Source organism: Nyctibius grandis, chromosome 5 (assembly GCF_013368605.1).
Source record: "Nyctibius grandis isolate bNycGra1 chromosome 5, bNycGra1.pri, whole genome shotgun sequence".
Lineage (NCBI taxonomy): Eukaryota > Metazoa > Chordata > Aves > Nyctibiiformes > Nyctibiidae > Nyctibius > Nyctibius grandis.
Window position 1 is genome coordinate 72823599 of NC_090662.1, and position 571961 is coordinate 73395559.

The window sequence follows — 571961 nt, forward strand, 5'->3', positions numbered from 1 at the left end:
GAAAACTTACTTAAAGGCTATCAATTTCATCTACTTACTTCTCTGTCTAATGACAGTTTATTCTAATTACTAGCCACTTTCCTACCCAGTTGTCAATTATTTCATTTTTTCATTTTCTTCCCTTAGATCTCTCTTTTTTTTTTCCCCCTAGTTCTCTATTGTTTACCAATACTAGGCCTTAATATGCTTTAGTAGACCATGCAAATATCCGGACAAATCTTGTAATTTTCCTTCTAACTTTTTTGTAGTTGCTTGTTGACATTTGAATGTAAATGTAAAAGCTAATGGCTGAAACTTCAAAGCCAAGTAAACACTCATATTAATTTCAATGTGAAAAATACGGCTAAGGTTTCCAAGCTGACTTTGAAAATCAGTCTTTCTGACTGTATAACGTTTCAAAAGTTCCTGTACATATGGCACTGTTCCAGATTTTAAGAAATGAAATCACCTAGAAATCCTTATCATCAACATTCTTTTTCTCTTGATCCCAGATTTCTTTTTTCTTGAGAGTCTTCTGTGTTCTAGCTAGTTGATAGTTTTGGAAGGTCTGCAGTTTTCTGATCGCACTTTGAATGGCTTTAGATAGGGCAATCAATTGCTTTCATTCCAATTAAATTTAAGAAACCATTAAAAAAAATTCAAATAAAGAACATTTTTAGAAATCCATACTCATAGATTTGCTATCATCATCAAAATTTGATTTAAAAAAAATGTCATAGCAATGCAACACCAGCAAATACCCAACATTTCTATTATACTGTGTAGGGACCAACAATGCAGTATTGTCAGAAATGACAGAAGTTGCTAAGAATATTATGTTATTCATGCATGATGATTCTTTTAATGTACTCAGGACTAATCAGGCTATTGCTTTAGATTTGAATGCTCTGAAGGAAACAGACACTAGACAGAAACCAGAATTTTCGACACGTTAGCCTTTGAAAAAAGGAAGGTCAAAGTCTTCATACAGAGATTGCACTGTGTTTAGATCTCATTTATTTAAATCAGTGACAAAAAAACCCCATAGTTTTCAGTGCAAGAAAGTGCTGATTCTTATGGGAAGCCTTCTCTGTTGGCGGAGGTGCAAAACCTTAAATCTGCGGGGAAAAAACACCTTTCAGCAAAGTAATAAAGAGCTCTGGCACTGTTCCTCTGAGCTGGCCCTGGAAAGAATCACATTTCTATTGTGAGCCTTAATACTATTTCTGGGGATAAATACATTTCTTTTCCACTTTTGAATAATTTACCTTCTTATTTTATAGTAAAAGGCATTACTGACAAAATAGTGTGAACATAATCTACTGCAATTAGATAGCTAGATAACTTATGCAGTAGGCCCAATGAAAACCCTAGATCATTTAAAAATTACTGAGACTGCTTAAAAGAGCCTTTCAAATAATTTTGTAAGTTATAAAAATAGTTCAATGCAGAACTATTGTATTCGCTCATCTGTTTTCACCCCATTGCTTTCTAGCCCCATCTTTAAATATAGCATGACAGTAACTCTTCCTTTTTGAATTAAGGAGACGTTCTCCTGCGCAACCTATTCAGGCGATTTCCATTCTGAAGATGGATACGGGTTCTGATACTGGATTTTGAAGAAGCTGTTATGCCCAGTGTACTCTATATATGGCTGGGTAAGAGGAAAGGAGTACTACATTGTACACAGAACAAAAAAAAATCTTGACGTGCAGAATGGACTGTTGCATGTTCACATTATGCACCCTACAAATCATCTTTGACACTTCGTAACTTTAAATAGCTGTTTCTCAGAAATCTCTGTCTTGGTGCTTTATATGGCCCTCATTACTATTGTTCTCAGATCAATTGCAGAACAATTTCTCTCCTCGTAGCATTCCTGTGGGGTAGAAAACTAGTATTTCCACTTCAGAGCTGGCCTAAGGCTGAACATACATTGGATCATTTGTCCAATCTGTAGTCATCTGCTTAGAGGAAGTCTACAAGCATGGATTCAGCTTCGTGAGAGATACCCTTGTGTCTGGTCATTACGCTGTCCATCCTACCTCTAAATCTGCTGGCTGCCATATCAGGCAGGGACTAAGAACTTTCTAATTGTTTTTGTATTGAAAGAATAATTCTTTTAAGATCTTTCTCTCACTTGTATACTCATCTTTGGGCTGCGTATGTGGGGATTTAACTCTGAAGGTGGCTGAGCGTGCTCCCCCTTCAGAAGGCCTTAAAGCTTTTCAGAGCATCTGGCATTCAAAATTAATAGAAAGCCTTCTAATTTGCTTAGGCTGTATGCTTTACCTTTAAAGTCCTGGTCCAGAACATACCCGAATGTAGAGCTCAGGGTTCAGAGGCCGTGAAGGGAAGGGCTGTTGTCCTTCCTGAAGTCTCCAAGCTGCTGCTCTGGAATCCCTAATAAAATCCCTTCTGCATTACTTCTATGAAAAATGGAAAGAAAGTGTAAAGAATGGAAAGAAATAAATTTTAGGCCAATTGAATTTTCCTGGTTTCTGTGGAAGGGAACACCTTGGGTTCTTTCCTGCAAGAATTATTATTAAATGTGAATTTCTGTAATTGCATTATTAAGAAAAAAACCTTACAAGCACCTTTACTTCAAATGCCACCTCTTTATCAAACCTGTTTTCATGAACTACATCTTCTTAGCGTACTTTGACAAAACAAATGCTTTAGGGGAAGGCGTGATGTTCACTCTTATGTCACCTGATTCTCCTTCATTAGCAGGATCTTTCTGTCTTAATCCTACAATCAGTTTCTTTCCCCTTCTCTGTATAGGAAATTATTTGCATCACAATTGCTGAGTAAGGAAACCTCAAGTTATAGTAGAATTTTATTTCTGCTGAAGAAATTAATGCCAGCTAATATTCTTGTTTCTTATTCTATTTTTCTTATGTATTTGATTTTTGGTAATTGGCCCAACTTGTGTCCCACTGTGAGAGCTTGGCACAGAGAGAGGGATAAAAAACGGAGAAAAAGATTTGTAGGTGGCAGGGACAGCTTGTGTATGTGGCTGAACACGTATGTGAGCTGGCATAAGGCAAGGCTATGTGGATGTTAACTGTTTAACCAGTACCGTATATAAATCCTTAGCTAGCTGGCAATGTGACCCAAGAAGGGCAAAAGCAATATTTACAGGTGCACCACTGGTGTTTGATTTCTGTACAAGAGTGATCAGCATGCACTGAATTTCTTCCCCAGAGATTACGTCCATGGAAGGGTGAATCATGCAACTCTTGGCTGACTCATGGCTGGAAAAAATGGAGTTAGCACAATCCAAGATGGCAAGGATTTGTGGTCACCAGGAGAAAAATAAAATGTATATTTACACAACAAATGTAGGTAGTGAAGGATTTGCTGTTCAGTCATTCTTATGATGGTGAAGGGAGGACTTTTTTTTTAAGAAAAAGTCAACTCAAATTGAAAATGGAAGCTAATATATTGCCATTCCACCTCCAGCTGTGATCTTGCTTGATCTGGTAAGTTAAATGGGGTAAGCGCATGTGACATTATTAGAGAAAAACTAGGCAATAGAGGACAGAGGATTTTAATTGCTCAGAGGAACTCTTCTTCCTGAGTCAGAAATAAAGCTGCGTCTCTACATGCTGTCAATATGTTGTTGGTGAATTACCCTTTGAATAGCATCTAACGCAGAAGTTGTGGTGATCAGTGGTTATTAGAAACCAAAATGACCTTTTTTTAGGAAGTGCTTTGGCTGCATCCAGTTTTCGGTAAGTGCTTTATATCTGTTCCAGCTTTTCTTGTAGTTCCGAGGGGATGTGTTGCTTTCTTGTTTCTTTGCCTAAATCTGTTAGGTGGTGGTGTTTTCTATTATATTTTGAGTTCCATCTGAGAGACAGCTCATTTAAAGTGGTGGGGGGAAAGCCTCAAAAAGAGACATATACTTGATACATCCCACTGAAATCCATTTGTAGGGATGGCACTAAGTTCGTTCGAAGGTAATTCCTTTATAGGGTTATTATCAACTTTTAAAATACTCTTTTTCTGGTTGAAATGGAAAAGCATTTAAAAAAGAAAGAATCACTGTGTTTTAAGCTCCACAAATAGTATTGCATGCATGTGATGTTAAATGGATACTCTGTTATCATGAGAATTTACAGCCACGGGTCTGCACGTAGGGCATGGTGTTCTGGACATTCACCCCCGTGTAAGCCAGAGCGGTTGTTTCTCAGGTTGTGGCAGTTTCTGCAGTGGTTCCTGAGGGGTATTTTTGAACTCTGCATCTCTTGTTCAACATGGCAGCTCGGAGAGTCCAGATACATTAAACACATACTGCATTCAGTTCACATTTCGTTTTAAAGAAGTCATTTTTGCTCTCTGTGGAGGCTTCGAATTGTTAGAGGGCCAAGTGACAGGCATAATTAAGGCAAGCAGTGGGATACCAGCGGAGCACGTTGGTGTTTCCACCAAGGATTTTGCAAATCCTAGCTTGATTAATCTGTTTAAACATCTGTGCATCCTCTCGTCTGTGCAACTTATCCCTGGGTATCTCTTTCCCTTCCGCTGCCTGCCGTTCCCGTATTCGCCTGCTCGGCGCGGAGCGAACACAACCGCAGCCCGTTCTGCCCTTTCGTTAAGCGCTCGCACACGATGCCGCCTGTCACGCTTCAGCAAACGATATTGTCCTCCTTGAAATGCAGTTCACACTCGCATTCCGTAGCGGAACCGCAGGGCAGAGCCCACAATATTGAGAAACCGGATCGAAGCGGGGCCGGAGGGACGGCGGCGCCGGCTGCCGCGGGGTGCTGGGAGCGGGGGGCCGGCGAGCGCGGCGCCGTAGCGCTGTGCCATCGTCCTGCCGCCCCGCCGTCCTGCTGCCCCCCGGCCCGGCCCCGCCGCCGCTCCCCTCGCCTGTCCCCCCACTTCTCCAGGCAGCCGGCTCCAGCTCGCCTCCTTGACGTCATGTCTGTAGAAAGACTTCAGCAGGCGCAGTGAAGGCAGGCAGCGCGTTCAACTTTCAGATCAAGTCCGGCGGCTCCTAACGCCGTGCGCGGGGGGCTGCGTGCAGCCGCCGCAGCTGGAACATCTGGAAGCGTTCAGTGTGTCTGTCTGTCGGAGAGAGGGAGAGAGCGGGGAGCGAGCGCGCTGAGGGAGGGGAGGGAGTAAGGGGCTGGGACTGTGCTCTCTTCCTCTGCAGAAACAGCTCCCTGCCAACACAACGCGCTCAGAATGGCTTTGAAGAGGAGGAGCAGCAGCGTTTGAACATCTCTCTCTTTTTTTTTTCCTTCCTCCTTTTCTTACTCTTGTAGTTGGTGGATTTTAAAAAGACATTTAACCCTCAGAGGTTTGTCCTGGATGCTTTTGCTTTTTCCTTTTTTTTTTTCCCACCCCCCTCCTCTCTCCCGTTTCCCCCCTTCCTGTTCTTTTTTATGGTTTAACAGCCAGAGGTGCTGTGCTAAATTCTTGGAAGGGGCCCGGATGTACTGAGGATGCATTGCAATTTCACTAAAGGAGGCAGTAGTGGAAAGGATCAGTTTTTGGTGTTTGATGCAATAATGGGAATCAGGTAATAATAAAAGGGGAAATTCTGCAGCTCCATTCTTCTTTGAATTTTACCAAGCCGATTTTCGGAGGGATTAATCTGGACTCGTTTTAAATGGTCAATGAAAACAAGAGGATGTACATTCCAGAAGAAAACCATCAAGGTAAGCCTGAGATTTACCTCCGAGGATCTAGCAACCGTTGTCTCCCCTAGCCTTTGTCCGTGATCTCTCGGTTCAGTTCAGCCGCTGCCGCCGCTGCCACAGCCGGCGGCAGGCGGAGCGGCCGGGGCAGAGGACAGCCTTTGACACCCGTTTCCATTCGGATCACACAGCTCCTCTCAGCCGGGTGTGCTGCAGGGAGACCCCCGCAGCCCCTCGGGCTAACGGGTGTTTCATAGGAAACCCCAGGCAGAGAAAAGTTGGTATAAAGTCGCCGTCATCGCTTTCTCAAGCGAGGGGCGAGGAGGGGTGCCCGGCGAAGGGGCTGCGCGGTGTGGCCGGGGGCTAAGTGAAGCCGCGGAGCAGCACGCTCGTCTGTGTCAGAGGAAGATTAACTCGCAGTGCGGCCGGGATTTGGGGATCTTTCGCAATTATAACGTCGTCCCAGTCCTCCTAACCCCCATCTGGGTACGGCTTCCTAAGGCACCGGGAGAGGAGCCGTTCCCTTCTCTTACGCGGTTTCTAATCTCTCACATGAAAGGGGAGGGGAAGGGGGAATTATCTATTTACACACATACACACCATACACACGCACATACTGCGAGAATGAGGGACACTGGGGAGTGCCTGTATTAAAGTTGGGTTTTACTTGAGGCAGTGATTTCTCGCCGAGCTCCTCTCAGGATCGCCCGCATCATGGATACCAACCCGTGCCACTGCTCCTCGGCGTTAGCAAACGTCCCCAGCTATTCCCTGTAGTAAAACTTTGTCCAAACTCCAGAAGCCTTTCCCCCCACCTCCCCCGCCCAACCCCGATCTCCCGTTCCTGAAGTTATTTTTATACTGTTACCTGCATGTTGTCACCCCCTCCCCTCCCTTCCCGGCCAGCCCTGGCTGCACACACGCGTCGGTATTGCAGAGCAGAAAGAACCATTTCCTCCCCTCGGCGAGAGAAGAGCAGGGCTCTAGCGGGAGCGGGGCGCCGGGCTGCCCCTCTCTCCCCAGCAGAAACCCCCAGGCGCGGCCAACTGCCTTCCTCATCTGCCCCCTCGCCCCGCAGGGCAGCCTCTCCCTCTGGTACCCCTCAACCGGGGCCAACTTGCCTGCCCGCAAACATGCCCTTGCCTGCTGTGATTGAACACCTGGTCTGGGTGTGAGGGTTCCTGGGAGGGGTGGGGGCAGCGGCCTACTGAGGGCCTCCAGCCCTGGTGAGCTCCTCAGGTGCCCCCTACTCCTAAGCCCCCCACAAGGGCATCTGAGAGTGTAGCTAGGGAGATGTATTAGTGCTATGGTAGCCCTTGGTGGTGGAGGGGTGGTGGGTTTCAGAAATAACACCGCTCTCCTGATTAAATACAGATGAAACAGTAAAAATTGCCCCAGCACCCACGCCCCTAGCAGCTCTATCAAAATGAGGTGGGAGGGGAAAGGAGGCAGCCCCTGATCCAGGGTGCTCCTTCCAAGTAGGAGCGAGTCCGTAGCACAGGCATTCAGCAGGCGTAATTGGGCTACTCTTCCTGGACCAGAGCTGATAAAGTGGTCGAAGAGCTCAGCCTCCATAGCAATATGCCAACACTATGGCAACCCAAATCCAGCTCCCTCCTTATCAGCTGCAGTGATTATATAATTGGAGGAACAGTTTTGCATCTGTCTCTTGACGTGAATTGTCATTACTCCCAGGTGAAAGAGCAACTTCTAAAGCAAACAGAAAATCAGCCAGGTGGAAGAAAGTTCTGTTCCTTGATAGTGCTTGGGCTGCCTTTTATTTACAATCTATTTTTATTTTGTGCAAACAGCACCTGAAAGGTTAAATTGATCAGTAGTCAAGAAAACCTGGTGGCCAGGAGATGGGAGCAAACCAATCACAATGTAGAATGGAGTAATTAAAGCAACCACAGATTCCCAGTTGCAAGGTAGAGATAAAAAAAGACAAGTAGGAGGCAAAGCTAGGCCTGTGATCCTGGTCTGCTTATTGCTTATAAGAGGGAAGACTGGGTTGGATAAGTCTTTACTCTTGTATCCTTCTCAGTTACTGGCAGCAAGGTGAATGTTCCAGGTACTACTGATGCAAGACAAATTTTTATGTCTGTTCTTGAAATGTGAGTGACACGACTAGGCCTTTGCTGGCAGTTGCTTTCTGCACATGTCTGTTCTCAGCCCCTTATCAGCCTACCCAAGCAGCCTTAAGCTCGGGAGCCTGGGCAGCAGGGGAGCTGGCATAATAGTGGTTTATGTAAAATAAAATCAAGCACGTTAGAGGCCATTAGTTAGATTGTGAGGACTGCGGGGAAGAGAAATTGTATTTGAAAGTGCTTTGTTGACTTCTTAACTGCTAAATTGGGTAGGTTTTGTAGTATACTTGTTTTACGCTTTTGAATGTGTCTTTATATGCTGAAAATCTTTCACCATAAAGTAAGAATTTCCTCTTTTTTTTTTTGGATGTTAAAATATGTCTACTGTTTTCTTTGCAGTCTCCTATTGCACAAAGAGGAGCTGATAGTATTATTTGTTGATGCTGAGACACTTTTCAATGTTTATTTTTGCTACACAGTGGAATGTATTTTTATAACAATTAATTATTCATTATTACCATAGAGCATGTGTTTATCTAGAAAATTTTAAAAACCCACCCAACAAGCACCAGAAAAAGCTTTCAAAACTAACTACATCACATTTAATGCACACGTGGGACCGGGTGGAATCCTAGATGGGCATCTTTAATGCATTCCCTCATAATATTTTGAAAACTTGCTCTCATAATATAAAATGGAAAATCAGTTTGCAAACCCAGGTTTTACAGCCCCCTCAAGGGAGGGACCAGGATGAGTCAACCTGGACTCTGGTGTTGCAAGTTTCAATCTCAAGCATAGATTAACCATCCAGCTAAATTTTGCTGCTTGTGAATCTGGTGTTCGGTGGGATCTTTCCTGGTGAGATTTGGTGACCAGCCAGAAAATGAGACAAACCCAGTAGTTTTGCTGTGTTTTTCAGTTCCAGTGACTAGATGGGGAGGGGGGGTCCCGGGGGCTGCCTCTCCCAGAAGGTGGCACTACAGGGCTGCGGAGCCAGGAGTCGTGGCGGAGCTCCAGAGGGGCTTGGCAGAAGACACTTCTAGGCCTGCTTCATCCATCCCCTGCTTTTCAGGAGGAAAGGCCAGATGTAGCACTAATAGATACATATCTATCCCGGAATAAAATTCATTAGGATTGCAGAGCCCCTGGTAGGTCATTTATTCCATCTAGTAATGATCCTCTGAGTGAAAAGCCATTTCTGATACCATGTCTGAACTACCCTTCCTTCAATTTCAAATAATGCCTTTGGGCTTTGTCCTTATTGCGTATTTTGCACAGATTTCTACCTGCTGCTTGTAAAAAAGAACCCTCTCAGGTATTTGTCAAACCATAATTAGGTCTTGTTGCAACCTCCTTTCCTAACCTGCACATATTCTGTTCTTGAAATCTTTCCCTGTAAGACACTCTTTTCATAGTCCTTGTATCTTTTGTATCTATTACATTAGGAACTAATTAGTATTCCCTTTATTTCTCAGAAGCCTATTGTTAGTGAGAGGGTCAAGTCACAAGCATAGTCCCTAATGCATTTTCTGACCTGAAGTGAGGGTCAAACCCACAAATATTCCCTTTAACTTTGCAGGTATAAATACACAGATGATTGTGTAAACTTCACAGCTGATTTCAGTTGAAGGGTTGAAATCTGTCTCATGCTGTGCTACAAGACAAAACCATTGGAGATATGGACTAGAATTTATTGCATGTTTGCTTTAATTTTCTGCTCTATTTTCAGAATGACAATTTTATTTCCTGTGATTTTTGGGGCAATACTTTTATGTGTAGGAGAAACTTCTTTTTCTGTGGTGACAAAGTGATCAGATTAGCAAACTGAGTCTTCATTTTTGAGTATTTGGTTTTGTGCTCTTGTTTTGCTGTAAAGGTTTGTCAGAATAGGCATTAGTTGTGGGGCATAAAGAATACTGCTAAGTTGTTTGAAAAGGCTTATCTTCAGGATTTTGGGGGGAAAATCTGAATCACTTTTAAAATGCAGAACTAAAATTCCAACCCCCACTGATTTAACAATAAATGCTTATATTTATAAAGTATGATCTTCTACCTCAAAGTACTTGGAACATTCAGTAAGTGTTGTTTTTAATTCAACATAATATGAAATAGCAGTGTAATGTAAACATATCTACAGTAATGTTAAATAACAGGACTTAAACATTGTCCATAATACAGGGCACTGCATTTACTTGTGAAAGTTGCCAGTAGGGTCTTCAGAAAAGCATTTAAGTGCTTTCAACCATTTTCTGTCCTTAAAAGGAGTATTTAAGTAACCTGCTAAAGGCGTGGAATTTTAAGTATATACTTTTGAAAGATTTTCTTTGAAATCATCTTCAGTCATAGAGACCAATTTAGATTAGGTCACCATCAGTGTTCTGCTGACAGGTTCTTCATGAATTTTGTGAGTTTCTGCCATCACAAACACTTTTGAAGATCTAGCTGGCATGCTCTCTGCAACCAAGACACCCTTACGAACCCACTCTTAGTTGCACCTCTGCTCTGCAATCAAATATGTTTTGGGGTTACATCTGTGTAATTCAGTGCAGAAGGTGTGACGCACCCTTGCCATGTGGAATTAATTTATCTTACTGAGATATTTACTTTGAATTACTTGTCTTCATCTTTTTGTTTTGTTTCCTCAAAACATTTTAGTTTAGAGAACATGTCATATGACTGCAATATTACCATGTATGCTTAGGTTTGGCTTGCTTTCTTTCAATTTTGTGGAAAATGGGTCTGCATCCGTGCTTAAAATAGGATTGGATGGCAATCACTCTTAAGTTTACTTTTTGTGGGTGTGTGTGCGTGCAAATTGTCATCATGGCCCTTTGACTTGTTAGGAACTGTCTTGTTTAACCCTTTCTGGGGATTAATTCAAGGAACAGGCTCACTGAAGTTCAGGAACAGCAGTGTATGATCTCTTCTGAGCAAATGTGTTCTCTAAATTTATTGTCTGTCAACCAACATAACAGATGTGACTGTGCAGTAAAAGTCTCTCTTAAATTACTGAAAACAACAAATCAGATCAACACTAAAGAAAGCTTTTACCAATGGCAGATATATGTTTTACAAAACATAATGTTATTAAATGGTTCAATTGCCTATCTTTTTTTTTTAAAAAAAAACTGTAGACAAACCCAGTGTATTTTTTCAGTCAATCATTTATCTGAAACACTGTGTTTTTTATTCAGATAGTGGGGATGAGATGAATTTGAGAAAAAGTTTATTAATTAAAATATTTATTACTGGATTTCAGCATCATTAATTTTAAGAAAATAAGACAATATTAAGCATTCAGACTTATTGGTTACCACTGAATAATTTTCCTTTTGACATAATTTATTACCTAACATAAAACTGGCTTTTTTGCATTTGTTTTTTTTTTTTCCTGGTAACTTTCACTGATAGAAGTTTTTTTTAAAAAAATAATATTTACCATTTTTAGATAATTTTTACTTTCTTGGAATAAAAGAATAATTGTGCATTTAAGTTACCCGTGGATTTTTTTTTTTCCTCATCCTTCCCTTTTTTTCTTACGGGAGAGAAAGTCACAGTCAGTCTTCTGTGCAGAGAACAGAGGGCTTGGTGATGGGCTTACAGTGCTTCTGCCAGAGAGCAGGTGTAGTTTTAGGTGGTAGAGTGGTCCTGCTGGGAGCTCTGAAATACAGTGATGAAGTTGTATGATCTCAAGGGCATCTGTTGCTATTGCAAGGTTGTAGTGGAATAAATCAGGGCCTAGTCAATAGCGTATGTATAAATCTTTGTCCAAAACAGATTTTTAAATGTTTTTCATCAGTTTCCGTGGATGGGGCATAACAATGAGAGTAATATAAGCTTCATTAAGAACTTGAGAGGGATTCATGGTAGCTCTCTTTCAACTAGAAGAATCGCAAGTGTCTCTGTATTGTGTATAGAGATCTCAGGAATGGAAGGCCTTGCTGAATTTCTCCCAGTAACCTAAATATAACATTAATAGATTGTATGGTTTGGATAGTTGAATTTGACAGTCCATGGGGGGTGGGGGAAAAAAAAAAGGAGAAAAGATTAATATATGTATCATAGAAGATGACAGAAAATTTGATGGAATCACATTTTGTCTTTATTTTGTCATATTGGCAGTTGTCCAGATACCAAGGTGAATTATTGTGATCTACAGCTGAGATATTATTAGCATGGTTTGTCCTCAAGAGGAACTTGGATTAAGGGGAACCCACTGATAATGGCTTTGAAGCTGGTCTGCTCTGTATGTCTCCTTCCCAGGCATCTTTGCCAGAAAGGATAGGTTTGAGACATGGGTACACGTTTCACTGCAAATAATTGCATTTCTAAGGAGTAAAGATTAAATAAAATCATAATGTCGGATGGAAGGGACCTGCAGAGGCCAGGTAGTTCAACATCCTGCTCAAAGCAGGTCTAATTAGATGAGGTTGCTCAGGGCCACATCCAGTCAAATCTTGAATGTCTCTGAGGATAGAGCTTCCACAAACTCACTGCGCAGCCTGATGCAGTATTTAACTATCCTCATGGTAAAAACCAACAAAACAAAAAAACCAACACATTTTTCCTAGTATGTACTCTGTATGTTTAAATCTATATATTTTAAGATGGAGAGGTAATTTCCATATGTCAGCCAATAGCTAAACTGCAACCACATTTCCTTGTTTAATCAGACATAGTGGCCATTTGTTGAAACTTTGAGATGGAGGAACTGTTGCCTCAATGCCTTGCACCAGTTTCAGAGTATTTTGGTTGGTTTCTTGGAAATCTTATCACAGTTTATCGGTGAGGGGAGGCAACCCTGGCGTCTCAATTGCTCTGATAGACGCACCGAGTTTGTGAGTGGGTTGTTTTCCTGCACTGTGCTAAAATAGCTTCTGTGCAGAATTGTGACTGGAGATACAGGCCTGCATGTATAGTGATGAGGTAGCAGAAATTTATGAGTAGTTCACTTTAGTGTTCCAATACATGTTAACATATCAGGTCAATAGATGAATCCTGCTATAATTTACAAACATTTAGCTGAATCTAATTATTTACTGTTGGGATATATATATCACATAAAATCACCATCAAAGTGATGACTATGGGGCTTGAATCCAAACAGGACTGGGGTACTAACTTTGATTTAGATTCCTTTTTCCCTACTGACTAAAGAAAATTGAGATAATTGTTAGTGGATGTTCTATGGGATGTTAAAAGCTTATATACAAACACTAAGACTATGTATTTGTAGAGGACTTCTGCAATTTTCCTTTTTTCTCTGTGTGTGTGTGTTTTTTTTAGTCCCAGATATTAAATTCTAAATCTCAGTGGCTGTCTCAGCAGGCAAAACATTCTGAGTCCATGAAAAGAGACTAGCAAGTTGAATCTCCTTGAACAGCTGGGAGGAGTTATCAGAGTACCAGTTACTCTTGCCTGGGGTGGGGGCAGGAAGTTATTTAATCTGGCATCTGTAAGGAGCTAAAAGAAATCCATGAGGTTCATCAGCCTCCTGAGCTGGACACCAACAAACTTAGCAGAGATAAGAAGGAAGGAATATTTTCTTTCTTTATTTTAATCTTTTGTCTTTGATAAAAGAATTCCTAAGGGTGACTGGAGACTTAATGGTTTTCAAACCAGACCCAGAAATGAGACCAAAAAATCTGGCTAATCCCATGGGAACTCTCTTTGCATCTTGTATATAAATCTTAAGAGTTAATTGTTTTGAGGAAAATATTGTCTGACAGCCATCTAACCTTTGTCATATGTTTAAAATATGCTTCTCTGGATGGTATTGTTATTTATCTTAAATTTTTCAGGTTTGCAGCCCATGATGTGGATGGTTGCCTTTGGGTATTTTGGAAAAAACAATTAAATATGACTGAACATGACATTATAATTACAAAGTAAATAGGCTCTAATTGAGTAATTAACTCAACATTTCTTCCTAAAGGCATTGTAAGAACAAATTCATGTTACTGATCAGATTTCAGATTCTTTATTCCAAAGGAGAATAAAAGACTACCATTCCTCAATATGGCTAGCTAGATGTAAGACTTCTTAAGATTCCTCAATTTTTAAAATTTAGTATGTATTTTTGATATATCAGATGTTCCTCTAACACTTTTTGACAGATGAAATAATCTTTTAAATATACAAAAAAGTGTACATGCGTCTCTTTGCTTGCAAGTCAGTCCAACTCTGTTAGGTAGCATCTATAGTCTGCTTCATGCATTATTGACAAAAATAATCCTGAAATTGAAACTTGTATGATATAGCTGTTAGTAGTACAGTTCATAAATTTTAGATACAGAAACACTACAATGAACTGTGTGAGAAGCAATGGAATCCAGGTGAATTCAGGAATTAAAATTGATGTTTGTTGGAGATAGTGGAAAAAATGAATTATTGCACTTAAACACACTGCATAGTGTATTTATGTTGAATTTATGTTTAAGTCTGATACAGATTGACAAACATCAGGAAGCTGAAAGTTGACTGCTATGCAATGCCAAACTTTGTTGTGTTTTCTATCTTGTAGCTTTCATATGGCTCACAAAAGAATGTTTTCCATGCAGACCCTATACGTAAATATTAGAAATTTGGATTTAGTTAAGTATCAAGGGGTGTGATTTCCTTGGGATGAATTTAACATATTGACAGCAAAGTTATCAAAGTCAGATAAGCCCAAGTGCCATTAAGAAAACAGAGGAAATACAACTCAATAAATTAATGAATACTATGTAAATAGACTTATGCGTAGGGAGGAAAGCTTCACCTGTGTGCTGAAATTTCCATATGATACTTAAATTGCTTATTATTGCTGATTTATAAATTGTATAGATGCACAGAGTGTTTTCAGTTGTAATTTAAATTTGAATTGGTGTCTTTAGAGAGAAGTAAAGTGCATTTACAGAGTGAAAATTGAAAGTGATCAGGTTTAATTGTGGTTTGAATGGAACTTTTGTATGACTGTATTCAGGAGCAACAGGTAGGAATGGGTGATATGAAATTTTTACATCACTTTCACCTAAATGAAAATTTTAAGTGAAAAACCTGAGGTTTGCAGACATCAGTTAGATTTGGTGCAGGCAGGGTCAAAATTGAATTCTTAAATCAGTGAATATCTTGAGTGATGTAACTCTAATATTTTTTGTCTGTCAGATTCTCACTGGCTTTGACTCAAGTGCACAAATCCTGGGAGTGTGAAATGTTTGTTAGCAGGTATTTGGGATGTGGTAGTCCTGTACACAGCAGCACACTCTCTGCTGAGCTCTGAAACACATTTCTCTACGGTTTTCTTTGAAGAGAGTTATTTGTTATTTGTTAAATATAATGAAGTTTATTGCTTAAATCAGAAATGGAGGAATCTCAAATTCCTGGGAAGTTCATGAGGGACTATGTTGAAGCTTAATTCTTAATTTGTTTTTTGGATTTACATCATGACCATAAGAGTTTTTGTTCCATTTTAATTTTGGATTTGAAAGCAAATGCAATGGCGTAGTGGTGATTGGAATAAAGAGAATATCTCTTGTCAATTTGGCCATTATAGGAAAAGTCGGAAATAAAAGCAGAGAGTGAAAGAATAAGATGAACATGTCTTGAAGGCTTTTATCTCCTTTAAGGCAAAGGGTGTTAAGAAATATCATAAGAGATGAAAACTTGTGTCCTAGTTCTCATGCAGTTATAAAAGCTGTTATGCATGCCAGGAAGTCAGTTAAAAAATAACTAGAGGTATTTGCTACTGGCAGTTCCTAAAAACAACTGCTTAAGAGTTTTAAAATAAAATAAAAAAAGTCAGATATCAAGCTTCAGAAAATTTGAGCATGAAGCTTTACAGGTGCTTGGCAGAATCTCCAGGAAAGTGTCTTAGCACATGGTCAAACCTGAAGCCTTTAAAAAGGATCACTTCCTAAAACATAAATAATTCAACAAAACGTTGCAAAAAGTTTTTAACCCTGATAATGCAACTTCCGTTACTTCCTATGGAATGTTATGCTTAGACATCTTCTTAAGTGCTTTTAATTTGCAGCGTGAGTTACACAACTTAGAGTATTTCTGCCAATAGATAGGTATTTGAATAGAGCATACATCCTGCTGTCTTCACGCAAAGCTTGTATTGAAATAAATTTTTGTTTGTATTTTATGGTACATACAGGTCAGCAGTTTTCTTTCTATTTTTCTAGTACTTAGCATTCTTGTTGAGAACTTTGCTGTTATTTTGCTTTGGCTTGATTTTGCTCTTATTTCACCAGAACACCTTTTTACTTGTATTTCGGGGTAAGCATTTTTGAGATTTTGTCAGCTGTGTTTTAAGGTAGCTTCTCATGGAGAATACGAGTGCCTAGAATACAGAACTAGGTTTGACTGAATGTTGCTAAGCACGCTGGATTTTGGCAAGCACGCTGGATTTTGGCATGCATGCTGTAGGGCCAGAGGATGCATTACTTACGAGAAATATGAATGAGGAAACGCTATTAGGAGTCAATTCTACATATATCAGAGGGCAGGAAATTTATTGTTATAGCACATATCAGTGGTGTTTTGATACTTCAAAAGGATAGTGATATAAGCTCATCCAGATGACTTAATATTTTGGTGAATTTTATTACTCGTCTCCCTATGTCAGTGTTGAAATACTATTTAAAGATAGAATTACTATAGAAGATGGAAAGCCCTACTTGTCATTTTGGATTTAAACCTCTACTTCACATAGCTAGTTGTTTTAATAACAGCAATAGAAAGTATCTAAACCTGATTCTGCAGCTACAAAACACCGAACAGAGAGATTTGACACATTGTCAGGTGCTATTTGAGAGATTAATGTGAAGTCTAGAGTATGGATATTTAGAGGATCAGAGTGTATTTTAATTTATTTCTATGTTAGGTTGTAGAATTCCAGGAAGTCTGTCATACCTACACAAAGGCTGTATTTCTTTCCTTTTGGAAGGTTGGCAAAGAAATCACAGAATCACAGAATCACAGAACGTTAGGGATTGGAAGGGACCTCGAAAGATCATCTAGTCCAATCGCCCTGCTGGAGCAGGATTGCCTAGACCATATCACACAGGAACGTGTCCAGGTGGGTTTTGAATGTCTCCAGACAAGGAGACTCCACAACCTCTCTGGGCAGCCTGTTCCAGTGTTCGGTCACCCTCACCGTAAAGAAGTTTTTCCTCATATTTATGTGGAACCTCCTGTGTTCCAGCTTGCACCCATTGCCCCTTGTCCTGTCAAGGGATGTCACTGAGAAGAGCCTGGCTCCATCCTCATGACACTTGCCCTTTACATATTTATAAACATTAATGAGGTCACCCCTCAGTCTCCTCTTCTCCAAGCTAAAGAGACCCACTTCCCTCAGCCTCTCCTCATAAGGGAGATGTTCCACTCCCTTAATCATCTTCGTGGCTCTGCGCTGGACTCTCTCTAGCAGTTCCCTGTCCTTCTTGAACTGAGGGGCCCAGAACTGGACACAATATTCCAGATGCGGCCTCACCAGGGCAGAGTAGAGGGGGAGGAGAACCTCTCTTGACCTGCTAACCACACCCCTTCTAATCCACCCCAGGATGCCATTGGCCTTCTTGGCCACAAGGGCACACTGCTGGCTCATGGTCATCCTGCTGTCCACTAGGACCCCCAGGTCCCTTTCCCCTACGCTGCTCTCCAACAGGTCTGCCCCCAACTTGTACTCATACATGGGGTTGTTCTTGCCCAGATGCAGGACTCTACACTTGCCCTTGTTATATTTCATTAAATTTCTCCCTGCCCAACTCTCCAGCCTGTCCAGGTCTCTCTGAATGGCTGCGCAGAATGTTTTCTCTGAAGTTATCTACCTACGTTCTTGTATATTTACATGGTCATGATCCCTGTAGTACGAACATCTCCCAGTGTTAAACACTCCATTGCTCTTTCTAACTTGCCAGGTCAATAGGCTTGGAAAATTCATTTTCTTTTTATTCATTAACTCGTTGTGTGTACTTATGTGAAGATATTACTCTCTGGGAGGTGCAGGCAAAGAAATTAATATGGCATTTAATTTTAATGAGATGAGTGTTATGAAATGGTGTGTAGTTACTGATGTCATCAAGCCTGTAACAGACACCGACATAGCAATACTGGGATGCTTGATACATCTGTCTGGGTGCAAGCCAGGGAGAGCAACCCCTGCCCTGGTCCTCCTGACTGCACAAGCAGGTTTGAATCTTGTGGTATGGCCAGAACAACAGGTTGATTTGTTGTACTTGTCCATCTGTGGTGGTCAAGTGCAGGACTCCTGATGGGTATCCCCATACAACTGTTGTCCCATGATTTGCATTATCCCTTTTCAGGTCTGCTGACTCTCCTTTTGTCTGCCTTTGTGCCTCCCTTCTCTCTCTAGTGTTCTCCAGAATAAGCAATCCACCCCTAGTTACTCTTTTTCCCTGCTGGTCCCAGCTTTTCTACACTCATACCCACATTTGGTGTTACTGATACTGGTGCTCAGTAATCCTGACTTTATTTGGCATTACTGACACAGTTACCTGGGCAATGTTGGCCTTGCAACACTCCCCAACAGGACTCCAGTACTTCCCTTCAACTAACTGTGAAGTTTGGTCATCTCTGACTCAAATCCCTCTTAACCATGTGTGAAATTTGGCAATTCCTCACAATTCTACCTGTAACTCTTGTCAGCTTCTCATTCTGTTGTCATGTCTGGTAATTTCTCATGTCATATCCAGTAGTTTTCCATGTCCTGTTCAGTTACCCAGGCCAGGACTGAGTCATCTGCCTGCAGCCCTAATACCAAGTATTCTGAGTAGTCTTAACTTTGGCAAGTGAGTGCTGTATATTGATAAGTAAAGAGGATTCTCTTCTTGTACTTACAATCTTTCTCTGGTGATCAGCAGTTTTATAGTTAGGAGATATAATGGTCATGGAAAGAGACCAATATCTTAGGTACAAATTATCAGGCAGGTTTGGTCAGAGGTCTACAGGTTTATGAGGAGTCAGTGCGGAGATCTTGGTATGAATTTTGAACCAGTTACTTTATCAGCAGGGTGTGTGTGGTTTCACTCTTAGATGTAAGTTGCAGAGATAAAGTGTGCTTCTCCTGAATGTAGATGTTACCATGATCAAGTGTGAATCTGATAGAAAAGGGGACTGTTTGGTTTCTCCCTGGAGACTGCACGTGGTAGTATGTGGTGCGCACACAGTGTACTTCGTGCTAATGAATAAGAGGAATTATGCCTCTCTTCCTCCCAACTGTACACATACTAATCAGTAGGCACCACCAGGACTTGAACAGCAACCTAGATATACAGGTATTTCTGGTTTTATCTGCCATCTTTCAGTGTGTGTATCATGGGGCATTTTAATTTTTGTTTTCAAATAGTTGGAAAAAAAATTATCTACGCTCTGGAACCATTAGAATGTCTCAGAGACGTCTGCAGTTGCACTGTGCCTACACAGTTGTGTATATATATAGGCAGAAGTATAATTTGCTTAGTGGACCAGAATGAATAAGTGACTGTGATAGGAAGGATCTAGCTGTGTTATGAAAGAGCTGGAAAGAAACAGAATAGTATGAAATAAGAGAGAAATGGTCTGTGTTTTCAGATATCACTCTTCATATAGTAAAACTAATCATTTGGCATAGATTTCATTTTACCTCAGTGTAGTTTAAATTGTCTAGTTGGAGCTAATCATCTAGAGTCCATGTGTACTCAGTGGCGAGGAAGGCAGCCATAGCCACAGAACATTATAGATAGCTAAAACAGGTGGGGTGGACTGCTTTTTTGGAGGTACTTAACTGTGCCTTGTCCATATAGATAAAACTTTGATGACTAAGTTAGACTAAATGTCAGATTTTAGATTGCTAGAACAACTGAAATATATTCTACCTTCTGCATGTGTGTTGACTTCTAATTTTGGTTGTCAACAACAAAAGTGTAGTGTGAAGAAAGGAGTTATGTGCTTACAATAGGTTTTAGTAAGTCACCTGTCTTTCAGGTGACCTGTATGAACGAAAATAGATTAAATGTATACTTCCTACCCGAATATAGGCCATTAAATAAAAGAGATTGTTAAAGAAATGCATGACAAGAAAAACAACAACTCGGGAAAAATCCCTGTTGGAAATTCAGGGAAGCTGCTTCTTGAGGGACATCCCTGCCTCCATCTCGGGTGAGAAACAATTCATTTTTCCCAAGACTATGTTTAGGACTGGAGAATATTCTGAATGCAAAATAGGTAGCTTCAGGAAGGAGATGGGGCTTTCCAGGCAGTGTCAGTGAGGGATGGCAAGCATGCCAGAAGATGCAGCATCAGAGAAACCACACAGTAATCAGTTTAATCTGCTTCTCCTAGCTAGTGAGTGTGGTTAGCCAGGCTGTCTGGAATGTACAAAATTTACAAGGAAAGATTAATAGTTAGGTGATAGCAATGTAGAGAGAGTTCTCTGCAGTAACTCTTTGGTTTGCATGTTTTGTGCTTTTGGGTGAACAAATACAGCATGCCTAATTTTGAAAGAGCCATTTTTGAATAACTGCAAACTTACACAGTAACAAGGTCCCAAAGAGAAGATAAATTGAGGTGCAAAGTTTACTCTTGTTAACTTGGCAACTTTGTCCAACTTTGGATGTGTTGGCAAACAGGCTTCTGCCTGCCAGAGTCTGGAGTACCAGGCAAAGTGTGCTGGGTCTGTGACTTCAACAAGAGGGAGAGCCCTTGTCCCTCCAGGATGCAGCCAGAGGAGGAATAGAAAGGTATTTCATTCTGGTGACATCAGGAGAAAAGGTTAACCCATCTCAGCAGGGCAAGTTTTTATTGTTGTAACTAAAGGGTGGCCCACACACTTTCTTTATATCTTTATAATACTATATTATCTCAAAGAACATGTATCTTTTCGAAATTTCTTCTACTCTGCCACAAGCAGGGATATGAAGTCTTTGTGTATCATCCTGTTATCTCTTCAGAGCCTCTTTTCCCAGAATTTATAGCCTTGACTCTATCATGCTGCCCTTTGCCTAAGCTATATAGTGACCGAACACCTGCCGTGCCCTGGAAGAAAGGCTGTACTGTGACAGCTACAATACATGAAGTGACTATTATGGCTTCCTGAAGAGCATCAACAAGAAATTCTGCTCACAGAAATTGTAATCTGTGGTGGGGTAGACCAGTTCAAAGTGATACTTGCCCTTCTTGAAATAAACTCTTTCTTGTGAGGTGCTTATAAAATAATTGAACTTTTTGAATTCAAATTTGAAAATTGAATTTTGGAAATAGGAAGGAAGGGGAGTTTTTGATGAATAATAACAATTTAAAAAAAATGTAGTATTTCCCATCAGCGGCTTCCACTTTAAACTTTCTGTACAAATCACAAACATATGCTGTGCCTCTATGGGAAGCTATTCTATAATTTTGCATAGGGTTGTCTATGATGCTTTCTGTCATCATTTCACCATTTGCTTTTGAATGCTCTTTTACTGCCTGTGACTCGTAATGATACAATGACTCAAAACTTGAGACAAGAGAATGTTTCAGGAAATATATAGCTTTAAGTGGGAGTAATTTACTCAAAATAACATAACTGGTTTTGTAACACTACTTTTCTGATTAAGCCATTGTGCTGCAAATAACTTGAAATACGGACAACAATAGGGATCCCCAGTCTATGTGTGAAAATGTTGCATTTATCCCACTACAGGCCTCAATATGTTGTAAAAGATACCATTTTACAGGGAAATTTCCAATTGATGTATTTTTAAATATCATCATAATAGTGTTGTGTTTCCTACTGTCCTCGGGCTGTCTGTGGATAACATTTTTGAGGACATCTGCCAAGCTGAAGAATCTCACCCAGCAGTCTCTGAATCCTTTCTGTTTGAGCATCAGCAGAGACATTAGAAAAGTACCCAGGTATGACCTGGGGGAGACAAAGTGAAAGTGACCCCTGGCGTTTCAGAGTTAAGTTTTCCACTGCTTAAGCTTCCTCGTTGTTAGCAATGTATGCATTATTAGACATCTGAGTTTGCTTAGTTACAGCTACCATATATTTAATTTCATGAAGGTTTTTCAAGTTAGTTGAAAGGATCATGTAGTGTCAAAAGTCTTTTGCATGCTCATGCTGACAAATTCTGAGAAATTTTTTTTTTACAGTTCCTTATATAACACTAAATGATTCAGATGTCTTTAGTCTCTCATTGTAAGATATTATTGCACTCTGCGTTTTCTTGTACCTCTTTTTTCTCAGTACTTTAAACTATTTTATTATTCTTTTCGAGGTGTGGATTCTAGAATCGGGGCCTGCGATGTTGTGTTCCGTAGTAATGCTCTGTACAGCCACATTACCTGCGCTTTTAGTCTCACACGTAGTTTGAAACATATTGAGGTCCATGTTGTCTGTGTGTTGGTTCACTCTGACCATTACTTAGACCCAGCCAGCTGGCTCTCAGGACAAAGCAGCTCAATCATGAAAGAGGAGCTAGCTTGCATGCACGCTCTGCCTCCAAACAGGGAAGGCACAATACTGATGCCAAGCTCCAGAGGTAATGAGATGCCTACTCCTTGTAAATAGGCTGGATGTTATGGGTTTTGTGTAGGTTTTTTTTTTTTTATTTTATTTTCCTGATGAGCAGTACGAATGTAGAATCTCTTGACCAGTGTTCGGATGCTATTAGAGAAAATGGCCTGTGGGATTTTTTTTGCCTCTTTTGTGATGCTGATCCTATGAAGTACAGGGTGCCCCAAGAAAGGAACACAAAAGCCTCAGCTTTCACCGCCTTCAGTGTGATCTGAAAACTATCAGAAAGATGAAACTGGAGCAGTGGCTGGAGCACTAATTCAATGGCAGTGCATAAATATTGCCCACTGACTTCTAAGCAAGTGCTCTACAAACCTGGTGTACATCTGCTCTTGCCACCTTTGCTCTGGTACGTGTAAATTCAGTAACAATCAATGAACCTGTTTTTATATAAGCACGGTTTTTTATTTTTAGAAAGAATCTGTAAAGACTGTTTCAAACATTTGTCTGCATGTACTGCAGAAAAGGTCACAGAGAAGCTGGTTAACAATGTTTGTATAGACAACCAGTGACATAAGAACTATTTCAGGACTATGTGTTACAGTGTTCAACCTAAGATGTAAGCCAGATTCTGTTTTTTCTCTCATATAGGTGCTTACAAAGATTCTCTTGCTAATTTTTCCCACCTTTTATTATCTTTCCCCCCACTCCCTCTCTCTTTTTACTACAGTTGCAATCTTGTGATTTAGTGCCTTAGTTAGTTTGGAAATGCTCTTAAGTAGCAGAGCAAGTGAAGAGTGCTTGTTTTTGCATCTGGATGTTACATTTGCTTAATGTTCAGACTTGGAACATTCTCCAGGAGGATACCGGTAAATAAAAAATAATGTTAGAGAAAAGTCTGCACGTTAGAGATAGAATGTACTACTTTAGATACCAAACAACTCAATAAAATTATTTTCTTCTATGCAAACATACTATAAACATATGACTGTAAATCTGTTAGTGCTGCAATGCCTCTAGATCACAAAGGTCTAGTTTGAAAAAAAAAGATTTTTTTTTTTTTTTTCAAATTGTATTTTAATATCACCCTGAAATGGAAACAAGCCACTGTTTTCCTTTGTTGTATAGCATGGTTTATATTCATGTGGTTAGTGATTTTATGTGGGTTTGTTTTAATGGAGATTCACAAGGTCAAGGGCTTCCTTTTCTTTGCAGAGCATGTTGGATATGGAGCATCCTCTTGAGATTCTGTGGATGAAAGGAAATAGAAGGATAGGACTGAGGCAGCATATTTTTTTTTCTTCCCTCAGTTCAAATTTTGCCATTTTTTGCATGATCTCTTTCTAGCACCTTAATGGTGCCAAGTTAAAAAGAGCTCTCATGTTTGAGTACTTTCATTTTGTCTAAAATTATTCAAAAATAAGATAACATTCATTAGATGACTGAAATTAGAAGAAAACCCAAACTTATCTATTTTTACTTGCTTAATTCTTAAGATGTGGTAGAACTTTTTGTGTACTCTGTCTCAAAACTTTCCTTTACAGTTGCTTTTTCTGATATTTTGCTGATCTTACTCCAAGCAGCAGGGGGAAAAAATGACATTTTAATAATAGAAAAATGTGGGTTTTAGAACACTAAGATTAATGTCTGAAATCAAAGTCAGTTTTGACACTTGAAACATTTTTTAATACCTTTTTCTTTGAAACTGCCTGCATTTCAAGAAGACAGTGCATCTTTAATTTATTAGGATATTGCATGCATAATCTAAAATTAGGTAAATGCAGTTAAAAGAATCCAAGTTTTGCCTTTGTGAAAAGCAACAAATAGTTTTTAGGTGATTCTGTTTCGTGTGGGTGCTAACGATATAATTTACAGATGTCTAGTTTTCACAAAGGATAATGTAGTAGGTACCTCTTAAAATTAGGTATATACTATTCTCTTAAGTTGTATGCCCAATACCTGAATGAACCTTTTACTTGGGTGCCTGTTGTGATTAGTCCTTGCAACCATACCCACAGACTCAGAGACAGCAGTAGTGGTGTGAACTCTGTCGCTGCATAGCCAAAGGGGTAGATGAAATTTAACCACTTTGAATGAGGAGGCTAAAAAGGAGGAGGGGTGTGGAGCAGGTGGCCTTCAGAGGTCCCTTTTAACCTAAGTTATTGCATGATAATGTGGATTAATGGCTTCCTGATGTAGGTATCACCACTGGGAGGGAGGGCTGACAGGGAGTACTCCTGGCTTGTATAGGAAGGTTAGATAGACACTCTCCTATTATACACTTGCTAAGCTCTTTCCAACAAACTCTGCCTGCTGTCTGGATTTGTGTAGCTGAACGCTGACCCCATAAACAGCAAGAGGAAGCAAAAAAATTCAGCCTGTGAGAATTTGCACTGTGTATTGTTTGTCAGGGCTGATCTCCATTTAGATCTGGATGTTAAAGGGGGTTGTTTTGTTTTGTTGGTTTCTCTGTGTGTCTGTCTTTACTGAAATTCATATCATCTGAAACTCAGATACAGACCTATGTAGAGATCTCTTTGTGCTTTTTAGTCATCATCTACCTGATGTAACTGGGAACAGACTGCTATTTCTGGACTGAGAATACTATGAGTTGCTGAAGAATTGTGATTGATTTTTCTAGGTTGAAGAATCATTGACATTGCAGGCTTTGAATTATTTAGATATCATATATTTGTACATATTTTCCAAATTTTGTCACATGTTTTGGGCCAAAAGCAGCTACAGAGTTGCTCTGTACCTTGTGCACAAACATATGTGCATGCATGTGTTCCCCACACATAAGTGGGAGTCATTTAATCTCATTTAATCCACTTAAATTTGATGTGCAATTAAATTTATGTTTTAGATTTCTTGTGTATAATCTGAAGAGAAATTGCCACTTCCAGCAGCTGATTTCACTTTCATCTGTCTTAAGAATGGAAGAAATTGTCCTCTGCACTGACTATAGAGGGAGCTTAGACAAGATCCCTTTTTTAGAATGTTTTGGGTATGGTGAGGCAAATCACATTAACAGGTTTGTGTATTGATTTCTATCCCACTCTGCATTCTCAGGAAAAGAATCTGGAGACCATCTAATACAGTAAAGATTATTTTAAACGTGTAAGAGCTGCTTTTCTGTAAAGAAGTTATATTTAGATTACTCACTAAGTGAAGAGTAATCATTCACCAACAAGAAAATGATAAGCAGTTGACAAGTTTGTCAGAAGAATCCAATCTATTGAGTTACAGTTAATCTCCAGGGGAATTTTACTGAAGTTAAGGAAATTTTACCAAAGGTGTGCTTGATCCCAGTATCCTTAATGGTGGTAACATTAATTTAGATGAATGGTGCAAAAATATACATTTAAGCAAGAAAGCTCTCTCTTGGTGTCTCCATTTGAGGATCTGCACCTGGAATTTGTCCAAGAAGTACGTTGTTCTTCCAAGAAACTCACCATGACGTGCATGCACATTACTGCAAAGGTTTTGTACTGATAGGTACCCTAAAATACTTTAAAAAGATGTATTAATACACTATACCGTGAGATGTGCATCTATAACTGCCTCAAGTGAGGAACCTTGTTTTTTAATTTATATGCCATTTGATGTTAGAAATGCCTTTGTGCTTTCCGTTCTGTGGGAGATTGCATTATCACAGCAGAACTATGATTCTACATAGAAGCTCTTGCTAGCCATTCCTTCAAATACATGGCTAATTAGGTTCTCTCAGGCTTGTTTGAGATGAATACAAATACTGTTATTAGTAAAAAGGATCTTTATGTCACTAGTCCTCTTTTGCTATTTTTGAGTGTTACGAATGTTTCAGTGAGCTATGGTTGAAGGAAAGTGTTCACTGGCTTGACTTCTGAGAGCTTAATCTAGGTGCCACCAGAAACACATCTCAAGAAACCCAAAAGAATTCTTTGTGTTTTCTTGTAGCTTGAAAGCCACAAAAAAATGCAAATGCTTCAAAGGAAATTGGCCTCTCAACACCATGCCCACACTCCAGCCTAATAAATTTATCTCCTAACAGAATTTGTAGTCCAGCTGAGTTGTATTATAGGCTTCTCTGTCTCTCCTGGTATGTACATCGATTATCAAACTTTTCATATTAGTCGCTTGCCTTGGGGCTTAACATTCAGTAGGCACCATGCTTTTTTTCCCTCTTCCTCCTCTCTAAAAAAGAGACCTTACCTCCCAGTCTAGTTCTCTTGAATCTGTAGTTACAGAAGAGAAAATCAGAAGCTAGATGGATTTTTCTGACTGCTGAGGATTTTCAGACTTGTGGCTTTCTAGATTCTTCTGAGCAAGACTTGACAAGATGCCTCCTTGGTGAAGGAGGCAGAACAGACTGTTGGTTTACTTAGTTTTGTTTCAGAATGGAAAGATGAAACTAAAGAAGTAAAAGAAGGAACACTCAAGTGATGGAATCTTAGATGATAGCTTGTTATCACCTGCTAATTAAAAGGGAGGAGAGGGGAGGAGTTCTATCGTTTGTGTTATTGTAGACCAAGCTGTAAAAAACCAAATTTGTCAGTAAATAAGAATATAATTTGCTTTTACTACAAGTACAGGATCGTGTCTTTTATTAAAAAAAAATCCAACACAACCCAAACACCTCCCCCTGCAAAAAAAAAGAAGCCCCCAAACCAAAAAAAGCCCACCCCAGATACCTGAATTGTGTTCATTTTCAAACAGAAAGAAAGGGAAATGTTAGAAATTTGTATCTCGGTGCCTAGATCTTTTGCATGTCTAAGTGCATATGGAGGAAAGATCTCAGGAAGCAATGGGTTTCCAACATACTCTGAAACAAGGTATTTTTACATGGAGAGAACTATATATGTGGTGATTTTAAGGGAAGAGTTGTCCCATGATTTATTCCAGTGTTGATAGGAAATTATTATTGCTTGTAGTCTTGTTGTGCCTTATTCATGAGCCAGGAATCTGTTGTGCTGGATGTTCTATCAATATAGAATAGAAGTCTGCCCCTTTCTCAGAAAATTCAAAATCTAAATGGTGTTGGCAAAGTTACGATAACTTACCATGCAGTGTCCGTAGTTAATTTTCAAGCATAAATATTTAACTTGGAGGCATTCAATACTTGCAGTGAGGGGAGCTTGTGCACTTACTCTCTTCATTGAAATGGACTTGTTTTTTCAGATTGCTAATAGCTCATTACATCTTCATATGTTCATGGCATGCAGCAAAAACCCCTCTGTTTGGAGGGGGGAGATAAAGGAAAACAAAGATGTAGTTGCAAATGAAGCATGGTTCTTGAATAAGATTTTTTTGTTTAGATTTTAAAAAGTGTTTAGTCTCAACTATGGCAAATGAACTGTCTTAAATCATATATCTTTTATGTGTGTGTTCTGAAGCCCCAAAACAATTTACAGGAAAAATTCTTTAACTCTCTTATCTGGGCTAACAACTACACCCTTAGTTTTAGTCTGACATGACGTTTAAAAGTATGTGTGTGTATTATAAATTTTGTTATAGAAAAAGCCATAGTTCAGGTTGTAATCCAGCTTTCATTATAACTCCTGTCTCTACTTACAAAGTACCTCCAGAATAATCTTTTTGGAAAAAGCTAGCATCGCTTTAGCAGTTAGCTGTCAGAATTAACATCTTGTCAACTTTTTTTTAAAACAAAAACAAATAAAAATATCCAAATCATGCTTTAAAGAAAGTGAGTTTTAGGTGTGTGCAGCCCTGCATTCACTAGGGGAGATTTCCAGGGATGTCAACTGAACATTTAATAAAGATTTCCAGAAAAGGTTGTTTTCTCATACAAATAAGTGGTTTTATTTCATTTCAAGTTTTTAAACTTTGTATATGGCTAGTTATTATTGTCCTGAGATACTGAAAGATGTTTAGACGTTTAGACAAATATATTTGTAGAGTGAGGTTTTAAAACCAAAGAAATAGAGTTCCAGGTCAACTGAACCACAGGCCCTCACCTTTCCACTGGTGGATTGATGAGCACGCATGTGCAAGTCTTATAATGTGCTGATGTAGCTGTGATGATCTAAAGGTTTGAGTGAAGCAGGGTTTACTCAGAGGGATCACTTTTGATTGATTAACTGATGGAAGAAATACATAAGCTTTCTGTGCAAAGGCCTGCCTTCAGGTCAAACTTGCTTTAGATTAACAAAAGAAACTTTTTCGCTATAAGTCTTGCCTCATGTATGTGATTCCATGGAAATGTTTTTCTGGCCTGGTCTAAAAGACCTAGAGTGTGGGAGGTACTGCCACCAATCCAGGAAGTCAACAGGTGTGCTTCACTGTCACTATGGTTAAAAAGTGTTTTCCTAAGGTAAATTGTGAATTTTTCATACTGCAAAAGCCATTGCTTCTGCATTGCTTCACTGTGAGCAGGGTGATAGATATTCCCTTTACGTTCTTTGAAATAATATACACACACACATATATCTATAAATATATAGTAAAAACATATATGTGTATATATGTTAAAAAAATATGTAAATACACTTAAAGACTGTTGTCATACCCTCCTCCCCCTCATATCCTCAGGAGCAGCATTCCAAGTTCTGACATTTCCCATTTCTGTCACTTTGCCTCATAGCTCATGTTTTCTAGGCCCTTGGTTGGTCTCCTTGTTCTCTTCTGGGCAGCCTGAACTGAGCCACATCTTTCCTGAAGTGTGGAACCTGAAACTGCCCACTGTATTTCAGCTGAATCCCTGCCAATATTGAGCTGAACTGTAGTGTGGCATAGATTTTTATCCCCGTTTGTATACTACATTGCAATGATTGCATTTTGTGGGAAGAAGGCAGTATGACAATATCAACTTCTGTTCTGTTGGGGATCCAATGTAACCCTCAAGGCTTTTCTGAAAATAATTTGGGCAGATGATTCATTTTGCTTAGCTACTTTGCATTTGTCCCTGCTGAACTCCATTCTATTTTTAAGACTTTTCTCCAATTCATGAAGTTCATTTTGAATTCAAATCCTGTCCTTCAGTGTATTTGCTTTGCCTCCCAGCTTCATAGTTACCTGCTCGCTTAATAACACCATTCACCATTTCATCATCCAGATCATTAATGAAAACATTGAACAGACTCTGATCCAGGGTAGACACTTGGGTACCTCCATGGGACACGTCCTCCAATTTAGACTGTGTACTAATGATATCTGCTCTCAGGCATCCACTGGTTTCATACTTATGTTATAGCAGTTTTTTTCTTGCTCGTATGTCCCTAGCTTCCTTGTGAAATTGTCATACAAGACCTCATAAAACTACTAATAAAAATCAGGAGACATGGCATCTACTGCTTCCATCTTGCCTGTGAATTCTGCTACCCAGTTCTGGAAGGAATTAGCTTTCTTTGACACAGTGTATTCGTGACAGATCCATGTCTGCTGCTGTTTTCCTCCTTGTCTTCCAAGTGCTTGTGACACTTGTTTATTTTACTTATTCTGGATTTTTTTTTCTGGAGACTGAAGTTCAACTGGATTTAAACTTCCCCTCCTTCCCACTTTTTTAACTGAGGACTCCATTCACCCTTTCTCAGTCCTCCGAGATCTTTCCTGTCTTCCAAGAGTTTAAACCATCAGCTAACAGCTTTGAGATTACTTCAGAAATCTCTTTAAATATTCTAGGGTGCAGTATCTAAGTAGCTGAAAACAGGGACATTATCTAAGTACTTCCTAAATTGTTGTTTCCCTTTTACAGTTGGAAAGGATACCTGTTTTGGTTTGGGGATTAATTGTGCTAGTCACCTGCTCTTGACAGATTTTTCTTTAGGAAAAATTGATGCAAAAATGTCATGTAACGCTTAAGCCTTCTTACAATCGTCTATCAAATGCTGCTCTTTTTCCAATGGTTAATGAATCAATGTTTTCCACATTGTTCCTCTTATTAACAGATGATCTCATACCCTGACTTTTTTTTTGTATGTTTTTCTTCATGTTTCTTGTTAGGCACCTCTCACTTCAGTCTCTTGTAACGTTTTTCCTGTGTGCTTGAATTGGTCTTACACATGATCTTAGTAGTGTGAACAGTTTCTTTCTTTGCTTTCTTTCAGTGTTGAGTTAAGACATTATGATTTAACCAGTTTCGTCTTTTACTGTACCCATCTCTCCTCTGCTTTGGCGAAGAATACAGTTGTTCAACACTGTTTCAAGGTTTGCATTTTTAGGATTTTGATGTTTTTAAAGTGATGGAAAAAAAGAATGGTGACACTCCACATCAGCATAGCTCTATTTTCATTTAAAGAATTAATCTAAGCACAAATTCCTCTAAAATAAATGTGTGGCTAACTAGATGAATTCAAGAAACTCAAAAGTTACAATTCCACTGTGTCATTAACTTGCCCCTTCCCATATAGAATGGTCATGGTTTAGGCTTTTTTTTTTTAAATGATGCTTTTGAGATAGTTAATACGTGGCATGACAGATGTTATTAGAATGCAAATAGCAATTTCAAAGCTATTAATGGTTATCACTGTATATTTTAATAGTGATTTTGGTGTTGACCATTTTGGTGATTTAGTTGTAAGCTTACCATGTCAGGTATTTTGTGCAACATGGTTCATTTCCTGTTGTATAGCAACCTTATCTGTTAGTTTTCTGAGCTAACTCTGATTTTTGAGACCCGTATTTCTGTTATGTCTGCATTTGAAGTTCTGCAACTTTGCATTTTTGCAGAAATGAAAGTCTGTCTCAGAGACTTTGCAATCAAATTTGTTCACTTATATGGACTTTTATGTTTAATTACTATTCAAATGCTTAAACTCATGACCTGTAGCACAGAAGTACTTGAGAGAGGAGAGTTTTGCACACTAGCTGGACATAGTCAACAGTGCAATTCTTGCTGAAGGGTGGTAGGGATTAGCAGGGTGATGATGCTGTGGATCACAGTGCTCAGTGAGTTATTGCATTTGGGTAGGGGCTCAATCTCCATTTCCCACTTCTGGTCAACTTCCATCTTAATAACAGTATAAACAAATATGATTAAAGTGATTTCGGTATCGTGAAACTTTATTTGTAGTGGGGGAATAGAGTGAAGTATTAATTGCTACATTGCAAAATGAAAATAGCAAATCCAGCAATCACGGCGCTCAGGTTACAGCAAAGTTTTGTGCTGAGGGAGAAATGAGTGCTATAGGTAAAATTTAGCATGGTGCTTCACAAGTTCAATGTGAATTGAGTTCTGCTTACTTCCTAGGAATTAACACTAAGCACTTAGATTAGAGGGTAGAATTTCATTCTCCCTGAAAGTTTGGCTATGCTGTCTTTGAAAATATTTTGCTCAGTTCTTGAATGTACTTTCTGTGAAGCTGCGTGAGCTTCACTCTTTAATTTAAGCTATTTCTTTAAAATGAAGTATAAAGTAATTTGTCACTGCCATTAGTTATTTAGTACAGATAGTCTGCAGTCTCTGAGCTTCATAAAACACAGATCCTTATCAGTAATCAATATTTGTAATATTTGTTAATATAAATCTGTCATTACTGACTCATCTTTTGAAATTAATTTGAGACAAAGCACTTTATTATGGGACTGGTGATCATGGTAGAAGAAAAAGCAATGAAACCACCAGAAGTGGTACCCTTAACTTTGCCGGCGCATCAAAGTCAAAATGCGTGACCTTGAATCCTCATGTGACACCTAACAAATAAGCAGTAATAATGGAGAAGCTCGACACATTCCCAAATTGCAGAAAAGTCTTCATTAAGATGCAGCAGCTGTTTATTTTCAGGTCCACATGGTCTAGTCAGCATGATAAGAACACTGTGGCGATGGATCAGCAAGTTTGCTTTTACTGGAAAACACACACATCTTTTTATCCACTCTAATGGGTCAGTGTTAAAGAAGAGCTGGAGTTGGAGAATAATTAGAGTAATTTTCCATTTATTTTTCTTTCCAGCATGCCTCAGGCTAGGGAGGTCAAATAGATGCTAAAGAGAAAAACTGCATCTGGAACGAGTCTGCAAATAAATATGTATTCCATGAGTAGTGCTGTGTACAATTTGCTTAGTCTTAGAAAACTAACTGAGTTTGTCTGCCAGTTGATTGCCTGCTTCATCGAGGAAATCTGCTTAGCCTGTGAGATTCTGAAAGCTCTTTTTTTGTCAGTTTCAAAATCTGAGGGATATGAATTAACTATTTCCCATTTCTTGTTTTTTTCTGCTTTCCCTTTCACATATCAGAGTCATATTACTCACCAGCTTCCTTTGGCTGATTTGCAACTAAGAGATTTTTTGGTGAGCAGAGACAAGCTCTAGATTTTCCTGCTAGACAATGAAACTATAACAGCCTGGAAATCTTATGGCAATGCCTGGCATAAAATAACATCTGACTCTATCATGTCCTTCCTTGCGATTCAGTGAGATGAATTTAAAAACCTTGCATGCTTTCTAGGTAGAGGCATATCCTGTTGCACTCTGTGTGTCAATGTGATTGTATTTATTTTGCCTGCTTTAATTCATTTGTAATGCAGTCATTGCTGTGATATCTTGGCATAGCACACCCAGCTATGAAATATATGCATCTTGGGTAATTATTTTTGTTCAAGAACAGTTTGCCAGTTCCCCAGTTTTGAATGTCTTTCATCCGATTTTTAAGGAAAACAATGTCATGTGGTCTTCTGTTTGCTTTGTCCAGTAGCCTATAGCAGCCCATCTGATCTATTTAGTAACACCATATTTCTATTATTCAAAAGTGGAACACAGTCAATAGTAGATGTCGAGCTTGCTTTGAAATACAAGATGATCTAACCCTTTACTGCATTTTTACTATCTGCCTCTTGCACATATGCTTTTTCTGAAGCATAGTCTCTGCTGATCACATGTAAGGGGAAACACAGTCTCTTGAGTGTGCAGTGTTTTGAAACTGAACTCTGGTTTCAGAGCCTGTGAAGGAATAAAATCTGTAGACCATTTGGGCTTCCTTTTACCTGTCTCAACATGTGGGCCACAGGCAAACTTGCCAGTCCACAAAAAAGATAAGTAATCTCTTAAATATTATATAGGACATATCTAAACAAGACGTTCTGCCTAATTAAAGTGTGCTGTTGTGACTTTGTGTAGATTTTATGTTGTACTTTTCTAACATGGTTTATATTTTCTTCTATGAAGTGTCTGTGGCAAAATTAAGTTAATCTTTCAGAAGTTCTCACATATCTCAATTGAAGCGTATTCCAAAGAGTAAGGGAATCTGTTTTGAAGTTTCAAAATTCACTCATTTTGAAGTGATTGAAGTTTTAATTTGGATCACTGAAAAAGTCTCATTGAAGAGCCATAGGTGACTTTAACTGTCTTTACTGAAACAATGGAACAATTACACTGGCTTGAAAGGGTCACTTTCATTTTTTGTATTAGTAAGACCTTCTACATATCAGCCACATGTCACCTGACGTATATATTCTTCTTAATGCACGCTTTTAAGGTTGTGTTACTCCATTGATTTCAATAGTTCATTTATCTTAAAATCACCTGATGAGGATAAGGAATCAACTCCAGTTTCTAGATGTATGTTGGTTGGCCTAAACTATCTGCACAGCATCCTATAGAGCACGAAAGCCATGAACCCTGCCTTTGCATTCCAGTTTCTGCTTCAGTGTACCTTCAAGTCAGGCTGTTCTTAGGCTTATACATGTGTACTGTTTGCAGAGAGAATTAAGCCCATTGTTAAAATTTCACTTTACCTTGAGGTAATCTTGAAAACATAAGGATTTTTATGATAGGACTTGAGAATCTCGTTTGGGTGTTTTGCCACGTCCTAAACAGCATAGTGCTGCATGTCTGTGTGATAAAGTGATGAGAACTAGCCTCACTTTTTGAGCTTTCAAACAATCCAACTTGCAAAATATGTGAGGAAAAAATGAAAAGGACAGTTTCTTTTCTGTGGATCCCTGAAGCTTGTATTGATTTGAGGCACTTCCAACAGCTCAGTGTCTGTTGGGTCTTGTTGCAGGATGAATGATTGTCTAGTAGTCTTACTTTAAAATGAAGAGTTTGAATTAGAGGAACAAGCTGGTAGTAAGTGGATACCCTACACTTAACCTTAGCTCTTGATTTTACTGATACTTGAGGTTTTTAAAAACACTATTTTCTGCTGTTTGAAAAATGTCTTCACAAATTTCTGTTTTTTTCTTTCATAGGTTCCAACTATGGGAGTCCCCGTCCAGCTCATGCCAACATGAATGCCAATGCAGCTGCAGGGCTTGCCCCAGAGCATATCCCTACTCCAGGGGCAGCTCTGTCCTGGCAAGCTGCGATTGATGCTGCCAGGCAAGCCAAACTGATGGGTAGTGCTGGCAATGCAACAATATCCACAGCTAGCTCCACGCAGAGAAAACGGCAGCAGTATGGGAAACAGAAAAAACAGGGTACCACCACAGCTACACGTCCTCCCCGGGCACTGCTATGTTTAACACTAAAAAATCCCATCCGGAGGGCATGCATCAGCATCGTCGAATGGAAATATCCTTTTTGGTGTTCTCACTTAGAAAATAGCAAATTGTTTGTGCACATCAGGCACTATTTATAAGCGTGAAGAAATCAATACATTAAGTTGAAAGGCACCACTAGGAACATAAAGTACACGAATAGTTTTTGATGTCTTAACTGACATCATTTATGCTGGGGGAAAAAAATGTTTAGGGCTGAAGCCTTAGCTATAGCCTTGTGTAAGAATCCACTAGAAGTTTAAATGATAAATGTTAGGGGTTGAATTCTGCTCTTTTAAAAACACGTGGCCCAGGCTGAAATCGATGGGAGATATGCAAGATATCTAAGGCCAGAATTGAACTGACTCTATGGGATTGATAGCAGCTGCTGGCTTTCCCTTATTTTTTTTGCAGGCACTTAAAGAGATGCCACCAGTTAAACCGCTCTGGTATTTTGAATCATATGCTTTTTTTTAAACATGTGGCATCACACTTCCTACAGTACGGAGGAAAGGATGGGACAAAAGGAGGAGAAAAAAACCCAAGCGTATGTGCTAATACCCTGAGTCAGGGCTAAGGTCTGTTAATTATATTGGAATTCCACTTTAACTAATAAGGCTCACTAATGTATGGTAAGAGATACTGGTTATCTGGAAGCAGGGAAAAAGACAGTTAAGGTAATCCTGCAACATGTACAAATGCAGTACAGGGCCAGGTCTAGTAGTCTGAACAAGAGACAGACTGTGCCACAGATGATAGATGATAACCACTGACACAGAACTGCAGAATGTAAGGGTCAGTACTGCTTCCCTGGAAAGTCAGTGGGAGTTTGGCCATTGGCTTCATGATGTGGAAGGAGCAAAGCCTTTTTAGTCACCCAAGTCTGATCATCACAAGCTGGAATTTGAGAATTTGGTGTGAAACACAAAATGAAACAAAATACACCTCTCTCACTTCCCCAAAGAGAAAACAAGACTAACCCTGAACAGTAATTGCCAGTAAATCACAAACTAATGGGGTTCTTCAGTAAATACAAAAGAAAAAGCATATTGTTAGGGGTAGATAAGAATGTCAAGGGAAGGCAGTACAGAACTTAGCAGTAGCTAATATGATAAAAAATGAATGATGGCATTTAAGACAATGTGATAATATTGTTCATTTGGGGGTCTGGTGTGGGATGTTAGAAAGATGAAAACAGAATATGAATATATTAGGTCTTGCTGACATGGACATATTTTTCAGATTAAGAACTTGTTGAAAATGCTCCTGTCAATTCTTAGATGTCCTTAAACTACCTGCCTGCCTATTCCTTTCTTCAGATGCTAATTTTTAATCCCCCTGATTAAGTTTGCTACTTTTTATCCCTTTTTGGCACAGCTCTGATATGCATAAGATGATGGATGATGGCTAACAAGATGAAGTTGAATATCGGTTTACTTCCCAGCACCCCAGTAATCACATGTCTGGAGGGAAAGAGCACAGAGTGACATTTGATAAATGAGTAAGATCAGCAATGAATGATGGGAATGACGTGTTGTAAAAGAGGGTACAACACTGCTGAGATCAAGAGAGGACCAAACAATGCGATGAAAGCAATCCAAAGATGCTGATGCTTGCATTTTTTGGTTTTGTTTGGGTTTAGGTGAGTAGATGGAAGTAATTTTTTTTTTTCCATCAGAACCTCTCATTGGACACTAGTGTTTATAAATGTGAAACACTTCAATTACAAGAAACAATGTCAAAGAGTTGTGTTAAGGTTTAATTTTATTCTGTACTCTGACTTTTCCTGATTGCTAAAAACTACTGAGAAAAGCTGAGCTTAATTTGCTGAACTACTAAAGTCTAAGCATAGCAGATATTAAACAAATATCAAATGGTACTTCTGTGGTATTTCTTACCCAAACATTATAGTGTTAAGAGCCTGAAGGTGCAATTGCATATAAGAAAAACTGAAATGAAGTAATAACCTTATTTTGCAAAGATTTAGCTGTGTATTTAGTTTTCCGCTGTGTATGTGGTGTTTTTGTAGATTTTATAGCATTTTATTTTTATAGTGCAAAAAAGAGAATAGAAGTAAAAAAAAATGCATAAACAGTGATAAGTTAATAGATAATAATCCTGTCTGGGAAAAAAGCAATTAAGAAAAGCAAAGCCTATGGAAATTCAGGTCTTTATGCAATAAACATATATACAGCCTGAGATATCCAAGAAGTCCCATTGATTTCACCTGTAATCTACCTACCCTGATCTGCTTTTCTTCCTCAACATTATTAGAAATCTGTTATTCATAGGTTTAAGCACAGTAGTCTAGTGAGTTTGGAACCCTTTGACTCTCCCATATGTGAAATGTAGAATGTATCTGAGCATACACAGTGATCAGGTGCCTGGGATTTGTGTAGATCTTGCAGTTCATGCTGCTGCACATCCCGATCTCCAGTTCTTTCCTGCTAAAACCTGCTGAGAACAGTAGTCTGCTGACCAAAATCATACATGCTGTGTTGACATTTGGCAACACTGCAAAGCCAGCCCCATGGTAGATAGATACATTCATGCTCAAATGCACTCTATGGCACAGGTTATACTTGGCATTCTCCCTGTCCTATCCTGCTCTTCATTCCCCTCCAGAGTACTGGTGAGTTATCCCAGAGCTAGCCTCCAGGATATTCTTGCAGGCAGGTAAATGTAGACAGACTGTACATCTGGTCTGTAGTCTGAGTTTGGAGACACCTCGTAGCAATTAAGGTTAAGAAGTCCACCAAAGCAGGTGAAGTGCAGTGCCGGCAAATTGGTCAGTAGAAAAATGCCCTTTGATTCCAATGGAGAGTCAGTGGGGCATCAAGGTTGTGCAGGATTTGTTTGTTGAACATCCCAAATGTTTGGAGTTTTTTTCCCCTAACAAAGTTGATGCCAGGCTGAAATGCCCCTGAATTGGTACTAGTTTCTCTGTCATAAGGAATTCTTAGCTTCCTGGTGTCCCTAATATACTGTGTAGGCACGTTTCTTTTCCCTGTGATGCCAAATCAAATGTAAATAAAAGAAAAAGAAATGCTTCCTCAAACAATTTTTAAGCAAAACAAGTCTACATGACAATATGCAGTATAAGCACATTTTGGACACAGCCTTTTTTTTGCCTTAACAAACTGTATCATCATTTAAATATCTTCTGACTGAATGTATGCTTGTATTTCTTGGGCCCTTGCATTTAACTTTGAGATATGAGAGAGACTGAGAAAGGGGAAAAAAAAAATACAACAACAAAAAAAAACCCAAAAACTTTTGTTAATATTATTTCAGGATTTGTAAACGCAGATGGAAAAGACTGAGAGAAACTAATCGTAAGAGGAAAGATGACAGTCCTTCCAGAACAGGCTTCTGTTATTAAAAGTAGTACGGCCACACTTGAAGGAAAATAGGGAAAATGCAATTTAAATAAATAAAAGAAGAAAAAACTTTTAAGAAATCTGTGTTTACTCTGGCACGCGACTGGCCTACACTGCTTTTGACATATTAGGAAGATTCTTGGCTGGAAGCTCCTAAAAGCACTTAGAAAGGCATATGTTTCTTTTCAGAATATAAGGGGCTTGGAATGTTTTCTTTAAACAGAATTCTTATAAATCTTTTTTTTTTTTTGTATTTGTGTGTGCACATTTTGGAACAATTTCCTTAACTCCATTCCTCAGACCATTTGAAATAATTATTTTACTGACTATTTTTGCCAATTGTGTGGCCTTAGCTATCTATATCCCCTTTCCAGAAGATGATTCCAATGCCACCAATTCCAATCTGGTAAGTCCTTGATGGTGTTTATTCTTACTATTTTGAAAGTCCTTTTTTAAAGCGACCAGAGGGACTGTTGAAGCTGGGGACATAAATATAGCCACCAAAAAATGAGAATATAATAGAGTAAAAAATGATTTTTAGTGCTATGTCTCCTCTATCCATGTTAGCACCTTTTTCACTTCAGCTGGCTTTAGAAAAGAATGTTACAAAAATTACCCGTGAGCTGTATGTGAAGTTTTGGTTAACAAATTTCTGCATGCTGCAAAAGTGCTTGGTAAGTTTTAAACTGCAGGTATTTGTGGAAGAAATCTTTTTATCATGGATTATATGGTGGGTTTTGTCCTACAAAGTGCCTTTGTGAAATTGATACTGTCCTCTCAGGTGATACAAGAGAGCACAGCTTGATGACTGATTTCTGGGAAGGACATTAATGCTTGCATTTCAGACACATGTTTGGTTGAACAATGTTTGTGGGTTTGTTTTTGGTCTCTTTTAAATCTTCCCTCTTGTTGGGGGAATACTGCTTTTCCTCTGTCAACATTAGCATGTTGGTACTTTGGGATAGAACTGTACGTATAAAAAGGCAAGAATCTACTTTTGGCTTAGCATGAAGTCATAGCAAAGAATTCTGTTCAGTAAGGTCACAACACAAAACAGCTTTAGAATGCAATTCACTGAATTAGCAGAAAACATTTTTCTTTCTTTCAAATATGTGAACAAATCTCCTACTTGTCTGGTTGGATCAGGATGAAAACTTGCTCCCAGAGTTTGAGTTGGGATGCTATTTCCTGATTAAAATTTACTGAGACATAAGAAATTTTAGAGCAACAGAGGAGGAAAACAAAAGCCACACTTCCAAAGTAATGATAATTGGGATAGCTGACAGACATTGTAATTGAAATGATCCATACTGTTCTTGGAAGTCTTGAGGTTCTATAAAACAAATCACGAGCTTCAGGACTTTGCTGGAACAGTACGTCTGTGTTTTAAAAAAACCAAAACCAAAACAGCAAAAACCAAAAACCAACAACCCAACCAAACAAAAAAAAAAAAAAAACAAACAAGAAATTGTAGTGCAGTGCTTTTCCACTCTAACTCCTTAAAGAAGTTTAAAAATAGGAGCAGGAGGAGATAAGCAATTGTTAACTTTTAACTATTCTCTATATTTACAGAATATGTGAGTTGGTATTGTTTCTCTTTTACTGCTCTTTCTTTGTTAGCTTGACTTAGTGTTCAACAATGATGAATTGTGGTGTGTACGTTTAAAACGCTTGGGTATGGCACCTTTCAAAAATTAATATCTTTTATTAAAAAAAAAGCAGATTCAGTTGATCCTCTGGCTATAAAAGACTTGTTTATTGCATGTTCTGACTTTCAAGGTTGAAAGAGGAAAACGAAGCAGAGCTGAAAGTTAGATGACTCTTAATTTGTCTTGAGTTTAATTGGGTGTGGATATTTGCCTTATTTCAGTGAGAAGACTACTGGCTAATACTAGGTTGGGAGTATATTCATAATTGAATGAGGTATATTGAAACTGTTCTACTATTGGAATATATATGTACCTTGTGAGCTTGAGTTGCTATTCTGCATCTGTTTTCCAAGACATCTTTTGCATAATTTGGTCAATCTATCAAAACACTTATGTTATTTGTGAGTTGGATTTAAAAAACTCCAGCCAAGCAAGAATGATCATCTCAGGAAAGTTTAGAAATGTTATAGCCTTGAGGTTGAGGAGGCATTGTTAATTTATCTAAATAGCTGTTTCACAGAAGTAAGGGGAGAAGAAAGTAAAATGGGGAGTCTGCTTGACTACACTTTGTTCTTTGGGTCTTAATGGAAAAAATAATTAAAAATGGAAAATGGGATACTTAGTATCCCATGAAGGGCTTGCACTAGTGGAATTAAGACTCTATGCTATAGATCAAACCCTGGAGCTCTGTTTGCTCAGTAGGCTTTGGTCCTGTGATCTCCCATTAGTCCCTGTTTGTGGTTGTTGGGTTTTGTGTGTTTTGTTTGTTTGTTTTTTTTCTTAGGGTGATAAACATATATCTTGGCACATATATACTGCTGCTGGTAAACAAACTTTTTGAGTATATTTACCGCATTATATACCGCGCATATGCCGCATTCCAAAACTTTTCATAGAATTGTGAAAAGTTGTATGTTGTGATTACTGAGTAAAGTACTGAGCAATAGGGAGGGGAAGTGGAGGCAAATGGGTGAGATAAGGGTGAAAAAATGTGTTAGTTGTGTTTGGGAATGGGATGAAAGAATAGATGAAACTTGGAGTTAAAGGAAAGCTATTCTAGATGGCAGGAACTGTAGAAGAGTGGGACCTTACTCTCAAAGAACCAAACTGTACATGGAAGTGACTAGAAAGAAGCTGGGGTTAATAATGTGTTCCTATAAAAGCTCATGTACTCACTTAGGTTTTTTTTATTTTTTTTGTCTACCTGTGAACATGTATTTTGCAATCAGATTTATTTTCTAGTCATGAAGTCTAGAGCTCCAAAGGCTATAATCTGAAACAGGAAAGGAGTGTATGTCTGCAATGTGTGCATGTAGGTTAATAGCAGGCACAGATGTGTGTACTGTGCAGAAGTGTGAGTCTGACCAAATGTATAAAGAATCTTCCTAGCTGCCCAGAAGAAATTTTCACTTGTGTAAGAACTTTTGATTCATTTCCATTTTGCAATTTAGTTTTTTTTAGAGGTAAAGCTACTACAGAAACTCCCACATCTCTGGTTTCCTGAGCCATCCCTAACTTCCTGAGACATGAAGAAACTATCTATCTACAGAAAACGTATGATGGATAGTAACTGTTTTACGAAGTCTGAAACTAACAACAGTTTTCCAATAAACTGCCACTTTTCCCTTAGGGTCTGAGTATTCCTTCTCTAAGGTTTCATCATAACTTTTCAAACAATGTTTTCATTGTGGGCTGAGGTAAAAATTCAATCAGTTGTTTTTAACAAGCTAATGGGGTAGAGGGTGGTGAGAGAAAAGAATTCCGTATTGTGAGAGTGGCTTCTTTCCTGCTCTCTGTAAAAGCAGAAAAATGCTAGCTAAATAATGTTTTGATAAATAATTGCTCTATATGAATTTCACAGATGTGATCAGCCATTGGTCAAATAGGGCATACTTATTGCTGTATGCCTTCTACAGAAGTCTTGAACAGACACACGAGTCATTTGCCTGTGCGAAGAAAGTAACCTATAGTCATACCTCCATTTTAATAAGCCTTGTCTTTAGGTGCAAGACCTATTTGATGTGATGCCACAGTAATTAGTATGAGCATTGGAACTAAATACAGAAGAGTCCAATAAATAATTCCTACCCTTTTGTGTTAGTGAGGAATTGTGATTAGCTGCTACGTATTACAAATTTAGGCCAAATACAACACGGATGTTCTGACTGGTTCTCTGCAATCTGGCTTCCTACAATAAATAATTGTATGGATTCCTATAAATCCTCAAGCCATTTTTATCAAGGCTAGGGATGGTAACTTGGACTGTGAAGCACTTTTGTTTTTCAGATGCACATTTATACTAAAACCCAGAATGTGTATTTTTATGCTCACTGCAGTGTCTTTGTCACTTGCTTTAAGAAAAATGCCAGAACAATATAATGTAGTAATAACAAATGCTTGAAATTGGCTTCATCAGTTTTTATGTTTTACATCATCAGTGTGTTCAATGGAAAACTATTGAACTCGCACAAATGGAGGGAAATTGTATTGAGTGCACAATTTTTTTTTTTATTAATGAACTTTGCTGATACTTTGCTTAAATTTACAAATAAAGAAAGCTCATGCATGACCCTGTGCAAATAACATTCTCTTGATGCAGTCAGGAAAATTGGAGCTGGTTTGAGGAGAGTTAAAGTTAGCCTGCATGAGAGGCTGTAACTGATATGAAGGCTTTCTGCTTGTTATCCCTGCAATTATGCATTAGAAGAGAGATAACGTACATTTAGGAATAAAACTATAGACTGCCTAAGATAGAAAGCTGAGAGGAAAATGCTTCTGTCACTTTACTGGCAATTGCAAATGGCACAAGCCTGGTCAATGTCACAGCTTGGCGATAACATAATGAGGTTATGACCAAGGTTTACAACACGTTCTGTGGAAGGCGACTCAGTCGGTTGTTTATGCTTTGGATAAATAGCAGGAGAAGATTCCTTGTGTTGTTTTGATAGCTCTGCTTTCCCTCCCTTGTCCTTATTACAGGACGGAAATCCTGTTGTACACTAGTTAAATTTAAAAAAAGATCTCTTGTGTTTATATGTGAGCTTATAACGGTATGTCACCTTCAGACTAATTTGTTAAAGCTGAAATAGGACCCTGTAAAAGGAAAGATGGTATTTCTTCTTGCTTGTCAGTGCTTGTGCCAGCCAGTGTTTGTGGGAATGTCTGCCTATGGAAAGGGGGCTTGCCTTTCAGGAAGGTATGGCTGCTTTATTAACTGGTAATTATGGCAGTATCCAGTTGAGTAGGTGATTCCTGTACAAAAAAGAAGAAAGTGTTTTTAATCTTTTTGCGTTTGCAGCAGATAGGTGTGGATGTGGCTATATACATTACATTTATAGATACTGGCATAACAAACTTCAGCATTTTTTAGATCAGAGAATTCTGGAGGCAGCATGTTGATCAGTCTCTCAATTTTTCTTGTGCAAAGTCAGAAAGTGTTAGAGAGCAAAGTGTGGGTGAGGGGGTGAGGAAAAGAGAGGATGACTTTTCTGGATAAGGCAGAATACTGCACAAAAGCTTTTGGTTCTCTTGTGTCATTGCTATCGTCCTCCTGTGTGACACTTCCCAACTAGTAAGTGAACACAATATTGAGATATGCTAACATTAGGGGTGAGGTGCAGGGTGGGATAGGGTGGATACCAAGCTAATAAGCTCCAATAGGTTTATTATCTTGGGCCTCATGCCAGCACTGCTATAGCTGGGGGAAGTTATAGAATTTGAAAAGTGAGAAATAAGCGACAGAAGCTAGAAGAGAGGAGCTGAGGAGGCTGGAAAGAGACTGGAATCAGGATGAGGAGAAGAAAAAATATTGTTCCAAAAAGTCCTTGAGGACTTCCTCCAGAAAGATTGTGAATCACTGACCTGTGTGTTTCTAAGGAAGTTGAATATGGTGAAACTTAGGTTCAACATTTCCCAAAGTCCTTAGAAGTTCTGCATCTGGCAGAGAGATGCTGATACTCTGTATGCCTAGCAGCAGTGAAGCACAGGGTGGAAGAATAAGCATTGGGTTTGAGAGGAAGACATTCAAGCTTGTCTGCTGGTTTTGGTGTTGGCAAACTGTGTGGCCTTGGGTAAACTGCTGTCTCAATTTTCCCATCTATGGTCGGTTACTGCTTTCACGGTGAAGGTAATTAGTCAGTGGCTTACATCGTGCAGACCATTACAAGGGATGTTGTAGAAAAGACTGTCAAGAAAAGAATAAAAACTGTGGCAATCAATTCCAAGCCAGTGGTCACTAACTGAACAAGAAGGTAAAAAGTAGGACGGAGTCCTCATTTCTTTGCACTGGTGGAGGCAGAACTTAATTTCCGCAGAGAAATGCATAGGACTGCATCATCACAACGTGCTCATGTGTGTTGAAGTAATCTGAGGGGGATTCTTAACTTTTGATGCTTTGATTTGCAGCCTTTGTTTCTTTCTTTTAACATAGTGGTGTCGTTTCCTTGGCTTTGTGAAGACGAAACTGGTAAAGCAGGGATTAACACGTATATGTGTTACTAGCAGGACCAAAACTGTTGGGTTCCCTGGGCAGGCCTCTGCCACTTGAGTTGTCTGGACAATCAGCAGTGGTAAGAGATGGTTCTTTGTGTGGAACAAGTGAAGATAGGATTGGGAAAGTTTGGCAGAGGGATTCAGAGGTGTTTGCCCTCAACAAAGGAATACTGGCTTCTATTCCAGGCTCTGGAAAAGAATATACTCAAAGGGCTCTTTTGTATCTTTGGAAAAAGGGCTCTTTCTGACTTTCTTCCAATAATGCCTCTTTCTGAACTTCCCCACATCTCAGCTATAGTTGTCTGAGCTATAACTCTTCCTCAGTTCTACCATTTCTGTTTTTTTTTTTTATTTACTGGACTTAGAGTCCATACTTCAGGTTTCTTATCTTTCTACCATTTCATTAGCATTTTTTCTGTCCTGCACAGGGCTTGCTGTTGAGTGTCAATCAAATCACAGCCTTCTGCTTCTCTTTATATTACTGGTTCCAGTGTCCTCACCTAGTCTGTGCTTGTTGTTGTTTACCATCTCTTGATTTGCTCTGACATCTCTCGTGTCTGTGTGTCCCCATTTTTTGTTGCTTTTTAAATTCATTGTCTTTGTTTTGCCAAGTAATTTTTCTCCTTCCAGTGCAGCTTTCATCAGACCTGTCCCTTTTGTTTTCCCTCTTTCCTCCTAACTGCAGCCTCCCCTCCATAGTGGTTTCATATGTTACTCACCTTTTTTCTCATTTGATCTCAGTGCTATCCTCACTCAGCTTCAGTTCCCTGACCACTTCTCTCGTTAATTCTAGTCTTAAATTCCTTTCTGCTCCTAAACATGGTCTCTGTAACCAAGCAATTCCAGTGCTGCTTCCAGCTGCTTCTTTCTTATTTTCCAACTCCATTCTCAACATATTGGTTTCCCAGTCTGAGCCTGTTCCTGGTTTGGCCTCAGCCTTTCTGCTTTTGAAATCAGTAGTGTCCTTCTCAATGACATCTGGATGCCAGCAGCACAAATACTGAGAGAGCAGCCCCAAGTAAAAGTTCAGTTGCTTTATTTGAGCTTGTTTCAGACCAGTTGAGGACAGTTATTACATGGGTCCTTGAAAGCCTTTGTAGCCCTTGCTCAACTCTGTGGATGTGACACATCACACATTGTGGTCTGCAGAAGTTGTAAGATGCCTGATTAGTATTTGTAATGACTGTTCAGGTGTTAGGTCTTAGCAAGTGTCTGTGGAGCCTGTGCAGATGGAGGTTTTAAAAGCCTATCTGGCCAAACTTAAGTGGGTAGGCAAGGTAAAAGATGCAGCCCTCGCACAAAGGCCATTAATTTGGCAATTCATATGACCTTGTCGCAAAGATTATGGTCACTAAAGAAAATAGTTTTTGAGATTTTTTTTTTTTAAACTGGGATATTGTTAAACTGTTTTGTCTGAAATAGTGCACAAATATTCCGCCCGAGACAGAAACCAACCTGGAAAACTGTAGTATTAACTGGTAAAATCACAATTAAAAGCAGCTGAAAACAGTATCTTAATAACAGAAAGTGTTGGGTAGCCTTAACAGAACTAGCACTGGAGATTCACCTCCATTAATATCTTCTATATTAAAATGTAACACGGTGCTTCACTGAATCAATGAGATATTGAAAAGTGGCATAATAAACTTTCAGAACTAAATAATGAATTATATATAATGCTGTAACGATATCAAGTACATTTACATTATGCAGTATATAATGTAGTAAAGAGAAGAGGATTAAGAGATACAGACCAAGGGAAAAAGTTAGGTTTCAGATAGGATTTGAAAGTGAAATATGTGCCTTTGAGGCAAAATTTGACTAATCAAGAAGGGCTGTCCTGGTTTGGAGGAGCTGCAGAGGAAGGACCTTTGTACAAACAGCTACAAGATTGGTAGAAGAAATGGATGCTCCCATGCACTTACAGTAGGATTGTAAGTGTAACTTGTGGAAAAAAAAAATTCTGTTACACAAACTAGTCCAAGTCCATGGAAATAGTAACTTGAAATTTGCAGGTTATATATTTCAGTGTAAGTGATTTTGAAATTTTAACTGTATATTTTGGTTCTGATTGATGGCAAGTTTATTGGTTCAGTCCAAACATTAAACCATTTATGTCACTTCTTTAGAAAGCTCTGATTTACCATTTTCTATTTCTTTGTGTAAACTTTCTAAATCTCTGGCTTATCAAGTGTGTGTTAGGTTTTCTTTTCAGGAGGTAATTATTCTTGTTTATCAAACCTCAAGTTCGTTGTAGGATGCCTCCCCCCTTCCCACCCCCTTCCCAGTTCAGGAAAGATAGGAAAAATAAGAGACTTTAAGTACTGTTGTTTTCACTAAAGTCTAATTCCTTCCCCCGCAAAAGTAACACAGTCTTTTAAAGCAGTGGATATTACCAAAATGGCAGGTACTTTTTGTATTGTCTTTTTGGTACAAGTATCCTCTGTAAGTCTGTGGGATGTTAGACTTCCATTCATGAGTTCATCAGAATCCTTTTAATGATGTTAGGAAATAACCATCTCTATCTAGAAATTCAATAGACGGTTTTACATATGATCTTTAGACTCCTTTATGTATAGTTTGTATTATACCACGTTCTTGGGTTTTTAGGCAAACTTCCCGGTGACTTCACTGAAGTTTACTTGACTAAGTCACCCAAATCCATCCACTAATTTAGTGCATGCTATTGACAAACAGTTGTTGGAACATTGGGCTTTGCTAACATCTACAAAATCATTGACTCTAAAAGCAATACTCCTTGTACTTGTGCAAACTAGAAAAAAAAACCACAACTTCTCATAATTCCCTTAGAAATAAAAGAATGGATGTGCTGCTTGCCAAGGGGCAGAATTGCCAGAAGGGAAGAATATGTTTTGTATGTTTGTCAAAGTTTTGACTGGCTCTTCCTCTCGGGGACAATTCCTATTTTTTCCCATGTTTTATAACTCCTAAACCATGAGGGTCTGTATGTCATAGCAGCTCTTCAGTCCTGACTGAATGACAGACAGCCTGTACTTCAAAGCAAGCTAAGGCCGTTCTTGAATTTCACTTTTGAGAAATGCTGGACAATTCATAAATGTGTGTCTACAACCTCATGGAACAAAATCTCTTTTCTTCTAGTACAATAATCATGAAGAACCTATACTTATCAATGATATTTCTCTATTAAGAATATGATGTTGGAAGTTCACCAGTTAGGGGAAGACTTCCAGTAAACAGCAGGAAATATTCATTAACATCTCTTCAGTACGTTACATTTCTGGCAGATGCTGCGAAGTTGGCACAGCAGGTTATCTCCTTAAGACATCCTTAGCAAGTTCTGTTTCACCTAAGCCTAGGCAATGGAGCTGGACCATCTTTGGACTGCAGTGTTTTTCTAACCTTTTGCTATAACATTAATAACCTGTGATGGTCTGTGGGACACTAAAGAATGCATATTTTGCTCATCTGAGACACTTCAATGATGTATACCTGTGAAGTTTTTTACATGCATGATGTAAATCGGTGTCTTGGTGCTTATCCATGAAGACCTTAGGCTCTAATGCAGAACACTTGGCCAAAGGAGCACGCCCACTCTTTGAAAACTGTTACCCTCCTGTGGTTGCTAGTGGTACAGTTTCTTGACAGTCTCTCCAACAGTGGTGTCAACACCTTTAGCCCTATGCGCTAAATTTGGCAATGGCAGGAGTAAGAAGCCCAGCTCCCACAGTATAAGCTTTCCAGAAGTGGCATGTATGTGGTTCCCCAGCTAGCTGTGTTGGCAAGTGTGCAACTGTTTTTCAGGATGTCCTGATAAACTTGCACTGATGGAGAGTTTGGGGTTTTGAAATCCTTCCTCTTCTGCTGGCTTACTATTGTCTTCTGCTTGTAAAATTTGTATTTAGGTAGATTATATTAGAAACTGAAGCAACCATCTTTTGCATATGATTTTCTTCATCTGGTATGTTGAAATGTTTTTCTAGTTAGCACTAAATGTGCTTGATCTCTTAATCTTTGATCTGAAGCATGGGGAATGCTTTTTATGTGGACATGTTAAAATATTTTAGTTTTATTACATACCCTCAAATATAAAACCTCACACAAAAGCGGAACTTGCATGTTATTTTATTATTATTTTTTTAATTCATTGAAAACCTCTTACAGCGCTGTTATCCTTGGGTGGCCTTATTGTTTGTTAGAGTCACTTTAAAACAAGAATCCCTGTTTAAATGAGATTATGCAGCCAAACATGTGGTCACAAAAGATATTTAAAGATCTAGTTGCATAATTGTTTCACAATCTAAACTTGTATTTAAAAACAAACAAACAGAAAGATTCTCCTCATTATGGTCACCAAGATAATGCCTGAATCTGAACAAAAGGGACATCAATGCCCTTCAGGAGTATTGGCTGAGATGAAAGACTGCAAGATGAAATAACATCGAAGAGAATGAACAGCTCCTATTCATCTCCTTTGTCTGTTAGTGCTAAATCATAATAATCACAGGATGGTTGGGGTTGGAAGGGACCTCTGGAGATCATCTAGTCCAACCCCCTGCCAAAGCAGGTTCCCCTAGAGCATGTTGCACAGGGTTGCATCCAGGCGGTTTTGAATATTTCCAGAGAAGGAGACTCCACACCCTCCCTGGACAGCCTGTTCCAGTGCTCTGTCACCCTCACAGTAAAGAAGTTTTTTCTCATATTTAGATGGAACTTCCCATGTTTCAGTTTGTGCCCATTGCCCCTTGTCCTGTCACTAGGCACCACTGAGAAGAGTCTGGCCCCCTCCTCTTGACACCTGCCCCTAAGGTATTTGTAAATATTGATAAGATCCCCCCCAGTCTTCTCTTCTCCAGGCTAAACAGACCCAGCTCCCTCAGCCTCTCCTCATAAGAGAGATGCTCCAGTTCTCTGACCATCTTTGTAGCCCTCTGCTGGACTCTCTCCAGTCTTCCTTATCTTTCTTGAACTGGGGGGCCCAGAACTGGGCACAATGACAAACTCTCAAACACATGTAAGATATGTACCACTGTAGTGACAGATACTGGGGCTTTTAGCTGTTAAAGATTGTTTTTCTGTAGAACAAGGAAATCTGCTGCCTTTGCTCTTTAAAGTCGCTGCTGTCCTTGCAACAAAGGGAAGGAAATAGAGGATTTCCAGCTTCCCACTTCTATTAAATGCCTCAGGTTCCTCCTGAGTCCAAGAAGGTAACTAAGCATTTGCTTGTGAAAATACTGAGTAATCATGCCCAACTATAGTAATGGAGCAGTACTATATTTTCATCTGGAGTTTTCTATAAAGTCCAGTGATGTTTGTCAAAGTAGGGAGAACAGTAGTTAATAGTTGGCATCTGCATGTAGATATCCGGGCTGGATGTGCAGCTGTGGTGTACACCTGATGTTGCATTGATTCCTACCAGCAAGAAACTGATAAATCTCCTTTAAACCAAACAACTTGTATCCTAATTTTTATATGTCATTAGCCATGACTTATTCTTCCCTTACTCAACCTGAACCAAGTTTTAGCTGTGAATCAAGTCAGTGACTTTTTTTATAGCTCTTATATTATTTAACACTTTCACTCTATCCTACTTCTCATTTGACAATTATATAATTTTTATCCATCTCAGGGGTGTGTGGTGTTTAGGGATATGGTTTAATGGTGGACTTGGCAGTGCTATGTTAATCGTTGAACTCAATGATCTTAAAGGTCCTTTTCAACCAAAACAATTCTATGATTTTATGCTTTCATCCTGACATAAAGTTCTTGTTTATAGCAGTTCGAACTCCAGCATTACCTTTTACATACTCAAATTAAATGTTTAACACATTTTACAACACATTTAAAAATTACATTCCAGTTTCAGCCTCTTTTTAAATATTGGATAGAAATATTAATGTGCAAATCTGTTGTTGTCTTCAATTTTCATTGTCCCTATGATAAAACCAGCACTGCTGCGGCTTTGTTTTCCCTTTGAAGCATCAGGCTGTTGCGTGCAAGTATTTGACAGTCCGTAGGGGAAAAAGGAAGAAGTAAATGAAGAAAACCTGAGTATTTTAGAGGCCATGAAATATGAGAATGTGTTTGAGTCTTTTGGATGATATTTCTGTACTGAAATCTTATGGAGTGAAAGAAAAAGAGGAGGAAAAAAAAATATATGCTGAAATGTATTTGTAACTCTCAGAAGGTCTAATTCTAAGTTTTGAGCATGTATATAGCAGTCACCTTACAGAGGATATGGCTATATGAGGGACATAGCATTTTAAAGATTTAAGGAGCAGGAGCTAATCTAGGGAAAATGCAATGCAGTATTTGAGAGAAGTAAGCACTGATACAACTATGGAAATATTTCTGATAAATATCTCTTGAAATAAATTCAGTCCTGGCTGAGAGCTCCTTTTGGAAATGTTTACCTTTGCTTTCACATTTCAATACTGTATTGAAAAAGGATACCACAGAGATATTGATCCTCCTTTCAGAGGAAGAGAGATCACATCTTGTATTCAAGCTGCTGCTCATGTGCTTCTCTGCTCTATTCATCTTGGTTACACAAGTCATTTTCCATGGTAGGCAGGTAACATTGTTGGGCTCTGGTATGAATCTAAAGGAGTGTGTTTAAAAGAGTCAGTGTTTTTTGTGGTTCGTTGCACCCCTCCACCATACAGACTGAACTAACATGGCTCCCAGACTGTGTGCTTGCTGCTGCTCTTCAATAAAATACAAAGAAAGGTTTAATTGGATCATAACTTGTTATAACTTATACATTTTTCCTTTTCTTAAGAGAGTAGTAATTTCCAAAGAAGGATTTTTTGAATCACTGGTTCTTCGGTATGTCTTGGCTTTTTTTTTAAAAGCCTCTGTTGAACTAATACATTGAAGCAGAACTTATGAAGAGCATGGTTCCACCTTTGCTAGGATCCACTTCTGAGATCTTCTTGGGGGCCAGTGTTATGGATGTTTCTGGGTGGTGCTCATAGCAACTCACAGCATCGAGAGGCTGTGTAATTGTCAGATGTAGGCCTTGTCCCTGTCATTCCCCGTCTTTAACAAAAGTACACACTCCTACTGACACAGACCTTCAGGGTAACAGGCACCAGTCTGGAGGCTTCTCCCTTGTCTCTGCAAGCAGACACAGCAGCAGCTGCGTGTGTAGGAGGAGTGCCTCTTCCTCTTCCTTGCACCTTCCCTCCTGTCTCACTGGGATGGGTAGCAGGTCCGTTTGACAGTCTGTGCAGGAAAGGAGGCTGTTCTGCTTTTGAAATAGTGGCCTTTTGCTGTTCTCCCATGGGTGCCTGTTTTAAGCTTTGATCAAGAGTGTGTTGAAAATTGCATCTAATCGATGCATCTGCATATATGGACAGAGAGCTGAACACAGCTAAATACAGTGATAACCACGTTGCTCTGTGTGCCTCTGGCTATAGAAACTGATGTGCCTTTACTGTTCCAGCCCAGAAGGCATACTGGGCTCAGCAGAGCCTTTGACCTTTTGAAATCATGAAAATCCATAGGGAGCTGAAAATGATTCCTTTTTCATTGAACTGCTTAAAATAAAGTGGCCTATGACCTCTTGAAATTATGTCTGACCCTGTGGGACTAGGGAGACACCAAAGAACTAGACCATAGCAGGACCAAGAGGTGAGCACAAACTCAAATTTGGAGGCAAACTCCATAGATTAGAGTGTACTGTAAAATGGGAGGTGGTGATTTCAAGCATCTAGGCTTGCTTTCCACTGGTCATATAAATTCATGCAGTAATTCCTCTATCAAGAAAAGGGAAGATGTGTATAACATATTTGTAAGGACAACCTCAATTCTAATTTAAAGCTGCTTAAGAATAATGCAACCTGAAAAAACAGAGAGGGTTTTTTTCATTCCTCCATATGTTCTTCTACTACTATACAAATTTACACCAAGAATGAAAATGGCTTTCCTAACTCCATGTAAATTCTGACAAATTATGCTTGAGTCATGGCTTAATTGTCTCTATTATAAGGACCATAACTTTTTCTATGTTTTCACCATTTCCTAATGATAATTCATATGTTTTTTTTCTCCTGAAAATACTGATCAGCATCATCTTTAAAGGCTGAACATTGGATGTAGACAAAGTTTTCAATAATGCTCTCACTAGCACAGCATAGAAAGTTAACAACTCTTATCTGGTTTGTTTTTTCTCCTTGGGCATCCTAGAATCTTATTAGCCATCTTATCCAAAAGCTTTGCCCTGATGCTTGTGTTTGGTTGACTGTGGATGTGATCTGGTAGCCACCCTGAGGAACTGTTGCTCTCCAATATGTAATGACAGTTTGATAAGTTTGGCTTACATTCCTTGATCCCAGACATATGCCTTTGTTTTTCGCTATGCTGAAACATATTGTTCAATAGTTCCCAATTCATTGATAAATACTCTTAAGCTTGCACAGCTTTAGCAAAATTGGAAGCATTCAGACTGGTAAGTGAGTCTTACTCAAACAGCTTGCAAACAACATGTTGCTGCTATTTGGCTACTCCTGTCATGTCTCTACATCTTCTCTCCATCTTACCTGCTGTAGCCCCACATTGTATACAAGTAATTATGTAGCTATTCTGTTCTGCTATCAGTAAATACATTTTAATTGGACTAGAGAGCAAGAGAGACTGATTGTGGGCTTTGAGTCTGTTGTATTTACTTGCCATGGTAAGTCCCCCTAGTCTGAATCAGAAAAGCAAGAGCTGAAAGCTTGAAAACAAATCCAGATCTTGCTTCCTAAGGCACAGATGAGAATATATTCTCCCTCTTCATACAGTGAGAAAAGCAGTGATCATTGTAAAGCAAACACTGATGGGAAAATGGCTGATAGAATAGTGTACAGAAAAAAAACACCAAGCGGATTTTAAAAAGCCCTCATGTTATAACTGGCCAACAAAGATTGTACAACAATTTGTTCAGATATTTAATGTCAGAAAAAGAAATCGTTCCTGCTTCAGGATATTTGCCATTTTCTTTACAATAGTGAAATACTGTATATAGCCCTAAATGTTTTGGAATCTAATCTCATCATGTCCATCAAATGACCATGCTCGAGGTATTTATTGATGAGACTGGATAAATCCTAGCTGAAGAGAACACCACTTGTCATGGAGTGAATAAAATCCTGGGCATGATGCCAGATTCTCAGGGCCAATTTTGACTTGATGGCAAATAGTGATTTATACTTGTCTTTGCTTCCATCTCTGAGTGTTAGAACAGGGAGAAGGGAGGAAGGAGGAAAGCAAAAGCACTGTGTTCTCACAGGGATGTTACTTTTTAAAAATTAAAATATTCTCATTGCCTCACCAGTTTCTGGAAAAAAAAAGTAGACTCCTAACTTCATTTGAAATGGTACAGTCTGTGCTAACCATGGATCGGATATGGTAGTTGTGATAACTCTTTCTCACCCTAAGTTTTTTCATGCTGAAATACTCATAATCCTGTGACAACAGAAGCTGGTTTATGTTAAATAATCTTAGACTTTGGACTGCTGATAAATAGACTGAGTTCTTGGTAGATTTTTTTTCTTGCTACTCCGTGATGTTTTGTTTTGAGCAAAAGTCCATTTTGGAGTCTGCTTTCAGTGAATCATAGAGAAGTCTATACACTTTAAAGATGGAAAATGCCAACACATAGAAGCCTTTTATGACTGTCAATAAAGCTTTTTGTTTTGCTAGCTTATGAAAATGAATTTTTGCACTTGGGAGCTGACTGACTTATGCAAAGAGCAGTAGTTTCCACCTATTCCCTATAGCCTCACAGAAAAATAGCATTCCTGGACAAAAGCTGAGTCAGGAGAGAGAAATGACTCATTCTTTGTACCTTTCCCTCTGACATTACATCATGAACAATCAAGAGGTTTAGTCTGATGTATGACTGTTGTATAAGCATGCAGAAAGTTTACATTAACTCTAGGGGAGAATGGAACACGAATTTGGAAGAGAGGTACATATAGGGTTAATAAATAGACAAACTGCATCAGGCTGAGGAAATCCCCTGAGCTGAAAATAATTGAAGTCTGGGAGAGGTGCATGCCTGTCCTGTCATTGATCGTCCTTTGGCTTTTGATTATGGTCGCTCTTAGAGGCATGGTACTGAGTTAGATGAACTCTTTTTTGGGGGAGTGAGGAAGACAGAAAATCAGAACTTTGGGATTCAAAATCTAGAAAGAGTCCAAGACGTTTTGTTTTATGGTATTGTGACCAAACTTCTGCTGGCATGAAGGGGAAGGAAAGAAAAGGAACCAATGTATTTTGAATATTTAAGACTCATAATGCTGAAACTGTCTTTTAACATCAGTAGTCTTTTCGTTTTAGTGAATTTGGTTTAACAGAACATAACTGTAAGTGAAGCTGAAGATTTGTGGCTTGTTATTGTAATTAAATCTGAGGAAAGAGGAAGGTTCAAGGTTGTCAGCTGAGAAGCTCATCCTGAGACAGTACTGTAGGAGCTGCCAAACTCGTACACATCTGAAAATGCACTTTTACTTCAAATTGCTAATTTTGTTGGTAATAAGATTTGGCTTCATACATGTGGACTTAGATCCGAATGAATTTGGGAAATGAAATCTGAATGTGATTGGTAAAACTATTCACAGGGAATTTTCTTCTTTCACATCCCTTCACACAGGAGAACTATTCCCAAGAACACCACTTCAGTTCCCTCTTAGTAGTTTCTTAATTAGGCTGGTCATCAAAGCTATGGCTTGTAAAGCCAAAGCACCAGTGATTCCTGCCATAAGATAACACTGTCCAGATATATTTAAGGTGGCATTGCTAACAGCAAAACTAAATTCTGTGCTTTCCTGAATCTTTCAGGATGCTGTCATGGATTGTCCAAAGCACTGAAGGTGAAAATGGTCTTCCTGTTACATAAAAAAGTCTTCATTTTGAGATTTCAGTAATTGTGAAAGAGTATTCAGCGAAAATTCTTCATCTCAGGATGGTACAAGAGAGTTGGAAGAGTGGTATTAAGCAGAGATGGTAATCTCAGCTAGAAATTGAGGGGGAGGGAGGCAGATAATATCACAATGCTGGTTTGTAGGTTTGTGATAAAGCTCTCTATTCAAAACCTATCTTTTTAAATCTGATTTTGTTTTCACACTGCAGTTAAGCTAGAGAAATTGGAAATCTGTGAAGTGACACCACGAATCCTGCATTAGAGTCTTGGCAATGTAGTGTCACAAAGAAGCTGACAACTCACCATCAGACGTGTGACACTTTTTTTTCTATTCATGATGTCCTTCAGTAGCTTTATTTCAAGGAGTTTTCAGTGGAGAGTCACATGCAAGGACTACAAAGGAGATGGCAGGACCCAAGACATTTCAGCCTCTCTCCAAGGAAAACAGACCTAGCATCACGGTCTAGATACTGTCCCTATTTTCATCAATTCCCTAGCAAGTTTGAGTCCAGATATAAGTGTCCCAGATATCAGAAAAATGGATCTATGAGGCCTCAGAAACCTTGCCTGAACAGAATCCTCTCAGTCTTTCTCAGTTTCTGACTGGGGAACTTTCTTAGAAGACAGCTTACAGGAATAGGCTGTGCTTACTACTTGTGCACAGTATCAACAAGTGCCAGCTCTAATCACATAGGGGTATTCTACCCATTTTTAACAAGGTATCTGCTTCTCTTTTAGTCTTTTCACTTTCTACGTAGAGGAAGCACAGCACCAGTTTGACGTTTTTCCAAGGTGGCGTAGCCAGTTTACCAACTGTGCAGAGGTCATACTGTAACACATTCAAAACCGGGTATGTAAGAACTTTGAGGCAACCGCATTCACTCTATATTAGTAATGAAAGGGAATTTCTCTGTGTTCAGGAACTAGCCTGAGATGAGCTCTGTGACATCTACATCAGTCTCTAGAGTTGTCTGAATTGAAGGTCTGGATGCTGACTCTTTATGTTGGAAAATATCCTGCTGATTTTGCATTTGGTTTTGGCATTTCTCAGAATCTCTAGGAAGACAGCTCAGCAAAGTTATTCTGAAAGCCAATAAAAAGAAGCTGAAAATATTTTTTTAGCACATTAATATATCACCAGGATGCCGTTAGAATCCAGACATTGATGCGTTTCCAAATCAAGATCTTTTTCTCTATACACACACTTCTGTTAAATTTTGCTGTTAAATTTATTTTTTGTTGATAAGGTTTCTCTTATGGACCACGTGTGGTTGCTACTGATCTACTGAGGATGTTAAAGTAATCTAGTGAATCTTGGAATTGCAGTTCTGAATTTCTAAAGATGGGCAAAGCAAAGCTGCTGTTACATAATCTATAGTTGGATCTTGACTTTTAATTAGCCATTGTTCTCTCTATATCAGCAGATGTGGAGGGTGATTAGCATGAACCATTTTCTGCTTCAGTGAACTTTTGGGAAGCTCGGATTCCAAACATGACAGAAACATAGGAACGCATCACATAGGATCAAGAGGGTCCTATAATGACTCTTCAGGTCACCAGATCCTCTTCCTGAACTTACCCTAGGTTCAATCCCTGTGTGAAAATATTGATGAAGCTGCTTTTTTTTTTTTTATGGCCTAGAAGTCTGACCAGAACCTTTCTTTTTATTTCATTCCCATTTTCACAACTTTTCTAAGTATAGAACTGTCATGAAAACATAATCATTCAGTCACAACTAATAGGGAAATGAGTGATATGCTAATTGTTTTACCACATTTACTTTCACTTCCAGCATTTGAGTTAGGTACCTGGATTTAGGACAGGCATCAGCTCCTGTTTGACACTTAATTGTTCAAGAGAACAATTTTAACAATGTCAAGAGAAGGTCACAGAGCCCATAGAAGTATCATCTGTGAGGTATTACAGTATTTTCCACAAGTAGATTATAAGTGTATGTATCATGACAATATCTTTGTCATTTTAATAATAGTTAACATAGTGATTTGAAGAAAATCAGTTCAGTTCTATTAGGAACACTAATTATACACTTTTGAAAAGACTCTGATAGTACATAGGACATAAGAGCTACAAAATAGTTATAAAAATGCTTGAGCTGAAACTTTCTGGTGAGTGATTCAAACAGATAGTCCTAATTCAACCAGCACAAATAAATCCAGTAAAAATAAATATGACTTAAAGTATGTGAATAACACTTACTATAGGCTCTGAGAAGGCTCTGAGTATAAACAGCAATAACCACTTTTTAAAAGACTAATATAAAACTGCAGAAGAAAATATTTTTACTTTTCTCTCCAAATTAGATTATGTCATTAGCAGAAATATATTCACTAGCAACATAAATTGTGTTGGTTTCTTGAAAGAACTTTATTGGAAAAAATAAAGCAGCTACTTTTACTAATATTTATCTGAATTTTTTTAAGCAACGTGGAACTATATCAAATAACACAAACAAGATAATGTGTAAATACTGATTTTTGACTTGCTACCAATTGTGAGTTGGTTTGTTGTTTTCAGGTGATTTTGATGCTCTCAGAGGTGCTATGTCCCTTCCATTACTGATATGAATGTTTGTGGTATGGTTGGCAGGATATTATTTCAGAACATATATTAATGCTTGCTGTTTAGGACAGCATGTCTATGTGTGTGTTTGGGAGGGTGGAGGAGAGTCTATGGTCATCACTGTTCAGGTGAAAGCAGTATAGTAGCAGTCTGCTTCTGATGAGGGTTTTAGAATTGGAGGAGTAGGTTGAATTTCAATAGGCTGGAGCAGCTTCTAGAAGCGTTTTGTGTATCCTTATGAAAATATCTTGAGTACAGATTTAGGTGAAGCTGTCGTCTTGTTTTGCTATCTTGAGTGAGTGCAGCCACATAGTGAAATAACACTTGAGTAGCACATAGCATTTGCATTAGCAGCACAGAATAGTGCACAGATTGATCTGTGCCATCTATGCCATTAGACTGCAGTAAAATTATTTAAAGAATCAAAGCTGCTAGGAGCCTTAGTGGTACGCCAGACCCCATTGTGCTAGGCATTATAGAGAATAAAAGATGATCCCTGCCCCAAATCTTTCATCATAGTGCTCGGAAGAAGCAATCCTGTGCAACTCAGTTTTCTCAAAGCGGTAGGTTCTTTTTCCTGAATGTCAACAGAGAATGTATATATCAATACAAGCTGATATCTGAGTGAGTTTATCTGAGTATCAAGAGCTGTCTCAAAGCAAGAGACGTATCATAGCAAGTGGCATATATGATAGCGAATTACCAATTTGCATGCCTATAAATGTGTGAGTTTACAGAGCATTTTCAGTTTCTTAGGATGTGCAAATTTACTGAAACAGGAGGAGGGGGTTTAGGATTACTCTGTCATAGCACTATATCTGTCAGTGTAATGTGGATTATTTTTTTTTTTTAAGTTATGTTTTCTTAAATGGTACAATTGGAAGAAGAGACGTCTGTTGGCTCTTGCCTGTCTAGAAGTACAATAAAGTACCATTGCCTTGAAACAAAATATATGAGAATATAAGAATGTCACTGGAATTTCTTTGTGCTTTGTAAAATTAGTTCTGAATTATGATGGCTATGATTTCAACTGCATCTAATGAATGTGAGACAAAACATATGGGGAAGAAATTTTTAATAGAAAATATGCAACATTATTCCAATGTTCTTATAGTATTCTCAATAGCATACCTTGTAGGCCATGTCAGGTTCTCTTTGTTTTGTGAAAAGAAGAAAAAATGGTGCTAGTGTTATCTTCAGGCCATGTTTACAATTACTTTGCTTTTTTTTTTTTTTCACTGGGACGATGAAACCTTAATAGTTGAAATATCTGATACCTCGCACTAGAAGTTTTGTGCCGCCTTTGCTACACGTCACATTTAAATTTAAGGCAGCAGGCTGAGATTTGACAGATGGTATTGCTTCCATGCACTGTTAGGCTTGTTGCTCCCGAGGTTCCAGCCAGTGGTGTGCGCAGGTGTTCCTTCCTGTCTTATTGTGAATAAAGCTAGTAAGGGCTTTAAAATTGCTGATACATACTTGTGGGCCCCTCCTCTCCTGTGTGCTTTCTGCCATGTTTAATGTTCCAGTTATCCACCATTCTGAAAGGCTAGTAGGATACACATGACCGCTGGCTTGAAGTGAGTTTTGGCAGAGATGGACATGCTTTCAGTTTAGAATTTCCTTGAAGTACTCTATATACTTACTCAGCTTGTGTATGGGTAGGACAACATGATAGGACTATGGAAGAAAAAAATGTAATTTACGTTTCAGAGGAGGACAAAGTAAATTTAAACAAAACAAAAAAAAACCCACAAAGTGGGATTTTGCCCAGACTTTGCTGACCCTTTCACTTTACCTGGAATAAATGTCATGAGACTCTACTATGTTACATTGCTGGCAAGTGTTCAGAACCTGTGTATCTAGCCCCATACTGGCTCACTGAGGATTAGAAAGAAAGAACGTTCCCACTATAATTACCCAGTCCACTTCCTACAGAACTTCTGCTTTGATTTTGTATTCAGATTCTCCTTGTGCCCAAACCTCCTTAATTTTTGTGATCTAATCTTTGAGAACGGTCACAACTTGAACTGATTAAGCACCAAGAATCATGGGTATAGCCACAGTATTTTGAAATAAATTTGTGAGTGGTTGGTTTGAGACTGTGGCCAAAGGGTTATGTTTTTTAATTTACCAAAAGTTTCCAGTCTTGTGGGACTGGAATTAAAAATAAATCAGGAAAGTGGTCTAGGTGGAGATGAGGAATGATAGGCATGAGAACAGTTGTCTCTCATTGCGTTCAGAGAATTTACAGGTGGATAACAATTCCAGATTGGATGAAGTATAATTTCTTTTGAACTATGGGTTATGAAAACTTCTTTGTTAAAAAATAGTAAGAGTGCCTGTTAAGAAAAAAAAATGGTTTGTAACTAGCAATTTGGAATAAAGTCATCAAGATAAGCTGCATCCTTATTTTGTGGCCCTTGCAGTTCTGCTTTCTCCTCCCTTCCTTAACCTCTTACAGCAAATGGGATATATACACTTTAAATTCTGCATCCCATTCCTGAAGTCTAAAACTTAGAGGGAGATTTGTTATTACACATTTATATGCTATAAGATGTTGATGTCTGACTAGGACAGAGAATGAGAGCTTTCTGCTAGATATAGTGTGATTCAAATCAAATCAAAAATGTAATAATTCAACTTCAGTCATTGTAGTGAGTCACTGTCCTGAAGACTTTATGTTCTGACACAGTAGTGGATTAAGGCAGACTCTTCCATTTTTTCTTCATGCACGACAAGTCATTTGGAAGAACTGTGCCGCTGACAGAGAAGAGGTGTGAGCATATCTATCTCCTTGACAGGCCTGACACTCTTCCAGCTACATTAGGTAAACTGAACTGATTGACTAGGGGCAACTTCTAGTTTGTTCCAGGATAAGGAGTAACACCTTGAGCATGATTTACCTTCATTTTGTTTTCCATAGACTTTTATAGTACGTAGTTGTATTAAGCGTAAACATATCTGCTAGTAGCACAAGTATTTTTGTTTTCTTCATATGTGTGCAGAAATTTGTGGAATGCTTATAAAGATGTTAAACTGTAGGATTTACTGATAAAACAGTGTGGTAACTGGACTTCAATGAAATAATGTAATGACTACAACAGATCCATTATGCCACATACTTTGACATGAGAGGTTTACCTGTGGGAATCCGTGAAGTTCCTTGCATCTCTATAATTCCCACGTGTTCACAAATTTCTAATCTCATCCAAGGGGATGAAGGAGATTTTGCGTTTTCCTATGAAATTTCAGAAATTGGCCACTAGCCAGTATAGGTTATCAGACTGGATTCATGATTTGACTGCATTGGATATTACATGGGTTCTTAGGATAAGTTTATTATTCTCTTCTCTGACTTCCTATGTATCAGGGTGATGGAGCTTTCATCCTGTGGTTGTGCTTGAAATTCAGCAGTCTGAATATTGTTGTCTTTGATCTGGAATGTCAAAATTTGTATTCTTGGTTAAGTCTTGGCTGTATATTGGTATTAAGACCAAAAAGGAAGAATATAGCTATTTTTGTGTCCACACATGGTACAATCTAAGAGGGATTTTTGAACTTCAGAATGGGAACACATGATTTTAAAAATGAGTACAGAGTAGTGCTGTAGTGAGCTTTAGGGTGCTTCATGAGAACATTGCGGCTGCCACATTACAAAAGATATCGGCTTTCTTGTTCACTGTCCTCCCTTTGGTAGAGGACTGGTAATGGTGTCTGAATAGAAGAGTGGAAGAGGAAAAGCCACTACAATGTGCAAGCTTATCAGAGAAGGAAAATATTTTTCCTCATACCAGTTGGCTTAGGCTCTAAAAGACGTTTTATTCATATGCATTCCTTTTAAAACCTCACTGAAGTTCTGAACGCCCTCATTTCTTGCAGCAAGGAATCCCAGTATTGATATAAAAGCTTTTATTTATTTAGTCAGATTTCTGCTTCACCTGTCAAATTTTCTAGCTGTAACATGAAAAACAAAAGCAAAACATGTTAAATAAACTTTGAAAAACACACTTTCTTAAAAAGAAAAAAATCCAAATTTCAGTGGCCTTTGTTCTTCATTGTGGAACTTAAAGTAAGAGCTGTATACTCAGCACTTTTGAAAATTAAACCACTGCTTTAGGTGCCTAAGTATAGATGTAGAATGCTAACTTCAAGCAGTTGCTTTAGAAATTCTTAGCTTTGGTTACAAACATCAGTGAATAGAGGTAATAGCAGAAGAATACCAAATCATGCCAGAATCTAAATAATGAAAAGACCTGTATGAAAACAGTACAGAAAAGATCTGTTATGAAAGTATGAAGGAATTATTATAATTAACCCAATATTAAATGACTGAATAACACATGAGGATATATTTTAAATAAATACTTTTTTAAAGCATAATAAATATTTGGCTTTGGAGCACATATAGGAAAAGGGACGACTTAAAACTTTCTTATTGGGACTGATGGAGGCAAATAGGGCATCACAGAAGTTACCAAATGGTGGCAATAATGTGCCATTCCCTTGGCCGCCCATTTCAATTTGGAAGGTAAACTCGCCTGCCTTGGGAACCATGCTGGTATACTAGATGGTGAAATGTGGCTGCTGAATCACTGGCACGTGCTATGTGTGCTGCTGCCCAAGCTCCAGGGACAGTTACCCGCACTGGGGTGAAATGGCAGAGCAGATCACTTGATGCAGCGATGGCTTTTACACTGAATGAATCCAAGTTATTGCCATATTCAACTCTCTCCAGGTTTGCTTATGAAATCAAACTCTTCTTTCTCCATGCCTGGGGCAGCAGAGAGCACAATGCACCTCCCCTCCAGTTGTTCCAGTCCATGCAGGTGCCAAGGGATGCCTGCCCCTCTGCTACTCTCAACTGCCCCATTACCTCTTTCTTTTCCCTGTGTTAATACTGCTGCTGTCAGGATCACAACTTAATCAAAGAACTGGTTTAAGAGCTGGAGATAGCAGGGTGATAACTATTTCTTGTAATGACGGTAATTTTTACCAGTTTATAATGGCAGAAATTCATAGACCCAGCCCCCTCTATAGAGGGCTAGGAGTAATTCAGCTGTTGAGCGAGGGAACTCTCATTTATTGGCAGAGGTGTTTTGATGGTAATTTACATGGTTTCGTTATTGTGAGTCTTAAAGGAAAATAGTTAAAATGTGGTTGAAAGTTAGATGGAAAAAAGAAGAGAAATCTTAAACTATAAAATCATCCTGGAGAAGGCCATTTAAATGCATTTTGCTACAAGAGTAAATTGAGTAACAAAATAAAGGTACTAAGTTTGACACAATAAATCACAGAAGAGAACTAATTCATTAGAGCCTAAAAAAACTTTTAAAAAATGGAAGTTCTGTCCAAACACCATTAGTAGATTGGAGCACAAGTTATGACACAACCTGAAATAATATTTATTAAAAGATAGGAAGATAAATACAAACAAGAAAGTGCTCTGAAGATATGATGTAAGGTAACTGAATATATAAACAGAGGCTTCTGCCCTGGTAGCGGATGACCTAGAGAATTCTCTGTACTGCAGAAAAATATTGAGGAAATTGCTCATTTAAAAGCATTTTTTAATAGAGAAATTTAGTATGGCCTCAACTGAAGATAAAACTTTTGGAATAGAGTTCATGTCTCTTTATGTATTTGCAGTTTGATCTGCTCCTTGGTTGGCTCAGGACTGTTTGGAGTTTTTTGGATTGGTGTGATGGCTGATTTTTTAATTATCTTTTATTTAAGTACCTATACTAATAATCAGAATATCGGGGGGGAAAACGAAAGCACCAGAATAACTTATATTCACAGAAGTATTTTGAACAGATGGCAACAACTGAGAAGTTTGGATCGTCCCTGCCTGTGGCAGGGGGGTTGGAACTAGATGATCTTTAAGGTCCCTTCCAACCCTAACCATTCTATGGTTCTATGATTCTATATTCCAAAATGTGGCATGATTTAGGATATTATTTTATTTCCAGTCAGTCTCTAGATCTAAAGCATGAAAAGAAATGGCAGATATGGGTGAGGAGATGTCATGCATCCACAAAAACAACTGTGATCAAAGACTTGAACTTGCCAAAAAAAAAAAAAAAAAAAATCCCCAAACTATTCAGACTCTGAACCTGAATCTGTTTAAGGACAGAATTGTTTAAAGACTTGAAATCTGCTTTGAGCCCAGGGCCCATCTTTGAGTGGGAGATTGGATCAGATGACCTCCAGAGGTCCCTTCCAACCTAGATTATTTTATGATTCTTTGATTCCCTTTGGTCTGTTTTACAGTAGGCACAGAGTGGTACATTTTACCCTGGACTTGTGCCAGATGAACTCAAAGGCGTTGCAGCTCCCCTGGAAATGCCTCTTTGTATGATACAACTTGCCACATGTAAGTGTCCCTCTCAGGGAGCATGGTGACTGGCATGTATGTCGGCAGTGGGCCCAATCCCCATCAGTAAGGCAGCACAAGGTGGGTAGGGTCCCAAGATGATTGAATGTACAGATAAAAGCTGCAAAGATGCGAATGCTTCCAGGAGTGAAGTAAGGATGGGTGGGTTAGGATTTGGATTCCCATCCTGCAGCAGATGCTTTGCAAGTGAACCACTGATCTTGTGGTCAGTAGGAGTCTTGAATGTTGATTAAGGGAGTGGAACATCTCCCTTATGAGGAGAGGCTGAGGGAGCTGGGTCTCTTTAGCTTAGAGAAGAGGAGACTGAGGGGTGACCTCATTAATGTTTATAAATATGTAAAGGGCAAGTGTCATGAGGATGGAGCCAGGCTCTTCTCAGTGACATCCCTTGACAGGACAAGGGGCAATGGGTGCAAGCTGGAACACAGGAGGTTCCACATAAATATGAGGAAAAACTTCTTTACGGTGAGGGTGACCGAACACTGGAACAGGCTGCCCAGAGAGGTTGTGGAGTCTCCTTCTCTGGAGACATTCAAGGCCCGCCTGGACGCGTTCCTGTGTGATATGGTCTAGGCAAATCCTGCTCCGGCAGGGGGATTGGACTAGATGATCTTTTGAGGTCCCTTCCAATCCCTAACATTCTGTGATTCTGTGAATGCTGTTTAATCTTCCTTTATTTGGGAATTAAGTATGACGAGTTGTGTGTTTGTAACTGTCAGTGTGTATGACATGGGCAGTGTATCTGTTTTTGAATAGTAAGCCAAGATGAAATCATTTTCCTTTTTGAATAGTCTGGGCAAAATTGTTTAAACCAGCCCTTGGTTTTTAGTGACACTCTATGTTCATCAGGACAATATCTAAATCTGCTTGAAACTTGGCTTGTTGTAGTCCTCTCTGCATTGCTTGGTGCCTAGCAACCATCATCAGGGCCAGTATTTTCATCCACTTTCCCTTTGAAGTGTTTTTCAGTTTCTTCTAGCTAGGGTATGAAATAAAAACAGCCTGAGAGACACCTCTATATGTAATGGCAATAGCTGATTTCACGTACTTCAGGGCAAGCTTACCGTGGTAGGAAACCCTCCAAATCTTCCTTGATTATTCTAATATTATGATTTGGAATCCTTGAATTTAATCTCTTGGAAACCCTTCCCATGCATGTGGTAGGAATATGCAAGAATTTGTGTGCTCTATGTCACTTAGAAAAAACAAATCACAGGCCATCTGCAGGGAGGAAGAGAAATTTATAAAATAGTCCAAAACGTTCATTTTCCCAAAGTTGTTCTTCAAAGGTGTTATCAAGAGAAACAGTCTTGAATGCTTTCTAAATAAGCAGACAGCTTGCAGATACAAATAGTTTTTTCATCTCTGTGCTGCTCAGAAAATAATCCTATTTTCCCAGTATTAATAACTGCAGGGGCTTTAGGGAAAAATCTACTCTTGCAGCAGATGTTAAACCAAAACTGCATAGCCTAGACCTTATGTGCAAACTACTTGCTTTCTTTGCCAGGTTTCAGTTGGAAGTTGTTGTTAAAGTATCATCCTTTTTTTTTTTTTTTCCTCTATTAAGAAGGTATTGTGCCTGCATTACTTGAACAGTATCATGAGACTTGTATATGTATTTGCAAGTGCCATTTGTCTGTTGCATAAGGCTGCTTTCCTCAGTAGTGGCTTAGCATGATTATTTCTGTTGGCAGTAAAGTGAAAGAAGGAGATAACTATGTTGCTTCCTTTTAAATCAAGTAGCTTTAAAATTGACCATCTACATTGCTAGCTGTAGCATTTAATTTCTTTACAGTATAATAGCTGAGCTAGGGTATGCTGGAATTTGTAGTTCATGTAGGTTCTACAGAGGCAGTTGAGGCCATGCTGTGGAACTCTCAGTTCACTTGGACGGTAGCAATGCTCGCTTTAATGAAAACACAATTAAACCCAGGCAGAAGCCTCTGGACTCCTACTATAAGTTATTTAATTACAGCTCATGGAAAGCTAGTGAGATAAGATCATTTCTGCCCATATGAGACTCTTATGGTGATGAGCTATTTGTGAAGATGAAATGGTTTACAATAAAAAAAAAAAAAAAAGCACCAGTCTTGGAGCTAGATTCTCAGACTGTGTAAACTGGTGTAACCCCACAGATTTCAATGGGACTAGGTTATAACTGTTAGAAAACACGGCTGTTAAGTTAAAAGCAAACTTAACTGTGGCGAGGGTGGGGAACAACCTACCTATATGCTCCTCTTCCCTGGACCTTTCCTTATTTTACTACTGTCCTGCACTCTTCCCTACATAGTCTTTTTTCTTTAACAGTCATACAAAGGAACAAAATCTATTTGTGCAGTTACAATGCATTTCAGGAGACTGTCCTCAGAGACTGGCTGATGCAGCACAAACATAAACTACGGGTGTGTTACCTGAGTCACATGAGGTATGCTGTTTGAGTGAGAAAAGACCTTCTGCAAATATTCTTTCAGATGGTGACTGAACTTTGCCTAGTGGAGGTTTGGGTTTTCTTATCTCATTACCTCACTTTCCTGAAACATTGTACTCCAAACTGGGGTTCACTATTTTTTTAAGCAAATTTAATGCTTACAGCTGTGCAATTACATGTTACAGATTAAATTCTGGCTGTCTTATCCAACAAGAAATACATGTACATTATCTCTTACTGAGCCAATGGTTGTTCTGTCTCATATGCACAGATACCATACTGCCCATATGTATTTGTAATTCATTTGGTACTTACTGCTGCTCAGTCGCATCCCAGGCAAAATTTTAAAATATTAAGCATATGTATATGGCAGTAAAAGGTCATCTGGGACATTTGTTGTGCTTGTTTATTTCCTTTGAAGTACCAGTTCAGTTTCAGAAGCACCTTCAAACGTTAAAAACATTGATATATATTGCAAATTATATAACACAGATAATGATATTCCTTGATTTGCTTGCAAACTTTAGTTTTGGAATGACCTACTGTTCTGGTTGTGTCTGTAGGGGAGAAGAAAGAATTTAATGGTAGAGGGATAGGAGATTATTCCTTTCGGCAGTTTCATAGTCAGTGTGTTCCTCAGTGCATGAGGAGCAAGGGGATTAGAAACATGGTCATCAGAATGTGCTTGTTAAAATGATGAGTGGAAGGAAGGTGGTTGAATTTGCCCAAGATGGCGGCATCATATTTGTTATCATATATGTGTCAGCTTTTTACTTGGGACACATAGATTCTTGTGGTGGCACGTTTATATGGAGGTGGAAGAACCAAGGCAGCAGGTGAGAATTTTTTGGTAGAAGCCTCATTTTTAAGACCGAGAACAACCAGCAATTGTGTCCTCTAACTCAGATCCAGCATGGAGAAACATGAGTTTCCAATATATAGGTTGCATAAATGTCAGACAAGAATTTTCTGATTAGAGCATGTGTCACAATGGGCACTTTTTATAGCAATGTATGCTACCAGTTTCTGCAGTAAAAGCTTTTCAGGTTCAGAGTGAAATTTATAGTTAAGATGAGAAAACACAGAACCTGAAACAGCCACTGAGAGCTTGGTGTCTAGGGCACTCACTTGGTGGGAGTGATTCAGAGTCAAGTCTTCAAACAGCTCAGCAACCTAAGTGGTGGCTCCTCTACCTAGCAAACACCCCAGCTACCAGGTTACAGAATCATTCTTGGCTTTTTACCTGTCAGAGGTATTCTTGGTGAACATAATTAAATATAGTGTGGAAAAAGTGAGGGAGACTGAATCCATGTCCACAGTTAGGACAGCCACTAGAGATGTGCAAAATTGATTCCAGCCTGGTCTGCAATGAGTCAATCATTTATACTTAATGAGGTATCTCCAACAGAAAACCCTGGGAGAGAATAATTCTGTAATCTGGTTGCTAAGACATTATTTTAAAAAATTAAGATTCATATCCTTAAATAAGCAGAGTAAAGATCTGTATTGGGATTTCCCAAACCCAAGATGAATGCTGTAATCGGCTGCAGAGCTACTGGTTAGGCAGCGGGTAAGGGCGCTCTGTTTTTTTCTTGTAGACTCCAGAACACCCTCATCTGTAAGAAGGATTTGTTTCACTTAATTTCAAACTCTTGCATTAGGAAACTAGGGACCTATTTCATACTTAGATTCAGTTGTTTGGGTCTAGATGGAGCATTACATGGTGCCTCAGTGTTAAAGATAATAGGTGGCTCCACTCCATTTTATATGTATGTTCTTCTGTTGCTGCTATTATTATGACCCTCTGTGGACAAAGGATGTGCATCTATGTACCAGATTACTTGTAGCTGGCTTCTCTTTGCAGTTTCCCATATAAATGGTCAGAAAGAATGATGAAAGCCAGTAATAACAGCAATACCGTTTGCATTATTAAACTGCCTTCGTTGTTTTGAAATGCCTAAAGTGCAGAGCAACAGGAAAAATTTTAGAAAAAGGCCTGCATATGTTTCACTTACTTTAACCCTTATTTAATGAACTGCACTAAGTGCTTAAAAGCCTTATAAATAGTCACAAAGGTTGTAAGCAGCCTTTTTGAACCCAAAGCAGGCTAATGAGAAACATTAATTTAAAGGAACTGAATAACTTTGGCTCAAATTAGTAATGAGACAACAGAAAATTTTACTGCTTCAAGAGCTTGTGTGAAATAGGTGGCCCCAGTCTGGTTTCTAGTAAATGTTTTGCTGCTACAGTAATAGTCTCTCTATAAATCATCAGTAGTGCCCACATCAGAAAAGTCACCACTAACATTTGACCATAATTGGCTGAGTGAACATGTTCATGCAGGATTGTCCTCAATGCCTTTCAAAGGAGTTTCTCTTTGCTAATGCTAAAAACCATTGGCAAGGAATTTGGGGGGTTTTGGTAAGTGTTGCTGCAGATATTCTTTGGGTAAACCCCCTTGATTTCTAATCCTGTAAAAGTTTAATTTTTTGTCCAAACTAAAATTCAATGAAAATAAAGTGGAGGAATGTAAAGTAAGGCGTTGGATTATACAGTCTTGACTTTCTCCTGTTCTAATGGCTTATGTTTCAACTGTTCTTATGCTGCTGCCTTTTTGGTAGTATGGATGATAATGTCAGTAGTCACTGTATTTCTGGGTGTTCACAGAAAATGTATTCTGCAGTTCTTTACTTTGTTCTAACACTTGCTGGTGTTTTCTTTACCTTTAATACAGTACACCTGTTGTATACTCTAAGAGTTGTTCTGAGTCAGCTGCCATTTTAAGTTTTCCTTATGAGAGAGAGTCTTGCCTGCTGTCCTATTGCTTGCCCTAGGGAATCTCCCCAATATGCCCCCCCTAATGGGAGCTAGTAAGGTGTGCTTGGTCAAGCTGCCAGTTTGTCAGTGAAAAAACCTCTTCAGGCTCTTAAAAATTTGACATCTGTGTAACAGGTATAAGATCCACAGGACTGTGTTATTAGAGCACGTAGGACACACATTACAAATAGGTGAATCAGTCCGGATAAAATTAGAACTGACTATGTTCTTTACCAAGTCCTTGAACTAAACCTAGGTCAGATTACTTTTGAAGTAACTGTCAAATCTCTCACAGATTTTTAATTGGAATCACTCGTTCAGGACTCTGATCTTTCCATTATGTTAAGCTCTTAAAGTTAATCCACTTTTGCTCATTTCCATGCACTCTGTGCTTCATTGTTCTAGTGATGGCCCTTTGTGCAAAATCTGCCTCATGGAAGGGTAGCTGTTCCAGCCAGACCAGACTTGTGAGGGTCCAGAAACTTACCCATGGGAAAAAAAAATTAAACCAATCAAAAACAACAAAGCAAGAAACATAAATTCCCACATCCGCTCTTGAGAGACTTCTTTCTGTGTTAAAAGACAAAAGAGGTTTGGTAAAGGTCTGGGTAATCAACCGTTTGGTGTACTTAACAGAACCTTAAGCCTCCAGTGGTTTGACTGTCACTGTTCAGTTAAAAAGGCTTTCCTTGCTTGAGTGTACTATGCATATCTAGCAGCCAGACTCTTTTTTAGTGTGCTTCAGGCACAGTAGTGTGTTATTAGCATTAGCAGACAATTCTCTTAAAGGTCAGATGAAGTCAGAGAAGCATATTCCTCAGTGATAACAAAATAAAGCCAGAGCTGACACTTCAACAGTGCCAAGGAAAATGCAGTCTCTTTTTGTTTACATGCATGCACATGCATCTGAATCAGAAAGCCAGTCTCTGCATTCTTTTACAACACCATAATAACTTCATAAAGAGTAGGTTCCACAGGGAAATGTAATATTGACTCTTCAAATGAGAATTTTGTTGGGTTTTCTTGAAACACTAATTAATAAGCATCAGTGATCCACGTGCTGCAGCTAGGAAACTGGCAGCAAAGCCCACGACAGTTGCATTTGTATAATCTTTTTGCGTATGGCAGATTAAAAGAATAAAATAATTGGAGGTATCTGAAGACTAATTCATTAGGAAGGAGTTGGATAAAGTCATGGTACTTTTTTTGCCTCATGCTACTTTATTTCCATATGCTGTTCAAGATAATTAGTGAGTAAGACTTTGGAATGGCATGACAGATGATGCTAGGAATGGTACTTTGATTAGGTTATTTTAGTATTTACTCTACAAACGCATTTAGTCTAATTGGGGCAGTCAGGTAATGCCCTGGTTTTGACTGGGATAGGGCTAATTTTCTTCTTAGTAGCTAGAAGAGCATTGTGGTTTGGATTTAGTATGGGATTTTGGTATGAGAAGAATGTTGATAATATACTGATGTTTTTAGGTGCTGCTGAGAAATCAAGGACTTTTCAACTTCACATGCTTTGCTAGTGTGAAGGTGCACAAGAAGCTGTGAGGGAGCATAGCCAGAGCAATGGATCCAAACTGGCCAATGGGGTATTCCATGTCATGCAACGTCATGCTCAGTATATAGATGAGAGTTGACTGGGAAGTCGCACACTCTCTCTCTTCTGGGATTGCAGTTTTGGGGTTTCTCTCCTCTGGGATTGCTGCCAGGGACAGGCTGGGCATTGGTCAGCAGGTGGTGAGGAGTTGCACTGTGCATCACTTGTATATTCTATTATTATTATTATCATTATTACATTTTATTTCAATTATTAAATTGTTTTTATCTCAACCCATGAGTCCCTTTACCTTTCTGATTCTCTCCCCCATTCCATGTGTATATAATTCCTATCTCTTGACACAGATGTCTCTTATCTCACATACTTGCTTGTGGCTTCCTCAGCTAGTTTCAGACTCATGACCTTCTGACTTTTGCACCTACGTGTCACCCATTTGAACCACAACACGGAGATGTCTGTTCTGCTCCCATTTCTGGTGTAGGTGGAATTGGCTGAATGGGACAGAAGCACAGAAGCTTCCCTTTCAGGCGAAATCCAATCAAGGTCCTTCCTCCTTCAGTCAGGACTCCAAGGTGTGTGAGGTGATGGATGCTTATAGAAAAAGTTAAAGGGGCTGGAAATATGTGCGAGCCTGGATGATGACTGGCCTGAGGCAGGTGGTCATGCAATGTAAGGTGTGCTTACAAACAGGCCTTGCAAAAGAACAGCGTGTCAAGCTCAGTGAAGAATCATCGTAGTAGGATGATAACTGCAGCCTGTACTCATGAGAGTTGTAAGATGCTTCTGCCCTTAACCTGGAAATCTTGATCTTGAAAATAGACTCACAGAATATAATTAGGTTAGTAGGGACTTCTTAGGGTCATCTGGTCTAAGCCTCCACTCAAAGCAGAGCCAGCCTTGAGGTTAGATTGAACTTCAGAGTTAGATCAGATTTCTTAGTGCCATGTCTAGGTGAATTTTGGTCATCTTAAAGGATGGAGATTCCACAGCATGTCAGTTTGACCACGTTTGTGATGAAGTGGCTTTCCTAATAGCTTATTGGAAATACTGTGGTAAGATTTTCTACATGTGTAAAATCTGGTCTGAGTTACATCCTGCTATGACAGAAAGGATATATATGTAGTTTGAAACTGTGTGCAATTTATTCTAATAATTCATAACACTTCAATACTAATTTCTTTTTATTCAATTCTATTTTTTTCTCTCAAACTGTAGTTACAAAAGTAGAGGAAATACTTCCATTCTAAATAATTTTTAGGCACATAACAGTAGGAGACAAAGCAAATGAGGTGTCTGAACTCTTAGGAACTAGATAGCTTTTTCTTTCAATCTTAGTCTTCAACATCTGTATGTTTCTTTGGGGCACCAAAATGGAAGGTATTATTTCTTAGAGAAAAGTTCTGTTCCTTTTCATTAACATGAGTTTTTTATGAACATATAAGGCCATGTGATCCCAAAATTGCACTAAAAACATGAACAAAATCCAAAACACTTAGATTTAATATTTCTGTGCTAATATATACCTGCGAAAATCATACTGTTCTCTGAAGCAGCAAAGCCTATAAATAGAGGAAATGATTATCTAAATATCTTTTCAATGTGCCAGGAATTAAATATATGTATGTTTAACTTCCTTATGTAGGCATTGAAGGACTAGAAATCAAATTTCCAATTTTTATTTCAGATTATTCCTATTTAATAGTTTTTGTACCAAAGGTTTTAGAGGAATGTGTCCTTCTCAGTTGCAATCATCACATATATTTACATTATACATAGGTATTTCTTCTGTGTTCTTGCTTTCTTGAGTGCGACTCGTCTAGCCAAAGAGTTTTCTTTCCTATAGGCATCTTTTGCACCAACTCCTTGATTTGACCTTGGTTCACCTGTACAGCTGCTTAATCTGACTTAATTTTGCTAAGATTTGCCTGCTCGCTTTGCCATTCCTTTAACGAACTAAGCATTCACTTCTTGTTAGTTTTATTTCAGTTCATAGCCACCATTGTTCTTGGATGGTGTCCATGTCCAGAACACGCTAGACTCCTCCTTTCTGTAAACCTCCTGAGTAAAAATAGTTTTCTTTTTTTTTTCCTCTCTCTTTTTTTTTTTTTTTTTCCCCCCCTCCCTCAGAATGGAACGGGTGCGAGTTGCTTGTTTAAATGATCCTGGAGGGGAGAATATTATGATGCTAAGTGTCATTGCCTTAGGAATGAAGATGGAACAAATAGTGTGAAACAGAGTATCAGAGATGATGGCATTCTAGTTATGTGAGGAAATCCATTTCATACTTAGAAACTGTCTCATAATCTTCAGCATAAATACATTCACAGCTTGAATATTCCCGTATCTTCCAACATCTCTGTCAGTTCCTTAAATCTCATTCAAGGCTGTTTTAGATGTGGCCTGGAAATGCAGAGAGCATGTATGTCTCATCCAGATCTGGTGAAATAGCAGCATAAATAGAATGTTTTAACATGTTTGTCGTTGCCAGTACATCATTAATCAAAGATTTAGCAGCAGTCTGTGGCCAGTAGATTTGAATGTGTGTAAGAGACCCAACAAAGTCTTCTCGTGTTTTTGTCATTTGTGAATTCTTTTTTGGAGTAGGCAATGAAGAAAACATGCAGAGATCTCAAAAATCCTATCTGGGAATCTAAATCTTATCTTTCTTTGGGGTATGACATTTAGTTAGGGAGCAGTCCTATTTGCCTGGTAAAACATCCACAAAATAGGAAAGCACTTCCAAGATGGATGGATCAATTAATCCTTTCTTGCTGTCAAACTTGAACATAATTGATTGGTTTGTAGAGCTCTACTGGTCTTAAGAGATCTGTTTCACCCTGGAAATTGCTTGTTATATTCACAGCTCTTTTTATGTAATGTGTTTTTCGAATCAGGTGTTCTTTGCTGGAAATACCTCTTGTCTTTATGTGGAATTTGTAGGTCTGTTACAATTTTATACTTAAACATACTTTTTTTTTTTTAGAGACTAGCAGGGATACTGTTTCCTTTGCACTTGATAGTGCATAACATACTCTGGCTTGTATATAATGATTTGCATCAACCACATGTGAGGCAGGATTTAGTAACTGCTGCAGAACTGTGCCTAGGAGATATGTGGCAGGTTTAGCAAGCTCATGTCATGCAGATGGAAACTAAAGGCACTCTGTTGCTACACTAAAGGGTAATGCAACAAGCTTTTATTTTCAGGATGATTACGATAAGTAAATATTTCTCACTAGATGTATATACAGATATGGGTATCGATATAGGTACTCAGAGCTAGTCAGAACCCTAGGTTTCTACAAAAATTTTCGTTGAAATATGAAATGAATTATTTCACTTTGGATGCACGCTAATTTGGAGAACAGAGGAAAGCTTTCTGTTGAGGGGATTTTTTGTTTGTTTGTTACCCATGATGGAAATTGCCTGAAAACTAAAACATTTTGTTGAAGATTTTCTTTATCATTACTGACTTTGAATAAAAAATTAATAATATGCTGAGGAAAGTTGCTGGTCACTAAAGTTATGAGGCATTGTCACTACCAAAGAACATCTGATATCATGTGAGAACAACTTGATGATTAGACTAAAGTAGCAAAAGTTGGATGTAGTCTCATAGCACAAAACGCAAGGTCATGCCTTAAGGACTAACAAGAATAAATTTCTGGTATCATCTGGAAAAGTATTTTTTTGAAAAAGCTAAGATAGTTACAGTTTGACCAGAGGATGAGTATGAATTTCCAGTGTAACTTAGCTGTGAAGGAGGTAAATGTGTTACTTGTGTCAACAGAAGTCCAACAGATTGAAAGAGTTATTAACCCTGTCATACATAGTACTCCACAGATGATGATCTTTAATGTTAGATGTGAATGAAACAGAAGGTGGGGAAAGGCATAAACAGGAGGAGTAAGAGAATGGAAACCATTATCGATCAAGTTGATTGCAGTAGTTTCACTAGTCCTACATAACAAACAAAGCTGGAGAGGAGGTACAGTTACTGCCTACAAGTTCTCAGGAAATAAGTACCAAGGAGAAAAATACTTTATTTAAAGGATAACTAAATGATCTATAACATTTCTGCGGAAATACTTTATCACACTGTTAAGCCTCAATTTTAAATTTGTACATGATTTTATATACAAAAAATAGACATTTTTTTTTCATTCCTCACTAACACCCAAACAACCACCATTTATTTTGAAGCAGAGAAGGTAACAACCCAAACAGGCATGAATAGCAACATCTTCTATGTAGAATTGTGGAATTTGTAGTGACTGTAAATACTTGAGGACCTCAGCTGTAAAACAGTGCCTATGTTAGCAACAGCACAGCACCCTCTAAGAGTTTGTCAGATCAGTCATTCAGTTATTGATTTATCAATACTAGCTTCTGTAAGAGAAAGCCACGTGCTGATTCATGGATGAGGCTTTCTACAAAGATCCTGTGGAGATTCTGCTGTGTGCTTCCCCCCATCTCTCTTAAACAGCCGGTATAACCCCAGACAAGCTCAGGAACAGAGTTTTCCCCAGATGCATGTTTCAAGTTACACTATTGTGCTAGGTGCTTGCTACAAGCCTCAGTACTAGGAGAATGGTGGAGCCTGAGCTGGGCAGAGGGGTGAGCACCTTGGGGAAGTGAAAGAATCTCAGGTCTATGAGTACTGAGGAATGTTCTGCCGTTATGTACACGTGGTGACAAATTTACATCATTTTCACAGTCTATCCTAGTTAAATTGGTGCCCATGTTTCTCTTTAGAGCATTGGAAAGACTAATAGTATAACATCATACACTTGGAGTGTCCCATTCAAATATTGTGGACGGCACAACTCCTTTGGTGTTATAGCCTGACAGACTCCAAAATCCATTGCATCTACAACTGTGACATGAAGTAGGATTTGCTGGTTTCTCAGGGTTGGGAGTAAACGGAATATTGGTCACAGCTGAAGTGAGCTCATCTAAGAGATGCTGCAGATCTACAGGTTTCCACAAAAACAGGTTGAATATGTTATAAAATCATAGAATCATAGAATGGTTTGGGTTGGAAGGGACCTTAAAGATCATCTAGTTCCAACCCTCCTGCCACAGGCAGGGACACCTTTCCTCTAGACCAGGTTGCTGAAAGCCTCATCCAACTTGGCCTTGAACACTGCCAGGGAGGGGGCATCCACAGCTTCTCTGGGCAACCTGTTCCAGTGTCTCACCACCCTCACAGTAAAGAATTTCTTCCTAATATCTAATCTAAATCTACCGTCTTTCAGTTCTCCAGTATCCCCTTCCTTGTGAGCAATGATAGCATCCCTGAGGTAGTAATATCTCAAGGTCACTTTGAAATTTTATTAGGCTTTCCTCGTCCTCTCATTTTGTGAGCAAATATAGCATTAGAGGAGCACCAAAGGAAATCTAAACTCTGTTTTTTTCACAGGTATCTGCAAATCCCTTAAAAACGATTGCGTAACAACTGTGGACAGGGCTGGCCAGGACTTTTTTTTTTTCAGCTAAATGTTTCCATCTGAAAATACGAGTTCACTGAAAAGAAAGCTTTTGTAGGAACCTAGCCGTTTTGTTGAAACTTAAATCAGAAGGGGTTCTGAAATCTTGGATGGGATTCCTGGCTGAAAGTACTTCTAGCATAGTCAGTGTTCTGGTGGATGAGGCATTGATTTGGGACACAGGAAACATGGGTTCAAGTTCTTTGCTGTTTCATACTGGGAATCTGGGACTGGACTTCAGATGGAATGGTTCAACTGTTGGAAAAGTGTAGATCAGCTCGTTGCAGTGAGCAGGTAATACTTTGTTATCCTCATCCCACAAGAGACTCTTAAACACTGAGGGCTATAATTTCTGTCCCTGTTACTACTTATACAAAATAGGACTACTACAAGTATTTGTTGTACAGGAGTACAACAGGAGACACTAGAAAGGAACAGCTGTGGCTAAGTCCTCAGCTGAGTTTAGAGTATCTAAGATTAAAACCTTAATTGTCGTGCTGTGGGTAGGGGTTTTAGTTCTCACTTTCTACATGTCAGAGGCATTCTTTGCCCAGTATGTAGGTGAATCTTACAGTATAGCACTCTGATTCTTTTTAAATGAAAAAAAAAATCTGAAGTACTTTGCATTTTTAAAAGCAATTTTCCAAATCTTAAAAATCATATGTGGCAGGAAAGACATTTTATACAATTTCTGTCATTCTTTACAGATGAAGTGTTGCTTCTTGATGAAAGAATATTTCACTCTTGAGTCAGAAACTGCTCTGCGTACAGTCTGTTGGGACCATTAGTGGCCTATGGGTTATAGTTTGCAAGTCACTGGTTTCAGTACTGGTCATTGTAGACCTCTTATTGGTGCTACAGCTGGAGAATCAACAAAGATGGAGAGCAGAACTAGCCAGAAAACAGTTATGTACCTGAAATAAAAGAATTTAAAGCATGTAATACCACTACACGTGCTGTTAAAACAACACATTTTTTTTCAGAAACCGTATAGCTGTTTAAAATGAGGTATTTACCACACAGAATGAATCTCCCATATAATGAAATTGGAAGAGTATTCAAGATTAGCATCTGTTGCAGTTAATTTCTTTTGCATTTTGTGTATGTACAACAGAAATTTAAGAATGAGGTTGTGGACTGTTTTGCAAGGAAGGGCATGAAATATTATGACCTTCTTGTGTGGATTCATTCAAGACTCTGAGGTGCAATATATTCAGTCAAAAGGGACAGTGCTGCATGTTCAAACATGAAATAGGAGTCAGCTATTTGGAAGAGGGAGCATTGTATTTATTTTTCATAGAATCATAGAATGGTTTGGGTTGGAAGGGACCTTAAAGATCATCTAGCTCCAACCCCCCTGTCATGGGCAGGGACACCTTCCACTGGACCAGGTTGCTCAAAGCTCTGTCCAGCTTGGGCTTGAACACTGCCAGGGAGTGGGCATTCACAGCTTCTCTGGGCAACCTGTTCCAGTGTCTCACCACCCTCACAGTAAAGAATTTCTTTCTAATATCTAATCTAAATGTACCCTCTTTCAGTTTAAAACCATTCCCCCTTGTCCTATCACTACATGCCTTTGTAAAAAGTCCCTCTTCCGCTTTCCTGTAGGCCCCCTTCAGGTACTGAAAGGCTGCTATAAGGTCTCCTTGGAGCAGAGGTGAGTCTAACTGGTCTGTAGTTCCCCAGGTCTTCCTTTTTTCCCTTTTTAAAAATGGGGGTTACATTTCCCCTTTCCAGTTAGTGGGAACTTCACCAGACTACCATGACTTCTCAAAAATAATGGATAGCGGCTTAGCAACTTCATCCACCAGTTCCCTCAGGACCCGCGGATGCACCTCATCAGATCCCATAGACTTGTGCATCTTCAGGTTTCTTAGATGGTCTCAAACCTGATCTTCTCCTTCACATTTCCCACCAGCCCCTCCTTGTTGGTGAGAACAAGGTCCAGAACAGCACCTCTCCTCGTCGGCTCCTCTATCACTTGGAGAAGGAAGTTATCATCCATGCATTCCAGGAATCTCCTGAATTGCTTGTGCCCTGCTGTGTTGTCCCTCCAACAGATACTGGGGTGGTTGAAGTACTCCATGTGGACCAGGGCTTGTGAACGTGAGGCTACTCCTGTCTGTCTATAGAGGGCCTCATCCACTTGCCCTTCCTGGTTGGGTGGCCTGTAGCAGACCCCCTCTATAATGTTTCCAGTTTCTGTACTCCCTTTAATCCTGACTCATGAGCTCTCAGTCAGCTCCTCCTCCACCCCCAGGCAGAGCTCCATGCGCTCCAGCTGGTCATTGACATAGAGGGCAGCACCCCCTCCTCGTCTGCCTTGCCTGTCCTTCCTAAAGAGCTTGTATCCTTCCATTCCAACACTCCAGTCATAGAAGCTGTCCCACCACATCTCTATGATGCTGATAAGTTCATAGCCCTGCAGGTATGCGCATGTCTCTAACTCCTCTTGTTTGTTCCCCATCCTACGTGCTTTTGCATAGAGGCATTTAAGTTGGCATTTAAGTTAATTTTTAACACATTGCAGAAAGTTTTAGTAGAAAACTAACAACGTTCTTGATTGTATATTTGTTAATTTTATACTAAATTATTAATCAAAGTGTTTAAAGCTAACAATTAATAGCAACACAATGTTTAAACACGTTTAGGATGGAAAAATCCCATCAAAGAAGTTGCAGCAGCATTTCAGTCATTTTAAAAGCTTCCTCCCCGCCCCCCACCTTTATGAATTGACGTAATAACCAGAATGAGATATATTTTAGGCAAGTTGGTCCTGATTTTTCCTGCACGTTCTTAGTTACCTTTGTTCTATAAAGAAGGCGAAATTCACATCCTCTTAGAAGGATCAATGCAGGGCCACACTTTGTGTTTTCCAGTGTTGAAAAAAAGCAAATAGAAGAGTTTTGGTATAGGAGGGAAGGAGGAGAAAAGGGGGGGAGAGACTGAATAGGGAAATACAAAGTGTAATCCCGCTTGAGTGAGTGACATATTGTATGACCTTGTGCAAAACACCTTTCAATTTCTTGTAACTTCGTACAAAGCTCTAGCTGATATGGTCAACAAAAAAAGTGTAATATAACAAGAAAAGTTATACTGAATCTGAGATTATTTTTGTGGTGGAAGAAAGAATAACACAATGAACGACAGCTCTTTGAGCTGTGTTTTTTACATAGGTTCTTCAAGAAAAAAGCATAAGCGACAGCACTTTCTGTCACTCTTCTGCTAATAAGTTTTGAGTTTGTTGGCAAATTTTAATCAAAATTAGCATGTAGTCAGAGATCTCAAAGGTGTTAAGTTCCTAAAACAATTATCAAAAAGGGTGGCTGATTAAAGGAGAGAAATCCTGTTAATGGCCACACTGAGAGAATGGCAGAGAAAAGCCATTATCCATCAAGTTTGGCAACAGCCAGTTGGTCAGCACAAGCGTACAAGTCAAGCAACCAGCACGCGAATCAGCAAAGAGCATGTGTGGTGTGGCTTCAGACAAACTCATGCTATGCCTTGACCAAACAAGAAAGGTCAATGAGGTTTGGAGCAAATGAGGAATATTGCTGCTAGGAGACAGGGTGAAGGAACAAGTATGGAGTAATAGTATGGAGAAATAATGGGAATATGGGGAAGAACAGAAGGTATTTTGTGGGTAGCTGGTATTGCAGGTATCTGGGGAAACGTGGCAGATCTAATGGAAGTACAATAGGAAACATGGAGTGAGCTGAGTTTCTTGTCATGGAAATGGAGGAGGCAGAAGACATGCACTGTAAATCTGTTGGAACCCTGATTTTGTTAGTTCTTCTGCCTCAGGAGCCATTTGTTCCCCTTTATTTTGAGGGGGATTGTACACTGTTCCTTCTTTTAGGTAGAGCTGAATATGGTAGAAGTTTAGTTCTTGCATCTCTGCATAAGGGTCCTCATCCCAAAGACAGATTTGAATTGTACAAGTTTTATTTTAAATATTGTGCATATTTTCACACTCCCTTATTGAGAAAGAAGATAATTTTAGATTTAATTTGACTCTGTTTTGCTTGTCACATTCAAATTTTCTTTGAAGATTGTAAATTAGAGATTTGTGCTATGTCAGAGACCTTTCAAAAGAATCAGAAATATCCATATTCAAGAACCTCATGTTCTTTGGATGCTGATCAACATCTCTGTTTTTTCCTTTGTGCCTGTTATTAGTTGAAGTAAAAGGATGTGTCATGCTACCTTTATTTTCCTTTTTTTTTAATCTTTGAGGCTGTGCTTAGAAGTCGGTGTTTAATTTATCATTTCGTGTTGGTTTATTCCTCACTTAAAGTCATAACTGAAGCTGATTAAATCTTTCCTTTTTTCCCCAAGAAGTAAGATGTTTCAGTTTTGATGACAATTACATAAAATCTTGGATAGAATTTCAGCAAAACAGGTACAGATTAGTGTAAATTAGTGCATACCCAAGGTGTGGGAGATTTGTGATCAAGTCCTTCATCTACTGATCAAAAAAACCCAAAAGAAATCAAAACTTCAAACACTTTCAATATGTAAATTTGTTGTTTTCCTGCCAGCCTTACCCAATAGTCCTTATGGATAACACAGTTTGTTGTTTGAAGGTGAGGAGCCTGTTTCAATGAGATAGTCTAGAATAATTAAAAAATAATAATCAGTAGATAATATAGATCTCTATTAGCCTTTCAAAATGGTGTCTCTGGTTTTCAAAATGCATTCATCCCTATGTAGTAGCACCCTGCATAATTTTGAGGAAAAAAAAAAAAAAAAGTTCAACCACTGTAGCTGTTGTGAAGAAATTAGGTTGAAGCCATAGGGTGGAGAGACAGGAAGGAGACTGGCTGGAGACTAGTGGGTCTCCTAGCCTCTCCTGTGAAGTAATTCTCAGAAGGAAAATGGTGCAGAACTGCTGCAACAGATCAACAGGCTGATTTCTAGCCCGTTTTGAGACCTTCCCAGGAGATGGTGATCACTCCTAAAGGACAAAGTTCTGCTCAGTTCTCCTGTATAGCTTTGAGGGAAAGTCACCCTTCCAAGGGACATATAAAATGATTGGCTTGAATCGAAAGATACCTGCTGAAGCTTTGCATGATCATTATGCCGGCTTTCTGCTTTCATAACTGACTCAGACCTCAAAACTTGAAAGACTCCTTAAATTGCAGTTCTTCTCAGAAATGTGACTTTGTTTAAAAAGAAAAAAGATGTGACAGGTTGTCATGTTTCTCTCTATATAACTTCAGATCAAATATATTTAGATTACAGATATTTTTACTGTCAGCCTTGCAGACTTAGCAAAGAAAGACAAGCCTGATTCTTTCTTACTTGCACATCATCACCAGTAATATTCTGCAGCACAGATTTGACTCTCAATGAAACTTGTACAAGCCCATTGTTTCAATGTAGTTTTACAGGTGCCAAAAACTTCCACATCTGGTACTTCAATGGAAACTTATAAATTGATATACAAGCCAAAAATGAACCTGTCTGACTTTGATAGACATATTTCTTCCTCATTGATATAAAGAAGAAAAGAAATCTAAAGCAGCACCTAAGGCATTTAGTTGTAACAATGTTATATAGCTAGTGTTCATGTTGATAGAATTATTTTTATGGATTGCTTTGTAGAGGAGAAACCATAAAGAGGTTTGTCAATCATTCAACTATATTTGAGTCAATTACAAGTTTCTAGTGGAAATTATCTGCAATTCAATGATTCTAGGGAGGATATTACACTAAGTTTTAGGTTTAATTAGAGTTTAACTTTCATAAAATGTGTTCACACAGAAATGTATACATGTTCACGTAAAAACCATTTTAGATGTGTACTTTTGGGTCAGAAATTCTGCAATTCTTTTGCAGTCAAGGGATAAGAGTAGACTATCCTGTAACTTAGTGAATTAGTTACAACTGAACAAAACCACAGAAGAGTCTAGTGAAGGAAAAGGATAAATATCGGAAGGTATTTCAGAATACTTATTTTATTTTAAATTGACACTTTGCTGCTATACTACATATAACTCCTGTACGTAGATAAATCGTGACGTTTTAAATAGATACGGCCGTCTAATGACTAAGTGCTCCTTCCTCCCTAACTAAAGCTGTAAGAGATTGTCATGTTAATTATTTAAAACAGAGAAAGTGATGCAGAAGGCAATTCCAATACATTCAGAACAAAAAATACTTCCTCAGATGACATAACATACTTACAGTGCATTTAAGGTGAAGTTTTCTCAAACTGAACAACGCTCAGGTAGAATTTGAGAGATGAGATCGGTGCATCCTCATTCTAATGCTGCCCAAGAATGAGACCTAAGTTCTGCTTTGGCTACAGATTTCATCAGCAGCTCTTCATCCAGTGTGCAATCTCTGAATTTTGGATTAATAGAGAGATGTTTGTTGTGTTTTCCATGCTTCCTGGTGTAGTACTCCAACTAGATGCTTTCCCCCACTCCTCTCATTTGTTATGTGAACACAAAGCTTTTATTTCTATTTTGCAGTGAAATAGGTTAATGTTACGGCAGTTTTTTCTTGTATTTCCTGGGGTAGCTGTTGTTTTAACCATAAAATATAATGTAGCTACAAAACAAAATAATAAGAAAAAATAATAAGTATAAAATGCTTCCTGAGGCTAGAAGAAGGATACATACAGAATTGTTTGAATTTAAATATTTTAATGCCAATATTCTGGAGGCAAATTAATAATCACTTTTTCTTGAGTGTATTCAATTTAGCTAATGCTCCTGGGCTGCAACTGTATTCCCCAAAACATTCATGTGAATGTGTGATGGTTATTTGTGTATAAAATACCAGGTTTTCTCTTCCATGGGAAATTCCAAAATTCAAGTAGAAAGTAATTTCAAGTTGGAATATACATCCAACATTTTTTGAATAGGGATTCAAAATATAGCAATCATTTTAATGGTATCAAAACATTTTGATTAATTTAATTTCCACATTTATATTGTACTATTTTACTAAGTATAATATATATTATTTTTACATATACAATTACAATTAATAGTTTAATATGAGAAGGAGTAGATTAACTGCTATGTTCAGCATCTGAAGTGGAAAGCTTTGACAACTTTCTGTCAAAAATGTAGTTGATATCAACATGTCTGCAAAACATTTCAATTTTGATGATAAAATTATTTTTGTGCAAAAAAGAAGTTTTCTGCTGTTTTTTTAAGCTTTAAAAGATACCAGGAGAAAGACTTAGTATAGGTAACAGAAGTGCAGCAGAAATAAAATAAGACAGATATGATGAGACCATTTGATGATAGCTGTTCCCTTATTTGCCCTTAGTACTGTACATGTTAAAACTAGAAATAAGATCTCACCTCTCCCGTCTGCTCCCCTCCCAACCCTCCCAACTACCTCTGTGACACCAAGTGAGGAAACTGTGCTCCAGCGTAACTAGTAGCCATTGCTGGGTCTTGCTCTGTGTATTTAAGGCAGTGTTCAGGCCCCCCGTTTGGATGTTGCTGAGGGACTTGCAGATTTGCCATGGAAGACTCATTGGGGAAGCATTTTTCCCTAACTAGTTAAGCTCTGTGGAGGCAAATGGAGTCTCGTGTGTGGCACAGGGAACAGAATGTCTTTATAAAGTCATGCCATTTCATGCTCCTCTTCAGGGGAGCTGCTAACCGGCACCTCCCTATATGCAAGAACTTGGCTCAGGCTAAGGAATCCCTAATTATATTTTAGAAACAAACCCAAGAAACTCAGAGAGTTCAAAGTAACAAAAAACATTGTATCTCTGGAAACCATTCCTGGATGAGTATTTGTGTTTCCCAAGGAGATGCAATAAGAGGGAAAAATCAAGTCAGACTTTTTCAGTATTTGAGTTTGTGGCTTCCTTAAAGGTTATCACCATATTCACAATTGCTTTGTGTTTTTATGGGAGCGGAAGCCCATCTGGACAAAAATAAAATTCTAGGCTGAAATCAGCAGAGTTAAGATACAGTTACATTAAGTATTCTGTGTGTCTGGCTATGTTTGTATAAATTAATCTTATCTGATATTTAGCAATTCAAAATACATAAAATTCAGTGATGAATACCAGAATAAAGGGAAGAGGATAAGAATGATTCTTGTAACTAGAAGAGACATTTTAGTTTTAAGTCCTTTCTGAAAATAAACAGTTACTAGTAAGAAACCCGGCTCTCAATGTTTTGGCTTTCTTTATATTGTTCTTGTTCATTTTTGGAAGTAATTTTCCACTCAAATTTGGCCTTTTTTTATTTAGTGCCTTTGTAGGGTGTTTAAAAATATCTTTTTAGAATATTCTTAGTAAATCCACTGCTTCTTGATGTCCCTGTTTCAAAGGTCCTGCGCACAACGATGTTATTCCAATTTCTCAAATCCACCATGCCGCTATTAAGTGTTTATTGTGACATTTTCCGCTTGCCATTGATTCCTAATGTACACTGAAGAAAAGATATTATTTATTGAAACATAGAAAAAAAAAAAGGAAAAATGAGAGAATAATTTTCATTATAGTGCACTGGGTCACGTATAGCATAGAATTAAGGGGGAAAATATTGTCTGCGCTGGGTGTTTGAGGTAGAAGAGGACTGAATATTTTGATCAGATTTTACTGCTACTGCAACATACAGATTTTGCAACATCAAGATGTTTTAGAAATTCCTTTTTTGTTGCCAAGTTATTAATTTGAAGCAAGTGTTCAAAAACCACCAAATGTTTCATTTTAGCAACTTAAACATTGAAAGTTTACATTATTTTAATCTGAAATTACTTTCAATTTCATCATTCCTTTTTGGTTTATGTCATTACATTTGTTTTCAGTTTACAAAAAAGAAGAAAAAAATGTTTCCTACTTTCTTCAGATTTTCCTTATTTGAAATGAAAAAAAAAGGTAAAATTCCTTTTTTAGTTAACCCAAAGGAATTGTTTATTTTTTACATTGAAATGGACTCAGACTTGATATTTCATTCTGTGTCTAGCTTTTCCCGTGAAAGGAGTCAGCTGGACAAGCAGTTTGGCCCAACCCTGCTCTATTTCTGCCATGGGCTTATCCCTTGAAACCTCCAAGGAATGGTTCTGGGGAATCCAGTAGCACAACCTCATGCAGATCTTGGAGTCAATAACTGTAAAACACTACTGGTTAGGATTAGGCTCGATTTTGATATTTTAGTCTACAGCGACTGTTACAGCTTGCTCTCCTCTAAAATACTTGCTCCTGGGAAGAAAGGTGCTGCAGATCTGTCTTTCCATGGTGTCCTGGTTTGGACTAGGACAGAACCAGTTTTTCTTCCAGTGATTTTTCCCTTCAGTTAAGTTTCTTCTAAGTAACTGCACTTTGCGAAGTTAACTACATGTTTTTACAGATAGTGTCCGCTTCTAGGATTGATAACGCTTGAATTTTATAGTTATTACTAAGGTAATGGTAGGAATGGTATGCAGAAAGGCTCTTGCTTATACTTATTCCTATAGAAGCCAAGGTCACTGCTAAGTCTCTTATGTTCCACAATTAAAGGCTGAAAATGAGTCGCACTTGCGGGGAGGAGCAGACAGAACAGGTGACCCAAAATTGACCAACGAAGTATTCTATCCCATACACGCCATTCTTAGTTTAAAGCTGAAAGATCACGAGGGTCTTGCTCTCTTCTTCTATGGCCAGTGTCTGAAGAGGACTGTCCATTTTTCTCCTGCCTTTGATACCAATTTGTGCGTTCCTGAATCTAGTTCCTGTCTGTCACTGAGTCCAGTCCGGGACTTCCCGGAGCCTGCCCTGCAGCGCCAGTGGTGATGTGACCATCATGGGGGGAGCTCAGTCTTGGGTTTAGTATATATTTGTATATATTTAATTATTTCCATTATTATTATAATACTCTCTTTCATTGTTATCGTTAATTAAAACTGGTTTAACTTTCCAACCTGTAAGTCTTTCCCCCTTTTCTCTTTCCTTCCCCATTCTGGGGAGAAGAAAAGGGTTAATAGAGAGCATCTATCATCTGTTTAATAGCCAGCCCAACTTTAAACCTTGACACGCAAGACCTTGGGGCGGGTTGTGGTTGGGTTTTAGTTTTTTTGTCACGTGTCCACATAGCAACTAGGTAGAAGCAGTGAAGGCCACCTTTTGTTTTCTTAGTTGCAACTTTTATTAACTTCTGTTGAAAAATTTTTTGCTTCAACACCGTTTTGTTCCTTGGTCCTGAACCTTTGCAACATTTGCTTTCATAAACTCTGTTCCAGTTAGACGTGGCATATCTTGTATTCCCATCATGTCTTCAATCTGAGAAAGCTGAAGCCCTTGATGTGTTTGGTTGCCCAATATTCTAAGTTGCATCTTCTCTTATTTTATAAGGTCCATATGCATACAGAGCGTTTAGGGATGGAAATTAAATCCAGTTTTTTTCCTCATCCCTTAACTACAGGACAGTTCCTACACAGATGATGTAAACCAGGAGAGCTGCCATGCCTTCCGACTCTGCTGATGCAGAGATTTAGGTTTTTAGTCTTTTATCTGTCAGTTTCTTTGAATATTCAGAACAGTTTATCTCCTTTCCTGCTTTTTAGTATCATGTTTTCATTGATTTGGAAAATCTTCCTACTGTCATGTTTTGGTTGTTTTTGCTGCTTAGAAGAATGTGCTAATTTTAAGAGGTGATCAAAGCCTGCAGAATATAAACACACTGTAACTGCAGAGATCTTGAGGGAGTTTTATTATTATTTTGCCTGTTACACATGAACATCTAGGAAAAAAAATCCCTGCATCTTTATTTTTAGGCCTTGCTAATTCTCAGTCTTCTCTTAGTCTTGGGCTACCTGGCAACAGCTGATTGCCATGGCAACACTGCACTGATGAGTGAGGCTCAGCCTGTCTGTTCTGTCTGGGTCGTTCTGATAGATAGAAAGCTGCAGTAGCTTTATGGCCATCGAAGGGCATAAACCGACAGACTGCTTGCTCACTCGAGATGATGCAGTGTTGTCAGGGACCTCATGTGCACTGTAGAGGTGGAAGGAGAGGGAAGGAAGGAACTTGTTGCCTGGGGTTCAGATTTTTGTTGGAAAATACAGAGCTATTCCTGTCAAGTTAATATCCTCTTTTGAGTCATTATCCAGACTCTCGATGTGCTCGTTCTCTTTGTTCAGTTCACAACTGTGGTTGCACTGGTACCTGTTTGTGTTCCTCGCTCTGCTTACTGAAAATGCTTTTTCTTTTACTGTTTCTGAATTTTTATCCCAGATAAAGGCACTCAGCCTATGATGCTAGCACCTGTCCTGATTACATTCAGATAGTTCATGCCTGGCATTGTACTTCATCCTTTTGTAAATTAGTATAATACTTCATGCTAGTTCAGAGGTTAGATTTCTTATTGTTTGTGTTTATTCCACTGAACGCTCAAAACATAATTTTTTTTTTATTTCTGTTTTCTGGGACCTTGTCATGAAAATTTGCTAGAGAAAGTTGTTAGACAAAAACTATTCTCTCCCCTGGATGTTAGGACACATTGCTACCAGCTTTGGATTGCTCCAACTTCCGTATCTTGGTTTTAACTCAGTGGAATATGACTCAGGCCTGACTGCTCTTCTTTGCAAGGCTGATGCAAATTAGAAGTGATTGGCATCTTTGCATTAGAAAATGTTTTTATTGAAATTCTCCTCATTGCAGCCTGGGGAGGAGTGGGTGGATCCTGCAGGTTGCACAGCTGTTTTCAACAACTGAGATTCTGCTTTTATGACCATTGGATCCTCCTTGAGTATTGAGGACTGCTAGGGAGAGATGGGATTCACCCTACCAGGTGGGTCAAAAGCATCTTTGCCAACAGGCTGGTCAACTAGGTGAGAACTTTAAACTAGGAATGACAGGAGAAAGGAATCACAATCAAGTGAGGGAGGGATGGACTGAGTTCATAAGCAAAGGGTGCAGAGTTTTGCAGTCAGGAGAGAGCTCTTAACCCACAACACTGAAGGGGGCCCACATCAAGCCTATGCAAGCAATAGGAAGTGCCTACAGGACAGCTTTATGAGGAAAGCTTTCATACCTTTTCTGGGAAATCAACATGACGGAGTACCCATCTGAAAAGTCTGTCTGCTAATGCACACAGCATAGGGGACAGGAGGAATTAGGGGGTCTGTGTGCAGTTTCAAGGCTATGATCTCATCTGAATCACAGATGTGGTGGGATAGCTCACACAAAAGCAGCGCTGTAATGGATGCATACAAGCTCTTTAGGAAGGATGGGCCAGGACAGTAAGGAGGGAGTTGCTTTTTGCTTGAGGGAGCAGTGGGAGTGCATGGAGCTCTGCCTCTGATGAGCCAGCTGAGTGCTTATAGGTTAGGCTTATAGGGAAGCCCCATGTGGGTGACTTTTCTAATAGGGGTCTGTTGCAGACCCCCTGATCAAGACTTATCAAGATTGATGAGGTAGTCTTCAGAGAACTGAAAGAAGCCTTATATTTAAAGGCTCTGGGTCCATACAGGGCAATGTAGGAGGCCACAAGCAATTCAGGAATTTTCTGGAGTGCATTGGTGATAACTTATTGCCAGAGGTGACTGAGGACCCAACAAGGGGAGGACACTCTGATGCACCTTGTACTTACAAAGCAGGAAAAACTGATCAGGGATGTTAAAGTTGGGGGCCACCTTGGCTGCAACAGCCATGAGGTGGTGGAGTCCAGGATCCTTAGAGGGAGCAAGGCAAATAGCAGGATCACAACCCTGGATTTCAGGAGAGCAGACTTTGGTCTGGAGAACAGGTGATCCCAACATGCAGGAAAAGGAAGGTGGAAGGAGGCCTGCATGGATGAACATGGGGCTCCTGGCAAAATTCAGATTCTAAAAAGGAAACATACTATACATGAAAACAGGATCAAGTGACCCAGGAAGACTACAGAGAAACAGTCCAAGCATGAAGTGATTGGGTTAGGAAAACCAAAGTCCACCTGGAGTTGAATCCAGAGGAGGATATGAAAGGCAACAAGAAGTGCTTCTACAGGTCTATCAGCTGTAAAAGGAAGAAGAGGGTAAATCAGCCTGCTGCTGAATATGATGGGTGACCTGATTACAAAGGACAGGAAAATATGCCAAGACCATTTGGTGCCTTCCTTGCCTCAGTCTTTACTGGAAAGACCATCCTTCATGAATCCCAGGCCCCTGAGGCTGATGGGAAAGTCTGGAGTGGTGAAGACTTACCCTCGGTAGGAGAGGATCAGTTTAGGGAGCATGTAAACAAAATGGAAATACATAAGTCCATGAGACCTGATGGAATGCACTCATAAGAGCTGAGGGAGCTGCCTCTCATTGTGAGATGACTCTTGATTATTTTTGAAATATAATGGGGAGTTCCCAAGGACTGGAACATGTGGTTTTCTTCTCTGTAGTGTGAAAACAGAGGGGCATACTAATCATAACAGTAGAGAAAAAAGTAAATTCAAGAATGCCCTCAAACTGCTAATGAGAAGCTAATTTTCTTTTGATTTTCCAAAAATCTGAACCTACTAAACATTGTACGTCAAAACTAAATCAGTGTTACCTACAGAAAAGCAGACTTTTTTCCTGTAAAGTTTGCTGGTTTCAAAACTTGATTTTCCTCACAGAAATTTCTGTGGGAACCAAGTGGCTGCTCTAAACAGTCCTTATTTAAATATGATACCTGCTGGTTTGACCTTTCTTTTTGGCTGATGTCAATGCAACCAAATTGATCAATAAACGTGTCACGAAGTTCTTTGGTGATGTTGGCACTGCCTTTTTGAACGTGTAAGTGAGCTATAAAGCAAGTGTCCTTAGAGCAAAGGGAGCAGCCTATGGCAGGTGTGCTAATGGTCAGACACAGCAGGTACTAAATGGCACAGAGCAGAGCCAGCCCAAAGGCAGATCTAGGACACCAGGCACCCTTCAAAAACATCTGTGAGGGTGAATGCCTCCCAGGGTCTTCTTTCAGAACTAAGTGGGAGGCTTTGCTTTGTACTCATGAAGTGAGTGATAGCAACGTTTCTTGGGTCCTGCTGAGTTTCCACCAGTATATTAAAATATTCAACATCTTACCTGAGAAAGAAGCATGCCATTTGATGTACTATTCTTTGCAGGTAGATCACTGATGTTTGCCTTGAAATTTCTCGTCTTGAATCTGGATTGGTCAGTTTTGGTTTTGTTTTCTTTTTCTTTTTTAATTATTTGCATTTTCTTGTCTTAGATTTTCTAAATATTAGTATTTGTTAGGTTCAGTAATACCACTTTGAGGGTTTTGATAATGTAGAAGTGAAATGTTTTTCATTTTTACCCAACAATACCCAAATATACACTATTAAAACCCAGGTATGCTTCCTGTCATGCCACTTTGAGGGCCTGTAGTTGCCCATAAAAGCACTGATTGATATGCTTATTTCCCTTATCTGTCAGTGGAATAGAATACTCTGTGACTGGTCTGGTATTTTAGTAACTGTCATCTCATACCTCTCTTACCAGTAGTAAAATACCAAGTGCTAATGCTCAATTTTGTACTTGAACTTGACTGAAATTCCTGGGTTGGTGCAAACTAGAGAAGTGAATTTGTAGGATACATGTCTTGATTTAGAAGATTTTTGTGTTATCTCACTTTGACGTTTTTGGGGGAAATTGAATGTGCATGTATATACATTAGGAGAAATTCTGAGATCAAATATTTTTACCATTTACTTTGCTTTCTACACCATTCATAATTCATGGGTGAAATGCTGTATTATATTACATGTGAAATATGTTGATGATTATATGCATCTTAGAAGCAGCTGCACTTACTAATTTGGATTGCATTTAAAGAAAGGTTTGCTATAAAGCTACAGACAAAATTTTGATTGATGCTCACTGATAGAGAGTATTATGTTTAGCATCAGTGGGAGTAAAACCAGCTTCTTGGTCTTGGTGGGCTCTTCATTGTTGAACCTCATGAATTAAATAATTTCCTAAATCAAAATAGTGACCTACTTATGGCAGATTACTTTTTAAAACAAACCTGTGAAATTGCAGAATTATTAGCTGTGTGATATAGCAATTATTACAATCTCATTGTATCAGTAATTGATCTTTACTCTGAGTCTAGATTTCACTGGTAGATTGCTGAGGTTCTCAGGTAAGGATTTGTGGAAGTAATAATAAATAAGAATTTTAAAAGAAATTAATTAGTACAAAAGAATTAAAGAGGCTCAATCAAATATTTATGAAGAAATTCCTTTCCTTTTTGATCCAAAAATTACAGTACCATTTGGAAGTACTGGGTGGTCCTTGCAATCCTCAGTAATAATTTTATGGTTTGTTGATCCTATTCAAGCCACTGGAAATGTTGAAGATGATCTTATGCTGAAGACATATTCTACTCATTAGATCTCTCTAACAGTCTTACCATTTCAAGACTTAAAAGCTGAGGTTGTTATTTTTTTTGCCTCTACTTCAGTTTCAGGGCTCTAGAAAGCAGCTTAAGCCGCTAACACAAGGTTTGGGAATGTCAGGAGTCTTTTTGGTATCTGTAGAAGTTGTCACAGGAAGCCTTAGACAAAATTTGTAGCAGAAAAAATATGTCTCTCTTACTATTAAGAGTGAGGGAGCTATTGGAAAGAATACCTAAACAAGAGAAACAAAAGAGAAGCCTCTAAGCATTCAAATGCTCTTCCAGGAGAAGAAGTTGGCAGTGCTGGGCTGCATTGTGATCACAGTGATAAGATAAAAGATGACTGACACCTTCGGAAAATAGAGAGGAAAGGGCAGGTTGCTGGGAGCTTTGCAAGAGAATCTTCTTTTAAAGTTGAGATTATTCATACAGTCATCATTCTTTATTTTAGCACAAAACTCAGTTTTGTGGAGAGACTTCATGAATGTTCATGTGTTTTTTTTCCAGATGTACTTGCCCCACTGACATAGTAAACACTTTATTCTCTAAATAACATAATCTGTCCAACAAGCTGTCGGCAGGATGGAAGATGCTTTAGAATACGTCCAAGCTACAACTCTTTTTGCAATCAAAGAATTGTTGCAGGTGGCTGCTTGTAGTTCATCATTCCTTTGGGAATAAAAGCCTTAAAAATTTATAGAAAAAAAGATGTAATACAGCTATTAAAAATAGGGCTGTGTTGTTGAGGCGAAGCACCATTGTCCAGGTAGGCTTTTAGAAATATATTCAGAATTGTAATTGTGGCTGAGCCACAATTTGTTCTCTCTTGGCACCCCAGTTCTTGAAACTGGATGCTGGAAAAATAAGAAATGCTGCTTCTCTCTCATTTCTATAGGCTTGGCAGTACCTTTCTGTTAGGAGTTTCCCCTACCAGCCACATGCATCTTCCTACCAGTTCTTCCTGAACTCCATTTTGTCCTGCTCTGCCTCTCTTATCCTGAAGCTTGTCACCATAGCTGAGATATAAATACAGCTTGAAAATATACAGCAATTTGAAACTGTGGGGAGCACTTAGGAGAGGAGAAGGGTATGGGAAAGTTTTGGGCAGAAACAGAACCTGAGGTGCATTCCAACAGTACCTTTGAGGGTTGTACCTATAATTTTCTTTAACTTCCCATCAACTGCCTTTAAGCAACAACAGCAGAAAACGAGGATACATTGGGGTTGACCTTTTTTATTCCTAATCCATTAAAGTCACTTAGTGTGTAACTTGCCTAAAGAGAGTGCCAGTGGGCCTTTATGATTCACAGTGCTAAAAAGAAGAATAAATACTGAAATTCTTTAGGAGAATGCATCTATGCAACTCTTCATTGTAAATTACAGTTATGGAGGAGAGCCAGAATACTTTTATTTTTAACTGTGAAGGGTTGACAGTGTGTTATGTAACTTCGAAATATTGCTCTCGTGCTTTCCTTGAACATCTTACTTAAAATCCAGGAACAAAAGCATATGAAAAAAAGTGCTTTGCTGTGTTGTATCATCTGTACTGTGTGCTCTGTAAGCATCATCAGGCTGGACTCAATATGCAATGCTGAATACTGTTGCTATCACAGATGCATTTTTGCAATCAAAAATTTCCCCTTTCACAAGATGAAAAGATATTTTCTTAATGTTCATTACAGTGTATTAAGACATTAGTGCTCAGATCCTTTCAGTGCATTAGACAGAGCATTGTCATTCTTTTTTTCTCATCAGATGAAATAATCGGTTATCTGAAATTGCATTACCTTCAAATAAAACAGGGAAGAATATGGGCTCAAGCTTTGACAATCAAGGCTTACTTTAGATAATGTAGTTAACCACTTGAAATAGCAGAGTGAGACATCTGAGCCATTGCCACGTAGCAAACCAGCAGAAGACAGGGCAACGCTTTTTGAATAGTTCTATAACACTCCATTCCTATTTTAAGACAAAACCCAAGGCAAAGGCCAGTCTACCTGTGATAAACTTTCAAGTTGACTTCGCATTAATAGATGAGAGAGAGATGAGAAGCTGTTAAGAAAAAATAAAAACATTGTATTTTCATGAATTTTTGGATTTTATATGGAGCCACAGATATTTGTGGCACTCTACAGACAAATAAAACAACAGGCCCTGACACTGAGGAATTAAGACTACAGTAAAATGTTACACAGTAAGGGATGACAGTATTCATAGGGAGATTAGAAGAAAATGTTGTCACAGGAGTGAAGTATCTTGAAATGTGTTTATAACACACATTTTGATGTCTATCTAGTAAAACGTCAAAGCAAAGCTATGCTAAATACTGCAAGATTGTAACTGGTGTCCCAGAATGATGGTTGAGCTGAAAGTCATTGATGGAAAGATGCCTGAAAAATTTAGAGCCATCATGTGTCTGAAGATGGAAAGATGAAAGACAGGATCTGGGAGAAAACTACAAGCACTGGGGAAGGCATAGTAGAAAAAAAATTCTAGTCTGCTAATCACCAGCAAGTACGACTCAGACTAACTGTATGTCCCTGAAATTTTAATTCTGGTTGCCATCCTAAGCTAAGGAAATGGATCTGTGTCTTAGTGTATAGTCCAAGGCTATTGAAAGACCTCATTCACTTCCACTCTCCCATGAAGAAGTGTCTGTTTTCGCCCCCACTTTCTTGCGAGTGAAGGGATAGTCTATGGCAAGGTGGTGGAAGTGACCAAGCAGTCGGTGGAGGGAAGTAAAGAGCAGAAGACAGCAATGGTCTGGATTCAGGCAATGGGTTGAGGGAGCAGGGAACATTTGGACCATTTAGGCTCTATGGAAGTAAGCAAATTAAGCAAAGTGGGAGAATTTTCTAGTAACAGCCTACTAGGCTGATCAAATCACACAAACTTCAGAAAGCACTGGTTTGGGGAAAATGCCTGTTTTCTTTCAGGCAACTTGTAACAGGGCTTTTGTCTATGTACTATGGAGATAAACTTGCAGAATTTGGTTGGAGATGTTCTCTTGAGCCTTCTGTGAGTTTTATGACTAAAATGAACTTGCTATCTTTCCTTGTGAAACAGAAGGACAGAGAATATTTTCCAAGAAAGTTTGAATTTTACCTATTATCCAGGAACTGAAATAAACTCTGTTCATAGAAAAGAAAATCTTCTGCAGAAATCTGCTGTTTCTTAAATACTGCTTCCTCTTTGATGATTGCAGTGTTGAATGTCTTAAAAGAGACTTTGTGGTGATGTGTAGTTTTGTAGTTTGCTTAATTTTTAATACAAATTCATGAAGATCAAAGATTGAATCCAAGGCATTTCTGCATGATTTGTAGAGTATTTGAACTTGGACAAGAAAGAGAGTTGGCTTATCAATTGGCAGAATTTTATGTACCACGAAATTGTTAGTGTTTGTCATCTGCTTAGCAGTACCTCTATATTGAAGTGAGAGATAGGGAATGGAGTAACGATAGTATATTGCAAATAAGAGTCTGAATTTAAGTGGACTTTGAAAGGCATCGAGGACTGGCTATCAGATGTAGTTTAGTCAAAATAGAGACATTCATCAGCTTTAGGGGGTTGTGGTTAAGATATTTGATTTTTCAGATAGGAGTGCTGAACTGGAACAAAATAAAAACATTGTCATGGATGTGCTTTTTCCAAATGCATTTTGAACTCAGGAATCTTTTAATCTTGATTTCATTTTTTTTTTTTTCAATCAATGTGTCTAGAGATGCTCATGAAGATCTTAGGAATAAAACCATGTGTTTTGTTTCTTTGATAAGCTTAATTTTCTGAGTTAATCATTTTAGCTATTTAAAAACCTATCTAAATACATTTGGCATGTAAAATGACAGCTTGAATGCATATTGTGTGCTGCAGAAAGGTGTATTTTTTAACTAAGAATAATCAAAAACTACCAAATCCATTTTATTGCACAATAACAAAGATAATCTCTCTGGAAGGTCAGTCCCTTCCTCCTCCATGTGCACATGAAAATGCTACTTTCCTGTCTCAATCCTGATTTTCTTAATCAGTTTTGACTTGGTCATTTTTTAAACAGACACCTTACTAACTTCACATTGACTGAAGAAGAAATGAATAAAAATGTGTGAACTTGCCCCTAGAGGCTTCTTCATGATAAGTTAATAGAATGAAAGTATGTTTTGGGATTACGAGAAAATCCCATTGGAAGAGGTGATGTGTTTTTGAAGTGAAGAAAGTACCATTAGCTGTCACAGAGTCATTCCCAACAGTTTGTGTAATAATAGTTTGCACTTCTATAGGTCCTTTCAGTCAAGAATCATGAAGTGCTTTATGAAAAAGACCACATATTATTATCTACACTTTAAAGATAAGAAATTGAATTAAATAGTATTTGAAGTGCAGGTTGAAGGTCTCAAATGGAGCAGGCATATCCAAGTTCACGAACAAACTTCCTTTTTAAACCGTGAGACCATCCTGCCAATCCTTATGACACTTCAGCACACAAACTTTAGAAGATTGCAGTGAGATTTTTATAAACTGACAACCATTTGGGCTTTATGGTGGCAGTTCTTAATTATGCAAATTTGCAATCATTGCACAAACTGAGATTTAGGACTAGTTGGCAATTATATCTTTTCGAAGTGCTGCTGGGCACTCATCAATGCTTTCGGATGACTGAACAGATTCACACTTGGGTGATTGCTTGACCCCTCTATATGTGGGCTGCTTTTTTTTTTTTTCCTCTTTTTTTTTTTGCTCCTTTACAGTCCTGGTAGCTCTTAGGTTTACTCAGGAGTTTTTCAAAGCATCTTTTATGAGTTTGGTATCTTCACATACAATTTGATTTCGTCAAATATTTCAGTCACTAATTTCCACACAAGAAAAATTGCATAAATTATACTGTACCTAAGAATGGCTGAAGCTGAATCTGTCAAGAAAAGTTAAATTCTTGCTGCACACTTCCACTGTCCTTCTAAGCAATTGCACAGCACTGCATTTGAATGGACATTTTCAGATTCAAGTTCATGGTTCAATATTAAAAGAGAAATCTAACTTCCCAAACCAGCAAAAATTCGGAGCCAAAATTTAAGGTCTAAACTCCCCAATATACCTTATTTGAAGTCAATGGGAATGCATGAGAGCAGATGAGCCTTCCCTTCCCACCATTAGCATCCTTCAGCTCCGCTCTCTGCTTTCAGATGAAAGCATATTATATGTCTTTGGTTTACATTTTCCCAGTTCTCTTTCTGTTGGTGGTTACTTACTGTTTTATTGCCCTCAGTTCTCTTGCATTTGTCTTCCTTGTCCATTTAACATGGACTGTCTCAGCTGATGTAGAAATATGATCTCTGAAGTGATGGGAATTGAACTTCCATGAGTACTCTCAGTAGTAAAAAGATAAAGCTTCAGGAAAAATAATAACTCCTGAATCTTAGCTGATACGGAAGAATATTATGCAGACTAAAACTTCTGCAAAACCTACTCAAGAAAGTATTTAAGCATTTGCTTCAGTCTCTTCGTAGGACTGCTGCACAGGCCTAAAGTTAATCATATTCTTAAGCACTCTTCTGTATCCAGAGCCTGAATTATATTCTGTTGCTGTGTGATTATTTTTTCAAATGAAAACCTGCATTAAAATGGAAGTTTTCGTTACTATTATCCTTTGTTATTTGGCAAATTGCATAGAGAAGTCACTGGAGAAATAAAAGCCAAAAGGACAGGTAAAGTGGCATAATTGACAAACACCAAGAGAGCCCCACTGAGACTAAACCTCATTAACATTGTTGTAGAACTGAACGGGGTAATCTCTTTCCTGATTTCCATTTTGCATAGAGAGATAGTTGTCATGTACATTAGTAGCAGAGAATCCTAGCCAAGCAATTTAAGTATTTTCTTTATTAACCTCTGAGAAGGTCTATTTATGCCCTGTATTATTCACTGGTACACAGCAAAGTAACAATGAGGAAATAACTTCTTAAAAACAAACTTCAAGCAAGAATCCCTCCACATCGCTGTGAAGGTTTTTGAAGCTGGGGAAAATCTTTGTTCTGAAGCCAAACTGTGTTTGACCTATGCATCAGTAATGGCTCTTTGATATTACCTTTTCTATTAGTCTGTTAGTTTTATGGACTTCAAAAATGAATTTTATTTGCTATAGGCAGGCTGCAGGAGCCAACATCTTGATGTGACCATGGTTAGCTAATCTGGGTTAGCTAATCTGATGGATGACATAATTTGCAATGACATGATAGTGATTTGTTAGATGTTCTGCCATCCAGCTGAATTGTGTCATGTAAAGAAGGCCCCAGTGGTTTGAAATGTTAAAACAAAATAGATCAGTATGTGAAAGATCGGTGACACATCTGAATATCATCTGGATATACAATTTATCACATAGATTTCAATTCTGTATATGCATGAATGTAAAATATAAAATATGTGTAGGTATCCTCCCAGACTTGTAAGCACAAGTCACTTTGTCATTAGATAAGCATTAGCAGTCTGCATTCAATTCAGAGCGCAACCTGATCTCACATAAGTTTAGGTTATTCTTACTGAGTTGATAGCATCTGGGATTAGGCATTCTTTTTCATTCGTGGAAAACTGAAAAAGCACTCATTCATCATCAGAAAGGATGGCTTCTGTGGAACTGTATTATTATATAAACCTACCAGAAATTAATTCACAAAGGATGCCTGCAGAATCCTGCCACAGGAAACGAGGACCAAGGAGACCTTCTGCACGGTTCTGTCGAGTTAGGGGTGCCAGGAATCAAAACAACACACGTATCTGCTTGTTTTCATGGGTACAAATAGAGAATCTGCTGAACCAGACCTTTAGGTTTTAATATGATCTTTCCCAGCTTTTATTTGTCTGTTGCCCTTCAGTCTACAGGCAGTGTGTTGAATTCGCTGCTATGGTAACTTAGGATCTAAAACCAGCAGAAATTTTTCTATTTTAAAGATTTCCTTTTGCCATTACCGTTCTCTCCATACTTTTACCAGAGTCATGTTCTGGAATTATATTAGCAAATAAGTAAAAATAAACTTAAATTGTGTTTTTTCAAGTGAGAATTAACTAGGCCAATAAGCAGCTCGATAACTTAGTCCAGACTGAGGAAGCTGAGGTACAGAAATGCTTGCTATGTCTCCAGTGATATGTTGTTGTGACATGATCGGAAAACAATTCAAGCAGGGTCCTTTCAAAGGCCTGCAGGGAAAGGGCGACACTAAGACTCATATTTGCAGATCACAAGGATGTCAGTAGGAACTGTAAGACACATGTACCAAATGGCAGTGCTTACAGGATTGATTCGGACTGACCTTTATTAACACAATAAACTTAAAAGCAACTATGTTAGCATCTCCTCGTTTGGTTCTCTTTCCTAGGAAAACAAGTAAGCATAGTTCAGAGATTCCTTTGCAAAATATTTTCAATTTAAATTAAAAAAGAAAGAAAGAACTTGTATAGGAGATGGAAGAAGGTCCTACTTTTTATTCTAACCTAATTCATCCACAAATAAAATCAGTTTTAAATATGTGTGTGTGTGTGTGTGTATATGTGTGTGTATATATATGTGTGTGTATATATATATATATATATATATAAAAATGATTCCCTGGAAGTTGGCAAAAATGAGGGATGAAATAAAACAGAAGCATAAACATATAAAATTGTACTAAAACACATTCCCTAAACAATGATATTTTAGGGGAGAACTGATCAAGAAGAATAAATTATCAAGTAATAAATACATTGTTAAAATTAAAAATAGAGGCCGATAAATTTAAACCTGCAATTTCCAGTACTGTATGCTTACATTAGCATGAAATTGAATCAGTTTTTTTCCTGCCTCTATTCTGTCTGTGTTCTCTAGAACTAAATTCTCTTAGTCAGAAATAATCCCTGTCTCATAATGCTTTCCTTGCTGTTGTACAAATCCTACCCCACTTCACAGTGAGGCAGAATTTCCTCTATGTCTGGTCAGGTGCTGGAACACTTGCTGGAGGAAATAAGCCAATTTTATTTTGCCTTTCTTTTTTTTCATAAGCTTCCTAGGATATAGATATAAGTTTCATATCAAGACAACTGCTCCCCAATCATGACAGCTTCATTTATCTTTCTGCAAATCTTTATGGATTTATTTGATCTGATCTTCAGAAGCAATTAGTAGAAATCGGCAGAAAAGACTGTCTCCTGTCCTGTGAGATGTTGCAGCATTTCAAATATTGACTCATTCTGCAGATTGACAAGTCTTTCAAAGTAAAGAAAGATGCTCCTTCTAGAGCAGTAGGCAAGCCACTCACTTTCCATGATAAGGTCTATGCTTGCTTGGAGCAAAGTTTTAAGCCTCCCTCTCCCATTAGAATATAACAAGTTATTTTCTACTTATCTAGATTTCTCTTACTGCCAAATTGAGCTTGGTTGAGCCATTCTCCTTTTTTGGGCCTGAGAATCCATCTTTGTTGATATGGGCGTAGATGTTCATTTGAAGTTTTGACTTCTCTGGAAAAAAATAACAAATACTTAATTTGAAAATCTTTAGCCAGCTTTCAGAGATACAATGGTTGAAATGCCTTCTCTGTGACGACTGGAGTCAGGCTTTGGACAGGACTCTCTGTCTCTCAGAAGATGTTTTCCCTGTGTAATGGAGATCATAATACCTGCCTGCCTCATACAGAAATTGTGGGGGTGAACGAATTTATGTTGATGTCTTGCTAGGTGTTCTTCCTAAAGCTAAATGCTGCCTGAGAATGAGAGTCCTGACCTTGAAATTGGATGTAGGACTGTTATAGGCAAAACTTACTATGGAGTGAATGTGCCAACCCTTTATTTATCACTTACCCAGCTGTTTTGCTAAATTGCAGCTCCTTTAAAATTACACTCTAATTCATCAATAATTCAGTAGTGAAGTCTTATGAAGAAAACGCTAGATGCCACTTTGAATAGCTCCACTATCAAATGATAAGCTATTCAGAGAAAAGAGTGGGAATACTGCTGAGATACTGTGTCTCTGTTACCAAGGGAAATTCAGTTAACGTTAGAGAAAGCTAAAACACAACAGGGCTCAGGAGATTGTTTCACAACAGACCTTTGGTAGACACATAACAGAATGACGGGAAGCGAGAGGGAAGCCTGTGGGGTAAATATATCGATGTGATCTCCTTGCAGCTTTGCAGGCTTATCTGGGTATTTAAAGCCCACACAAGAAAAGCAGATCAATGCATAAACCAGCGTATTGCGCATGAGCGCAGGGGCTGGCATCCAGCCATGCTCTGCCAATGCTGCAATTAGTCAGTGTGTGCTAAACAGATGTGTGTGGTATCCCTTTAGATCAATGCTAGGCTTAACTCTTTCGGGATGGCTGGCACAGAACAGGGCCTGAAGCACAGGGTGATGGTTCTCTGCACTTGTATGTGGGTCTGTCCTGTCTACTGAGTGCATCGTAAAAAAATGCTGTAGAGGGGTGGTTGCAGCAATGAGTTTCCTTTTTCGGTTTTGCTATGGCACAGTCATTTCAGTACGACTTACTGGTATCTTGGAAGTCTGTCCTCTCTCCTACTCGCTTTTTCTATGCATTTTTTACTGTGTGACAAAACATTTGTAATTATGCATCTGGATACAGGCACAGATATGCTATGTGTATGCATTAATGCTGTAGTAACACTTAATGGGTGAGACAGTGCATGTTAAATCATGTCTAGATCAAATGGATTAAATTATTGTAAATTATTTAACTTGTACAGTAATTCACCTGCCTTCATTTTTGGTTTGCACTAAAGTTGTGATGGGCTTTTAAGCATAAGTATACTTTTGAAAAACATCCCAGTGCATTGTAAATTTTCTTCTAATGAAAACGTATTTCTGAGATTATGATAGAACTTCAGTCAAAAATACTGTATGTTTGTAGTTTCAGCCTTTTGTGTGACAGACTATGAAGAAACCTTCCCGCAAAACAGTTTCAGGCAAAATATCTTAACCCTGGAATCCACTCACAATTTCCTGCAACACTGCAAAATCAGCCCCATGGTGGAAGCTCTGCTGCCTGGGGCATGTATAGGCCTGGGCACTCCCATACAAAATTTGAGGTCTTATAGAAGACAAAGTCATCGTTTTCAGTTCTGGTTGTGCTTGTTTGTCCACTTGATCCTGATGATGCTGGGTTTTTGACAGACATATTTCTCTCCATGCCCTCCCCTTAAATGCCTGAATTTTAAAATTTGTCTACCTCTTTTTCCCTTAGGCTTCCCAGGGGATTTGCTTCTTGTTCCATACCTTAAAGAGAACAGCTCTTAGAGTCCCTGCATTGGGTAACAGCTGCATTTATTTTTCAGGGACCACCCTGTAGCTCTGAAATGAGCCACTCTGTGCAGGTGCTATTTAGCTCTTGAAGGGAAAAACTCACCTTTGCCTCAGAGTCTTGGGGTCACTACCAATGTTAACTATGGTTATTTATATACGGTAATGCCTAAAACAGCAGCCTCATCCTGCCTAGACTATAATTTTGATGCCAGCAGAATTAGAATAGTGCTCTTATTTATAAAGCACTCTCAGTTTCTTGTTTTATTCTGTTTGTTTAAAGAAGGAATTGTTCATTTAAACATAAAAATTCAGTAGTACTAAATAAATAACATAGTATTAAAATGCAAACAGATTAAAACCAAAGGCAGCATCCTACTATCCCTCTCTCTCCTACACATTCACAGTCTCAGAAGGGAGGCTGGGAAAGACATAGCATTAATAAACATAAGGCCAGCAGCAATCATTAAATAAATATCATTAAAAAAAATCCCCTTGATATTTAAAAAATGCTGAAGGCTTTTGTTTAATAAAAAATGGGTAGGAATATAAGATGAAATGGATGCTGTAGAGTAGTGAATTCCCCTGTCAGGAAATCAGGCATGATAAAGTACAAAGACCCACCACTTCAACAGGCAGCAGTGGGATCCCTGGAACAAGGATGACGTCAAGTCAGTACAGAGGTTTCCGTGTTACATGGGGTCTTTCCACTTGGAGTTTTAAAACTAAATCTGATGCTCTTTGCTGAACAGAAGAGCAGACGGGCTAATCCATTCTGAACAAGCTTCAAGCTTCGGAGCTGCTCTGCAAAGACAGAATTACAGCACCTTCAGCCACGTGGTGACCAATGCACGTGTTGCTGGTATGAGTTTGCCATGGGATAAGTAAGGGCATAGCATATGCAAACTATACAACAGGAAAAACATTTTCAATTCTGTATTTACATCTCTTGCCAAAGAGAGTCAAAACTGATGTCAGGATTTCAGCTAACTTGCTTTCAGCTTCTGCAAAATGTTGGAGGACCACAAAAGAGGGAGCCAGGAAGGGAAGTGGTAAATTGCCTAGTTCCAAATTGGAGTGCTGGCCTGATGTGTTCACATCACTGTCAGCTTTAAAGAAAAGAATACCTGAGGATTGTATAGTGGGAAGTATTTTCCAAATACACACAATGTGAAGACTCGTGGGAGTTATGAGACTCAGAAGCAGCTTCTTATTTAATCTAAATAGATGACAGGTCTCTGAACAATGATGTATATAACAGCAGCTTGTGCAAAAGTAGTGGACCTAGCTTTAAAACTGAATAACTTGGCTAGCAATAGCTCTTTAATCACACCAGCACAGAGTTCAACTCAAGCTAACTGCCCAAGTATTTTTTGAGCTTCTCAGGAAAGCTTTTAATCTTGTTTGGCATTCTGGGATTCCACAGCCATGCTGGTAGCAGAACATCTGTAACCGATGTTCAGGCATAACTGTGTGAACATGGCTGTGTGTATATCTGCATACACAGAAACTACTGCGGAGATACGTATTTTATCTACTTCTGAAAATGTAGTTCATAGGTTTAGCGCCACTTAGGAGTGTGATCTCTATATATGCATTCATTCTCTACAATAAAACCAAAGTAGTTTATATTGTTCGTTTCTCCTCCTGTGAAAGATAAGTCAGAATATTTTGCAGTTACTGTGAGCTCATCTGTAGCAGAAACTCAGAGTTCTTCCAAGTGAATGTGTTGGTGGTGTTCCTGGCATCACATAGGCAATACTTGAGAATGAAGAGCATTTTTGCTCATAAATGGTGTGAATCCAGACCATTAATTTATTATAGACCTTTTACATCTAATTGACTTTTATTGTACCTACAAAATGGAAATGTAATAAAGAGCATCTCCATTTCACTTATAAGACCAATAGCCAATTATCTATTCTGTGTCTTTTGAGAATTCTTAATTGTCTTCCCTAATTAGATATTGGGAGTGTAAACAACTGTATGAGATTATAAGAGGGAGATTTTTAATACAAGGTACGGTGTAAACATCTAGGAGTTAGGTTGCTAAAGCAGTGTTTCCTATTTTTCCTTTTTCATTGAATTTTACTTTTGTAATTCTTATTTCTTGTTCAGTTCTGCATCACTTCTTAAGAAGTAAAATATTAAAATTCTAACACTTGCAAATTATGTGTTTTTTAATGAGTCAGTAGGATATCAAGACACTCCAAAGGGGGATCACAGTTTTTAGTGTAGAATAGTTAGTGTTCTGTAGCATCTGGAGACACCACAACCCATAGTTTTCCTGGTTTTTGTCTTTTTGGCTTCCCCCACAAAAATTCCACTAGCAAGATTGCACTGCTATGCTTCGCAAAATACCTCACTTACCTGAACTCTTCTGCAAGTTGAGGAACATTTATTTTACCCTCTACAGCAAAACCAGGTAAAAGCAGAACTATCCCAAGGTACTTTTGCTGAAATACAGATTTCATACTGTTCGGTCTATTTGGATGTATGCAACATTTGAACTCCATAGCGGTTTGCATTGGGTATTTCGTTTGGAAGGACAGTGGCTCTCATTTCTACCTGAGACTCATTACACCACTGGTAGGAATCATTATATTATATCCAACCTCACACATAATCCTTAGGTGAACTATCTACTGGAAGGCTTGGATACAAGTCTTATATTCACACTCATTCATCTCTGCTGATTTTGGGGGACTAGTAATCCATCAGTCCATCCCATCTCTCCCAGTGAATAGATCATACAAGCTTTGGAGCTGTAGAAAAGTTACTGAAGTAGAAGATCAGATAATATTTGGACAGCCACAGGATATCACTTTGCTCTGAAGGATATACTCATCTGTAGGAAAGAACAAATTAGTTCAAATAAGCCTTAAATTGGACTTGATGGGCCATAGAGACAGATCTTTGTCCCATGGTACTTCACGTTGTTGCTGTTGCTTTATGACGTATGCTGAAGCATGATTTTTTGTTGAACTTCTCCTTCTTCCATTCTTCTCTTCCCCCCTGTGCATAGCAGCTGATTTTCATAGTAATTATTAGGGCATGAACAGGGAAGACTTTGTGTCCCATGATGGATGGGCCAGTGCAATGTGCAAAGCACATGCTATATATCACATCCTCGCTTTCACTTTTCCCCCTAAGTTCCTTGCTCCTGTAACAGTTTGGCCATATTTCACTACAGTTAATAACATGCTTTAAATACAGCAGGCCCTGCTTGCATCAGTAATAAGACCACCTTTTCTTTTTTTTTTTGAAAGGGCGGTTTTAATGTTAGCAAGTGGCTGCTCCTGTGATGTTTTCAATACGTTGCTAATCTGTAAGTACCTGCTCCTGTCAGTGACTGAGGGCCTCCTCTGTCACCGGTAGCGTGCTCGGCTTCCATTGATTTCAGCGGAAGCTGAGGATAATCAGTACCCTGCAGGACAGGCCATAAGTGAATGCTCCAGGCAATGGGAGCACAGAAGGGTAATCACAGTGCTAATGAAAGCAATAGGTGGCTGTCTGTGAAATAGTTTTTCATATTGAGTTTGTCTTGAGAGATTAAGAAAAGTTTTGCTTGAATTAAGTATGTGTAAAAAAAAAAAAACAAACACAAAACTCCAAAACTACCCTCCCCCACACCCCCCCGCCAAAAAAAAAAGAAAAGCAGGAGAGATGATTATTCAGATTTCAAGTTTCTGTTCTCAAGCAGCCATGTTAGGGCTGCTCAAAGGAAAAGCCACTGGAGTTCTTAGACACAGAGAGAAGAATATTTTCGCGTTGGCCAACAGCACAATTATTTCGACTGAAATAAGAAAATCCCCCCAAAATCAGCTTGAGTCAGGATGAAAAATTTCTAGCAAGACAGTTACATGTCAGTAATAAGCAGTGGAAAAGAGTATCCTTTAATATAAGGCATTTAACAGCCCTAAACTAGATGCTGCTGACAAGGGTATTGCCACCTCTGGTATCTTGTTTATCAAATAGTCAAGTAAGTGGGGACACAGAGTGATGAAAATCTAACACTGAAGAGAACATTTTTAAGATGGAACTAGAGGGTTAAATAAAGATAATGACAGGAAATTATAACAGGGTAATTTTAGACCTGAGGGGAGTAGATTGTGGAACACAGAAATGGTGGGAAACCTATTGTTGACACATTTAAATATAGACTGGGCGAAATGTTAATAAATGTACAATAGGGAACAATTTGACATTGTGCTCAAGGAGATGGAAAGGATGCAGTAACGAGTCTTTTAAAAAGGACTGTCAGGTTCTCTAATATACTTTATTGTGAACTTTATTTTGTTTAAAACATGTTTATATTTAATATAAATACAACAGAATTTGTCCTATTTATCAGAGGAAATTTTGCTCTCTTCTTTTTTCCATTCAAACATTACACTTTTGATTTCAACCCACTGTCCTTGTTTGTCTTGTAGGGCATAGGGCACTCTGGTGACTTGCACCTAGTGAGTGCATAGACAGTGGTAATTTATCTTTTTGTACCTTAAAGGCACTAACCTATTCAGTTTTAGTAAAACACTCAACAAGTAGCTCCAGTGAAGGGAATGGCATTCAGATATGACCCTCTGAATATGAAAACCCACTGGAACTATGGAAGGGAGGAGTATTTATATGGAAGCAGTAAGCAAGATCTGTTAGATATTGGTCTTGATATTTTCTGAACCTCCTGTCAGTATCCCACAGTCGTGAATCACCAGTACTAAACTGTTGAAAACAATCAGCGCTATCAAAGAGGTAATTTTTAATTTGCAGGCAAGACAGTGTGAGTGGTAGAGCTGCCATCTAAGGAACAGATATGTTCAAATGAAAACATTTTTTATACGATTGGGTTGCACTAATTTAGTTTATCCTTTTAAACTCAAGCGAATCTTCAGAAAATTTTGTTTGCTTTAGTATAGCATGTTGAAAGATAATTAATGGTCCTTGACATTGAAGTTGTAGGTCAAGTATAACAGCATAAATCTAGGGAAAAGTACCTTTCCAATGACATATAAAAATAATTTATATTTGGTACTGTTTTTCATCCTGGAGGAGGTCTAGATATTTTGCAACTACCAGACATGTGATAAGGTCTTCATTTCTCACTAATAGGAATTTATTGTTTACAAACGGTTGGTATACAAAATGTCCTCAATATTCAATAGATACAGGAGAAGGCAGTTGTTGTTCAGAGAGTTTATATGCTAATAACAAACATGGTGCAGCAAGGGAAACATGCTAAAATGAGGTCAACCAGTCTTAAGGTTATAACATAGCTGAGTAAAAGTAAGAGTCTAATGTGAAAGTCTAGTAAGAAAATATTTCTCTATTTGCCTCAGCTTACTAAAATGATTTTAACTTGAGGATTTCCTTCTTACTAATTCTCACTACTCACTCTGATATTTCACTTCTCAGCACAGTCCTCCTGCTACACCCCTCCCTTCTGCTAGCCACCGAGCTGGCTGCTTCCTTCAGGGCACTACCACTGGCCTTGTTGAGTGAGGAACATTGCAGATCATAGGTGAAGTCCAAAAGTGAGGAGTTCAAAACAGATTATAAGGTATCCTCATTATTTTACTGTACACCGGAATTCTGCTGCCTTTCTGAAAATATACAGTTTGGCTTTACAGTCAGATGAGTTCATGAGAGATCTAGTAAATTACAGATGATATTTGAGAACATGATAGCAAATCAAAGGGAATTACCTTTCTGTGATATTGTATGTTTTGAGATTCATAGGGACAGTGCTTAGAAGGAAAATGTATTCTCCTGTTCATATATGTATAATTTAAAGATAATGAACATTATTTGGCAAAAATGTATTTTATGCATTTCCTTTCTTAAAAGATTCGACTAGTTTACGTGGTAGGAAACCTCCTTGAAATTCTGATACTTATCAACAAGAGAAGACAATGTAATTCTTATCAGAGGTGTGATAGCATGATTTTAACCCAAAAAGTAAAATAAAGAAATCTAGTATGCCACCGAGTTTATTTTTGAAGAAGCCAAGCACTGACATAGTTCGGTGTTATAGTTCCACTAATAGACAATCCCCTGGAAGCAGACTTGTGGAATCCTAATACTCTGTCTCTTATTTAAAATGTTCTTCGCAGCACTCCTTGCTTTTCTTATGGTTATAGCTTTTCACGAGAGAATATTAGATGAGATCCTGTGATTAAAAATAATGGTATTGAAGAGTTTTTCCTTCTTTTAAGCTGAGTTGAGCATTAAGACATGAGTTGTTCAACTTAAATGGAAAGTATTGAATATTCAGCTTTTTTCGCTTCTCAGGAAGCGAGCATCCTATGCCCTAGTTCTGAAGTGGAGGGAACATTTTTTGTGTTGGAAGGGCTTTGGCTTGATAAACATTTAATTCATGGTCTCTTAAACGATCACGGGCCCAGTTGATGTCTGAGAGAATGACTCTTCTGGGTATGTTTTCACCTGGGACATTTCAGTATTGAGAGCTGAAGGAGGATCTGCCTCACCAATGTCATGCCTACATGGTATGATCAATGCACTGAAGTGCATGTTACCACTGCAGCTATAAAGGGTTTTTTTTTGTGGGCTTTATGGGGATTTATGCCTTGGCAAGCATGGAGGGAGAGGGTGTAGGGCAGGCAGTTTAACCTGCTCTTCAGCAAGTCCAGTGGAGCTGAAAGGGAATCTGTGAGCATGTACTCCAATGCTTTTGATTCTTTTCAAGATTCATGTAAAGAGAAAGAGAAAGGTTTGACGATGCCTCTAAACTTAGGAGCAGTGACTGTCAAGTATGAAAGATATGCACGAGGGAAAAACCTGAGTGGTGAAGAGCAGTTCTACTCTGTGGAGGCATTACGTAGGAAGATATGTTTGGGATGGATGAGTGTTGGTAGCTGTAGTTAAGGAAGGGCAGGAATTCAGGGACATCCTGAGTTCACAGGTCACTGTATCAAACAAGGCAAGACTGAATAAAAGGCTGTCCACTGCTAAATAATGATTTCTGTAGCAGGGACAGAAGCAGGTTGAGGAAAGAATAGACAAGATTCAACATTTATTTTATTCTGTACTTTACATTAATTCGAAAAATGTGTGAAAACAACTGTGTAGCAACCAATTCTTTGTGTCACCTCCTGTTCATGTGCCCTAGAAATGTTTTTATTAAATGATCTAGATATATTAATAACGTCAATTAAATGTAAAGGAGGGGGTACATAACTGTACGTGTGAATTCTTTAGCTGACAGGAGGAAAGGGACAAACAAACCTACAATAGATACGCAGTTTTCTTTTCCTTTTTGATAGCATAATTGCCATTTGTACAGTCTTGTTTGAAAGAACTACTGCTGCTCTTGAGAACCTTGTGTTAACAGGCTTTTTGTAGCACAGTGGTTAGACACAGCTTTGTTGCGTTCATGTTTGCATGCTGGTCGACAGTTGAAGCAGACAACTTCAGTCTGTCAGAGCAAAACCACCATATCTCACTCTCATTTGCATTCTACATGCCATGTTTTAATTTTCCATCATTAAATAATAATTTTTAGCTGTGTAGAATCTTTTATTAGGGATCTTAGAAAGCTTTATGAATATTGTATGAATGAATGGAGCCTCACAACATGCCTGTGAAGTAAAACTAGGTAAGAGTCATTATCTCTGTTTAATGCAGGAGTAAGATAGGACATTAAAGCACAGGCAGATTAAGGCTCTGAATTTCACTCCCAAATTGTGAAGCACTATCTCATAGCAAAGCAGTCAACTGTTGAACATGTATATTTGCAAAAGGCTGATATATGTATATGCAGGTAACTTCAGTGCAGTTTCAAACTAAAATCTTTTTTCTTCAAGGCCATGTAACGAGTTTGATCAGAGAGAGGAAGAGTCTCCCTGTACTGTTTTTTAAACATAGAGCTATTAATCCTCCTTGAAAGACTGAAATTAACAGGGAAGCTGATATATCCCAGTGAGGATTAATCCTACTCAGATCTTCATGTAGGCTTCTCTGATTTGTTTTGTGTTTGCTAAATGTTTTTTTCTCACACTGTCTTTTTGGTTGGATTGTTCCCCATTGAGTTAAAAATAAATGTCAAACAATATGACTTAAAGAAAAATCTCTGTGTTTCAGAACTGTCTGCTTTCCCTAGGATATACTAGCTGATTAATAAAGCAGAATGAAGGATTTTGCCTAGGGAGCCATCGTGAAGTAAGAAGTGTGTATAAATACATGCACAAAGAGACATACAAACCCATTAAAAGAGCATTTCATTTGGACAGGATCTACTTATCAGTGTGGAAATTTATGAGGCACTGTAGAGCATAGATGCTATTTTGAAAGGCTGATAAAGTTTCCTTGTATGTTTTTTTACTACTGCATCAGGAAGCATCATGAAGACCATGAAGCTGTTACTGGTTAAGTCTGTGTCGCAGAAGTTCTGAAGCAGTTGTTTTTCCCCAAAACACTTAGAAGGATGTTATAATTCATTCATGTACTACCATTTCCGTACTAGAAGAAATTTCCCCGTGTCATACAGCTTGAGTATCTCTCTCTGACCACCTTCAGTAACAGTTTTAACTTTCTATGTGGAGATCTGCTCTAATATCTGGTTACACTTAATATTAAGATATTTCCTTACAGCTAATGAGATTTCTGGCTGAGATTCAAAAGCAGAATTCATGTGTTGACTTTGCACAAGTTGCCCATGTTGTTTCTTCAACATTTCTATGTGATCTATGCACGTTATGTACAATGCATATTCATCTTCAGATTACCTATCCTTGTCTTCATCTTCTCTACCTAAATGCTGGGAAGTATTCTAAGATGGAGTTACCACAGCCATGCCAGGTGGGAAAAAAGGCTTCTTAAAAGAAAGACTCACCATTACAAATGCCAAACTGTTAAAAGAAATATCTCACCTTCTGAAATCTTAGGGATTACTAGTGGCAGCGGCAATAACAATCTTCTTTAAAGCGATTTGTGAATTATTAAATAAATTTCTTTCAAACTGCTTTATTACTCATAGGAATTGTATCAATCAACAGTGAGAGCTAAATTACTAGATCAGTCAGAAAATATTGTTGCAGCTGAAGAATCAATGCTAATTGAATCATTAAGCCATTATTACATGAAACACAAATAGCTACGGATGATAACTCTTCGCTCTGCTTGATCTATAGTCTACAAAGAAGATATAATACCAACAATTGCAATGCTTGATTGTTCTCCTCCTAAGCATTATATTTTCTCAATACAGTATTTTTCTCTGTCGGTGTTACTTTGCTTGTAAATCTCCTACTAGTGAATTTAAAAAAAACCCACCCTGTATTTAGATGAATGCAATACACATTTTCTCTGTAGTTCAAAGGTCAAACTTCCTTCAGCCAGACTCCCAGTGATTGCAATGAGGTTCAGAGCTGGGGGCATTTTTTGCTTGAACTATTTTTGCACTTTTGAAGAGCCTTGTCAGTGCTGCTTATACTACTTTAATTGAAGCAAGGTTGGATCTGATGGAAACTTTTGACAATCTGTAGTAAGACTGACATTGATTAAGGGAACTCAGTGCCTTGGGTCTCTGTGTGTGTTTTGCCCTGGTTCACTCTTCACTGGCAGCCAGGAATGTTTGCTATTAATGCAGGAGGTGATGGATGTGGGTGCTTGTCAGTATCCTTGAATTTATCAGGCTATGGTCACATAGGATGAACAAGGATGGTGCGGTATCTTCTGATTGCTGCCCAAGTCCTCTAACACATGACAAACTACAGTCAATTTGTTAGACTTTACTCTGTCACTGTGAGAGTCAATGAATGTTTCTCTGTCGTCTAGCTGTTGTAATATCATTGTATCGTGGCTAAAGCATAGTGACAGTTAGACCAACAGCCCATGGATTACGTATGTGCATGTGGGTGAGAGAGAAAGTGAGTATATGGGAGTGTTGGTGCATATATGCAAGTAGGGGTGATGAGGATAGTATTTAGGTGGGTAGATGGAGGCTTCCTGGGATAGATGGGAATAAGAGCATCTATGTGAGAAAGAAAGTGTGTGAACATGTAGGTTAGAGTAGGTTTGAGATGGTGTTTTTGTTTTGATCTTCCGACTCTCTCTTTTTTTTCCATGAACAAAACAAGTTCGGGTTTAACATATGTGCTTGCAATCAGTCATAGCAGGATTTTGATATATGGGGTATGCTTTTTTCCCATCTTGTCCCAACAGTAAAACCTGCATCTTGTGTGCCAAAGAAACCTAGAGTATTTCCAGCCTCTTGATTTTTCATTCTTCTGGATCAGGAACATCATTTTATTGTATAAGATAATTACTTTTGCAAATTGACATCTTCTTCACTCATCAAAGGTCTGGAGTAGTGTAAGTGCATATGTATGTGTGTATGTATATATAGTGATCAGCTAAAGAGCTGTATGGAGCTGGAAAAAATAAGTCAAGGAATCACAGAACCCACAACATATTCTTTAACTCTAAAGTTCGTTGGCTGTATTAAGAAGGTTGATGACTAAAAGAGCTTGGTGCCAGCAAAGCCCTGGAGTGCACCTTTTGAATCTATGTTAATGTAATTTAATGGGTAGAACACACAGCTGCGTCAATTCTCTTTTCTGTTTTTTTTCTTTCTTCTAAAGTAAACATTCTGTTTTGTATTTATGCTGATGGCTCTACCACAACCTTTCCAGGCAGTTTGCCTGCTAGTCCAATGTATCAGTTGGGAAATTTAAAAGTGCTTTTTTCTTTCTCCACCTTTTCCACATTTCTGCTCCTCACCAGTGCCCTAAGTGAGTGGTCGCCAAGTTCTGTAATCACAGGACTGCAGATGCTCATCATCCCAGGCTAGTGTAATATGGGACAAGATGCAGTGGGGAGGCAGCAAACCATCATGCAATCATTTTCATTCAAGCCAAAAAATATCAGAAGATTTTTTCATTCTTTCTTTTTTTTCCCCCTTTCCTCCACTCCAGTTCCCAGGCCTGGGACAATGCAGCACGGTGGGCATATGTTCACATTTCACCCAACAAAGTTCTTATCTTAACCACTGTTTGCAAAAGCTACGTTTGTCTCTTTGGCAAACAAACAAATCCATGTGAAGTCACCTCCATAGTAAAATAAAGCAATTGTTTTAAAGTACCCACAGGTACAGAATAATTTTAGAGGGGACGTTTCTGGGCATATGATATAGTTAAGAAATAATTCCCTAGGATGGAATTTAGCCGGGGTACCAGGCCGACAAATACGCTCTGTCATTATGTGGGGCTTGTTAGGAGAGACAGAGAGCTGATACAAAGCCTCCTACTGTTGTTGAAGAGTACTCCCTACCTACAACCACAAAATGCTTCAAATGTAGCCAAGTTCTAGTACTAATTCACTAACAATTCTCACAGCACTTAATTTTTTTCTTTGGATAGTCTCTATTTATTAGTGACCTATTCCGACCTCGTTCAGATAGAGGTACTACTAGCTAATACAGGAAAAATAATATGACTGAATTGAAAGATTCACAGCCATTTGGGGTATTTAACAGTGATTTACTAGCTCATCGGTCATGTGCATTTCTTTTTTGGCTTTCCAATAAGGACCTGTCAGCAGTTTCTTCAGACCTCTGAAGTTTATTTAATGGGGTCTGTGGCTAATCCTACTGACATTATCCATGTGATAGCTCAGACCCCTGGCTGACTGGATGCTGGCCAGAGTAATTCTCTGCCTGCTGGTGGCTTCCTTGTTTAAATACTGTTCTCAGCAGAAGAGCAGTTTGGTGGCAGAGAATCTGTCCCAAAGCATTTACTGTGAGCTTTCCAAATCAGTTCTTTGAATACTCACTGTGAATTGATTAGCTTCTGCTTTTTTACAGGATGGTATGACAGTGCATCATACTGTTGTTGGGGCATTGAGATGCTTCATTATCCAGAGCTGCATTTGCTGTCTTTGTTGCCAAGTGAATATGTGGTTGCATATCAGTCTTAATCCTCAAACTCTCCAATAGTTTTTGCTTTGCTTGAAAATGGATCCTGAGACATCATTAATTCAAACTTACAGGTTTCAATAATTTAGGTACAGATTCTGCCTTCATCTATCTGTGTACTTTTCACAAACAAGTAAGAGTTCTGTGTTTATTTTAGATCCATCTGTCCTCATCTTCCTTTGATTTTTCAGAAAGGCAACTGCTATTGAAATTCAGTGCAAAAATAAGGAAGAGAAAAATATAGAAACCTTCTTTAAAATTCAGCTCTGGATAAGGCCCTGAGTTTTCCCCTTCTCAGATTTCACCGGGGCATTCCTTACTCACAGAGGCTTAGCTCCTACCATCCTGTCTCAGGAAAGATTCAGATTTAGACATTAACAATCCTGAGCTGTTTTGAAATCTAAAAGCACCTAAGATGGCTCAGGCAGAGTCTCCATTTCAGGATAATCATCCACACATTTTGCATTCCTCCTCAGATTGTTTATGCTGAACATTCTCTTAATCTCACTCACTGTAGTGACATCTTCTTTGTAAGAAATAATAAATCAAGCTCATGGTGTTCTCTCCTCTGCCTCCCACCTTTAGTCCAAGGCCTGTGTAAGAGTGAGCAGATCCAGCCACGGTGATGGTGCAGGAATGCCTGGAATCTCTCTAATCTGTTTCCAAGGAACATTTCCCCATGGCATGGCCAATGAGCAAGAAAACTTTCCTTTCCTTTGTAACAAAGCTGAAGCCCTTCCTGCACTCACGCTCCTCAACATGTTTAGCTTCTAGCTGCAAGCGAAGAGTTGGGTCCTTGGCACCATAGAAAATGACAGGTGATATATGTTGCTAGTTGGCATCCTACATAGGAAATACATCATAACGGAAAGGTGGTGGCACTACCTGATGAATGAGAGTTGTTTTCTTTTGCTGGCAGAAATTCTGTTTTCTGCATGCAGGCTTTACTCTGTCCGATGAGAGTTACCAGTGATGCTCAGGCTGTGCCTTTGATCTCTGAATTTTCACGAAAGGGGAGTGTGAGGTGAGGAGTAATGGCAGATGATACTTCTCATCCACTGCATTAAAGTTGGAAAGTAATGCTGTATTATGCCCGTGGAGGGGCAAAAGACTAACTGATTTTTGAACGTTCATCTGTACTTCTATGAGAAGTGAAATATTTGAGATACTCGGATGATGGAAAATTCAACTGATATAATTAGGAGTAAATCTAGGTCCAGGCCTTAAGTGAAGATTAAAGGTGTGATGAAAATTAGGCTTCTACATCTTTCATCGTCCCAGATGGGGAGCTACTGAGATCAGTGCTTTTTAAAACCACGCTGTCTTTCTAAATATTTAAATATGAGTTAGAAGCTTATTTTCAGAAACCTGGTTACTGAAACACGTAGCACAGTGATACAAACATTTTTCTTAGTCCTCCTTTTAATAAAGATGGCACTGCTTTGCAGTTCTTCAAATTATCTGTAATGTCCAGCAGTTTGACTTCAAAACAAACTTCCTCAATTACTTCACTGTCTTTAATACAAGCCATATCACATCCTTGCTAGGCAAGTTAATATTATTACTTCTGTTTTAAGCATAAAAGGAACAGAATGATTAAGATGATTGGCTAAAGCTGCTGAGAAAGTCTGTGGAAATGCTTCAAACAAGAAGAAATCTTGGCTATATCAGTTTTGGTTTTTTTTAAAATCTTTGTTTGTCTCTGGCTTTAGAGTATTCTAAATGGTAGATTTTTTAAAAAAAAACTATTATTTCTTTTATTTGAAAGAACTACCAGTGAAATTATTTTATTCCTTTGTTTCAAATTGAAATTTTAGTTGCATTTACAGGTATTAAAAACAGGACTATTTCCGGGTTTTCTCCTTTTCATTGTTAGCTACTGAACGCTCTTTGACTAAGAAACAGAGAAAATGAAAGGAAGTAGAAAACTAAGGTTAGGAATTTGGCAGCAGGGATGGGTAGCTCCACATACCTGGGCAATGGAAAAAAATCTAGGGGAAGATTTTAAAGCTTAGAAAATGAATTGCTTTCTCTTATTCAGTTTGTATTCTTCTGACGATGAAAGAAAGTTTGGAAGTTTCTTCTGTTTTTTTCTTATATTAAACTTTATTTTCCTTACAGGGAAGGTAATTGATAAAAAATAGTGAAAAGGTATTTAAATTCCCTCTTTCCAAAAGTGAAAAAATATAATTATGAATATAATTATAAAGAAAATGTTTTCTAAAAACTATCACACTGAATAAAATTAGATTTTCAACCAAAATAATGTATTCTTTTTTTAATCAAACTTTTTTATTTTAGTTGAAGTCTGAGGCCTTTGTCTAAATCAAGTCAGGAAATTTAATTTTGAAGTTATAACTTTTGTTTCAGAGAATTAAAATATTCACTAAGCATTGCCTTTCTATCAATATTTTAAACAATATTAAGTAGATATATTGTTGGGTCTTAGATTTGGTGGATAAATGTTCACGCAATGAAAGAATGGTATACAAAAAAGTTTCATTTAAAAGCTTTAATTTAGCTGTATTGAAGGTGGTGTCATATCCATGGATTTATTTTTGTAATGTATCTTTGAAATCAAGCAGTTTTCAGGGGAGTGAGGGACCAGAGATTTCTATATAGGGAACTGGTCGAGAGTCTTTACACAAACATGTACCTGCTACATGTGTGAGCCATAATAGTGGGTTTTCCATATCTAAGCTCACCAAAGGAAACACTAAATGAAATAAATTATTGAAATTTGGGGCAATATTAGCCCAAAACAATCTAGATTCAAACTACTGAAAAATACACTTGTATTTGTGACGAATTCGGTAAATCTTTTCAATTTTAAGAAATGCAAAAAAAATAAAGTCAAAATATTTCATTCTTTTCAAAACAGATTGTATTTATTTTGATATATAAAATGATAGGAAACATTTCACCCAACTTAAAATAAATTTTCAGCTTTTAATTTTGCTGAGGAAAAAAAAAGTTGTTTCTCATCAACATGAAAAAAAAATGTTTTCAGCTAATGCCTAAGCCAAAAAAAACAGTAAACATTCGTTTAGCTCTCAGGAGAAGTCTACTTTCCATATATTAGAAAAAAATCTGAATTAGGATACAAGATCCACAGTGAACTTCACTGTCTCCCGATACCTCTCTTCTCCAATCTTGTGATTTTCTTCCTTGTATACCTATCCATGCTTCCTGCTTTCCTGTGTAACTCTACATAGTTATATATATAACCAGCAGGGCAGCTGCTGGCAAAGGACCTGAAGGCATTAAAACAAGTTTTTCACCACATCAGATCCTCACCATCTTCATCTGGCCTGTTGTGGCCAGTCAGAACGTCATGGTAATGGCTGAGAAACATCTTGCAGTAAAACCGACTGCTGTTCCAACAGCACAAACCACATAAGTCAAATGAGACTCTGTCTCATATCAATGGAAGTGAAAGGGCTGTTGAACACCCATAAAAAATTTGTGTTCTATTCAACAGAAAGCAATGGTGTAACATGCACATTAAGAACCAATTAAGGACAGTGTCATTATAAGCAGTCTTCTTGTTGGATAGCTAACACAGCTCTGTGACTGTGTCTTATCCTCTTGTGTTAGTTTGAAAGACTGATTATTCTGCTGCCAAAGGATAAAATGCTCTGGAATTTAGTCCATTTTATCTTATGTCTCAAGCGCCAGTGCCTGGCTGCCACCTCTTTTGTGATTTTTGGAGTTCTGTGTATACGGACTGTTTCAGAATCAACTGCATGCCCCTCTCAATAAATGATAAAATAGTTCCTTGGGCTAGGTAATCTATGTGCTCTTCCAGCTTTAAGGGTTTCATTTTGCACACATGTAAATGTAACGTTAAATAAGAATTTATTAAAATGAGCTCACAATCATTGCCAAGAATCTGTGTGCTCACGCCACTGAAGTAGGGACATGAACAGCTTTGTACCTAGTCACGCTTTTATATAGTTAGCTGAGCAGGAACTCATCTTCTCTCAGTTGGCTTCGGTGTAAAAATGAAACTTGAGGTGGGCAACGTAGGAGCCACATGTTCCCTCATCACAAATTTTGTTTTAATTTTGTCCATCTTAATTTACAACTTTATTGAAAGAGGTTTGTGGGGGCTTTCATGGAGCTTCCAGATGGAAGAAGAGGGAAACCACAGATTCAGGTTCCATCTCTGTCTGCTGAAGACTATGTACTCAAACCTGGATCTCTCATATGCATGTGACTGCTATAATAACAAGAATTACTGCAGGAAGGGGCTGAGTTTTGATCTAATCTGGGACAAAACAAAAGAAGAAATACAAGAAGTTTCCATGAAATGGCATTTATTCTTTCCAGCTTTCATGGCTAGAAGATGAAAGAGGATATCTTATGATATTAGAAAAGTTCACTTATATTTAAACATGACATAGAAATAATGTGGAGGGAGCATGAACATCGTGCAAACATGAGGGACTCTATAGCTAGTTTTGGTGCTCTGAACTGTGAAAGTTTCTAAGAAATTTTGAATACATTTTTAGTTCAGTAAGAAGGTTGCACTGTTTCTCTTAGGAGAAAGGAAAATATTTGGTCAGGAAACAGAAAAATAGGGATAGATATGGAATAACAGTCCAAAAATAAACATTTCTGTTCACTCTGCTCTCAAAAGGCATGTGCTCACACAAACTAACAAACACTCCTTTGGGAGAGTTAGCAAATGAGGACATTTTTGTGGCAAGCTTATATTTTTTTGGCCCAGCTTCTGCTTTGGCACCTGTTTGACCTGGCAATTTAAGCTCCTTTCTGCAGAAGAGGGTTTGTCTGTTAACTATGTTGGAAATTGGAATCTCAGTGGGAATTTGTGATTCCAGCCACTTGTAAACAGCCTTTGTCCTTCCACGTATATCCTCCTAACCCTTGTCTAATTTAAGACTTACAGAAGCCTCCTAGCAATGACTTGTGCCATTTCACTGACTTTTCTTCTATCACCACAAGTAACAATAAAAGCAGGGAAATGAAAGCTGTAACAAGCTGCTGCTTTGGCCTAACAGCTTGGAAGTACTTTACCCATAGTTAGTATGCACCTGGTGCACTCTCAGATAAACACCCCAAGCAGGGACCAGAATAAAAAATATGCCCAAACATGTATCTGAAAACACCACAAATTATCTTTGACATTTATAGGATACTGTCTACACTGTTATATTTGTTCCCCATGTCTGAAATGTGTTGGCTGTTGGTCATATTGCTTTGAATCTCATCTTTCCTAGAGATTTCAAGAAAAGTCTTCCTGCAGCTCTGGCAAAGGTAAAGAAGAGGAGGGATAATTGTTTCTAGATGAACAGATAATGACTGAATTCAGTGCAGGTATCTGGATCTCATATCTCCTTTATGTTTTCATTTTCAGTTACTTTGTAAGAATTAGGAGCAATTTCTGCAGAACATAGGAGCGTATGGTTGGATTTGTCACCCTGAATCGACTTGTTAGTTCCTCAAGTCTAGTGCCTTTACCTGGCAGTGGCCATCATTTGAGGCATCAGAGGAACATAAATAACCCCTGCAACATTCAAGGGATGTGGTGATCTTTCTGGGGTGAGGAATGAGACTCTCATTCCCGCAGAAGTGCATTTTGGACACTGATAATAGCTTGCATTGTTCCAGATGTTATTGATAAAGTTATCCAACCGTACTGCATAGCTTTTGGCTGCCTCTTGTGATGAACTAATTTCTCAAGTTTAGTGCAGAAAGAGTAAGAGAAAATACTTCTAAGTTTCTTTTAAATTTACTGAATTTTAATTTTAAAATGGTGTTAGGAGTTGTATAGTTCCTTCTAATTTTTCTCATGTCAGCTGTAAGTAATACCTGTCTTTGCATCCTCTACTTCAAAACACTGTAAGTTGAACTATAGATCTGGATCAGTTTGGATCAGAACTATGGATTTGTATTAGCAGGCTTTCTTCCTTGTAGACTTGCATACTTTGTTCCATGGTTCTGTTTTCAGTGCGCTTCCTGACTGCACTTTTGAACTGGTTTGGCTGTCGTAAATTATTATTAAATCTCCGTATTTCAGTTTATATTTCTAATTTAGGTACCAAATAGATTATTTAATGTCTAGAGACCTTTAAGGTCTTGTAGATGTTTATTCACATTTGGTGTAGACCAGACAACTTAGAATAAGAAAACCTCAGCTGGAACCAAAGTGTAGTATAGTCTTTTACAGTTTGGTACTCTGTGATTTCACCTCTCTGTCCTTCTTCTCGGAAGGTCATGTTACAGCAATTAGTGCAAATTTCAATGTAGTGTTTCTGTAGGAATGGTTTCCAAGCCGTTATATTTTCCATGTTGTCCTTTGCTTTGTGATTTGGCTGTGCCCTATAAACAGAATGACTCAGATGTGTTGTATTGAGTATAGACTTGATTATGGGAAAAGTGTCAATCTGAGAAGAAGTTCAGCCCTTTTTGGAAACATATTTCAGACTTCTGCAGGCTATTTGATGAGCCAGACAGAAGTGGTTACCTGACTTACAGAATCTCCTCAGCCATTGTTCACAGCCAACCTAAGGCCTACGTATCACTCCCACCCCACTTAAAATGCTGACAGTAGAGCTAAAGTGCAAGGGCTCAAGCTTTATGCTAAGCTTCCACACAGGGAATTCATCTGATCGTCCCACTCAAAAGGGAACTTGCATTAGCACTTCCAGTAGCTTCTTTAATGACATTACTACATATGAGTTAATTTTAAAAGATTTTAAAACTGTCTAATTTTCTGTAGAAGTGTTTGGTAGTCTATGTAAGGATGTGTTAAGCACTGCATCATTTGAATTACATTTTCCCCATCCTGCAGAATCACTGCCAGTCTTTTGAGTATAAGAATGCCATTTACATAAGCTTTTGTCCATTCATAAAATCTGATAACAGGAATCTTGACTAACATTTTAATATACAAATAAAGGGTCAACTTGACCTCAGCTTAAAAAAAATGCCATGTTCACTTTGTTGCTGTAATTATTTCTAAAAAGAAATAATTTTATATCTCTAAAGGTAAAAAGTCTTTTTCAAACAATAATATTTTTGATAGATGCTCTTTTTTTGTACAGACATCTCTTTAAAAATATTTTGTCAGTTAGTAATTCCCAGGACCACAATTCACTTCCAAAACTCAGCCAAATAATTTAGCTCTTACATACCACAATGTCTTAGCCCATCAGGGTTGAATGCCCTTAGCAAATATTATGGCTTTGTTGGACTGAAAACAATGAGTAAGTTGGAAAACCAACAGGGCTGAAAACTGCTGGATCCCAGGCTGGGAAAATAGTATTGCCATTAGCAAATTCAGGCGACTACAACACTTGGGTAGACTTTCAGGTCATAGAAGTATCTCTTTTTTGATGATAAAATGATGCAGGACATACATTTGTGAAATTTTGTATGCGTCTCCTTAGATAGTACTTTTTCAGCTGAAAAAAATGGGACAAAAAATTCTGAGTTCACTGTCTACACTGTGACAGACAAAATAAATGACCTATACCTTACAATTAAGTGATGGGCCCCAGGTTTCCCATGTGATATGAATAAATGCATGCAATCATCACAATGCTCAGGCATAAGTCCCTCTTTTCACAGGTCTATGCCTTTCTATGTTCCATATCCAATCCAGACATTCCCATTATTCAACTAGGTTTTTTTTCAGTGCTATTTGTTTATTTTTAATTATCTCATTACAGCCAAAATTAAAGGTGGCTCTATGTTAACGTTTTAATAGAGAGAAGCAGTGCAGTTTTGAAACAAGTCCTCTGATTGTCCCCACTTACTACCTCTTGGTACATTTCTCTTATGTAATTTTGGTTCACGTTAAATAGATTCTTCTCAGAACTGCAACCAAAAACTCTGATCTGGGTACGTATCCAGAGGACTTAGAATTCTAAAGGGAGCATGGGGGTCTGAACCAAGGATCAACCTGCTAAAGAGCTTTACACCACATACATAGTGGCAATGTTCTGATCCAGGAAAGAGAGATTAATCTGAAGTAACAGTGGAACTTCGTATGGTCGAGATGTAGGGGCCTGAGTACCAGCTGCTCTGACCTACTGATCCTCTTCTGTTCTGTTAGAAAACTTTCTCATGTAGACATAGTCAAAGAAAGCAGTTTTTGAACCTGTGGGTTTTCAGTTTTGTTGTAAAACTATAACGAGCCATTCTCTTTCTAATTCTTTCTATCTCAACTGGATGAGTTATTGTACTGAGTTCTAGAGCTGCACTTGATGGTTGAAAATAAGGTACACCATAGAAGATCAAAATGGGAAATATTGTCATAGGACAATAGTCTTTCATGCTTCCAGCTCTGCAGGCAAAGACAAGATATTAGCTGCCACTATGAAACAAGATTAAATGACATATAAAATTCTAACCTGTCTTCCTAGTGGGGAGTGTTCATAGTGGTAACAGGTAATTGTGAGTACCCCTGCTCTGGAAGGTCATTCAGGATTGAAACACAGATGCTGCCATCTTGTCCTTGGTGTGAGTACAGTTACAGCATGAAGAAAAGGCTGCCTGGTTTAATGGGAGCCTGCTGCTACTGAACACCTACTAAAGGAAATTCAGGATAATATGTTTCTGAGTGTTCTGCTACTATGAAAAGAAGATTAAAGGATAAGTGGCTTATACTGTTACATTGACTTGAGCCTGCTAAACAAAGTGGCAGAATTTTTTTCCGTGGCAGTTTGGATATGCTGTTTATCAGTAATATGTGGCTTCCATTTGAGAATTATAATATTAAAGAAATAGATGGCAAAATGTATTTTGCCCTGCAGGGAAGAATGTATTCCAGTGAAGGAAGTGTGAGAAATGTAGAAATCAGTATTCTAACTAACTTCCTCTATGACTTCAGGTAAGTCATACTTTCCAGATTTTTCAAATAAAAGTGCCTGAAATTAGGTAATTGCAATATTGAAGCCTGGCTAACTAAATGAAAGAAAGGAAGAAGGGTCAGAGCCCTGAACACAGACAGAACATTTTTCTGGTTGACAACTTCAGTTGTGGGGAATCCACACCATTGGGGAGAATTTGCTGCTTTCAGAAAAATCAGTGAATTTATGCTGTTGTCTGCTAAGGGAGGTCTTTTGAATCAGCTGTTTGAAAATCCTATTATAAAAATGCAGCAAGTTTCCTGTGTTAGACAGATGTGAAGAAATACCAACTTCCTAAATCATGTAGGGAACACTTCTAATCCAGTTCTGTCATCTAAAATTAATAGGGCTCTAATCAGCCAGAGTGGAGGCACACCTAATTGCCCAAAATCACTGATGATTTACTACATAGGTAATGGGCAGCATGCACAAACGACGTGTAAATGCTGTTGCTAAAAAGCACTTTTTTTGATGTGCAACATCAGCTTCCTCTTGCTAGGATATAGGCATGTGATTTCTGTTTCTGTCTGCCTAGTTCTGCTCTGCTGGAATCCATCTATAAATCTCTTGCTGTTTTCCTTGCAGGGCCAAGGTAGAATCTTTCTGCTAAAAACATAAAGTCCATACATGGCCTTTCAAGGTCTCATTCTTTGAGATCCAAGCATGCTTTTATTCTCCTCCCAAAGATCTGAGTATACTTTTCCTGTCTTCCTTTCTCTCACCAGGAGTGTAAACATTGATTTAATTCTTGAAAGGCACACAAACTCTCTTATTTTCCCCTTTGTTACTGATAAACTCAATGCTAAGTACTGTTTGGTGAGACTAGACCTAATGCTTCAAGCAAAATTCTTATGGAAGTTACAGTTTTGTGTCTCTGTGGACAGCAATGCTCTGATGAAGTGGAAAGCAGCCCTTCCAGACTCTGTTCATGTAATAAAGTGAACTGGAACGTTCTTTCTACCTAAACTTTTTGACCCATTTTTCCTTGCTGTCCTGATGAGCCCTTGGCCAATGTGCTGCAGGCTAGTGAGAAGTTTAATCTCTAGGGGAAGGACAGCATATAATTAAATACTCACGCACTGTCAAAATACTGACAGTTACTAAATGCTCCATCCAGTAACTTGTTGGAGAGCAAGCAATGAGCAAAATGACTTCAATATGCAGAAGAAATTTAGATGCCCTGAGGGAATGCTAATTCAGAGAGATAATAATAGGGATTACTACTTGATTTTATAATGTGGATTGAAAGGAATCAACCAGACCAGACCTGCTGCCTGCATGTGCACTTAGCCATACAGTCACAATTCAGAAAGGAAGACATTAACTGTCCATCTTGCCTTAATGCTGCTTTCTCCTCCTCTGACCTTTTCTGCTCAAAGTCCAGGCAGATTCTTTTCTGTCTCTAATTAAACAACTTCTCTGTGACTTCATTTGTCCCTCCTGTTTCCACCTTGTACCTTTTTTTGCTTCACCTGAAAACTGAGTTAATAATTTGCAGCTGTTGCCCCAGGTGCCACCTCCTCCTGTCTGATAACACATGTAACCCACTTCAGTCTGTCTTCTTCCTTCTCTCTTTTGCAGTAACTGCACTCACTAAGCTCTAGAAAAGTTTCTTGGTAGACAAATCTCCTGTCCTCTTTGCCACCCTGAACTTTCTTGCTTGGATGTATCATTCATAAATAAGTTTTTCTCTGTTCTCCTTTCCATTCCCTCCTTTGCACCTTCCAGTTACTGTGGAGTTTCTTCTGACCCGCTTAACCTCCAATTTGGAAAAGGATATTGCACTTTGGCATGTCAGCCTGGAAATACTGTTGACCCCTCATTTAATTTCAGCTGTCTGACATGCTTCATACTCAGCCCTCTGCTCTTTTGCTTTGCAATGTTTCTTCTGCCACATTTTATGGAAAAGAGTCAGAAGATGGGAGGATAATCTGTGAGTCAGTTGTGCAATGATGACTTACAGATTTCCTTCTTTCCTTCCTCGTTTTTTCCATCCTGCCAATCTTTTATTTCAGGTTTGCTTTTAAAAGGGGGAGAATTCATTTGTAAAGTACATTGAATGCCTCAGCTCTTATTGCAAAGCATTTTTAAAATATTATCAATACTTAGAGCAGAATTTCTCAACTTTCATCTGCAGGGCGTATCGAAAGGATTTTTTTCTTTTTGTCAGAAAACATAATCTTATCACAGAGATTTTAGAGCCCTATTCGTGACAGCTCAGACAGGGAGATTATATACACTTTGAACTCCGATTCTCTTATTAGAATCGAGCTGGAACTTTTTGCTTTTGTCTTTTTTTTGTTTTTTCCGTTGTTGTTTAAACTGTGCTAGACCATGGAGACTCTGTAATCTGATGATTTAGGATACTGAAAAATATTAGATTTGTTATTTGAGACCTGGGATGTCTTAATGCATAAGTGGGTGGTTGAGTGGGCAGGTATGATTTAGTATTGCTCTGGACATTTTTGCACTGAAATGACTAAGTATTCTGGAAGTCATCTTAAGTTTCTCACTGGGGTGTACAATTGCCTCACTGTGTGTATTTATCAGTGACTGTCTAGGTGGAGAAGAGAAACACAGAAGAGAAATGAGAGAGAATATGATATAGTTTTATTTTAATGTATTTGCTGATAGCTTTGTTTTGAATATATCTTTTGTTTTGATTTATTTTGATCTGCCCATGAATTAGTTATTGCCATATGTTCTATAAGTAGAATTTGTGTCACACTTCAACAGTCATGATTTGACTATGAGACTTAACAACATTTTCAGTTTTTCCTCTTTGACATTTTTAGGGTAAGTATGTTTTTGCAACGGCTTGGGTTATTACATAGTCAAAATTGCTGTCAGATAGAGCTGCCCAGGCATCTCATCCATGGCCTGCGATATCTCATTACTGCAGGCCTGTGACCTTCACCCAGCTCTGTGACCGTTTCTCATGTTCTGATTTCAACCTTCCTCATTTCTGCTGTTCCAGATATGTGCACTGCCTCTACCATATGTGATCTGCAAAAGCCTTTTCTGTTCCTTTTAGAGATTCTCACGTAGTTTGCGTAATGCATTTCACTTCTGACCCGTGTAATAGCTCTGCTATTTGAATCGCAGGTCTTGCCTGAAGAGACGTTGTCACATCTGTCGAGTCCTACCAAACCTGATAATAGTCCAAAGTCATAAAGAGTGCATCCCAAACCATACTTTGCTAGCACAGCAATTCCTGTTACGAACCTTGATTTGAGGCCATCTCTAAAACACTGAGTTTACAAAATGAATAAATGAAGACTAAGACGATACCATCCCTGTCTCTTTCCCTTTCAGATTTGCTGCATGCGAGATCTCAGTAGGGAAACTAAGTCTTTTGGTCTTGTGGTGTTTAAGCAGAACAACAAATGCAAATCCTTTTTATCCTGATAAATGTTTTAAAACATTGAGAAGAAGCTATAATCTTATTCTAGTTTCCTGGGATGGTATAATAGTTTCATACTACACAGATTCTGACTTTTCTTAAGGAATGCAGGAGCAAATCTATGAACCCACAAATAATTGAAAACTAATTTAAAAAAGGAAAAGGTCAAGAAAGTAATGTAGTTATTAAAATAAAGGGGATTATTTGCAGATAATATCAGAATTTAACACATAAAGGATCCTGGTTTTAATAAGGTTAAAAAAATGGGAAAGATCTTAGAAATATGGATTGGGAGTTAGATGACTGATTTACTGACATTTTATAATTCTTCAAGAGAATACTGGAGCTTTCACAGCTCCTAGAGCATAAATCTGAAAGGCTGCATAAGTCTTTAATATTTCTTTAAGAAAGCAAGCAATAATAAAGGACACATTCAACCCCCTTTTGTGATTTATTTCTGAAATGTAATGTATTTTATGAAATTCCATAATACATATTGCAGTTGGAGTGAGTTATTCCTTTTTTTTTTTTTTTTTAACAGGCTGGCAATATTAGTCACTATCATAAAAGTGAAATGTGTAACCTCTAACTAAAGAAGCTTAGCATGTTTATGTTGCTAGCAACATGTGTTTGCATGGAAAAAGTTGCTGAAAACTGACCCCATACTGTGAAAATTGCTCATCTCCAAACAGAATCCTAAACAACTTAAACCAAACATTTTACTGCATGCATTTTAAGGTCATCTCACAAGTTCTGAGACAGTATTTCATTGCACATTGGCAATGTGAATGAGCTTGTTCCTCCAAAACATTGTTGTTGGATTGTCCCCAAAGAACCTTCTTGTCCCTACGCCATGCCACATTTGCCCCATTTAATATTTTCTCAAATGGAACACGTCAACTCCAGCCTTTCTTTTTGGGTTTATTTGGTGATTCTTCATTGATTATTCAACAAAGACATCTTGTCAGCTGTCATTTTCTTGATGAAATTTAGTTTTATTACAGCATCAAAAGGATTCCCTAATTTAGAATTTCTTACTATAATCAAGTTATATCATTATAATATACACTTAAATATGTTATGTGGATATACATGCACGTACACTTTCAGAAGTAGTGAACTACACCTTATATCTCTCTCTTGTGTCAGAACAACTAGTATGTAGCCCCACAAGATGGTTAGAAAAGATGTCCATCTGAAATATTCCATGGTAAAACCCAGCAATAGCAGAATTGGGAATCTCTCTCCGCTTCAGTTACTTGGGTGCAGTGAAATAAATGGAGCAAGCTGAGGGCCAGATTTGATACATGTGGGTGCCCCTCAAGCAGGAACCAAATTCCACTGAGAGATTTTCTACAGAGAGAAGAGAATCAAAATCCAAATGTCAGCAAGCCAGTGGCAGTGAAAAGCCTCTAGCTTAGAAACAAAACAAAGCACTGTTTGTTGTCTTCAGTAATATGATTATTCCAAAGTTGTGCTGATTTGCAACTCATCATTATGTCTTTGGGAAAAATGTGCTTCGGTTCATCCACAAGGACAGATTTGATTATTGTAAAAGTCTCTTCTAGCCTCACAGTACTGAGTGAAATCCTAGTTTTAATTGAAATTAGTGACAGAACTACCAAGTTGAACACAGCCATGACTTAATCTGAATCCATCGTCTTCATATACATTAACTATTCTAAAATCAGTAATGATTCCTTATGTCTCAAAGGTGGGATGGCTTAATTGATCGTCTTTAAATATTTGAACAGTTTCAGATGAAGGGTACTTTGTAGATGTGAAGTATTATTCTTAATACTTAAGTGAACATCTTAAAAATGTTTCAATTCTTTTTTTATTTACCTAAATGAGTGTGATGATAAAGTCTCCTTACAGCTGTGGTGAGCCTTCACTTACCACATCTTCCCCTTCCTTTCTGTATCCACTTGTTTTTGTGAACTCTTTTTTTTTTTGTAAAGAAGCTGTATTCTGTGGTGTGTTGTGAAGACCTGAATCCAGGGGAGACCTCTGGATGTTACTGTACTATTAATAATAATTAGCAATACCACATTTCACCAAATGTTTATTTAGTCCTGTACTAACAACATTTACACTCACGTTACATCGTTGACACAATATTTCTCTGAAGTAAGCTAGAAAATATTTTTATTTCTACAGCATAAATAGAGAAATTGAGTAGTCAGAGAAATAAAAAGATGTGGCTGGTGAGGGGATGGGTCCTGGTGATAGAGCTGCATTCTCAAATCCTGTTCCTGCTTCCAGGCCCACACTGATTTCCCTGGGCAGGCTGCAGCAGGAGCTGTACCACTAGGGTTTTCATTTTAAATGGGAAGCACTCACTTTATAAAATAATACCCTACTGGCCTGATAGTCTGCATCTGGATGTTAAGCTAATTAGGTTTGCCCGTCCGGCATTCAGATTACAGTGGGTCTGGAGTTTGCTCTATGGCTTATCGCCTCTCTTGTTAGCACATTAAGACTGACTTTAGATTTCTCACACTTCAATTGTATTCAAAGAGAGCTGTTTATATGAAGCCCCAAAATGGATTTGTTTTCCAGTGCTTGTCCTTTGTTGCATATTAATGTTTAATTAGCAAAAATATCCTATTACCTCAGCACTAAAAGTGAGAATAGCTAAGGGACCTGCTAAATATAAAATTAGATGCACAGTCAACCTTTAATCTGGTCATAATGCTGTTACCTAAATATTATTATAACTCTTATCATAAACTATGATTTGATTGATTTTGAAATGTTTATACCCAGAGCATCTGGCACAACTTGTTTTTGTGAGTACACTAAAGTCAAATGTCTGAACTAAAGAGACAGCTACTCCTAACAAGCTTTATTTGGGGTTTTCTTTGGTTCAAGTGGTTGGTCTGTAATGTCCTTCCTTCAGAATGGGAACTGAGCTGGAATCCAAGTTGAACTTAAACCAAGAAAAACAATTCTCTAAGCATACTTTAATCACCCATAAATGTTCTCATGGCTCTGAGGACCATCTTTCAGTGGAATCTGTTTTTGAAGGAGTAGCAGGCTTTCCCTCTCCTATACTGGGAATTGTGGGTGCATAACTAAAAGGCAGATGTAACACAGAAATATATAGGAAAATATATTCTTTTGTTCAGTTTTTGTTTTGGATTGTGAGGTGTGAAGCCAAAGATTAGATGGAACTTTTCACAATGGGATACATAAGGAATGGCAAACGAAAGGGCTCCTGGTATGCCTGTCTTTCTGCAGCTTTAAGGAGAGCTTTGCTATTTATTACAACTATTACCACAGCAGTTAAAAAGGTTTTTGGTAACATGCCCTCTGCAAAATCTCTTGACTATTTTTCCACTTAGTTTTTGTTGCTAAGTTCTGTTTCTATATGTGACATCTTTGTGGTTTGTTTTGTATTATGATGTCTCAGCAGCAATCTTTCATCATGGACAGTTGTTTTGATACTCATGTATTAATATAGCAATAAGCATCTCGCATATCCCTCCAGTTTAAATTTGGGCCTTCTGTTAAGAATCATGGTTTGAGAACATGTAGTAAGGTTGCTGGGATTTTATGTGATAAGACATGCATCTGAAATTTTCTGACAGCATATAAAATATGTTTGATCCAGCTTAGAAAAGAGTAAAAATTGAGATACTGTTTAACTGAAATTGTGATTATGCTTGCCCTTATAGCTTCCAATTCAGAAACTTTCTTTGTTGTTCTGGTTTGAACTTGGAAGCTAAAATTGTTTAAAAATCACGCAAGTGATTCATTTTTGTAGTTTAGGAAAAGGATATCTCTTGAGAGGATTAGGTTTTGTGACAGTTTCAAGCAGTTTGTAAATGAAAGAGGATGTCTTTGGTTCGTATTACTATTTATTGCAACATTTTCTGTAAACATCATTTTAACAAAAAACTGTTGTTTGAAAAACTTCGTTTCCTTCAGAAAATTCTTACCAGTGTTTTCTTTTTCTTGGAAAAAAAAGAAAACAAAGCATTTAATTTTGAGTCTGATTAATCTGAAACAAAGTTTTTCATTGTGTTGAACTGAATAGGAACATTTTCCCTTTGGGCCTATTTGCTGTTAATTTCCTGAGCTGGTTTAATGCCTCACAAGAGAGTTAGTTGAGGTACCTGCTGCCTCCCTCCTCCTCTAGGGACCAGCCTTGGTCTATAGTACTCTCACAGCCTGTTCTCTGGTTGTATACTGAGCGTCCATCATGGGAGATGTAATCCCTAGAGCATGGCCTATCGTGTGACTGACATGAAACACATCTAAAGAAGCAATATGACAGGTTTCAAGAGTTCACACTAATATTAAATCAAACAACTTGAAGAAGGAGTTTTCTTTTCAATGGATGGTGTAAAACAGAAATAGTTCAACAACTCCAAATATTTTTTAACATCTTCAAGTAATTTGAAACAATTGCTGGAAGTATTTAATCATTAAATCCTTATCCTTCAGCATGTTTTGCATACTAAAGTGCCTGAGAGGTGGTTCTTGGTTGTCATTCTGAGTGAACAAGTATGAAACAAGAAATGCAAGAGGAACCACGTTTACTGGTATGAAATCTTGCAACACAGACTAGAACAGCTATTAGAAGATTATAAATATAATTCAAATTCCTTTGACCACCATGCCTTGGCAGGTAGGCTGCAATTTCTGAAGCACACTATTGCTGTTAGTATATTGCTGTTAGTGTATTGATTTTTGTGGTTAGTTCAATGACTGGCTACTCTTGGGACTTTTCTCTTTCCTCAGATATTTGCCAACATTATTTTTATTGTGTATTAATTAAGTTCTCCCATTTATTCAACTCTGTTGCTGGGACAGATGTAAAGCTTTTCCACTAGGCAATAAAAAGAAAGCCGAATGAAACTGCCACTTCCCTGAAAATACATTTTCCTTTGCATTTTAAGAGTTGCTTTGAGTTCTGGCCCAAAGTTAAAACTGCTGACCAAACACCAGAAATGCATTCAAGATTTGCTTAGGAGTGAACCCACTTGATATGCAAGGGGGAAAACACTGAGCATGGCTTGCCATACATTTGCTTGCCGTGTGCATTAACAACTATGAAAAGCTCACTGTTCATGACCCAAGTAACTCCATGTTTTCCATCTGTCATTGTCATGCCATAGCACCACTGGTGTTAGTCATAGAAGATGTCCTGTGGTCCTCTGTAAAAAGGCCAAACTCACTTGCTGCAAGGACAGATGGGATTAGTAGGTAGCCTTATTTGGACACAGGCAGACAGATTTAAGGAGGACACTTGGCAGCTTCCAGCTGATCCGAACACCAGCTAGCTCAGGCACAGATATGCATAGCCTTCATGTTAAAACACCAATGGATGCAAATAGGATGGTTCCACTTCTAAAGCATGTGAACAAGCTTAAATGACTTTTGCATACTACAGTATTCCTGAGTTGGTTATATATTTGTTAAATTTCCCTATCTTCCTTTGGTCTTGTATGCCTTTCACTACTCTTCTTAAATTTGTTATTTCTGGGTTAGCTGTCCTGATTTCTGCTAGTACAAAGTATATCCTGTACATTTGCTTTTTTTCTGTTTTAGTGCAATGTGGACAGTGATTCTATGCATATAATTTTAATTTTTCAGTTCTCTTGCATGAGTTGTTATTGAACAGTTTTCACCATCATGGTGACCTGATTCCACCCTCAGTGAACTAGACTTGTTTGCAAAACTAGAATTTCGGGACCAGGACTGTGAAACTCTTCAATCCAGAGACAAGAAATTCTTTTTATCCTTTATATATGTTATGTAAAGATCAGATTTAATTCAGGTATTTGGAATGAGAACATCATCCTTCAGGATAGTTTAGAAACAATGTCCTCTTTGATATTACAGCTCTCCAAATGTTCAAGCTGAGCAGAAACACCTGAGAGTGGACCCCAGATTTTCAGTCACTTCAACTGAGCAAAACAAGTTGAGTTATTAGCCCTTCTTCTGAGGGAGACAGTTGAAATGCCTGCTAAAGTAAACAAAGCAGATAGCAAGGTGGAGATTTTCAAAGTTGTCAAAAGGATTTGGAGTCCCAGATCAGGTGGCTTTGAAAAGCCTATCTTAAAAGTTGTCAAAAAAAAAAAAAAAAAAAAAAAAGAGGAGGGAAAGGAAAAATAATTGTGTGAGAATCTGAGTAGACCTAGTCCTTCAGGCTTCACCTTTGTATTTCTGGCTCCCTTAACAGATCTTTTTTCCATTCAGATCAGCGCTGCAGCAGGACAGTTGGTATTGGAGGTGAAGCAGGCTTCAGCGAGTCTCCGTCTGTCCCCTCCCCCTGTGGGGCCTCTTCTGGCTCATCCTCTCTCCACTCGCTGTGTTTCCTAGCTGAGACCTGAGCTGCTGCATTGCAGGAGCTCCCTCACTGTTCTATTACTAATTTGTGTGCGGAGCCCTAATTACAATTTACCAAAATGTTTTTCCATTTTCTATCTATCATGTTCTAAGTCTATAAAAGAGTGGGTGAGAAGGCTTGTCAGTAAGTCACACCTCTTCCATTTTTTAAGCTATATTTTTAGTTGACTGACTCAGATGGAGTTTTGCTGTCAGAACATCAAAAAAGTCTTACCCAACTTGTGTATCTCTTTCCACGATCAGTCATTTTGAATTCAGGATTTGAGTTCATGAGGGGATGTGTATGTATCCTCAACTTACTGATTAATTTCAACTTAGATATTGTTTCAGTCTCCTGAAGATTGAGGGTAGATTTCATGAAGCTGTGAATATGACATATTGCAACCTTGCCAGTTGCTTCTTCCAGTAAATAGTTTCAGTAGTAAACATTTGCACTAGGTGGCCTGATTGCTGTTGATGTGTAACCTGAAATTTAGCTCTAATTATAATTATCATGCTCTGCAATGACAGCAAACTTTTTCATTGATCAGATGATTTATCTAGGGGGGTAAAAGAACTTGGATACACAACAGGATATGGAAGAGAGGTCAGTCACTGCTCTTGTTTAATTGCTCTCATCATTCCTCCATGTCTAGCACTTTTTACAGTGCTGCTGGGTTTTCATTTACAGAATCACACAGAATGGTTAGGGTTGGAAGGGACCTCTGGAGATCATCTAGTCCAACCCCCTGCCAAAGCAGGTTCCCCTAGAGCACGTTGCACAGGGTCATGTCCAGGCAGGTTTTGAATATCTCCAGAGAAAGAGACTCCACAACCTCCCTGGGCAGCCTATTCCAGTGCTCCGTCACCCTCAAAGTAAAGAAGTTCCTCCTCATATTCAGATGGAACTTCCCATGTTTCGGCTTGTGCCCATTGCCCCTTGTCCTGTCACTGGGCACCACTGAGAAGAGTCTGGCCCCCTCCTCTTGACACCCACCCCTAAGGTATTTGTAAGTGTTGATAAGATCCCCTCTCAGTCTTCTCTTCTCCAAGCTGAACAGACCCAGCTCTCTCAGCCTCTGTTCATAAGAGAGGTGCTCCAGTCCTCTGATGATCTTTGTAGCCCTTTGCTGGACTCTCTCCAGTAATACCTTATCTTTCTTGAACTGAGGGGCCCAGAACTGGACACAGTACTCCAGGTGTGGCCTCACCAGGGCCGTGTAGAGGGGCAGGATAACCTCCCTTGACCTGTTGGCCACACTCTTCCTAATGCATCCCAGGATACCATTGGCCTTCCTGGCCACAAGGGCACATTGCTGGCTCATGGTGAACTACTTGTCCACCAGAACACCCAGGTCCTTCTCTGCAGAGCTGCTTTCCAGTAGCTCAGCCCCCAACCTGTACCGGTGCATGGGGTTATTCCTCCCAAGGTGCAGGACTCTGCACTTGCCTTTGTTGAACTTCATGAGGTTCCTCTCCGCCCAGCTCTCCAGCCTGTCCAGGTCTCGCTGAATGGCAGCACAGCCTTCTGGTGTATTGGCCACCCCTCCCAGTTTTGTGTCATCAGCAAATTTGCTGAGTGTACACTCTGTTCCTTCATCCAGGTCATTGATGAATAAGTTGAACAGGACCGGGCCCAGTACTGACCCCTGGGGAACACCACTAGCCACAGGCCCTCCAACTAGACTGAGCACCGCTGACCAGAACCCTCTGGGCTCTGTCATTCAGCCAGTTCTCAATCCACCTCATTGTGCACTCATCTAAGCCACACTTCTTGAGCTTTCCTATGAGGATGTTATGGGAGTAGTATTCGTAGTATTATGTGGCATTCCTTAATAATGCTCTGTGTTATTGACAAACATCTGTAAATTGTTTTCTCTAGTAATAATAGTTTTTTCTTATCTTTTACTTGCCTGCTTGCATATACCCACAGTCACCCATGCATTCTTATGCCCACCTGCATACAGCAAATGCACCTGCATGAGCACACATGATTCTTTTTGTGGAAGATGAAACTGCTAGAAAGCCTTATTTTCACATGCCAATCATTCCGCATAATGGTGTACCATCTTTTTCCAAGGTGCATTCTAAAGAGCTGCTCCAAGTTGAAAGCCCAGCTCTGAACACCCTGAAGCTAGAAAAACTCAGTTTCTGATCTGAAACTTTGCAGCTAATGTGGTCTTCAAAACAGAAGCTTGGGTGAGGCTCTGGTGTGAGGAATTGCTGCTTCCCAAAGTGTATGTCAGTCTTAATTTAAATCACTTCCATTATGGTCAGATTGCCTTAAATATTTCATGCTGTAAACATCCCTAACAGGAAACAATTCATTCCTCATTGATCTTTTCTGGCAGCTTGCTTCCTCCCTCCAGTGGAGTGAAGAAGTGCACCTTTGGGTTCGCCTGTCATATAGCTGGCTATTTGAAAACCAGTATTGACATTACTGAAGCTTTATGGAGCCTATCTACCAAGGGGAGTTAAGGCCTGAGTGTTTCATGTCTCCTTAGCAGTTGTCACAAGAAGAACGAAACGCTGACTGAGTGATTTCAGGGACAGACCTGACCCCAGCTGTCTCAGACAAGGTAATAGGAACTATGTAATATCATCATACTGCCATTGTTTCTTTGATCTAATCTTTTCACAGCCTCTTACAGAAGCCAGTGAAATTCTGCTTTTTCTCTTGTTCTGTCTTTGCTACCAAAGTTGTAGTAAATTTCTGCCCAACTCTATATTCTCCCTCCTATGTATACTTTTTCTTCTGTTCATATGTGTTAAGAAATGACTGTTACTAGTGTCTTTGTCGTCATCTTCATTTGACAAGGTTTCTACAAACACATCACTAGCTTTGATGTCCAGTAAAATATGAAAGTGCAAGTCCACTTGCTACCCTCTGTGGCACAGTATGGAAAGCAGCAAAAGGACTGAAAACCATGGTGAAGAAACTTCTGTCTTAATTTCTCTGGTTCTAGAAATCACTGACCTTCAGAGGGGTGTGTTCCCTGGAAAACCTGACTCATTTCTAAGTTGAAATGAACACAGGAGTTTGTGCTGATTTGGCCAACACAGGTTGCTCTCATTAGAGCAAACTGCTTCTGAGAGGGGGCTCCCCCTGCAGGTTCCCCCCAGCCTGGGGCATGGGTAACTCAGGCTCTTGTGCTGAGTATCAGGGGGCTGCCCAGGTGTCCACCATTTCCATTAGAGATGCGAAAGAGCCAGTCCCCCCTGGGGTGGTGTGGGACATAAGGGTGGGCTCCCTTTCCTTTCTACGAAAAGCTTTTTTTTAACCCCAAGACAGATATCTGCTGAGTGACAGCTCCCAGCCCTCCCTGGCCCCTGTGCAGTTGCACCAATGTGAGTATAGCATCTAACTGGTGATATCCGAGCTAGAATGTTTTCTGCAGCTTGTATTCCTCCCGTTCAGATTGCTGATACTTGGCCTGTTAGCAGCCTTTGGTTGTTATCTGATATATGTATTTCTGGTGTATATTTAGTTTATGGAAAGCCTGTATTTTTCCTGTGTTATGTTCCATTTACAAGTATTCCTTTGTACAGGCTGCATAGTGAATGTTAACAGCACAGCTGCTTGTGTATGCAACAAACGGGTGGGGAAGAAGATACCGTACATACTAATGATCACGCTGCTTGATTTGCTGCTATCTAGTGGCTCTCACAGCCTTTGTTGAGTAATATTTAGTATACTTGGTTGGGAGAACTGTGACTGTCAGAAGGTAGTGCTAATAGGTACATCTGACCTGAAAATTATAGTATAAACTGCAGGGCAGTGTATGTAGTACAGACAATTTTAATTAAACTCTGTTCAAAAGCTATGTAGCTCATTAAAATGCTGGGATCCCAAGTTGTCAACTTGCCAGTCAAACTAAAAGGATTTCCATCTAACAAAGTGGACCCATTTGAAAAATATGGTTTATTGAAATTCATCACCTTTGAATAATTATGCACTAAATGCATCTGCCCTATGAAGCAACACCACAATGGATGGAGTTGTGCCTGGCAGATAGAAGCTTCCTGAGTAATAAAGAGAATGTGAGACAAACACAGTTTGTGCATTAGGAGTGCTTGAGGGCAAAGAGCAAGTGCGATGGTACACGGTTGGGCTGGAGGTGCAAGACCACCATTATGTGGATCTCTGCTGATTTAAAGTCTTTTCAGACTGTAAACTCTGTGATTTCCCATAGATTTCAGGGACTTTGTGCAGACATGATTGAGCCATTGGAGATCATAGCTACATAACGTTGTAGGTGTATTCTTGCTAAGTCACTTACATGAGTACGACTGTGCTATAGACTTAAGGTAATGCAATGGGTGTGTCTGTGGTAGATGCATTTTAATTGTGGTATGAAAGTGCAGGTTTCAGCCGTTACCTATTATTTTCAGTTTGCTAATTGGTCTCTGTGCAAAATAATAATAAAGCTGATTTATGAAGAAGTCTAAGGAATTCAACAGCATCATTTCTGAATTTAATTAACCCATTAGTAACTGAAAACACACTCTTTGTTCTGCCTTGCTCTTCCAAGGTCGAGGTTGTTCATAGGTCCCATGTTAACAGTGGTATCCAGAATTCTGACCATTTTGATATATTTTATCTTTACCACACAATTCTGAGGAAGAGTAATATGGTCTGTTCTGATAAGCTCAAGAGGAAGGGGCTCTGGAAAACTGTTGTTACCAATAACTTGGAAGAAAAAGAAAAGAGTTTAGTATTTTACAAAGTAGAAGTAGGGCAATAAGTAGGATTAGAACCCTGGACTTCCGCAGGGCCAACTTTGTACTCTTCAAAGATCTACTTGCAGGAATCCCATGGGCTAAGACTCTAGAGGGCAAAGGAGCCCAAGAAAGTTGGTCAATTTTTAAATACCACTTCCTTCAAGCCCAAGATAGGTGTGTTCCCTTGAGTAAAAAATCAGGTAGACGTGCTAAGAGACCTGCATGGATGAGCAAGGAACTTCTGAAGGAAATCTCGCAGAAGAAAGAAATTTACAGTTCGTGGAAGAAGGGTCTTGTCACTTGGGAGAATTATAGGGAAGTTGTCAGGTCGTGTAGGAAGGCAACAAGAAAGGTCAAAGCCCTCTTCGAACTAGAACTGGCAAAGAAAGTAAAAGAGAACAAAAAGGACTTCTTCAAATATATCAGTAGCAAAAGGAAGAACAGGGAAAGTGTGGGCCCTCTGCTGAATGAGGCGGCAGCCATGATAACCAAGGATGCAGAGAAGGCAGAGTTGCTGAATACTTTCTTTGCTTCGGTCTTTAATCCTAAGACCAGCCCTTGTGATCTCCAGACCGTGGATGTAGGAGAGGAAGCCTGGAGGAGGGAAGACTCTCCACTAGTCAGTGAAGACTGGGTTAGTGATCAGTTACGGAAACTGAATACAAGTCCATGGGCCCTAATGAGATGCACCCAAGAGTGTTGAGAGAACTGGCTGATGTTGTTGCTCTACCACTCTCCATCATTTTTGCAAGATCGTGGCAAACAGGAGAGGTGCCTGAGGACTGGAGGCAAGCTGAAGTCACTCCAGTCTTCAAAACAGGCAAGAAGGAAGATCCAGCAAACTACAGACCAGTCAGCCTCACCTCCATCCCTAGAAAAATGATGGAGCAGCTCATTCTGGAGGTCGCCTCTAAGCACATGGAAGAGAAGAAGGTTATCAGGAGTAGTCAGCATGGATTTACCAAGGGGAAATGATGCTTGCCTAACCTGATAGCATTCTATGATGTCGTGACTGAATGGGTAGATGCAGGGAGACCAGTGGATGTGGTCTACCTTGACCTTAGCAAGGCGTTTGACAGAGTTTCCCATGACATCCTCATGAGCAAGCTCAGGAAGTGTGAGGTAGAAGAACAGTGAGATGGATTAAGAACTGGCTACACAATAGAGCCCAAAGAGTGGTAATCAATGGTGCCAAGTCCAGCTGGAGACCTGTAACTAGTAGAGTCCCACAAGGATCAGTGCTGGGTCCAGTCCTGTTCAACATCTTCATCAACGACCTTGATGAAGGGACAGAGTGTCTTCTCAGACAGTTTGCTGATGATACGAAGCTGGGAGGTTTGGCTGATACACCTGAAGGCTGTGTGGCCATTCAGCATGATTTGGACAGACTGGAAAGCTGGGCAAAGAGGAACCTAATGAGGTTCAACAAGAATAAATGCAGAGCCCTGTACCTGGGAAGGAGTAATAAAATGTACCAGTACAGGTTAGGAGGCAATCTACTAGAGAGCAACTCAGTGGAGAGACAACTTTTGCTGTCAGTGTTTCATGTGAAGGATATTCTCAGGTTTGCATGATCCTACTGTTCATTTTACAGACAGAAGGGTAAGTGGATGAGCAGAGTTGCACAGAACGGCTCTGGTGTAGTAGACAAATGTGTCTTTGGTGTCCTTGATTTCTGACTAGCGCTTTAACTGCTGGACCTTCCTTCTTCTCCAGCAATACAAATACTAGCCCATTTTCAAGGTTTTGGTCTGAAAATGCTGCTAGGAAAGTTTCAGGCTATCAAGAATACCTGAAAGATGTCAGTCTGCTCAGCATAAGCTAGTTAGAGCCATTACAGCTGTGCAAAGAATGAAGTATGGAACAAACAGGGAGCAGTATGTGTTGAACTTATTTTGGCAGGTCTTGATTTGTTGTCCTCCTACCTGTGTCAGTTAAGGGTGGGTTATTTTTTTCTATTTAAAAAAAAAACCTACTGCCTGTATCTTTCAAATTGCAAAGGAAATTATTGGGAACACTGAAGGAAGCTGTTTCAGTTTGGTAACTTTACAGCATTTCCACCAGCATGCAACTTCATCACATAATATTGTTGTCATACTTCCTGTATTTACAAGCAAAGTCAGATCCTTGTATGAACCATAATTCATGGCTACAAGGAAGGCAGTTTTTCTGCTTCCCATGGTGTTGGAGAATTGTTACCATCTCCCAGAAGGGCCCAGAAGTGTCCATGTAGGTGCACAGCAGCTGGGGAGTGTAGCAGAGATCAAGACATGTTCTTCTAGAACAGTAGTGTTAAGGTCACAGTATGTTGCAAACTTGAAGAAACACTGAACAAAAAAAATGTTCAGGATGTTGGAGGTAAGGAGAGGTTGAATGTTGCAGGGCTTTGTTTTGTTTGAGGATAACAGACAAATAAAAGCAAAACCGTGGTTCAATGATCATTTGTGGCCCTCACCAAAGAGGTATGCCTGCCCTTTTCTTGCCTCTGATTATATATTCCTGTCACATCTCTTGTGCCAACACTTACTGCTTTTGCAGATCTGTGGTGAGTCGGATCAGGGTGAAAGCTAAACTTGTAGGAGAGCCATGACTGGTTTTCAGCAGAGCTGATCCCTGCTCAGGTGAATGGGAAGGGGCTGGGGATGAGGAGCTAAGTGGGCAGGACTGCCCCTTTGGATACCAGCATGTGCTTAGCTATTGGCATTAACCTACATGAACAGTAGCTTGAAAGCTACAGCATTCAACTTGTTTATGGTCATAAATTGCACCACTTTGTAAGATTTGGGATGTTAACCACTCTAACTTTAGGAAATGCAATCCTCTTTTCTAAATTGCTCTTTTGGCTGGATACAATAAGCTTCATGTGTTATCCTGTAGTGTTGTTACAAATACTCTCTTGTCTCTGAATTCAGGTGGGGAGGGCTTCAGCAATGGGTGAAATAATGTTGTTTTGTTTTGTTTTTTTTTAATCTCTTCCCTTCTTCTTGAAAGGTGTTGTGATGCTAATAATTCAAGGATACTTGGAAACTATTGACTCTAAAGCAGTGTAGGAAGCCAGAGTGCTCTTAGAAGATGCAAGGAACCTTACTAATACACCTTTTGCTAATTTGCCCACAGAAAAATGATGGTTTCCCTGCCACTTTTAGCAAAACTGTAATAGCAGAATGCTGCACAGAGGTTTTTTTTATTACTTAGGACTTCACTGCTTTTAAAAATATACCAAAGGACATTTACATTATGAAATATTATCATAAATAACTAACACTATAAATGACATTTGGAAAATAAATGATCAAAGTACTTTGCGTGATGCATTGTGCTTGCTTTTGTGTTAGTGTTGTTCATTTACTTAGTACCTAAGAAAATTCAGGAATGTTCTATGTGTTTCAAATAAAAGATCTGAGAAATGATGATTTAGTGTATGAATTTAGAGTGAAGGCTATAGTTTAGTCACACAGACAAATAAGTCCACTGACTTCTTTGAAGCTGTACTTAAGTGTCAAACTGATGTTGAAAAAATTATGAAAACAAACAAAAATATGAAGAATGTAGTTTTGTGTATGGTTAATAATTACTAGATGAAAAAGAAAAAAAAATACACTTCTTTGCACTTCCTCCAAAATGAAAACTTTTTTGTCATAGAATGGTTTTGGTTGGAAGGGACCTTAAAGATCATCTAGTTCCAACCCCCCTGCCACAGGCAGGGACACCTTCCACTAGATCAGGTTGCTCAAAGCCTCATCCAATCTGGCCTTTATTCTAAACTACTGCATTGTATGTATTGTAGGCTTCATTTTTTTTTTTTTCAGATTAAATGCTTTTTTTAGATTCAATGACAAGCTGAAATACTCTATTCTGAACAGAAGTATTATGACGTAATTTTTTTTTTTATTCTTTCAACCATCAAGGTGTAGTGGTTTGGGGTTTTTATTTGTTTTAATCCAATCATTCACAGAATCATAGAATCATAGAATCGTAGAATGTTAGGGGTTGGAAGGAACCTCTGGAGATCATCGAGTCCAATCCCCCTGCCTGAGCAGGACCAGTCTAGGGCAGGTTACACAGGAACGCGTCCAGACGGGTCTTGAAAGTCTCCAGAGAAGGAGACTCCACAACCTCTCTGGGAAGCTTGTTCCAGTGCTCTGTAACCCTTACGGTAAAGAAGTTCTTCCTCATGTTGAGGTTGAACTTCCTGTGCTCTAGCTTGCATCGATTGCCCCTTGTCCTATCGCAGGGCACAAGTGAAAAGAGGTTGCACCTTTCCTCTTGACACCCAGCCCTCATATATTTATACACATTAATCAGATCCCCTCTCAGTCTTCTCTTCTCCAGACTAAAAAGCCCCAGGTCTCTCAACCTTTCCTCATAAGACACGTGTTCCAGTCCCTTAATCATCCTCTTAGCGCTCCGTTGGACTCTCTCCACTAGATCTCTGTCCCTCTTGAACTGGGGAGCCCAGAACTGAACCCAATACTCCAGGTGAGGTCTCACGAGGGTAGACTAGAGGGGGAGGAGGACCTCCCTCGATCTGCTGGACGTACTCTTCTTAATGCACCCCAGGATACCATTGGCCTTCTTGGCCACAAGGGCACATTGCTGTCCCATGGATAACTTGTTGTCCACTAGGACTCCAAGGTCCTTCTCCACAGAGTTGCTCTCTAGCAGATCGACTCCTAACCTGTACTGGTACATTTTATTACTCCTTCCCAGGTACAGGGCTCTGCATTTATTCTTGTTGAACCTCATTAGGTTCCTCTTTGCCCAGCTTTCCAGTCTGTCCAAATCACGCTGAATGGCCACACAGCCTTCAGGTGTATCAGCCAAACCTCCCAGCTTCGTATCATCAGCAAACTGTCTGAGAAGACACTCTGTCCCTTCATCAAGGTCGTTGATGAAGATGTTGAACAGGACTGGACCCAGCACTGATCCTTGTGGGACTCTACTAGTTACAGGTCTCCAGCTGGACTTGGCACCATTGATTACCACTCTTTGGGCTCTATTGTGTAGCCAGTTCTTAATCCATCTCACTGTTCTTCTACCTCACACTTCCTGAGCTTGCTCATGAGGATGTCATGGGAAACTCTGTCAAACGCCTTGCTAAGGTCAAGGTAGACCACATCCACTGGTCTCCCTGCATCTACCCATTCAGTCACGACATCATAGAATGCTATCAGGTTAGGCAAGCATCATTTCCCCTTGGTAAATCCATGCTGACTACTCCTGATAACCTTCTTCTCTTCCATGTGCTTAGAGGCAACCTCCAGAATGAGCTGCTCCATCATTTTTCTAGGGATGGAGGTGAGGCTGACTGGTCTGTAGTTTGCTGGATCTTCCTTCTTGCCTGTTTTGAAGACTGGAGTGACTTCAGCTTACCTCCAGTCCTCAGGCACCTCTCCTGTTTGCCACGATCTTGCGAAAATGATGGAGAGTGGTAGAGCAACAACATCATTATTTTGCCACAAACTGGTTCTACCTCTAACTTCTCTTATCTCTGATTGCTTTACCCCTCTTTCTCATTTCATGCAAACCAGAATTAGTTTTTTCACTTGTGGTACACAGCTCACATGAAGATGTACATTAGTCTTGGCCTTATACCTAAATAAATATGTACCTTTCGTTTCCTGGAGGAAAGATGAACAAAATAAGAAGACATCTAAAAATAAGTGAATTGGATACTAGTTTTCCCTGTTTCATACATTCCTCAAGAACCCAGTTCCCATTTCAGTAATATATTGCAATTGGAAGATTAGAAAAAATCTGGTGACTTGAAAGAGGGAATATATCGTTTTAGCAGGCTAGAGATCAAATTTTGTAGCAGTATCAAATTCCCTTTCACTTTAAGGAATGATGGGTATTTGGAATAGCAGCAGAAATGTGAAAGTAAAATAGCTGTTCACTGGTATACATGCATGCAGCCACACACAAGCTGATGTTATCAGATGCTTTTTTGCTGAAAGTGTTGAGAAATTTTTAAGTGAAAGAAACTTGATCATTTCAAAGGAAATCAACAGTTCTAAGATATTAAATGTAAGTGTAGTTTAGAAACCTGGTATTGACAGAGTATTGGGTTTGATTCTGCTCCATGTTTTTTTTTAGTGTTTTTTTTTTTTTTAGAAATATGTATGTCAGCTATTTAGATAACTGGAGAACTTGCTAACACCAGCTATTGCATGAGAAATCCTTCTTAAATTAAATCGTTCCTTTTAACTTCTGTACAAAAAAGGTGTGTATTCATTTGAAGCTGAAATATCTCTAAACAGACAGCTTTCTACAGGCCATTTCATTTAGTCTGTCTTTCAATAAATATAGTAATTTAATAATTAGTTGTCAGAACTGAGAAAGATTAGCATTTCATTGCTGCAGCATGAGGGCTTTCTTATGATGGGAGTATACCTAAAGCTGCTGATTGTTTAGAAAATCCTCAGGCTGAGCGCACTAATACTACAGCTGTCACTTTGTAGGGACATGAGGAAGACTCAGAGCTTGGTGCATCCATTTTTTTTTTTGCCAAAAATTGCTTGTTGTTAAAACGTTTGCACTCATTTTCTCATAAATAAAAGATATTCAGGAAAAAAAAAAAACCACCAACCCTCCTGCCTGAGCTGATTTCTTTGAAAAACCCTTACACAACTAAAGCTTTAGCTCTTCAGTAACTATATTTAAAATAGAGCTATGCTTTTCACTTCATTTTTTGAATAGATTATTTATCCTTACATATACACGAACACAATCGACATGAAAGGCATAAAGAATAGTTATTTATTTCCACTCCTACTCTCTTGTTTCTTCCCTAATTAACATTATCTCCTTGGTAACGCATCCCATGAATTGTGTCTATGATATGCCAGTTACTGCAGTTTGTTTAGTGTCTTGCTACTTAAATGCATTTGAATTTTGTCTGTGAGGTCACATGCTAACTTCTTAAAATTTGGTTTTGGGTTTTTTTTTTTCCTCCCTCCCATCTTTCCTGAGTGTGTGGTTTTTTTTATATTTTTTTTGTCTCATTGATCCCAGGTGTAACATGACCCCTCCCTCTGAAATGAAAGACACTGAACTTAATAGAGCCAGAATTTCTGAAAAGATTTTTCTATTTTAATTTATTTTAATATCTAAATATATTCAGATGCATCTTTTTAGTATATGAAGTAAAATCTCATCCAAATGTATGTTTATGCATAAACTTAACAAAAAAAGACTGTGACATCTTTTTTTCTCTGCAGTACTCTTGTGAAAGAGCGTACTGACTTTTGTTTTAAATATTTGATAATGTGTAATCAGAATCCATCTGAGCCTAAAGCGTTACCATTTTTAATACTAGTTATAGCTGATAAGGTTTTCTCTTTTGCAGGGAGCTGGTCAGACATGTTTGTATGTAATTCTTGGAAAACTATGGAGGTCTGCTATATTTCTGTAACATGCACATTCTGTACAGGAGTCATCACAACTGATGAAAAACTAGTTAGTTATTTGGGATGGGATAATATTAATCTCTGTGAATTTCTAAATTGACCTTGATACAGGCTACTTGAATTTATTAGGTTCAGCACCAAAGAGAGACCCCTTTAACTTCCTCGTCAGAATAAAATTAAATTGCATCCTGGAGATCTTTCTCTTTCATCTATTAAAAAAAAAATAAATACACAGAAATTACATCCAGGCCCTAAAAAAACATCCATTTGCAACCAGCCCCCTCCTATCAAAAATTTTGGCTTCATTGATTCAGAATTTTCTACTAATAAGAAACACTAAATTGGCTAGTTAAAAATTGGCTTAGCTCTTCTAAATATCTCAGTGGTTCCCTTCATTTTATAGTAATGAACACAGGCAGAGAAGTGAAGATGCTTTATTCCTGGTTCTGTGAAGCAGCAGTTCTGGCTCCTGTGGCAGATGCCTCCTTCGGTGTGCCCTGTCCAGCCATGCAAAGCAGAGATCTCAGTAATGGCTTTGGATACGTCTGCAATACAGTCCAAATGAGCTCACACAATTATTGGCCACTAGCAGCAGTGCTGTCTTTAATATATGTTTAATGATAGAATATTGAGATAATAATGGAAGTAATCTTTGTAAAATACATAAACATTAACATTCACAAAGTGAAACTCTAGCCAGTGCAGACTTCAGAAATGCGAAGTGTCAAATATGCAGTAGTGAGCTGGAGATGTTGCAGAGGACGACTTCCGTAATTTAACGTGGAGATAATCCTGGTGAGATAACTGAGCATTGGCTGTGTTAGGGGAAAGCAAGCTTGGCATGAATAACCTGCTAATAGGACTTGTATGTCTCAGGTGCTAAAAGCAGCTTAACAACCTGTGACTGCATGTGTGGCTGTGCCTCTGTGTGGGTACATATACAAATGTTTGTGTCCTGGTGACAGCTAAGACATCACAAATACAAATGAATAGGCAAACTCCTTTTTTATTATCAGGAAGATTAGATTATGTTGAACTGCTCCATTTGTCCCCCCTGATTTATTCATTGGTGATGAGACTGGCACTTATTTGTATGTGAAGCATCCAAAAAATAGGAATGGTTTCTTGGCAAATAGATGAAGAAATTGCTCCAACTCCAGTGTTAAAAGGTTGGGAGTAGTGTTGTCAGTCTTGGCTGTCTGAGTGGTTAGGTACTTGTCCATGTAGAAGTAAAGATGTTATACTTAAAGGTAAAGTTTTGACAAATTAAAGGCTTATGTATTTATTTGCTTTGTCACTGTCAATACTTTCTATGCCAGGTGGTGGTAAGATCCTTTATTCCAGTAACTTGTATGATGAACCCTGTGGACACTTTTCACTAAGTAATCCTTATTTCCCTAGTGAAATAGGGTTTAGTAAAATAGGGGTTTGCTTCTGAGTTAGTAGAAATGTTTGCCCCAAATATATGGGTGCTTCAGTATGCAAATATAACATTCAATTAACTTTATCCTTTGTGACTAGCATGGTGGTCTATGAGCATGGGAAGCAGAGAAAGTGGAAAGAGCAGGACTGACAAAGACAAGAAACAATTTTTCGGCCTTTTAATCAGTGTTCTGCCACGTAGCTTAGAGAAGATTAATAAACCAGTCTGAGGACAGGTATTTAAGTAAGCTGGCAACCCATGAATCTGCACTTCTAAATAGCTGTGAAGCCCAAGATTTTTTTGCCACAGCAAAGCTGAGGTGTGTCATTTGTTCCAGAAGATTTTTGAGACATTATAAACTAGGCTTCTGCAGCTTGGCTGCTCTGAACTTAGAGAAAAGAGCCTGAGTCTTTAATGTTTTGAGTAGGGTGCCCAAAATCTGTGCCAGTACTTCTCAGGAATGACTTGTGAATGGCATGGTGATCTCACATATAAGTTTTTATAATATATATAAAAAAGCAAACTCTTTACCAATACTTCTCAAAAGTAGGAAAGGAATGGGAGTGGAAAGAGACATGTTAGTTGCTGGGAGAAAAAATGTTGATAATGTAATGTAGGCAAGTTGAATTTTGATTGAATTGGCAAATTTTCTGAACTCACTTGTTTCCTCTTGGTTGACATGTCTAAATTCTTAATGTCAATTACCCACAATGATGAGGAAGGCGAGAAGGGGAAATTACCCTAGCTGTCAGCACAGAGAGCTGCGCTATTGACAAGGAGCATTTACCAGACGTGTTTAAAGGTTGTTTGCTTTATCAGCCACATTGGCTGTGTTATAAAAGAGATACAGTAATCTTTCACACAAGCTAAAGCTGACAAATATAAAGCCTTTGACGGAAACAGACACTGTTATTAGGTTACACATTCGTGGCAGGATTTTCTTATTATGATATCACCTATTTCAAGAGCATAAAGACTGGCCAGACGGCAGGCTTAGATTACAGGCTTTACTCCCTTTCCCCTGCCAGGGCAGGAAGGTGGTGTGCAGAACAAACCCCAAGGAGCTGGGGTTTGGCTAAGGAGAAGCACTGATGTAATGTGCTACTTCAGTACACACCTTCTGGGTATGAGAGAAATCTGACCTCACATCTCTGCAGGAGCCCTTATCATGGCTTCTCTTTTTTTTTCCCCCTTCCTCCTTTTTTTTTTTTTTAATGTTGCTTTTTCCTCCTAAGAATAAATTGCCCTCAAATTTCAGGAGACCCTTTTGCTACAAGATACAATTTTGTTTTTTATGATTAATTACAGGGGAAGTTATGAATCTGGTCTTCTGACTTCATGCATGCAAAAGACTTGCAGTGTGGTGAGCTGCGATACTTTGAAAAGTCTCACCAGACTTCGTCTGTTTTATGCTGGTCTTAATTTGAAACCTCAGCATAACCATTCAAGTTGAGCTGTTGGGTGTTATCGTTGAGACCTTAAGTCTGAGCTGTCATAATATTGTCGAAGTCCAATAGGAAATGTCCTATGGACTTCACTGTCATGACTCGGGCAAACAGCGTTAGATCTATACCTGAAGGATTTAGCCTGCAAGCACATATAAATTTGGCAAAGTCTGTGTGTGTGTGCAAGCATGTGTTATCCATGTGGATTTTACATATGTTTTTATATTACTCTGGAGGTGTTCAGATGAGTGAAAAAGATTTACCAAGAAGCCTGAGAGGACGAGCTTCCAGGGATACCACAAGATTATAGTTTGCGTGAGTGGCAAGTGAAAAGGCTCATCCAGGTGTCAGGGAGGATTTAAAGAGCATTAATGGGAGTGAAGAAATTGGGTCAGACAATCTGCAGCCCAGGCAACAAGGACAGGACATTTTACTGCCTTCCAGCTTCAGGAACAATTCTGAAGGTAGTGCTTTTAGAACCAGGGATTTTATACAGGCAATATAGTAATTGGTTTTCATCAAGAGTCCCGTCAATGTGCATGAACAAACATATTTCCCTGGCAGAAATTGCACTGATGCTATGCAAGAAAATACTTAACAAAGGGTGACAATGGAGGCTTCACAGGAGCCTGCTTACAAGACTACTTAAGGGAAAATTTGGGTCAAGTTCAAAGTTGAGTTTAAAAAAAGTATATAAAAGAAATACTAGTATAAGCTAGTGCAAACCAAAATATTTGTTTTTCTTTTTTAGTTTTGAGATATTTCTAGCCATGTACAGTAAAGCAGTCCTAATTCCTGTTCCCTTGAATCCTCTGTTTAGAGGAATTCCCCAGTTACATTACTATGGCTGAATAGGACAAATTGTCCAGGTTCACATCCTTAGTGGACTAAAATAATTGTTTTTTGTAAATATTTTAAATACAAGCAGAAAGTGCCCTTTGGTTTACAAATCATCCTCACATTAACATCAGGATGTGTCAAATAAACGTTCAAAATGTTCAGAAACTGTTATGAATACTAAAGGTACGTCATGAAGGTAGACAGAGCAGAGCCATGTTGGCCTGGGTATTGCAGGGAATGCAGGCAGGCAATCAGTCCTCTTAAACAGAATAAGAAACAACATAACGACTTGATTTCCAAATTTTTCACTAGGGACAGCAAAATAAAATATTACACTGTTCACCTCTCAGTTCATTGACTACAGCTGTGTCAGTGACAGCTTTCTTGTTAGCTTCAAGTTATTACTAAATTAGTGTGTCTTTTCCATATGGACACCCTCTATTGCTGGAGACCTAATAGTAGGTAGAGATGAGTTTCTGGCCATCAGTGATACCTCCGAACTGTTCACAAGGATAGGGTCTTTGTACATATGTGCATATATATATATATATATATGCCGATCACATTCTAATTCAGGAAAGTAAATTCCCCTGCTTGATTTTTTTGTGAAGTTAGAGCTGCACACTGTATTCACTTCTAGTCCTAAAATGCTGTGCAGCATTCGTTCCCGGTGGGGGCTTTTGGGGTCAGGACCTCTCTTCTGAGCACATGCCCTTCCCGGGAAGGTCCCCATGCCTTTGGACCTCTTTTAGCAGAGGACCCTTGTGGTTCCCCTCTGCCCAGACTCAGCACAGCACAGCTTTTGCTGCTCCATGGCCTGAATTTACCACCCTTATGTTACCACTGTTCATAATATGTTTCTGAAATGAAGACTTTTACAAAGAATAATGAAGTATAATGTAAGAGGAGGATATTTTTAATAAATTCAAGTATTCGTACACGTTGAACTTTCCTAAGCTTCTTAACCCTTAGGAAGGGCATGTTTCTCAGGAATCATTGTGAAATGTCTGGGACATCAGCCTGTTCCTTGTGAATGTGTCCTGGAAATTGCTGTCTGCCAAGATCAAGTGTTTTGCATTAAAACCTTACTATAGCTGTTGTTGCCTCTTCCCATGACTTATACTACTCAGCTGTTAAATGGGTTAGCTCCATACAGGGTTAAACCACGACCACGGCCTTTGCATTATCTCGGGTATTTTTGGAGATGATGTTAATGAGGTTATTGACCTCCTTCCTGCCGATGTGCAGATCAGTCTGTCTTGAACCAACTCCTCAGGTACGTACAGTTAATCCCATTTACTAGAGTCACTTTGCACTCCGGAGGTGATATATTTCAAGGAAGAAGGCAGTGATTTCTGGAAGTATGTTTTGTAAGGCAATGTAAAATCTTTTGAAGTAAAAGCTGCTGTTTACTCTGCAGCAAGTGTTACTACTAACATAAGGTATTAGAAAACATTCTTTCTCCTGTTTCAAAAACTGTTGGTAGCTCTTCTGTCTAGGCATTACATCACACCAATTTTTATCCAACACAATTACTGTTTTCTAGAGGGAACATGAGTCCCTCATATTATGGTTTTTTTTTTTACTTTTGACTATGCTGCAAATCAATTCTGTATGAACAATACTATCTGAAAGTTTGCAAGATCTTCTGAGAATATCTATAAATCCTCCTCTTCCCAGCATTGCTAGTGGGGCTAGAAATAGAAACTGAGAAGACGAGGAGTGTGGTCAATTAATGTCTTTGTCACTTTGAGAGTAGTCTGCTTTGATGAACTCTAGGTGAGGCTACATCTTAAAGCTGTTTGGGGATTGCAGTGACTTGCAGGCAGGAAGGGCTTTTGTTATTTCTTTAATGAACATATTAGCCCTGTCCTCTTAAGTCCAAATTCTCTTGTTGGTTTTCAGATATATTTGTATATGTTTTTTTGTGAAACTTTCTCTAGTTTGGGTCTACTGTCTAAGAAACTTACTCTCTTATTGTAATGTTTTGTTATTAATAGGTAGCAATGGTATAAAGGGGGAGGGAACAAGTAGGTAAAGGAGCTTGGCTGGCTGGAGCTTGGCTCCTGGAATAAGACTTCTTAGGCTTCTTATTCTTCAGTACGTGGAGTAAAACCCCCTTTTTTTCCCCTCATTGGTGAGGTAAAACATGCAGGTCTATCACAGATGTTCAGAACTCTGGGAGTTGTATGAGGGGATGTTAGTCCATTATATTTATATGCAGAGATGAAAGATTAAGATCCATTGAGAATATTTACTGTGACCTCTAGAATTACACGGGCTGCTGAACTTAGTTAAGTGATTTCTTCTATCAAGTCAGGCTTAAACTAGAACACACTTTCTAGGAAAGGAGCCCATGCTTGATGTATGACATCAAGGCACAGAGAATCCACTGTGCCTCAGTAGTTTGCTTCATTTTTCTTTTTTTTTTTTTTTTCCTTTTCCTTGGTTGAGTTGTGGCACAGTGATTTGTGAAAAGACCAGAAAGGGTATCCAGTGCAGTGGTTAAATCCTCTGTTGAAATTTGTACCAATCTAAAGCAATGATGATTTCTTCTAGTTTCAGGTCACTGTTCATTTTTTCATCTAAATGAGATGCATTAATGCCTGTAACAATATCTGTAATATGTTTCCTTTTCTTGACTAATAACAACTTAACTAGAAACAGTAGCTCCAAACTACCTTCAAAATTTTACATTAAATTCTGTGTGTCATCTGTGTGGATTGTGACAGCTTTTTTACTTCTGACCTCGCTTCTATTTTGATTTTTGATGCGGTGACACCTGTTTCCTTGTGCAGGAAACATCATGTTATATCCAATGGCATCCTGTTAATCTAGCTTGCTACATCTGTATAGCCCATTAATTTGCTCAAGCAATACAATGATGAGCGAATAAGTAGATCACGTATACCTCTTCTTTCTCCAAGTGCAAAATGCCTCATTAAGGGACTTACTTAACTACTTTGTGGTATGTGTTTTGTGTGGTTCCTTTTTATTTTTAAGTAAATGGAAATAATCGCATATTTACATATCAGGCACTGAGGTGTAGAGCTCTACTTAGGATGCTGCTTAAATCCTTAGAAATATTGGTGTTTTCCAGACTGTTAGAAGGAGGCAAATAAAAGCTGCAGAAAGTGGGCAAAACATAGTCTTTAATGGGTTAAAGAATAAAAGTCCAAAGAAATATAGTGAATTTGCTCACCAAGTTTTTTCAGACCTATTTTTAGTTGTTTGAACATGTTGAATCTTACATAAGATTCATTCAGAATATATAAAGTATTTGGTAAATATTCCCAAATGTGAAAGAATCATATTTTCACCTATTTTGTTTCTGTCTTTCACATTCTAGAACAGGCCACAGAAGCGTTTCAGATATATTTCTGTAACAGTTGCATGAAGCTCTAGCACTGGTTCATAAGCATACACCATACATTAATAATCTTGCAGGGAAGCCAGGACTTGGGCAAAGAGAGCGAATATACTATTTGGTATGTGTGTGTGTATATTTAAATAAGCTCTGTATCTTGATAAATGAGTGTGGTGCTCTTTTTTTGGTCATTTCTGCTACACTGCAAAGCTATGACTATGCTGACGAGCTTTGTAATACAGCTACTTGATCACCGAGTTACTCCGTGATGTATTTAACCACCGATATATCTATATTGCTTTTGGTAGCTGTGCTGGAGGTCAGGCTGGGCTACACAGAGCGAAGTTGACTTTTATCCAACTGTCCAGAGAAGCAGAGGCTGCGCTTGAACCCAGCCTTATGTTCCTGAGATTCTCTGCCAGTAGAGGAAAACCCAGAATCTGATTAAAACCTATTGGGGAACTCTGGTCTCAAGTGCAAGACTGAGCTTTCTGGTAACATAAGATAACCATCTTACCTCTCAGTTGTTACAAGATGTTGAGGGTGCAGTAATAGTACTTGACTTTGCACAAGTGTAGCTCAGTCTCCTTATGTGGACAAAGTTACAGAGAAAAGAGAGATGTCAGATCCTGTACTACTTGTCTCATATGGTGCTTTCTCCAGGCAGAATTAAGAGCCAGTCTGACATAAGTGTTTTCAAGCATACATAGAATAAATAATAGGGAAGAGGAAGTGTTGAAGAGATTTAAAACAAAACCAAAAAAAGCTTTCCAGCCTTGCCAAAGCTACATAATTTTAAATAGTTTTCCTTTCAAGAAACAGTTAAAGACCAGCATTGCAAATGAGCAAATGCCTCCTGAATATTAATCCCTGTTCCTATTCCTATCTACCTAGGACAGGGAAAGGGAAATTACTTCTGCTGCCGCTCCCCCTGCCCACCCACTTTGGAAGTGGTTGCAACTCAATGCATAAATCCTGTTCTTTGATGTTTGCACACTTCTTCAGCCTGGTTCTGCAGGGTATTGGAGAATATGGCAGAAACCAAAACTTAGTTCCTCTTTCCTAAAGGAAGTTGCTTTGCCTAACAGCAAATGTCCTTGGCTAGTTTCACAATGTCTCCCAGATGTTGCCAGTGGTGGTCAGTGGAACTGTATTCCCATACCATAACTGTACTTGGGGCTGCACATGCTCGACTTGAAGGTGATTTGCAATGTGGTTGCTACAGGGCATGGACAGGATTTAATTAGTGCCACCGTCACCAGGCCTGTAAGCCTGCAATTAAGTGTTGATATTAATACCAAGCAAGGTAAATCAACTGTTACGAGAACAAACACAATTGAGTGACTTTATTCCTTTATCTGCAAGGAGGAGGGAAAACACTGCTGATCTGCTATCATGGGTCTTAACAAAAATCATCTTATTCTTACGTTTTCACCACAATATTTTTGACTGTTGAACACTGGGGATGGAGTGCTGCATGAGGAAAGCTGAAGTGCCAAGATGTTTCATTTCTGCTACGAAATGAAGACATGTGCAGTCTGTGGGCTGATATGATCTGAAATTACTTAAAGGGGTCACAACTGGGCAAAACCCACTAAAGCTATTTCTACTTTAACATCAGAGAGAGAGAGAGGGCTCACAACCTCCTGTTATGTATCCTAGAGATGAAAGAACCTAGCTAGGGGCCCACACAATCCCAACAAGTAGTGTGTTGCACAGAGGAAGCAAAATACAGGGTTTCCGCAGAAAAGAAACGGAGCAAATCTTCCGGGAAAAAAAAAAGTTTAAAAATCTTAAGATGCAGGATAAAATAGCACCTAGTGAAAACAATGGAAAACAAATGTTGACAAAACCTGGGGCTTAGCACTAATTAACAAACATCAGCCTGCTTCTGAAAGTCTACACGAGGAAACATAAGCTGCTGTGTGACTCACGATATGCATCAGATGAAGCAAATTCCAAACCCATTTTGCCGGTGCCTGGAGATAAACGATTTCAAAGATGACAGTTTTGGCAACAGGAATTTTAGAGTCACACCCTGCGTAAAGGAGGTGCTCCAGAGAGCAGCCACCTTTTGGGGAAGGTGCTGTGCCTGGAGCCAGCAGCAGCCGTGGGTTGGGTTAAGGCTGCATGGTGATGCTGCCTCTTGGCTGTGAGGTGAGCTCTTGGGTGCCTGCACAGGCAGTGTAGTAGGGAAGGAGGAAGCAACAGCCCCCTAAATATCACTGCTGGCCCTGCTTGACCCTTCTCTGCCACCTGTTTCCATTGCAATCGATAAACTGTTCTGCTCTGTAGATTTTGGGAAAACGATACATGATAGATTATGTAGGGAGATTATATTATAAAATGCATATTATATATGTAAATGTATGTATACACACACACATGTAATTTCCTGAGGCATTAGCAATTTTCTACTAACATGTTTTCTCATGGAGGAAACTACAATTTTGCCCATACCCCTTGATTTTTCATTTTGGAATTCAACATGACATTTCACTTTGGTTCAGTAGCTTGAATCTATAATGTGTTTCAGGTCAATTTGATGTTATCTTTGTTCACCTGAATTTCTGTGATTCCTTGTGAGTGTTCATACTCAGGTGGTGTGTCCCTATTCTTTTCCTAGGTCAGGCCTTTCCTTGGGGCTTTCTCTGTTGTGATACCCTTTGTTTGATCACTGCAGAATATTATGAGACTCATACATTCCATGCAAAACAAAATGCTTTTTTCAAAATATAGGTTTGAGTTTCAATTTGACATTAATGCCTAAATGAAAAATATTGGCATTTCTAGTTGAAATTTTCTGGTACTGCATGGTCTACAAAATATGTATGATGCTTTGGCTTTTTGACTGAATTTTGGCACACTTCAATAAAAAACAGTGCTGAAATATCAAATGACAGTACTGAACTTCCAATATTTTACTAGTTCTAGCCTTTGTTTACGCTATTGCAGCCTTAGTGTGCTCAGTCTGCTCTGCGGCGTTACAGGAACCCATATTTCATACCAATCAACTCCATCAAGACTTCAGTATGTCAATAATAATTTATATATACTCCTACCAATCCTACTGAAACAGAAGGAAACATGCATTGCCCAACTAGTAGTAAGCAGATAGTAGCAGACAGCACGTGCGGATAGTAATGGCATGACAGCATCCTCACTGCAACGTTATATCAGCAGCATGCCCATGTGCGTGACTTATACCACATAAGATCTCTTCAGTCAGAAAAGAGCATTTCATAAATGTATCTGTTCAAATAGTTCTGTCCACAGCATCTCTCATAACTTTTAAACCAAACTGCTGTTGCTTTACCTTTTTTTTTTTTTTTTTTGATTCCCCCAACCTTTGGTAGGAATTGCATCATATTTTCTCTTAACCTCTGTGTCTGTCACTGTATGTGACACTCTGTATGTGTATTTATGAACCAAAGCCCCAACGATAAGCCTTGCATGCTGGAGTCATACATTTTCCTGAATATTTGCATGTTGTCAAATATTTCAGCCAAGGTCACCAATCTCTGCTTTAATTGCCACCACTCTTTTCGAGAAATAAGACTTCTGCTCAGATGGTGCTATTTTCTGTGACTATTACAGTTTCTGCCTTCCTAATTGGACTTCTAGTAGCAAAATAACGTTTAGCTTCTAGGTCTCATGCAAAATATCCACAAGATACAGCTGCGCATGCAGTGAAATGAGAAATACATGTTGCATTCTCAGTTTCTGTTGCATCTCTTTATATACTGTCAGTTTGATTGCAGCACAGCTGTAAAATTGAGATCCGCTCCTGTGGTCTTCATGCCATTCTATGAGATTTAATTAAAATGTAACTTTTCCCAAAAATTGAAACTGTCTTTTGATGCTAGTTCACAATTCAGTTGACCTAGCTGTACTATAAGAGACCAGTTTAAAATAAACAAACAAAAAGACCCCACAAAAACCCAAGGCAGTATCTTTAAAAGTTTTTATTCCTGATTTTCTGGAAAATTAGCCTTACATAGAACAGTTGTCCAAGAAGCTAAGATGCAAAAAATTCAACTGTTCCACTGATGCACTTAGGGCTTTTTCTGAATGATTACTGAAATCCCAATCTTTTGTCAGCCTCATCTAAACAGCAGAACTAAGCAGAGATGCCTACATAACCCAAAGTACCCATTTGTACTTCCTTGGTCAGCTCAGGTAGGGTAAGTTTCAGCAGTCCATGTCTAAAATGAAATTCATCTGCTTGACGGTAGATGTCTCAAATAATTGGTTGAATCTTAGCCTAGAAATATTTCTTACTTACCACTAACTTTAGTTGATTTGTCGTTTTTTTTTTTTTTTTTTTAATGAAAAAGAAAACAAAAAAACCCCAACACCCAAAAAAACCCCTAGCTGACTGGCTTGGTTACAGACCTGCAATAAAGATGAAACCTCTGTCTTCTCTACCAAAAAGCTGGGAATTTCGTGATGCATTTCATGTAATCCCGTGTGAGCAAATAGAGAAATACTTTCTCCTGGAATAAAATAGCTATGATCACATATGCCAGTGGGCCTGACTGGTCATTGAAAACATGTCCCTTCAACTTACCGAATTTTACTCAAAGGAGATGGGGAACAGCCATTTGAGTGGAATACATTATCCGAGCACTTCAACACTTCTCTGTCTGCCTGAGTGTTCTGTCTGCTACTGCTGTTGCCATTTCTGCTGCAGCTCAGAGAGAGACTTAAAAAAGAGAGGGCAGATGCCACTGGGGGAAGTGGCAGCTCATAGCATCAGCAAGCATTCCCAATGTCCTCAGCACTGGCAGAAGTGGCAGAGCTCTGCAATGTTGTGGGAAGGAATATGGCAGCTGATTGTGCTTGACACAGATAGGAATAGGTTTTTGAAGGATGGATTAGGTGTCATGGGGAAGGATTGTGGATGGAGCAGGGGTGAGTAGGGGGAAAGGCAGAGTCCTTAGATCTGCCCCGATGTGGCTGGAGGACGTGCTGTACACTGCAAATGACAGTCATGTGGTTGTCATTGCCTGGCCTTCTTCTCCATGCAAAAGAAATGCTGTACTTTTGGTGAAAAGAGGTAGCTGGATGATTTCAAATACAGTAAGTATGAGCTCAGGTCTCCATTAAGTGAAATACAGAAAATATTGACAGCTTCCTACAGATTGCTTCTGCCCATTTGTGTGCTGTGGCAGACTTGTGTTTTGGAAGAGCAGGGCTGCTTCCATTCAAATGACCTTTGACTAGTGACTCAGTTTGCAGCCGTATGGATTGCTACAACAATCAGACCGCTTGATGAAATTTTCCTCTTCAGCTGCTCTTAAAAGGAATGGACCAAAGCTTTCGTCCCCATTTAAGCATTGTTTCCCTTAAGCTGGTCATGGATTTCCGACTTGTTTAGCAGTTTGTACTGTAGTTTCTTAAAACACACTCATTGTTTTTTTTAGTTCCTAGGGGTTTTTAGAAATAGTTAAGGGGTATTGTTCAGCTACAGAGGATATGAAGCCACAAAAGGTTTTTGTGGGTGATGAAACAACAAAAAACCGAAATTATGAGTGAGTAGCCATGAACAGTGTTTTGACTATGAGCCAAGACTAAAAAACACAGCAAAGAATAAAAGAATTCTCAAGAAAATAAAATCTTTTTCTTATACCATATATTTTGTGCGACTACTTTTATAGATTTTTCTCTTGTTTCAGGATAGAGATTATAGTTCTGACTAAAATAATGTTTATTTTACCTACAACAGCTTTTTATTTCTTTATAAGGACTCTATTCTACAACAGAACAGAGAACTTCCTTAAGTACAGGCAGAATCACAAAACAAGACCATATGGGCCCAGTCTTGAATGATAATTGTCTCTTGAAAGAAAATTATTACTCTGAGAGCTTGAATGTTAGCAGCCTAATTCCACTTAGGCTGAAATCCGTTGACGTTTTTTTCCACTGAGGGCTGTGCAAAAGGAACCAGGCTCCAGGTGAATGAAGTCTGAGGATGACGATAGAAGAGGGAGTGTTTCTTTGGTGTGACTTCCTGGGGGTTTTCTTTGCTTATCATGCAGTGTTGTAGGGGGTTTGGTAAAACTAAACTGTCTGCTGCCTAACATAGTGTTACGCATTTTTTAAAAAGTACATCATAGAAATAAATTGTCTTATGTCATTTAATGTCAATGTGACAGCATAAGCCTTTAATATATGTTGGTTTTGGTGGGTTTTTTCCAAGTGCAGGATAGTTTTTCTAAAGGGCTTAAGTAGTGGACATGATAATAGACGTTCTAACAGCATAGCTTTGAAATTCATTTTTTGACTAAAAGTGATGGTTATTTCTGGAGACTGGGTAAAGCTTAAGGTTTTAATGTAGGAAATGGTATTTTTTTTTCTAAGTGGTTAGAAGATTAAGTATTTAAAGTTGAATTACTGTTTAGTTTTTAAGTAGCTTTGTTATCCATATAATTAGCATATACTGTACCATTTATAGGTAATATCTACAATATCACTGTCATGCTAATTACAAGCAGTAAAACTACTAATTCTTTCAGTACCTTCTCTTTGCCTTCTGCAAGTGAGAAATTCAGGTTGTGCATAGGTATAATCAAACAGTTTGGGAATCAAAAAGTGTTTTGGATTAGTGAGCTGGAAATGCATTCTTTCAGTTTAAAAACAATGTCGTTGTAAACTACCCTTATAACACATTTGCCCTTGTTCTTTGAAGTCAGAAAATACTGAAACTTGTAACCCTACCTTCTTATGTTAGTAATAGGATATAAGGAAGCTGCTTGCGTACTATTTAAATGTAGCCAGCTGTCTGGGGTGCAAAGGAAGATGAATAAGAAAGCTTCCACAACTGCACAAAGCAATGTTACCAAAGAGTTTGGGGTGAGAGGTAAGGCTGAGTATCATTTACAACTGAAACTGCAGTGAGGATTTCAAAAGGCACCCTCTAATCAACAGAAAATATTGTCGTCTCCTAAATCGCCAATGCTGAATATGTTCTTTGGAGGACTTCCATTAAGCAGCTGACCTACTATGACTTTCTTCAGCAGTGTCAGGTGGGATGGCTGTAGGCTGTCAGTGGTACGCTTAGGTACTGGAGTCCCTGTAGCAAGGGAGGTGCATATCAGCTTTGTAATAAAAATCCTTTGCAGTAGGATGTTGTAGGAGAGGTAACAGTTGCCAGGGCCCATGCAAACATAAGAGGGGGGCAAGAGATAAGGAGCACTTGGTCAGTAAACAGTGCACACATTCCCACTGAGTCTGTTCTGCTTGTAGCCTTCAAAATTTGGTATTGTTGTTTTTGCAGTTTGTACCCACACAATCAAAAGCAGTTTCTTTAATGCTGTAGAACATAATTATAGGCCTGACAGGCTCTGACAAGTTGGTAGAGATGTTTATTCTCGCAGCCGGCAGATGCTTAGATGATTTTTGTATTGGAAAATGCTGCCAGTGATATGTTCTGTCTTAGTCTCTGCTACTAAACCCAGATTCATAATGAAGTCTAGCATCAAATATTTATGTAAAATTACTTATCTGTAAATAGTTTTATCTATGAAAGATAAAAACAACTGAGAAAATTAGTCAGGGGGGTTTCAGAAGTTTGTGTTACAAAACAGTGATATGTTTCTTTTCTGGTCTCTTAAAATTGTTACCCAACTGGCACTTTACAGAGAGAGAAGTCCACAATATCCAGTGCTACATGAAAGATGTTCATGTTCTGATGTATTAATAGCATTGTAACCTATCCCTCTTGGGGTCACTATCTATTATTAAAATCCTCTCACAGGATCCATTTGGAAAAGCAGAAGGCTTTGTATAATAACCATGAATCAGTCATAAATAAAACACTTTCCCACAGAGTTGTCCCAAAACCAGATTGGTTTTCATCAGGAAAAGCCAAAATTGTATACACTGACTTGTACCTGTATAGTCCTCTCTGCCTCCTAGTTTAAGCTGTGTTATCTTTGAAAACAAAGCCAAGCAAGCAAACCCTCATTTGCCATGAACTGATTTCAAGTACTTGGAAAGCCACAAGGAAGACAGGGGTGTCTTCAGCTATTTGAGCTCTTAGTCAGAGGTTTTGACAGTGACTGAGTTTCTTTTAGTGAGTTGAGTCGTTATTTGGAAGCTTTGGTAGCTGGCAGTTCATCCACAGCATGATTGAGTCTGAAAGTGACTGCAGCCTGATCCTATGGAACTGCACATTCCCTAAATATTTTAATAACAGCCAATCTCCTCGGTTCCACTTTTTCTAGCTTACACACTCTGATGAAGGGTGCTATGGAGGCTCTGCTTATCCCTTTGTCACAGTTTAAAACTGGGCCGGCTATTAAACCGGTGGCAGATGCTCTATATTAACCCTCCTCCCACCTCCAGAAGGGAAAGGGAAAAGGGAGAGAGACTTACGGGTTGGAAAGTTAAAACAGTTTTAATAAACTATAATAATGAAAAAGAGTATAATAATAAGAATGGAAATAATAAAATATATACAAATATATACAAAACCAAGATCGAGCTCCCCCGATGTCAGTCACATCACCACCGGCACTGCAGGGCAGGCTCCAGGAAGGCCCAGGCTGGGCCTAGCGACAGATGGGAACTGGATTCAAGGATGCACGGATTGGGATTGGGGGCAGCAGGAAAATGGACAGAGTCATCTTCGGACACTGGCCATACCAGAAGGAAGAAGAAGCGGAGAAGAAGAAGGGCTGAGAAGAAGGGGGAGAAGACCCGAGACCCTTGTGATCCCCCCACTTTATACTGAGAATGACATGTATGGGATGGAATACCTTTGCTGGTCAATTTTGGGTCACCTGTCCTGTCCGCTCCTCACTGCAGGTGCGACCCCCCTTCGGCTCTTCACTCGTAAGCAGTGAGGAATTTAGCAGTGACCTTGGTTTCTCTAAGACTAAGTACAGCAAGAGCCTTTCTGCATAACATCCCTACCGGTGCCTAAGTGATAACTACAAACATTGAGTGTTATCAGTCCTGGAAGCAGATACTGTCTGCAAAACATGCAGCTAGTTTCAGAAAGTGCAGTTACTTAGAAGAGACTTAGCTGAAAGGAAAAATCACTGAAAGGAAAATTGGTCTGTTTTAGGCCAAACCAGGACACCCTTCCATGAAGGATGCATAAGTCTCAACCACTGACTCTGCTTACAACTTTTTTTTTTCATAAGGTTTCTAAAAGTAATCCCTTCCTAGCCACTAATCTGACCCAGTTACTATAAACTGATTTCTCTGGATGAAAGGCCAGTCTTTCCTCTGGGACTACTGCAGTGAGACTTGCATAGATTACTTAATGGGTTTTATACTCTCATCTATGACTCTATAATTTGGAGACTATCCACTGAAGTGTTTGTATAGCCTATGTAGCTGTGATATCTGGATATCTCAAAAATATTCAAAAATTAATGGTCTCTGCAAATTCCTTTCCAGTTTGGAGAAAGGAACTGCTTGTGTCAGTCACAGGATTTTGTTGTTATTTGCTCATTTGTATGTACTTGTGGGTGGGTAGAAATTTGTCAAGGGAAAGCTCAACAGAAAAAAAAAATTGAATTTTGTTCTGAAACTAATGTGTGTGATCATTTTTCTCTCTTGTAAGTGTAACCTTACAAGATAGGCTTAGCTGCTCTGAAAGTTGTGACATCATTAGCTGGTGTTTAACTATATCAGTGAAAAGTAGGTGTTGTAGGAAGGCTTGGACAAGGGAAAAGGGTAGTTCTACGATGGCCAAGAATAACCCCAAGAAGATTTGTTTTTCTGAATGGGGACCTTCAACTCTGTATCCAGCAGACTATTGGAATAGGAAGCAGAGTATTACAGGGAAGTGCCTCTGTGATTTGTGCTTCCAACTGCATAAAGCTCAAAGATAAGCATGACAGTGTCTACAGATATTTAGGTGATATTCTCCTCTCTGGTCTTGTTTCTTTCTAGACATGCACACAAGTGGGCTTTCTTGCTACAATGGCTATTTGGGCAATGTCGTAAGGAATCCAGATGAGACCAAATAAACACCGGTTTGAAAATCTGAGGACAAATATCTTTGAGAGGAGAGAAAAAAAGCTGCTGCTTACTGATGTTGCTCAGTTTTGTGTAGGTTGTTCAGCTGTAGGTAGATACCATGCCTCCACATGCTGTTTTCATAGAGGCACTGAGGAAAGCTGAGGGATGCTGCTGTTTACATATGATAAAAAGGAGACTTAGAGCTGTGGGCTGGCTCACAGACTGACAGCATGATAGTGTTTATTATCTTACCAGCTCTCCCAGCAGCTTCGTACAGACAGTGGTTAACGTGGAGGGAAGATCTGATTCTTGAGGACTCCTCTGGTGAGGACTCTGGAAGTGAAAGAGCAATTTCCCAGACCTCTTCTGCTCAATTGAAGCAAAACAATACTGCTGTGGACTGTTATTCTTTCTCTCTGGCAAAGGTCACGGAGCAGGCATGTGATGTACTGCTTTGATTTCTTTATTGAAGTCTTGGAAGGATTAAAGCTATCAGGCTCATACTGATGAATGCATTAGAAGGAAGTCCAAACCTTTCCTCCAGAACAGTAACTGTTTTGATTTTTTTGGGTCCTCCATATAGTGCTTATTGTTCATACAGATCTCATAAAGCTTTTGATAGAAAATAAATTTTGCCCCAGACTCAGTTAAAGGAATCAATGCTAGCATTTTCCTGCATGCTGGCAGTTACCAGTAAAGAGGAAATAGTCCCTTGGATTGTATAGGAGAAGGCGGCAGCGGCTTTCTTTTTTTCAGAAATGAAAAAATAACAGAGACTTCAAAGGAGATTTATGGAATATCACTTCTTGCAGACAGGAATAAAGTGTGTAACTGCCAGATTTACTCTAGATTACATGCACATTATAGAAAGGTGTTTTTTATGCTTCATTGCTGTATCTATTGGATACCTTGGAGTTCTTATATCTCTGTAGGCGCCTGTGAATTAGCTCGTAAAGAACAATTTTTTTTTCAGGCATCTGCCTTTAGTGTATGAAATTCACTGACAAAACCAGGACTAGACAACTTAAGAAGGAATTGCAGAATTATTGTCACGTTTGCTTATAAAACACACAGTTCACATTCCCACCATTCCTTGCAATACGCAGACACTCTTGATCCTCATGCATTATACACTAATGTCACATGAGAATGTTTACTTACCAGGCAATTGCATATTTCCTTTCAGAAACTAAAAAATAATAATGTGGTCATTTCACTGAATGCATGCTGTATGAAAATCATTCTCGAGTCTGACAGCAATCATCCCAAAGGCTTTCTCAAGGCTATTGAAATGTTTCCATTTCTGATGGGAGCTGCAGCTAAACTTCTTAATGTGATAAGAGGTATTAAAAATATTAAAAGGCTCCAGCAGGTATTTAAAGCATTGAAAGGTCTGATTTTGTAGCCTGTAATCACATATTTACAGTGCTTCATTACTCTAAATTAAAGGTGTGGTAAGCAAAGCAACAGCCACTTTCCATAGAAGTCAAGAGAGGGCTGCCTGCCCTCTCTATATAGCAAGTAGCTGTATTGTTCAGAACAACAAGCCAGAAAAGACCTATTTGTTCCTCTTTCTGGAAAAAAAATAAAGGGAAAGAAATGAGGAAGAGAGGAAAGGAGGGCAGGGAGCAAGGAAAGGAAAAGGAGGAGGAGAATACTTATATCTTGGCAAAGCTCGTTAAGATTCTGTAATTGAATACAGCAGCTGAAGAAATGTAGAAGTTGAGTTTGCTGTGCAGGGAGCTTGATATTATAGTAGAAGAGACTATATACTAACTTGCATCTCTCACTTTGTTACCAGTTATCCAAAACAAGACATGTAGTTAAGGTCAAATTACCTTAATATGTCTGTATTTCTTAGCCATTTTATTTGCCTTGCAGCTAGAGAAATGCATTAGGGATTAATGTACCTAGAAACCTGTTCATACTTTTTGCTATTGATGGTGGCTGCCCATTCAGGATTAGGTCCTCCACTGCATTCTAGGCTGTGTTTGTTCGGTGCTGTTGGAGGACATAGCTACATTGTGGTGCAGGCTGGGAACTGCTCTAGTTCTCAGTGTAAGGAGCCCACAGCAGGAGTAAATTATACCCCTGATGGCTGAGGACTGAAATGGCTGTTCTGGTACCCAGAAATTGTTGAGGCAACAGCAAGATGTGTCTTTGACAGGAAAAGCAAGGAAGCTGATATTGAAAAACCTTCACAGAGCTATATAGCCCAATATGCTGTCGTAAAGAGAGTAGATGCAATCTTGGGATGTGTGAGCAGGAGCTGCAGAAGAAATGACAGAACCCTTCAGTCTTACTGAGCATTGGACTTTAGATGAAACATTGAGGCTAGTCCTAGGTAGTACATGTTAAGAAAGGTGTGCACCAACTGCAGAGGGGGCAGAGGAAGAATGATCAAAGCATGGCTTGCCGCTTAGGAATGTTTAGTCTAGAGATAGGAAGTGCAGACTAGATATTAGGAAAGAAATTTTAACAATAAGGATGGTGAAGCTTTGAAATACATTGCCAAAGAAGGCTGTGGAGTCTCTTTCATTGGAAGTTTTCCAAAAGACTAAGCAAACATCTGTTAAAAATGATGTAAGTATATTTGATTCTCCCTTGGAACATGGAGAAGGAGTAAATTATGCTTAAAGGGATGAAATAAACTAGCGATTTTCAAACTCTGGGTCATGCTACTCTTGAATTCAAAGGAGTCTTAAAGTGTTAGCAGTGGCTATGTCTAATAGCATTTGACCTTGAAGTTTCTGGCCCCTATTCACATAATTGTTGCGAAAGGGAGTTTTGCTTTTCAGAAGATGAAAATCATTGTAATAAATGGCTTTTGAAGGTTCCTCCTGGCCTTCTGACTTTGTGATCCCACTAGATTGCCACTAGAGCAATGCAGAGTGCAGTGGGCAGAGCAGATCTGAAATTCAGATTTCAATTTAGGTTAATCTCTAGCACTCATTTTTAATGGATAAAAATATATAATGGTTGTTGCTGTCAAAATTTAAGCTAAATGGCCATTGATGTTTAAAGTTGTACTAATTTTTTTATAGCCACTCAAAATCTTCCTGCAGAAAGACACGCAAAAATATTGTATTTTTCTCCTCATGTAATTTATAAAATGGCCAGAAACATTAGTTCACTCCTGTGGACAAAGAATAATTATAAACTGTTCTACCCTACAGACATTTCTCTAAAAAGGCATTTGTGTAAGACAAAGCATGGCAAAACACAGGGAGTTCTGAAAGTCTGCCATGAACAAATCTCCCTTTTAGTCTCAGTAACAGAGAAAGGCTGCTAATTCTGAAACTCGTGCACAAATGAAAATGTCTGTAGAGTGCACGAGCGAACCATCAACTAGTCAGTTCATTTAGTGGAACAAAGCCTGAGCGAGAACCACTGCCCATACCTCAGGAAATGACCATGTATTTACTGAAAGGAGGTTGTAGTGAGGAGGATGTTAGTCTCTTCTCCTTGGTAACAAGCGATAGAACGAGAGGAAACAGCCTCAAGTTGCACCAGGGGAGGTTTAGATTGGATATTAGGAAAAAATTATTCACGGAAAGGGTTATCAAGCAGTGGAACAGGCTGCCCAGGGAAGTGGTGGAGTCACCATCCTTGGAGGTATTTAAAAGACAGGTACATGTAGTGTTTAGGGATATTCTTTAGTGGTTGGCTTGGTAGCATTAGGTTAATGGTTGGACTCAATGATCTTAAAGGTAATGGCTCATCTCTGTTACGGGATTCTAATGGATGCACAACAGAAGAAATATGCTTTTCTGAGTAAAAAAAGCATAAAAAAGAAAAAGGAAAACTAAGAAATTATACAGTATAACAAAAGCATAGAATAATTAGATTGGAAGGTTCTTCTGTAGGTCATCTTACCCAACCATGTGCTCAAAGCAGTGCTGATTTCAAGGTTAGACCAGCCTGTTCAGAGGCTTCTTTCATTTGAAAAAAATCTCTATTTCTTGCTATAACTTGTGTGTATTGCCTCTTGTCCTTTTGTTGTGTAGGTTTGAGTAGAGTCTTCTTACACTCTCTAGCCACCCTCCCATTAGGTATTTGCAGTTCAAGGCAGTAGCTAGATCTCCCCTGCACCTTCCTCCCCCAACTTCCACTTTCTCCAGGCTGAGCAAACCCCATTCTCTCTGCCTCACCTCATAAATCACCTGCTCCAGCCCCCTAATCACCTTGGTATGTCAGTTATCTTGCTTCTGTCTTTGGTGGGGAGCCTGAGGTAGCCCCACATGTGCTGAATAGGGAAAAATGACCACTTTGCTCTAATTTTTAGCATCATTCCTCCAAATGTGACATCTAGATCACTTTGACATTAGCAAGGTGATTCGTACTGCTAGTTAAACACCTGCCATGCCTGGTTGTGTGTCCAGGTGATGAATAGCAGAAGGTTTCTAATTCTCTAATGTTTTCAAGGTAATTGAGCAGTGGTCAGGGCTCCTTGTAAAGAGTTGCCTGTTTTTAGCACCAGACATCAATGTCTAGTTATCTCATTTTACCACAGCAAAAAAAAATTGATGTTAAGAATCTACTTACACTCTGATCTCATGCTTAACCATGTGCAGCTCATGTTTTACATAAGGTGCATGGTTGCAGCTTTTGGTGTAGTCCGAGATTTGGAGTTTAAGAGGATGTACTGACAAGTTTCTTTAAAAAACAACAACAAAAAAACCACAACAATGTAGGAGTTGTTCTATCAATTTAAGTTCATAGAGGTATTTCTGAATATAGGGCTTACTATCCCTCGGTTCCTCTCATGTGGCTACTAAGATCAAAAAACTTTGCACAGGTCTAAGCACAAAGATCAGATTTGTGGGTTTTTTTCAGCACTTGAGGTGTTTCGATCCACCACTATTATTTAGGCCTGTATATTATATTTTCAAATGAGATTTAAAATAATATTTTGCCTTTCCCCCATCCTTTCTTTTCTCTGTTTAAGAAGTTTCTTGATTTTATTTCTTGTTTTTTTTTTTTTCTTCTCCTAAGTTTATCCCTTCTTTCCACACAAAATAGTTGCTGTGGCCTGGTATCTTAGATGCATTGGTTGAACATTGCTGTAGTCATTAAAAAGAATCACGGTTTGCTTTATATGTATCGGTACACAAAATATGACTGAGAAACCAGGAGAGATTTTGTATAGAGCTGCTGATGAAACTTTCCTCTCTAGAGAAAAAATAGTCTAAAGAAAGCTGACATGGATAAAATTGATTAATGAGGTTTTTTTTTTTTTTTTTGCTTTTTTCTGCATACCTACCGTAAGGTATTTTTGCTTAGCATCTGTGTGAGATATTTATATACACTCAGACTCTAGTAATGCCTGTTTCAGACTTATCCTAGGCAGAGAAAGAAAAACTATTTAGTTCTAGCTGAATCAAAATTTTTAAAAAAAACCTCTCTGTTTTATTGCAGAATACTTTTATATCCATTCAGAAGGCAGGACAATGCGCTTTTTTAAAAAAATAAGTATATACATATACTTGTATTAAGTTTCTGTCACTGTTCTATTGCATCAATAAGGGGGAAATAGAGCAAGCAAGGCATTACTGCACTGCACTGCTAGGCTTGCTCTCTTCATGTGCTCACATGCGCACATGTGGACAGGCAAATCCAGTAATTAATTGCAGCTGGGACTTTGCCAAAGATAATTATGGGTCAAGGGTTCTAATAGATGTGCTGAAAAGGAGCTGGAGCAGGTGTAGAAGCTACACAGGGCTTGTCCCAGGTGGAAGTGCTTGTTGAAGTGTGACACATTACTGATGACCAGATCAGTGCTGCCTTAAATGCAAGATTCACAGGGTTTTTTTCTCTGAAACAGAAAAAAGCTAATGAAGTCAGATGGCAAAAAAAAATTATTATCACTTCAATGCTATAAAACTATGGTCCCAATGAAGATAGTAGAAGCTGTTTTAAATGTCTTGGGATGCAGGAAAGCCTTAACCATTGAATGTGGAAGTTCTGGCATGTGGACTATAAACTGATTGCATTTTAGATAGACCCTAGTTATAGCTATCAAAACATGAACCCCTTTAGCTGTATTTGATTCTTGTCAAGAAGAGGTTCTTAATTTCATAGATACGTATTTGAATCTTCATTACTAAGAGTGTGCTTGGCATAATCATGTCTGGTTTGATTCTTTTGCAAAGAGGTTCTCTGGAAAATCTTATCTGCACAATGGTCTGATTCTGTCATCATTTGGATTTGTACTTGATAAGTACAGTGAAGACTTCATTCTAAAGTGATTTTTTTTTTAAGTAAGATTCCTTAAAGATTAAAATACATTTGAAAAATATATTCTGAAGTATGCTTAGTACTAGTGCTCAGCATGAGTTTTTCCCACTGAATATATGCTTTTGATAGGATGATGGACCCAGGGCGCAAGTATGCAATAGTACAGACTGCTTCAGCATAAATCACAAAGTATCATTACTGGCCTAATAAGTCTGTCTCTTGCTAAGATTGCCAGGAGAAAGGCCATTTGGCAATAATGGTGACTGGTATATGGATAACAGCGTGGTAGGAACTGAAATGAGACCGAGAATTCAACTTATTTCTTTATAGTAATACCTTTTTTAGACAAACCCTTTGTAAGATATTAGGTCTCTTCAATATATGATCCAGACATAGATGGTGATAGGAACTAGCTCAAGTTTCTTCTTCCAAATACAGTATAAGTCACATGGGCAGAATGACGATGCTTCTTACAGTTTCCAGCCATCAGTTTGTTCTCTGTGAATGACCAAGTAAGGATTTTCCGTGGATGTCTGCATCTGTTTCTTTCATATCATCCTATCACTTCATTTGACCAATGTCAAATTGATCAAATGTCAAATTACCTAGTAATTTCTACAAGTGTCTCCTCTTGTTTTCTTGGTTGTAATTGTAAAGTCTTACCAGGAAACAAAAGCTGGAGGGAGAGGAGAGGAAGAGAATAAAAAAAGAAATATTTCAGTCATTTGGATACCAGGCCACCTGGAAGTTTCAAAACCTGAGAGCATGCTCTCAAGTGTTAACAAGGACTGTGCCAGAATGAGCAAGCTTTAATTCCTGTATTTAATTCCTTGAGTCTCTGATAAAATTGTGAGTTAATTCAGAAGAATTTTAGTTTCAACCTAAATTCCATCTAAAGATGATGGAAAGCTGATGTTCTCATCAACTATGAATGCTCTTTACAAATACGATATTCCTTTCTAGGGTAGACCAACACTTTAAGAAAGAGCACCTCATTTTTGTTACTTGTGACGTAAATACAATAACTTCTGCTGTTGCGAGAGGTTCTATGTTCAAATAGCTGTCTACTTACATCTCTCAAGAGCCAGTTCAATGGTGCGTTGAATAGAAGCAATTTCAGTCTGTTAGTCAATCTTTGATAATTTTTGGCAGCCGCATGGAGTTTTCGGCACTCTTTTACAAAGCATTGTTGCCTAGACTTGACAGGAGTTAAGAAAGCAGTCAAAGACTGGACTGTTCGGGTTGCAGAACTCTTTTCTGGCATTGAATCACCTTAATCCCTGCCAATCTTATTTCATTTTTCAGAATTCTATGGATTTTTTTCCACCTTCTCTTCAATATCTATTTTCCAGCTTGACGGCTGTGCACGATCACATTCTTTCTCTTTTTCTCTAACCTAGCCTCCTTTAAAATGCTGCTTCAGGGACCAGCAAAAATGGGTTGCCAGATAGACCATTATGTCTGATTAGAGCCAAAACGTACTCCTCAAAACAACATGGAATAACTATTTTAAAAAGAAGGCTCCCCAATTGAGGCAGTCATGAGCACAAGTGCAAGTACTTAGATTGGATAAGAAAAAGTTTAAATATGTTTGAAGAATGTTTTTCTGCTCTACAGGATTTTTGGTTGTGTTGTTTTGGTTGGGTTGGTTTTTGGTGCGTGGTGTAGTGTTTGGTTTTTTTTTTTTTAAGATTCCATCTTAAAATATAGAACCTGATTAAAGCACTGCTGCCTGTTGAATTCTGACAGTTTTTTTAAATGTCTTTTTCAAGCTTAAAACTGGTTCCTAAAACTGTCAGTTCGATAGGATTCTTTGGAAGTTACTTAAATTCTTATACTTGATTTTTCTTTGAAGACAGTAATTCTCTAACCTTCCCAGCCGTAAGTTGATCACTCAGATACTGTTTGGCAATGATAACAGTAGTTTCTAAGTAACCCATGTGGGCCATTTCACAAGATAGGAGCATGCAGCTAGCATCAAGGATATTGAAGTTGCTATGCAAGAAAATGTGCTGATGCAGGAGATCAAAATTTTAAGCTTAGGAGTTCCTACTGATAACGTGCCGCAGTTCTGTATTTGAACAGAATTCTTTCATCATATCAGTTCAGAAGACAGTTACAATTTCAGTTCTGTGAAAATCTGTCATACAAGTAGGCCACTTTTTTCGTTGATTGAAATGAATGTAATTGAAATACTAATACAAATGCATCATGCTGACAGACAAGTTAACTATTGGTCTCGGCATCAACACCAGATTCGGGATAAAAGGCAATATGAATAGTCTTTGTGACTTTCATGATTAATTTTCCCGGAAATTTTGTAGGATTGCGTTCCAGGTTACGATGTTTAATTTTCTTTTACACCTTATATCACAATGATCACACCACTTAAAAAAGTTAGCAGCAAGATAAGTAAATTTTATAGACAGATCATCTTTTTCAGTTTATCTTTCTGAAATCTGTCCTTCTGATGAATTCAAGAATAGCTAACTTACCAGCACAAAACAAAGCCAAAAAAAAAAAAGAGAACCAAAAAGATGTAAGCAAAGGTAGTTGTAATATGATTGAACATCTGAATTTGTATTCTGAGACACCTGTAAAAAGCACTGAAGTTTAGGTGCCGGAATAAGGTATGACTCCATTATCAGTTCAGGCATTCTTGCTTAAACATAATCAGGTTACTTCCAGGTATACAGGTCAGAAAGATATGTGGTCATTAATGAAATACAACTGAAGAAGCATAATGTGAACACTTTTGTTCATGTCTCACTGATTGCTCATATTCAGAGGAAATGTGTTTATTTTTGCCTGTGTTCAGTTCCAGGGTCTACAGTTCCTATTTTTAGCAGCCACGCACTATTGTTAATCTGAGATTTTTTGACTATCCAATGAGTCAGAAGGTCTGACTGCCCAGAGATACATGAGTCAGACAGGCAGGAATAGTCTGTTCTTCTTCAAGGCACCAGGAGACACAGATTTAAAAAAGAGGTTTCATACTTAAGTGAACAATACAAATGGAAACACAATGTATAAATAGAAATCCTTTTACCCTTCACACTGGATTCTTTTCCCAGGAAAATCTTGTCCCAGAATTGTTACTTACTACACTATCTATTTGTATATGAAAAGGGATAGCTTGTCACCCTTCTTATTCTTTTCATATCCCCTGTCTATTGGTTAGTTAATGTATTTCTAGGACACACAATCCTCTCACTGTGACATAGCTATTCCCACAGTAAAAGATGGAATACGTAAGAAGCCTAGAGAGGGGGTGTGGGTCAGGGAGGAGAATTTCATAATCATTTAAATTTATCTTCTGAAATTGTCTCTATGGGAAAGGCAAATATGATTAAAATAGCAAAGACACAGTGGTGTATGTGGACTTGAAGTTTCCTTCTGCAAGGTATTTTGGTTTTTATTTTCAAATACTAATACGTGAACCATTCTGACTCTATTCATGACAGTGGAAAACTGTTAATAGCCATAGGGATAAATATAACATGTAATCTAGGTATGTAACAGTAGCCTGTAACAGGATGAATGTTACAAATTGTTGTTCAGTCCAACCTCCGCAGAGTTTCCCTGAGGAAGGCAGAAACGTCTAACCAGCTATAAAACTTGGTGGATTCTGAGCTGGGGATCAAGTTTGATAAGTAAATGCAAGATACAAATCCACACTGGAATGCTTAGTAATGGATAACAGTTCGTCAGCAGCTCAACAGTTCAGGAATGAAACAAGGATACTATTACTCAGAGGTCATCAGATTAAAAGCTATCTAAATCACAAGAGGCTAAAAGGCATGTCAGTATTCAGAGGAACAGACATTCGTGATCTTAGGTCTAATTAGACAAGCTGGGAACACAAACATCATCAGCTGGCTGCCTTTTGGCCAATTTTAGCAGAAAGCCATAGGATAAAGATTAAAGTTACCCACTTTTTGGCTGAGGAAAGCACAGGAATCTCTAAGGATCCAGAAATTCTTTTTCAGAATGAGTTACTAAGTGACGCAAAGAAAATGCATTTTCTAATATCTGTTTATTTAGAGAGAAGTTCTGAAGACCTCCATAGGCTTCGAAGTTGAGTGAGAGCTTAGCATGCTCAGAGTCCCCTTCAGCTTTGGTTCAAGACAAAGAAGTCTCATGAAGTGATTTGGACAGCTAATTCATGGAGCTATTTAGAGAAATAGCGGACTGTAATTGAAGCAGAACTGAATTAAATGTGTGGTAAAATAGTTCCAATTATTTTAAAAAAATAAAAGCAATTGGCCTTTTATTTAGCCTTTAGTTTGATGTCTGTAATATTCATATCATTTATTAAGCTCTCCTAGGACTTGAAGTGGTGCATAGTTTCTTTTGAGCCAAATATCTTCCATGTGGCTAGGACATTAGAGTAGAATGGAATAGTTCAGTTGGAAGGGACCTACAATGATCATCTAGTCCAACTGCCTGACCACGTCAGGGCTGACCAAAAGTTAAAGCTTATCACTAACAAGAAAACATGTTTGAACTACCTGCATTCCTGGAGCTGTCTGTTCTTAATGTGTCTCGAAGAGCCACTTTTTTTTTCTGCCCCATAGTCACTTTGGTGATATTTCCAACAGCATAGTTAGCTCTGCAATTGACAATGCAGAAATGTCCAGACTGAAAGGCTGCCTGAATAAGGACATTGTCTTGTGAACAGTAGTGAGTACATCAGTTTTTCATTGCTGGAGGCATCAAGATGTATGACAGAATTCATCCAAGTTTAGTATTTTCCCACATAACAATAGGGAACACACATCCAGACTTCACTGCATATGGCTCATCTGAATTTCAATTGTCTCTTTCCCCTCAACAAAAGTTCTAGAAAGCATTGCCTTTGTCAAGAAGACTAATCAGAGCCAGCATTTTCACAAAGATGTTGCTGAGTGTGCTAAGTCAAACAGAAGAGTCTGTACAACAGTTACTGATGGATATCTGTATTGTTCCCAAAATTGGAACTTTTGTGCATTGTAACACATACATGTTTTAGGACATACTTGTTTCATGAAAAGTGCCTTTAAAGGTAGTAGTCATTTCAATTCTTTGAGCCAAGGGATGCCAATTTTTGATGATTGATCAACATGTGATATGCAGAGATTAATAAAAGGAAATTAACTTTGCATAATTGAATGGTCATTTCTTCAAGTGAGTGGTCAACCAATCTATCATCTCACCACAAATGTGTCATCTGACTTCACATTCCATTGAAAGGAAATTGATAAAAGGAATATTAAAAGTTCCCAATGGCTTTTACACTGAGGCCAGTGACATCCTTGTTTTGCCTGACATTTAATTATCTGGACTATTTCAAAATTATTGTGTTTATGTGACTTCCCTATTGATATTCTGTTGATCTGTCATTCAATCTCAAGCCAAAAGATACTTAAATCACAACAATGCCCATGTCAAAGCCAGGCTTAAGAAAAAATAATCATTAAAGCTAGGAAAATTATAAGAAATATTCTTTAAAAGTTCTTTTGTGGAGTCTGTATTTAATTTTGATTAGCTCCTATTCACCCCTAAACTGTACCCCTTCATAAATTCATTAAATAAAACTAATAACTCTTTTTAATAGTGAAATTTTATTCATGAGAACATTTGGAAAAAGTAATTTTGGATCCAGAGCTGAAATTAATTTCAAATGTGATAATTTCAGGTGGAAGCAGAAGTAATAGATTAATCTACCATTGAGTATATGGTTATAATATTAATCTAGGTGATTAATTATAATCTGGGAATAGAAACAACACAAGTTAGCTGATATTAGATGTCAGGATAATTTTGAATTGACTTATCATGCAGATCAGCAAAGATAGTTAACCAGCAATCCATAGATTTGAAATATATTAAATGGTTAAGGAAAGTGTAAATATTGTGATCTGTGTAGGGCAGAATTCATAACAACTGTTCAATTTGTTGAATAAATTGTCTGTAATAATTCTGTGCACGACTGGTATCGCTGTGTTTTTCACTAAATGGGTGATTCCAAGCTCTGTTGCTTTACATATAGGGGTAATATTGATTCTGTCAATGGTTAAATAGAGAAACTTTTTGCACCTCCTCAAAAGAGCTGTATACTTCTGTCAGCAGAGCAGTACTGAACAAGGGCTGGGGAAGTAGCAATAGTGAGTTCAGGACTGTGGTATGTTGGAAGAACTGTATGAGAGCAGAGGGCTGGAGGTGCAAGGGTGCTGGTTTATATCCCTGGACAAACTTTAGTGCTAGCATGGTATGGCATGGCAAAAAATGTTAGAGGAACATCATCAAGAAGGCTGGAAGATCTTGCACGTTGTGATTAGACTGTTCAGAGAGAAAAGTTTATGGAAATGGGCCATCACTAGCCTGCATGACACCCAGGCCAAAGCAACAACGTGGCCCCTTTGTTTTCACGGAGGGGGGGGAAAAATCCCCCAAAACAAAAAAAAAAAAAGCCCAAACAAACCAAAACCAGGGAAGGAGGACATACAAGAGAGGCAAAAATTAGAATGACTGTGATCAGACCAGGTCTGGAAAAACAAAAAACAAGGGCATGGACTCCAACTCAAGAAATGGAGGGAGGACCCCTGGTTAGGGCTCTCTCCTCTTCCTTTGGGACACCATCAGTTGGGTCCTTTGGTCTGTCTGGTTTAGTGGACGTGTACTGCCTGCTCCTTCAGTAGCAAGCAGCCTGAATCCAAAACTATTTTCCATCTAAAGGGAAGAAATTTGGATAGTGATAATAATAGGAACCAATATATCTGCTAAAGAAAAGATGACCTAATGGATTATTTTCAAATATTAGACAAGTAGAGGGTTCCTTGCTATTAAATATTATCACATATCTCTTCTGTCCATTGTGACAGTCTGTAGCTCAGAGATAATTGTTAAGTTTTATTCAAATTACATTCCTAACCCTGTAACTCATACTGTGCGTAATCTTAGCTATCTAAAATGATTCTGTGGGAGGGATGGTTTTCAATTTAAGCCAACATTTTTAGCCTTTTTTCCCCTCCATTGTGCAACATTTAGCATCAAGTCCTAACAGACATATCAATGATTTGGGATAATAAAAATTATTGCTAAAAAATTTCATACTTTTCCTCTTGAATATGCTGTGCTAGTGTTCTTTAGAAATTGTTAACTAATCTGATTTGGCAAAAGCATCTTCTGGAAGTTTCATTATCACTTAACTGATGTCAATTTAGTCTTTAACTACAAAAGCATCTACTTTGCATGGTTTTAACATGATGTGTAATTTGTTTTCCATGCTAAAAGAGATGAAAGATTTTAGAATTTACAGTTATGACCATTAATACTATTTTCTTTTCCTGGAGCTGCAGTCTGTTACATGAGCAAAAGAAATTGTTGCTAAATTTCTCTCACTATCTGCTTGCCAAAAAGTTATAGTCTCCAGCTGGAGTTACGCAGATTTTCACTAATATAGATGGAATTAGAGTGAATTGCAAATGTTTCAAGATGTAAAAAGATCTTCAAACTTTAAGCCTGAAATATAAGGTTCTGATTTTTATCTACAATGATGAAGATTAGAAACATCCCTAATAAAACTGGCAGAACTGACACGAGTGAAAAGTCAATGCAAATGAGATTAGAATCAGGTGGAATGGAAATGATCCTTTCCTGTCAGATCCAAAATCTGGCTTAGGCTTTATTTATGCCTGGTCTAGGAGCCAAGATGATCTTTCTTAGGAATATACAGACATTGGTTATGGATTAAGGAAAGTAGAGGATTTCTTGTTGACTGTTTGGCAGCAGCTACCTTGACCATGAATTGTTGTCAGTTTGTTTCGTAAATTTGTCTAAATAGAGCAATTTATACTGTGAAGGATAATGTATATCAATCAATACCATTGTTATTCAGTTTCTAACCTGGACAGAATAAGATGGAAGCTGCAGGCAATATGGAGATATATGAAAGAAATACTTTCATATTCAACCCCTACAGAGAGGGAGTAAACAGAATCAACAAATATGAGAAGTACGTCTGATGAAAGGAGCAGGATGAAAGCTTTCAGTTCTCAAAACTGGATTGACTCTTGTAACTGAGGTTGGCTCTACCACTGATGTTGTAAAAATCAGAGTGGGATTTTATCCTCTGTTTTCTTCCATTCCCACTGTACCAAGGTAAATCATAGCATTGTTTTAAAAGTGAAATTCTATTGTAAGCCTTCATAAATCTCAGCATGAAACCATGTCTAGAGCATTAAAATAATTTTATAGCAAAGTCATTTAGGATAATTTGATAAGGTGCTCTGACTCCAGAAGAGTAAAAGTCCTCTCTGCATTGATTCTTAGCAAGGCTTGAATAAAAATTTCAGAAAACAAGGAAGCCTGGGGAAGAATTCATATGGGATCTACGTATGTACCATGCTTTATTTCAGAATCCACTTCAGTGGTCTGACAGCTTGCACACATTGTTCATAAATCCTGATAGCCACATGGTCTGTATTTGTAGAAGGATTGGTATCATGTGGAGAAGATTTAAAAGTGTGTGCTAAATGTATAAGCTCATATGATATTTCATAACAAAAAATGTAAAGCTTTTCAAGGTAGGAAAGGAAAAGCATTACCCAAAGGTCTCTTAGAATATCACTGCTTTTACTCCCATAAGCAACTGGGTGCAGCTTTGATAGAAGTCCTTTAGTTGGACATTTTCAGACAAACTCTTTCTGAAGGCAAAAATCGGTAAGAACTCTAAGATTCCACTTAGTTTTCCTTCTCCTTTTCCTTACTAATGAGAATAATTTTATCAAATGTCTAATTTTAATTCATATATTTTGGCTTCTGCTTTCATGTCTGAAATTTGTAAGATACTTATTGCATGCTTTTGAAATGAATGTGGTGTCCCAGAAGTTTCTGGTTGTAGTGAGGATAAACGTAATTAAAAGAGTTCCTACAGAGGTAAAAGGTATTTTTTTCAACAAATAAGCTAGGTACATCTCTTGAAGTCAAGCACTTTTTAGTTGTTGAAAAATTTGATTTAAAGATGTAAATTTAAAATTGTATTACAACCAGGAAAGCCTAGTTGCCAGTTATATAATTAATCTACTAGATCATGCTGCCTCTTAGCTCTGCTGTTAAGAAATGTGTGTCTATGTAACCTCTCTGAAATGGGGCCTTCTGATGAGGTAATGTATTAGGGAACAATGATGAGTTGTTCTATAATGAAACCAAGCTCCCTATAATCTATGGCTGTGCTGGTTAAACGGAAAAAAAATGCTGTTCCATCTACTCTTTTGAGAGGTATTATTCAGTGCTTAGTCCCTCCTTTAAAAAGCACTGTAAAATAGCTTTCCAGGATCCCTTTTCCAAGGTCAAAAGCCTACTGCATCTTGTTGTGAAAGCCTAGATGTAAGCAAGAATAGGCAACAAGTAGATAAAAGGTTGAATTGGCAGAGAAAAGAGACCAGAGTTTCAAAACATACAGGTATCTTAAGATGCAGATATGTGCCTAGTGAGATTTTTCTGAAGTGCCTAAGCAGGTTAGGGCCTGGGAGATGTATGCCTTACTTGGTTAGTTGTGTCTTAAAATCTCACTTGGCTCTATTAGCCCTTTCAGTCTTCTCAATAGCTTTAAAAACTTGGCTAAGGGAGCTCAAAATCTCTTTTCTCTTATAGAAAACTGGCAAGTCTTGTATGCCCTGGGTGTTGGGGAAGTTCCAGTGATTTCCAACGGGCAGATTGTTCTCTGTCCTCTTGGTTTATAGGCATGTGTTCCAGACAGTTCAGGCCATTACAAAAGCCAAGAATTCTCTTGTCTTTTGTGTTTTTATAGTATCTGTTCAATGTGGTAAACTGTTTTGTGAGGTACGTATGCTGCCATATGAACCAATATGCAGGCACAAGAAAATAAGATATGCTATTGGTTCAGAAACACTCAGTTAGCAAGTGTGATACATGTATGTGTGTGCTTTCACTTGATCTGCACCTCAGCAATTCACAGGGAGTCTGAAACCTGGACCTTCCCAAGCTGTTCTTGCCTTGGCTCCCACTCAAGCTAGGGAGCAAAGGCAATCATTTTGTTTGGCTTCTCCAGTTCTGCAGTTGCTACTTGGTATAAATTAGTTCTTATCCTTATTTTTCTAAATCATGAATTCAGTTCTGTCTTCCATTCTTAGCACAGACTTCTGGTTGTCACTATCTCCTTCTAACCGAAGGAGATCATCGGAATTTTTTTTTCTTTATTCTACTCATTAATAAGGCTGGAAACTGCATGTTCCTGGTCCATGAGAACTGGTCAGGGATATCCCTTTATAAAGGGGAATGACATGGATGACCTGAGGGGTTAATCATTAAAAATAAAAGCCACTAAATAGCGAATGAAAAATGGAAGATAAAACAAAGTTACTTTTTCTTGGCCTTTCTATGAGTTTGGAAGTCAGCAAAATTAATGTTGTAACTGTAGAAGGAGTGATAAGACAGGCCTTCAAACCTCCCTTGCTGTTTCATTGTGCTACATTTCTCTAATGCTGAGTGTCTACTTTTTCAATAAAATGTAACTGATCAAAGGAGACAGAGGGAAAGAGAAAGTAATCCAAAGCCAACCCTGCTTTATATAGGATTGTTTTCTAGCTGATTTGATTCGTAGTAAAGAGGACAAGAGAGAGAAAAAGAAACCATTTAGTAGCAATTATTTTTAAAACATTATTTTGTGGTGGGATGGACAATATTGAGGCAATAACTCTATAAAATTCAAATGGAAAAAACACCCACCAAACACAGAAAAAGGCACTTGATTTGTGACAGTTGAATGTAATTATAAAAATTCTGATCAATTTTAGTCCTGAGATGGTAATCGTATTACCATAGATAGAGAGGCCTGAAGCAAGAAAGTAACAAGAAGAATATATCTGTTCTTTTACCCTGTTTTTTAAAATCAAAACATGTGGCTTAAATGGGTCTTTGGGTTGTTTATAATTAAATTTTCCTGAACAATACAGGAGTTGGCCATTTCTCAACCATCTGGGGCATCTGTTTTCACATATTTCAAATATAATCAAGATTTTTTTTGTGTGGTTTTGTTTGGTTTTTTTTGACTTCCTGTACAGCAAAAGTAGGAATGGATGTGAATTTATAATTGGATACACATTTTGGGTACAGCTGGAATAAAAACTGCATGAACCAAATTTTGCCCTTAGTTATTCTTAGATAATCTCATGGAGCTTGAATTCTACAAGTGCAGAGAAGAGACAAAACTAGTCTTTATCATTCTATGCAGAGCAGCTGGGTCATCTAAGGAAACTCTGGTTTAGCAATCCTTAGTCAAAATAACCTGAACTTGGTATTTTCTTTCAATCTGTCTTGCAGTCAAGCTCTGTCTCTGCCATTTGTCACAGAGTTGGTGTCAAAATATTTGATTTGCATGTTTTTTCATCCCTCTTCTGGAACTTGAATTTTTTGAACTTTTCAATAAACTGCACGTTACCAAACTGCTTTGGTAACATGAAAAACACCCATGAAGTTGGGACACTAGACTGTTAACTATTCAAGAAGCTAAAAGCTCTTAAACTTTTGTTACACATAAACTCATACTGGCGTGGTGTCACAGACTCTTTGGGGTTTTTTCCTACTGTTTTTCATAAACTACTTCTGCTGCTTGGAAACAAAGGCTTGGTCATTCTTTTCTCAGTAAAGGCATTTAGTATCAAGATGTTTATCTTCATTTTGCCAGTCAAATAGAGCTAGAGTTGTTGTCCATTTTGCAATAAATTTATTTGAGCTTCTCATGTTAAATCAATGTAAGGAAAAACTGTACCATTATATTTACAGTATTTCAGCAGCATTGCAGCCTGCGTTTTCTCTTTCTCCTTCTGTAAAAGGCTGTAGTGAGTATAATCTTTTTATTTATCATGTGATTCAGAAAAGATATGTTCTGAACAAAGCAACTTTGTGACCGTTTGAGAAAAATGCCCAATAGCAGCACAATGCTACCACACAGTTTGTTTTTTGTTTGGTTCTCTACATATCAGGAACGGGAATATTTATTACGGTAAAGGCAAGTCATGTCTTCAAAGGTACTTTTAAAGTACTTTCCTTTGCAGTTTTCTGGAATTTCTCTCTTTTTGAACTTGTGCCATTATCTGGACTATTGCTTCAAAAAGTAAATGTTAGACTCTAAAGAGACAACTTTTTTACTTTGTTTCATAATAGTGATAAACTGCAAGGATTTGGGATGTACCTGCGACACTTCACGCAGCCTGACTTACCAGCAAAACTACACAGCAGATTGCATTGTTGGTGTTTCAGATATTTTTCTTCTTCACTCTTCTGACTTTCCCATGTAAAATTCTGTCATTTTAGGCAGTTTCTAGATAAAAAATAGTTTTAAACCTTTTGGATTTTTGAGTTGTGTTTTGTTGTTTTTTTTTCCAAAGAAGCAAGAGGCCACTTTTCCAAAGACAGATTATTTTCAGATAAGCTCAGCAGTTCTTTTACAAGAAATAAATGGAGTGTGCAAACTAGATGAGCAAGTATATTTCTGTATACTAATATATATACCAAACTAGATGAGCAAGTATATTTAGTATTGGGCTAGTGCAAGGAGTTAAATATTGCTTACGTAAACTTTTTCTGGCTCTGCATACAATTAGTTCCTCTTTCACTATGAATTCATAGAGGGATTGTCTTTAGAAAAACAGTAATGGAATGAGGGGTGACCTCATTAATGTTTATAAATATGTAAAGGGCAAGTGTCATGAGGATGGAGCCAGGCTCTTCTCAGTGACATCCATTGACAGGACAAGGGGCAACGGGTGCAAGCTGGAACACAGGAAGTTCCATGTAAATATGAGGAAAAACTTCTTTACAGTGAAGGTAACTGAACACTGGCACAGGCTGCCCAGAGAGGTTGTGGAGTCTCCTTCTCTGGAGACATTTAAAACCCGCCTGGACACGGTCCTGTGTGACATGTTCTAGGTTCCTGCTCCGGCAGGGGGATTGGACTAAATGATCCTTTGAGGTCCCTTCCAATCCCTAGCATTCTGTGATTCTGTGTGATTCTGTAATTTCTTGTTTTCAGCAGAACTGTTCTTTTCTTTCCATGGTGTGGAACAAAAAATAGATCATAGGAAGTTTTTATATGAGCAACTTCCTTAGGAGAAGGTGATTGGGCCCAGTATGATAGCTCTTTTCTCTCTTCTTTGCTTCAATTCCCTATTCCTTTTATTCCCTGTTAATATACATCATTACACCAGCTCTGGTTTGAAATTCTTCTTCATAATATGGAATTCCCCACAGAACATACACATCAATATCTATGTCTAGGAGACTGATCTATCAGGGTTAGAGACTTTTTTTCATCACTTAAGTATTTTTCTGAACTGATGGTTATCCCCTCATATTTTGCATAATGTTTTAGTTCATTTCTCAGATCCATGAGCACTGCTACAGTTTTGATAAGCCATGGAAAAATATGCCCATGTTGTATGTTTCTATGAAGCCTATTTTTCTTGAGTAATGTTTTGAGTATAGTCCAGTGGGTGAAATTTAGTATGTGAATGGTGTAATAAGAATGGCTACTATTATATTCACTTTCGTGTCTCTGCACACTGAGCTGTAGGCTGTAGAAGTATTTCTGGCTTTTTCACAATTTTCTTATAATCAGATGTTGTAGTGAATTGCACACAGCACTGATTGTTTCTCTTGATTCACTGCTATAAGACTTATTATTTCACTATACTTTTATTCCCAAGTTAAAAGGCAAAAAAAGCTAATGATAGTTTGTGACCATTTTTCCTATCTTTTCCCCAAGTCAGTGAAATTTCTTTGCTAGCACACACAAAAATATGCACTATTTTGTTTGTTTTTCTGTATTAAAAAATGGTACTTCAGAGTTTTGAGAGATCAGGTTAGAATCTGATTAAGGTACTGTACGTAGTTTAAATGATTATGAGAGTTCCAAATAGTCCCACCATGATATATGGTTTAGGATATATAATCCAGTTTAGATAAAATAAGAGCTAACTGCAATCTTACCACAAAACTCAGATAGAGCTCCTTCTGTAATTCAAAAATGTTTGGCCACTTTTTTGCCTTAATTTTTCATATTTTTCATATCTCTCTGCTTTGTGCAGAAGCATCAAGAAACTGCAATAATGAGTATTCTACAGATTCAAGTGATTATGATAAGTATCGGACATTCTGAATGCCCGTCTGAACCTTCAAGGTATTTGTGGTTTGCCCATAAGTAATTTTTGGCTGGCTCTGGAGGGAGCAGCTCAAGACGACATTTTTTCCATAGTAATGTACCTGGAGGTACTAATTTTTTTTCACCAAACAGGCCTTTAAGAAAGCTTGCTTCACCCTTCCAGGACTTCAGTTTGCGAAGCATTCCTTTGATTTTTCTACCACAAGATGACAGGAGGGGAAAATCCCCTCCACAACCTCTGTCACTTCTTTTCTTTTAGCTAATGCTGCTTGTTTGCTTACTTAAAGTGATAGTAGGGATTGCTAATGCATAATACAGGTTTTGCCAGTTGCCCTTTTGCTGTTGATACAGCTCTTAACATGCATTTAGTGTAAACAGGTAAAATGTCAAGGTAGCCAAAAAGAACAGAGCAGTAAAGTCAGTTAATTTGATGAAACGCTACAAGGGAAATTCTGCCCTTAGTTATACCTGACTGAGCTCCTGGGTGTCAGTGGGATTTCAGGTATAAATGGTGGCAGACCATGCCTGGATGTATTTTGCTGAAAAGCCAAATGGTAATAGCATCCTCTCAGAGGAGACTATAGCTACAGGCTCCTGCCGTTGGCACTGTGCTTGAAATCTCAAGGGAACAAACTTCTCTGTAATAACTTGGGAGATCACCTCTTTCTAAGGAGGCTAGAGTGTTTTGACAGTAGCATTTTTCATGGCATTTTGAGCATTACTACAGAAGTGTAGAAACTTGCAAGGAGCATAAACATAGGACTTCTGACTGATCAAAGAATAACTGGGGAAATTTTGAGATTTGGTTTAGAAGAGAACAAAAGTGCAGGTAATTTATTTTTGGTTATGACAGCATTTGCCTATGCCGAAATGACAGCTCTTTAAAATGAAATTTCTGTGTCTACAAAGTGAGTAATATTTTCATCTAGCTGTTCCTGACCATCAATTAGCATTGTATTTAGTCAGGACAAGAGGAAATGGAGATGTGGATTTTTTTTTTTATTGTTACTAATCTCCTTGTTGGTCATTTCTATTACATCTGGAAAGCTTCCACTTCTAGAACATTCATAGTACACAAAGAATTTGCGGGCAATTCCCTACATAGCTACGGCAATTCAGGACGCAGGATATTTTCAGAAGAGTATGTTTGACTTTATAATATGATAAAGAAGAATGGGTAGCTATTTTCAGGGACAGGCATACTTCATCTGTCTCCATCTGTTATTTAATTCTGAGTCTCAAGAAATATAATCTATAGTACAAAATAAGACTTGGTTTCTGTAGGTTCATTAGTGAAGCACAGATCCGTCCTCCCAGCCAATATTTCAATCAGTACTTCAGCCTGACGTGCTTAAATCACTTATTAATCATTTGCTTTAAGACAAACTTAACTAGCAACCTAGACAGATAAAAGGAAAGCCACCCAGAATGCAAATTTACTTTTTTTTTTCCTAGAATTGAGGATGTAGTTATGCATAACAGAGAATAACTGCTAAAAGTTGTCCCTGGAGTGACAGTGTACAAATCATGGAGACAAGACTACATTTAAGTGTATTTAGGCCTTGTGGCTAAACTCTATGTTTAAACCACGTGTCTCTGCAATGTGGAACCTCTTTGAAGAATCTGTTCTAACACCAAATGCCTATTCCACAATTTCACTTTCAGTGAAGTGCTTAGAAAGCCTTTTCTAAATAAATTGTGCCGCAAATATAAGGCAGAAGAGAATATCAGCTGGCAATGGGAGTGCATTCTCACTTAGTTTGCTTTTTCTGCTGGCTTCTCCTTTGTGAGCCTCCTCTGTAACGTGTTGGGAATTTTCCTCTTTTGTTCTTGCTTCTCCTCGACTAGCTAGCTGGTTTGGCATCTTATACTCGTGAGTATTTTTAGCATCTCTTGAAAAACTCTGAGATGGATTCCTGCTGCTGATCAGCCAATGCTGCGTTCTCCAGTAGTTGCCATCAAAATATCTTCTATTTGCTTCCTTGGCACTCTTCACTCACCTGTTTTTTCTATTCAATGTCTGTAATACTTATCTCCCAGCAAGTGTTCCCTCTTTTTTTTGGGAAGCAGACCTATGAATTCTAGGTTGTACTCTGGATGTCTTTTGCCCAGACTCTTGACTTGCTGTTTAAATACCTGTCAAAAACTTCAGGGGTGTATTTCCATAGTGATTGCAACATGTTTACTGTAGTATCTGCCTTGTATTTTTCTTGTGTGAGAGGTCCCTTTCTCTCTTTGCATGGCTTTTTGTGATACTGCAGGAATGTGCCTTATGTTAATTCTGACAAAATAACCTTTCTGTGTATTTAATGCAATGGGATTTTTTTTTTTTAATTGCAGAATAACTAAAGCTAAGAGAGGAATTGTCTTCTGAACAAAGACAGACTGTAGGGGTGGGTTTTTTTTAGACCTACCCAGTACATCTTCTCCTGATGCAATGGCTGCCTTATATAGAAACCTGAGTTTGCTCACTTTAAACTCAGAGAAAATGTTCTTAGTTATTACAGACTGTTTATTAGCAATGGCAGTTTTCATATCAAAACTTCCAGAATCGGTATCCTTCTGCCTGGCCTCTCTCATGACACTTGCTGGGAGCCTAGAGTGTCTGTGCAGTATTTATTGCCGTGTAAAAATGAGTTTGAAGCGCAGGCAAACAAGTAAAAGGCAAACCTCAAAGTGAGGCAAGATTGGGTTCACCTCTCTCATTACCAGGAGTGCTGTGTGACTGCTACTGCAGCTGCCTGGGATTCAGTCCACAGCACAAATGACCAGGTATCCGTTTACAACTGGGTCAAATGAGGACAGTCTTTTACACAATTTCAGTAGAGAGAACTCTGCCACCTACATCCCTGAAATGAACAACATGTTCTTTATTTCTTTATAACACTTCTCACTTTTGAGGACCAGATTTCTGGCCCCCAAAATATATGAATTGGATTCCAACCAAGTTTCTGAATTAGCAGACTTTTCTGGGAAGCACTCAAGGAAGCATGGGAACATGGCTGTTTGTATGAGCTCTCTGTGTATTATTGTATTCATTACTTCTCCTGTGCCTGTCCACTTTCACTGTTTCCTAGTCATGTGGGAAGGATTAAGCCATGTTATACTCCTTGCTCACTAACCTGAAACAACAGCATCTACACACGGCACATTTGTCATCAGAAGATGGAGCAGCATCTTGGAAACTCCTGGTTTATCAGTAGTAGTGTCATGTGCAGAAAGGACTGGATATCAAGTTTTACAGCAAGGAGCATATTTCTGATGCGTGTGCTCAAAACAGAACAAAAAAAAGAAAGAATTGAAATGCCTGCTGATGATATCTGGGAGTTTTCAGTCCACCGATATCGCAGGATACTGTAAAGAGAGGGAACAATCACTGCTCACTAAAGTGGGAAAACAGAGGCACAGAGAGGTCAAAGGACTGACTGAGAATGTCCGTTCTCACTGACCTGGGTATGCATGCAGCTCATGCTTGGTCTATCATATCCAGTTGCCATCACAGCTTTATGATGTTTATCTTAAATGTTTTACTGAAACCTTTTTTATTCTTCTCTAGAAAATTATTTCTTGTCCATTCAAAACTTCCAGTGATGTCAGAGACTTGGACGTGCAAGGAGTACAGCGTTGTGCCCTAAAGGAAGCTGATTTAGAGCTGTTCAACCCTTTCGTTCTTCTAATTCAGTATAAATAGATAAAAATTGAATTTCTTATGTGAAAAGATAAGGCTTGTGATTTTCAAAAACAATCAAATGCACCTCAGTAATATCCCCAAGGTTTTGTTTTCTTCTGTTTTGCTAGGAAAAAAGATACCAACTAATATATATCTTATATTTTGACAGTGCCTTTCTTTATCAGAAACTAATTTAACTGAACTCCCAGTTAATTAGTTTAAAAATATGAAAAAGCTCAGCCTAGGGTGTGCAGTCAGCTTTTCATAGCACATCCCGGAGTCAGTTACCATGGCACTGCGAAAGATTTTGGTCTCCATGGCAACCTCAGGTCGGCTTGTCGCACCTTTTATCTTATGCAGACTGAAAGCAGCAGCCTGTGGTATCTGGAGTTAATATGTCGAGGAGGAGGCAGATATGTTACCAGAGAGGTGTTGGTTTGTTGGATTGGGTTTTTTTCTCCTTGCTTTAAACTCAATCAGTCTCTTAATTATTGCTAATCAGGCTCATGGCAGTAAGGGGTGAGTGGAAGCAGCACTGCCTGGTGGGTGCGTGGGGAGGCAGGGTGTTCCCGGGGACCCTGCAGCAGAGGGGAACCTCCTGCTTTCCCTCCTGGTGAGCAGCTAGCACAGCTGGAAAGCCACGGCTCCACATACTTTTTGAGACCCCTTTGCAGCCAGTTGCTCCTGGTGGCTCTTTGGTCAGCACAATGAGACGGGCTGTGCCTTTGGTCCCCTGTATGCAGCGTGTTTAGTCAGGCTGCTTTGGCTAAATGCTGGCTCTGGCCATGGTTAGAGCACGCCCCGGACCCTACCGGTAGCCTGCCCAGTGTGCAGCTGTGTCTCCTGGCCATCAGCCCCTTCTCTTGTGGGCAGATTCAGCTTTTGCTGCATCCGCGATATGGCACCAGCAAGGTGTTTTCCTGCTGCCTGGGTGCAGTGAAAAAGGCAGGATTGGGGGTGGCCTTCATGCAAGAAGCAGGGCAGGACAGAGAGTAGGCACCACCTGGGGCACTGGGAAATTATACTTCAAGTATACACTTTTTTTCTCAAATCACTCATTGTGTAAGTGCTGGATGACTTACTCGGGGAGGTGGGGCAGGTGGTGTCCTTTCACTTTCTGGTCTAGCTGTGCAGGCTGTGGTGTATCCTTGTATGGGTTTTTTTTTTGCTCATGTTTGCTTATCCCTATTGGAGCTAAGCGGGATACACCTTTAGGTGCAGTTATTACTGTTACAATTGGCCTTCTGTAGCTGTGAAATCTGGGGCTGGAGGGAGAAGCTGCCTCCTCGCTCTTCTGGCCCAAGGACTTCCTGGCAAAGCAGAGTGCAGGAATGTGCAGCTTCAGCTCTCGTAACCTCCATCTGTGAAGGCGCTCCCTGCCTTCTCACACGCTTCACCAGCATGGCTGAGTTGCTCTGATAGATTACCACGTTCAGGGGGCTGATGTTACAGAAGATAGGGTGACGTAGGGAGCCCCTGTAAAGACCACCTCTATTCATTCATTGGGCTTGTCTCGCAAAATCATGCTGGTGGTGTTCAGGCCGTGTTGCTGAAAAGCATGGAAGAGTTCCTGGAGCTGCAAAAAAGGAAGCATAACTGGCAACCCAGTGCTCAGAGCTTCTTTAAAAGGGCTTTCAAATACTCACTACTTGTTTACCTTGAAATTGTAATGGCTGAGCGAGCAGGCTGGTGAGGAAGACTGGCAATGGAGGCAGGAATTAAGGCAATATTTTCTAATTCCGGAACAGATTGAAAACTCTTTATGTTGATGTTTTCAGGGATTTTGTGTGCTCTGAGGTCAGTGGCACATGCAATCAAAAGATAGTTGTTTAGTAGAGGGTGTATGTGGTGTGAGGTGACACCTCTCTAGTTACACTGTTGACTAAAAATAGCCAATGTTTAACCCATATTAACAGTGATTTCTGAATGTTTTGTCTACCAGGAACTTCCTTCTTAATAATCTAACATGGAGCTTTATGACTGCCTACAAACAGCAGAAATAAATAAGTTTTGCTTTCAATGATGAGTAGACTGTCTTCATATGAAACTGGCAGCCCTGGAAATCTTAGGTAACTGGTAGGTAAATGAGCATTACAATAGATTTAAAATATTCCTACATTTTTCATACTTACTGTCTTGGATTCGTGCAGGCATCCGTATTGGGTTTGTGTGGCAAGGTTTTGATACCTGGGGGGCTACAGAAGTGGCTTGTGTGAGAAGCTTCTAGAAGCTTCCCCTATGTCCAATAGAGCCAGTGCCATCCAGCTCCAAGATGGACCTGCTGCTGGCCATGGCCGAGCCCATCAGCAACGGTGGTAGCACCTCTGTGATAACAGATTCAAGAAGGGGGGAAAAAAAAGTTGCTGGGCAAGAGCAACAGCAGCTGGAAGAGAGAGGAGTGAGAATATGTGAAAGAAACAACTCTGCAGACACCAAGATCAGTGAAGAAGGAGGGGGAGGACGTGCTCCAGGTGCTGGAGCAGAGATTCCCCTGCAGCCCGTGAGTGAAGACCATGGTGAGGCAGGCTGTTCCCCTGCAACCCGTGGAGGTCCATGGTGGAGCAGATATCCACCTGCAGCCCATGGAGGATCTCACGACAGAGCAGGTTGGGTGCCTGACAAAGGCTGTGACCCCATGGAAAGCCCGCACTGGAGCAGGCTCCTGGCGGGACCTGTAATCTCATGGAGAGAGGTGCCCAGGCTGGAGCAGGTTTGCTGACAGGACTTGTGACCCCATGGGGGACCCAGGCTGAAGCAGTCTGTTCCTGAAGGACTGCACACCGTGAAAGGGACCCACACTGCAGCAGTTTGTGAAGAACTGCAGCCTGTGGGAAGGGCTCACATTGGAGAAGTTTGTGGAAGACTCTCCTGTGGGAGGAACCCCATGCTGGAGCAGGTGAGGAGTGTGAGGAGACCTCTCACTGAAGGTGAGGGAGCAGCAGAGACAATGTGTGTTGAACTGACCACAACCCCCACTCGGGGGGGGAGGAGGCAGAGAAAATCGGAACTAAAGTAAAGCCTGGGAAGAAAGGAGGGGTGGGGGGAAGGTGTTTTAAAGATTTGGGTTTATTTCTCATTATCCTACTCTGATTTGATTGGTAATAAATTATACTAATTTCCCCAAGTCAAGTCTGGTTTTGCCCATGAAAGCGATTGGTGAATGGTCTCTCCCTGTCCTTATCTCCACACGTGAGCCTTTTGTTATTGTTCTCTTCCCTGACCCGTTGAGGAGTGGGAGTGACAGAGTGGCACGGTGGGCCCCTGGCATTCAGCCAGGGTCAACCCACCACACCTTCTCTGAGATGCATTTATTCTTCCCCTCCCTCTGTCTGAGCAGGTGATGAAAAAACCTGAGGAGGCCCATAGATTTATTCAGGAGGCTTTTGTTAAACCTCATTTGGGCTATAGAGTTTTCTGCTCCCTTAATGTGGAAAGGAAAAACTTCCCCCCTCCCCCCAATCAAATCTTTTCTCAATTTTGTTTATGGTTCAAGACCAATGGAATGAAAATCAGGGCATATGGAATATCTTTGGGCCTCAAAATAGATTTATATTTCATATGGACACAGGCTTGGGTCAAATCTTATTTTATCATCTGTTCTTAACCTAATGATGCGTCCAAGGAGCAAAGTTTGGATCCAGTTTTGGAGGAGGAAAGTATGTGTTGCAATGAAAACTGTGTTTGTGATGGTGCTAAGTTTTCTGGCTAAATTTAGAAAGTCTGCTTTAAGATTCAGAAATGACATTTTTGTATAAAGCATTGATACATAAATCCCTATGCTTTTAAATATATGGATTTCATTTAGAAATTTGACAGCGAGAATTGAAAACACTTAGCTATGACAGAATATTACCCTGTTAAATATCAGGGAGAAAAGAGAGAAGAATTAGTGAAGATGGGAACCAGATGTAAAAGTATGGTTTAGATTGATCCCAGCATTAGAGGAGAGTGCTTCCTTTCTCGCCAGTGCACTGGCCCTTCTGCACTGGAGTCGAGCAGCTTTCCTGCAGCTTTCCCAGCAGGCAGCTGCCCTGACAGCATCACGGTCCTGCTGCCTTGAGAAGGCAGAGCTGTAAGGACGAAGTTCTTATTTACGTTTCAAACGTTGCTCTGCCCAATACATTGAAAGACAGAAATATATACGCTTGTAAAAATCCAACAGCTTTTCAAGTTGGTCCTAATATTGGAAGCTTCCTTGTTTGTTTTCCAATAGCACTTGTGTTTGAGAGAAACCTGTGACTGCTGCAAGGGGCAATTACTTGTTCTGACTGCGGTGGTTTTCGGTGCTTAAAACAATGCTTAACACGCGCATAACATCCCTGTACAGTGTTTTCAGGAATCGCTCTGTAGCGACAGAGGGAAGGAACAAGCAAAGGCAGAGCACACTCTGCCTTCTGCCTGACTTGAGATAAATGACAGTAATCACATAGACAGTAATCTGGCCTTTTCTGCTTTGCCCACCTGCTGCTGCTGTTGTCATGCTCTGCACTCTGCTGCCATCCTCCGTGACAGCGGCGCCTCCAGCTTGGCACTGCTGGGAATAATTAGGGGTGGCACAACTCTGCAGCTGGTGCCGTGGTAAAGGGGGGGTGCAGGCAGAGAGGGGGTAAAGAGCTGGGCTGGAGCCAACATAGCAGGAAATTAGCTGAGCTGTCATTCCTGCTAACAGCGAGCGTTTTAGCTCTGGTATTAGCTGAGGTCATGAAAGGGAAGCTTTCCTCTCTGGAAGTCTGACTGTGTTACAGGGGAGAGGAAGGGGCATCATGAGAAGTCCAGCCATAGCTGAAAGTGTAGATTGCCATAACATAGCTGAGGGCAGGCCTTGGTATCTTTAAATACAGTCGTGATCCTTTAAATTTTCTCCAGCCCTTCACAAGGGGAGCCCTTCACAGGGCAGCTTTGGGCTTCAATGGAATTGTCCCTCCTGTGGACCACAGGCTGTTTGAAAGGGCGGGCGCTGTCCAGCTTTTAGCTCAGAAAGGGCACGTCTTAAAACGCTTCAACACATCTCAGCTGTAGTTAATGAGGAAATAAAAGTCTTTAAGTGTGTATTATTTTTTAAAAATAACTGTTAATGGTGAATTGAAGAATACAAACCCTACTGGATGTAGCTAATTGAAAAGACTACGGGGATATGGAGATTAGGTAAAGCGAGCTGGTGAAGAGAGAAGGGTAAAGAGTAGCAAGTTGCAGGACATGGAGGTCTCCTCTAGCTCTGAGTTCACAGACTGAATGTTGATGTGATGTTTGGTCTAAGCAGTGTCTTTTAACCATGCAGAGGTCAGGGGACGAGGCAGAACCTGTTTCTAGAGATTTGAAGTATTCCTATTAATGGGAAGTGTTAGCACTCATACCATACTGGGCTGCAGCATGTGGGGTTATCATTTTATCTGATCTAGCTATTTTAGGCTGACCCTCTATAGTTCAGCATAAATAAGGACAGTTCTAATATAAAAGAATTAGGCTTGTTCTGAGGACGTACTAACCTACATTGTTTTGTGTATATATATGCATATATTTATATGTGTTTATATATATACACACACACATACATATATAGTGTGAAATTGTACACTGCCATGACAGTGTCTAATAATTTTGGGCTGATTGATTGAAACACATGTAATACAAAAGATTAATTTTCCACTGTAGATAAGCTAGAACTGATCTTAAAATGCAAAAAAAATTAGAGATAGTTACAGCTTTTCTGTATCTTTATTGAAAGGATGAACTTGTTACTATTTGCAGACTTCTGACATGGAAGATGCTTAGAATCCATTACCAGTGCCAGTGCCTTTGTTAGGCCTCTCTGGATGGTGTTTTTGAGTCCTCCCATAGTTTCCATTGCTCTCTTTGGACTTCCTGCAATCAGTCCATATAGGTGGTATCCAGAAATGGGCACCCAGACCTGAAGCCTTCCAGTTGTTCCGTAGAACGGAAGGATAATTTTTCATGTTAACTTTTCTTATACATATCAGTATTTCACTGTCAGTGACAAATATTGCGTGTATATTGTGAAGTAATCTCGAAAATGGTGTTCCTATCAGTTTGCACCTATTTTCAGTTAAGTCTAGTTTTCTACATTTATGGCACATAAGAGCACATTACGTACGTTACTGAAGTCAAGTTGTATGACATACAATATTTTTCCTCTCTCTCCACAAGGCCTGTTACCAGGTCCTAAAAAGAAATCTGATTGGTGTGACATGATTTTTTTCACAACCAGTCCCTGCTGGATGCTAGTAATTACCTTCTATATAATTACAAATGTTTCATAATTTGTTCCAGAAATTGAAGTTAAACTGACTGTTTCTAATTCCCTTTCTTCTCCTTTTATGTCTTTTAAAAAATAAAAGACTAGAGAAAGGTAAATGTGATGTCTAATACCTTACCCAGTCTCGGTGAGTTCTCAAAAGAACTGCTAAAAGCTCTAGATTTCATCAGCCAAACCTTTGGGTTTAGGCTGGGATGAAGCTCATTAGGTCTGGGCAATTTTAAAACAATTGAATATAACTATTACTTGTTAATCTGTGGAGGTTTTTTTTGCTGTTCAAAGACTTAGATCTTGCTCTTTTGTGACTGGAATTAGATATGATAGCCAGCTGATGAAAGCTTATCTTTTGTGATGATTAACACACAAAAAAGCATTAAACAACTTGACCTTCTTGACATCATACATCAATAACTTTCACTCTCAGTTTCATGGCAGACTACTCTTGAGCCTATCTTTATTTTTAATGTCTTTATTGAATGATTTCTTGATGTTTCTTCATGGTTACATCCAACTTTGTACCCTGGACACTCTTAGTGAATAACACTGTAATTGCATGTAATCTTTTTGGGCTTTTGTACTTTTGCTTGGTAATCTGACTTGGTTTTCACTGCTGGTTTGCTTCCTTTTCATGCTTCAGGTCAATGAAGAGCTTACAGTCTAGTCGAGGTTACTATGTGACTTGTCTTTTCTCCACAGTGAAACAGCTGGCACTTAATGAAATAATTCTTATGGCCTTAAAGAGCTTCCATCTCTCCTTAATGTCTTTTTCCTTAGACCATGCCCTGGAGGTCTTTCCTGACAATCCTCTGGGATTACTGAATTGTGCTCCCTTGAGATCCATTCCTTTGACTTGCCTGTTGTGCTGCCTTCCCATTCTAAGTTGTTGAGAGTGGAAAAATGAAGAACTCTGAAAACTTTTAGATTTTCCCTTTAAGTAACGCCAACAGATTTTTTCCTATTCGTGTTTTTGTTTGTACAAGTCCCCTCCAATTGTCCCAGATCTGACACACAGAAGAGGGTATTCATTCACATCACCTACCTTACTCAGGTGCCCAAGTTCAGAGGTTAGTCTCCGTAGGCTCTTGGAGTAGTTGATGGAAAGAGCTGGGGTGTACATGCATGTGCACGTGTTAGCAGAGTGTGATTCACAGGCCACTTCAACTCTTACTTTGAGTTACTGTCTAGCAGGACCCCTCTCTTTTCTAGGGGATGTAAAGGGGGACTGAATACCTAATTTAGACTTTTAAGTTTGGTGCTCAAAATTAGGTACTTTTCCATGTGATGACTTGCTTCACTATCCCTCCTAAACTCTGTTTTAGCCTTATGGTGCATCGCGATGTCTCTTTAAGACAGAAATGGAGGACCTGCGGGGAAGAAATGTGATCTGGAAAGTCACCATGCACTGTACAATTTTCTGCATTCTGACTGATAAATTATTGTGTTTTCAGTGTGCTCTGGCATGCAGTGCAATTTGTCCATGTAACAGTGATGATAGGTTGTCCTGAGCTAATAATCAAGACCCCTTTGTTTAGATTCCTCAGCCTTTTAGGGAAGTCTTAAAAAAAAGAGTTCTTATCTCTTTGTCAGTTTTTATTCACATTTTATCATAAAGGGAGCAAGCTTTTAGCCTTGAGAGTTTTACTGTGATCATGTTAAGAAGCAATCTAAGAAAAGAATCAGCACCGTTTGCAGTGACAGATTGTCTTTGTGCATCGCAAGTGAATACGGTTAATTGAATGTTGCAAAATGCTTAGAAAAGGAAAGCTGCCTTTCCTGTCGTACGTCTGAGGTCTTTGTGCAAATAGAAAGCAAGTCTAGCTTTGCCCTGGAGTTCTCTCAGCCTTTCAGCAATGGCATATGATTTAACACTCTCTGTTTGTACCCTGTACCTAGTCATCTTGCTTCCACCTTGCAATCAGAGTGCCACCCAGAAGAGTATTCCAGCATGTGCTCCACAGCCTGATACCCTGTCTCCCACTCGCCATCTTCTATAACACTTCCTCACTGTACAAGCTGAAATGTTTCTTTCAAATTAAAAATTGTCTGACAGGGTCACAGGGGCAGTGCAATTAACTTGCAGAAAAATGTTGAAGAGAATTAACTTAGCTCTTCAGCCTCAAGCCTCCATTATTAGCTACTTAAATTTGATTATTTGCTCCAGAAATATTAATGGCTAGTCTCTCATTCTTGAGGGACCAGGACTGTTTCCTTATGTCAGAGGGACTATTGATAGAGCAGCAATTGTTCAATGGCTATCCGATGGCAAAATTAAAGGAGTTTGAGGGTGGGTTGTCTCGAGTGCTTGTGATAATAGAATGCTTTCCTTTTCTCAGTATGATGTGTAGCTCAGCTGTGTCATCTTTCATTGCCAAATGCAAGGCACCCTTACTGATGTTTCAGCTCAATTTAAGATTGCTCATATTTTGTTTTCTTGACTTTGTTTAATGGTAGAGATGTTTGGGCTTCAAGATTCCCTTGTTCTTCTTTGGGGATTTGCTTGGTCATGTTAGTCCAACTTCATGACTATGTTTTGAGATTACTGTTAAGTAACCAAATTAATATAGAGGCAATCCAACTTCTCACCTACCTAGTACTTTTAAAGAGGTTTTGCAACTGATTTCAATAAAAGTAGCCTTTTGGTTTATTGGGTGAGGCCAATTTAGCCAAGAAAACCTTTTTTTTTTTCCAGTATCTTAATCCTTTTTTTTTCTATGTCAACAAAGCATAGCCCACCAAGACTGATGACTTGAACTCTGTGAGACTTTACAGCATGTACTGTACTACTAGCAACACCACAGAGCTAGTCATTAATATTTCCATGAAAACGGTATTTTCAGAGCAAGTGGATTCATCAAAACTGAACCAGTTCACAGTCATGAGTTAGTTTGGATTCATTTTTCAAGACAAATGTTTTTGGGGGATCAGAAATTTTTGAAATACGCAATATATCCATTTTGACCTTTTTAGTTTAAAAAATAGTACTTTTTCATTTCAAAATGACCTTTCCTTTAGAAAGCTAAGCTAGTTATCATTAAAAACTTTTCAAAACAAAAAAGTTTAGCATTAAATCTTTTAAACAACCTGAACTGATTTTTTTTTAAATCCTCCTACTTCTTCTGGGACAGAAAATTACATTTCTGCACAGCCACAGATATTGCCTGCCACTGACCAGCATGGAAGCTAGAAGCCTACATTGAAGCAGAATACATGTTTTGGTGGGGGTTTCATAGAGAGAAGCCTTCAGTCTTTGTCTATTCACCTACGTAATCTAGAAAAAAAGAACAGGTCACTACACAACAAGATAACTACCATGGCCTTTTTATAGTTGTAGATCAGCCACCTGTTTAAGACAGCTGGCAACTTCTTCAGAAACAATCCTGACACTTAAATCAGGAATTATGCTTGCCATGCAGCACACACATTCAAGAAACTTTTAATTCCTCTCTCCCCCTTTCTTGTGAGATTTCATGTGTGCTTTGTGAGTGCTTACTAGGCTGTGGACTGAGGTGGTGTACTGTTATATTAATGCCTTGAAAAATTCCTATGGGAGATCCAAAAGAAGAGCTCATAGTCTGTGGAGTAAATAAGTACCAGAAAGATGTGCTATTGTTCATTGCGGAAAGAGTTTGTCTAAATGAACTCAGCTATCTTACAGCAAACACCACAGCTATTTTTGTTGTGCTCTCCAAAATCATGTACTTCTCAAGTAACATCTGCCAGAGTGAAGACTGACTTGAGTTTTCCAAAGCACTATGTCTAGAAGACTTAAAACGTCTTTAGCCCATCAAACCATGATTATTCAGTCTTGCATTTTTTTACCAGGGTATGATATACCCACATTTTGTTTAAGGCCTCAGATAGTCCTTGTTATAGCTTCTTCATCTGGATCCTTACCAGACTGCTGTGTTTTGATCCTACCACCTAGAGCTTACTTGTTCATGTGCTTTTACTTTTCCTGATATAGAGCTAATTGCAGTTGAGAGTTCTGTAATACTTACTAGGTAGAATTTCGCTGTCTACTGGTACTCCTTGTAATGTGCTACTCATTTGCCTTCTCTCTTCAGGATCAGTGCTGAGCACTTATCCCCTACCTTCAACCCAGGTATTTTATGCCTCATGCTTATTTATGCCCTTTTCTGTAGATCCACTTTTGATATGTCTGCAAGTTCATAAGGGACTTTTTGAGTGGTATATATAATAACTGAAGCATAGAGACTCTCATAATATGTACGTATTCTTCATTGTATTTATCTGGTCTCTTTCTGTCCTAACTAGCCAGACTCCTCCTTTCTCAGTGGTTTCTTAGCTCCATGAGACCTCTGAGTGATGAAGTTGGGTCCAGACTTGCTCAGGAGTCTTTGTGAGTCTTTTTGTTTCTTGCATATCTCTCGGGCTCCATAACATTTAAGATAAAGGCCCAGTTTCTGACCTCTTTGTCTGCTTGCGTAGATGTTCACCACTGTTTATGTCCCAGCATTCTGCACACAGTTTGAAGGAAGCTTCTTTCAGCCATCCCACCAAGAGCGGAATCAAGGTTTAACAAGTGCCCATTTTCCTTGGCCTGGGAGGTACACAAGAGTATAGATGATTCTGTGTGCCAAAGCATCCTATGGATCACAAATTACAGAATTAATAAACTGTACATGGATAGAGTCCTTAAATGTCCACGAGATCTTAAGCCTGAAGGAGCCAAGATTGCTAATTATATAGATGAAGGTCTAAATCTGTGTTCTGGAGTCATCACCAGGATCCTGGAAGTAGGATGAAGAGATGAGGGTGCCGAGGAGTGACAATACAAGTCAGAACGGGGAAAAAAAAAAAAAGTGAGAGGAGGAAGAGGAGAAAGCGACTGCTGTGAAGTCCCCTTTCAACAGCATAGTTGGAAATAATGGCTATAGACTCTAGCTTCTTGCTCCCTCACACATGCAAGACAAGTTTAGTTTATGGAGTTTAGTCTGCATTTTCTTATCAGCTGTAGTACGTTTGCACTAATCTTAAGACATTAAGACAAAATTGCAGAATCAATGGCAGAAAACAACAGGACACACTGAGCTCCTAAATCAGTGTTTTCTGTATTGCTTTTTTTGCATGTGGTATGATATTGAGGTTCATACTGCTACTCCAACCAGCTACTCTTCATTTCCACAGCATAGTGCCTTCAATGCTAACCTTGACATACTCTGTCTCTTATATAAGAAAACTGAAATCACATACACTGTCTTTTTTTCCTGTCTAATCCTTGCCAGTTGTTCCATTTAGTTCTCCATGCAACTTTGTATGAGATGCTATGTGCAGTGAGAATCTTGGTGATAGGGGTAGGGACAAGAGCAGATAAGGCTTTAAGCCTTCATAAAGTTAAGGGAGCTATGGGAGTGATTGGGGTGGTGAACAGATGAAGTCAGAGTAAGAGGAAGCCCAAGGGGGGAATATGTTTAAAGCAGGGACATGGAATAATTCTGTAGAAGTAAATTTTATCTTATTGGGGAAGATACTCATTCTGAAGTCACGTGGCAGAAGACTTAAAGTAGGTAAAGGAGGACCTGCTGCACTTATACACCTTAATACACAATAGCATGTCTGTCAACAGTCCTACATGTCACAGATTCCTGCATTACTGAGGGGATCGCACAACTTAGCATGTCCAAAAATTATTCAGTCACAGCACTCTTATTTCCAAGAGACATAACATTAATTTAGTGGCAAGAGTTTGGCACTGAAAAATCAAGTCCCAGGTTTGCAGTTGGTTGTCTTTGTCGTCTAGGATAAAACATCTAACTTCCCTAAACCTATGTTTAACCATCCATAAATGAGAATAATTCTTACTCATCTTCCAGGCTGCTGAAATGTTTAATTAATTAGTGTTTCAAAACTGTTCTGGATGATGCAGATATGAGGCACAGTAAAGTGCTGCTATTATTTCTTAACACTATATATATACCTTCATTCTACTGAACTGTAAAAAAGCCCTTTGCTGCAAGCTACTGAAGCTGCGTGGTGCTTTAGTGTATCATCCTATAGTAACCTTCCAGCCAGAAAAAAGAACTAAGCCAGACATCGAAACGTTTATAGACACTTTTCGGTAATCGCTGCAGTTAATAGAAACTCCAAGTTGCTTTAAGAGAAGTCTCAGTTTATGGTGGCGTTTGAATTTAACGTGCCATGAAACCATTCTGACATGCACAGAGCCTGAAGCTTTTGCTGCTCAAACCTTTCTTCGTGAAGCTGAGAATCCTAATAAGAAATGAAGGCCTCAAGCTAAGGATCTCACAACAGGCTGTTGCTGTAAACAGAGCAGAAAATGCACCCCAAGGTGAGAAATTCTCTTTAAAAGATTACTGCTGTGGAGGTGGAGGAATACCAAAGCTTCCTTTAATGACCAAATTGTTTGGAGCCAGGGTGATGTTCTGGCAGCCACTATTTGATGAAGAAGGAAAACCCCACAGCACCTTGGAATACTTCTGCAGCAGTGCTCTGTGGCTGCTATGGGAGCTCCAAAGAAAAGCCTCTCCGCTATCAGAGCTTCTCTTTCATGACAGTTTATTTAATCCTCCCACCCACCAACATATTTTTCCCTGCTAAGTACACATCAACTCAAAGGTTGTTGGATGTACTAGTTAACAACATTTTGCAGAAGTGAGCCAGGTTAGTATTAACCATGGCATACTTCTGATATCAGGGAACAATTGAGGTTAAAATCTGGACTCTATTTCACCAGGCATGTTGTGAGAGCCAACTCAGACGGCAGCATGGGCAGCAGCATAGCACTGTCCTTCCTCCGTCTTCTAAGCCGGCAGATGAATCCTGCCACCCACATCAAATTCAGAGCAATCAAGTTGCACCCAGTCAAAGTCTATTTCTGGTATTTGGGTTATTTACAAGGAGAGATTCAGTGCAATGCAGCAAATCTAGCCTAAATTATTGGTTTGTTAAGTTCCTTTACAAAACTGCCTCTGGTCTACGGTAGGCCACTTTTAGAGAAATGGCTGCCGCCAGCCAGGTATGATGGTGTGGTCATGAGCTACCTATCTCAGCAGCACGTGCTCCATGTTTTCCAGAGGGATTCGTGTGAGGTTTTCAGACAGATTAAGCGTGAGAGGGTTAGATGCAAAAGTCTAGTTTATTGTAACCTCTGTTACTCTGCACAATATAATCCTGTCCCCCTGTTCTCGGCACTGGTGAGGCCACACCTCAAGTGCTGTGTCCAGTTCTGGGCCCATTACTTCAAGAAAGACATTGAGGTGCAGGAGCGAATCCAGAGGAGGGCAACAAAGCTGGTGAAGGGTGGAAGTGAAAATTCACATATAGTTAGAACGTGTTGTTTCTCAAGGCGATAGCAAAAACCATGGAGTGTGTGCAATCTGGTTAGTGCCAATTCAGTGAGGGTGCAGAACTGCTAACTTACCCCAGGTGCTTGCTGTTTTACAGCAGAAACACTGGGGATGATTCTGTCTTTGCTAAATGAAAAGGTTTCACAAACTGGAATGTGTACAAAAATATACATAATTATGTACACAAATATATAAATTAATGTGTACTAAATACATATAAAAGATCAGGAGATAGAGAATTATTTCATATTTGTGTTGATGTTGTTGCCAAAACTGTATGAACACAGTCAATTCAACAATGCTCTCTGATAATTGTTGTAATCAAATTGAGTGTAAATATTTTGGCAGAGACTTTGATTTCTGTCAACAATTATTAGTCAAAAATATATTTGCTCTTTGAAAAACAATTTTCATTGTATGTCACCAAATTTAGCTACTTCAGGGCATAGGTGTGTTTGTGCATTATGCCTGCTGCAGAACTCCCAGTTCTCTTTAATAAATAAATGTGAATTATTTAACAGTTGCTTGAATCTTTGTACCTATCCTATCTGGTTGCTCAATGTGGAAATGCCTTCTTGTTCTATAATCTTTTCTGTTTCTTGCCATGTAGCAGTAGATTTGGGAGAAGAGAGAGCCATAGGCAATTGTGTCTGTCTGGAAGGGGATTTGTAATCTATTCTGATCACTTACTTTGGGGTTTATTTGTCCTTTATAATCATATTTTCTTTACTTTGAATGCAGATGGCGCAAGTAACAGAAAGACTGCTCACTGACATTTTGGCCGATAGAAATTAAAATTATTAACGGTTACCTGGAGCCACAGAGTGTTCCTATACCATGGGCCTTGATCTCCCATTTTACCACGCTGCCTGTTCCAGAGCTGCTTCTCTGCACTGAGATTTTTCTCAGTCTGGCCTTGACTGTTTTCAGTATTTAGATGATTTAATTCAGCTGACCCAAAACATATAATCTCCTCTTACATCCTCCTTCCCTGGGTCTCTGGGATGCTTGGCAGAGCAAAAGAGCTCATCAAAGACATTTGAATTCTTGTTGTCTGGTATAGCTGGCTTATTGCAAACAGAAGAAAAACGTTCTCTCAAAATAAAAAAGTTTGCAGATATTTTTGACAAATGTGTTCTTCACATTGCAAAGATAAACTCAAATCCCTTTACTCTTGTAGGTTCTTTCTAGTCCATAAGGAAAGTTTACAGTTACACAGTTGGTATTACCAGAGGCTGTGGGGTCATTAGTAACATCTTTGTCTTTCTGAGGAGATAGGAATGAATTCAGTAAATCAGATTATCCATTAGTTGGGTGGAAGATCAGTTTTAAAAATCGTTTTTTTCAGCCTTTCTGTCATGAAGGGAGAATGGGGTTTGGGAAGTAGCTTTGAATACCTATGAAGAGCCATGAATCACCTTGTCATTGCTCCTGATCAGGGTGGTTTGGGTGGTTCAGGCATGTAGCTCAGCTATCAGAAATTATCTTCTCTTGGCAGGACTATTCTAGTAGCAGGGCTTTCTTCTGGATTTAGTGACACTGTGTGACAATTTGCCACAGATTCCCTGTAATCTGGAGGATCCTTTTAGCTTGGTTACAAGATATGATAGAAGTTGTAGGAATTTCCTTAGGAAGATCTTTGAGTTCATATGCAACACAGCTTCAGAGACTTGGCGGGGGGATGGTCTGTTGAGAAACCTTAAAGCGAATTACATGGCAACCAAAACAGAATAAGAATTCCCTTTTTCTGTTCAGCCATATAAGTTTCTTAACAGACACAGCAGAGCAGTACCATAATTGACACTTGAAAGTTGCAGCAGCTTTTACAGGTAGAGGTGTTTTTCCCAGTTTTTGTCGTGTGAACAAGCACTAGCCTGTAGATGTGGCATGGACGTTGTAAATGATATTACTGAATCACTTGGAAGGACATCTTCAAGAGAAAATAAACCAAACAACTTGATTATCCATCACTTATCAACAGAAATTGAAGACTTGCTAATTTGGAATACTGTATGGAGAAATTGCTGAGCTCTAGTAGCCCATCGGCTTTGTTAGCAACAAACACATAGCAGATGCCATGTTGTTTGTTATTGGTGACACCTTTAGAAAGCAGAGAATAGCGAACAGATTTTCTCTGTACTAGTGGGATTCAAAATCAGTCTCTTGCAAGGTTTATGATAGCAAAGTGTGTGCTTGGCACACATGAGAAGAAAAAGGAGTGTTCTTTAAGTGCTATCGCTGCTACCTCATTGAGAAATGCTGACAGGCGTAGGGTGGAGTCTGCAGTGTAAGTAGAAATGGAGGAGAGCATGTGAGCCTGGGGTGAAGGAGGTAGTTGAGTAACTTTAAGCCAACTGCAGGAAAAGGGGCTTCTATTTTAAAGCTGTAACAGAATGAAGCAGAAGAGGCTGAACAGCTAGGGGATATAAGGTGCTGGACTGAAAAATGTCCAGGGGGAAATAGGTTGATGCATCCTTAATTATTTGTATGACAGACTGTAGGCTTCTTTAGTAGTTTTACTTATTATTATATTTCTTGGAGGGAGGTTAAGATATGTCATTGTTTAAAACAATGAAGTGCTGGATTAATCATGCAATCACCAGTGTCCTGTGCAGATACACGTTATACAGAGCTGGCCCACCTCTGCGAGCATTCTGTTTCTTTTTCAGAAATTGTGGTATTGTCTGTGTGAGACTTATTTTCCAGAGTTATCCTGAAAGGGGTGAGCAGTGAAAGTTTGGCTTGGATTCTTTTCTGTTTTGATTAAGCTTAGCCCATTCTCTGGGCCCTGAAACACAGGCTGGCTCTCCATGGTATGTGGCATCACACGGCAGCATCATCACTGCCAACTTGAATTAAAAAATACTTAGTTTGATGTCAGGGAGGCTTGAGCATGGATGTCCTGGCTTAGATGGAAGGAAGGAAATTTAACACACCAAAGCAAGATACTTTTCTGTGCAACATGCAGTTTGACCTGTGTTACAAATGGGCAAATAGGTTACTAAGAGAAGACTGGACTTGTATAAAAATAGTGGTTAATCTGGTTTGGATAAGATTACAAGCATGTCATCTCCTTGTGTTTTAAGGAACTTTCAACTGGCATCAGAAAGAAATTGTGCATGTATGCAGCTGCTTTACAGTACCAAGATATTCAAAGCTTTGTGGAGGCCAAGTACTTAGATTTGGATTTTCAATAGCTCTTTTATTGCATTTGCATATGGAGTAGCTGACCTTGTTGGAGAGTTTCTGTCCGTATCGATTTAATTGTTATTCTTGGGAAAGAAAGACTGAAAGCCAAATTTGGGAATGTCACAGACCTCCCTGATTACTGAAGTCAAGTTTCCTAGTGCTGCAGGCAAACCATGGAATAATCCCTTTTATAAACTGATCAAACCCCATTTTACAGTAGGTTTCTCTTGACGACTCATATTTGAGAGGCTGTCCTAGAACCTCACTTCATTTCTGGTTAGAAATCTTTTTCTAATTCCTGCTTGAAACATAGGCAGGCGCTCTTTCTTGAGCCACTGTGTCCTTTTGATTAAATAGGTCTTCTCCCTCCCTAGTATTTGCCATGATTTGTGTATGGACAGCAATTACACCCCCCCAGTATAATGTTATTACTGCCTAGCCTCAGGTGAAGAGATTACATACCAAACTCACCCCAGCATTAGTGGAAATGCATTACTTTACAAGAGAAAATAATGTTAGCCCTATAATTTGGAACTGCATGCTGAAGAATTTGAAGTGGTAAAACTTTCAGTGTTGATAAAGCCCATGTTTATTTCATTCCCCTAATCAGAAGTGATGAGTCATTCTTCTGTGTAAACCCAGTCCTGTGGCCTGTCAGCAGCTTCTAGGAGAGAATAATTTCTGAAGAAATATTGTCACTTCTGTGGTGCTGCTCATCTTGGCGAATCCGAAAGCAGTTTGCAAAATTATGTTTAAACTAGATAGGAAGATTATTTGTCCACTCATGAAGTGTGAAACCTTGTCTCTGTGGTGGGATGCAGCGGTTTCTTAGCAGAGCGTTTTATTACCACCACGAGAACAAATGAGGTGAAGATCAAATTTACTTGAAACTGCAGGGCAGACTTAGGTGCTTTGGAGGAGATGCTGAGACAGCCAGTGTTCCTGCTTCTGTGTTGAGGCCTGTGAAGTTTCCTCTTCCTTTTGTCGTCATTTTTGTCTGTTAACTTTGCAGCTCCCTCAGTCATGTCCGTCATCCCCAGTGGAGCAGAAAAAAAGCCTTAATGGTAGTGCTGGGTCTGCTTTCCTTTCCTTTTGATTAATTTAGGCTTTTTGATTAAGTGACAGCTTTCATCACTTTGAGCAGTCACTCTCTGACAAACCAATTTATAGATGCATTGGTATTGTATGATTAGGACAAGCACAGTAAATAACAAATGAGAGTTATTTATTTTGAAATTTAAACAGATCCTCCTCCAAAATTCAATGTTCGTGCTGTTTTCATATAAAGAAGTATATTTTCATTATTTGCTGAGCAATCTAATGCTCAGTGCACCTTTCAAGGATAACTGCTGACATGCAACAATGAACACAAAAGACATGATATTTAATACCACTGAAATTTGGTCTACATTTCTGCAAAATCTGAGCTAACTAGATATAGAGAAGGAAAAGTCAGAGTTCAAACAGCTTTTTCAATGTTTCCATCTTGCACCAAATCCGCTGATAATAACATGTCATGCTCTGGTTTATCAATAGCAGTTAATCTCCAGCTACCAATGTAACTATCTATCTCAAGCTCATGGTTTACAGTCTCTCACTGGGTCTCTTAACCCAACTGTGCAGAGCCAGACAAGTACTAGTGATTGACACAGCTGCTAGAAGTGGTTAGTTATTTTCTGGAAGTATTTCACTTCAAAAAAGTATTTCAGCAAACTTGAAATGCTTGAAAGATGTGTGTTAACTTAGACATAATAAATAAAGCACAGAAAGAACAGAGGCAGAACATTCTAACATTTTATTTCCAGATTTTTGTAGCAGAATATTTTGATTTTTCATTTTGAAATGTTTGTTTTCAACAGTTATACTGATGTTATACAATATAAGACATAAAGACGAAATTGGAATGAAAAGTTTTGATTGCTCTGAAATTTATTTGTTTCCATCTTGTGTGGGAAGATTCAAGAGTTTTGGGGTTCCTTGCTTCTGCTGAGGATATGGTTAAGTGTCACAGACTAGGATGTCTATGGGAGCAGCAGGTAGCACCAGCACTAGCTACCATGTAGTGTACAGTCCCATGGGGACAAGCTGAAAGATGCCCAAGATGAACAAGGAAGTTTCTGGGGTTATGTGATGTTACAGTCACTTACAAAAGCATATTTGGATGTGATACCTCCTCTGGAGAGACAGTAATGTGAACTGCACAGGTCCCAGAGTGGTACATTTTGAGAGGTATTTAAACCAAATGTTGAGGAGAAGGAACGACAGAAGAGTCACTTCAGTAGTAGATGCTGTGTAGATGTATGTAACAAAGTGTGATCAGTGAATCGTGGTGTGCTGGTGCCTGATAATGGACTAGTTGCAGCTCTTGATGCTTTCTAGCAGCTGCTACTCCGTTCTCAAACTACCAGCCTCGGATAAATAATAAGATTTAGAAACTCATTAAGTTTTCAAGACTTGAAGCCAAAACAGACTCACCTAGCTTATTACCTTCCCTGGTAATATTCTGAGCAGGTCCTGTCCCTGTTCTTACTGAAGCGATTCCCTCAAATGTGTGATTTCTTTGCACTCTGACATTCTTTTTTCTCTTCCAGAGGTGAATGTTAGCACAGTGTGTAGTTTTCTTTTGGTAGTCAGTTATAAGAACAAATCTTGGGTCCTCTTACGCCTCATGAGAGACTCCTGGAGGCATTTCATTTCTGTTCTCGCTTTTGTTTTACGTATGTCATAGTGATTGCCTTCATTTTGGAAAAGGTTGTTTGGTCTATTAGTCTTCTATTGGTTTGTTTGTCTGAGATAAATAAGGAAACCTGCTTGTTTAATTTGATAAATGGGTCTGAATTTGAATAGCGGCTTGAACAGAAATAAAAGATTAATGGAAGGCTACTACTAATCCAAAAATATGAGGATGTTTATGGGTTTTTTTAAAGATATGGTAATAAAACACTGAAATATCATGAAAGGACTGTCTAAGACATCACACTCACATGGCTGTAAATGTTCATCTGCAGACATCTACAAAGGTCACCAAAGCTGCCATTCACAGATCCAGGGTTCTGATATTCCAATGTATTCACACTGATCCATAAATTAGATTAAATTCTCTGTGAAATTCCTTGATATGCCTGCTAATGCATTTTCTTCCTCCTAGATAGCTCCAGCTGATACGAAACTATCTCTCAGGCTGAGTAACATGTTTTAGACCTTGTTTAGAATATCTTTAAACCTTTCCTGTTCAATCTCGTTAATAATCTGCCCTCGATTTGCAGCCACAGAACTGGGCAGCAGAATTCATCTTCTTGTTATAGGGAAGTGCACGGTGCAGCCAGGAATTACTTAAGTGGATATGTGTAATTTCTATTGATTGAGAAATAGAACTTTCTATGCACCAGGGTGGTAAGTCATGCTACGGAAGATTACAGTTCACTGTGGGGTTTAACTCTGATTCACTGAAGCTGAAGGGAGGGACAAAACTTTGCCAAGTTAAAAAGCCCCCTGTTAGAAAAGAGGTGGGATTGATGGATAAATAGCCTAAACCACCAATGTCAGGATTCAATAATGCTGTTAAAGATGAAATACCGTTAATGTTAGTAGCTGGCTTTCCCAGAGTTTAAATGCAAAGGATAGTGTTGAAACTTGTCCCTTTTTTATGACTTGATATTTTATATGCAGACCTTTTAATCATAAAACATAAATTCCTGTCCAAAGCTCCCTGCCAGACTCGGTGATTTCTAGGGAACATCTGTGTAGAGGCTTTTCTATGGTACGCAGGGAAGAGATGAGCCCATGGGCTGCCAGGAGTCAGCAGTGCCCTGTAGTGTTCTTGCAGCTTCTGACTCAATAGCTCAGCCAGATAATCCTTCCTCCCTGCTCATGTGAGGCAGTACCTAGGCTCAGAGCTCAGGCTCTGGCTGGAGTTCAGCTCGGCTGCATGTCTCCAGGAATGCTTTTTGCTCTAGCCCACACTTTACTGAACAACTCTGTGCTCAGTAAGACTCTTTGTGGACCTAATATGATGACCCTCAGGTTAGCCACGATGGCCAAAAGCCAAGTGACCCTCCAGTTTTTCCTGGTGGGCTGCAGCCCGTTCTAAGAGCTGGCATAGCCCTCCTGCTTGGAAATGTAAACCCCCCTAGGTTAAGCATATGTTTATTCAAATTCTCAGGAAGCTATGAGTTGAAGGATGCATTTTTGTTCTGGATTCTGTCTGCCTGTCTTCAGGTTTTTGCTTCTATGCTGCTGCTGTTGCTGTATGTGTTGGTTAGAGGCATTCAGACACTGGGACATCCGTGCTTGAGAGGAGAGTGTGGGTGTATTGACAGAAATACTAGGAGGTACTATACATGCTAAATCCCAAGAGTCTGGAATTAAAACAAAATTGCCACATGAGAGCAAATGAGTTGAAATGGGTGTGCTTTCCAGAAGGGTGTGCTACTTACAGAGCAGGCGTAAGGATTTCTTTTTAACTCTTTTCATATTTCTCATTCCAATGTGCCTTTTTCCTTTGTGAAGAGAGGAATTAGTTACATTTGTAAACATTACGTTTATCGTGGACAATAAAATTGCAATCAAATTCATGGGTTTAAAAATCTGTGTACTTGTGGAGTTCTGGATACATCGTTAGCAGTTAATTCTTTTCCCTTTAATATATAACCACTCCCCAAATTTAGGCAAGCCAGGACATAAAATAAGGACATATGTAAATCTGGACCTTTCGATCCAAGTTCATTTTTGGTTTTGGCATTGACTTTTTAAAGTCAGATTTGTAGGTAGTTGCCAAAACTGTGTAAAATGTCAGTGGATGAACACACTTTCAGAGCAATGCATGAATGCATTCAGGTGCACATTTGCACATGAAGAGGCTCTAACTGTCTCTCCAGATATTAGGTAGGTGTAAACAAGTGACAATTTCTGCACACGTGAACTGAGAGTGTTTATAGATAGCGGAAAAAGTGGATTTTCTGGAGGCTATTAGGAAATGTGATCTCGGATATCTCGTTAAGACAGCATCATCTCTAAGTTGAGTTTATATCTTCTGCCTCTATGAAAGGTTAGCAAGGATTGACTTACTCCAGATTTCTGAATCTTTTTGCTTCTGCTTAGGAGGTTGTATAGAAAATCTTTTTCACTGTTATCCTCTGTATTAAGTATCCTTGAGTATTGCAGTGACAGCCACAGGAAGTGAGCTCTACGCCTCCCCAGCTCCGGAGGAGAAGCAAGTCCCAGAGCAGGAGCGTGCAAGTGAAAACAGAGCAGAGGCGAAATTCACCTTGGCTGCTCAATGAGAGGGCTGATCCAAGAGCCAAAACCAGTTCTTACTCTGGGTTTCAGCCCCTCTAACACTAATTAATAATCCCATGCACCTCATTTTCCCTGCCACTGACTAGTTTTAAAATACGCTGTCATTTAAGAAAAGAGCCTGGTTTCTTGGGGAACTGCTTGCCAACTCTAGCTCTGCTGCAAGCTTCCTAGGGCAGGTTGCAATTGAAATCCTAATGGGGAAACTGAAGAGATTCTAGTTATGTTGTGAGTTTACCATTGCTGCCGCCTTCTGGCACGGTTTTTGTACACATTGTGTTTCTTAGATTTGAGAACTGACTTGGGCCTGGTACATGCCAGTAGCAATTTCTCCAAAGTCATTAGGAATTATTGGTTCCCAGTAGCTAATATTCAGTTCTGCTGATGCTTTGTACTGTAATTTGAAGAGGAACAGCATTGGGTAGTATTTGCATATAAAATGAAAAGGATTAAAGTTGTATTGTGTGGCTTCTATACTGTCCCTACTCAAGATCAGATCTTCTGATTTATAAGTGGTGAAATGTGTGTGTTTCTGACATGACAGCCAGTTCTGAAAATGGGATCTGAGAGCCAAGCTTTGGCTCTTGCTTCAAGTAGAATGTATTGTTCTGAGACACATAGACCTTCATTAACAGTTTTATTGCTAGTGCTTAAGATACAGAGGAATGCAGTTTCTTTTCAGGATGCAAACAAATGTCCTTCTCCGTTGTATTTTAACAAAATTATTTAATTCAGACTCATCTGATTTTTTTTAATTATTAATATTTTTACTGCATTTCACTTTGTTTTTCAAAGTACTTTTCTAGTCCAACTAGTCTGAGGCATGGAGTGAGCCTCTCTACAAACAACTGCTGTTACTGAAGACCTGATCACCTACAGCTTTGTTAATGTCAAATGAGATTTGTAAGTGCTTAGGGACCTTGTAATCAGGTCAGGGATATTTCTTTTTCTATTTTCTACCTGAGGTGGTAGGTAGACTTGAACAAGCTTTCTCTGTTGTGGTCCTTAATTAGGCAGATTTCCTACTGTGCCTAGAAGTGGTCTAACCACCACAGCCTCAGGGCCTGGGGCTCAAATTTAGGACCTAGCTGCAGGTTGCAGCCTCCTTCCCTATCTAAGGAGCTGCTTGCCTCCTCCCCTCACATAGCAACAGCATATTCCCACAAGAGAAAATGCTTCTCAGTTGCTGGACCTGCTCATGTCTACAGCTATCACCTGGCTTTTTATATTGGTGCAAAAGGAGGTAATCTGTAATTTGGGTAGCCAGCTGCATTCAATCACAGCTGAACTGTGTTTTTGACAGTTATGCTGCATAGACTGCTGTGAGATTTCATAGATTCCACAGGCAACTGAGTGGAAAATGTTTTTTTTTTTTTTTTATACTTGTAGGTAAGTTTGGCTCTGGGTGTTGGCACTCTTAAACACAGCACATAGAAGTTTATCGCCCATCAGGAAATGAACAGGTGCCACTTAGGTTGATACACATATCCAGGGAGAGCTCTGACATGGTTTACTACCAAAATAATGTTCAAAGCTGCTGTAAGTTGGGCTGGTGTGATACATGGGAATAAACATTGCCCAAGAGAGCTGTGTAGGAAGACTGCCTTAGAATGAGGAGACTCCTTTTCATTCTTACTCTTCTTGGTGTGAAACACCAACCTATAGTCACATGTTATGTGTTGTAGATTCATTTTTTCTTCTTGTCACAGCTATTTCAAATGAGGAATACTTTGAGCAAGCAGACATAAGTGCAGATGGGACATACGGCGGGTCTAACGATAATGTCTGTGGAACTGAATGTGCTATTTTAGCCCCAAGAAAACAGGTTCAAATGTGAGTAGTTGTAGGTCAAGGATTTCAATGGTAAAACTATACCTTCATGTACTTTTCTTCATCACTTACATCTTCAACAAATATGTTGGGCATTTCAGGTTGTTTTACACCTTTATAAAGGTCAGCAGCTTTACAGAAAGCTAGTAAGCCACATCTTGCCACAACCATGTTTCTTGACTTCTGTGCAGTCAAACTTTACGCCCACATGGATTTTTAAATTGTTGCATGCGTATGTAATGATCTTAAAAGGTCTCCCACAGAGTGTTTGATGTTTGTTTTTTGTTGGTATTACTAGTAGTAGCTGACTAAACATATATCAGTGTCTTCTGGGAAGGCTTGTCCTTTATGCACATATGTATTTGTGCATGCATAACAATATACTTTTGTATTATTTTACAACTCTTAGGCTATTTGTGTTGCTGCATGTTCACACCCAGCTTTGGTCTAAAAGCATTAAAAATTATCTCCTACTATACTTCTTAAAACTTTGAATATAGGCATTGAACAATACTCTTGATGGATGTTTTTAAAGTGATTTAAACATTGTGAATTTCTCTTCGTAGTACTGCAAAAAACCCCAATCAACTTGTCTAATGCCAAAAAAGTCTAGATTCAGTTACCAAATCAGTGGCTGCAACCACTGCTACGTAAGCAGTATGCTGCATACAGTTTGTCTCAGTAAGAGATGGTTTTGCAGATGGAAATGATTAGCAATAAAATGTATTGTAATAAGAGCATGCTAAGGTTACATAAGTTCAAAAATACAGAGTAAAAACAGACTGTCATTTGCCTTCTCATACAGCTGGCCCAATTAAAAATGCTCGCTGTGCTGCATCACATGAGCAGCCATCCTCTCTGTTCTTTCTTCTTCTCTCCTTTTCTTCAGTCTCTTTCCATTTCTGCTCTTTTTCCTCTCCTCCCTTGACCTATCAGTTCTTCACAATTAAAGTTTGCATGTCACGTCTTAGCCTCTGCTCTTCTGTTTCCACAGGAAATACTATATTCCTTCTCTGAGGTTCTCTGAGAAAGGGTGTACAGAAAAGACAGATGCCTGGTATGATTCACCTCAAAGAGCAATCCATGCAGACTAAGGGAGCAGTGCTGCTGTATTGAGCTGGGAATACATGTATGTTGATGTGGTAACAGGCATGAAGGTTACCCTTTGTATTTCCTCCAGGAATGTCCAGACAGCAAATGAGTGGGTGGAGAGGGCAGGCTCAGTTAATGATAAATCATACTTTTCCCTTCCCACCCAAGAAGTAGGAAAAGAACTTTTCTCCCATAGCAGGAAAGAGGCAGGTGTGGATGCTGGAGCTAAGGAAGATCTCCTTTGCCTTGCAATGCTAGTAGCAGCTGTTCCCTTGTCCTCTGTTCAGGATAGTTGCTGTGGACAAGAGTGTACTTGTGCCACTGACAGTGTATTGCATTACAGTAAATCTGAAAAAGCCATTTTGAATTGGGTTGCATTAGTGAAGGACATAAAAGTCTGTGTGAGGCTGCTCAATGAAGTTTGTAGTTAACAGAAAGGATCAGTCCACTAAGGAGGGGGAAGATGCAAGAAAATATATTTAGATTGCCAACTTGCTTCATCAAGTGTGATTTTCTGACTACACTCGGTCTTGTTAACAACGTACAATAACAACTGGACAGAAGAAAAAGATAAGCTAGTTTTCTCATTCAGGGAAGCACGAGTAGGATAAACACCAGAGCTTCTCCATGGAATCATTGTTGTTTGTTTGGTTTTTTTTTTAAATCACAACTGGCACCAGGTGGGGATATAGGGAAATAACTGTCCATCTTTTCCTGTGCATGAATTGCAGAAGATGAAGGATGATGTGAAACTAGCAAGTGATAGGGCAAGTTCAAAGCAATCAAAAGAACTTGGCTTTTAACATGTCCTGGGATTCATCTGTGGAGCTCCTTCAAGCAGGGTGTTGTAGATATCAAGAGTTCATGGAGGCTCAAGAAGAGACCTGGTTCATTCACAGAAGAGAAAGCCACCGAAGGCCATTAGGTGCAAAGATACTACTTGTGGCTCAGGAAGTCCCTCAGCTAAGACTGTAGTGCTACAAGAAGTGCTCTGCAGAGGTATCACTGGAGGCTTGCTTTCATCCTGGCCTCTTAGCTGAGCAGCTGCTGTCAGCCACTGTGAGAGCCAGGATAAGGGGCTAGGCAGATCTTTCATTGAACTGTAGCCTAATACGGTTGCTGTATTTTTATGCTGTGTTTTCTTTCCTAAGCTTTCGTTATTGCTCTCAAGTATTACTTCTATTATAAGCAATATGAACCTATATTTAAAATGTGATGGCTGCTCCTGATCCAAGCTGACATTTTTATAATACACCCAATCTCATGTGGCAGCTAATTGACCAGGTATGTATGTCTCTTTTCTTGTTTTCAGTGCCTGATCTTTTCCGACCTACCCTTTGATGGGTTGCCCACCGTCGTACAGTAGTGGTTACCAATTTCCACTCAGTTCAGGCTTTTTTATCTCACAAAATTGTTGGAGAATTAGAAGGTTTTACTCTGCCACTGTTCCACATTATCCTGGTTCTCTCCTTTTCTCTTTGTGTGTCTGGCTCTGCCTTGTGGTGTTCAACATTAAAGTGCAGTTCAGCTGCCTAAGCTTGGGCATGTTGTGCCATTTTAGGTACCCAGAGTATCCTGCCTGGCCCCCAGTAGAGCTTGGCTCTCCATTAGGTTCTGTGTCAGATCTGCCAGCTCAACACAAGTGCCTCAGAAAATTTAAGTTTTTCAAAATGTCTCTGTTCAGAAAACTGAAACCCATCTGTAAAACACGTGTTTTTCTTTAGCAGTTTTTACTACGTCTGTGTTGCCTATGTTTTGAATTCTGTATTTCTTTCCTTCCTTAATGTCTTTCTCTGTCCTTTTATTCTTCATACCTCTTCCTTTTATGCTTTGCCCTCCCTTCCTAGTTTTACCTTCATTCTCCTCTTTTTCTGAATTTCTCTTCTTTTCGCTTCCTATCAATGTCAACTTCTCTTTATGCCCTCCCCCTCCCCCAACTTTATTAATGTGGTTGTCCTCCCTTTTCCGTCCACGTTGTCATCTTTCCATCAGAAAGGCATTTTGGAGTACGGGAAGCACCTTCAGTTTGTGTGCTGAAATTAGCATGTGGATTTTATAGTGAGCTCTGTACGCACGTGTGTGACTAGCAACTGTTGGGAGACTGACACCTCCCAAGGAGCTAAATTACAGAACAAAAGAAAATCACTTCAGCTTTAACTGATGACTTTGGGCTTCTCACATGCCCACTAGTTAAGCTGCAATTGGGATAATTCATTAATGAAATCATCTTCCAATAATAGCTGTTTGTATTGAATCAACTGCATCTCTGTACCTCTTCCCTCCGTCTGCCTTTTGTTTAGAGTATGACTCAAATACTGTGGTGCTGGGGCTCTTCTGAGTACCTAGCCAAGCGTATAGGCTCTGTTACATGGTGAAGGGTGCATGAGGTGGCTGTGTCAAATGCGCCTTCCCTTCAGCCCTACCACAGGCGAGGACAGGGCAGCCTGGTCCTCGAGCAGGCAGGAGCCTGACACTTCCTATGAGGCATCCCCAGCAGCCACCTCTTCCTCACTCGCTGCCCTCCCCTGCCTCCTCGACTCTGGGAACCACAATAACAAAGCAGTTTCAAATCCACATCACTAAGGAATGGGTTAAAATGTTGAACTGCAAGAGTGAGCCTGTGTGTGTGTAATCCCTCTGCAGCCACCCACTGCCTGAGCCCCAAAGGGAAAGTCTTAGATCTCCTTATATGGGGATCTTTGTTTCAGAAGAAAGTGGTCAGAAATTGAACGGTGTCTGTGTTCAGTTTCCGTGCGTGCACAGTGCTGTCACCTACTGCGTTATGGCTCTGCGGAGCTCAGTATAGACTTTCTCCAAGGTGGGGGGGAAGCAAGGGGGTCAGGGCAGCTCAAATACTACTGCTCTTAGTAGTACAGCGCAGTTACAAAGAAACCTGAAGGGTATGATCTTTACTTTTGCAGATTTATTTCAAGACCAGTAGATGAATGTTTGAATTCATTCCCTGTTTGAATATAGTGGTGTTATATATTTGCTGCTCCAGCACTACTGCCCAAAATTATTCTTATATTCTTCTCTGATTTTTTTTCTCTTATTACTTTCCAGGAATGGGCACACGTGTGTGTATGAATACCCACACATACACTCAGCTCATTAGCTCAAGGGTATCTGAGCGTGCAGGGGGCTTGGGATGATTATTTAAATTTCCTTATATGGGGATCTTTGTAAGTGCAGTTTTATGGTGATTCATGTTTTGGCCCAGGCTTGGCCTTGAGCCTTTTTCAGCTTTTTCATTAAAAAGACTGTTGCATTCAGTTGGTACAACTATCAAATGAAAAGTGATACTTTGCATTTTTCCCCTCCTGCCTGCCTTGACCTGTGTGGTGCTGCATGTTGCACTGGTGAGGAGGAGAGAAGGAAAAGCGAGCCAGGGCATGGGGGTGGCTGGTGAGTGCAGTCAGGACTGTGGGCCAAAGACCTGCCCAGTCATTTCCAGTGTCCTTCCACAGAGTGACAAAGACAACAGCTTTCATCTTCCCCGCCTGTCAGTCAGAGCCCCCAGCTTCTTGTTTAATTTCAGTGCCGTACACAGGGGAAGAGGGGCTGTGCTCCACACACAGGCTCATCTCAGAGCCATGGCCACCCTCAGCTCTCTTTCCCATGAGCCTGCTCCTCCTCCTGCTGCCTGGTGGGGCCCTGGGGTGCATCCTGGCAGGCAGCCACAAGCTGAGCTGGAGTTTGGCTGTCCCCGTCAGGTCTGCACTGCAGGGAGGTTCGTGTGGTTGCGTGTTTTCAGCATGTTCCTCTGGCTGTGCATTTTCAGTATGTTCACCTTGGAGTAGCTGCATGGAATAAAAGCAGTGATGAGGTCTGTCCTACAGGCTCAGCGTGGCAGCTGCCAGGCCCTCTGGCATTGCAAAGAATATATATGAATGCGCGTGCTGTGAATGGGAAACTGAGGATGAGCGCAAGATAAGAAGGAATCAAAAAGGAGCTGGCAAGCTGTGTGGCACACCCATTGCCAGCACTGGGCTCTGGCGTGTTAATGACTCCAGCAGCTCAGATGCTTCTTTTTCTGTTTGTTTTATGCAACAGATGTAAACAATGCTGCTTCCTCCATCCTTTCAGCTTCCCTGTAAAAAGTGCTAAATTGAAGGAATAGGCAGGTTTTGCAGGGACCAGAAAACCTTTAAGCTCAAGGCCAGACCTTCTTTCCCCGGGAGACCTCACTTCTCAAAGCAGAGAGTACTGTGAGGATGGGCTCTGGGGAAACTGCAGCATGGTTCAGCCAACAGCTGGTGCGACCACACTTTCCCTTGTAATCTTAGTGTCATGACTGGACAGGAGTGTTGGGGAGCTATGTCTGCCTGTGAGATGGCAGTGTGTTCCCATCTCTCAGGTGTGAAGGAGAGGCACTGCCCCCCACGCTGGTGTTTTGACTGGAGAAGCCATCGCAGAAAGCTTCAACTTGTGGAAATGCACGTGCCGCACTGAGCCGGCAGTCATATGGTCACTGTGCCAGGTATCCACCAGCAATACCAGCACAGCACCACTTTGCCATTCTCTAATGGTACAGTCACTAAGTTTTATTTCCTAGGTGAGATTGCAATTGGATCCTATCTACCCTGGCCCCCTTTCCTTATGATTCTACATTAATTTTCCACTGCCTTAGGCTCCTGTAGCTTTAATCATGTCCAGCAGCGGTTCTTGCACAGTATCACGTTTACCCTTGTCACGGTTTAAAGCTGGGCCGGCTATTAAACCTGTGGCAGATGCTCTCTGTTATCCCCCCCCCCTCCCCCCAAAGGGAAAGGGAAAGGGAAAAGGGAGAGAGACTTCCGGGTTGGAAAGTTAAAACAGTTTTAATAAACTATAATAATGAAAAAGAGTATAATAACAATAATAGAAATAATCAAATATATACAAATATATATACAAAACCAAGATTGAGCTCCCCTGAAGTCAGCTACGTCACCACCGGCACTGCAGGGCAGGCTCCAGGAAGGCCCAGGCTGGGCCTAGCGACGGTCGAGAGCTGGATTCAGAGATGCACGGATCGGGATCGGGGGCAGCAGGAAAACAGACGGAGTCCTCCTTGGACACCGGCCATAGCAGAAAGAGAGTGAGACCCTCGTGATCCCCCGCTTTATACCGAGAATGACGTGTATGGGATGGAATACCCTCGTTGGTCAATTTTGGGTCACCTGCCCTGTCTGCTCCTCCCTGCAGCTGCGACCCCCCTTCGGCTCTTCACTCGTAAGCAGTGAGGAATTCAGCAGTGACCTTGGTTTCTCTAAGAACAAGTACAGCAAGAGCCTTTCTGCACAACATCCCTACCGGTGCCTCAGCGATAACTACAAACTTCGAGCGTTATCAGTCCTGGAAGCAGACACTGTCTGCAAAACATGCAGTTAGTTTCAGAAAGTGCAGTTACTTAGAGGAGACTTAGCTGAAAGTAAAAATCACTGAAAGGAAAATTGGCCTGGTTTAGGCCAAACCAGGACAACCCTGGAGACTTAAACACTGCACAAGAGCTGCAGGCAACTACAAAGTGATCTAGTGGGATCTAGCTGCTGCCCTTCATTTCCATCAGTAAGCAGTGACTTCTAGCTGATGCTTTCCGTTTCCGTTGGTGATGCAATTGTTGTGTCCTTTTAGAAGGACTTGAATTAATTTCTGAGGAATCAGACTCTTCTCATCAGCCCGCATGTGACCCGGACAGTACTAATACTACAAAACCAGACTTGATTAATCGTTAGACTTTTAAAGAAGATTGCCAAGTCTAGCTGCCTGGATTATCTGGCAGGAGAACCTTTAGCAGAATAGGAGATGGTTGATGTTCAGCCGCACATGCAAGCATGTTATCTCTTCTCTATAAGAGTAAGGTTTAGGAAGTGCTTTTTAGCTACGCTGAGTCTGTTTTCACTAGTACGAAGCAGAAATTACCTCATTTAAGGTCAGAAAGGTCTCTGTTCAATCTTCCAGCAGGTATAAAAATCACCCAAATATTTTCCATACCTGAATGAGAACATGCTTCATGGATTCAAGCTTGGTCATGCGTAACAGGTACAATCTTTTACTTTTGACCCTCCAGACTATAAATGTCCTGTTCATTTGAAAGATGCTGTTATTACTTTTAATATAAACATGTTTGTACTTCAGTTGTCACATTGCATTAATACAGCTAAATGTGTCCGTTCCACCACGTGACTGGTTTGGAGCTGAACATGTCTTTCATTTTCTGTGATTGCTAGCATGCCTCTTAGTACATCTTACCGCTTAGATTTACCTGAAGTACATTTCTTTTAGAGGGAATGAGCTTTTGGTCATGACATGAGCAGATACGTGTCCCATTGATTTAAGAAGGGAATCCAGAGTGCTCAGCTTCTTGAGGTACCCCTGGGATCAATTCTTGGCTTCACCATTGTCTAGTTCTGGGCTCTGAGGAAGTAATTTAAGCTGCCATTGCTTGAGTGTGTTTTTGTCTCTGATTCCTTGTGGTTTATACCCTTCAGATACAAAACAGGTATATCTGTTGAGTTCTTCTTCTCTTGCCATTGTCTCTTTGCCAAGGTTTGCATATTTAGCTTTTTCTTAGTTTTTCCTTTTAAGTCAGTTATACTGAGTTTAGATGCAGTGATGTCAAACAGCATCCAATAAGCAATGTATAATGCTTTTATAATTTGTGGGATCTCTTTAGCAAGACAAGACAAATTAACTTTCACCATCTTCGTGAGCTAGAAAATCTCATTCTAATGTTTTGTTTCAAAATAGATATTCAGAGAAGTCACAGTAAGAAAAAAACTTACTAAATCATGCAACTTCTCTGGCTCTCAGTATGGAATATTTTCGCTACAGAGCACTTTCAATTATTTGTCCAAAGTCCTCCTAAATACCCAAAGCAACGGATCTTCTGAACTTTCTCTTGGAAGACTGCTTGATATCATACTAGAACTACTTGTAAAGACAAATTGATGCTTCAATGCAAGTTTATCTTTTCTTGCTTTAATGTCGTTACTCATAGGTTTACTACTTCTTGCACAACCCCAAATTCCTCTCCTTTCTTGGTGTTTACAGCCTGCAAGTATTTGTCATTTCTTGTGATATTCTTTTTCTTCATTGTCTCCGAGCCAAGGTCTGTGTATCTTATTTTCTTAGCGTCTCCTTTTAAATCAGCCCCCGGATGTTCTTGTTTCTCCTCTGCTTCTGCTTTAGCTAGATTTTTGTTTTAGTTAATGAGATATCTCAAAGTCAATGAAATATCCCTGAGTGTTCTAGAAATAGGGACTGAGTCTCCCTGTTCTCTGATGTGCTGGCCCCAAATGCAAAACCATCTTAATGCATGGGGTTGTGAGAAGGTCAAAAGATCCCTCAACCTATGTGGGAATCCCCAGATATCCTATTTATTACAGGATTTCTCATATATACATAAAATGCCTTGTGTAAGAAGGGACTTGACATAATTTTTCCTCTGTTTCTGGGGAAGCCAGCACTCACAGCTTGCAAAGGCTTCTAATGTTCCTGTGCAAATAAATTGTGCATGCAGAGCAAATCTGGTGCGTTGAATTTAGTGTGGAAGCTTGTCTGAACTCTGTCACATGCTGTGTGAATGTAGTTAGACTTGCTGTCTGCACGTGCCTGTCTGGAGTTGTAGACATGTTTAATCATAGTTCTGTCATGGGCCACCAAAATCCTTAAGACAGCCCTACCTTATGCTCAGCTACGCTGAGGTTACTTTGCACATCTTGAGCCCTGAAGCTGTTTTTCAAGGTTTTTAGAGGGACAGTGACATTCTTGCAAGGTATGTGGAAGATAACCTGGCAGTGACATTTTTGCGCTGTTGCAATCCACAGCACCAGGTATGATCCTCGCAGTCAGTCTGTGACAGTGTCTAATGCCTCTGGATAGAGTTCATTTCAGTCTCATGTTTTCCAGTTGTGGTTCCAGACTTTAAAGCACCTTTCTTCTCTTCTGATTTCTGATCTGACTAATGTTTTAAACCATTTTTTAGTTTATAACCATGTCATTCTTTATTAATGGACACTTTATTTTTTCTGGAACAATGATGATGATGTTAGGCAAATAGTGGACTAAAATATTTCCCTATAATATTCCAGTAAACTAAGCGTGCAAACTTGATGTAGTGCCAAAAAAAGGGGTTTGTTTACTGCCATTCAGTCTGGTTCTGCTTTTGGTGATTTTGTTCCCATTGAGATTGAAGTGACTTAATTCTGTGACTAATATTTCCTGAGACTTGTCAAATACTGTCAAGTATTTGACAGACAAGCTCTGTCAAATGCTTGTAATTCAGATACATCATGTGTACTGTATTCCCTACAGCCATTAATTTTGCAGTTCTGTAAGAGACACTCAGATTTTTCTGGGGGTCTTTATTCTTTAGAAACTAGTGAAGCTGAAAAAAGTTGTTCTATTATTCTGTAGATTAGAGCTGACTGACTATGGTCTGCAAACCCTAGTTTTGTGTTTCGTGTGGTCTGCAAAGAGTTGTCTGGTCACAAAGTGCATTCTCTTTTGTTACACGGAGTTAGGGTACATTAAACACATTTCTTAATACTAGTCATGTATATAAGCTGTTCTATTTGTTACAGGACTGTGATCACCAATAAAAGGGAAAGTAATCTGTATAACAGCAAGGAGAAAAGGTGTTGTGTCTTAATTAGTTTGCATTAAGCTGTTGACCTCCCTGAAGAACAGAATATATACTCTGGTAAGAAAGCTCAGCATCTCTTTGGCCTTTGAAGATGTACACAGGGAGCTACAAAGGATTTTTCCACACCTTTTATACCCACTGCTTTTCCTGGGAGTCACTGAAGTTCCAGTCCTCTTATGCATAGAGGAACTTCTCCATCTGTGTGTTGCAAGGCTTACATATTCCTCTTGGGAGACTAGAGAGTAAACTGTAGCACAGACCACTGTACTGGCCTCCTGCTAGCTGGTCTGGAGATACCTCCCTCCTTGAGTTCTCCTTGCTGTGTGTTGCCTGTTGTTCCCTGGTGAGATGTAGTCCTTGTCCTTGTGATTGTTGTTTCCTCTTTTATTTTAGACTTCCTGTTTTGATCTGTTCCAATCTGTTGACATACAGAACAAAACAGAGGAATCGTCAGTACAGCTACACAGCTTGTGCTTTATAGGTGTGTAAGTGCATTGCACACTCAAAGGGTTTCTTGAATTCATGTGTTTTCCTACCCTGTTGAGCAACCTGTGTTACTAGCCCACTCCTCAGTTCTGCAACTTTGCTCCATTCTTGCCACAGGCTCTGTGCATCTTTCTGTATGCTTCGTTCCTATGTCTGTAGTTTTGCACTCCTGGTTTGCCTCAGAGGCCAGGTTGTTCCTTTAGTCTCTCTGTACCAGGGACTCCAGGCATTCCTCCCTTCTGCGCAGGGCCCACAGCTCATTTCTTCCTTTCTCGTGCCCTCCATTCTTCAGCATGGAGAGGATCTTTTATCTTCCCAAATGCTTGCTTGTCTCATACAGTCTTCCTCTTTCACCTTGATCCTTTTTTATCATAGAGACAAGAGAGAATCCTTGCAGAGAGTCAGTGTTATGATCCCTAGACGGGAGACAGGTAAAGGGAAGGAAATATTATCTCTAGTGGTTCTGTGTTTTTCTGAGCTGGAGACAATTACAGAGGCACTAAGGTGTGGGATCTCCTAAAGCTCTAGGTATTCTTCACTACCCATTTTTGGCTTTGACTCATTCTCCGTTTTTTTCCCCAGACCAATACATTTCTTCCAAAAATACTTCCTGAAACTATGGAATCACATTGCTCACTCAGTCAAAAGTTTCCTTATCAAAGCAGGGAAGTTTGAACATGAGATCTCTTAGTCCATTTTTCTACCTTTTCCAGAAATCAATACAAGAAACTTCACACATTGGAAGTGTTGCTTTCTCATACCTTTCTACATATTCTGTGATTTTTTGAATGTATTTTTTTTCCTTTGTCATTTTGACAAAAAAAAGTTGCTCTTTCAATTCTCGCATTGCAGAACATAAATATACTTTATTTTCTCCCCTTCCTCTAATATTCATACTTACAGTAGATATTTTATGCCATTTCACCCAAGTGTGACAGGGATTTTTTTGAAAGGTCTATCTCCTGCAAAAGAATAAAGTAAGATTTGTCTTACTTTGCAATCCCTCATTTTCTTCATTAAATATCCTCACAAGAACAGTCAGTGAAACTCACTGTTAACGTTAGTTCTTTAAATCTATGTTTAGGACAAATATCAGTAAAATATTGACTTGGGAAAACTGTTGTAAGTTTAAATTAGATAAGCAAAAGTCTTATACGATGATGATAAATTTTGGGACATGGAGAAAACAATTTCTTAGCATATCTTTGTCTTCCATTAGTACCAGTAAGGCACAAATTCTTTCACAAGTGAAGGCAGATAAGATAGCCACATAAAGAATATCTTTAGATGGCTCTGACCCAGTTAGCTGACCTCAGCTGGGAACCAGAATGCCTTTGTCTTATTTTTTGCTGGCCTGTGTTTTTCTGAGTAAATTTTTCACCTGCTGGTATCTCTAATTTTATACTATTGCTCCTGTTACTGCAATCCTGAGAGATTTATCCAGCGCACATTAGCGTCCTCTCCTGTTGAACTTTTAACCCCTGCCGAGTTCCCACTGATGGAAAGAGCCATACTTCCCCAGGTTGCCTTTGGCTAGCAGCTGCCCCGTTTGCTTAAGCTCCATGATAGAAAGAAATTGTCCTTGTCTGCTATTTCTGCACCAGCAAGCCAGTTTCTCTGGCTGTTCATTTATACACCATTTTCCCATTCTCCCTAACTTTTGCTGTTTCATGCACACATTTCACTGAGTTGTGATTTGCGAGGAGTCAATAAAGTAGGGAGATACTGGATAGCTCTTCCAGCTCGCTGAAGCTGCAGAGAAGGATATTGTAATGATAGGGGTGTGATATTATGGGAAGGACAGAAAGGGGGCCTTTTGTGAGACAAGAGGGAGCAAAAAAGCAGCAGACCAATAAATAAGATGATCTCAAAGCTATAGTTAAAAAAGGACCTTTATTTTGCTTCTGTGCTACCTCATAAGATACTTGTGCCCCTGTACCAGCTGATTTCCCATCATGCCAGTCAGGATTTGGGGAGAAGGGGATAACTGATGCTTTCCAAAGTGCACCTAACTCTGGTCAAGCAGCTGCCTGATCTCTACTATCTAAAGACTGATCCGAAACCTTCCAACATTGGACATGACTGAGTTGTCTCAGATTGATTGTGAAGGAGAAGGTCACACACTGGCTTCAGATCAGGCAAGCGGGAGTTAAACAACTTGGCTTGTGAAATGTCCTAGATCTGTTTGAACAGTCCTGAGAAAATTCCCTCTGTTACAAGATTGACTGCATTCACCCAGCCACCTTGGGACAGCAAAAGGAGAACAGCATGCCAGCATGATCTGCCAGTGCAGCTGCTGGGATCTGGTATCTCTTGTTGTGAGGCCTGGCGTGGAGCTTTCCCAGGATTAAATTGCTGGCACTCACTGCATTAGCAATGAGCCAGAGGAAAGTCCAGGTTGACTCTGCTTTGTGCTGCTTTGTTTAGATCACCTGAGCTCCCTCCCTCCCTCCAGGCTGTACCTTTTTGGTCTAAAGTTAGAGATTTTGCATATTGCATTTTGCCATCCTTGCGCTTGGTTATTTTGTCCTTCCTCCTGCTCATGTAGGTGATGGTCGCAGATGAACATGGTATCCTCCATGTGGGTCACTTTATGTCATCAGGAGCCATGATGATAAGCCAAGTTATTAGAAATAATCTTCCTGCCTGTTAGCTGCCTATTAAGAAAATGTTGGTGTGAGTGTGCACGTCTGTAATTGTAGAGAGTACAGACATGTACTTGTAGCAAGGCCACCTTGGGGAGTGAGATCATCAGCTGGGACAGCCCCAGAGAGTCAGTCCAGAGGCTCCAGATCCCCCAACGCACAATTTTTGCCAATGAGTGCCACCAAACCACCTACTGAAGTTGGTGAGACTGTTAATGTGGGTGCCTACTTGCACGGAAGGCATTTCAGAAAATGTGACCACAGAGCGTGAGACCAACAGGTTCCAGCCTCCCTGGCAGTCCTTAGGTTAAGTTCGACTTCACATGTGGGACTCCACAGAGTCTCTTCTTTTAACCTTGAAAAACCACGAGTAGTGTTTCAGCTGAAAACAAAGTAAACTTTAACCCCAAGGCAAAACCCATTTTCAGAGTTCTGTACAAGATGCCTCAGCTTGTCGTGGAAAACTGCACTTCTTTGACAAATGCACCAAATTTCATGTCCCTGCAAGTACTCCCCCTACAGTGTGCAAATGACACATAATGATCTTCTCTGATTCATTTTTACCCCCACCGGAAGCCATAACGACTTGAAATCCAGCTTCTTGCTTCCTTTGATGACTGAGTGTCCAGAACAGTCCAGTTTGGAGAGGCTAAAGACAAACCAAATAATGGAGCTCTGCCCCTTTTTAATCTCCTTCCAATCCAGGAGAAGCAGTCCCCAAATCACTGTGGTTAGTTGTATGACTTTCTCCAACATCATAATCTTCAGGTCCCAGATTAAATGTATTTAATATAAATTTATGATGGACAGCTGCATGGAAAAGACTTCTTTATGGGCTGAGTATCTTCTGTCCTTTTTGTACAAGCTGTGAGATGTGCGTACCTGAGACTGACTAAAATTTTGAAATGCTTGTATTGCCCCCCTCAGAGAATGCCATTTATCTCCTCTAGGCCCAGGCTTCTGCAGTCTTTGAAGAGGAGGGATTGACTTCAGAAGGAAAAGGTTGATGCACTTACCTATAAACTACTGTTTTCATCTGTACATAAACAAAACTTGTATATATCAGGCTTCATCTGCAGCTTCATGTATTTTCCATTTAGGAATAACCCCAAATAACAAGTTCTTAGCATGCAGAAATACAGAGAAATACTTTCTAGCATAACCATCATTCCAGACTGCACAAAAAGCCTTGATCCGAAGGACTCTTGTTCTTTTGGGAATGGGAGGGAGAGGGGAAGTGCACTGGGCAGAATCCCAGTCCTGAGGGCATTGCTTAAAGCACATCAGTCTTTGTGACTCCGGCTATAAACAGTCAGTGAGGTCCAAGTGTGCTTTGCACTGTTTGGGTCTAAATGTATTCCCTGACTGCTTCCAAACCCTATGCCTGGAGGCGTGCAGTCCCCGGGAAGGAAATCCAGGCTCAGGGACTGAGAGCATACTTGTGGCATGCTCTGATGTGGACAACGGAGGACCAGAAGACTGAAACGTGCTGTATAGTGCATCACAGTTTAGTTATAGCCCAGTGATGATCAAGCTGCCTGTGCTGGATCCAGGCTCCTCTTCCGTCCTGTCTTGATTGCAGCCCTGTGGTTGGAGGGTGCTTAGCTTCCTCCAGCTGCAGCAGCAAGACCACTTGTGTTTGGGTCTTACTTATCCTGTCACTGATTTCGTCCTTACACCAGCTGATGAACCTTGAGCCAAGATGCAATACTGCAGCCCCACTACTTGGGCAGAACTGAGGTCTTCATTGACAGAAATTACATTCTCCCTCCTCTCCAAGAGGCGGGCTGCCTCTCTGAGCAGACTGGGGTCAGATGCACTGTTTGCTGTAATTTATTAGGCTGATAGGACTTGAGCTGGCCTATGTAGTTGCTAGTGCTCTATGGGATGCAGTTTTCCTCTATGGACAATAATTTGGAGATGTTACTACATCCAGTATAATATCCATTTCTGGTTATAGGCTTATTTCGCAGGGAAGCATGCTATGTTAATAAGGGAATGGTAACTTCTAGTTAGACATCACAGGGCCACATCTCTAATGCTACTGCAGTGTGTGATTGTGTAATTTGAATCAAGGTGACTTTATTTGAGCCTAATTCACTTTTCAATCTCATTTCTATTTTACATACTCTGGGGACTCATCTGTCCTCCCTTTCCCACCCCGGTTTAAAAAATCCGATCCTATTTTGGTAGACTTCTTTTTGGTACTAAGCGTTGAATAAAAAAAGGGTTGATTTCTTAGTGCAGAAAAAATGCTACACTTCTGAAGCATTTGGTTAGTGCTTTTTTCCCAAAAGCCTAAAAAGAGAACTGCTTGAGTTTGGAAACTCTTTTAGAGGAAGGAAATGGAGTAAAAACCAGCAGCATTTGACAAATAAAATGATGACTCAAGTGTTAGGAAACATTCTAACTGTGAGGCTGCCTAGATTGTAGAAGAGGCTTGGAAGAGAAATAGTGGAAGATCCGTCTGTATAATGTAAGCATAATAAAAGCAGACTGGACATTGCAAGGGAGAATACGCTGTAGAGCTCAGTCCTATTTCTTCATCTGCAACTGTTAAAATTTTTCTGACTTTCCTTTCTATGCTCTTGGTAGCTTTGCTTCTGCCAGATAAGAAGTGCATGTCTGTATGTGGTGTTAACCATCAAATGAAAAAAAAAAAGGGTTCCTTCAAGAATAGAGGTGAAAAAATGGAAAATACCTCTTTCTTTTGTCTGTTCGTCTCTGAAGGCTTTCCACCTCCCCTTGCTCCCTCATTGTCCTCTACTCTTTGTCAACAATAGGAACAGAAATGGAAGGTTTATATATAGCATTTGTGGGGCCTCTGTGCTCAGCAGCGCATTCTCTTGTGGTTTTGATGCTGGAAAACAATGGTTAATGGGGCATTGTGGAAATTTCTCTGTCCTTGGCTTCCAGCGTTAATATTTGTAAGTCAAACTTGAGAGAAATCTACAAATCTCGGGTTGTAATAACTGTAACACCTGGGCTGAAAGATGAGGGACTACTCTGTGGCTGTATTGATTAGGCAGAATAAGAAACTTTTCTAATGAAGGTGAAGCTTTTAAAAGTTTGTATCATGAAACATAAGAGTCTTCCTGACTCTCGATCACATGCATATTTTGTTGAGAGAGAAGTTACAATGTCGCTTCTACTGCTCCAAATTGATTTTTTCAAACATACAGGTAGTGTTACTGATTTAAAATGCAATGAGCCTGCAGACATGGGGGGCTCAGCACAATGCAAGTATCATTATTTGATTCCAAGGAATCTTAAATTTTTGGAGGGTTTTGCCCCAGCTGTGAACAAAACTGCAACTGTACGCTTGCAGCAGTCTTTTGTGGCTCCTCAATCTCGCCGACCCTTCAGTGAACATACCTACAAATTACTGGATGTACGCGTGTGTAGTTTGCATACTTTAGCAGCTGTCATAGTGCTGTAGATCTTGATGATATATGGCCTCAAGATATTTGATCAAGTATTAACCTTTAATATTCATTAGTCAGTTTAGATGTTCATACGACTGAGGGAAGACCAATTATTGATAATTAGATTATGAAAATGTATATAAACTCGATTTTTGAAGTGTTTAAGCAATAAAATGTTGTCTATATAGCTAAGATATTAATTAACCATGAGATGCTGGAATGGGCTCTGCTCTCAATTTGTAACACCACTCCAAGTTAAAAAAATGAATCATACTTTTGCAAAAGTGGTGTAAGGACACAGAGGCTTCAGGTTCAAACATCTAAGTTCACTGCAAATATGTCATTAATAAACTGTGAAGCTGTGAATTGCAGTGATATGAATACCTGAGAGCAACTTTCTTCTCATGTGATACCAAGGCACTTGAAATTCACTGGAATACTTTGATAATAACCTCAAGGTTGAGGCAGGATGAAGCTGATGGCAGGTTAGCCCAGGTCCTTGACTCCAGGATTCACTCCCCTGCTGGTGCAGCTGGACCCATCTCTAATGACCTTCAGTTCACATTGCAAGATGGATTTAATTTTTGGGGATCTTTGGAAATGGGACTTGGGTATGGATGGGTTCTGGTGGGCTATGATAGATGTTGCTTGCATGCTTAGTCTAATCTGCATATCTTGTTAAATCTCACAGTTTTGCCTTGAGTTTCACAGTAGCTGATTATTTTGTTATAGCCCAGTCTTCTGCATTAAAGTTGCTCTCAGCTTTGGTCTGAAAAACGGTAACTTTCTAGCTTGCGTAGTTTTTGTAGTAAAGTTGGAAAATGTGCAATAAAGCCTCAGATACTATAAATCAAAGAAAAAGACCTATAAACACATACTGCTGTTTTTAACAGGTCCTTTTAAGGCAAATTCAGGATTTATTTATTTATTTGCTGTTATAGTATGTACTAGTTTGAAATAGATACAGAGTTCATAGAAAAAATGTATTTGAAAAGAGCAATGAGCAAGAAAGTGCAAAATGGAGTGTGGAAGAGCTGATTTATAATCTACCCTAAAACTTGCTTGAAAAGGAACAAAATAGGAGACATGTTACAGGACAGTTTTGTTTGTGTGGGGTTTTTTTTAAAAAAAAAGAAATGGTCCTTCTTCTTATCCATTAATGAAGCTGGAAGCAGTGCTACTGGAAACTATAGGAGCTGTGCTGGTTTTCTCACTGTTGGGAATAGAAGTCAGCCTTTGGGAGGGAAATGAACTGTAGATATCCTACAGGCAACTCTTCTTTCTAGGCACTCTCATAAAGTACACTGCCAGGAATGTGTCATTTCTCTCACCCTGACTTAATGCACTAAATGTTTTGCTCCTTCTTTTGCATTATCAAAGACTTAATACTTCTGTTGCTGTTTTCTAAGTGCTTTCATGGTGTGAGCTATGGGGAATGGATGATGGAAGGGGCTCCACCTGTGACAGAAGCCTTGCTCTGCTGTCCCTGCAACTGGCAAATGGAGTTCTTAAAATCATGCTCAATTAAGCTAGAGTGACTGAGTAATGTACATTTCTCAAATTGAGAGCTTGAGAAATGAAGTGAAAGTCTGAGGAGGCCAGAGTCTTCATACTGTATTGTTTCTGCATCATTCATCTCATTCCGTGCTGTCCCCCCTTGGAAAGGAAGGACGAGTGCCACAAGTAGGACCTGATCCTGGGAAATTAATAGCAGTATTCAGAGGTACAGCACGATTGGGGTCATGTTGTTTTCTTTAGTCCTGCTTCACAGTCTCTGCGTTCTAAAAAATGTCTTACTGAGATGGCTGAAATCTGATTGCATGCCATTCGTGGCAGAGCAGAATTGCAGTGGATGCGCTACTGCCTCCCTCTCTCAGGAGGGTGCTGAAAGGTTAGAGCTGAGTGTCTGTCTATGCCTCCACTGCTCTTGCCCGTTCCTTCCACTCAGGCCTGCTGCTGTTTTCTGGCAACCTGTCTTGTTTGTTAGCGTCAAGAGAACCAAGCAGAGCCTTCCTGCACGTAGAGCTTCTCTTGGGCTCACAAGATGAATGTTGACTTTCAAGTACAGCTGCTGCATACAGATCACAAGGGCCATAGAAGACCCATTTAGATGCTTGCTTTTGCCTTTACCCTTGAAGGGGGAGGAAGGAGTTGGAAGACGTTTGTGCTGGCGTTGACAGCAAAATTCTGCAAAGCCTTCAAAGTGCAATGAGGCTTTCTGTCTGTAACTAGTCTCCCTTTCTTGACTGCTCTTTCTACATCCTAATAAGTATATCTAGATCAGTTATATTAATGATAATCCACCAGAAGCCCAAAGCCCACAGCTGTGGAAATTTACTTCCTCATTCAGTGTACCAAGATATAACCAAATAATTATGTTTTTAATATTTGGTACTGTCACCCAGAAAAACAATACTCATAAATTTCCTGACATCGAAATCAAATGTGACCCACTTAATTACTAGCAAGTAAACAATGATTCTTCCTCCTTAAAGTACCCAAACACATTCATAATTAGCTAATTAAACTACAATATAAAAGATTATTCAATATAAAAGAGCAATTGAGAGGTGGGCAGAGGAGAAAAAGCAGCAAAATCAGTACCCACAGACACGCTTCTTTCTCCAAGGAAGATAGTGAATCGTTACAGGAGAGATGATAAGTGGAAAATAATAAGAACATCAGCAGTAATTAAGTTGACAGCAATAATTAACTTGACAATATCTGCAGTTTGAGGCCAACCAGTATGTTTGTTTTGCTGAGAGAAGACCACATGTGAGAAGATGTTTACCTCTTTCTCAGCACTTTTGCAGTGCATGTTGCAGACGGTGTTGGCAGAACTGACAGGAGAGTTCTGGCTTGTGCACTCCGATAGCCTCAGCTCACTGCGTACGGTTTAGGTAAATCACATAGGCCAGAGTTTTCATTGTTGAATGCCCAGTTTTAAGCAACAAATTCCATGTTTGTGCAGAGCTTTTGGGTGGGCTTGAAAAACTGCAGAAGAGCTACTCACAAAACTAGCCTTGCAGTGCTATTTTCTGCTGTAGACAGAGTAGCTGCCCTAATTCAGTGCTGCTGTGGGCTGAGTGGCCCATTTAAAACAACACTGTGCTTGATGAGCCTTTGCTCATCTGTAGCCTAGGACAGAAGAAATTCCCAGCTTCCCTCTCCCTCCTTTTTAATATAACTTGAGAAATCCTTGAGGTTATGAAAGATCTTAACGTTTTGCTTAAAGTGGCCAGTAGAGTGGAACTACAATTTGGTTTATCTTCTGCAAATTGGTAAGAACTGGTTAAAAATATGGTCATCTCTCCCTACTGACTGGGTGTCAATGCTGAGTTTTTAATGACACCACTTCTAATATCCAGGCAAACCAGCAAACTTCTGCTGGCATGTAATTTCATATAGTCAAATTTGTTCATTCAGGTATTCTTAAAATACATAAAGAACAAGTGTTTTGTTATAAGGAGCTCTATCAGCCTCAAAATGTTATGTAGGTTTAATTTATATTTCCATAGGCGTACCAAAGATAAGTGACATTCCTTAATTTCTGCATCTTTCTGTTTCCACAGCCCTTGGCACTCTTGTACCTGAACATTGCCTTTCAGCTTCAAGACCAGCAGTGTTTCTCTCCTCTTTCCCTGCAGGAATCATGCTGAGGGGATTTCAGTGTCTTCCCTCCATCATCTACCCCATGTAGCAAATATCCTACATAGATGTTCTGGTTATTTCATGTTTCTTTGTTTTAGTTGAATAACAGTTAAAAAGCAACAAGACTAAAAGGCCTATTTGTTAACAAGGCAAAGAAAGCAAAAGTTGAAAATACTGTTCAACAGGATTGAAAAATGCAGGTGCCTATTGGGTTATGCAGACAAATGTCCTTTAGTAATTGTATGAGTCAGATTAATTCTTTTCCAATGTTGTAAACCAGTCTGCTTTACTCTTTTTCCTTTAGCAGATTGGCAGAGAACATAGATCTATCGGTTGTCTTTTCTCCCTTAAATCTAATCAATTTTAATAAGGCTCTTCTGTATTATGGTATTGGAGATGCTGCTGGTTTTGTGATCACTGTGACATACTAAAGTGGTAACATTTCTGGACAAGCATTGCAGTGATGAGAAATGAGTTTTGTGCCCTTCAGATTCTTTTTTCTGAGAGAACTGTCTGGAGTTTTGTGGGCCTTGATAACTTGAATTGGGCAATAAATTGAAGTGATATCTTAACCGCTGTGTGTTTTAGCTTTTCTGACATGTCACTGAGATGTTTGTAATGTTGGAAGGGGAAATGCGCATTTTGTTTAGAGACTTCTTAACAAGAAAACTGCTTGGTGGCTAAGGGAATAGACAAAATGGAAATGAAGCCTAGAGATGGGAAGCAGACATGAGGGACACCTGCAGAATTGATCAGTCTTCACCAGAGCACCCAGCAAGCAGCTTTTTCTGGGCAGCCAGGAGAACAACTGGGTTGAAGACCAAGTGGATCGATATGGGACTGCTGCTGGAAATTAGGCATGAGGGAGAATTGAAAAGAATAAGATGCATATCTGCCACAAATACAATAATTGTAAAATTCAGTGTACAAAGTACAAAACTCTTTGCTTACTTGGAAAGCACAACCCTGTTCCTTTTCCCGCTGAAGGCAGTGAGAGCTACTGAATAGCTCAGGAAATGTTGGTAGGTGCTTTGGTACAGACAGAGAAGCCAGAATATGGATACGTGGCTTTTAAAATATTGGTTTTGATTCACTGTTGTGCCCAATGCAGGACTAGTGGTAGCAAGGGGAAATGTGGATGTGTGATTTTGGGTTCTTCTGTTTTCTGGGAATTGTCAGGGAATTGTTTTGTCCATAATACAGGTTAGAAGTTTAGCAGCTCCGGGTCTGCAGGTCCGGACCAGTAATTGGAAATACTTTGATGTCCATGTACCCTCTATTCAAACCCCTTGATAAACAGTAGCATGATACCATCACAGCATTTCTCTGCAAGTCAGAGACAGAGAACTAGAAATGAGCTGTGGGACCAGTACCAGTGGTCCCTGCATGCTGTTACAGAAGACCCAGAGCACCACTAATCCTCAGATCACTTGTTTTTCCCCAAGCTGAGTCTGGCTTTGTACCTTATGCTTTCTTGGTGCTGTCTTGTTTGGACTTTTCGTGCCTCCTTATTGGCTTCTGATGACTCCTGAGGAATATATTTTTCTTGTAGGTTTCCATTAAACAAAACTAGTCTAGGGTTTACAAATGTTGTTACCATATAGCTTGGGAACTCTGACAGAGTGTGACAGAAGTAAAAAAAAAAAAACAACCAAAAAGTATTTAAATAGGGGTGATTAAGTGGGACGAAAATGGGGGAAGTCACAGGAAGGAGGACAAGACACAAAAGCCATCAAGTGTGAGGAAGAAAAACAAAGACAAATTGAAGTAACAAGCAATTAATTTGTAAAACAGCTTCCAAGTTAAGCTTTGCTTCCATGACTGCTCTTGCTGCAGTCCTCCGCGTTGTCTTGTATCAAGGGTCTCTGTAGACAGCAAACAATCTCCTTAAAATAGGCATCTATCCCCTGTGTGTTGCAGAATGCCATCATCCTCTCTCATGCAAAGCTACCTTGACTCAGTCCTGCGGTAAACTGCCTTCAGGCCTTTCAAAACCACGTTCAGCTGTCAAGTCCTTCCAGGACAAGTTAGCCAAATAGCATTTTTTCACTTTCACATATTCCTTCCCTTTCTTAAGTATCCTGAGTTCAAATATCCTTTCTTATATTGAGTGCATCTTATTTCTGTTCTCGTCTTCCATCTTGTCTATGTAGCTTTGTCATTCCTGGATAAGCTTCACATCCAAGTAATCTTATTTAGATTTCTGTTGGTTTTACCCGTGAAAAAGGTAGTGATTCTTTAGAGTGGAACCCTTAGGCTAAATTGTGTTTTTATCGACATTCATGCCCCACCACTGAGTATAGTGCTACGATCATCTGCTTCACCTTGAGACAGCTTGGCTTCCTTCTGCGTGCTCTTTCAAAAGCTGTGTCTGCTGTGCTCACTGAGAGCCAACTGCTGTCATGAGAGAGAGAAAGGAGAAAAACTATATATTCATATAGGATGTCCCTTTCCTTATGCAATTGGAGGCAGGTGTCAACACTTTTCATAACAGGCAGCAAAAGTCATGATTTGGTGCACAGACAGCTGTCCTCATGTACTGAAAGAGTTTTAGGGGCATTTGGGAGCTAGGTATTTTTGAGGAAAATTTGAGGTGTAGAAAGGCTGGCTACTTCAGGATAAAATTAGACAAGCACCATGACAAGGAAGTTACTCTGATCTTAAATTGGTGTAACCGAGATGAGACCTACAAGAGCCTCAACAGAAAAATCTGAATGCGAGTTCTTCCTTCCCATGCCCTGGGAGTCTGTTTCTCATTGTGCTTTGGTTTAGCTTTTCTTTCTTCCTTCTTGTTTGCTTGTATCATTTTTGTTTATCATTCTCTGGCCATTCTAGCATTAACATCCCAAATTAATATAGCACAATGTAAATATAATGCACAACTCTATTACCTAATAAACAAGTGTACATGTTGAATATTAGAACATGATTAAGCAACTCTGAACACATCCTGTGTCCTAGATCCTGCATGACTCATATCTCATGGCAGTTAATAACCAATCAGCTATAATTGAGTAAAGCAGGAAAAAAAGATAACACCAAAAAAGAGGGGGCTTGGGTTTTTTTTAAAAATAGTACAGGGATTCTTTTCCATTAATAAAAGAAAATAGATTTTTGTGTCGCCTCCGTTTAAAGATCTGGGAATGCTTTGCATTCCTTGCAGGCAGATTGGAAGTATACAGAGGGATTAAGCAACTCTCCGCAGGAATGCAGGCATGCTGGGCAGAGATACAACTTTTAAACGAGGCAAAGTCACTTAAGAGCTCAGGGTACAAAGTAAAGAAAGCCTCACCAGTCAAAAAAAATGCAGAACATGGGAATTTCTCTAATCGAGGTAGGCTGTATTTGTCTAGCATAAATTAGTCAAAACAGAGAGAGTCACACTTCTAAGTCATGAGGGAAAAGCTGTTGGGATGCTAATATCACATCTTATTAAATTGTTCTGAAAGGAAAGTTTCCTAAGGAGACTTGGAGTTTCGGGTTATGAAGCAGTACTGATGATGTGGTACGTTTTTAGGACTTGCTCACAAGTGGAAAAACTCAGAGTCTAGATATAAGAGAAAAATGTATCCATTAAAATATATTGATTTCCATAGGCTTGTAAGTGTGACAGCGCATTCTTTTTTCTTTCCCAGCTGGGCTGAATTTCAAAGACAGTGAAAATCGGAAATTGCTAGTACCTGTTACTCGTGGGTTCTTTTTCCTAAACACCGGCATATTCTTAAACAGTTAAGAATAACTGCTAAAACCTGCAGTATTCCTGTCAGAAATTACTGCCTGGTAAAACACAGCCCCATAAAGATTGTTTTAGAAAGCTGTAAAGCTCCCCTTGGGAGAGTACAAAGTTGGAACCCTGGTGAGGGAAGGGCACTGCAGACACAGCTAAGGCTGGAACGATGCCACATCCCTCTTTCTGAGGATCCACTGATCTTTTTGGTGCACCTACTGCTGGTTATTAGAGACCCTGATTTCCCTACTTGTGAAGGTCTTCCTTGCTCATGCTGGAACGCCCCAGAGCACCAGCCTTACCAAAAGGGTAAATTTACCTTAGGGAAGAATGCTTACCATCAACAGAAAGACAATATTATCTCCTTTTATTTATGATGTGCTCAGAATTTGATCTCAGCTCTCCATTCTCATCAATTTACCCACAGCATGAGTTCTTCTGATTGCTTTTAAGGAGGAGTGCTGTAGCCTTACCAGCGAGCTATACTGTGCCTATTTTACAAGAGAGACCTAAAGACATACACCTTGTTGTGCGCTCAGTAGGTGCACTGTCTTTTCATATCATTGGGTTTTGTTCTGCGTTTTAAAGAGCAGAGGCCTACTGCATTACTTTGTCACAGCCCTGGAGAATGCATCTTGTCAGATACTGTTTTAGTTGAACTGGATCACAATTTTGCAAGGGATCTTTTGGTTTCGCAGAGAGAAAAAACAGCAACAGGTAGGAGGAGTGGCAGGTTGATACACAAGGTCTAACTCAACTTCATTAGGACCCTGGTAACCTGTCCAAGTCAGGGTTTATAAACAGAGCAGCAGAACTCTATCATGCAAGAAGTGTTACAGTTTCCTCTCTGCTTACTGTAAATGCAGCGTATCTCTACCATGCAAGGCGCACTGCAGCCTTCTGCATGCCAGTCAGCAGTCGATTGTGGGTTAAACAGCAGTGAGGTTTTAGCAAATGAAACTATATACCAGCTACTATACATCAAATTCATTACGCTATAATATATTATATCATATCCTCCCTGCTTTTAACCGACGTGGCAACAGAAGGCTGCTAGGCTGTTTCTGTCAGTTTTTTGTTCAGATATAATTTGCCGGTTGAGAGAGAATTTTGGCACTTCTGGTTGCCATCGGCACTGCGGTTGTATTTGTGATGTCTTGGTATCGTTTTGATGTTACAATGCAAATGTCACCAAATAATATGTGTGTTACTATAGCACTATATATCAGAATAGTTTACAGAATTGACCCAAAAAATACCCTTCTCAGATAATTAAGTTTCTGTGGCATCTCACGAACGTTTCCTGGTATGTACACCCTATGTACAGCATGGAATAGCGAAGTATCCTCCCAGGATTCCACCATCCTACTCCTGATTTTGTCATAAGTTGGTAATTGGGTAGGTCCAATTTCCAAACTTGTCCTTCAGTTTTCAACAGCTTGTGTTTTGGACATGGAGACCCAGACGCCTGCAGTTTCAGCTGAACCTCTGGAAATCCTTGTATACAAGGAGAAGAAAAGTGGAATGCAAAACAAAGCAACAAAAAAGAGACAAAAGCATAGAAAGATGGTGGAAACAGGAGGCAGGAGGTGGAGTGGAAGTAGCCAAGTGGGACAAAGAGGGGCAGAGACAGCAACATCTCAATTTTCATCCACCAGGAATTAATCAAAGATTTCTAAACATTTAGACAAGTTCTTTTCATGCTTGTCAGAGGTTCATCTTCTCTAAATTGCTATTAGCTCGTTAGCTGGTTAAGTCAGCCAAGTCAGTGTGCCAGGCTCCTATCCCTAGAGGCACCATTGCTCCAATTAGTCAACAAACCACTCTGTGTCTCTGAAAAAAAAAATAATCAGGTTGTCATTGTCCTAAAATGGGTACTTAGAAACTGCAAGACCTCAGATCAAATACCTTTATCCTATGTATTTCTCAATTTTCCCAGTTGTGAAATAGAGGCAGTTTCTCTTTTGCCCGTGTGGTATGATTTATATTTTAATTAATTTATTACTGTCTGTGAAGTCTGTTGCAACCCTTGGATGAAGGAGGCTGTATTTATTCAAGCTAGTAGTATTGCTGCTTTGAAGACTTCTCTGATCTATGGAAATCAGTAGATTCAGTGGCCTAAGCCAAATTCTCGACAAATGCCAGCTCTTTGCTTCTTGTAACAAGGAAACCCCAGCTTTGCTCCAGAGACATAAAGAGTTCAGCAATCCACTAATCCTCAAATTTCTCTAAATCAAGGATTAATTAAAAATATGCTCAGCAAAGCTCATAGATTTCTGCTACAGGGGCTCTGTGGACTCAAAGCAAAAGAGATCAAAAGAAGACTAAACAATTACAAGGTCATGTTCCCAAATGCCTTCCAGAGGCAGATCCACTCAAGAAAAGAAACTTCCATCATAAACATCACCAGCCCAGATGAGAATTGGTCAGAACGATAATGCTTGAGAGTCTTCTTGGAGAGGGGAAAATGCCTCCGCTTAACTCGGCCTCTACAATGTAATCTTAGAAAACCCTGAAACTACATATAAGAACAGAACAACTTGCTCCATTCCAGTGTGATCACAATGGCATTTCTAAACTGATCAGCCCTGGGGAGAAGCCTGAATTCTGTTTCCCCCAAGAGAGCTATTGAGCTCCTTTTTTGAATGATGACATATGGAGGCATTCCTTGAAATCCCAAACAAGTAACAGATTTCTTTCATAGATCTGCTTTAGCTGCATGGGTGTCAAAGACATTTTGAAAGGCTATTCACTCATGAATACAGATGGACTGTCCCCTGGTGTCTTTCTGTCCAAAACCAATAGACAGCTGCCTCCCTGATGAGAGAAATCTGGCTGGATCTTGTGGCCACGGACATTGATTAGAGCCCCAGGAATACAAAAGTTGGGGCTAGAAGATATCTTTGGGAGGCCATTTAGTCATTCTGCCCCACAGGAGGATTTAACCTCTAGTGATTTAAAGTCCGTAACTTCCCAGGCAGTGTACTCTGGCACAGCCCTATCACCAATAGGAGCATCCCAAGGAAAGGTTTCCTTATTGTCCATCCTAAACCTTCCTTGTGCTAGTGTAAAGCCATTGCTTCCTGCCATATCCAAAGTGCATGCAGGCAAACGGGTTATTCACTGCCTCTCTGCAGCAGTCTTTAGCCTTGTCTTGCCTTACCTTCTCTATGCTGAACAGCCTCACAACAGTCTTTCCTCTCAGGTCATTTTTCTGAGGTTCAGATCCTTGTTGCTCTCCCGTGGTCCTTCTCCAGTCCGTCTACATATTCCTTCATTCCCAGAATTGCAGCAGAAATTTCACCCCTGCTGTGTACAGCGTAAGGGCTTTTTCTTGCATCTTGTGGTTTGTATGTTTGTTTACATATGCCAGCATGTTGTTTGCTTTTTTTTGTTTTGCAATAGCATGACATTGAGTCATATTCAGTCTGTGATTGACTATAAACCCTGGAGCCTTTTCTGAAGATCTAAAGCACTAAGGTGATGAGACAAGCCTTATCCCTGGCAATCTCATCCTTTCAGTCAGCTCTAGAAGACTTGTGGGATAATTTAGCCCTACTAGTTTCATATCTGGCAAGTTATACAAGAGATTTCTCTGTCATTTCCTTTTTTCTGTTTAACAGCCCGACTAAACATAATATAGTGTAGTGAGTCTAATGGCATCAGTTCTTGGTAATTGAACTTTTCATGAAGGGAATGACTGCAGAATGGAAGCTAATTAAAATTAAAGAATTTCTCTTAATTATTTTATTTTATGGCCTTTGCCATAGGCCAGTGGATTCATAGTCCTCCTTGCTTATTTTTTTTCATCTCCTTGTGAAAACAATTTGAGTTTGAAATAAAGCAGAGTGAGACAGCATAGGAGAGTGAAACAGAGGACATGCAAGTGACGGACGTGGCTGGAAGATAAGTTCTGGAAAGCAGCTTGTGGAGTCACCCTGGAGTCCTTGTGTCGTGATATTTTACTGATGTTTTTGTACATCTTCATGAATCCTGATGGATCTTATAAGGAGGGAATAGTTATGAAAGAAAAAAACCTTTGGAAATTTTCAGTTTAGACTGATGAACTAAAATGTGAAGATTTCAGCAAAATGTAACGACGTTTGCAAAAATTTAATCACAAGTTCCTTTTCCATCCGTAAAATATTCTATGAAAAAAGCTTTAGGTTGCTGTGTTTGTTCTTGCAATCTTTTGAGGGATCAGAAGAAACTGGACTGAGCAATGCTTATGACCCGTGAAACTTGTTCTCTTTCCATCTATGTGTTACTAGTGGTACCAAGGATAGTCAAAACTGAATGAGAGAGTATATTGAAATTTCACCATTTCTGTTTGTTCCTTTTTACACCCTTTTTGCTGTTGTGTAAATAAGAGCGTTTATTCCATTTAATTATAGTTTTTTAGCATTTCAACCATTGAGCTCAAACATTAGCACAACACTGCCTTAGTACAGTTTGTAGAGAATTAAAAGAAAGCACTAAAATCCCCCAAGTCTGTGCAATTTGATTTAATGTTACTATAGGAGAATATTTCTGGTATTACTGGGCTAAAGCTTACTGTACTTAGTTTTTACTCAGTTCTTGCTCATGCAGACCTTCTAGAAGTTGATGGAAATTATGTCCAAATGAGGACTTCATTTAAAATTTGTTCTATAAGAGTTTTTTTTAAGTGTTTGCAAAATCTATATTTTACCCTCTTCTTTTTTTTTTTTAAGTGAGTTTAAGCTTATTATACAATGTATTTTAAAAGCTTTACCTGCAATACCATAGTGTTTGTTTAAGGTATTACTTTTTGCAATACTAAATATGTAGTTTGATTTCATGATTCTGAATTTAATATGGTAGTCTTCTTCTACAGTAGTCATTGCATGTTTGACTGGGAGATAACAATATGATGGGAGAATAATTGTCTTAAAATGGCATCCAGGAGTTCATCCAGCTCCTGCCACTTTTGCATTGGCAGCAATAAGCCCAAATTTACTGTGTGTGACCTAAAATGTACAGAAAGCAGAGTGGGGAATGGAGGGATAAAAAGCCAGAAAATGTTGTGGGATGATACTGTGCAGTCTGTGAGGCTGAGGAGTACGTACTGAGCACAAGAGAACACTTATGCCCCACCAGAGTTCAAGTACAGGCATGGGCTGTCTTATTTCTGCGGTGTGAGCTGGGACTTGGCCAGCAGCAAGGCAAAAATGATGGGTTTAGTGTATCACAGATCAGTTAGAACAACTAGTCAGGATGAAAATCTTGGAAGTCATCCAATAGATCAGCCTATAACATTAATAGCATTAGAAATAGTTTTCAGGCAGATCAATATGAATCCTGTTTGCTTAGAGCCTGAGGGCGATTGAAGAGAGAGGGAGCCTTGGGAACAGAGTAAGTGAAAACACAAAGTGTGTAACATCTTATTTTCATCAAGTGAACACAAAATCTTTGAAATCCAAGTCTATTTGGCAAAACGCTTGCCAACCCCGAGTAGTAGTTTGTATGACATAGAGGAAATCTGGCTGAGTTCTTAGAGATCATTTCACCAGGAATGACCTCCTGAGCAATGGGCGTCATAAGGATTTGACTGTAACTGATGAAAGGGAATTCTGGTTGCAGGTAGGATTTAGCTCTTTTTCAGACAGGCCAGCTGAAACCTAATTTCCCCTTTAGACAGAGCTCCCGCAGCCTGCAGTGCTTGCAGGAGATAAAGTACCCCTGAAGCCAGGGAATGTAGGAAGAGTATGCCTTTTTGCAAACTAGCCAGAAGCTGATGAAGCTGAGTTTAATTAAAGAGCATTATAGGATATTAATAACATTCCTGGCCTTTCACTGCCCAGAGCCCAATATTTTTCTTAGTTTTTATTTTAAGTTTATCTACGTGAGACTATATATTGTCTTAAGGGTTTTTCATAGTAAGAGAAAACACAGGTATATTAGCTGCCTCTCGTCTTCTCTGGCATGAAAATTAGTAGCTCACTATAGCTCTTTTCACTTGCAAAAAGTAGCATGGGTACAATGTTCATTCCTTATTAATGCCTGAACTTCATTAGAAATCCTTCTCCCTTGTTTTTAATGAAATAAATGCATTAGCATGCATTAACCCATTTCAGAGCTGTTTCTCTTCTTTCCATTTTCCCTCCTGCTGGTTTGCCAGTCAGGCTGATGGAACTCTGGGTGTTGTCTGGGAAATTCCAGTATTTCAAAACTTGGTTTTGTTGAATATTAGAATGAAAAGTTGAAGTATTCTATATGTGATATTCCCCCTCTCTACCGTCCCTAAAGGAAAGTTCTCAGAGCATTTCAGTGCAGAAATAACAGAGCATTATGTTTAAACATTTTTATTGAACAAAAATGTTTTAACATTCCCAGATCAGTGTGTTTGGCTTGCTTGAAGCAAATCCAAATATTTTGTTATGACATGACCTTGCATTACTCTGCACCCACCCAAGTGCTGCTGTGGGCTTTATGAGGGTGATCTAGCGTCCTGCACGCTGAGGTTACACCAACTTGACACCTAGCCCCAGCTGAACTGGATGGAAGGTGGTGGTGGTTGGCAAGATTGTTAGTTTGCCCCTTTACCCCTTCAATACGCACACATATGAGGATGAAACACATGCTTGTCTTACAAGAAATGAAAATACATGACCCAGTCTGACTCAGGGGGGTGGGCGGGTGGCAAGATTCCAAATTCCATTTTCCAGCTTCTTGTCCCTGGGTCTATTTCAACATCAGCAGCCACTACAGTGAGAGTCAGCAGAGTGGCTGGTGGGAGTCAATCAAGGGACGGAAGAACCGGTGAAGAATATCAATTGTTTGGGATTTTTTGGTTAGCCTAATTTAGCAAAACCTGCTAAAAACTAAAGCACTTCTTTCACTTCTCCCTGCCCAGAAGAAATCTTGCTACTCTGCAGAGCTGCAGCCTTGTGAGATTTATCTGTTTAAAATGAAGTCCATTTCTGTTCTCTGGGTACTGCTCAGGTCACAGTCATGTTTTTAGTTACCAATTAGACTTCCATTAAGGAAATAAAATGAGGTTTATGTGCTGGTTGTCAAAGGTCCTTCTAGCTGCCTCATTTCATGTGCCCTGTCCGTTCAAGCAGCAAGCAAACGAACAGAAACTTACTCGGGGTAGTATACAAAAACTGAAAACCTTTGCCCCACAAAAGGAATGATAGAGGCTGAGGTGGAGAAGCTGCAAGGACTTTTCATTTTTCATTCCCTTCAGTTGTGTTTTTCCTGTCTGCCATGAGCAGTGTGAACAGAATGTTAAATATGCCCTTAAGTTGCTCATGGAAAGAAAAGGTCACACACATGTACACACTCCATCTCTCTCTCTCTCTTTCTTTCTCTCATGCATGTGCATATATCGTGTGTTTGTATGAATGTGCACAGAGAGACACCAACCTTAGAACATTGAACTGTGGGACCAATTTATTTGCTTAGAAATTTCAAGAGGGAGAGGTTATAAATAGTCATAAATTCAATTTATTTATTAAGCAAGGCATCGCTGCACTGCACGAACAATTATAAAAGAATTGTAGTAGATTAAAAACATAAATTAGAGCATCATAAAATGCACAAGAGTGATTGGATTAAAATGCATTTGACAGCAATGTTTTAAAAGTGGGATTTGATGAGCTCTTCTGGGTGTTCGGTCAGATAAAAGTCTGTGCTCAGTGGCCTATTAAAACAAAGATTTGGGGCCATATTTCTGCAGGAGGTCTCTTGTGGCTCTCTAGTTCTTAGCTCAGTAGTTGAGAGCAATTCATAGAGGGTCTAAATTGTGCTGCATGTGGCTATGGTTTCTTGAGGAGCCCATGTTTGCTGACATCTGATCTCATGCTTAGCTGCGCAAATACTTCTTTCTTTGGATTTTCTCATCTTTCCCCTGCTAGCCCTGTCCTCTTCTAAAAACATGCCCTATGTCAAGGGCTTGCATGAGAGAGGCAATGCCAGTCGTTCTGTTGGCTCAGTTACATGGTGGTGCCCCCTTCAAATTGGGGTTGCCCCTGCAAGGCAGTTTAAGGAAAGTTGCTAATTCTTTAGTGTTACCTGAGAAGTTATAAAGAGGATGAAGAGAAAAGGGGAATTCAGCCTGTAGACAATTACTGACTTACTGAGTAAGAGGATAATACTTTTCACGTTAAAATTAGTAGTAAAATTCTCTCTGATTTAGACTATATTTTAGTCTAACCTGGCATGTACTAAAATTACTCAAAACCTTGTAGGATCATATCATTTTTTAAAAGGCAAAAACAAAGCTTTCTGAGAGAAAAGACGCTTCATTACGTTAAGGTTATGGAATGCAGCTCCTCCACACCTCTTATCAATGAGGGGATTGTAAAATGCTTGGCACACAGAAAGTCTCGTTATGGGCATATTTCCAATGGAATTCACTATCCACATGTTGAGCTCTGTTGGAAATTCCGTTCTTCATTTTGGGGCCTAGTTTTCGGTGATCTCTTAGAAAAGATGACTGAATGTGAACATGAATGTTCCTCAGCATGCCTGTCCATATATAACAGTCTCAGCTTACAAGGCAGACAAACTACAGTTGTGATAATGTTGATTCCAAGCAGTTAAAAAATTGTCAGCTCCTGAAATCATGTGATTGATTTGAAATTAATAAATCGCATGGGGAGAGGGTTACTTCTTTTCAGCAGTCAGATGCTTGGGATTCACCTTTGTTAAGCTTTTTTCCTACCACTGAGAAGTTTAGAGACTCATTGAAAAATAATGTTCTGAATGAGCTGATCGTGTAATGATGATCAGGTTAAAAAGATATAATGAGAACAACTCCGGACATGTGACTTCAGGAACCAGCCCATAGATGGCACAAAACAAATAATAAAATAATTAGAACAGTTATTGCTGAGGTCATGTAGCTTGTTTCCAAAAGCAAGCATGCTTGTGTATCTTACTTAGATGATGAGCTGTAAAGAAGACCTTTTAGAAACTGTCCTAATGAGCCAATATTTAATTAGATAGGTTTTTTAGAATTCCTTCTAAAGTGAGATATATATTTACTGTTCTGCCCGACAACAAAATGGTCAATATTTAACACTAACATGGTTTTGAGCACAGAAAGGTTAGGTTATGCTAGAGGAGACTATTTCTTAATATTAATAATAATAAAAAATATTAATAAAATGGAACACTGAAATGTTTTATGACTGATAGACTTGTATATCTCATTGAATACTTGATCAAGTTCAAACACCTGACCATGGTGAGTAGCTAATTTCTAACTTATTTGAGTCATTCTGTGAGCTGGATGAGACACGATATGCCTTGTGATGATCTATTAGATGTAGCTGTCATACTGGGGCTGCTCTGATTTAAATGGATGCTTCTAGTACCCTGTCTTTAATCAGTGGTTGGTAGATGGACAGTTGACTGTGGTGTTTTAAATGGCTCTGTAAACCTTGGGAGAAGACACTGGACTGCCTCACTGCCTCTGAAACTGCATAAAGGAAACTAGTAAAAGCTTTCTTCTAGGTGTGAATTTAATTCCTAGGCATGGTAACAACAGAACACCTAGACAGCTTTTAATTTCTATCCAGAGATCTTAAATGAGGCTCTCACAGTCATAAACTTTATGCTGCATTCCCTAATGTTGCTTCCTTCTAGAAGGGTAATCTCTTATTGCTCTGATCAGAATATAAAGTGACAGTTTGTTTCAATTTAATCAGAGTAGTGGACCAAAACAAAAGAAACTAGGATATGACATTCTTTGTCTCTTCAGAGCTGCTCAGGTTGGAAAGTTTGTACATGGCCTCTTTAGATGGCTTCAAGTCTTGGTCACACCAAAGAAAAACTGAGCCCATAAAGAACATACTCTCTGGATTTAATCAATATATAGGCAGGATCCTATTGTTCTATTTCAGTCCGAAAAAGAAGAAATCTTGAGCAGCTACTGCTAGCCACAGAACGTAAAGAAAAATCTTATATAGGTTAGACATTATCTAATTGGCACTAGAGTCACAATCTTCAGTCCAAACGGATGCATAATCCTTTATATGAATCCAGAAAGGCACATGCTTGACCGTCTATGTTGTGGAGAATGAGGTATCCCACTGGGAAGCATTGATGTGCAATGGAAAGGAAATAGCGAGTTTGTTAGATTATTCTGAGGACTAGAGGTGCATTTAGAATGACAAAGTATGCACATAGAGTCTCAGAAGAAATGTAGGTTGAAAGGGACTTCTGTGGGTTGTCTAGTCCAAATTCTAACTCTAAGCAGGGCTGTCTTCAAAATTAAATCAAGTTCCTCGGAATCTTCTCTAGTACAAATGTTTCAAAATAATACTCCTCTCATATTGTGGTCCAAATTATATTGGCATGTCAACCCCTTCTGAAATGTAGGATTCCCAATAATTACATTATTCTTATAGCTGGAGCCTGTTTCTCCAACTAATGTTAGTAAAAAATGTAAGTGAAATTATGGTAAATCAGAACAGTAATGGCATTCATCATCTGTATTTTGATTTGAGTGAATAAGGAACATATGGCTTGCTGAAACGGACAGTGTGTTTGTACAGGGTACGTAGCACAGGGGACTGACCACCTTGTACCTTGGCTTTGTAGTACAATTGGACTCTGACACCAAATGTAATCCCACTGAACCCATAAATAAATTCAACTTGATCCTTGCCAAAGTGCTGTATGAAAAATAAGGAGCTTAAACTAGATCCCGCAAGAGAGCTATGCATGAAGTATTCCTTGATTTGCTAAGGAACTGTTGAATATAAGGCATATGTATCAGGTCTGTAATCATTTAAAACTGTTAATGTCCTCTCTTCTATTCATTTCAGTGGAAGTTCTTTAAATGGACAGTGGGCATGTTATGAATTATCATAAATTACCAAAGAATGGCTTGCACTACATTCCTGGTTTATAATTGCTCATTTCAGATTAGTGAGAATTCTGCCTTTGGTTTATTGTTCTAGCATTGGACACCTTTAAAGTAGCTGCACATGAGAGTATCTCCCATTTACAGGTGTTAGTTAGAAGGTGGTATTTCTGCAGTGCTTGGTGTGAATTTAACTCTGCTCATTGTAAAGCCTGACCTTATATAGACTCTGCCTTTGGCTGGAGTGGAGAGAAGGCAATGCTGATCATATTTGGAAATCTAACCTTTCAGAAGCTGTTCTGACTTCTGTTTACCAACACGATGGCTTATGTTTAGTTGAATGCCAGTCACCCACTTCCTTCTTTGGGCTTATTTTATCCTTGTCAGTTCAAATCAGATAGTGTTCTTTTGCCTGATTTTGGGGAATGTTCTTTTTGGGGAACAGGTAGAACAAGGGACACTGTGTTTCAAAACCAACTGTACCAGCAAATGGAGTTATGTTCAGCAGTATGCTATCTATCTTATAATCTCTTTATCAAATAAATGGATGTGGCCACTTGTTTCTGTAATGGCAGTAATTTTAAGGAGAAAGAAACAAAAAAAAAAATCCAAACATATTCTCTCCTTTAAGTTTTATTCCTCACGTGCTTGCAAACTATTTTCACGCATACTTAGCTGAAAATGTCTCCTGAACAACTGAGTACATTCAGAAGTAACTCAGTGTCAACAAACCTGTTGTAACATCTGCTTTATTGAATTGATCCTTTAAGTGCACACATGTGGCTCTTCCTTACTGAAGGTCAAAATTATTAATGCTAACAGTAGCCTTCAGGTCAGCATATTCACACAGTGAGGATATCCATATCTTGGATGTGATGATAACTTGTAATCCAAAAACATGGAAACTTTTTCATAACGTCTCTGGGCTGTCTGTCCCAGCCCTGCAGTTTAGTCTCCTTACTGCCCATCAGAAAAGATTGTTTTCCCTACTGGGAAAAAGCCTGAGTGCTTCCACTCTGACTTGTATCTTTCATAGCCTATTTATGCAATTAAAGCCAAAATATCCTATATGACAGAAGCCCTTAAAATATTGCTGTTTTCCTTGGACTACTGAGTATTTGCATTACTGAAGAAATGTATTCTCTTACGTTTAAGGAAGCACTAGGGAATTAATAATGCAGACACTGACGTAACTTGGTCTGAGGTCAAACAGGCAGCTTCATAAAGGTTCTAGCTGTGCAGGGCTTGCTGCACATTACTTCAAATATGGAAGATCTAGTTTTTGAAACATGCTTTGTAACAAGCTGAGCAGAATGCAAGCAGAGAGAGACAGCAAAGTTTGCGAAAACCTCTAATGACTGAATTTTAGATTGTAAACTTCTTTAGACTGGGGTGTATGAGATGTGAGGACCCGATTGTGATTTGAGCCTTGAGTAACCCTTGCAAAGAAAATGCTATAGCCTAGTAGTGCTGCTGGGTGGATGGGGTTTGGAGAGCTAGGATCAAGACACAGTGAATCATTGAGGACCATTTCTCAGAAATAGCACTGGTCTATTCACTCCTCTTCTGACGGGAGAAAAGCCTTATGGCACCCTATGGTAATTTGCTTGGATTTCCTGTTTTCAGACTCCTTTTATGAACCCAGGATGTCATTAGGTACAGTTTAAAAATTATAAACAAAACCAAACCTATGATGTCTTTGGAAGGCACGTGGGATTAGAGGGGTTTCGTACTTAATACAGTAATCCTCTTTTTTTGGAAATATATCTTACAGCCTTAACAGTAAGTTAATGTTTGTTTCTTTGTTAAGAGTAAGATGATGTACAATTTGTTTCTTGGCAATGTTAGTGCTGGCTAATTCATCAGCTAGGATAGCTGATGCGCATGTCCTATATCTATAAAAACCAAAATGAGCTCAAAAAAAATCATTGGTAGAGCCAGCACCAGAACATCTGTGTATGCTCCAGATACTGGCCAGTTTTCTAAAACTTTTGTCCTTCCTCTTCTTCCAGTCATATATTGTTGTTTTTTTCTCTGGTTTTCAAAACATTTTCATCACTATTGCCCAAGCATGGAAGCTCCTGCTTTGTAACTCTGCAGCCTGCAATATGCTTCATGTGTCCCAGCCACATTAGCCTGGTTCCCATTTCTAAGACACAGATGAAAAACACTGTTCCCTCTTTCTTACAGTTCCAAAATAAGTTCCCTCTCTTTTGATGATGTGGTTTGGACTTGTGTTTCAAGGTGTAATGCAGTTGCCATCTCCTTTCTCTCTTGCAAAGGCAGTGGGCAGCTCCCTCCATCCCTGTCAGCAGGGAGCTCTCTCAAAGAGAAATACCAGTATTTGTCTAGCTTGGTTTCTTTTAAAATGGCACCAAATGGGCTTCTCAGAGGAGTGGGGGTCATGGATACTTTGCAGTGCTATGTCCCTTGGGAGCTTGAAACACGGGGGCCCAGTCTGCCTAACCTGCGAGAGCAAAGCTTCAAATGAGCAGCCAGAAGTGTCAAAGCCCATTTAGCAGAGGCAAATTAATCATTATGTGGCTGCCGAGGGCAATAGGTCCTCCTTTCGTTTCTAACCTGAGGCAGGGGGTGGCTGAGTCAGGTCTGTGAGTTCACCAGGCAAGGTGGCATCAGAACTGGGACTGCAACCCAGGTTCCTGGGAGCCCAGTTATGCTACGTTGTTGCTGAGTTATGCTGTGTTCATAAAGGCTCTTGTGTTTTACAGTATAACGAGAAAAGGGAACACAAATTAATTAGTAGGCTTTTCAAATTCTTCTTGAGTCTAAGGAGGAGTAGCTTCCTGAAATGGTCTCGGAGTAGCTGCACTGTTTAATCTCGGCAGTATTTTTCCTTCAGTTTTAGATCCTGAAATCATTAATTTAAGTGCAGAGGATCATAAAATCTCTCTCCCCTGCTCAGCATTCTGTATCTTATGTTCATTTCAGAGGCTTTTATAGAATTTTATTTTTTATGGATCTTTCCACCTTAAGCAGAGCATTGTGAGGAATTTATTCAAATAGCTCGTAGTTGTATATGTATATATGCATATATTTATGTATAGGTATATACGCATGTGTGTGTAATATTTTGGCCTATTATTACCTCAATAATGGGGTTTAACAAACAGCATTATTACAATAACAAAACAGGAGTCTGTAGTCTCATAGGCTTCTTTAGAGGCAAAAAGGTTATGAGGCTCCTAAACCCAATCAAATGGAACCTGTTAGTTGTTGAAATACTGGCTGCTCTGTGCGGTATTAAATATTTTTTAAAAAAAAATTGTTTCAGAATTTTCTGAAATATTTGCTGTCTTGGATTTTGATGGCGTTAGTACAGGTATTTCAATTAAATTCATGGAGTGGAAAGACTCTTCTGTCTGGGCAGGCCTGCACGGCACGGCACAGCACTGCGGCCACAGAAGCAGCACAAAGCCAGACACAGAGCTGGCAGCAGCATTTGTTCCAGAGCACCCGAAGGTCAAGGACAGTGTTTGCTGTCAAATCATTGGGCACAGGAGCAGCTTTAGGCCTTTCTCTTCAATTATTCTGCCAGTCAGCTTCAAATCGGACCTGGAGTTATTAAACACGAGGGTAGGCTCCTCAACATCCCCTTGGTATAAGTGTTGGCTGTGGCTGCCAAGAGAGGTTTTTGGGGAAGTCTGTTTTTTGGGGCTTACAGCATTTCTCCACGAGCCCATGTCTCTGTTTACAGAGTGGGTGCCAGATAAAATGAGTGCACAGGGCAACCTCAAAGGCAGTCTGAGTGAGAGAGTGGTCTCAGACCTACTGTGGCCCTTTTTGCAGGAGGAAAAGAGAGCTTGCCCACAACTGTGGAAAGCCCTTGGCTGAAACAAGGAGTGAGACCCATTAATGGACTGGGTTACAGTAAGAGAAATCTTTGTTTCCATCCTGGAAGGTGTTAATTCATCCCCACTGAGGCCATGTCCATCCCAGGCACAACACTCCCTACTCCCATCCTCAGTTCACAGCATGTTCTTCCCTCACAGAGCCCATTTCCATCTTTATCTAGCCTCCACACAGTCTTTAGCATGTCCTTTTAGAGGTAGGGCATCACCTCCCAGGCAGAGCTACGGTGGGCTCTCTGCCTGCTGCACGGGTTGGTGTCTGGCCTTGCGTCATGCTGATGGAGGCATGTGGCAGCAGAAAGGTGCAGGGCAATCAGAAAGACACTGTGTAAAGACTTCCCATCACACAATGGGTTTGTTGTGGTTTTTTAAAGAAGTTTCATGACAGCTTATCTTACTTTACAAATGTGTACATACAGCTTGATCATTTGGATCTGTTTTACTATGATTTGTACGTCAATTAGTACCCGTTCAGTTGTCAGCAGCAGTTGAGGGAGAAGGGCTGCCAGGTTAGTCCCTTCTAGGAGTATGCAAGCCATTAGGGAGCTCTTTTCTGTGGTCAAGCCCATGGCTGGACTCCTGGTTGCTAACACGTGCCAATTCCTGTGCTAAATAAAATAATGCACTTACGATTTGTAGAGCTGGGGACATATCAATCACTAACATTGTATGCTGTTTCCTTCTCTGAGTTCAAGGGGAGGGAAATCCTTAGTATGCTGATCTGTCTCCATGTGGGACAAGAAGGGCAAATTCTATGCTGTGGGCATGTTCAAAAGCTTTATGATTGGATCAGATAACTACAGAATAATACTTCTTATTTAGGTATTTCCCATACTAAGAACTGGGGAGTAATATTGCAGGCATTGTGAAAACATTGTCTGAGTGAAAAACTGCAATATTTTAAAGCACAAACATGTGCCTGCTACTGTCAGATGGAATTTCTCAGTTGTGTAAAATAACATGTTAATGTAAACATTCAGATGAACTGGAAATTGCTTTTTTTGATCAATGGGTTCCTAGGGAGTTGTTAATTACCTGGAGCTGAATAGAAGAGGTTCTAATGGGCAGCTGAGTTAAATGATGGAATGATTTTTTTGTAATCCTGCACACTTTGTATCATATGAAAGTGTCATACATTGCATTCAGCTGAACAGAGGAACAGGACAATTGCAGTTTGGAGCTGAAAAGAAAAATAAAGTAGTGACCTGCCTGATTGTTTTGCTGGGTACCCTATAAGATATGACTAGGAATGCCTAGGATGTTTTAATTTGTATTTATCTCAGATTTTTATTTCTTTAATGTTAACTTCTAATAACTTTGTAGTTTAACCTTGTAGGGACCTAGTCACCCTTTGCTGTCATTTAGTTTTAACATACTTATTTCCCACTCAGCTTGCAACACAGCACTTTTGTAGTGATTACTTATTGCTGCAGTTTCCCTCCTACCTAGATGGAGGTTCCTACCATTTTTGCAGCACTGCTATTCTTATTCCACACTGGAGCTAAAACCCCAGAGATGAGAGACAGTGAGCCTGTGTACTGACTCCAAAAGCCTGCTTGCTTGTCCTGAATCAGGCTGTACTGTCACTGGAAGTGACTTTGGATATGCTTAATTGCAGCCTGCATATCACAAGGACATGTACATTTCTGATGGAATGACTAAAAGCCTCTAGCATTAGTCAGCCTGATCTGTAAATAATTTTTCACCAATATTCAGCCTACCTTTTCTCCAGCAACAGAAAAGGAAATCCCAAAGAAGGCACAGTTTGACACACACATCAGTCTCAGTTGGGCCCCTCTCTGTATTTCTCCCTATCTCTCTCCACAGCATTGCATCCAGCAATGTTTCCTCTCCAAAGGCAGAAAAGGACTGGATGCAGTTCATTCTGATGGCTGACAATATTTGGCACTGTACCTTGTAGAGAGCTGAGTGCTAGAAAGTGCCTGTTGACCCTCTCCCCCTCTCCTTTTCACAGGACTGTGCAGTGGTCAGTCCCTGCCAAGGCAAGGGCAGCAAATTTCAGAGCCTAATCAAATTTTATTGCCATTGTGTTGTTAGACTGGCTGCAGATGATGCAAGCATGAGGAGAAAAGCCCTCCGGCAAGCCAGGCACATTAGATGTACCCAAGCGGCAAGTCAGTGAGTTGGAGTCTGGATGGGTGGACTGTGACAGAAGAAAATGTCCTTAACCGTGGTTTGTCACTCATGCTAACCATTGTCTCTCTTGTTCTCTTATCTTCCCCAGGAACGAGTGGAATATCTCTTTCTCATAATTTTTACAGTGGAAGCATTTTTAAAAGTAATAGCATATGGACTTCTCTTTCACCCCAACGCTTACCTCCGCAATGGCTGGAATTTACTAGATTTTATAATTGTGGTAGTAGGGTGAGTACCAGCATTTTGTCTTTGAACACACTGCAGACATGGGGGACACTGGAAAACTTTGGGAGCATGAGGGTGGGTGAATGCTTGGTACAGTACTCACGGGTGATGTTAGAGGTTGCTGTCCATCATGTTTCTCCTACCATCACCATTTGTCCCTCCTGTGTTAGCCCCCCTACAGACTCCATGTGTTTTAGCAAGTATTACTGTGTAATCTAAAGATACAGTTAACTCACTGGTCTTCTGCAGGTATAACTTGATTCATGTCTGATTCATTCAGTGTGTAGCAATAATTTACCTTGAGGTAAATATTAAGGACTGACAATCAGTTGATGCACATTTGCTGTCTGGTATCCCTTGCTACTTAGCCTTTTCCAGGGCTTTTAACGGTTTGCAAGACATGGAAATTAAACTGCTCTTTGGGAACAGCGATAAAAAAAGGAAGTGCAGTGCAAAGCTATTGGACAAAGTCAAAAGCCTAAATATGCTTACTGGAAGACAATCGCTTTGTTTGTAAATCTGTATGAATATTAAAAAAACCCATCTAGGTGGATTCCTCTAATTAAGATTAGAGTTGGATGACAAATAAATTCTGCCATCTTGTGAACTTTTACTGATTTTTCTCGTTCTCAAAGATGGATGAAAAATATAAATCCCAGGTTTTCATACTTACAAACAAAAATAAGTTCTTCAGTTCAATTGCACTCTTCTGGTGATTTCAACATTGTTTATTTTGACCCTTTTAATATTTTAACCTTTTTAAAGACTAATTTTTCTACTGTAGATCAAATTGCCACTTTGAGCTACAACCTTTCTAGTCCTGTTATTCCTCTCTGTATTTTTCAAGCTTGGCATTTAATTTATTTGAATAAAAGCAAATAAAACACCTTCTGCTTTTTCTGCCTGAGGGTAAGAGATACGCAAGGGATTTGAATTGTGATTGTTGAAGGGAAGAGGTGAAGGATAAACTACCCTGAAGACAAAAAGAATAAGTATTTCTTTGCCTGAGTAATTTGTCCCATCCTCCCACCACTCCATTGTTAGAGTTTCATCGCCCACAAAAACTTGCAGTCTTTTCACCTCTTTGCGAAGGAAACCCTGCATCAGTTCCTAGGGAAAACATCAAAAGGGACATGCTGAGTCATCAAGGCCCTCTCATAATTTCTGCCCCAAAACAAAGCTTCACCATCTCTGTGGTGGCTCCAAAAAATTACGTCAACATACTGCTGTGTGCTACCCAACCCCTCCCACTTTCCATCATCATGGGGAAAAGTGAAGGGAAGGAGAATTCCTGGTGAGTGGGAGGGAGGACAAGCTGGCACCTATTCTTAGTCCCAAGAGCTCTCTTGCCTTCACATGGGCATAATGCTTCTCCTTATGGCAGTGCCCAGTTGTCTTTCTCCTTCATTCCTACCTGCAGCCAGAGGATCCCACAACAAATTTTTAATTGGAAATTGGCAAATCCCCAACCCCTCCCCTGGCATTGATGTCCAATTCCATAGCTGGTTCTGCCTTTGAATGCCCTCAGGTATCTCACGTGCTTAGGAGTTGCTGCTTAAGCTGAAGAAAGATTGGAGAACAAAAGTCCTGTGAAAGTGGTTATTCCCTTTTCATTTCCATGAGAAAGTGACTTTTTAAAGAGAGGACACATTATTCCTTCCATTGGAATACGAAAGAGCAGGACTCCAGAAATCACAGGGCAGCCTTATATCTAGTTTAAGTACAGTCCTTTTCAATTTTCCTACTAGGGCAGTTAATCAGCAAGACGATATTCAGACTGAAATTAATTCCCTTGCCATTGACAGAAGCTGCAGCTCTCAGCTCTTCTATGTGCTCTTGCCTCCAGCAGCTCTCTGTTACTAGATGAGAAACAAAAAAGGTAACTGGGGAAGGATTACATGAGTATAATAAACATGGCCAAGACCCCAAGGTCTCTGTCAAATAGTAACAATCTCAAGTGACAGATTCCACTTCAAGGCCAGATGGGTTCCTTTGATGTTTATCTGTTTAAACTCACTTGTACAGTACTACAGCCCAGGCTGGTGCACTGCTTTTTCTCTTCACAACCCCTCTGAAAAACTATGTGGTGATACCATCTGTTCCTGTTCTGCCCTGTCTTCTTTTCCTAGGGGCTGTCTGAAACCCCTCAATGACATTGTGTTTAAATTTCAGTGTATTTGAATACTCTGTCAGGGAGGAAGTCCCATGGAAATGTTTAAAATAAAACTTTAAAGAGAGAGAGGAGGAAGAAAGCAAGTGCTAGTAACAACATTTCCTTGTCCTGCATTTTTCTGCCTATTGATGGAGATGTTGGAGAAAGCTGAGTAATCTGGACACAGCTGTAGCACTGGGAACAGGGATTTATTTCGTATGTGGGGCAAAGGATGGTGTGGGACTCATACTGGAAGCATCAAGTCCCAAAATGACTGTGGTAATTGCCATTTGTGCTTGTTCTGCCTTAGGAATCATCTTCATTTTCAATGACGATTGTCCTTGCTACAAAAAATAGGCTAGGTGGGAAGTATTTCTTCAAGTACTGTTGGAAGTTAAAGGAGGAAAACCCCCCAGGTTTTAGATCCTTTGTCTCTAAATCCACCTAGTGTACACTGCTTACCGCATATATCTTGAAGAGAGAATACAGCACAACTGTCTTCCTTTATGTTAAAACATACAAGTCAATGGAGCACCTCTTCTGTGAAAACAGGCTGAGAGAGTTGGGGTTGTTCAGCCTGGAGAAGAGAAGGCTCCGGGGAGACCTTCTAGCAGCCTTCCAGTACATGAAGGGAGCCTACAGGAAAGCGGGAGAGGGACTTTTTACAAGGGCATGTAGTGGTAGGACGAGGGGGAATGGTTTTAAACTGAAAGAGGGTAGATATAGATTAGCTATTAGGAAGAAATTCTTCACTGTGAGGGTCGTGAGACACTGGAACAGGTTGCCCAGAGAAGCTGTGGCTGCCCCCTCCCCGGCAGTGTTTGAGGCCAGGTTGGATGGGGCTTTGCGCAACCTGGTCTAGTGGAAGGTGTCCCTGCCTGTGGCAGGGAGGTTGGAACTAGATGATCTTTAAGGTCCCTTCCAACCCAAACCATTCCATGATTCTAATAGAGAAAGACGAAAATGAACATGTGTAGGAGCAAATACAAATTCTAGAGGGAAGTCTCAGTTTTTATAAAAACTTTTTCTAGAATGTGCCTGTATACTTTCCCCTGCCTTCTGAAGATAGGTCCCTTGGTATCCGAAATGATCTTATAGTCAGTGGTTCTAAGGCCACAGGAATATGCAGCAGCAGCAGAAGGGAGCACTGAACACAACTGCTACATTTTCTGGAGAAAGGACGCACTTTAGACCTGTAAGCTTGTAACAGTTTATCATTCTTGCACTGTGGGAGATCTGCTTATTCATCAGCTAAGTCTTTTAAAGCTTGATTCTAGCTTATCTTTAAATAGCCTGTGACCCTGCCATAGCAGCCACCATTAAATGCTGCTTTGAAGAAAAATGTCTGTGTGTGGGTATCAATCAGAGGCTCTGTGGATAAGAACATTATCAGTTAAGAGTAGAGATCACACCCCTAAGCTGCCTAATGAGGCACAACCCACAGACACTAACGATTAGTCAAGTTGTTTCCCGCTTCCTTCAGTTTTACTGTTCCTCTTTTGGAAAACATTAAAACTTTCAGATATAACAGTGATGTCCTTTAATATTAGGCTGTTGGAGGAAATTTCTCTTGAGAGAAGACTAGCTTGACAATGTTGTGCTAGAAGAATATCTGTCTTTCCTGGCAATGCTGTGGTTTGTCTGCCAAGCACAGTCGTTCTCCAAGGACCCATAGCTTCTGCCAGAAAAAAAAGGTTTTGTAATTTGAAAGACAGTGTTACTTGGGAAGGTAAGCAGTGAAGGTATTTTTAAAGGATCTGAAATTCAGAGCAGACTGGAAAATGTGGTCACAGTATATGTGTTTCTGAAGACCTGTGAGGAGTTTCCAAAGGGCAGACCGGAACACTTTCACACTCACAAATCACAGGTAAACTGTAGAACACTGTGAAAAAAATCATTGTGCTTTACTCTTTCTTTATACCTATAAGGATTCTTTCAGCTGTGTTTTTCTGCTGATTTTTTGCCTTAGAATAACAAAGCCCTCTGTTTCCTCTTTATGTTCTGGAGGCCTTTGACAAGTTCTTTTTTTATGCTATAAAAATCAGTGTGCCCTCCCCACAGAGGAAGAGATGAAGAGCTGTAGAGCACGTTACAGCCTTATCATGCTGCTGTTGGGGTCATCTAGTAAAGCAAAAACCTTTTTGATATTTCAGATGTCAAAAGGGAAACAGAAAAATATAAGAAAGAAAAACAGTGAGGCCAGCTTCATACCTCACAAGTAAATGTAAAAAAAAAAACTGAAGTGTGTCCATGCACGCATGTGTGCAATAGAAACTTATTTTTTGCTTTATAGTTCGTGTGTGTCAAATGAATTTAGTTTAGGTGTAGTCATGTCACAAGTGAAATTCAGAAATCAAGATGCTGTTAATTGTGCTTCATCAGTAGAAAGTACTATGTCCAAATGAAAATGGGGCATGAATTTAGGCTGGCGGAAAGTAGTTAGCTGGAAGGAAATAAGATTGATTTATGCATTCCTTTTTAAAAAAAATGGTGAGATTTTCAGTGGCCCTCTTGTGTTTTTATGCCATCCAAACTTTGGTTTCTCTGTCAGAACAGTGTTCTCTCACACCATGCTTGGAGCGTGCATTTCAGCTAACTCACCTACTGTGAAGAGAAGGAAAGAACCATACCTTGCCCCACCATACCTACTGTAAGCTTTCCCAGAGGTTTTCATCAAAGAGCAGATTTTCCCATGTAAATATAGGGTAGAAGGACTCTGGCCTCCTGTTTTATATTGGTAGCTTAACGTCTATCCATCTCTTTTAGGATTGGAAAACAATTAGTGGAAAAACTAGAGTCTAGAGCTCATAGAAACTACAAATTGTATATGGGTTGTGGGTTTTTTTCTTAATAGAGGATAATGGAAGGGGCCATCAGAAGCCTTACTTTTCTTCTGTGTCTTATCATTGGTGCTATTTCTGAACAGGACATTTTATTATTTTTTTTCCTCCCCTCTGGGTCATAATGGGTTGCAGCCAAAAATCACGTGGTAGTTTTAGCCTCCGAGTCATAGATGTCTGCCCATGCCCTGACGCACGAGGTAGTAGGGACAATGAAGTAGGATTGGCAAGATGTACTATAAATTTGAAGAATGGAGTAGAGATTCAGTAGGCCAGACTGGGCACAGTCTAGACCCCAATATAAAAGGAAAAGAAAGTGAAATAAATGAGAGAAATAAAAAGTTTTATTGCATTAGTAAAAAGCAGGATTAGTACATGGGAAGATATTAAGCATGGAGTAAATGCGTTAAAGCAGGATTAGCAGGAGTAATGCAATTCAAGTTTAAATGTAGGTTTTTAAATGAGGAGCAGCAGGAATTACTGCAAATTATTCCTGAAATACAGTAGGCAGGTGACTGTGGGTACCTCAAGACAGCTCGTTTAGCACGTCAATGCTGGAGCACACAAACGGGGCCAACTGGCCTGCAGCAGAGATGTATTAGCCTGGGAAGGCAGGTGCTAGCTCCGGTGGACTGAGATGTCCTACTGGTTGTGTTTCTGCTCCTCCTGAATTAATTTGGGATATGTATAGCTTTTATTAGGATGCAGAATTCTGGAGTAGCCCATGGTTTGCTCATTGCATGAGTGGCAGGAGAAATGCCCTTGGTACCAGCTGCCAAGAGCTTCTGTTTGGTAAAACATTGGGCCAGCACTGATGCAGACCAGGAGAATAGACCCTCAGTTTTGCCCAATTGCTGACTCAGAGTTCCTTGAGATTTCTTGTCTTCAGCATTGCAAGAGAGCTGAAAAACAGCATAAGAAACCTTTTGCAGTGAATTCTTTTTCTTCCAGAGGTTACCAGGAGACTGGGACTGTTGTATGGGTATGTCACTCATCATCTAGTATGGGAATTCTGTTGACTGGGAAGATAGAAATGTTTGAATAAGAAATAGAGCACATTTCTAGAGCTTAATCACTAGCTTGTTGGAAATACATTAGGCTAAATTTGACCTACAGTGTTTCTATTACGAAGACCAGCAGAAAATTGCAACTGTATAATTTGTGTACACAGCTCAAGAAATACATACATTCCAATAATTCATGTTCTTTGCATCAGCCCTTGTTTATTTCTCTCTGTGGTATCTGTAGTCAATGCAGTATTTCTCATAGGCTCTGTTTTTGTCTTCTCTGCATCCTGCCTCTCAGTCTGCAACACCTACAAACCCCACACACAGTTTTTCCTACACTTGTTACCTAGTTGTTAAATCTTACTGCAGTGCTTGAAGTTGAGGCTTTGAATAGATCCAGTTAGGAGTTCCTCAGTCACAGCTGACAAGTTTTATAAGACACTTCATATGGAATTAAATTTTAAAAAAACTGCTTAAGAAACTAATTTTGCATTTGCACTCCGCTAATCCACGTTTTTGTATGGATTTAGTGCTGGGGAAATGTGTTGGCTTAGATGCTTCAGTAAATGAATCCTCCTTTTTCTATCCAGGGCAAGCTCCCTATGTGTGTGGTCCTATCAGTAAGTTTTAACCGCAGACTTCAGGGCTTGGAGTTCCTTGTAAAGCAATCAGGCAGCTCAGTCTCTTCTTGATATGCAGTTTAGAGGCTCTCTGTGGAATATGCCAGTCAGGGTGTATAGATGAGATCCTGACAGAGGCACTGCAGACTGCAAAATCTGAGAGAGAAATCAGTCACTGCTGAATCCACTCCTACTAGGCTGTTTCTCTCATCCCAGGCAGCTCCTTTGAAGTTACCTCTGGTGCCTCCATGGCATGCCATGGGCCAGAGCACCAAACATCCATTTAGACTGGAACAGCTTTTAACCTCTACTGAATCTGGCTGGGTTCAAGCTGATGACTTTAAGGCTGAAAGCAATGTCATTAGCAAATTCATGAGGAATCCATCCTCCCCCAAAGGTACTAATGTTTTACCAGAAAAATGGAAGCTGCTTCCTGAAAGCTTATTTATTAAATCAAGTTCTTATTAATACATAAGGGTGAGCCTTCAGCTCTTTCACGGAAGATTCTTTCTGCCTTTCTCTCTGCCTTTTCAAATGCGTTCTGAGTAAGACATCTTCTCCTTAAAGCAGCTACTCCTACTAGCCAAGATAAAACATTGACTGGTATAATAAAACATTCTAATAATGACTCCTACAGTTTTGTGCTTTCCCTAGACAATTCATCAGGGGGTTTACAAATGGATACACAAGCACCTAATATGAGGATACTCCCTTACCTAAAAATTTGCACCTTGAAGGATCTCTGAGTTTTACACCAAGTTCTACCTGCAGTGACCTTGGTGAACCTTAATTCCTTGTAAAATGGGTGACAGATAATTAATGATTGAATTAATTATGGATGATGATTTTTTCCCCAAGGTGGATTATTTGTTAATAAAGATAGCAAAGTATTGGCAGCAGAAAGGGCAAAACCTAAAATTTGTGCTTTCTTGTCTTTCTGCTCAATTCCCACTGAGTGTGTCCAGACTGTCTAGTAAGGACAGCCTGAAGACTGCCTTCAAAATCTGACCCACGTGCTTTCCTGTTGCTGACCCTTTAAATTCAGCACGAGGCATTGCCAGAATGGCCATTTTGAAGCACCGGGCATGCCCCAGTGCACAGGGCAGGGAACACACCTCCATGTGCCACCAGGCAGGCTAATCATTGGGGTAATCTACAGCTGGCTGCAAGGAGCCATTAGGCTGAAGGAGGAGCATGTCATGTTTATGTCTGCTCCAGAAACAAGTGTTTTGCAAATGATATAGACATCACCATTAGGCTATTGTGCATGGGCAGAGTCTGTCTCTCCACCATATGCGAATCTCAGCAGAGATGTGTGACACTCTTCACAGGTCTGTGAGATAGTTTGGGTGATGTGATGATGATGATCTCTGTTCCTGTTTAGCCCAAGCCTTGCTGTCTGCCTACAGATTGTTTCCTCTTTCTTTTTGCAGGCTTTTTAGTGCGATTTTAGAACAAGCAACCAAAGCAGATGGGGGGAATTCAATAGGAGGAAAAGGTGCTGGATTTGATGTTAAAGCACTGCGAGCTTTCCGAGTATTACGTCCCTTACGGCTGGTGTCTGGAGTTCCTAGTAAGTAACATTGTTTTTCTTTTATGTATGTCTGTGCTGTGGCACGGGGCAGGAGTAATTACTGTAACAATTTTGAAGATGAAGCATGATGCAGATTATTTTTATTGCGTGTGGGAGGCCTTTTTTCAAATTAGTGTAGATTCATTATAAACGTGATATTAATCAAAGGATGACCAAACCAGAGCTGAGGGGAATGGAAGTTTTATGGTATGTCAATCTGATTGTGCAACCTTTGTGAACAATGAAAGTGGGAGATCCAAGATTTTCATTATTTCAAGAAAAAGGTCCTTTAAATAATTGTGAAGTCACAGTGCATTGTTGGTATTATAAATACTTGGCCTTGATGGAAATGCTGTATGGTCATTTGTGTTGACTTTGGAGGGAGAGGAGCTTTTTCATTAAAATTGCGTTGTCTTCTTTGCATGTGATGTTCTGATCAAGAGCACTGGGAACAACTTAGAACCAACAGGACATAGGGCAATGACACAGTCATGTTCTGTTAATCTTATTTGCTTAAATTATTTATAATGCCTCTGAGAAAGTCCTCAAGCAGCTTTTGATAATCTAACATCCATTTTCTTGTTTACAATGAAGATATACTCATATATACCAGACTGGAAGTCTGGTAATTCTATTGTGGAGGTGGAATATGGACATCATAGTGTGGGAGGATTGTATCATTTGGCCTGAGAGTTTTTTAGATGGGACCTATTGGCTTTTTGGAGAGAGGGTTAGTTGAAAGCTGTCATTGCTTTCCATGTTTACAGCAATGACAGATGTAGTTAGCAGGAAAGGAGTTAATCATCTCCAGAATAGCTGTGGAGTGAGCTTTGTTTATTTTTATTTGCGGAGTTTGCTAGTTTGCTATCTTAAAGTACTTCTAACCCTAGTCATTCAAAAAGCCTGAGTCAAGTTATCATAAACTCTGTGAGATCAGTTTAAAAGTCATGATTTATTTGTTAGGAAAAAAAAAAAGTGTGAGGTTCTTTTTCTTTTGTTAGTTTTCTGACCCAATAGGTTATATTTGAACCATGTTTGCAGGCTTTTCTCCACAACCATAAAGGGTAGAAACTTTTTAAATGAAAGGTGAGAATCTTTGTGGGAGGAGCTAAAGCACTGGTAAAAGCAAAAAATACTGAGACAATTGACAGCACTACTATTTGGTCTCACAAAAAGCCATGCTTGGTAACCTGTCTGCAAGGCCTCAGTTTGTGCCCAACTTGGGCTTACTTTGGGCATCAGTGGGTGAGTAGAAAATATTGAAAAGTAAATGCTGTCTATTAGGCAACTAAGGACCTTCCCCTCTGATACAGAACTAATATCCACAATTTATGCCACCTGTATGAGGGTTTACTGCAGTGGGTTGATTCATGCAGGCAATCATGTACCATGCAATACCTTCAGTCCATGCAGAACACAGCTCTGCTTTTGGCCAAATTTGTCTCATGAAGAGTATTCTGTCTGTGATCTTCAGTCTGCACTGGCACCCACTTAATTCCTGGCTGTAAATTAAGGCTTCGTTTTTCTTTCCTAGTCCTTCTCTGATATAAGTCCTGTCGTGCTTTCTAGTTGCATGGTCACTGTATGGTAAGGGAAAGGTACTCAAATATCTATGAACTGGAGTGTTCTTAGTGAGATGCTGCTTACGCTGAGACATGTTCCGCGAGTTGTTCTGACATAGGCTGAGCTTAACTGTGCTCATAGTTCTTGCTGTTTTGGAGAACAACATCTGTTCCCCAAGACAAAGGGGTTTTGTTACTACTGTTCAAGTCTCTTGACTAGTGCTCTTAGAGGACTAGAGGGAGCTGAGGGAGCCAAACCTGACACAGTTCATATCCATATGCATATATGATCTTGATCCCAGTGTAGACTCTCTGATAGTCTATTTGTGATTTTTCTCATCAAGAGAAGTATTTAATTTGCACCAGAACAGAGCAGGGAAGCTTGGTGCATGCTAACAAATACTTGGGCTAGACAATGAAATGCCAGTCCAGTGTGAAGCAGGCAAACCATTAACTTGACCTGACAGACATCCTCTGTTACTGACTAGGGACAGATTTGTTGAACCAGGCTTCTTTGGGGCTGGTGTGGCTACTAGTAGGCTTTCACTGTGCATTTTTGAATTGTACAAATGCCTGTTGATTAGCCTAGATAGATGTTATCACATCCATGTGTATTAGAGCATAACTTTTCTCATGAGGCCTTTTAGATAAGATTGCCTAAGCCAACCATAAATAGTACATTACAGGATTACATTATTACATAATAAATTAGTGCAGAGGTTTAAAAGTCAAATCTCTGGATCTCATTCAAGTTCTGTCCCTGAGACATTGTAAACACCAGTGGGTGAGTTACCAACATTGCACTTGGTGTGTTTTGCCATCCATAAAAAAATGACTTTTGATTCCTTCCCCTTCCAAAATGTAGTAGACTTTTCCACTGTGAGGAGATGACCCACACAGATTTGTCCTAAAATTACATGAACGTAACACACACTGCAGTTTCATCTCACATAACAGACTCTGTAAGTGTACGGAAGCAGCATCTCATTAGTAAGAGGGGATCCTCTGGGTCATTGACAGCTGCCTTCTGTGTGGAATGCTCAACATCTGCTGCTTGGCTTGAGGTCCAGATCTAACTGCCACTATTTGGAAAAAAAAAGTGTAAAGTGCAATGATTCTTTTAAACCAAATTTATGAAGCACGTGGTGAATTTTTGCATGCAAATCTTAAACTCCTGAAGATTGGGGTTGGGAAATAGGTCGTCTGATGTGGAGATATTGGCTTGCAGTGTGGAATAATTTTTTCTAAGTCAAAAGGAGTTTGCATGGATTTTTTTCTCTCTGGCTTAATCCATAGGAAATAATCCATTTTAAGAGGGACATCTTTTGTATTCAGGTTCGAGCATTTAAAGACCTGTTTCAGAATATAGAAAGTTTCCACATAAGTATGATTAGAAGTAGGGGGAAAACATATGACTTGCCCTCTAAAGTAAATTACTAGTGTCTGCATTTTGCAGATGGAGAGATTGAATCAAAAGTTTAAGGTTTAACACTTTCAGAAGTGGCTTCTAATTCTATATGTTTCATATTGGCTACCAGTGCTAGACACCCGGGTCAACACAGGTATCTGAAAGCTTTAGATAGATGGATAGAGAACATTAGCCTCAGAGCTGAGAATCCCTTTTCTCTAAGTCCCATTTATGATTAATTACTGGATCTTGGCTGTCTCTTGCCAGAAAACGTCTCAGCTGTGTAGCGAAGAATTCAGGGACTGTTCAGTGCAGGAAGTGATTCATCTGCAAGCAAAGTTGGTTCACCCACAGGCAGACAAGCAAAGGTACCTTTGAAAAATCTTTGTTAGGATCGAACTGTCCCAGCCCCCAAATTAGTTTAGTGCATCCTAAAACCAAAAGGGTTTGAGGTCATGAATTCAGCAAAGCCTGAAGACTACGTCTGGATGACTGTCGTGAGCACATAAATGTTTCATGATCTTTGAGAGAACAGATGATACTTTTACTCTTAGTGGTTATATGGACACTCACAAGACCACTTGTCATAAGGAAGGAGATAGACATTTTTGTTTAAAAGATGAGACAGACTTTTTTCACCCATGTCACAAAAACTATTGTAGCATCATGGGAAAAGCCTTCAAAAGCACTGAATTTAATGTCTTTGGGTTCCCATTACACCTTCAAAAATTGGTGTTAAGTATTCACACATTTCCAAGCAGCGCAATAGGGATTGATGTTTGTTTTTTTTTTAAAAAAAAGGTTGTTTAAGATCCTTTCTTGAAAACTTTTTCTGGAGTGAGAAGTAAAGTTTTTGTTGTGACTGTGTGGGGTGCATGGCAGAGCAGTAGGTTAGATACTTCCCACAGCTCTCATCCCAGCACTGACTGTTGCTTTGTGAACAAAATAAAATTTAAATGGGATAATTAAGCAAACTCTTTTTTTTTTTTTTGTTATTTCTAACTTTTTTTAAAGTCGTACTGCTTCTGGAAAAATTATCCACTCCCAGTCTGTTTAGCCTGGCATTAACTTGTAAATTAATGGTGAATATTTTCAAAAGCACATGGATGATTTAGGTTTCACAGTGGTAAGTCACTTTTGAAAAATAGCCATAAGCACTTTTTATAATTGATACACAGGCCAGACTTCACTGTTCAACTATTATGTTACTGTCATACTAACATAATTCTTGTAGTGCATATTTATTTCAGTTGATGAAATAACTGTACTGCTGGTGTACCAAAGCTCTCTCCTTGCAAAAAACAACTTCACACGTGCATTAGAGCACCCATCTTAATGTGGCATTAAGATCAATGTACTGGTTTGAGAGAGGAGAGAGAAGGAAAACAGTTCCCTTGACAGATGTAAGTAGACAAGTGCAAAATCAGCATGTATACCAAAACTTAATCACTTTAGTGTCTTGGAAACTGTTACCCAGTATCTCCTTTAGCAGGAGTAACGCATTGCAAAGCTTTCTAGGTACAGAATCAAGTTAGCCCTTTTGTGTCAGGAGTTTTCTGTTGATTAATCTTCAATCTCCATTTTACATTATTAAATACTTTAAAATTGTTTTAAACATTTTGTGCTTGAGGAGGGCAAAAAGAAACATCCAATTCGGCAATTAAAAAGCATGATGCAATTAAAAAAGAAAATCACTCCTGACTATTGGAAAGAGTAATCAGTTACTCCTACGCATACTAACTCGTGCCCATTTAACTTATTAAATTCCATTTCTATCACCTTTATTCCTGCTGCTCAATTATACCACCTCATACATTCTGTTCATCCTCTTCATGTTGTACTTTGTCTTCATGTACCTACATTGTTACCACTAGTTATGGCCTATCTGATATTTGCCAAACTTAATTTGTAAGCTCTTCTAGATAACTTGAAAGCCATATAATTTGAGTAGATGATGTGCTCCATACTTGTGTTTTCAATGAGATCCTCTACTGACCACCCCAATTTATGTGGACAGAAGACCATGATATCCTTACCAAAGCTAGAGAGGAAACTTGACTGTTCCACTAAAACAAGAACTTGCCGTATTTTTTCTTTTCTTTTTTAAAAAAGAACCACAAAATCTAAGCATGTGATGTGTTCAAGCTTCACTGGAATCTCCTAGCAGGAGAGAGTTACTCAAAGGCAGTGTAAGTAGGTCTCTACCACTAGTGCTTACATGGTCTACTGAAGATGCAACAATCGTTTAACTGGGAAATAGAGGGTATGAGCAAAAGAACCTACGCCAGACTCTCCTCATGACAGTGCAATGTCTTTCTGTCAGTGAAACAACAATGCGTAAATGGCTGAGTATATTTTTTTAGTTAAAATGAAATAAGCCAACATGCATGAATGCCTAGAGATGACTACTTTTACATACATTTAAATAACTAACTAGAGAAACTAATTTTTTTGAATGATGCTGCTGTTGACATCCATGATTGCTCTGAGTTCATGTGAAAATTGGGCACCCTCAGGCAAAGAGAATGAAAAATTTAGGTATTTTTAGCTTTTGGCCTATCTCATTACAATTAGTCCTCATTTGCCCTGAAATGCTCTTTTCTATTAAAATTTACAACGCTTTCTCAGTCCCAGCAATGTTCTCTACCCCATATTCATTACAGTGTTTTCTTATTACCGCAGTTGTCTTCCATCCTTATCCCAAGCTCTCTGGCATTAATCAGATTGTTTCTTTGAACTTTGTAGTATGTAGGAAAGTATCCTGTTTACTTGCAATGTTCTGATAGATCTGAGCCATTCAGGTGTGTATATGATGCCACATTCACCACATATACGTGGTGAAGATGAGAAGTAAAAAAGCCCCTGAGGGCTCTATGAGAAGGGTAATGCATGAGGAAAGTTTTGCCCATTTGAGAGATGCTGGATTGGCAAAGTCATCCAGCTGGGTTTGTTGTTAATTTGCCATATTGTTGCAGGTAGGTGAAGCAAGGAAATCCCAGGGGTGACTGAACTGGATCTTTTTCTGTCTAGATTTTGTCTATGTGGGACACTGCCTAAGTGCATTGTGCATACTAAATTACAGTCAGTTTTTTGAAAGAAGAGAAAAAGGCTTACAAATGCTTGCAAGATGTTTTGGCTACAATTTGGCTACGTTTTCCAATGAAGATTGTTCTTAACTCTAAGACTGACAATATTTCTTTTTTTTTCTCCCCTTTTTCACAGAATCACAGAATGTTAGGGATTGGAAGGGACCTCGAAAGATCATCTAGTCCAATCCCCCTGCCGGAGCAGGATTGCCTAGACCATATCACAACTTTTTAAGGAATATAATCTAATTTAATACTTTCAGATCACAGGGGAATTGTCTGTATGATCTCATAATTCAGAGATACACCCCCCCCCCCCCCCCCCCCCCCCCCCCCCGCCCGAAAGAAAAATATGAGGGGACTTCTATAGCAAAATATAGAGTAACTTACAGAGTTTAAGACAGTAGGGACATGTCAGACTCACCATGGTAATCCTCCTATCGTAAGACTAAGCAAATCCTCTGTCTCCTGTTTGATTCCAGGACTCTGAATTTGCTCTTGAATGATTTATAAAAAATGGGGGTTTGATGCTTGTTGCCTATCAGAAGGCCTTTTAGTGCTGTGAACTAGAAACTGGTACTATACTGAAGACTTAGTCTTCAGCTACACCTGATTTGGAGGTAGTGTACCTAAACGGGGGGGAACATACGTAACATTTTCTCTCTTGTGTAATCCTTGTAGAGCTGAATTTGTTTAGAGGCCAAACTGAACTCAGGTGTAATTGAAATATCCTTAAAGCCACTCTATGTATATGGAGAAGGCTAGGCCAGTAAATAAGGATCAAGCGCCACGCAGAGGACCCAGTTCCTGCTGCAGACACACTGCTCCTGAAACCTTACATTCTGCCTGTGCTGTACAAAGCAGGGAGAATGAAATGGTGATTAACTACACTCAAATGCTCTCTCCCAGGGGAAATTCACTATTCTCATTTGTAGCATCGTGTCAACTTGAGTGAGCCAAACCACTTTACTGGAGACTGTGGATAGGACCTAGAGCAACTCTACATGTTGTTAGTTCTTTCTGCATCTCAGTGTGCAGCAGTGACATTCGCCTTATTCAATCCCCAGCAGCTGACTGTCTGGCCCATGACTGCCCTCCTGTTTGGGCCTGGGATGCCCTTCCCAGCCACTGAGACAACACAGCTCAACCTGTTGCAATGATTCCATTTCGCAGCCATTGAAATAAACACACCCAATGCAGTAATTTGACTTGCATTTGGGATTTTTCTTTTTAGTGCACAATTGCAATTTTCAACTGTATTTTCTCATTGTTTTCTGCACAACCCAAGAAAATTAACAGCACTTTATATAGTTGAGAAAATAATGTAATTGAGGTAATAAACACAGATAATTCAAGAAATCCAAACTGACATCTCTTTTGAGAACCATGCATTTTTGTAATATGGCAAAGAAATGTGAGCTGTTGCCTGTTTCTGTATGTTGAATAGCACATATTAAGTCTTAAGTTTTAAGCAGGTGCTAACTGGCAGTCAGGAAGACAATTTTTTCTCAAAATGTGTATGCTTCTGGCAAAGTATAGTTGACAGTCATCCGTTTTGCACGTGTTTTATGTTTATACAGTCACTGGTGGAGTTAGGGTCTTAAATTTACCCTCCTGATGCATGTGACGTTGTAGTATAAACAGCATACCAGGGGAGAATTCTGGCTTGTCTTCGAGGAGAAGTGGCCTGATCAAAGCTTCCAAAGTGTGAAAGGTTTATGTGTAGGTACAAAAGAGTAGAGTAAGCTGGAGGAGATAATATACTTGGCAGTTTACTGCCACCAAAACTATGTGATAAGGGTCATTGACAACAGAGGGAATCACTGCAAATACTTTTGGGCATAATTTGGCTTCCAAATCTTCCTTCTGCCTTAAACTTTATTTTTTCATTTAGTAATGTCAGCTTTTGCCAAGTCAGGTTCCTTTCTTTTCTCTTGGGCTCTAAAAGCTGTAGGAAACGTGCTCTCAAGCAGATTTCTTACATTCTCCTTCATTCTTGAACAAGACTTCTCAACCATCTGTACCATCCCTCCAGCACATACACCACTGTGTGAGGACAAGTTGCACCACCTTTCCCATGTCATTGCCTAGCTGTTTTTAATCTCAAGTGGCGTTTTGTTTTGCTTTCATTACAAATGGGAAGGGAGTGGAGAAAAAAAAAGGAGAGAACAGCCTGAACCAAAAGTCCTCATTAAGCTTGTTTCTTCACAGTTAACGTAAAACTCTACACATGCTTACAAGTCCTTTATTTACTTAGGTCACCATTACTCAAGGGAGTAATTTGATTCCAGCGTGGCATCTCCCATAGGTAAAGAGCATTCCCGTGAGTAGGGCTTACACAATCAGAACCTAAAACATTTTTCCTTGAGTGATACAACCTGCAGAATGATGTAATTTATGGCAGAAGAGGTTAACTTGGTGTAGCAGAAAGAGGTTTGTCTTAGTAAAGAAGATTACTCACAGAGGCACAGACTTCTTGTTGTAATAAAGATTTCTCTCATATTTAAGGAACGCCAATGAAAACAGGGAAATATTTATTATTTGATCTTGGCTATGTAGCTCTTTTAAAAATAGCACTAACTACAAATGTACCCAATAACTGTGTCAGCCTTTATCCTACCAATTACTGTGCATGCTGGTATGATTATTCAACACATCTTCACAACAGAATAAAACAAAAAATCCCAATACTGTAATGTGGAGCCACATCAGGGTGTAGGCAGTCCCTTCCAAAGGAAGAAAATAAAACCCACACTGACATCAAAGAGCAGATGTGGAGATAGTAAAAAAATCCTAGCTTGCCTTAGTAAGAGGTTTTCCAGAAGTGCTCTGGATGGATCAGACTTTCTTTCTAGCACCTTTTTTTTTATTCTTCAAGTAATGCCCAGAGTTCTCATTCAGAATGTACATAGGGCACAGCTCTAAGAGAGCCCGTGCCATCAAGATGCTTGTCCTAAAGCATCTTAAAATCTAAGAATGCCATCTGCTGTCTCCTCAGAACAGTTTGCATTGTTGTTTACATATGCTTTTGTCTGGACTATAAAGGAGCAGAAGTATACATACAGATTGTAGCTAACTGGTATCAGCAGGAGTGTGCTAGGTTCCCAGTTGCTCACTTGTAATTGCTGGTTGTTGACGGATGCGGGAAGATATTGCTGTTCCAGATCAGAATAGTAAGGGCATGATCTACCCTGTTTTCTTCTTACATTCTCTCCCAGATGACATCTCTACTGCATCTGATGTCATCCCAAGCTTATATCAAATGTCATTTCATACTTTGATTCCAATTGGCTAAATTTTGCATTGCTTATTAATTTAAGATCTTGTAAGGAAGGATTTGAAGTTCTTTGCTAATTTTCTCTAAAGTGAATGTACATCTATTAATTTGTTACTGAATTGTTGGAACTTTTTAACATGCCTGAAGCTTTCTCATCCTCTCTCGAAGAGGTGACTAACACATTCTGGGTAGCATTTATCTCAGAAGTGGGACACAAGAGAGTTCATAGAAGAGTGTTTTGCTCAGGACACAAGGCGGTACATGGATGATCCATGACTCTGGCATTATTTGAATTAATTCTGTTTGTCCCAGTCTTCCAAAAGCATTGTTAGATGCCTGTGGTCATTGTTGTGATTTCCACAAAGCATTATCAAAATATCAGCAAAGCACAGGAGCAGCGGACCAGTCAGATAGTTCTCTCAACCAGTGAATACATTTTAAGTCTCCTGTTTAGTCTCCAAATAAATTATTTTTTTTAGTGATTATCTGAATTTATAATAATATTGCATCTTGTACAAGTACTTTAGGAGGAAAAAAAACCAAAACACACTGAACTGAGAGGAGGCAAATCTGAGGAAATATATTCAAAAATTTCAGTGGCTACATAAATCTATTGGAGGCCATCCTCTTCTCTTTAATCTAGCTTCTCCAAAATCAGCTACTGCCTTCTGAGTAACATCTGCTTGATATTACTGTGCTAGTTGAGAACACAGGAATATTGGCTGGTATGATCAACTAATAAACTTTTCTATGCTTAAGGTGTTCACTGATGGAACAAATAATTTGTTGTTCTGATCATTAGGGAAGTATTGACCAAAGGCAAACTACAGCCCACCTAGCCTGCCTAGTCTCTTAACGTTTTATCAAAGTTTTCTTTCTGCCAGGGAAAAGGGAAGGAGATCAGACATCTTTCTTAATCTCCCTTTTTCCCAGAAGCAAATCCATTTCCTGTTTAACACATGTAACAGTAACCTATCCCATATGTGTTTTGCCCTTTGTTGCAACTATTTTTTTTGAGTTGTGTGAATAGCTATGCCTCTTATTTTTTCAGTTTTAGATTATCTTCTCCTGGTTTGCCCTGCCACATCAATCATAATTCAGAAAACATCTGCTAGGCCTCTGCAAAGAATCTTTTTTTCCAACTTCAGTAATGCTAAAGCTGCTCAATGTTTTTACATCAGAAACATTTTTGACAGAAAGTAGCTTGTGGAATAATAAAAGTAGAAGAAATTATAAAAATTCTTTTTTTGTCATTTTTTCATAAGGCTTACTGAATTTTGTTTTCTTTAGGAGTGGGAAGACCTATAGAAATCCAATTTCATTATCAGATTACAAAACCTGCTCTCTAAATTCTCTTCAAGTGTCTCATCTTTCAATCAGATACCATTCTTGCAGAGGGCTCCCCTTTTTGAAGGCAGTAGTACACACCTGGTGTGAGAACTGGGACATAACAAATGCTATGTATCTTAGAAGTATAATCTATTGGTCTGTTTTCTTTTGTATTACTGTTAACACATTAAACTAGCAGCCTGGCTGACATTTCTGTCTTGTTTTGCATTGGCTGTTGGGTTTAGTGATTTTTTCTGCAATAACTGCTGTTCCTTGTTGTTCAGCACATTTCTGCAATTGACATTTTCTCATAGGTTGCTGCTGTACATTGATTTTTAATATGTATTGGAAGTTACCAAAAGATAAAGTTCCTTTTAATCAGGTTTGATGTTTTGGTCAGAAATCAAACCAATATGTCCATGTATCCATACAAGCTTTACGAAGGCCTTTTTAAGACCAGTTGTTCTCTGGGTACCCAGCCCCCTGAGCTGGAAGACAGGGATGGGGAGCAGAATGAAGCCCCATAATCCAAGGGGAAATGGTTAGCGACCTGCTACGCCACTTAGACACACACAAGTCTGTGGGGCCAGATGAGATCCACCCAAAGATACCGAGGGAGCTGGCAGAAGTGTGCACCAAGCCACTTTCCATCATTCGTCAGCAGTCCTGGCTATCTGCGGAGGTCCCAGGTGACTGGAAATTAGCAAATGTGACGCCCATCTACAAGAAGGGCCAGAGGATGATCCAGCGAACTACAGGCTTGTCAGTCTGACCTTGGTGCCAGGGAAGGTTATGGAGCAGATCATCTTGAGTGCCATCACATGGCACATACAGGACAGCCAGGCAATCAGGCCCAGTCAGCATGGGTTTATGAAAGGCAGGTCCTGCTTGACTAACCTGATCTCCTTCTATGACAAGGTGACCCACTTACTGGGTGAAGGAAAGGCTGTGGATGTTGTGTACCTAGACTTTAGTAAAGCATTTGACATTGTTTCCCACAACATTGTCATGGAGAAACTGACTGGTCACGGCTTGGATGGGCATACGCTTTGCTGGGTAAAAAACTGGCTGGATGGCCAAATCCAAAGAGTTGTGGTGAATGGAGTTAAATCCAGTTGACAGCCGGTCACAAGTGGTGTTCCCCAGGGCTCAGTATTTGTGCCAGTTCTCTTTAATATCATTATCAATGATCTGGACCAGGGGATTGAGTGCACCTTCAGTAAGTTCGCAGGTGACACCAAGTTGGAGTGTTGATCTGCTGGAGGGTAGGAAGGCTCTGCAGAGGGATCTGGACAGGCTGGATCAATGAGCTGAGGCCAATTGTATGAGGTTCAACAAGGCTAAGTGTCGAGTCCTTCACTTGGGTCACAACAACCCCATGCACCGCCACAGGCTTGGGGAAGAGTGGCTGAAAAGCTGCCTGGCTGAAAAGGACCTGGGGGTGTTAATCAATGGCCGGCTGAATATGAGCCAGCAGTGTGCCCAGGTGGCCAAGAAGGCCAACAGCATCCTTGTATCAGAAATATACATCTGCCTTGTATCAGAAATAATGTGGCCAGCAGGACTAGGGGAGTGATCGTCCCCCTGTACTCGGCAACAGTGAGGCCGCACCTCGAATACTGTGTTCAGTTTTGGGCCCCTCACTACAAGAAAGACATTGAGGTGCTGGAGCAAGTCTAAATCCCTGGAGGCATTTAAAAGACGTGTAGATGTGGCGCTTAGGGACGTGGTTTAGTGGTGGACTTGGCAGTGCTAGGTTAACAGTTGGACTTGATGATCTTAAAGGTCCTTTCCATCCAAAACGATTCTATGTTTTAAATCTAACAGTTCTGTTGTTTAGTATAAACAGCACCCAATGAAAGAATTTAAGGTTGAGTCTCATCCTTGCCCTCACAGTATAGGTGAAAATTAAATCTCGAGCTTTAGCCCATCTTTTGCTTTTCACATTACAGTGTTGAGATCGTTATTTCACTTAAAATCTTTACTTTGGAGGGGGTCAAATTCCACTCAGATTTATATTTGTAGATTTCTGTATCTGCAAAGAATTTAATTTAGCTGTTCAGTTTGCATCAGGAGAGCCTCATGATTCCCTCTTGACAGCTTATTGTATGTAAAATAAAAAGGAAATTCAAAATAAATGTTTTGTTCCAATGCATTCCAGCAATACACATACAGTCTGTGCAAAAATCTTTTGAATTGTGAAAGTTGTAAAGAAAGTTACAAAGAAAGTAAATACCAATAAAAACCCATTCTTTCATCTGACAGATACGTCTTTGCGAAAACTGGAACCATTAACTTCTGTCCAAATACAGTGGAGCTACCTAGCGAGCTAAAGGAGGTTTTGCTTGTTATATGGGCATTTTTTCCGCTAAAGCTATTTTGATGCCTGCAAGCAGATTTTTATAAATCCAATTAGACTTAAAACTCAAAAGCAACAGTTGTATTACTGGTGTGGAAAAGAAAAAAAAAAAAAAAAATCTAGAGTTTTGGGTATTCTGAGACAGGACTAATTAACCACTGAATAGATTAGTCCCTAAATCCAAACTCTCTTCTGAAACTAAGAGGCAAAGTTGTTCAGATTTTAGGGCCATGTCTTTTCAAGGATTTTGGCATTGTATCCTGCATTTTTATTAACAGCTGTTTTAGTAGTTTAAAAAGAGAAAACAAATCCCACTTGTGCATCAAGACAGTAACACAGCAGTGATCACACATCACATGGTTGGCATAAATTCTTTCATTACCTGATCAGGTAACTTTCTATTTTTACGTTCTCAAAATACTTCTTAAAACCAGATTATGACAGTGATTTTGAAAATGTTTTGCTATGTCTCTCCGGAACTTAGTCCCGGTTGTGCCCATTAAGCACTATACAAAGTTAAGAGGTGGAGTGGCTTTTCTTCTCCAGGGCTATATAGCCTGTGTTTGCTAGATACAATGCTGCACTTCCACATAGATAGTCATCTAAAGAGAAAGTTTTAGGGTTTATCCAGTATTATGTTGCACTTTTTCTATCATGAGAAGTTAAAACTTAGTGTAGCTCACGATATGCCAGTTATGATGGGCTTGGAGCGTTTAACCTGCGAGATCAATTTTTGTCATCAATATATTTTTCTCCAAATACTACAAGACTGTAATATTATCATCCCTGGATGCACTTTTACATTTGCAGGATCCCTGTTAACATTTGTTACCTTGCTAGCTTTTACCTTTTCTAAACCCGTTCACAAGTGATAAGTTAGAGCATCAGGAGAAGGATAACTAAAAGATTCTTCATTATGTACAAGACAGAAAGGATTATTTAGCACTGAACAAAAGGGCCTTAATGTCCACTTACCTGGGGAGCTATGAGAATAAACAGTTTAAAATAATGCTGTTCATGTTCCTGAGATTTTGGCAACTTTACAAAAGCAATTGTAACCCAACAGTCATTAGTCCTCCACTTAAATGCTGGTACACTCGCAGTTGAGACCCAGGGGCTTTGAGCCCATTTCTGTTACCATGATGCTTTAGCGGTTACAGGTGTCCATAGTTCCTTGTTTCAAAAACTACATCCTTAGGATACAGTAATCATGGAATCATAGAATGGTTTGGGTTGGAAGGGACCTTAAAGATCATCTATTTCCAACCCTCCTGCCACAGGCAGGGACACCTTCCACTAGACCAGGTTGCTCAAAGCCCCATCCAGCCTGGCCTTGAACACTGCCAGGGAGGGGGCATCCACAGCTTCTCTGGGCAACCTGTTCCAGTGTCTCACCACCCTCACAGTAAAGAATTTCTTCCTAATATCTAATCTAAATCTACCCTCTTTCAATTTAAAACCATTCCCCCTTGTCCTGTCGCTACTTGCCCTTGTAAAAAGCCCCTCTCCCACTTTCCTGTAGGCCCCCTTCAGGTACTGGAAGGCTGCTAGAAGGTCTCCCTGGAGACTTCTCTTCTCCAGGCTGAACAAGCCCAACTCTCTCAGCCTCTCTTCATAGGAGAGGTGCTCCAGCCCTCTGATCATCTTTGTGATCCTCCTCTGAACTCGTTAGTGTAATTTTATTTTTTTTTTCATATTGAAAGTCTGTAGATCTTACCTGGACCTCATCCTCAGCTGAACTGAGCTAGGATAAAATGGCTAGAGAATAAAGTTGAGCTTGTAGGAGCTACCTAATGTGTTGAGCCTGGAAAGATGAGCAAGATATGAGCAGCAAGCAACTTTGTAAGAAAGTGAACACTTACAGACTTTGAACAAAAAGCCATTTAAAAAAAAGGTTAAAGCCACCCAGGAGGGGAGAGGGGTGCTTCTATGAGTGGTAATAAAGGTTTCTTCCAACAGAGAGGCCAAGAGCCTAAGGCAGTGTGTACATTTATCCAATCATCCTCCTCAGGCAGCCAAAAGCTGGGGCTGTGTGGCCACCATGCTGAGGGCAAGCTGTATTGTTTGGCTAAGTCAGGTCACTCTGACAAGCAAAGGATACTGAAGATGAATTGCTTCCCAAGAGAAAAGGATCCAGAAGGAAGATCTGGGGTTTGTTGTGGCTTTTATTTTTGTTCTGCTGTTCCTTTCTCGCCTCAAATGATGAGGCAAGGGTGGTATTGCAAGACTTGACAAATATAAAACAATTGTGTTCGCGTACACATGCCCATTTGTATGAGTCATCTTTTGTGTGTGTGTGTGTATTTCAGTTTGAAGAGTCAATGAAAATATGATTTGAAAACAGAGGATGAGAACATTGGGAGCAGATTCCAAAACTTTCTTTTTCTATTCATTCCAGCGCATGGTTTTGAATTGTATGATCGTATATGTTTAAATGGCGTTACTCACTCCAAAATGGTCACCGTTCAGCCTGAAAAGTGTCTTTCGAAGTTTTTCCTTCTTTTCACTTCAGCTAGTTTTCTGTCCTGTTTCATGTCTTTCCTTTCTATTCTAAGACCTTCTCTATTATTCTTGAAATAGGTATGATATCTGCAGCCCCAGAATGCTGCACTACACCCACAGAATTTGCTTTATCTAGCAATCTACCACTAATATTTTGAGACTCAAGCAAGACAGTAAAGGACCTCCTCCATAAATTATTACTGTACAGCTGTCCTTAACTGAACTGTGCCATATGAGTTCCCTTTGCAACACTGGTGAAGAAAGTCCTCAATGTTTTCCCTCACAAATCATTGCAAATCTACTTATCTAAGATATATTGCCATGACTGTGGACCGTTTTGTGATAAAAATGTTTGTTGTTTTCCAGGCTTCCGTTAAAATTGGTATAAACCCTTTTACATTTATGAATATTTAATGTTTTTCAATTTTCTTAGCCAATGCCTATGTTTATTAAATGATAAACATCAACTTTGGGGAATATTACTGGTTATATTGCTTGTGCTTTGGAAATAGAGATAATTGTAGTGGCAGTTTCTTAGCGTATCATCAGAAATAACTGTGATTTGTGTGTAAGCCTAGCTCGTGGATGGGGATGGTGCATAAACTCTACCACTTGAGAGTGGTTCCCAGAAGTGATCTGAGTCAGGCACTGTGCTGAGTCACAAATCCTCCCCTGTTTCCTTCTTGCTTGCAGAAAGTAGCAGTTTTCTTCTGAACTGTATTAGCAGAAAAATAATTACTTCCCACACCCTTGGCACTGGCTTAAGTATGAAAATCTGTGTGTGTGTGTGTATCAGGAGGTGGGGGAGGTATGGATGGAGTTGAAAGTCCTCTCTTTCCCTTTTTATTCCTGCCAGTTCCAAGAAGGTCATTTGTATGAGATTGTGCCTGGTTCAGGCAATGCCATGGTGTAGGCAAAATATAGCCCTGCAAACCATTTGTCCTGGTTTGGACTAGAACAGAAACAATATTCCTTTCAGTGATTTTTCCTTTCAGTTAAGTTTCTTCTAAGTAACTGCACTTTGTGAAGTTAACTACATGTTTTTCAGACAGCATCTGCTTCTAGGACTGATAACACTTGAAGTTTATAGTTATTACTAAAGTAATGGTAGGAATGGTATGCAGAAAGGCTCTTGCTTATACTTATTCCTATAGAAACCAAGGTCACTGCTAAGTTTCTTATGGTCCGCAAGTGAAAGGCTGTAAAAGAGTCGCACTTGTGGGGAGGAGCAGACAGGGCAAGTGACCCAAAATTCACCAACAAGGTATTCCATCCCATACATGTCATTCTCAGTTTAAAGCTGAGGGATCACGAGGGTATTGCTCTCTTCTTCTATGGGCAGTGTCCGAAGAGGACTCTGTCCATTTTCTTCTGCCTTCGATCCCAATCCGTGTGTTCCTGAATCCAGTTCCCATATGCCGCTGAGTCCAGTCTGGGACTTCCCAGGGCCTGCCTTGCAGCGCCAGTGGTGATGTGATTGTCATTGGGGGAGCTCGATCTTGGTTTTGTATATATGTAATTATTCCCATTATTATTATTATTATTATTATTATTATACTCTTTTTCATTGTTATTGTTTATTAAAACTGTTTTAACTTTCCAACTCGTAAGTCTTTCCCTTTTCTCTTTTCCTTCCCCTTCTGAGGGAAGGAAAGGGTTAATAGAGAGCATCTGCCTTCTGTTTAATAGCAAGCCCAGCTTTAAACCTTGACACCAATGAAGGAGTAGACTCAGGATATGCTTTCTCTGAAGATCTGGACTACTAATATGATTAGAACAGGAAACTACCCTGTCCAGCAAACCAAGTTTGATCTAAAATTGAAGACGTGTGAAAATGTGAGATAGAGCTGTCCTTGGAAAGGTTCAAATGCTTTTTCTGAGACCAACCTACAGTTAGTTTCCTTGGATATGTTCCACAGCACAATGCCAAGTGCATTTTAGCAGCTAGGTCCAGTGCATGTTTTTGTTTTGTACCATCTTGCTGAGCTTCGGTCAAAATCCAAAAAAGCTTGTAAGTACGCAATGGAGTATGTAGGTAATCCCATTGCTTTAGGTGCAGACACTTTCATGCTTAGAGATAAGCACGTTCTTCAATGAGTGCCTGAATTGACAAGACAGCAACCAGCCCCTCTCATGATTGTCTTCCTGAGACAAAAATACAGTGTCATATAATAGCTCTAAAACACCTGCAGCATCCCTAACAGTGTATTTCCCATAGCTTTGAGAAAGATCAGTGTTGCTTGGAATAAGCTCTTTTCCTTCTCTTTTCCCCATTCCCTATACTCACCAGTTGTGCCCTAAACGTTTGGCTCGACACAGTCCTCTAGAGGCTGAAAAGGGCTTGAGCTGGTATAAAAAGCGATGTCGTTCACATGTAATAAATATTTTAAATGTTTTATCAGTGTAAATAAATGCTAAATTCTCTGAGCCCAGGGAATGGCATTAACATGTTTTGCTTACTGAAACATTTATGGAGTCCATGTCAGCCAACAGAATGCAGCCAAGAGGGTTTTTTTTTAAAGGTAAACTCAAGTGCTTTTAAAATAAATACTAAGAGCTGTTTAAGATCTTCAATTATTAACAGAAGAAAAGCGTGGCCTGAAAAACTGCAAACAATCCCTTTTGTGGCACTTTCCCTAACCTCTGTGCAGTTATCCCTTTGTCCAGCCTGGAGTGAGCTCCTCAAGGCAGATGCTGTGCCTTCACAGATGTCTGTAGAATGTCTAGCTCATGGAGAGAGCTTCCATGAATGAATAAGTACATTTAGAATACCAAATATTTGAAAACCATTTCTTTTTGTATTTACTTGCCAGGACATAAATTCAGGATTCTGCTTTTATGGTTGGCCAACGATGGAATTGCCAGCCTCTGTAAAACCGTGTAAAAACATAGCTTTTCACTCTGCTGTGGGAAGCCACTTATTGGCATCACCTACTCGAAATCCAGAGGCCAGCTTTTCAGTCTGATCAGGTCACCAGACATTCTGATTTAATCAGGATTATAAGCCACACAGCTCATTGCTAGAAGTGCAAGCCTTGCATCCCCAAGGCAGAAAATGCCAAAGTTGTACAATGGTATATTAGAGAGAACATCAGGCAAATGGGGCTGTATTGCCCCATATCGTGAGCACCCGTGTTGGGTGATATCTATGTGTCGCAGGGTGCAATGGTTAAGAGCATGCATAAGCTGGGACAGTGAAGTCATTTTTTAATAACTTCAACTCTCTTTTCTTCCTCTGCGCAGGGTAAGAGCATGTAAAGGTGTGTAGAAGTTCTCACTATTGGTTAGAAAAAGCTTTGTGTCTGTGTGTAAAGGGACGATTCACCTTGATTTACCCTGATCAGAAATGCATCTGATCATCCACACACACTGATCTGCACTTCCCAGATTTCAGAACACAGATTTGATGTGTTTTGAAGCATGTGGTTTTTTATTTAAAAAGTGTCTCTGTTCTACCTACCCATCGCTCTTCCCCAGTCCTTTAATCCTTCTTTATCTGCTCTCCCTGTTCTCCCCCCTTGCTACTCCATCGTCTTTTCTGATTGTCCAGGCCTGGTTCCTCATGCAATTCCTTGCAACAGCTATTCATGTTGCAAGTGGCTGCCTGAACTCAGAATAATAAAGGCAGCAGCTATGTTGCAGCAATAAGCTTGACAGCAACGTGGGGAGCATGGTGATGTGCATATATCCCTTGCTGTTCTACAAGTAGCATTCATTACATCTTCTAAGAGGACGTTTCTAAAGTTGCTCAATAGTTAGCAGTTTTAAACTTTTAGAAACTCTCTGAATATTTTAATGGTAATGTATGTAAGCTTACTAATTAGTGGAATCATCTGGATTTTAAAACAGACTGCCCTAACGGGGTACTGCACAGCACACACATCAATTCATGCTAACAGTATTCAGTAGCTCATCTCTTCTTCAGAGCTGCTTTATTATCCTCGAGAAGCTTTTCTCTAATTAAGCTAGCTGAAGCTCCTGTAAATCTTCTGGTGGTACATGTTCCCCTTGACTGTTTAAACACCTTGTCATCTCATGTTTATGGTGCAAGCTTTTGATTTCACAAGCACTGCTTTGTTAACACAAAGGGCACTGGTTTGTGCAGATATTGTCTTCTCTGGACATCTGTAGTACTGAAGTACTGAAGCATTTTAATGGCATGGGTGATAATAAAGCTACATTTAAAGTGAGAGAACTTTTTGTTCGCCATTGTGTCTGTTCTCACTAGCCTCTCAAGAGCACTGGGTATATCCTATGATGAATATTAAATCAATTAATAATAATCATTAAGGGTAATTTACATAAGACCTGGTATTAGAATTCTTGATTTTGTAATGTTGTCCACATTTTGGATTAATAAGGCTCCTAAAATCACTAAAAATGGTGGAGGCCTTTATTTGCTTTTGTGTAGATTTATTTGAAGCTACAAATATTTCAATCTGCAAAGTTTGTGGTTTTTTTTCAGGTTCATAACCCTCTGTAGTCTTTTAACTTTCTTGTATCATTATACATTGTTTGGGAGAAGGTGGGACATTTTTAATTTTCTGGTGAACGTTACATTCTTGACTGCTGTAAAGTATTGGAGTGATGTTGATATGGACTGCAATTCATTTTTATATATATTTAGAATTAGTGGACTGAATGAGGTGAGCATCTAGGGGAAAAGGTTGAATGCCTCATGTAATCACAGCAATATTTTTTTGCCAGTGACGTTGCTTATCCAGAGTAAGTACCGAGACGTAACTGAGTGAGCAGAACATCCCACTCTTGTATAGGAGGAGTTTTGATCGTGTCAGTATTGTACTTCATGTAAGGACCTCTTTGTGAAAGCCAGCATGTTTCATGCTGAGTATCACTCCTTTTGGATAGTAGCATGAACCATTAACAGATAACTGAACTGACTGCAGACACCTGAAAAAATGTTCTGACTAAAGGGATGCTAGTAGCCAGCTTTGCATTACTAGCAGGCAGTGAATGATCTTGCTGGCCTGGCAGCTGATGCCACCTTTGATTGCCTCTGCTATGTTCCATCCTGGCTGGGGAGAAAACACAAAGGCTCAGCCTTAGCTGTGAATTGACAAGTGGATTGCCTACGAGTGAAAGTGCTTGTCAAGAGATGTCAACCTTATTAGAAAGTATTTAAATTAGTAAAAAAAGTCATAAAAATGAAAATCTAAGGTCTTGGATTTTAAAAGTTACTAGTTATCACAAGCTCTCTTGGCAGATGTATAACAGACACAACTCATGAATCATATTTTTCAAAAATCGCAGCTAGTATCAACTTCTCTGAGGAGATGACAGCATTTGCAGGAGACATTAATAGCTTCTGGCTCTCAGTTATTTCAAAATCATGAGCTCATAATTGTTCTTATCTGGCTATTTGTAGACTATAGAGTTCTAGAGGTCTCTCAATACATCCAACATTAATAACTTGCCAGTGACAGTGGTTGCTATCACTGCCACCAGTAATAATAACTTCAAGACCTTTGTAAATGCAAATGCTTACTAAAGGCTTATGAGGCTGGTTTTGTTATTCTGGTTTTACAATTGAGAAGGAGACAGAGAGAGGCCCATGAATCTGCAGCTTGAGGTAAATGCATCTGAAGGTACAGCTGCTTAGCGCTTTAGCAAACTTGCTTACAAGTCACCTTCCCCGGGCCATTCTGGAAATGTGGCTCACTCGTTATTAGGACTTATACCAGTCTCATGCCTTAACAACAGCCATATAATAATATTTTGTTCATACCCCTTTCTGGGGACTTGGACAACCACTGTTATGGAGTTATCCCTAAATCTTGGGGCAAAACCAACACTGCTGGTTCTGACTCTCCCTCTGTTCAGACTGAAGTGAGGTGCATCTGAAGTGCAGGGAGATCCTAAGGGGGCCAGGAGCTCTCAGTCAGTATGGGTTTGGTGGTCCTTCAGCAGCTCAGGCTCTACCTGAGACTGACTTGACCTCTGGAAGAAACCAGAATCAGAGTAGGGACATGACTTCAATTTGCCCTCTCTCCCCATGCTCCTGGGGTGCAGCTCAGTGCTACCCTAGCATTCGCTTTCTTGCATGTCTCACTGTTCTTCTTGTCCTGCCTCAGTTCTTGTTGTTCTTTGTTTTTTTCCATGCTTTATCCATCTTCCATGCTTTCTATCCATCTTCCAGGATAGAGGAGGAATCTGTCTTGGTAGATGAGGGCTGGGTCAGGGACCAATTAAGCAATCTGGACGTCCATAAATCCATGGGCCCTGATGGGATGCATCCGCGGGTGCTGAGGGAGCTGGCGGAAGTCATTGCTAGGCCACTCTCCATCATCTTTACTAAGTCGTGGGCAACGGGAGAGGTGCCTGAGGACTGGAGGAAGGCGAATGTCACTCCAGTCTTCAAAAAGGGCAAGAAGGAGGACCCGGGTAACTATAGACCGGTCAGCCTCACCTCCATCCCCGGAAAGGTGATGGAACAACTTGTCCTTGGTGCTGTCTCTAGGCACATCAAGGATAGGGGGATCATTAGGGGCACTCAGCATGGCTTCACCAAGGGGAAGTCATGCTTAACCAACTTGATAGCCTTTTATGAGGACGTAACCCGGTGGATAGATGATGGTAAAGCTGTGGATGTGGTCTATCTCGATTTCAGTAAAGCGTTTGACACGGTCTCCCACAGCATCCTCGCAGCTAAACTGAGGAAGTGTGGTCTGGATGATCGAGTAGTGAGGTGGATTGTGAACTGGCTGAAGGAAAGAAGCCAGAGAGTGGTGGTCAATGGGACAGAGTCCAGTTGGAGGTCTGTATCTAGTGGAGTCCCTCAAGGGTCGGTACTGGGACCAGTTCTATTCAATATATTCATTAATGACTTGGATGAGGGAATAGAGTGCACTGTCAGCAAGTTCGCTGATGACACAAAACTGGGAGGAGTGGCTGACGCACCGGAAGGCTGCACAGCCATTCAGAGAGACCTGGACAGGCTGGAGAGTTGGGCGGGGAGAAATTCAATGAAATATAACAAGGGCAAGTGTAGAGTCCTGCATCTGGGCAAGAACAACCCCATGTATGAGTACAAGTTGGGGGCAGACCTGTTGGAGACCAGCGTAGGGGAAAGGGACCTGGGGGTCCTAGTGGACAACAGGATGACCATGAGCCAGCAGTGTGCCCTTGTGGCCAAGAAGGCCAATGGCATCCTGGGGTGTATTAGAAGGGGTGTGGTTAGCAGGTCAAGAGAGGTTCTCCTCCCCCTCTACTCTGCCCTGGTGAGGCCGCATCTGGAATATTGTGTCCAGTTCTGGGCCCCTCAGTTCAAGAAGGACAGGGAACTGCTAGAGAGAGTCCAGCGCAGAGCCACGAAGATGATTAAGGGAGTGGAACATCTCCCTTATGAGGAGAGGCTGAGGGAGCTGGGTCTCTTTAGCTTACAGAAGAGGAGACTGAGGGGTGACCTCATTAATGTTTATAAATATGTAAAGGGCAAGTGTCAAGAGGATGGAGCCAGGCTCTTCTCAGTGACATCCCTTGACAGGACAAGGGGCAATGGGTGCAAGCTGGAACACAGGAGGTTCCACATAAATATGAGGAAAAACTTCTTTATGGTGAGGGTGACCGAACACTGGAACAGGCTGCCCAGAGAGGTTGTGGAGTCTCCTTCTCTGGAGACATTCAAAACCCGCCTGGACGCGTTTCTGTGTGATATGGTCTAGGCAATCCTGCTCCAGCAGGGGGATTGGACTAGATGATCTTTCGAGGTCCCTTCCAATCCCTAACATTCTGTGATTCTGTGATTCTGTGATTTAACTCTCCTCAGTACTGTCTGGGGATCAGCTTAGGTCTGGTTTTCAAGAACAGGCCAAATAGCTAATGTGTTCCCTCCCCAGGGTGGTGGTATTTCAGTGACAGGTGAGGTAATACCTGTTTTACTTCAGTCTGTGATCCAGGCTGTGATGGTAAATTTGTGAAATGTTGGGGATCTTCTGGAGGGAGGTGATCTGTAAATGTACACCTTTACATCATCAAGATAATGAGTTCAGGTGAGGGGGAATGAAATAAAAATGACATGTTATTGTGCAATTTATAGTGTCTCTAAATTTTGTTCTCTTGATGATAAGTGCTTCCTTCTGTTCTCTCTGCAGGTCTCCAGGTGGTTTTAAATTCAATTATCAAGGCCATGGTCCCTTTGTTGCATATTGCCCTGCTGGTGCTGTTTGTCATTATTATCTATGCTATCATTGGACTGGAGTTATTCATGGGGAAGATGCATAAGACCTGCTACCATGTGCAAGGGGGACTTGTAGGTAAGGGGAACACTATATCATACAAAGATATTCTGAGGGAGGCTTTCCCCTTATATAATGAAGCATTTGTACAGGCACAGGAGATGGGTGGCTGTTGCTCCCTGCTGTGTATGTGGTTAGGGTTTCACAGTGGTGATTCCTTTGTTCTGCTTCTTGGATACATTTGAGGTACAGAGACTGTCTCTAACGATGAGAGGTTAGCTTGCTCATCTTGAGCACTCAGTTGTTGGCCTGTCTGTAAAGGCTGCAAGCAAAACTGTCAATTCCTGCTGAACACAGTAGTGGACCTTTTCGTGTGGACCTTTAGCACCAAAAGCCAGCCTGAGTTCTTTAACAAAACTCCTAGAGGCTCAAGCAACGCTAAAGTAGTGATGATTTCCCCACTGGCAGACTGAGCTGCAGATGAGATGGCATCATGAAAATGAACATCTCTTACATTTTATTGTTAAACTTGTACACAAATACCTCTTCATTTTAAACTGGTATCATTGTAAAGGAATATCTAATTGAGGCCCAGAAGCCTTTTTTCCTTTTTTTAATCACAGACTGTGACTGTGGTTAGAAGTGCAGCCATAAGAAAGCAAGAATATATTAATGGGAAGAAACTTTTTGCACCAAATCCATCAGGAAAGAACTTACAAATTATTTCAGAAAGAAATATTCACATTTCAAAATAATTCAGTTGTACTGTCACTCACTCACCTAACTGTCCCCTCTTTTTCATTTGTTTCATTCAACTTGAGCAGCAGTGATTCCCCATGTGGTGGTATGTGCCAATGTCTAGGACCCAGTTCAGCTCGTAACCAAGAAAATATTGTACAGCAGGAAATAGTTTTAGAAGTTCTATATTTTCTACTTTTATAACATTGGCAGATTTCATTTTCTGGAAATGATACTAGAACTATAATGAATTGTCAGTCTGGTTTACATCTTTAAAGTGTATTTATCTTTCCTCATACTGTCTGTAATTATTATACATTACAACTTCTAATTCTAATATTGCTATTTCTGGCATGCTTTAGTGATCAGAATGTGATCAGATTTTTTGGAAAATTACGTTTTTTGCCATATAAGATAAGAAATAAACATAATTACCTGCTGCCCCATACATGCAAACCTGCCCCTGTTATAAATGTAGCAATAGGTGCTGAAATCCATATATTAAAAAAATCGTATTGCAGGAATTTTTGTGCCTATAAAAATGTTTTCTGTAGCATTTTGCATATACCAAAGCACCTAGGCAGGCTTGTTGTATGTGTTCTCAGATCTCTGGAAACACCTGTACGGAATAAGGGGTGGATAATCAAGCAGTTGAGTCTTATAGATCTTCTGAGTGCCACTGGGCTATTGATAAAATGCCACACAGCTTCTAAACTGCAAAAGAGCAGAGCTCCAGAGACTCTCTGCTGTAATTTAGCAGTGGCCCAGCACCATATCAACCTATCTCCAGAGCACTGAAGCCTGTCTGCTGCAGGGGTTCAGCCTCCTTCAACAGAGTGTCAGTCAGTGCTGCAGTTCCCTTACAAGATTAACCCAGATGCCAGGTGACTGTGGTATGAAATCACTGGCCATAACATGCAGCCTAAAGAAATGTAATAGACTTGATCTAATGTTCCCTCTGATGTTGAAAGACATTTCAGTTTTGACTGTAAAATTTGACAGCTTGGCCATTATTTTTACAAAAAGAAAGTGAAGCACAACTGAACGTTACTCTGCCCATTAAAATTAATACAGTTTCTTGGGCATTCCTGGAGAAATCTGTCAAATTCACTGCAAAATCTATTTGGTAAAATCAGATATTCTTCACTCGCTTATCAGTGTGTCAAATAGCAATTAGTTGTCTCCTTCTCCGTTTTCTCCCTCCTCTCCTTTAAGATACACCTGCAGAAGATGATCCATCTCCCTGTGCCCCCCAGTCTGCGCATGGGCGGCAGTGTCAGAACGGCACGGAGTGCAAGGCAGGCTGGGAGGGTCCTAAGCACGGCATTACGAACTTTGACAATTTTGCTTTTGCCATGCTGACGGTGTTTCAGTGCATCACGATGGAGGGCTGGACAGATGTACTGTACTGGGTACGTATCCGAAAATGATAAGCTGAAAGGCCTGCTAATGTGCTCTGGCTATGTTGAAACTTTGGGGCTTTAGCTTTCTTGCTTGTTCTATATAGTGAAGGCATGGTTGCTATCATGGAGCTTTAATTAACTCAGAATATTAGTGGGTGAAATGGGAGGGTTTGTCTAATGCAGTTAAATCAAATGTAAATGTTGACTTTCCATTGATATTTTAATGTTGAAAGATGGCACGTGGCTTGTTGGTTTGAAGACTTGCAATTTACCTTTGTTGAGCAGAATGTCATGTAAAGACCCTCTCTGCAGGAGTGAAATATCTCGTACATCTCCAGATTACTGATACAAAAGTATTTGTGACAGATAACTGTGTGCTCTACCCATGGCATTAATGTTACAAAGACACTACACTGATCAGCTTGTAGGTTTTATAAGAAAGGCCTCACAAATCCCTTTTCATGCCAGCACTACTCCCGATTATGACTTTTATCATAATAGTATTAGAATAAATTCTCCTAGCTCTGATATTAGTATCAATCATGGTTACATGTTTAGCCAAAACATTATATTATCTTTAATCTAAATGCAGTCTCATCTTATCCTCTACCGTAATTCTGGAAGTTTCAGTAGCTTTAGTTTCTACCTTGTAATTTCTAATGTGTTGAGAAATTCAGTGGCAATACAATTATACAATATGAGCTAAAATCAGATTTAGCCTTCACCTGTAAACCAGATATAAACATGTTTCTGGGTTCAACTCTTGCCATCAACTTTTGCAGCAATATGTTATGTCCAGGAATTTAATTCACACACAGCTCAGTCCTATCTGTATAAGGCTAACCTGGACTCTGACTAACTTTGAAGACTGGCATATTATGACACCTGGTTCTCCAAGATGGTAGGATGTGCTACCATGATGGAATTTAACTCAGGAAGACCCAAAGCACACAAAAGGATAATCTGGACTGAGGCAGCTTGCACTGTTAATCAACATCAGCTTCTCTCTTAAACATGAACCTGAAGCTGCCTTCTACCCAACAGTGAGTTAAAGTTTACAAGATTTCCCTTTGAAGATTTAGCTTATCTGCAATAGATAGTCTCTATGTAGAACAGCTAGCAGTTGTCTCTTTATCCTCGTAAATTTAGATTAGAATTGTGACTCTAGCTTCCTTCTAATGCCTGAGATAAAGGGCAGAGATCAAACCACAAGGGGAGTCTGGGTCTCTGGGCACAAAAGTTGCCTTTACTTGAAAAGAGGGTATAGATTAATAAAATAACGAAGAAGAACAGAAGTTAAGTCAGAAAAGGAACTGGGCAAAACTACTCCATGGCTCAACTATGGCTATATATGATATGTCTGTCTTTTTACTACATTTAGCTCACATTCCTCCAGTCTTTGTGTGATTGAGAGGATTTATAGGTAGTTCAGGGAAACAGGAGAGAGTAAAAGATATCAGAAATAAACATGAAAATAGTTTTGGAGGTGTATACCATTTAGTATTGTGAAACCTTTTCACAAGTTATCATAGTTTTCTCCAAAGGCACGTGTTATGAAAGACCCTGCCAATCCCCACACTTTTGGGTCCATGCGCCATTTGCATGACTGGATGTGAATCATTCAGAACTCAGTTATCAGTTATCTAATAACAGGAGCCAAAAGCATATACTCACTGCTAAATGATTTTCTATCATGACTGCTGCAGATGGTCTGATTTTTTTATGGCGTCCCTGCAGCAGCCTGGATTTTAGCTGTTGTCTTTTGTTTGGTATTCAGCCAGCTTTTTTCATTGATTTCCTGGGCTGTTCTTTTTTTCTATAGAGACAGTATGGTGAACTGAGACCTGAACTTAATACAGATTGACGGTCGTTATTTTTAGGGGTATCCACATAGTTAGCCTTTTAGATTATGGCTTTGATAGAATGCTTGCTTTGGAAACAAAAGGAATATTTGTTCTCATCAGTACCCAGTTATTCCTAGACAAGACTACAAAAGATAAAAGTTAGCACTGCAGATAAAATTTCAGTAATTGAGGAGGAGGAAATTTAGTTTGTAAAGAAAAAAAAACCATATCACCTATGTTTAAAGGCTATGCAATACAAAGCTTGAGTATATACCTGAACACCTGAGCTGACAGACATTCTCAGTTAAGTTGCTGTAAACAATCTGAAGAGTACTATTGTCCCATATGACTTTTTGCCTCTTTGTGTTATATTGACAAAGTCAGCTCTGATCAGTGTTTGCCATACGGTAAAGAAGGTACCTGAGATGTGATATGTATTTCCTTCTGCAGAGAGGTCTGTGCTACTCTGGAGGCAGATGTTTATTGGGCAATTACTACAGGGCACATCTATGAGAAGAATTGTGGCTTTAATATTTGTATGTAGAAACAATCTCTCAACATTCACACTGTAATTTCATATGTGGGTGTTTCAAACCATATCTATTGCGGTTTGTACAGTAAGCTTTATAGTCCATGAAAAGGGCATTCTAGCTGAAGCTAGCCAGATCAGAAGGAAGAGTACTTCTGGATAGTAAAGAATAGAAAAGATGCAACATTTCAATTTCTGAGAGTAAAGAAGAATTTTAGTAAGTGGGGTAGGATATAAATATATTTTTTAAACTTAGTGTGAGCTGCTGTTTCTTTAGTGAAGTCTGACTCATATATAACTCTACTCCCTGCCCTTTGCCTTTTCAGCCAAGGAAGTAGTAGACAACCCATTGGAGTAGACAACCCATTGGAGGCTGCATCTCCACAAGAGTGCAGAGATAGGAGGCTAGTCTCAGGTAGATAACACTTTGAAAGATCTCCTGGATTCACAGTGAGGTCATGGAAATTAAAATTTGCTTTATTAGGAAATAAATCTGCACAGTTAATTAAATTAGAAATCTAGACTTAAAGATCCCCTCTGTCCAACTACATCCTGAGATAGGGAGTTGGTTGTGCATTTTACACTGAAAGGAAGGTACAGATTAAAGAATGGTATAAGAAAATGTTATCTGCAAATCAGACAATTTCGTGGCTGAAAATTTTAGGTGATGATTTTCAGAGGTCATTCCTTAAACTTAATGATGTAACCTAATGGGTTAATATTAAAAGTGCTGAGCATTCAAAGTTCAAGCAGACTGTTAGGTTCTTAGCTCCTCTGCAATTCAGGGTAGATACCAAGGTTTGACTCTGGAGTTCTGCCTGGGTCAATGGCAAAATTCCAATTAATTTCAAAAGATCAGGATCTCACCTTCTATTTTGTGAAATCTTGATCATGCTATTGAGATTTTCCACATGCAATCATGTGTACAACATGAGGACTAACAGATGTTTAATCAGGGCCTTGGTGTCTGTTATGATAGTCTTCCAAGGACATTCATGTGAATGTAGGGAGTTTTCTTTGCTCCCTCCTTAAATCTGAAAATAAGAGCCTGACCTAAAACTCAGCACAACAAGAGATAATTCAGCTCTGGTCTGAATTACTTGGCTGGAAATGTTTAGACAATGGAGCCATTCCCTTGGTTTGAACTTTTCTGTAAGTGCTTTTCAATTATATCTTCCTATTTTCTGAAAACTAGTTTTTGAAAGGTGCCTAGATCTCTGCATTCCTCTCAGTCGGAATGGATGGAGCTTAGCACATTTCAGCATGTTGCCCTGAAAAATATACTAGTAATTTCATAAACCGATGTCTGTCTTGTGCCACACTTTGCAAGGTTAAACCTGCATGTTGAAAAGTTAGAAAACTGTATGACCTTCCACAAACCCTGGACTCCTAATCCACTTAGTAGCTCTTCAGATTTTACCTTCAGTTTCCTGCTTCCTTCTTCATGCTTCCCCTCATGCCTCCTCCAGCTTTTCACCTCTGTAGTGAAGGCTGCCTCCTCTCTCATGGAGTACGACTTCCCAGCCTGTGATCCACATCCTCACAAAAAGATAATCAGAGACAGGAAAGCAATAAACTTTTATTCTCTAGAAGGACTTGACATCAATAAGATCAATACACTTTCCAATCTCCTCTCTCACTCAGCAGATAAGACCTGTGAGTAGATTGGCTTCTTTTGAAATGTGAAAGAAAAATGTTAGGGAGAACACTTTGACACTGCTATAGTGGCAGGTAAGATTATTACTTACAAGGAGCCAAATTTTTAATGTAAAACAACTATATTGGACAGAATGAAAATCCTTGCAAAACAACCTTGTTGACTCTTCGCTGAAGAATTGGTCTTTGTTGAAGGGAACGTTAAGTGTTTGGAGGAGCACATCTCCTATACTGCCTCAGTCTTACAAGGTTTGCTTTGTCCCAGTATAACTGCCAGGTGGCTTTGTCTCGTATGCAGTCAGTTCATAGAATCATTTGAGTAGACAAGCACCTTTTATGATATGTCACATCATAATTTTTTCTATGCATTGTAGAAAGATTGAGCTTCTTATTCTCAAAACTTTCCTTAATGTATGATCAGCCAGCATTAGCAGCTCACTCCCTTGTGCAGGCACCAAGGCCAATTTCTGAAGACCCCTCAGTCTTGGAAACTTCCAGCAGCAGATGCAAATCCAAATGTTACAAATTGAGTCATTTGGTATTTTGTAATCAGTCTCTGCTGCAGTCCGTTATTTCTTATTGTCTTGTTGACTAAGGAGGAACATTAATCCCTGTGCAGTTTGTAACATCCTGTTTAAGTATTTGTAGGCATTTGTTGTCTTCCCTCAATCTTTTTCTAATCTGAGCAGATTCTGTTGTTTCAACCTTCCCTAATGAGGCTTCTTTTAAATTATTTTTAATCAGTTTGTTAGTGTCCTTCAGGAGAAGCTTCACTTCTGAGTTAGATACAATTCAGACAGCGCCCTGTCTCTAGAAATGCTTTCATCTTTGTGTGAAATGTGCTTTCTGCATCTGGAGCCCTGTGACACTGCATGCAAAACTGCCCGCTGCAGCCTCAGTTTTACGTGCCTGGTCTCTCCACTCCCCTGCATCTAAGCAATCGTATGTATAAATGAAAACAGAGTGCAGAGGAAGTGTAAAACGGAGCCGTATGTTGTTACATTGGGCTGATGACACTGCTGGGTAGTGGAGAACCTCGTCCTGAGATGTTCTGCATACAGCTTGCCCATTACAGTTTGAATTCTAGGATCAAATAATTCTACTTGATCTACTTGATGTTTATTAATAATGAGCAGCCTTGAGCCTGCCATCATTTTTGGAGTATTGGCTTTGTCCCGTGTCATTTGGACAATGCTTCACAATACTTGGTTGAGTCTCTGAAAATAACATGCAGTGCATCCAGGGACAGTTTACCTCAAGGCTCTAACTGTAAACTAAAGAGTGTGGTATTATTCTAGATGGACTAAAGCCAGGTCTGGATGAGATCCAGGGCACTAACCTGTCCCTGGAAGAGATGCCTGAACTGGCACATAATAAGTTGAGTCCCTCAAATTTAACTGAATAATCCTTGGTAGCCTTGCCCAGCCTCTGGTCGAGAAAACATTTTAGTAGTCTAAAACAGTGCAGTAGAGCCACCACAATGTAGTGAGACTCAATCAGTGAAAACATTCAGAAGCATCACATCCCCAAGGACAGCATAGAGTAGCATATACAGATGCAGTGGGTTAAACAGGCTGTCCTGCAAGATCCTTCCACCTCTGAATCTGTGAGAGCCTACTTCCAAGAGCCACTAAATGAGCTTGAAACTGGAGCTTACAGTCACCCTTACAATTCCCATCATGAAATCAAAACAGAACAAACTGGACAACAGATATTATTTACTTTGCTGACAGCACTGACATATCTTGTGAGCTTTTCTCATACCCCCACAGCCTGTTGCTGCCAATGAGGAAGATGATGTGAGGAATACAGAGATATTGCCACAAAGTGGAAGACATTAAACACAGAGCTGCAACCCCCAATTTTTGCCAGCTGTGTTTTTCCTTCTAACCCTTTATTCTTGCAGCACTTAGGCTTGAATTAGTAAGGCTTTCCACACAAGAGAATGATCTGATTCTAAGAATATATCTATCTACATGTTTCCATGGTGTTTATTCCCCACCCACCCCCACTCCTCCAAGAAAATGCTGGGCTTTTATTGTTGTGTGGTTGAGGTTTTTTAATCATCTTTTTTGGCAGGGTTTTGCATGCACATGAAAAATTTACAAAGAATAAGCACACAAGTATGAGCAACCCATCTCTGTGATTACAGAGGTTATTTCATCTCCATCTGCTGTAACAGTGGTGGGTATGGGGAGAGGGACCATAGTTCAGAGCACTGAAGGGCCGCAGCATTAATGCACTGAAAAAGCAGTGTCCACACTTAATTTGCATAAATGCTGACCTAAATCTGTTTTCCTTTTTCTCATGAACAACTGCACGGGCAACTGTCATGGTTGCCTGTACTGCTGCCTTGAAAATGAGTAACAGCAGTGACTTGCTCGTTGCCACCTGCCACAAAAACCTGCTGCTGATCATTTGTTCCATGCAAAATAGGCACTTATTGTGTGAAATGAAGTTTTCATGAGCCCTTCAGACCTCAACTTTGGACCTCCCAGTCCTCCTCTTCTACATGGAAATAAACTATCCATTAAAAATAAGCTTCTTCAGGTTGGTTATGGGGAAGTGTTAACGGGGACCCTCTGCCCAGTGCTCCTGCGTGGGAAGGATCTCTTTAATAGCTCTGTCTTTCTGTTGCCCTTTCTCTATTTTTTCTTCTTTTGTTCTTCCTTAGCCTGTTTCCTAATTGCTACTGTCTAATCACCACAGAGACCTTTCACATCTTTAATCTTTTATCCCAGAACTGTAAAATTAAGAGCTAAGGACTAGGACACTTATATATGACTTAGGATTTTGAGTGCCTCTGTTTGTGGGTGCACTGCTTGGGCCCTACTATCAGTTTTTCAAGAACTGATGATCATTGCCTTCTGAAAATATCATCTTCAGAGTTGTTAAGTTTGAACCTATATCCACTAGAGAAATTCACAAATAAAAGACTTTGGTTCATTATCTAGACCATGGGAAAGAAAAAGACAGGGGAATATGCCCAAGGTCAGAACACAAGTGGTGGCTCTAGAACTGACTATTTCTAAAACTCATGTTTATTTTGAGTTTAATTTCTTTCAACATCTTGTCTTCAAGACAAAGGGCAATACAACTAAATCCGCACCAATCTTACTGTAAATGATAAGTCTTTGCTGCCTGCAAAGAGAATTGGTCCACTAATATCGGCTTTATTCATTGATTTCAGTGGGATTTCTGCTTGAGCAGGACTTGATGAGGCCTTAGTATGATGGGCGGTCATACCATCATAAGCATATAGTTTAGCTGTGCCCATAGCTTCTTCTAGAACTGTCTCCTTCTAATTCCTCTGAACTGCACCCAAATTGGAGGCCTAAAAACAAAATTTGGCACATCTCCCTAAAGATACAAAGTGACCAGAAGTAGAAAATTAAAGGTTTAGGACTCAGTTAGAGGAATATTTACTACAGAACATCCATACTGTGGATTTTTAAAGCATATCTAAAATAAATCAGTCTCACAAGAAAAGGGGCAGTCATGTCTGCTGATAATGCAGTTACACTTCATTTCAGACTCTTTGATAGTAGTTTCTCCAGTGAACCTCTAGTGCTTATACGATATCTTTGAGTGGCTAGTGTGCCTACGAGATGAAGATTTATTAGCTGTGTGCTATGAGTTCTAGATATTGTACATTTTATTTGAGAATTTTGTGTGTGATTTCTCAACTGAAAGCCGGATTCATCCTCTAAGATGTAGAATGGATTTCTAGGAATAATGTAGATTGGGAAATGGCTACAAAGGAAACTAGGATATACTGATCAAGTGCAAAAAAAGAATTGATAGTCATGCCTCCACTTATTAAAGAAGGCAGTGATTATCTACATCTTACAGTACTGTTTTTCATTATCTTTATTTTTAAGGACTTAATTGACTATGTAAATCAATGAACAGTATGTGCTTGTGTATTCCTGTGCACACAGCAATCAGTGCTGTTCTGATATACTTGTGGTAGAATTTGCTATCAGTCTGCACTGTGATAAATAGAAGCAGTTCTAAAACAGCAATACAGTAAAACAGGCAGAAAATCCTTTCTGGACAATCAGCCATGCAAATGTAAATACAAAATAAACAGACAGGAAGGGATAGCCCAGAATTCTAAGATGAAATGAAATCTTTAGATTCGGAAACCCACCATCCTAGGGGATATTTTCATGCTTGAAATCAGCACTTTATTCTTTTGGGGTGAATTTCCAAAGTCTTTAAAAGATGAAATGGTTTTTAAATAACTGAGCTGCAGTAAGAGATGGAACTGCTGCAGTAGCTATAATGAAGAACTATCAGCCCTGTGGCTAAATAGCCTTTGGGCTTTTGGAACACTTTTTCAAAGATCAACCTTTTCCATTTTAAGGGAAAAAAAGCTGTACACGCTTATGTGGGATCAAGGCAACTCACATAAAGCTCTGTGACTTTTGCCTCTGGAGGCCTGAATTCAAATCTTGATTAAGTCACACAAGTCCAAATAATTTTCAGGGGTCGCTACATGGCATTTCTGCAAATTGCAAATTCACCCAACAAGGTAACTCAGTCATGTGAGAGAATGGAGAGCCTCAATGGGTGCTGTTACATGTATAGGGACCTGACTGTGACAGAACATGGCAAGTGGATCAATGACACGAATCTTCTCTAAGTAGAACTACTGTTCAGGAACCAAGAAGAGTAATGTAATAACAAGGCAAAAATAATGTCACTATTCATGTTAGCTGTTGAGTAGGGAAGAGGTGGGGAAAATGGTCTGTCAGCCATGTATATGAACAAGCAGAATTGATCAAGAGGAAGGGCTTGGCATACTAGACTCCAGGCTATGTTTGAGGAAAGTCCTGAAGACCTGCTCAGTCTGGGCCTAATGTCTTTAAGAGCTCTGCTTGCGTCAGTGTGTGGCCTGTTCTTTCCCAGCTGATCTGTACGACACAGCCTCAATGCAGACAGAGAGTGACCTGAGTCACCATTGGGAAAAAACAAAAACAAACTTTTGAGGGAATAGTTTAGAGAGAATTATTTACATCCTCAAAGTGCAACAGTTCCAGCACGCTCTAGAATGTGAGTTGCTTTATCACTTGGCAATAAATGAATTTCAGTATTTCACTTTTGGGTAACATGTTCTATGCTAAACTGAATTGAAATACATTTAGTTATTTTTTTCTCTTTTACATATTAAACCTGGAGAGAGTGAGGTGGCAAAGCAGGAGGCTTATTTGAGCTCAGAATTTGTGTTTAATGTAAGGAATTCTCACTGTGTAATTAATGTTTTCAGTGAGAGTTCAGAATCCCTGTATTGCCAAACATGCTGCAGGGGTATGTAGCCCCCTCCAGTTTTCGCAGAAAGATAGAGGAGTCCCACAAGAAAGCACAAAGATTACAGGTGGGATGGGAGGAAGTGTAAATGGTAGTGAAGTCAAATGCCAGGGGTCTTTGCCATCAATTGAAGTTGTGTAGTAAACTTGTGTGAAGGCCATTTAAAATTACAGATTTGATGAAGACAGTAGTGAACACACACAAGTCAGTATTGCCCCCCTGCCTCTCCAGCAGGCACAAACTACTGTGCTATAGAAGTATGGGATCAGCAAGCATTTTCAACAGAAATAGTTTGCAGTGAAAAAGAGTTCAGCTCAATCATTGTGTGCCACAGACGTTCTGACCTGCTGGTATTTGAATGCAAGTTTTAATTCTCTTCTCACTCTCAGACAAAGACCTGATATTTCCCATAATAGCTCAGTTTGTTACAGAACAGCTGACTGCAAAAAACAATGTGCACCCAAACCGAAAACAGCTGGAATATGAATATAGAACTTTATTAAAGAATGAAATAATGTTGTGGAGTCCAGTGGTTGTATACTGGGAGCTAAAAAACAGTGGAAGGATTCAGTGTCAGCATACAGTATCAGTAATCCAGGGCTAGGTGGTTGAAAGTCGGGTTTTTTATATGTGTCTCAGACTTTGTACAGTCTTTCCCAGCTGAGAAAGTGTGCATGTCCTTGAAAAGGTGGCACCAGTATTTAATCAGTGATGAAATACGGCTCAGTGCTGTTATAAAGAAATAAGCTTGGCAAATTCTACTGGTAGCAATGCACTTCCTGCATACTGTATGAAACAAAAATCAAATACAGTTTGCTTCACATCTTTTATGTGTTCTTCATTGAAGGGAGTTCATATAACAGCAATATGGCATTCCACTGTGACTGTATAATTTCAGAGAAGCTCAAACAGCTATTTTACCTGTTTTCACTTTGCCATCAAGCAGTTGACATGGTTATAAGGCAGTGCTTCTGGGTCTCTGCTCTAGCCTTGTTCTTGCACAGGTTGTAGCAGCCTGGTAGGGCTCTTCTGCAGGACTCCTGCCTTTACACAGTCTCCTCAAGAAGTTCAAGCCAGTCAAGGTATATCTTTTGCAGGACTGTGCTCTCATGACTCTGAGGTGGAGCCCAGCATTGCTTTCACTCGTCTTCTCTATAGTGCTGCGTGGGAAACTTGGCCAGTTCTGGAGACTTCATCCTCTTGTCAGGGACATCAGGCAGCATAGCAATGAACTATTGCTGTACCAAAAGTTTTTCTAAAATAAACCAGAAATTGTGGTTCACCTGGATCAGAGCAGGTGTACTTGGGTGAGGACATCTACTGCAGATTCTACATTGTCTTTCTTAGCAGGGATGAAGAAGCAACCTCTGCAGACTCCATCTTCTCAGATCTATCTGCCCCCATCCCCTTCTCTTTTCTGGACTTATCTTCCATTGCTGCCGTTTCTTTGATTCTTTCTCAAGGGTTCTCTGTTGCAAATTAATCTCTTCCCTTGATGTTTCTGTCGTCCTCATCGAGGCAGTCCTTTCTCAGTTAATGGCTCCGTTTAGCTCCTGCAGAGAGTTCTGTACAAATTGCCAATATTTCTAGCCCAGAGTGGGATTTTAATTTGCTCTTTCCATCACTACAGAGCATGCAGAACAATTGGGGAACCAAGGTACACATAGGAATCTTATTATTCTTCCTACTGCCCACGTATGATGAATCTTGCCTACATTATTTGCTTTATCCTACAGTGACAGTACAGCAGAATAATGTCTGGAGCATTCTCTGCCCTGGTTCATGATTCCTGTGCACTTGTGTTCATCCAGCTCTGTCTTGCCTTTCTCCTGAAGACACTCTGAAAAAAGGTTATAGATGTCTATACATACATATAGAATGCACATACAGAATTTGTAAAATTCCATAATTGAGGTAACACAGTAAGAAGAGCCTTTAAAATAAGTGCTTGGAGAGAACAACTGAGCTTAGTATTTACCTTCTCCTTCAGTACTTCAAAATAAAAGAAATGTGACTGTCAGAACAAATAATTTTTAACAGGAGCAACTGATCAAGCGCTGCTCCTTCGAGTGTCATTAGTTCAGACTGAAGCTGGGTTAAACTTTCCAGTCTCTCCTTTGCATCCATCTGATAGTGCCAGCTACAAAATGTGGAGTAGTTCGGAACAGTCGTAAGGAAAAACTCTGAGAGTTGGAGTCCCTTTAAGACTATTAGGATGTTGATGCTTAGAAGGAAATTCTACCCAGAATAAGAACAAAGGCATCTGGAGTACTTTGCTTATATTTTAAGCCATTTAGAAGCAATTTTATTCCATTGTTCCTAAGTCCATAAAGTAAGTCTAGTTTATTTCGGTTTCTATATTTTTGCTTATTACAAGGTTTGGAGTTTTGTAATTTTTTTACCCTCATCTCTGTCCTTTTGCCTTGAGTCAGCTCTGAGACCTTAAATTCCCACTCCTTATCACCTGTCTTAAAGACTCAGGAAGGCTGAAAGAGTATTTCAGGTTGACAAGATAAATGATAATACTTCTCATGGTGCACTAGAATGTCTAGACTGAAATACTTAAGCCTTTTTGTAATTTTTTAGTCACTATGTACCTTAAACTTTGAATTTTTTCAAGGGAATTTCAGAAAATGAGCTCCTTATCATATATTTCTCCCAGTCCTGTGCCCCATCCTATTCAAGCAAGGCACTTATGCATGTCAGTTCATTTCTGCTGGTAACAATAATATTGACCATTGACTTCAATGGAATTATTCATACGTCTTAAATTATGCACATACATGAGTACTGAATTAAAAACCAACCAAGCAAAGACAACTGATTAGATTTTAAATATTGAAGGATCTGCAAGGTAGAATCTTCACCCTTAGGATAATAATGCACTAAGTCTAAATCCAGCTTGAAGGATATATGATGGGTAACAGGAAATATGATCCTTTTCTTTCCACTTCTGTGAATGGTGAAGTCAGATGGATACATGCTGTGTATAGACTTACTTGAGGTGTACGTGGAGACCAGCCAGGAATTTCTCAAGTAAAAGTGTGATTTTTTCATGTCTTTATTGACATGACATGCAGCAGCCTCACACCAATCAGGCTCCAAACAAATCAGCAGATTCAGTAAGTGTAGGATTTCACTGCTAAAGAAGCAATACCATAGTTTGCCCCACAGGTTGGAAAAGGTGCTTATGGAGCCTAACATACATAGAAATTCAATTTTAGTGCTATGTCCCTTTTACTGTACCTTTAGTTCTCTGTCACCTCATTGAAATCTTTCTGGGGCTTCTTTTAAGCATTTATAGTTTTGTGAAAAAACAGAAATTGTGAATAACAATTAGTAATTTCCTTGTTAAAAGCAATATTCAGAGCAGTGGGGCTTACAATAAGTTGCAAAATGCATGATTAATATATTTATCACAAGTATTACATAAAAAAACTGTATAACATAAGCAGTGTACTGTTTAGAGATCAAAGAAAAATACAACGTGCAAGATTTGTTGCTAACCAACAATACTAAATTATTGCGTATTTAGTGTTGGTTTATTTGTGTCACAGTCCAATTACCTACCTATGAGTTGTTAAAGAGCGTGACCACTAAAGAGGCAGTTGTCAGGTGTCTTAGATCTCTAAGGAGAAGAAGCTGAGAGAAAGAGTCAAACTTTCACATCACAAGTCCTCTGCCTGCTCTGATGTCTCGCAAGAGCTTTCAAGGCAACGACTGCAACTACTGCAGGGCCAAGGTGTTCTTAAGCCCAAAGCAGCTCTGCAGTTGAGCAGTTAACCAGAAGAGAATGATTCATTGAACAACTAGTTTCTTATTTGTTTGCAGAGCAGCCTCAAAAACCATGCTATTGCCAGTTACAGTTGTTAGTTGGATCTTCTTAGGAACTACCAGCAATATCCTTTTTCTTATTTGGGATGACTATTTTGTTCCTCAGCTATTTCTGCTGATGTAATATATCTAGCATGAGGAAAAGCAGAAAAATGAATCTTTCAAAGTTTTGCTTCTTCACTGAACAAATGTATCCAGACACTTCCTGGGAAATTCACCCCACCTTAGTTACTTCTGAAGGGTTACATGGGTTTTATGAGACCTTTTTTGTTCCCTGACTGTATTGTATGAATGCAAAGCATTTTAGTCCATCTAAATGTTTCAGAAACAAAGCAAAGCTTTAACTATCGTGAAAGCAGTGCAAAGATATAATAGAAGCCAAAGAAATAATAGAAGAGTAGGAGTACTTTCCTTTCTAGGCCACATAGCCCTTGCCTGAGATATTGAATTTACTGACTGTCTATAATGTAGCTTTATTTTTTTTTTCTTTATTATTGTCAATATAGCCGTAGCTGTGAAGGATGATGTTCCATCCTCTGTTTATTTTAATTGTTTTTGTACCTGAGTTCTGACTAAAAAATCTGGGGGGAAAACATTTTTCCCTCACAGTGAAAAACAGTGCATCATCCTATAAAAAAAGTTTACAGTGTTGTTTAAGCAGAGTTTAAAGCTGTAGTTCCATGACCATATGTGTGAATGAAATGCATTCACCCAAATATTCATGGGAAGAGAAGGAAAGAGGGAGTGGAAAAGGAAAATTTATGTTTTAATCCAAACCTCTTTACTTTGTAATTGATTAATGACAAATATCTATATCTCACCTTAGTATATGCATGGCCCTTTATGTATCACCTGAGCCATGCCTACCAGTAGGCTACCGTTTGATCTTTGATCTAAGCTGAGGAAATCACTTATACACATCCTTAAAGTTATGAAGGTGCTTAAGTACTTCTCCTGAAAAAAGATGTTTTTCAAAATGAAGGCTTCAAGCAGGAAGATACATTCAGCGACAATTAAGTGTTACCTCTTCTTTCTGCTCTCTCCAGCTTCCAATATTCTCCAATTTATATCATTGCAAGAAACACTTGGTTTCAACTAGAGATCTTGCTACCGGCCATTACATTTGGCTAGATAATTTCCCGAGGCAGTGAATTCCACAGATAGGCTGCATGAAATAGGATTTCCAAACAAAATTTCCAAATTTACTGCCCTTTAATTTTATTGAGTACTTTGCTCCTCTTGATTAATATTACTCTGTGAAAGGTTATACACTTCATTACAGAATACTTGAAGCACTTGACTCGTATTTTAAAAAAGCTATCATAACATTCTATAGTCATTAGAGATCAATTAGCAATTTATTCAAGAAATAGAAGCCTAGCCCTGGTGTCCTAGCTAACTTACTTTCCATTAAGATGCAACTCTCCAGTGTTGTGCACTGAACAAGACAGACTTCATTTTTTCCTTCAGCTTGCTGCTTTCCAGTGACAGCTGCCCTTCTATGATGGATTAAACTTTTCCTGTAACTTTCAGTTATTTTGGAAAGACGTTTGGCACAAAGTGTCAGGGTGCGGGTGTGTGAATTGTAAAGTCAGCAGAATTTAGTGAATTGTGTCTACCCCTCCCATTAAGTAACTGAAAGACCTCCACTATGTGCTTGGTGATGCTCAACCATTATGTTAATAGGTAATATGCCTCTGACATTATCTTTGAACTATGATGCCTGTGTAATGAAATTACAAACACTTGCAAAATGTGCCAGTCTGTTATCCCTGGGAAAAAAAAAAAATCTCTAAACAAGTAAAGCATGCATATCTCCTTTGGCTTTACCAATATGTCTTCTGAAGAACCTTAAGACATAGGCACAAAGGTCTATTTATAGACATAGATAGACTTTTATTCCTTGGCCTCTACTGAAACTACTGGTTATAATTGCGATCAGCAAACTACAGAATTAAAATCCTAGTGTTATTTCTAGGAGATTATCTGTATCATTGAGAGAAAAGTCTTCAACTGGACATTGAAATGCTATAGTCACGATAGCAATTAAAGATGCTTGGCAAAGGAAGAGCTCTTCCCCAGTACACAAGGTCCCTCAGACCTCAAATATACTGAAATACTCTCTTTTCATAATGACACTGAGTGGTTTCTTTGACAGTAACCAGTGAGGCAAGGTAGTATCCCACTTTGCAAATTGGAAAGCTGAAGCATAGTGAGCCAAAACGATGTCCGCATGGTGCCAGAGAGGGTATGTAGCATATAATCAAGAGAAGGAATCTAAGATCCTTATCTCTGAGAGATGATGAATTGATGTGCAGAAATGTACCAACTTTCTCACTGTTGAGAGTAGTGAGATGTGAGTGTTGAGATATGAGCTGTGAAAGGTCAGGCAGTTTGACTCAGAAAGCAGAATTATTTCTATAAATGGCAATCTGCAGACTCCCACCAATGCTGTGCTTCCAGCTGACCTAACAATTGCCCCATACATGCTTAAGTTGACATCAGGTTGCAATTACCTTGACTACTGTAGCTGGAATATTATTATTCAGACCCACACTGGCTGATAGTCTGTTCAGAACTGTAAATTTAGAAGATGATCCACCTTTTCTGTTAAGATTCATATGGTTAATAGTAAATACTTGGGGAGAAGTGGTGCACTCAGTGACCAGAGCTGAACTGTGTATCAGGAGCTGTACTGTCCATCCTAGAGAGGTAACCTATAACTGAACCACTTTCTGTTCGCTGTAGACAGCAGTACAAAGTATATTTTGCAGATCTCGTTTTCTGTACTCAGTAGTGTGCAAATGGTAACACTCCCCCTGATCTTGTCATGACCCTCTGCAGCTTCTCCACTTCAATAGCATGATTAGGGAAAATCAGTTCTACCGCCTAAGTTACGCTTGCAGTGAAAGCCTCCAGCTGCCGTCAACAGGACATGTGTATGCATACACACGTGATTAATAGCTACATGTTCGCAGAATGATGTTTCACTCAGGAAGTAGTTTCACTCAAACACAGATGCAAGGGTTTTAATGATAACTGTATGGGAGCATTGTTCAGTTGAGGACAGTCCATTCTGGACTTCTAGGATACTTCCATTTTGGAGGAAGCATTTCCAGATATTTGGGAGGATACAATCTTAGCCAAGAATATTAATATTTCTTAAATGTTGATACATTGCTGTTACTGTTTTGAATAAGTCTGTTTCCTTTTTTTCCCCCAACTTCTGCCAAGCAGCCTATAGCTCTGCATTTCTCCTGCAGATGTTTTTCAAGAGCAAACAGTGAGCTCACAGTGTACTGTCTCCTTATCAAAGGGGTTTTTTAACATAATTTACCAAATACCTAATGCTGTATCAACATATAAAAAACATTCCTGTCACCTGTGGCTCAGTCCCGCAATGTATGGCATAATATCGCCTTCTACTAAAGAAAATGAGATGTAAGAGCACCAAATATAGGGAGTCCAGCAAGAGAGAGAGAGACTCAGCTGCCTGCCAAATAGTGGTGGTTTCTTTACACTTGAGAGGCTATCACTGTCCCTGCCCCTCAGCTTCTTTGTTATGTATATGACTGGGCACTAAAAAGGAGATGAAAAGCTGACCTCCTAAATGTTCAGTCTGAGAAGTCCCAAATGCTCTGCTGTACCAGAATGCAGGTCTATTTTTCAGGACTACTTTGTGCTGATGCTAGCTGGTACAATCATTATGCAATTGCGCAGGCATTGGGAATGGCCAGAGTATGCTATACTCTAGTTGTATACTTTACCAGGCCACAGTGGAAGCTTCTTGCCATCTGGAAATTTCTTTGTGCCAGACTAGTACAAAAGGCACCCTAACATGCACCTGAATTCTGTGCCCAGCACCCTGGCATTTGCTATTTGGGATTCACTTGTACCACAGCTTTGAGAAGTTCTACTTTTCCAGCTGACTTTCCCAGCTGACAAAAAAACCCCTGTCAATAGATAAATACCATACAGCTGAGGCTTTTTTATCACCATCTATCATAATTAGAGGGGAGTTGAGTCATCATTGTGCCTGTGCTGGTAAATTCTTGTGGCAGTTTTTCAAAGTCATCCATACTCACTGTTTGTGTGGATTGCTGTACATAGATAGTGGCATTCTTTGTAGAAGAGAGAGAGGATTTTAAGTCTCATTTCTTTACTTAATTCCAGCTTGGGCAGTTACATTTTGCCTGCCTGATTTCTCCACTGTGATTTCAGGTGAATATTTGCTTCCATCTTTATATACCATGATGTTTTGTTCTCTTTAAAGCACTTCTGTGTTTCACACCAGAGGTGTCTACTTTTTGATCATGTGGGATGAAATGTGGCTTGCAAACACAAAGAATAATTACTATTGTTTATAAACTAACTGAACAATTCTACAAAAGTATTAAAAGGGAAGCTGGTTAATATGCTTAGGGAATTTAGATGTTCAGGTACTCTCTTCTGACCACCAAATGTATTAATCCTGTGAGGAAGGAGCTGATGAACTGTTTTCACAGAGGCAGATTTTAAGCTTATTTTTTAACGAGTCTACTTCAGTTCAGTCACAGCTGAAGGAGCTCTGAGATAGAGTTCTGGAACGGCCCGTTGACTGTGGACTATTGCCAGACAAGGACTTTAGTGATTATACTTTGAAAGAAAAATGGATAATGGACTTCCATCCACAAAGAACTGATTATATTAGTGTTACTCTCCTGCCTTGTCTTACTTAAGGTCTGAAATTCCTTTCCTTGAGTTAGATCGCCTCCCCTGAAGTGTGTCTCAGTGCCCATGTAAGGGAGAATATTTCTTCTGTGATCACAACAAACGCTTAGGTTGCAAGGGAGAGAGCGTTTTCCTGGAAGGAGAGGACAACATATGATAAAATTTTCAAAAGCATGGAAAACAAAGGAACCTAGGCTGCTTTATGCCTTTATGTACTTTCAAGTCTGCAATTTACGTTCATAAATCATTTTAGTGCTCCTGAAAATGTTAACCACCATCTGTTTCTTTAATGATGCTACGTTTGGCTCAGGAGATGAGTGTTTATGAAAAGTGAAGTAGAAGGGACTGATATTTTTGATACCATCATGAAAGTGAGATTCTATTAAGGTATCCAGCAACTTTCTAAAATTTTGGACTTTGAGACTTCAAGATAAAATAGTGCTTATGTACTAGATGCCTTTAGAACATACACAATATCTTATTATGTGGTAGAGTTGCCCTACACATAATACAGGTTCTGATGCTAAAACAATAGTCTGACTGCTTCATTTGCAGATGCTTGTAGTAGTGTGAAAGCCAGACCTATGCTCACGTCATTCAGTTTACAGTCGTGTAGGAATCACGTTTTGAAGGAGAGATTCATCCATCAGGAGAGAAAGGAAGTTTGTGAGAAAGCTTTAGAAAACTCTTCACCAGATCAGAACATGGTGAGCCTTGAAAGGACCTTCCTCAAAAGCGTACAGCTACTGCCCTCACTGTTGTAAACTGTGAAGACTACCAGAGCATTGCCAGGGAAAGAACAGTATTTGCCCCCAGTTACCACATGCTTCTCTCTGAGGTACATGTACCTGTTCTACACATGGGAAGTAAACGTGATCTGACAACACACTGTGGCAATGCTTAGCAAAACCTAGCAATATTTTCACTGGCAGCAGAGTCGTACGTATGTGCAGTGATTAGAAGTTTAGAAGTCATCAAATGGACCCTTGAGGTGCTGTAAGTGAACTCCAGAAAGTGACAGTCCACAACTTTGAGTATATACAAAGAAGTGCCAGTACGGCACCTGGTTATATGTCAGCCTATATTAGTGACTGTAAGGAAACAGCTAGAGGAAAAAAAACAATCAAAGGAACGGTCACGTCAGAAAGAACATACAGAAACACTTGCTGTGATTATGTGTAAACCAACCACAGGCTCTGTTTACAAACCTTTCCATCTGTTCCTTTGCCTAATCATTTCTGCTTTCCCTCTCTGTCTTCTAACTTTCCTTCATCTTTCCAGATGCAGGACGCTATGGGCTATGAGTTACCATGGGTGTATTTTGTCAGTCTGGTCATCTTTGGATCCTTTTTCGTTCTAAATCTGGTTCTTGGTGTGTTGAGCGGGTAAGCTGACAGTTTTGGTGTCCTTTTTCCAATGCTACAGGGCAAGACTCCATAATAAGGGTTCTTCCCTGTCACCAGGATTCTTTCAGAGAGGTTAAAAATCTGAATCCAAGGAAGCTTCACATCAGCTCTCAAATATTTTGAGAAAATATTCAAACATTGCAAATAACAATACAGGTAACAAAAGACATGTTATTCTCTGGCAAATAAATGCAACCTCAGGGCATTCAAAATCACTAATGTCAACCTGTCATGAATTTCCAGAAAACTGGCTATTGAAAATCTTACTGCTGGTGACTTGGGATCTCTTTGGCTGGAGCCTTGCAGTGCTCAGAATCTGAGCTTGTCTCACTAATTATCATTCCACTCTTCCAGGTCAATGATGCCATAGGAAGGGACTGGCCCTGGATCTATTTTGTTACACTAATCATCATAGGGTCATTTTTTGTACTTAACTTGGTTCTCGGTGTACTTAGCGGGTAAGCAGTACCAGGAAAATGTTTTATTATTGTTTATTTTTAAAAATTTGTATTTCTATTCCTACTCTCTGGTTACCAAAACAACAGGCAGTGGTGGGTTGATCTCAGGAACCTTAATAGAAGGCCTAGGCTATTGCTGTACCAATAGCAAAACATGGCATTTCTAATGGCATGGAAGGAGTCTTTCGACTAAATCAAAGGAATACAACTTTTTGACAGCAACTTGTTTCTCTATGTAATGGGCAAAGCATACCATTCACCATAGAAGAAGGGGATTATGGTAAAATTTCTGGAAGAGTCAGTGGGACTGAAGGAGAAATGAGAGCATGAGACAAATCCTTTCGCATTTGTGGGATGAGATTCCTGCCAAATTATGTCTTCTCACATAAGAAATTTTCACATTGCTTGGTATCTCTAAAACACAGCCTAATGGGAGACTGTTTTCCCTGGAGAATGTCTTGGGCACATTTCTTCTTCAATAAGCACATTATCTCTATTGTGCAGATTACAAGCCTAGCATGATGCAGGGAGAAAAGATCATTTTCTTCTGACCTTTTTTAAGGATGAACAGAGAAGCAGGAGAATTCCTTCCAGAGTTTAAGCATTCCTAAGACATCTAGGCATTTAGCTGTATTTTAGTTCTGCAGTATAACCCTCACTGCAAAGCATCATTTTAGTAGCTTTGATTAAAAACAATTGATATTGTCCCCAGTAGTTAAAAACTTTACTGCCCCTGGGGAGCCACATAATTAGAGGAATCAAGCCAGCAAACATTCCTCACAAGATTTTTAAAAAAGATCTCCTAGAATTAGGTTTCTAATTCCATATTTGGACATGACTGAGTGCCTACAGCCATTCAATGTACATGGATAAATATGGTATGAGGACTTTTATGCCTTCGCTTTTTCTTTGTTTCTAACATCCTGCCTCCTTTAATGAGCTCTAAATGGATTTGATCAGATCCTGTACCTGTTGCCTGAGTGGGCAGCCCTGAAGTTCCCTGTCTTTTGATCACAAGAGAGGGAAAATAATCTCTGAGCAGGAGAGAGGACTTGATACCTCACAGAAATTATGTCCTCAGTACTTGGGCCAACAACATAGGAAGGGAAGTAGTAGGACCAGAGAAGAAGATCCACCATTGGCCATCCCGCAAAGAGACAGGTAACAGCAGATCTTCAGGAGGTATTACTACTATCTTCATTACTCCATTGAAGGAGACATGCCGCTAAGACAGCAGTTGCAAAGGGAAGGGTTTCCAAGCAGTAATGGGAGTGGGGAAAAAAAAACCAGTGATGAAGTGTCAGGCAATAGTCTGTCTTTGGATATCTGGAGAGTGATACTCTGGGTACAATTTTAAAACATAAACTCCTCATTTCTCTAGGTGGGTACTCTGATCAGTAGGTAAGGATGTCAACAGTAGTGAAGGATGATGACCACCTGACAGAAGGAAAGTGATCTGTTGTATCAGAGGTGCACTCAAGGACTATATAGGACAGTGGTTAAAGATCATATAGTATCTCATTGGATAAACAGTGCCTGTGAACCCAGCCCTGAGGAGTGCATACTGTTGAAGAACTGCTGATTCAGTTTACCTACACTTGGATTTGAGTCTGTACATAATTAAAAATTGGATTTCCTCTCTCTTTCATTTTTCAACTCAAGAAAGTGTTTTGGGGCCTAGGTCTTCCACCTCCTGACATACTACAGCTAGACCACCACAGTTAGTGGTAAGAGATGGAAACAATCTGTAGAGAGAACAGAAATCAAAGATGAAGTTCACCTTGTTTAAGCTGTGAGTCACTCTTTCTGGCTGTGTTCACAGTGTCATAACAGCTGCATTGTTTCTGTAAAATTTTTCCCAACTGGAGAAAAGTGAAAAGAAACTTAAGAGTTTGCATCCGTGAAAAAACACAGAAATTATGGGAGAAATGTTCCAAATTTTGGGGGGGGCTCTTAAACAGTTCTTAAGCAGTTCTTAAACAATTAACTTTCTAAAGCAGTTCTAAATTCTGCTGAGTTGCAAAGTGTCTTCACTTTGCAGATTCAGCTGTTTTTTTTAGAGACTTGTTATTGCTATTAGTCTGATCTCTGCAGATGATCCACCTGTCTGTTCTGTGTAGATACAAAGCAGCATTCCTGGGCATCTTTGTATATTCATTCTGGGCATCTCTGATTTCTTCCCATTTATCTATTTCAGGAACTTCACCAAGCATGTCGTGTAGGTAGACTTCGTCAATGACAGATTAGCTTAGTTTTTTTTAATCACTTCTGAATATGTAAGTGTAATTAATTGTATTCACAAAGACACCTTGATTGCACCTGCAAAATCAAATGCTGAGTTCTGCTCTGCCCAAAGAACTCATTTGTAATTTGTTTTTCCTCAAGTACGTACGTCATCCATTCATGATCCTTCTGGTGAATTTACTAGTCACATGCTAAGCTAAATAGTATGACAGAGTATTCACGTGTAGAGCTATAATCCTTTTCCTGTCTTGACTGAGCACAGTATAAAATTCATGTATTCCAAAGGAAATATCCAGTCAGCAGATCACACAGTAGACCTCCTCGAGCCCAGGCAAAAGAGTTCCACATCATTACTGTAAGCAGTGAAGCCCCTCTTAGAGGTCTCCTGAGATCAGAGGTGTTCACATCTGCGTTATCTGTTTCAGTCAATTAGTGAGGAAAAAAAATGGCAGTGTGGGTTCAACTTTCAGACTTGCACACCTAAGCATATAGATTCACATTTCTTTTATATTTTGCCTAGCAGTGATCCAAATCCCAGGACACACCCAGCACAAACAAGCAGTTGCCTAGGGCAAATGGAGGGCAGGAGAACAGCCATTTCTTCTGCTTTGAGAGGATCTTGGAAAACCCAGTTGGCTGCTTTTGATGCTCTTTCTGCCAAGGAAGAGGTCAGAGTGAATGGGAGGCTGGCTGTGGTTGTAGCTCCTCCTGGACCAGTTTTTGTGACCTTTCAGGGCTTTTTCCTAGTCTTTTGTTCCCTCTTCCAAGCCTTTTCATTCCTTGGTGTACTTCTCAGGGTGGATGAGGTTTGAAGCCTTGTGCTGCACTTTTAATACTAAGCAAGAGTTTTGAACTGCTAGAATTCTGCTGGTTTGCTTACCTTCCATCACTCCTCTAAATGTGAGAAATAATATTGAGATTAGATATAGACAAGAATTACCTATATTCCACCATCAGGATGGGCAAGAGAAATTTTCTTCTGGAACAGCACAGGATACATAGCTGGGTGTTCAGATTTATGATCTTGAGCCACTCTAACCTCACACAGAGAAAACATCTCTTCAGAATACTCTGCTTTTTGGTATTCCCTTTGGCAGATGTATCGTATAATTTTCTGGGAGAAGTAAAGGAAAGTGGAGCAAACTGAATTCTGGTAAAATCAACCAGATTCACCGACTCTTAAACAGATGTTCCCTTGTTCACTTAAAAGAGGCAGATTGCTTGGTAGTTCTGCAAGCCTTTGTCGACCTTATCCTGACATGATAGTGTAATCTTTTTTGAGAAGGACACCTCCAGACCCAAGATGACACTTCCATCAGAAAGCTTATTTGGTTCTTGGCCTCCCTGCTGAAACTGCAAACAATGACCACTTATTGCCAACTGTGATGGTGGCAGAGGTAATGTGCACGCCTGCCTGCAATAGGGACTGGACTGAAGTCGCCAACTCATTTCATATGGGATGGTAAATGACCATTGATAGTAATTCTTTATCGCGAACTACATTTGCCTGAGTGCAGGCTGGCATTCCACATAGGAGGCGGTTTGAATTGCATTAGCAATTTCCTGACCCACCTGTTCTGAGTGGTTTAATGTTAGTAGAGCACAAAAATTCAGATAATTTATATAAGTTGTCTTCTTTGGAGAGTCATCTGAGATGTGGAGATCATACATTGTACAAAGGAAAGAGACATGCAATTGCAGATCATTTAGACTAGGCAATCACAGTATTTTCAGTTGTGCCATTAAAAAGCTAGGTAACAAATTCACTCCTATGCAGATGGTCAGTGTAACGACATCATGCTAAAACCTCACGTTGGTTTAGTTAGCTCTCCCCTAACCCGAGTCCCATTTGAGAGAGACAGTAAGTGGGGACTGAAAAGACCTAAGTAGGCATGCAGCTTAGGTGCATCTAACGTAAATGATCCACCTCAGTGCATAGTAGGAATTTCACTTTCTGTAAGCTGGGCTGTTACATGATGTTTTCCACTTTGGTTTCTAAAACAGCCCCTTGCAAGCTATGTCCATGCAAATATAAATAGTTTTCACTTAGAGTTGAGGGCTCAGTCCCTTTCAAAATTGGACCCATTTGTTCTAGGTTCTAAAATACCAGTTTAGGAGCCAACAATTGAAATATTGGGATTTGATTTATCAAACAGGCTTTATAATACATAGCTTCATTCAGTGATTTTTTTTTTTGAGAGTTAACTCATCAATTTGGATAAGGCACTATGTCAGACCGAGAGGAAAGATGTTATTGAAGCAGAAAATATAACTGCTGATGATTGAATTTTTCTAAAATTATTTGTACAGTTTTTATTATTATTGTTGAGGATTTGTTCGTTTGTTTTACATTTTAAATAACAAAATATCTCTCCTAGCATGAGAAAATTTGATTTTTTCATTCTTGCCATGTTTGCAATAGCTGTTTCTGCCTTGTGGCTAAGTTTAGGCCCAGGGTTGACTGTGATCTACCTTCAGGCCTGCGAAGCCAATGATTCTCTTCCTGATTTCCACCTTCATTATCCCAGTCCCATGGGATGGGCTGAACCGTCAGCAATGTGACGGGGGTGAAGATCACACAGGCATACTTTGTCACATACTTTGGCTTGAACTGAAGGCATCATCCTACATTTATTCTGCTGCAGTGCTGGTTTCGTGCACAGCTCATAATATTGAAAGCCTGACCCAAAGCCTGTGAAGTCAATAGAAATCTTTCGGTGGGTTTTGGACCAGACAGGAGGGAAGTACTTCACCTCACTGTTAGAAACTCACCTCCGTCTCAGTTGCTTGAGGTCACTTCACATGGCACGCGTTAACATTTTGGGTAGGGTTTTCATAACTGTAATGTTATCCCACCAAAGTTAGTGATAGGTTTCCTATTTGTTTTTTTGCAGCAACAAACCTAAGACAAATATTAGGTGGAGGTTTTTTTAAAAATGTACTCATTGCTGACAGTCATCAGCAAGGGTAATGGATAATGCACTGGAGAGAATGACTTTACCTCTCATTTCTAGAAACAGTGGGCTATTTTATCTGCTGTGTGTGCCTTCTGTAGTGATCTGCTTCAGCAGATGTAAGACTTAATGCTTAAGTACTCTTGATCCAGCACTTTTCACAATCATTAAGCTTACTTTTTAAAATAGAAGTGTTAAAACCTGGTTTAGAACAGCAAGAGAGTCTCTAAATAGAGGTAGGTCAGCATTTCTAGAAAAAAAATAATGCACTATAGGTGTCTCTGAAAGAGAGGAAGAAACAGCACCACAGCCAAAAAAAGAAGGCAAAGCCAGCACCTGGGTTAATAACTAAGCAACAGGAAATTCTTGTTCCTATGCCCTCTGTTTTAAGCCTATATTCCCAAGAGTGGTCTTTCATAAAAGTATTAAATGTCTACCCTAGTTCACTTTCTGACGGGATCTATCAGTTTTATCTACCCATAATTTATCATGTTTGTCTATCCAATTTGAGATTTGAAAAATGTGTTTTATGTCAGATAACAGCCCTGAATACTGAAAGTCTGCAGTAAAACATTGAGGTCTGAGTTTTTAAATATATTGCCCAGTACTGTGGGTGAAATTGCCCATAATTAAATGTGTACAGAATTGTGAGTACTGTTAATTACACTTACAATTAGCCCAACTTAGTTGTGATTACACATATAATCTTAAAGACAGATTGAAACCTGGCTAAAAATTAGAGCCACCATCTCACTCTCCGGATGTCAGATTATTGTCAAACAGTTCATCATTGAATTAACTTAACCATTATTCATATAGAAATTTATTGATAACTTGAAGAATATCAAGTGGTAAAGAATATTAGAAAGTATATGGTATCATACGTAAATGTTACATATGCATTTTATTTGAATTATCAATGAAATGTTGAGAATGAAAGGATTAAAAAAAGATATTAATCTTTTCTGAAGCATTGATAAAAATGTGGACACTCCAGCTGTTTTATATGTGTATCTGGAAAGAATAACTCCGTTCAGGTGTCTGTCTTGAAAGAGTAGAGAAAGCTGGGTGTGCTACACAGGATGTGGAGACTTTCTAGTGGAAATCAATCTAACCCATTGTTTTTCAATCTCTTCCTTCCCTCTGCCCGTGTCCCATCCCTCCCTCCCTCTTGCTAGGGAGTTTTCCAAAGAAAGAGAGAAGGCTAAGGCTCGGGGTGATTTCCAGAAGTTACGGGAAAAACAACAGCTAGAGGAGGATTTGAAGGGATACTTAGACTGGATAACTCAAGCAGAAGATATTGACCCAGAAAATGAAGATGAAGGCATGGATGAGGAGAAGCCTCGAAACAGTAAGCAATTTTCTTCTGTCTCTCTCTCTCTCTCTCTGTGCTTTTAGCAAGAGAGCCTGTGCCCACCTGCTGTACTGCTGAGATAGCTTATAAGGAAGAACAAGTTCTTTCTGAGACTCTCACTATGCTTGTACATGGTTCCCATTTAATACCTGTAGGAAACGGTGGGAGGGAGAAATACATGTACAATAATTGATATTGTTCTGCAGATCCTCAGTTTCTTGTCTGTGATACTGACATAAGATCCTGATATTAAACAGAAAAAAAGATCAATACTTGCTGTTAAAGTCCACTACTGGGATAAGTTTTAAAATATACATCCGTCTCCTGTTCAGTTATTTAATTGCAGTTCAGTGTTGTAGGCTGTTTACAAATGCTTAATTACTTTGAAAGCAAAGGTTTCTAGGCAAAGCAGTGCTACAGTATGGGAGAAGGGCCAAATCAACGCTGTTGTACATTAAGTGGACCATCTGTAACTCCATTGAAATCAGTGGAGTTGTGTTTGCTTTTGCCAGGCTGGAATTAAGCTCTCAGACATTTCTTGTATGGGAATGATCTCTTATTCTTCTGTTCTGGAGTTGAGAAGAAGTTTGTGCAAAGTGAGAATTCACCAACTATCTCTTCGTATTAGAAATTCTGAAGAAGGAAGGGCTTGAAGAAAGCAGCGGTTCCCTATATTTCATTACCTTTGTTGAGTCGTCTTCTACCTCCTTTTACCAATACAGGCTGTGTAACACTTCAGAAACACCTAGCAGTTATCACTGCAGGTTGTGCACCTGGGAAATGTCAGAGTTGGAACCTTTAGAGAGTTACACAGTTAATGGACACTGGCTCTACTCTTAGCTTTCATTATGGAAATATGCATTTTCCTAGTCTGGTTTTGGAAGAGAAGACATGAAACATTTCCCTAGAGATCACCCTTCCTACCAAACAAGCAAAATCCGTGGGATGATCCAATCAGAAACATAAATTCTAAGAACAGGAAGATTCGACATGAGAAAGTTGTGTCTACAGAGTAAAGCAGGATTTGTATCAGATGCTCATGATCTTTTGGGGACTAAGCACTACTCCCTGTCGCTGCCGGAATATTTAAGTTCTTTTAGAAAAAAAATGTGAGGTCATTAATATCAGGTTATACCCATGATACTTAGGTATCCGGACTTGAAGGAGTCACCAGGATGACTTGCTAAGACTTTCCCCAAATCAGGTTATTTCCATTTTTATGATGGTGTCTTCGTAGGGCGTATAGCTTACTTTCACAATTTAACCTCAGTAATCACTCAGAAATGAATTTGTTATTCATGGCCAAAATTTGCTGCTCTGTGGCATATAATACACAGAAGGTGATGTCTGGTGATCCAAATTAATTTATTTGTGGACAGGATTCCCTGTTTTAAAAGAAAAATCATCACTACCACAGTAGGCTCTGGTTGGTGTACTTGTATGACATCTGAGTGGGGAGGCCAAGGACTGGGTTGCATGCAACTCCACTGAAGTCACCAGGAGACCTTCCCTTGACTTCAATGGGAATTGGGTCGTGTTTATCACATTTCCTCTTAGAGACATACCTGTTAAAGAAGATTGTAGCCATAGTGGCAAGGTAGCATGATGAGAACTTGCCTTGGTTACTAGCAGATCTGAAGTTTTCCCTTTTGAATTAACACAAACACAATGCTGCTCTGGTGAAAGAGTTGTGGAATATGTCAGATGTAGATTCATTGCATGTGCTGTGGGGTCAATCCACATTTGAGCTAACAAGCTCCTTTTATGGGTGGGTACGTTAAGCACTGAAAGATAACATATCTTCAGCTTGCTTTCAGTTCTTCCTGTTCAGTTTAATAAGATGAGTTTTGTAAGACACGGTTATAAAATCAGTCCTCTTACATCTGACAAGTTGTCTAGAGTTTCTCACAGTTGACTGTTAATAACAGAATTGCATACTATTAACAAACTTGTTACCCATTTCTTTTCCAAACTATTAATGAATACACTGTCTTCAATGCCATTGGTTCCAAGTGTCAGGTCTAAGAGCAGTGGTTGCTGACTAGTCCCTAGTACACAGGATGTTATTCTCTGTGACTTTGTGGCTTTAGGTCACATTATCCATTTTTGTTACATGACAGACCAGGCTTGGGAACAGATGACTGCAGTGCCTAGTGCTAAACAGTAAAATTACGCTTCTGTTGAGAGGAGTTGCTCAGGATGTGAAGGAAGGCTGTGGACTGATTTTGGCCATGTACTAGGGACAGTGGTCACGCTAACAAAAGTCTCTGCACAAGAGAATAGGAGAGACCAAGTAAACAGGTCACTCTATGAAGTTTATTTGCCTATCCTTCTGACATATGTGCCCCATCTAGAGCAGGCTGTTGATAGCAGTTTTCTTCTTAGCACCTGTGGCCTGCATTTATGAATGCCAAATTAATCCTTCTTCTAGCTTTGGTGTACTATCCAGTGCTGTGCCTTGGTCTTCCCACCACAGGCTTTGCTGACTGTGGAAGGAAAGGGTCTCTGTGCTGCTGTCCTCGGGTGAGGAAGCAAATAGCCTCTGGGTACAGACAGTGAAGGGCAACAGCTCCCCAAAGCCAATAAAAATGTCTGGATGCATGCCCCCACCCAGATGAGTTGTGGAGTTTACACTCTGGCCTTTTGTATTTCATAAATCGCTTTCATTTTTCTTTTCCAATAGGCTGTTGTATTTACTTATGCAGAATCGCAGGTACCATATTTTTTAATTGTATTTCTTGATATTTCTGAATTTCAATCTTTATTCACATGACAAGTGAGAACATATTTTCAAAGCCAAATAGCTTGAAGATGTCTTCTACTAAGATGTCATACTCACTTCATTGGCTGACATGCTTATCTGTCATGTATGTCATGGGAAGAAACTCCTGGTATACGTACTCTGCCTACCTATGTGATCCCACATTTTGCTTATTCTACTGCCTACGAACGTACCTTCTGCAGAACCGTCTCACCGAATCACAGAATCAATCAGGTTGGAAGAGACCTCTGGGATCATCGAGTCCAACCATTGCCCTGACACCACCATGTCAACTAGACCATGGCACTAAGTGCCATGTCCAGTCTTTTCTTAAACACATCCAGAGATGGTGACTCCACCACCTCCCTGGGCAGCCCATTCCAATGTCTAATAACCCTTTCTGAGAAGAAATTCTTCCTAATGTCCAACCTGAACCTCCCCAGGCGAAGCTTGAGGCTATGTCCTCTTGTCCTATCACTAGTTTCCTGGGAGAAGAGGCCGACTCCCACTCCACTACAACCTCCCTTCAGGTAGTTGTAGACTGCAATAAGGTCACCTCTGAGCCTCCTCTTCTCCAGGCTAAACAACCCCAGCTCCCTCAGCCGTTCCTCATAGGTCATACCTTCCAGAGCCTTCACCAGCTTGGTCACCCTCCTCTGGACTCGCTCCAACACCTCAACACCTTTCTTGAAGTGCGGGGCCCAGAACTGGACGCAGTATTCAAGGTGCAGCCTCACCAGTGCCGAGTAGAGAGGGACGATCACTTCCGTAGACCGGCTGGCTACACTATTCCTAATGGAGGCCAGGATGCCATTGGCCTTCTTGGCCACCTGGGCACACTGCTGGCTCATGTTTAGCCAGCTGTCGATCAGCACCCCCAGGTCTCTTTCTCAACCCACTCAGGTGCTGGAGACTAGTTCACTATCCAGCTCTGACAAGGTCTGTCTGCTCTCCTGAAGCTGAGTCACATTGCAGCTGTACCACTCTTGGGGCTTGGTAGATCTGCTAGAAGATAGATTGAATGAACACTGTGTAACAAATCAAACCGAGAAGTAGAGACCCTTTCCTTAATGGCTTCAGCTTAAGATAATACCACAGAAAAGGTACCATGAGTAAGAGACAGGGTGTTTTGTTGGTTTGGGTTTGGTTTTTTTTGGCATGTTGTCTACTGTGTTGAATGTTTTGGCATTCATGACAGCAGACAATCACCAGTAGGATTAAACTGAGGGAGAAAGATGGTATTAATTATCTTTCAAAAACCATCTACAAAATAAGCCCCAGCTATAAGGGACAGATGGCACAGTTGTAAATGCCCTCAGGAATCCCTTTGGCTTGAGTGCGCTCCAGACATTTGAATCCCACCTACTAGCAGTGCTGAGCTTGCATCGCTGAGGCTCCAATGTCTTCTTCTGTTTAGCTCTTGCTGAAAGAGCTCAGTTGCTTCATACGTGGCTTCAGTGTGCTTTTCTCTCAAGTGCTCTTCAAAGCTCGTTGCTTTCTGTCTCTAGTAAAACATCCTGAACACCACAAAAGAGTGTTACTAACCCTTTCCAGAACACTTTGTTCAGCGATTAATTAATTAATAATGTTGACTTTTAAGGTATCAGCCCTGAGCCTTTCAGACAACTATTCACAGAAGTGCACAGGGCAGTTCAGACCTCCTTAAGCTGTTGTTTTATTTCAATAAACTTCAGGGGTTGCCTTTGCATCAGTTATATTGTACTGATGCTCAGGAGATGTGGGCTGCTGCCTGAACTCTGATAGTGACTCACACCGTTACTTTAGAGAAGTCACATCAGTTTTTGCTTCCTCAGTTTCCCCTTGGAGGTGGTTTGGAGGTTTTTTATAAAGAACATCGAAAAAGTTTAGAAGTTTAATTAAAATATACTTATTAAACTAGAGTCTCAGCTAATGTAAACTCTGAGGCTCAGCAGTTTACACCATCTGGGCTCTGACCCAGGTAGTCTACCTAAACTGAATCATCCCAACCACAGAGAACATATGTTTCCAGTCTCTTCTCTGTCCTTGGCTGCAGAGGCAAGTTTTGCTGTCTTACTTTGTAGAGGGGGCTGCCTGCCTGTCAGCATGGGAACTGCCTCCTGTAAAACAGAGAACACAAGGTGGAAGGGAAGAGAAATTCACTTGCACCCCCCATTTGGTTTGACTGCCTGTGCCAGTCCTTAGGGCATCATCAGTCATAGTTTGTATATGCCACTGCTTTCCTGAAGCTGTCAAACCTTGCCCTAAGTCTCATTAGGTGTTTACAGCCCTTAATGAAATGGTCAACAAGTACAAGGACTACAACAGTGAGGACCTTAGTGGAGGAAAGGGTAAGAAAGGAAGACAAATGCAGCCAGAGTCAGACAATCTGCGCAGCCTTTAGCTGATGCTCTCCATAGCAGAGGTCTTGGCATTTTTCTGAGACAGTTTATTACCAGTCATCTCTCACATGCATTGAGGGGCATTCACAGAGCAGGCTGAATTAATTCTCTGTGTTTTGGGAGGTACATGTTTAAGGCAGTTTTTCCTTGTTGTTTGCAAACATGATTTTGCCATTGTGGCAGATGTGAGGTGGGAAATGTGAAAAGGCTTCTTGGGGCTGTTTGTGTTGATGGTTTTCTTCTATGCTCTTTCTCTGATGGGCCTTCTGCACGGGAAGAAAACATTAATTTGACAGAGAGAAACACATGTCATGGCACAAAACAGCTACTGAATTTCAAAATTACATGATAGCAAAGAGAACTGTCCCGCCTGTTGCCACAGTAACTGGGAATTTGCCCTTTTTTTTTTTTTTTTTTTCTTCCTGAGAGTGGTCTGGAATGCATCTGTGTTGCTGTGGGCAGAAGCAGGAAACCTCAATCCAACCCAGATTCTCCTCCTATTGAAATTAATTGGCAAAACTCCCATTGACTGCACTGGGGTCAGGAAAAAGCTGTGAATGGGCAGGGAGAAGTAATTCGATGTTTCTGACTGCTCAGATTTTGCCCTCCCTCTGTTTCCTCCTATTTTAGTTCTATTTGGTGCTGCCATCTGCAATGTGAGTGTGACCACATTAACGTCAACAGAGCTCCTAAGAGTAACAGAGCCCACTGCTTGGCCTGGGATCTGATAACAAAGGCGTTCTGTGATTCAAGAAAACTCATTCTTCTAGTTAAGTCATATCCAAGGTAGTACTGTAAATTCAAGAGCTGATTTGCAAGTAGCTTACCCTACAAAAATTTAAAGTCTCATCATACTCCAAGGCTCTATTGTAACGGGACTGATGGCTGGAGATAATCAGGTTTTCATGTAACACAGCAGAAAAAACAGTACAAATCAACGCGTTGCCTATCAAAAGCATATAGCAATACTTCAGGTGGTACATTAAATAATGAAAGGTGTGGGAAGGGGGTTGACTGTACATGCAGACTTATGCCTCAGTTAAAGTGGGAATAGAAAGTGCCCAATTGAAGACAAAAAGTACAGAAATACAGGCAGGTTCTAAATGTGTTAAAAACTAAGCTGTTTAAAAAGAAACAGTCTTGAATCTTCACCTTCAGAGCAATTATTGTAGTGCATTATTGACCTTTGGAAATGTTTGTTAACATCTGAGTTCACCTTTGGAAATGTTTGTTAACATCTGAGTTCACTGCCTCTAAGGAATCAACTGCAGCCTAACTTTTTGGTGGACCACAGATACTGTCTCACTCCTGCAACCAGTGTTACTTGTGAACAGCAGTAGTCATGACTAGACAGTAGAGTGCATTTAATCACAGGCTTATGAGTCTTCCCTAGGAGAAAATTATTTTGAGACAGGGAGGAAGTTTTCAGCTGCAAAAGTAAAACTTTTAGAAGAAATGAGGACCTCTTGGACCATTAGAACTTTTGGAAAATCTGTGTCTTTCATGGAAACACTTTGTGCTTCTGAACATCGGGCCAGAAATGAGAACAGGAGAGCTGGTGGTTCAAACAGGACAAGAGAAGAATTTGAGAACTCTTGAAATAGAAGCCTCAGTAATTTCAGCCCAAACAGGGTTTTATTCCCCAGAGCTCCAATAGTAGTTTGACTCTATTACATAACAGGGATAAAAGCATGACCCCCTTTCTCTAAAAGTTCAGGCTTTTTAGGATTTATCTATCCGATTCCTGTTGACTTGACTTCCTTTTGCAGAGTCAACTTATATACCACAAGGAGACTCCGTTGGTTTCAGTGAGGCTATATACCAAATATTTTCCGTACTTTAAAGAAAGCTGTCACTAAATCCTGTGCAACCCTTTGGGAAATTTAGCGGTTTGAATCTGTTGGCTAGAGAGAGTTTTGTGTACGGATCTAATCAGGATATCAAGATAAAAGAACACCAACTTGTTCAATTTTTACAGTTAGTAATTTCATATGTCAGCTTGCTCTGTGGCCTCCGAATCATGTGCTTAGTGTACTGACAAGGAATTAGCTTATTACTTTCAGCCTGAAAAAATAGCATGGTGCTGTGGAATAAGGTCTAAAGTAGAAAGTACATAACAGGATTTTCAAAGACTTAGTTACAGGCTAAAATTTCAGGGTGGCCTAAAAAACTCTTGGTCCATTTTCTGTGATGAAATTTAATGGGGAAGTGCACAGCTAGGGAGTTAACATGGAAGACGCAGAGGGAAAAATGAGAGAGAGGGTATTTACAAGATGTGTATTTTAAATTCAGTCTTCACCATCACTACCTTAAAACTCATGTCATCTTACTCTATGAGCAAAAAGATGGTGTACTGAGTTAATTTTTATCTCCTGTTTAACAGATCACACTTGAAACACACTTGAACTTGTCTGTTGACAGCAAGTCAGTTCACCCTGATTTATTCTAGTTTCATCCACAGAATTTGTCCCAATGTATTTCACATACACATGGAAGGACATGGGCAACCACCCCTTGACAGGCATGCACAGCTTGATATTTTAGAGGATTTTTGCCTATTGTCAAAAAGCAACTAAAAAAACACAGGGTGCTTGCATGGGATTTAAGATCATCTAAGCAAAAGCTGTAAGAAGCACAGGCTGGAAAATTAAACCTTTATCAGTTTAGTTCCTCCAATACCAGTTGGTGATTTGAGAATAGTATCATACAACCTGGCTGCATTTTGCTCTCCATGCATAAATACAAGGAAATAAAAGCCAGTGTTGTGAAATGATTTATTATCTGTCAAAACCTCATCTAAAGAGGAAGAAGGCACAATGTCATCTACTTCTATCATTGTCCACTGATGTGAAAAATAATCATCTGGTAACTAGGAAAAGATTAGCCGCAGTGCCAACAATTGTAGGCATTTCAAAAGGGCACCTGATAGGTATTTCACAAGGAGTTTAGCAGCTGTGATAGATTTATTCTTTTTCACCTGGAGACAGAGGGACAAAAGTGCTTTTTGGTGTTCACTGCACCACCAGTTGGTTGCTTCTAGGGGAAAAAACCTCCATGTACTCAGCTGCAGATGTTCCAAAACATGGTTTGCTTGGACAGGAGTGACAGCAACTCCCAGCTGTGTGCACTGCCCAATGCATGCTCTGTAGAAAACAGTAACAGTGGCATTTTTCTACTTTGCCATCTCTTGAAGTAGCTCATACACTGCTCTTAATATTAATACTACAGTTTGAGGACACTTGCTAAAAGGCCTCTGTAAATTGCTTTGTAAAATTTGTAAAAAGCTTTGTTTTTGTTGTGTGGTTGTTCTCTTCTTCACAGAAAAGCTCAGGTTGCAAAATGCTGCATGGGTTTGTGCCACAGATGTCCAGCTTGAGTCTATAATTAGCATGCTGCCTAGAAAAAGCTTCTGGGACATTAGTTCTCACATTGGGCTGAATCACTCCTGCAGTCCTTAGGCAAAAATCCTCCTGTAGTTACAGGGGATTTTGCCTGGGCAAGGACTTGGGCCCCAATCTGTTTCATCTGAGGTCAGTAACAAAACATGCAAGTGTCAGCACTTGAAGATGTTGCCCAATGTGAGGTCTTGATGCAGCGGAGGCTTCTCTGTGCTCACACATGACTTCAGTATTGTGTAACTGTCGTCCACCAAAGGGAGAGCATGAGGTATTTGGGATCTGAAATCGTTTACAGGACTGAATAGTCCAGATAGTAATGTTTGCCTAGTGCATAATTCCACTGGCTAAAATGCAGTTGTATCTGGCATGAATTTGACCCGCTGTCATTACATTTATAGAAGCATTTTGCTTCTATAACTGTACTTAAGGACATGTGGGATTGGACCCAGATAAACTTTTATGTCCTAAAAAAGAAAAACAACATATATCAGAAAAGAATGGGAAAGCATTTGTGAGGCTTCATAGTGATCCTGTAGGTAGCTGCGGTAGCAGAGTACCTGGGGCAATGATATTCAGCGCTGTAGGTGAGAGAAAGTAAAGCTGCCATTTAAAAGTGTCATTTTCATTGTGTAACTTTCTGTGCAGCTGAAGTAATAAAAGAAAAATCACTTAGGGTGATTCTGCTTCCACTTTTGCCCCACGTTCCAGCAATGTCAACAAAACTATGATACCAACATTTAACTTCTTCCTGTTGGAATAAAACCAAAACTGAGAGTAGACTTCACTCCTGACTCTCTTCACAAGTTGCTTTCTTTTTTTATTGTGAGTGAAAAAGAAAGGAAGCAGTAGGGCCTTATCCTTGATTGTATTGTCTTTCTCCCCATTTCCAAGAGGGGAAAAAACCAGAAATATTTAGAGAGGAAAAAATTTGTTTTCTCAACAAAGTGAAATTTAAAACTTTGAGGTTAAGTTATGCTTAGAAATGCCCCATATACAATATTGATTCTTTAAAATATGTATGCAGGTTAGTATTTAGAGAAGGGAGAAATGTTGTTCTGGGCTCTTTTGTCTAATTTAGAGAGAAAGGCACGGGAAGGCTAAACGATGTTCTCAAGGTCACCCACCCTCTCAGTGCCAGTGCCAGAGTCTCTCACACCATTCTCTGCCCTCTAGACCAGAATTTTGACCTTGGATTGTATCACTTAAGGCATTTACAGGTTTGATCAGGGTGGTTTTGAACTATCTTCCTTCTCTATGAATGCCCCGTAATCATCTTAATTACTGTAATAGATAAAATTTTCTTGTTCCCCTGAATGTATGGATGGTTCACTCTGTGTAAGTTAATCAACAGGGTTGTTTTTTATTAGTAATGTAATGTAACAACCCAGCTTTTATCAAAAACAGCATTTAGGTTCATTGTTCTATAGATTTCACAACTTCGCAGTTTCTCTTTCTGGATGAAAGGAAGTTTTCATCATAAAACAAGAAGCAGCCAACCATTTGAAAACCTTTTTCCCCTTCCTTCTCTGCTGATAGTTACAACTGAGGGTAGCTAAATCCCGTGTAACCAAACTAGATGTAGAAGCAGTTTAGCTCTAGCCTGCATTTTATGTCAAAGCACAGTATGGAGAAAACAATTGGTTTCTTTGTTTGATTGGAGAGCAAAAGAAGAAAAAGCTGCTTGTATTCAGGAAGCCTCAGGACAAAGCTGTGGCCAATGTTACAATATATAATTTTGCAGTAATTTGTTCCAACATAGCACCAGAAGGCCTGATATGGTTTGGTGAAGTGGGAAAAGCATTTTTAGAAAGTACAGCAGAGTAACTCTTCAGTTTGGGAAAGATGGGGCAAATTCAGGCATGTGCATGACTCCAGCAGTGAGTGAGTGCTGGTGAATAGTGACAGCCCTGAGATAATTAACTGACCCTGAAAGGGTCACTGCAATGAGCATCTACCAGATCTCTGTGCCTCTGCTGCCACTTTTGCATGGAAGAAGGGAGTGCAGTGTGGAGAGCAAACTCCAACACTATGCCGTAGGCTCAATTTTTCTTCTTACTCCCTTGCAGGCATCAAAAGCTACGTAAATTAGATAAGCTCCTAGGCTGCTGTAGTTCATGTCTGGGAAAAAACTCTTCCAATAAGATCCTCTGTGACTGAAAAAGTTTTGTGGTGATCTACATGCACTCTTGCTCTCTTGCAACTGAGGATGCGGCTTGTGTTGTTCAACTTACAGCTTTTTGCAGCTTCTCCCTTCCCTGACTCTAGTAACCTGGAGCGCAAAGAACATTACGCTGAGAACTGCTAGAGCAGTGATGTGTGACCAGCTACAGCATATAGAGGCTGACATTAATGTTGATAGAGCATTAAGTTTATCTGCTATAAAAGCTATTTCCCTAATAAAGACTGTCTGGTGAGATAACACCTCTGTTTTGCCTGCTGGAAGAAAGACTTATGTTGATGTAGGAATCCTCTTACAGTACTAATATGTTATAGAGAAATATCTTTGCAGGTAAGCCTTTAGAGGGAATCCATTGTTTATATAGCTGAGGAAGACACCTTTGTGCAAATAAATTAATCTTCATCTGCCCTGTTGGGAAGTACTTCTTGAAGCTGCCAAGATTTATTCACTGACACTGTGTCACCACTTCTCAAGAAAGGACATTACTGTCTGTGAGAAAACTGCCATTGCCATACCTTCTGACAGATTGAATGTGCTTTATTTTCCATGGTTAGAGAGGCATAGAAGGCATTCAGTACCAGGATCTTCACAGAAAATTTTAGTAAGAAATGCCACAAACCCCCAAGATGGGTATTTATACAGCAAGGCCATTTTTTTTTTTAAGTAGATGCCTAAAGTGTGCTCTTAAATCTTTATAAGGGCACTTATAAAGTGGTTTTAAAAACTGTGGAGTATTCAGCAGCTCCTGCTGAAGTCAGTGAGAATGACCCATGATCAGTATTTGAAAATGAGTTATCATTGCAGATGTAGCCTTAAGAGTCTCGTCATTGAGAAGAAAGCATTGGTGAGCAGGACTGATGTCAGCTGAAACCCCGCGGATTTTTTAATGTGGTGTAAAGAACTATCAGGAGACAGGCTGTGGTATTCAGTAATGGTAGCTGAGGGACATGGAACATGTGTTTGGAGTTAGAAACAACTGTTGGGGGTGAGAATTGGTTGTATTACAGTAATGCCAGCTGAGATCAAAGCCACGGTGTGTCTGGCACTATATAAACACAAATTTAAAGTATGTACTTTCTTTTTACAGGAAACCAAAGCTAGTACATATGGGGTTCAGCCGCCTAAACATATTCATCCAACGCCAAGTTAGACACTTCATGGTACCCAAGACCTTCATTGTGGACTGACAGATCAAGTATAGCAGCTGGGGCTTGTACTCTTGAGGTGTGACAGTTGGAAGGGCATATCCCAGGTGGGATGTCAAAACTGCCATCCAGTGCCTCAGAAGAGGCAACTGAGTGTGGTTAGTCCAAAGTCAAGTAGGAAAAGTTTAGTACAACTAGAATCTTCAATATGGATCTTGTAATCTGGATGTCTTGAAAGTGTTCTTGGTAGATAGAAGAATGCGATAGGACCAACTGTAACAGAAGTTGTTCTGATATGAGCTTTTCCCTACCTTGGTCTGTGTGTGTTTTCATCATGACCTATCTACCTATCTCTTTTTCTTCCCTTATGTATTTTGTATTATAACTTGAAGATTCATGTGCAGGAAGATAAATACTGAGGCCCAGACCTCGTATTCCTTGGCCCAGACCAAGAGCTCTGTGTGGAAAGGGGTCAAACTGGGAAGCCTCTAAGAGACCAGGACAGGCTGAGGGAGGCAGGAGGTGCATCAGTAGAACTCTCCAGGGGAAACCGTCATATCCTCCACCTTCCCTGCGCCTGACTGCCAGGTAGCTCGAGTAGTCCATCGCTTTCTTAAATAGATTCACAAGCAAGCATACAAGAAGGCAAAGGTAATAGTATTTTGTTTTAAATGCAAGTGGGGTTAGAAAGCTGACTGGAGCAGCGCAATGAGCTGTAGCTGACAGGAGGTCTGCGGCACTGTGATGTTCCGGTGGCAGAGCTCGGAGACAAGGAGTCTGGGTGACATTACACAGCTGAACTAGTATATACGTTACTGAATTGATAGCCAGTGCTGGCACAGCTGAGAAGAACCAAAAGTTGTGAATGGCACCCAGTCTTTCTCATCGCTTTGGTGGGAAGCTTGCAGCAGGGCCCCAGTAGAGGCAGCAGCAGTCACACTCTCACTCTGTGCCTGCTCACTTCTGCTTATCGGGTGAGAAACTTCCCATCCACTCCAGTACAGTCTGCTAACAGGATAAAAATCTCCAGTTGTATTTGCTTCTGGGAAGAAAAGCAGGTCTCTCCATCCCGGTTATCTCATAAACAACATCAAGCCTGGAGAGGTGGCGGGGGAAGGATGATGTTTCCAACTGGGGAACCAAACTGAAAATAGCTATGGCACTGAGTCTGCCTGCTGATTACAGCAGCTCTTCAGTTAGCAGGATTGTAGAGATAAGTCAACAGATTAAAGAATTGGCCTTTCAGATCTTGAGGCCTAAATTCAAATTCAGCTTTAGGGCCCATGGGTGTTCATAGTTCTACTCGCATCCTCATTTCCATTTACAAAGTTCACACACCACAGCATGATGCATCTCACTTCTCCTTGCCCACTTGAGGAAGGACTGCAGTCAGACATGTCCCTATAAGTGCAAACTATAGAGGTCTTTGTAGCGGACTCAAGGATAGGTAACATGGAGGTCACTGGAGATCAGGTTGAGGATGTTACCTACTACATTGAAATCCATAGGCTGAATCACAGAATCACAGAATCAATCAGGTTGGAAGAGACCTCTGGGATCATCGAGTCCAACCATTGCCCTGACACCACCATGTCAACTAGACCATGGCACTAAGTGCCATGTCCAGTCTTTTCTTAAACACATCCAGAGATGGTGACTCCACCACCTTCCTGGGCAGCCCATTCCAATGTCTAATGACCCTTTCTGAGAAGAAATTCTTCCTAATGTCCAACCTGAACCTCCCCAGGCGAAGCTTGAGGCTATGTCTTGTCCTATCACTAGTTGCCTGGGAGAAGAGGCCGACTCCCACTTCACTACAACCTCCCTTCAGGTAGTTGTAGACTGCAATAAGGTCACCTCTGAGCCTCCTCTTCTCCAGGCTAAACAACCCCAGCTCCCTCAGCCGTTCCTCATAGGTCATACCTTCCAGAGCCTTCACCAGCTTGGTCACCCTCCTCTGGACTCGCTCCAACACCTCAACATCTTTCTTGAAGTGCGGGGCCCAGAACTGGATGCAGTATTCAAGGTGCGGCCTCACCAGTGCTGAGTAGAGAGGGACGATCACTTCCGTAGACCGACTGGCTACACTATTCCTAATGGAGGCCAGGGTGCCATTGGCCGCCTTGGCCACCTGGGCACACTGCTGGCTCATGTTTAGCCAGCTGTCGATCAGCACCCCCAGGTCTCTTTCCGCCGCGCCGCTTTCTAACCACTCTTCCCCCAGCCTGTAGTGCTGTGTGGGGTTGTTGTGGCCGAAGTATATGACCCGGCACTTGTTCTTGTTGAACCTCATGCCGTTGGTCTCGGCCCATCTATCTAACCTGTCCAGATCCCTCTGTAGGGCCTTCCTACCCTCCAGCAGATCGACACTCCCACCCAGCTTGGTGTCAGCTGCAAATTTACTGAGGGTGCATTCAATCCCTACGTCTAGATCATCTATAAAGATACTGAACAGCACTGGCCCCAAAACTGAGCCCTGGGGAACACTGCTAGTGACTGGCCACCAGCTGGACTTTGCCCCATTCACCACCACTCTCTGGGCTTGGCCATCCAGCCAGTTTTTAACCCATCGAAGAGTCCACCCATCCAAGCCCCGCACAACCCCTGAAGTAGCAGAAGGGTTAAGCATGAGAACAAGGATGCAGTGGCAGAGCTGTGTGGATCCTCACAGATGTGCAGATCAAAATGTAAGTGTATCATCTAGCTGTTTGAAGAACCATGAGCAGAATAACAGGGCTGTGCCAGGTCACGAATGACTTGCTTTAACACAGCTGTGTGAGGGAAGCTTGCATAACACCTGCCCACACTAAGCTTAGCTCAAGCTGTTGTTATCAGTCCCTCACTCTCCTGCATGCTAGAACTATTTGCAAACTAGGAATCTTTTATTTCAAGGCCACTATAATATGCCTGTTTCTTTGGCTTGGGGTAATTGATCTGTTCTCAATGCCCTACTCAAGAGGTGTAAAAGCTTTAATTACAGGTTTGACAAGCTGACTGTAAGGGCAAAACTCTTTAACATCAATTCTTTGCTTTTCTTCTGGCTGCACAGTAACACACAACCTGCCCAGCTAGCATGTCTCATGCTTCTGACTCATATGATATTGTGATAATAGTGTCTAGTATCAGACTAGTCATTATGTTAGCAAAAGTGTCTGAAAGAACACCACATGTGGGAGCAGCACACAAAATCACATTTTATTTACTAGGCACAGAAGAAATGTAACAGACTAGAGTTTCAAAACAGAATTTTATGCACATTTCAGAATAGGAAAGGTGAGTTCCATTTCAGATCATGAAGCTGAATAGAATCTGTTCAGTGTGATCTATAAATGCAACCACAGGGGTCCAGTGCTTTCACACAGCCCTGGCTCCAGAGTGACCTGGATCTGATGTGTGTTGCTGTACCTGTCCATTGGTGAACTGAATTGCTTGATCGTTTACCATCAGGAAGGCATCATGCAGAAGCCTTTTCACACATCCCACATGAATACTGCTATTAGAAAATGTCTGCATTTGCTGAGAATTAATCTCTGTCAGGCACTGCCTGTGCAACGGGACTGCTCAGGTGGACAGGGCCTTCCTGCTCTCTTTTTCTTGATAATATTAATGCTTAAATATTTTAAGCAAGTCACTCCTAAATTAAGTCTTTGCAGATGCAGGAAGCATACATTGCTCTTCCAGCTTGCAGAGTGGTATTTCAGATGAAAATATTCTGTCACTTGTTCTTTCCCACAGTCCCTTCACCTGTGACCCACCCTCTGCCCAGTTGTCCTGCCTGTCCTTTGAAATAATACAGCCCAGTTTCTCCCTCGCATTCACTTTTCATGTTTTTGTGATGTTCTGCCAACAAGGGCCAGCCTCCAGGGCAATAGTTTTCTTCTTCTATACCGGATATAGTCCTCAGAGAGACCTACCTTCTCATTGGCACAATTCCTGCCTAAGCTCCCTGGCTGCAGTGTTGCGCGAGCTCCCGCTGGGCAAGATGTCCATTGCGAGCTACCAGGGCATTGTCTCCCCACCCTGCACCATCCAAACAGCCCCTGCTGTCCTGACATATCCTCTTATGTGCTCTACCTCACAAACTGTAGGCCACTCACAGAGTTTTCAGGTGTCACCCACCTTGAAATGGCTTGTGACAGGCAGGAATGTCATAAAACAGCCGGAGCTGAATCTCAGTCACTTTGAAGCTTAGCAGTCTAGGTGGTGAGCAGCACTCCCCAGGGAGCTTCTGATGACCTAAGCAGATCGAGTCGGAACTAGCTTCTGTAATTTTTTTGCTTCTTCTGCACTCTGCAGGGATGTGAACTGAAAGAACAAAGATACTTCTGCTGAAGTAGAGATCCTCATCAAAGTTACTAGTTCCCCACCCAGATGTATATTTGTGTGGGTGGGCAGATGCAGAAGTTTCCCCATGCACAGGAATTTCAGGAAATACTGGCCTGCTTTAAAACCACATTCGTGCTTGAAACTTATGTGCTGCTTGTTTTCATTAATAACAGTGTTAGTGAGCAAAACATGAATAGCGTCATGTTTATTAGAGGGCCAAAAGCAAGCAAAGCATGAGGGATTTTTTCTTTTAGTTGTTGATTTTACTGTCTTGAGGGCACTTTCTTTGTGGTTAGTTATTTTGTTCATGATCAATGTTTGTATAGCTTTCCAACACATTATCTACAGTGCAGCTCTCATGCCCCCATTTCTAAGGCGCCTGCCAGACCAGCCTGCCATAATGGAATCTTTCTGTTTTTCAAGTGAGATGCTTCTGCTTGTTGCACCCATGTATCATTTTGTGGGGTAGATTTAGGTGCATTTGGTGGCACTGCTGCTTGTCCTACCTTCCTCCGCTAAAATCATAAAGAATGTGAGAGAAATCTTGCAGAACCATGCAGAATGTGCTGTTGTGATTTGTTCACCATCACAAAATATTGTTGAAAGAGTCATAGATCCTCAATTGTTTCACTTTTCCTTTTATCTTTTTTTTTTTTTTATTAATTGCTTCAGAATTCTGTGGAGAACCAGAGAGGTTGCTAAAAAGTATTAGACTGACACCAGAAACTTATGCTATACCCCATGTCCTGGCAAGTAAATGCCTTGCACGTTGGCCCATTACTTGTTGCTCCTAGCAAGACAAACAATACAAGTCATTTATCAGACAAGAAAAACAGTTTAGGATGTCATAGGAGGATCCAGATTCAGGAGAGAGACATCTTTCAAGATCTGTTCTGGTAGCAGCTCTGTCACTCTGTGACCCAGCCCATCTGTCCTCCTTCAGCCACAGGGATTAAGAGTTGCTTCCACGGCACTTGCAGGTGGATACTCTGCAGTGAATGGACTCCTATTGCAGACCTCGATGTTTGCCCAGCAGTATAACCAGTTATCCAGGGAGACTGTTCACCTTGCCCTTTTTAGCAGAGAGTTAGACTCCTTTCTGTAAAGTCTGGTTTTGTGTGAGTCCTACATCCTGTACTTACGAGACATTTGAGATACCACAGGTTATGCAAAGAATACCTTTGCTCTTCAGGCAGGGAAATGCGAAGAGGGTTTTAAGTTCTTCCTGTCAAATACAGAACAGAACATGTGTGAGGCTTGTGAAGGCTGTCTCTTGGCAGGGTCAGGAGTTTCTGCCCGTTATGTGATCCTCTGTGCAATGTGCATTCCACTCACTGGCTGAAATGACCAAATATTTGTGGAACGCGGCATATTGCTGTCAATAGCGCTATAAAAAGAAGAAAAATGGCAACCATTTAAAGCAGTTGAGGAGCTTGTTACACTAAGTCCCAGGAAGATTAATTAGTAGCAAGGTCATGCATTCATAGGTGTGCAGTAATCTGTATGTGGTAATGACAGATCTGTTAATCACATGCCTGCACAATTGATACATATCACACTCTCTCTCCTATTCCTCTTTGTGTATGGTATAAATTCACTTAGCCCATGGCTATATCCCCTCAGCATCATAGAATGTGTATGTGCATATGGTGACACTCTGAAAGGGGAGGACATGTAAAAGCAAGTCTTTTTATATAAAAGATATACGTTGCAATTTATATTGTAAAATATATAATCTATCTATGAATTAAACATTTGATGATCTGATACTCTATCTCAGTATTGGCGATGTTCCTACTTTCTACTGCTCCATTCAGTAAAACAGTGCTACACTGCATCAGTTTTCTCTGATGCAGTCCCATGCCCAGCCTGGTTTTACTGTAATGACAGGTCTTGTTACTACGTGCTAGCTGCAGCACTTTTGCTGCTGGTTCACTGGTGTAAAGATCTTTGTACAGAAAGCCTTTTTCTGTTTGACTGAAGTGGATACAACTGGCAGTCACTTTATGGCTCTTTATTACTATCGTAGATTCTGTGGCTGACCTTGAGTGAAAGTGTGAATCAAGCTCTTTCTCCTTGCAATTGCAGTCATTTGTACGTAACGCAAAATTAGGCTATACAAGATGTATATATTACATGTATTTAATGTAATGTTGTGTGTATAATACTGTCCATGTGAGCATTGGCCTCTGAGTCCTTGGTAAGCATTTTCCAAGCATTTTCACAATTTTTCTGGATTTTTTTTTGCTGTGCTAGATTCATTAATGTGTTCTATCTAACTTTGGGAGGTATGTAACCACCAAGATCCTGCATATAGTTCAAGTTCCCTTTCCTCTTCTCCTGTAGAGGCTTTTCTATTGCAGAACTCCTTTTCAAAACAGAAAACGCAAAAGAGTTCCCAGACATATCTACTATATTTTCCTGACAAAACCAGGAGGTCTAGAGAAAACTAATAATTTACCACTGCACAGTTTACTTTCTGCATGCTGCTTGCATTTAAAAACATACTGATTGTTCCCAAGACACTGTATGCATGTAGCAGAATGAAAGCTGTATCTTATTTAAATTAATGAATAAGATGAATGAGTGCAGCATTTTCAAAACAGGCAATGAGAAGAGGAAAGCTAGGCAATATTCATGTATTAATTAAAATAAGAGCTCTCCACTGAAAAAATGTGAGTCGATTGATATTCTGACAGCTGTCCATAGACTCTTTCATAAAATGATGGGCATGAGAGGCACCACGGGAAGCAGGTTTTTTCTGGAGATGAAGTCTTTCACTTGATGCACATTCTGTTAAAGGAAGCAGCCTGGATATTGCAATTTATTCTTGTTGTGCTTGTTGGAAAAAGAAATCTTAAATCCCAGCTGGAGAATTTACGGGACTTCTTTACTCTTTTGATTTGCTTTATAGTTCTGCAGAGTCCCACTTGGGAGACATTAGCATCAGTAATAGCTATAGTACTTAGCACTTATTGTAATGTGTTTCATCTGCAGGTCTCAGAGAGATTTGCAAGGTGAGTGCAGAATTATAATTGCCCTTTCAAAGATGTTGAACAGATATGTAGAAAGGCTTGGTCGTATGGCCAAGGTGACACAATAAGGTGAAATGGTGATGGAGCGATATCAGGTCCTTTTGACCTCAAATGCCAGTGTGGGCAAAAGAAGTGATTTAGACCCATATTTTGCAAAGTACTTCAATACCAGTAGAAACGGGAGTGTTGGAAAAATTGGAGTCTAAGTGAGCACATTAGAAAACACAATCAAATGTATTGTTGCTTTTCTTAATCTGAAAACCCACTACGGGTATTTTTCAATATGAATGAACATCCTGTTGGATAGTCACACTGCTTCAGGTACGTAATCCAAGAGCATAAGGTAAATGCCCAGCCTGTCCATACAGTTGAGGGAGACATCAGTATGGCATTCATAAAACTTGTGATAGGAATCTATCTGCTTCTGTAACCTAACTCAAACAGCTAAATCAAAGATATGACGTCAGGCAATGTGAATAGCCTCTGACATACCCAGTTCTAAAACTAATGCCCAGGTCTGCGAAGTCACGTAGTAACGTGTGCCATTAAAATCTGTGAAAAGTTTATGCTTTGTCTATGTTTGTGGAACTGGATGCCCTTTGCCCAGGCATGATCTTGTCTGGATCTTAAATTGTCACAATACTAAAGTGAGATTCAGCAACCAGTGTGGCAACATTATATAATCCATGGAGATAAATCTGAATATTAGAATTACTTCCGCTGCCGAGATGACAAGCATGTCACAAATGCAAGATGCAACAGTGGTAATGATATTTCTGAACTGGGAGCAAAATATTCTCCAAGTGTGTAAAGGAAAAATTCTCTCAGGGCTACACAGAAGGGTATTTGCTTGTGCCAGATTTCTGTTTCAGTGGTTGGCTGTCTTTTGGCAACCTGCCATCTAATAATTTATTGCATGTCCATGGGGCATTTCGTTGGAGAACATGTTAGTGCAAGAGTAGAGCTGGTATCAGTGCTTGATGCCGGTGACATGGAACAGAGGCTCTCAAAGGGTCTTGCACATATGTCTGTCTAGCCAGTCACAGATTGCAGACTCTTTGTCCTTATTATTGTCTGTTAGGTCTCAGAAATAGAGTTAACATAACATGAAGCATTTTTCAGATTTATTTTTAAGGAAGCTGCTACGTAGCTTTTGTTGCTTTAGCTGCTGCAGGAATGCTACATAAGTAATGTGAAATTGGAGTTAGCTAGTCCAGGAGAAAAAGTTTACATTCAGGGATGAGCCACGCTCTGGTAAGATGTAAATGCAAAGGCTTCAGAAGCAACTGTAGAGAGACTATAAAACCTACTCGTCCTTATGGTTTGCACTCTGTTGAAATTGGAGTGAATTATGGGTGTGATGATAAATCCAAAAAAATTAATTCCTGTGTAAGCAAAACCACCATGATTTGCCCCAAGAACAGGTACACTGGAACAGGTTGCTTAGAGTAGTTGTGGATGCATCATCATTGGAAGTGTTCAAGGTCAGGTTGGACGAGGTTTTGAACAACCTGATCTAATGAAAGATGTCCCTGCCCAAAGCAGGGAGGGAGTGGACTAGATAATCTTTAAAGATCCCTTCCAACCCAAACCATTCTATAATTCTGTGAAATATGTAATATCTTCTATGGGACCTGTCCCTGTGTTGTTGTTAGTGGTTCACTGTACTGGTTTGCTGCCCAGTCTACGTACCCATTGCCCTGTTAGCTAGACTGCTGGGCCTGTTGTAGTCAGGCAAAGGCAAACTGCCTGATGGAAATGCCGTCTCACCCCTTTAACAACCTGCTGTCACTTAGGATGGATAGGTATGGGGACACAGTTGTTCTCTACTGTCAAGAAGTCACCTATGTACATCGGTATTTAGTTGCTTGACCTAATTAGGTGGGTATTTGAATAGTATGCACAGAAATCGATCACTGCCTTGCCTGCGCTGCAGTTTGGACACTGAAGTGCTTTCAATGAAAAGTATGTGGTAGGTGGAAGATTTAATGGTCTGCTTGAAGGCCAGGAAGTAGGTAGGTGGGATCCCTCTACATCTAGCAGAACCAAGCCCCCTGGGGATCTCTGATTTGGTTACAAGCAGTGGATTTTTTTGAAGTTGACAGGGAACCACTCCAGTAAGAGTGTGTAAGTCACTGAACACACATGGCACAGGATGCAAGGCACCAGGATTTCCACTGCTAAGTTGCGTTGTGCCCAGGTGGGAGGAATCTGCCTTTTCCTCTTTCTTGCCTTTGTCTCAGCTCCCAAATTACATGGAGGAAGTGGCCATTGAGACGACATAGTCTGTATACCATGGTCCTAAACATAACTCTGGTCTGGACTAGAGCCCACCATTTAGAAAAAAACATCTCTTCCTGGTTAAAACATTTACCAGCAGCAATCTTGGTACATGGTTCCAGTCATTAATTACCCGGACTGCAAAAAATGCCTGCCTTGTTTCTAGACTGGAGCTGGGGTGGGGGCACAAGGTCTGTGTTTCTGAGAACTGAGTCAGATAAAAAAGCCATTTGGGCAGTATTTTGTCTACTTCCTCTCATATTCAGCCCCAGTTTATACACAACTCTTCTGCAGCATCTTCTATATTCAGGATTTATTAACTGGCCTGAATGAACCTCTCAGCATCTGCACACATGATTGTCTCCTGATATTGAAGGTGATGTGAGGTGCCAGGCAAAGTAAGTGATTGTCCCACTGAGAGCATACCACATTGAGGAATATAGTCCTAATCTCCTGTCTGTCCTGACCTTTAACTTCTGGGCCATCATTCCTCTAATACTTGATACCATCTTAATACTTTTTATTGTCCTTAACATTTTCCATCAGTGCAGCATAATAAATGCCTGTGAGCTACTGCCAGCAAGCTAGCCTGAATCACAGGAGTATCTTCAGCCTGTGTGCTACTGCACCTGCATACCTCACTTTACTTAAATTTGGCTTTCTGCAGGAGTAAGATTAGCAAAGTGCCAAGTATGCTCTAAGACGTCTCTGTGCATGCACCTCTGATCTGCGTGGGCTGAGGACATCAGAGGGCAAATGCCAAATGTAGACGCAAATGGCAATCATGAGACATAGTCTAGGGGTATCATAGTTTGGGTAAGGCAGTGTGCATCTGAGTTCTTGATGAAAGTTGTTAGTTTCTAGAGATGGGGAAAGACAGAGAAATGTGATTACCACAACGACTTCCCCTAGCAGCTGTGACAGTTTTGGAAGAGTTTCTAGATAATGGAGCAGTTTAGGAAGAAAGCCAAGGAACCTTATTCAAAAATAGCCTAGTCCCAATTCTGACCCTAAGGGTCAGGGGATAACCTGCGGACACATTGCGATTGCCTTAGTCTCATCAATTTCAATAGGTCAGACAGTCAAACAAGAAGAGTTTTGCCATTGACATCACTGGAAAAAGGATTTGACCCATAAACTTAAATTCAGCAATTTCATGTTCTCAGAAGCCAAATATTAAAAAGAGCAGAAAGCAAGGAAGTGTTATCCTCTGATGATCTGTTATGATATTTCATACTTCCGTATACCTTTGTTTTTCATTTTGTACTTTTAATTCACATGATGAAGTTTTCAGACAGAAGTGGATGTCATGTGTAAGCTGAGTTCCTTGTTTTTTTCTTTTGCCTGTCACTGGCTGCATGTTCTCTATTGATGTCTTGTTCCTGGTACTTGACACTGACCATCTTGTCTGTGAAAGGAAGCACTCCAGCTGGCTTGCCTGATAAGAAGAAAGGAAAGTTTGCTTGGTTTAGTCACTCCACAGAAACCCATGGTAATGTTCCACTGCACTCTGTGTCCACATTGCATATATCTGTGTGTGTATGTGTCGATATATCTCTATACAGACTGACATATAATATAGCTTTGTATACTTCTGCATGTGCATGCCTTGCTTTTTTTATTGCTGGTGCAGTGTCCTCTTCATGCACTCAAGACAATAAGCTGCTCTGCAAATCAGTCTCTTGCTAATGTCTTCAAAATTGTTTTCCATTTGCAAATAAGCTCAAATATGTCTTGAAAGTGCTTTACCTCATCTTCACAGATGACTTGCAAAATATCAACGTTTTGTTTTTTTCCTGAAGGGCTTAGTATGGACCAAAAATTTTAATTATGAATGTTGTTTTTTCTTACAGCTTACTTGATTGTTTCATGTACGTCAAAATATGAATTCAGTTGATTCCTTAATTTCTTTCAAATAGACAATATTATTAAAACATCTAGTCTTCATAAAGGAACAGTCACCATTAGAGTACAACATTTCATAGTTATGTCAAGAGTGCTTAGAGAGTCTATTATTTCATATGGTCCTAAGAACACAGTACAAGAACTTTAGACTTCGTAAGACATATATTGTAGGCTTGGGATGGGATGAAGGTAAGATAGTTCATTTTGAGGGACACTTCTACTATAATGCTTTCAAAGCAGGAACCCAGGACCTCTTTGGAAGAACCTTCTGATATCTTTCTAGCCTCTGAAAGAAGACCTGGTCCCATGGCCTGTTAAACATCTGCCCAATTGAAATGTGGAACCTATTTATTCTACATTGCCTCCTTTTGCACCAAGGACCCACAAATATATATGTTCTTAGTACTGAGTGACGTATTCTTACAGGCTATTAGAAGCCTCTTCCACAGCTAATAGTGCATGCTCACAAGTCTCATCTGAGATATATATCCAGCTGCTAATACAGGTCATATTCTGAAGTTCTACCAGGCATCTGAGACATCTGTTTAACTCCTCCATCATTCAGTTTTAAGTACAATTTCTTTCACTTGTTTTGTGTATTTGAAAAGGGAGGAAGAGGGAAGAGGACACATATTGGGTCCCACCCATTGTCCTAACTTATGTTGAATTGTTATATATTAAAGAGTTATTAGAGCTCATACAGGAGCTGGGAGCAACTAGTGGAATGGAAATTGTGGGGGTTTTTTTATGATCTGTAGAAGCAAATAAAATATTGAGATTTGATAACAGATAGAAAATGTGACAGGTCCTTGAATCCAGATGAGATAAGTTCACACCTAAGATTTCTTTCATTTGGTGTTTGTTCCATGATACTTCTGTAAAAGCCTAGCAGAGTCTGTCCAGTTCTTAGTTGGTGAGTGTCAATATAAAATGTCCACCACAGTCCATATTCATTAGCTCCTTTGTTGGCAGTATCTGAATGAGTCAGAAAGTCTGAATTCCCCTCTGTTCCCTATAGGGCCAGTTTATAAGTGTAAGACTGAAACACATTAATGGTTAGTAGGTGACAGATGAGCCATCAGTATTATTTACGTGGTACTTGCTGTCAGGCTAACGGAAGCCATTTGTCTGAATACATGTCCATCTGATACTTTTTATTTGTATTGTAATCATCACACAAAAGATTGGGGAGGCCAGTGAGGTGGCTGGGCTGATGCAAGTAAAGGAGCATTTTTTAAAAGTGTTCCATTGAATCAAACAGAGCTTCTTGTTGGCTTTGCCAGGTTCTCTAATTTTCAATGGTTCTCATTCATAAATTTCCAGGAACTGACTCTGAAAGAAAGAGAGCAGCTGCTTCTTCCCTTTTCTTTAGCATTTGAGTAACCTGTGTATGTTCCTGAAGTCTACTTGCCCAACCTGGCCTGTGCAGGGAGGCACTAGACTTGCTTAGCAAATCCTCAGGAGCTGCAGCTGAGGGTCTTTTCATTAAGCCAGTTCCTTCAGTCATGTGATTCATTAATAGATGTGCCAGGTTCTAATGGCCAACCCTCTCTTTTTCTTCCCTTTTACTCTTACAGTGAGCATGCCCACCAGTGAGACCGAGTCCGTGAACACAGACAACGTCCCTGGAGCAGATATTGAAGGCGAAAACTGCGGTGCTAGGCTAGCGTGAGTACATATACACAGATATATATATGTAGATACACAGATATAAGTATGTAGATACACAGATATATGTATGTAGGGGTTGGATTGAGCTTGCTGGGTTAAAGCCAGGGCAAATGTCAGGCTTTTTAAGGGGAAGAAAACCCCATAGTGGGTGAAAGGAGAGGATGCAGAAGATCCTGGTTCTTATCTTAATTGCACTGGACATTAGTGGAAAGCCTCTGGGTTTACATAGATGTAAATAAAGCACAGAATGCCCAGGATAAGCAGATCTGGTTTTGCATAATAGCTAAAAGAACTGATGGATAGCAGTGTTCTTATTTTAAAATTCCTCTTTGGTGATAGATAATCAAATCCAGTATATGTAGACCAAAGAGTGGAAATGACTGGTCTATTTTAATTTCTCTAATGATTCTTGTTCACATTACAGTGTCTTGTAATAGAAATACATGGACGATAACTCCCATCCTGCAGCCTGAATTACACCCTTCAAACGCTGAAGACAATACTGTAGTGACAAAGAAATACATCAGTTCGGAGGGAGTAATGCCTCCTTTAAATTGCACCATTGTAGTTAATGGAGGTGCTCAAGTATGTGTGAGATAGCACTTATGGAATACCATATTATATGGTATTTTTTTAGCATCACAGAGAGCAAGAATAGGCAGGAGGAGTCCTTTCTTCCCTTTTGCTTGACTTGAACAAAAATGGACATTATGCTGTGGGGGAATATATTAGTCCCTCCAACCTTCCTTGAAAAATGGGCTAAGCATATCAGTCCTATAGCTTGTACCATGCCGGAGCATTTTGAGGCTCTGTCCTGTACTTGGTCCTGCCTTGAGCCCTTCAGTGTTGGTCAAATGTTCATCATAAGTACATAAGAAATGCTCTGTTTTGTCAGACCTGTGGTCCAGCTGGCCCAGTGTTCAGGTCCTGACAGTGACAGGAGGGCAAGTGTGCAAGCCTGGCCATTTCCTACTTTCCAGTCCCCTTTTCCTGCTCCCAAATTCATGCTTATTTGATTAGAGATGATTATTTGATTAGAGAAGGCACACTTCTGCTTTTTACCTTTAGTGGCCATTTATGGACCTGTACTCCATGGATTTATCTGAACCTGCTAAGGCTCTCTGCCCTCGCAATATCCTGTGGCAACAAGTTTCAGAAGTTCACTACCTGCTGTGTAGACAAGTACTTTCTCATATCTGTTTTGAGCTGATCTACTACTACTTTCAGTCAACATCCTCTCCTTCTAATACTGTGAGATTTGGAGATCAACAGTTCCACATTCAGCTTATCTATCACTTTTATGACTTCATAAACCTTGATTGTATCTCCCACACACACCCTTGGCCCTCTCCTCTACAAACTGAAGAGGAGGAGATCTTATCTGCATTACAAGATGTGATATGTGGAATACACTGTAAATTCAATCTGCTTTCCCATTGTCAGCCAGCAACTTACAAACCCGAGGAGAAATTATTTGTGATAGCTTTCCTTCGCCTGCCTGCTGTTGCCTACCTGCTGAGTCTTTTAGTTTAGATTATGAACTCTTTTCTGAAGAAACCAGGCTAGATCTATTCATGGTGCTGAGGCAGTTGTAGCCCTTCCTTTAGCACCCCACCAAGTTGCTTGTGCTCTTGTCACATTACAGGAAGCAGCAGCTGGATATGTTACCACTTCTTCCAGCTGGATCCAATTTGGAGAACCATCTCTATTCTGCAGTTATGGTTCCCAACACCATGGGTCCCCTGGTGCTGCACACTGCTAACAAAAATGGCAACCGTTACTATAAAGTTGCATATATTTTTAATATTACAGCTTACATTCATTTCATGTCCTTAATCCCAAAGGATCCTAAAGCACTTTATGAACTGTAAATGCAGGGATTGTTTTCACAGTGTTAGAGTTCAGCCACCTTCAGGGTAAAATGTGACAGGTGTTTAAAAACAAAGGGTACAAGTGCATAAGATATATGAGGGATAGCTTGTTTTTCACAGAAACTGCATGGGGAATTTTGGCAAGCAGAACATAATTATCTTAGCTGGAATGTGGCCAGGAGAGCTGAAGTTAAACCGAACTCTAAACGTAATCATGACTTAGAATGGAGTTTACTTAAAATAGCCCAACGTGCCCGCAGGAAAATGGCAGTAATGTGGTCTGGCACCGCGTTCACTATGCTCCTGGCATTAGGAGAGGGGATGGCTATGTCCAACATATTTTAGGGAAGAAGACATAGGAAAATGACAGGAAAACAGAGCTTCATTTATTCTTCCCATTTGTAAATGTTAAAACAGGGCCCTAAGTTTCACCAGAGCAGGACATGTAAGATTCAGGGAGATAAATGGTTTCCTTGCCACTTTCCACTTCATTTGAAAATGGGTGATGTGTAGTAGAGGAATTGAAGTCTGTTATTGAGAAGGGTTTTTTTACCCCTTACCCAAGGACAGTTAAGGTTTTCAAGGCCTCACTCAGGTTGCTTTTCATCTCTAAGAGATGGATAGGCTCCTTCATCCAGGAAAATGAATGGCCGTATCATTGTATTTGAAATTCTGGAGTGAGATACCGATTTTGCCAATGCTTCCTGCTTTAGTAAAATGTTTGTTTCAAACTTGTGAAGCTGCAAATTCCTTAGTTATAGGTAAATTCTTATCTGCCTTTGATTCTGAGGCTTGGAATCCTTTCTGGTTTGTTTTGTTACTGCATCACACACTCAGGCAGAGAGAGAAAACAGATATCCTGGTTTCAAGAAGTATTAAATCCTCTTCTTCTCACTGAACTCTCATTTATATGCCCCATAGGCCAATATTCTGGCTGGAACATATAATATGTAAGCAAGAATTTATTTGAATGAGTATTTTCTTTTATTGGAACCTAAGAGAATCAGAATTTGACCCAGTGTTCAAGCATAGAGATAATTCATGTGGGAAGTCAGCTGAGCTTTTCAAATAAGTTCCTCATCTAGTACTGGTGACTTTGAGTAAGCATTTATAATTATAATCATGCCATCCTGATTTACTCTAGTTGAAGATTAGGCCCAGACTTTTGTGCAGTCATCTGCCCTCTGGATTTTGTTTTTAAAGTTGAAATGGCTAGACAAGTTTTTTGTTTGATTGTTGAATTTCATCTGTTGCAGATGAGTCTTCATTTTTACCAGCCTGCTAAAATCACATAGTGGCCATGAGTGCCCATTGCCTTGCTATAAACACATTTTTTCCCAGAGGGCAGAGACTGCACTGGGCAAGCTGCAACCAGACATAGCTGAAGCAACAGGGAGATTTCAAGTCAAAGGTAATATATTTATTTAGTGGCATCAGGCTGCTGGGGCATTTAACCACCCCAGCACCACCACCTTGGATACAGGCTGAGCTTGCCATCAGAATGCACTCATGATAAAAGGAAAAAAGTACCCAGGAGACTGAAAGAAAAAGCATTTTCATTGAAGATAACTTAGAATTATTAGCTGTTCTTTCTGTTCTTATAAAAAGCTGTAGAGCTTTGAAAGGCTGGGTCTGTAAATGACAGAAAGATCTGCTTGAGAAGTCAGGCTCAAGTGTGCGTTTTGGAAAAGGAGATCTTCCCTGGCAGCCTTTCTCAGCTCCACAGAGACATATGCTATGTGAGATCAGCAGAGTACCTCTCAAACACAAGCTATCTCTACTGATGAACTGTCTCAAAGAAGCTTTTAATTCTATAGTATCCATACTATAGAAACTGCCTTCATCAGCTGTGCTCTCTGGAGCAATGCCAGTTTTCAAACCAGCAGAAGGAGTTTCAGGAAGAATCTAACATCTAATCTCTCTTTACTTACTGTGTAAATCCAGTTTCTTCGAACTAAAACAAGAAACCCCACCACATTCATATTCATTCCTGGTGTAATTCTGTTGCCATGAGGAGAGCTGTGGCAGGGAGTAGTTCCCTTCCTAACATGGGTCTTAGCTTTATCAGGCATCTGAATTTGAAAAGGTTTTGTAGGGTTGCACAGGACATTGAAAAGTGTTTCACAACTTCCACAGTCTATCATCCCTGTCATGATTTTGCCTTGTACTGCACTGACATCTACCCTTCAGTAGAAACACAAAGCTTTTATCCTCAAGGACAACATTTGGAAGTGGAACTTATCTTACTTCTGATGTGTCACAGCTTTAATAACCTGTTGCCTCTGGGTACAAAGAAACATGTTTCCTCTGCAGCAAGCATCACTGGGATAAACCCAGAACTAGGAGCAATGGGTTTCTGTTTACAGGATAGCCTTATACCCAGGATTTCCCAATAGCGAGTAATTTCCCTGAGCCTCTATGGTTACTGCTGTGCAGGACTTTGATTCCTGAGGACAGGCTGTTGCTCATAATCAGTAGTAATCTGTTCTGTGTGGGATGTCAGCATATATAATCTTCCAATACAACCAGAATGCTAATTTTCTAATACAACCATACAGATCTGGAGTGCCAGAATAGAGCTTGCTTTTATACATATGTGTTAGCTAAAAAAAGACCTTTGTGGAAACCCATTTTTCATAGAGCCTCAGTAGAAAAGTGAAGCACTTGAGCTCAAAGGGAAAGAAAGCTTACAATTATCTGCTTTCCCTGAAACAATAAGCCACTTGGCATTTTCACATTGGCCGGGATTTCCATACATTTGGGGGACAGTTCAATTGCTTTTCCACCAAAGAGGGTTAAAACAATAAAACAGGATAAAACAAATTGAACAACCTACACCAGCTTTCGAACTGAAAACAGTAAGTCCTGAAAATATTATGAACAATGGAAGCTTTTCATGGCAGCTGAACCATCAGTGATTTTCCCTTGGTGCTTTTCTGACTGGAAACATAATTCCTATGCAGTTCTTGCAATAATCAGCATAGGAGCCAGTGGTAAAGGCAGAAGAGTCAGTTTGCTTGCAGGTTTGCTATAGTTGCTGCTAGTTTTCACCTAATGAGAAGATAGCCTCCTTCTGTGAGGACCAAAGTCCTCATCACATCAGGAGCAGTGGTAAGAAAAGTTTGACAAAAGCTCTGAAACCACCGCTGACTTCAGCAGGAAAACACACAGGATCGACCCTTACGTGTCAGCCTCAGCTACTGCTCTCTGTTTTATTATGAGCAAGGTGTTTTTGATATTCACAGTCAGCTCTAGATATGTGTCTAAAGGACAATAGCATGCCCTTGTGGAGGAGGAATTATCTTCCTATTTCAGATTCTGTCTCGGGACTTGCCTGTGACTTGCCACAGGGAGAGCAAGATTATTCACTAAATGCTGAAGTGCTGGCCTGTTTTCCCAGCCTGTAAGAAAGCCTGTTGAATAGCAAACCAGCTCAATTTTAAGCTAGAAAGATCCAGTTTTCTTAAGGGTGTCCTATAGATTCTTACTGCTGCTGGCCAACAACCACCTCTCTCCTACAACCAGCATCGCTCCCGTCAGGTCAGCATACTCTCCACTGCTTGTGCAAGAAGGGCAAGAATTAAAAAAAAAAAAAAAACAGAGAAGAGGCTGGACGCTGCTGAAATTCAGTGATTGCTTCAGCAGGAGGATCTCAGTCCACATCAGAACACAAGTTCTCCAGGGCCAGTCATCTGTTCTATTTTGCTGGAAGCCTTTAATTAATGGTCAGAAACGAGAAATGGTCATTGCATTTCCCTGTACACTCCCCAGTGTTAACTGCATTGTATAGAGGATAGCAGGTAGAAGGATGGAGACCCATTGCTTCAGTGTGAATCACAGAGGCATAGCTGAGGATAGAATGTAGCCCTAACACTTTATTAGGCTGAGAGATTATCAGGTATGCAGCATACATTCCTGAAAACGTCATGTCACTATATGCTCTTGTCCTGGTAATATGTGGAAAAAGGACCCTAGGGTGGACATCTTCTCTTCAGGGATGCCAGCATCCTGACTAGAAGTAATGGAATGTCATCAACAGGAATAGAGAGAGGAAAAATGTTGTGCTGCTTGACCAGTAACTGCATGAATGCACTGTATTGCACCAAAACAGAATGGATATCACCAGGACTGTGCTCTCACAGTTCTGAAATCTGTAAGATTCGCACAGTGCAGCTCTTTGGATGTTCCCCAAAGTTGTGTATAACCTGGAGGCATAGTAAGTAAATTTCTGTGTTAGTGCTTTTCTGAGAGCTTTTAGTAGTATCCAAGGGCTTTTGTAAGTCCTTATGAAGATAGTTGCCTATAGGCGGGATCGTATAGTATAAAAGTAGTTGTGACCAGCATGCCAGATAATTTCATCATCATATTTAGTAATTTCTACACTCAGAAAACAACTGTAACATAGCCTTTGTGTCATGCTTGGAGACCTACAAGACTTTTCCAGAATTGTTTGTTGTGTGTACAATTGTACAAAGTCCTCAATCCCTGTTATACAAGAGTGTCACATCCTTCACAAGTGCATAGTTTCTCTTCTCTGGTGTCCACCATGACAGAGAAATGAAGACTGTATCTTTCAGATTGTGGGATATCTTGCTACATTTGAACTGTGCTGATTATCCTGAGTTTATGTTGATAAAAACTTTAAATTTCACTGTCTTATCTGTATGTGGTACATGACTATGTAAGGTTAGAAGAATTTTAGAGAATTTAAAAGATAGCTAGTCAAACAGTAGAGGTCTGATTTTTGTGTTTGTCTTTCTAAAAGATAATCTGAGTTTACATGGTTCCTATGATGCAAACACTCAGTAGTGATCTGAAATTTTTTTTGTATAGGTTCCTATACCATGATTTTAAAAAGCAGTTTCTCAAGACATTCCAGAGCTGGACACAAATGGGGACGCTCTCTTTCTTCCAATGACATAAAGCTCCCAAGATACCAGGGATGCAAGAGATCCATGTTTAAAATCTTAGCAGAGAATCTGGTCCACACTTAACCCCTGGCAAGTGCCAGTTTGGAGTGTCATAAAGAGGCCACGGCAAAGCCCCAAATCCAAAATATATGACAGGCCCTAGTGATGCCATAAAAGTTTTTTTTTAATATGACTTGTTTAACCCTGTTTCTGAAAGACAAAAGATTCTTGATCATAGGGGTCATTTGAAAAATGTGTTTCAGATTTGGGCATAATGTTTTTTTCAGAATCAGTTATTATACAGTTCGTGTTTCCAAAATTCTGTTTCACTCTTGGATTCTGTCTCTAAATATAAATCTCTTCCTCCTTCCTTGTCCTGTTCTATATATACAGCACACCCACATGTGATAAAGCCTTCTGCCATAGCAGTAAGGCAATGGGGGGGGGCGGGGGAAGGCTGTAGCTAACCTGTGGGAGCACTGAATGCACTTGGCTGCTGCTCATAATGCTCCAAAGATATAATTATCACATGCATGATGAGTACTACACCTGCCACATCTCTTTTGCTTAAATAAATAAAAGATTCCTTAAATGCCACACAGCTCCCTTACTGGGAAACCATTAGCCAGAGAGGTCACCAGAGGACTTCACACTTCCTGTCCTTCACCTTCCACCAGGAGGGTTCCCCATGACATCTCTCTTGCTCTCTTCCCCCCGGCCCCAACCTTTTCCTATGAATGTCCTCACCATCTCCTTCTCAGTGCTCAGCTTTCTCTTTCATTGTGTTTTTTTCTTCTTTTTCTTTCCCCTGTCTTTGTCTGAGCCTTCTTTCCTGTTGACTGTAAATCTGATCCATTACAGTTTGTAGGTAGGGCTTATCAAGCAAGAATTTTCAGCAAGAAGTTGGGATAGCGTTAACATTAAGGATGTGCTTTGTAGGTGCTTCACTCATCATCCCTGTTAAAGCTTGCTTTGTCTCTGCAGCATAATTTAGCATTCTGTTCAGCCAGTGCATTATTTCTTCTTTATCAAGAGTTCTTGTGTGTCTGTACCCACACTGCTGCCTAGCATGTGGCCTAGACAAGCTGCCGGTGACACAGCAGGAATGATGTATTCAGTGCAAAGGCTTTTTTTTTTGTCTTGGACCATCTGCTGGTGAAATGTTCCTATCACTAAAATCTCTTCCACATAAGGAAACTGACCCATCACTGATTACTTGTCAGTGACTGATGTCCTCAAACAGGGACAGGACGATTTTTAAGACTGCTACAGAAAGTAGTGTTAGACGCTTTGAGAATTACTTTGTCCCATGTCTACTAACAGTGAATCCATTTTTAAGCCAGTACAGTAAGACCTTTGCTGACTGTTGTCGACAATGAATCACTTTCCCATCAGAGGGAACCCTAAGAAATGCTTCAACCCAGCAGAAATATCTTGTTCATAGTCACTCCCCAGATTCTCATTTCTTCTGTTGATGGTAGTGGATTTTGCAGCTTCCTAAATCACCTCTGACTCATGCCATCGCATTCACATACCTTTATTTTTCTCTGTGAACCATTATGTATATACCAAAAGACAGCCAACGAGTTCAAAGGCTTTTAGGACGTGTCAAGCAGAGTAAGGTAGTGGTTAGAGAATTGGGGTCTATCTGTAGCTTTGCCTGTGAATTCTCATATAAGGCTAATGAGATTATTTAGGTGAATAAATCCAAGTGCGTGGAATTAGGTATTTAAACACATATATAGTGGGAAAACAGCCAAATTTTCAGGAATGCTTAATTCCCAAAATTTCATTGATAGCAACAGAATCTGTTATTGTTCAGACTGTTTTGAATTCAAACCAATTTACCTACATAACAAAGACCAAATAAGTGTTAGTATCTAAGTTTGAAAATATCCACCATGCACACTTCTTCCATCAATAGCTGGGAAAAGAAAGCATTATTTTCCCCATGGTTTCATAATGTACTTATATATCCTGAAGTGACAGGTGATGTGTGAAAGCAACAAGGCTTTCTGTATAAAGTCATACATATTTTAATATAAGAAAAAAAACTTAGTGACTAAAAGAAAAGAGAGGCATACTTGAAAAGTAAATTTGGTAGCAGATGTGGAGTATCCCTAGCATTAGGCCAGCCTTTTACCCAAGAGAAAAGCTAGTTCACTGATGTCTGTAGGTGGTAGAATCCCATCATGACATGACTCCTGCTTCATGGCTCCTGCCAAAAACCAAATTTTGTATATCAGGGAATTCTAGCCATGCCCAGTGCCTACATTGACTTACAGGGGCTTCAAAAGGAAAACAGTATCCATTAAAAAATTAATTGAGCCTAACTTTGTTTCTTTGTGTTGTTATTTTCATAAAAGTCTGGGAGGTATGGGACAGCCTCAGAGACTTTAATGGCAATTCTTATCTTTCAGGCATCGGATCTCAAAATCAAAGTTTAGGTAAGTAAAACTGACTTTTGCTTTTCTACTTCCTGAAGTAGTTTACTACTCCATCTATGGGACACAGTGGTGATTCTAGGAGATACTGCCCAACTTGTCAGATTTTAGTCAGTCATCTACCAAAAATCAATCCTTCTTCTCAGCTTCATACTGAGGAAACGGCCTCAAGTTGCACTAGGGGAGGTTTGGATTGGACATTAGGAAAAATTTCTTCACTGAAAGGGTTGTCGAGCATTGGAACAGGCTGCCCAGGGAAGTGGTGGAGTCACCATCCCTGGAGGTATTTAAAAGGCGTGTAGATGTGGTGCTTAGGGACATGGTTTAGCGGTGGACTTGGCAGTGCTGGGTTAACAGTTGGACTTGATGATCTTAAAGGTCTTTTCCAACCAAAACAATTCTATGTTTCTGTGATTCTATAAGGCACAGGGACTACTGAGAGTATTTCACTCAGAAGGACCTGTCTGATTGCTACCTACATATCTCAAGCTATAAAATATAAAAGCAGAAGAAAAAAAAGTTCAATCCCATAATTATACTATATCAATCAACATCAACCCTGTTGGCTCAAGGTTCTCTTTCCTACGCATTGTTGCACTCCTCTGCTTTGCTTGATTGTAAATCTTTCAGCTGATGAGGGTTGCATCTTATTTGTGGAATGCTCCCTTTCACCATGGGACATGTGGAGTTTTTCTGGTGGTATTTGTTTTTCTGTTGACTTAAAGCTTTTGAAAATGTGAAGCAGTCCCTACGTGGTCATCTGTAGGTTTCCATTGGAAGGGCTGACTGAATCCATGGAACTTGATTGTTGAGGTCCCAGTCCATTTCTACCTCTTCAATAGGAGTCCAGCTGCCTCCATAGCTCTGAATACAAAATCAATTTTATAAAAAACTAAATTAATTTTCAGAATAACTGGAACAAGTGAGCAACTCTGTCCTTCATCGTACCTAAATAATGAACAGTAATGTAAATTCAGGAATGCACATATGCGTACATACTGCCTATATGCATCCCTGTGCAGAGTTGCATACATGATAACATTCCTACAATCTGTAGATTTATTTGTATGTAGGTGTAAGCATAAAAAACCACTTGTATCATCACATGGTCACGTGTGTGCCCATTTGTGCACAAGTACACACAAAAGTGTGGGGGATTGCTAATGACGTATTGACAATACAAATGCCTAAGTGTTGTGTCCATTTTGAAAATTGGGAAGATCATTTCTTGTCCCAAATCCACTGCAAAATACACGACCCTTATTAAATGTTTGTGCTAGCTAGACTGGGTGCCTTTATAAATTGCATAGCTAAAACAGCCTGTATATGATTGCCTGTTAAAGTGTTGTTGCAAAATTCTCGGCCAGTGTACAATGTTCACGTTGCCTGGCTTTAGTTTATATAGATGCTGAACCTTGACCTCAAGCATGGATGTAGTTTATCACAGGAAATAATACACAAGAGAAGACTAGCCAAGAAAAGTTCTCTCTTCCTGTAATGTTGTGTATGTGTGTGTCTCTAGAGACGCACACACATATATGTATGTAATTTCTATATAAAAAACTATTAGATTTATTATACAGTGGTAAGTGTTGCCTGGAAACTGGTTGCTATGCAAGTTAAATTCTGAAGAGTAGGAGGTGTGTAATTAGCTTTAAATATCTTCTGTGGTTAGTAATTACCCTCAGAAATCAGTGACACAAGGGGATGTGTTCACGGAAGGCAAACTTTAAAAGGTCTGTTGATTAGCAAATGGTATCCTTAGTTCCAAGCATGAAGGTGCAATGCTGAAGTCCCCTAAGTTTTGTTTTTCTGTTCAGAGTTAGCCCTCATATTGGGCTTACTCCTGAACATTGCTGAATGTTGGAAACATTCAATGGATTTTATTTGACCCCACCTCTCCAACAACTTAATCCAAAGGTCCATGGTATATAGTGGATATCTTTTCATTGACTATCCTGAGGCTGGGCAAGGTCCTATTGCAGGCCACAAGCATTAAATACAAGAAGAATAATTATTTTTGTGGGAACTGGGCTAAAAAAACTCTCAGGGTAGCTGTGATGGATGTCTTAATCAGATTAAGACATTGCTTTAAGAGGTTTATGCACCCCTAAATGTTGCAAATTGGCTTAGGACTAACTTCATTACTATAGCTAAAGAAAGGATGATCACAACTGTCGAATCAGATGAGAATGAGAGAACATTTCTTGGGGTGAACTTTAAAGTTATTCTCTACCACTCTTGAACAATAAATCAAGACTAGAGTCCCTCTTGACAGAGATTTGCAATAGCCTAAGGGTCTCTATCTGAAAAGAACTTTTCCTTTTCCAATTTTTCAAGTCGCTACTGGCGCCGATGGAATCGATTCTGCAGAAGAAAGTGCCGTGCCGCCGTCAAGTCCAATGTTTTCTACTGGTTGGTGATCTTCCTTGTGTTTCTCAACACCCTTACCATTGCCTCTGAACACTACAACCAGCCAGACTGGCTCACGGAGGTCCAAGGTGAGGAGAGGCTGATGGTTCTGTTTGTTATGGTCAGTGTCAAGAAAGGGGGTTGAGGGAGAAGCTGATGCATTAGGCCACACAATGTAAAAGGAGCATATACAGCTGCAAATAGTCCTGTCTGTGGAGGATTTTAAGTAATACAACAAAATATCTGCCTACGATGGGAGAAGTTTCAGGGAAAACGCAAGTTCCTCGTTTCCAGCCAAAGCAGTGTTCCACTGGGTGTATGTGAAATCAGGAGCTTATGCTAAATATGTATTTGCAGCAACTGGACTTCCAATTTATGGATAGCTGCTGGGAGCCACAGGTTCTCCACGGTTTTCTCTGAAAAAGCATTTATGATAAAATCTAGTTACCAGGGACGTGAGGAAGGAAGAGTGATTTGTAAAGTTCTTCTGTCTGCAGAACAGTTGAATCCTCACTGGAGGTGAGAGCAGCTGAAAGGCTTAATTAAGCAACAGTAGGTAGCACAGCAGCTCTTCTGTTCCCACTCTCATCTGCAGATGACAAGTGTGATAGGAGGTTGTGCACAAGAAGGCATGTCCCTGCCATGGAGGTTGTGTGGTTGTGTAATACATTGCAGCTGTATATGCAATACATAAGAATCTCTGTAAGCATCTTTGTAAAACATTTCTGTGAATGAGATGCCCCCGCTTCTGAAGTCCATTCTTTGACCCAAGCTTATATGAAGTTAACTTTTCAGACTGATCCCAGAAGGGGTTTCTTATAGGCAAGGGCCAATGGTTGGCTGTGATGATCTTTTGACTAAGTTTCATTAATCTGTTTCTGTTTGTTTTTCATGAGACACTGCCAATAAGGTGCTGCTAGCTCTTTTCACGGCAGAGATGCTGCTGAAGATGTACAGCCTTGGTCTCCAGGCCTATTTTGTGTCCCTCTTCAACCGCTTTGACTGTTTCATTGTGTGTGGAGGAATCCTGGAAACGATTCTGGTTGAGACAAAGATCATGTCACCACTGGGCATTTCGGTGTTGAGATGTGTTCGACTCCTAAGAATATTTAAAATCACAAGGTACTTTTGTGCTTCTTTGGGAATGAAGGAGGCTACTGCTCAATGCACAGCATATGTAGGTACAAGTCACTCACATCCCTGTTTTTCACTTTTTCTACCACTACTTGGGTAGTAAGAGTGCTAGGTTGACAGTCCTCATCTTCTGAAGTCTGGGGCAGGATGGGGAGGGCTGTATAGACTCGATATCCCTGATGTGAGTGGTAAGGACTAGTGAGGAGACTGGCATAGGTGGCTGGAGACTCTTGATACCATGCAGATTGTTAAACTGAAATCTGGAAGGATAATGTGAACTGAGCTTGGGCTTCTACGGTTCCCTGCAAAAGACAAAGTGAAAACAAAACTGCAGATAGCCTTGTGACCTTTTCTGTTGCTTTATGGTGACAGAGAGGAGCCTGAAAGACTGCTTTGAGCCAAAACAACATCTGACTGAGGAGCCCATGCCAGCTCCAGTAGACTCAACAGTGGCCTGACTGGGAGATAGTGTTAACACCAGCAGCTATAGGCAAAGGATGTTGCCAGCCCCTCTCCTTCAGAGGAGTCCAGCATGAAGCAGCAGCTTTACAAAGAAAGCAGACTTTTCCGGACTCCAGTCTCCCCTCTTTTTCCATTTCCTTCTTTCTCCTCTCCCTCTGCATAAAGGCACAGTGGCGTCTATTAAACAGTCACTGCTTCCTGCAGTCAGGTATTTCCAAAACACCAGCTTGGTTTGGCAGGAGTTTTTCAGCTTGAGGGGAGGTTGTAGGAGAGATCAGCTCCCAACTTACCCAGATGGGAGCTCTTGGAACAAATCTATCCAAGTGCTCACCTGAAGCAGCACAGGGCCTGCCTTTTGCTATGTGGGCACCAGTCAGCACCTTATAAAAAGCTTGACGGAAGTGGTGAAAGAGTGCGTTTTCTGCAAGCTCAGCTATGAAAATGTCCCTACAATTGCTATAAAATCCCCCAAAGGAAATTTCTGACAAATTGGAGATAAAAAACACAGTGCATGAGAAAAACAAGACCAAAACTGGAAGACAATCAAGATGGCAGAGCTGTGAGGCAGAAAAAACAACAGACTTGGACTTGTGCACTGTACAAGTTTTACCCTTAAATCTTCTCAGCCTTAGCTCTCTGGCAGGGTGGATGGTTTTCAGGGTCAGATGGCAGAGACAGAAAATCAGTTTACAGTCTCAGAGAGAGAGGCCAAAGCAAGCCTAGAACTACTAAAAAGAAAAAAAATTGTGGTCTGTTTAGATGTGTGATCATAGAAGAGGGGAAAAGAGTTTCCAGCAAGAAAGGCATCTTTGTCCTTTCAGAAATAGCGGGGATCTCTGGTCTGGTGACTGTTTTTCCTGGATCTTTGGGTCTGAAAGCTATCATCACTGGGTCCCAGGCCTGGTTTCTGAGGAAACCAGTAGCTGTTTCAGGCATTGGGTAATCAGATACACTCAGGACAACATACCAATACCTATAAAAGCATAAGCTTCAACATAGCATCCTGGAGAGGTCATTGTTTTTTCAAGACATTTCTCCACTCCTACACAAAATATATAATCTAGCTAAGAGAATTCTCTAATAGGCAAATGCTGAAAGAATATCATCAATACTTTAGGAAGCTTGAGCTATTGGAGTACTCAAATATTCCTAAGGCTTCTGGCAGAGATGTAATGTTGAAACCAACCAGCAGTAGGACTAGCTATATTTACGTTCTTTCTCCAGCAGAACTAAAATACAATTTTGCATGGAAGCAAATGTTACCTGGAATGCATCTCCTGCATTTGTACAGGGGTCTACGTGTAAAGCACAGAGCTGACGAATAGCTTGTAATGAATAATGTATTAATTGGATTTTGCCTTCTTTCCTGTTCTTAAAATATTGGCAAGTAGGTTGCAGTAGTCTCAGATTTATCTATGTTTTTTAATTATTCATAATTTTCTTCATGATTTTTCCCCTCAGTGGGTGAAGTTCACCCTCATGTGGAAGGCCCTAGCACAAGCCTCTAAAGAAGTATTTTAGGCCCACTCATGTCTTACTGCAGGAGAGAATATTCTGGCATTAAAGCAAAACTTTTACCTCTGATGTTCTCCAGTAAAATACAATTTTTTCCATTATTCACTCAGCTCTAAATACAATGATGATTGATTGACGACGTTATCAATACTGGTGGAATACACCACCTGAGTCGAATGATAATACAGAAAGATACAATCCTAGAAAGCTGGGAAGGGTAGGAGGGATTATAGTGTAATGTTTTATGTCAAATATATATTCATGAAATATATATTCAAATATATTTTCATGACATGGGGACATACAATGGAGATAGAAATAGTGATAGTCAAGGGCATTAAAAAGGCACAAGGCAGGAAAATTTCTCTGGTGAGAGTATATCAATATGTAGCCTAATCGTTATATATTTGTATGGATTTTCCATGGTAAAAACCAAGCACAAACAAATTCTGGGTGCGTCAAGATGATACACTTCTAGGAAAAACACAGATACAGCTCCCTAATATAATAGAAACAAAAAAAAAGAAACTATCAGATGAACAATGCACCGTTTTAGAAACCACATTTAGAGTTTCAAGAGAAAAATATTTCTTCCAAAATTACAAATACTCTTCAGAATCTTTTAGCCTTGTACATCAGACAAGCAGACAATATAATCTGTTTGGTTTATTCTCCCTAATTTTTACAGGGCTGTGCAGAAAATCTTCCTTTGCTATGAGAAGACAAATTATTTTCTCTTTATAAATAGTCTGCTTTATAAATCCCTATATTTAGTCCTTTATACTTAAAAAGTAAATCAATTTATTTGCAACAGCATACTGAAATTTGATATTTTATACCTACATCCTGCCACTAGATATGTCACTGTTAACTGTAGGGAGGAGAGACAGGGCACCATTTTTTTGTACCTGCTTTCAAAGTGGTCTTATATTGGATGAATAGTGTGGGAAGCTTTCCTACAGTGAGACTGCTAGCTGTTGCTACTGTTTTAAGCTCTGCATCTGTGATTGCCAGTATCATAAAGACATAGTGGAAGGCAATGGAGAGGAGAGGGAAGAGAATAAAAGAACACATTGAGTTCTAATCCAGTTCTGCAATTGATTTTTGTGTGAGGTGTTGAACAAACCATTTAACTTCTCTGCATCATTCCTCCATTTTGAAGCAGGGATCACAACCACATCCTACTTACGGGTTTTGCAGTGCCTCATTCACTGGCATCCTCAAGGGCCTGAGATCTGCAAGTGGGAGATGTTAAGAAGCAGATTCGTTTCCGTACACATCTGAGGAAGCAGCAGTGCTTTCTCTTGTACCTCCCATTACATGCTGCCTGGTCCAAAACCTCTGATTCCATCCAGCAGTGCCATGAGATTTATTGTAACTGTTTTTTCTTTGTAGTATATTAACCAAAGAGGATGAAGTAATGAGAGAATTTTTCTTTGTCTGGGCTTCATCCATTCCTGACTTAAAAGCCTTGTGTTTCGTTGAGTAACCTCAGATCTCACTTTGAGGGGGTGTTTATGTTATTTCTGCAACCACCTAATGTGACAGATGGTAACCTCAGTTCAGGCTTCTAGTACACTAAGATAAGACAATTGTGATTTTCACATCCCGATCAAGTCAAGCCTTCCTTACCCTCTCCTTTTTTCTTTTCACTTTTTTTTTCCCTCTGATTGGTTTGTTTACTTTCCTAATGGTGCTGTATTTGTAGTTAGCATTCAGTGCACAGATAAAACAGCACTAATCACTGGATCATCTCAGTTAATTGCTTTAAGTTTGATAATTACATAAGAAACCAAATCTCAGGTATTGAGCCATTTGTAAGAAATGCAGAGCTGATAAAAGTCTGTGCAGTTGCACTCTGAGATAGCAAGGCATTTAAGCTTTAAGTGAGTCACTGAGACTATTCAGATGGGTAACAGCTCTACTGTATGACTCTTAAGGGCACTGCTAGAAAGACCTAGAAAATATGTGTCCTGGCTGACATTGGAGGGCTTAGAGAGACATTCTGGACCCCATCAGTTTCTGGTTTAAGGATGCTAAAGTCAGTTGAGTTTCATCAGAAATTAATTTTTCCCTTTTCCTGTGCCACTTTCCCTTCCCCTCGAAGTGTGAAAGTATGTGAGCTGTAAGCGTAAACGCAAATACAGCGAGCTGTTACATTGCACATTCAGTATGGACATTTGGTGGCACTAAGCCCACGGCTTCCGTGCCCTTAGCCTTGCTCTGTAGTTTTTCATTGTTCTTCTCTTTAATTGCAGTCAAGCTTCAAAGCATTCTACTTTTTTCTGAAGTGCTGAAGCTGGGCTGGAGGGAAAGCATCACAGTTCTCTTTGAAGCTCAGCCCTTGGAGATGAACCAGTTGCTGAACTTCAGAGGACATGGCGGTGTCCCTCTGCAGATCAGATTGCTAACCTTCCTAAAGTGATTGGGCTGCTCAAACATTCCTGTCTTCCATGGGACAAGGAAAGTCGTCTTTTTACACTGACATTTTAAAAATATTAATTTAACTGGGATTTTAAGAATCCTTGTCTCTAATGACTACACTACCTTCAGAACAGATTTGTACATTGAAGGATCAGGCTTCCTCAGAGGAGCAAGAGCATTAGACATATCTGCCTTCTTTCTCAGGTCTCCAAGGAAAATAAGTCTAGAAATTCAGAGTCCTCTAAGGAAAGAAAGGTTCACTGTTACGGGCTTTGGGAGAAAGGAGTGGAAGACTTTGGCCACGGTGGGATCTCGAAGCACGGTGGTAGGCCACAAGAGTTGGTGCTAGAAGGAAGACTTGGAGATTACAGGCAAACGTTACTGGCTTGCTGACCTGTGAAAGCTGTTGAAGTTTGCTAGTAATGTTTATTCAAAATGAGGTGATTGGAAGATGACAGCTAAGCTTCAGCCCAGTCTGAAAGCTCTGTCAGGCTCAAAACTGCATGAAAGAGAAGTCATCATGACCAACTAAGCAGTAGAGTAGGAGTGATTAAGCAGATGCAAGACCAAAGTGGAAGTTGCCTCATGGGCAATGTGGTGGATTCTATAGAAAATTGCATCCTTTTTCTAACACATGGCTACTCTGCAGGCTAGCAAAGAATGCAAGCAAACTGATGTAATGCAGTGGAGCATGCTGCTGGCATCTCTTTGAACCCTTAAGTGGGACCACAAGGGCAAGAAGATCCTTTCTCTGCATCATGCATCAGTCTGATTTGGGCACAGGCCTGACTATGCTGGCAGAGCAGGTCTTAGCCATCCTCTGTCTTGAATGGTAGATGTTCTAAAAGCAGAAGTCTGAATTTTCTGTCTTTTTCTGTGAGGTCACAAGTATTTTGTCCTTCTCTCAGTATCTGGTTTAAGTGAGCTTCACCTTAGTCATATCCAATAAATTTATATCAGTCCCAGAGAACAGAAGAAACATCTCTTGATTTTGGTCATTGTGACCAGCTGGTGTGTTGGTGTCTTGAGTATCCTGGAAATACCTTATCCAGCTGTATTTGAATCTGTCTCTAAGCCCTTCCAAAACGTTCTGCAGTCTGTCTGAGGAAGTATAGTGGGTTTGATACCAAAAAAAAGTGGTGATAGTATGGTCTTCCAAGAGCAAAGGAAACTCTGAACTTTATGGATGTAGAACTAGAGTCTCTTTTAGGGTCCATATAAAACAAACATTGGTGGACGTGTAGGACCTTTAATATCTTGCTCATTCCTCTCAGTCCCAGAAAGCTTAGTAATGTCTGTCTGTGAATGAGCCCAAGCACGTACTCCCACGCACCAAATTTTGGACAAGTTTGTATTTGCATCCAAACTGTTTCCCCATCTGCTCTTGTTAGCTATTACACGCCGTTCTCTGGAGTGAGGTATTCTGGCTGCCATAACATCTGTGAGTGTTGTAATGAGGTTGGTTAGAATGTAACTCACTGAAGCAGCAAGAACTAATCACCGTATATTGATATAAGCTTTGGAGAGCCTTAGATGGAGAGTGCTGCAATAATCTTCTGGGTGTGCATATGGGGTGGGGGGTGGAGGGAATTGTGTATGTACACGTGTGGTAGTAAGATTACTCATTAGCTGCAGTAAGTCTCATTATCTTAGGGAAGCACATCAATGATTCACTGCTTAACAGGGTGTTTGGAAATGCCTGCTTATACGCAGAAGGCAGACGGAACCAATATCCTGTGCAGTCTATGAGCACCTGTCTTGGACTGAAGAAATTTTAACTGCTTCTGTTTTCTCTCCCAGATACTGGAACTCCCTGAGTAACCTTGTAGCTTCACTCCTGAATTCAGTCCGCTCCATTGCCTCCCTATTGCTGCTTCTCTTCCTCTTCATTATCATCTTCTCACTCCTGGGGATGCAGCTTTTTGGGGGCAAGTTTAATTTTGATGAGATGCAGACCAGGAGGAGTACATTTGACAACTTCCCCCAGTCTCTCCTCACTGTGTTTCAGGTAAGGGCAAGAGTGGTCCCAATAGGGCAAACACATTGTGTTTACATGGGTCAAGACAGAGCAGGTCCTGCACCCTTCCCCTGAAGCCTGGTGGACATCAGGCTAACAGCTTCAGGAGCAAGGTGCCACGCTGTGCTGCCAGCACAGGGGTATTCCCTCCCAAAGTGGGGAGCCAAAGCTAAAGCCCCTGTGTGTAGCAAGGCCACCAGATCTTAGCAGGGTAGGACAAGAGAATGGCCATTGCCATGTCCCAGGGCAGCACCTACATGCCAAAGCCCAGTCCTGCAGCTGTCCTCCCCTCTCCCACAGTACTGGGGGACAAATATCTGCTCACAGCACGAGAGAAGTAATCAAATGGCCTTTAAGCTGACTGCAGTTTTGGGAGTGATCAGCCAAGAGCATCAGGATCATGGTTTCACATGCAAGGTGAAGGGAAGTGGTGGAGAGGGCTGTGCTGAGGGCTGTCTTCAGTGCTATAGGGTGTGCTGCCTGTCTGAAACAACAGGCATGTGGGAGAGAAATGGCTGCAAGAGGTGGGGAGAATTGAACAGAACTGTCTGGGAGAGCCATTTGGCTTCAGCCATCATCTTCAGAGGACATATCTTTACACTTTGAGCACAGGCCCTCTTTGTATTCTCTCTGTTTGGGTTTTTTTAATTTTCTAGATGGACACAGCCAGGGTCTCCAACTGTCCAGGGGGAGGGGGTATTCTCTAAGATAGTAGATATCTTTGTGTTAATGGGGTTTTCAAATTCTCTGTGTGGTCTAACACTGTATCCCTTATTGGTGGGAATATGTCATTTAGATCCTGACTGGGGAGGACTGGAATTCGGTGATGTATGATGGGATCATGGCTTATGGCGGCCCCTCTTTTCCAGGAATGTTGGTCTGTATTTATTTCATCATCCTCTTCATCTGTGGAAACTGTATCCTTTGATGCTACTCTTTTCTCCAAGTGGGGCTGAATTTAACACCACCCTTTACTACTTTGTTATGTCAGAAAATAACGAATTTCATACCTTACATTTTTACCTTTTCCCTAGGTCTGAATTTTGGCTTTGCACTGCCAAAAGTTAAACAACTTTGTTTAATTTTAGCTAGTGCTAAGACTTTAGGCATATAAACAGTTGTAAGAGCCAGCTACGTTCCAGTTCCTCATGCTAGCTTTTATTTAATATCTTTACATATTTAGTGTTTTTATTTTTCATTACCCTTAATTCTCTCATAGGTTTTTCTTTCCTGCCTTCTCCAGAAACTAACCTCTGTGTGTACCTACTGTACTTACTGCATATTTTTGCTTTAATTGCCTTTCAGTAATATATTCCATGTGCTTTCATCTAAGCCTTATGTGGAATAAAAATATGTATAATCTACAATATGCTATATACAAATGCTGTAATAGGAGTAACATATGTTTGACATAATTGATTTATGTGAGCTCATATATTAATTCATGTATAAACTAACAGGAACCATGTTCCATTTCAGTTTCTGCAATCTATGTGTTCTTCAAACAGAAAATCTTGTGCTCTGTTATCTTCCAGCCTGCGCTGGTGTTGAGTAACTTCAGTTCTCTCTGGCTTCAAGGTGAAGTGAGGGCACTGTACATATCCCAGGAGGTACAAAGCACATTGCATGATTAGGCTGTGAGTGTCTTTTCACAGGAATTTGCATATAACATAGAGCTATGGTTCTGTTCCGTATCTCAGTTTGCTCCAAATTTCTTCATGTTTAGTTTCTGCTTCCCTAAGAAATGGCCTTCCTGTGTCAGAGGTGACATTTATTTTTATACTGATTCTTCTATAAAGCCACCTTGTCGTCTCAGTCCAGCTCTTCTGGCCTTTCCTCATAATTCAGGTCTCTCAAACCCTGTTATTTGACATTTCAGTTGATCTGCATGCCTTCTCTTCAAAGTGAGATGGTGCAATTCCACTTATCTGAAGGTCAAGGGAGGCAGTCTGTCTGACAGCTTAAAAAAGCTACAATTTGGATCTCCTTGTGAACTGCAAAGAAAAGTGTGAGCCAGCTCTACATGCTGGCTGACTTTGGAGCTATTAGACCTTGGAGCACAGGGAGGGGGTGACTATATTTCCAGATGAAGCCTTGAACTGGGGTTTACTTAAAAGTAATCACGGTGTAATAAGACTCACTCTCAAGAAATTTTGTAAAAGAAGCTTATGTTCAGATTTGTAACAAGAGATCTGAACACGGACTGGCAAGACAAGAAAACAGTTGTGATTCCTTGCCCTTCAGCTACACAGGCATGACTGGCTGTACACCAGCTCTCTGCTAGGAGATGGCAGAGTTGTCAGCTCAACCCTTCAATGCCCAGACTAAATTAATTTCTTTTTGTTTGCCTCAGAAACGCTAATGAGAGTGCTATGCTTGCTGTCCATAAAATCCACTCATGTCTGTGAGAATACCTATAATGAGGTTGTTCAGATCAAATACATAGCCCAAAACTGGAAAGACCAGGTGCCTTGTGGTATGAGGCTCTTGAATATGAATACTTTAATAAAAGTAACCTAAGCTGTCAAAAATGCAAAGCATTCAGCACTCCCCTTATCTTCAGTGTGATTTGGTGCACAAAGCGAGACTCTTTTGGGAAATCAGAAACTAAAATATAAGTCTGGACTTAGATGTTTTGTATCAGTGATTCTGTTGTGAAATTTTGGAAACCTCACGCAGTGTGTTAGCCATTTGGATGGAAGGTGTAGGTTTGTGCACGCTGGCTGTGCACATCCTGAACATTTGTGTGAAATAGAAGTTTGGAAAAATCCAAGAGATCTGGTGACAGGTTGCTAAAAATTTTCAATTAAGAAACCTTTGGTATAATGTTGTTCTGCAGTTTTCAAAGCCCATTTTCTTTAAGTAGCACACAAACAGATATCCTGCTGAATGTATTTTTGGCCATTGCTGTGGACAACCTTGCTGATGCTGAGAGTTTAACATCTGCACAGAAAGAGGAGGAAGAAGAAAAAGAAAGGAAAAAGCTAGCTAGGTAAATCCATTTGCATACACCTATCTACATTCATATGCATGCATTCCTCTGTGTATAATTACACATGCTATGCACATACATATGTCCAAGTAAGTATGTGTGTATATGTAATATATATGTATAACTTCTCTGTGGGTGTATACAGATTATATATATGTGATTAATATAACTATGTATGGAATTATGTATATATAAATTTTTGTGTTAAAGAATTCAAACTGAAGGACGAGAAGGTGTCGTGAGCTGGGAGTTCCCACAGTTGCAATGATGTGAACAGAGGAAAGGAAGTCTGGGTGACTGATGAGCTTTCAGGGCATCAGCAGAGAATGGGTGTGAAATGGTGTCAATGTTACAATCCCATTTGAATCTCCCTGTCCTTCTAATTGCTTTGGGCCACAAGGCAGATTTTCAGACTGTTGTTCCCATGACACAAGATACAGCAGCTTCCTTCTTTTTGATGCCACATGCTGTTCTTCTCTTGCCAGCTCTTTTAGTGTTTCTTCAGACTCCCAGAAGGCACGAGCTGGAAGTAGAGCTTCTCTGTCACTCCCAGCTGCCAATAGTGGGGAAGCCTGTCCTTACTGGCTATTTCTATTCACTATCTTCCAGGCTGCTTGGAGGTGATCTCTTGGGCAGATCTTTCTGCTTCATCCTTCCTGCCAGTCAGCAGGTTTCCCTGGCTCTGGGAGTGAAGTGAGGGGCAAAACTTTGTAGGCAACCTAGTGGAAGTTCACAAGATATGGTTTGACTATGGTTCATGCCTTTGCCTTTGGGTTAACAGAGAGATCTCTACTGACAGTCCTAGAATATGCATGTGCACAAACACACAGGCACATATTTCCCCCATATGTGCATGCACACCCCCCCACACAAACACATGCCATTGAGAAAGGTATAAAATAAAAGGATGCTATATGGATTTAGAGCAGAGTCTCTGCCTTTGCCTGCAGATGAGGACAAGGTGGAACCACTGGTATGTAAGCTGGACTCAGAATGGAGGTGCCAGCCAGATGATCATTCTCATGGTGTGTGCTTTATTACATGAAGTTCCTGAAAGGGAAATAGCTTTTCACCTTTGTAACTCCTTGCTTTTTATTTTGTAAAATTGTTAGGACTGCTAGTCCCGAAAAGAAACAGGAGATAGAAAAAACAACTGTGGAGGAGGAGACAAAGGAGGAGAAAATTGAACTGAAATCGATCACTGCTGATGGAGAATCCCCACCTGCTACCAAGGTAAGGTCTGCTGCCAGCCAGCTCTCTCTGTGCAGTGATGGCGTGAACAGCTTGGGTTTCTGAGGGAAAGAAAACCCTCTGCATTGTCTGATAAAGACTTTCCCTCTTCTCCTTTCATTTCTGTCAGATCAATGTGGATGATTATCAGCCCAATGAAAATGAGGAAAAGAGCCCATATCCCACAACAGAAGCACCAGGTATGTATCTTCTTCCTTGTATCCCGGATTCAACAAAGAGAAGCTCCAGTTGCTAAGGCATATAAAGCCAAACTGTGGTAGCAATTATGCTGAACATGTAATGCCTTCATGATGAGACAGGATAATGCACTTGTCTGTGTTTGCACAGGTGTGGACTTGTTTCTTTGCAGTCCCTACAGAGAACCAAATCAAATCATACACAAATCTCTGTATATGAAAATATACAGTCTATTTTTCAGTCTATTTTTTCTGTAGTCAGTAGTCAGGGAAGACCCACAACATGAAATGCAAAGTGCTGAATGCCTTTTTGGCCTTTTTTTAAATCAAAAAAGACAGTGTGACTTATTAATATAATTTTAAAGGCTTAAGCTCTCAGCCTAGAATTGGAAAAAAAAAACAAGCTAGAGCATTAGTTAGGCTAGTTTTCAGGTCAGTTGGACCTAATTAACTTTAACCTCAGATACTTAAAAGATTGGCTGAAGAAATCTCAGAACTTCAAGCAGCTTTTCTTCAAGAGATCCTGAAGACTAATGGAGGGTGGGGTCAGAGCAGAAGAATTATAAGCTAGTCAGTTCAACTTCCATTCTTGGAAAAGCGCTGGAATAAATGATTAAACAAACTGTATGACTGCAAGATAAGGAGATGACTAGCAGCCAACATAGATTTGCCAAGAACAAATCACGTCAAACCACCGTTATTTTCTTCTAAAAGGAGCTGACAAGACTTGTAGACAGGAGAAAAGAAGTGGATGTCATTCTTTAGCTTTTCTAAGGCTTCTGACTGTCTTTTATAACATTCTCACAAGCTGGCTAGAAAAACATGGTCTAGATGACTGGGAAAGAAACTGGTCATACCCTTTATATGGAGAGTAGTAATGGCCCAAGTGAGGTTCCTGAGAGTAATGATGACCCAAGGACCTGTCCCGAGTTCAGTTCAGTTCATTCTTAATGACCTGAATTATGGAAGAAGAAATATGCTTATTGCATTTGCAGATGACATGAAGCTAGGAAGGACAGGAAACATGCTGGAGGGCAGCATTAGAATTCAAAGAGCTCTTCAGGAACTGGATAAATGGTCTAAATAAAATTGCAGTGCCAGGCTCTACATGTAGACAGGAATAAACAACTCACAAATAAAGGATCTTAGGTGGCAGCTAGTTAGGTAACAGTCCTTGAGAAAAGAATCTGAATCTTGTGATCACAAGCTCAACAGGTGCCAACATTTTGCCATCTTTCAAAAGGCCAGCAAGTAGAGAGATTTATCAACAGTGAAATACATGACCCTTTAGTCCATTTATGGGTTTCTTCTAACTGGCCATTGAAAGCTAACCAGAGCAAAGCAATTGTTTTATTCTGTTCCCCAGTGATAAGATCTCAGCTGGGATATCGTATCTTATTTTGGCTGCTATGCTAGGAGAAGCAGGGCTGAATTGGAAGGAGTGTAGAAGAGCACGGTGAAAACAATGCTAGTAGGAAGCAAGAACTAAGACTGAAAGAATTGTGGTCATTTGAGCTAGGGAAGGCAGGAGAAACATCTTCAAATGCATAAAAGGCTGTTACAGCTAAGAGGGTAATTATCTCCATTGTGAAGAAGAAACAGATTTAAGATTCACACCAGGGGAGAATTTTCTAATGTTCAGACTAGAAAAGACTGTGAAGATGGTTGTAGAAGCCCAGCATCACTGAATGTTGTTAAGAACAGGTCAGAAAAATATCTGCCAGAAAAGGCTTAGGTATATAATATAAAGCCATCTGGCTTTGCAGAGGCGTGAACCAGAGGGCCTTGTGTGATCCTTTCCTGCTCTGTCCTGCATTTCTATGATTATGTAACAGGCTCTAATAGGTAATAAAACATATTCTCTTCTGTTCCATGATTCCTAATAAATGTCTGATAATAGGTTGATGTGATAGGGTGAAAAAAGACAGTTCATTTTAAATAGATGGGCAAGGGTTTCAGACAAGCAAAAATGAAAACTCTTCATTGCATTTGATTTTCAGTACAAAAAATCCCTGTATTTGCTATACTTGTATTCATCCATATTTATAGCCCATTTATCAGGAATAGAGTGTGGTTCCAACACCATGCAATACTGTTTTAACATTGCCTGGGGCAGATCACTCTAGCTTCAATCTTCCCAGAACCTCTATAGGCACAGGCACTTACTGGACATCCATCCTCAGTTGCTAAGGGGTTTGGTGGAGTCTTTAGTCAGAAGCACAAGTTAAAACAGCTTGATACAGCTCTGTTTCTGTTTCTTGGCTGGCTTGGATTTGCAGACCATTACATTTTTTTCAAGTGAAGGTACAGCAACCTGTATAGCAAATTTATTCCTACTGGTAATAGAACTGTGTTGCAGTTACCTTCTGCAGACAACTTAGAAATAGTCCAGCATGTGAACTATATGACAAAAATTACATCTACAATTTGTGTCATGGTCATTTTATCTGCAGCCGTGCATAGGATTAGAGTTCAGAAAATTAAGTAAAAACTTTTAACGCCTGCCTTGGAGTGTCAAACCCTGGCTTGGCGTACTTTTGAACAGAACCTAAAATTTGAGTGAATGATCAGGTTTTCATCTGTCTCCTAAAGTATTAGAAATGCAAAGGAACAGCATCTTGGTTATTTGCCATTGTATAATGCCGTTTCTGAACAGGCCTGTTCCCTGAATTGTTTATCAAGTCTTTGTGAAGATTGAAGTTAATTTTTCCCTTTTCCAACCCTCTGAAAATTTTAGCTTTTTGCTGAAAATGATCTCTAATAGCTCACAAAATTACCTGACCACTTCTTTCAGAGTTCATGGAAGTGAACCATGAGGCTCAGAGGCAGTAAAGTTTTGCAAATCCCTTATTAGATCACATTTACCATAGACATCTATTCCATTCTGCTGTATAAAGCTCAGAAACACCAAAGTCTTCTTCAGAGCTGATGTGGTATGTCACATCTGCCTTGAGTAGTCAGTTCTGGGGAACAACGCTCCAAGACTTTGCGCAGCATTAGCAAGCAAGCATTTCCCAATCCCCACATGTATCCCTGTCCAGTTCCCTTGTAGCCATCTGACCAGTCCAGAATCCTTCTGCTGATTGCTGATCGGTCCAGCTGCGTTACAGGAGATGCTGTGCAGACATATACGGCCCATCTGGAACACACCTTTTCTCGCCCACTTGCATGTGGATCCATTTCAGCTGTGCTTCAAGTGAAACATCCCATTGCTGCTTAGATGCAGTCAGCTGGTTCTACCTATTTTCTGTTTACAATTTAAGCTGTCAGTGCCTGTGACCTTTCTATGGCTGTGTACCATTCCATCCTCCGAAAACATCCTTCACCCTAACCCAGTGTTCAGAAACAATTTGAAATGGTTGCTTCATTTGTTTTCCCTTCATTCTTTCGACCTACCTTGCTCAATCTCCTATTTGTTTCTGCTGCCTCAACTAGTTTTCTCAATAACCTCTTCTGACTCTATTTGCTACACAGTGTTGCTTTTAGCCCCTGGAATAGTCTGTGTGATTGCAGCTCATCAGATCACCTATCCCCTTTGTTGGAGGGAGAGTCTAGTTCTTCCAGAGATTTGTGTACACTACAAGGATTATCATGATGATATGTTTATTATAGGAAGACAGGGAGCTAGTCTTGCAGTCTAGTACAGAAACAGTCAGAGAATTCAGAATGTCAGATGAAGGTAAAAGCTTGTGATGATTCATGGGAGCTTAAAGCAAAGCAACGTCCTTATACAAGAGTTCTGGTCTTTGTACAGTAAAAAAAAAAACCCTCATCATTTAATTTCTCACTGATGCTGCACTGTAGCCTGTGTGTGCTTATGGCTTCACAACCAAAGGACATCACCATTCTAATGAAGCATAATTCAAAATGACAATCCCAGATTTTAATTTTCTTGAACTTTAGGAGAGTTCAAACCTAGATCTGAACTTGGCAGCTCTGTGTCATGTTTCTTTATGATTTCATGGCAAGCTTGACTAGAAGGGTCACTTTTTAAACACAAATATACCTTAGGTATAGAAAGCAGTCAAAAAACAAGTGTTGGATTGCAGCCGATGTGCTGCCCAGCCCATCTGTGAATACCATGTTGATCTTTGCTTCTACAAATGCTGGCAACTGTGCAGCATACTGTTTCTATGTGCAGGTAGATAGCTTAGGTAATGACCTGAGCTGAGGGTGTAATCATATTATTCTTTGTGTATTTGCACCTCAGTGTTTCCTTTCTTCTGTGCCCTAGACCCTACTTTAAGTGAAAATTATTTAGAACATTATTCTTTATCTATGACCGAGGAACTGAACATGTTTTCCAGTCTGAAGGTATGTGGTTGCCAGAATCATTAATTATATTTCTCCGCTGTATGGCAGACACAAGAAAAAGAGGAGAGGAACAATGTTCTTTATGGTCTTCAGGGGCTGATCCTTCTGCTAAGAGTCCAGTTTCCTGAGGCATTGTACCATACCCATTTAAAAGTGTTTTTTTAAGCATTACTCCAAGTAAAAAAAAAAAATTGTCTAATAGGGAAGGCACAGAACAGGGACTCAGAATACTAGTCTTTTTAAGTAAGAGTCTCAAGTATCCCACGTGATCATGGGCATCAGCATTCTGGACTGTTAAAGAAGAAAAAGAATTTGCTTACCTTGCTCATTGTCAGCCCACTCTGAAACCCACAGATAAAAGGTGAAAGCGCAAAGTATTGTAATATATAAATATGAGCATTTACACTAAGGTGAAAGTGCAAAGTATTGTAATATTGTATAAATATGAGCATTAACTTTAACACCAATTTTACAAGTACTATGCACGTAAGTACTTCTGAAAGAACGTTTCTTTAACTAATAAACCCTGTGGAAAGAGTATTATAAAGTATATTACAACATAAAATTAAGCTGTTAAAAAATAGACCGGCTTAAAAAGTACAAATTCTATGTACCAGCTCAAACATCTATGCAAAAATCTATCAAGTGAATTTGAGCTGAACTCTTTCTACTGGAAGTGTAAAGAAAGAATCCTATTTGCATATAATAAAGTCATGTATTGAAAAGGCCACTTTTCTCCTGTCTCTGACATCTAGATTAGGATCTGTTCTGATTCAGCTGTTCTTTCTGATGTGTTCATTACCAGATCAAGTACAGTACCTGACCCTAAAGGAACAGGCTCTTCCTGGAATTTATCTCACTTTATGGACTCTAGATAAACCTTTTAACTAGATTTTCCTCCTTTGCATTGGCTGGAAGATGAATCAGTTGCATCTAACCTGTCAGACTCCTTTCTTAAAATATTTTTTCCTGTCTTGCTGATTAAGTGAGAGGATTGAGATCTTTAAAATAACAAAATCCTAGCATGTCATTTACAAAACAGCATCTGACTTCAGCAGGCGGAAGAAGTCCTCAAAGGTGGAAGGCTCTTTTTCACATACCACTTAGCCCCCATCTCTGTATTTTTTTCCTTGAGGGTGCTCACTGATCTGCACAGTGCCTGGATATCTGCTCCGTAGGCATCAGGTTCAAGAATCTCAGCCTTTTTCCTACCGTTTCAATCTTCCCCCCACTGAATTATGAAAAGGGCCAATTTTAAGAATTTCTGATTGGTGTAAGTCAAAGTGCCCATGCTCCATGTTTGCTCTGGGGCATACATGCACTCATCCAAACACAATCCCAGATGTGACAGTGGCTCCATGGAGAGCCTTACAAAGAGGAAAAAAAACAGATCTTGATAAACTGGAGGAATGGTCTGAAGAAAATAAGATGTGGTTCAGCAAGGATGAGGTCAAAGTGCCACTCTTGGAAACAGTCAGCAGCACAAATGCAGGGAGGGGAGTGAGAGGCTAGGCAGCCATTCTGTGATAAATAATCTGTGCTTTGTGCAAATCAGAAATGGATGGCAAATTAATGCCAGAGTGTAATGAAGAAAAGTGCCCATGAAGGACATTTAAACAGGAAGATAGTATTTTAAGATATAAGAAGTAATCCAGCTCTCCCCTGCACCAGTGAAACCTCAACTGCAGCTTAATCCTGCACATAATCTGGAAGAAAGTAGCAAGAATGATCAGAGACCTAGGGAACACAGCACCTCAGGAAAGACTGTTTTTGTTTTGCTCTAGGAACCAGAAATACTTGCAGTGGCATAATAATGGTCCTCAAGTATGTAAAAGCCTTCTGCAAGAGGAAGGGAATTCTCTATTTTCTGTGTCCATGGAAAATAAGAAAATAGATAATGGATTTAGACCATAGCAAGAAATATTCAAGTCAGTCTTTAGAAGAAGCTTTTTTTGCAGAAAGAACAGTGAAGCATCTGATGAGACTGTTGTGAGGATATTGTAGGTTTACCAGCATTAATGGTTTTACAGAGAGACTAGATCAAAGTATGCCAGGGCGAGCACTGGGCAGAGGATGCTGCCTTGGAAAAAGGAAGTGGACAAGGAACCTCAAGCTTTCAATGATTATTAGTTTTTAGCTTTAGTAATGACAGAGAAAAATGCCCCAGCACTGCAGAACGGGTTGTATTTTGCATTAAAAGACAAAAATGCTTCTTGCAGCAGAGGAAGATGAGGAAGAACCAGAGATGCCTGTCGGCCCTCGGCCTCGCCCAATGTCTGAGCTGCACCTCAAGGAAAAGGCTGTGCCCATGCCTGATGCCAGTGCTTTTTTCATCTTCAGTCCTAACAACAGGTATTTAAGAGACTGCTTATCTGGAACAAGGAGGCAGAGAGCAGGTACCCCTTTCATGCTGGGCCCCAAAGGTTATGTGGTGTAGAGCTCCCTTCCAGCACTTCATACCAGAGACTTTCTTTGACCACTCTCTCCTTTAAAGGCCCTGGCATGAAATCCTCATGAAAGCACAACTGTAGGGAGGCCCCAACAATATTCAATGGGAGTTCATGGCACCTGCAAGGCTGATTGAAGACACAGATCATGAAAGCTTCGGAAATAAGGGACTCGGAGGCAAGTCAGTAACTGGAATTCCCCAACATATTCAGGTCCAAATTACAAGCAAGCCATCATGCAATCAGTCAAGCGTGGGGTAGGAGCTTCCCGTCCTAATGGCTGCTCAAAATCCACTCCCAGTAGGGAGTTCATATGTCTCTGCTCATTCCTACATGTCAAGAACAAGCATACAAGAAAAGGGAGGAGGAGGATGACAGTCCATAGTTCTGAGGGGAGGCTGAGAGGAATAATTCTTCTCTCATACTCTTTCCTTGGGCTCCTGCAACATGGGTTCACATTGCCCCACGTGTCTTTCCAACACGGATGTGTGAGACCAGTACTGCGAGTGGAGGGCTGAGCTATGACACAGGGGAATGTATCTTTCCAAGGGTGCAGAAATGAGCTCACTGTCCAGTGGTCTGTGCCGTACCATGTATCCCAGCATCTCCCTTGGGGACTTGGCCTCCAAACACAGCCCCAAAGTAAGGCCGGGCCGTAAAAGCACAGCTGAATTCAGAGCCAGTCTTTCCACATCAGGGCTTGTGCCACTCCTCCTTGGGTATGTGAAACAGGCAGGGACTGATGATGATTGGGACTCATGGACTCTAATGCCAGCTTTGCCACCCACCCACTGTCGCTTGTTGAAGAAGTAAATTAACCTCTGCAATCGTCTGTAAAATTGCTATAATAGGGGCTTGGAGGCTTAACAGCCAAAAGTAGAGCCAAATAGATTAATGAAGTGTCTCTAGAATTATGCATAGGACTGTTATGAGGTTTAACTCCTAGCATCCTGATACCAACGTATAAAAGGTGCTGTAATGGTCCCCAGTAGATGTGCTGCTGTTTGATGGGAGGCTGCTACTTCTTTACTTGCTAGTTTCCCACTAAGAGCACCAAACAAAAATTAGGGTGATGTTTAGCAGATGCCCTGCATGGCATGATGTCCTCTCAGAAACCCTTTGCAAATGCCAGCCTGCCCTATATCCATTTAGCCAGGTCTGTGCTCTGTTAGAAAGGTCGATCCCTCATAGCTCCTGCTCAGTGACGCTCTAGCCCCAGCTCAGAAAGACATTGGCCACCCCAAAGCCCATTTCTGCTGCTTTCCCCTAAATGAATGGGAAATGATTCTGTGAATGAAAGCAAGGGTTATAATTTTGGGTTGGCAGGTTTCAGACCACATCTAAATCACAAAAGGCTCTGTCAGGAGGGAGTGACTGTTCTCCATTCAAACGCACCAAGCGTGAGTCCTGCAGGCAGCTGATCACTCCGTATGCACCACTGTGTGACAAGGCTGCCCAGCACCCAGCAGGGCCAAGCACAACTGCTTGGGCCCATCATTCTCTGTGCTGCTGGGGCAGAGGGAAAATGCTCTGCAGAATAATCCTCCGGGGCCCGTCCTGCTGGCAAAAGAGGAGGGGGGAATGTTTCCCAGGTCTTGGTGTTCTCTGAGAGATGAAGTTGTGCCTCTCCTCTCTCTTGCAGGTTTCGTGTCCACTGCCATCGAATCGTTAATGATAACATTTTCACCAACCTGATCCTATTTTTCATCTTGCTCAGCAGCATCTCCCTGGCAGCTGAGGACCCCGTCCGACACCTCTCCTTTAGGAACCAAGTATGCTTCCCGTCCTCCTTCCCTCGCTGTGGATTAAAAGTGTGGTACAAGCAGATCATGAGTTGAAGCCAGGAAAGGCAGAAAAGACTGCATCAGAGGCTTTGGGAGTGACTCTCTTCCCTGATTTGCGCCTTTCATAGGCTGAGAGTGAAATCAACGGGTTTTGCAGGCAACATGAGTCAGTGAAGAATTTGGTCTCTAGTTCATTTCAGAAGCGTGTGTAGGGGAAGGAAGGGCAGAAGGCTGAAGCAAAATCATTGTTCCCTGGGATTAAGGCATTGGAAATGGTCTGTAGAAACATTGACTGGGATATAGATAATTCTAATTTGGGGGATTTTCAGGTTCCATTTAGAACATTTGCTCTTCTGCCACATGCTTTCTTTTGAACTAAAAAGTCCAGGGCCTGACTTTCACTTTGTTCACACTGGTGTAAACCAGGATTAACATTCTTGATTTTGATGCAGTCACTCTGGGGGAAATTGGCGTCATCAAGGTTAGAATCAGGCTATTTGAACACAAGCTGCAAAGCTGTCATTAAATTTGAGATAATCTTCAGAAAATATGCTGTGCTCCTTCCTCACCAACCCCGGGGGAAGGAGTAGAAGGCATTCAGCATGGAGATACATTCCCACCTTCTTTCCTGACTATTCTTATTAGCCTTTTGAAACATTCAGTGCTACCTTAACTTCGCCAGTGGTTGTTTCCATTAATCTGGGGTCGTTGCAGAAATCAGAAAAGTCAGCCGTCATATGTGAGACTTCTGATCTCTGGTGTGTGCAGTGGAATTTTGGTGCCTTTATGCTGGAAGAGCTTGCTAGGCTTAATGAGTGGGACAATTCTTTTTTGTTGTTTAATAATAAAATATTAATTTAAGGTTCAGTGTTCTACCTCCCTGAAATATCCTGGCCTGAGCATGCATTTAAACGCATATGTGCATGCAGAGAAGGTGTTAATGGAGGTTTATTCCTGAGCTTATCTCAAAGCTGCTTTGCATTTTGTCCTGAAGGAGGGTACTAAATAATACAGTCAGACTTGTGCCACCAGTGACCCATTTGTGAATGGCTGAATGTGCCCACCGTGTAGGGATAAATGTATGTCAATATGTGTTAGTGCTGCAGCATGATGTCAGCTGGCGTATGGGCTTCTGACATGCCACAGAGTCTGCCACAGAATCTGTAGCAGAGAGATTTAATTGAGAAAAAAACTAGTCAAAGCTGGTTGTCCTGGATAAAAGAGCTGAAGGTTTGAGGCAAAGTGTTGTCTTGTGTCTTTGAAGCCACTGATGTTGCATGAAAATCTGTGTTTAATTTTTGCAGGTACAGATGTTTAAAATGTGTCATACAAGGGGACACTGACAAGATGTTTGGCTTGCAAATGTGGTCTGCCTTTACACTTTGACAGTAGAACAGTAAGATTGTGTCCTGCCCTGTGCTCACACACAGACCTGGCAGGAAAAGAAAGCAAGCAAGCTGAAAGCAAACTAACTGCCTCTACCATCACTCTGGGACAACATAATCAGTCATTAACCTGTGCACGAGGACTCATGCAGACTAGTGCTGCTGTTGTCACAAACTGTCCCAGAGCAGGAAGACAGGAACAGAGAGAACCTCCTCCAGCAAGGGCTAGTGAAGAGGCTTGGACACTGCTCCTGTCCTGGTGTGGGCTGGTGGCTGCATCTTTCTTGTGTCACACAGGGCTCAGGCAGCAAGTTTTTGGAAGTGCTTCCCCAGTCTGATCAAACAGCCTTTAAAGCCCAAGCAAGTCCTAAGACTTTATGCACTCACAATATTCTCCTGTTTGCACCTTGGCAAGGTGCTCATTCATTTTAATATATTCTAGAGTAAATTCATATTTAGATAATAACAAATATGCCTGCTGATAAATGGTTCTGCCTGCACAGGTGAAGCAATGATGATTTTCATTAGGCATGATTTCATCTATAAGGGACGTCCTTACTAGCTGCAGCTTTGGGGCCAGATTTACCAGTATGCTCTAGCTGCTTTGCAGTGCTCTGGTGATGTAAAGCAGATGCAGGTACAGCTTAATCATCCACTTTTATCAAGTTTATGGCTGCTTTATGTTGGTGGAGTCATGCAAAGCAGCCTGAGAGTACCCATGAATCTGGCCCATTGATTATAAAATTATTCCATTGATCTAATAACCAAATGTCCAGACCGACAAGGCAACAATGCAAGGGGACATTTCCAGTTATAATGTGTGTAAATTAATATGGGATGCAATTGAGATCAGTCCATCCTTGAAATGGCCCTTGTTTAATTCTCTAAATTGCAAAGATTGATAGAGCCCAAGACAGCCTTGAAGAAGTGAGAATAACTTGGGGTCAAAAATGGAGCAGTGACCTGAATAATTTTAAGTTACACACTAGCAGTAAGTGATACATCCCCCCACTTGACATTCAGTGTCTGCAAATTAGTCTAGATTTGGATCATGCTTAAATAGTGCAATCTAAAATAACCCTGTAGTTTGCAGTAGCTACCTCACTGTCCATGGCATGCTAAGATGTAAGAATTTAACCACCTACAAATCTGAGTTAGGCTACGGGCATTGAGATACAATAAACACCTGTGAGATGGGAGAGGGCAGTTTACTGCTGTACATTTATTAGTGTTTTAGCAGTAAAGGTTTGAATTTCACATATGATCAGTTTTCTACAGCTTCCATATATTGGCCTTCCTGTTTAGAACTTGGTTAAGCTAAAACAACAGTAATCCAAGAGCACAATACTTTTGATTTTCATCATTTGTAGTGTAGGTAACACTAAAATGGCTTGGGATATTAGAATGCATTGGAAACAAAGAGAGTTCAATTATGGTCCCATTAGTCAATTAGAAAGTTCCCATTTGCTTTTGTGGGATGTCAATTGATCGGCAGTCCTTGATGCTGTTACTTTGAAAATCACTTTACACTTCCAGACTTGCTGTTGCCTTCTGTGACACTCTAGGGCCACTTTTTTGTGGTCTGCTATGCATCCACCAGTATCCACACCACCAGGTCTAAGTTCATGGGAGTGATGAGTGTTTCAGCTTGCCTTTTATCCAGAATGTCAAGAGGAAGATGCAAGATCTAAGTTAGGCACCTTTAGCACATGACCAAATTATGATTGCAATACAAGAGCTGGGATTCTGTTCAATTGGCAGTGTCTTCGTTATTCATCCTAATCCAGGGCAAATCAGGATATGCAAAAAGAAATAGCTAGTGCATGAATTTGCAGTTTGCGTTTCCTTCTTTGAGAGAGGCACAGAACAAGTCTGAATGGAAGTTAATAAGAAGGGATCTCATTTTTTCCACTGAAAGACCAGGCATCCTTGTATTCTCAGTTTGGAAGTCTCTTTGGAAAACCCCTTGAATTATCTGTTCTTTATCAGATTTTAAAAGAAAAAAAAAAGAAAAGAAAATGCTACAACAACCAAAAAGTTGTTTTGCCTCTGCCTCTAGAGCTCTCATGGGATTGTAACTCAGAAAAGATTTCATGTAATGTGCTTCTTGTCCTCTGCGCCAGGACCTTCACTGTGTTCAACAGGGCATCATTACAAAACCATTTCCTATATAGTCTTCCTTGTTCCCTTGTTAAAAGGCATATATATTTGATTTTGAAATGGGATTTCCCATTCAAGTGATCAGTCACTGATCTACCCTCCCCGCTCCTATTCCCTTTTGTTTTTACAGGTTCTCTTTTATTTTGATATAGTTTTTACTGTCATTTTCACCATTGAAATTGCTCTGAAGGTAAAGTGCCCGTCTTCTCTACCATTACTTGTTCACAAGCTTACTAGTTTTCTGCCACTATCTGTTGCTAACACACGCCTGTTTGTTCCTGGGTCACGCTCAGTACCACTAACCCGATTGTGCTTATTTTTCAGATCCTAGGCAATGCAGACTATGTCTTCACTAGTATCTTTACATTAGAAATTATTCTTAAGGTAACCAATCTGAGCAATACACTCATTTTCTCTTCTTTCTTTCTTTCTTTCTTGCTCTCTATCACTCTCTTTTTTTCTTTTTTTTTTAATCCCATTACTATCTCTACACGAAGGATTGTTTATCTTTTGATTTTATCATTTCGGTAGTTGCTTAAAAAGTCTTCTGTGAAATTTTTGTATTCGAACTTGTAATTCAGGGCCTATATCAAAACAATGCTTTTTAGGGGAATCACAATGAAAGGATGATCTTCTTGGGAAAAGTAAGAGGGGACCAAGAAAAAGGCCATCACTCCATAAATTTCTCTCTCTACCCTGGCCAGTCTTTCCAAAACAGTATTTGTTTGCTGTACAGGGAACCCTGAGCACATACACCTCCTCTTACACATGCTACAACCCAAAGAGAAGGTCTCCATTCTGCACAAGTCATGAGGCTGGGCCAGAGGGTGTCCAATGTCTTCTGTAAGGTTACAGGGTGCACAGCCAAGTAGGAGACAGGGAGCACAGCGCAGAAGTTCAATTTTTAGGTGTGGAGAGGTAACCGAGAGTACAAATCACTGAAACACCAACGACTGTAGCTGCAAATGAAAATTGCTGCATCGCCTGTTTGAAATCTGGCTTCTCATTTCCCAGGAACATGCTCTATACCAAGGGAAATGTGCAGAAGAATGGTTTAGCTCGGAAGAAAATAAAAATAGGCTGCCTTGTTCTTAACTCTACTTTTCCCAAATTGGTAGGCTAATAATTTAAATAACAGTAATTGAGCTGACTTCTGGCTTTCTAAATGCTAGGTTCACTTGGCAGCTTGTTTTTTTTCTCAGCAAGCTAGTTCTAAGTGCTGGCAGGCAGTACCTTAGAGTTGCTCAAATCTTGCAGCTCAAGACCCTAATAAGAGTATCTATACTGGAGGCTGGCAAGCAGGGTGGCCCCTGCATATTTTTGTAGAGAGACATCCATTTTGATGTGACTTCAAATCACCAAAGCCATAATGTTCTCCAAAGAGGTGTACATATTATGCTTGTCTGCGGCATGCATCTGTGTTTACACAGTAAATGTGAACGTGTGGATACCAAATGGTTGATCAAATAGGCCTGTCAAAAAAGGAAAACATCTCAACAGCAACTTTTAAAAATAAAATCATAGTTTAAGGCACCTTTTTGAACTTAAAATTACTAATTCCACTCCCACTGAAGCAAATGGTAACACTCCTAGTGACTTCAGTGAAAGCAGAACCTAACACAATCCATTGGCATATTGCTCTGTTTTCATCAGGGGAGTGTACTGCATAGTACCTGAGCCTTCCCAATGTCCTCCTCTTAACTTCAGTGGATTTACATCAACACCCCTGGATATTAACTGGGTTCAAGTGAGAGAGGAGTGCAAAGATACAAATGTTTAAGAAATTCTTCTGGTTTTATCCTGTCAGTTCCTGCCTCACAAGTTTCTTGGTTTCTCAGGGCGTGTTCCTCAGCTGCCTTGCATTGAGCACAATGTTTTGCACAACAGCAAAGTTAATGTAAATGGTAAGAAACAAAAGTCTAAATAGCCACAGTATGTTCAAGGCTGTAGAGAAACAAGCTTCATCTGCCCTCATGTTGCTGATGACACCTGCAAGCCTCACACTGTCATTGTGCAGTCTGGTGAATGTTAGCAAGGTGACCACCAGGGGTTTTTTTAATTGGAATCCTAAAAGCTTGTTCAGTGCCCCAGAGGGGAGGCATACGTAGATTATACACCCTTTGAGAGTCTCTTCTGAGATAACAAAATCTCTCAACAGGCTTGAAAGAACCACTGTTTGGGTAGAACTTAAACTCAGCAGAGCTTCCTCTCCTGATTTCAATGGTGTCTCCTTTCTTTCAAGATTGCCATACAAAATCTAACCAGTAAAGGGCACATTTACCACCTTTGTTATGGCAAGAACCCCTCCCCCCTTCCCCAATTGAGTGTGTCTATAAGTATAAATTCTAAGTCAAGACCAGAGTTTATACTTCCTCCCCTTCTAAGTTCTGTCTGACTGATTTATAGTCAGTTCCCTGATGTCATGGATGTTTGGTGAAAAAAATAATCTGATATAGCACGTGCCCTTCCACTCTCCTCTGAATAAAGTTGTCACAGGTAGGCATGGCTGGAAACCACTAGCAGGTATGCCAGCCTGAGCTATTAGCGGAAGCCATAAAAGTACAGTTTGAATTTCTAGTTCACACTTCTCAGCTGGGAGTCTGTCTAGAGCTCGTCAGTGAGGAACAGTCTCATGGTGTTTGCTTCAAGTTACTTTAGACATCTAACTTAGATGACATCCAGAGGATCAAATTTAGAAGCCTGTGTTCCTAACCCAGGTAATGGAGGGAGATTAGAAGTTGTGGGGATGGGGTTTCTTCAAAGCAGCTACATTAGATCACTCACCGAGTTTAAGGTAGGTGGTACAAATACCTCCCATCACCTCACCCTCTTTAACCATGCCAGACTCATTTAGTCACATTCTGTAACTGAACTTAGTCTAAAATTCAAATTCTGAGCTCAGAAGTGTTTAGGTGTGACATTGTGGCTGAGACCTATTTCTGTTTACACTGTCACTTAATCCAATTCTGGAGCTGTGACATCCTCCCCAGTACCAGCAGGTATTCAATACCCCTTCATACCCAGAAGGGGCAGAGAGTCCTTTGTAAAGTATGTAAAATCTCTCCCTTCCTCTACTGGGTGATGTTCGTAATTATTACCTCCACAAAGAAACCACTCTGTCTCAAGGAATCTTACCTTGGGCTTTGTGGGGAAAACCAATGGGAAAATGCAACTGCTTCCAGAATAAAAATAGTGGACGCTGGATAGGGGCAGGAAAAGAGATACAGGATTGAGTTGAACAGAAGGAGCAAACTGAAGAGATAAGTCATTCCTCCTGTGGCTTCAGTTCAGCTCTAAACCATTAAATCCCTGAGGGATTCTGTTTTTTCTTTGTGGATGGAAGAGAGCTCAACTGTCCACTGCAGCTGGTCTAAGCATTGAAAAACATTACAAAAGAGCCCTTTTTATTTTATATTTTTTTATTCAATTTAGCTAAAGAGGCCTTTATATAATACAATCATACTCACAAGTATCCTCTGCCATTGAAGAAAAAGAAAAAAAGCATTTAATTGCAAAGAGCAGTTTTTGCAAGCAGTCATTCTGCTGCTTTGCTGATTCTAAATGGTATGTACTCTATGCACCCAAAGTGCATATTTTCTTCACTGAACTTAGTATTGGCTTTCCCTAGTTAGGACTTTCATAGTTACCTTACTGTCTTCTTCACTCTCTTTTCTTTCAATTGGGACTCAACTTCTCCTTTGGGGTCTGGGGGTAAATTGCCTGCTATGTTAGAAATACTGCCCCTCTCCAATTATATATTCTGAGCACAACTAGTTGGGTTTGGTTTCTGAACAGATGCTAATGGTGAAGTGTGTTTGTGTCTTCATGTGCCTTCCTGCAGATGACTGCATACGGGGCTTTCCTCCATAAGGGCTCCTTCTGCAGAAACTATTTCAACATCTTAGACCTGCTGGTGGTCAGCGTTTCTCTCATCTCTTTTGGGATCCAGTGAGTGAGCTATTTTCAACTGTCTGTTTTTTTGGGATCATAGGGCTGGGTTGGGAGGTGATACTTCAGTCTTATTGTCTTTCCTGGGTAAGATTTTTCTCATGAGCCTGGAGACATTTTTTTCAGATTGTTCAAGACCATTAAAATTCATCCTCAAGAAGGGAGGTAATAATTGGGGAATGCTACACTAGTGACCTGAAGGGGGGGAATCTTCCAGAAAGAACATATGAGAACAAGAAACTTGGTCCATTGGGAATCACGACACTTAGCTTTGTTCCAAGATCTCTGATTTACTGTATCAGTTCAGGACAGTTAAGTGACTTACTGTTCCCTCATAGAGCTCTCATGATCTCTTTGGAAAATGAGGTGATAATGTTTTGCTACTTCCTAAGATGTTGTGGGTCTTTGTCAGTGGAAGATCGTCAAGCACTTGAAGAGCTGTGTGCGAATCTGCAGAGTACTGGAGGCAGTGACAGTTGATCCTGCTTCTGTCGTGCCATTTTGTGTTGGTTGATCTGTTAATTTGCTTAAAAAGTTTGTAGATTTACTTGACTATGTGCAGCTCTGTGTCAGGGAGTTTCCTAAGTAGTATCACATCTGATAACAAATAAGCTCCCAATTGTTACCATTACAGGTTAGCAGCTCAAGCAGAAGGATTTGCCAGGTCCGTTGGGCTTTCAGTCAAGGTCTTAAGAATGGCACAGTGCTCATTTTGACCTACTGTTTCTTTCTTACAGACCTAACTAAACTCTTAATACATTAGCAAAAAGACTGTTCCAAAAATCAGTAGGAAGGCCTGATGTCACACAGCATGAAGAAGATTCTCAGCCAGGGTTTTAGTTTTGGAAGATGCAGAGAGCTTTGTTGTAGTAGATAGTTGTGTTCAGTACTTAAAATTAAGTACATAAGTAATTCTGTTCAATTCAGTGGGAGTTTTCACATCCTTAAATTTATGTACATGCTTAATTGATTTGCAGGATCAAAGGCCAAACACCTGCAGGATCAAACTCCCGGTGGACAGTATACCTTTAATGCTGGAGTCATCTGGAGTTTCCACTCTTCTATGAATATTTCAGTAGAGCGCTTCTTTAAGCCTTATCTGAAAATGTCTTATGATGACTACATCTTGGCACAACTTCCGTTAGTTATCTACAGAGTATTTGGCAGCTTGCTCTGCTTAAAAAAACACCCTGCCCATGTTCCATTCCCTTCCTTAATACAGCAGAGATAGTGAAAGCCGGGAGAATGTGTACTGAGCCTGCCCAGAGCAGGAAGCAAGACCTATGAAGATAACATCAGAGAGTAGTTTCCTTACCCCTGAAGTGCCATAGCAAAGAGTTGACTCTCTAACTATCCTAAGCAGTCTAAGGCTATGTAGGATTTCAAACAAGAAAGCGTGGGTGAAATCCATATGCACTCGCAGCACGCCCCCTATACTGATGTGTCTCTCAAACCTTCCAACACTTTATTTCAGGTCCAGTGCCATCAATGTGGTGAAGATCCTGCGTGTTCTGCGAGTGCTTAGACCACTGAGGGCCATCAACAGAGCCAAAGGACTAAAGGTTAGAAGAGTCGCAATGCATTCTGTAAACTATAAATACACGTTATTTCAAGTTACAAGGACTTTTGCAATGGTTCAAGTAGTGTTTCAGCAGAATCACAGAATGGTTGAGGTTGGAAGAGAACTCTGGAAGTTGTCTTGTCCAACAACCCTGCTTAAGCAGGGCCACTGAGAGCAGGTTGCCCAGGACCATGCCCAGAGGGCTTTTGAATATCCCCAAGGAGGGAGACACTACAACCTCTCTGAGCAACCTGTACCAATGCTGAGTCACCCTCACAGTAAAAAAGTGTTTCCCAATGTTCAGATGAACCTCCTGTGTTTCAGTTTGTGCCTGTTGCCTCTTGTGTTGTTGATGGGCACCACTGAAAAGAGCCTGGCTCTGTTTTCTTTGCTCTCTCCCTTCAGGTATTTCTATACATTGACAAGATTCCCTCAAGCCTTCTCTTCTCTAGACTAAACTGTTCCAGCTCTCTCAGCCTTTCCTCATGGGAGGGATGCTCCAGTCCCTTAATCATCCTTGTGGCCCTTCACTGGACTCCCTCCAGTACATCCATGGCTCTCTTGTACTGAGGAGCCCAGAAATGGACACAGTACTCCAGGTGTGGCCTCACCAGTGCTGAGCAGAGGGGATGGATCACCTCCCTCAACCTGCTGGAAGTACTTTGCCTAATGCAGCCCAGAATACCATTTGCCTTCTTTGCAGCAAGGGCTCATGTTCAACTTGGCGTCTGCCAGGATACCCAGGTCCTTTTCTGCCAAGCTGCTTTCCAGCTGGGTGGCCCAGCATCACCACTAAGGTTAAATAATGTAGTTTACTAGAGTTACAGATGGGCTCACAAGCCTATTCTAACAGAGCCTTGCTGTATTAGATAAACTCCTTCCTGTGGGCTGGTGGGTGCCCAACTACATAAGTCAGTGCTGCTGGAAGTTTCAGAGAGCTGAGCTCTGGTATTTTCCTATTCCTTTCTGCCTTCCTCAAAGAGTACAGGAACGTAGCATGTTTGGTCTTCTCTCCCCTTTCCTGGGGAGTTCTCTCCTTGGGTTTCTCCCTTAGCCAGAGCAGCTCAGAACAATTCTGCAAGTTACTTTTATTCCTATCTCCCATTTGCAGCATGTGGTCCAGTGTGTGTTTGTCGCCATCCGAACCATCGGAAACATTGTGATTGTCACCACTTTGCTGCAGTTCATGTTTGCCTGCATTGGAGTTCAGTTGTTTAAGGTAAAACCATTGGGCCCGTTCATTCATCCATTACACTGAGCTGTATTCCGGGGTGGGAAGAAAAACAGCATGAAGAAGCCTGAGGAAGGGGAGATGGAGTTGTCTGTGTGAAGATAAAACATTTGGGGCACTGTCAGTGTTACTTGGACTCCTGCTACCAGGAGTTCCCCAAAACTGGACCAGGCATATTCAGAACTCCTGCCCTTTATCTGTAATTGTAAGAAGTCATCAGTAACATCAGTAACCTTCTTCTTCCCTAAATAGTTTATGGCATGACTTAGTGCCAGGGAAGTGAAGGGGGCTGTTCTAAAGGATTGGTACTTGCAGGCTGCCTACCCCCCACCTTGTATAGGACGAAGCATGCCAGATAATCATGAGAGGTTATTCATTCACTTCTTTATGTCTGCTTTTATTTCTTTGCCCTTCACCACCCTTCTGACAACTAGTGTTCTTCAGCACTCAGTGGTCATACACCTCAGGACATACACATAAAAGTACTGTGCAAGCAGATGAAAGCCTGTGCTCTGAACTACCCAGATGCAGGCAACTCTTGATCCAGTTTGCTCACATCTACCCACAAAAGGGCATGTAAACATACTCATAGTTGGTTAAGCAAGTAGTAAACGCAGTCTCCTTGCTACATTATCTGTCCTAACCCTTGCACTGTCAGGAAAGGAATCATAGAATACAATCATAGAATCGTTTTGGTTTGAAAGGACCTTTAAGATTACCAGGTCCAACCGTTAACCTAGCACTGCCAAGTCCACCACTAAACCCTGTCCCTAAGCATCACAAGGAAGCTCCATTCCTCTTTCTTCCTTTTCAAGGGCAAACTGTACAGCTGCACTGATAGCTCGAAGCAGACGGCAGCAGAATGCAGGTGAGTCTGACCTTTCCCAGTTAGCGCCCTTCGCTGGCCACCCACTCTCAGGGTCTTGTACTGGAATTGCAGTTCTGCCATGTTCTCTCTCTGCTCTCCATCCACAGAGGGTACTACATTACATACAAGGATGGTGAGGTCAACCAGCCGATGATACAGCCCCGGAGCTGGGAGAACAGCAAGTTTGACTTTGACAACGTCTTGACTGCCATGATGGCCCTCTTCACTGTCTCAACCTTTGAGGGCTGGCCAGAGTGAGTGCTTCTTGGGCCAGTGAAACACTAGTAATGTCCTCATTCATTTCAAAAGAGAAAATTCAAATGCAGAGCATAGTTTTTCCCATTCTAAGTATTTAAATAAGTCTAAAGCATTAAACGTAGCAATAGTAGCAGCAGTCATTGTAGTATTACGTACTTTGTAAATTCCTCAGGGCCTGCAGGAATTGCTTGTAAACAGTGCACAGCACTGTCTCTAGCTCTTAAAAATTGATTGCCAGTAGTAGCAGTGATAGCAATATTTGTTACAAATATTATGCAAATAAATGGATATAAAATGCCTGTCAGGCACTTACCAGTATTGCTAGGTGTTGCAAGTTTCCCGATGGAGCCAGCAGGGCAATGTGAAACACAGCAGTGCTATCTCTGCAGTACGGGCAGACATGGGATATCTTACCAGGCTCTGCTGTCTGTGCCACAGGGGCCAAGGACTCTCACAACTCCACTCTGTCAGAGAGACATGGGCATGCAGGGCATCAGGGGGTTGACCCTGCACTGTGTTGCCAGGTGATGTCAACAGCAGTGTTAACAAATGTTAGAAGTGCTGAGCTTCCCTTTTCTCACAAAACTCAGTTTCCAACAACACAGATTCTCCTGTCTTCTATTAACTGAAGGGCATGCTTTCGTTTTAAATTTTAATTGTTCAACTGTGAAAACATTTCACTCTTGAAAAGGTTCAAATGTGTTAAGTTAGTAAGAGCCGTGTCTTCTCTTTTGCAAGGGTTTACACTCAGATCAGTGCAAATCTGCACATCTGTGAGTGGAGTAATTTTGATACAAGTGGAAGAAAATCACAAAGTTAAACTTTATAACATCACCTATAAGGCCTCAAGGCAGTTGCAGATTTTCTCTGCATTGGGCTCCTGTTTGCTTTCAGGTTGCTGTATAGGTCCATTGATTCCCACATGGAGGATGTGGGACCCATCTATAATCACAGGGTTGAGATCTCTATCTTCTTTATTATCTACATCATCATCATTGCTTTCTTCATGATGAACATCTTCGTTGGTTTCGTCATCGTCACATTTCAGGAACAAGGAGAACAAGAGTACAAGAACTGTGAGCTGGACAAAAACCAGGTAATTTACAACAACTTGTTGCCACTAAAGGTAGAAAATACATTGAGAATAAGTATTTAAGAGAGAAATACATACAGAGAGGAACATGTGAAGATTGCCAACAAGATAAAACACTAAGCTGGCTTCACTGACATCTTTCAGGAGTCAGGTGAAGAGAATCTTGCTGTAAGATTTGCTCAAGGGACAACATTTACTTAAAAATGTGTGCTGTACCATTTGGTTCACTGAGATCAGGTGAGCATGACAGCATTGTCTGGCCAAAGTAAATGCATATGGAACTCTTCAAAAGGTAGAATATACACATTCAGATTATGACCTAAAAGAAATTCTTCTACCAAGCATTTTAATTTCCATAAAAAACTTGAAACACATTGTGTTTTTATTATATTTGGAGGTAGCTGACCAACCCTGTATTTTGTTTTTGATTTTTAAATCTACCCTGCATCTTTCACAGCGCCAGTGTGTAGAATATGCCCTGAAGGCCCGGCCCCTGCGGAGATACATCCCTAAAAACCAGTACCAGTACAAAGTTTGGTATGTGGTCAACTCCACCTATTTTGAATACCTGATGTTCGTTCTGATCCTGCTGAACACCATCTGCCTGGCCATGCAAGTAAGTAAGCAAGCAAGCAGAAAACTTTACAGGTGATGAATTATTAGGCTTTGTTGAGGAAAATGTAGAAATCACCGAGGTTGAGGCCTACTTTCACCTTCACACCATGTATTGAGGGAGAGGGGCAGGGGCATGATAAAAACCATTGTACCACGTTCACTCCTGATGACGAGTTAAAATGAGGAGTTTGCCTCTCTTCCTCTTCCTGCTAATATCTGACATTTTCAACAGTTCTTAAAAACAAACAAATGAAAAAAACCAACAGTTACATTACAGACCAATTCAGTGGCCACTATAATAACAATTATACTAATATAACAATTATTGAGTGACTTCTCCGTTATGACTTGTGTTCTATGAAATGCAGGAATAAACCCGGAACTGCCACTCACCTGAGATACGAATTTCATATTTGGGCTTTTCTGTGTTAAAAAGTAGACAGCAAATATTTTGGCAAACAAGGCAATCAAGGAAACTGGGGATAGAGGATAGGAATGCCCTAGTATCTCCTTTATTCTGTATTAAGAACCATAGAAACTGTCTAGAAAGAACCTCTAGAGGCTGTATTGTCTATCCCATCAACTAAAGGCCGGATCAGCTCCACCAAAAGCATTTCTTGATAGGTGTTTGCCTAACTTGCTTCACTACTGATGCTACTGATTGCCTTACTACCCATTATGCTGTGCATTCATTTTCCTTACTGTGTGAAGGTTTTCCAAACATCACATGTGAATCCACCAAATAAACATTTGCAGCTGGATCTACAAGAACAGCAAATAGAGGTAGTAGATTGCTATATGCAAGTGGAACAGCAGTAAAGGGGAAGGAGTCAAAACCTTTATTAAGTAGCCAGCTTATTAAAAAAGAAGTCTTACGTTCCTTTTCGTCAGGAAATGGGCCCTCATAGACACAAACTGTTCTGTACGTTTCCACAAGTCTGTACTTCCCTGGCTTGTAACTTCCAGTCTGTCACTGCCCAAGGCCTCCCTCACCTCCCTTTCTTTTCAGTCAGTCCCAGACTCCACCTGCTAAGCCTGTCTCCGCACTCCCAGTTTCCTTGGGCGCTCGAGCCCTGTTATCCTCTACACTCTGTCTGCTTAAAAGCTAGTCTGCCCATCACTCTCCTCCCTGAAACCCATCCTTCCTCCTTGCCCAATCAGTCTCTGAACTCCCTTCCCTGGTCTGTAGCCCAGACAGTCCAGATCCCCACTCCTCAACCAGTCCTTCTCTTCTCCTTACTACACAGACTCCTAGTTGCAGTTACCCCTCCATGGACCTCCTTTCCAATCTCTCTGTGCACTTTCCGTTTGATTGTCTGCTGAACTTTGTTCCCTTGTCGCGTTTGTCCGTTACTATGAGTCCAAATCCCCATGAACTCCTACACAAACTTCCCTTTTGGCCTTAGCAACCCACCACTACATTTTCTACTGGAGCAATTCTAGTCTGCCCCACTCCTAGCCTCCCCTCAAAACTAGCTTCAGTTTCCTATCACTCACTAACCATCTAAGTCTGTATTCACAGTGAGTTTTCACCTTATTTTCTCTCACTGCCTCCAGTCCAATCTCAACAGATTTCTTGACTCCTCTAATTTTTCTTCATCTGATCTATCTCTTTCCCGTCCCCATTGAAAAAGGTTCCTCTGCTGTCTTGCCTAACGTACCAACAAAGGAGTGAGGCAGCACAAGCACAAGAAAGTGCTCTGCTCTCAGCTGAAGTATCTACTGCCCTGCATCATGAAACAATAGAGAGGGACTATTGTGTTCACTCTGAAGCTTTGAAGCATGTTCAGCTGCTGTGACAATGGTGCATGCCCAGGGCAGGTAAAGCTAGAAGCTGTGAGATGTTTGTGAGCCCACAGGCAGCACAGCATCTCTGGAGATTTGAGGAAGTCTATGTCCATCTTGAGAAAAGTAAAATTTTTCAAAGGCTTATACTGTGGCCAGATTTGGGTCAAACAATGTAAGGGACAGCAAACACAAAAGCCACATTGAGTAAAATGCCAAGTTTTTAAGCAGAGTCCTGTGGGTACTGGAGTCTTTCAAGGAAAATATTACACTAAATTTTGAAAACACCTCAACAATGTATTTTTCCCTGGCCTGGCTTTCAGCCACAGCTGAATTGTTTTAACTGAAACTCTTTTAAATAAATCACCCTGAGCCAATGCAGAACATGAAAATTCATCCCAGCTGGTTAAAGTTTACCAAAGCTAAGCAACTACAAATGGGGTCTTATAACATGAACTGGAGGATGACCTTAGAATAAGGGAGTGCAATCAGTCTCAAGTATAATAATCTGGAAATAGGGATATGAAGAGTGAGGTGGCAACATTTGTAGAAGACACTATTTGAATTAATCAATAGAAGACAAAGAGTAACTTCATAAAATCTTAAGTTAAGTGAATAGGCAGCATGATTGCAAATTTAATTCAGAGTTGACAAATGCGAGATAATGCATATTGGAAAGATATGATTTGAGCTGCTCATGTACTTTGCAGAATCTTGAATTAAGTGTAATTACTTGGGGAATTGTTTGGTATCATTATGAACAGCTCAGTGAAAACCCTGTTCACTGTGCAATAGCAATCAAACAAAAAAAGTAATCCGAGTGTTATGGAAGGGTGAGATAACAAACAATTGGAGACTGTCTTGTACCATTATGCAAATTTATAATGAGCCCTCAACTGGAATGATAAGTGCGATTTTGGTAACCCCACTCAAAAAGATTTTTTTAAAAAGATAGGAGGTTCAGAGGCAGATGGCAAAAATGGCAAGAGGTATGGAAATGCTTATGTGTGAAGGGAGATGGGAATAATAATTGAAAAAAAATGAACCTGGTGGGTTTTACTTTAGAGGACCTCATCATGAAGGGAGATCAGCAGGGGTCCTGTGGATTCCTAATTAGCTGGTATGTCCATTCCTCACACTGCTGCTGGGATGCTATTTTTCAGCACTACGGTCAGAGCTGCATGTTCAAGGAAGCCATGAATATCCTCAACATGCTCTTCACTGGCCTCTTCACTGTTGAGATGGTCCTGAAATTAATCGCCTTCAAACCCAAGGTAGGTGCTATAGGCGTAGAGTTTCCTGGCCTCTGTGTGTGTGTGCATGTGTGCGGGGCAGCTGTGAGGAGAAGGAGGAGGTGAAACTTCCTGATCTATTACCCCACCAATAACTGAGCTGGACAGTTGCTTTCTGGATTGGAGTCTCACACATATTTAATAACTTTTTCACTGGAGAGTAGACACACTAAAAAAACCAACAAAAAAATGGCAACACATGCTAATAGAGAAGGTTCCTAGTTCTCTGTTTTCATTAAGTTATAATAGTGACACTATGTTAAGGTTATAACATGTTTTCCATTCTGAATGCTATTCTAATGCTCTCTCTGACTTTCCTTAAATAAATTATAAATAGCATCCCATGATTAGTCTCCTGGCCCAAGTGAAGTTAATCAAGCATGACTCATTTTAAGTTATGAGCTTTGGAAAAAATGTTTCTTCTGGGAGGGCTACATCTCAATGATAGTTTGGATTACTTTGGTTTTGAATTTAAGACTTCATTGATAATATTCAGTACCCCAGCAGGTCCTGTCTGAAAGTATTGTCCTGTCCATTGGGCCGTGGCATTCTGCTAGTATAGCTGCACCATGGAGTATGATTATAACCTACAAGCTCTTCCAACTAAGTTGACACAGCTGCTGCAGGACAAGGACAAAGATTCTGACCTTGCATAATTTAAGATTACACAAGGGTTTCTTCTTTGGGGTTTAAATTCAGTGGTATGTCATAAGGAGTGGAATCCAGATACCTAAACACAGGTACCTCATGATATTTCATATCTTCAATGATACCTTGATACCTGGGGTTGTGTCTTGAAGGATACCTTGATACATTGGGATTGGCAAATACTGTCTGAAGCATTAGTTATGACATTAGCAAAGATGAGAACAATCATGTCTGGCAGTCATGCTTGTCCTTCGTGTTAAACATTTAGGGGATCACTGAAGTTAAGAGCTCCTCTCAGCTCTAATCTAACATCTTCCTCATCCTCAGCTCAGAAACTTTGCTCTCCAATTCTACTGAATTTGGTCTTACTTTTTCTTGTTAACTCTGTGTTGACTTTACTCCCACCCAGTCCATCTCTCCTTCTTCCACACTTTCTAAGACTTCTTCTTAGAAGAGGCACAATTTTATTTTTTTTCCTGAGCCCAATATCACTATCCTTTCTCAGGTGTAGTTCTCTTGAAAGTTAGGAGCATCTTGTGCAGTCCTGGTAAAGGACTGATTTATTTTTTTTTTTTGTGATATTTCAAACATTGTCTTGGGAAATTTAGAAGTATCATCATCTGTTTCAGAAGGGATTGTAATTTTCAGGAGGGACCTACCTTTCACTTTTGAGATTTTGCCATGTCTATTAGCAAGCAAATCTCCTAACACTGTATAAAAATATTATCTGCACATTATATACCCAGAAATGTGTCTCACAGGCTTTGTAATGTTCTTCTGATTTCATGATTCTGCTTTACAGGAGGTTCTTAACTTTGAGAAAGATGAGGTTCTCAGCAGAAGTTATTTTGAGCATTTAGGGAAAAAGTTCAACCAGTTCAAATATTGAGCTCTGTATATATACAAGGAAGGCTTTACCTGACATAATTGCCTCTGACAGTAAGGAATTGGACTTGATGATATTGGGAGTCCTTTCTACTTCCTGTGTCTTACTTCCCTGTGTTCAATCTCGTTTTCAAGTTTTGCTGCACAACAAAGTATCAAACAAAATCAACTGAGGGTAAACATGTTGTAACTAGACAATCTTTAAGGTCACTTCCAACCCAAACCATCCTATGATTCTATGCATCCTGCAGAGGGCAAAACATTGGAACAGCTTGCCTAAAGAGATTGTGGCATCTGCATAATTTGAGGTTTTAAATTAAGTTAGGAGAACCTTTCGTTAGGAACAGTTTAGGAATGTACGATCTGCCTTGGAACAGGGGAATGGACTAGACTATCTCATGAAGTCCCTCTCAGCCCAATTTTCCATGATTCTGTAATTTCCAAACTAAATCCCCAGCTACTACACTATAGTGAAAGTGAGAATATAAAAGAAGTTTTCCTTGTGACCAAAATAGTAGAGTATTAATAAAGTCTTCTCAGCTAAGGATCAGACAACAACCTCAGGTTCCTGGAGGAATAGCCAGCAAAAAGAATAAATCTTTTTCAAATCCTAGTCTGGCCTGTATGCCAAAAATAGTACTAACTCTTAAACTGCTATGTTAATTAAATACCTTCAAGAAAATAAACATTTTAAAAAATGGAACCACAGGATTTACCGGGAAGAAAAACAGGAATGAACTTGTGAAAACAACCAATACAGCAAAAAGACTTGCCTCCAGCAGTATATTCACAATGGATTATGTTGATTACCAGTTCAGTGACTCAAGTTTGGAAACATCAAAATTCCTTGTGTAACCTGCCATTGTCTGTTCAGTACAAAGATTTGGCCTGCAGCCTTCATTTCCTGCTCCATATTGACTCAACATGCTCTCCGAAGAAGGAAACCCCCTCTCTCAGATGACCATATGGACTGATGTGGACCAATACTGGGAAGCACAATCTGCTCCTCTTTAGGTTGCACATTGGGATTGAAGCTGAACTTGCCTGGAATATGTTCTGATGTGGGAGTCGCCCAGCATGGAGAAAGTTGTTACCTCAGCCCTCTGCTTGGCCAGACCTTATGTCCTCCTATCATGCAATGCAAACCATACATTTGCAGATGGTGTTTGTCCCCGGGAACACCAGCTGAAAAAGTCCAAAAAGATTTCATTGTCACCTGGGTGAACATCACTACAGCACAGCCATCATCCTCTCCCCTCTAACCAATCAAGTCACCCAGACAAAGAAATGAGATGCTAAGTGATATTAGTGTTTCCCAGATGTGAAACAGTGAGCTTAAATGCTCATGAGATCTCTGCTGAAGACAGATTTGTCTGTTATTTCTAGAGCAATAAAACACAAACCAACCTTTGTTTAAGCTGCTTTCTCTCATTTTGAATTTGTGCCCAAACATCATTCTTTTCTATCTGAAGCGTACCCTAAAATGAGGGAGCTGTAAGCTTCATGACTGACAACAAGAAAGCAGGAAACTTGGGTGGCTGAAGGTATTGAGTCCTTGCCGTAGTGAGAAGCCCCAGGAGAATGTGGCAGAATAGAACTAAGCACAGAACTGAAGCTGGCAAAATTCACTCTTTCTCCAACTTCGTGGTGCTTAACCACAGGGCTCTCCCTTACACAGATGCTTCCTAAAGGCACCTTGGAATGAATGATCGGCAGCAGCAACAGAGGATCACAGTTTTCTCCATCTGTGCAAGGTAGAACAAGCTGCTGTTTATTCATACCTTTACCAGAGAGAATTGCTAAGGGAAGTGGGACAGATCTCTGAGGTACTCAAAGCTGCTATCACCCTAGCTTCTTACAGAAGTCACCACAGGGATGTGCCCATGCAGAACTGTTTTGAGGGAAGCCTAATATGCAGAGTTCCTGCTGCAGGCAGTGGTGTGGCAATCACTATTATATGAAGTAATGTAGTGCACTACAGTGCTACCCGTGTATTACATGCATAACAACAGAAAAGGTGGCAGTCTCTGAATAGTTTTTTTACTGTATCCAGATTTTATTTCTTTGCTCCCATTCTGTGAGGAGACATGTCCTTCTTATTTGCTATTCTTGATAGGTGAAAAAAAGCAAATGCAGTCAGTTGCACAGACATTAAGTAGAATCACATATGTGCCTGACTGCAAAGAATCAGCATGGATAATCCATCCCTGCAGCTAGTTCTTGTAGTAAGAGCAAGGATTTACTCAGTGAAAGGCCAGCTGTAGGAATAAGGAGCCAAGTCTGAGTCAGGGCTCATCTCCTAACACTTACAGAAAATATGTGAAGGAGGTAGAAAGACAAGGGCTTTCCTAACTAAACATACTGTTACTGATGAGATCGGTCGCTCTAGTCAGCAAGTCCCTTTGATACCTGTCCTTTTTGCTGGCCACCTTCTGTGAATAGAGTTTTCATTTGTTTAGTCTCCAGGGAGGCTATAGAGAAGAGGGATACGTTAGCCAGAGCAGCTGCTGCTGGTATAGATGGTGCATGCCAGGCAGGGACAAGGCCAGCCTCTGAGAGCCCCCGTGTTTCTGTGTGGCACATTTTCTGGAGGAGAGGATCAGTTCTCCCAGGTTTTTTGCAGGATAAATCTAAGCACTGTGTAAGACAGCTCATCTATGTCTGATGCAGTCTTGACAGGAGGGTGTGCTAACAATGAGCAAGAGATATTTGGGATGATTAGGGCTGGTGATAAAGAAAACATCCACTGCATCTCCTTACAGACTATTAATGCGCTGCTCTGAAGCAAACTCCCAAATGGACCTGAGTGTTTGTCTTGGCTGATGTTCATAAACTGATTCAAGACTAGTTACTTCAAAGAGACAGACAGTCTAAAAGTAACGCTGTTGAGCCAAGGCCTTTTACTGCTTTGTTTTTCTAATTTTATAAATTCTCCAGCCAGTCTGGTAAGCTGTTTTCCAGTTCTTTCAAGGAGCAAGCTGCTGCTGCTTCATGCTTTTTCCAGAGAAAAATACTAAAGGGAATAAGAGGTGCTGTGCTGTCTGGGGTGCTCACAGCTACCACTGCCCTAGCTTCTTAAAGAAGCAATCCTCACAAGCACCAGTTTAGCATTTATCTTTTCAACTCAAAGACAACTTAAAATCCCTATTCATATGAAGCTGTACCATCTGTCAATGTATGTGCTAATATGGGGATGGATATTCCTCCAGGAATTTCAGATCTTTCCAGCTTCCTGGAATGGGCTGCTTTACTGATGAGCCACATCTACTTTTTCTTTCAGGAATCATTTCGTCTATCCCCTTATTAGCTAGGGCAGGACTAGTAATCTGAGAGCTATGAATTTTCTACTGTTGTCCCTGTCATCTCAAACTAGGAAAGACATATCAGTGGAACTACTCCCATGCATGAGGTAAAGCACATGTATTTTGTCAAATCCAAGTCTGCGTGTGGAAAGGGAATCTTGGGGATTTCCTCTGTGGAATGATGACTATCAGAGAGACTACAGATCACAAGTCTACTCCATTTACCAGACACTGTCAGCACCTTTCTTCCCTGGGTGTTTATGGATGTTCCTTGTAAAGCAGCGTGTAACACCACCATCTGTCCTGCCTCAGATAGTTAGTTCAGTCCCTCATTTATCACTGCTACTTTACTCTGAATTCTTGCCATTCTTTAATGTAATTTTCATGTAGCAGAGTTCAGGCTTCTGTGTCACATTCAGCACAAGGCATATAATCCCATGTGATCCCAGGAAGAGCTATGACCCTCTAAGTAGTGGAAGTCATAAGTGTCACCCATGGTTATTTCTTAGTCTCCATTTACTGATGAATCTACGTGTCCTCAGTGTTTCTTTCTCCCGATGCATTTGCCCTTCTTTATTCCTCTTTAAACTACTCTCAGTCAGCGTTTATCATGCATTTGATGCACTGATATCTCCTCTCAAACCTGCAAAATGACTCATCTGGTTTTGTTCCCTTTTTACTACTCCATTTCTCATATATTTATGCCTATAAACAGATCTTTGAGCAGTCTCTCCTAAAGTCACACTGGCTGCTTCATACTAGTTACACTCTTTCTCACCATAACCATAATCTGTCATTCCTTGGTCAGGATAAAGGTGTCAGCATTTTCACAAACAACTTAAATTTATATCCAATCTATCCCTTTGCACCACAGAAACAAGGTTGGTTAATTTTGGAAATCTAATGCTTTTTGTACTTCTTTATTCTAGTACCTTTAGAAATACTTTATAGCTTAGGATGCTGCCCTGGCATCATTTGTCAGTGTGTTTTATTTCTCCAGCTCGTATGGAGAAAGCAAAGACAAGACATTCTGCACTGATACAAAAATGTCAGGAAAACTGGTTACAATTGAGTGGTCTTTTGCTCAGCACTGAAAAACGCTTCAGGTCCATCCAACAGATATAGGAATCACATTTAGTTAAAAATCATATAGTCTGGGATGAAGTATGGTGGTATAAATTAGTCATTTGGGTTGTGTAAATATATACGTGAGCCCGTGGTGCAGGCAGCTGCCTTCCTCTTACAGAGTTTGGCTACACAATTCTGGTTGTCAAATGGCTCTTACTTTGCATATTTTCTTTGCTGGTTTTGGCAGGTTCTTAACCTAAGTATTCATCTAATTGTTTCCTCTCTTCACCTTCAGTATTACCCTTTCTGTTTTGGAGGGGCAGCATCTAGACATGCAGTATTTGCTGACTGAGTCATCTACCCAGTGCAATAGGAAGGGCAGTCTCCAACCACCACCCTGCCTTTGGTTGGAACGTGTGTTTTAAAAGGCAAAAGAAGGTGTGAGAAAGCTAATATGTTTCAGGATCTGTGAGTGGGGGAAAAATATACCTCATTCAACAAAAAGGAAGAATGAGCTCTGCTTGATGTTGGGTAAGAAACAGTGAGCATGGAGAGGACTAGGCATAGTCAGGTAAGAGAGTGTGTGAACTGAAGAAAGTGAAGAAAGCGAGAGAACTAAACAAATAAGAAGGGCCATGTCTGGGGGAGAGAGGGAGAAACCAAACCTGGAGGGGAGTAAAAGCCGTACACAGATAATTGAGAGAGGGAATGGACAGAAAGAAAAAAAAAATAAACCGAAGACCCTGAAAGAGCGAAGTGTTAAAAAAGTTGAGAAAGAAATGATTGGACAAAAAAATAATTCAAGGAAAAGAAAAACAGAAGCAAGGCTGAAAGGAAAAGTAAACATGGAAAGGGATTTTCTGGAAAATTTAAAACTGAATTAAAACCCATAGCTTTTAAGCTACTGAACATCTTTTGTGCTTCTACATTTTATTGAAGTTCCCTGACAGACATCGTGGGTCTCCATGTTCAAACACATCAGTATCTCAGCCACAGAGCTTCCCTGTGTACTGTCCTATCAGAATAATTTGCAATAAAAGTTGGGTGCAATGTATTTCCCTACTTCTGTGGATTAATCTCAAGCGCCACTGCAAAATGCATCAGTGTGTTTCCTCCCAGAAACGCTTTCCTTTTTCACCCCAAATTTTTTTCTGAGTGAAGTCTGAATATACTGAATATTCCTCTGGATCTTCTGTACAGCCAGTAGCACAGCTGAAATGAATCTCAGCTTCTCCAACAAGCCCAGCAGCCATATGACCAGAAATCCCTGACATCTCTGTAGTATATGACCAGGACACTGCACTCTGTGTGTGCAGTCAGTCCAAGGCTCTCAAGGAACTGCTGAATAAACTCAAGGGTTTGGAAATACACTAGGAAAGGGAAAAAAATCTTAACCCTCGTTAATCGCTCCTCTGCTTTCTCTTTACTGTGATTACCCGTCTGCCAGCAGTTTCATGCGTTTTGCATAGCATATATGTCATGTGAAGATTTGACCATATGGTCTTTCATGTCCATGGGTCTGGGAGGAATAATGAGCCTCTTCTCTAAGCCTTTTCTGCAAAAGTAAATAATAAAAGGACTGTATGTCAGAGCAGCATATTTAGGTGACATTGATGGGAAGAAATACTTGGGATAATACTGGAACAGGTTGCCCAGAGAAGCTGTGGATGTCCCCTCCCTGGAAGTGTTCAAGGCAGGTTGGATGGGGCTTTGAGCAACCTGGTCTAGAGGAAGGTGTCCCTGCCCATGGCAGCAGGGTTGGAACTAGATGATCTTTAAGGTCCCTTCCAACCCAAACCATTCTGTGATTCTATGATTCTATGAGAATTATTCATGGCATATATGATCAGGTCATCCCAATCCTTTATACCTATCAGTGGGTTGCAACAGGGCATCATCAGGTAGACTTGTTCCTGGATGCTGCTTGTTTGACAGAATTTCTATCTGCACTTATGTCCAGGAGAAAGAAGATAAAAGAGAGGCTAAGAAAGTAACTGGGCCTCTTGCAGCTCAGTCTGTGCCACACTACTCTCACAGCAGCTCAGCATTGAGGCTTTCTCGCAGAACACGGAAGGGCATCCCACCAGCCAAGGGCCAAAGCAGCTGCTTTTGTTATTCCAGGCCTCAAATCAAAACTACTCAGGAGTCTGTGCTGCCAACATATTACAAGGAAGTGACCTTGAAAGAAAGAACCACATCCTGGTGTTTTAGAGTGCTGGCCCATCAAGTTAAAACAGTATACCTGATATAACTGTAGAGCCTCAAACAACAAATCCTCCCGTTAGTACAGAAAAAGAAAATTTGCAACAGAATGTTAGGGATGAGATTGATTTAGTAACAATCTCCACAAATGAGGAGTCAGCAAGCAAATAACTGCCTTCTGTCATGTGAAAGTACAAGGAATCCTCTTTGATATTTCTAGATTTCAGTGAGTTCCTCACCAGTCCCCGAGTGTGTGTGGGAGGGGAAGTCTGGCCATTCCCGACACTTTGAAGGAGAAGAAAGTAGTGCCAGACTAAAGTTTTTCTATTGTGCATATGCTTATATTCTGAGATGGCATAGGCGTGACTCCACCTAAACAAGTCATGCAGTGTGAAAAACATTTGGTAGGTGAATGTAACAGAAGAAACTAGACAGATGATGAGAAATGGAATTTCACAGTAAATCCTAGCTGGGTCAGGAAACATCAAAGTCTTCCTTCTGAACACTGGTTGACATCCTGTATGAAGTATACTGGTCTCTTTCCCATTTCCTTGTAGAAAACGTATGTTGCAGAAAGGCATGAGCAGAGTGGGTCTTGACTGGTTTCTTTGTTGGTGCCCCGAAAAAAAAGAGGCCAAGAATGAAATGAGTATACAGAACAAACTTCCCTCTTCATGCAAAAAACTTGTCTTTTCGTGTTGTGGTGGAAGCAATTGGTGAGGGTCAAAGAGGCTGTTTGATCTGCTGCTTCACATGTTACATTTGTTGTTTAAATGCAGGATGTTCTCCTTCCTGGAGAACAAGGCCAGCAATTTTCTGCACAAAAAATAGATCCTCTACTTACTATATAGAATGTGTGAAATTTCTAACACTGATCAGCCAGAGCTATGCAATCCTCCAGCTTTCTGAAGGATCAGTAGAGAATTCAGTAGGCAGAAAAAACTGTTAAAGAAGCTGTATAAGAGCTTCAATGAGAGAGGACCTTTTCCTTCACAACAAATGTACCCAGAGAATTTGCATGTTGCTGCAACATTGTGACAGATTTATTTTCAGTCTGGCACTTGTGGGTTTTAATGTCATTATAAATGATCAAAAATAATGATATGACTGCACAATGCAACAGTGTGGGAAGTACTGTATTAGCTATTGTATTTAATTATTTAATACAGAAAATTATTCACACAGTGTTAAAAGCCCAGTGCGATGGTGAACTGGGGTCTCTGACAACAGCGTCAACAGCATCAGCATCAGCATGTAAAGGGAACAGTTCCAGGGAAAAGTGACTTGCTCTCACTCTCAGAAGAAAAACACCAACCCTCTATCACTTCATGTGAGGTTGTTTTAAAGGGTCAAATATTCTCACAGATGTGAATCTTCTTTTCATGTAAGAATGATACCAGATAACAGACTGTGATACAGCCCCTGTTAAGAACTGTTCATCAGGTTAGGAAATCATGTTTACACTGCCAAGTGGTCACCTGGCTGTGGTTTAAGAGAGTTGATTTCTCATCTCTATCATGCATCTGGCTTTCGTAGGACCTTGGAAAATTTAGTTTTCTACATTTCTGCTTCCCCAAGTGTAAAAAGAGAGTAACCATCCTCTTTTGGAAAGTTATGATTGATGGATTACATGAAAGTAAGCATTATTTTGTTAACTACTCTAATCTGTATAAAATCAAGCCTTTTCTGAAAATGGAGAAAACTGACAAAAAAAGAAACTACACAAAAACCTATTCCTCATACCTACCAGCCTGTTTCTGTAAGATTGTGCCTTTCTACCACTGAGTGTCCAGTATCCATGCAGCAACCATGTCAGAGCAGTCCATAGCCTTTTCCCATGGTGCATACAGAGACAAGGAAGCTATTCCAAGTCCAGGCCCGTATTCAGAATGCTTCTTTACCCATTACTTGCCACTGTCTCATCTTTCCACAACAGTAAGTGGCTCTTCACTCTGAGAGATGTGTCACTTCTGTTCTTACAGGTTGAGTTTTACTTCTTTTGAATTATTCTTCCCTGAGCTGGCATGTGAGTCCAACTTTAGAAGATAGACTATCTCAAACAGCAAAGCCCATCCTTTTGCTCTTTTCGTAGGACTGTTTCATGTTGCTGGTTTGGTTTGTTGCCTTCAAGAGTTATTTGTTGGTTCTCATGAAGACCTGCTTTTTCTAGACTTTGCAAAGTTTTTGACTATTTACAGCGTCTTCCTAATGGAATTTGACAGCAAAATTCTCACAGAATGCATTTTGTGATAAATGATCTGTTCAGACATAGCAAGCCATCACATTCACTTTTCAGTCTTTCCAGTAAGACTGGTGTTGATTTTGTTTCTCTTTGCTGAGAACAAGTCTGGTTTCTGACTGCAGGGCAGTAATTGTTAAATGGTTGCAATGTAATTACTGTTTGTGAGGGAAAGGGCCCAACTCCTCACAGGGTAACACTGTGCCACAACATACCTGTAGGAAAGTCAAGAATGTTTGTCTTATTTTTCTAGGTGGACAGCAGAATTTATAAGAGAGCTTTCTGTTACTCTGCCTCCATTTTCATGCATTTATATCAAGGAGGCCTTAGGCATTACTCTTCTGAGGCATTACTCACCCTCCCTTCGAAGGCAACTAAGAGCAATCCAGGCCAAAAATGACATCAGGGTCAGCTAGTTGAATCATCCAGTTTCAGCATCTTATACTGTTATCATTTCCTCAGGCCTTCTCGGCATGTTGCCTTGAAATACAATCTTTGCCACCTCTAAGAGATGCTTCCATAATAAATGCTTCCATATTACCTTTGCCATGCTGCTTTTCCTGTCTTTGGGGGACCTGGGACCATAACATTGGACTTCAAGCCTTCCATGTGGCTGAGTGCTTGTGTATTACTAGCCACTTTACAGTAAATGAAATACAGAGATGTAAGATAACTGTACCACCATGTAGGTGGGCATGGAGGGGCTCATGGGACCATCTAGAAAATACAATTCTCATAGACTGAACTGGGTTGAAAGATCTGGAAATGGGAATTCCCAGTTCACAGGACAGGTATGATAAGGACTTTTCTAGGCAGGTCTTCCCAACATTGTCAATTATCAGTAGGTGTGGAGAGCTTATAAAAAGGTCTGTTGTGACACAAGAGGTTATATAGTTCCAGCCTTCGTAAATGTTTGTCAAATGGTGGCTTGGGGACCTTGGTTCAGGCAGTGGATTTGTTTTTTTTTTTCTTGTGATGGAGATATTGGTCCACTAGAAGCACAGGTGAGAACCATAATTCGCTTTAGGACCTGTAGGCTCTCAAACAATAAGCAGAAGGTGATAATTTTTAACCAGTAACAAGCTACCCCGGTTTTATACCAGTGACCTAGAAATAAACATTTGGGGTCTTTTTCCAGATCACAGACCCATTCAGGTGCTCCAGCTCCTTTGTTTCTGTCAAGCAGTGTCCAGTATGTCCAGACAGGCCCTCAGATCCCAAGGGACACCCGTCTGCTTTCACCAACGTCCTCACTGTGAGAGAGAGCATGAAACAGAGTGAGAGGATAAAGGAAAACATCAAAGTTATTAAGCATCTATCTTAGTGTACAAGTTGGTCTTGTTTTCTTATGGAATAAGCAGAGAGAGGCAGTAGGCTTCTTCAGAACTGACCAGACCTTTGGAGCAGTCTGGGGAGCTGAAAAGCTCCTCTTCTCGCTCCCTGTCTGCGGAAAGATTTGACGGAGTACAGGGAGGCCTTGTGCAATTCGCTGCAGCAGTGACTCATTACAGCAACTGGTGGGGGAACTGCAGGGAGTCTGTGTCTCAGAATTAATCCATCAATGGATGACAGCTGATAGATAGTATGCAAATAGATGCTGTTTTCCCGCAGCCTGTCAGGAGCTCCAAGCAGCTGCATCCTCCACTTTATTCCTTCTCTATTAGGTTCTGCTAATTTCCCTGATTGCTATTATGGTTAAATGGTATCTTAGCATAACAGAATTTGCATCTGACACAAATCTCCTTTGGTGTCAGGAGCTATTGTAGCTTTGTAAGGTTGTTCAGGATACATGCAAATCACTCAAATCTACTGTGAGAAGGTATGCCAAGAGTCGTGGTACTGTGTAAATATCATTTGATTCGATACTGTTTTCCAATGAAGCTGTCCCTTTTGCAAAAATACTTTCAGGGAAAGTCTCTTTTAATGAAGTCTCAGAACTGACTCTCACAGCTCCAAATAGCCTGCAGCATTTTCAGAAACCAATTCACATACTAAGCAACCATCAACCAAACTAGCAGTTCATGTCATTTTGCAAATCCCCAGCAAAGTCTGCTCTGGTGCCCTTTAGAATCAGTAGGAAATTTTTGCTAAGAAATCACACTGAATATCAGAGTATCAGCCCCTTTAGCTCCTTCTTGTATACTCTTTCCAGCTGATTAACATCGATGCTTCTTTTTGTTGTTTTAACATGCAGGTTTATTTCGGATAAGTGGTAGCAAGTTTCCCTTGTAGTTTGCTTTCCTTTTAGGCTTTGTATGTCTTAGTTTCTCCTCCTTGATGCTTCATTTCTGTATTCATACATACATGCATGCATGAATTCATGTCTTTCCCTTTTTTCCTATGACATTGCAGCATCATCTTCTACTGGGTACCATCTGACCTACATTCACATCCCACCCAGCGAATAGCCTTGACCCTTGATGTGCTCTTCATCTTTAAAGACTTTTCTCTCAGAGGAATTTGTTAAATTTTGCCAGCCACCTCGTAACAGACGGAAATGAAAACCTGGGACTAAACAGATAAATAACTGCACATCAATTAACATACAAGTGACCCTGCAATTCCCACTGGGCTGGTTGCTCAAAACCCAGCTGGTACCATGACTCAACAGCACCCTTCTCCTGAGGATTTCTGTGCTTCAGTGTAGATGCATAGCTCTCCAGCCACCACACGTTCTTATTATGGACCCCAGGTGACTCTGAGCTCAGACCTTCAGATAGACTCTGGGGGCAATTTTCCCTGCTGTTAATGAGGCTTCTTAGATACTGCATTTACGATCTCATAGTCACAAAAAGTAAAAGAAATGGTCTCCAGAGATTTCAATGGCTCCATGAGTGCCAAAACAAACCTCACCTTCTTTGATAGCTAATCTCAGCAACTAGGAAACCTAAAAATGATTGGCATACTCATTCTGAAATGCTACAATGTCTGCTCCCCTCACACAAATGAGATTCCATTCCAGTCAGCTACTGCATATTTATGCTCAGACTTTCATTAACTTGTTGATCATGTGATGATACGCTATCCTTTGCTACCTTTGGGGAATTAAAAAAATGGGCAAAAAATGTGCTCTAATGGTGGGCCTATTTCATGCTTCCTGAATATTCAGTCCAATCCTCCTGGTCTCTTTCTGTCCTCCTTTCTCCCCGAAAGCTTCATGGATCTCCAAAGACATCCCGTAAGAGAGGGTGGCTACCATTCCCCAGTAAGCCCCTGAGACTGCCATTATGTGACATGTAATTATACAGCTAAATCAGGTCAAGCGTCTCCCTTTAAGGGTAAAATATGGTATTACACTCTGAATTCCTGTACTGCAAAAACAAACAGTGCCATCAATTCATTTCCAGTCAGACCTCCACCCCCTTGGGAAAAGTATACAGAACTTTCTGGTGGGAAAAATAGTTTGGAAATACAACCTCTTTATTAGAGTGAAAGCTCTTCCTTCATTCAGCTTGTCTTTCATTAACGACCCTGGTACGCTCCAGTGAGAAATGTGGCTTGAAGGGGTACTTTGAGGTCGCAAGAGGCAAGTCCTGAAGGAATGTAGTTCACTCTCGATATGTACTCATAACTCCCGACAATATTATGAGGTCTGATTCAAAGCTAAGTAACCACATGGCCATTCGCAGGTAAATGTCTCTAAGGAGGGTGGCTTTTTAAGGAAGTATTCTATTACCTTGCACACAAAAGTGAAGCATCTATGTTCTCTGTTTTCTTGGGCTCTCTTACTGTGAATAATATCTTCCCTATTTTTCACCCTTCTGTTTTGAAACACAGAGGGAGGCAGGTGAGGAGGAGAAAGGAAGGTTTTTAAATCATATGTTTCCTTAAATCAACACTGGCATATTGAATGTGGGGTTGAGTAAAACTGCATTCATATCCATGGTTCTTCTCTATCACTCATCTAAGAGGTACAGGAGGAAGAGAAGTGTTCTCTGAGTCCACCTTGCAGCCACACAATAACATACCGTGGTAATGCTCTTTCTGTGATCCCAGAGCAGACCAGCCCATGACTTTCAAGCAAGGAGCTGGCTGATGAGACTCAGCAGAGCATTCCGGGAGAAAGTGCTCACAGTGTAGATCTGGAGCAACTCCACAGAAATTAGCAGAGTGACTCCAGATATGCTGTGGTGTCACAAAGGTCCAAAGCTAGTTGTGATAGCAATGAAAAAGGGACCATTTCTTTCTAGGCCTGAGTCTCTCCTGAGATGTGCCAACTCTGTCAGTGCAGTGTCATTGCTTCCAGTGAGGTTACATTGCTGCAACTGGGAGCAAAATTTAATTCACTGGCTTCAGTGGTCATCTGAGGACAGGATTTGTCGCCTGGGTTTTGTACCAACAGCAAATGCTGTTTTACCAGCAGCAATGCCAATTGGGCTCTATGTCTGGAGTTGCCCAGTAAAAACAAATTGTGAAATTGTGAATTTGCTTACACCAAAAACATTCTTTGCAGTATGGTGCCAATCATAGTAAACATAACCACCTATCCATCATTACAGATTTAAAAATAAATAGTTGTCATTTTCATGCACAAAACCTGAACAACATGTTTTGGATCTTCACCCTTGCAGCTGCCCAAAAAGCAAACTCTGGGTTTTTGGGAGTTGTTTGGGTTCCTGCTGAAATCCTTAATAGTTCCTAAACGATGCAATTTGAGAAGGAAATGGAAGATAGCCATGCTATTGAACGCATGTATTCATTTGGCATGTGAGCAGTGCCATTGCCTTCGGCAGGACTGTGCACATGAACAGGGGCAGGAGGATTGGGTCTGTCGTCTTCTACTCCGTTCTATTTGATCCTGCAAGTGTACTCTCTGCCAAGGTCGCATCAGGCTGCAAAGGCACTTTTTGCAACTCTGTATGATCTGTGTCTGTCCTTTATTTATTCAAAATGCGTTTGCCTCTACAATTTAATCTGCTGTTCTCTCCCTCCCTTTCCTCTTGGTGAAGTCTAATTACAGTTTTATTCCAGGTCCATCTGGTTGCTAACGATGCTGGACATCACTGCTGAATTCATTCTAATATTTGTTGTGTATTTTCTAGGCTGGATGCTGAATAATAATATTCTCTGAATTTGCTTTTGCTCCTGTTTCCTTCCTCCCTGTTGTAGCTAATTGCGTAGTAATGTGTAGCCATGGGATGACTACTCCGAGTGCAGATCTGCTAAGAGTTGCCTGTTTCAGGCTGCAGAATAAAGGGGTTTTTTTCTGGTTTTGAGAATAAGATTTCAAAGTCCACTCTATCAGCTCCCTTCACTGGTGTGGAACCAGCTGGGCAGTGGCTTTCTCTTCTTCATTTTTTTTTCCTGCCTCAAACATAATGCAGTTTATAACTGAGTGTCTCAAAGCATCCTGGAGGCAGTGTTTCAGCATTTAGAAAGACACTTTTTGCCAGTGCCTGCTTCATGTGATGGTTGAACCCACATAATTTCAGGTTCCCAAGCCTGGTTTGTGCAGTGCCAGTGCTGGGATTTTTTTTTTTTTTCCTTTTTGCTTTCTGCAACGCTGCCTGGGAACACAGACTCACACTTTACCCATGACCTGACTCTCTGGCTAAGAATAGCAGTCGCAGTGCAACTTGGGTTCAGTCTCACTGGAGACATGCTGCAGCTGGGAAACAGGGAGGTCAGATTAGCCCATGCTTACAAAACCAAACACATAAAAGGAGTATGGAGAATTTTGTACGTTCACCTCCTTTTAGGACTGCAGAACAAGGGGAAGAGGTTGGCACAGGTGTTCAGTGAGACAAGATAAGTTTTCTTTACTCATGACATTGACTTGGACAGGAAGTTTACGTACAGAAGCTCACCGCCTGGGCTGAACAGGACCTTTTCCAAAAGGGTCCTGTATCCTTATGGCCCATCCAGCCAAAAATCATGCAGGATGAGGACTGCGAGCAGCACTGATTAGCATCTTCTGAGCCCTACTTAGGACAATGAGATGTTTCAGATAGCCCCTGAACTAATTCTGCACAGCAAAACGAAGATACGAGTTTAGCACATGCTAGTGGCTCCTGCCATAGCTTGTTCTAGACAGCTGATGTTGCAGTGGTGCTGTGGCACTATCTTTAGCATGAGCAACAGGTCGCACTCTGAGCACATGCCAAAGCCAACTTTGTTCTTGTTCTTATCCCTTCCTGTTGGGATGTGCCAGCAAGTGCTACATTCACACCTTCATTTTGTGGTGCGGACGTGCTTTCAGAGTAACAAACACCAGTCCTGCTCTGTAGTTTTAAGATAGGAGCTAAAGCATTAGTAATAGAAACTGTTAGGCTAGTAACTGTTGTAATACTCATTGTGGCTGGGTAAAGATAAAGGTGACCACCAGTGGGGTTTAAATAGCACATCCCCAGCTCTACAGTGCCCTCTGCTCCATCGTGATGCAGCAGCTGGCCGTTCCCAGCACCAGCACAGAGCATTACATCTGGAACACTGACTGGTTGATTGATATTCACACTGGCAGAAGGGGAGCTGTTTTTTGAGAGAACCGTGTGATGCCATTCCTGTACTCTTTCCCCAGCCAAATCTAAGCCAAATGGGGAAGGGTGCTGTGTTGCTAGGAATTGGAGATGTCTGCAGGAGCTGGTCCTACAAGCGCTACTCCTGTGAGCAGCCATGCTCAAAGCGCTCTATGTGGCTTCCCTTCGTCCCCTGTCCTAGAGTCAGAGGAGAGGGGTGGCTGCCCTGGGATCACATTAGCTGGATAGGGGCAGCTCACATGAGTCAGGGATCCCAGGGCTGGGCTACAGCTTGAGATGCAACAAGTAGACTTAAGAGGAAAACCCCTTGAGGTATCAGGGCAGTAATTCTAATGGTAATTTTGAACTGTTTTTGTCTGTCTAACATTCCTTTTTAATCCCCATCCTGCCTGCCCCTTCCTTATGTAGGGTTACTTTAGTGATCCTTGGAATGTTTTTGACTTCCTCATCGTAATTGGCAGCATTATAGACGTCATTCTCAGTGAAACTAATGTGAGTATTACTCTACCCTCCCCAGGATACCACTACCTCCTCCTCCTCTACTGTTCCTTCTCTCTTTCTCTCTTTCTTTCTCTCTCTTTTTTTTTTCTGTTTTTTTTTTCCCTCTAGTCATGCTTTTATTGAACTTGCCGTCGTCCTTCTCCTTCTCCCAGGGAAAAAAAAAGGAGGGGGGGAAATGCCTCCTTCTTTTTCACTTGTCATAGCTCGCCCCAAGGCTGTGACTGGTGAAAGCGCACAGAGTTTGGGGTGTGTGTGCTTTTTTTCCCTCCAAAAGGTAGACATGCTTGAGTGTAACTTTCTGACTAACCAGGCTTTTGTTGATACCCTCCATCATGTGAAACGTTACAGAGGTTTGAGCAACCAATACTGTAGAGTGGTAAGAGACTATTTAATATGCCCACGTAACCTCTTTCTTTTCTTATTTTTTTCCTCTTCTCTCCCTCTTTCATGCTTTTTTTTGTTTTGTTTTGTTTTTTTATTTTATTTTACTTTTTACTTTTTTCCCTCTTTTCTCCCTTTCCCTTTCTCTCCCCCTCCTCTCTCTCTCATTCTTTCTTTCTCTTCCTTTCTCTCTCTCTCTCTCTCTCTCCTTGGCTTCTCTGCCACATGCAGCACTATTTCTGTGATGCATGGAATACATTTGACGCCTTGATTGTTGTGGGTAGCATTGTTGATATAGCAATCACCGAGGTGAACGTAAGTAGCTGGCGTCTGTCCATGATCGTGCCTGCTCTAACATTCATTTGTCTTTCCCGGGTTCTTTTTTTTTTTCCTCCCCCTTCCTCCTTTCTTTGAGTTTGTTTTCAGAGCTTTTTGTTTAGTTTTGAAGCTCTTTCTCTTTGTTTTTTTTTTATTATTTTGTTTTCTTTTTATTCTGTTTTAATTTTTGGAATGACTTAAAGAACTTTTTGACTGTTGCATCATTTTCTTCCCTTCATAATCCACCTGGCATGAATTAAACTGTATAGCAGGAAAAGTGATGGGAAACGTGGAGTGTAAGTGAAAAAGCTATTTATGTCATGGGAAGCTGCTAGAATAGTCCCAGGCCAGCACTTTGGTCTACTCAGTGTTATGCTTTGCTTCCCATGGCAGTTCAATACTCTCCACCCCATAGAGATCTAAAGGTCAGTTCTTTCGAGGTGGAACTGCGGGAACCAAACCACGAATCCTCCCTGTGCCTCCTCACCCAGGCTTCCTCCAAAAGAAGTAAAGACCAAATCATCTCTGTTTAGAGGAACTGCTCATAATGTTCAGTTTCTAATTTGAAAAATGTTATATTAAAAAAAAAAAAACCACACAACAAAAAAACCAGAAACCCTAAAGAAAAACAAAGCGCCAGACTTTAAACCCAGTTTTTTAGGTTTGCAACACGGTTTGCTCCATCTCACAAATTCTGCCAGCACAATTGACACTGATTGGCCCCACTGATGCCCATCTCAGAAGACAGGTGAAGGACTGAATGAGCCACGGAGACTGAAATGAGCAGCTGGTGTTCAAGAAATAAATCACATCAGGCAAAATTTTTCCTCTCTTTTTTTGGAGGTGGATGGATATAGAATTACGGGATAAATAGACAAAGGACAGGCAGGAAGCACACAGATTCCCAAAAGAAAGACTACAAAGCACTTACTAGGTTTATGAGTACGGACAAAAATTGCACTGCAAAATCCAGCTTAATGAGGCCAGAGAAATAGAAAGATTGAAAGAGAATTGCTGTAAATATGTTCATGAAGAGCAAATCAGTCATGAATTTGCAGAATGGTGTGGCTGTTGAATAAACATTCCAGCTTGGAATTTTTGGGTACTGTAGAGGCAATCCATCGCAAGCAGAAAAGTGACAGCATAGTTTTCACTCACTGCTGTGCTTGGGGAAAAATGTGGGCAACATTTTGAAAAAATCAAAATGCCTTACTTTGAACTTTCCATACAAAATGTTTTCGTATCATGGTTCTAGTTTAATTTCTGTTCAGCTTCATTTTTTTAAATTCTGAAACAGGGACATTTATCCAAGTTGTAATATTTTGATTTAGAATAAATGAAATATTTTATTTGACACTAGTCTATTTTCTTTGTCTTTTGAGAGAATGGAAAATAGTTTCTAACTGAAAATGAACTTTTATTTCACGTCTCTTAAATGTCCTATTTTCTGGACACAAAAAGTTGTTTGCAACATTTTCCCCAGAATGTTGTAAACAATTTTGGTTACAGTTCAGTTACAAAGATCAGCAGGCTGAAGTTGTTAATTTTGAAGATTGAAAGAAAGCTTTTTTATGCCAACCTTGTCACAAGAAAACTAAATGAAGAACCTGGCAATAGCCTTCAAATTGTGGAAAAGTTCAGTTCTCATCCATCAAGGCAGAACTGTACATGGTAATTGAGGAAATAAGTACAGTTAACTGGAAATAAATTATGCTAAACATCAGCAAGACTTTCCTGACTGATGTATTTGAATCTGTACAAAAGTCTTCCAAGCAGAAAGAAAGGAAATCCTTGTGTTTTGATATATAAATGGAGGTCCATCATAGTCAGAAACCCTGTACGGGAGGGAACATCTAATGGATCCTTTTGAAGAAATTCACAGTAATTTCCTATCAATTAAAGAACTTTTTATGTCATGGTTTAAGACACTTTGGTATACATCTCATTAAACTTTAGTCATCTGATAGGAAGACAAATAGTCACCCAGGCTTCCTCTTAGATTTAGTGGAGAAAAATGCAGACCTCCCCAGGCCAACTGATGCCTCCCTGTACATGCCTATGACAGGGGAAATTAATTGCTCTTTGGAGGTGCCCATCCACTGACTGGAGAGTGTCTAGGTTTGTTAGGTTTGTCTAGACACTCAGCTCTCAGACGCTAAATTTAAGCAGGACACATCACATTCATTCTCAGCATGTTGTCGAGAAGGTCACGCTGCTGCTAGTTTTGCTGTGTTCAGATCTTCAGTCTCCAGGGCTATCCATACTGGTGTGTTTCATCACCACTAACAAGGCTCTCTCTCTTTTCCATTCCCTGTCTAAATTCAAGTACATGTTGGCCAAGGCCCAGAATCCAGCTTTTGGTTGCAGAAGTCTATGAAAAATGAGGGTGTGCCACTGTCCAAACAGCCATCACCTGTCTTAGTTGAGGAGGCAACAGGAGCAGCCCTGACTCTTTTAGTTAGGGTTATGAACAGCACTTCATGATGGCCCCTCTGTTTCCTCTAAAGAATCCTTTCCTTCTATACAGTTTTTACAGATTTCTGCACACGTTTTTTTGTTACCTGGCATGTTTAAATCTTCTCTTTTTATCTAGGCAAGTCCTTTGCTACTAGTTTCTAATGTTTGTTACTAAAAACTTGCACAATCTTTTGATGCACTGATAAATGAGCAGCAGCTATGATGGAGTTTGTTCTGAAATGTTCTGAAATCCGTTTGCACTTATAACCCTTATTGAATAAGAGAATGTTTTGTATGTTGATTTGTCCTGTCAGATTCCCTTCCTGCTAGCAGCACTTGGTATGTTACATCTGTAGCAGATGGGCTTTGGAAGTAGCAGCCCATCTTGGATGGACAGTTGTCCCCTTCCCAAGCAGCGTGAGGCAGTTTATCAGATACAATTCTCCCCTTCTCCGCAGGAGCTTGTTGCTTTCTTGCTGTTTGTGGGTTTGAGCAAACTCTGCCTTGTGTTTCTGTACACTGTCTTGTCTTGTTCCAAGAGACCTGGAGTCTGAAAAAGAGAAAAAATAAACCCTAAAATGCCAATAAACTCCACTAATAGGAGATGTTTAGCCTGGTCAGGTGCAGGTAAGATGTTTCTGCCCAACTCCTTAGAAGCTGAAGAACGTTTATGGTAGGATCTTGGAAAGTGCTGCTCTTGGAGCTAAGGAACAATTGTCATTATGGTCAGTTAGGGAAGATGGAGACACCTGTAACAGGTCAGTTTGACATGTGGCCATAAATGTGTAAGCCTGAAATCTCTGTGAGGTTCACCAGACGTTTGCACTCAGGAGAAGCATACCCAGCAGGTGCCGAGCTGCGATAGCTGTAGTTGCGGTGGGAACCCTGACTGACAGGCTCCACAGTGTGTGTGTAGATATGCGCTTGCATCTATTTGTGCAGTTCCTCATGCTCTGTTTTTTTCCTTTTGACAATTATTTTTGTTTCTTGAAAAGGAATTTCCCAGACCAAAACCTTCACTAAGATGTATGTGAGCGTGCATGGGTGGGTCTTTGTGTGTGTACTCCATTGGTTGTCGTATATGTTCTTGAATGTGTTTGGATGCCTATGTATGGGCTACAAAACCATGGGAGAGTGTACAGACATGAATCCTTGTGGGGAGGAAAGAGAGTGTGTATGTAAGCCTGCATATTTCATATGTACTTGTGTTGTGAATGGTTGTTGATGGAGACATATGGGTTGTTGTGTACGTAACTGAGTCTATGAACATGTTTTCTGAGCCAGTGTGGCTACCTTACTATGAAAGTTTGATCTGCTTACGGGTGGGTGTTCATATCTGAGAGTTTCCTGTATGCAGGCATGTTCATCTGCATGCCTGTGGATGAATGTACACTTGCATGTCAAGCTCAGCATATTTTTGTCAGCATGATTGTGCATTGAAAAATAGTGAGAAGGCATGTACTCATGAGGTAGGCCCCCCGGCTGCCTTCAGCATTTCTGAAGCTCCCACTTAAAACACCTCCATGGTATGGAGATATGTCAAGTGATAAGTCCAATTGTATCACATTAGGCCCACTTGCTTTCTGCAACTTGGGAACACCTCCCAGGTCCCCCCAGCCAGCTCCACAGACACACGATGATGCATCACACACCACTGAATAAGTGCAAAGGGCACAGGGCAGGTTAAAATCTGGTGGGTTTGAAAACTTCAGAGTGGCACGGTTTCTGCCAAATTCACTTTTAAACTGCCTTACTTTCAAGTTGCATTTTCAAAGCTTTGCTTCTTAGTAAGTGTTACACAGCTAACTTCCTAGCCATGAAATGAAGATTTTTTCAACATTTTCTGGAAATATTCAGTGGTTCTGTTTTGGGCTACTCTTAAGCCACTCATTAAGTAACTAAAGAGGGAGGAAGGGACTTTTTAATCTGCTATTAAAAAAAGAATATCGAGGGGAGAGACCACATCTACTATGTGTCAAGTCTCTTTAAGTGCTAAGACCAAGCACGATTTTTGGGGAATAAGATGAAAGATGCTGTAATATATGGGGCCTGAGAGGTAGAGTCAGTGGGTTGTATTCCTTGGACTTTGACTAGATCCCTATGCCTCAGTCTCCCCATCAGTAAATTGGAGATTGTTATTCCCTATGTTAAGAAAGCGTTGTCATTAGTGTTTACAAAACACTTTAAGTTCTTTGGAAGAAAACGTTAAGGTGGTAAAAATTATTAGTATCTATTATAATAATAATAGGAAAGAAAATCATTACAGGAGTTGAATAAAAGCCAGTGTGGAACGTATCATCCCAGAAGTAGCCCCAGGCAGAAGCTTCCATTTCCTTCCTTTCCGCATCAGCAGACCCAGGCTGGAGTTGAGTGCCATGAAGCTGACTGACGGCCTGCTGTCTCCTCCTCCAGGCAAAGAAAGCTGCTCATTGCTATTTGTTGTGCTGTGTCAGAGGGGAAAATCAAGTTTGAATTGTGCTCTGTGCTACAGTGCCCAAAGTGATGAAAGAAAAACAGCCAGACCCTGAGTCACTGGGAAAGCTGCTGATGTAACATCCTTTCCTCTCAGTCGGGAGAGAAAAGCTAACATCTCTCTGGTCCATAGGGTCCTTTTTCCTTCACACCCTTTCCCCTGCTGGTGTCAGGCCAAAGATGCACTGTGGCTGTCTTCGTTTGCCACCAAAGTGATGCTCATAGCAGTGCCCACTGAGATGAATGGGTCCCTGTGGCCAGCCAAGAGGTTGACACCATCCAGCTGCAGTTGGAAGTTCCCGGCGTGCAGATGTGTGAGAGTTCCGGAGGCCATGTTTCAGGTGGAGCACGTGTGTTTCCAGAGCACCAGCATATGTACCAGTGATTGTGGGGGATGTTGTGTGTATGATTCTGTCTGTCCTGTCTTGAAAGGATATCAAGGATGGGAGGGGTTTGCACCTACCTGAGAGCCTGTTGCCAAGGGGTTTTCTGGTGCCATCTGAGCGTGTCTGCAATGAAACGGGTACCCCTGTGTATGTCAGCTGTGTCTGGAGTGAAGGATGACTGAGCAAAAACATCTGGACTGGTATCCATCCCACCGTTCTACTCCGTGACCATGCTTGCGTGTCTGAGTGTGTCCTGTGAGCACTGCAGGAGGGTACAGAGGAGGAGGAGGTACCCATGACAGGTACGCAATGCGATACAGCTGTGTGATGAGCCAGGGGGGATGTGCATGGATATGAGATGAGGACTGTCAGGGTTAGGGGAATTGGTGACTTTGTGGGCTGTTGTGAAAATAATGGAATATTTCCCTGCGTGCCTTCCTGTTATAGCAGTACACGTTTACCTAAGAGTGAGCATTATGACTGGTTTGAGGATTGATGGAAATGGGTGTTTTTTTAATGGGAGAGGTTACAGGAGGAGAAAAGAAGGAAAGTACAATGTTGTGTGTGATCTGATCCATGGTGGCATCTGGGAGATGTAGGACCTGGGTGCTTCAGGAAGTAGCACCCCTATGAAGAAGGTTAGAGAAACCCAAAACACAATTTGCTGTATTAGCTCCCCTAGAAAATGTTGGTCAGGTCTGTTGTGCCCAGGCCTGCTGGGTAGTGGTTTGGTGTTTGTCTATCAGATACTAAGGAGAGCTGAGTACTTTATATCTTGCACTTCTGAAAAGGTTTCCAAATTCTGGTAGGAAGTCAGCAGAGAGTTGTAGCTTGGTTGATCCCTGAGTACTGATGCAGTAAGGCCAGAGAGATACCAAAGCATTCAGCTCCCAAGAATACTTGGAGACCGGTGCAGTGATTTCTCCTTTAGTCTTTTTTATTTCTGAAGTAAAGCAGCTCAGGCTTAAACCAGGCGCATGGGGCCTTTCCTTATAGTCATCTTGCTTTTGGTGTCAAGAGGCTTCATATGATTTGTCATGGGCTCCTGCTCCCATTCTTTGGAATATCTGACAGCCTATACTCAAGTCTCCCTCTCACCTTCTCCTGCACTTCTCCCTTTTAACCCACCCTGCCTTTCTTCCTTTCTTTCCTCTCCCTCGTCTCCAGCCACACTAAACCTCACAAGTTCATTTTCACCCTCAATCAATGTGTCTGAAGGCAGAGAACTAGTGGCTTAAATCCTGCAGTCCTTATTCAGGCAGAACTGCCCCAGGACGTTTCGCCTGCATAAGGACTGGAGTGGTCGGCCCCTGCAACACAGTCCTGTACACACACCCCCCCCTGCAATGGGAGCAAGGATCGGTGGAAGGACGACCTACATCTAGCCTGCACCTCAGTTGGGACTGGCATTCATCTCTGTCGCTGTGTCTGTCTGTCTGTCTTTCTGTCTCTGCCTGTCTGGTTCTCTCTGCTTCCATGCCCTTTGCTGCTCAGATTTTGGCCATCAGCTGCCACTGGACAGAAATCTTTGCAATTCCTAGAACTTGTGAGTTCTTTTACCAAAACCTTCCGGAAGAGGCAGAAAACATCTCCCTCCCTCCCTCCCTCCTCCTCTCTCTCTCTTTCTCAAATGCCGTCTGGGTAGCAGAGGCCTCCAAATTATGTAGCAAAGGGCTGGAGAAGCACAGTGGCTTCTTTTGACATCTTGTGTTGTGATACCCTTACTGCTGCCATCCTAGAAGTTTTATGTAGTCCTGAGCTATCCCTGTGTGCGTGTATATGTATGTATATATGACTTGTCTTTTTGGAAAAACTGCTGATAAAATTGATGGCGGGGGGTGGATTTAGTTTGCGTTTTTTTCTAATATCTGGTGGTGTTTTATCACTAGAACGATCCAGGTAACACACCACGGTGGCCCCAGCTTCTATATGTAGGAAGCCACGTTGAAGCATGGTTGTGAGCTGTAGCAATGGCAAATGCCAGTACACAGTGATTTATTTTGCCTTTGGTGAACGTCAGGAGGGCTGCCCTGAACTCTTCCCCAAATTAGGCTTAGATTGATTTGAATTTGATCACCTCTTATGTTTAATCAACAATTCTAGTGCATGTTTTTCACCCTGTGTTGGTGAGAAAGAAGTATGGTAAGACTATCTGACCACAACCATGTTTGAACAGGGTTATTTTGGTTTTATTTGTGTATATTCATGAAGATGGGGCCTCTTTTTTTTCCTCTTTTGACTTAAAAGTGTTGGTATTCTAAGTGCATTTCCAGAGTTCATAATATCATTTGCCCATTCAAAGAGGTGATTTTGGTAACTGCACAACTTTTTCGGTAAGGATATCTATACGAAATACGGGCAAACGGAAAAAAAATATGTATTTTTTTCAGAAAAGGGGATAGTAAATGCAAATTACTCCTTCCTCAGTTTACTTGGGTATTTGAGCTGTTACTGATGACTAGCAATATTAGCACCACAAGAAAGCATGTAGTTTCCGTGGGGAAAACCACTTTGAAACACTCTCCACAGTACCCAGTTTTGAGGAAATACCTCAATATTGTGATTTCCACAAAACTAATAGTTATACTTGGCTTCTGACATTATTCCAGGTGCATGGAATAATCAGAATTTATTTTAATGCAGGGGAGATTTAAGAGCAGCATAAAAATAAATTTGTCTTACTGGATAAATATAACCACACACATGTTAGTTAATTAAAATATGAGAAACAGAAGATAAAGAATCCAGGAGAACAAATCCTTAAAACCTAATTGTAAAAGCATTAAAAAGAAAGATAGCCCTAGAGCTGTAAGACTTGATGCACAAAACTGCCTGGAGTCCTTCTGAGTGAAAATGTTTAGAACTCTCTTTAAAATGGTGGGGCACAGCACCTCACTGACTGCACTGAGGAGTGAATCGTGCTTATAATTACTGCAGGCTTTCACATACACAAAACCTTGGTGAGTTTTAAGGCTTTTAGAGAAGGAGACCTGATTTCTTATTTGACTGTAAATTATTGTTACAGTAATAACGATAGCTAATAGTAGGAACACAAAGTACCATAGGCCTTGTCCTGTGTTGGTTCAATGGTAAAATAAGTGTGACATATACATTTCAGTACAAACAGCTCTTTAAAAAGCCTACATCCAGATTTTCTGATCAGTATTTAATTTTTCTTGTCATTTTTTTATTACATCACTTTAAAAAAAAAAACACTACAATATTCTGGCATTAACATTGGTGATATAATACATTTATATTTCATTTTCCTTTTAATTCCAATATGTTTTTCCACAAAGCTAGTTAAAACGCTCAAAATAAAAAAATAATAAAAAACATTAGAACTACCTCAAGCTGGTTATATTTTCCATTGGCTTGCTAGCCAGGATAAATCATTCCTTTTGCCAGGCAAAAGTTTCCTTTAACTTTCACTGAACTCTGATAGAGATTGTATCTTTATATGAATCCATAGAAAAATCTCTGACTCTGATTCCTTAGATCGTCTCTTAATATATCAATGTTAATTAATGATAGCTCTCTAAGCACCGTAAGTTATGTGGTCAAAAAGGTGCTCGGGTGAGTTCAAATCCAGCTAGTTCTGTCATCTAAGGCAATTCCTTGAAGCAGTGAAATATGTTTTCTGGCATTTAATTCTCCTTCTTCTAAGACCTACTTTGCTGAGAACACCCAAGGGATTTTCCAGCATCGCTGTTCTCCACATGCAGATTGCAGTAATAAAGGGTGCACAGTCCCCTGTATTTCACTTCTCCAGTTTTTCTGTAAAAGCTTCTGTTCACCCAAATTACAAGAGCTTTTAACATTGGTCCTCCAAGACCTCATTGCATCCACCATCTCTTACTGTTGTGCATATTTAGAGATCTGCTAACTGGTTCCAGATTGCACTGGCAGTTCCAATGAAAGCAATGAAGGTGACAGAAGAAGGGAAAACACACACAAGTATTTTATTTGTTTTCCTCTTTAACTTTCTCTTCTCCTCCATCTTCTTATCCTCAGTCACTTTCTCCAAATTTTCCTGAACTCTTAGGTAGCAGAAATCATGTTTCCCATTCCCAGGAGCACTGGGAGTAGTTTTCAGCAAGGCAGTAATTAGTTCCCCTCTACCTACTCTATCAGTGATTTTTTTTTTCCTGTCTTCAGCCAAGATATCATCATTCCAGGGGAAAGGCTCTTCCCCTTTGTGAAGATTTTCGTGCCAGGCACTCGGCAGCAGTTCAGCATGGTGATGGGTACCATTTTGCAAACCCAAATTCACAGACTAACAGGAATTTTTGGGGTTCCCATTAAATAAAGACCTGATTATGGGTTTTTTGCTGGTAAGCAAGAGAATGTGGCCTCTCAGCCAGATTTGTAATCAAAGATAAACACATATAAACTAATCTTAGCCTTTCTAATGTAGTCAATATAGCACCCTCGTTTAGCTCCTCCCTCCTTCCCTCTACCCTCATATGTACCAGCCAGGCAAACATAAGGGGATTTTTCTATTTCTCACTAGAAAACTGTTTTTAAAATGGTTGTGCTCTTACCTTCCCTCACTGGTCTGTTCTTTGTGGAGACTGCCTGGCATAACATGCCAACAAAATGACTTCTGCTTCATATATCTTCCTATACATCTGCTAAATGGGACCCATTCCCAGCTGCATCCAGATGACCTAGCTGTAGAGACTGGATTGCTGCTTATGGTCAGCTGATTGACGGCCAAAAATCTGGATTTGGATCTAATTGCCAGTAAAATTTACAATGTTGCAGAGTAACAGGACATCCCACCTGGTCACATCCCAGTCATTCTCTCAAAAATCAACTTTTAAACTCAGAGATACCAGTCAGCAGTGCTGTCTGCTGAGCCTTGTCTGAGTGACTGGGAGAAAATCTGCTTCACCCAAAGCCAGATCAAGTTACATCTTTTCCTAAGCTGAACAGACATGAAGACGAAGATGGCTCAGCACTGAAGAAACACTTGTAAATAGAAAGGCACTGAAACAAATTGATATTTAGAGCTAGGGATTTTGAGTCTCAACTGTTTGCCCAGACTTGAACATAGTAAATCACACACAGTGGGCATTTACATATCATCCAAACGATCCCTGCTATTTTTTTTAACCAAAGAATTTATCAAATAAATAATCATTTATTCTTGGAAAGAGGTGTAGAACAAAAATCTGTTGCTCAGTAGCTTTGTAACAGCTAGCTGCAGTCTCCATATGACCAGCTCTAACATGCTCTGACAATACCTGTGATTGACATTTCCAATCCCAGAGTGGGTCGTAGGCTTTATTGTATCCCATATTAACATACAGAAATCCAGTATGACTCTGTAGCCTGTTCCCTTCTAGGAAACATTCTGCATCAACGTTAAATAACTTTCTAATTTAAAAGGCAATGAAAAGACACAGTCGGGAATTAAATACTAGCTGCTACAAATCTCAAATGAAAATAGTCCATAAAAAACCCTCTCTTTGGGCTGCTGGTATCTCTGGCTGTCCTCCCTTGTGCAGAGATTCATTACCCAAAAGGACCAGGGGCTGCTAGTTCACCTGTATATACTGTCTCTTGCAATGCAGAGTCCTGTGCAATTGAACAAAGGCAGATTGGGTTTTCTCATGTTTTCAATGGCATGTGCAGTTTCTTTCAGCACCTTCATCAAAGCATAAGATGGCTCATTCATCTTCACCCTGTCCCAGAGCCTTTGGGCTTACCAAAGGAAGGATCCTGGCAACACTGCATGCAGAGTCTTTGATCTGGTAGACTGCCTGCCTTCCTCCCTGGAAAAACTTGCTCATGATCTAGTCTCCGTCTGGCTCCACTAGTGCCCAGAAGAGTTATTATGCTGAGGAGTGGGTATTTTGCTGCAGACCACAGGCCTGATTCTGACCTTAACACCACCAGTGTAATTCCCCATAAGTTACACAGGAGTTGCAAAGATGCTACTGAAGCTTCCTTCCGGATTCACGTGCTCCTGCCAACCACATCACAGTAAACTCTTCACACTGAGCTCCCAGCAAATCTCTTCACAGATGGAGCCCTACAAAGTCCAAAGGTCTCCAGCCTCCTTTCTGCCCTAGGCAGGTGAGGCTGCCCAGAGACACCCCAATAACACCAATACGCAGAGTCCACCAAGTTTCAATCTGTTTTTCCTTATCCTTTTCCCACACCATGCAATCCTATCAGCTAATTAATGAGTAATGAACAAAGAGCTGTGGAAGTACTCAAATGCTTCGTGCACTGAAGACAAAGACAGCCAGGATAGAAGAATTTGGGAATTTGCTTAATTCCTCAAATCATCAGCCCCTAGGGAATATGAAGCCAGTAGATGATACCCTCTCAGTACTAATTGAGTATTGCAAGGTGTTGAAGACAAAGAAAGCTTCTGCCTACCTAAGGCTCAGGAAATACATCTTACAGAAGAACTCTGCTGCCGTTATCCTTTCCAAGACAGGCTCTGGGATGGTATGAGGAATGGAAAAATATATACCTTACACAGCACACAGCAATGTGTAAAGCAGCATGTCTTTAAAGTAACCAAGACTGGTATGAATGCTTTCAACAGTCTCCTTTTTCATTTCAAGATCAAAATCAGTGGCACAGTCTTAGTACTCAAGAACCTTAGCAGGCCCAGCTGTCTCTACTTGCAGCCCTCCAGAGCAGCTGTGCTATCACAACACTGCGACAGATAAGTCAAGATGATGTATTTATTTGGGTGTTTGGGATAGGAGAACCTGGATATGAAAAGAACTGTGATTGAGAATGAGTCAAAACTAGATCCAGGCTGTGCTCCTTTTGGAAGACCAGCCCCACAGATTTCCCTCCCTTCCTCCATGCCTCCCTTTCAGACAATGAAAAAAAAAAAAGAAAATAAAAGGATGACCAATATAAGAAAGAACATACATCTTCCTAAAGCGGTGGAGGAAAAGATGACTGCCCTTTCCAGCACAGTGATAAATACACTGCTGGGTTTGGTGTTTAAAAGCCATATTGACTTTGCCCTAGGAAAGATAGTGAGGCACGTTGGACTACTTAGGAACAGCAATGAGGAAACCATTGGCATGGATGGTAATAGAGCGGAGGAAAGCTGGAGACCTGGGAACTCTAAATTTTCACACTTGCTCAGTGGTCTGGTCTGTTCCTGGGGTCATCCCCCCTCAGTCTGCTCTGGGCTGGGACAGCCTGATTACCTCCTTTGGGAGCCCTTGCCCTGTGGATCAAGAAATGGTCAAGTGAAAAGGCAAGTTGAATTTAAGAAGTCCACTCTGTCACACATGGCTTCTGGCAGAAGTGTTCAAATTGGCAAAACCTCTCCTCAGCTGATACTCAAACTGGAAAATCCTTAAAATCACTCCACCTGTAAAACAAAAGCAAAAGGTCCTGCACCCAAGTAGTCTTTCAACATTTATTTTCATGGCTCAGTTTATCTTCAGAGCCTTCCATCCAGATGTTCCGGGGCCTTTTTTTGGCTACCTGTCCCACAAAACACAAATAATAAAACACAGGCAAGCTGCACCTGCCTCTCTGAGTCAGACCAGTACTTGTACCTGAAGATGAGCACTACATCTCTGATAGTGTTTAATATCTACTTGTTTCTCAGGAGCCCCCCAGGCTTGATTACCATAAGACTTGAACTCATCATTTACCCAGAGCTAATGAGAAGGATTATTAAAACATCCTGAAAATTAAGAATAATTTGCATAGATATACTTTACCAATTGTTCTGCTTTTCTGAAAGTCATGGAAAAAAATAGAGCTTTCAGCTGTGTAAAAAGTGACTCATTAACTGTCCAGTAATTGTCAATCTAGGGTAATCTGCATAACCAAATTAAAGCAATTGACTTTCCTTATATTTACCTTAAGCACTTGGAACCATAAGATTACTGTCTGACAATTTCATGGATATATATATGAAATTAATTAATAAGCTATTCAAATTGGTGTGATTTGCATATTTGAAGCTAATTAGAAAAGCAAGCTGTAGAATTTCAAAATCTTAGAATACATAGGAAATGAAGTGAAAAAACTGATAGCTGCAGGACTCATTTGCTTTAAAAGTTACCTTGACCTTATTAACTGTATTCGAAATAGGCTTTTGTTGCATACGGATATGCTAATATTTCCCGTTAGATCTGAGATCATGTGGAATCTACATGAAGTTTAAATGCATATCTATTGCATTTGTATGAGCTGGCGCTTGATGTCTATTGACCCACATGAGTTAGTGCAGGCAGATGTGTAACGGCAAACTTCATTGCAAATGTCACATTTTTCTTAGTTCCATGTAGTGCACCAAATAAAATTTTAATACCCTAGTGCAAGAGATCTCAGTTTCTTCTGCAGTGCTGTCTGAGGATTAGCATGTTAACATTGCACTCGGGGCTTTTTCCAGGGAAATCAGCAAGGTGGTCAGCATTTGCCCCAGTAAAGGTAGCATCATACACCTTGATTCCCTGTTTTCCTGTAAGAAGACGCCCTTTTCTAATAGGCACTAAAAGCAATCCTCAGTTTATGAAAATTATCCAAAAAACCTCTGATGCTTCACTCAAGTTAGAGTTATAGGAAGGCTTGATTTTTTGTTTCACAAAAGCTCCTTGTAATTGTAACTCTTTTTTCTGTTTTAAAATAGAATAAAAATTTAAAATTGCAAAATTTTCAGTAAAAGATAATTCCAACAGAAATAATTGAGGAAAATCAAAACATTTGTGTAAGTAAAGTAAAAACAGTTTAGTCTAGGATTGAATTTTTTCATAGTTATATGACATTTCTAATTGAAATGAAAACTCAAAATGTGCAAGGACAAAATGTGAGATTTCAATCTTACATTTCTTAAATGTTTTTTTCAAAATTGACATATTTCTACAGAACATTTCACTTTTAGCATCAACATTCTTCTAATGGAAAATATTTTTGTAGAAAAAAATAATTCTGGCTAGTTCTATTCAAAATATTCACAGAAATTCTCAAAGAACTTCACACTTAATGGAAGAATGGAGAGTTTGAGCAGCTTGCCTGGCTTATTTTTTATTTTTTTCCTGCTAATAATTTGATTTCACCGTAAGGTTGTGGGAATTGAGAATTATGCCATCTGCAATCCAGTAGTATTCCCTGTCAGAAGAAATACCAGATATCATTTCTGCCTGCTCTTATAATAACTTCACAGACTTAGGTGACAGGTGGATTACCTCTAAAGTTCTTGTGATTAAAACCACACACAGCAGTGGCAGACAGACGACTCTGGAGGGGCTTGTGGTAACTCCCTAGTGTAATGGCAGGCTATTACCTGCCAGCAGCCAGGTTGATTTGAAACCCTGACTTTTTCCAGCTCTCCACAAAGACTTGTGTTACTCAGCCTCCTGAGATCACTTCAGACTTTTGACACTGCAAACGCCAGAAAAAGTCTAGTGGCTTTTCTTTTACCATGTCTCCATGGCATTGATAAATTCTAAATCTCTTTTTTTCCTATACCCTGGTAAATTCTTATTCTTCTTGAAGCTTACATCCTTGCAGATCCCGTCTCAGCTTGTGTGTGACCCACATGGGTGAAAGAAAAATCTCCGGAACAGTAGTGCTCTTGGCTTGCAGTTGCCCTATTTGTGCCCTTTACATCCAGTCAAGATGAAAGTGATCAAGCAGCTGAAACAGCCCTTCAGTTCTTTCTCACTCCCTGTAGCAATAAAATCAAATCACTATTGCTTGGCAAGTAACCTTAATGAAACTGCTTTTTGTACATTTCCCCAGAATGTCTCTTTTTACCCTTCATTTTGTGTCCAAGAAGGTCACAGATGCAGTATGGCTAAAGTAGGGAAGACTCTTGGAGGACCTCTAGCTACAAAGAGCTTGAGCTAGAAAAGATTGATATGAAAAATGATTGAAAGAACTGCAAAGGATCTACACTGCACTGCAGCCCGCTCAAGTGAATTCTGCAGTGTGCATTCTCAGAACCGTCTTTCCTGCAATGAGTAGAAAAAAGCAAGAAGTGAACATCTATCTCCTCCTTCCTCATGGGAGAAGGCTAACAGACCAATGGACAAGTTTCCAATAGATACAGCATCTTCACAGGTAACTTTTCGTTCTCCAAATGTCAACAGCAATTGAGGAAACAGCAGTCATCCATCACCAACAACCAACTAGTGCAAGTGGTCTCCTAAGAGCTTCAACTACAAGCCATATTTTCCTCTGTGGAGAAATGCCATTATAGATTGTTTGTCACAAAAGGCAACATAAGCATCTGACCATTTGTTTTCTTGAGAAATACAAAGATACTCTGTCGTATCATGGTCCAAAGTCTCAAACACAGATTTCCTCTCATCTCTTCAAACCTAGGGCTACCAGGCAAAATTAGAAGGCTGCCATTGTACCACTGCATTGACTGAGACAACTCTGACTAACAAAGCAACAATAACACTGTGCATTTGGCTGCTTAAATGTTGCCCAGATCAAGCCAGGCCAAAGTTCTCCACAACATAAAGGTTGGATTCTGTCTTGCAAAAAGAGAGTCCTCCCTAAGAATGGAAGAAATCTTGTTAGAAAGTAAAAAAACTATCGGCAAGGAAGTTTTACTCCTCAAACCTTGATAAAAAAATCAGTTTGGACTTCCTAGCAAAGACTGGATCCTCTGAAGGAGCGGAAATCATCAACTTCAGTGTGTCCTGTGGTGTAAAAAAAATTACCATGCTGGTAATGGGAATGCCATCTGCCTGTACCATCATCTCAGTGGCAGTCAGGCTTCTACAACTACTGAAACATACTTACCCAGCCATCAAGGAGCTTTCTGGATACATCAATTACGTATATACTGTACAAACCTAATGGAGCTTCCCTTCAGGCATTTCTAGGTGCTGCTTCTCTGGATAGCCATTATAGCTGTCAGCAAACCAGCCAAAAGCTCCAGGGAACTCAAACCTTTCAACAGGGTCCTCCATTTCCAGTGTTCCACAGGGATGAGGTGGAATTGATATCTCTTCTCAGGATTTTTGTACTGCAACTTTCCTTTGAATCTATTTATTGACACACATTATTATTTTCTTCCAAATCTTTATCTATTCAGAAGATATTCTAACCCGTGGATATTTCAAGGGGCTTTGATACTACCATGACAGTACAAAGTCTTTAGTCTTTTTGCTAATATTTTTTGCTTCTGTCTTTACAGCTCTGAAGAACCAAGTCATTCCTTCTCAGAATTTCAGAATGGATTACATTACAGCATAAACATCATATGATATTGACTTTCACTTTTGTGACTGTAGGGGCTTTAAGGACACACACAGGTTAGCAGCAGCTTGAGCAATGTGTCTGTTTAAAACATTGGTGCTCTGGTGCACATTGAACATAGTTAAAATGAGATATATGCAGGCAACAATATTCTGAGGAGCTTTTCAGACATGCTTCAGGGATCCCTCAGTCTTTATCCTACTGAATCTTTACTTTGGCTTCTAGAACATGCTTTTCTGTTTCTTGACCTCTTCTTCTCCTTACCATCTCTATTACCTTTTTAAATATGGTGACATCAAGAGGAAAAAACAAAAAAAGAAATGGCCCAAGCAGTTTCGTTGCATTTATTCCTATTGAGTTTCTTTACACAGACGCATCCTGCCTCAGATATTTCTCTTCTCACTCTTGCATGTTCACTTCTACATCGCTCTTAATATGCTCCTGAACTTGTTTGCGATTTATACTTCAGGTCCCTTTTCTCTTTGAGGGAAATTGTGCAGAACATCATCTCTTGACTGACCTCACTGTTATCGTTGTTGCCCTTTCTCAGTCAGTTATGTGCATGCTACTTGTGCCCCAAATGACAAGAGCAGGCTAGAATACTTGAAGTTCCTTTGCAGGTTAGACCACGTGCAGGAGAAGGGATGGCTGCAAGTAAAACAGAGTACAGCCAAGGCCGCCTTCAGTTAAGTGGTGTAGCTTCTCTAAAAGCTCTTTCAAAGACATTAAACAGACGAGGATTTGCTTTTGTACATTGTTCGGGACATTTGTAGAAATTAAATCCTGTCCACTCCAGATGGGCATTAGACACTGTCTGTAATTCCAAGTACCTATCACCATGCCTCCATCCCTCTGAACTGATGTGACTACTATGTTCTCAGATGCCGGGTTCCTCTAGTTGTCCTAAATACCCGCATCACTTGCAAGGCTGAAGATTCTCAGAAAATCTAGCAGTAGCTCTCTTGGCTTTATAGTTAGGAATGGCCACATTTGAAGGTCCCAGTAACAGGTTCTCAGATATCTGTGCTCAGGTCCATATGGTGACCTTTTGGCTCAGATGGAAAATGGTAGGATTTGGCTCCTCTCTGAAACCTTTGTGGATATCAGAAAATGTATTCAGCAACCCACAGGTGGGGGTTGATTCCCACCCCCCACCAAGTACTCATGCACAAAAGACTGTATGCACAAGCATATTAGGAACCTCAACCCACAGTGCTACAGTTTGTGCAAATACCACCTGTCAGCATTAACAGAAATTTTGCCATGCTGCTTTTGAGCCTTTACTGTAGGTAGTGGTATAATTTGCTACATATTTGACCCCATCTTAAAACACAGGCTCGTTAGCTCAGGGAATAAGAGAGGAGTAAGTCAACCTCTACATTACTTTCTTAGCAGTGCCAAAGATACTCAGAACCTTTGGTTTCTAGTTTTTCGATGTGATGCCAACTCCTCTGAGTTGAGCATTCTGTATCAACAGTGCCTTATATAGTCATATCCTTTTACACAGATTTTTTTACTCTGTTACATTACTATTATCTGCACTTTCTGATGAAATACGAACAATATCAAAATTACAATTAAGGTATAATATTCCACAGTAACTTACAAGGCTTCTTCAGCCAGTCAGTCACAGATGCACCAACACTGTCAGCCAGGAAGGATGGAGAATCCTGAAAGGTGCTGAAAATTTTTGGGCTTTCTTCAGTCAGTTTGAAGGGGCTTTGTACCTTCTACCAGGAATGCAGCAACTAGCAGAATAAGGGTCCTTCTATTGTTAGAAAAGATGATTTGCAAAACTAGAAAGAGGAAGGGGGATGGGAAAGAGAAACTCTGCTGGAAAGGAGATGTTTGCCCAGCAACACAAAATCAAAATCTATGCCTGGTCTGTAAGAAATGTCTCTATGGGCACTGCTCTTTTATTTGGTATTCAAGCCAACTTTTGCCTGTATGTGATCTGAAAATAAAACACAAGAGCAAACATGTGAAAGAAAAGGATAAAAGCAATGAAAGCTGACACTACCAAACCAATGAGTTAACCCAAGACTATTATATGATTAGATGTACCTTGGGTTTTTAATTGTTCTCATTTGCCTATATCACCAAATAGGTTGTGGATCCAAACTACAGGTTTTATTTAGGTAATACAATGCCAGTTTGGTTACTGCAGCATCCTTGGAGAGCAGGAGCACACTGCAGGAGTCCTCCATGGCACTAGAGGTGAATTCTGCCATTGGCAGAAGAAGAAATGCATCAGTTTCAGCTTTGCTAATGTAGTCACAGGAAGTAAAGACAGATGGGTTTGGCATATGGGGCATATGGTAGAGGTTAGGCCTGAAGGATTATGTTACTATTGAACTGAAGGACTCCCAATAAAGCTGGTTTTATTTGATTTTCAATTCTACTTCTTACACCTAAGGGTATTTGCAGCCTTGGGTGTTTTTTAGAATTGCTCTCAGTATTGGAAATGGCCCCTGAAGTTAATCAAAGAATGTCAGGCAGAGTGTTTGCAGCAACTAGACTCTTCTAGGTATGACCAGATCTCAGCTCAGCTCAGCTTGGCCTCCAAGGACACATCCATTGGGTCCCTGGAGCTTTGCTGTGAGGTGGGTAAAGGTACAGCAAGCTAACCAGCTTTACCAACCCACTTTTCACAGCTGGCAGTGCATGTGGTAGGGTTGCCAAGAGCTGATTAGACTGTCCCAACCCATTGTCTTAGTAACAACAGCGTTATCACCCAGAACTATGTGTAAGGGAATGGGGATATATAAATAGAAAGTGTTGCTTTAGCACTGGGATATTATGGGTTTACAAATCAGACTGATGCACTAGAAGCTGGCTGGTCCCTGTGCAGACATGGCCTGAATCTGAGTTGGGGAGCTAAATCAGCCCCTGTATTGAACTTGATAGTAGTGATACAAGAAACATTTTAAAAATATCAGTACCTTCAGTGCCTGGATGCCAGGATGTCTAGCACTCAGGAGACACTGGTTGCAATTCACATGTGGTGGTAGTGGATACAGCTTACATCAAATTCAATGGGAGCTGTACCTACTTCTGCCATGGCCAGCTTTGATCCTGGGCGTCCTAGGGAATAAGCCCAGCCTCTTGTGCATTTCTTTCAAACTCCCTTTTGCCCTCTTCTGCCATTTTGTTGCTCCTGTGTTAGCCAAGACCTAGTTTACTAGGGCTCTTGATTGGAGACTTATTACAGCTTATTTCTGTCTGCCTTTCTTTAAAGCCAGCTGAACATACCCAATGCTCTTCCTCTATGGTAAGACCAAAAATACAGACCACCCTCCCAGCTTCTGTGACACTCTTTCTAACACACTCCTTTATTCTCTTCCCCGTGATCACGAGTTCTCTCTCCAAGCCCAGCCTAGTTATCTGTGCATGAAGCTGCCATGTCGTGTATTGGTGTGAGTCTGGTGTTCACATGAGCTGTGAATATGCTGCACATGTGTATTTCTTGTGCATCCTGAGCTTTCCTTTGGTCAAGTTAACTGTCGTTCTGCCTTCTAATGAATCACCAAGAGAGAACTGGACCTGGTAAGATTTCTTGTTAGCAACAAACTATGTCACTGTCAATGTGACACTGAATGAGTTTGTAATGTGACTTCGTGTCCACACCTCCAGGCTAGAAAAGATTGGGACTCTGAAGTTCCTCTTCAATGAGGTGATTCACTGTAACATTTGAGTTTGTACTTTGCACAAAAAAAAGTCGTGCAATGGTGCACACAAACTCTGCTGCCTTGGTGTACAAGGCAGTTCCCACACCACCCCAACAGAGCTGCAGTAACTCCAGTCTCTTCATTGCCACTTTGCATAACCTCCCTCCTCTGGCAAGGATATGCCTTCAAAAAGCTGGATAAAAGCCAGTATAGAGCAAGCAAGGCTACTCAACCACCAGCTAATCTGTAGCACCTAGTCTTAAAATGACTGTAATCTCCCGAGGCATCACTGAGTGGTTTTGGCTGAGTGCTTTGATGCCAGTAAGTTGCAGATTTGCATCAGGGAGGAGTTTGTTCTATTTTATTTTCTGCTGAGACTTTGCCTACTCTAGGAACTAAGAGGACAGGGATAATTTTCTGTCTACAGCAGCTGCCTCCTCTCAGAAAGGAAAGACGAAGGAACACTAAAACCTTTGTCCATGTCCCAACTTGCTGCCATCTAGAGGGTCAAGCTGATAAGAGCAGCAGCAGGTAGAATAAGAAAACACTTTTGGGTTTTTTTTGGTCACAACCACAGCAGTACTGCTGTCCACACAACTTTTAAATTTGGACCTCAACTCTCTTTTAGGTGGTATTGAAGTTTAGCCTCTTAAAGGAAATGGAAGGGAGTCCATAGGACTTCTGTAGGATTGAGAGGTGTGTGACCTTACAGTTAGCTCTCTGGGACTGTAGTGCTGAGAGTATTGAATGCCATTATTTTTGATTTCTTGGAGACCACATTCCCTCCTTCACCTCAGAGCAATTCCCTCCAACCCGCTGAAGCCTCCAGCCTGTCGTCCAAGTCAGAAAACAAGAATGATGTGAGATGTAGGGAGCACTCAGGCTTTTCCTTGACATAGCCTGTTCCTCTAATATTTTTCACCCAGTTACTGAACAGGCAGCGAACGTCAGCCTTTGCTGCAGACTGGAGGAAGCTACGCAAAATATCCACCGGTGATTCACCACAGATAGACAAACTGCAGCTGAGGTGCAATCCTGAACTACGGCACATAGCGCTGCGCTTTCTGTGCGAGCGGGGTTCACACACACCAGCAAGCAGCTATGGCCCCTGTGTGCCCCCACGGCTGCACAGCAGGAGCTAGGGCACAGACCCAGCTGGGGTCCAATGGAGCTGGGCCCCAATCTGCTCATCCTGGGTTGGAAACAGGAACGCACACAGCGCAGAGGTACACATCCTCATCCAGACATTGAATCCCAGAAACATAAGTCCGGGCGGTTTTCGTGCCTTGGGTTTTGTCAGGAGCAGACAGACAAACAGCTGCTGTTCTCGCTGCCCAGTGACAGGAAATCCAAAGGGTCTGTTCTCTCTTGGTTTACACAGCGGTGAGTAGTTAACTGCGGGGGTGATCTGCACTGTTTCTTCCTCCTAAATGTTGCTCTTTCGATGGCGTTTAGACTCAAACTGCGGTCTTTGCAGCCTGGGTGGGGACAGAGAGGGGATTTCTGTGCACTTTCTTGCCTCACGGCAGGTCAAGCAGCAGGGTGACAGTGTTATCTCCCCCTGTGACAGGAGGTCACATTCCCACAGTGCTGCTAGTGGAAGCCACCAGCTCCACAGGCTTTGCACAGTATTTTAGGAGGTTAATGAACTGGGAAACACGGCATTTTTTCTGCCTTTCCTCCCCTCGAGCTAGGCAGCGGGTCCTCTGCTGAGGCCTAGGTGAGCCTGCCACTGCAGCAGTGCTCAGACAGACGTGGCCTTCACACATGTGAGGGCTGAGGAACGTAAGAGCTGGTTACAAGCCCAGAGGAAAATGTTTAGGGACAAAGCAGATGCTGTGAGAAAAAAACAGGCCAGAAGACAGACTATTTTAAAATACTGCACGCTCGAACAGTAGCAGTGAAGCCAAAATAAAATGTTTTATAAAAAATGTCAGTGTGCAGACTGTGGGAAATACAAAGGGGTCATGAGAAATGTGAAAGGCCTGAAGATAGAGCAGCGGGGGTGAGCGACCACGGCCTGGCCCCCCGAAGCATGGCCACAGCAGCACAGGGACAGTGGGGCTGCCAGCACTGCCGGTGATGCCAGCAGCTGGGCAGGGGCAGTGCACGCCATGCCCCCATGGGTTGTTGCACCCTGGCGCAGACCTGGGACCTGCTACTGCTTCCCAGCAGAGCAAGCAGCACATAGCTGATGCCTGACACCAGATGCACCAGAACTGCTGGCTGAGGCGCTTGCTGTGGTAAAACACCCAAGACAGATCAAAAGAGAAAGTATATTTCTCCTCCAGTACAATGTCAAAGGGGAATTGTATCTTTCCAATGTGAGAAGGAGATGTAGTGGAGGGGTTTATAGCATAACATATGCCTAATCCCCAAAAGTCTGGGCAACCTGAAGGGAGAGGCCGATGGCCTCAAGAGCCGCCACAGAGTAGCCTCACCACCATGGGACGGAGGGCAGGCTTAACCAGCCTCGGCCCGTCCCTGGGGTGCCGGGGCAGTGCAAGCCCAGGGAGTGGTACCAGGACAAGTAACAGTGCAGTGAGCTCTCGGCGTAGCGTCGTCTGTGGCCCAGGGCCCCTGTTCCTCCTGTGCTGTTGTAACTCCTGCCTCTGTGCCAATGGCTTCCAGAACGCAGAGGAAAACTCTCGCATCTCAATCACCTTCTTCCGACTCTTCCGCGTGATGCGTCTCGTGAAGCTGCTGAGCCGAGGGGAGGGCATCCGGACGCTGCTTTGGACCTTCATCAAGTCCTTCCAGGTATTCCTTCACTTATCTCTAAGTAAGACCCAATGCTTTTTTTTAACCCTTGGTGTCCCCTCGGGGTGGGATTTCACCCCAGTGCCTGAGCCTGAAGGCTGCTGGTCAAAGCTGTGTGCTCCAGTGACACATGGCACGAATGAGAGTCAAGTAAATGAGGCTCGCAGGGGATAACTGCCTGGGTATGACTTTCATCTTTAAAGCATGAGTAATTGCTTGAGACCTTCCTGAACAGCCTTAATAGTTCAGTTCAACTCAATTACTGCCTGTTTGTAACCCTTCAATCTCCTCTTTTTTTTTTTTATTTTAGCTGTATTTTATATCTGTTGCTTTAAGCGAAATACACAGCTATGGGAAAAGCCTGGGTCTCAATTAAGTTTCCCTTAAGCCTTGTTTTGAGGATTTCCAGAGAGTATTAAAGGTGTGTGGCTTCCATACTTTCATCCAGAAAGAGTTTCACCTTTTTGGCCCCACACCTTTGGCCCTGGTAACAATCCCAAGCTATTAATTTGCTGCTGATTTTGCCCTGAAGGCAGGTTGCATTTCAGTGGTAGGTAAAGTACCAGAGTAGACAGGGGAAGGCAAAGGAGACCAGACTGGAACACCTCTGGGGGAAATCAAACACCTAGAAAAACTGCTTCCAAACCAGGCCCTAAATAGCCATGTATAGAAAAATGGTGGTTAGAGGTGAAGCATAGAATATTCCTGCATTTTACAAGTACTTGACCTGGATTTACTGGGCCAGCACAACCTGGGTGTTAGCTGGGGCAGGTCCGGAGAAAGTGTCAGGCAAAGATGGCACAGGAATACAAATGGTGGTCTAAACACTAGAAAAGATGCAGGACACACCACTGGACAAAAGCGTGAAAGAATAACTTGTGCAATACACAAGTCTTGAAACTGCAACCATATATCCCTCAGAGTGAGACTTTAAATGGTCAATAGCATTTGTATTGACTCAAATGAGAAAGGAGCTGATCCACACTTTAAAACTTAAACCTCACCAGCTACAACACAAGCTGGGAGCAAAGCCTGCAGTGCTGTGGATCACCATGACTTCTCTCTCTGTCAGCAGAAGTAGCACATGTGTACACCAGGCATCAGTCTGGACCTTTTCCAGTGCAACTCTCAGATGGTCTTGGTAGCCAGACCACCAGGCTCATGCAAAGGACTCTCATTTTGCACATTCCTTGACTGCCAGAGGATCTAATATTGCACAGCAGTTTTCTGACACATTCGTACCACAAATGTCTTTTTCCATTGCTTACATGGTTGCTAACTTCCAAGTTGCTATTTGAGCAGCTCCAGTGGGAACCATTTTGTCTGCATGCACAGGAATGAGACTCCCTTGGCACAGCTCAGCCATCCCTGATGCAGGGACAGAGTCACACTTTCCAGTTCCTGCTTCTCCTCCCCTCGCCCCTATGCCTCGCCAGCCTCTTTAGCAATAGCTCGCTCTTATCCTGAGCTCAGCTTGCCACGGCTCTTGGCTGGAGAGGATGAGATGGATGGGAAAGAGAGTGCCTGGTACTTCCCTCCAGTGACCTTCAGACCTCTTTGACTGGAGAGTCACTTTTAGGCAGGGCTGTAGGGTGATGGGAGAAAGTATCAAGGGAGGTATCTTCCACAGCAGGGAGGAAAAAAAAATAAAAAGCACTGCAAGCAAGTGCCTTTTCCCTTGAAAGCCTTTAGCCATTTATAACATGGTATTCTCTGCTCAGAGCTCCTCCTCTTGCAACTGCTGGGAGGCTCCTTCGGTAGCTAAGAATAGCCGCTGTGCAGAGCTCTTAACTCAGCCACTCCCACTGTCAAAATCTGGGATCCCTGCAGACTTTGTCTGGCATGGGCTCTTCTCTGTGTCCCCACATGCTTCCAGGAAGTGTCTATGCTCACACAGGGCAGCCTAATAAGCAACGAACTTGTGCTGGAGTTCAGAGCCCGTCGTAACTACCATGTGCCCTGCGCATGGCACACAGTCCTCACATATAAGTTGGCGCACCGGTCAGAGGAGTGTGTGGTGGGAAAATGCTCAGCGGGGTTTCTGCCTGCAGAGATAGCAACAGAGCCCAGGCTGGAGAGTGGGAGGAGTAGGAAGTGAGAGGGGTGCCGAGGGCAAGGCAAGGCTGTGGGAATCACAAGGACAAAGTGGTAAAGCCAGGGAAGGACAGAGACAGAGGAGGACAGAGCCAGAAGAGTGCAATATGGGAGGTAGGGAGCTGAAGGAGCCATGGGGAATAAGGGGCAGAGAAGAGTAGGAACGTGCATCAGTGGAGAGGAGTTGGCTGAGCAGAAGAACATGGAAAGTAAGTGGAGGGCCAGGCAGCCAGGAGACAAGACACTTTGCCCATCTCCATTTGAAACATAGACACACTGGTAAGGTCATGCACCTCAGGTCCTGTCTGGACACTATCCCAGGAACTCTTCTTAGGTCTTGTTTGTATCAGGTCCCCACTAGATGATCACAAAATGTTTGGAGCCCAGTTCTGAGCTGGTGTGTCTCCACTGACATTGTGGGGTAACCATACAGATTTGTCTGACCCCATAAAACACAGAGGAATCTGCTCCTGAGCCTCAGGATGATGATTACAGACATTGTATAAAGGTTTGAACTTTTGCCATTTTAATATTCAGATCTCTTTGAGATGATTTCTGTGGATCTTAGTCAAATCTGTGTAGTGGTCAGTGAAAATTTTTCCTCAATTCTTCGTATAGGATTTAGCCCTATTGAATTTAGGCATAAACTTAAAATGTGTAAATAATCTTATATTTAAAAAAATAGTAATGCTGTAGGCTTTTTATACGCTGTGAAATGGGGTGTTCAAAATCCAGATCAGGGATTGTACTCACATTTTCAGGATGAATGTGTCCACCCATTGCCTCTGAAGTAAGGTCTGGAAATCTCTGATCTGAGCACTGTACATTTCAAAAGCAATAGAGTAGAGAATTCTTCCTCAAAAGCCTGAGCCTGTGAGGTCCCGAGCTGTGCCCTTGATTCCTGCTAGTGCCGGAGGAAACCGATAGCACTCAACACTTTGCTGATTGCACTGGCCTCTTCCCTACGAGGCAGCTCTGCGTATCAGGGTTCTGCATTCCCTTCTTCAGCAGCTGATCACAGGCACTTAGGGCATTGCAGACACCATCACAGACACCTAACACTGATCAGGGAACAAAGCTGATGCTGCTTTAGGTACATGGGATGGTACCAACCATTGTAGCAGAAGCCTTGAATTTGGATCTCGGCAGCTGTTGCGGTTTTTTATTTATTTCACCAGACTGGATCCAGAAAAAAAATCACATTGCCATTAGTGCCACAATAATGCTGGTTATGAGACTTTTCTCCTCCTGGTAAGCAGCTGTAGACACTATTTTTGCCCTCCCTTTCCTCACTCCATCAAGGGCAGGACTGACGTGAAGGCAGCAGAGCTGCACCGTTAGGAGTGGGAGCAGAGTCAGAGCCTGCCCCAGCTGGGTGGCAGCCGCGTGGTGGCGGGGAGGGCAAGCAAATGTGGGCCTGTAGAGGCATCTAGTGGCCACCTGAACGAATTACAGACTCCACGTTTGGGGCCAGCCTCTGCCCACTTTCCCAAAGCCAGGAGCATGAACCACGCTCCTGTGGGCTGGGCTCGGTGGAGGCACAGTGCTCTCTCTTTTTTTTTTTTTTTTTTTTTTTTCCCATTTCTAGGCTCTCCCCTATGTGGCTCTTTTAATAGTGATGTTGTTCTTCATCTACGCTGTGATCGGGATGCAGGTAAGTGATGCTAAAGAGCTCAACTGTGTCTGTCTTCTCCTGTTAGTGTTCTGGGAACTGACTTAGAAAGTAACTAGAACAATGTGTGGTTGTAGGGGCGTACAAGAATGTTTTCGCCCAGTAAGGTAAGACAGCAGCTAACCTTGGTTGGAAAACATTGTCTGCCTATGCACTTTCAACAGGAGCACAACACACTCCAGAAAAAAACAAACAAACAAAGCAAAACAGAACCGACCCATTTAATCGCAGAATGCAATACGCAAACAGTAAAAGAACCGTGTCTGCCTTCCACATCCTCAAAGGAATACCCAGTAATGGTGGCAAAGGAGGTTTACTGCCTCGCTTGTTGGTTCAAAATATTTGTTTCAGTGGGCTTATGGCCATGCTGCACTGAACAAACCCAGTGTTCCTCTCGCATCACTTTCACACTGGCCTAACTTCCACTGAGTTGTAAAGAGCAGCTTTTGATTTACACCCGTGAAGGTAAATATGGGATCAGACCCAACGTACCGATGCTCTGTGTTTGTGCCAGTTCTTCAGGAAGCTGCATCAATACAATATCCTATTTAGTTTGCAAAATGAACTTGGAACTGGCCTGAGCATTCATCTGTGCAAGGAACTGATGTTGCATGCAGACCATTGAAGAAAGCATGTGATAAAGGCACAGTCTGTGACAGTCGCAGCCTTTTCTGCTGTGCTGCTTTTCAAACTAAGCTTCACTCTCCACTTTGGTGTTAATCAAAGATCCCAGACAAGTCAGCCATCTGGGACCAGAGACCAAAGTACAGAAAGGCATGGCATAATTGCTTCCAGAGGTCTTCAAACATAACAGGCTTCTTGGTTTCACAATGCAGACGGAATTTGTAACAAAATTCATCTGACCTCTGTGACCTTGTTTTAATTTGTTTCCTGTTATTATAATCACATCTTTTCACAGACTCCATCTACCCTGCCCCAGTTTGAAAAATAAAACTAGTCTTTTCTTGAATTGTCACAGGTTATCTCAATTGCCCCCAGCAATTACAGCTGTCATTTAGTCTACTGGGTCCATACTGTAAACTTGCCAGTTTTGCTTTTAATACCTAATGAGCTCAAATGGCCAAGATCTTACAAGATTACCTGTGCTATACAGAAAATCACTTGAGAGTATTACACTGGTGTTATGTAGCTACACAAAGTAAAAATGGCTTTCAAGCACCCATGCAGATGGGGTCTACAATGATCGGGGCACTGCCAGGGCTAGATATTTTATCCTGTAATTCTATTCCCTTTTCTGTCAGCTAGTTCTAAGTTGGCTATATAAGCCTTGGCTTACATTCAAGTCTCTGTTTAAATCATCTCAGCAGCCTGAGGATCATACATCTGTCTTTTGCGTTGATCTAGATTACTAGATCTCTTTCTGCCCTCCTGTCTTCCAATAAGAAAACCAACTTTTCTCATCTTCCCTCTTCACTTAAAGCCCACACACCTGTTATCATCACTTTTTGTCCAAATGGCATCTCAGACATTCTCTGTGCTGCTTTCTTTAACCTGCTGACACGTAGAGTTCCCTCACACATAGAGACATGTAGGAAGGAAAATCCTTCTTCACTCCATTAAGCAGCTACCTGGAAAGACTAGATGTACCAGATCTGATGAAAATATAAGAATTTCCCACATAAAGGAGACCTACTACTTTATCTCAGCTACTGCCCTGACTTGGAGCGTAACAACATTCAAGCCTTGCTACCTCGTGTGCTCAAGTGGAAAAATCGAAATTGATGCTGATGGATGAAGCCACTCATATCATGGCCCAGGAGGCACAGACTGGAAAGGCCATGAGAGAGGAACCTCTACATACAGTTCCTCGTATGTGCCTAATGCAAAGCACCCATAGTAGCTGCCACCAGTGCCTTGTGTGTGAGGGAAGCTGCAGGATCAAAAGGAAAATCAGACTTCCAGCATGGGAAGTTCCCTTGCCTACGCTTGTCTGAAATGAAAAATATGGGCTGCCTCAGCTCAAACTGCCTCTGAGCATTTAAACTGTCCTCCTGCTCCTCCTCAGTGCAGCTGGGGCTGTCACTGCTACCCGCATTGCGGGGGGGCGGTCGGGGCTGGGGAAGGCCCACATGTCCATGAGGAACCCCTGCAGAAAGCCTGCTGTGTACACACCCTCCCTCCCATCTGGCATGGCCTCCCCACCATTGTCCCTGCGCTTCTCTCCACGTTGTTATTTCTCTTGGGGTGTTAATTATCAGTGACATTTGCTTGAAAAGAAGCTCCATGTTCTCTCAGAGCTGCTCTGTTCCTGCTGCTCATTTTGGTTACAAGATTACAGCTCTCAGTCCTTGAGATCTCTGTCACGTCGCTATCAACAGGGAATAAATAGTCCTGACTGACTATGCTGTGCAGAGACCTTTCTGCCAGGCAAGATTTGTTAAGCTCTCAGTCTCGGTGCCTGAAAGTACCAAAGCTATAGAAGGCTTTTTCAAAGAAGCCTGAAACTCTCCTGCACCAGGGACTTCACATCCGAGGGCAGCCCCCTAAAAAGGTTTGCTGATGGTTGCATACTTTGTGCTGTGGCTGGATGAACTAGTTGGTGCAGCGACGGTTGGTTGGGCATGGAAGGAAGCTGTAAGCCATCCTTGTCTGGGCAAATCTAGTGATCATCTTCACACTGCTGCATTCAGGGGGGGCGGCCTGAAACACCTGCTGGTGACAAGCATGGCTACTAGAAGGGACATGTTTGGACAATCTCCAGATCCAAGGCAACGTACTTTACATTGTTTTGGGAAGATCCAAGGCACCCCACAGAGCTGGAAGTGCAAGGCTTTGCAGCTGCTGGTCTTTTGCTATCATTTCCTCCTGGTGAAAACAGATAAGCAATGAAGGAAGGAGCCTTTTCTTCTGTGTTATTGATTTCTTTCAGCTGGACCCTGTCCCCATATGAGTGCCTGTTAAAATAAGGCCCCATACATATTTACAGTGTATGAAATAAGGAAGTATGTCTTGTTTAAACGAAAGACGCCTCTTGTTACAAAATGAGTGCTTTTCTGGTGATAAAGCACAAGCAAGGGAAGCAACAGCAAATATGAAAGACCCCTGGACACAATTCTTTAAGAGCAGGTTCTGTTAAATATCAGAGTCAGGGTGAGGCCAAGAACTACAGGTGGACAGGAGGTATGGGGATTTTGCAGGGCTAACCTGAAAAGACCTCTGCTTTCTGCCAGGTGTTTGGTAAAATTGCGCTGAACGATACCACAGAAATCAACCGCAACAACAACTTCCAGACCTTCCCCCAGGCAGTGCTGCTGCTTTTCAGGTGGGTGTCTGACAGCTCTGGATTGTGTCAGTCTGGGAGCGCAATTCCTCTGCTCTTGGGCACAGCTTATCTCCTTCTACCGTGTCATGCTCATAAGGTGAGTAGAAACATGTTGTCCCTTGGCGAGGGAGCCTAGGAATTATGTCAGATGAAACAACCAGTCCGTTAAGCCTTGTACCCTGCTAGCTGACACTGGCCAACACTCAGTGCTGGGGAGGGAGGCAAGTCCTCCTACTCAGAAGGAAGGTAGCCAGCTTTCAGGGCTCTCAAACATTGATATGCATCACAAACTCCTCCTTTCGTTCAAATCAAGCCATATGACTTCCAGCTTATTTTAGCAAGGAAAGGGACATGAACTCCCACTCATGCTTTGGCATGGCCATGCCTAGCTCAGCTTAGCACATCATCCTGCTCCAGCTGTGGCCAGGTGTGCCGGGGCCAGGGAGGGGTGCTGAAGGGGTGGGGAGTTGGCACAAATTCAACACACTCTCCTCATTTTCAATTACTTTTTTCGTGCAATCCATAGCCATGTCACACACGTCTTGATGACTGTGGCTGGTTGGAGCATGACAGCCCCGTACCCAGACTAGCCAAAGCCAGTCAGGAACAGCACACCGATGATGGCAACAAAGCCAAAAAGAGGAGCAGGGTATGCCAGTGTATGTCAAAGCCCAGCCATCAGCCTAACTTGCTCTTAATTGACCTCAGTTGGCAAAATTCCCATTAATGTCCATGGGAGCAGGAACAGGTTGCTAATGTGCCAGTCCCTCTCTCATCGAAGGTCACTGCTGTCTTCCCTTGCCCTTTGCCATGCCCAGGTGTGCCACCGGTGAGGCCTGGCAGGAAATCATGCTGGCATGTCTCCCAGACAAGAAGTGTGACCCAGAGTCGGAGCCGGCCAACTCCACCGAAGCTGATCACTCCTGTGGCAGCAGCTTTGCCGTCTTCTATTTCATCAGCTTCTACATGCTCTGTGCCTTCCTGGTGAGTCCACCCCAGCAACTGAAACCTGCCCTCTGTCAGACTGAGCCCCTGCCTCCCCAGATATCTGCACTGCACAGCAGAAGAATGATTTCAGAGAGGGGAAATCTCCCCACGGAGTCTTTCCCAGCAGCACCCTTTCAGTGACAACACCCCTTTGGTCACTGCCATTCCTGCCTCCCTCCAGCTCTGGAGGATGCTCTGCTTCCAATCCCAATCCTTTGTGCACCGCAAAGGAGTGCTCTTCCCCCCTCCCCCTCAGTGAGAAGACCAAATTAGCGTGTTGTGGGCTGTGCTGAGGCTAGCAACGCCTCAGCCACACTTCCCACCTTCCCTCCTACCTTCCTTCTGGCTGCTGAGCAGGTTTTTCCTCCCCTGCCAGCAGCAATGACTGTGAGAATACACATATCCCACTTGCATCTGCTCCGTGTTGGCAATGCGGCGTCACTCAGAGCGACAGCACATGCTCTGCAGCTGGCATCAGTGCGCAAAACTCTCCCAGTGAACAGCAGCAACATTTTAAAAGTTTTGGTCTTGGGCCAGAAGAAAGGACTTTTATCTCAGCCCCACTGCCTATAGAGGATAAATCCCAGGTTCTCCTACCGCTACCCTCTTCTGCTAGGCAAAGATACAGGTAAATAAAAAGCCATCACAGCATGTCTAAGCATTCAGCAAACTTGGGCCTCATCCATTTAGTAGAGAAGAGAAAAATCTGACCAGCTGAGAATATCCCACCTCTGTGATCTTCCCATTTAAACTGGGGGGGCTGGCATGGGGGAACAGCGAACCCACCCCCAATGGCTTCTGAGTTTTATAAGTCCAAATCCAGACCTTAAATGGAGAACCTGGTAAAGTCTGCTGTTACCTGCCTCATCCATCAAGTCATCTCTGTCCTTGTTTGCAGATCATCAATCTTTTTGTAGCTGTTATAATGGATAACTTTGATTACCTGACGCGGGACTGGTCCATTTTAGGACCACACCACCTGGATGAGTTCAAAAGGATCTGGGCAGAGTATGACCCTGAAGCCAAGTAAGTAACCCAGCCTCGATATCAGAGCTCCTTGGGAGAACAGGCCGATTATTTTGTGTTCCCTAGACCCAGTGCAGTAAGTGCTGTGTTCCTCCTGCAGGAACACTTTTTTCCTGAAAAAATCCTAAAATAGATACCTCCACAAGGTATTGCTGGCGAATCCATAAGCCAGCAGTGCATGGATACACACAAAAATCTCAGCATTTAGGTTGCACTGTTACCTAGCAGTACATTGCTTCACTTTCAGTTGGGGGAAATATAGACTGTGTAGGGAGGGGCGGCAGGAGATTAAGCAAAGGAGGTTAGGGGGTTTGTTTATTGTGGCATGTATTTGAGATATTGAGCTGTGACTCTTCTTTTTGACTTTCTACTCACAGTAGAGCTGCTGTGCTCAAATCTTCGTTTTGTCGTATGTCATACAGGCCCTTCACAACCTGTACCTTTACATGGCTGCGTTACGTTGTCTGCAGGGTTATTCACATCAGCAGACTTGCAGGGATTTAAAGTTACACAAGAACAACTCACACAAGGGCTTAACTGACATTTAGTATTATATGCTGTTTGACACATGCTTGGGCTTAAAGTGCATTTAGATCCCTGTGGCATTACAGTACAGCTGACAATTGTAATTGCAAAGTCCCCTTCATAACACAAAAAGCGTGGAAAGAGATCTTGGCATAAACGAAAAGCAGATCTCTTTAGGAGACATAGTGTCAAGATTAATTTGGGCTCGGGTTCTGCAGCATGTGAGGCCGTGTCACGTTATCAGAGTGATACGTAAATCAAAACCCTTCTTCCCATCCACGGTGACTTCCCAGAGAGTCTTTTATTATGAATAGGGGATAAGCACAGAAGTCTAATAAATACACTGTTTGTTAAGAAAACAGATGCTACTATTTGTGCTTGTTTGAAGGCAAGACTGCAGTGTCTGAAACCATATAATATATAGCTGCTCAGGCCAGATGACATCCTGTTCCTTCCCATCTATAAATGGGAAGCTCTTTTGTTCTTCTTCCCCATCTGTGTCCCATGCTTGAAGCCCCACCTCTGGCTCTGGTAGCTCTTATCCCTCCATGAGAGAATTCTTCTTTTGAGATGCCATTTCCAGAACTTAAAAGAAAGCCAGCTGCTGCTGTGGAGGAAATTCAGCACTTTGTTTCGCGCTGGCTCCAGTGACAGCCCAAAGCATAAACAAGTATCAAAAGACAGTGGCTTGGGGCTATTTATATGGGAGGTAAAGCACCAGGAAAAAAGAGACCCTGTGCACCTCTGTGCCTGCTGTAGCCCTAAGACCAACAAGTAAAAAAGCAGCCATAGATTTTGAGCAGGTCAGTGGTGGGGGGACAACCCCAAATTGTCCACGCATGCACTAAGAGACTGCAGCATTCAGAACACCGAAGTGAATTCTTGCAAGTATTGACTCATGGATGACTGACAGCTGGGTTTTCCATACTAGTAGGAGTTACATGAGCGCTGGGCAAATCCTGAGCAATGCACCAAATGCAAGAGGCCTGAAATAATACCTTAAGCTGTGCCCGGGCTACAAGGGGTGGCAGCGGGGGGGCTGGGAAGATCTCGGTGATACTTCTCCCTGCAGCCGCACTCTGCAGGTGGATCAGCAGGTCGCCCCGCGGTAAGGATGTGACCCTCACTGTGCTTTCCTCTTTAGAGGACGGATCAAACACTTGGACGTGGTGACCCTGCTCCGGCGGATTCAGCCCCCGCTGGGCTTCGGGAAGCTCTGCCCTCACCGGGTGGCTTGCAAAGTAAGGCCTGCTGCGACTCGGGGAAGGCTGGGAGCCACAGCAGCTAAATAGCCCGCGGGGGCGTTTGCTAGCCAAGCCTGCAGCGCAGCCCGGCCGCCTCCCGCTTCGTTGCCCGCCGGGCGGGGGCTGCCGCTGCCGCGGGCGGGAGCGGCGGCGTGTGCTGCCCCCGCGTGGGTGCTGCCCCCGGGTGCGTGCTGCCCCGGGTGCGTGCTGCCGGGGGTGGGTGCTGCCCCCGGGTGGGCGCTGCCCCTGGGTGGGCGCTGCCCCGGGGTATGTGCTGCCCCCGCGTGTGTGCTTGGGTGCTGCCCCCGGTGCTGCCCCGCCGCGGCAGAGCCGGCAACAGCACCTGTTTGAACGGGCCCCCGCCCCCGCGGCCGCCCTGCGCCGCTCCCCGGCGCCTCTGGGCGGCAGCAACCCAGCCGAGGGCTGGAGGGTCACTAGCAGGGGGGTGGTCGGCTAGGCAGAGACATCACCGCACCGCCAGCCTTCTCTCTAGCTAGGAGAGCATCCGTGCTAACTGCAGCTCTCAAATATTGAGCACTGAATCAACCACGCATATGTCTGTGATATCAAACACACATCTCAAGACAGATTAGGACAGACAGAAATAACAGGGCAAGTAAAAATATCTCTGAGATTTTCTTTGGACTAAGCAGTGCACCAAAAACCTACTGTTACCTCTCATTCTTGCTTAAATAAGTGACAGATACTAAACAGCAGGATGACCATGGTATTAAAATACGTGAAGGGCAAGGACAGATTTTCTGTGAAAATGTCTCACTCATTTCTTTGGTTGTGAGACTCCAGCTATGAAAAAGGACTCTCTCTAGTGAATAATGACATGTTTATAACGTTTATGCTTCCTTCACTTGAAGTTCTTTGTTCATCTCCTTGCAAGTCCCAGAGTTTGAATGTGACACTTGTAGTTGGTTTTTATATCAGTCTCAGAGCAAAATGCAGAGCCTGGGGCCTGTACACAGAAATATATGACTTCTATGGCCTACTGCCGATCCCTTTCAGTCTGCTGTCCAGCAATTGTTTGTTGTCTCGATCTAGTTCAAACACCGCAGTCTATGATTGCAGTGGTAGTGATGGAGGATGACAGCCTTTCCTCCAATTTGGTACTGAACCCGGCCTGTTGCATGAAAAGTGGCAGAAGACAGAGCTCGACCAAAATCAATCCCTGAAATCATAAGAGTTCAAACCAAGTCCCTGGTGTCTCTTATCTCCTGAGGCAGAAGTAAGGACGTAAGATTTGGTGACTCTGCCACATCTGTCTCAGATATTGTTGGTCTCACTGAAGTTCACCCTGCAGCTGCAACAGTATTCAGCACTCACTCTCTGTCGTACATGGCTTTACAGAATTACTGCAAGGCAGTAACAGCCTTGTTTTAAAAGGGAGAGGGCAAATAGCTGGATAAAGCAGACCAGCTTTCAGGTTCAGCTAATCCCCTTTTTTCAAGCCTGTCACCTAAACGAAAAATTCTGGCACTCTGTTTATATACATTTGCACCAGGCACAGCTGCAGGCGAGTTTGCAAGTGCCTCGTGAGGTATGAAGTAAACAGTTTGCTTCTGATAAGAAAAAAAGATGTCATTTAAAAGCTGAATGGTTTGGAGACTGGAACAAATCTCTGTCTGTGTCATACACTGTGGGCAAATGCCCACTGGCCACTGGGGAAAACAAAGGTTAGTAAGCGATAGCCACATTGAAGAAAACAGAGTATCTAGCAATGGGAGAGAGACAAGCACACCATGGCTGAGACCATCGTGTGTACTTTTATATGACAAGTACTTTTATAATTGTGCAACTAAATCCACAGGCCATGGATGCACATGTAAGAGGGGTGGCTGGTCTGGAGGGCATCATGAGGGCATAAGGAAGAGCATGCTTCAGTCTATGTGTTGGCAGTATGATTGTTCTCTGTCTTCTTACTCCACAGCGCCTTGTCTCCATGAATATGCCACTGAACAGTGATGGGACTGTCATGTTCAATGCCACTCTCTTTGCATTGGTCAGAACAGCACTGAGGATAAAGACAGAAGGTGAGAAGCTTGCTGGCTGCAAGGGTACAAAGGTAGCTGAGCGGTGTTCACACCAAAGTGTGCTGAGCTGGAATACAACAGTAAGGACATCTTGTGTAAAATGATCCCAGTCACTCATATGCATCACATGGTACAAAAAGCAATGTAAAGATGTTTGGAGGAATAATATCTTCTAGGCAGAGAACAGTGCTTCCAGTTACCTAGAAAGCCAGTGCTTCCCATAGTATCATCTCAGATTGTTGATCACGTTCTTTAAAAAGTTTTAGATCAATGTCTGCTCAAACAGCAATCAGGGGAAGGAAGAAGGGCAAAGAAGCCATCGCTTGTGCAAACTGGCTGCAGAGTTGGGCTGCTCTTTTGACTGCTGTTGCCACTGATCTTCCAGTCCAAGGCGGGCAAAAGAGCTTGGACTTGAGGGTCTCACCTCACTAAAATTCCTCCTGTGCTTCTATTACCATGAGTTAACATCCGATTGCAGTGACAGTGGTGTAGTAGGCCTAAAGACAGATGAGGAGCAAAGAGACTCTTAATAGCTTTGCATAGAGCAGTGGGTATAGTTGGGGAAAGCAGACAAAATTTTGGGCTCAGCTTGTCCCCTTTGTTGCACTCTGTCACCTGCTGTAATGAAAGATATTGGTCCTGAGTCAAAGCCTGGGTTCATTTATTGATGAGATGCTCTAAAAGAGAGTATAGGTCTGTGATTCACAGCTAAACACCTCTGCCTCAGGAGTGGCTGCATTACATTTCAGGCATAGGAAAGGAGAGACCAGCAGAACTCTAGCTTACTGTGCCAGGATTATACTGACAGCTGAGCCAAAAAAAAAGTGGTAAAATTAAAAAATTATATTAAGGCCTTGGATGTTGTGCTAAACAGAATTTGACTGCAGCCAAAGAGGCTCTCCTGAGGAAAAAGCCGACTGCAAGACCTGTAGGACATCTTGTGTCTTACGAAACAGAAACCCAGAAAGGACTCAATTTTCTTGTCCATCTTAGCCTCAGACTCTCAGAGTCATTGCCAGTGAACTCCTGGGAAACCACCTAAAGCCTCAGACTGCGTTCTTTCTTGCCTTAGCAGGATCTTGCAAGTGGTTAGGGCAGGAGTTTGGAATTAGCCCTCCTGAGTCAGGTTTCTGCCTTTGATGCTGTCCACCTGTTTCATCCTCAGCAAGTTCCTTAGTGTCCCTATCTTCACTGCATCCCCTTAAGAGAGCTACTGCCATGCAGAGCCCTGTGAAGCACTACCCGAGGAGCCTTAATGCTGGGGAGCAATAAAAAAAGCTGCAGGAACAGCACCTTTAGGAGGTCAAGGTAGTGGTTTCATACACTTATAGAGAGAAAAGAGCTTCAATTATAAGGGGTTTGAAGGTAAATCAAGAAATAAAATTGAAGGTGAGTTGTTTGGGAGGAAATTAGTATCTAGAAGGAAAGGATATAAACCGAATCTGCTTCACTCACTCTCAAAGGGGTAGTGTGGCTTGGTTAATGTCTCATTTAGCTCAGAGCCCTGTGGAGGAACATGCAGAGTCTAAGTTCAGACAGTTACATTAAAGGCTTGTTATAGCCTATGCTGTTCTTCAGAGAATAAACACAAATATCCTGGGACAGTCCTCTTGAGTCGAATAGTGAAAGCCTTGCATGTGCCTATAGTGCCTTGTTGGAGCACTGTGCAGACTCTCCAAAGCAGACTCTTGGCACCATGTGAAGAACTTGGTTGCAACAGGTAATTCTTGGGAAGTGCTGCAAGCAGGCCTAGATCTTCAGATTTCTAGATGCATCTTTACCACCAATTATTTGTGTTCCCCAAGCTGTAGTTTCCCATTAACCGACCTCTATTCTCATCATATTCAACCTTCACTGGATCTCAATTAAAATTTGAAGTGTTAGATGAGATTGTTGCTTATCAGGATGAGGTAGCACCGTGATTCTGTTGTTTCTGGCTCTTGCAGACTATCAGTCAGTAACACAATCACCTTCCTACCCTGAGATGACTATGCATATTGAGGAAGAAAACCTCTTGCTGTGAGGGGGCTTTAGCAATGGTCAGAGCATCTCTTTGCCCAAAACATTCCGCTACTGAAAAAGCTCTGATATTTTCTTCCTAAGATTGCCATGCCAGACGTGAAATTGCTGCTCTGCAGGGTCTGCTTAATTCCTGTCTCTGATGATTTTCACCCTGCAGGTAACCTGGAGCAAGCCAACGAAGAGCTGAGAGCAATAATTAAGAAAATCTGGAAGCGCACCAGTATGAAGCTGCTGGACCAGGTGGTGCCCCCGGCAGGTGGTGAGTGCAGGATCTTGTCCCAGTCTCTGAATCTCTCTTTTTCCCCACCTGACATGTCCTACTCCACCTCATGATCATCAGGTGGGATATGGGCAACAAACTTTCTTCTACAAGCTGTTAACTCTATTGCATCAGGCTGAGATCTGTTTCTGCCTGTACTAACATGAATATCATGTTCTTACTGCTGAGAAGTCAGGGAAGGATGAAATGGTGCATAAATAGGAGTTAGAAACCTTTATTCCTAGATCTTGCCCCTGTTTGAATATTTACTCCCCTGGACATTACATGGTGCTTGCTGGAGGCGCAGGGAGCAGGCAGAGCGAAGTAGCTCCAGGGAGGATGATGTGAACTTTATCTGACTGCATAAGAGATATGGCCTTACACTCAAGTTAAAGATGCAGTCCCATCTCATAACCCCTTCATATTTAGAAAAACTACCTTTACTATGGCATATTACTTTTCTTTCACTCACATAACTGCTTTCTACTATGATACCTGTCAAAGACTCATGTACCTGGGGACATTCCTCAGTCAGTCTGAACTTGTGTAAGATTGCTGTGGGTTTCTATGCAGCATCCCTGGTAGGATGTAATTAGCAGGCTTCTGGGCAACTCCTTTGCTAGGCTTCTTGGGACCCCAGGTACATAGGCATCCAGTGTGGCCTTCACTGACCTTCTGGGTGGCTCCAGGGGCTATAGCACAAAACAGCACTTGGCAGTCACTTAACAGTTGCAGCCAGATCCTGAACCTTGCTCAGCCTGCTCTGAAGTCAGTGGACCACATCTTACAAAATTTCCAGTGGGTTTGGAGAAGGGAGGAGAGTTACCTGGATAAAAACTTAGTGCACATTTTGGCTGACTGACAGTTTGTATTGAGTGAGAATACAGCAATGACTGCGTTTCTGGGGAGAGGTGGTCATTTTGGTTCGCTCACACCCATGCTAGGCACAACCAGACAGAATTTCAATGCAGAGAAGGGCCAGATCAGGTCTGGGATGGATGGTCAGTCAGATGCTGTTGGTGAGCCCAGACTCTTGAGTATGTATTACCCCAGGCTATCACAAGACAGAGCAGCATGCGTTGACCTAGACTGAGAGGCTGCTGCTATAGCAAGATCCTATGTGGTAAACCAGTACCAGAGACTGCAAAGGTTAGAGGCACTTCACCGTAAGCAACGTACATCCAGAGGTGCATAGCTATGGGGGTTCTCTGCCAGCAGAGCCAGTCTATGCAAATGCCACATCCACCTCTCCTCCTGACTACTTACAGCAAGCTCTGGCTGTGGAGCATCCTTCCTTCAGCCCTGCATCCCGATGCCGTAAAAAGCAGAGATGTACTGCAGTGCCTAGTGTTTCTGCTGCGAATTGCAAGGTTTACATTAGCAAATACACTGTTTAAAATCAGTTGCTTATTTAATTTATTTTTTTTTTACTACTCCTTTGCAGATGATGAGGTGACTGTTGGGAAGTTCTACGCCACTTTTCTGATTCAGGAGTATTTCCGGAAGTTCAAGAAACGTAAAGAACAGGGACTGGTGGGCAAGCCCTCCCAGCGCAACGCGCTCTCCTTGCAGGTGACAAGCGGGCACAGGATGGACAGGGGTGGTACAGTAGAGGCATTTGACCCCACTTCCCTCTCAACCCTTCTGGGGGCTGCAATGGGCTATCCCCACTGGAAAGGAGCTTGTAGACCCCTTGAATTACCACATCAATCCTTTTGGATAAACTTGTATGTACCATGGGCCACATCCCTTAGCTCTGGAGGTGGAAGGCACAAGTGAGGTGTATCCACAGTTTATCAATCTGCTGGTAATATTTGAAATTTGGGTTCCTTTTAGAGACCTGGTATGATGTGTCCCCTTTCTGAGGGGAGTCACTTTAACACGGTCAGGGAAAGCATGTTGCCAGGAGGCAACTTCAGTTGAAAAGCAAAAAGCAGACCTGGATGCCAAGGCTATCCAATGGATGGGGCATCAGGCTCTAAGACCTGGGATCTGTTCATCACTGTGCTACATGTTCACTGGGTGGACTACCAGGCTGTGTGAAAGAATGAGAAAGCCCCATTGACTATACAAGCAGCCCCATTTATATCCCTCGAGTGTACAGTAAGGAAGAAGGGTGACTCTGGAGTTCCAGCACGCTAAAAAGTGCTGTGACACAGGCACAGATACAGACTGAGGTCTTGGTGTACCCACAGCTTAACTCCCTGGATGGACTTCCTGGAACAGATTCCAGTCCATGAGGGGTTTGAGGACTGTCCAGGTCCAGATGCCGGAACTTTAGTTATTAAATTCAAATTTAAGCTGCTGATTCAAAAGAAGAGATTTTTAGAGGCTCCAAGTATGTGGTTCAGCTGGAACTGTGGCTGCTCTAGGGCTTCTGGTTGTGGATCTGAGAACCCAAAGTTGAAAGCCTGCAGACTTGCTTAGTCAAGCCTGTGGATTTATGTCTATGTCCTGTTGTGATGAAGCCAGGGGACTAGCAACAAACATTCCTGAGTTTAATTGCTAAGAGTTTTTCCCTCTCTAAGCTGGAGATGAAAGAACAGAATTTGTTGGTGTTTTTCTAGGAGCTAGGGATGCTGTATTAAGTAAAAGGGCTTCACACTACTTAGGAAGAAATAGCACTGCTTTTATTTCTCACATACCCACTCGGAGATATGAAGCTCTATAGTTTGCTGTTTTGCAGGCTGGTCTGCGCACACTTCACGACATTGGGCCAGAGATCCGACGAGCAATTTCTGGAGACCTGACAGCTGAAGAAGAGCTAGATAAAGCCATGAAAGAAGCTGTTTCTGCTGCTTCTGAAGATGATATCTTCCGGGTAGGTGCTGACCAAGTTTACAGGCTGAGGCTAGGACCAGTAGCTGAGCTCAGAGAGTGCTACATTCTCTTTTATGCACTCTGTATTTCAGCTGGGCCCTCCTTCTTGTTTTCTAGACCCTAAAGTGGTGGACTCGGGGTGCCAGATACTGAGATCTTTGAACAGTTTTTATCCCATTTTCTCCTCAGTGGAAGTTTCCCTCATAAAACCTAAATAAAATCAGAATGAGAATGACCAAAGAGTCTGAAGAACAGATCAGTTCAGCCACCCTATAGTCTGCAGAGCAGCAGCCAGGCACATTTCAGTGTTTTGTTCACTCCTCCTTTTAGTGGCACAAGTAGCGTCCTTCCAAAAAGTACACCAGAACCCAACAGAGCTCCCATGAAAGGAGCAAGTTACCTAAATCTTCTCTTTCTTATTTCATTCCTATTTCTTGTAATTGTCTCCTCTGGTAATATTTCCTCTCCTTTGGCATTTTCCTCCTTTTCTTACAGAATGATGCTGTCAGTCCCTTTCATTACTCATCACCTAAACAGTACATAACTGGCTCATTAAATCTTTCTTCATTTGTTCCTTCGGGTGATTAATGGCTTCTGGTGCTCTTCTCAAATTCCCTCTCATGTCTAAATGCTGCTTTGTAACTGCACTGTGAATATCAGAGAGCAGTTACCTAGTTTTTGCATTGCTACCCAGTCCTGCACTCCCAGGATTGGTGGGAGGTGTAGAGACACCTTTGCCTCACCTATGCACCTGGCCAGTCCTCTGAAACATCTTAGAAAGCTAAGGCCTTCACAGCCTGCGTGTACCTGGCCTCTCTGACTGAGAAGTCCATGCACTATCCTCTGGCAGAGAGAGCACAGTGCCATCATGCACACTTTGGTCCTCACACTTTTTTTTCCTCAACAGGCTAAGCAGGAAACACCAGGGCCCTTGCACATCTTCTCACCCACAAAGGGAAAATAATTTCTGTTTCTCTGACAGAGAGCTGGAGGCTTGTTTGGAAACCATGTCAGCTATTACCAAAGTGATGGCAGGAGTGCGTTCCCCCAGACATTCACCACCCAGCGACCTTTGCACATCAATAAGTCTGGCAACAACCAGGGAGATACTGAGTCTCCATCTCATGAGAAGTTGGTGGACTCCACCTTCACTCCCAGCAGCTACTCATCTTCAGGCTCCAATGCCAACATTAACAATGCCAACAACACTGCCCTGTGCCACTTCCCCAGCCCACCCAGCTACCCCAGCACTGTCAGCACAGTGGAAGGCCACGGGACCCCCTTGTCACCCACCATACGTGTACAGGAGGCTCCTTGGAAACTACCTTCCAAAAGGTAAGCTTCACAGAGCAGAGAGCGGGGCAAGGAACCGGAGAGAGAAACATGAATGCAAACACCAGAGCACTGCTGCCTAGCTGAAGTCACCCACCAGACATTGCCCAGCCTACAGTGTGGATTGAGCCTTCTGGTTCTCCACTTGTGCCAAAGCCCGTGGTGCAACAGATATGCATCAGTTGACCACTGCAAAGAAGCAGCACTCTCACTGACCAACACACTTGATTTCTTTGGGCTTTATCATGAAGAAACCTTTGTAAGAACCAAAAGGAGCCTTATTTATTCCTACTTCACCACAGGGAGGTGTTTTATCAGCTGCCAGCTGAAAGACAAAGGGACTTCAATTCATCTCTTAAGCACTCAATAGGGGGCTTGGTGGAAATCCGTGTTTTTTCATTCAGTGGGTCACATCCCTACAGAGGTCACCAAAGGCATTCTGGGAGGAGGGAGGCAAGGTTTTCAGAAATGTAATACTGTGCAAGGCAAAGAAAATCCCCTTCGCTGGACAGCTTTCAGGCTGTCTACATACAGATGACCAATACGAAAGGAGTATCATTTTTATCAGTGGGGGATTTTTTTTTTTAACGATTTCAGTAACAGCAGGAAGGAGCTGGTAATTTTTTTTTCAGTTCAGAGAGTGGGAGATGTGAAAAGGTGGAGAAATGCTGCCCCAGCAAAGGACAGATTAGGACAATAAGATGGAGGAAATTCAGTGGCTGCAGCATTGCCCAAGTAAACAGTCCCGTGGTTTTTCTATTTCATGCCTTCCTGAGGGAGGCCACAAGAGTTGCACAACATGTGTTACCAGCTGCCATCCCCCTTTCTGACTTGTGCTGATGTGACACTGCTAACATGGTGTTCTTTTCTCTCCTTGCTTCCTTGGGTATCTTCCTTGAATTAGGACACATTACTACGAAACACTGGGACGGTACGTGTTCTCCCTCATGCTCTAATGCTCTCTGTTGTAAGACCCATTTTTTGTCCCATTGAAAGTCCAAATCCTCATTAATGCTGAACATGAGCTCTTCTTTTTAGTGTGAGTAGGGCTGAAAAAGAGGTAATGATCACCATGACATCTCCAGAAACTACTCCCAACTCAGAGCTTTTCTGCCCACAGGCAGGTAGTGATGCATGGACTGTTTGTGGTTGGTTTCTAGATTTGGGTTTTTGAGAGTTTCTAGCTGGGCTCACACATCTAGGCACTCTCTGATCACAGCACAGTGAACTACGCTCTGGCACGTTCATATAAAAGTTCTGTGTGGTTTTGGCTAAACACAGACTACTGAATAAGGGGAGCTGCCATGCACTGATTTCTCCCCTCTGCGCCTTAGCAGTTTTACTTGCCTCCCATCTCAGCAGGAAGGTCACTCCAGCACTGTCCTACAGGCTTACAGGCTGTTCTATACCATGTATATACACATTTCTCCTCGTGCTTTTTTCTCAAATCAAATGATTAAAATAATGTTTCCTATCCAGTCCCTGAAAGATTACAAAAACCTGCCACACTGCTCTCTTCTGCGAATGCTAGTAACAGACTGACATTGGCTCCAATACCTCCATGTCGGTATCTCGAAGATTCACGCTACCTTCAGATTTCACTTTGCTCCTCAGAAAACACAAACTCAGAACGAAGTGAAATATGAGGGCTGAGACATGAAACAGAGGGACAAGGAGGAGGCAAGCAGGGAATTAAGGGCTGTCACGCTTGAGGGTTTGAACAGATCCTACTGAATTCAGTAGCAGCACTCTGCAGTTAGTGCTGAGAAAAAGGGACCAAAGATGGAAAAGACATCAAGGAACGAGAGCATGAACAGGAAGCAGAGGGGAGAGATGATGCAGAGTAAGGGATTTGGGAGGCAAAGACCATACACTGCAGAGCTGGGAGGGTTACTGCTAGTGTCTAGGAGGCTTCTCTGAAATTTGTAACCAAGGCTTTTACAACAAGGGAAAAAGCTGTATTTCCAAGAGCCCGTCTCAGATTTTACTTCAAGTTCAGTGAGGTGTATCTTTGGAAATGTGCTGTGATATGCACATTTATAGAGTACATGTAGTCACAAATGACAATAATATGTTTACAGTATTGTCTGGCATTGATTTAAGAAACTCTTCCTCTGAAAGAGGACACAAAGGTTGTTGCTTTGTGAACTCTGCAGCTCTGTTCAGTCATTGATTTTTCTATGATAGCTCTTCAACATTATAATAAACTGAGACAGATGGAGACTGTAATTCTTGTCTTTATAACAGGTTGTCTTTACCATCTCCATATCTTGACTTGTCTTTTTTGCTCATTAGCTCCAGTTCCAGAGACAGCCAGCTGGCAATTGTTTGCCAAGAGGAAGTGTCTCAGGATGAGACTTACGATGAAAATTTGAATGAAGACATTGAGTACTCTAGTGAACCAAGTCTGCTCTCTACCGAAATGTGAGCTTTTCAGCTTTAGTCAAGGTGTTTGGGTGGTTCTTTAATTAAGGGGGAGAGGTGGGAAGAGGTGATGTTTTTCTACAGAAATTTCAATTTATGGGATAAGGCCAGAAGACCGTAGGCAGACAACTCAAATATCAGAAAATAATTTTTTAAAAATACAGTTCAGCCCCGGGAAGTAACACTGGAAAGGATATCTTTCACTTTTTTCCTTCTCTGAATGAGACATTTGGATCTGCAGGCCGCCCTCCCTACCATTCACTTCTACTGTCTAGTGTTCCCAGATCTCATCTTTAGAGCATTCTCTGTCTTATGGTCTCTTACTGCTCCTGGACCAGTTACAGCTCGAAGCTAGCTCGCTATTGCATCCATTTGATAGCATGATCTTCCTGGCTTCCCTGCTGGAAAAGGGGTTATTCCATCCAATATCAACTGCTTTTCTAGAATCCCTCTGTTCTCCTTTCCAGGCTTGCATACCAAGATGATGAAAACAGACAACTTACTCCACCAGAAAACAAGAAAGGAGAGGACAGCCGGCACTCTCCGAAGAAAGGGTTTCTGTGCTCCTCAGCACTAGGTAACATCCCAGCGTGACATGCGGGCTGTGCTCCCCTCTGCCTCAACTGAGTTCTCACATCTTGCTGGAGGAATCCCAGTGTGTGTGGGCACGGGTGTTGCTGTTTGCTGCATTTAGCTCGTGAGACCAGGAATCCCACGGCGTGCATACAATCCTGATCATGCACATGACTCCACTGACTTAATGCTCAGTCAGCAGATGAATCTGTGGCTGTTTGGGTAGTCCATGTGATCTGTTTGATTAAGCCTGCCTGTGAATTAGGGGAGTTTATTAGAGCACTGTAGACTCTCCAAACAATCACCAGGGAGTCACCGAATGGGCTAGCCTTGAGTATATGGTGTTCTGTTCTATGTGTATTCAGCAGGGAGAAAGAAGTTGTCTCTTTTGTCCGCTACAAGGAAAACAGTGCATTTCAGGTTAAGTTAATACAATACAAATTTGCTTTCTGCTCTAATTGTACCTGGAGATAGTCAAGTGCTTGAGCGTGCAGACTATGCTCAGGTGAAATCCATGAATCACAAGGTTTTATGAAAGCATCAGGACAAATGTGAGAGTCTGGAAGAAAATGAGCCCTTTTATGTAGAGTATTTTTCAGCCTTTTTCCTGAGTACTGGTGTGGAGAAAAAGGACATTTGGGAGAGAAACTAAAAAGAATCCTGTATATAAAATATATTCGTACAAAATAAAAGTGACAGACTAGGTAGTGTAATGTTTAAAGTGAGGCTACTGAGTCTTCACTCAAGTCCTTCAGGATGCTTGTACAATTGAGTATTTTAAAAACATTTACTTTATTTCAAAACTTAAAATATTAGGCAATGACAATTCCTATATCTATCTGTAAGGCCAAATTTGCAGTCCATCCTTGATGCAATGCTTCACTAAGTAGATTCTAGTGAATATTTATACAGTGATGTCATACTCATTTTACTAGTTTTTTTCTCTAGAAAGAGGAAATACTTTTTATCTGCATTGTAGCATTCATTCTCTGGGTTATAACATGTTTCCGCCAACCCCTGAGAGGGCCTTTTCTCAACAAATCAATATTATAGATACTTACTATTTTCCGAATTCTGATTTTCTTTCCTTCTTTAGAAAAATGTTGACAGGATCAAGAAGTCTACAAAACATTTTAGTGTGCCATGCAGCTCTATCTTTAATAATGGATTTATTTGCCATTTTTCAGAAGTAAAGCCTGTGCACTTGTCCAGAAATATACTTTGCAGTACTTTTAAACTCCTGCATAGGGAGCACCTTTCTCATATTTACAGAAGTAAAGTTTAATTTTATAGCAAGTAAACAATGCAACTGTTTCAGTAGCTCCCCTACAATCTTTTTTTTTAAGAGAAAAAACCCTTTTTTTTCTTCTCTTCTTTCCAATTTTTGAAAATGCTTCATGTCTATATAAGCAGCCTTCTGTTCAACAGTGAATTCAACCATTGATTAGTTCACTTCCACTTGACCTTGCTATAGACACAGCCTCACAAACTGTGGTATGTCTGGCAGCTAAGGGACACAGATCACATGCAAGCGGGAGGCCGATGTCACCTGAGCAGCCTGATGTCCCCTCCTGCATATTGTGTACAGCCAGGCACAGCACCAGAGCCTCAGCTGCCATCACCAGTCACGCTGAGGGCTTTACCTGAACCAGAGAGGTCTGAGAACACTTCCACCGCTTAGGAGGGAGATCAGCTGCATGGTATCTACTAGGACAGTGTTTTAAAAGAGCAAAAATAAAAATCATCATCCAGAATTTTATCTTGCAGTTTTCTTGGAAGGTAGTGCTGGTTCGTCCATGATGCTCGACTGCTTTTTGTAAATACAAATGCTTTGGAAAGGGCAAGGTGTTGAGGGAAAGTGGACAGAGCGTAAACTGTGGGTGTCTTTGCTGTATCTCCAATGGGACTGCACTAAAAGAAATTGAAATCAGATTAACTGTGGTGTGGTATGAGTGATGGACACAGTTGTGTGCGATTGCTGTTTCAGGTCGAAGAGCATCTTTTCACTTAGAGTGTCTGAAAAGACAGAAAAACCAGGGTGTAGATGTCTCGCAGAAGACAGTTCTGCCTTTGCATCTGGTACATCATCAGGTAAGCATTAATAACAACAAAGGGCCCAACAATGTAACTAAGACCCTGCCGTCTGCAGTGCCCCCCCGTTGTATCCCAACCAACTTTTTAAAAACCATTTGGGATAGTTTCTCACCCATATCAAAGGTCCAGTTTTTAGAAATCGTATTTGCCATCAAAAGCTCATTCCTGCTTTCAGGATTTTTATCATTCCCAGAAGAATGCTACAGGAACATGTCCTTTGGAGTGAGCAGAGTTATCATTTTCTGATGTCCATGAAAGTGTAAAACAAAAAACTAGCTAAAAGATACAAATAACCACCCAAATTGCATTCTGCAGTGCAGTGACACTGGCTTTGATGGTAGTATGCATATGAATAAAACGTGCAGGGTCTACTTTCATATTAATTAAAGGTAATCAGTAACTGTAATTAATCATTTTAAAATGTAAACTGATTACATGTAATTAATCAGCTTCTTAAGCTCTTTGTAACTGCATTCATCAGCCTAGCAAATATAGGCTTAGGCACGTACCTAGATGATTAGCCAGCTGTCACAGTCCAAAGTAGATCTGTGTCTTTTAGTTTGATGATGCCTCTTTTTGTCACCATAAAAGAAACAGGTGCAGGTGGTAGTGCTAGCCTTGCAAGTGAGGTGTCCTGCTCTGTTCAGTCCCCAGGGCAGGGCAGAACAGTCTTCCCACCTCCTTAGGCTGCCACAGGAGCAGAAAATGCCGTGCGGCAGGGGCGGGAGGAGTGAGAAGTAAGAGCAGAGGAGTGAGAGATGAGTGTGCTTGAGGCTCCCTGGCTCTTCTCGCCTCCACTCCCAGCCGGTTATCCTTTAAGAATCGAGCTCCAAAAAGGAGTGGTCTGCAGAGAGTTACAGCTGTGGTAGGGACAACCAGCAAATGTGTTGGGGTAGGGAGGAGTGAGCAGGGAAGAGCTTCCCACCTTCCGCACAGCAGCAACAGCCCTCCTGAGACTTCCTGCCCTCCCACAGCAAGCGAGGCAGAGGGGACACATGCCTTCCACTCTCTCAGCCCACCCAGCCTGCCTAATCACCTCCCTCCAACCTGTACAAAGACGATGGAGCTGCTTCACCCTTCCTCATTCCACCATGCAGCTCCAAACCTGGAGAGACGGGGCTCTACCCACCCCAGTGTCACTCAGCCAGACTGAAGGGCTACCCTGAAGCATCTGGCCTCCAGCTGACAACACTCAGCAGTGTTCATACGTTTATAAAAATGTTAGCCTACAACAGTGCTTAAAACAAGAACATAAAGTGGAAAGGTTGCCTCTGCTAAGCTCAATGGATTCGGTTGCTCGTGAATGCTTGAAGAGGTATTCTCACAAAATACTCATACATCATGATACGTAAATATATGCAGCTGAAGCTCAAAACAATCCCTAGGAGCTTCTTTCAGCCTCCTCAGTACCTTACATTTTGGATAAAACACCTTGTATATATTTCTGCCAACAAGCTGAAGAACTCATTCAGTTGTCCTGCCTGACAGATTTAGGGCTCTCCTTGAAGTCCTGGCAGTTTAAGGGATGTGCTGAGGCCATCATAGCCTGCAGGGCATGACTTACACAGATGAATTTTTAAGGGCTTCCTTCCTCACTGAAATTTGATGGGAGTCTGAAATCTAATTCCTAGGAAAATCTTGGTGAAGCTTGTAGGTGACTAATAATTGATTCTTTTGTTCATCCATCACTGAAATCATCAGCACAGCATGGGTATCGGTTCCCAAGGATTTCAGTGGGAGATGGCCTGAGCTTCACTTAACTTTAGATACCTTAAATTTAGCTGTCTATGTTAAACCGGTCAGTTGTCTCACTGTGGTCAACAGCGGGAAAGAGCATCTCCAAAGGGCAAGTATAATCCTTGTCTAAGTCTTGTCCTCCAGACAGCATTTTCAGGCAGGTATCCAAAAGAGGCAGAAAGCTTGATGATGTCTATCTACATAGTTAGCTGAGACTAAACACATAGCCTTCAGATAGCTGAAGCTGGATGAGACTAACCCCAGCCCGAACAAGAGGATTCTCTGCAACACAATCCACATGCTTTTGTATTTTCTATGCATTTATTTATTTGCTCATACAGTAGTATGAGCAGTAGTGAGCTCTGTGAGATGAGCTTATGACTCTGACAGCGTTGCTTATTGAACAAGGCAGCAGTCACCATGAATAAGGCATCAGATCAGCCCTGTGCAACAAGGGGCTGCTTGAGAAATTTGTTATAAAAGGAGGCTGGGTGACTCAGAGGTTGTGTATATGATTACAGGAAGGACTGGATGGCTCAAAGTATAATCATCAGATATTGATCCTCCCACCAACAGCAGATGCCTTAAAATCCAGTGGTGGGTTTATAGTTATTGCCAACTGCAGACACACCTAAAATTCACATCTGGTATCCATTCAGGGTCCACAGTATATACTTACAGAAAACACAGTAGTTGGCAGTAAAAGCTAGCAGTATTGGTAGTGGCAGTGGTAGGAAAATGAATTGCTGTCTCACCCACTGGAGAAGGGGTGGTGTTTCTTGCAAGGCTGTGGGCAGTGGGGCTGCATCCCTCCCATCAGTGCAGCGGCTCCAAGGCTGAAGAACTGCAGTCATGAGAGTTTTCAGTCTGGTGCTTTGCACTAGTGCAGGATAAACCATTTAACGAAAAGCTTGCAAAATAAGTTCTCAGGAAACATCCAAACTGTTCCAGCAGTGGCAGCTGTTTTAAGAAGCCTCGAGAACCTCCAGGCCTTACACGGGTAGTTTTTCTAGCACCTCCTCCTTCCAGCCCTGCTGCTAAGAGCAAGCTCTCACTCGTCTTGTTCCTCCTCTGTCCACAGGCGTTAGCAGTGGCCGGTCTGAGTCCCCTGCTTCAGCGAAGCCATTCCCCCACCATGTTCTCTCGGCTGTGTGCGACGCCCCCTGCTACACCCTGCAGCCGTGGCTGGCCGCAACAGACCATCCCAACTCTGCGCCTCGACGGGGCAGAGTCCAGCGAGAAGCTCAACAGCAGCTTCCCATCAATACACTGTGGCTCTCAGCACACTGACAACACCGGCTGCAGCAGCCCGAGGAGAGCCAGGCCCGTCTCCCTCACCGTTCCCAGCCAGACTGGAGGGAGCAGCAGGCAGTTTCACGGCAGTGCTGGCAGCCTGGTTGAAGCGGTAAGACTGCAGAGTCATGAAGGGCACAAGCAGTGTCAAGGCCAACAAGAAATGCGGCCCTCGGAAGAGCAGGGCAGCAGATATATTGCTGCCCACAATGCCAAGAACAGGAGAGCCCATCTCCAAGCAGGGGTTAGCAGCATGAATGGGAGAAGGACTGTTGGGGAAAACACAGTGGTAAAGAGGGTTGTGATGGGGTGCGATAGAGTTGATGATGCAGAGTACTAACATACATCTTTGTCTCTGGTTCCCTACCTCCTTTTGAAGGTCTTGATTTCGGAAGGACTGATGCAGTTTGCTCAAGATCCAAAGTTCATTGAGGTCACAACCCAGGAGCTCGCAGATGCCTGTGACATGACGATAGAAGAGATGGAAAATGCAGCAGACAACATTCTCAATGGTAACAGCAAGCAGAGCCCCAATGGCAACCTCTTGCCTTTTGTTAACTGCAGGGACCCAGGGCAGGACAGTGCAGGAGAGGAAGAGGAAGAGGTGCAGAACCCGGATTGTAGAAAAAGTCAGGAGGAGCTCAAGGACAGCAGGATTTATATCAGCAGCCTGTAGTTGCCAGGGCTGGAAGCGATGCTGGTTTTTTATTTGTTTCAATGTTCCTAATGGGTTTGTTTCAGAAGTGCCTCACTGTTCTCGTGACCTGGAGTAACCGGAACAGCGTTCTTCATTCATTTCTGTTGGGACGAGTCGCAGAGTTGGGTGGTGTAAGAAAGCTTTTCAGGAGTGGATATAACCCCAGCACGTGTCCATGAAGGAAGAGTGAGGAGGAGGAGGAGGAGGAGGAAGAGGAGGAGAGCCAGCTCCCTCTTTTTTTCAATCCCTGCACAAGGAACGACGACTGCCTCCTGAGCGCGAAAGGGAACGTCAGCTTCCTGTGGATGGCCCTAGCCAAAAGGACCCTGCATCAAACGGGTGTCTTTCAACTTTGCTTGTAAAAATCATTTTGCACATATTCTGTATGAGCCTCACCGTCTCCATAAAGCCAAGGCCCTTTGATTCGGAAGGAGAGGAAGACTTCTTCTGCTGTGGATTCCTGTACCGCGTGGGGGAGGAGGAAGCAGAAGAAGCCCAAGGGTACCCCGGGGGCAGGTGGCAACGCTGCCCAACCCTGCCGAGACTCCCAGGCAGCAGTCTCTGCCAACCAATCCGAGCTCAGGCAGCCACTCCTGCCAACCAATCAGAGCTCGAGCAGTCACTTGCCAGCCAATTCGAGCTCAGGCAGTCTCCTGCCGACCAATCAGAGCTCAGACAGCCAGCCGTGCCAGCCAGTGGGAGAGTGGGGATCAGGCTCTGCGGCGGGGCGACCTGCCCCGCACTTGCTGAGGTGGTGGGGGGCTTGTGTAGATCTCTCCTTGTTTTGCAGTTTGATATTTTCTTGAAAGCATGTTGCAGGTTTTATTTTGACTATTTTATTATTTTTTTTTTTTGAAGGGCGAAGGGAGTGTTTACAACATTTTGTAATCACCTACCTTTTTGTTTTGGTTTATTTTCACCTTTGCAAATGTTAAATTGGTTTGATCATGTTGTATTATTTAAACCGGGGTTTTTTTCTCCATTGAAATTTGGTAGAAGTATAACGATAGACAAGTTTTACCAACCATTATGTACACCAAGAATTTGTAATTTTATTTGCTAGCAATTGAAACCTCTTTTTTTGTTGTTGTTTTATAATTTAAAGATAGTAGGCAATGCACTTGATATAGTCTTGCACATCTGAGTGATTGATTTGGGTTCTTTTTTAGCGCTAAGTATATCTGTGTGCGTGGGAGCAATACAGAGCGAGTGTGCGTGCGCGCACGTGCGTGTGTAAGTGCATGCAGTTCTCCACATCCTGGTTTGAGCTGCAGGAGATCTGTATCTGGGGCCATTTGGATGCAAAAACAAACCACTGTCTCTGCTTTTGAACGGGGAATCAGTAACTCTTTGCATTTTCTGTTCCACAAGATATGCAAAAACAATGCAATAATATTCATTTTAAAATACAATTGTAAGTTGTGTTGGCATTAAAACTGTATAGAAAAAAAATTGCAGGGGTGGGGGGAAACAAAAAAACAGAAGGCGTTATGCTTCGATATATTCCGTGTGATGTTTTATTGCATTGATAATGTTTCTGTTGAAGAAACCGTTATACTTGAATTCAGGTCAGTTTCAGTATTTTTCAAATATTTTTTTAAAATGAATTGCAATTGTGCCAAGCAAAGATAATGAATTGAATTAAGTTTGTTTGAAAAAAAAAAGAAAAAAAAAGAATCACTTCTTGTATATTCTGCTGCATGTCAAGTGAATCATTTCGTATTTGGAATGTGCCAAGCTTTACCTTTGAACTTTTAAGTGCTTTTCTACGTGTGGTTGGGGAAAGGGGTACTATTTTTTTTTTCCTTTTTTAATTTGTTCAATGAACAAAGCGTACCTGGTGTAAGTAACTATTCTGCAATCCACTGACAGGTTGAACATTACTGATTTTGCATATCTTGTGTTCATTTTCCTTCTTCCTCACTCCCTTTAAACATGCACGATGAGTTTATTGGTAGAGAATCTTTCTTCCTGAGACCAGGACATTTTATTCAGGCTTTGTTCTCCTTCCTTTTGCTCAGTTTCTCTAAAGGTCTCATCCCACTCGAGGGTGGCAAGACCCCCAAGCCCATTTGGCAGATCCATCCTACGTATTGAGCTGGCACCAGCAATTCAAGGAGCGGGGAAATACAAATCTGCTTTCAAATTTCTTTTATTAAAGAACTGACCCTGATCAATTATAACAGGATCCTGGAATAAGCAAAGGCAAGAGGCAGAATCGTTAGCAGAGTGAAAGTATCTAACTCTGGCCTGGACTGAAAGCAGAGGGTAAGAGAGGGAGAGAGCTCTGGATCGTTGCTTAGGAGAACTGCTACGGTCTGGTCAAGATGCAGATGTTACATGACTTTTTTGTGCTCCTGTGCATGGTCTCATCCCTCTTCACAGACCTTAGTGGATGGGTCAGATTCTAAGTCACAAAACATCTGACGGCACAGCATGTCCCAGCCATAATTCCCTACCAGTGAGTGTGAACCTCTCCCGACTTTCCTTACACCGATACTCGGCCCTAACCCGTGAGAGAGGCTGAAAACCCAGGCACGTATTGTTAGGTTTTATGCAATCGATTTTTGTCTAGACTACTGCTGTTTTTTCTGCCTTCTCAAGACGGTTCACAAATTTGCAGATCAGTGCTGAGCTAGGAGCTCTAAGTCAGAGCTAAACTTTCATTCAAATTTGAGCTTCTGCAGATGTCTGAGAACATAATTTATTGCATATGTTGATTACATTATTTTTGTAATGCCCTTGATTTTGGTCTTGATTCTCTGGGGCATAAAGCCGAAATAGCAAAAGGTATTTTTGACAGTGCACTTTTTTCTGTGTCGTTTTGAACCGGCCAGTAGCAGCTCAAGATACCTTGGAAAAAAAACAAGTCCTTTTAAACTAGAGAAATATGAATCCATTCATACAACCATCTGGCATCAAAGTCCTAATGCAAGACGTCCATGGAGAAAGTAACCAGCTGATGTCAGTCGCATCCTTTCCATCCCTCATGCTTGTGTCGAGATGGGCACGCAAGTGTGCCTCCCTTTGAGAGTTTGCTGCTGCTTGTGCTGAAGTACTCCAAAGCTACACTGAAAGGAAATAACGGTGTGCCTGGTTGTTTCTGAAAATGAAATCAGTGTAAGGGCTCCCTATCTCATTTTCTTCCACTAGAAAGTCCATCTGACCCTCCCAGTGGGAGACAGAGATGTTCTCTGCTCCTGAGAAACAAAGTACTGATCTGAATTAGTGGTGGCAATGGGCGTTTTGAATGCCTGACAACGCATGCCATCTTTTAGGGTTTTTTTTGACGGGAAGGAAAATGGTGGAAAGGATTATGCCCCACACATGTTCCCAGTGAAAGCTGCAACTCCCTCGGGAATCAGAGCCTACAGTGGCCCAGGAAAACCCCACTCTCTGCTGGAAGACCCCTTAGGTCCTGCAGAATGAAAAACATGTGGCAAGCAGGGAATGCAGGTGTCTTTTGTGGTTTGAGGGGCAGGTGTTAAATTTAGTAATTGCTGGTGCCAGCTGTGCAAATTTCTCTTTCTGGTAAGGGTGGCATTTTTCTTTTCATTTGAGGTACTTCCAATGCACACATTGTGACAGGCCTGAGCAAAGAGCTACTGCCTCCTTCAGGTGCAGTAGAGTCTGGGGGACAGTGGGAAGGCAGAGGCAGGTTTAGTTCCTGGAGTGTCCTTCTTTCCGTGTGCATGGGAGTGGATGGTGGGTACAATCACTGTGCTGTGGATGGAAGCTTTGAAGGAACCGATGGCGAAGGAGTGGCATGGAAGGAAAAGAAAGAATGGGGAAAATGATCTGCTGTTTGCCACTGAGCATCTCTGACTTGCAAGAGTACACTGCAGACTAAAGATGTTTCTTATAAAACAACAAACCTCCTCCCTGTATCACTCCTGCTCATTATTCCAGGCAGTACTGGGCCAGCCACACCGGGTGCATTTCTTTTTTTCTTTCTTATTTCTGTGTGGCTGATTTGACAGGGAAGAAAGTGGATCTCATGATCCAGAGCTGGAGTTTCGTTATCCACGGACCTTTTCTGCATCATCTGCCTCTTCAGCTGGACACGTGAATGATGATGGTGTAGATGCTGCTGCTACTGCAGGGGTCCCACCTGTTTTATTACCCTGCCCACCACACCCCAGAACAGAGGGACAGCCAGAGAGGCGCCATGTACAGAATCGCATCTATTTCTGCTTTGTTTTCTGACTCGGAACCCTGCCCCCGATGACTACAACAACGACAACAACAACAACAAAAAAAAGGGCAAATACATTTTTTACATTTCTTGATAATTTCCAAAGCAATGTATCATTGCTTTCTTTAGACTAACGCCAATATAACAGTTGTATGGGTCTCAGCCAGGCTCCTGTGTCTTTTCTGCCTGATAGTTTCAGATTGCTGTATGAAAAGTATGCGCGTTTGCACACAGACACAATCGTACGAGGTGACGGCACCGCGAGCCCGTGGGGTCTTCACCTGTGTCGTAGATGAAGTTGGAGGCCTTGCTTCGTACGTGTAGATGAGAAACCCCCAACCCGTTGGTCCAGTGAGCTGAAGTGAAGCAGCCCTACTGAGACAGAACTGAGTATCCTAAGATATATGCATGGTCCCTTTGTGACTGTCTCCATGGCAGGGGCAGGGTGGGGGAGAGGAACACTGAGTGGGGAATTTGGAGTGCAACAAAGTTGATAAAATAAGTAAATCCAGCCAGGGGCTTCTGGTAGTGGTGAGATTTTATCAATTCCCATAATGAAAACTGTACTGCATATAAAGAAAATATTCCAGGGTGTCAGAAGCCCCGGTTCCCATCTTGCTAACACGAGGATGGAGGGCACTGTTAAAGAAGATTAGCAGAGTCCGGGTCTCTAGGTTTGCTGGTTTTATTAACAACTCAGAGTTGGACCACCACCGCAGTGAATGGTACCTGACTCAAATTCACTATCGGTTTATATAGAAACTAATAATCAATTACATCATAAACATTTCATAAGCTTCTGTTAATAATCCACTAACTATTTCAATTCCTCTTTCTTCCTTCATCAAGAGTCCACAAAAGTCCATTCTTTTCCATTGTTTAGCTGATCTTTATGTTCTGGTTCCGCTCCGACTCCGGTCGACACCCCGTCCTCGATGTTCTTGCTGTGATCGGCGTCCTTAATGTTCTTGCCGTGATCAGCGTCCCGTCCTGATCCAGGTTGATCAGAGTCCAGTTCCCACCGCCAGTGTCTCCTAAACATTCAACCTTAAAAACAACTAAAGTTATGTTTAAAACCTTATCTATACTAATTTTTATTTCTAAGTGTCCTATATTTCTTTTAAGGTAAAGAAAAGGTTAACCATACATCCCCTTTACTAAAATCATCAGAAGGTAATACTTCTAGGCCTACTCCTGTTTAGCTGCTCATTAAGCTTTGATTGATGATTTGTTCAGTCCTAGGTCAGGATTACACAAGGAGCTTTGAGAACAATATTCATGGATTGTGAAAGCCCACCTGTGTTTATTCAGATAGACTTATATTAATTATTCTATTCTTCATTCTATTTCACCCCTATTGATTCTTGTTTCTCTAACTCATAAGAACTTTTTCATTAATCGTGTGGAAATTTCTATAACAGGCACTAGAGACCAAGGAGGTTGTATTGATGCAAAGAATGTGGAAAAGAGAACTGGCCCAGAAAAATTCGATTATATCTTTCCTCCATTTATTTTCTTGTCCAAAGAAGTCTAAGAAATATAAATTTCAATAGCTGCATAGGGTTTATTTTTTTCCTTCTTTTGAATGTTGCAAAGTTTTTAAAGTTTTATTCTGGGTTAGCAAGCCCAGGGATCTGAAAGCTTTCCAATGGGATCTCAGTCTATGGAGCTTTGCTCTCTGTTGTTGCTTTGTTTCTGGACAGCTGAAACTGCTATGGCCTTGCTGCTACAGCACCCTGAGACGGGGCAGGTGAGGGCAGAAGCACAGCTGAGAGGTATGTCCTGCACTGAAGACAGACTGGGCTCCAATCGCCAGAGAAGTCAGTAGCATCACACTGGAATGGAAAAAAAGAAAAACAAAACTCTTCTGATATAAACTTTAGTGTTCTAGTTAAATCCTCCATTCTTCCCCTGCCCCTTACAGGGGACTTGACTTAACTGTTAACACTTGAGCATAAAAAACAGACCTTCTTTAGGGGAACAGGGCTCGACTCAGTTGCCTAAATGTGGGCATCTACTGCCACTTGAGATACGCTACAGAACTCTGCCCAGCCTGCAGCAGCTAGTCCAGAAAGATACAACTCTTCCCTAGGGCTGGTGTCACAGCTACCAGCCCCACCTGGATGGCAGAGATCTCAGGTGGCAGAAGACCATTAGGCAACTTAATCAAGTCCCTTTCTAAAGGGCTAATTGAGAGGAGCAGCACGAATGACTGATGTAACAAGGGAATCTTCATTAGCATTACCAAGGGCTTAGGCACAATCAGGAGCTCATCTCCACACTCCCATGCTGTTGTTTTTGTACCCCACATCATGCAACCAGCCTCCACTCCTGCAGCCTGAAGTTCATGGCACTCTGCCCAGCCCTTGCATTAGGCCAGGGTTAGTGGCTGCATCCCAGGCCCAGCGGAGAGGGGGCGAGCCCAGGCAAGAGCAGGCATTGCTTCACCCAACAACAGATTTTTTCTGCCAGCATTCGAACAGCCCCTTTCCAAAGCATTTTCCTATTCAAGACAGACCCACAAACTTGAACACCATTCATTAGCCTCATCATTCGGATTATGAAATACCTGTGGTTTTCTGTTGCATTTTGCTCAGCCAGGCAAAATGCAAGCTCTTTCCCAAACAGGCTGTAATGCTTTTAATATTTTAAGCATCCTAAGCCAGTCTGCTCCCCGCTCAAGCACCTAGGTAGACTGGCAGCCAATGCTAGCTAAACACCATCAACCTTACAATAGCTCATAGAATTGATTGGTTCAGGCTTATTCAGTCTTGACAGTTTGAATGTGGGGTGATTTCAGAGGAGGAGGAGTGAGACTGTAAATATCTCTTTGACAAACATTGCTGCATCACACACAAAAAAAGGGGGAGATACTCTTAAAATTGCCTTAAAAATCAATTTCGAATGATGGAATCTCCCTCCAAAGGATTGCCGCTTGGTAGAGCAAGGGATAAGTCGCTTTGGGTGAATTCTGGTGAGAAGTGGTTGGAATCTAGTCCAGTTTCAGGACTGAAAGTGTAATTTAGGAGCTGATCTCTCACTCAGTCTGAATTCACATCAGCACTAATGACTGAGCACTGCAGGATCAAAACTGTTTAAGGTCTGGGGAGCACTGTATCTGGCCTGCATCTGCATGGTTTGGGTCTGGCCCAGCAAGGTACTGCATACCTGTGTTTCCCAGTGGCTTCAGGGAAGATGGGGTTCCTCAGCACCTCTTAAGTTCAGGCCCTGGAGCATCATTTCCTGCTCTGATCATCAGCTGTAAATGTTGATAAATATAAGTGTTTTGCCTTCATTTGAATTGCCCAGAGCTGTAAAATGACCTCTCTCAAGTATAAATCAGTCCAGATATAAACCTCCTCTCCCACTCTTCCCTACACTCCCTGCCCATCCTCCCAGCCCTCCCTTGCACCTCTACCCAAGCCCTTCCCCGTCTCAGTTCTTTACCTCCTTCCACAATTTTATATCTAGTTTTCATGAACCCACAGAAATGCTTTTGTAAATAATGCTGTACAGTTTGTAACCGTCATGTAAGCCTGTCATCAGTGCCAGAGTCCGTCTTGCCCTCTCGCACGTTTTAAAATCAACAGAGGAAAGTTAGAGCGGTTGGCCCACCAGTGAGGGATAGGGTCATCTCTGTGTGGGACAAATGTATATTCCTGTAAGATTGCATTTTTATCTAAGGAATGATGTTATTTTAAAATTGCTAATAAATTTCTAAACAATGTCCAGATTTGTTTAATATTGTAAGTGTTATCAGAACTCCTTTGACATTGCTCCTTTCTCTCAGCAGTGGCTGAAAAATAAGACAGCTTCCTGCAGCCCCTTATTTCCCATTGCCAGTCCACTGCCATTCATAGGCTCTCTCGTATATTTAAGGGCCTGCAGAACAGTCTTGGGACAGTCACAGCCTGCCCTGTTAAACAGTAACTTAGGAAATCCAATCACTCTTTGTGCTGTTTTCACTACAGAAATTCTGCCATGTCACAATGTCCAAAGTGTGGCTCACGCGTAACCACACACTTAACATTTTCTCCACAGGATTCTTTTTTTACCAAGCATATGCAACAAAAAAATGAATGACCACAGCCTAAATGCAGTGTAATTAGTATATACAGTAGCCATGAAGCTAATGGGACGATAATAAGTAACATACCACGCACTTACTTTTCGATTGAACAAATTTGTTCTTCCACGGTTATCAAGCAATTACGCTGCAGTGCCAGCTGAGCACGGTATTTCCTGTCGCAGCACTATAAATCATAGTGTACACAGTCCGAGTGTGTTGGCATAAGATCGAGCAAAATAATGGCTAAAGAAAAAATAATGTTTTTCTTCAGTAACATGTATATACATATATTTTTTCCTGACTTGCACGCAAATGTCAGAACTTCAGGCTTTGCTGCTACTATTAATTAGTGGTGTCACAAAACAGTAAAACCCAGGAGGTGACTAAAACCCGTGGATGTCATCAGCGTGAGGCATTGGAATGGCAGAACGATCACCAGAAACCTCATTATCTCCAAGCTCAGACTGACCCTCAGTTAGATGTTTGCCACCACAAAACCATATGAAACTGCCATGCTTTCGGCTGTCAGTCAAAGCCCAGCGAACGGGTCAGCTTTGCTGAAAAACCCCCTGGGCTGGAAACCCAGCTGAGCATCCTGGGGCCGGGCTACGGCTTTGTGTGAAAACCATGAGGTGAAAAAACGTGGCAAAAAAACGGGTGAAAGCTGGCTGTGGGCAGCCTGCAGTGTGAAGAACAGAGCAAAACCCTGGGTGAAACCTGTGAGACAGCTGAAAGACGGTGAGCACCAGGAACAAGTAAAAAGTTTGCACAGCCCGCTGTGAACGGGATGCATTTAGAACAGCCTCACGACAGGAAAAACACAGCGTACACCCATAATGCTTTTTATCGGGTAGCTGCAGACCGCTGCTGATGTCAGTTTTTAATGGTGACGGTATTTACCCTAAGCTTGAGGCGTGCACCGGGGTGGATGAGCGCACAGACCTCGGGAGCCCGTCCTTTTACTCGTGGACGTGAAGACAAACCCTGGGTCAAACCAGGTTTAGCTCCTCGGCCCCGACCCCTGCCCACAGAGCTGCCTCCACCGGGGCCGCGCCTCCCGTCAGGAGCCACCCGGGGCTCACAGCACCCCGAAGCAGGGCGAGGACGCACCGACCGCCGGCCCGCGGCTGGCCGCCGGCGAGGCCCGGCCCGCTCCTCACGGCCACGGCCGCGCCCTCCCCGGCAAAACAACCGGCCCAACGGCCACTTGTGGCGGGCGGGGTCCCGGGACGGGGCCGCAGCGCCGTCCGACGCAGACCCCGCCCCGCAGCAACCGTAGCACCGCCCCGCCGCGGCGGCGGCCCCTCCTCAGGTGAGGGCCGGCACCGCCCTGCGCCCAGGTCGGAGCCCGGAAGCCCCGAGGCGCTGGCGGCGGGGCCATGGCGGGCGCGGGGCTGTGGCGGCTGCCCCTGCTGCTGCTCCTCCTCGTCTTCCCTATCCCGCCCGCCGGCGCGGCACTGCGGCTGCTGCTGGGCGCCGCGCCGCCCTTCACCTGCTCCCAGCCGGTAAGCGCGGCGGGGTTGAGAGCGCCGGGAAGTGGGAGGTGCCGGCCGGCAGGCAGGCGGCGGGGCCGGGCAGGGCACGGGGCCGGGGGTGTCCCCGCGCCCTCCGCAGCGGGCCGGGCCGGGGGGAGGCCGGGGTTTCCCGCTTCCCGCGGTGTCTCGCGCCGCCACCGGCCGTTAACCGCCGGTGTGCGGCCCGGGGCCGGGACAGGGATGAGGAGCCGGCGGGCCGCAGGCGGCGGGGGCGGGTGAGAAGTTGGGGTGAGGGAGCGGCTTCCCCGCCGGAGGGGCTGGAGAGGGTGCGGGGGTCACGGTGGGCTCGCTCGCCCGGGGAAAGGGCTTGTCGGGCGGGGGGCGCGGTGCCCCCGGGGCCTGGGCTCGTTCCGCTCCTTCCTGAGCGGGGAGCAGCAAGCGGCTCTGGGGCAAAGGCCCTGGAGCCACTTCGGTTCCAGCCGTGGCTCCGCGTCCGCAGGCGTCCCCGGCGGGCGGAGCCTCGGGAGCGGCGCTCACCCTTGGCGGGGCGAAGCTGACGGCGAGCGCCGGTACGGAGCGGAGCCTGGAAGCGGGGGGACCTGGCCGGGCAGGCAGCGGAGTGGCGGCGCAGGAGGTGACCGCAGACGGGCCCCCCGCCGAGCTCTGGCACTGGGTGCCCTCGGCCCCTCCGAGGTCGGTGGCGGTTACGGCCCTGCTGCTGACCTCATCCTGGTGTCACGCTGTGTCAGTCAGGGACCGGTACTTGCTTTTGTACGGTTTGGGGGAGGTGGTTGTGGTTGACGTGGGCTGTGTGTATCAAAGCAACTGTACGTGGCGCACAACTGCATTAACTTCATGTCAAACTAGAATTATAAATACCGCAGAGTTAGCCTGGCTACGTGATGGCTGCCAGGAAACGCCTGTCACTAACATCTGTGAGGGGCCGTGGCTGGGGCTGAGATTTGCTAAAACTGCCAGAAGTTACTGAGCAGGATGTGAGTCTTTGCTAATAGCTGAAATTGCCTAATGTCCTAAATGTTTTAACCTATTTGTTGCAGCTGAGGGGTTTTTAGGAGGAAGCAGGGAATCTCAGCTGAAGGAGTAGGTAAACAAACTTCATATGTACTTGAAATTTTGAAAAGGCATATTTTGGTTGCCTTGTCTCCCTGTGAAACCAGCCAGAGAGGTTGTAGATCGAGAGGTGCAGATGTGGTGTATATAGAAAAAGTGAACTAACCAACCTGAGCGAACTTTGGCAGCCCAAAGTATGAACTCCTAGATGGTGTCTCTCTCTGGGGGGTTTGGGGGGTTGTGGTTTTTTCTTTTTTTTGTCTAAGACACAATGTAAAGAGTGTGTGGGAGGGGGAAGAGATCTGGTTTTGCTTTTTATTTCTGTTAACAATAGCAGTGCATGCATAAACAGGATAATGGGCAGCTATCTTCTAAGCTAAAAAGTTTTGCATGGGGTGATGCACTCTCAGCAGTCTTGCAAAGGCAGCTAGTCGGATGTAGCTATAGGCATAAGTAAATCAAAGCGTGTCCTTTGGGATAAAAGCTTCTATAATATTTTCCTGTACACATTTCCTATCCTTTGTCTATTCTGCCTTCTTTCCTAATGTTTGACTATAGAGTTACCTCTGTTTTACCTGATGTCTGCTCTGCTGCCTTCACTCCTATTTAAAAATACCCCAAGAAAACAGTCCACTTCTGCAGTTTTACTTTAGACTGGGCATTGTGGAGTTACAAAATGCAAAATCTTGGCAAAGGGAGGAAAGAGGACGTTACAATATTGCTTAGGCATCTGACATAACTGGGTATTGCAAAGGTTAGTTACACAGAGCTCGAGAGTAATACATTAGAGAGTTTCCGTGAGTCCTTGGATGCTTGGGCTTTGACTGACTTTGTCTTCTGGGCTGTACCTCTTTTTTTAGGGAATGTGAACCACGGTACCTTGATGAGGGGTTCACCAGTCCATCACCAGCTTTCACCAAGGAAACGTGTTGCCCTGCACTGTGGGTGTGCTCATAGATCAGTTGAATGTGTAAGCCTGCTGCTCTGGCCTTTTCTTTCAATAAGCCATTTTCTAAAATGCAGACAGACTTAAGAAACATGAGTTGGCTTAAGCCCATGAGCAGCCTCTTTAGAAGTAATTGTGAAGCTGCTGACACATATAGGGAAAAAGTACCATCAGTTGAAGTTATGACAGTTGAAAACAATTCAGCTTTCTGTCGGTTGCGCTGTTTTGGGAGGGTGATTCAGTAACCCTTCCAATGAGTGACTGCAGTGTGGTTCAAAAGGGAAGCTGTTGCTGAGCAGGGTTGGTGAGACCCACTTCCTTTTTTCTAACCCACTACACTCACACTGCTGTTGCTGAACTTTGGAGTAGGTCAGGGTGAGCAACGGCGTTTTTTGCAGCAAAGCTTTCATGTGGCAGAGACTGTTTTGGAGATGGAGTGGTGGAGGGAAAGCGTCATATCGGTATCGTAGACACCTGTAAATTGCAAAAGTAAAACTAAATGCTTGTTAACAGCTCATATTATTAGAATGCCAACAAATGCACTTAATGGGCCTTATTCACCATCACTCCATCAAACCTGCTCAGCTGTAAGGCTGAATAGCCCACCTGCAAATCCAGTTCCTTCTAGTAACTATTATTTGAATATGTCATCTGCAGGGAGGTGGGGTTCAGGGGTTTTTTTCTATGCACAGGGGAAAAACATACCACAGCTTACATACCCACCTAGTTGTTCACCATCAAGTGTTTAATTGGGCTCTAACTGTCTCGCTACACGGCATGCCTCATGTCCTGGAAGAATATGATGTTTATAACCCTACCATCTTTACAGGGCTGGATAGGTGTACATAGTTCGGTCTTTGAAGTCTATCTTGCCAGCTTGATGGATATTCACCAAAAATCTCTGGCGAAGAATTTATGTAATCTCTCTCATGAAGGTGAGCGATGGTGGTGCATGTGAGGAAGGCTTTTCCTGGCCCTCTTTTACAAATGTGTTCATTTTGCCTTTGCTTTTGACCAACTTCTCTCATTGCCCTCTATGGCATCTTTTTGCTCTGTAGGATGTTACCATAAACCATGGTCACACTTAGTGCTGCTAAAATATTTCTGGACTTCTTGGCACGAAAAGGATTAGTGATCAAAACGATCAAAATGCAATAAAGAAAACTATTAAACTGATTTTTGTGAAGAAGCTTCAACTTTTGAGTTTGGATTTGATTTTGCTGAGAATTTAAATGAGAGCAAGAGAAAAATCTTAGAAACTATAGAGAAAAATGCTTAAAAAATAAAAACAATTTTGTAGAAGTTCATTGTTTCCTACCAGCCTTAAACAAATCATCTTTCAGCAGTTATTCCTGTAATATGTTCATGCCCTATTGATCTCTGGAAAGGGAAACTGCAGTAAACTTAAAATTGGCCGAGCCTCAGATGATATGTAGAATGGCTCATAGGTGAGAGGCAGATTTGGGGAAGCTGGAATCCTTCCCAATTCAGCAGCTGCTCTTTAAAGGAAACCTGGATGCTTGCCCAGCTCACTGCAGTTTTTTTGCTAGTTACCACAGCATCCTGCTGGGAAATCTTGGCCTTCTATTAATTTAATTGAATTGTTATGACATGGTGCTGTTAATCAGTTTCCCATTTTTTTCAGATTCATATGATTTTCCGTGGCATATGGTCTTTTCTTTTTTGATGTTGAAAGCAAGAAAAATCTTGGAAAAAAAAAAAAAGAGTGAAAGAAACAGTTGCTTAGCTCTCTGTGAAAATATGCGAAGTAGACATGAAGAGTTGACTGCCTGTCCTCTTCTGCTGATAATAGTTTTGGGCATTACCTCACCATTGTCTTGTTCTTAAATTTATGCCTTCCATGTCTGTAGCTTTGCTTGTTGGGCCTGCAAGTCAATAGGAAGCTGACGAGTACAGACCATCTCAATTTAAGTCCCTTCTTCTATAATAACGTGCAGAGCATGTTGACTGGCTATGGGCTCCATCTTCACCTTTTCTGCAGAGCTCTTAATTTTTGTTCCTTCTCCTCCCATTTGTCTGTTGTATGTGGACGGACACACATCTCAATTCTGTCAACACTTCTCACATGCTTCTAGCTTTATGTGGGTGAGCAGAAACAATCGTCACTGTAATTTTATTTCTATTGTATCATCTAAATTTGTGCTTGCTCAAGTAGGGAAACTAGGTTAAGTACTTCTGCTGACCATAGCTTTGTTAATGCACTCTGAATGAGCCAATGCATCAGATAAGGTTTTGGGTTGGTTGAACCTTTATAAGGGAAAACCAGCAGGTGTTCCCCCTGATGCTGAGGAGGTAACCAGTGCAAATCTGGAAGTAGTTGACTTATTTTACTGCAAAGCCAACGTGTCTTTTTCTTTAATTGCTTCCTGACTTTTGTATGTCATTCTCTGGAGTTACGCTTTATTGGTATAAAAGTGTGCCCTCAGCTGCAGCCCAGCCCAGTTCACCTGGGTAGTATCCAAAAAGGAGATGAGGATTTTTATGGTGACTGCTTTCTAGGTATCCTTTCGGGTTGTTATATCTCTGCCTGCATTGTGGCTTTGTCTTCTCCTTCTGGTACCTTTGCTTCTTTATGCCAATAGTGAGAACTTCCTGGCTGGATGAATTGTTCTTCTGGGCATTTTGGGCTGTTGGGTCATCCCTGTAAGCACTTTGGGGACTGAGAAGGGAGTGGACCCACAACTGAGTTGGTGCAGGCTGCTGTGTGGTGGGAGGGTCCTTCCCTCTGCCTCTTGTGGTAAACCTGCTAAATTCTTTACTAACTGATGGCAGCTTAAAACGCTCCAGCATAGTCAGCTACATATAAAAAATGTTACTGGCACAGCAGGTAAAGAGGCTAGTGTGGGGTAGGAAAAAAACATATGTAGGTAGCCCCTCGAAAATCCTGAGTAGGGTTGGGGAATGGTGACACCAGAAAACCTATTGTTATTTGTCCCTGTAGAAATCCAGTGTTGAAAGGTAAGACGTATCTTAATTGTCAAGTTTCAGTTCTGAAGACTGACAGTTCCTGATTAAGCTCTTGGCTTTTTAATGCATGTCAGAAAGGGCACAGCCTCATCAATGCTGAAAATATCATTGCTAACAGTTTACCTGGGATGATAGACCTGGAGGAAGAGAGAATCCATTTATCTGCTGTCCTGGTTCAATATTCATATTGATCATAAAACATAAAAGGGGAAATGCATCACTTCCTCATTTAACCATGTCTTATCTGCTAACAAACAGAAACACCAGCACTCAAATGAAAGCAGATGTTGCTGCTCTTCAGGCAAATAATGCCTTATAATTTATATAAGGACTTTATCATGATGCAATTTACAATAATTACTGATAACTGCAACAGCACAAGGACAAAATGACTGAATATTAAGTGATAGGTTTTAATAGAAGTCGTTAAATTCCAAACAAAAACCCCATGGTTAGCAGCCAATTATTTTTGTTGCCTGTTGTGGGTTCACCCCAGCTGGCAGCTCAGCCCCACGCAGCCACTCACTCTCTCCCCTCAGTGGGATGGGGAGAGAACTGGAAGGGCAAGAGCAGGAAAACTCATGGATTGAGATAAAGACAGTTTAATAGGTAAAGCAAAAGCTGTGCACATAAGCAAAGCAAAGTAAGGAATTGATTTCCATCAGCAGGCAGATGTTTAGCCATTCCTAGGAAAGCAGGGCTTCATCACATGTAGCAGATAGTTGGGAAGACAAATGCCATAACTCCAAACTTCCCCCCTTTCCTCCTTCTTCCCCCAGCTTTTATTGCCGAGCACAATGTCATATGGTCTGGGGTATCCCTTTAGTCAGGTGGGGTCAGCTGTCCCAGCTGTGTCCCCTCCCAAATTCTTGTGCACCCCCAGCCTACCTGCTTGGAGGGAGCAGTGTAAGAAACATAACAGGCCTTGATGCTGTGTAAGCACTGTTCAGCAATAACTAAAACATCCCTGTGTTATCGACACTGTTTTGGTCACAAATCCAAAACACAGCACCATAACAGCTGCTGTGAAGAAAAAATTAACTCCATCCCAGCCCAAACCACTGCACCTGTTTATGCAAGGCGCATTGTCAGGCTAAGGAAGTCTGATTAAGCATTTGAAGTGTTAGGAGTAATTTTTTTTTCATAGCTTAATCTGCTTTTCCATACTGGTAGTTAGAATTTCTATTTTTCTCTTTTTTCAGTGATTGTAGCTTAGCTAGTTTTGGTTTGGTTTAATCAGCATTTGCTTGCTTGCTTTCTAGGTTTTTCCCATTATCAAAGGATTTAGGTTGCAGGTGCTACGTGGGAGTGTTCCAGGGTGGAAGGGAAGGAAACCTAATTTGGGAGGTACAAAGTTGCAATAACATTTCTATTAACTATACTTGTAACCAGTTTTTCTTAAGTCTGACAGGATCTAAATACTCAATGGAGGATTTGTCTGTACATTTGTCTGCAATAATTAGGTGCAGAATAATTGTGAAAGTACAGTTCAGACTAAATTGGTATTTATATTCAAATTGATCAAGTTGATTCCCCTAGTTGTGGCTGGTTTGACCTTTTGAGCATGACAGAAATAGTGAAAACTACCTCTTGCATGTTGTTACCCATCGACATTAAGTTCACAGATTTATTTTGCTCTTGGTTATGTTAGAGCTCCTCTGCCCCATGCAGGGCACTGCTACACAGCTTTTGGAGCCATTTGTCCCAAGACTCTCATCTGGCAAGACCCTGTTTGGGTGTTTCCAGAGTTGCTAGTGCCACAACCTAGCAGTGAGGCTGGGGATCCAACAATGAGTTAAAAACTTAAAGAAGATCCAGAGCAAAGATAAGGGAGAAGGCAAGTGGTTTCTGCAGGTGAGCTGCTAACATCTGGGGGTTGGGGGAGAAAGGAACAGAGTGGGAGAAAGGCAGGGGAAGGTTGTGTCACTATTTATCTCCCTTCCCTCCCTTCATTTATAAAAGAAACTTTGATTAACAGTGAAAAGTAATCAGAATATTTGTTCTGACTGCAGGGTGTTGCCTTAGTCCTAACTTAGTGCACCAAAGATGATTTCATTTTGAAAAAAATAACATTGCTAGCTGGCTGGTAGGAAAACAGTTCTTCACCAAAGTTCCGTTCTCAGGCAAAGTGTTGTATAGATTTGTGTATATTTAGAAGTTCAGGGTGGCCAGTTAGGCAGATTTCTTCCTTTGAACTGATTGAAAATTTTCCTAATTGATAGTAAAGTTGGTCAATATTACACAACTTGGGTGTTGCACTGGCTCTTTTTCCATATACCTATATCTTGGGTATGTTTGTAGTACTGCTTGTTGGACTCTGGCACTTAGTAACTGTTGTCTTTTCCCTTCCCAGCTTCTTATGTATGATGCATCAGGAAAAAGACCAGTCATAACTGATGCAGCCTTTCTGTTCAGGCAATACAGGATCATTCATCACCGTGTGCTACTAGTCATTGATCCAGTTTAAGTTTTAAGAGTGTCATTGCATAGTGGTTTTGAAACCAAATGTAAGATGAAGGGGATGCCCTGCTGTAGGCAGCAGTACTTTGGTGGCAAGCCTAGCTGCAGAGAGCTCATGCTTCCAGTCAGATGGGCTTAGACCTTGCAAGCATTACCAGCAGGATCAGTGCTGGGTAGCAGTAACTTAAAGCAAAAGTGTTTAAATACCATACCCATCTACTTCAAGCAGTCTTTCATGTCACACTGGTTTCTGTTTTCAGAGTCCTGGATTTTGGAAGGTTTTTACAATCATCATCTTGCATTTTTGCCTCTCCAATTTCTTTCCATTATTGCAACTACTCCTGTCACATATGCAGCTCAGGTGTGCACAGATTTCATGCCCTCTGTCCTTTCGTTTTCTGATTAACAACTTTGTGCATTTTTTCTTCATGGTTTATATGCGTCGCTATTCACTGAATTGTTTTCTTCCTGCCTCTCTCCTTCCACCAAGCAGAAGCAAATTACTGTTAATCCAGTTTCTATTCTGAGAGTAATATTCTTGTTTCTTTCCCCCCACAGGATTTAAACTGCCTTGTAAGAAATAGTAAGTAATTTTTTTCTTCATTGTGGTTTTCTCATCAAATCGTGCTTTTTTTTTTTTTTTAACTGGGTTCATAAGACAAGTTCTTCCTGCTAAAATCAGAGAGATGTGAAGTGAAGCACTGTTCTCATGCCTTGCTTTGGGAGTTTTCCATTTGATCCATAATCAGCTCCAGCTAAAAGAGGAATGGGAAGTTAATTCTTTTTCAGGATATAGTTTGGGGGTGGGGTGGGTAGAACACAACCCAACTTGTTTAGTTTCTATTTAAAGCTGAGACAGTCGATTTTTAAAGAAATGGGAATTTTAGGACAAGTTTGTCAGTAAATGTTCATTACAAGCTATTAAATCTATGATAGTACTTGAAAAATTACTGTATGAACTGGAATAAAAAAAGGGGCTAAAGGGGTGCAGCTGAGAGCAATTAATGTAAATTATTGGGCATAAAGTCCAATGAATTAACTCGATCTTAAAGGTCTTTTCTAACCTAAATGATTCTATGAATTGGAAAAGGAAACTACAGTAACTGTAAGTCCCACTGAACAAATATATTGGACATATCAGGTGTAAGGGGTCAAGTCTCAGCAATGGCTGAGGAGAACATTCTGCATTTGTCCGTTTGGTACATGGAGGCATCTGGACAGTGCTGCAGAACCCCTTGGCCTTTTTTTGCAGTCATTGTTCTAAGCAGGCTCATTTCTGCCTCAGTGCCTGTATCATACTGGCACAAGTATTTTTGTAGCCATGCTTGGCATGCCAGATCAGGGAGATGACTATGCTGAAAATAACCAGATTTTAAACTTTTTTGGCAGAAGAGAGATTGGGTGGGATTGGACTGGATCATATTTCCCACTGGCAGGCAGCCATTGGAATACAGCTTGGCAACATGGCTAAGCCAGACTGCAGCTTCACCATTAAAATGCTGTCTTATTTGAATGTTTGGTTTAAATTCTGCCTTATGTTTCTTGGTTTTCTGCTCTAGGGGAAAGATTTTTTTTTTTTTTTTTTTTAGTGCTTAGTACAATTTTCTGAAAGGTACTTTGATCTTATCAGGTTTTCTATAGATATTTTTTGGTAGAATGAGCATTTGAAGATTGTCTTAATGACTTCCGAAGCCTTAAACTATGCTGTCACAAGAAGGGATAGTGTCCACTTTCCACTGTTCCCATCACTGACCTAGCAAAAAGACCAAAAGTGTATTTTGGCAGGGGGGCTGACTGAGCACTGTGTAATGGCAAAGTGCTGAGGGAAGGTGCTGCTCCCACCTCTGTCCCTGCCAGCAGCTGGCTGCGTGCTCCCATGGCTTGGCCCCCGACAGTGCTGATGGCGATGGGCCTGCAGGCTGAGCTGCTTCCTTGAGCTCTGCCTGACAGAGTAACACACCAAAGAAATGCAGAAATCTTTGTTTGGCAGAGCCTTTTTATGAACCAAATCATCACACATCCCTGTGATTTTTTTGAATTCATGCAAGGGAATAAGTGGGAAATGTAGCTGAGAGAGCAAGGTTTTATAGAATCATTTAGGTTTTGTTAGCAGCATGGATTTCTGTCAGCTGAAACTGGTAGCAAAACACGTTTTGCTTTTGAGGAATTCAACCTACAGATTTATTCTTTTGCTCTTCATTATTCTCTTTTCAGTATTACCATGGTTTAGTATGGATGCAACAAGTAGCTAAAGAATATCGTACCGATCTCTCCAAAGCCTGCATAATTGTTTTACCTCTTCTTTTTTTCCTTCTTTTTTGATATATTCAGTGATTACACTAGCCTATTCATGTGATTCATAGATTGCATGACACAGCTCATGTTCAGTAGTTTTTTTGCTAGTTTTTCAGCAGTGCTGTTATAAATAAATAGCATTCTAAATTCTCATTAGGTAAATATGGCCTATACTACATGTGCTTAGGTGTATATTACGGTGTGTCAAGAAGTGCTTTGTCTGAACGGGTCCAGTATACAAAGTGACTCAGATTTGGTTTTATCGAAAGGCAGTTCTGCCTTCCCCTCCCCCCAAGTCTGATAGTTATATGTTCTATCATCAGTTATTTTATATTTACTTATAGATTGTTGATATTTTTTAGAAAAACGCATACAATTGGCCTACACTCACCCCCACAGAGCTATTTAAAACATTCAAACACTAATGATTTTCCACTTGCAACTCCTCCTTGATTTGTCAGCCTAGTTCTTCCTGTGTTTGTGCTTCACTGATATTCAGCAAAGCTATTTTTAATATGCTCTAATAAGTCAAATGTCTTACAAAAGTCTAAGTAGAACATGCCTGTCTAATGCCTGTCATACCTGATTTCATTTTCTGATGAGATTACAGGACCAATATTCCCTAACACTGTATTCACTAGCATAAATTATTTTTCTGTCCAGAGAGCTCATTAGTTTAAGAAAGGCATAACAAGCAGTTGTTGGAAGCTAAATTTAGATGTATATTCAAATTAGAAATAAGGCAGTTTTTGAACAGAAAGTAATTAACTATTGGAACAATTTCCCTGGGTATCTGACAGACTGCTTATCATTGGAAGGCTGGAAATCAGTCCTACTCTTCTTCTAATATAGGTCTGTTTCAGCAGCAAGGTATGGACTTGCTGCAGAAGATATTGAGTAAATTTACTTGACCTGTTTAACCTGACTACATTGATTGTGATAATTACTAACAGATTTTAAGGAAAAGAGGAAGTGTAAGTTACTAGAATGAGTGAGTTCAGAATATTACAGGCAGTTTATAAAGTACTTGCATGCTGAAAACTGCCTTTCTGTGCTTTGAAGCAGTCTGTGACCCAGTTTTGCCCTCTGAGTAACCCTGACCCAAAAGGCAGACCATAATGGCAATTAAGCAGAGTTTCCTTGGCCCCGCTCTAAATGGCGGCTTTCATTTGCTGGACAGGTACCTGCATGGAGGCGAGCTGGCTGCAGGTTTCCATGTGGACTCCTTCTGCTCCAAGCAGTCTTCATGTTTCTTCTGACATTTTCCGTCAGATGGATGGAAACCTGCTCCCTGTGCTTCGGATAGAATGGAAAGTGGCCACTGATGGTAAGTGGTGGTTGTTTAGTGTAAACACAGAGCAGAGGAATTAGGTGTGATCTAGTAAGGATAGGGAGGAGAATTATGACTTGAAGTCTTTTACTGATCTAGCCATGAAAGCAGAGCTTTGAAATTTGGAGGTTTGGTTGCTTTGTTTTGAGGAATGATTTTGTTTTTTCTTGGTAACTGAATCAGGGCTTTATGTGTGCTGGGTATTCAAGAATTAAAAATGTTTTCACTAGTATGGGATAATTACATTTCAAATGGGAACAGCATATAAAAATGGAATCAAGTGACCCACACCTTTACCATGGCAGTGAGGGGAGAAAGGAGGTTCACACTGTAAGCATTGCCTTTTCAAGGCATAGTAATGACTGCAGCAGTCTTGTACACAGGATTTACATCTGTGAACTGAATAAACGAGACTCAATTTGAGAGAGCACAAATAGGTTATGTGCTGTTAACCCAGTACAAGTTGCTCCCATTTCAGGTAGTCTAGTCCTTGTAACTTAGGTTTCCTATATGCAGATGTGTCTTGATAAAGGAATAATTGTCTCATTGCTGAAGCCTAAATGAGTACCAGTAAGTCAAGTTTTCTTACTCTCCAAATATCTTTGATTATTTTTTCTTTGTTTGTACACAGTGTTTTCCTTGTTCTTGTCCATGGTTTTGCACTGATTTAAGACAGAATTAAACACATTCATTTCTTCTGCACAGGGCCTGTGTCTGAGCGCTGTATAATGTTATCTCAGTACAGCTATAGTAGTGTAGAAGCAGGTGTGACACGGGTAACCCAGTCATTTTGTGTAGCTGTGATTATAAACTTTCTCATTGGGATTGTCTGTACCAAAATAAAAGCGTATTTGCCTTGAGAGGCAGAGCTAAACACAACACTGAACCTGTGGAACTGCCAGGGAGTCTGGAAGAATGAAGTTACCTTCTCCTCTGCCCCTTTGTTTGCACAGATGAAGCTCTTGTCATGCAGAACAACCTTTAAGCTGAAAGTGCTGTTAGGCAGCCCTGCACACTAACTTTTTCATGGCCAGTTATCTTTATGTTGGGATCCCCAGTGCTTCAAAGGAGTAAGACTGTGACAAGACTAGGTGCAGTGGTAATCTCTGTGGGGGTTGCAACCTCTAAATGTGCAGATGACAGGAAAGACATCTCTCTTTGTCCCTGTGCCTGCAGCTAGCATCCAGTATCTCCGAGGGGCAGAGCTGGCTGTGATGCAAGTGAACAGCAATCAACAGGTCTGCACCCAGTTTGACTTTCAGAACAACTTGCCACTTCAGGTCCGTCCAGATGGAGGCCGGGTGAGTGCAAAGGGCTCTAAACTGCTTTTTCTAGTCCCATGGGTTTGTTTCTGCTTTCACTGTCATACATCAAGGTTATCGATTTTAAAAAGTACAGACTTGGTTAGAAGAGTTGATGAAACAATCAAGATATTGGGCTTGAGACCTGCTGTTGCTTCCAGTTTTTTACACTTGTATGTAGCCATGTACAAGCTGCTTACTTATCTTCATTTCTTTTTCACTCTTTCCATCTTTCAGGTTTTAAGAATTGTTGCTCTCAGTGCCTAGCACATGTCATCATTCTGGATGTTACTTAAAGCAAATAATTGTAGGAGTTTTTGCATTCTGCTTGACAGACGTGACATTTATAGTCTTCCTTTTACTTCGACCCTTCCTTTTACTTCGACCCTTCCTTTTACTTCGACCCTTCCTTTTACTTCGACCCTTCCTTTTACTTCGACCCTTCCTTTTACTTCGACCCTTCCTTTTACTTCGACCCTTCCTTTTACTTCGACCCTTCCTTTTACTTCGACCCTTCCTTTTACTTCGACCCTTCCTTTTACTTCGACCCTTCCTTTTACTTCGACCCTTCCTTTTACTTCGACCCTTCCTTTTACTTCGACCCTTCCTTTTACTTCGACCCTTCCTTTTACTTCGACCCTTCCTTTTACTTCGACCCTTCCTTTTACTTCGACTTCTTTCATCTCTCTTGCTGTGGAGAAAAGCACCAACCTTGGTGCTTACACTCAGTCTAGGAAACTTGTCAGAAAAGTGCTGAGCATTCAGAGCTCCCTTTATGAACAGTAGGAATCTGGAGTTCATTCCTTACCACGCAGAACTGGGCAATAGTTGGCTTACCATCTGGAGCCAGTGCCTCTCCCAGAATTTGCACAGCATTGCTGATATGTGGAAAACAGTATAGATTTAAGAAAATACGTATGGAATGGCCAGGTACAGAACTATGTGTATATAAGTGCAATTCTAAATGCTTAGCACTTGCACAGCATGGCAAGGTTCATACTAGACTAGAATGTCAGTCCCAGAACTGCATATTTTAGCCTTATTTCCTTTCAGAGTGTAATTAAGTGGAAACTCCACACAGTTGTTTGGCATGAGACTGTTGCATCAGTTCAGAGATCCCAAGAAATAACTGTACTTTTCTCATTCCAAACAGAAGAATTTGAGATAGACCAAGGGACCGGTATATTTAATACACCTGAGTTGCTTTTTTTATAGTCAAGCTTCAGAAAAAAGGTCATATGGGATGAGGGAACACAGTGGAACAGCACCAAGTCAGCTGTTAATTTCAGTGCCTTTACAGGACAACATTCTTGTTTTAAGTCCTTGTGAATGTGATTTGTTTTCAGTGGAATTTCACTTTTGACCGTTTTGAAGTGGAACCTGGACAGACTTACCAAGTGACTGTCTACCACCTGCCCAAACTGAGTGTTCGTGGAGACTACAATTGCAAGTCCATGTCTCTCACAATGCCTGGTAAGAGATGCTCTGGTTTGCTTAGGACTGTGATGGTTTGTGGACCTGTAGTTGGGGTTTTTTTCCCATGAAAAACCCATGAACTGTGAGCAAGTTTGGCAATAGGGTGACAGTATTATTGTTGCCCTTTCTGAATATTGCTGTTTAGAAGGTCCATGGTGCTAGCCTTATCCACAGTACCCCTATAGTGTATATCCAAAGTGCATGTATCATTTGTGCTACAAGTCACCATCCTTGTTTCAGGAATCATAGAATCATTTTGGTTGGAAAAGACCTTTAAGATCAAGTCCAACCATTAACCGAACACTGCCAAGTCTGCCACTAAACCATGTCCCTAAGCACCATATCTACATGTCTTTGAAATACCTTCAGGGATGGCAACTCGACCACTTCCCTGGACAGCCTATTCCAATGCCTGACAACCCTTTTAGTGAATAAATTTTTCCTAATATCCAATCTAAACCTCCCCGGCACAACTTGAGGCCATTTCCTCTTGTCCTATCACTTCTTACTTGGGAGAAGAGACTGACACCCACCTTGCTAAAACCTCCTTTCAGGTAGTTGTAGAAAGTGATAAGGTCTCCTCAGCCTCCTTTTCTCCAGACTAAACAACCTCAGTTCCCTCAGCTGCTTCTCATAAGACTTGTGCTCTAGACCCTTCACCAGCCTCGTTGCCCTTTGTTGGACATGCTCCAGTACCTCAATGTCTTTCTTGTAGCGAGGGGCCCAAAACTGGGGATCCTGTGTCCAGTAGTTTGTCGAACCTCTGCTTGGAATAAGGTGCATTCTGTGAAGGCCAGACCCTTTGATTCTGTTTGACTGTAGTTCCTACATGGAAGATATTGCTATGAAAAATTTTATATGCTCTCTAGAAAGCTGGACAAAGCCTTGGACTTGGGCCTCTGATTTCTGAGAAATTGCATTTGTAGCTTGTCAAGAATTCTGCTACAGCTACGGCTAAAGAGAAATTCATAATTAAACCTGAAAACTAATGTAGGTGCCCCTCTGAGGAGCTGATTGAAGGTAAGATACATCTCCTGGATTTGTTGCTGAAATGTTCACCAGTGGAGCCAGCACAAAGATATTTCATCTACATGAAGGGGACTGTAGAGTAATCTTTCATGCTCTTTGCAGACTATTGCTGCAGCTTTTACATAAGTTTAAATCTTTCAAAGTTGCCCCTCTGCTTGTGGAAGGTGGAAGTAAAGGCCAGAATTTCCAAATGAGAAGGAGTAAAGTTTGGCGTCTAATACTAAATTTAGACAGGTGAAGTTTGATTTCAAAGGCACAGTTAGGTGTAATTTACCAAGAAACTTGAAAGAGCTGAGTGCCTGACCTTTTCTTGTGTATACGAAAATTTTCCTACAGCTAAAAAGAATGTGTTTTGTTGTTTTCCCTGAAGATGCTGAGCATCTGCAGTGCCCTCTGGCTGCACTGACTAGTTTATATTTATAAACTATATTTATAAAATAGTTTATATTTGGCACTCAATACAGCTTGAAAACTGGTTCATAATCTTCTTCTTAACTTGCTTATAGTTGTCAACATGACTTTGTAGTTATAAAAAGGCAAAGTATGTGGTGTGTCAGCCAATGTGAGCTGGACAAGGAGAGGGAGCACTTGGTTTTCAGTCCTCTTATCCTTTCTTATATCTGGTCATACTGAGAACTTCCTGGCTTTTATCCTTCACTGTTCTTCAGAAACCTAGTGCATTGTGTCAAGCTCAGCAGTTGCAGGGAGCTTTGCTGATTAGAGCTTACATATTTTCCAACTTTGAAAGTTGGAAATTTAACATATGCAATGTTTTCTTTCAGCTGTTTAAGCAGGGAGTTGTTCCTGTTCCTTTGTGTCCAAACCCTGGAGGAGAGACATAGTTTAGGCTGAGACTTGTAAATCCCACATTGCTAAATGTTGAATGTGTAACTCTGGATTTGACTCTGAAGAAAGTCCCAAAGAGCAGGGCCCATCTCCTGAATGAAGAAAAGAGAACTATAAATGTGGAAGAGTGTTTTGGGATCGAGAAAGATTCCAGCCTCCTAGTTTTCGTGGGGCAGAATGCTTTTGGAGAAATCTATTGCTGTGGCACTCTCAAGGTCCAGAGATCAATAGGAAGCTTTAATTCCACTATGACCCTCTCTGCACAAGTCTTAGATTAGCAGGAGTTGTCAAATATTACTGTTGTAATAGTATTATATGTTTTCAGTCTTATTAATTATTTCTGTTCTAAAAAAAAAAAAAACACACCATAAAATCAGTGGAGGGGCTAGTTTATGCATTGGAAACCAATACTATTCTGCTGCAGAATTCTGCTACTGCTTTGGAGGAGGGCTTAGTTAGGTGTCTGGCTTCTGATAAGAAAATGGGTGTTTTTCCTAAATGGAAGTACAATGTTTCTGACTAGTCACTGATGGTCTTTCTTGCAGACTGCAAGGACTCTCTAATGAAAAGAACCATCCCATGTATAAAGACAGGTAAAAATTTTTCTGTTTGAGTCATGTAGACATGGTTGCCCAGCTGAAATATTTCTGACAGTTGAGAAACTTGGGAATATCTGCTCTACTTCCAGGCAGTTTGTGGGAGCCCAGGATCCAAGGTAAAAGTCTAGATGATACAACTCTGCTTGTGAGCTTTAACCCATGGATGGAGTCAGCCCAATACAAAATTCATGTGGCCAGTTTCCTGAATGAGAAGAAGTGTAAAATGATCACACGTGATTTCACTGAGGTAATTACCTTCCTAAATTATATCCTCTGTAGTAATTTAGACAAACATTTCTTTAATGGTTGCTAAACAAAGAGTTGGAGCAATGGTGTAGGAGATGTAACAAATGCACTTGTACAGCAATTTTCAAGGAATTATTTTCACAGATTTTTAATTACCTTTGGGAAGGGGAACTTTATTTCAGGAATTTGGGGGATGGAAGAACTAAGAGGTTTTATGCATGGAGCAGTCTGTAAAACAGCTGCAAAGAAAACAGAAATTTGATATTTGACTATCTGGGCTTTATTACCTTTGTCAAGCCAATGCCTGGGGGATAAGATTAAATAATTCAACCAAAATTGAGGTGCAAAGTTTCAATGAATCATTGAAGTAGCTTATTAAATGTGATGGTGCAGAGAATGTTCATTAAATTTTTGAGATCAAGAATGAGTGGTTTTGTAACTGAAGCTTCAAACAAACTGAGAATCCATTCCTGTAGGTCTTAGAGCCTGTGTTGTTGAGGAGCTCCAAGTAGCTCCAGAGTGTCTTCTGACATAAGAAATGTTCTCCTTCAGGCATCTGAGGGAGGAGAAATGCTGAATATTTGGTACCAGACCCCACCCTCCCTTGGGGGAGGGCAGATATATTGGCATCCAGTTTGCTTAATCTTTCCATTCCTTCCACACTTAAAACCCTTCGTACTGCATGCGCTAATAAGTATTAATTATTACTGACACAGCTGGTACAGCTGTGTGCATCTTTTCCTCGCAGAGGGGAATATACTCATTTTGGAGTATGTGTCTGCTAGTAATTGTAAAGAATATATTGAGATTGTCATGATATCGGTTGTATACAGCAGGTAACAAGGACAACTTATTTGTCTGTTCTAGTGTCAGAAGCAGCAGTGTTGACAGCTTTTTTAATTAAACAAGGAAGCTTGTTAATGTTTACAAATTAAATAACTGAATACATTTACATTGTTAAGAAACTGTAAGTTTAACACATTTGAAGTGATACAATGTATAACATTAATTGTTTTCTGTTACCTGTGCAACTTTAGCCTGCTGTCTTAATTGTATTGCAATGTCTGTTACACAGGACACCTGCAGTGGCCAGACAGTTTATCCATTTTGTTCTCTCTGGGCTTCTTGTTCAAAAAAAGAAAAAAAAAAAAAAATTGCTGCTGCTTTGGACCTCTCCATATTCTCATGTCAATTCATTTTCTTTTTCCTGCTTTCATTCTATTTTCTTCCTTCCCTTATAACTTGCATCTGATTTCTGCAGGGTGGAGGGCAACAGCAAGTGAATGTCACAATCAAAATAGAGAAGAACATAAGAGCTTGCTGCAACTACGAAATACAGGTAAGATCTCAATGTCATCCTTGTGTTCTTCCTTCCACAAGGCAGTGAGCAGTTTAGGAATGTTATGCTTTTTGCACAGTGTTTTTTTCTGAGATTGGCTAATCCCTAATTACCTGTATCAGGGAAATTATTATTATGGCTGAAAGAACAATTTTTTTTTTATAGGTGTTCTCTGTAAAAAGTGGCTTTTCTTTAGTATAGGGTTGCCAAGTCAGAGGTTAGAGACTATGGAGTGGGAATGGCAAGTGTGCAACCCCAGGAGCTCATTGTTTTCTTAATGTATAGTGTAAGAATTCTTCATTAATCTTGTTTTCAGAAGGGAAATGAGAATTCCGTGTCCCTGTGCTAAAATACAGGGAACGTAGAGGCAGGGGGAAAGTGGGGAAACAATTGCTTTTAAAATCGCTTCTGTTTTCTGAATTTATTTCAACTGCAGATTCAGCCATTCTTTGCAAACTGTGGCACAGACTGTCTGAGACACTCTGCTTTCATCCCATGTTCACCAGCTCCAAGTGAGAACTGCTTTTCTGTAAAATAGATTCCCATTGCCTTACAAATGAGAGCTGAATTTTTAATGTACCTCTTGTCTTTTGCAGCTACAGACCCATCAGGTAAGAAGTTCTTCCAATACCCTGAAACTTTTCATGCTGATCTTTTCCTGTCATATGGAATAACAAATGATTCTCCCTGGGAATGACCCGATGGGCAGGAAATGTCCCCTTGTAATATTGAATTCAGAGTGAATTGTGTTAAGAGTTACTTCACTATGATTTAATGAGGCAAGTATTTGTATGCAGTGTGAACCTTAAAGAGCAATTTTTTTTTTTAGAGATCCTTCACTTGCATAAAATTCTGAGAAACAGTTTTGACAAGAAGAGTTTTAATATAAAATACTTTCTGTCACTTTGCTCAGTGTTAAAAATTTGCATAATATAAAGCAGCTTTTGGAGAGAATATCTTGCATATATTCTTTTTTATAAATGTCAAGATAAATCACATGCATAATGATTTGACATCTTTTTTTAGCTGCAGCAACACCTGTAAGGAGCTAGTTTGCCCAAGATTTAGAAAGAAAAAAACACCTGTAGATTGAAAAAATACATCACCCAAAATGGTGATTTTTTTGTTTGTTTGTTTTTAATGTAGATTTCATGAACAGGCAGGACATGGGCCTGTCAAAGCTGGATAAACATGGCTGTTTAGAGGAAGGTTATTGATCTGTATTTTCAATGTGCTGCACATATGGTTCTTTGTGGAGCAAGTTTTTGGTGTAGAGCATCTTCATGAAAGCAGGAATCAATTTTGAGAAGTGACTGTGGTATGTTCTAAGGGGAAAGCGCTGGTTCTACTACCCGTGGTTTTGGGCAGAGCCAGGGTCCTTCTCCCTTGGCCCCTGCTACTCAAGAAACTCCTGTTCTTTGGTGAAATTCTATTTGTGTAAAGCAATGTCTGAATGCTATTCTTGTACTGCAGGTGATATGATTATATGGCTCTACTGGTGTATCACTGGGATCTGTGTGTTACTGGTGGGATCAGTCATAGCAGGTGTGATTTGTATGACCAAAAAACAAGCAGGTGAGGCTCATATCAGCTAGGAAGAAAAGACTCAATGCTAATACTATATTTTTCCTACTTCTGTACCTATTGCTGTTTTCTTCCTTGCTGTTCTGATGTCTTGCCACTGAGATAATGTCTATGAAACACTTTCTTCTGTTTTACACCATAGGACTTGTGACATCCACCTAGTTAAGTAAAGCATTCCATGGGTTATGCTGTCTGATACTCCATTTTCATAGCACTTCAGAGCTCATAAGGGGGAAAAAGGAACTTCATAGTTCAGCCCTTTGTTTCCTGCAGATTGCTACAGATATCTTTTCCATTTGTTTTTCTCCTACATTCCATAAGAGTTTTGCAGGACAGAAGCTTCCTGTTTGTCCAGACTGTACTCTTTCCCCTGTCGCCCAAAGTCTCTACAAAATTAATTTTTATACTATTTTGAGCTTAAATAATGTTTTTCAATTAAGATGGAAGAAAAACAGAACACAGAGGTTGACATTGAGCACATTGGGTACTTAAGGACTGATGTTTTAGTCTTTTGTGCTGCAACCATGAAGCAGTTATCACAGGGAAACTGTGCAACTCACTGGATTTTTTTTTTTGCCTGAGATGAGTAATTGGAAATCTTTTGGAAAATTTCTTGACATCAAACTTATCTATAAGACGTAGCCAGGGACATTTTAGTCGCCTCTTCAGAGAACCCTCTTAGGAAAAAGCTATCATTAAAAAAGCCTCTTCTATTTAAAGAGACGCAGTGGAACAATTGGGGTTCTGTACTTCTTGAGCCTGGCCAGATCTGGGGAAGATGGAGAAAATTGGGTTTGAGTGCATTCCTTCTCCTCTCAAAGGGAAAATACAGCAAAGTACATAGCAAAATCGGCTGTAGAAGAGTCTTTATTCATTTAGTATATGTTTTTAATTAGGCTTCTCCCTCCCCATGATTTTATCCCTGCACAGTTAAAGATTTTTTTTTTTTATCTAATTTTTGGAAGGGGTTGTCATTTTAAGGGTTTAATCTGATTTCATGTTTTCAGAACTGACAGTGTCTTTCTCCTTCTTCCAGGACACTGGCAAGGGAAATGTAACCACAATGATTTGCAGACGGGTAAGATGTCCTGCCTGTGTTTTATCAAGCACATGTAATGCATTCTGGAAGTCTCACACAATTTTCCAGAAGGGGCTTTAGTAGGATCTACTACTCTATAGGTGCTTCTCAAAACCAAAAGGTAGCCTTAGGATCTTCCCATTTAGCTAAAAGAAACTTTGTATATGTAATTTGGAATGCCATATTTTCCAGATGGAAGATAATTGATTTGTAAAGTGGAGAGGCTTTTGACCCAGATGAGGCCATACTGGCAAAAGAACTTTTGCTAATCATCTAAGCCATAGCAATAGGAGATTCTTCCTAGAGAAGAGGAGGCTCAGAGGTGACCTTATTGCAGTCTACAACTACCTGAAGGGAGGTTCTAGTGAAGTGGGAGTTGGCCTCTTCTCCCAGGCAACTAGCGATAGGACAAGAGGACATAGCCTCAAGCTTGGCCAGGGGAGGTTCAGGTTGGACATTAGGAAGAATTTCTTCTCAGAAGGGGTCATTAGACATTGGAACAGGCTGCCCAGGGAGGTGGTGGAGTCACCACCTCTGGCTGTGTTTAAGAAAAGACTGGACATGGCACTGAGTGCCATGGTCTAGTTGACTTGGTGGTGTCTGGGCAATGGTTGGACTCAATGATCCCAGAGGTCTCTTCCAACCTGACTGACTCTGTGATTCTGTTTTGGGGTGGGTGCACTCAGCTCTACAGCAGAGAATATAGCTACATTTGCAAGCCTCTTGAAGCTGGTGTATTACTTTTGTGTGGTGAAATTCCATGAACCATCCAGGCATTATTATAAACCACAGCTCCACTGTCTGGACTTTCACATTAAATTTCTACAACAAGTTGTTGTCTGGATATGTTGCCAAAATAGCTTCAAAACTGGTAGTTGCTAGAAACTTTTGTTCATATTCTCCTATGTTGATTGCTGCTGGCTTGCACCATTACCATGTCAGGAATGTGGCTGGGACAAATATTTTTCTGTCTTTCAGCAGCACCATATACCAACCTTCCTCTGCCACCTTTGAAGCCCCGAAAGGTTTGGATCGTGTACTCTGCTGATCACCTGCTGTACGTGGATGTGGTGCTGAAGTTTGCAGAGTTTCTGATGACTGTCTGTGGCACTGCTGTAGCCTTAGATCTGCTAGAAGATCATCAGATCTCAGAGTTAGGGCCATTACCCTGGCTTACTCGACAGAAGAAGGAAATGGAAGACCTATCTTCAAAGATCATCATCTTATGTTCACGGGGCACCCAGGCCAAATGGCAGGCCATGCTTGGGAGTGAGCCTGTGTGTCTCAAGCAAGATCAGCAAAAGCCAATGGGAGACCTGTTCACACCAGCCTTGAACTTGATCCTGCCAGACTTCAAGAAGCCAGCCTGCTTTGGAATGTATATAGTCTGCTATTTTGAGGGCATAAGTAGTGAGAAAGATATACCTGATCTGTTCAACGTCACATCCAGGTACCAACTGATGGACAAGTTTGAGGATATTTATTTTCGTATTCAGGATCTGGAGAAGTTTGAACCTGGGCGCATCCATCGAATCCAGGAAATCACAGCTGAAAATTACATGGATACCCCTAGTGGGAGGAAGTTGAAAGAGGCAGTAGAAAAGTTCAAGAACTGGCAGATGGAGCACCCAGACTGGTTTGAGAGTGGAACCATCTGCTTGGATAATGATGAAGAGTTGCAGTCCCTAAACAGAGAGAGCCAGGTGGATTCCTTGCTAAGTGATATGGGTGGAATTGTGAAGCATCAGCTGCACCTATGGGAGCCTGACCCTAACTGCTGTTATGTCACCAACCTCCACATGCATGAAGGTGAAAGTAGAGGCTGTAAACTGCAGCCTCAACTTAATCCATGTGGGGATCCGACTTCTCAGACTATGGTCCTTCCTATGGATGAAGCTCCTCTAGTTCAGGTGGAGCCAGTCTCTTCCATGGAAGACAGAAATATACTTGGTCATCATGTGCTGAGTAATGAAGACTGTATGGAAGGAGTTCCTCTTCTGGAGACAAGCTTTCCAATGAGGAATAACATCATCCTTCCTGATGACCCTGAAGTTTCAGCAGTAGAAGACCAGAGTCCTGCAAACCTCTCAGGTGAACTGAGTCACCATCTGAAGGGACTCATGTATTCTCTTTATCAGCAGAGTGTCATTCCTTCAGAGCCATCTCTCTGTCAAGGGGAGGCTGACAAGCAGCACCAGTTGGTCTTTGATGACCAATGCAAAGACCAAAGACAGTCAGTGCAGTCAGACCAGGGCTACATCTCTAGATGTTCTCCTCTGCCTCCTGATGACCTTGTGGAGGAGGAAGAGGAAGAAGAGGAGGAGGATCATGAAAAACAGGTGGTCTTCCAAGAACTCTCTCCAGAGGTCTTGAACAGTCTAAAGAGCCTCCAGCAGCAGCTGTTTTTCCAGGACATTGAACGGAGTTCTGACTGGGGGTATCCAGCTGAGGTGATGGACATTGGCCAATCTTTGGAGGACTGTTAGGGTCTATCTGGGACCTGCTCCATTTGAAATACAGGGATGGAAGGTGGTACCATGCACAGTGCTGAAACCACATTTCCAACACCATCCTTGTCCTTGTATTATAAATGACTTACTGGTGGGATCTTCCTGTCTGCTGCTAGGAAGCAGGATTGCCCAGCAGACTGGTAATGTTGCTTCCAGTCTCTGTAGAGAGAAGTAACAAATATCAGCCACCCCTGTGAAAGAACAGGCAGTAGTTCTGTTCCTTGGGGAAATGCATTACGTTGAGTCCTCACTGATGGATGACAGAAAAATTATTGTGGCTCATCCACTTGTGCCTTCAAAATGCCCTCCAGCTGTACTGGTTCTATTGCACTGGATAAAAGTCATGGCCAGGGTTTGGAAAATAGATGTAGATAACATGGCAAAGTTTGCATTGCCATTTTAATATAAATTTTAAATATTTTGTTGTAAATACTGTGTTAAAGATGTGTGCCTTAAACTTCAGCTAGGTTAGGGCTGTCTCTACCTGGCTGATACGTGTATCTGGAGATTTTTTTCTTTTGTCACTTATTCATTCATTTGCAACTGCATTTCCATGGCCATTCAGAAATCAAGCAGAGTAACTGAGCAGTAAGTGGGATAAACTTTTAATTAGGAGTCTCCATAACTCTCCCTACCTTGCTACTGGGAGGTATGTGCTTGAAAACCAGCATCAGGAGGAAGGGGGAAAAGGGTATAATGGACCAAAAAATGGGGTTTGGGCTTATTATACAATTACAAGAAGAATCTGGGACTGAACACAGAATTACTGCATTAAGGGAGTCTGGTGTATTCTATAATGCACTGCTGTGTGCTTTTGGACATCGTAGCACCAGGAAGGCTTGAACTGAAGATGTAGATAGTGACACACAATTACGGAAATGAGAGACTATTTTGGAGGGGGGAAAAGTGTAGCTTCAGCAGATGCTGTTTTAGAGTGGAGATTATAACTGAGATAAAGTAGTGTCCTCGTTTAGCCCGCACCCAGGGCTAAACAATACACAGTTTTTCTATCACCCAATGTCTCTTCCCCAAATGAGGAAGGGAATTGGGAAAAGGAGGGAGACTTGTAGGTTGAAGTTAAACAGATTTAATGAAATAAAGAAATCAATATAAATGACAACACAAAAGAGACAAAACTATACTCATCTACAGAGCACCGGCAAGTTGCTCCAGGAATCAAAAATGAGGGAGAAAAAGAGAGGAGAGCAAAAAGAACCCCACCTCTTCCCATCAAGCCCTCTCTTTTATAATGACCTTGATGTCAATGATATAGAATACACCTGTGGGCCAGCCTGGGTCAGCTGCCCTGGATTTAGCTGCTAAGGGCCTTGATCACTGTGGCTGGCCACAAACTGAAACAAAATCCCACTGAAACTAAGACAAGTAGGCTGAGCTAAAATGAGTGTAAGATGTACTTATGTGGGTGTAAACTCAAGCACAGGTAGTTCAGGCTAACTATTGTGATATACTTAATAGACAGGGGTTCATCTTCCAGGAACAATGATGGTAACTGCATCAATTCCAGTGTTTTTAAAAGATTGGTCTTAATGCACTAGAAAAAATTTTTCCCTGCGAGTGATTGCTTGTTGGCCGGTGTAGCACTGGCTGGGTAGCAGACTAGTCAAGGCTGGCATTTATCCTATTTATCCCAGTTTCTGCAGTTTAGCCTGCTGGATAACAGCTTCTGAGATGTAAATACTTCCAGGCCTTTCTCCTTTGTGTTTGGATAAGCTTGTCATCTTACTGTCCTTCTACATTTACTTGTCAAAAAAATCTTAAGATAATTTTACTTCAACTTTTTAAAAATCTGGTATCTCAGAAGATAATCTCCTCTTTTGACTTGCAACCAATATTCTATTATGTACATTTTATTTTATTCGTTTGTAGCTTGTGTTTTGTTCCTTAAATTAAAAAACAGTAATACTTTTGGATATATTTACTTATGTCCTCAATTCTGCCTAACTCCTTATATTAGTATTTCTTACAGAAATCTGGGGCAAAACCAATAACTGGAACTGAACTGGTTGGTAAATACCAAAGCATTCCTGCAAAGCGCTGTGCTGCTGGGTACAGCTGAGGGCCCTCATGTGTGGGAATTGCATGCTCCTTCAAAATGGGAGTTAAAAAAAGTTAAATGTTTGTAGTTTCTGTGCAGGGCTGGCCAGTGAGGCAGGACTGTTAAGAAAACTTGCTTTCTCTGCAGCCAGATGCCTAGAAAGACTAACAAAGGGACAGTCCCTGCGTAGATCCAAGGTTAAGACTGGGTGCCACCTTTGTTTTGTGTCTGTATGGGACCTAACTCAATAGGAGCTAAGCAAGAGTCAGCTGTGATCTTAGTGCTTCTCCAGTGAGGACCCATTTCTCAGATGATGCGAAAAATTGTCATCTTGATGATCCCACTCCTTCAAGTTTCTTTTATCTTACAGCAATTAACATGTAAATGATTTTTTTTTCCCATGAGCCTTTTTCAAGTGGTATGAATTGCTATAAATCATTGAAATAGGAAGCTCAGAAGTGTCATCTGGATTTTCTTGCCTTAGTCATTCCCTTCTCAGATAACTCCCTTGGTGTTACAGCTTTTAGAATTCACTTTCACTTACAAGAAGTTTGTTTGAGGGAAAAATCCAGACACTATTTTAGCAATCCAACATGAGGAAATCCAGTAACTGTAATGTATCTGTTGGTCCCTGAATGCAAAATTGAATAGCCCAGCAAGACTCAAAGGACGGAAGAAAAAAGCAAAATCAGTCACAAGTTTCTAATTTTATTTTAACAATCTTGCTTTTTAAAAAATACAAGTTCTGATTAATGCCAGAGGGATGCCAAGTGTCCGTTATCTCTCACTTCAGTTTCCCCTCCTGGGAATAGTCATATCTTTTGTCAGGATAGCAAACAGAGAGCAATAAAATGCTAAATAGCTGAGTTGTGTTACAAGGCTTGTAACGGAATCCCAAGGGATGTACATCTTAGTATGGCACAACTTTGTTTAGCAAAGTGTTATTGACCTGGAGCAGTAATTTAGTGTTGGCAGAATATACGGTAAGTGTGCGAGGTGCATTGGGTGAAGTATTGTTTGCACTTTAATGGTGCCGCTATCTCTCTCTCTCCTGCAAACGGATCTATTATGTGGCAGAAGGGTTTAAATGCAAGTGAGAGCTCAATTACCAAAGAAAAGGGAATTCAAAAGGTGGAGCGGACTTATAAACAAGACATTGAAGAGCTTTAAATGTTTCTCTGTAGTAATTGAAGTGGCAGCAGAGCTGCCCTTTCAGTTGCAAGGGGGCTTCTGTACAGCCAACTACTCTGAGAGCTTTACACTCTCCAAACAGCACACTTACTAACCACCTAGAAACCATGCCACTACAAAGGAATTCTACACACCAGAAGCATCACTTTGCAGGGTCATCTGTCCCAGGCAACCTTTGCATCCACGCACAAATTTGAACTATGATTTCCCTGTCAATGGCTTGAATGGGCGGTAGCTAGACAATTTTCTAATATGCCATTTTCTCAATAATGTCTTAAATGGAAAAAGGCACTGTTCAAACAACAACTTTATGTGCTATGAAGGAGTACTGAAGTAAGACTTGTTAATAATTCTGCTGTGGTTCTTCTAGTGTCTAAATTATGCTTACACCTCAGTGCATTAGGGCTGATGTTCTGCGCACTTTGGTGCTATCATGAACTTGGCCACGGGAGCAGCAAAACATAGTTGGGGGTGAATAGCTTTTTTTTTTCCTTCACCTTGTTTTTGGCAAAGTTTGGTGGGTTTGGTTGGGGTTTTTTCCATTTTCTTCTTCATCTCTTTGAAGTATGGAGTACTCCTAGGTACAGGTATCATACTGTAGTTCTTTCTGAGCTTTTACTATCTGTTTAATGCTGAAAAAGGAAGGTGCAAGGAAACAAATCTCTGTACAAGCATAATAGACCTGTAATTACACCTCCTTTGGCCAGGAACTTAGCATCCCCTCAACACATCTCACATCACATAGGAAAATTTCACAGTACCAAGTTTTACAATCACAGTCACTCACAGCACCAAGATTGTCCAGACAAATAGAAGTTACTGAAGAGAAAGGCCACTGGCCAAAATTCACACAATTGCCCATGTAAGGGCTCAGGTTAAAAATAAAGCACTGGTGGGAAAGTTAAGCCTAGCATTTGCTGACTCTCCATTTGGTGTGGGGAGAGCAGCAAATCACCAATCCCAGCTGCAGCTCTGAGCAGAACAGAGCTATTGCCCCATCTTTTCTAGAGGCTTTTCTAGCCCCTTGAACCTCATCAGCCACCTGTGAGTGGGGGGAGAAGAGCCCCACAGCACCCCCACTTCTGCCTGTGGGAGCTGGAAGTTACCAGACTGTAAACATTTTGTGGTTGCAGTCCCTAGGAGCAGGCAGTTGATCCCACTCTGTGAAAAGGGAGGTGGGACAGAGGCTCGGTATGTCCCACTGAAGCCCGAGCTCTGAAGGAGAGAATGGATGTGTGTGCAGAAGTCTGGGCTGTGCCTGTGGTCCTGCTGTTGGCTCTGGGTAGCAGTTGGGTTGTGCTTTATTTCCCCTTCCCATCAGGACAGCTTGAAAAAAGGCCCAGGACAGGAAACTGGCATTTTCCCAATGAATGCAGCCTTGCCCAGATAACAAAATATAAACCCGGAAGGGGCAAAGTCCTTCCTCCAAACGTGGCCTCTGTGCTCCTGCTTCCATTGGGCTGGTTTCGGGAGCAGCTGTAGCCAGGCAGAAGAGCAGGCCTTAACCCCCACCCAACATTCATGGAGCTTAAAAACAAAGATAACTGTGTTTCTATGAGAGGGTACTAACAACTTTTTTCCCAATCCCCCCTTAACCACATGCACATGGAGGACAGGGTGCTGGTGTGTGGGCTTTCACCAAAGCTCAGGAGCCTCTCTGCCTCAACGGCTCCTGCAGCACTTCACTTTCTGTGCTGAAAAGAGAGGTGCACCGAGCGCGGGGCCCAGGCCGAGCAGCACTGAGATCCTCGGCTCTGCTGTTTGAGAGGGGGCAGTTTGCAGGCTTAGCCCCGTCTCCACTCTCAAACAGACATGGAAAGGAGCCAGAGGAAATCTTTCCAGCCTTCTGGGCCTATGTAAAGGGAGTCCCTACATTCTGCATAAAAGAAAACCAACACTGATCCTGTAAACATGCATATTCATAGAGAAATGAGAGCCCCAGCAAGCGGGTGTTGCTGCAAACCCTGTTCTCACCAGAAATAAATGTCTCAGTGGCAGTGAAATGGGGTCTAAGCCCCTGGATTATGTCCATGCCAGATTCGTGTGTTTCTTCAGCTTGTGAAGTCAACATGAGATGCAAAAGGTTGAAGCACAGAGGTAGACATTTTCAGCTTGGTGAAAGTGGCTCCTAGGTTTGAAATGACCAGACGGCCGGCATGATCCCAGAGGTTCCCCAGCCAGCACACAAAGACCCACTGCAGTGCTGCTGCCGGGAAACAGAGGTGGCAGCTTTGCAAGACCTGGCGAAACCGAAGCGTGCTGCCTTTGGTCCTGCCCGCACCCTAAAGGCACGTTTCTGCTGGTCAGGCCCCTCTCACATCTCGTTCTTGCGGTCAGCAGGAGTTCTTAAAGGAGGGGACAAAACCCACTGGTCCCTGTTGTTGAGGGGGGAAAAGGAAAAACAACCTTTCTGGTCACAAAGCAACACAATGTCTTGGTGGGGAGCGGGAGGGGAAGAGTGGGACCCTCCAAACAGTGTAGAGGGGCAAAAGCACTAGAAGACGACTTGTTGTGAAGGGCAGGTGTATTTTCTGGGGACAAGCGTCAGCCGTAGGCTCCTGTGGGTCGTCGGGTTTGTGCGGAGCTTCCACTGATGGATTTGTCCGCGGGAAAGAGAGGAGGAGGACGAGAGTCCGACGGGGGAGCCCGTGTCCCCTTCCCCTGCTCGGCCACGGCGGCGGGAACCTGAGCAGAAACGCAGAGAGACTCTGCCGGGAGCAGACCCGGATGGGACAGGAGCCCCTCCGGGGGCGGCGGCCGGGGGGGGCGCTCAGCCCTGGGCGGTGACCGCCAAAGCGTTCACGTACCCGTGGGGGCCCACGTCGGCGTCGGAGAGCCCGTGGGCCAGCGGGGCGGCGGCGGCGGGGGCGGTGGCGGCGGGGCCGTACTTGGTGGGCGGCGGAGCGGCGGCGGGGCGGAGGAGGCAGCAGGTCTCCAACGCCTCCAGGCCGCGGCAGGCCAGGAAGAAGAGGTTCTTCAGCATGAAGAGGGAGAGGGGCTGCTGGTAGCGCAGGAGCAGGAGGCAGCGGAGCGCCAGGAGCGGGGCGTCCAGCAGCCCGGCGGGCAGCAGGAGGTGGAGGGCGAGGCGGGCGGCGCCGGGGGGGCGGGCGGCGCTGAGCTCGTAGAGCCACAGCACCGGCGAGGCCAGGCAGAGGAAGTAGACGGCGATGAGGAGGTAGCGCAGCGGAGCGGGCAGGGGCGCCGGCCGCCCGGGCTGCAGCACCAGCTCCAGCAGAGAGAAGCTGTCGAGCAGGTCGAGGCAGGTGGCGAGGAAGGCGGCGGCGGCGCGGTGCTGCGGCGGAGGCTGCGGCGGCAGGAGCAGCTGCCCGGAGCCCTCGGTACCGATGGCCCGCAGCAGGCAGTACAGCAGCGGGGCGGAGAGCGCCAGGGTGATGCGGAAGCCGGTGGTGCCCAGCGGCAGGCGCAGCTCGATCAGCTCCAGGATGGAGGTTCCCAGGATCAGCGCCGCCTTGGGCGTGAAGGCGATGGAGTAGATGAGCCAGGCGAGGTGCGCGTAGGCGAAGTCGCCGCCGCGGGGGGGTCCCCCGGCCCCGCGGCCCCCGGCCCCGCGCCCGCCGGGGGGGCCGTGCAGCAGCAGCGGGTGCGGCGGCGGCGGCCCGGGGGGCGGCGGGGGCCGCTCCCGGCGACGAGCCCGGCTGTTGCGGCAGAAGAAGATGCCCCAGCCGGCCGCCAGCACCAGGTCGGTGGCGATCCAGCTGCACCAGTACAGGTCGGTGACGGCGATCAGGTAGAGGTCCAGCAGCGCGCCCTGCCCCAGCAGCAGCACCAGGGACAGCGCCTGGAAGCCCCAGCGCCGCCCGCCCGCCGCCCCGCCGGGCCCCAGCAGCGCCCCCGCCGCCACCCCGCCGCCCGCCCCGCCGCCCGCCGCCGCCGCCCCGTACAGCTCCGCCGCCGTCATGCTTCGGCCCGGGCTCCCGCCGCCGCTGCTGCTGCTGCTGCTGCTGGGGAGCGGCGAGGCGGCGGCGGGCAGCGGGGCGGCGGGCGGCGGCACCAGGGGCTTGCTGATGCTGATGCTGTCCTCCTCCTCTTCCTCCTCCTCCTCGGTGCTGCTGCGGGGGCTGCGGGGGCGGCGGGCCCGCGTTGCCGAGCCCGAGCTCGACCCCGAGCCCCGCCGGCTGCCGCCGCTGCTGGAGCCCCCCGGGAAGAGGGGCTGCCGGTCGGCGGCGTGCGGCAGCGGCAGCGGCGGCGGCGGCGGCGACGGCGGCGGCTGGAAGGAGCCCGAGGAGGAGGAGACCGAGCGCTGGTTGGAGGCAGCGCGGTGCATGGTCCTCCCCGGCCCCCGAGCCGGCGCGCCGGGCCCGACGGCCGCGCCGCGGCCCGCGGCCCGCCCCTGGCCCGCCCCCCGCGCCGCCGCACCGGCACCAGCACCGGCACCGGCAGCGGTGGCAGCGGTGCGGAGAGCCTGAGCGGCGGGAGCCGGCGGGGCGCGGCGGGAGAGGCCGGGGGCGGCGCCGAGCCGCAACCGCAGAAGCTGCCGGAGCCGGGGCGGGCGGTGGGTGGGCTGGGGCTGGGGGAGCGGAGAGCGGCTGTGCGGCCGGGGGAGGGGAGGAGGGGGGCGAGAAGGGGAGGGGGAGGCAGGCGCCCCCCTCCCCATCCCTGGGGCTGCGATAGAGCCAGATCTCAGGGAGCATGGCCCGGCTGCCTCCTGCCCCCCAGACCCCAGAAAGTGGAGCCAGCCGGGCCTGGGCGAGTCACCCATAGGCATGCTGCAGCGCCCTGGCACCCACTCCAGAAAACCAGAAGTACTTCAGTCTCCCCCGATCTCTCTAGGCTGACCAGGACGAGGGCCAGTGGCCTGGCACAGAGCCTACAGTGAAGCACTCGCTTGTGGCTCCTCATCCGAGGCGCTGGACATTGGACTGCCCATACCTTTGGTATGTTGTAAGTAATTGTACATCAAAATAAGTGGCTTTTACTCCACTGGTTTCCTGAGTTGAGCCAAGCCACAGACTAAGGGCTCTGCACAGCTTGCCGTGATAGGACAGTGGCTTTAAATTGACATGAATAGCCCTAAAGTTCTGACTTCTACTGAAAGCACCAGCCAGGGCCTTTATTGACCTGCTAATAATGGCTCAGCTTGGCTAGCTGGATCTGTCACAGCACCAGCACTAATGACTCCACATGGAGCAGGAGGAGACCTAGGGGATGGGGGGGAATGGAGGCAGGTCCCTGCTTGGGGTGGCAGGCGAATCCCATCCCGACCTTCCTCCCCTCCCCCCGTCCCCCTGCAGAATAGATATGAGGCGCTGGAGCCTGAGCGTCTTCCTGAGTGTCAGGAAGATACAAATCTAGGTGAAAGATCCTCTACGGGGCTACGTAAACAGAAGCAACCGAGTAAGAGGGTTGCAACCAGCTCCAAAAAGGAGAAAAGAAAAGTAATTGTTATAGGCGACTCTCTTCTAAGGGGAACGGAGGGCCCCATATGCAGGCCAGACCCGACTCACAGGGAAGTCTGCTGCCTCCCTGGGGCTCGGGTAAGGGATGTTGCCAGGAGGATTCCTCAACTGGTGAGGCCCTCTGACTACTACCCACTATTAGTATTCAAGGTGGGTAGGGATGAGATTGAAGAGAGAAGTGCCAGGGCTATCAAAAGGGACTTCAGGGCCCTGGGGCGTTTGGTAAAGGGGTAGGTACGCAGGTGATATTCTCTTCAATTCCTTTGGTATTTGGTGAAAATAGAGAAAAGACTATGAAAGTACAACAGATTAATATGTGGCTGAGAGACTGGTGCTGTAGGTGGGACTTTGGGTTTGTTGACCACGGGGCGGCTTTCATGGCACTGGGCCTGCTTATGCTGGATGGGGAACAGCTGAATCAGAAGGGGAAAAGGGTTGTGGCCCAGAAGTTGGCAGGGCTGATCAAGAGGTCTTTAAACTAGGTTCGATGGGGGAGGGGGATAAGACCAGGGCAGCCACAAATGAACCTAGGGGTGACAGGTTCGTCGGGGGCAAGGCCGCTAGCCCAGCTGAAGTGTGTTTACACCAATGCACGCAGTATGGGCAACAAACAGGAAGAGCTAGAGGCCACTGTACAGCAGGAAGGTTATGATGTGGTTGCCATCACAGAAACGTGGTGGGATGACTCTCATGACTGGAGTTCTGCTATGGATGGCTATAAGCTCTTTAACAGGGACAGGCGAAGCAGGAGAGGCGGTGGAGTAGCGCTGTATGTTAGGGAGTGCTTGGACTGTGTTGAAATTGAGGAAGATGGTGAGAATGACAAGGTTGAATGTTTATGGGTGAAGATCAGGGGGAAGGTCGGCAGGGCAGACATTACGGTGGGAGTCTGTTATAGACCACCCAACCAGGATGAGCAGGCGGACGAGGTGTTTTACAAGCGGCTGTCAGAAGCCGCCCGGTCGCCGGCCCTTGTACTCGTGGGAGACTTCAACTTGCTGGATGTCTGCTGGAAATACAACATGGCAGAGAGGAAGCAATCTAGGAGATTCCTCGAATGTGTGGAGGACAACTTCCTCATGCAAGTGGTAAATGAGCCCCGTAGAGGAGGGGCCCTGCTTGACCTGTTGTTTGTGAACAGGGAAGGACTAGTGGGAGATGTGAGGGTCGGTGGCCGTCTTGGGAGTAGCGACCATGAAATGTTAGAGTTTTTGATAGTGGGGGAAGTAAGGAGGGGCAAGAGCAGAACTTCTACCTTAGATTTCTGGCGGGCTGACTTTAGCCTGTTTAAGAGGTTGGTGGACAGAGTCCCTTGGGAGTCGGTCCTGAAGGGCAAAGGAGTCCAGGAAGGCTGGACATGCTTCAAAAGGGAATTGCTAAATATTCAGGAGCAGGCTGTCCCAGTCTGTAGGAAGGCAAGCCGTTGGGGAAAAAGACCGGCCTGGTTAAACAGGGAACTTAGACTAGAACTTAAGGAAAAAAAGAGAGCCTACTTGCTCTGGAAGAAGGGTCGGGTAAATTGGGAGGTCTATAGGGACATGGCCAGGTAGTGTAGGGAGAAGATTAGAAGGGCCAAAGCTCAATTACAACTTGATTTGGCTGCTACAGTCAAAGACAACAAAAAAAGCTTTTACAAATACATCAACAGCAAAAGGAGGGTCAAGGAGAGCCTCCACCACTTGCTGAATGAGGAGGGTAGTGTAGTGTCAGGGGATGAGGAAAAGGCAGAGGTGCTCAATGCCTTCTTTGCCTCGGTCTTTAATGTCAAGATCGGTTGTCCTCAGGAGACTCGGCCCCCAGAGCCTGAAGTTAGGGACGGAGGGCTGTGTGAACCTCCCATGATCCAGGAGGAGACGGTTAGTGACCTGCTGTGCCAGTTGGACACCCACAAGGCTATGGGCCCAGATGGGATTCACCCCAGAGTAATGAAAGAACTGGCAAATGAACTTGCCAAACCACTCTCTATTATCTACCGGCAGTCCTGGTTAACTGGAGAAGTTCCAGCTGACTGGAAATTAGCAAACGTAACGCCCATCTACAAGAAGGGTCGGAAGGACGATCCAGGGAACTATAGGCCTGTCAGCCTGACCTCGGTGCCAGGCAAGGTGATGGAACAGATCATCCTGAGTGCCATTACACGGCACATGCAGGACAATGGGGGCATCGGGGCCAGCCAACATGGATTCATGAAAGGCAGGTCCTGCTCGACCAACCTGGTCTCCTTCTATGACCAAGTGACCCGCTTAGCAGATGAGGGCAGGGCTGTGGCTGTAGTCTATCTAGACTTCAGTAAGGCATTCGACACTGTCTCCCACAGCATCCTCCTAGACAAACTGGCTGCCCGGGGCTTGGATGGGTGGACTCTTAAATGGGTTAAAAACTGGCTGGATGGCCGAGCCCAGAGAGTGGTGGTGAATGGGGCAAAGTCCAACTGGCGGCCGGTCACTAGCGGTGTTCCCCAGGGCTCAGTTCTGGGGCCGGTGCTGTTCAATATCTTTATAGATGATCTAGACGTAGGGATTGAGTGCACCCTCAGCAGATTTGCAGATGACACCAAGCTGGGTGGGAGTGTCGATCTGCTGGAGGGTAGGAAGGCCCTACAGAGGGATTTGGACAGGTTAGATAGATGGGCCGAGACCAACGGCATGAGGTTCAACAAGAACAAGTGCCAGGTCTTACACTTCGGCCACAACAACCCCGTGCAGCTCTACAGGCTGGGGGAAGAGTGGTTAGAAAGCGGCCCGGTGGAAAGAGACTTGAGGGTGCTGATTGACAGCCAATGGCACCCTGGCCTCTATTAGGAATAGTGTAGCCAGCTGGTCTAGGGAAGTGATCGTCCCTCTGTACTCGGCACTGGTGAGGCCGCATCTTGAGTACTGTGTTCAGTTCTGGGCCCCGCACTTCAAGAAAGATGTTGAGGTGTTGGAGCGAGTCCAGAGGAGGGCGACCAAGCTGGTGAAGGGTCTGGAAGGTATGACCTATGAGGAACGGCTGAGGGAGCTGGGGTTGTTTAGCCTGGAGAAGAGGAGGCTCAGAGGTGACCTTATTGCAGTCTACAACTACCTGAAGGGAGGTTCTAGTGAAGTGGGAGTTGGCCTCTTCTCCCGGGCAACTAGCAATAGGACAAGAGGACACAGCCTAAAGCTTCGCCAGGGGAGGTTCAGGTTGGACATTAGGAAGAATTTCTTTACAGAAAGGGTTATTAGCCATTGGAATGGGCTGCCCAGGGAGGTGGTGGAGTCACCATCTCTGGATGTGTTTAAGAAAAGACTGGACATGGCACTTAGTGCCATGGTCTAGTTGACAGGGTGGTGTAAGGGCAGCGGTTGGACTCGATGATCCCTGAGGTCTCTTCCAACCTGGTTGATTCTGTGATTCTGTGATTCTGTGACTTGGCACACCACGTTTCAAAGTGGCTCAGTGCTCAGTATTACCAGTCCCTCATTCCTACCTGTGCCCACTGGTGATGAGCTGGGTGTTGCCTGTCAATGATGTGAAGCACACTGAATAAGCTGCACCCACAACTGTCTGTATTCACTATACTGTGTGATAAAGATCCAAAATAGCTTGGCTTTTGAGTGTGTTGCTAATCAACACATGGGGTTGAGCAAAATCCAGATGGATAGTACTGTGAAAGGACATGCAGGACAGCCATGACAACCATCTAAAACATGTTGGTGCAGGCTCCCTGAGGAGCCTTACTCCAGTAAATGTCACTGGCTGCTCTTGACAACAAGGAGAAATTGGTCTGGGGTAGCAGGAGAATTCATGCTTAAACCTGAAACAAAGAACTAATTGAGAAAGGGAAGGGGAGGACTTGGGGTGGGTTGACACAAAGATTTCTTTAGACATATAGCAATAAATAAGAGGAAAAGCAGGGGAAGAAGAATGACAGCAAAAGCATTGCTGTCAATGGAGACTGGAGTGAGGGAGCACAGATAAATTTGTTTTCTAAAAGCATGGTCAAAACAGATGGAGGAAAAATAAGATAACTAGAGGCTAGGCAGGCTTTAATGTAGTTATTTGGGCAGCACAGTACTGAAATGGTACAACCTCTAAACTGGGGTGACAACCCACAGGTATCCCCATGATCTCCTACTCTGGTTGCTATCCTGCCTGCTGCATCTCTACTGCCATTACCTGCATGGCTGGGGCACAGTTAGGAGGGGGGAACCCCTATTTTCTGTTACATTCACATTGTGTTTCCAATGTTAGGATACACTTGCCAAGATTCAACCTTGCATCAGCGCTGTTTTTGTCCATTACATTCCTCTAACTCACCTTGTCATGGCATGCAGCATCAGATGAGCCTGAACAGGCATGTGCTCTCTTGCTGTTTAAGAGCCCTTTCTCCCTAATTCCACATTTCAATTAGCAAATAAAAAACCCTTCATTTCAAGGTCAATAATTATAGCATAGCATAAGAAACACAAATGTTTCAAAAGAACAGTCCAGCCTGGAGGGCAGCGAATGGGATGGTGTAGCCTAGCCTGGTGCCAGGATGGAGGACATGAGGCTTCACGCCAGGGCAAAACAGGCAGGGCACCTACGCAGGTGCTCGCGGAGGGGTTGGGATGCAGCAGGCAGCATCGCTAGCCTTGTAACAGTGACAAGCATCACTGGCATTCACAAGTTTAAGATCAGGTGAGCTCAAAGAGGGCTGTTGCCATTTATTTTCCAGCAGGTGACTGCATGACAGCCTGAGGCTGAGGACCTCTCACAGCAGGCTCCAGCCGGCCCTGTACAGTGGTGACCGCATTTAGTTCGGGGGAGATCGTGTGACTCTTGCTGAGACCCTTGTCTCAGTTGTCACAGCTCCAGCATCCCCTTTGCCACATGGAGCCATGGGGCTGCCCTTCCCCAGGGGCTGCTCCCCATGATCCACATCCCATTTCAATGCCTTGGAGGTGTTGCCACGTTGCTGCCTCCACGGTGACGCAGGGGACACTCTTCCCTCTGCATTGCTGGGGTGTGGTGCTGGCCCACAGCCACCCAGCATGGGAAAACAGCGAGCTTTGCGTGACAGCAGCAGTACAGCACCACTCTTAGCCAAGCAGCTCAGTCTGAGGTCATTCAAGATGCAACGAGACAGCAAGGAGTGAGCCGCCTCTCCTTTCCTTGTCAGATACACTCCCCTCATGTTTGCTTTGCTCTCCAGCCTCTCAAGGTGTTTGGACTTTGTCAGAGATTAAAGTGCTGCAGCTGGGCTCTGCCACGGAGTGCTGCATGTTTCATTGGCAAGGCTTTCTCTCTTTGACAGACTTGCCTGGCACAGAAAAAAAAAACATGGCCAAACAATTGCTTTGACTACTGTTTTTGTACAACCTCCACAAACACCTTGCTTAGGGCTCTGTTGGATGGTGTCCATTATATGTGGAGCATGAGGCTTGAGGCCATGACCAAGGAGGATGTTTGCTGTCCGCGTTGCTCTTTCAGGTTCAAGCAGAGCCCAGTGTTACTTCTCTTTGGCTGGTGTCAGGAATTGCCCAGTTCAGATGGCTCAGGGTGGCAGCGAGGGTTTGTGAATGACACCGGCTGTGTCTCCTGATTTGGTTTCCACAGAAAGGCTGGGTTGGATGGCAGTGTAAGTATGTGGGGTAAAGGGTAAAACCACATTCTTACATGCTGGATTCTGGCCTTTATCTAAGGTGGGTACATTCACCTGACCCTTCTCAAGGTAAGCCGATGCTTGTGTCACTGGCATGATTAATGTGTGGTCAGTCCTGAGGATTAGCTAAATCGGTCTTCCTCCTACCACATTCACCTATTCCACTGCAAGAAAAGTTTTCCACTTCTACAAGAGGATGTGGAGTGAAAACCAATCATCCACCTGGGCTGCTCAGGGCAACAGCCTGCACGCAGAAAGGGTTGCTCCTGCCCTACCTGGGCAGCAGACGGTGATGGCTTTGCCTTGTTGGCTCTCGTGCTCCAGTTTTCCTGGGCAAAGTACTCCCTGGGTGCCGTAGGCTGGACATGCTCACTTAGCTGCCCTGGCAGTCTGCCCAGAGGTGCTCGCATCTCCTCTGCTTCCAGTCCAGAGGCTCGTTTCACAAAGAAACCTCATTTTACAAAGGTTTGGGTGTGTTTCTTGCTGGACTGGCATCTGTCCCACCTGCTGGAGTAAGTACAATTGGATGGGGGTCCCTGGGCTTCAGGAGGGATGGGCTGTCACCCGCAGCTGGCCTGCCCACGTGGGGAAATGGGCTCTGACACACCAGCCAGGTGATGTGGTGAGCTCAGCCCAGGGGAACAGGGAAAGTGAGGCACCTGGGGGGAGCTGAGTGCTAAGTGGGCCTGCCTGGGCTAGTGCATGCTTAGTGAAGGAGCTTGCACCTCTTGTACCTTGGGGAGCACAGTCCTGCCTGGCAGAGGCTGCGTGAGCAGGGCAAGAGGAGCCTTATGGAAACGGTTCTCCAGAGACCAAAGGATCCCTGCTGGGGCTGGGGAGGTCCCTGTGTCCAAGGTAGGCAGGTGGGAACAGGGGGCTGGGGCTATAGGGCATGAGGAGCAACGAGCACGGATGGGGGAGCGCTGGGAAGGAGGGTGGGAGCTCAAGGGCTTCCTTGGGCTGAGCATGGGCTCCAGCAGGGCAAACACAACCCAAACAAACAGGTGAGAATAAGAAAAGAGCTTATTTGTGGGGAAGGAAGCAGAAATTGTGTCTGTACCTTAAAATGGGAGTGAGGGGAGAAATGTCTTCTACTTGAGAAAGCACTGAAGAGCTTTTTGTAGCACACTGTAGGATGAGAGATGACAAGCTGATGCTTCCCATGTGATCCAGTTACTTAATGCAATGTGCAGTCCTTGTGTTAGTGCTTAACCATTACTGTTAAAACATTAAAAGGTTAAACTATAAATAGCTTATACTCTTCAGCAGCTCCAAAGCTATGTTTCTGGCTTCTTTATGTATTTATGTGTACGCATAGATATGTGTGTGTATACATTTATTTAAAGGCAAGCAGCAGACAGCAGAGTTTTCTGAAATAGTCATACTGAATATCTAAAATGCTGCCATTTCTAGTTTCTACTACTAGTGGAAGCAAGTAGTGTGCCCTCAAAAACACCCCTGCTGGGGGAAAGACAAAAACTTTCTCGAGGGCAGAACTCAAGAGGAAACAAAATAATGACTCCATTTCTTGGGGGAAGAAAAAAAAAATAAAAAAGAGGCAAATATATGCCTGAAAGAAAGACCAGAAACTAAATCCCTAATTATCCCCTGCAGTAAGCTGTCAGAAACTGGCAGCTGTGGGAGGGAAGGAGGCAAAGCTGATCTCAGTGAGTTTGAGCATAATCTGCTCTAACTACACTTAAAATGCCTTTTGTGTGGGAAAGGAAGGTTCTGGGATTCTCTGACACATGCTTTGTACTGCACTTATCTAATCCATTCAAATGGTCAGGGCAAGTGTACACATTTCACCTGGCCAGTACCAAAATTCAAAAACACCTCAGTTTGTCTGTCTCCGAACACAGAGTCTTTGTAACTAAATTGCTAATCCAATAGTACAGTTTGGGGAATACAGATATCTCTTCAAAAGGGTATAAAAGTGTAACAATCTATTGCTTGCAATTACATTTCAGTTCAAAGAACTTTCAACACCAGCATAAAATGAAAAGAGATTTTTTTCATGCTTGTAGTGGGGTAGAGGTTTGGAGACTGAAGAGGATTTGGGGGTTGCTCTTAGTGTTTTGTACTTACTCAGTCTTAGCACACAATGTGTAATGGAACTGACCTTGAGGAGAAAGATCTTAGGAGTTGAACTGACTGAAAGGGAAAAGCAGATTTATTACAGTGAAGCAGAGAAAAGTATTTCTTGATGGAACAGTTTGGTTCCTAGAGAACATGTAGCTGCCTGGCTGCTGTGGGGTTTTAAACTGTTGCAGACTAGATCCATAAAGGTCTTTAAGCATATAATTTTCATAAAATTGCCTGTGTGGCTGCAAAAATCCATAAAGACTTGTGCTTTTATAACTGAGGTTAGGTAGATTCAGTAAAGGAAGGGTTTGGGCATGCCCCTGAAGGGCCAACGTCTGTACCAGGGTGAGCAGGTAACTGCTTAGCTTGTGCTCAAGGCCCACCAGAATCCACAGACTAAGCACTCCTCAGGGCTTACTCTGGTAGGCATTTCTCACCACATCCACCCGTGAGCAAACCCCAACCTGAACAGGGCTCTCAGTTCCTCTTGTTCAAGTTGTTCCTTCTTCAGTGTTTCAAGATGCTGATGTTTAATTCTGCTCCCTTACATTGGTTAAGGATTTATATGGGACTCTAGCTTCCAGCTAAGGCTGTCTCCTACTAGAGACACCTTCACCCTAGGCTGCCTTTTTGCTTTGACAATACTATAGTGATTAAAAGCATTCATTTGAGAGGTTCAGGTTTTGATCTCTTTCTGCTTAACTAAACCTTGATCTGCCCTATCTTGGGTGAGTGCTCCAACTACCTGAGTACTGGATAAAAGGAGGGGCTGGTTACTGCTTTTTATTACTATTTACTAGAGGTCGGGGCCGTAGGTCATTTCTTCAGGCTGTAGAGTACAACTCAATTCCTTTCTCTGCTGAGAATGGGAATCCTTGTCCTGTTCCTCCAAAACAGCTTTTACTGCTTTATCACTTCTTCGTTTCAACATCAAGAAGTTCTCAGGACTCTGAATCATGCTTGTTTGGCTGTCTAATGTGCCTCCTGTGAGCTGTGAACTTTGTAGATGGAAAACCTTCTGGTGGAATATCTTATAGGAACAATGCAACTGAATTGGCTGTTTATAGATCATTAAAGCTGATGGTTTTCATCTACTGGGATCTTTAATTTTCCACCTGCTGAAATCAGTGAAAGCTTTTGGCTCTAATCTGAAAGTTTGCAATAGTGTATGTCTCCCTAACTCCACTCACCTTTCTCAGATGGTACCAGAGCATGGCTCTTGTCAAACAAGTTGGGTTTCTTTTATGATCACAAAGGGTTTAACACAATGCTGAGTAAGCTTCTAATGGTAAGAATGGCTTTCCATGTGCCCTTAGGCTTTTTCTTTATCTGCAATGGCAGATTAAGTTGGTGGCATCTGCTTGTGGCTTGCCCGCTCAGTAGAAGTAATCATTACAAAAAACTGCTTAGATCAGGTCACAACTAAAAGCCTACCCTGAAAGCATCTCATATACAGGTGGCATCCCAAAGCTAGTCTTGACTGTAAACAGTGAGTCAGGGCACTATAGCTTGTCATGTGCCCCTTTTTTCTCCCCTTCAGAGTAGGAATGGTCAAAGTTGCACTCATCTCACCTGACTACGGCAGATGTAGAGCTTACAGGAAGTTACAGTTTAGCCCAATCAAAAGAATCACTGGAGGGGTATCTTTTAAGGTGGTGTTCTCAAGAAAATCTGAGAATGGCTTGATGAACAGAACAAAAGACAGAATTTGTCCTGTTGATCTCCTAGGGCAAAGACTGGAAAAAGATCAGGACAATACTAATGAAATGTACACACACCACCTTAGAATTTCTTGCAAAGAAAACATCTTTTATTATTTTTCATATGTGCTAGGTCAAAGGAGCAACTCTGGAACTGGTTTGAAATTAATATGAAATCTAAAACAATCACAGCTTGTATTTCTCTGTATGATACATAATCACTCTGTTACAGTGTACACAACGTAATCTGAAATATTACCCATTTATTGGAGGGGAAAAAGACACACCAGGATTAAGATTGGAAGAAAGGGGACAGTAGTGTTATATGACTCCCTGAACACCAGGCTAGTAGTTGCATGTGTCCTGTGGAATAAAGGAACTGACCTCTCTGGCCACCATGTTATTCCATGACATAAAAGCTCTCTGCTTCAGATCCAAAACAAGGCCTATCCCTCCTCTGGTTCCTTGCTATTCTCAGTTGCCTTACCTCACTGCATAATCCCTTTAGGCTTGACTAAAACCCATCCATCTGCGGAAGATGGAGTTGTTAGGATCAGGTCTTCACCATGTGCACCATATAAATATTAAGGTACTAGGTCAGCAAGTTAAGTCCCCTCTCCTGCTTGGTCCCATAATCTGCACAGAAGTATGCCTCCTCCAAATGAGAGAAATATGGCTTCAGAAATACCACTTCTGTGCAATACATGAGACAAAGGAAACGTTTTGTTCCAGCCACACTTGAAGCTAATTCCAGGAAGCTGCAATTCCAAAGAAAAAGGATTTCACTGAATTCTAGCAATAACAGATGTCCATAAATGAACTGCAGATAAGCTGGAAGCCTGCACAGCACTCTAGCACAAAACACTTGGAACAGAGAAGACCTGGCAAGCACTTTCCTCTGATGAAGAAATCTTCCACAACCCAGTATCCAACAGTAGCTGGATACCCAGATTTCCTACTCCATCCACTGTGCCTACACAGTTCCTGGGAAGTGATTTGGACAAAGTGCACTGTTTTAAGGAGCTGAGCTGGGGAAGAGGGGAAAGGTCTCCATGTTGCTTGGATCAAGGGCAGCCCATCTGACTAATTAGTGCACAGACCAACAAGCAGAGCCTCTTATGCAACCTTACTTGGTAAGAGCTGGAGAAAGGGTAAAAGGTTCTTCTAAATTCCTTCTCTTCCCCTCTGTCCAATTTTAACTTGCAAGTGAAGCATTTCTTGAATTCCTTATCACTGAAGTTCCTCCTACGTGTTTTTAAGACTCCCAGAGCACTGTTTGAACACCACTAACATGGTAAAAAAAGCAAATCTGGACCTAAAAGCAGACTTGGAATCTGAAGCAGATTCACATCAGTCAGCTCACCTCTGCTGCTGTTCCGAAGATGGAGACGCCTGGCTCACTCTCTGTGCAAATGCAAACCTCTTCCTTTCTTGAAGGAGGTGCTACCTCCTTCCTCTTGCTACCTACCTCACTTCTGGCTGAGATGTGCCGTGCGTGCTGATATGAAATTACAAACTGCTTGTGATTTCTCAGAATTCTTCTGCACGTTCCTTCCACAAAGCTACCGCCATCATCAGAGCAGCAGCCAGTGCACCTGGCTCCATTTGGGACAGCTGATTCAGCAGTGCTACTCTCCTCAGGGAACACTCATTCAGCAAGCACCTTGTCTTTGAGTAACTGGTACCACAATCTTAACAAGTAACAAGAAAGAGCTCTGCCAAACGTTACTGTATACAGATGGACAGACCTTAGTATTTCTGCAGATAAGTACCTACCAAATTGAACATGTTATTGCCAGCAACCAGCTCTCTGAGGTCTATGTAATCATGGCCTAGAAGACAGTTCCAAATTAATCCTATGAAATTTATCACCCAAGCTGGCAAATATTGCAAGGAAAGGGAGCATTCCTCTTTCTGCACTGGATGTCACCTCTGAAAAGTGAGGCTGAGGGACACTGGAGCTAGTTTATGAATAAATGGGTTTTGGGCCTTCAGTTTTGGGCCTTCCACACCAGGTCCACAGCACTATTGTGACTGTAGAGATGCTCTGAAAGCTGAAAGACCTTCCCTATGTTATATGCAAAGTCCTTCCCTGTACTTATCCTTCTGGGAACTGGAGACAAGTCCTTGTCTCGTGCAGGTAGATGAAATTGTAATTTCTTTTTTTCTCCAGTGAAAGGCAAAGGATTCAAATCTAAGATTGTGTTCCTCGCATTACAGGTGCTTTTGCAAGCAGCCAAGCAATCTTGTACTGATAAGACAAAGGAGAACACCACCAGCTAGTGCTAAGGGTCCTGGTTTTGCTGAGATAGAATCATAGAATCAATTTTCTGTTCAGAAAAGCTGCATTTTTGAGAAGACTGGAGCACCTGATATGGTGGGAACAAAGTTGATAAGACACTTTGTTTTAATTTGTTTCGAGTTAACCAGGTGCTTAAGCTAGGAGGAGCGAAAGCCAGGGCAGCTGACCCAGGCTGGCCAACGGCAGTATTCCATACCATAAATGTCACGTTCACTATAAACTGGAAATTTTGCTGAGGATGGCTCTTCCTCTTCTCCTCAGTGGTCACCATCTCTGGCCTGCTCTCCCATTCGTTGTGACCATCACGCTGTCGCTGGAGCTGCGGTGCTTGCACCGTTCGACATCTGGCATTCACTGCTGGGAGTGTGCAGCTCGCGACCACTACATGGGCTGAGTATAACTCTGTATACTTTATACTAGCGTTAGTATTAATATTAGTTCTTCTGTTATCATTGTATTAAATCTGTTTCCATTTCAACCCATGGGTCTCCTTTCCTTTTCCCAATTCCCCTTCTCAGCTGGGGGGGGGTTCACTGGGTGACAGACCAGCTGACTGTTGTTTAGCCCCGGATGCAGACTAAGCAGGCAGAGGAAGAGACTGCTTCCCACTATGGATTCCACAGGAGGGAAATTCACCCAAAGAGGTATTTTTCTGCTCCTATTCAGAAAATAAGGTATAGAGAAAGAAGCCATGGAGAAGGACCTCTTTGCCTAGGTCACTGACAAAACACCCAGTCCCCTTCAGACACACAGCCAGGCATAACATAAGAAAAGAGCCTGCTCTGCAGTGCAGCCTTCCTAGGAAGATACATCAGTATCAAGAAGATGGAGAGCTGCTGAAGCAGAATGTCAGTGCACATGGATGCTGAGATTTTAGTTAAGAACTACCCAAACTTCTGCACATAACATCTTGTTTGTACCCTGTGTATAGAGCTGCCTGGGAAAGCAGGAAGGAAGAAAGAGGAGGCAGAGCAGACCTATTTCTGATCCCTCAGTGAGGTGTGAGCAGAGCATAACTAGGAACACCAACTCAGTTGTGCTGGCTCCAAAGGCTTTCCGTCACGTATGCAGGCTGATTTATGCTTCTAAAATCACAGTGCTCCTCTGGAATTAAGACACTCCTTGCTACGCCAATCTTTCACATGGAGTTTGTTGAGCAATGCTTGCTTACTCCTTTGGACCGTCTAAGGAGACACAGGGCTTGATCTTCCTCTGGATAGCCCAAGCTAGGAAAACAGAGGCAATGGAAGGTGCATGTCATTAGGCATATGGAAATTTTCCTGGGCAGGCAAGTCCCACCTGCTAATTCATGTTAGGGGGACTCTACCTGCACGCTAAAGGAAGAGGAGGGAACAGGGATCAGACCACAGGGGGTATCCCTGAGTTGCAAACCATACAAGGGAAGAGGGGAAAAAAGGAAGTGAAGGACAAATACATTTGTGCTCTTAAAGATGAGGATTGGGGATTTAGGACTCGGGTACCATCCTGGCTTGATGATCTTCTCTTTCAATCCTTGCATGCAAGGAAGAAGCACAGGTGGGCTGTGACTCTTTCTGGTTGGCCCTTTTTCCAAAGAGGGGCCCCTCTTTGGAAGTTGTGCCAGCTGGAGCAGGTGGATGTCCCTTGCAACATTTGGGATCAGGCTGCATGCCAAAACAGCCTCTTGCTGCAACACTGAGTTCTGGACAGACACCTCTGGAAATCCAGACTCTGTGGTGGTTTCCTCTGCTATTGAGAGCAGTCTGCTGGCTCCCTAGCGGGATGTGAAAAGGCAGAAGTGTTCACAGAATGCTAAATAGTGGGGGAGGGAATAATATAACTTTCCCCTCAGCCCTGCAGCAAGTTGCCCTGGCTACTGCAGCTTCCTTTGAGGGGCCTTGCCTCTCCATAGCTGCTGGATGACTGCAAAATGGTACTTTGTTTCAGACTGACAGTGATGCAGTGGCAAATCCCCAAGCAAATAGAATTTGCTAAAGTCTATAGGCACTTATTCCTCATAAGGAGAATGTTAAGACTTAAAGCTTTCCCTTGCAGAGTGTCACCACAACACAGCTTCTGGTGCACTCACATCACAGACTGGACGAATGGTACGTTGGCTGATCGTGACTCCTTACACAGGGAAGAGCTTCATCCTCAAACACATCACAAGGACGAGGGTGGGCTTGCGTGATCTTCACACACAAAGGGTGGAAAAGAAAGAACTCTGGCTGAACAAAACTGGGATTGCTGGGACAAGCCTTCTCCTTATACCCTGTTTCCATTATGGCTCAGTTATTGATAGCAGATGGCAGCAATGTATGTTCACAGTTGAAAGCCTGCTGGCAGTTGTCAGGATTGCAGATGAGTATCAATAAAAGCAAGGGGCTTTTAGTGCTGAGATAGGGAGTTTTCTGTCACGTTGGCTAGATTAGAAGATCACCCCATGTCTCTCCCCGTTCTTCCCCTCTTCCCTTTCCAGTACATAAAATCCCTGATGGTAGATCTTTAAGCACACCTGTCTTAACCCTAGCTCCAGTTCTCCTTCTTGAAAGCAAGATCCACAGCATCATTCACATCCTGCACTATGTAAGATGCCTCCACCAGGCTGGGGTCAAAGCAGAAGTCCCGATGGCCATGGAACACCGTCTCTGTTGTGCACTCCTCTGTGTTTCTGAGAACATCTGCATTGTGGCGGTAGACACCAGTGCAGACCAGAATTGACTTGCAACTCTCCACTGAATCGTTGCAGTCCTTCCTCAGCTCGAGGTGATCCTCAGTTTGGGGACTGGCTGCCTGCGGGCTCCTCTTCACCCCAGCCTCGACCTGGTTCTGGTGAGCTGACTTGAGGTAGTTGTTGTAGAGGTTTGCCCCATAGATATCGGACATAGGGTTATCCCTGGATAAGGTCACAGTGTGAAACAGAAATGAGAAACTAGCCCATGCATCAATTTCTGGCTCTGGCAGACTGGGATTAGGGCAGCACTGAGGGAGGAAGGGGCACAGGTATTTGCTAACATCAAGAGAACCACACAGACTGGGCCAGTGAGTCCACTTACTGATGTGTTCTGTTCAGCTGGCAAAGGCCACATGCTTCACACACATCTTTCAAAGGGGAAAAGTCACATCCAAAGCACCCATAGCAGTTTCAGCCATTACTGTAATGTATTCCCTATGATCCCAAAGCATTTGGCCTAACTGGGCTAATGGTACTACATCTGGGTCTCTTAACTTTTTCTTTAGGCCAGTCATGCTACAGGTACTCTGCATCCTACAGTAACAGCTTTGCTAGGCTGACAGTGCCCTTCAAATTATTAAAAGCATAGGGTGCAAAAAGCTAGCAAGCCTCTGTTCTAGGATGTGAGGCTCCAGAGACGCCATGGGGATTTCAGTATTCATTTTAGAAACCTCCATTAAAAAAAACCACTTAAGAGAAGTCAGTATGCAAGTCCCTAAGGAAACCAGCAGGAAAAAGTCTCTTACCCAACTGCATAGAGGCGCCGGATGGGAGACTTCCAGCCCTGTTCCTCTGCCTGCTGTTTTATCAAGTACTCAGCATAGCGGTAGGTGACTGTGCTGGGTTTGCCAATCAGGGCCTCGTACTTCAGCTCCCGGCCTGTCACTTTCTTGTAGATGGTCTCCAAGCAGAGAAGGAAAGTGCCATGGCCAAACCTGCTCCAGAAAGGAGGTCATCAGTATCTCCAGTACTTAAGTACCAAACACCCCTCAGTGAGAAGGACCATCTGCTGTAGCCAGGGTACTGCCTAGTTTGGACACAGTATCTGCCCACACACACCTCCACAGGCAGTGGTCTGGCTTTTGCTTCTTGAAAGTTTTAGTCTTTGTTTCTCCTGCAGTTTTCATGTCTCTGCTGCTAATTAAGCCATACAGGCAGACTCTAACACTAAAAAATGTAGTATGTAAGAAAAGATCATCTGCAGAAGAGATGTACGAAATAGGCTAAAACAAATACCGCACATGCTTTTCACCTGGGCATCTTGGCTTCAGCCATCCACAGGAGATCCATGTTGCAGGCGAGGACAGGCAGATGGGGGTATGGTATATCTTGTAGCTCTGCCCCAGGGTTCCCATTGCTCAAGAGTACATCAATAATAAGTTGCAGGCTTGTCTCCCACCTCACTGGCTCACCAAACAGAATCACCCCTGGAAGATTTCAAGAGATGCTTGGAAACTCACAGCGTCCAAGTACAGGACTCACCACCAAAAGCCACCCACTTGCAAAAGCACCCTTCTGCTGCAATGCCATGGCTTATACAGCTACCATCCGAACACAGCTTGTGCCAGGGCTCCAGTCTGCCTGTCACTGTACCACATGCACCGCTGCTTACAGATGTTGGAGCATGGCACAGAGAAAAGTTGCCTTTGCTCTTATCAGCTTGTGCTTCACGCAGTGTGAGGGCAGTGAGGCTGCCTCCCATCTGCGTCCTCTGAATAAGCTGCCTGTGGATACCCATGAGCCAACAACACATCACTAGCTCCCATCCCAGCTGGCTTGCCTGACTCTTATTTCTGCTTGCTGTTCATATGTAAACAAAGGCTATTGCTTACCTTCTATAGTGGGGAAGCCGGTGGTTGGAGGAGGCTGCCAGAAAAAAACGAAGGGCAGGTTAGTAATGCAAAACCTAATGCCATCTTCAAAACAAAACTAAAAATGCTTTGTTTGAAACTGCCAAGGCAGTCCCATAAAGAGGCAAGACAAGGCCACCTAGAATCCTGAAGACAGACTTCCCCAACCCCCCCATCCCAGATTGGATTTCACAGAACTTGCATTCCTGTCTCAGAGCTAGAGATGTCAACCAAACCATCTTACCGCTCACTGCAAGGAATAGTGATGAAAGACAGGCATGGCATGAGAAAAGAGAGGGGAAAGTCACTGCCCTTTCAGCAGCAGCCAACACTGGAGAGCACAGAGATGCTGGCTGCTCCGTGTGAGGCCCAGGCTCTCGCTAAAGAAGGTCACTAGCAGACAGCTGCTCTGTGCCTCTGCAGCTTCTCCACCCCATGCTATATGCTGTAAGCACCACCACACCAGGCCACTCGTTCTACTGATGCATGAGGAAATTACCAGCTCCTTTGGCCTCCGGCTCTGATCCACCATGTCTAACAGGGGATATGCCTTCCTCAGTGCCTCCATGGAGACCACATGCTTGAAGCCCAGGCTATTTCAGAACATCAAGGAAAGCTGTGGAGACTGTTTTTTTTTAAGTAATTGGTTTTTTTAAGTTACTTGCAAAAGCATCTACAGGATTAAGGAAGATAAGTCCTAGTAGCAAAGCAGTTATTTGACCTGGTAATGCATAACCTCGTGGCTTTCAGTCAAAGTGTGTGCTGTGCTTCAACCTAAAGGTGGCCCTAAAGGTTACAAAAAAAGCCCAGCCTGGGGTGATTTAGTTTGTGATCAGCAATCCTTGGAATTAGGCAAAGAGCAGAGGTCGCTCCAAGATAGAATGGATGTGCTTTGGGAGACCTTTAAGGCCAGGGTTCTCATACTGGTGCAGTGCAGGGGGCTGGTCAGGCTTCTTGGCTAGAAGCAGAATCAATGAAGCTCTGGTCATCTTAGCTAGTGAAAACAAATGTTCTGTGCTGATGAAACAATGCAAGTGAAGAATGAGTTGCATTTGCTTTCAGAACACCTTGCCCTTAGCTCACTCTGCTGGCCTTGGGGAAAGAGAGACAGGCAAGGTTTTGTACCAAATCAAGTCAAATGTTAAGTACAAGGCGTGACTGTGTGTGTGTACAGGCTGAGATGTCGCAAACCCCGTGGGCAGTTCTTACCTTGCAGACATGGGGTATGTCTGACCTGCTGTGCCCTCGCCTCAGCCAGGCAATAGGCATGTGGGATTGTCATTTAGACCATGTCCCTGTATTGGGATGCTCTGGTTCTAATGATATTTGAATTCCTTCAATTGCTGTCAGATTCCTGGGGAAAACCTTAGCTGTGGGAGAGTTGGGAGTGGTCTCTGATGCACTTTGCATTAGAAAGAATGGGAAGGAGCACAATCTTATCTCAAAAGCGAGAGAGGCCCAAAGCCGATGGAGCCGATGGTGACATCCAACCAGCAGGAACCGCAATGCAGCTCACAGGAGAGGTAATCGGTGTGAAAAGCCAAACACAGACTAAAGACAGCCAGGAGGTGGCCAAGATGGAGATCAATAGTAAGTGCCTGCGTTTGAGCCTCTCTGCGAGGGTGCCTCCCCACAGGATGAGACCTTGAGCTTCTACAAGCTGACTGAACGAGTGCCAGGGGTATGGGCAGGGCAGGAGCAGCAGCGTTGAGCCGGGAAGCAGTAGCGGGGTGCGCAGAGCACCACGAGGCGTGTGCGGCAAAGGATACTTCTGGGCGTTCTCCTCCACGGGCCCCTGCCCGGCCACCAGCATGCACTTGTGGTGGAACTGGCTGAAGAGGCGCAGGGGGCTGTGGGAGAGGATCACCTGCTCCGGAGACACCTGCGGGAGGGAGAAGCTGCGGGGGGATCCGCAGGGAAGTTTGCCCCCCTTCTCCCTGCGCGCGGGTCACACCCCTTCCCCCTGCTGCCACCTGCCTCCCTCCGTCCCCTCAGGCCCAGGCAGGACCCGTCACTCGGTGGTGCTGCCACCCCTCAGAAGCCGCGCCGGGTGGGCTCCCTCCTCCTCCTCCCGGTGCCCCCCTTCAAAGCCGGGACGCCTGAATGGGGAGCGGCGTCCGGCCGTGCGGAACCCGCCGGGGCGCGGCCCTGCCGCCGTTACCTGCAGCCCCAGCGCCTGGGAGAGCTCTTGGGCCTTGGCCGACCGCAGGCAGTTGCCGGCGTTGGTCAGAAAGACGACGGGCACGCGGAGCCGCCCGCTGCTGTCCGCCAGCCTCTGGAAGGCCCGGCGGGCGGCGGGCACCGCCTGGCTGCCCCGCACCAGCACCCCGTCCACGTCGAAGAGGAACCCGAAGGCCGGTGGCTGCAAGGCGAGCGGAGGGGACGGTCACCCGCCGCCGGGAGCCCTCCCCTCTCCCCCCCCCGCCCGCACCCGGCCGCGGCCCGCGGCGCCCTTCCCAGCCCACGGCAAGGACGCGGGCGGCGGGCCCGGCCCCTCGCCCCCGGCGCCGCCGCTCACCCGGCCCCCGGCGCAGCCCCCGCGAGCGGGCAGCCCCCGCGGCCCCGCGGCGCGCAGCAGCCCCCGCCCGGCCCGCAGGCAGCCGCGCAGCGCCATGCCGCGCCGCTCCCGCCCGGCTCGGCAGGCGGCGGTGGGGCACGCCGGTTCTCGTAGTTCCCGGACTACAGCTCCCAGCGAGGCGCGGAGCCCGGCGGGGCGGGACCGGGGCGGGCGGAGCGCAGCAGAGGGCTGCCCGCCTTCACCCCGAGCGGGTCGGGCAGGAGCTGCAGGCGGCTGGCGGGAGCTGGGGGGGACCGATCATGCCAAGCCGCCGCCATCGTGGTCCCGGGGAAGGGTGCTGCTGGCTGCGGGGGTGCAGTGTCCCGTCTGCTTCGGAGCGAAGGGGTACAGGTTTGGGGAGAGCTGGGAGAGGAACTGGAGATGGCGAGTGGGTTGCAGAAGCAGGTGTCGGAAACGGCACGGGGGCTGGCGGGGCTCGACGCGGTAGAGGAAAAGGGATTGCGCCGGGGAAATGGGTACGAGCAGCCCTGCGATGGGAAGGGCGTGCAAAATCGCTGACGAGGAGAGATTTGGGCAGGAGGGAGAGAAGGGATTAGACCCCTCCAAAGCAACTGCGCCGGGTTTATCTAACGCATTCACAAAATCAAAGAACATGAGACTCTCGGTTTCGTGAGTGAAGCTGCTCCTGGGCTGTGCGGTCCAGTCCTCACGCCATCTCCCAGAATATAGCCTGATTTCAATCTGAGGTGGTCACGACTTACCCTGCCCACAATGCTCTTGCAAAGGATCTTCACTGCGACTTTTTAACGCTGCCAACTGCTGCCCTGCCTTTGCTTAGTCGTTTCTACGCAAACCCTAGTCTTGTGGTCTTTTCCCTACAGATCATAAAGTTTTCTAAAACTCTGGTCATTTTTCTTGCTCTCTGATGGACTGTGTCCCAGGGGCTCCCTCTTTCCTGCGGCGTAGGACAGAAATCTTGACACGGATTCAACTGAGGCCCTTCCAGACCTGAGGAAAGCAAAAAGTTCACTTCACATCCATGGAGATGAAACAGTGTTTGTTTGCTTTCTGGCTGGGCTTAAGATCTCCTGACTCCTGTGATAGGTTTAACGTGTATGACTTCAGGCATCGATTACACAAACAGTGTAATTGTTTGTTTTTATGCTTCTATTGCCATGAACACCAACCTTAATTCGTTTTTGACCCACTTTAACACCCAGGGCCCTTTCTGCAGAGCTTTTAAAGCACTGGCAACTCAGGGTTCTACATTTGTACAGATGGTTATTCCTCCTTAAGTGCCTTTGCCTTAACTGAATTACCTACCATTTATTTTAGATAATTTCCTCAACTTGCCAGGATGGCTTTAATTTCTCAGAAGTGTTTACAGCTTCTTCTGCTTTGGCAAAATTTATGCTGGCCTTGGAAACATTACTGAAAGTATTTGGTTCCTGGTAGAACTTGCGCTTCAAAACTTCTTCCACCAGCACATCGCAGCCAGTTACAGCTACTTTGAAGTATGCCTTCTCAGCTACTTACACACCCACTTACAAACCAGGGACCTCCAACTCTCATTTCCCTTGGCCGCTGATGAAAAATACGGTCAGAGAGAGAGGCAAAGGCTTCCTAAAATTAACAACAAACACAAGAACCTTGTCTCGAGCGTTTCTCAGCTATCCACCGAGGCGGTTGCTCCTGTCAGAGAAAAAATGTGATTGATTTGCTGTGATTTCTGCCTGGAGTATTGGCTAACGTGGATTTATGGCCTTTTAACGATACAACCACTTGCAAGTTTGAAGGGTCTAGAGCACAAGTCTTATGAGGAGCAGCTGAGGGAACTGGGGTTGTTTAGCCTGGAGAAAAGGAGGCTGAGGGGAGACCTTATCGCTCTCTACAAGTACCTGAAAGGTGGAGGTTGTAGCGAGGGGGGTGTTGGTCCCTTCTCCCAAGTAACAAGTGATAGGATGAGAGGAAATGGCCTCAAGTTGCACCAGGGGAGGTTTAGATTGGATATCAGGAAAAATTTCTTCACCAAAAGGATTGTCAGGCATTGGAACAGGCTGCCCAGGGAAGTGGTGGAGTCACCGTACCTGGAGGTATTTAAAAGACGTGTAGATGTGGTGCTTAGGGACATGGTTTAGTGGCAGACTTGGCAGTGTTAGGTGAATGGTTGGACTTGATCTTAAAGGTCCTTTCCCACCTAAACGATTCTATGATTCTATGCTAAGTTAGATGGGTTGTTTGGGTTACTCGGCCTCTACTCGCTGCGATCAGGCTGACCGAATTGCATCGCTGGGGCCTGTCAGTCCCTTCTTTTTAACTCTGAGGATACTTTTGCCCTTTTCCCATTCCCGTACTTGTGAAATAGCCGTGAGGGACATCTAGCCGCTTCCCCGTCGTAGAGAGGATTTAATTGCAAAAATGTTCAGCGTATCGAAATATCCTTGAGGTTGGGTTTGGTTTTTTTTTTTTTGGGGGGGGGGGTGTCCCCCCCGTTATAGCCAAAGCTGTTACACTTTTATGGCGGAGGCGAGCCCGCCGTTCTCCCTCTCACCCCCCTGGGCCCGATGGGGCATTTTTCACCCCATTTTGATGGAGGCGCGCGGGGCTGCGCGCGAGCGGCGCGCGGGGCGGTGCCTCCCGCCAGGGCCGGCAGGGGGCGCCTCTGCTCCACGGCGCGGGCGCGCGAGCGGGGAGGGGCGCGGGAGGGGCGGGTCCGCAGCCGCTCACCTACGGGTGCACTCCCCCCACCCACCCCGCACCTTACACCCCGCTATAAGGCTCATCGCTGCTCGGCGGGAAGCGGGGCTCCGGGGATTGGGGATGGGGCATGGGCATGGGCATGGGCATGGGCATGGGCATGGGCATGGGCATGGGCATGGGCATGGGCATGGGCATGGGCATGGGCATGGGGATGTGCCGGCAGCCCCTTGCTGGAGGGAGGGGTGTTGTTCTGCTCCAAAGTTCACTTTGGGGTGATGGAGAGGTGATTTCTAACCTCCCCTCCCCTTCTCTCCCTGTTTGCGGTGCCAGCCCCGCTAACACTCTTTGGGTGCTTTGCAGCATTTTCCTTCTATGGATCTGCCGTAGCAGGAAGCATCGGTGTGGTCTGGGCTGCCACAGCACGGGAAGGGATGTTGGAGGTAGGGGCTGGGGTCGGCAGGGGATTTTTGTGCCTACTGTTCCTCCAGTGCATGAAGGTTGGTGGAAAGGGCGGCTGTGTTACCAGCCAGGGTACCCACTGGGAAGAGGTGCCCCTAAAGCATGTGCGTGCCCCAGCAAGTGTTCCCAGCAGGCTGGCAGAGCTGCTGTATTTATTTTTACAAGGAAGACTGTCCAACAGGCTGAAGTGCTTATTTTTAAACCAATGCGGAGGGAGTTTGCTAGCGGTCGGCACAGGGTGAGCCTGGCGCGCGCAGCAGGGACGGACAGCGGCATGGCTGCCAAGCACCGCACCCTGCGGCGCCTGCCTTGGCTGCTGGACCCCCATCCTCCCAGCACCAGCAGGCAGACCTTAGCCCATCCCTGTGCTGAATGCCCGGTCGTGTAATTTTCCCTTCAAGAACTGAGACTTTCTCTGTGACTCTACTAGGAGCTTCCCATTTTGCGTGTTATACGTGGATGGACCTTACGATTTCTTCTGCAAGCACATCTGGCAACAGCCACATCCCCTAATACCCCTAGAGATGGTCTGTCTGCCCTTCTTACACCAGCCCACAGGAAACTCCTTCTTCTTCCCCTGTCTACGCTGTACTTAGATGTTTCCCCCACCCCCTTTCATAGCTGCCTTTAAAGACAAGCAAATCAGGCAGTTGCCCACAGCCTTCTCCCATGGGTTCCTATGTAAACTTTGCAGCTCTGTTTTCCCTAGACTGGTAGCCCTGTCATCACCGCCCCCCTCCTCCCCCGCCTTTCCTGACCTTCTAACATCCCCCTCAAAAGCAGCTGTACCTTCTGAATCTTTTCTTACTGCAGAGGCTCTAATGGCCTGAATCAACCTTCCCCCCTTGGTTTATCTCTTCTCTTTTTCTGCTGCAGCCTGGTCATGGAATGATGGACAAGCTAAAGGCTGAGAGAATACGGTAAAATCCCTTTCTTATCCTGTAATGACCAAGGGGGAGGACACAGCCTGATAAAAATGATGAGCCAGAAGAACTGAGAGCCAGACCCTTCATCTGCCTGTCCGTGAGCAGACAGAAAACACTTGACAGACCTGCCATGATTGCAACTGCTGCAAGCCTGGAAAGAAAGGAATTAAGTACTGAGCCAATTAGAGCTACAAGTTTCTGGCCAGAGAAACGTCCTTTTGCTACTTGTGAAGAGACTAATTCAGAGAGTTATAGGAGAAAAAACTGGAGCAGGCTGAGTGTCGGGAGCTGGTAGAAAACACATCTGTAGCCCTGTGTTTTATGGCCAGAGGGTTTTGCTTAGCATCGGGCATCCACGTAGTTCCACTGCAGTGATGGAGGCTCACATGACATATAGATCCAGCTGCTCACTTGGGCCTATCTCTCTTTTCAACCAGCTACTTTACTCTTCTGTTTTTATTGGCATGATTTTTGACAGCAACCGCTAGCGCTGGATCAGCCATTTCCTGCTAGTGAGTGACCAGGAAGCAAACATTTCATTTGCTAAAGTGCCCCAAAGGCCATCTGAGCTGCTGTGCAACAAAACACCGATAGACCTGTGACACAGTGTGCTGCAAACAAAGCTCCATCCACCTCCCATTTAAACAAATTCAACCTGAAGAGGCCACAGAGAGAAACTGATGGGGCAGCTAACAGGCATAAGGCTTGACGTATTCCTATGGCTGTTTGAAGTAAGCAGCACAGAAACCTCCATGGACTTTCTGCTCTCCTTCCTTGCTCCTGAGTCTGGATGGAGACCGAAGATGGGCAACTTTCTGCCCCTTTAGGTCTGCCCTGCTCAGCTTCCCACCACCCTTGCGGCTACCTCCAGCCCTTCTTGTCCAAATGTCTCTTTCATCTCAGGTCTTGAGGTCCTCTAGCTGGTAGGAGAGGTAGCACAAGCAAATCATGTCTGTCGGGTGGTCTCTGTAGGAAAACGCGGCCCAGAGCTGGATGCAGCTACCATGTGGTTTGGGGAAGCGGGGGCTGGGAGACCTGTGTCATGTCTCTGCCAGGTGGCTTGGGCCTGACACAACAGTGGTTAGCCCCCTGGATCAAACTGCCCTTTGCACCATGCTGTGAAGACATTTCAAACCCCCTCGTAATTGTACTCCAGACTGAGTGACACAAAACATCCCCCTTCCACTGCACATTCCACATTAAAACCTCACATGAAACACAGGTATCCCCAGTTCCTTTTAACAGAAAAAAAAAAAAGGGAGGAAAAAACCCACAACGGAAAAAGGTTTAAAGATTTAAATACATACTATGTTCTGAAAGAGACGGGCAAGAAAGAATTACATGTGCTGCATTTGCACAACAAACACGAGCGGAGAGCCAGGGTACTGCGCGTAAAGGAATGGACTGGCAGCAAAATCCTTGAAATGTTACTGCAAATGCTGAGAGCTGAGTTTCGATGAAGCCCCATAGCAAATTTACCCGAAGCTTTGGGGATATCTGAATGGACTGATCTTTCTTAACTGCTGCAGTCCAGACTAAATCCCTCCTTTTCTCACACCTAGAGTTAGGGAGGTGGGGATGCAGTCTGGGTTTCTCAATTTGCACCTTTCTCTGAACTAAGGCACACTCTAAGAATTGATCCCCAGCAGTATAGCCGACCCTCCTCCCATCTGACCCTCTAAGGCCCTAAAAATGGTTAAAGCCCATCTATTGCTAGAGGACTCTTGGGAAGCTGCAGTCACCACGCATGGCAATGCCCTGTTCAAGGAGGGATCCAAGGAAGGCTGCACCCCTGGAGTCAGGCACCTCCATGCTGTTCAGGTTCACATGTAAACATATGTGATCAGGACAGGAAAGTTTCTGCTATCTGACCAACCCTAAGATGGATATCTTCAGCAGAAGTGGAGTCACTAGGCCAGTCACAAATGCAAACAGAGCCCTCTAGGGTCAAGTTTCACTTTTCTGAGGGCTTAATCTGAAGATCACCTCAGACTTGTACAATTTTAAACCCCCAGTGACTTCTATGCTGTAATCCTAAACAGCATCACTCACTGGTTGCTCCAGGCACTGGGCCACATCACGTCACATTTCCTGATGCGAAGTAGGTAAATGGCCAAGTGTACAACAGGCTTTTCCTAGGGAGGCAGGAACAAACTGGACACAACAGGTAAACTGGTCCCAGCAAGTGTTTGGCAAACAGAAGATCTAGCCCTGCTGCTAATGCAGGTAATGAGGAGGGAGGACTACAGGTAACCAGAAGGCCATCAGTTGTTCAAGCCCTCAAGAAACCATGTGCAGGAAGAGCTGAAACCTTTCCACTGTAGTAGAAAAGGAAGGGACACAGGTCAACCTGTGCTGAGGAACTCAGCTCCTCCCACACTGGCTCTGTAGTAATTAGCTTCACCTTGGCAGCAAAAAGGCTCACTTAGGGGAGAATCAAGTCATGGCAAATAAAAGATCTTCCACCATCCACATATAATAAAGCTGAAAGATCAGGGGGCTCAGAAGGACTGGGCTTTTGGTCACTGGTCAGCAGCCATTCCACCCGTTTGCAGCACTTTTCCTCAGCAGCATTACAAAAAAGGCATTTCCCAAGTCAGCATTATAATCTGACCATGACCATCTGACCATGGGGACTTTCAACTGAGCTCTGTATGCAACACCCATGGAGGAGCAGGAAAAGTGTCTCTACTCTGGCTCCTCCACCAGTATAAAGCTCATCCCAGGACCAAACCTGCATCAAGGCCCAGTGCTGGTGCTTTAGAGGAAGGTGTGGGGCATGTGGGCAGAGAGAGCTGGAGTAGAGGCACCTGTGGCTGAAAAGGGCTAGGGTGTGAGGTACTCAACCCCCTCGGTTAGTGAGGTGTGTGACTGGGTTCTTGCTTTTTGCTTTCTGTGGTTTGCATTGCTGGCTTCTGCAATGTAGACACTTTGGTTTGTTGTGGTTTTATTTGCTTTTTGTTGTGGGGTTTGTAGTGTGGGGTTGTTTTTTTTTTTTTCCCCTGGGATAACTAGAGATGAACTTGCAGCCTGTGAAATGTGGGCAATTTAACATGAGACACATGGGCTGCGCAGCTTGATCCACTTCTGTAGTAAGTATATTTGCCTCCTGCTAAGGTGTTTCAACCAAGGTCAGTGGAAATAAACACTATGGCCAGGCAGCTTGGGGCAATTAGCAGAAAACATAAAGAGAGACAATTTGCCCAAGCTGGTCAGATCAGGAAATGACAGCCCTCACAAACATGAGGCTCTGAGGAGGGAGACGTCTTTCAGCAGGAACTTTTGTAAATGCTCCCTTGGCTGATGCAAACCAGCAGGATTGTACCGAAGGCAGAGAGAGGTACTGGTTGATCCTGGCTGCGTGCTTGGGGTATGTGTGCTGAAGGATTTTGCTGAATTTATTTAGCATGCTGATTAAGATTTCTTTTTTTAATCTCCCTGCAAGTAGTTCTTCTCCTGATATTTTTGATGTTGTTAAGCAAAGGAGTCTGCTTGTCCAGACACTATTTATTGTATAGTTGGTGCAATACTTTTTTGCCAAAGACCTGGAAATGACAAAGGTCCAAGTGATCGTATTGATATCCACAGTGTGAGAGTAGTTCTCCACCAAGGTGAAAATCCATCCAACAGGCCAAATAAGGCCACATTTGCAGCCTGAGTTAGGTGACAAAGGAGGTAGTGGAACCCCTGAAATTAAAAGGCGCTTTGTATAAACGCAGAGGCCTGTGTGTTAACATGGCCCAGTGCAGGGTGACAGCTTTAATTAAGCTGGATCTGGGAAACCAGGGTGTCTTTTCTCAGCTGAAAAGTGTTTTAACTTCCTTGTGACCAGAGGACAGGAAAAGATTTTGCAGTAAAAAAAATTCTCAGTAACCGAGGCACCTCTTTTTGGCCTTATGATCATGGTGCAACCAGGCTTAAATGTTCTGGGAGCGAGTTCCATCAGCTTGTTTCCAGCCATGGTAGGTCCTGAAATAGCAGACATCAGACCTATGACTGGTTCTTCAACCTAGCAGTGCTATTTTGGCAGCAGGCCCAGGGTTAAACATAACAAGAGTCATTTTCAGTCCTTGCTGTCCTGAAGGTCAGTGGCCCAAGTGGTGGGATGTTTGTCTTAGCTGTTTCCAGACAAGGTCTGCATTTTGTAATGATAAGGCGAAATCCAGAGGTCCTCATGTTGGCAATCTCTCGCGAACTCTAATTAGAAAGCATGTTTTTCCTGAATAAGGATGTCAGGATTTGGTGACTGGCAATTTTTAACTGTTTTGACTATTTTGAGTGGGGTGTTCTTTTGTTGCTGCTATTATAGGCTAAGTGCTCCATTTTACCTCCAGTCCATGACTTTCACGGTATAGCACAGCTCATTCTTAGCATTAAGCCCGTTAAGCCTAGCTTACCAGAATCGCCCATTGCCAGGTGAGACTTTGAGGCTCGTTCATCTGCTCAGGGGACATGGAAGAAGCAGTCTCTCTCTTAGCAATAAGCCTGGCTCACTCTGCCTTGCCAAATGCCTTCTGAGATGAGTCTCCTCCCCTCTAAAGCTCCCTCAAAAAGCTATCAGAGAGGTCAGCCACAAATTGGCCCCATTTTTTCTGCCAGACCTCTTTGGCCTTGGCTTTCTCACCCGGTAGCATGGCACTGTATCTGTGAGGAGGAGAAAAGTCAGTATCAGACAGGAGACAAGGGGGCAGCTATTTCAAGATCAGTGACCAAAACAAAAAGGCAGAAAGCAGCAACAGATTAAGCCTTGTGGGATGTGCCTATGCCTCACAGAGTAACACAGTGTAAAGAGCCTTGAGCCGCTGCTGGCTGGGCTCGCACTGAGCCGAGAAGCATCGTGGCCATATCAACAGCTACCGAGTCCTTCACCCTGAGGACAAACAGCTCAGTCTGCAAAAGCTGAAGATTCACTGGGTGGCACCCAGTGACTAGTAGAGAAGAGACAGCGCTGCTGTTGCTTTCGGGTGTCCCCTGGGCTTGGTCCAAATCAGTAGGAAATAAGAGTATTTGTTGTCTCCCTGGCCAAGTGGGGACCAGGGATTGGCATGAGGACTGGCACGGGATTTGGCAAACAGACAAGACTCTAGGAATGTGCAGGAAGACCCTGGGCACCGTATCCAAAATATTTTGGGACATGTATAGCTGTCCAGATAAACAGAATAAGTGGTTAAACACACCCAAACTACATGCTGGTAGACTGTTTTCCTGTGTTTTCCCAGTGGGCCATGGCAAACACCAGAGCAAGTCAAATTTGGGCAGAAATAGACAAATGACACAAAATCATAACATCTCTCCCATACCCAGAACCAGGTGCTGGAGGCAACTTCACAAAGGATGGAAAAGGGAAGAATAAACTGAGATGCTGAGTTAGAGAAAGGCACTCAAGGGCACGGGCAGAGGAGCCTCTGGGGTCCCTGAGTCCTGCCCTTGGAGGAGACACACAGAGGAGACTTAGGATTAAGAGAAGCCCAGTTTATGTGGCAGAGGAAACTCTGGGGCCAAATCCCGATAAAACAGGTTTTCAGGGAGCAAGTTGATAGTCCCTGTAGCATTACTATGGCTAGATAAGAGAGGTGAGGAACTTACTTTATGGAGTTGAGTGCAAGTTGTTTTAAGGTCCTCAGGTCGGCATTCATTCCTCCGATGGCCATGAACACCTCATAGAAATCATAGGAGACTCCCTTTGCCCCAAAGATAGGGGGATCATCAGGACTGATCACAAGGGGGTGCCCTTCAGCCATGAGGTTGGCTGCAGGGTGGTTCCGCAAGTCATCTACCAACAGCAGGACCTTGGTGGGGAAGGGTGGGAGACAACACCGCATGAGGTTATTGCTGTGTGGCACCTTTTGCACTGCATACCTGCTATAGCTGCCTGTGTCAGCAGGTGGTCACCAGGGAGGAAGAGTCTCCAGAGGGCTGTTCCAAGCATATTAGGCATTCTGCTCTGAGCTACTGAAGGAGGAGCCTACTTGTCTCCACTGACTATCCAAGGAGATTAGTTTCTTAAATTTATCACCTAAATCAAGGCCAGTGGGGTGAATAACTTCTGCTTATTTATAACAATTTGATTGTGAGCATTTCAGGAACATTCTTATCCAAGGGCATCTGGAGCTGGTATCAGGGTTCTCTCCCTCAAGGCTCACACCGGTACATCTCTACCCCAGAGCATCCTTTCTGCTGCGCCCAGGGGACAATGGGCACCACACTAATGTGTTGCAAAAGAGTTCCCCCTGGTTATGAATTCTATAAAACAAAAGGGCTCCCAGTTGCAATCTCAGCTTCTCAGCCTCTGGCCCTCCTAGCTTTGAGGTATTTTCCATTATATCTCTTTAGGCACCTCCCTGGCTCTGGGCCTCATCTCCACTAGGGAGGACTGCCTTCCCAGATTCCCCTGGATAGGAAGTTTAAATTATTTTGAGCTGAATACATTACAAGCCATATACATACACATCATGTGTCTGCGTAACAGACTGCAGGGTAATGTGGTGCAAAGGAAACTGAGCCAGCCTGGGTGCAACAAAACATCTAGCTGACTCCAGCTCCCTGCTGCTCCTAGCTGCTATGGTAAATCCCATTCCAGCATCCCTGCCCCAAGACCTAAGCTTTTACCAACATACCTGGTTGGAGATGGGACAGACTTCTACAGGAATATCCCTCTTCAGAGACAAATTTTTGGCTACTGGGTGTTTAATGAGGGCAAGTCCATGGCCAATCCGGGTGGTATTCAGTAGCAAAGCATCCAGCACATTATTGTCTACAGAGGTGCCCTGCCAGTCTGAGCAGAGACAGGTAAGAATCACTGCAGTGCTGTGAGGAAATCTTCTCAAACTGCTAGATGGTTTTGTTATTAAGTGTCTCAGGTGCAAGGTGAGGGGGTTGCTCATGCTCTGAGTTCCCACTTTGCATTTTCAGTGAAGCAGGGATCCAAATCTGCCTAGGGCATTGCCCAGCGCGGAGATACCCATTCATTCCAACCAGCTTTACATGTGCACAGTATTGCTCTTACAGCTAAGCTAATCATGCTGGTCTCTGTTCATAGTCAAGGAAGACAAGTAACCATTTCTGGGGAATGGCTTGTGCATTAGGATGAGAGGTATCACGCTTTAAAAGTGCCTATTACTGTCCATGGCTATAAAGGGAGCCTAGGGTAACTAGCTCACCTGTAGACACCTTCTCTGTAGATGTCAACATATAATAAGCATGATGCACTAGTTAGACACAATGGTCATGCATGGTTGGGATAAATCCCATCTATACGGACTGAATAATATATTGCCAATAATAATACATTGCCCCAGCAATGAAGGGCAACAATCAGTTACTTTGATGAGTATATTCAGTTAAGACTTGAGGCTGGCTCAGACATTCCTTCACAATAAAATGTAAAATAATGGTTGAGGAATTCTGCTGCCACTGTGGATGGGAAGTGAGCACTGCTCCGAGGAGGAAATGGCTACATTGCACCAGCAATAGCTCTTGCAGCACGACTGCATGTTACATGTAGGGCAATGACACTGAGCAACATGACGCCTACAGTCAAGAGCAGGTAGGGGAGGTGCCATGTAGGAATGCTACAGCAACAAGCTGATATCAGGAGAAGCATAGGGAAAAATTGATTACACACATGCGTATATACACACACGCACTGCCCCCCATCATCTTAATACAGACACGCTTGCTGCTTCTGTGCTTTGCAAGACTTCACCTCTTGCCTCTGCAAGCAATAACAGGCCTTGACTCCTCACACTTACCAGTCTCCCCAGCATGGAAAAAGTACGGCAAGTTGACCCCCAGGGAATATGGGAGGGTCAGGGCGTCCTTCAGGTCCCACAAAGAATGACCTTCATCCTCATCACCAACCTGGGGGAAAGAGGAAAGGTATTTCTGAACATGCTCTGGAAGATGGTGGGATTTACATATCGCTGAGGTGCCAACTGTAGTGAAGTTACAATGCTGTGGGGTAGGGAGCTGATTCTTTCAGGGGGTTTTGTCAATTACCCTCAGCAAAATCCTCAGCTGGAGGATTTGCGATTCCTTTACACTGATTTCGATACAGCAGCAGAGGATCTGACTCTGGTATAAAAATATGCCATACTATACATGTAGTTATATCACACCTCTAGGGGTTAACTCGAAGCCACAGAAGAAATAAAGTTACCAGGTCGAAGCCTGCCAGGGTGTCTGGGAAGCGGGCTCTGAGTGCCATGGCAGTGACGATGGCTTCTTTAATCTGGGAAACATTCAGCATCCTAAAGAGCAAGAGAGAGAAAGCAGTGCAGAGGCTCACTCCCATGGGCCTGCCTTCTTTGGGTTTGAGTTGTGAAATGGGGCCCCAAGGGGTATTTCCAAAACACAAGTTGCTCCTGAATCTGACAACCAGCTTCAGCTCTCCAGAGTAACAGCAGTAGAAAATTGATATTATGAAAGGAAACCCCTGAATGGCCAGGAAATGCCTGGCTAGACCCTGCTGTCACTTGAGTTGAGGCACACTTGTCTAAGACTCACTGGCTTTCCCATCTATCAAGCAGGGAACACAACAATTTTTTTTTCCTCTTGACTGTTTTGCTGGGATGTGGGACAGTAGTTGCATTTCAAGAGAGTTTTGAATTTAGATTTCTTCCAGCCCTATCGGACTTAAACATCCCAGAGCATTTTGCAGACAGAGTCTGTCCGTACCCAAGCTGGCCAGAGCCAAGCCAGCTCTGAACTGGAAACAGCATCATGCCAAGCCAGACTGAGTAAGTGCTGCTGAGAGGTCTGTTATATTTGCTCAGGACCACCTCACATGACTTCATGGCATCTGGCTGACTTGGAGAACAGCCTTGTGCCTGCCTGTGAACAGCAGCACGAACATACCATACAAAGGCTGCCAGGAGAACAGTGTTTGCAGGGTCCTGCGAGGACCTTTGCAATACCGAATGCCCATACTCGGGCACTGCTCTCACTGCTTCAGCTTCTGCAGAGAGGAGGAGTATGTCCAGGCTTGGGAAGAGAGCACGCAGGGCTTGGACGTGCAAACACGCAAGCAGCCCTCCCCTTGCTCATTCCCGCACCCAGGGCTCGCAGATGCCTGTCTCTCTGGTGCATGCCATGAGCTAACCCAGGTCGCTTTGCACATACGCAGACTTATACAGATGATTTCTCATCCTCAGCCTTTTACACATGCCAGGGAATGCTTCGGGAGTCAATACCCTGGGTCTGACAACGCACGTGCGCATTGCTAACCAAGTGTGGCACTTCAGCCCGGCCTGCAGCATCGCTTCTCCTGGCGCTGCCTGGACCCCTCTCTCCCCTCTGCCGCCTCTGCCATAGCATAGCCAGCCATGCATAGGCACTCTTAGCCCCACTCAGCCTCTACCTGTGTGCTGTAAATATAATCTTGGCTCCAAGAAAGTCAGGGTGCTCCTTCACAAACTGTCTGGTCACTTCCCGATAGGTTGCCACAGACCATGATTTATTGTGGCGGGTGCCATCCAGTTCATACACCTGCAGGATGAAAAGCACATGGCAAGCAGAAGTTGGAAGAGGTGTTTTGTTGGAGGGTGGGAGAAACAAACTGAGGAAAATCTTAGCAGAAGCAATGTGTTGCGGTCCTGGCAATAGGGCAGAAAAAAGCCGTTAAATCTGTGCAGAACGTTTTCTTCTTGAAGCCCTTACCAGCTGGCAAGAACCAAGGAGTGGTTTTTCTCCCTCCTGTGTAACACAAGAAACAAGCTTCTCCATGTTCAGACATGGCAAGCAAGTGCCCTTGAGTACCCAGAGGAGACCATGACCTCTTACTCATGTCTGTATCAAATGCTGGAGCGTTTTGTCCAGCTGTCTGGCAGATCACGCACGCTCTGTGCCTTGCAGTGGCAGCCTGTCAGCCAAGGCAGCCCCAAGGCATGCGAGGGCTGAGCTCCATAAGCTACCAGCTGGGCTGGGCTTCTGCTCCCCTGTGCCAGAGGTTTGCTCTGTGACCTTGAGTCAGTCGTTGAGTCTTGCCATGCTTTCCCGGTTGTCTGGCTGCAAACTGGGAAAAATAATCCTTTTGGTATGCTCTGTCTCATCAACTTACTTTGTGAGTCCCTCACTACCAGAGCTACACGCTGGGCTTTTGCCCTGATTTCAGCAGGGGTGTAGACCCTGCAGGCCCCGATTGATGCTGACCCACAAAGGCCCTGCCTGGAGTCGCTCACAGACAGTGGCTGAAATCACTGCATCTGCTCTCTTATCCTTCTCGCCTTTCTTTTCTCTTTCACCCTTCTCCTCCACCCTTCAACTGGTCCACTCCACCTTCTCGCTTCCCCTCTGGTGCTGCCCCTTGCAGCGATGCCCCCCACTAAGCCCCCGTACCCCATCACACCATGGCCTCCCCCTTGCAGGCACCAGCAGCCGCAGACGCTCAGGGACTATTTTTCCCTGCTGCAGCCCGTGGGACTGTGAGACTGTACACAGCTGAATCTGCAAACACAGCTGGGTTCGGGGGGGCTTTTCCACAATGTTTGCTGTTTCGCACTAAATCCCGACTTTCATTTACTTTACTTTGGGGGCCGCTTCTGGCGGACTTTGCTGCAAGGCGAGCTGCTGCGGAGTGTCAGCGCTGTTGTCCAAGCCTTGTAGAGGCTCTCCAGCCACCCAAGCATCTCGTTGTTCCCGTCATACCCTGCTCACCTCGACTTTCACAGCGATGCATTTCCCTTCCCTCTCATCCCCTCTCCAGCCTCGCTGGCACTTCCCTGCCTGCGCTGCCCGTCGGGACCGGCAGCCCAGCGTGCTCGCAGCTCCTCGCTGCCCTTGCAGGGCTGCCCAGCCTGCAGGCAGCCTGCCTGTACCTCGCAGCACACCGAGCTGCTGGGTGTGAGCAAGCCTGGGGGCTCTGGAGGCTCCCATGTCTGGAGACAGCGTTAGGGGCTGGATGGGAAGCAAATCTTCCCTGCCAAGCCTCTCTTCAAAAGATGTTACAACCATGTCTAAGCGCTGCTGGTAAATGCAGGGTATTTTCCAGTCAGGCCCACGCACTTGTATCATCGCAGATACTCTTGGCCCGGAAACCTGTGTGACCTGGGGGGATGCCAGCACTCACACTGTCTCACAGCACAGGAATTTTGACATTGCTGTTATTTTCTCTTTCCAGGTACCCCAAAGACAGATGGTGACTGAGATCAGAGCAACTGGCTCATGACCAACCCCCAGCAAAGTAAGATACATATAAGCTTTGTGGTCTTCTCCCCCTCCCTTTTTTTCTTTTAAATACACTCTTCTCATCTCAGCCATGGTAGAGTGCCAGCCTTTAGCCCTGACACTGAGCCCTGTTTTGCTATGGGGCCAGCGTGAGCCGCAACAAGGCAGGGTTAGCAGCCCTGCTCCCCAGCTATTGGGGAGGAGGCATGCACAAAGCCAGATCAGGCTCCAAATTTGTCACAGCACCTGCCTGTCTGCTGACGGGGTGGCTGCAGAGGCCTGCCCCGCAGCAGTGGTGGTTGCTGGGGCGCAGACATTCATCTGCAGCTAGCTGGAGCCCACCAGCCATTGCATGCAAGGGCGATGATTTAGGGAAGTTGCTGGCAGGCATGTTCAAGAGTCAGGCCACCAGTGGGATGTCAGCATGGCTGCTCCATCCACTGGATGCCGTGGTGCCATCAGCAAGCTGCTACTTGCGTTCCCATGCGCAACCCACCACCACCAGCTTCAGGTCCTTCACGTGCTGCCGGATGGACCTTGCACAGCAGCTTCATTCCCATTGCAATGGACTGTTAAGAACATGGAGGTAGGTGGTGTAGTGAGGAGCAGCGGCCCTGGTTCATTTGGTTTGGTACAGCATCTGCCTCTCTGACAGAGCTCCCACCCCCATGCTGCTCTGCTTGGAGCTGGTCTGGAGAACTGTATGGAAAAGGTGTGTGTGCAGTGTCGAAATTGCAACTGGGAAAGTAGAAACTGTTACAGATGAAGAATAGTGGTGGAGTCTGCTGGTGCTTGGGAAAGCGTTGGGGCAGCATGGGATTTTAGGACAATCTGACCAAGTCCAGGTGACACGCAGGGAGAAAAGCTGAAACTATTTTAGAGTTTAGTGCTAGTGACAATGAAAGGAGCAGTTCATACTTCACGTATGTATAAAAAATTTTAGGCAAACTGTGGAAGACTTTGCTTTGCCAATCAGTTCAGAGAAATCATTCTGAAATAAGCTGTGGATTTAAAATAACGTAACTATTCCAGAATAAGTCTCTATTCAAAACGGGAAATTGTTCCAGAAGAGCTGCCACAGAACAGGTGATTCTGGTGCAGACAAAGCTGAGATACACCTTCTCAACCAGCAGGATTTCAACACAGCTCCCAGTCAGACTGTATAATGCAGTTTTGTGCTTTTGCCATAGTAGGTATCTTCCATAGCCATTAAGAACAAAGCATCTCTCACTTTCAAGCCCTTGCCTATGCAAATCTCCAACAAAGACCTTTGCATATGATCAAGGTTTTCCAGCATCCTTAGAGGGGCAGGTATGCAAACATCCAAAGACCAAATTCAAGATAGGGCTTGAGAAAAGTTATGTAGAAACAAGGATTTAAAAGAATACTAGAGAAGCCAAAAAATACGTACCGGAGGCAGGATAGCTCTTATCTCGACATACTGTATGTTATCTTCATAGAGCTCCAGCAGCCCCTGGTAGAAATAGGCCTTGAACACAGGTGCATAGCAGATAAGTCCAGAGGCAATGAGAAAGACTTCTTCAAATCTTTTCCAAATGAAAGTCTGAGAAGGGTAGGCGAGCTCAGGGGCATCCGTCACCAGGGTCAAGTTTCTCAGCAAGCTGTAGAAAAGGGTAAAGAGAAGAGGAAGAATGAGAAGAACAAACAACTGGCTTTCAGCATGCAAAAAGCTGCTGGTTGGCAGCTGGGTATTCAGTACAGGAGGAAACAGGCTTCTTCCAAGATAGGTGTGAGTTTTATTGTCAGAGACCAAGCTTTGCGGATGTGACACTCTCGCACCCACATGCTTTGGGGTGCAGCAGGGCAGCGGCTGTGCTGAAGGAGGCACGTGTTCTTTGGACAGGAGTAAGAAAAGGTACAAAGCCATTCCTGCCACAACAGGTGCCCAAGATCTAACTCGGAGCCTGTTGGCACTGCAATATAACAGGCGTAACAACAACTGGTACAACTAGGAAGCATTCAGGTCATTTTTCTGCCACCTATATTTACTCCTCTAACGGCTGGTACAGGTAATAGCTGACAGGTAAGAAGTCATACGCTACATATTGAGCTACAAGCAGGGTAAGACTAGGTGTTCAAAACATTCCCCTTCCTTTTTTTGTGGGCAAAATCTTGAGGAGTAAAGAGTTACAAAAGCAAGTATGATGTTTTTATATGGTAAGAATTGCACTCTGCTACCCAGGGGTATCCTTAATCCGAAAGCAGGCTAGTACATGACTCCTGCAAACAATGCATTCTCCCAAACATCTTCAATGCATGTAAAAAGTTATGACACCTGGCCCTCTGTTCACCGCCTAAAGGCAGACTGAGTCCACAGGAGATGCCATGTACTGGGCCACCATCAACCTGCTTACTAAGCCTGTAACTTGCCTTGGTACCTTTGTATTGTCAAAATATGTCATCTAATATAAGCAAGGGGAAAATGATTGTGAATCAGAAATCCTTTCCCCCCCTCCAGTGGAACAAACCTGATATCCTGCCTGCCTTGCTGATAACTTCTTAAGATTTGTCTGCTGGGAAACAACTGATAAGAATTGCAGGTCCTGGCTTTTCCTTAGTGGGATGGAAACATATTTATTTCCTCCATAGATTCAGCTGGTGCTTAAGCCTCTTTCAGAAATCCAGAGAGGCGGCGGGTAGTTTTATCAAGCAGACTTTAAGGGAGCCAGTAATTGCAAGATTATCTAGTTGTGGGTGACAGCTTGCATTTAGGACAGGGTGAGCGTCTGTGCTGCAACACTGTCCTCTGACAAGCTGATAGCCTTCATCCTGCCCTACACCTTGCCTCTGGCAACAGCTGTCCTCCCTCCGCTGGTGGCCACCTGAAGAAGAGTTTGTAATAAATTCCTCAGGCCAGTAGGCAAAGTCTAAATGGCAATACGGGGGTGATTAACTTCATTCCTGGGTGGACAAACTGAAGCCATCACAGCAAGCTACAGAGCTGGTTGCTTGCAGGCAGGTGGGCTTACCAGTCCAGCCAGGCCTGATGCTTATCTAGTGTCAGGGGCTAAGCCGGTTCAGATAGAAGTACCTTCAACCATGCTTCATCTTTCATCCGAGTATATTGTTTCCCCTCGATAACAGCTACTGATCTTTAATAATGTTTCACATTTGATGTCTTGGCCCCCATCCTTATGCAGTGCTCTGCTCTCTTATACGGGAGGTGTAGGTTTGATCTGCGCTCTTATTATCTTCTTCCAGGAGGCTTCTGTGGATGGAATTAAAAACCTTCCTCCTATAGATGTAAAATGTGATCTGGTCCAAACTCAAACTAAGACATCCCAGGCAGGGACATCCCTTTTGAGTCCCTCTATGCTGCCCATAAAACAGAGCCTGTTCCCCCAGCATTTGCCTGCTGTTTCACTCTCTAAGAACCCTCTTCCAGCGGCTGCAGTTTCATTTCTTCTTCACTCTGTTAATTTCCTTGCTGGGAACAATTTTAGAAGGAAAACTGTATATAAAGAAATGCTCATACCACGTTAAGGATGAGATTTTAAATGCTCAACAGTCAGGAAAATTCAGAGTTATGGTTTCCACAGCAACTTTGGCTCTGCCCTCCTTCTCATGACAATAGGGGCTTTGGTGCCATTCTCACAGGACACTGCGCAACACCAGCTACAGTTCAGTAATCCATGCAGCCCAAGGGGACCGAGCTGGACCATGGCAGGGGCAGGCGGCGTTTTGGGCAGGCAACGGGGAGCACACAGCAGCGGGAGATACCGCAGCATCACCCTAGAAACCAGGAATGCAAGAGCCAGGGGCATCTTGAAGGCGCTGATCCAGCTGCGGGAGCTGCGGTGGAGGCCAGCCGCCCGTGGAAAGGGTGTGCTGCAGCTCAGTGGGGAGGAGAGAAGAGGTTTTGTGTGGAAAGAGCTGGGGAAAAGAGACTTTTCTGCTCCCCTCCTGGCCAAAGGGCAGCTCTCCGCCAGCCCCGCACACCGGCGGAGAGCACCTGCCCAAAACTGAGAGCCGAGAGGGGCTGTTCCCACCAGCCCTGCAAGCACCGAGGGAAAAACCTCCTCATGGATCAAAAGGCCGTGCAAGCCCGTTCTCGCCGCCCTGCGCAGCTTCTTTTCAGATAAGGACAGGTGGTTAGTTGGGCTCCCACCACTTTCTCCCCTGGTCCTGTGAGAACTCGGCTCCTCCAGCAACGAGTGTGCACAGGGGTCCCCTTCCTGCCTTTAAATCTAACTGTACAAACTTGTGGTTGTTTACTTAGCCTGTGCTCTTGGGCTAGAAACAGCAGTAAATCCCCACACCGCCCTGCTCCTAAAAGCCCATATATCAAATCATGCTTTTTTTATAATCCCCTTCCCTTTGAGACTGATTATTGATCCCTATAACTGTTGAAGATTTATTGTGTAATAGTGATCCATCCTTGATAAGTGGACAATCTCCTGAGAGTTCAGGGGCTTTTGCCATCAGTAGCTCATGCAGATGAAGCAAAGCTTCATAAATACATTTTTTGCTTCTTTTCTGGAATGGGCCCTCACCAGTGATCAGGTGCAGACTACAAATAGCTTTCCATGTCATGTCATATATGCACCGAACAATGCTATTGCAATGCATATGCCCAAAGGGGCACAGCTAAAACGACGAGCTAAGGATTATTTATTTTCAGCTGTGGTTTTGGTTTCTCTTTTCCTGTTTTTTTCCCCCTCTAACTGTTTTGCTTTCTTGTGCTATATAATGCAGAAATGAACAGTTTTGTTGCCTTGTTTTTAAAGGGATTCTTTTTCCTGCTTCTTTTTCTGTTCTCTATGGGTAATTATACCCCTCTCCTCACCATAGTATCTGAATGTTTTCCAGTGGTGCATTAAATGGTGTGACTAACATCTGTCACATGTGGTTCATTCGCTTTCTCTCTGTCTCTCGTCCCCTCTTTTTCTCCCCAAGGGGAGACTTGTAGAGGGAGCAGAGTGCTTTGTTTCTGTAGTGGATTTTTATTCTTTTTTTTCTCTTGTAATGCACACACTGCCCTATTTTTCTGTGAGATAAGGCAGTCAGAGGACACAGAGGGGAAGGTGATGGTGGTCTGGGCAGCCGTTAGCGCCCAGGGGGAGTTGTCCCCGCAGCCTCAGCCATGGTGTCAGCTCCCTCGCAGATGACTTCATCCTGGTGATAGAGAGCTCCGCTGGGTTGCCGGAGCTGTGCTGCTGGGCACGGCCTTAATCCTCGGGCTGGTGGAGGCTGGGGTTGTGCAGTGGTATTTTACAAATATCTGGAATGTCAGTGCTGTTTCCCTAAATATCTAGGGGCGTGCTCTTGCTTTAAAGACAGTGGCCATTATGTTGCATCTTGAGGAAAAAAATGGCATTCTCCTATATCATAATTGATTGTGAAGTAAATAAGTGAAGATTATTTTTTCTTTTAAGTCTCAAAACACAATTCCCTTCCTTTCTCTGTCTCCTGGCCCATGGTCTCCTGACTCTCGTAATAGCATCCTTTTGGAAGCTTACCAGTAACAGAATACTCCAGGGTCTTGGCCCGTAAGACGTGTGTTTTGAATAGGAATGATTAAACCTTCTTTTGAGGGAAACAATCAAAAAGACTTCCTTCCAAAAGACACACACACACATATGTATATGTATGCATATGTGCCTAAAAATACAAACAGCAAAAATGTAATGCAGATACCTCTCTCCCTCTCCTCTTTGTGGTCAGGAATGCAGGAAGGTGAAAGAGGTGCAGCCTCTCAGAAACGTTCCCATTGTTCCCTTCACATTTGCTGATCCACCCTGTCTTGCTTGAGAGCCCTTCCCTGCTGCCATATTCCCTTGATACTTCCTTGAAACCACCCAACTATCCATCCGTTCCTTCCTCTGACATCTGCTTTCTCTCAGCTTGTCAGTGCTCAAGGGCAAAGAGGAGTGCAGGAAAGAGGTAGCCTGGGATGCACATGTTCAAGAGACTGGGAGAGTTTCCAGAAACTGAGAAGCAGAACAGATTGGTGCCTATTCCTGGCTGGAGACCTATTTCCAGGCGGCCAAAAAACATTCCTAACCCCTAGAGTAGTACCCGGGGATTAGATGAAAATAGGAGGGGAAGCGCCTCAATGTGGCTGTTGTTCATGTGTTTGCACATTATGTGTAATGACTCCTCTGCGGTTTTGTGGTGATGAGCGCAGAAGGGCAAGAAATGAAGGACAGCATACAATCATTACAATGAGTAAGTCTGGGCGCCCAGGATGTGAGAGATCCAAGTTTGTTCTTGGCTCTGGCACACATTTGCTGAGGAAAATCACTTCACTGGTCTCTGCCTCAGTTTCCCCTCTGCCCTTGGGGAAACCCTTGTAGGGGGGTCTCTCTTGTGTCCCTGTGCAGTGCCTGTCACTCTGAAGACCTGCTCTGACTTGTGGCTACTAGGTGTTGTCAGACAACTAATAATAAGAAGAATGGTATAACACTGCCTCTGAAAAGAAGTCGTGTTCCCAAACAGGGCCATAGGGAACCAACCAATGCACAGCTCCACCCTCCTAGGTGTACAGGATGCCGTGGCCTCTAGCCTCAGTCAGAAACGGACATCACACTAGGGAAATACAACCAAAACCAAATACAATGAAGGGTTGCTCCTGAGACGGTTCTGAAATACCCAGTGCGATTGCTTGGGCTTTAAGGAAGTGAAGCTGTTTCAAAATCCAATCTCTTGCACATTAGTTATGGGTTTTCTGGTGGGGTTGAAGAGAGATGGTGCCATGGCCTTTCCCTCGTCATCACTCCCAGTAGAAATGGAAGGGAGCTAATTGGGAACCAGTTTTCTCTTTGGAAGACATAGATAAATGACTTCTCACTGGATCTTATTTCTTCCATCACATGTCAGGCCAGTTGACCCTCAGGGTATAAAAGGTCAAGAGCCCTGGCTCTGGCAGTACCTTCTCCTTCCCTTCCGGAAGCGCTCAGACCTCTGCAGCAGAGGGGTGGTGGGTGCCCCGGAGAGTCATCTCCCTCTGCCCTGCCCCTTGCTGTTATTGGAAAGGGAGGGCAATACCATGCCAAAGGTCTGGCAGCTCCTCAGCTTCCCAGCCTGACCTCCTTCCCAGATCTGTAGGGCACAGAGCCCAGACAGCTTCCATGGGGAGGGGATACCAGCTCCCTAAGCGTTAACAGGCCTCTACTTAAGAGCACGCACCCTCACTGAAGAACACCACAGTAAAAACCATGAAGTTTCACTTAGGAAATGCCATAATTAAGGTCACCCGCGTCACCTTAATCCAGCCTTCTCCTCGTGTGTCGGCATGGCGATACTGTCTTTAATTACAAGCCACCCCATACTATTTTTTTCTGTGGGACCCCAGCCCCCAGAGCGCTGTGGACAGTGGTACCCTGTGAATGGATCGCTACTCAATATTTTCCTTTGTCCTCATCACTCAGTGTCTGACTTCATGCATTATTTAGCGTGCTCTCTCCAGCCCCCCGCACGCCACCCAGAACTACATGCTTCCTCCTGGCCTTTTCGGCAGGGCTTTGTCCAGGGATCAGTGGCCCCTGGATGGGCAGATAGGGCTCCCTCTTCCTGCCACCACCGGCTGGAGGGGGAGCCAGGCTATTCCCCCCCCGACCTGTGAGTGATTAAATGGAAGGTGGCTGCTGAGCAGCCAACTAACACCTGGTCCTGATAAAAGGCTGCCAGGAGTTAAGAGAAGAGCTGCCTGCAGGGAGGGGAGCCCCTGCAAGAGACTGAGTGATGCCTTGGGGAGCCATTGGAGGTATGAGCTCCTGGACAGCTGTAGGAGGCCTTGCATGTAAGGGGAGAAGCTTTGTTAGCAGGAGGGTGTTGAGGTGGGGAGGGTGCTACCAGGCAGAGGACCTGTGTGTAGGGTTCATTGGCTCAGCCAGTGCCCAGACTGAGACCTAACCCCTTGTCTGAGGGTAGGAGAGCAAGTTGCAGTTCCTGGTGCCTGAGGGTCCTGTTGGGAATGCATGCCCCATGCTTCAGCATGGTGAGTACTAGTGGAGTTTCAAAGAGCACCCTCAGAAAACAAGGATGGTGTTTGGAGGGGGAGGCTGGGTTGGGTTTTCTTTTGGGTTGCTGTGGGGTTTTTTTGCTAGTGCAGTAACTAACATAAGTAGTTTGTCCAACTTGTTGCTCTGAATCAAGACGATGACTTTACAAATGACTTCTCTGCTGTAGGGAAGAGCCTGTTCCTCAGTTACCTGACTTCCTCATCCTGTTTCTTGGTACCTCAATGGATGAGGCGAGGTCTTTCACCATGCAGCCCTGTCCCATGCTGGGAGCACATCCAACCTGGGTGCTGAGGAGAGGTCAGGAAAGGTCATATAAATCTGCTTAAACCACTGTCTTCAACATGTCTGTGCGAAGGACCAGAGTGAGGATGCACAGAGAACTGCAATTTTGATAGTCTTTAACTCTGGTGTACTTAAGGCTGCAACCTTCAAGTCCTTATATTGCTATTTGCTTGTTCTATGTATGCAGCCCTTAACAGACTTCCCCACTTTCAGAGCAGCAAGCAAATGGGAAGGTTGGACCAGAATGCTCCTGTTGGCTACACAATGCTATCATGATGTACTGGCAAGCTTGCAACTCCTCTTCGCTCACCTGTTATCGAACTCTGTCACGTTGCGCAGCTGTTTCCGGTAAGTCTCCAGCAAAACCCACTGGGAGCACTGGGCTGGCACTGGGTGAGGAGGGTGAGGCTTGGAAAAGCGAAACCGAACGGTGCCTGTGTGGGTGAAGCAGATGTAGCAGTCGGGGAGGTAGGTGGCATTGTACACCAGCCAGTCCACGCTCAAGATGGCATAGTCGTGCAGGTGTAAGACAGCACCTGGTGGGAAGAAAAGTATATCCTAATGAGACAAGAGAGCTGAAAAGAAGGAATGGAGTTTTAATGTGATAATAGTTTGAGTTTGCTCATCCACGGGCATCTGGAAGTGCTTCTAGATAGCTGTGAGTGACCTCTCCTGACACAGAGATGGAGTGGCTGCTCTGCCTCCCTCATGCTGGGGGATGTGGCCCCCTCCACATCAAACGCAGGGCAGGCAGAGTGTGACAGCTCCCTGGGAGCAGAGAGAGGGGGGAAATCAATAGGGAGCTCTACTTCTCCACTGGGATGGAAAATGCTCCGAGTTATTAAAGGTCTTTCAGACAGACTTTGCTGTGAGCTGGCTCAGGCCCCACTGATTTAAAGAGGAATTCACACAGTAGGGAGCAGTTTACAAGGCATACTAGCTGGCTGGCAGACCTGAAGCAAGCCTCTGTATTTAAGCTGGTTGAATCCCAGCCTCAATTTTTGCATCTAGTCTTCTTTCATCTTTTTGAAACTCTGATGTACACTAAAATCCCAGACCATGACACACTGGGGAATTGCACTCAAATGCAGAAGTACCATCTACTTCTACCCCTTATCAAAAGCATGCTCACTTATGCTGTACATCTGTTGCTCCCAGCACAGACGGCCTTTGGGATGCTCTGTTATTGTGCAGTATGTTGGCAACTGCCAGTCTTCCTGGCATAGGAAGTGTTCTCCACATGCTCATCTTCCTCAGCCCATCCTTTCGTTCTGCTAAAATCTTTCCTTTTGCAGAGACTTCTTATGTTATTGGTGCTTGAACTAAACTTCACCTTTGTTAAGGGAAGATACTGTGAGAGCTAAAGTTTTCCAGATATATATTTTATTAGCCTAGGGGAGACCTCATAGTCAAAATAGTTTTGATGCCCTTAGGAGTAAAGGGAGAACATGAGTAGGAGGAACAAAACAAAAGACTGGAATGCATGTCGTATTGGAGAACCTTCAAGACTATAATCTATAGTGGACTAATCTAATATAGACTATAATGTCTACAATCTCTTACTAACAGGCTGCCCAGGGAAGTGGTTGACTCACCATCCCTGGAGGTATTTAAAAGATATGTAGATGTGGTGCTTAGAGACATGGTTTAGTGGTGGACTTGGCAGTGTTAGGCTAACGGTTGGACTTGATGATCTTAAAGGTCCTTTCCAACCTAAATGATTCTGTGATTCTGTGAACTCTGGTTACTGCTCTGACCAGAGATAGAGTGACAGAATGGGCATGCCACAGCTGTCTAGATCTGACCCTCCTCTCACTGGCAATGCCACCCTCTTTCCTATGTGAGCAGCAATAGAAATTACAATAGTGCTTGAAACAACAGTAATTCCCCAGGGGCTCTGATCAAGACTGAGGCCTCTAAGACTAGGTCCTACTCGAGCAGTTACAAGGATGTGATCTTGAAGCTAAAAACTTGCAGCTCTTGCAAAGATTCTGAAAACCTATTTTAACATCTCCTGGACTGAAAAGTTAATTTTTTGTTTTGATTCCTCCTTGGTATCAAAGATACCCCATTGAAGAGTGGAGTACTTTTAAATTCTTTACTATTCAATTCAACAATGAAAGGGTAATGGCAACTCTGGCATCCCCATTATTTATGGTAACATTAGGATGCTACAAGCCAGGGATCCTCATCCCACACCAGAGGCTGGGAGGGAGAAGCTGGAAAGTGAGGAAGATAATTTTATCCATGTGCCAGTGTCACAACCTTGCAAGTGAAAAATGCTTCTGTGGAGAAGCTGACTCCCAAATCTTCCAAAGCAGGCCACCAACCTGTTTCCAGGTAGCCATGTGGGCAAGGCCATGGGATTCTGAATCTAAAGAGGGACCACCTGGAAAGGTGGACATAGTGTTCAGAGCCACAAGGATATTAGCAATGTCCACTGCAACTGTCTCCTATCTTCAGTTAAAGAAAGCACCTAGTTCAAATGCTTCTTTACTAAGCCAGAGGTGCAGAGGGAGAAACTAGTCGGTCAGGAGTCAAGGCTTTCCTCCTGTGATCATCTCAGCCTCCTGCTTCTTTGCTGAACTGTCAGCAGCTCAGGGATGTGGAGACACCAGGCTTCCTGCTACATAGCCTAGGTGGCTTGGATTTCCACTTGGCTAAAAATATCCTCTCCTCCTTTCCATCACAACCCAGAGCACTGAGCTTTCAAATGCTGTTGTGTCCCAGCTGCTCATCAGAGGATGCACAGGGTGATGTGGTGAAGGTATTGGACAATCTCATGCCATTTTCTAACCTAGAATGTTCCAAATGCCTTAAAAACTGTCTGTGCTGCAGAGTGCAGAAGCCCCTTTTGATACAGGGGATGGCAGCCCCTGTACCAAATAACTTGCTGCACGACAGGGGAGAAACGACATCTCTAAACTAAAGACAAAAGGAGAAATGCCTGCCCTTATGAGCAGAGATCTCCTATAAGTGCGCAGAACAGAATCTGATTAAGAAAGATTAAGTGGGAGAATAACAATAGCTTCTATATCATAGTCTGCAGGTCACATCAACCCAGGCTTTGACTTCCATTCAATGAGTAAAAAAACTTGTGTTGTTGGAGATAGCACCTTCCTCTTCGAGTGCCCCTAGGCTTTCCAGTAGACTTCTAGGCCTGATACAGAACCACCTGCACAAAAACTTATTGGGGGATACAGCACTTTTGGCTAAGAAGTGGGCTAAGGCAAGGTTGGTAGCATGTCTGTGGTATGTGTGGAAAAAGAAAAGGCCCTGGCTGGAACATGCTGAACAAATATGAGTGTCTGCGATGTCTTGTTGTCTTCACTTCCTCTGCCCTTTCTCCACACTTGAAAGGCTGAAGGATCCATATTGTAAGTTAGAGCAAATGTTACAATTGCTGGAAATGTGTATTCATTCAATCCATCCCCCTCTTCCTCTCTCTCCCCCTGCCCTGTCCCCAAGCTCAGAGGCAGGGCTCTTCCTGGAACACAGCAAGCATGATTTACAGCTTTTGTAAGCTCGCCTGCAGCCAAAGGTCTGCCACGTCTCCTCATGCTTTGTCCCAGCTCTGGCTTAGAAAGCAAAAGGTGAGAGGAGGATTATTAAGATGAGCAGGCCAAGCCTACCTTTTGGCATGCGCTTTAAGATGCTGAACACCGTGCTCTGATCAATGAGGCGTTTTGCCCGAAAGAAGTGCATGCTTGGAGGAAACTGTCCTGTAGTCATGGCTGTTGCAACCTCCTCCTTCTTGAGGTTTACAAGCTTTGTACTGAGCTGCTGTTCCTGTCTGCTCAGGAGCAAATTTCCACCTGTCTGATGGGCTTTCTCCTCCTGCATTAGGGAGTCCCGGTCCTTCCAGAATGGGGTGGAAAGGCAGAGGGAAGCCAAATTCAGGAGAAGGTATGCTAGCCTTATGCCTTGCCCAGATGGAGGCTTCATCTTGGCACTGCACCTGAGAAGGAATAAAAGAAAATTGGAGCACTAGCATAGGTCAGAAGGTGACATCTTAGCAATGACCCATTGGGACATTAAACTGCTGGCCCGTCCTGCAGAAGTAGTGGGTTAATTGGATGTTCAGTACTAGGGGAGCATCTGGTACTCGTGTCCCCTGTATTTAGGACTATGCATTCATGCACTCCTCATGATGTTGTCTGCACACAGCAAGACTGTGGGCAGGGTGGAGAGGAGGTGCTGCTCCCTGGATGGGGCTGGCAGCACATCGCACAGACCTGCAATCTGGCAAAGGTCTTGCCCTGGAACGGGGGAGTGGTGAGGTCAGGACTGTGGCTTGCAAGCTGGGATGGAGCCCCCTCAGAATAAGGTGTGCTGGTGACAAGGTGCTGGCCATGCTGCTAGTGTCCCAGGGAGGGAAGCAGCGGGCTGTAGCACTTGAGTTGCTTTTGTTTTTTGGTTGAGCTAATCAGATCCTGATTCTCTACAGTCAAGACCTTGTTGCACTCCTATAGTATATTCCAAGTATCAGAGGGGTTCATTTATGGGCAGAAAACCGCTGGCTTCCCTGCAGTGACAGAGGTGTGTCCCTTCCTTGCAATCCCAGAAGAAAAAGGATGGAAGGGAGACCATGGGAGTAGTAAGAGATCACAGGAGACAGGCACATGTGAACTCGGAGAACTTTACCCTTCCCAAAAAAAGCACAGCTGCAATATAATCCTTCAACACGAGGCTTTAGTGACCCTCCACACCAGTCCTTCCAGACCAAAACAGGCTGGAGAAAGATTCAACACTTTGAAATGGTCCCCTGTGAATTACATAGTAAGTCCCTGCTTGCGCATGTGTTTTCTGCTTCCAGCCTCTCCTCTACCTCTGGTGCCTCCAACCCCTCAGCCTCTGCCCCATTAGCGGGTCCCAGGAGATGAATGGGTGCTGGGGGAGCAATCTGCTGGGAACGGGGAGGGTGGGGGGAAGGTAGATGCAGCCCCATGTCAGGTCTGGCTCTGAACTTAGCAATAGAAATATCCTAGAAGGGGCTATCTTATCCCTGATGAGACTGACTCACTTACTGTTAACTTTCCTCCTCTTCGCATCCAGAGCTCGTCCAGCTGCCGCCCGAGAGAGCAGGGAACAGTTCTCTCTTTCTCTTGCAAGCCAGCACTATCCCAGCAAAGATAAAGAGGCAGGATCTGTCCCGGCGGTGCAGAGCGAGGCACCCGCCGGCGCAGACAGTTCCTCTTCCTGTGCTGTCGCTCTGGCTTGCTCAGTTTTTATTTATCCCTGTCCCTACCGCTTCATGAATATATAAAGAGGAGGAGGAGGCAAGGGAGGTTATGAGAAAGCAGGACACAGGCGCCAGGGCAGGCAGCTGAAGGGAGCTGGGCTGGGAACTGGGGGGCCAAAGCAGCAGGGTCACCTACAGGAACTCCTCCAGCTCCTGCACAGAATAGAGGTGGGCTCTTTAACCCATCATTGCCCACCTGTGAGACGATCGGGGGCTTGTCTGTGCAGCCCTCCTGCATACCCTGATATGCATACGCAGCTTTAAGTATCCTGGAAGAAATGCCTAGGCACATGTTCCTGGTACAGGGAAACCCTTAAGTCCCGCTCAGGCTGCCCCAGGAATACACGTGAGCTTGGGTATCTAATCTGATGTAGAACACTGCGTTTAATGCCAACAGTGCTGCAAACTCTACATACTCATGGGTTTTTATCTGTGAAAACAGTAGTATGTAAAAGTAGTTTTAAATTATTTTGCCCAGTCCTTGCCAGCTGTGTGAACCAGGCAGATGTCAATCCAACCAGCCACACCAGGGTTTCACCGGGCACACAGGGCTAAACCTATTCCTGGGGACTAAATCAGGTGGAGGTGGGTATGGTCTGATTTTAAAAAAAAAAAAAACAAAAAACAAAAAACACCCAAACAAAATCACAACAAATACTGTAATTTTGCCATTTTATTTTGCACAGTTTAATGGACTGAGTTTTAAAGTTATTTAAAGCAGATGTTACATAAACAGCTTCCAGTAGAGAACAAAGTCCATTTCGTTTAATTTAATCAAAGTTTTAAGGATTTTAATTTTTTTGATTAAAAAAAGAAATATCTCATAAGCCAAGAGCTATTGAAAACAACCCGCAGCAGTCACAGAAAAAATGGCAGAAAAAATAGAATCTGGCCAATAATACATTAAATTTCATTAGCTGGCACCCCTGCAACAGATTGAAAGCAGGGTGGACAGGCCCCCCTGAATATCCCAACTGAACACTCACCAGCTTTCCCTCCTCTCCTGGTCCCTTCACCCTTTGCTGTCACCAAGATTAGTCCCAGCATCCATGCAGGGATGAGCCAGGATCCCCCAATGCTCTCCAAGCCCCAGCCGGGGCAGTGTGTCAGGAGTGGGGCTGCAGCCCCTTGCCTGCTCCAGAGCAGGATGGGGTTTTTCTGGAGTCCCAAGATGATCCTGCTCCCAAAGGGAGATCGGAGGAACAGAAAGATGACCCAACTATGCAATGGTGTGCATAGTTGATGAAAGCAATCCAAGAAGGTATGGGGAGAGACTGCACAGGGAAGCACGTGGAGTGGAAAAGGGACGGTTCAGCAAGGACAAGCATTCTGCCTACAAATACCTTCAAGGGAACAATATAAGCAAAGGAAGGGATTTGCTTTAATTATCTCGGAGTAGTAAAGCCTGGCATTAGGACCATGAAACCAAATTCAGGCTAGGCAGTTAGAAAACCATCTCTGCGTCAAACAATTGGGCGCTAGAGACAGGTTCCCAGGGAGGAGCATCAAGAGGGGTTAAAGCGCTGTGTGAAGGACCTCAAATAGCAGCTCAGAGCCAGGCAGGGGTCTTGGAAATGCCTGCCAGAGCGCCTCAGGGATTTGCAGTGCTGGTTCATCCCATCAAATTGAGTCTGAAAAACAAAACCAAAGTCCAGTGCTAAAACACTTCTTTAATGGGACTTTTCCATGTAAGCAATCGCAGCCATTGCCAGGAGCGTGCTGTACAGATGTTGCAAGGGTTGTGCTAGGAAATAAGAAGGTGTTTGAGATGCTTTGCTCTCTATTAAAATGTGATCCACGCTCTGAAAAAAAAAATGATGGGGGGCCAGCACTGGTGAAATAAGACCACAGCTGCTTTTAGGCAGGATCCATCTGAACACAGAGGGTGGAAGGAGGGAGAACAGGACAACTCAAGCCAGGCTGTGGTTGCCACCAGTCAGGAGCCCCATTTGTGGGAGGACCTGGGCTCCTCTAGTGCCTGCAGGCATTCACAGCTCTGGCTTCAGACCTCCCTGGGAACAAAGGCATGGTATAGGAAGACTTGCCCTGTATAAAGGACCAACAAGGAATGTTATAGGGGTCGTTTCCATGCCAACGTATCTCTTAGGTAGTTTGAATTCTTGCTGAGAAGTGGTAGCCTGGCTGGAGGTTGTGTAATAGATCTGTGTGTCTGTCTATGATACCACGATTGCAGTTCCTGTCCAGTCTTGACTGGCTTCTGAAATAATCTTGAACTCCCTGTCTCTGGTCATACTTGCTGCTTAGCTAGGGCTGATAGGAGCACCAGTCATGCCTGCTCTCTCCTGAAATGCCCCAGCTGTTCCCTGATTTCTTGGGTGGTTTCTAGCCCTTGCTGACCTCTGGACTGCTGCAGCTGTACCTAGCAGTGTTCAAAAGCCCTGTTTCAAAGCTGTCATGGATATGTCTGTGCAAGCTGCAGGCACACCCTTTCTTTATGCCCAGCTGCACATCAGATGCATAAGAAGCTTTAAATAGCTGGTGGCCACCACTTAGTGCTCTCATTGAATTCCCCTTAGTTCAGTTTCAGTTCCGTTTGCGAACCAGTTTTTTTCAAACCTTCTGAACATCTTGGAGGTGACGGCTACCATCTCCTCCAGCACGTTTCCCCACGTCTCCCTCGCACATCTTCCCTGCTGTCACCACAGCTGGGTGTCTGCTCCCACCACTCAGTCCCTTTGCAGCAGCAGTGGTGCAAAGGGGAGCACGGACACAGTCCCCAGCGGCAGGGTGCAGGAAGGCGGAAGGACCGCAGGGGCAGCAGCAGCATTGGGCTTGCGGACTTGTGTTTTTTACTTCATCTTTCAGCTGGGTGTGTCACACGGTGCTTTGCAGCATCCCGCAAAGTCCATCTTTCTGCTGCAGCCTTTGCATGGACGATCTGCTTGCTGTGTGCCACTGTGGATGCTAGCCCCATATTAAAGCCCTGCAGCGCACGTAGATGATGATAGCAAAAGTTACAGTGATGACAAACCCAGCAGAAGCTGGATCTCAGGGTGGTGCAGACCCAGCTGTGTTTCCTGTGTGGGCAACCCATTTTGCGTAAGCCAAGTCCAAACCAAGGAGCGTTTCTGATAGTACAGAGGGTCGGGGTCTTTTAGCTTCCTAGCCTCTCTGAACTTGCTGAAAACTAAGTCATGCTCTGGAAATATTACTGTAAAACCAGCAAGAGAAGGTTGGAGCCGGGAAATGCGTTCGCAGCTTTACCAATTAGCTATGCTTTCTGTGCCAGCTGCCTCATTTGTGAAATGGGGCCAATTCCCTACCTAGCTGCCCTGCTTGACAGTGGTGATTATTTACTGTATCTTCTGGGGAAATAGGCATGCTCCCTGGGTCAGCAGCTCGATGACTGCGGTTTTAAAGTAAGACTGTGTCAGGGACATACTCTAGTTTTGAGAGGAAAACTGTGAGGTGGGATAAGGGGCTGGAAGTACCTGGGCAGACATGGCAGTGAATGAGGGCAGGCTGTGGAAAGCCTGGTCCTTGAACCCCACCTCTCTGCTAGGCCTGGGAGAGATCGCAGTGCCAGTCTCTGCTCCGAAGCAGTCCTAGCCCCCAGTTAATGTCTGTGAAATGCTTAGAACATGTAAAAGTGCTAAGTGCTATAAATTATAATTAAGAATAGACTGTCCCAGGATGTTTGGGATGATTAAAACCTCCCCACTGGCCTGCTAAATAATCTCTGCTTTGGTCTGGCTGGGCACAGGGTTGGTATTTTTTTTCTATTTTTTTTGCTCCCCAACTTTGTGCCCAGACGGGCAAAAATATGGGCCATTTACCAGACAAGCAAGGAGGTCAGTGGAAGCCCTGCAGCAGGCAACACCGGTCTGCCGTTGGGTCATGCTGGCAACATTGCTCCCCAGCCTACAGCCAAGCTCTCCTCACCCTCAAGGTGCTCCATGCCTGTGCAGAAACCCTCCCTCCCCTTTGCTGCCCAACCACGCCTCTGTCCAACTGTCCTTCCGCTCCTCCTCAGCTACAGCCATGGCTATCTGATGATTTAAAATTAATAAGACACTTGAGATGCTACAAGAACTGGAGCTGGGAATGGCAAGAGTGAGGGAAATAGCTGAGCTCCCAGGTTAACGATGAATCACTCCAGGAGTGGAATCATTGATTTGTAATCATTGCCTGGCTCCCAAATATAATAGCCATGAATTCCTCTGACCAGCAACCGAGACAAGGTGCTTTGGGCTATTCCCAGCACACCTACAAAAATTCAAATCCATCTTGCTCACAGGAGCAGGGCTCATAGATCCGGGAGCCCAACAGCTTCATCGGCACTTGCCCTCTAACAAAGGGAGCCAGCGGTGCTCGCCAACAGCAGCCTGAACATGCGTCAGGCTGCCACTGCGCTGCTGCTGAGCTCAGCTTGCAAATAAATAAGTCAAACTGCATCATTTCCTTCAAAATTTGCCCCCTCAAGGGTTGTTGCCTGCTGCTGTCACCCTGCAGCAGAGGACTGGGAAGAGGAAAGAAAAAACAAAGCGAGCCGGTGTGTATTAGCACCCTGTTGCTTTGGGAGCAAATAGCAGCTGCCAAGGGCTCCCAGGGCAGGAGCTGACAGCCCTGGGTATTTGGGAAAGAGGCTCAGCGACATCCAGGTCAGGTCCCAATAGGTCTCCGAGGTTTCTGTGCAAAGGCTCCCAGAGAATATTAGCAGGGTCTTGAGCTTATTATTTGTATTCTCTCCCTCGCCTACCGACTAGGAGCAAAAAATGAGATCAAACTAGGCAACTGAAACATCCTGGATTAGCAAGAGTACCTGACTCACTGTCTCTAGGGAATGACTTTAGGGAGGGAAGAAGCCCAGTGCCACTGTGGGAAGTGTTTTCTTGCTTTTTACATTAGTCACATCAGGTTTCCTGCCCACCCTGGGGTGTCTATCCATCACCAGGCTGTGGTGGCTCCCATGGATTGGCATGGTTTTGAGGGGGTTGGCTCTAATATAACAAGCAGGGCAAAATTCCTGTTCCTAAAAGCTATATTCCATCTAAACATCCCACTCACTTCCTGACTCCTGCTCCACCCACCTGGCCTCCCCAGCCAAAACCTAAAGCAAACCACATCTCTGCCTAGACCCCTAATCCCCCCACCTATGCCCCGGCAGTCCATCATGCCTTGGTACAGAGGATCTGAGTTCATCCTGGTCACTCTGAAGCTGTGGGCATCCCCATGACCTCTGCCAGGATACCTTGTGTCTCCACAGCGTCAACCATCTCCTTCTCTCACTGGCTCTCCATTTCTCTGCCTCTGCATCACCCAGGTTGCTCCACCATCACATAGACTTCAAGCCTGATCAGTAAGAAGTACGAGGCCTTGCAGTGGCACAGCACCATGGTTTTTCTCTCTCTCATGCTGGCCTCTCATAGAAGTCCCACCAGAAGACACATACGCTATGCTGCATCCCAAAGCTATGGCTCTATCTTATACTCTAAGGCTTCAGAAATGCTTTGGGAGAGAGGATAGCAAAGGCTGGGGAGCACACCGGCAGCTACACCCAACCTTCAGCTGCTCAGAAGTCACCCCACGGTGTACGGTTTCTTTTCCTCCTGTGCATAAGGCAAGCACATCAGCATTTAGAATGGGTTTATACTACAAAATTAATGGCAGTGAGGAACATTCGAGTTAAAACCTGACTGCTCTCCCCAAAAGTATCTGTCTTGTAGCCAAGCTTCATCCTGCCTAGGCAAACCTCCAAACTTTATTAAAGCCTTGAGATGTCAAAACAAGGCTTCTGCCTCATTCCCTTTACAGGTACCTCCATGTACCATCACCGCAAATGCAGATGCTGGCCTCAAGCCAGGTAGCGCCAGCAGCGCTGCCAGCAAAACATCTTTCCCCCCAAGCATTATCCAGGTCCTTAGGCAGGGTTGCGCTCTGTGAGGATTTATATCACTATCAACTGTAGCAGCACCTACGCAACAGAGTTTGAAGCAAGGTGGAGGGTGCTCATCACAACAGTCACCTGCCCAGGGTACACACTCAACAGCAGATTGCAGCCCCTTGGGATCATTACAGAAAAAGCTCAGGGCGTTTCTGGCATGCCTAGACTTGTTCATCCTGTTCTTCAGAGGCATTTCAGCCCAGCCCATAACACTTTGCCTCTTGTCCCCTGGCACCTCCCAAGTCTGTCCTGCAGGTAACGATAGGTGCAATCTTACCTTTGCCTAAATCCTTGCATCGCCCCAAAAGATGCTCTTTCATTAAAGCACTACAGCACTACCTGCATCACCACAGCAAGCAGAGAAGTCCTCAATGCACCCATCCCCACCTGGGTGACAAGAAAGGCGTGAAGCACACAGTAGTGTCACTTTTGAAAGTTCTTCAGCAGCAAGCTGTGACATGATCACCGACCTCACAGAATGAGGCACAGACAGAGGCTTCAAGGATACAGCTTGTAGAGTCTTCAAGACTCATGGGAATACAACCGCTTCTCAGCCCACCCTGGAAACAGACAGGTCAAGCCCACCTTCTTTCAATCACCAGTGAGCAAGTCTCGGCTCTTGAACCTCACTATCAGTCCTGAGAATGGCTCCTCTGTGAGCAATACACCATATGACAGCCCAGGGGTCATGCTGCTACAAGGTCTGCTATGTAACCTGGATCATCATCTATGGGAGGAAGCATGACTGCAGGGACCAATCCCTCTGGCTTACCCTGGGATCCCACTCCACATCTAGCGTAGCTCCCCACCTCCAGAGTGGCATTTTAGGAGCCCTGGGGAGCCATTATCACCATCTGCCTAAAACTCCCTGTTCCCATGGCCCTCTTCAGTTTGAGAGACAGCCCTCATGGCACACATTAAGAATTTGGTATGTGGCACATACATGCAGGAATGCTGCCCATTGCTGCTTTGCATTATAATATGTGAGAACTGCTTCCTTTATATTCTGCCTGATCAATACGTCTTCTGCAGACGGACAACTGTTTCCCACTGTGGTTTTCAGTGGTTTCTCTCCGTTGGTGACAGCCAAGGCAAGATCACAAGTAACAAGTCATCAATCAGGGTGTCATCTGTGAGGAAGCAGCAAGGGCCGGCTGCTCTGTGGGGGAAAGTGAGCCTGGAGCTGAGGGTGACAGCAAGGCAGGCATGGGGCAGTGGCCACACTGGCAAAAGCACAGTCCCACAGTACCCGAGCAAGAAGAGTAGAGCAGGTCTGGTGATGGTAACCAGGTTCAGCCAAGAGTCCAGCGATTGCTGGGCGAGTCCGTGATGACGAGACAGATCCAAGGTCAAGTCAGGGACTGAAGTCCATAGGCCAAGGTCCACATAAACAAGGTACATGGCACAGGCATGGCTGCAACACAGCTGTGAGGTAGCCCAGGTGGGGATGAAGTGCAAGAGCCTCAGCTTACAAGTGAACACCAACACAGACCCTCACTGAGGCTTTTTAGCAGAGCTTTCCTGAAGAGCTCTCTTCAACATCAGACACCTGCACAATTATCTAAGTCAGCCCTGAGCCCAGGGAACCAAACTCCCAGGGGATGCGCTCAGGGCCCTGACACTAGCTACCATGTTGTGTAAGCCTTCTCAAGTCAGGTATAGATGCCAGGGACGAATATACTCTGCTGCCAATCTCCAGACTCAAGCACCACACCACCACAAATGCCCATGGTAACAGCAGCAGGCATTTTAAAGGAAAAGACCCTTACCCTCACCTGTATCCCAAGCTCTCTGCCTGGTTGGAATGAGCCTGTGTTATTCCTGGTGTTCGTACAGCAGTCTAATCCTCAGCTCTGCTTCCTTGAACACCACCAACCCCTGCCATAGCACAACCTGGGGCAAGCCATGCAGTAGTACCTGTGTACTGTGGTTTCACTGAGTCTTGCCTCTGACTTTTTTACCTTCTTGCTTTTGATCTGACAGCAAATGCCACTTAAGGCTGGCTGCCATTTCTCTTCCATCACTGTGAGTTCTCTACAACTCTGACCTCTAGTTTCCCTGCCTGCCTGTGTAAGGCACCCTTTGCAGAGGTAAAGGCTGGGTATCACCAATGCCACTTCCCCGGCTTTTTGGGAAGGAGGGCGGGATGGCTTGTAGAGTTACAACCAAGCAGTGGTTTATCACCCCTGCGCCTTCTGCAGCAGTGAAGTTCTCTGCTCTCGTAAAGATCTTGCTCGCATGGAAAGGATGTGGAAAGTTGCTGTAAAAAAAAAAGGAGTGAATAGAGAAATTGCCAACTGCATAAAAATAACTGGTTTTTAGCGAAGTTTTTGAAGTGGTGCTGAGGACAGAAAGCAGAGCAGTGCATAGGAGGGAACCCTGCCTCAGTGCATGCACAACACCATCTTATGCTAAAACAGTATTCATGATTTCACTCTGGAGAGAGAGAACTATAAGCCAAGCTGAACTTCTGACTGACTCCAGTGATTCTGGTAGTTTTTGTTTATTCACCCTGTTGTGAGTTGGACCTGAACCAGATCCTATATGCACCTCTCTCGGGTGTTCAAAACCCACCTCTGGGAGATGAGAGGAAAGATGAAACGCTCAGCATTCGTGCTATCCTCACCAGTCCCGGAGGAGAAGAGGGGACTAGCAGCCACCAATGCCCTTTCTGGACTCTTTTCTAGGACCAAGATGAAGACGTATCAAGGTAGGGATGTAGGAGGGACAGCACTGGGATAGGTTCAAAGATTTTGGTCTAAACTCTACATCCAGTGTCTGCCCCGGTGAGGCCCTACAGCAATACAAGACATCAGGCTTAATAAAGCACACCGAGGGCTGTGCCACAGGCAGTGAGACACAGCCAGGCTGCAGCTTGTTGGAAAGGACTGTCTCCATTAGTGTGAAGAAAGAAGATCCAACAACTGCACTTAGTCTGTGGACATCTTAATGTCTCTGACACCACCAGCTCGCCTCCTCCCGCCACCTCCCCAGCCCAGCGTGCGTCGCCAGTCACGCGCTGACGTAAAGCTGTAATTGCCAGCATGGGGACTGGGGCCAAGGGGAATTCGCTGAGACAGTCGGGCTCTCTGGCAGCCTGTCAGCTCCTGGGTCCGCAATGGAAATTAATCACTGAAGCTCAAGGAAGCGCACCTTAAACAAAAACCCCACTGGCTACGCTGAGGAGGCAGGGCACGTCCAGCCTGTTGAAATGACATTGTAATTAAAACTTAATAAAAAGTGGCATTTATCGATGAGTTGTATTAACCTTGTCTAAAACTATTTGGACAAATTAAAACTCCTCTCGGTCTTTTCCTGCCGCATTAAAAGCAGCAAGGCATGAAACAGATCAGTAACACTAGCCACATTGGCTCTTTGTTCGGGGCAGAAGAAAGCTTTGCTGTCAGAAAGCTTCAGCTGGCATGGCTTCAGCCACCGAGACACTGCCTCCTGGCCTCTGCCAGGGCCCCTGCTGGCGAGCCCCAAAAGAGATTGCCAGGGTACTTACATGGGCACATAAAGAATTCTCCCAAAATCACTGCCGGGGACCAGCTGTCCCACTCTGGGGGACACTTCCAGGTTATTTGCATGAGCAGATATAAATGTATGCCCCGGAGAGCGCTGCCAGGGCCCCTGCTGGCACGCAGCAGGGGCTGCTGCCAGGGTACTCGCCCGGGCACAAAGCAACATGGACCTCAGCATGAGCTGTCACGGCCCCCATGCATGCACATCGCACCCCTGCCATGGTGCTTCACAGCACAGCCCTTCATGGGAGTATAAGTACCCAGGGCCCCGAGCAGCACGGCCAGGGCAGGTCCCCATGTCCCAGCTGGATCACTCCTCGCTTCTTCTGCACTGGCTACAGACCTGTAAAGCAGAAAGACTGCCAGACCTTGAGCTCTTTCCTTCCCTCGCCCAGCTGCGTCCGTCTCTCTCCAGCCACACAACAGCTGAGCAGCTCAGTACCGCGCCACCTGCTCCCCACCTCCAATCGCCCTCTCCAAACCCCATGCGCAGCCACCCTGGGGACACTTAGCCCTCTGCCCCTTTGGCTGCATCCTCCTCCCGGGGGGCTTCGGCCCCCACCACAGCTGTTGGGCCAATCGAGCAATGTGTGGCGGCTGGGAAACAAGTGGGCACCTTGGGAGGAAATTCTAAATAAGCCCAGCCGAGGCAGGGTGAGCAAGTCAGCCCCGCGTGTGCCTCTTCCCCTCGCAGCCAGGCAGGGCGGGTAGGAGCAGGCAGGAGAAAGGCACAGGGACAAACGGGATGCCTCGGTCTTTCGTCCGCTGTTGGGGATGCTTACGGTTACTCACAATCTTCTTGCAACAAGCAGTTATTGTGGCTTCTGCTAAGAACTGCCCTTAAGTGCGTGCTCACATTTGCTGTCGGGTTTGCTTAGGCTGCGACCCCAGTGCTTCCCCCTGTGGTCCTGCCATGGCCAGGGTGCTGCTCTTCTCCCCCATCGCTCATCTGCTGCACTTCAGCAACCGCTGGCTTGCCACAGGCCATCGCATGTGTGAACACCACTAAGCGTGGGCATTTGTAGTTTAACTCTGGTTGTTCTCATCTGACCAAGTAGGCACTAGGCTTGTCACTTTTTTGGGTAAGTCCTCAGTCTCCATTACAGCTCGCAGCAGCCAGGGACAGGGGAATCGTGCTCTGTCTGCCAGCAGCCCTTCAGCGACTGCAGTTGGTACACGCATGTCCTGGTTTGGCCTAAACCAGGCCAATTTTCCTTTCAGTGATTTCAGCTGCCGGCCCAGCTTTAAACCGTGACAGAGCACATGGCTGGTGTGATGTGGGCACCCTTAAGGGATGCTTAAAATGGATAAAACACTTTTAGAGAGAAAATATTTAGGAACTTTCCTTTGGAAATGCCAATGCTGCAGAGTGGCCAGTGAAGCCAACTTCTAGGAGAAATAATTCAAAGGAAGTTTGCTTGTTTGCTTCCCACTTGAGCAGGTAGTAGAGAAATAAATGTGACAAAAAGAAAGTTTCGTTGTTTACTTCCCTCCCCAGCAGGCAGTTAAGCCATGGAACTCGCTGCCCCAAGGCATTTGTTTAAGGCAAAGGATTTTTTGCACCTTTTCACAAGCCCTTACTGGAGTCAGGACCCTGCAGGCATCACCCTTGAGCCATCCCTCTAACCTTGCATTGCCCTCAGGGCTGTTCAGGATTACAGCAGGCATATTCAATACTTGACATTTAAAGCAGAAATAGAAGGAACTGGTTTGTGTTGGATCAGACTAACTCTTCCTCTCTTCTAGCGCTCTGTTTTTGCCAGGGGTCAGCATCATGGGCAGGGACACAAAAACCTCCAGTAGGTTGAAGCAGGAAAACATCCCTACTTATGAAACCCTTCCCAGACCTCACAGGCAAAGGCTTGGTAAACAGGGATTACATCACTAGAAGTTTTTGTTCCTTTAATTATAACTTTCAATATCATTTGTAAAAACGTTTGAGACTTGCTGAACTCTTCTCTGACTCCTGCTAAGACCCCTGGGCTCCATCACACATGGCAGAAGCAAGTTCCACAGGTAAGATGTGAATAGTGTGAAAAGATATTGCCTTTAATTGTCCTGATGATACCGTTTCTAATGTAATTGAATATCTCTGGATTTCACACAAAGAAACAGGGAGATGAGTTCCCAGTGAATCTTTTCAAGCTGCTCATTCTTTTATGGGGTTTTATCAAGCTGCAACCACAAAGGAGGGGAAAGAAAGACTTTGACTCAAGCCTGGCTGGGGAGGAAACTGCCTTTGTTTTTACTGTGCGGTTCTGCTTTCCATTTGCATTCAGAATTAAAAGTACTCCGTCTAGTGACAAAAGTAAGTTCTTGAGGCTTTTCCTTTCCTGCACCTCGGTTTTGCCTGGTCTCCTTGCAAAAGCAATGCCAGTGTAGGAGATTAATCTAAAGGGTTAGCACGCAAAATCTGCCTTGTTGATAGAGGCATATGAAGAGGAAAACCCTGCTAAAGCCTCAGGCCTCCTGTTTAGTTTGCAGGGTTGCAAAATATAAAAAAATTCCCTTCTTAGTACACGGCGGAAACATGGTCCAGAGCAACTGAGAGACAGATGTGGAACCCCATGATGCCAGTGCTACAGACTTGCTTTTCAAACTAGAACAATACTTTAAAATGAAAAATTCATTACCCAGATCTGTGAAAAGCAAATGAAGCTGAGCCTTTCCTAACCTTGACATTTTCCAGACTGCTGGCCAAATCCACGGGTAGGACACACACACGCACATCCACCCCCACCCTTCAAAGGGCTAGCTGGTCGGACAGAGAACGGCTTTTGGATGTGCCTTATCTTCTCTGCATGAGCTGTGACACCACCGAGTCCCAGTGTACGAGGTACTGCGCGTCTGTACTTCTAATTACTAAAACCAGTGGTGGTAAAGACTTTCCAGCTCCGACCGTGCACTCTCGTGGTGTAGTCCCCAAAGACACAAACCAGAAGAGTGGGTGAAAGCCAAGTGCAACAATTAGTAAGTTCATTCAATGGAAGACCATTTGCATGTGCTATTGCCGATTGCTGCCCCTCTTAGCCATCATGAGCTATTTTGGCAGCCAGGATCTGCTTACTGACGGACGTGAGGCTATCCTAACGCCACCCTCCTTGCTGTGTGTTTTGTCCCCATCCTCCCCCCAGCTCTGTCTAGAATGTGACAGTTTCTGCCAAACAACATTAGTGCATTAGCCACTTTTCAAACGATTGCTTCCCCACTGGGTAAGGTCTCTTCAGAGCGAGAGGACAGAGACCGCAAGCCTCTCAGCTCCAAAGAGATTTTCCCTTCTTCGGTTAGTGGTATTCCCTGAGCCCTGCTGATGAAAGACACAGATGTGTCTGCAGAGGAGCAGCTCTCAGTGCCTGCCTCATTCCCCAGAGCCCTCTTCAGCCAGTTTGATGTCTAAGTGGAAGGGAAGAAAATAAGCTGACAGTGGGGTTACCACCCAGATGATTTTCTGAATTGATTAGCTGCTTTTTCATAGGTCTCACAGCCATACAAACAGCAACCTCGTTGGATCTCGCAAGCTAAGTAATGACCCTGGCTAGGAGAGCTCTAGAGAAAGACCAGCCGTAATGATGTGCTGCTTCCTTAGGAAAGAAACAAAGGAAAAGCCAGGGGAAAACAACATGAAGGGAACTAAGTAACAGCGAGAAAGAGGCAAGGGGAAATGCAGCTCGCAAGAGTGAGAGGAAAAATAAGCGTCTTTCAGAATCAGCTGTTTTTTTACTCCAATTTGTATGTAAAGGGCTGGGCAAGCAAGGAAAAGAGAGCTCAGGCCACAAATTTTTGAGATCAAGCCTGTGAGGGCAGGCAGGCTCCTCAGCAGCTAAGGGCCTTCTTTGGGTGTGTTATGACAGTGGTGCTGTTGTAACGAAGTACAGATCCCTTCGAGCTGTCATGTGCCGGCCAGCCCCACTGCCACACGTGGGATGGCCAGCAGCGGCCTCAGCATCTCCAGCCAGGACCTCCCTGCCAAGCGAAGCCCAGCTGCGCAGGGCAGCCATCGTTCCTTATGCCGGCCTCCAGGTTTTTGGCTCAGGTGTGTCCCGTCCCCGCCGCAGACCTCCCGGCATAGCTCGGGGGGCTGCAGCAAAACCTGTGCAAACGGGATGGGCCGGGCAGGGCTGCCCAGCCCGGTGGCAGTATCAGGGCTTCCTGGGTTTCTCCCAGCGTTTCTGAGAGGGAAGGGTCTCCTTCAGCATCCCTGGGCAGCCCTGCTCGTGGGGAAGCTGCATCAAGGGCAGGGAAGGTGGTGAAGCTCTATCTGACTGGACTCCAGAGCACTTTGGGGTCCATAAGTGCCCCACGCAAAGCACGAGCCTCACGTATCTCTGGGCAGAGACCAGCTTCAGCAAGGGGCTGCCACCGCCCAGGCCGCGGCTGTCACCGGGGCACGCGCTGCTGGAGCCTGTGGAGATGGTGGGCGGCGTAAGAGGGGTGAGTTGTGGAAGTGGGGAGACTTAGGCCCGACTCCAAAGGACTATGCTAATTTGGATCAGATACTGAAAATCTGTCTTTGAAGGGGAACAAAAGGTCCAGCCTTCCTAATCTTTTGCTCTTGCCTCCTCCTGAAACCCTAGAATAATGCAGATTAGAAGAGGGAGGGTGAGAAGGGTGCTATGGAGCCCCACCTTACTGCTCTTCTCCATCTGTGCTGTGCTAGTCCTGCCAGAGGTTTTTATTTGACAAAAAAAAACACCCCCTCCCCCCCCCCCCCCCCCCCCCCCCCCCCCCCTCTCTCTCTCTCTCTCTCTCTCTCTCTCTCTGTATTCCCTCTGCAAGCGCCCCACCCCTGGAACTGCAGTCTGCTGCTCTCAGCGCCTCTAATTAGCTAAGCAAGGCAAGCACTCATTAGCCCCACCTGGGTCATGCTGCAACTGGGAAACAGGAGCATTAACCCCCACACGGCTCCAGAATAAATAGGTGAGAGGCAGATTCATTCCCTGTAGCTGCTTGTCCTTGCAGCAGGACCCCAGGCCCTAGAGCAGGGTGCATTTGGGTGGTGGCTGTGCCCAGGTAGGTGTTGGTGTGGGGCGGCTGGGTGTGCTGGCTGACCTCCCTGTGAGGTGCTATTAGCTACAGGTTTGGAAGGTAACTTTGGGAAGAGGGAGAGATTTGTTATAGCACTGCAAAGCACAATGCTGCAATTCTAGCTGTTTTGTGCTGTAAGTGCTTTGCTGGTAGCATCTCCCGGCTTATATCTGTGTGGGAATAGAAGGAGGCTCTGGCACAATGGGCATGACCACAGTGATAGAGTTTGGCTTGGCACTGATTTGGCATTTTGTAGTCATAACTTCAGAGAGCTAAGCAAAGCCAGCTGCCAGCTTAATAAAAAAAAAAATCTTAAATGTGTCTTTGTTAAAGGGCACAAGGGGTAAGTGGGCACCAAAATTATTCCCTGTGTTATCATACAAGTATTTCTCTCCTTCTACATTAAGGCTTCTCTCAAATCAGGTATTTTTTTCAGCTGTGGTAGTGCATCAGGCCCCAATATAGAGCCCAGGGTGCCAGATACAACATGTACATGTGGGACAATCGATCGCTGCCTCAGAGTGTTTGTAGCCTTTAAGCAAAGGCACTCAGACACCAAATTCACCCAAAAGGGGCAGGTGGAGTAAGTCAGAGAATAGAAATAAGTGTGTGGTTCGTTGTTCAGTAAACTTCCTTCTTATTTTTAGGAAATTTGTGCTAAACCATAGAAGGCATCTGTCTGGGAAAGGACAAGGGAGGAACAGGAGCAGCTGCTATGCCTGCAGACAGGAGATGGTGAAGAACACTGAGTGGCAGTAAGTGCTGAAAAGAAAATATGCCTCTGTCCTTCTCTCTCTGGTACAAAGAAACAGCATGGGGCACAGCAGCTGCAGCAGCCAGTAGCAGGAAAAGGATGGAGAGTGCTTAAAATACTTCATGACTCCAGTGAAGTCTTGATGCTGCAGAAAAGTTCTGCCTTCCTCTGTGTCCCCCACCCCGCAGATGAGAGGAAATTCAGGGCAGAGAAGGCCAGTGGTGGAGCCTGGCATGAAAGACACCCATTCCAGGACTGGGAATTATACTGGGCATACCAAAAATATGCTATCCTGCCTCTCATTCCTCCTTTGCAATCAGGGCAGAACAGTTAGGGAGACACACCCCACCCTCCACACCTTTCCCCCCCTGCCCTGAGTTCACCAGGGCATACAAAAATGATTTGAAACAGTCTGGCAACGAGCCACTAAATCAGCAAGTGACCAGTGACTTCAAGTGACCCCCCAACAACTGCTCACAGACTTTTTTTTTTTTTTTTTTTTTTCTGGAGACAGTTTCTCACCAGGCATTGATCACTGACATGGAGATGTCAGGAATAGATGTAATGGGCTGGCAGCCATCGACCTGAGCTACCTAGTAGCCTTCTGGGTATAGCCAGCAAGTAAAATGTTCCTTCCCAAGCCCTGCCTTCTCCCATGCTGCTTCAGATGAAGTGCCAAACAGTTGGCCTGAGCTGCTAGATAGTGCCTCACTCAGCAGCTTTGAGGTTTCCATGCAATTTCCTAAGCAGAAAGTTTAAAAAGGGATAGTCTATATAGCTACATGTGTACGCACACAGATACGTGCTTCTGCACACATAGGCTCTTCACATTAATAACACTGTAGGAATTTCTTGCCTCTCCTAACCACGCAGGCTATCAACACAGGCAATAAAGCCAAAGCATGGCTATTAGTGTGTGGAATCTGTAACACACAGTTAAGCAGATCTTGTAGCAAAGTGACGTATTTGACAGTTCATTACAGCACTTGTTGCCTCTCTCTACTGTCTTCCACCTATAGCATCTAAGAGCATTTAACAAAGACCTCTTAACAAAATTGCATATAGCTACAACTGTATGTTAACATCTTCATTTCACAATGATCTTGAGGCATAGTGATCGCTTGTACTAACAGCAGTTTGGAATACTAAAATTGATAGCATTAAAAAAGAGTTACTGTTTATGCTAGCTCTTTCCCTTCTGTATTTTTTATCAGCTGGATCAAAGGAATTAGTTTGGCTGGTTTCTCTTTTATTTTGAGTCATCTTCACTTTTCTTTCTGTTTGTTAATCTTCCTCAGCATGGTCTTCAAAGTTGGGGTTGGGAAGACTGGAGGGGAATTTTGACTGTCAGTTTGGTTTATATTTAATATCCCTGTCGTACTAGTATTGCTAAATGTTTTGCTAAATGAATTTTTGCTTGGTTTTGCTTTCAACTTGACTCCTATGATGCTACTTCAGAACAATGGGAAAGAAAAATCAGTTGAGAAAAGCACTTGCTTTGGAAAGGTGAGGGTAGAGTTGTGATGGGTATTTAGAGACTCTGTTTACATCAGAAAGAGCGGGGAGGGAAAGAAAAGCAAAACTAGTGAAGTTTTGCCTCTCTAAGAGAAGAGACTCCTCTGGAAACAGTGGCCTTACATGGGGCCCCTTAGAAAGCTGGGCACACAGAACCAGAAATCATTTAGGTGGTCGCCTCAGCCTAGAGCTCATGGGCAACCTGGTACTTACAGCCGCAGGGCTGACAGGAGAGTACAAGGTAAAGCTGGATGTTTCATGCCAGTGGACCAGCTGATGGACCCAGAGAGGAGATGAGCTGGGAAGAAAGCACACTCCTGTGAGATGCATTGGCTGCTTAGAAGTTAAATTAGGGAATTTATCCTCCGTTGACATCGTTCCTGCTCCTGACAAAGGTGGCAAAACACAGTGCTGCCTGCAGTATGTTACTGCTTGTATCCTTGGGCCAGCAAAGACTGCTGACATCAAGTGTGCCTACACAGTCAAATAAAAGTGACTGTGGCAAGGGCAGGCACACCCACGCTAGCTGTCAGCTCACCAGCTGAGTAATAACAGGAGTGAGGATACTTATCACTGATAAACCAAATTCATGCTCTAGTGGGCTGGTCCAGTTCATGCTGAAGCTTACGGTGCTGCCTCTTCACCACTGCTTTACACATGCTGGCTCGGAGACACACGCTCCATCCCGCTTTGCTTCAAACACATGCAGGCTTTTGGCAGGAGGTGCCTGAGTGGGGTACAGCTCAATACGTGCACCCAAAAAACACCTGCCCAGCTCCTGCCTCTTCACACCCCCCAGATCAAAGAGCAGTGGACTTAAACATGAAGCATGGCTGGCAGCTAGGCAATGCTTCTTGACAGATGGTACTCTACAGAAAGAAGGGTGGCTTGTTTCACTGCTGTTTGTAGAGTCTTGCCCAGAGGAGCAGCAGGATGGGCATGATCTTGTGGTGTGTGAACTGCACACCATAAATCTCCTGGCCGCAGTAGGCGAGAGAGCTCTTCTCTGCCATGTCTCCCTTGCACTGGCAAGGGTTTTCTCCCATCTTATTGCTTCACAGAGAACATGTGCCCAAGCAGTGTGTTTGGTGGAGAGCAGGCATTGGAAGCCAAGTGGGCCAGGAAAAGGTGATATGCCCTGGACATGTCTCAGGACATTAGAGCTGTGTGCTGCCACTTCCCATGGCAGCTGTGGGCTGCAGGACACATCTTGTCTCCAGAGGCTTTCCCGTGTCCACTCTGACTGGTGATCAAATGTATGAAACATGCTCCATCCAGAAGAATCTCAGCAGTATGTACTAACAAACCATTTTAGCTCCTCCCAGCAGTCCAGCTGCCTCCAGCACAGACTGGGCACAGCAGGGCACATTTCACCAGGGAAGGTGAAGATCAGTTTCTCCTCCAGCTGAAGCTGCCTGGAATTGCTTTAAGACCAGCAAAATGCAATTCCTCAGGTTGCAATGTGCCCAGAGCACATGTGCCCAAACAATGCCAGGGGATTTTTAACCATCAGGACTGGCTAGAACCTATATACAATATTACTTCTTAAAAGATAGGATCTCTGGACACTCCATCCCACTTCCTACCCAGATGCACGCCTGCCCCCCAGAACCCTGCTGCACTTCAGCAGTGACTTGGAGGGAAGATTGCTGATGCTGGATGCACTCCCCATGCTCTCCTGGGTCTCCCTTGGAGGCCCCTCATCCTGTACGGAGACAGACCACCTTATGAGAGCTTGCATGAACCCAGCTTTCCCCCCATGGAGTCCACATGCTCTTATGCTTCATGTCACTGATGGGGACAGCCCTAACTGGGTGTTCAGGGTGATGGGAGCCAGTGGGAAGATCTGCTATTTGCCTGATGTTCTGGCTCTCTGATTTAAGTTCCTTAACCCCCTCAGGCTCAGCTGTGACTCACTGCCAGTATTTGATCATATTTTCAGAGCAGGATTAATTACACTTTATTGCTTGTTCACGTAACGGACCAGTATCATCTTCAAAGGCCCATTCTTTGGAGGAGAAGGAAGGAGACGTGCCCCATAATTTAGTGATCATTGCTTCTAAATGAGAAGGTGAATAGCTTGACCCCTTCATATTTTAACCCCCCAAGTCTTTTTCCCTCTCTAATTGTAATGTTTTTTATTTCCATACAGCAGTTCCCTGCGGGGCTTTGTCTAGATGTATAAATCAAAGCCTTGCTGCTGCCTTTTGGGGCTCGGGGGCAGATTCTGCCCTCACCCAGAGCATAAAGTGGGGTCACCCCCACAGCTGCCAGCAAAGTTACCCCATTTTGTCTGCATATTGCTGGGAGTGGCCCCTGGGAACAGGCAAGGGAAAGATGGTCACTCAGATAACTGGCAGGATGGTTGGGTGCCGAGTACTTTTGCAAGTTGGACTGTTTATCTAGTTGATTACATACAGCACTAACTTCAAGCAGTTGATTTTTTTGATGCCATGATCTAACAGGGCAGATGGCATTTGGGGGGCTGAGGCGGGCAGACAGAGCTGCTGGCCTACATCCCTTTCTTCCCAGCAGGAAAATGAGGCTTAGACATGAGGTTGAACCAGGAAGGCTGGATGTGGGAACCCAAAACTTCAAAGCTCTTAAATGCAGAAGAAAGAATAAATCAGCTGACCCTTATCCCTGCTAATGCAGGCCTTTCTCCATTACATATTTACTTGTATTTTCATCAAGTCACAGGTTTAAAACAATTCAGGTGCTTCCATGGGAGCAACCATTCCACCACAGCCAGGTAGTTTGTGGCAGGACCCTCATCTTGAAATCAGGGGAAAGCGGAGGTGCATTGGCAGAGCTGTTTGGGGAGGTGGGAACCAAAGTCTAGAGGTTCCTCTGGCCAAGACTGTGATATATTTATCAGATCTCTGTTCAGGAGCCTACAGCATCCCTCCTGCCTAATGCCTGACTGTAAGGAGTGCTAGCAGCTTGTATTGACAGCCTATTAGCATGGGAAACCCTGGAGCTGAGCCTCAAGTGTTTGATGAGAGGTAGTAAATGAAAACCAGCTGGAGGAGTCAATGGATGATGGTGTCACTAGTGGCACTAGCAGGTCTTTTCTTTCCACTTCTACACTGCTGGTTTAAATGGGACTAGCGACCAAAAGGTGACCAGCCGCTGCTATTGTGCAGCCTGTCTTAAATACATCACATGGCCTAAGTCCACACCTCTGAAAGCCTCTGAACAGTAGAGTTGCCATGGAGGACACAAGAGCTCCATCAGACAGGCAAGGCTAATTCCCAGCACAGTTATTTCGTCTGTAAGGAGACCACTGCCATGCAAACGATGTCCAGGAACCAATCCTTTGGGCAGCTTCAGAACATTGATTTTTCACAGCGACTGGAGCCAAAACCTTGCACAGGCTGAGGTACAGGGATGTGCTGCAGGTGCCTTGGAAGAATGAAGCTGGTGTCTGCAAAATGCAAGGTATAAAAGCGTTTCCCAGCCCCTGTGGACATGCAGTAGCAAGAGCAGCCTGATTGTCATCCCTTGGCTAGCCAGGCACCCTCCACCACACTAGACGCAGCTACTGGAGAGGCTGGGGTGAGAAGGGGTGAAGACAGCTCCTTGGCCCTGCTGCCAGCATCTCAGGTGTGTTTTAACACATGTTTGGCAGTAATGGAATTAGCTCCCAAGGTCAAGACTGTGCTCCTGGGGAATCAGGCTTTCCTTTAACTGGTCAACAGGAAAAGCTGAGTATCTTAAAACTCCCTAGTTACAAGCAGGACTGTTCTGGGAAAGGTCTGGAGATGACTAACCAGATTAGTCACTAGCTCTTTCCCTTTGAAGCTGGGCACTTAAAATCCCTTCACTCCATGAGTCTGCCAGCCATCCCCTACTTCAAGCTGCCTACAATTGCTTTTCTCTGAGCAGCTTGACATCAAAACAGGTTTTGAAAGTCTGTCATAGACCTTGTTCTGATTGAGACCTGCCTGGATTATTTATGCCAGAGGAAGTTATCCTCACTGTTTTCCTTGCTCTGGAACCAAAGATGTGTCTAAACCAGTTTAAATTGTGTTTATGCTGGGTGAGTTTAACTACATGTACTGAACTAATAAACCAGTAAAAGTGCAGCTTAAACTGATTCAAGAGCAGCTACATTAGGGATCTGCAAATAAATAAATGTTGTTATATGTCAGGGAAACTTTTCTCCAAGTAGGCCAGACCTTATACCGAAGCCATTACTGGGAACTTCAGCTCTCTGCCTTTGATATTGACAGAGAAACTGGATTAAGTCTTTCCATCTGACCTAGAATAATAACGTTCAGCATGTACATAGCATTTTACAATTTCAAAGCAATAAACACTGAGATAGCATGGTAATGAGAGCTGACAAGGCACTAGCATTAACTAATTAAGCCTCACAACTTTCCTGAGGTATCTAAATGTGACCATTCCCATTTTACACATGAGGAAAATTTATACGAATTGATTTACTCAAAAGCACAGAGCAATTCAGTGAAAGAGCTGGAACCACAACTCAGTCCTGCTAATGTTTGGACGGCATCTCAGCCCTCCATGAGGCTCTGCCTTATTTCTAGACCCATGCGTCAGTGTAACCTAGTATCCTGTTCTTAGCAGGATTTAGAAATAAATTACTTACAATTTCTGTTGACTGCAATGAAAGGAATGGGATTTGAGTATCTTCCTAGGCAAATGCAGCAGCAACCAGCAGACGTATTGGTGAGGTTGAAAATGAGCGCTGCTGAAGTTGCAACAAGTCAGCATTTGGGAGTTGCGCTCACCTGAGAGGCAGCACAGCAGGAAAAGCAACAGGTGGGTGTCAAATGAATTGTTGGAAAGGACTGCGTTAGCTTAAACCATCCCAGGTCTTGCCTTTCCAATCCCTGCCACGGCTGCAATAATTGGTAGGGACTTAGTGGTTTACATCAACACTGAATCTGGCCCAGAAACCTCTGTGGGGAGCACAGCTTTGGCAGCAGTTCTGAACGGGAACCCTCTTGCTCCGCACAGGTAGGTACCCAGCAAAACCTCTTGTAGCTGTATGAGATCAGCGGCTTTAGGCAAGAAATCGAGCATTCCCTCATATAGTGTCTTTAGGTCCGGACCACGGAAGGCTGGTTACAACAAAGAAAATTTCAGCTGTGCTGCCAGAGCTACTTTGATACCTCTAATCCCCATCTAAGAAGGTGTTGAACAGAGAATCGAATCGTTTGGGTTGCAAGAAAAATGATCTTTTAATTCCCCTCAAGGAACGTAGTTTTTCTCTCCTGGAGTGACTGATGTGGAGCTCCTGTACACACGGAGCACCGCCTTGCCGTGAAGCATCCTCTGCATTTCATCTGGGCTGTTCTCTTTGCCTGTGAGTGCCTTGCCTCCACAGCGTGCTGCACCTGAGCCGAACAAGCTCAGGCTGCGGCGGTGAATCCCAATGAGCCTTTTACCGTGTGTTCAGAGGCAGTCTATAGGAACCAGTCCTGGAGCGCACAGTATGTGTATCAGCACCATTGCTAACTACTGGTCTGGAAACAATTAAAATAGCTCTTTGTTTATGCTGTAGCACTGCTGCCTGTGGAATAGCTACAGACGGCAAAAGTAGAGACAACAAGCCTGGAGAGACATGAAAGCTCTGCTTCCTGATGAGGTTTCCAGGGCAGATTGCTAGCTTCCCATCTTGTTTTGCGGCCGTTCAAGCCAGCCCATGTCTGACTCGTCTCTCTGCCAGATGTACAGACCAGTGCTTGACAGCAGCTGTGAGCATGGCTGACCACAAACGAACGCATATGCGGTGGGCCCCTCTCAGTGCTACTCTTTGGGGAAGATTTGAAAAGATCCAGATTCCCTGGCTTTAAATCCGTTGCCACAAATTATCGTTCACCTGTTGATTGCTCTCTAGGGGACAAAACATCAAGTTACAACCTGTAGTTTTCAGCCCCAATGGATTAAGAGCAGAAAATCTGTTGAGACCTAAGGCGTAGATCTGTTGGTTTGATATGTAGTTTGGTAAAGCACACAGGAGAGAACCCATGATGGAGGATGCTTTGCCACACCAGTGCTAGCCAAATTCCCAGTAGGTAGACGCTTTTCGACTAAGAGAGCCAATGTAAGCTAAAAATGGCATGATGTTGCTAATTTTCTGCCTAAACCGATGTGTTGTGGTTTGTGTGTGACTGCTGTTATGCTTCATACAAAGAGTGGCTACACCTCAGTAACGTGAAATTACTCCTACTTTCCAATGGTTTGCTCAGCTGAAAATGAAATAAATATTTGGGAAATAAATATTTGGGAAATTACAAAGAGCATAAATCAGTTTTTCAGATGCTAGGTCGGGTTCGCAGGAATGACTGCTTTCACATTAACTTGTACATTGAGAAAATTGAATGTATATGTCCAGGAGACGAAACAAATAGTGCACTGCACTTTTGCAGTTGCACCCTCTGTGGCATAACAGCTCGGGTCTGTGTGTGAGAAGTTGGAGCATACGCTCTGACCAAGCAATGGGTTCTTGAGCAGGTGAGCCTCAAATCCACGTTGCCCATGACACAGGCTGCAGGAATCATGGAAAACTTCCTGGTTACTCAAAGGTAAAGAGAAATGTTTGTGTCCCAGGTAAATCTGCAGCCCTGTTAATGTTAGCTGAAGTTTAAATGTAGCTGTATCGATACCATATACCTCACATCAGCAACAGACCGTGTGCAAGCTGGTCACTGCAGCACAGCGCCAAGTAAGTGAGAATACCAGTTTTTTCTTGTGCTACTCCTGTTCCCAACTCCTGTCTCCCACGTTTGAGAGCATTGTCCAGGCAGTCCCTGTTCTCTCTTGTGCCTCCACTCAGCAGCTGTTGTCTGCACCCACCCATCTCTTCCCCATTCATTCTCTGCCTTAACATCTGGCTCTCCTTTTTATTGACTTCCTCATCTTTTCTCTTGATAACTTACATTTTCACATTGTTAGGCTGCTCAGACCTCACATTTTATACCTTCCTCTTCTCACCTTCTTATTCATCCCTACAGCCTCCCACTCACCAGCAGAGCCTCCTGCTTGTCCTTGCCTTCACTATGCATTTCTTCTGTTTTCTCTATTCATCTTCTCCTTCCCTGACTTTACCATCTCTTTCAGCTGCTCCCCGCTCTTTTCCTTTCTTCCTCACAGCATTCCCACTCCATCCACTCCCCAAGTGTTTGTGTCTACAGACTTTTCCATACTCCCTCCTAATTAGGAAGCAGATGTATAGACTCCTCCACTTCCCATCTCTCACAGCATTTACCAGTTTCTCTCATCCTCTGCTTGCCTTGTGTCTCTCTCATCCTACACAGTCTCTTGACTACACCCATGTCCTCTATTCCAAATCTGTTTTCCTCTCCTTCAGCACTTTCTTGTCAAAGAAACAGGACTTTTCCTATTGTTCCACTCCTGTTGGCTTTCATGCATATTTCAGACCCTTGTGCACCACTGCTGTCCCTACTTATAAAATCACAGCTAGTGGCTCAAAATAAGTAATTATCAAAAACCAACATGGCTTTCTTCTCTCAGCTCTCCTGGTTTAGTTACAGGAAGCCAAGTTTCTTACCTGCTTTCACACCTCTTCTGTAATCCCTCCAGCTGCCTCCAAGACCCCAGCCTCACCACTACCCAGACAAACCCACGCCCTCATTTTCACTGTATGTGCCTCAGTTTCCTTGACTTGCTGTCTGAGTCGGAAAGACAGATCAAGTGATTAAAGCCAGACCACCCCAATGCTAAGTACTCCAGTCTGCTGTGTTCAGGAAGGCTCTTTGACTGTGCTATGTAAACCACAAAATCTCTTCGCTCAGGAGGCCTTGAAAAGGGAACACGTAACTTGAAGATGGATCAAAATACAAAGAGTTCTAGAAGGTAGAAGTGGCTTGGGGTGAAAGTAGGAGGCTAAATCACAGCTGTCTTTGTCCTGGTTTTATGGGGATAAAATTATAGAATCATTTTTCTGTTACGTTTTGGTTTAGTTTGTGGCCAGCTGTGGTATGGTGATCAAGGCTATTAGCAGTAAGCCATGGCCTCTGACCCCAGTTGGCCCACAGTTATATTCTGTAACATTAACGTCACATGCACTGTGAACTGGAAAGCTTGCTGGGGATGGCTGGGCTCTATACTTTGCTCTCCTCCCCCTCTTTCATCTTCTCCTCTCTTCTCAACGGTTACTATCCCTGGAGGGACTTGCCACCACTCTATGGGCTAAGTATAATTTTGTGTCTTTTGTATTAGTATTGATATCGGTTTTCTTATTTTATTAAATCTGTTTAAATTTCAACTCATTAGTCTCCCTCCTTTTCCCGGTTCCCTTTTTTGGTTGGAAAGGGGTCTTGGGTGATAGAACAACTGGTTGTTGTTTAGCCCTGGGTGTGGACTAAACGGAGACAGTCTTCTACTGCATAACTCATCAAAAAGAAGCAAAGGCAGTGAGATTTGCTGGTGCTAGAGTATTGAGGGAGGTCAACACAAACAAGGGAGCAATAAAATTCAGACATGCTAGAAAAGGGAGCTGAAGCAATTCACACAGCGAAATGCAAAAGTTCTGTTCTGAAGAAATGTTGGGTTTAATCTATTCTTAAATTGCTTCCCCTGAATTAGGAAAACCTGAACCTCCCAATGCCCTGTGCTTCTGAGAATATGCTGCCAGTGAGAACAGGGTCTGAGGTTTGGCTGGTCCTTATGCAAGTGCTTTTGAGTCCTTACAAGGGAAGACTGCAGGTCCTCCTGTACCTGGTTTGTAGAAACATAGTCAGTGGGGCTTTAGCTTAAAGCCGTGAAGCAGAAATGCAAGGAAGTTAAGAGTTTTTTTAAAAGAGGTGCCTATTAATGATCATAGCACTTCAGCTGGTCAGGAACTGACCTGTACTGGTCAGTAATCCATTCTCTTTCAGAGGTGGGCTACGAGACATCTGCCTGTCATTAACCTAATATTACATTTAAGTTTTGCCAAATGGGGCACATATTGCAGGTCTTTCTGCAGCAAGTGGAAAGCATTCCTCCCTCCTTTTTGTTTCCAGGTGAAACAATTTGTCATACAGGAATAGGGACATTCGGTCCCTGCATCTCCTACAACCTTTTTATTTGCTTTTGGCACTTTGAATTTGGCATTTTTTTCTCAAGAAAACTAGCTCAGAAATCCAGAGATGACCTCGAACAACAAAAACATGAGGCTTTGATTTGGTCCATCAGCCTCAGAGTTCTTCCTTATTGTGGTTCTACATGGTACAAGCACGCAACTTACAGCCAGTTTGGGAAGAAAGGAAGAGAATAAGCACAGAAGAAAGGGGAGGAGTGTAAGTATGGAGGGCAGTGAGCAGCCAGGATTGGATATTGAGCTGAAAAATAAGTAGGTAGGCAAAATCTTACCAATGGTCTAGGAAAAAAAATGATTGAGAGGAAGAATATAGCATACTGGGAAAGGACACTGGTCAGAGCAGGCTTTGGTTTTGTTAGTTATGAACAGGAAACTTGTAACCAAAGGTGTCTTGGAAGGGGAGAAGCACACGGATTTGTGAACGGAGATATTTATCAAAGAAGAGGAAATGTCATATTGTACTCACCAAGTCTTTGCCTACTGTTGAACAGAAGTGGGAGAGCAGAGATTTTTGTGCTTGAATAATAAATCTAAAGAAGTGATTTGAGAACAGTGTAAGGATCTGGCAAAGTGAAGCAACCTTAAGTGATCATGGGCAGCCCCCAGCATCCTTGCATAAAAAGAACAATATAAGAGAAAACACCATCCGACAGAAATAACAGGGACGATAGAGGGAGCCAAATTAATTCAAAAAAATGTTAAGCAAAATTGGGACTGTAGCTCTTCTGACAAAAACAAAGATTAGGAGCCTTCATTAACATTCACAAAATTCTTAGTGGAACTGAGAGTGGAGATACTACAAAGCTATTTGACCTGGTATCAAGAACAAGCAAAGATGTAGTAGTAAGATAAGCCATGGCTGGACATTACAAGAATTCAGGGAGGAATGTCAGGATAGAGGAAGATAGAAATGTAACATAAACTCCCCTTACATGGTCAGAGGACAAAAAGTTTTCTCCATGGAAGAATCAGGCATTAAGTAATACTGCAGAGTTCTGTAACTGGCCCAAAGGAAACTGTGTCTGAGGGTCTGTCACTCTGAGATTTCTCATGCAGAGCAATTGGTCTTTTATAGTGATCCTGTATGTTGACAAAGTACTGTAAGTTAGCCTGCACTCTCCTCTTCAGCAGTTACCGTATTGTAGCTGCAGCTGGTTTAATCCAGTGCAGGCAGATACGATACATGAGAGATCAGATACTGCCTTGCTCAAGATCAAGTCTTGCAGTCACTGTGCCTTGAAACAGAGTCAGGGTTTCAGTATAACATATTGGTCTCCCGCAAATAATAAATTAACTAAAAGTCAAAAGGTTTTTGGGGAAAATAGATGCAAAGACTGTACTTAGAAAGGTAACTAATAAACTGATTAAACAGTGCACGTTTTGGCAAAAGCCTTGGTGAGGAAGGCCTGGGAAATCTATGCTGTGGGTGTGAAATTTACAGCAAAGGAGGGTGAGGTCTGTGTCTGAGGAATGATATAAGAGGCCTGATGCTACCTCTTATATTTTATCCTCTTTGCCACTCCATTTCTTAAGCGACCCTCACAGCCCCCAAAGAGCACAGCAGTTACCGTACCAGGTCAGCCCTCCTAATCCAGTCTTCTCACTTCAACAGTTGCCACTCTCTGATACTTGGAAGGTGCGAGAAACCCTGGACAATTATAGAATAACCTGCCCACAAGGGAAGTTTCTCCCTAATCCCTCGCCATCAGTTAGTGGTTACGTTGTGCCTTGAAGCCTGATGGTTTATATCCCTTCTAAAATTTATTTATATCCTGTCTAATGTGACCATGAATGTTCTCAGTATCCATATAAATGTCTAATCCTTTTCTGAATCCTGCTAATCTCCTGGCCTCAATGAAACCTCATGGTAACAAATGCCATGTGTTAATTACACATGGTACAAATATTTCCTTGCACCATTTTAAATTTGCTTACTTCCAGTTTCACTGGGTATCCCTTGATCCTGCAATATGAAAAAGGGCAATGAAATTAGAGCTTGTTCATTCTTGCCGAGCCGCACTGCTGTCTCTTGATTTGTTTCTTCTCCAAACTAGCTGTTCCCACCCTTTGCCAAAGTTTTCCCGGGTCAGGCTGTTAGGCAGTGGCCTAGGGCACAGAACAGAGCTTATGCCTTCACCTTATTCTCTGTTGCCAAGTTCCTTTGAAGGGAAACAGGGAAACGAAACCCTGAAAGTCTCCAGAGTACATGCTTGAGATGATTGCAGACACTGAAATCAGACTGCTCTATGCCAGCTGGTATCAGCTCAGCAGCAATATGATGATGCTGACTGATGCCACTGGCCTTTCCCTCTCCGATGCCTCCAAGTCAGAGACAGAGCAGGACATCTGCAACGTGGTTTCCCCTTAGCCCGCTCCAGTTGCTCTTCAGGCTGCCCCTGAAAGGGGAGGTCCCACTCCCTCTCCCACCCCATCTCAGGTATTTCACTGCTTCCTTGCATCCATGCCAGTGATCACCAGGCCATGAGATTTGTCGGGTCAGTTCTGGACTAACGCCCTCAGCCCCAGCCCGAGCTCTGCATGTTTCTGCTCTGCCGTCCTGCGCTGAGCCCTCGGTCAGTCAGAGATGGCACTGGAAACAGCAAGGGCATGTAAGGTGTGAAGGGGAGAGGCTAAAGATGAGAAGATCAACCAAATAAAAGAAAGGCTAGGAAAAGTGGGACTGGTATAAAAATGGCCCTGGCCAGATGAAGGTAGGAAGGAGTGGAAGGAAGGAAGTCCTAAACTGAGGTTAAACACCAGCTTTGCAATGGTTTCATGTAGGTAAGACCCTCCAGTGGGTCTGGTGCAGCTGTGCACAGTGATAATTTGCAATCATTTTGAAGCTGGACTTCAGAGGCAAACTGAGAGGTTGTAAAGTGATGTAGTGACAGCATGGAAAGCTCCAACAGCTTGGTGTCTCACTGGAGCTCTATGTCTCCTTAGGGCAGTCCTGCAAAAAAAACCATTCTCACTATTGCTGGATGGTTTTCTGTAACAGATTTCAGAATAGGGCACTGTTAACCGCCAGGAGAAATGGAGGTACTGGGTGCAGGGTGAGGTGCTAAAGCCCCTCAGGGCAGAGGAGGGTGTCTGGCTCCTCACAGCAGCAGCACCTGGAGAACACGAAGTGCCTCTTGGGCTCCCACGCTCAAAAATACAACGTAAGAACAGGGATCCTGGAGGGTTCCCCCTTCGCTGCACCCAGGAGCCAACCCCAGCAGCTCGCCGCCACACCAAGCAGCCGCAGCCACCCCTGGTGACCTGCCAGAGGGCTCAGGCAGGGGAGGCAGGCCTGGCACCGGGGCTGAGGCACTGTCCCGGGCAGCCTGACGGCCAGCCCCAGTGCCCTGGGGACCGGAGCAGGAGATCCACCCCGGCCTGAGGGAAAGGGCTGAGTCCGGACACCAGCGAGGCCCGAGGCTAGGGGCTGAGGCGGGGTGGAGGGCTGCGGCGAGGGGCGGAGGCGGGTGACCCCTGAGGCGGGGGGCGGTCCACGGTAGGCAGGGACGTGCCCCGAGACGTCCCCGAGGGGCTCAGCCCCGAGCAGCGCTTCGTCCAGTCCCGTCGCCTCGCTGTGGCGGGAGGGGCGGGCGGGCACCGCCCAGGCGAGGCCGGGGCGCCCCTTCCCTCCCCTGCGCAGGGAGGGGGACACGGGAACCGTCGCGTCTGAGGGGACAACGGCAGCCGCCTCCGCCCCCGTCCAGGGCCCGGCCCCGCCCACCCCCGGTGGCCCCGCCCCGGTAGGCGTAGCCGGGGGCGCTGGGGGCCTGTTGTTGTGATGGGCGCCGGCTCCACCCCCTCCTCGTGCACGGCCGCGCAGCCCCCCTCTATCCCTGCGCCCCGCCCACCCCGCCCTCACGCCTTTTGTCCACTCCCCGCGCCCCGCCCCGCC

At 42.0% G+C, this 571961-nt stretch overlaps 5 protein-coding genes across 6 annotated transcripts; 2 read left to right on the forward strand and 3 right to left on the reverse strand.

Moving 5' to 3' along the window:
• The first annotated feature begins 5572 nt into the window (after positions 1-5572).
• CACNA1C (calcium voltage-gated channel subunit alpha1 C) lies at positions 5573-453355 on the forward strand. Its single transcript, XM_068400796.1, is given in 50 exon segments — positions 5573-5651; positions 34324-34657; positions 38292-38397; positions 250213-250352; positions 258402-258541; positions 282176-282337; positions 284213-284409; positions 304047-304150; positions 310527-310699; positions 335690-335780; positions 344985-345011; positions 347349-347509; positions 348317-348542; positions 354756-354963; positions 355769-355889; positions 357850-357964; positions 359077-359197; positions 359325-359394; positions 365925-366057; positions 367795-367924; positions 371612-371671; positions 371806-371865; positions 375323-375429; positions 376904-376991; positions 378102-378209; positions 379037-379089; positions 379197-379343; positions 380242-380443; positions 380898-381056; positions 384004-384114; positions 401361-401444; positions 402066-402149; positions 421920-421952; positions 424981-425109; positions 428792-428857; positions 432067-432158; positions 432977-433142; positions 434044-434171; positions 435841-435937; positions 437880-437982; positions 440162-440263; positions 441708-441835; positions 442950-443084; positions 444066-444418; positions 445320-445346; positions 446711-446839; positions 447307-447416; positions 449400-449503; positions 452325-452648; positions 452916-453355. Coding segments are annotated over 50 exon segments (6594 nt in total). The 5' UTR covers positions 5573-5602; the 3' UTR covers positions 453213-453355.
• Positions 453356-465863: 12508 nt separating this feature from the next.
• IL17RA (interleukin 17 receptor A) lies at positions 465864-488001 on the forward strand. Of its 2 annotated transcripts, none has more exons than XM_068401085.1 (13): positions 465864-465924; positions 470996-471020; positions 473913-474059; positions 475239-475363; positions 476710-476836; positions 479260-479307; positions 479403-479560; positions 480821-480898; positions 481335-481410; positions 481495-481509; positions 482372-482473; positions 483519-483560; positions 484539-488001. In XM_068401085.1, exons 1-13 carry the CDS (start codon positions 465919-465921, stop codon positions 486044-486046), a joined length of 2457 nt encoding a protein of 818 aa, XP_068257186.1. In that variant the 5' UTR covers positions 465864-465918; the 3' UTR covers positions 486047-488001. The 2 variants fall into 2 exon arrangements, with proteins under 2 accessions (XP_068257186.1, XP_068257187.1); XM_068401086.1 differs by having other exon boundaries at positions 484542-488001.
• A 4086-nt stretch (positions 488002-492087) lies between these two features.
• TMEM121B (transmembrane protein 121B) lies at positions 492088-493602 on the reverse strand. The gene has a single exon (XM_068401774.1). The coding sequence runs from the start codon at positions 493600-493602 to the stop codon at positions 492088-492090; it is 1515 nt and encodes a 504-aa protein (XP_068257875.1).
• Positions 493603-504215: 10613 nt separating this feature from the next.
• HDHD5 (haloacid dehalogenase like hydrolase domain containing 5) lies at positions 504216-513606 on the reverse strand. Its single transcript, XM_068401871.1, has 8 exons — positions 513511-513606; positions 513154-513354; positions 512762-512874; positions 511492-511585; positions 510975-511008; positions 510395-510569; positions 509889-510077; positions 504216-509304 (listed from the first exon to the last, which is right to left on the reverse strand). Exons 1-8 carry the CDS (start codon positions 513604-513606, stop codon positions 508935-508937), a joined length of 1272 nt encoding a protein of 423 aa, XP_068257972.1. The 3' UTR covers positions 504216-508934.
• Positions 513607-517430: 3824 nt separating this feature from the next.
• On the reverse strand, positions 517431-542214 carry ADA2 (adenosine deaminase 2). The gene is made up of 10 exons (XM_068401882.1): positions 542053-542214; positions 540658-540983; positions 537336-537561; positions 530170-530380; positions 526954-527081; positions 525754-525844; positions 525347-525455; positions 524213-524370; positions 523182-523384; positions 517431-522239 (listed from the first exon to the last, which is right to left on the reverse strand). The coding sequence occupies exons 2-10, from the start codon at positions 540968-540970 to the stop codon at positions 522131-522133; spliced, it is 1548 nt and encodes a 515-aa protein (XP_068257983.1). The 5' UTR covers positions 540971-540983; positions 542053-542214; the 3' UTR covers positions 517431-522130.
• Between the last annotated feature and the right edge of the window lie 29747 nt (positions 542215-571961).

Coding starts and splice junctions, on each gene's coding strand:
- IL17RA (XM_068401085.1), top strand. Junction 471,021..473,912: donor AAACTGCCTTGTAAGAAATA/GTAAGTAATTTT, acceptor TTTGCTGGACAG/GTACCTGCATGGAGGCGAGC. Junction 475,364..476,709: donor TCCGTCCAGATGGAGGCCGG/GTGAGTGCAAAG, acceptor ATTTGTTTTCAG/TGGAATTTCACTTTTGACCG.
- TMEM121B (XM_068401774.1), bottom strand. CDS start 493,602: ATGCACCGCGCTGCCTCCAACCAGCGCTCGGTCTCCTCCTCCTCGGGC.
- HDHD5 (XM_068401871.1), bottom strand. CDS start 513,606: ATGGCGCTGCGCGGCTGCCTGCGGGCCGGGCGGGGGCTGCTGCGCGCC. Junction 511,586..512,761: donor GTGGAGGAGAACGCCCAGAA/GTATCCTTTGCC, acceptor GTTCTGAAATAG/CCTGGGCTTCAAGCATGTGG. Junction 510,078..510,394: donor GCTGAAGCCAAGATGCCCAG/GTGAAAAGCATG, acceptor TTTCTGGAGCAG/GTTTGGCCATGGCACTTTCC.
- ADA2 (XM_068401882.1), bottom strand. CDS start 540,970: ATGAAGCCTCCATCTGGGCAAGGCATAAGGCTAGCATACCTTCTCCTG. Junction 530,381..537,335: donor GTGACAGAGTTCGATAACAG/GTGAGCGAAGAG, acceptor CCTTTTCTACAG/CTTGCTGAGAAACTTGACCC. Junction 522,240..523,181: donor CTTGCACTCAACTCCATAAA/GTAAGTTCCTCA, acceptor TCCTCCTCACAG/ATACAGTGCCATGCTACCGG.